The sequence below is a fragment of the Strigops habroptila genome, chromosome 1 (assembly GCF_004027225.2).
Source record: "Strigops habroptila isolate Jane chromosome 1, bStrHab1.2.pri, whole genome shotgun sequence".
Taxonomy (NCBI): Eukaryota; Metazoa; Chordata; class Aves; order Psittaciformes; family Psittacidae; genus Strigops; species Strigops habroptila.
In genome coordinates this window covers 42,570,970-43,065,096 of record NC_044277.2, presented here as the reverse complement: position 1 = coordinate 43,065,096, position 494,127 = coordinate 42,570,970, and the positions used below count along the sequence as shown (strand labels likewise).

Here is a 494,127-nt window from a genome sequence, read left to right as displayed (position 1 = left end):
TCTCCCCACGAGTGACTTGTGCCCATCAACCCTTGTCTTTTCCATGTGACTCCATGTCAAAAGGGAGTCTCCATCTTCTTTGTAGCCACCCTTTAAATACTGAATATGGTTTTAAGGTCTCCTTATGATATCCTTATATCCTTACCTCTTAAGGTCTCTCAGTGTTATTTAAGTGATGTGTTTTAGAAACAGGTGACCCCAAGGATTTAAGATTGTATTGGCATCCCTTTCCAGCAATCATATGCCTATTGCATCTTTTTATTAAAACACCTGCACCAGAGCCCTTCACACCACATCAGCCTGCAGTACATTCTGCACCTTTTGATTTCTAGGAAAGTGAGGCTCTGGTGCAGGCAAAAGACTGGAAAACATCAGGAATAATGTTTCAGCTTCAAATGCATTTAAGCACACGACATAACACCTTGTGTTACCTTCACTGTATGCTCTTAGAGGGAGGATTGAAATCATACATATCAGGGTCTGAGATCTCATTGACCAAAGGGACTCTATCCAGAAAGAAAATCAATTAAAATCCATTACTCTCACCCCGCAAGCTCTTCCAGGCACCTAATGCACTGTGATAGCCAGTATTACTTTACAAACTGTGCAGGTTTGATAGGAATTATATACAAGTTAAAATCGCTAAGTGCAAACTGTATACAATGGTTCTTGTTCTGTATTATTAATTACACATTAATCACTTGAGATGTGCTTACACCGACAGTCTGCTTCCAGCAGCAGCATATCTAAACTTCTGCTCTTGAAAACAACCCAGAACTGTAACACTCAGCTTCAGGTTACTGAGTTAGAGCTCGATTCCAGTTGGGATAACTGGAGTGTTTGGAACTTATATTTTTCAGGAGGCAAGTCTAATTTTAATTACTGTTCATATGCTAATTTTTATTTGGGATTTTTATTTGGGATGTCCTTCACCTCTCATTGTTACTTTCATGTTTTTAAGTTGTATTATGCTATTGAATTTATCTATAAGGGTATCTAAGAAGGCTCATGACTACTACTGTACTCAGCGCAACTAAGTTACTAAAGTTTACAATTATCACTTTCACTTCTTAACACCAACACTCATAAGCCTCAACTGTGAAAGCAGAAACCTGGCTGAACAACTATGAGGAGTGTGACAGACAGCAGTAGAAAAGGTACTTGCTTTTCTGAAAGGTAGAAGGTAGCAAAATATTTTTTCTCTTTGCAGGCCTCTAAATTAATGCTAAAAAGATGTACTGTCACAAAGATATAGAAATAGAAGATATATAGATACAGCAGATATAGAACACAAGTTTCATTTCCTATTCTTCTCTCCAAACTGTCTTAGTGATAAACACATTTTCTAAAAAACCCTCATAAATACTCCACTAAACTGAGAATGTAGAAGACTGCATATATGTAAAAATGAAATTTCATTAATTCATACCTCAGCATGTTCTGTGGCTGCTAACAAGCATGTCAAAGAAGGCAGCATTAGAAAAGCTATACTGAAGAGAGGGAAACAGATCAGCGGCTGGGTATGGAACATCACAGAGCAAGCTATGACACAAGTAACGTGACACTTGAGAATATTGTGGAAATTACACTAACATGTGCCAAACTTTGATTTAAGAAACTTCCTTGATTTAGGCATCACAATTCATATGAATGGTTGGCTCTCAAGACCATGCATGAAGGCTAGCCAAGCCCAGGCGTGAGCAAAACCCACAGCCATGTGGTTTACTGCTGCACCTGATGTTCTCACTGTTTCCGGGCGTACCTATATGCATGTTTAGAGGCTATTCTATAGTTGTATTTTTCAATCTGAGATGTTTTAAAGTTCTTTTCTGGACAATTGTTTGAGCTGCTGTCCAAGATGTCTGTCCTACATGCACGACTGGGAAGAGCAGTGAAAGCAGACTTAGTGCTGTAGCACATTCTCTGACGTCTTTTCTGGAAAACTAACGAGTTGCAGTCTGGGCAAAGAGGAGCTCTAACTGGCACAAGCATGTGAGCATTATAACCTGAACAAACTTCCATTTCATGAGCTTGAGCGTGGAAAGACAAAAGCCCCCAAATCGGAGTACAGTTAACTTTCAGTATAGAAAAAGCTTCAGTTTTTTAACAACTGTGGCTGGGACATTTGTGACAGTTAAACATTACTAAGTAAATGACCCAAACATGCCTTTCTGCAGCTCAGGGGGAAACAATTCAAGGTCAGATTTGAATCCAGTGAAATCAGTCGGGGAATTCTTAGGTCTTCAGTGCTGTTTAAATACATGTTGTACTGAGAGGAAAGCAGTGATTTATTATTTTGAAAGAGGAGGCATATTGTAACACTAGTACATGCAAGAAAAAGTTAAGATGAATAGAAGCTAAAAAGAATAAAACTTAAAAAGAAAAGCTCTTCCACAGATACAAATGGTATTTAAAAAAAAAAAAAAAGAAAAGAAACTAAACATCAAAACAAGTTGTATTCTTAATCCATCAAAATGTTAGGCAAAGAGATGAGGGCTCAGGATGGCTTAGAATAAATCCTTGACTTTCAGGTTTCACTGTCTGTGTTACAAGTTATATTAATACATTAATCATGATGGAACTGCTGCATAGGGAAGACTGCCTAGTATGACAACTTTGGGTTTTAATAATTTATGACAGTGTCTTGTTTATTCCCCAACTTAAAGCTGCCTGCTATGCAATAGACTTTATCTAGAGGGCAAGTAATAGTACATTCCTGTCTATTTCAAGAAGTAAGAAAAATCAGAAAGAAATCATGCAGAGAGCAAACCCAAACTGATCATCTACCAAAGCATTTGAAGAAGAGGCTAATGTACTAGGAGAAACAGGTAAAGAGGGAGCAGCGTGGGATACATCATCCACCCCTAGAATGTGCAACACGTATGACTCAGGCAGTGCTTCCCTCCCCATCACTGCATGGGCTAGCATAAATCTGCTAATATTCAGGGCTTCTATGCTGTAAAAGAAGAAAGCTTTTCTAAGGTGGCTAGAATCAGTTTAGAGGTTCATTTTAAGTCCCAGGCTCTCTGTAAGCTTATCTTGCTCTGTTAACCTGGTTTATAACTCAGGGTTATTTAACCTAGTAATAGTATTTAATGCTAGAAAATGATCACACTCACCCTCAAAAATTGCTGTATCAGTCCCAAAGCCAGCTGTCCATTTGCAGTTTCAGTTTGCCCTTGGGCAGCCTTGTCCATACTGCCTATGAAAAACAAGTCCTGGCTTGTGCTATCTCCTAAACAGTGCCAGGGGTACTGCTTGGGAATACGCTAGACTGAGAGCCTGCTGACAATTCTGCAGCAAGGACAATCACAGAAGAGTACTCAACCCCATACTCTGCCTCCCTCCAGTTTGCTAATCGGAAAGCCTGCTGAGCACTGGACTCACCTGTCCACACCACTTATGTGTTTACCTTCTTCCCAGCTCTGCTTTAGATTATGCCAGGTCCTTTCAGGCTGCTGTGGAGCAGCTAGCACTGTACTGCATGGATGCACATGAATCCATGCCAATCAGCATTTTTTCCCTCAGCGGTGTATATACTCTAGGCTTAAGTGATGCTTAAGATGAGCTTTTCAAACTGGAAATGTCTTCCTGTAGAGAGTCAGCACAGATCCCATCCACTTTTCAACATACTCTTCTTTCTTGGGCATGGCATTACTTAAGGTTTTTCAAGAACAGTCTTTGTAAAGTCTTCAACACAACGGTACATCATAGTAATGAGCTTCTGGAGTTTCTGAAGTTACTAAAATATATAAAGTGCAATGTTATCCGTACCTCAGTAGTTTCAAAATCTCACTGAATTAAACTAACAGAAAGAATTTTGCTGGTAGTAAACTGGTCTAATGACTGAAGTTTAAAAAGCACCGCTTTTTTCCAGCTCTGAATATGTGCCTGCATTTTTTTTTTTTCACCAGTTAGAGCCAAAACAGAGTACTTTAAGATATATTTTCAGTTTCAGCTTGAAAAATCTTTATTTGTGCTTAACCTCATTAAATCTCATTAACCTATAGAGCCATTTGGCAAATATGGTTCCCAAATGTGACTGTCTCTCAGAAAGTTATGTACTCGTATTCTTTTTATAGCACTGAACACAAAGAAATGGCAGAAGACATACAACTCTCAGTCATTGTAAGATACCACAGGCAGTGCTTGGTGGTGGGATGCTGAGACGACTGAGCTTAGGCCCAGTGCACAGCCACCCTGTGCCAGTCAGCAGCCGGGAAGCCCCGGAAGCTTGAGCCCTTCATGGCTTTATGGCCCAGGGCAAGGATGGGTAAGCAGATACTTCCTGGGGATGTTGATTCATTTAAAACCAATTTTTGCTTTTGATTCTTAAATGATCAGCTATTAATTTTTAATTTGCATGAATGTAAGATCTTAACTCCATTTGCTTCACTACAATCTGGCATCCCCTGAGGATTTTGTTGGGATTTTTTCTCATTTTTTCCATGAGTTTACAGCTTGCCTCTGCATAGCCATGCATCCTACTGTGAAATGCTACAATTTAATTTATAGTGGAACTGACACTGCGGTATGGGGATTAAAAAGTCTGAAGTGTTTCATGTTGTTTCCTAGGAAACCTTAGAAAGGCTGGAGTCATCAAACTGTAACACAGCCTGCAGAAGAACATGTTATTTTGGATCTAGACTGGGGATCTGTCTGGGATCTAGCCTAAGCGTTGGATCACCTCTTGCCTGGCAGACTCAAAAACATCCAGCTGACCCTGGAAGAGAGACTCTGAAATACTTAATGAGTTTTAACTCATCTATCTCATCCCAGTTGAGCGGCTGGGATGTTTGCGACTTTTAAAACTTTACTAAGGAAATTACTCAAACCAAAAACCTTTCTCTGCATTTGAATTTGACATTGTCGGTATCGGGCTTTATACGCTGGAAAGCTTTTAAAGCTGTAACTTAATGCTCTGTAAGAGGAAATGAATCCATAAACCCATATTAGAATGAAGAACAAGCACAGTCAATCAATATAGACGAGTTCTCCAAACTTCAGTAATTTGAGCCTCCTTATTTTTTGACTCATTTGTATAAAATACATTTTGTTTCTTTGAGAGAGAAACTCTTTCTACACATGCATAGAGAAACACCCATGCAATCCACAGCACCACTGACAAATAAATGCTCTTTTTTTGTTGGACTTCACTAAAGAAATTGAATTTTATTGTTAACAGGTATTTTGTATTTTTCATAGAATTTTCATGCAACAAAAATACAAAAAGTATAAAATTTCTTAATGTTCCCTGAGCAGCAGCAAATTTGATCTTGAGCACAAACACAATCAGTATATCAGATAAAACAGCAGACTCAAACTACTATTTAAGCCTATGAGAACACAGGAATAGAATCATAGAATGGTTTGGGTTGGAAGGGACCTTAAAGCTCATCTAGTTCCAATCCCCCTGTCATGGGCAGGGACACCTTCCACTAGACCAGGTTGCTCCAAGCCCTGTCTAGCCTGGCCTTGAACACTGCCAGGGATGGGGCAGCCACAGCTTTATGCTTTTATATGTAGATGAAAAAAACAGTTTTTCAAAAATTGTACAGACAATTAATTTGACTTCCAAAAGCATGATGCACAGAACTTTTTAGCTGACTTGAATAATAATGAACTGGTATTATGAAACTTAAGCTTTTGTCAAGAAGTTCTGCACCTATTATATTTTCTCCACACAAACATAACATTATAATATAATGAAAACATTATTTTAAAAAACAATCAAGCACAGCTTTATCTTAATTCCTAATATATAGGGTGATTTCCCAACCCACTTCCTCTATCTCCATGTCATTTTAGTACTTCTTTGTGAGGAACATGAAAACAAAAAAAGGAAACCTTTTGACTGGGTCACCTTCTTGAGATTCTGTAGAAGTAAGTTCCTCCCAGGTGTAAGCACCTTGGAAGGAGTTTATGTACAGAAAAATAATCCAGTCTCACCAAGCAGAGCAGACCAGACTTCCGTGCTCCACGTATTTCTCTGTGGTTTAGCTCCAACACAGACTATTTAACTGGATAGTACTATAGCATACTTTTCAAGTATCAAAGAAAACCACTTTGATGATACATAATAGAATTAATTTGTCAGTCTGGCAATTTCAGAAGAAATACTGCAAATTTTTGGAAGGATGAGAACACAGTACTTATAACTCTGTTTTGAACATAACAATCAAAGGCAGTATGGGATTTGGATTATGCTGTTTTTGGCTTTCCTCTCTTTGCAAAATCCATTTTAATTAGTGGCAGTTTTATAAAGGGAATGTGAGATGGGTATTGGCCACGGGGTGCCTTGGAACAAATACAAACTGTAAACTTACATATATGCAATTAGGGTTTAATAATAAAAATGCAGTCATATAGTGCCTTCTACCAAAATGTGCTTCATAAATTCTGAGATACAATTATCTCATTTTACAAAGGTTGTTTATTATTCTTAACTCTGTTTAACAGCAGCACTGACAGCCTCGATGAACTTCTCAAGAACGTACAAAAGCAAGAAAAAATTACATATCTATCCCTTTTCTGCCAGTGTTTCCACTTGCATCAGAAGAAAAACATTTTAAAAGGTCATCAGCCTTTTTTCCTCTTTAGTTGCAATGGAAGAGAAGGTCCATTCCAAACAGTTTCAATTCCAAGTCCCTACATCTTAGCACTGACATTACCCTTTTACCTGTAAATTTATCAGCTTACTTGTGGTTTTGGGAGTTAAAACTGTTAACGTCTTAACAGCAAACATCTTTCATAAAGTGTCTTGTGTTCAGACATTACTTGCTTAGACATCTAGCCAGTGTTTATATCCCAGTGCTTTATTTCCTTGTGGCATTAAACAGCACCATTCTTTTGAGATTTACTCCTGACTGAACTTGGCTATCACGAAGGATGCGGAGGCGAAACACAGGTTGGAGAACGTGTCCTTCTGCAACACACTGTTCAGCCACAGCTCTCCACATCAGCCCCTGAGAAATCAGGGGTGCTAACTCTGCCAGTGCCCAGGGCAAAGGAAGAGGTAACCTCGGCCCCGTCACCCCTCATTGCTTCCAGCCTCCCCCAGCGCCACAGGAGGCCACGGGGGGGGCAGAGCTCGGTGGGGGCAGACCAAAGGGATGCAGTGCCAGCAATGGTGCTTCCCAACAGGAAAACCCTGAAGACTCCGGGTGCCTGCTCTGCCACCACCAGGGCCTGTGGGCCTCAGCAGGGCCAGTAGGTAGGCATGCGCGGAGACCATTAACACCTCCTTTCAAACCTCTGCACTGCGAGGAATCATAGAATCAACCAGGTTGGAAAAGACCTTTAAGATCATGAAGTCCAACTGTTACCCCAGGACTGCCAACACCACCAATAACCCATGTCACTGAGGGCCTCATCTACACGGGTTTTGAGGACTTCCAGGGATGGTGACTCCACCACTGCCCCAGGCAGCCTGTTCCTGATCACCCTCTCTGTGAAGAAACTTTTCCTAATACCCAATCTAAATCTCCCCTGGTGCAGCTTGACGCCATTTCCTCTTGTCCTACCACTTGTTACGTGGGAGACTGACCCTCACCCCACTACAACCTCCTTTCAGGTAGCTGTAGTGAGCAATAAGGTCCCCCCGAGCCTTCTCTTCTCCAAGCTAACAACCCCAGGTCCCTCAGCCGTTCCCCATCACACTTGTGCTCCAGACCCTTCACCAGTTTCATTGCCTTTCTCTGGCCGTGCTCCAGCACCTCAATGTCTCTCTTGTACTGAGGGGCGCAGAACTGAACACGGTATTTGAGGTGCGGCTGAGCACAGGAGGATGATCACCACGCCACTTCTCACACAGGCCAGGATGCCGCTGGCCTTCTTGGCTGCCTGGGCACGCTGCCGGCTCACGTTCAGCGGCCGTCACTCAGCACCTATGCCGCTGCGGCGAGGGTGCGGCACCCCGACCGCGGCACAGCCTGTGCCTCAGCGCGAGGGAGGGAGGCAGGGAGGGAGGGAAGAACCGACGAGAGCAGGCAAGGGGCCGCTCCGCGGCAGCAGCGGGGCACCAAGGACGAAGGAAGCTGCTACCCCGCGCCCTCACGGCCGCCAGCCCGCCCCACCCAGCCCCGCCAACCAATGGATGTCCTCCGCCCCCCGCGCAGCGCATGCGCACATCGCACCCTTCCCCTTTCCGGGAGCCCCTGCTGTCTTCCCGGGGAGTGACGTCACCCGCGCTCCGCCTCGCCTGCCCAATCAGGAGCCGCGGCTCTCTCGGCGCCAAAGCTGCAAAAGGCGGGGGCCCGGGTGGGGGGATGCCCTTCGCCCCGCCCCCTGGGGCTCCCCCGCCACGTGACCGGGGACGTGGCTGCCGTGTCAGGGGGTGATGCCCAGTAGGAAGGTACCTGCGCGCGCGGCAGGGGAGGGGGCTCCGGCGGGACGCAGTGGCGCTGCCCTGTGCTCCCGCCAGCGAGAGGGGCGGTGGGCCGGGGGCGGCGGAGGAGCAGCCGCGCTGCCCCCTCAGACCCGAGCCCCGTATAAGAGACACCCAGCCGGCTCCCCGGGGAGGGGGGTCCCGACGCACTGCCCAGGCAGGGGGTGGCAGGGGTCTACCGAGCGCAGGCTGCCGGGGAGCGGCCCGGCGGCGTCCGCTGCTGGGCCCTGCGGAGCCTCACCCCGCGGCTACCGGAGCGGCAGAGCTCGCTGCGGGCCGTTCTGAAGCGAGACGGGGAGCGGAGCGGGAAAACGGGCCCTTTGCCGGCTGTGTAGTGGTGGCGGTTGCGCAACACTGAGGTTTTAAAATCGTAGAATCACAGAATGGTTCGGGTTGGAAAGGACCTTAAGGTCATCTAGTTCCAACCCCCCTGCCATGGGCAGGAACACCTCGCACTAAACTATGTCGCCCAAGGCTCTGTCCAGCCGGGCCTTGAACATTGCCAGGGATGGAACATTTACCACATCTCTGGGCAGCCTGTTCCACTGCCTTCATCCTTACACAGTGGAAGCAGAACTGTGCCGGGGGGAAAGTGTAATTCATAATTCAGCCTCTTTATTAGGTGTCAGGGAAAAGCGCAGGGAAAGTAAACCTGTAAGAGGAAAACTTGTCAAAATTGCTAAGCTTAATATTCCTTTGAGCAGCTTAGCTTCTCTGGGCACGAGTGGGAGCAGAGGGCAGAGAAGGGCCCTGTGCTGCTTTTTTCAGCCTTCTTGCTTTGGTAGTTTGGTGCGTTTGATGGAGCCTGCAGGATGGTAATTAGGATGCTGTCTCTGATTTGCAGTGCTTATGCTAATATTGAGGTGCTGCTGAAAGACTACAAGTGTTGTCGTTTGCTATATAAATGCAAACAGTTCGAATGACAGATCTGGATTCTAAAGCATTTCCTTTCCCATTTAGTATATGGATAAAATAGTGTGAATATTCTACACCAATTTTTAAATACAACCACATTTAAATTTAATTTTTATGGAAGAAAATGTCAACATCAAGCCTCAAATAACCTACTGCATTTAAGTTACTTTTCAATACAGACCCTGTACGTATTTTCTTACCAAAAATTTTGGTATTCTTAACTTGTGAAAACCTGTGCACTCCAGCTGCCAAGGTTTAACCAACTCTTGTTGCAATGTGATGACAGCTTTTTGTAATAGTAGTTTCTTTTGCAGACATAGATAATGTTCCTCATTACTTTATCAATGAAAACTATACTGGTCAAGTGAAAACACAGCAGTCCTTTCCACTTGCTGACTATTAATTAAACAATTTAAAAACCCAAACCATCCTGATACATGGAAAAAGGTATGATACTCTTATTGTATTCTAAACGTTTTGGATAATTTAATAGAATCATAGAATCATAGAATCGTAAGGGTTGGAAAGGACCTTAAGATCATCTAGTTCCAACCCCCCTGCCATGGGCAGGGACACCTTGCCCTAAACCACGTGGTCCAAGGCTCTGTCCAACCTGGCCTTGAACACCGCCGGGGATGGAGCATCCACAACCTCCCTGGGCAACCCATTCCAGTGCTTCACCACCCTCACTGTAAAGAACTTCTTCCTTATATCTAATCTAAACTTCCCCTGTTTAAGTTTGAACCCATTATCCCTTGTCCTACCACTACAGTCCCTAAGGAAGAGTCTCTCCCCAGCATCCTTGTAGACCCCCTTCAGATACTGGTAGGCTGCTATGAGGTCTCCACGCAGCCTTCTCTTCTCCAGGCTGAACAGCCCCAACTCTCTCAGCCTGTCTTCATACGGGAGGTGCTCCAGCCCTCTTATCATCCTTGTGGCCCTCCTCTGGACTCGCTCCAACAGCTCCATGTCCTTTTTATGTTGAGGACACCAGAACTGTACGCAGTACTCCAAGTGAGGTCTCACAAGAGCAGAGTAGAGGGGCAGGATCACCTCCTTTGACCTGCTGGTCACGCTTCTTTTGATGCAGCCCAGGATACAGTTGGCTTTCTGGGCTGCAAGCGCACACTGCCAGCTCATGTTAAGCTTTTCATCAACCAACACCCCCAAGTCCTTCTCTGCAGGGCTGCTCTGAATCTCTTCTCCACCCAACCTGTAGCTGTGCCTGGGATTGCCCCGACCCAGGTGTAGGACCTTACACTTGGCTTGGTTAAACTTCATAAGGTTGGCATCGGCCCACCTCACAAGCGTGTCAAGGTCCCTCTGGATGGCATCTCTTCCCTCCAGCGTGTCAGCTAAACCACACAGCTTGGTGTCGTCGGCAAACTTGCTGAGGGCGCACTCTATCCCGCTGTCCATGTCACCGACAAAGATGTTGAACAGGACCGGTCCCAACACCGATCCCTGAGGGACACCACTCGTTACAGGTTTCCAACTGGACATCGAGCCATTTACCACAACTCTTTGCGTGCGGCCATCGAGCCAGTTCTTTATCCACCGAGTGGTCCATCTATCAAATTGATGTCTCTCCAATTTAGAGACAAGGATGTCATGCGGGACAGTGTCGAACGCTTTGCACAAGTCCAGGTAGATGACGTCAACTGCTCTGCCGCTGTCCATCAGTTCCGTGGCTCCATCATAGAAGGCCACCAAATTGGTCAGGCAGGATTTCCCCTTAGTGAAGCCATGTTGGCTGTCACCAACCACCTCGTTGTTTTTCATGTGCCTTAGCATGTTTTCCAGGAGAAACTGTTCCAAGATTTTGCCAGGCACAGAGGTGAGGCTGACTGGTCTGTAGTTCCCTGGGTCTTCCACCTTCCCCTTCTTGAAAATGGGGCTTATATTACCCTTCTTCCAGTCATCGGGAACTTCACCTGACTGCCAGCATTTTTCGAATATGATGGACAGTGGCTTAGCAACTTCATTCACCAGCTCCTTCAGGACCCGTGGATGGATTTCATCAGGTCCCATGGACTTGTGCACGTTCAGGTTCTTAAGATGGTCTCGAACCTGATCCTCTCCTACAGTGGTCCTAAGGTCTTCATTCTCACAGTCCCTGCATTTGCTTTCCAAGACTTTCGTGGTGTGGTCAGAGCATTTGCTGGTGAAGACTGAGGCAAAGAAGTCATTAAGAACCTCAGCCTTCTCCAAATCCATGGTAGCCAGTTCTCCTGATAGCTTCTGGAGAGGGCCCACATCTTGTGAAAGCTTTTCTAAAATACTTCTGTTTTAACTGTTTTGAGAGTACAAGTTTCTCTCTAACTGCTTGGCACCAGTTATTAATATAAAGTACACTTCAGTAGTATTCTAATTCCATGATTTTTAATTTTTTTTTCCGTAACGTAAGCATATACTAATTTGTATTCTTGCTTAACTAAGCCTGTATAGGTCATGTTTTCCTGAGATCTTATTCCATGGATTTTGGAGCAGCCCAAGAAAGTGGGATTGTCTGTAGTGTAAACGGCTGTGTAGTAAGGAGTCTTTGAACATACGGTCTCAGTCATCATAGGGTACTTCTGGGTAACAAGTATTTGGCATAAGGAACAATATAGACTGGTTGAGTGGAGATGTTCTATGCAGGACCATCTATTTAAAACCCCATCCATTTAGTAGTCTGTTGCGTAATTGTTATGCAGATTAATTGATTTTTCAGTGTGTCTTGCTTTTCCTCACACCTACACCCATGTAGGCTGACTTTATCTCACTGGAAATAACTAAAGGAGTAATGGGGGAAGGATTGCTTGCCGTGCCTTTTATGTGGAGGACTTGATGCTAATTCCACTGACACCAGCAGGAGTCATTTAATTTTTTCTCACTCCTTTACAAGGAACTGCTCCAGAGACAAAACGCAACGCTTTTGTGACCAGAGGTTTCAAATATCATATTTTGTCTTCAGATGCTCTATGCGATTCAGGAGATTCTTTGCCTGACTCATTTTGTAATAAATCTTGATTTTTGTGAGGTATGCCAGGTCTACATGCTGTAGCTCTTATGAGGCTGATTTGGTAATATTTCTCTTTTTTTTTTAATGCCAGTATCTTGTCTCTAGACCCTTTATGCACAACATTACTAGATTACACAAGATTTTTTTTTTGTGTGCCCCATTGTTATGTCGGAGAAAAAAGATGATGATTAACCTTGTGACTCAAGATAAAGAGAACTCACTGTTGTTACTGCATTTCTTTGGGAACAGTGCGGCCTTCACATTATCTTTGTTATAAATATTTATTCCTGAGAAACGGGTTTCTTAAAACATTAGTTTCTCTGTTGCCTTGAAGCAGGCTGGAGAAGACGACGTTCCATTTCTGCATGCCAGCTGATGTATTCCTGTGGCAGAGGCCTTTGTGCCACAAGTATCTGGGAGCAGCAGCCCCAGTGGCTCCACAGAGGAAAGGTGACTGTGCCCTCCTCCCTGGCATGGACACTGTCCCACCGTGCCTGAGGGTGAAGAGCCCAGCAGAGGTCCCACAGGATTGCTGCCAGCTCGCTTGCACCATTCCCAAGCTCATGGCTACACTGGCCTCTCTGCTACTGTAGTGCATTTGTAATTTGAAGTGTGGTGACACAAGCTGTGTGTGGAAGGTGTGGTCACTGTCCCTTCTATTCATTGTGCTGTAGCCTTCACGCAGAGGGAACCCTCTGGTGGTGTTAGTGTCCTTGAGAATTTTTCCTGAGTTGTACATCCTGGAACTTAGTATCTACATATAGCTGTAACTCTTTTCCATTCCACACAATGTTCAGATTACAAATTTTTTTAAAATGAAAAATACATTCGTGTGCTTTATATCTGCACATAAACATTAATTTATGCATGTTGAAATTAGTATACAAACAGCCATACACAGGCATGCATGCACTGCTCCTATGACAAGCTCCCCCCATACCTCCAGTAACTGTGGACTGAAGCTGTAGGTCCAATTTCCTGGCTTCACATCAGGTATTTATATGGAGAGATTTAAACTGGCAAGGAGCTTGGGGTGAGGGGAGTTGTCTTTAGGGTTTGTTTTTTCCAATTTTCTTTTTAAGGTGGAGTAGGGTGTGGAGAATGGTGGAAAGGTATCTGCATTAAAGGCAGGGAGCTGTAAGTCACTGCTGTCAATATCGACAATTGTAAGCCCTTCTCTTTCTCTTGCCTCCAAACGGTCTGTGCCAGAAACTTGTGGTAGCTGAAGACCACCTCATGTATGGGGGTGTATTTCTTTACTTTTTTGTTCTGGGACTTCAGGAACTGGTTTTGGTTTTTTTCAGTGACTATAGTGGCTCTAAATTTCTGTGTGATGGTAGTGGAAACTCTCAGATTTTGCTCTATCTGGGCAGCAGGATGCATGGTGAGACAAAGAGGTAATTAACCAGAGCTGTCAGCAGTGGCAACGGTTCTTCAGGTTGTAATTAAGCTGAGGTGGCATCAAGCAGCTGCTGGAGTGGTCCCGCTGGTCCTTGTATCCTTTCTTCCGCCTCTGCGCCAGCTGTAGACAACTAGAGCTTCTTCCCAAAGAAGCTTTCTGCTTATTTGGTTCCTTGTCGTTGTGTCTGCAGAGTCTGGCAAGTGCTGAGTGCTTGGGAAGGAGGGAGAGAGGGGTGTCCAGTAGCTTCTGGTTTGCAGTGAGACCACCTGCACTGAGACATCACTGTAGTGCTGCTCTGAAAACCTGAGCAGCCCTGTCCTTATCCAGACTAATGAAGTGCGAATGAGGAAATAACACTTTTCTGTCATTAACAGTCATCAACTGTTAAAACTCTCTTTTTTGCCTGTCGCAGCCATGATTGTCTAGTGCTTCCAAAGGAGTATTCCAGCTGTTTAAAAGTCACTCCCAGTGCCACTTCACATTGCACTCTTACTCATCTAAATATAAGCGTAACCATCTACACCATCTAAGTGTAAAAATCAGCCGTTTGTTTGACTTGTATTAGTCTGGGGTTTTCTCATCTTGACTTCTATGAGCATACCCTTTCTATATGCACCCTAACCCTTCTTACTAGGGAAGAGGGAGTTATCATGCAGCTTTTATCCTGCTGATTCTCATATGGCATTTCCTTCCCGCATTTGACATTTGTGCTCCATGGGCCGTACCTCTGCTATGTTCTGCTGTTTGTGCCCTGAGTCTTAGGTCATGCTCTTTCTCTGCTCCATTGGTATGGCACAGCAGAGAGAAATGGAAGGATTCTGTTGGTGAGGGAGTGTCACGATTTTAAGAATAACATGGATGAGAAACATAATGGAGAATAATTCTCTAGCTCTGTGTTTATTAGGCTTTGTAACAATAGAAATAGATTATTAAGCCTGTTTCGTGTAACTCTTTATGCATGCATTTCTGTGGCTCTTTCACTTATTCATGACTTGTTTTGCTTTTAATTGACCATCAAAAGCAGTGTATTGTAAACCCACGTGCAAGTCAGTGCTATTGTTGGCACAGATTCTTCAAAACTGGAGTGTGCCATTTAAGAAATAAGCTTAGGCGAACTATATTTTATGCTGTAAATTTTTGTCTGCAAGATGTATCTTGGAAAATCTTCTAGAGGCTATGCAGACAGCCAGTGCTGGAAGCCCTGCTTATATGTATAAGGTTTACAAACAAACAAACCCTAAACTAGAGCCATGGCATGGTTCTGAGCCGTGGTGCACCGCTGGCTGTACTGTTAACTCTGACAGAAGTCATCCATTCTGGGGGACATGAAGGTAAAGCAAATGTCTCCAACTGGAGTGAGGCTTCGCTGTGATGTGTTGTTGCAAAGCCGAAAAATGGGCCTCGATGTGTTTCAGTTATTAATGTTTGCCCTGTTCATGCTTTCTTCTGTGCAGAGGCATAAGTACTTATCAAGAGGATAGCACCATGTAGAGGTTCATGTCTCTGGAGATCGAGGCTTGGACCACACCTTCACTGGGAGGAAGGCAGGGACTAGATTGTATTATAAGGTTAAACTTTCTTGTTTCAGCTGCTATAGCCTCCTTGCTTGACATCATGTCCTTAAAGTGCTTTCAATTCCTTATTTAATACCGCATCAGGTTCAAGGTTGTACTATGTCTCATTTGTAGGTCTGTGGGCGTAGTTATAGGTACAGTTTGACTTTGGTGATAATGACCTCTTGTAGTAGCTGCTTTGGGGTGTAAACATCCTCAGCAATTTTAGCACTGGATCTTAGCAAGGTCGGTTACCGTCAGAGGAAACTGTAAAGCCCATTTATGTGACTTCACACACAATAGGGCTGGCTGACTGGAGGGTGAAGTAAAATGCCTTTGGAGAGTACTTGTTTCATTCTGATGAGTACTCAAAAGATCTAGAGGAAACAAATACGCATTGTCAGTTACAAAATGGACAAAAGTTGCCAAAGACTTTTTTTTTTCTTTGCACACGTTTCTTGGTTTGAAGTGTGTGTTAGTCCTGATTGACCAGCCTGGCTGAAAATGTATGTGCTGGTTAACATAACTCTGGAGTAATTCTTAAATATAGGTAAGAAGTGTAGTTGGTTGAGAGAAAGTACATCAGAAGAAGAAAGACACATTCAGGCAGATAATATAGTCAACATTATGTAAGATAAGTTTCAGTAGTGTAGTGAGCTGTTTATCATGCTCAAGATCAATTTATGTGTGTAAACTGGTGTAGAACCTAAAAGATCACTTTGGAAGTGATAACAGGCAATTCTCTCATCCTCAGATGTTCTCAGCATTAAACTCTATTGCATGAGTTGCATTGCATGAGGCTATGATGTAGATAAGCATTGATGTCAATCAGCATCCTGTTCCGTGACTTACCTAATAATCCACATGACTCCTAGCATCCCATGTAAGGAGCAGGCAACACTTAATCTACTATTTTTTGGGTAATGGTTATGAAAACAAATGTTATTCTTAAAGCTGGAAGAGTCTGGATTTTGGTTTTGGGTTTTTTTTTCTTGGCTGTTTTTTAGTGGAGAGCTGTATAGGGATATCTAATTTGACCTCCTGCATAACAGAATTAAATCCGTTTAAATGCAAGTTTGAAGGAATTATTTAGTTAAAGTGTATTTTTGCAGAGCTGTTCCTGTTTAGGATAATATTTTCAGCTTCACTGGGCAGCTGACAGGTACTACAAATGTAACTTAGGCAACAGAAATTAGTGTACTTATCAAAAATTAAAGTTACCCATGACACTGGTAGTGGTGGTAGTAGTTAGTGTTGCATAAAAAATGGTTGCAACTGTTCAGGACTTTTTTCACCCAGCTCATTAAAAATTGGAATTTATGTTTGTAAGTATTCAGAAAATACTAAGGGGCAGTCGAGAGAAGTAAATTTAACTTGAAAAGAATTGCGTGTACACAGTGTTTTAATGGGTTTGTTTTTCCCTCGTAGCGGAAGCGATTTTGGAATGCGGAATGCACATCCTTCCCAGATGAGACACCCCTACAGCTGAAAAAATCGAATGTCAGGACATCAGTGGCTGCTACTTCAGCTTCCAATGCATGGCTTAGGTGTGGGGATGGTTTTCAGAGCACTTCAGTGCTGGAGGTAAAATGCTGGCTTAGTGGTGTAAGAAAGAGATGCAAACTGACAGTAAAGCAATTTCCATGCTTGACTGCATTACAAGATGTTGCCCTTTTTTGTTTTATTTCCCAATGAACAGCGTATTTTTACAAATGTCAAAGTAGACAAAAATGGAAAGCAAGGTTACATAAGGGCATTGTCTTAACTCGGTGTAGTTTTCTGAGCATAGGTTAACCTTTTATGTTCTAGATAGCACTTATCACTTGGAAAATTTCAATAATACACTGAAGGATACAAAGTTATTTGGTATTTGGGATGGAGTGCTGCATTTCCTAAAAAATACAGAACCAAAGGCTCTAGTTTGCATCTGAAGATTTTTTGCTAGATAGAATCAACAAGGTTAGAAAAGATCTTAAAGATCATCAAGTCCAACTATTACCCCAGGACTGCCAACTCCACCACTAAACATGTCACTAAGGGCCTCATCTACACTGTTTCGTTTTTGAACACTTCCACGGATGGTGATTCCACCACTTCCCTGGGAAGCCTATTCCAATCCCTGACCACCCTTTCAGGGAAGACATTTTCCCTTATATCCAATCTAAACCTCCCCTGATGCAGCTTGAGGCTGTTTCCTCTTGTCCCATCGCTTGTTACTTGGGAGAAGAGACCAGCCACCTCCTCACTACATCCTCCTTTCAGGCGGTTATAGAGAGCGATAAGCTCCCCCCAAGCCTTCTCTTTTCCAGACTAAACACCACCAGTTCCCTCAGTCAATCTAAAGAGTATGTTTGCAGTAATGTATAAATATCCTGCTTTTTGATGACCCTGCAGATGTTGATATTGGTGCAGATGCTCTTTCGCATCATATATCAAATTATGCTTAATTTTTTGTGTGTGTCGATCTCGTTGGTCATGAGCAGAGATGTTCGTTCAGCCAGCTCTGAGTAGGAAGTGGTTTGTGCTGAAAATCATCTTTAATCAAGATGCTTTTCCGTTTCTTTTTCTGGTACTGAGCAGTCAGTGTTGCATTGCTTGTGAGATTTAATAAAATCAGAGACAAGGCCAGTGAGTGCTTCTTTCTGTAACCTTTGATCAGGGCACATGCTTTATCTTCCTGCCCACTTTTGACATTTTAATGCTGAAAATACTGGCTCTTGTTCTTTGCAAGGTCAGATGTGATTCCTGTCATAGTCATGATAAGTTTATGTTTTCCAAAACAATGAAAATTCAGGTTTTATGATACTGTTCTCATGCATTATTACTTCATTCGTTGTATTGCAGTCTAGTAGAAGATAGAAAAACTAACTTGAAATTGTGCTGCTAAGTTGTGGTGGGTGAACAACAGTTTTGAGTATATTACTACATGTTAATATTGTCTTTAATGTCTTGGTGATTAAATCTTTGTCTCTTTTTAATATAGTCCCTGAGACCTACTGATAAGAAATCCAGGATTAAGAAGCATCTTGGACCACTGTTAACATCTGCTGAGTGTGCAGCAGGTATGTTATAACTGTTTCATGTTAGTGTTGTTTAGCCCTTTATCAAGTTAGAAGTTGGCTCAAAATACTGTTTGCTTTCTTCGTCTGTTATTGTAATCGGAAGCTAATTTAGGTAAGAGACACAGCCGTGATGCTATTGCGATTGGGCTTCTCTGTTCACCTAGAGTGCCAGAAATATATCCTGCAAAGCCGCAGGCACTTCAGCTATTGCTCTTGAGCAGGTGAAAGAAGCATCGTTAATGCTGTATATAGCATGTGTTCTAGCAGGGATAGGATAGTTAAATTCTTCACATTTTTAAGAGGAGGGAATGAAAAACAACCCTTAGCTGTCTAGACAGTGGGTGAAATTACTCTTTCTTCTGCTAGAGATAGACAAGTAGGCATGAGAGAAAAACAAGTATCTTGTAAGTATGAGCAACAAACAGAAAATCAGAATTTTGCCGACCTCCTGCTTTCAGTGTCTTGTATATGCACCCGACTCTGCTAATATTGTGATTTAAAAAAAAAAAAAACCAAAACCCAAACCAACCTGTAGGCATAATAAAGAGGAGGAGGACTTATCAATTCCCACCAGTTTTTCCCTTTTTGACTCCAGAGGAAAGGAAAGAAAGAGGGAGCAGTGTCTTTGTATTTCTCCTTGCTCCAGCAGCTCTGCTGCTTCTGTTGGAGTTAAGTAGGTGACCTACTGAGCGCCTTTTGGGGCTCAAAACTGTACTTCTCTAGATTTCTGAAAAGAACCTTTGTGTGTTGCAGGAGGAGATGTGGTTGTGTTTCTCTCTTCTGGGCCCTCCTGCCTAATTCCAAATCTCCAATAATTGTCTAATTTTCCGTTTACCTAAAAAGCTTTAGTAGTGGTAGAATGTGGAAAGTTCTGCCTTCCTGTGGTTGCTAATTCCGTATGCTCCGTGCTAAGCATCAATCCTTGTCTCCTTGTTTTTGTTATTTAAAATGATAAAGATATTTTGAATTCAAATGTCTCACTTCAAAATGCAACTATTCTTTGTTACTCCTGAGAAGATTAAATTCTTTTTTTCTCTCAGGACAAAGCCAGAGAGTAATCTCTGCTGATGGAGTACTTTCAGTCATTTGTTATTCCTTGTATAAAGTCAGAGAAATCCCAAACTCTGAATGCTAAGGACAGTCTTTATTTAAGCCACTTACCATTTTAAAAGGACACATGTGGGAGCATTAGGACTGTTTGTAGAAGACTGTGTCAGACACTGTATGTCTTCACTGTGGTGAAGGTCAGAGTGATAGCCTCATTGTATAAAATGAAGCGTGAGCATTCATTGTGGAGAACCAAATTAAAAATAATGCATGTATGTATAAGAAGTGTGTGTGAGTTAATGCTCCAGTATTGCTCTCTGATGCCTGGTGACAGGTATGATACTACTACTAAGTTCAAAACCAGTATAGTTTAAATTTAAAGAATTTGAAATTTAACAAAATGACATCTCTGTAACAATTTAACGCTTTGCAATTCTTTTTAATAGGATCTGTTGCTGCTGAAAGCTCCAAGGAAGCTGAGGGCATAACGTGGACCTCTAGTGGCAGTGATTTTTCAGATGATGGAAATAAAACATTGGTTCCAGGGTTGCACACCAAAAAAATTCACGCTTCCAAAATAGAGGATTTGCCTAGCAGTCATGATTTATTGTTCGAGGACAGAAGCAGTGAAGGTAGGTTCAGATGCAAGCAGATCTGTCACATGCTGAAATGAAAATACTCCGAGGTCATTCTGACAAAATAACATGATCTAATCCTATTTTGGTTAAATCAGTTGGAGGTTTTTTCCCATCAATTTTATTTGAGTATAGAATAAGCTCTTAGTATAAATTACGTACAAAAATTTTGAACCTTGGAGTAAAGGAGCATAGTGGGGCAGATTATACAACATCGAGTAAAGCATGTCAGTTCATTTCAATATGTTATTGTTTGTTTGTACTATTTCCTTCTCTGTGCTGTGGTACAGATACTGGGGTTGTGAACAGCTTTCTCTGCCCATGCAGTTCTCCTGGTGATACTGCTGTCTGCATCTACTGACCAGATGTGGCAGACTTTGCAGCTGCAGGTAGCATCATGTTCTGTGGCTTTTCCTTTTGGTACACAGTGTATTCCATGTTTCCCCTGTTAGCTGTATTGTGCAAACAACTGTGAGTTTTGTTCTTAGGACTTACATTATAATTCATGGAGCAGGGGATGACAGCAGGGACAGAAATTGCTTAAAAAGTGCAGCTGGAGACAGAAAAAAAAATCTTTACTTGTGTGCTGTTGTTTAAGCATTAATTAGGGTAATGTATAATTTGCATTAGAACTGCAAGGAAGTATTTTCGATGTGGAAAATATATCAGGTTAGCTTTGTAATGCTTAAGCTAGATCTGGAGTATTACAATTAGACTTCACATCCTGGAGGTCTGGCAAAGTGTTCGAACACCACTGTGAGTTGAGCAAACGGATTGACTGATTTACTTCTTGTTTGGTGTGTGACTTCAGTTAAACATGCTCCCTACGTTTAAAACAAAAATTCTAAATCTTCCTTCTCTCGTCCATATTTCTGTCATTGATGTAGCACTGTTGTTGACTTATCTGATGGTCATATTTTGTAATTCCTAGTAATTTTCTTTCCTTCTTTTTGAAATGCAGGGACTGCAATTTTCTAGACTGCAATCTAATGCTCACAAGGAATCTTTCTAACCTGCTATTAATATCATTCTGTTGCACTTGTCTCCTGCAAGTATATCCTGCAGGTTTTAATCTTTGTTCTCTTGTTTTCTTTTTTTAAAGACACAATACACAGATGTATTTTTACTGTTGTAAGATAGCAAAATTTGGTTTCTCTGTGTAGACAGAGAAACCCTGATGCATTATGTATCTGCTTGAAGGTACTGAGGAAATCAAATAATTTCCTGTTTTTCTTCTAAAATCCAAAATATATTGAAAGCAGTTACTGAAAACAGTGGGAAGTAAAAGAACTGTAATTTCCATGCTGTTCCAAGTAACTGTCATACACACTATGTACATGGGTACAGTATTGTACACATATCCATGTGTGTGCATATGTAGGTACAGTTTATAAGTGTGGTAACAATAGAAATACAATAGCTGAGAAAGCCTTTTTAGAAGTGACATGCCGCTTCATGTGAAGTTCACATGCAGAGACCGTGTTAGTACTTGAGCATGACAAGATAAAGCTTGATTGCCTTGTATTTTATTAAGGAGTTCATACCGCTGTCCCAAGTTGCACGCAGCTTGCCACACGGCTTCCACAGAGACCTCTCTGCTCTGCCTGGTCACCCGTGTCTGTGTCTAAAATTTTTGATGAAGCTTTCTTGTGGTTACAGAAATGCATTCAGGTGTGTAAAAAAGGAGGCAACACCAGAGCTGTGTGCTTGTTTGTCTGGGTGACTTCAGGGTTTGGAAGTTCCATGAAGAAACTAGCGACTTAGACTATAGTAGCACTGCCAAGTCCAGAAGGTACTGCCACAGTGCCATGGGTCTGTACAGACGCCTGGAGCATTCTCCAGGTGCCTCCTTTCTCTGCTGCCTCTCCCCTACACACAACTCTTTCAGTGTTAGAAATGTGACGTTTACAAAAGCAAAAAAACAAAACCAAAAAAGCTTTCATCCTTTTTCCTCCAAACATGCTCATTTATACAAAATACAATGACAATCTTTCCCTCAGTACCTTTTGGCACTTGGACCTGAAGGGTGAAGAGGCTGCTACAGCAGCTCAGGCTTCCACTGCCTTCAGGAGCAACTCAGAGGTATGAGGTTTTTTGAAAATACTGGGTCTTTTCTTGTGCCTCTTTCTATTGAATTATCCTAAAAACCCTCTGCCTGATGTGCTTAGAGGTTTGATTTGCAGACCTGTGTGTTTAGCCATGGTGTTTTAGGAAGTGACCATTTCAACTAGCTTTTTCATTTCTGTGAAGGGGTTACCACTAATAGTGGATGTTAACTTACACTAAATTTTCAGCTGTTCCAGGGCACTGTCTGAGGTGTTTGCTTAGAACAGTTAATTTCTGAACAAGCGCACTTGGAAAATCAAACACAACTGGGCAAAAAACCCCCCAAAACCCTAACTAAACCCTAGGAAAACTAATAACTAAAAATCTCCTACCTACCTAAGCAGTTAAATATACCGCCTCTTTGCAGGCAGTGCTTTGAAATCTTATTTGTATGTAATTTTTATATCTTTTTCACAGAGGATTGTCTGCTGCTACAATTCAGCTTTTATGAGAGACAGGATTACAAAATAGTTAAAGATCAGTTGAACATATGTAAATAAATTGCATTTGTTTTCTCAAGCTTGGGATAACTGTAGTGTTACTCTGACCTCATGCTTCTCAATAATAAATGGCGATTAAGAAAAACTCTTTTTACAAATATTTTATTTCAGATGAATTGGAGTTCATTGACTGGGAGAATGATAGTGATTCCACCAATAGCTGTGATAGATCAGAAAAAGACAACAGCTCACTGGAGATATCAGACTCGGACTCTTGCACAGATCTTAATTCTTTGCCTGTCAAAGAGGAGAATGATGGGAATGATGAGCTTTGTAAGGTAAGACACTGTTTCAAGAAAAAACAAAAGCTTCTACTATAATTATGGAGTATATTAATATTTGATTGCATTTAATTTGGAGGAAAGGGGGGATTTTGCTTACCTTATCTTCCCAGAAGGAATTCTCTACACAAGAATCTTACCACCTAAGATTTGGTAGTGTTTTTTGTGGTAGCATTATATATTATTATTACATATGTTACCTATATGGAGAAAATACATTTTTATTTATAAAGAAGTCATGCTGTGTCAACCATAGAAGAAATAGCAGAGGTTTTTGTCAGTGTTTAGTATCTAACAGTGAAATGACTTGTATTAAAAGACCCCAGACTTGGCAGTATGCTAGGCACAGTGACATTTAACCTCATTTAGCCTGCCGTCCTCCCCGGCATGCGAGGCAGAGGCTCACAGCCGGGCTGCCCAGTCGGCTGGGGCTGGCACTCGCGGGCAGGGTGGAGGGACTGGTTTGCCTGGCCTGGGGGAGGTCGAGGAGAGCCCGGGCCCTTCTCGGAGGAGCCCAGCGAGAGGGCTCGGGGCAGCGGGAACGGGCTGGACGACGCGGTGGCGGAGGGCCGGGAGGGAGCTGGGGGCATTGCCCGGGCAGCCGTGGCGCCGGTGAGGACACGCACTGCCTCCCGCCTGCGGGCCGGGCCGCCCCGAGCCCGCTCCGTCGGGCGGCGCTGCCGGTAGGGCCCCGGCAGAGGGCGCCGCAGGCCTGGGCAGAGCCGCCGGGTCCCGGCCCGGGCGCGTCCCCGCCTGCCGGTCCGGCCGCCGCCTCCCGCGGGCGCGGCCCTGCGGCGGGTGCTCTGCCCCGGCTCGCAGGCGGGAGGTGTGCCACCGCCTGCGGACGAGGAGGGAAACGGGCCGGGCTGCGGCCGGCGGCAGAGATGGGCACGGGGAGGGCTGCTACCGGGTGCATTGAAGACTCGCTAAACCGCGCTTAAATTTATGTCTCGATTCTCTAATAAAATCCCTGTGAGAGATGGATGGAGTATGAGTGAGTTCTTATCGCAGAGGAGGAGCAGCCTCCAGTTTCCCAGTTAATAAGCCCCATTGCAGGGTCCTGCTGCCCTCCTGGGGACGCTGCCTTGTTGCGGCCAGGGGGTAAAAAAAGCGGGTCTGGCCATAGAGCATATGACAGCATGCCAGCTGCTCTGGTGGGTGACACATGCGACCTAGCTTTTGGCTTGCTTACATGGGTGTCAGTAGCAGTTCAGCATCTGCAGCTCAGAGTTCAGCAAGGGTTAGTCAAGTCTTTTCCAGGTTCGTGCAGATGTGATTTTTAAATAGCCCAAGTCCTGAGCAGCAGCACCAGAAGAGACCACATGGTCAGCATAAACCTGGGAAAACAGAACTGGGATTTATGCAAGCAGTAGAAGTCGTTCTGCTTTTGTTATACCAGCATGACTTACCCTGATGTAGATGGAGAGTTGGATAAATATTATAAGACACGTTCATATTAGTAAATGGTGCTCATGAGAGGACTTTTTCAGATGCAACCATACTGTAATAAAAAGGTTTTAAGCCTAACCAGAAGTTGTGATACTGCAAAAGATGTGGGTACGCTGGGAATCTGAGGATGCCTCTGCAGATTTCCCTTTCTCCCATCCCAGTTGGAGTGCCATGCTGTGGGAATTTTCGTGGGTGGTCAGCCTCAGCAGTAAACTTTCTTCTGGGAATCTGGTGTAAGCAGGGGGGTAAATCCCCAGCAATCACTGTGCCTGTTGTAGTCTTTGTTTTGCTTTTCTTGGGATATGCTGTTTTCCTACAAAAAAATTGCAGCCAGGCTGTTGGAGAGCTTTCCAAGAGAGAATAGAAAAGCAGTGTTCACTCTAGGAGGTCATTTGCTGTATGAGTATTCTTTAAAAAGGCCTGGTAATTTTGTGGCCTAGTTCATGGTGGGGGAAGGAAAAAAAGCCAAATGTTGATATATCATCATTTTTGTGGTATTTACTGAATCTCTGGAACCTAATGGAGTGTGTGGATAATCAAAAGACCATGAAATTTATTTTACCCCACTTCAAAATATGCCAAATACGAAGAGGTTCTGGAGGTTTAGGATTGCTGCCAAAATATCTTTATGGTAGTATTTACCCATGGTAGGAGTGGACTAGGGTTCTAATGGGAAATGTCAAAAGATGAATAACTTTATGGCTTTTTTCCCCCTGCATATACCAATAGATCTAATTTGAAAGTTCCTTCTATTCAGTGATAATTAACTATGTAGAAGCACTTTGTGTATTGTTTTCATATGAAGATAAAACTCTTGCTTATCTGTAGAGTGCAAAGCTACAGTCCTGATTCAGTTTATGTTCCAAGTCCCTGTGCTGTGTCTTTCCTATCAGCTAGCCACCTTTGACATGTAAAGCTGCTTGACAGAGGATAATGAGGAAGGCAGGTTGAAGCTGGCCTGGTGGGGAGCAGCTGTTGGCTAATTTTTGGGTTTGGTTCAATTCAGAAGTTTTGAAGAACACGTGCAAGATATGACATGGTCGTGCTTCGCTTTCCTTTGTATATCTTTAAAGGATGGGAGAGTTATTTTTTAATTGTTAACTTTCCTTTGACCTATAACTGGTTAAATTTTTGCTTAAGATGGTGCAGGACAAAGATCTCTGAAGGCCTGATCCCAGATGGTTTTATTCTGTGAGTTCTTGTGCTTTCAGTTGCATGTGGTGGATGTCTAGTCAACCTTTTTCTCGGAGGTTGTGGTGCTACAATAACGATTTGACATTAACGTTAATTTTTTTTCAGCATACTTCTTTTCCAGAAGAGCACTATGTCATCACCTCAGAATTGAGCTAACATTTTTCTGCATTGGTAACGACTACTTTTTGCCACACCTGTGCAGAGATTTTGTCTCATGAGCTTGAAGTTCCATATTTTATAAGAATTATTAATCTTTGAATTATTTTCAACTTCTATATATTTTAACGCTAGGGATTAAATGAAATCTAGTGCTCTTGTAGGTGAATTCATGTCTTCTGCCATACTACCTCCTAAACTGGGAGCTTTCTCTGGCCCTGTACACTAAGTGGCATCATCTTATCATGCTCAGATCCCTTCTTATAAGACTTAAGGGACTAACTTAGTCCCTTATAGTAGGCCAGCGGTTTTACGGAGTATATAATTTTGGTATCTTACAGAGTATGGTCTTTTTTTCCTGTGTGTTAAATCTATTTATCAGTTTCTAGCAGGTAGCCAGATTTGCCTCCCTTATAGGCAAGGCAAATAACATTTATCCCTGAATGGTGTGAGTAGAATTTTTTACCCTTTATATTGCTGATGTGTAGGAATTAGCTAGTCTTCTCTGCTTACTATGCAGCATTAATAAAGCTTAACTGGTTATAGCAAACCCTCTTTATTGTAGAGCACATTACTAAGCTTGTCTGCTGATCTTAACTTCTAATTTGGCTAAAAATTCATCAAAAAACCCCATATGGTGAAGAGTTTGTTTCACTTGAATACATATAGAATGTCAATATCACCAAAGAATCTTGCTGCATGGTGATAGACAGCTGAAAAAGAGAATTGCCCTATCTTACAAGTCATAAAAGTGTTCTCAGCACTATTGTGGTGCAGTCTGTGTGTCCTGACAGCAGGCAGTCTGATGTAATGTTGAATGTTGTGCAAAAGGTTAGTTTTGGGATTTTCCTTGTGTGAAGAACACATTTGAGAAGTCCTTCCTGCACTTGGATGTACGTGGGTGTATGTCTTTTACTTGAGGCCTTCTCATTTGTCTAAATAAAGTTCTCTCAGTTGCTTAGTTCATGGATTTATTAGTGTCTTAACTTTGGTTTTTAAAAAACCAAATTCTTTCCTTCTGTGACATTACATTGAGGGGGATTCAACATAATGAAATTCTGAAGAGATCACTTAAAAGATGAGTAGGCCAACATTTTCCGGGCCTGCTTTTATGTCCTTGCTCTTTTGATCCATTATAATGGTAATGATGACTGTCATTGGCTCAGTAATTAGAGTTGAGTCTGGAACTATTGTTGTGTAACAGAATTTAAAAGAGGTTATCTCAAGGTAGGAAATCATTATTATGGCAAATAGAATTTGTGTCATCCTGTCAGACTGATGACTTAACACTGATAAAGGGTGATGATATGACCATGTTATTGCAAGCGCTTATTTTTTTCAGTCCATTACGAAAGGAAACTTATTGGAATATATGCAAGAACCCCCACAAGCTTACTGTTATTCTAAATGTGTACTTCATGGAATAATTCAGGTTGGAAGGGACTTAAAAATGTCTCCAGTTCAACTTGCAGAAAGGCTCAGGTGCAAGGTCAGACAAGGTTGCTTAGGGCTTTATCCAGTTGGATCTTGGAATACTCTTAAGGATGCAGACAGCATAACCAGTCTGGGCAACATCCTTCTGCCTTCCCTGCTTCTTTCCTCCCTGCCTCCCCAAAAACTGGAACCTTACTTTTCTGGGTAGAATTGGTCTCTTCTAGCAGGACTCTTTAGGTGGGCTTTTTAGGTGAGACCTATTAATCAAAATACAGCATGTCGGTAGCAGTACAGAAACAGATGCCTTTTGTGTTCATATCAGCAAGGTAGAATGATTTATACCTGAACTACTAGACAAAACTGAACTTGTGCACCAGCTACTTTCTGCTGCATCCCATCTGCAGGGATGTCCCTGCATCTTCTGATCCAGAAATGGAGCTCTGAAGCTTTTTCCTAAGTCACAGACAATAGTTTCCCTCTCAACTTTGTTTCCATGATTGGCTCAGATTATCAGAATAGGAAACAGCATGTTTCTGGGTGAGCTGTGGCTATCTGTATTATAGCTAGCTTCTCATAAGCCTCCAGTTAAACAATGACCCCGTTAATTTTAAATCAGGATTGAAGATCCTGATTCAGTTAATACCTAACTGGTTCAGATGTTCCTTTTGCTTTGATGGTTTGAAGTACCTTGGGAAAACTTTTCTTTATATTTCTGAGAGATGGGAGTTCAAATCTCAGTGTAGCTGAACTGGCTCATTATTTTCAGGAATGATGCAGTCAGTCATATGAGTGCGTTGACAGTCATTAAGTGTCTTTTTGATGTAGAAGTCTTTTTGGTGTAGAAGTCTTGAAAGTCCATGGTGCCTATTGGAAGGAAGTTTGATTGGCTGTTTTCATACTTAGAGGTGCTTGCATGTATGTATGTGTGGATGCGTGCTCTTGTAGGTCATCCAGAGTGTCCCTGAGGTAGCTGTAGTTCTTTGTGCCTACCTTTTGGAATTCCTGGATGTCTTACTGACTAAGTTAATACACAGAAACTCCTGTGTACCACATTCTGGGTGTACAAAATCTGATGGATTGCAGGAACTATTACAGTGACATAAACAGACTGTAGACCTTGCTGCCTTGTGCTGTTATTCCCAGACTGTATTTTCATGTTTGAAGCACTGGGCTGTTTGTGCATGCTAATCCAGCCCCTCAGCTTTGTTTAACTTAAGACTTCAGCTGAGCACTGTATTCATTCTTGCACAGCTCTGGAGAGCAACAACCTTAAGTGCAGCTGACAGCATCACTATCTCGTCATCCATGTATCAAATGCCCCCCTCTTTGCTGCCTTCCCCCATCTCTTCCCTTCTTTTGTCTGGTGTTTTAAACAAGTTTCAAGGGGCCTGTGTTAGTCTCCCTGTGTCTGCATGCTGCAGGAGGTGTCTGCGTTTCCTCAGGTCTGGCACCTCTCGGCAGTGTGGCAATCTTGACAGCATTGCAGAGGGTCTTCAGGTGTACTAGAGAGAAGCAAGGTGGTATATGTTTGCCTTGTCAGGACCCTGGTCTCCGCCTGAAGAGGTGAAGCAGTGAAAGAGCGTCTCGTCTGTCTCCTGCTGGTAGCCTGCCTGGTGCTACAGCAGAAGAGGCTACAGGAAAGAGCAGCGCATGCACTGCTGGGAGTGCAGTGCTGTCCTATGAAGGGAGAGAAGGGAGTAAAGGGCCAGAGGAGTAAAGAACATTGATAGGAAGTTGAAGGCTTTTGTCATACTTGCTTCCCCACCCCTGTTGAGGTGCTCTATTGCTTGCCATTATGGATAATTTGCTAATAGTTTCGTGCTTTGCAAAGAGCCAGGAGGACAGTGAAAAAGCTGCTGGGTTTTAATTTGTCTGACTTTGTCTTCCAAACTTCAGGAAGTGTTTCAGGACTCCTTTTCCAAAGAAATGGTGGAAGAGAAGTATTAGTGGAATACGATGATCTTAACCATTTCTTATTCTGATAAATGTGCTTTCTAAATAACGTGGTTCTGGAAGGAGACTTGAACAGAGTAGATTGTCTAATGGCTTGAATTCTCTAAAAGTCTTTGGTTCAATCTTTCTTGCAGTTTGTCACTTGGTTTTAATAATTTTATGATCTTCTAGCACCTGGTTCTGTCACCCATCATGCCAGTTCATGGTGTCAGGTGAAGGCCTGAATATATCAAGGAAAGTCAGATGCTATTTTACTACCAGGCATGTTTGTTGCATCCAGTGGTGAAGAAGACCTTGTCCTTTTAAGGTACCTAGTATAGCTGCAGGTTGCATCTTTTCATTAAGTGAACTTTACTGGTCTATGGGTTTGTGACAGTAATACAGGAAAGATAATACACACACAGCTATCTTGAAAAAAATGCACATGTGATGGTGCTTATTGAATGGCTATTAAGTGAAAATAAGATCTTTGAATGTCCAAGGTCATCCAATTCCTGATAGAACAAGTAAAGCATGAGTTGTACCAAAATCATCCAACTATTCCTGTGTTTAGGCTTCATCTTCTTATGAGTTTCTTGTCACTTTTCACTGAAACAGAACTGTTCCCTTTGTGGTAAGGGTTAGTGTATACTGGCTCTCTGTAGAATCTACTCAATTGCAAAGATGTGGAAATAAATTTAGAATATCTTAGAAAACACAGGAAGACCAGAGTTTAGAAGCTATTCTATACTAACCTTGGGGTTATTAAAACCCCCCAAGGTTTTTCCAGTATGTTTCTCCCTTTTTGCAATGGATTAGGCTCTTGTATATCTGTGCTTGGTTTTTATCTCTCATGGAAGAAGGCAGCTATGTGGGGGTTTTGTTTTGTCTGTGGGTTCTTCTAAGTCATGCTGCTGTAGATTTTGTTTGGAAAGAATGCAGTTTGGTGGTATACTGTGGGGAACAGGACATTTGTTCCTGGCTCCCATTGCAATGTGCAAGTGTGTTGAATAGATAAGAGGGGAGTAGAAGGGAGCAGAACAAATGGAATAAACTGAATATGTTTATAATAAAACTTAATAAATTTGCAGATGGGAACTTCTGGTGGGTGGGGGGGTTGGCTTTCTTGGGGACAACGAGATGGGACTGGGGTGGGGTAAAATCCTAATGTCTCATATCCAGTTTGACAGGGTCTGTGTCATCTTCTGTTGGTCTTGCTTTGTGATAAACAGCTTCTGTGCAAATGTCTGAATCATCTGTAGATGACAGTTCAGATTTACAATTCTTTTGTTATTGGGACACATTCCAGACTAATAACCCTGGTAACTGATTAACCCTTTCTGTGGAGATGGTCTGTAGCGATGGGCTGTAACTCCATAACTGTAACATGTTAAAGAGGATTTTTCCAGCTCTGCATGGTCATGTGTATGCCAGCTGCATACAGTTCTGCCCCCATGCCTTGGGTTTTTTTTTTTCCCTTCTTTAGTGTATTGTTACTTGCCTTCAGACCAGGGCAGCAGCCTTGACTACTTGATGGTTTTGTCTTTGTCTGTCCTTGATCTCTCTGGAAATATGCTGCAACATAAATTGTTACTTCATATGATATCTCCCACTATTCACAACTTCAGCCCAGCTTTGTTATTCCCACTTCCTGGTTACACAAAGAAGCTGTTGCACCTTGCTGTTGATTCACTCCTCAGTCTCAGCATGGTGGCATGCTTTTTGACTCAGTCCTTGTCATTCTCCTCCCACTCTGCCTCCTCTTCCCAGCACGGTCACTGTTTCACGCGCTTGTCCCCATTCACCCTCACCTGGTCGTTGCTCAGTCTCAGTTCACCAGTTCTCTCTTACCTAATATAACTACTTAGTTCCGTGCCACCAAATACTCTCATCTAGTTGCAGCTCTTTAGAAGTGGTGGCTGTGGCAGCGCCTCATATCAGGTGTTCTGCACAACACAACAACTCTTGTTTCTCTACATGTATTTTTCTCATTGTTTCACCAGTGGAAGAAAGCCTTGTACTCCCTTGGTAGGAATCCTGGTGGCACTACTGGGAAGTTTGATGCTTCTGAGAGGAAACGACTTGTTGATACTCTGCAGGCAGCTTGACACCTTCCTGTGCATGGGAAAGGGACCATTGAAGCTAAGTGGAAAAGCAGACTGAACTGCCTGCTTGCGAAGGCAAACATGATGGGCGGAGCAGCTTCATCCTGACATAAAGTAGTCATGGATAAGAAGGGTCGAGGTTTGTGTTGGGGCTTAAATACTCTGAAAAGCTGCTAAAAACACTGCAACTTAAACCATAAAGTTTGCACATCAACTGTACTTTTGGATAGTAGTTTTGGTCTTCCCATTCACATAAACAAAAAGTGCAGCGGAACTGGAAAAGTTTCAGACCAAGCTGGTTAAGAGTGATCAGATATATGGGATGTTTTCTACATGAGAAAAATTCTACAGAATAGAAACCTTCAGCTTCAAAAAGAAACTGCTGTGGAGAGGACATGAAAGAAACCCATGAATCACAAATAGATAGGAATAAGTAACCAAAATGAGTAGGTACTGAATAGAGCTAGGAGACATCAAGTGAAACTAGCAGGTTGATTCAGTGTTAAGGAGTTTTATTCATCCCACCATATGAGCTGCAGAGCTCCTTCCCACAGGATGATATGGATGCTGAAAGATTGCATGGGTTCTAAACTAGTTGGACAAACTCATGGAAGGCAGATCTGTTAAGGATTAAATACAAAGATCTTGCCTTCAGTTGAAGCCACAAACTAGAATCAGGGAGACTGTTCTGTGGCAGCATTGCCACATGCTTGTCCTGTTTTAAACTCTTCCCTAAACATCTGATATTAATCATTGTTGGAGACAAAACTAAGGGGTTAGAATGATTCCCCTGTAGATTCCCCTACAGCTATTCCCATGTTTGTGTTCTGTAGACTTTTCAGTGTGTATGAATTTTGTCCTCTTTCAGTTGTGACCCTTGATGCTTTCTCTTGAGAGCAATTGAGAAGTCACATATCAAAACACGATGTTGTAAATGGATCTCCACTTGGTGCAGTGGGTACCCTTTGTAGCTCTAGTTCTCTACCACCTGCTGCTCTGTGTGGCTTCTGTAGGGTGTTTTTTCACATGGTCTAGTTTGTGTTTACCTCATGTTTTTAATAAAGCTTTCTGAACAGACACAGGGATGGAGAGGAGCCTTTGAGACAGCATAGATTTTATAGAGGGTGATGGCTGGAGCCAGGCTTGCCTAGAGAAGCATTTAGCTTCCCTGGAGTGAGCTGGTGACAGGATTCACAGGCAAAGCTTCTTTAACTTGCTTGATTGGGTGAGGGAGAAATGCAAAGGTAAGCTTGGGTTTGTTTGTTTTCCTTTTTTTTTTTAAATTGAAATCTGTCATTTTTATGACTAATTAGAAAAGCACTATGGATGTCTTTTGTAAATGTATGCATTTGTTGAAGTGCATTTAAGCATCATGAAATAAAAATGTGGTGTTGCTGAGTTTTATTGTGAATTTGGCATGTTCCAGTAATAAAGCAATTTGTCTAGGATATGAAGCACTTCAGGATCTTTTGGGAGTACAGTATAACAAGCAGTATAAGAAGAATAAATAGTATAAATCCACAATAAACTTTCCTTCTGGGCTAAGCAGGGTAATTGCAGCTCCTTTTTGGAGCATGTGTGTAAATGCATGAGTGTATAATGGTGTGGGCTAAAGTTGGAAATAGGTGCGTATGCTAAAGTAATAAATAATGTGTTATAAACTGATGACACAGGATTGTTGAAGGTTTATCTAGCTGGGGTCCTGAATTGTATTGAGAGAAAACTGTTAGACTATAGTTAAACATTGCACAGTGGGAGAAGGAGGGTTTCTTTTGCAGTTCAGATTCAGATTATTAAGTCTGAGACATTGTGAATTTTATCTTTCAGTAGCTAGCTCAGTCCCTTTCTGAACCAATGTAAGTTCATGGTCTCCAGACATTTGGTGGGAGTGGATACCCCAGTCTAATAAGGCATTGTGTGTTTAAGGCAAGACTAGAAAAAAGACCTTTTAGTGTGGCAATTGTACATAAAGCATCATATTTCCTTTTGCTCTGTTCTTTGTAGACATGTACAGAGAAAAGCACTAACAATATCACAGACAGTAATGTAACAGTTTTACAGAGCTGCTTTTAAAACCAGGTTATATAGCTGTATACCAGGAAACTTCACCATTGATGAGATTTGGTTAAAATCTCTTACATGACTCAACAGGATCATCCTTATACTGTAAGATAGTTCTGGTGCGTTGGGAGGATGTAAGAGGTTTTTATATGATGTTTATTTACTGGTTTAGGAAGGGTCAGGGCAGCTCTTTGCATTAGGAAACTTTGTCATCAGCCTCAGCCTGTAGTCTTTGGAGGAGGAGATAAGGAGAGAAAGACACGTATTGTTCTTTTGCGTAGTTTGTTGGGAGAGGGTTGGATTAAAAAATATCAGGTTATGCAGACTTTTCACAGGGTACAAATTTAGGACAAGGAAATAAAATAGGACATAATTGCCACTCTTGTATGCTTAAAAAGCAATGAGCTGGACAACAGATAAGATTGACAGTTTAAACAACAACAAAATCCATGTTTTTACAAGAAACAAGTCTGAAAAAAAAAAAAAGCAGGAGGGTGATTATTCCCGTCTACTTTTTAACCTTTAGATGCACTTGAATCTTGTTTTCCACATTTTTTCCCTCCCATGCAAACATTAGAGGTAGATTTGTTTCTTACATTATTTTTGACTTGTGGCTTACATTGCTTCTTATTTAAAGATTCTGTGATTGCTTTTCTGTTCTGTAAGAGTATTTAGCTTTTAAAAACTTAACACTAACCACAGGACTTGGGGAGGGAAAAACTAGTCAAGTGGGTATGAGAACAGGGCAGAGAATTCTTTTCTTATATAGCTTCACAATTTTAGATAAATGGTTTCCATACATATTGATGGCTTCTTGAATCTAAATGAGTTTAGAGGTAAAACTAGGTTCAGGAAAATATTTATTTTGGTTTTTTCAATGTTTAGGGGAAAAAAATTACCAAAAAGGTGAATGCATCGCTTTTTGATAATGAAGATGCTGAGTTGATTCATCACTTTCATATATGAGTCTAGATGAAAAGTATTGCACATATCTTCTCATTTCCTATTGTGGATGCTGAGTATAAATATTTACGTTCGTTAACATCATAATAGTTCACTGTGGTGAGAGCTAAGTAGAAGAAATAATTGGAGAAATGATGGAAAGGCAAATTGGAACGTAATTTTGTATAGTATTGGAAGGCAACATAACTTCTGTGCCACACTTCCATGGTGCAAGTCACTTTTTAAGACAAGAATGACAGGGAGTTTTTGGGGGGGAAGGTAGTGGGAAGTTATACCATATGATTATAAAGTACTCCATATAATTTTTCATTGTGTGTGTAACTTTGCGACTATCTTGAGCATTCTCAGGTTGGCATTTCTGCATGTTTATTGTAGCAGTGGCTTGTGGATCATGACTTCAAAACTTTGATTGTGAAGAAGCAAAACTTTTAAAATTCTCTGCATGGGAATTGCATAGGTTTTTAATGCTACTCAGCTGTTACTTAATTGCCATCGATTAATTTGTAAGCATTTGGAAAGTGGTGGTTTAAGTTTTCTATCTGCCTTGCACGCTCCAGACACTCTGTGAACAGTCAGAAGTAATAATGTAGACAATAATCATTCAGCTTTGCACAGTCATGATCCTTGTCGTCATCACAGAGACAAAAAAGTAAGACTACTGGTGATATAATATATGGCGGTTTATTTTCACATTTTGAGCAGAGAGGCATGATTTAAGAGACCACTGAATGCTAATTTCTGTTGCTTTGTTAGCATGCATATTTTAAATAGAAGAACAGCGAATGGATTTAATTTTTGAGATTTGCAGCCAGTAGATCGTAAAAATGCTCCATCTGCTTTTTAGCAGCACTGTGCTCCACTTTTAAAAAGAAGAAAGAAGATAATAATGTAGCTTATGTGCTTCCCTGAACTGAAATGAACTGGAATTCACTGGAGTGAAATGTTCAAAGGAGATTCCCAAGTGGTGTTAGTATTGCAAGGTTTGACTGCAAGAAAAGTATCTTTCCGTGTATTTGTCCTTCATCGCTATGGCTTTTATAAAATGCACTTCATTGCTCTAGCTCTTTAGCTAGCACGAAGTCATTGAACAGAGGTCACCACTTCTTTTTGCATTTTTTGGTACAAGTCTCAGAATAACACTCCTTAATTTTTCTGAAGCTTCTTTAGGTGTTGCAGCAATAACAAACCACAACGACTGGATTGGAAAGCTATGTCTGGTGACCCACCTGTGGTCCCTTCCAATTACTTTTTTTGGTGACATTAAAAATATTAAGAAGTCATACAATATTACTAGACTGCTGCAGAGTTTGGTTTAAAAATTGGACGTTTTTTCTGGAGAAAAATCCATTAAGGTAGTAAGTCAAATGATTCTCCCTTGGGATGTTTTGGAGCTGCAAATCACTTCACTATGGAGGAGTATATCTGGGAAGAAGTATTCACTTGCTTTATACTTCTTTGCTTTATCCATCTCACATAGGCCACTGTCCCAGATAGGATGCTGAGTTCAACAGGTCTCTGGCCTGACTTGTTCTTGCTGTTCTTACTTTGTTTCCTTCATCTCCACAATTTTTAAGTCACTGCTTTATTGTGCATTTAAGTCCTTGTCTTTGAGTGTGGTTAGCATGTTCTCTTATGCGGCATTATGCCAATGGTTATGGGATTAAAGCAAAAGGAAGTTCTGGTTTGCCGTTTACATCTAAAGTGCAGAGTAAATCTGATAGGTTACTTCTATTTAGTGAAACTGAAACTTCAGACCTGGTGCCTCAATCTCTCTGGCCAGCATTAGTCTCTGTATGTTCAGTTTCTACAAAGAATAATGCTTTAATTTTTGCTAGATAAAACCAGACTAATTGCATGCATAGACATATAAATAAACAATGCTGGGAAAAGTTAGAACAGAATTCGTTTGGTTTATGAGCTTAACTATGTAGTGTTGTAAAGAAAGGAAACTGTGCTGTGGAAAATCAATACTTGCTAAAACTCTTGAAAACCACACAGAGGACAAACTAAGGCAAATTAGTGCATAATGAAATGGAAGCATAAAACTGAAGTGAAGAAGGTGATAGTTACAGATATAAAGGAATTGACAAAAAATGAGAATGAAATTAAGACTGAAGAAACAGACTTCAAATTTTGGTTACATAAGATGTGAGTACAAATCTGTTTTAACATTGCAAAATTCAGTAGAATCCAGAAACTTGATGGGTTGTATGACATCATTACTGTGGTTAAAATGTGGTCAGTACAAGTGTGTGTGTTTGTTCTTAGCAAAATACATCAACCTGCACTAGCTTTTGAAAATGAGAACATACACGCCTCCCTCAACCCTAAGCTGGAATTGGTAAAAATAAAAGCAAGTGTCTAGAAATGTGTTCCCATATGTAGCTGGCAATGAACAACATCTCCTTCACTGCAAACAGTAATAACTTATACTTAATAAATTGGAAGGTCTTGAGTTTTCTATGCATAGTCAGATAGGCACAATTTGTCTGCTTCTATCTGCGTTGACTGTAACCACAGATCACGTAAATCCTGTTGTGTTGCCCCATAGGTAGCTAGACTTTTTTTTCCTTTCACTTATTTTCTGTGCTTTTCATCTGGCAATAAGTCATTTCCAGACCAAAGCATTATGAGGACTGACAGATCAGGTGTTATAAAACAGCAATAGAATTAAAATGCTTTGACTTTGAATATTCCAGAAGCTAAAATGCAACATGAACCTAATTCTGGCATTATCCTGGTTTTACTCATCTATGGAAGTGATTGTATCACTCGTGCTATTACACTTCCTGCTCATCTGAAGTCATGTTTTTATGTTGTTTCTGCACTTACGACTCACTCCTGTTACGGATCTGTCCTAGATTCTTTTCTCTGACTCTCTAAATTATATTTTAACTATGCTTAAAAATGGGGGAGGAGAAAGTAGGCAAACATATTAGACTGTCAGGTTCTGCAACATTATTGACAGTAAGTGCTCTTTGCTTTATTAGCAAATGACCCAGCTCTCAAATTAATAAGTTGACATGTTAACGGGGCTATAAGGTATTGTTGCTGTTCTTCAGTATCTGAGGCTTGTTTACAGTTGTTTTTAAGGAGGGTGACCCATCTAGTATGATCTTCCTTCCTTGACAAACAGTGTTACATTCAAGAAAATAAAAGCATTCCTCTCACCTAGATGTTTTTTCCTACCTGGCAGGTATGTAACTGTAGTTGTGCACTGTTGTGGTTACTTTCATATGTATATAGTTGAAGATGGTTAGAGATGCATTCATGACTCAGGATTCAACTGTGCTTTGAAAATGGGGCTTTACCACTAAAATTATTGGTGGATAGGTGGGGTTTTCTTTTATATGTTAAATAAAAATATAATGTGCTGCAATTGAAAGTTGTATGGGTAGTATGTACTAAAGTCAGGGAATGTGTTACTCTGGTTTCGGTCCTGGTGCAGCTAATTGCATCCAATCACTTGAGATTTCCTAAGCCACAAATGAAAACATTCCAGGATTTAACAAACTTCATGTTCCAGAGGGATAAGGTGGTTTAGGAGAAGGGCAGTGGAGCTTGCTGGGTTTTGTGTTCAGCTACAAAATAAGAAGGCTCATTGCTTTATTTTTAATTGTAAGAAATCCCAACTCTTTTTTGCTTTGCTTTTTTATTTAACGTCCCATTCACAGACTTGAAGGGTGTAGGAACAAACAATCTCATTGAGTACATACTTTAACAATACAATAAAAAATTAATCTCACCCTGTTTGAGCTAATAGCCCTGTGCATTTGCTTAGAGGCTGTAAACCACGCTGTGTGTTAGGAAGACAAGTAGCGTTGCATGATTGCGGTAAGTGTGTCACATCCTGCCCTCAACTTTGCCCTCCTTGGAGGCTCTGGCAGTCTCCCTGTGGTTTGCCCACTAGCCAGCTGGGAGTGGCTCGAGAAAACTTCTCCAACCTGTGGATCTGGTTCTCGAGCAAACTTTCAGACTTAACAGTATCTTGGTGCTCCTTGCCAAGCCCAATTAGAAGAGAGGCAGGGTACTGGGACAGGCTTCCAAAGTTTGGTGGACAACTCATCTGTAATACTGTGACAGATTTAATTGTGTGTATTCAAAGCATGCTGCACAGGGATCACTGTGGATTTTTCCTCCTTGACAACCCAGTAAACTCCTTTGTAAACATGAGACAACCGAATAGCTTCTTTCTTCTGGGAAGATCTTGCCCCCCATATCTGCTCCAAGAGTAGTGTTTCTGACTGTGCTTGGAGGGGAAGGGGCAGGTAACTGCTTTGATGTTACATGCATATGGTGTGAATGCCAGTGCATCTTGGTTAAATATGAACTGCTCCTTCCATGGTGATTTTTAAAGTTAACCTATCAAGTCAAGACATGTTGTTGGAAACTTATGTCTCCTGATACAAATTCCCTGTCATCTGTGCCATCAGCAGTCTTTTGTATTTCTTATTTGAATGCCTTTTCTTCCTGTAGCTTAACTAACTTTGAATTCACTTTATCTTAGCTGCTTATTTAGGTGCCCTCTTTGATTTGGAGGCTGACCGTAGAAAGACGAGATTAGAAATTGTCTCCACTGTTGTTTCTCTTGCTCTATGGAAGTTTTCACTTATACATGATTATGTGAAATGATCCTTAATTGTTTATAGAGAGCTTTTAAATTATTCATCCTTCAAGTAGTCCCATTCTCTACTTTGTCCTCATCAACATTTGTGGGGTTTTTTCCCCCCATATGTGAATGAGTCCTTGTTGTATCCCACAGTGAGGAAAAAAAAACCCAGCGTAAGAATTGTATTTTTCTTATCTCCCTAGATTTTTTTACTTTAGGATGCATATACTCAGAAAATGGCATTCTGAACATCAAAAAAATATATCCACAAAGCATCAAGCGCATCTTTCTCATTACTTTTTTTTTTTGTCATCCTGGGGGTGTTAACGCAGACTTATTTTCCCCACTGTTACACTACTGGAGTTAATACTATTTTAATTTGAAAGACATAAGCAGGGTTCTAGCTGGAAGAAAAGGAATTTTGAAAGGATTTTACGTGATACAAAACAGGGGCTACTAAAAGGGCCTTTCCTGTGCAAGTTTTATTGTCTCTTTGGTTAGCAGATAGTTTATTTCTATAGTTGTAATAGTAACTTGCAGTGTGTAATAGTCAAGGTGAAAAATAATCAGTGCAGCTTTCACATATAACACAGGCTTCTGATGTTGGAAGGTTTGACCAGAGATGTGGATCATCTCCTAGATGCATGTGTTGTGTGTCTCATTAGAAAATCTGTAACTAGACAAAAATGTTGTCATTTTCAGCTGATGGATGAAGGGTGGTGGAACGCTGGATCAGCTATTAACTGATGCAGCTTTTCAGGTTTGCACTGAAATAGTGGAAGCAGCTTCAGTGGACTGTCCAGGTAGGGAACACTTCTGCCTTTCCATCTCCTATATATCCCTCTAACGACATGAACTGTGTGCTAGGCAGAGGCTGTGTGTGTGGAAGGTAATGAGGATAAAACTGGATCCATCTTGCTGTTGTGGCACTGCTGGAGGCTTGCGCTGTCAGGACACTGGTGGGGTTGCAGGTGGCAGGTATGGGCCCTGATAGGGGACTGGGGAAAGCCCTCTCAGCAGATATCTGTGAGCTGGTTTTTGATCCTGCACCTATGGGTGTAAAATGTCTTGATCAGTCACTGAAGAGGAGGATAGGACATCAGGGAAAGAAGAGGTGACAGACAAGAGGAGGAAAATAGACTTGAGGCTGGGCTTTGGAGAGGAAAAGGGGAAGTCCCAGTGGGAGGAAACACAGAAAAGAGAAATAATAGCCATATGGTATATGGGAGAAGTGCATCAAGTTCATGGTTCATTAAGTTTATTTTTCCTGTTCTTCTACTTGTTTGCTTTTCATTGTATGACAGAGGGTTATCATAATCCATTTGTGAATGACATAACTGTACAACTGATCATCCCCTATGGAAGCGTTGCATGAGATGCCTGCCTTGTCGCCTCTGTGCGAGGGCTGGGTGAGGAGGTGAGTCAGGGGCAGCCCAGGCGCAGCAGCCGCTGTCTGCCTTGGCTGCCTGGCTCAGCGCTGCATTGGAATTTTCCAGGTAGGGCACGAATAGGGGTGAGAGGGAGAGCGTGTGGGATGGGATTTGGACAAGGAAGGGCTCGTCCTGCGGAGAACTGCCCATGCGCTGAGCTTCTGGCACACGAGGGAGTGCCAAATGATACGAATAAACCGAGGAAAACGCAGCAGATGCATTGAAAAGTATTTAACGCTGCCTTTGTGCTTTATTACCTTTTCATTATCATTTTCCTTTATTAATTTGAAACACACACTGACTTCTTTTCCCTCTCTCTTCAGCGTGGATTTCAACACATTTTTGTGCGGGTGCCAGGAACACTGTGTTCTGTTAAGTCACGGGGTGACGTAGGGCGCTGGCCGCCCGCCAACCTGGGTCAAGTTCATTCAAATCAGTTTCAGCGGCGGCTCTCGCTGCCGGAGCCCCGTCAGTCCTGCCTTCCCATGGTAGGTGGCTCTGTTGCGTTAGTTTTCCCCACAGCCTGGGATTTGAGGGCTTGAAGTTGGACAGGCTTTCCAATTCTCTCTAGCGTTTGTGGAAGGATTAATTAAAAAGAAAAAAACCAAAGCCCGACCTCGCATGAATCTGTGAGCGGAGAAAAGGAGATGGCCATGGGTTTACTAAGCAGGACAAGGTCCACAAGTTGTAGCATGTGTTTAAGTGTGTTCCTTTTGCTGTCCTCTAACCTTTTAATTATATTGATTTTTCCGGTTTTTTTTTTTTTTTTTTTTTTTTTTTACTCCTGTCCCTGTGTAACCGCTTGTAACCACGGTGTATACTTTGTGTCGTTAAAGCAGGAGCTACTCTTGAGGTTCCCCTGAAAAAATCGCTCTCGTGACAAAAATAGATGAAATGGCACAGATGCGTGAAAGCAGCAAGGGCTGTGCTAGGTTAACCACTTCCCTTTCCTACAGGATTTTGTGTTTTGCTGTCTTAGTCCTGGAGCTTTGGACTACTCTTAAAAATGTATTAACTGACATTCCTCTTCAGGGTGAGCTTCCGTGTACATGATTGTCCCATGTCATGGTGTTGAAAAATCAGACCAGTTTTCTTGGTCTCTTTATTCCAGCTTCCCTTTCAGGGGACTGCGTTGTTGCTACTTTGCATAGCAGCATACTTTTCCTTCCTGTAACCCTACCAGAAATCACACTAGATCCCTTCCCCTCCCTTTCACTTCCAGTAACTGCTCTGTGAGCAATAATTTTGGAACTGCTGGCAAAATAAGAGTCTTTGACAAGCTCATAAAATCCTTTACAACAGGATAGCAGTTATAGCCAGAGACATCACTAAGTGGTCTCTAAGACAACTGTTGATATTTTAGTATTTGATGAGAAACCCATTCTTCCCGTTTGCTTCTGGGATACATATTTTTAATTAAGAATGAGATCTCTGGGAAAACTTAGTGTTTCCAGAGGGAGGTGATTAGCTTTAAAGAGAATGGAGAAATGAATTTACAGGTCACACTTTAGATCTGTTCTAACAGTCTCTTCTTTGGACAGATTAACTGTTTTATTTTCATCTTCATTCTTTTCAGCTGTGCACCAAGTTTCTTGGTCTTAGCTCACTCGATGTTGGCTTTAAGGGAGAGAAACATAGTAGTGTTAGGTTCCCATGATTCAACACCCACTCCTGAGTTACCTGTCGGTGCTTGCTGGCTTATCCTCTCTGTGCGGGAGAGTGGAGGATGATCAGATCTGTGTTCATCACTAGGTGTCACTCACTTGCAATTACTTAAAGTATGTTTCAGGGCAAAATTAAAAGAAACAAAAACCTCTTTTGCTTCCCCACCTCACCCAGATTGGGCGTGCATGGGGGAAGGAAATGGTGTGAAATCTGGAAAAGAATTTTTTCCCATCCTTCTTTCCCATGAAACTATTGTATGCGATGTTTTGTAATTTTATGGCTTTATAGCATATCTTGATCTGTATTTTTGTTATTCTTGTATAGTTGTGTTGATGCAAGATAAAATTTTCTTGTATATTTTCAGCGATGTTCTCTTCCGTCTATTATCAAGTGTGTAAAAGCTTGAAGAATAGCAGATAGCTTTGTAAAAGGTACAGAAGTCTAGCTCAGGGGAGGTGCAGTGATGGAACTACAGAATCAACTTGAGAGAATGCTTGGAAAAAACCACAGATGACAGGACTCAAAGTTTTTCTTGGGATTTGACCACTGAGCTATGTTGGGCAAAGGATGGTGATTAAAAACTGTGCACATATAAAGATGATTTATAATTCTGTTATTTAAGAAATTATGTGGAATGCGGTGCCTCAGCTGGGTTCTGGTCAGTCTTCTCCCATGTCAAGGGATTAATATGGGGAATGTATGTTCAGTTGTTAAACTACAGAATATTCCAAAATCCTAATGTCAATGCTAAAAAAAATAAAAGGAGAGAGAGGAGGAAGGTTAAGCAGTAAAACTGAATGGATTTGTTCAGAGCTATTGAATGCATACCAAGGGCTCTAAATATTTTATTCCACAAGGAGAGTGTACAAGTTCCATGCAGATAACTGAGAACTATTGGCAGTATGACCATTTTCTTCTCTTGTACCTCGTACCCTTTCCCTTTCTTTTTCTCTTGAAATGTGATGTGCCTTTTACCCAGCTGGTTCTGTCATTTGGTTTGGGAGCTGGGGCTGCTGTGAATCAGATGTTGGGTAGACCCTGTCTCCCTTCCTTCAGGTTCAAGTGAACTAGGTCTGTGTTCTGTCTGAGTTTGTCTCCTCAGGAAACTGAACCCTCTAAAGGGTGTCAAGGCAGCATTTTCTAGATGCTGCAGGTTCTCTAAATGGCTTTAGTAGTGTTAACTGTGAACTTTGAGTGTCAGTAGAAAAAATGGTGAAAAACTGAAGCTTGTCTATTGCACATTTTCTTTTTCACTCTCTTGTGTAACCAGAAGTATTTAGTGTAAAAGGTATAGCTACATACAGAATTTACCTTTCCCGTCTTTTCTTGTGTATCACTAGTAGTGGCTATTTGAGATCAACTACTTTTCTGTGGAAGGTGGCCTAAGGCAAGGAAACCCCTCCTGGACAAAAATCAGTATTCCTGTGGAGCTGGATTGATGATTTGGTTAAAGGTAACAATAATGGAGCAAATCTGTTGCAGGGTTGAAAATACAGTGAGAAGGAAAAGGTTTTTGTTTTGTTTGTGCTGACTAGGATTCTTAGCACTAGCCTTCTCCTTTCTACAACGCATATGTGGATATCCATTGAAGTTATGCGCTAAGCATATAAACAAGTAAATCTCTTAAGCTCTGTGTCAGACCCTGTGCTTGCAGTGTCTTTTAGGCCCTAAAACCAGCATGAATTTCTTATGACAGTTGAGAAGAAAACATACAGCCTCCACTGATACCTGCACAGATATGACAGAACTCTTAATCATAAGATTTAGTTTCCCTTTGCGAAGATTATAGGTTAAGACATTCATCTCCTTGTTCTATCTTGGATTACTAAGTGTTTGTGGCTGTGTGTCACTGTATTTATCTAGTCCACATGCTGTATTTGAATTTAACTGAGAGTGTGTTTGGATGAATAAAGTAGCATAATTTCCTTCCCTTCCCCTGAAGGAGAGGTGGGTTTCTTTTAAAGTATGGCAGCTATTATGACTAACTATATAATTATACCTTTAATCAGAGTAAAATATTTTAGATACACAGTAGCCCCATTTGGCCCCTCAGTGTTGAACTGAAAACCCTCTAAAGATGCATAGTATGTCCTGTAGTCATCATCGTCACCTTTAATCACTCAGCATATTAAAGCCACTGTACAGGAGTGAACACTGCTGCATGATTTACTTTTGGGGGTGGTGGTGAGGGCAGGGAAGAGAGATGTTTCTGTAAATTCCTTTTTCTGCCTCTAAATCCACAAGGACACTATTATGTATCTCCTCTTACTGTCTCTGATCATCATTTTGCCAATATTCAATAGATTTCCTCTGCTGCTGCGTTTGAAGGTGGATATGGTTCTGAAGATGTGGGGAGAAGTTTTAGTCCATGTGGGCCACTGAAGCTTTTGAGAGGCTGATGGGTCTGGAAAGCAACTTGTTCAATGCACAGTTCATAGGCCTTCAGAAAGCCTTTCTTCCTCTAAACTATGAGCTAGGTTAACTTGTCCTCACAGCTCCTCAAAGACCCAGCTCAGCTACTGTCTCTCCCATTTTATGCAACGAAATGCTGGTCTGTAATTTCTGGCATATTGGGATTCAGTATTCCCCAAAATAAGAAAAATGTATTGCTACAACTAACATCAGTTTTGTAATTTACACATTCCACCCCCAGTGTTAATCCTATGATTGTAATAAAGCCTAATAAGTGCTGTTTCTTGCAGACCTTAATTATGCTAGCAGCTACTTTTAAAAGAAATCTTTTGCTTTAGTTGAAATACAGTTACTTCCAATATTTACTTCTGCTCTGTTTCATGTTTAGCCTGATATGTTTATTTTATATTTTGTGCAAAGAGGATGAATAGAGGAGGAAGGGAAGGGGCAGGTGTCACGTAGCGAAGAAGGGACAACATCAGAATGGCAATTCTGTCAAACAGAGCCAGGTGAATGGATTTTGCAAGGTGGCGCATATGGTTCATTTTTGGTGTCATCGCCAAAACTAATGTAGGCTAGTTTGGGGCTAAAAGGCTAAATATTGTTGGGAGTAGAATTGAAAATGGCTGAGAATACTGTTTTAGAGTGTTAGAAAGAGCTTTGGGTTGTGCTGTAGGAACTGATTTCACACTGAAAGGCCCAGAGCTCAGAAATGAGCAGATCTGTGGTTCCAAGACAGATGTGCCTGACAGAGATTTCGGGCTTAATTATGCATGGTGTATTTTACTTGATCAGGAATGAAAAACCTTGAGCATCATGTTTGCTAAATGATCGTGACAAGTTTGTTGCCTGTTACTGCATGTTTTCTTACAACTTACTGGGTATACAAACATTGCATAGGGATGTTGGTACAGCACTAAGATAAGGGCAGCAAATTAAAACAAACATCATAAATGGGAAAGCCTTTGTAAAAATGTGCAGACAACTGCATTCAGCACAACTGTTGATGGCTTGGCCTTGAGCTCAGTTGGTGGAGCTGCTGCTGCCTGCCTGCCAAGGCAATGTGTATGATGTAACCACACCAAGCCCACATTATCGTGGTATTACAGCAAAAGCTCTGTCTGTGAACTGGCACCTTCCCAGTTACATTCAGGTACAGTAACAAAGTAATTGGAAAGGTTTTGCCAATACTGTACATCTAAGTTACAACTTAAAGTGGGTGTTTGGGGCACAAAAGGCAAAGTAAGACTTTTCTGCTGGCCAGGTACTAGAGCACAGTCTTAGTCAGTATCTTTTTTATCTAAGTCTTGTATTAAATGATACTACAAGCATGCACCTCTTCCCCAGCTGCAGAGGAACATTTTCTGATGTAAGAATAACTGTATAGGATAGACCAAAGATCTGTCTGTCCTGTGGCCCCTTCTGTGCTTGTGGCCAGGTGCCCACAATTTGCACACTGGATATAAGCACAGGTTAAGTGAAACAGATTAAGTGGCTAAATCATGCCAGTTGCTTTGCTGCTGGCTGAATGTGCATTAAAATAATCCCTGATCTTCAGCGAATACTAATTATTTGAATGCTAGGAAGGTCTGAGTAATAGGGAAAACTTCAACAAAATGTAGCAAGTGTTCTGGTTTTAAATACATTTGTTACATATTCCATAACTGAGAAGGTACATAATACAAATGTCTTTGTATTAACTAGTTTTAAGTGTCTGTAGCCTGTCCAACGGGTAATTAAATAGATCCCAATGTGACCTATTTAAATAGGACCTAAAATTTGGACCTAAATAAATAGGTCCAAATGTGACAACTGCAAAGAGAATCTGTTATGTCCTGTCAGAAATATGTGCAACTTGATGGGAGATTTTTTATTTGTTTTGTTGTTTTTTTAATTGGAGACATATTCTTAAGATATTTACATAGTCCTAACTTGTTTTGGGGGTTGCGTGCAGTTTCTTCACGCAACTGTCACAAACCCTTCCGGCTTTCTGAAGTTTTTGGAACAGTTAGTTAATTCTAACTCTCCATCTTCCTCTTTGACTGAAATTTGCAATTTCCTTTCGAGAAACAACTTCCTATTGAGTGCTAACTTATCTGGCCACTTTGATGTATTTGAAATTCTTTTTTGAGGTCCTGAATATATTGCAAAATCCAGTGTTGTCTTCACGGCTTGAAGTTCTGCACTGCCTGAACTGTGAAAGTATAGAAGTGGATAGGAGCTCATCTAACTAACAAATGAAAAACTGAATCAATTGTGCTTAGTTGTGCAGTGTCATTGTAAAATTCCAAGCTGCAATAATTGAAATCTGGTTAGGCAGCTAAAGGGGACTGAATTGTCACATATTTGCTGTAATCAACATGGACTTTGGGAGATTTGCCTTTTGGGAGTAGTGTGGATTTTCAAAAAATGTTGCAGCATATTTGGAGGCAGATACAGAAATGGGCTGATCTCTGCGGTGCAGCCGATCATCATGCCAGAACTACAGGAATCTAAGTCCTGGCCTGCAAAGTAGCCATTAAACTTAGATTTAGATGCCTGTATTCTGTATACAATGAACAGAAGAGCTTAAGTGGTAAATACCAGGATTCCTAGCTACTGTCTTTCTGACCAAGGAACACTTAAGCTCCCTGGTGTTCCTGCATTTTATCTAATGTCTGTTTGATGTGGAGCAGGGACTGGAGCTCTGAAAGAATCTCCCTTTGAATCTTGTGCATTATTTTTCCACAGTGGCCCAGCTTTCAAGGGCGGGATAGAAATTACCTCCTCATTGCTCAGTTTGGTGAGTTGAGTGCTTTCCTGAGAGAGAGGGATTTAAACTCTCTTAAGCTAAAGATTCTCTTGCCAGAATTTGGGTTTCTTGCTGCTTGGGCTGAAATGTCTGGAGTGTTACAGGAGATTTATGTGTTTACTGTTGTGGATACACTTTACAATGCAAGTACAGCATACAGCATGCTATGAGTGGAAATCTCTGCAGAGCATAAACCCACACCTACTGAATCAAGCCCCTAAGAAGGCTTAGGTACGAAAGTACCAACTTTGTACTCACAGGCTTAAAAGTGACATAAACTATGAGCCTGCAGAGTTGCATTGCAACTAGGTATGTCGAGACGTGCTTTAAGAAGCTCTTGAAATACTAGGTATTGAAAAAGCTGGTTTTGTCAGGAGGCCTTGAGGACAGGAGTAAAAGATTTTTGTGACTGACCTCTTGGACTTTGATATCTAAATGCCATGGAGTCTGAGTCTTAGCTTTTGTAGCTGAAGATAACCTTATATATTTACATGCATAGAATATTTTAAAGTCTCTTCTTTTGAGGTCTCTACGAAGTTATCAAAGTACTCAATCGTCTCCTGTTTTGAAGAAACTTAAAGACTTTCAAGAGTCTTTTAAATCTGAATGTCTGCCTATGCTAAATTCAAATGTAGATGCCTTGCAGTTCTGCTTCGCTTACCCCTGGACATTAAGCCTTAGTGGTGTTCAGAACTTTTACGTGGGAGTTGGTGTCTAGCACCTGTGCAAATTGAGTTTGAGAGCCAAGTTGTCAGAGGTGAGAGTCTTATGAAAATGTTGTCTAAAACAGTGTCCCCCCAAACCACAGGAACTGATGGTAGATCCAGTCTTAAATGTCAGGCTTTCTGACTCAGTCCTGTGCTTACACCGCTACAGCATATTTTACTGAGAAGGTTCATGTGCTCAGGCAGTACTTTATAACTATCATGTGCTTTCTGAAGTACCTCCTTGGGTTTCTATTACTGCTATGGTTTCCTATTCTGTATCTGAAACAGGGAATTCCCCAGATTTCTCCCAAGAGCTTGTTTTTTTTGTGTGTGTTAAATTCTGGGCTGCATTCTCTACCTAGAAATCTTCTGGCTCAATTTTTTACTTCATGAGTCACAGGCAAACTCTTTTGTTGGTGGTTGCCATCTACAGCTAATAGCGTTCCTCTGCTTTCACCAAAGTGGTTTTATATATTGTCCGTCAAACTACTTTAGACATCATCTGTGCTTACTTCTGCTAGGGTTGTATCCACAAAGAGGCCACACTTGTGCACCCTGCCTTCACAGTCTTGGCCATGATATGTGTCAATATTATAATATCTAGAAAACCCAGGCACATAAATCCAGTGGTGTTGCTTTCTGTAAAACCCAGTTTATATCCTTTCTGCGACCTCTCCTTGCACTGTGCTTTTGAAGAAGTTGTTGAATGAAATAGAGGGGCTTTTCTGATCTGCCTCTTTTTCCTGGAGTTCCATACTTGCTGTTCAGGGCATGAATGAGGCAATGGCTTGATGTTGTCAAAGTCCTAGATTATCAGTGTAGCATCACTTGAAACTGTAGAACCTCTTGGGATATTGGCCTTAAGTTTTGAGGTTTTGAGTATAAGAATGCATTGTTGCTTTTGTTCCCTATTTTTGTGGGTATGTTAATGTTCAAATGTTAAGTTAGCTGCCATGAAACTTCTGCATATATTTTTCTATATTTGAAACCAATTTTTAGAGTATGTATGTGTAGTGTGTTGTGGGGTAATATTGAGTTCAGTTTTGGGGCAAGGAGGAGTGGATGTGCATGCATCTGCTTTCTGTGTATTGTTCTTCCATTTCTGTTTAGTAGAAATTATGTTGAATTATTACAGCCTTACGCAGAGGAAGTTGGTGAAGTTAACTGAAATTGCTATTCTGCAAAAAGCAGGGTGAATTTAGGAACCCCTTTATAGTCAGAGTCCTCATAGTTCAGGCAGGACAAGCTAACAGGTTAACATTAGGTATATAAAAATACACAAAGATAAACCTAAAACTGCGAAGAAAAATATGTGACATTTCCTAAATGGAAAATTACAGGTTTGTTCAAATATAAACAAATACATGTGAATGCTTGTGCTTAGGATGTGTTTTTTTCACTGTGGTGTTTGAAAGTGCAGATAACTTGTTAAATTGAACTTTCAATTTCTTGAGAATTTTTTCCTTAAGAAGTGGTTGCCTCATCAGGTAGCCTGAATGTAATTGTGCTCTTTTTCTCTTTTGCATAGGGTAGGCTTTGCATTCCTTCTATAAGTGCATTCCAGGAATAGTAATACTTATATTTGGCTGTAGTGATGCAGTTTTCCAGGACTTTCGTTAATAGTACAATGGAAGAGGGGTGGGGGAAAAAAAAAAAATCACTTGCTTGATGGTACTCCTGCAAATTGACAGACATTTTCTAGATCAACTTTTGATTCAGAAATTCAGCCCTTCCTCCTTCCTAAGTGATTAGTACGAAACAGAATCCTTTTGCTTTTGGCAATTTGGGGGGAAAATGCATTTAAAACATCTGAGATTTCCAAGTATAAATTTGGCTGTAGTAGATGTCAATAAACACGTCAAAAGGATCTTTATCCTGAGGTCTTGGTATGTGTTATATTAATGCTCTGAATTGCAAGAGCTCCAGTGGAAATCTGAAGTCAGCGTTTTGGAAAGGAAGAGTTTAAGTGATGCACTAGTGAGTGTATTTTTTCATTATTTTGACAGGGGAGTTTAAAACTGAGCAAAACAATCTTTTTTACAAGAATATTCAAATTCTTGGCTGAATCCTATATTCCTCTTTATGCCTAGGCTAAATCGTCTTGCACCATTATATGACACAGCTGCATTTGTTGGTAATCTGAATTTTCTTAACTGAATCTTTTGCTTTATTTTAAAAACATAATTAGTACGTAGTTTGCTTTTAATAAATTGATAACTCCAGAAAAACCCCTGGTGCCTACCATTCTGCCATTCTGAACAGAAAATACTGCATGAGTTGGAGTTTAAATCATTAGAACAGCAGTATAGATAAACTGATTGGATTTTTGGCAAGTAGGAAGGAAGATCTTGCTCCACTGCAGTTCTGCCCTATATTGTACCCTGAAAAAATGACCCTTGAAGCATGTGAAACTGTTTAGATTTTTATAAGACTAATTGCTCAATTTTTTTAACAACTCTGCTGCAATGTCTTGCCCATTTGTCCGACCAAAATGAAATTACTGTTATTGCAAGCTGGGCAGTGCAGATCATCCAGGCAGTAGTTAGGTTACTATAGGCACAAGTATCTCTGGTGATTTGAAGTGAGGAATAGAAAATGTTGCAGTGTTTTAGGGAGTTATAAGAGACTCTGGGGACCATTCATTGCCACCGAAGTAATATGAATGTGTGCTACATTGCTGTCTAACCAGTAAGGAAAAATGTCGGATTAAAATAGTTGCCAGTAAGGGGAGCACAAAATACAGTGGATACCAACATTTGCACTTCTGCATTTAGGCAATAAAGCCGCTTGTATCAACACTTCCTAAAAATGGTGTAGCCAGATGCCCAGAACTGCTTGAACGCTTTCTTCAAACTGCTGTTACTGTCCTTCTCTCAAATTGGCTTTTCCCTCTCCCCCTACCCGAGCTTCTCAGTGCTGTGAGCACAGGCCCCACAGCAAGACCTCCAGCTGCTGCCTTTTGAGAGTCAACTGCTGTGTAATAAGGAATATTTTTCTTCCATTTACTTTTAGAACAAATTTTAGGCCCAGGTTTGTGGCCCCAGATATTTCAGGAAATTGCAACTTGCACAGTGTTTTTAGTTGTTTCATGCACAACATGTAAGTTTTTGATCAGAATGTCAATAGGTCACTTACAGGTTCAAGGAAAAAAAAGATTTGCATCACTTTTTAAAAATCCTGCTATCTGCAGAAGGCAAATATCACTGAGTATTTGGGGAGAGGAAAACAAGCAGAGAATGTTTAATAGGATCTTGAAAGACACATTTTATTTTTAAATGCTCCTCCTAGAAGTTGAATTAACCTGTGTTATTTTAGCATTATCTTGTCAGCTTTGAGCTTTTCTTATATTTTAATTAAAAAAAGAAAGGAGGGGGGGACACGACACAGATCAGCCTCTGAATCTCGCAGAGATTGTGTTTTCCATGTGTAAATACACATTGACATGTGCTAACCTAATAGAAAGGCAAATGACATTTCTTCGTGATTTTTCTCCCCCTCCTTCCTGAAGTAAAGCATGCAAGCTCTCTTTGTCTCTTTGCCTGTAATTGAGAAGCATTACCTTAATTCTTTTTAATCTTCCTACTTTATGCAAGCTTTATAATCCTTATAAGGAACTGCTTAGTACAAATTACTGATGTTTGTATTTCAGGGCTCTTTTCTTTGCAACTTCTCCATGCCAGTTGCTAGCCAGTTCTTTAAAGACTTGCGGTCCATTGAGTTTAATTGTGTAAGGACTGTATTTGATTACTGTCTTACTGGGACATTTCAAGTGTGTTTTTCCTGGTATGTTTGTGTGGTATGCTTATTTACTAATAAAAGTTTTAAATATCTGTGATTGTCTCCATGTGTCCTGTAAAGTATGTTATACCCACATTACGGCAATCATGTCACTATATGTCATGTAACACATATATTGCAGCACATACGTGGTTTTACTCTAATCTAGATCTCAAAAGAGTTTTAATTGGACTTCACTTTGAAATCTTTTCATGTATTGTGAACAATCAGCGCAACTAAACGTGTCAAACTTAAGACAGTGTTGCAGCAGTTAGCACCTCTGAATCTCTCTATAAAATGTGTATTTATAGCAGCATTACAATTTTCAATTACAGTGCCTTACCCAGTTGATGGTTACTTTATTTTCCTTCTGCTCCTCCAAAGTTTAGGCACATGATCTAAAAGAAAATCTGTAAACTTAGTATTGGGCTCCTTTTTCTTTGTTCTTTCTCCAAACAGAATTAATTTTAGCAGAGTACATTTAATGTGTTTTGGGGGGGTTTTTTAACTAGTTTTCTTGTTTGGTGTTCTTTGCCTTACTTGGAAAAGCAATTAAATGGGTCTTCTGTTTCTGCAGGCTGAATATAGGCACCCTCATCATTGTTAAAAATGAGTTTAGGTGAAGGCGGTGCTTTTGTATGCATACTCATGCTGTCATCACTAACACAGTATTTCAGATGTGGTAAGACGTTTCCTGCCATGAAATGTTTGCCGTTTCAAATAGTTTTAATGGTGCAAAAACATGAAAAAAAAAAAGGTCTAGAAAAGGTAAGCTGTGAAAGGACTTCTGGAGAGGAGGGAAAGGGTCAGAAGAAATTGGAAATGAAGAGGAGGGAAGAAATGAAGTGACTATTTTAGGCTTTGGGGGCAGTACTGCAGGCGCTGTGAAGCAATAAATGGGGCAAAGGGGAGAACAGTCAAGTAAGAAGAATGTGGAGTGAGTGGGAGTAGAAGAAAATGAATGTAATGCACTGTGCTGCCCAGCAGCCTGGTGTCTCCTGAAGCTGCCAGCGCTGTAGCTGTGAACACCGGCACTGCTGGAGCTGGAAGCAGAGTCTGAATTTTGAGATGTCTCTGTACCTCTGGAAAATGTGAATTAAAAAATAATATTACGCTAGGTGCTGAGCATTATTGCAGAAGTGATGCTTGTATTGCATTTGTGTGTTATACAACACTGTGCCACTTGTATTTCCTCTCTCTCTTTTTTTTTTTCTTTTTTTTCCGTTTTTTGATAGTGCTTTTCTAAGGGGTTTCACAGGAAACTGCAGGCAGATCAGCCAGAGATGAGAAGTCAGTGTGCATAATTTGTACTTCACTGTGTATCTGGGTGCAATCTCTCAGTTAGTTATTCTGGAATTGCTTCCTTTCATCTAAAAAATAACCTGCTTGCAGTTATCACCTACTTTTTGAAAGAGAACACATCACATGAAAGATGCTTTAAAGTCTTTGACCGTTCCCTGTGTGGTCTAAAGTGCCATTATTGTGAGAGGTATTTTCTCATGGGTTCTTCTTTATAAAGAATTTTTTTAAAAGCTTGCAGAACTGTTATTCATAACTGTATAGGCTAAAGATTCGGTAGAGAAGCAATTTTATAAGGAAAGATTTAATTTATTTAGACTGAATGATCTATTTGGAGTAAAAAAACTTGACAGACTTTTGGGACCTATAGAAGGATTTAGCGCTTAAAGCTTGTCTGTTTTCCCACAGTTACAGCTGTTTGTCTAGTTAAAAATATTACCTCTCTTTACAAGTATTTGTCCTCTCTGAAGGCTTGGAACAAAACAAAAGAGTTGCTTGAGGATGGAAATGTATTTCCTCCCTTAACAGTTCCTACTGAATCCTGCAGGTGTTTAGTCTAGGTGCTTTAGGATTTAGCTCATAAATAATAATTTGGCTTTAATCATGCCTTTCAGTTGACTCCTCTTGTTACATCCAAGCTTTAACCTGGATGATTACCATAGCATCACCTAAAATAGAGACAATAAAACTGAGGTTTCGTGGCCTGAATCCACTAACTTTAATAAATGAAACTGAGTGAATAACTATAAACAAAAAATCTGAAAGTAGGTTATCAAACCATGTGATAACATCAGTTCCTTGGAAACATTAAAGTAACTATTTCTGTGTTAAGAACTAAACCTAGTTTAAGTGGTATTATAAGCTGACTACAGTTTTCTCGTGTGCCCAGACTTCAGTGCACAACGTTGAGGCTTCTGTGCAAAATGATGTAATTATCTGCATGCTGTATCAGAGTCAGGCATTTATATTTGAAAATCTGGGTCTCTATCATCTGGAGGATCCTTATCAAGATGAGAGCTCAACTGCGTGGGATAATACGCAGTTGCATGAGAAGAGACCTGGTTCTGTCCCTGAATAGTTTGCAAGATGCAACATGTGAAATGGCGTCTCCCCCCTCCCCTCCTTATTTTTAAGGAGAGCAAAGGTTATGGTAGTTCACTTGAGTGTAGTGTTGGTTAACAGTATGTTTAAATTGGCCTAAATTATCTTTTTTCTTGGGAGAAACTGAAGATCATCTTGTATGATGGAAAAAAAAAAAAGATTAGACAAAGCAAAAAAAAAACCCCACTTATAAGCTGTTTGTATTGATATTTTTCAGCACTGTTTGCTCTACTAGAAGCTGACTGTTATTCCCATCACAGACTGATGGAAAGATCGTGGTAATGCAGAATATTAGGAAGTGATAGATTGACCTCATAATGATAAAGCTTCATTAAGCTACTAAAATGATGCTTTTAAGAGGTGCAGTTGCAGCACATCACAAATGTTACAGATTGCAGGAAAATTGCGGCAGGGTTTGCCGTACATTCCCTACAGTACAAATCAGTATCCCTTCACTGCCGTTGGGTAAACTGCTTCGTGCTCATTTTGTACTTTAATAGCTCACTGCCCCCCACTATTCTCTCCTGCCCTTGTGCCCACCAGACAGCTACTTTGTTCAGTCTTACCTTCAGCATCCCTGTTTAATTCTACATCTAAAAGTATGCTTAGAAGTAAACAGAGTGCTTTTTGCTTTACTGACTTCTTTTGTATGAAAACGCACTTGTGCTGGGAAGACAGCCTCACCTGTTTCGGTTGGCTGATCCATGCCTTAGAACAACCTGTTCTGGGAGAGGCAGGCTGGAACAGCTTGTGGATGTATCTCCAGAGGTATAGCCTGCTAAACCTGTTTGCCTTGTAGAAGCTGAGGTTTCTGCTCAGGATTATGAGTTATGGCTTCGATTTCATCTTCCTTACCACTTGTGTATTCTCTACCTGGCTTAAAAAAGAAAAAGAAAAAAAAAGTTGGTAAAATACCATCTTTTCATAAAGTCTATAAAAAGTCTGGTTTGTTGTAATTTAAATCACTCCCAGAGTTTTTCTTTCAAAGATTAGATGCTGATTTGTCTGTGTGTGTGTGCAAAATCTTATTCTAATGTTATTTGTTCCATTCTTGTTTTTTAAAACGATTAGTGTTGTGTGCAGGATGCTGCCTGCCCATGGCGTATGTGTACAGGATTATGTGTGAGAGCTCAAACCAAAGAAAAACATGCACCTCTCCCTTTACAAAAAAGAATGCATAGCCAAACATACTGTATGTAATTGTAATCGTCACCTCATTTTCCACTTCAAGGCAGTGTCATCTACACAAGATATGGGAGCTGATAAATGATGATACAAGTTATTTATTTTGTTAATTGTTATTTCATGTGTGATATAAAACAGCATTTTGTGGGCTTGCCTACTGTACTTCAACTTCCTTGCTCTTTGAAGTTTACAAGGGAGTATTCCTGTCCATGTTGTCCTCCACACCTTTTCTTGGTTTCAGAAATGATGCAGGAAGCCCAGTGTTAGAGGGTAACTGGCAGTCGGACTTGACAGCAGCTGTATCGTTCCATTAATTTCTGTAGAGTTATGTCTGTCAGAGCCTTTTGAGCTCCTTCAGTCCATGAAAACATCTTTGAAACCATCCCATTTACTTTTCACAGAATCATAGAATAGTTCGGGTTGGAAATGACCTTCAAATCACCTAGTTCCAGCCCCCCCGCCATGGACAGGGATGCTTCACACTAGACCATGTCACCCAAGGCTCTGTCCAACTTGGCCTGAACACTGCCAGGGATGGAGCATTTACCATTTCTTTGGGCAACCCATTCCAGTGCCTCACCACCCTTACAGTAAAGAACTTCTTCCTTATATCTAATCTAAACTTCCCCTGTTTAAGTTTGAAGCCATTACCCCTTGTCCTACCACTACAGTCCCTAAGGAAGAGTCCCTCCCCGGCATCCTTATAGACCCCCTTCAGATACTGGAAGGCTGCTATGAGGTCTCCACGCAGCCTCCTCTTCTCCAGGCTGAACAGCCCCAACTTTCTCAGCCTGTTCTTTTGATAAATGTTATTCGTATTTTTCCTTGGAATTGAATCATGCTCAGGGTATCCTTTTAAGACAGTAGCTAATGCAGGTGTAATTTTTGACAGAACTTGCAGAATAAATGGGGTTAAACATGGGTAAGACTTCCCCAGGAGTTCTCCAAAGGGAAGTCCAACAGTGTAAGCAGCGGTGCCTAAGGTGTAGTAGCTGGCCTCCTTCCTCCAGAAATAATCATGAAACAATTTCCTTTAAGATAGGAAGCACTAGGCTGCTGGATGCAATGAATCCTTTTTAATTAGTCATAGAAGAGAAGTCCTAACCACTTGTTTAAAGGTCTCAAAACACCATTAAGAGGAGATGAGGGTGCAGTCTGTGACCAAATTCTGCTTTGAATAATTACAGTGTTGCTGTTGCCTACACTTCTTCTCCATATTCAAGTAGATACAGCATTCTTCTTTGCTACTTGGCATAAATGATTTTGTGCGCTAATAACTACTGCATTCCAGCCTAGGGGCGGTAGCATCTAGGAGATAGCAAAAATTCATTACCACGTCCGTGTGAAGGGAGATGTTGCTGAAGTTTAGCGGTGGCCGAGCAGGGAGAAAGAAGCAGACACTTTGTCAGCTCAGTGGTAGATTGCCAGAGAAATGCTTGAGGTGGCTGTTTTCATGCCCTCAAAGAGCGTATGGCTCTGTTTCCTGTAATGGCAGCCACATAGTGCGTGTGGAGCAGGACATGTCGTTTCCTAGTGCGCTGAACCAACACCACTGATAAATATTTAGGACAGACCAGATGGTCTGAGCGCATGTGCTGTGGAGGAATGCTATACTTAGCTAAACAACTAGGCATTATCTGAGATCCATGCTAAATACATGCTGTCTCTGTAATAACGCTGGCTGGTTGTTCCAGATACAAAATTTCAGTTAATCTACTGTGTCAGTTTGGGCTTGCAAGTCCAAAAATACCTTGTTGGTGATTTATGTCTTTCATTGTTGTTCTTTTTTGTCATACGGTTATCTCTGCCCACGCAGCGCTACCTAATCTTGTACGATTTGCGTGCTGTTCCTGTGGTTGTTCCGTGAGAAGAAAGCTTGGTGTCACCCACAGAGCGGCACACGCCTAGCTCTGCACTTGAACATTAAGCTTCTTGTGTGAAGGTAATCTGAATTTTATCGCCCCAGAGTGAAAGTAGCTAGCTTACCAAGGACCAAATTATTTCTCAAGATACTAGGGAAAACATTTGGCATAGACTTCAGTGTTTCAGTTAGAGCTTCAGAAAACACAAAGCTTTGAAGAGAGCTGCAAGCTTCAAATGCTTTATATCTTTAATTATCTTTATAGAGCTGAATAATATCCTGTACTATCTGTATGCACAATGCTTGAATTAATTTTGTGTTGATTAATTAAGGGGAAACTTCTTTTCTTTTACCTTTACCCTACTCCTTTTAATCCTGTAAGCCAGCTTCTGCTGGAGTTAGCTTCAAGCATTCATAAGCATAGCCTGGGCCGTTGACATACTGCACTGGTGATTTATGCTTGTGAATATTCATTGTAGCAAATCCAGCGGCTTTTCTGCTTGTTCAGATTGTTTTCTGGAAAGTGCCATGCAAGATATAAAATCTCCTTGTAGGCTGTAACTAACTCTCTGGGGTAGAACTTTCCTGCATTTGAATCCCTTTGCATGCACGATAGCGCAAATGTAACATTGCTTATCAGAGAGGAAGACTGTTTAAAAGCAGAGGTGGTAGGATAGTCACCTAAATTCACTGTGTCTGCTTGTTAATACCAGCCAGCTTCTACCCATCTTGAGAGCTGTCATGAGAGGCTAGTTAGGAGAAATGCAAATTAATTCTGAAAAGAGAAAGGGACTCCGAAATGAGAAAAAGAGAGTCCATGAGAGAACAGTCAGGAGATAAAACTCTTTCACAGTTAGAGGCAAAGATATGTGAAAGAACAAGTAGGAAGGGAAATACCATAAGATTAATTTTCCTCTGTATGTACAGTGATCAAAGTCTGAAATTCACAAATACCGTTTCCATTTCTGACATTACTTGGCTCTGACCTTGGGAAAGCCAGGTTCCCTAAGAGTGCCATCTGAGAAACATTATTAGTTCTTCAGCTACTTGAGCTAAGCTATAGTAAGATAATAGGAGAGACAAAAATTAGTGCTTTTAGGGAAGAAAATGACAGGCTAAGTGACCTCCATCTGGAAAATGCTATTTCAATGTTTACATAGAACTTCATAGCCATTTTTTGACAGTTAGAGGATATTTGTTCATACTGCAGCATGCTGAAGCATCTTAGTTTCAGCTGATGAACTTGTTCAGAATATCTGTGAGCTTTTTTTGAGCATTGTGTCTGCAAAGTATCTTCATACCAACTGGGAAAGATTTACAACACTTTCTGAATGAATGATGACTGAATGAGTGAAGGTGTTTAACCAGCACAAAAGCAGGGTGTATATACTGACATATTTCCGAGAAAGAAAGGTTTCACTGAGTGATGTAACTTGGGAGGAAAGCCAAGGGGGATGCGAAACTCCCAACTGCTCATCTCCTTGCCTCTCATTAACAATCACTGTATGAGAAAGCCTTTTCTTAATTCTATTAAAAAATAATAAATCTGTACTTTTGATATATTAGTTTTGTGCTTGTACAGAAAGTATTGCACAGTTCTGCTTTCTGTGCTGAAGCTGGAAACTTCAAATGGGAATTTAACACTTCCCATTAGCAGTAAGTTAATTTATTGATAGAAAATACCAAGTGCTTATTGAAGTAATCAAATACAGATATTTCTTGCTTCCATCATTACTGAAGTAAAAGGGAAATATTTTTTTCAGACTTTTTAGGGGCACATGCTGTGCAGATTGCAAAGGTACTCCCAAAGAACTCCCAAGATGTTCAAGGCAAAGCAACAGGCAGCTGAAGCAAATCTCTTGAGTGTGAGGGAGTACTTGGTTGCAGAAGTAGCAGAAGGGTATCTTGTGTGCTGCCTGCGTGCAAAGTCTACATGCTTATGAATACTATCTTCATTTCACTGAAGTCAAGAGTTTTGTCTTTGAACAGTTTAGGCCAGGATTTTAACATTTCTGTGATCTTTTTATTTTTGTGTGTGTTGTGTTTTTTTTTTTTTTTTTAAATGAGTTTAAATAGACACAAATAATCATATATTCTTTAGCAATCTTAACTGTTTAGCCGGGGGGGGGGGTGGATCTTTGCTGTTTCTCAGTCTGGTTTCTGTTTTTACATTTGTACCATCCTCTACATTACCTAGTACTAGTGAATGCTGTCAAAACCACATTGTAAATTAATTCATCCTGAGAACTCCTTTTTGATGAATTTTGATTTAAAGGTGCTTGGTTTTAAAATATAGGCTCCTGGATGCTCAGCTACAATACTCACTGACTTCTTTGTTTTCCTGTAATCAAAGCTTATCAGAAAAAATAGCAGTATTTCTGTGCATTTATGTTAGTAATTTTTCCTTAAAGGAAAGAGCCATAAAAGGAGAGCATTTAGAACCTTTCAAATGAAACTTGTCACAGAGCAAATCGATTTATTCTGAAAATTAACAAAATGAGCTATGTTTGTGGTTTTAGTGAGAGAGAGATTGAGGTCAGCCCCTGCATTTTTTTTTTCAACTCGGCCTTTGGACGTGGAAAAGTGGTTAGTATGATACAAAAGAGTGTTGTGGCAAGGCCATCATTGGAAATGATAGGTAAATCTTAGTGAACAGTTTACTGGAATGATTGGGATATATAGGAGATAGTCATGGGGGTAATTAGATTGGGCTCAGGCACTGGAGGAGAGGACTGGGGCGGGGAAACTGAGCCTGTGTGTGGTGGGGAACATTATACCTTCAGCCACCATAACCAAAATCGACTATTTTCTGAAATAATAAGCAGTCAACTGCTTTGCATTTGACACTTCTCTGTGCTTAGCAGTGACGCTCTTCAGAGCCTCCTAGTGATATTACTGCAGATCTTATTTAAAAAAACCAAACAACCTCTTGAAAATTCAGCTTCATGATGTTTAAGATATTGATAATTGATAAACAAGTTCTTCACTATTTATCAATGATTAGTTTAAAGTGAACCTAAGAAATTAGATGATTGTTTTTGGCCAGCTGTCCACCACCATAATGTTGGTAGACATGCCAGCTCATTTACTGGGTGCTTGAAAAATCATGTGTGTATGCTTTGAAAATACTTTAAAGACTGTATTTCTGATGGTGGCTACAGTTAAATAATGTACAGAATTGGAAGGTTGAGGTTTAGTTCTTTGTTTTTCTTCTCCATTTTTATAGCTTCCTCTTTAAAAGTTTCCAACTGACCAATTAAAAAAAAAAAAAGACAGCACCCCCCCCAAAAAAAACCGCTCTCACAAACAAACAACCCAAAACCAAAACCCCCAAAGTATGGTTACCTTGGGGAAGTTAAGTCTGAACAAGTATACAGTAATAAATATTAGCAGAAGAATTAAATGATTTATTAGACAATCTTTGCTTAGGAAAGCTTCTTAACTCTTACAACAGCCAGTAGGATTAAAACATGTGTTTAGCTTGCAGCACATCCCAGGGATTTGCCATATGCATTTTACTTGCTCAAAGAACTCAAGTTTGTGTCTTTTTTTTAGGTGCAGTGGGTATCATAGCAATTCGAGCAAAATTAAAGCATTCCTAAAGCACAAGAGTGCATTGGAATGGTGTTTTAAGAATTAAGTGCTTGCTTACTGCTTTCATACTGTTTGCAACCTTTTATTCCTGGCTCTTTTCCAATGTGGAAGGAGTTTGTTTTCAGAGAAATATTGTTGCCAAGGGACGAATGTTGACTGTGTTGTGTTTAAAAAAGGCTGATATTAATTACATTCTTTTAGCTATTCTCCTTCTCTGGATAACTTTAAAAGGTCCTTCCAATTTCCACAATACTTAGGTGAGCTCTCAGAACATGAGCACAGTGTCTCATCATTTATGTGAAGAATGTATTAAAGAACTGGTGAGAGCTGAACTCGTTTTTGTGCAGAGCAGAGAAATGTTGGTTTCAGATGATTACACTAATTAATAACATACAACAGCATGAGTGAATGCAGTGGTTTCCTTCCTTTTCCTCTTTTATCTTTAAAGTCTTTATCTGAGCTAGTTGTCAGATAACCTGTGTGGGGAGCTGCTTACTGCATTAGACCAGAGGAATAGAATAATTCTTTTTTCAGGTCTAGGGCAGCAGTCTTTGGGTTTTTCTGTTTCCCCATTGGTAATGTGAACCTAATGTTTTGCACTCGGTTTTGGTTCTTTGAAGGATCAGGCTGAATTATTTAACTTTTCTACAGAACAGTTTTGTGCAAACCTCCTTGAGCTGAGCTAGTGCTGGTGGTCACAGCGATGGGACTAGTACTATGCTCACCCCACCAGAACTTGCACAGAATGTGGTTTATTCGTTTGGTTTGGTTTTTTCCCCAACTAGCTCCAGAAGTCTGAGCCCAGCTCATGTTTCTTAGTCTTCTGGCTATTTCAGAGTTTTAGATCATTTTGTTCTGTACTAGGCAAAATGCTGCTTTCCAAGTATTTTTGCTTTATACTCTGTACTTTAAGAAATACTATGTCAAGAGAGCACAATGTACATAAAAACTGTGCAGAGCTCACCTTAGAGTGCCAACCCAGCTGCCTTGCCCTTGCTGTGCAGGAGCCAGATAGGAGCAGTAAAACAAGCCAAGCCAGAACCAGTGAATTTTCCTTACCAGCCCTCCCCTCAGCATTCCATGTCTCTTTGCACACTTGGGGCCTTCTCATCCTCTGCTCTCATCCCTCCTTCAGTGGGATGAGTTCAGTGTGTCCTTTGAGTATATAAGAGGAAGAGCTCCAGCGAGGTTTTATGAGTCTGAACTCCAGCCCTGGCTGCTGACCAGTGATCAATCCTCCCTGGAGCTACCTGGATGCAGCCTGATAGCTTATGCGCAACTTCTGAAACCTTCCTGGGAATCTATAGGCCTACTGGACATAAGTGAAGGCCAGCTTTAGTAGTCAAAATCTTGTTTTAACCAAAGATTACATACTTTCTGCCAGCTATGAGCTCTCAAGAGAGGCATGTATTTCTTTCCTCCATTCTGGCTACGGAAGCCAGCCTTCCTACTTGAATCCTGATGTGAAAGCTCCCTTTCCCTCAGCTTTCCTGCCAGGTCACTCATTAGCCTCTTTCTGCTTTCCTGAAAACTTGCTTTAATCCTAACACTTGCCTGGAAATTTCTCATAGAGATAAGCATTGGCTTATTGTTTTGATAAATTCTGTTGTTTGAAAAAGTAGATCTTACTCATCCCAGTTGTCCTCCAAGAGATAGTCCTCATTATTCAGGAGTTCATGCTGACTTATGAAAGATTAATGTGCATGTACAATGAAGTTGTCCAAGCTATATTAATAAACTGGCATTCAATTTATGGATTGCTAAGGAACATAAATAACTGCCTACAAAAGCTTGTACTATCTCATTAGCATTCTGTTTAAATAGCTTTATATTTTTATTTGTTTAGACAGCTTTGACAGAAATTTCTGAGTATTCATCCGATAATGACAGCGTGGGAGAAGGAGGGACAGGTCTGGCGACCACTGCTCCAGGATCCACTAAGAGACTACAGTCAAGGGCAGGAGTGGACACGGGGAATGTTACAGCACGGCCGGCCAGCGAGTGGCTGAGGTCTGCACAGGCCCTTCTCAGCACCCCTGGGAAGCAGGCGGGCAAGGCCACCCGAGCCCCCGACGAGTCTGCGAAGAAGAGGAAGCTGCTGAGGTAAATGCACTTGTCTGCCTTAAGGGATTTTTATTTTTTCTTCATTGTAAGTAAAAGAATACTTACAGAACGGTAGGAATGCGTTTCAAGGGTAAACGTTTTAGAGATGCAAATTCCAAAAACTGAATGAATGACATTTATCTGTAAACAAGCAAACAGAGCAAGAAGGAACTCGGTTCAGATTTAAAATTGGTGGTGAAAGCTCTTGAACTCCGGTGTGCACATCCATACAGGTTTTGCACTTCTAATAATGCTTTACAGTGCCTTACACTTTTTTCTTTTTTTTTAATCCTCTCCAGATTTGTCAGGGCAGTATTGTCCAAAATACTGTAGAAAAGGAGTGGATGAGCAATACTGCTGACTAGTGCAGGACAAAGTGATATTTAAGCAAAGGTGGGATGTATTTATTAATGTGAAATTTAAATCTCTGTGACCAAATTAAATACGTTAAATACATGAAATAAATATGTTAAATAAATAAAGATATCTAACTGCTCAAAGAAAACAGCCTGAGCAGTGGAAGCCTGATGTTCACAATTCACTCTTTCTGTAGCTAATTACAGTGCAGAAGTGGTCGCTTCCTATATTGTGTTAATGAAAGTTGCTTTAACATAAATGGTATATGTGAAGGTATGCCTCAAATTATAGAGACTACAACTACACATATTTTCAACAATGTGGTTCCTTCTTACTTTTTTTCACAGCTGATTCTATGTACAGTAATCAATCACTTACTTAAAAATAAATACTCCCTTTGGTTAAATAGCCAGAAATATTTTTCTGTAAAAATGTTCTTGGCTATTTCAGAATGCTGACTGAGGGAACGATGTGAAGGTACTGATTACTGAGGATCTCTATACTTAAAAGTGTTTTGCTTGTGCAATCAAGCTTTAATTCTTTTTACTTTAAAAATATAAAGACACAACTGTACTACGTCAGGCCAAAGCTGTAACCTCCAAAAACACTTGTTAGTGGCCAGAAGCAGGTATGCGTGAAGGTAATAATGGGACAAGTGTATAGCAGTATTTTGCCCAGATGCACATCCAGCCTTCAGCAGTTTACCGCTCGGGAGCTGTTTGCTACCCTCAGTGGGTTCATCTTTTCATGAGTTTCCCAGTAGCTTTCTGAAGCCATAAAAACTTTTAGCTGCTGCAGTAACATTCCAGGGTTACGAGTTCTGTATCTTAAACATTATTTGAATCTTCAGCTATCAGCTTCCTTTGATGACCTCTACTATCAACGTTAGTGCGAAAAGATATTTTACAGCAAAGATACTACAAAACAAGTGTGTAAGAGAATAAATAGCTCTAAAAACAAACCAACCAACCCAAGCCAACCACAGTGATATAGAATGTAATCTGTCGGGAGTGGCCAGAGGAGCAGAGCTTGCAGGATTTTTCACTCTTCCATCCTGCGGTTCCACCTTGGGTTCCTTTGGGAACAAGGAAGCAGGCAGGAAATTCCTCAGTTATGAGTTTTGTTTATCTAGTTATTTTGTTTGTCCAGGTAATAGTCATCTTTTCACTCTTCCTGTTCAGGGCATTAATTCTGCATGTGTCTCTGCCATCCTTCCTTTTACTGTTGATGGAGAACATTTTCACTGATGTGCTACCAGTGGATATAAAAGTCTGCATCCTTGATAGGAAAGCCCAGGTTTTCAGTGCTGTGGATTGAAGACCAGTTTGGGGAAAGGTTTGTCATATACTACAAGAATTGAGATGTAACCAAACCAACAGAAATCTTCGGAAGTAAGCTGCTCATAGATGGTTAAAATAAATTCTGCTGATCCTACTGTTAGAAAGTCGAGTGTAAATTCAACAACTTTGAATGGAAAGAAAATGAGAAACCCATCTAGGTCCCCAAAAGAATATGCACGATATACAGTGTTGCTGATGATGAGCGAAATTTGAAGGTGCATGTTACAGTCCTCCTTTTTTAGCAGTTAAGTGGTGTTTTGGAAAGTGATTAGCATCTGCAGACAAGAAAGGCATGGCAAAGGCAATTTCTCCCCCACCATGCCTACTGACTGGACTATTCTGTGCCCATTTGTCAAACTCTTGTCTGTGTTCATGTATCCCCTGTAATGTTAGTTTTTGTTCTCCAAATTATTCTAAGTAAAGATTGTTCTTTCTACCACAGTCCACAGGGGAGAGCAGCTGGCTGTGCTGTTTGTCCTTCAGGGTTGTCGGTCGTCCCAGGCAGGTTCTGAAGTAACCTGAAGGGCAGTGCTGCAGGAGGTGCCAGTTTGTCATGCTAGTTGCGAAGTATCATCTCTTTGATTCACAGCCATATCACTGCTTCTGGACACCTTCACCTTAAACATTGGTTTTATATGCCATCGTTATATGCTACCCTTATTTAAAGAAAATTGATGATGGATGGAGTAGGAGTGGTATAATTTTCCCAGGTATACTGACAAATGTCATTTTACTGCACCCATGAGCTACTAAGAGTTGGTAAAGAAGTGCTACTAGTGGTATTTGATACTAAAGGTGAATTGCCTTGGTGATCAGGTCAAGAGGTGTTGGGTTTAGATGTTCCTTTTATTCCACCACAAAGATTCAGTTTCTCAGCTTGAGCCAACACTGCATGGGAAAATAATGGAAGTGATTTGCACACCTGAGGGGAGAGAGTATACACTGCAAATAGAAGTTTTCAGGAAGTTCTTTTTAGACGTGTAATTCATATAAATGCTACAGGGTGAAAAGTCTAAACTGCACTATTTCCAAGTCTTTCAAAGTCCCCTTGTGAAAGAAGGGGGAAATGAAGAGTAATGAGAGTCTCAAAGTTTGCTACAGAGGTTAAACAAGTAACTGAGTTCTTTCGTTATTTATGAAGAAGAAAGAAGAAAACTCAAAATGCATGCACGCATTCAGCCCTTCTTGTCTACAAGTAAACCTTCCTTAAAGGTGTTTTAGATTGTTTGTTTTTTCTAGTAAGATTCCATTTCCATCGGGGGGTGGGAGGGGAAGTCTGAGTTTCAGTGCAGGAAACAGATATCTTAAGTTATATAATGTTATCCCTAGTTCTAAATCTGTCACGTTGCAAGAGCTTTTAGTTGTGAAGAACAGCTGCTTTAGCTTTTTGTTTGTTTTTTGTAAGATTTGAGTGGCCATGTTTAGTTTGATAGTAAAATAAAATCTTGGGAAATTCTGTTTAATTATCTTGTATCTACTTGTATGCAAACCATTTACATATGTGGTCTGCTAAAATTAACCTCTGTTATCAAAAGAGGAGAAAATTACAGAACATCCTGGTACTACGTGCAGTAAAATGAAATCCAGTTGTCACATGAGGCCAACTGTGGTCCAGAAAATAAAGGAAATTGCCAAGGGAGGAAGGAGCTGGCACAAATGAAGCAGGCTTTTACTCTAACATTGGGTCTGTTCTTAACTTACACGCGTCCACAAGTAGCATGAGGTTGTAACAGCAACAGACTAGCCCTTTTGACCCTCCTGTTCTTATGCTGATTTTAACTATTGGATTAAGTTTTCCTTGCTAGTGAATTTCTTGTTGGATTAGGAGATTCTAACTGAAGAATATTATGGCTGCGCTAGTAATCACTGGCAATGTATATGGGCAAATTATTTTGCACTTACTGAAAGTTAAAACATCTTTTCGATTTTATGAAGTGTGGATGGTTTCACTGGGCCAGGTGTTTGGTGTTAACAGGGAAAAAAAGCCCACTTTCCTTGAAATAACAGATCTCTCCAATTTCATGTGGAATGTATGTTACTGATTGGAATGGTTTAGCGGGGTACGGTTGTTCCCCATCAGAAATAAGTAATTTTGGTGGCTTTGGTTTGTTTAACCATGGAGCTTGCTTTTCTATGCAAGATCTCTGCTCAGGCAAGCCAGAACATTCAGAACTGAAGGGAAGGCTCTTCCCTTATCTCGTGGGGCATCAAAATTGGTTCCTGCAGAGTCTTCCTCTTAACTTCATTACTCTGTTCTATAAGGAATCGTGCATGTGAACCTGGCACTTGGTTTATGGTGAATATATAATACCAGCCAAAAAAGGGATAACTTATTTCTGGGAAGACTCTCCTTATCGAATCATCTTGCTTCAGCTGAGGGCCTCTGCTGTAAGACAATATGAAATAACTTTTTTTGGTATGGAGTCTGAAGAGCCAGAGAACTGTAGTAAACTTTTCAGATGTGGTTTGGGGTATTTTTTGGTGGCTCATAAGAAGGGATGGTCAATGTTTTGAAAACTTTGAAAGGAGCAGGCCCCAAAAGCTTTCTTATTTCCAAAAGATGTTCCTAAATTATTTCAGATAGCTTCTGTGAGAGGTCTTGGCTAAATAGAGGCATGGGAAAATCAACCACCTAGAAGGTTTTACTTAAAGTCTTTCATTGGAGGCTATATGGGATGTAGAAAGTGCTCAGTCACCCTGTTCTCAGAAGTTACAACTGTAATCCTTCTTACATCTCTTCCTCTGCACTGTCCGAGGCAGCTACGACCTGGAAACCAAATCTCACTACACGAGAATGATAAAACTTTGGTGTCTATGACAAAGAACTATTCTTGATTTGCAGGAGTAATTGTGGTATAGCGTCCATGCACTACTTGCAACAGTTTAATTGTTAAAGGTGGTATTGAGGATGTCTCTAGAATATGCTAGTTGGAATTTACAGATGAAGACATTGTAAATTCTCTAGATGGTCACTTCTGGCTGATGCAGTTGCTGGCTTTCACTGTGGTACAGAGATTCACAAAAAATGGTATCTTTGTTCCACATACGTTTTGTAGAGGTGACCTCTTTTGTGGAACAATTGAAAAAAGATGGTGAGAGGCTACACGGACTCAAAAAGACTTTTGGCTTACTGAACTCTCTAGAGAAGCTCCAAATCCTTGAATCTTTAGGATTCTAGAAGAGGCTTTCAGTATGTCTGCCATTTTGATTTGGCTAGTGTAAACAAACCCTCTCTGGATGGGTACGATAGATCAGAGCATTTTAAGCTAGTTGATCATAGCTGATGGGTTTGCAGTGTTCACAAATCAAGTGCCAGCAGGCTTAGGGGTCCTTTTTTCTTCTTTAGCAAGCTTCCCATGGAGTCAAAATGGTAAGATGAGTGTTGCAGAAGCCAGTTACTTCACCGGTTTACTTGGAAATACAAGAAGAGTTCTGTCCTTGCTTTGAAAAGAGAGGGGGGGGAAATTGCCCACTCCTGAGATGGGGATATATATTTGTGTAACCTATAGTGTTTTGAAATACAATGAGTCCTGAAGTATAGTGTATATGAAGAGATGACTCGATAATAAGATGCGTAAGTGGTCACTGTTTTTAAATTCAGATGAAGTCTGGAAAGGAGTTAGCTTGGATGAATGTAGGGTTATTTTTGGTAAGTGTGTGCCCTGCTGAATGAAAACCTTAATAATAAATAAACACAGATCTCCAGCACTTCAAAAAGATTGAAAATGACTTTTCAAAACATGGCCTACGCACTAATGCTCTTTTTGTTGTAGTTTGTTTTTCTGTTAGCCTCTTCGGAGTTGGAAACTAGGGACCAGCAGCCTTACAGTCACAGATCAGGCTCAGTGTTACCTTTTGCTGATACTTGTCACATGGTGGCACAAAATTCTTCAGTCTTGCTTTTGAAATTTGTGGAAAGAGACAGCCACCAGAAACGGAGCTTTTATACTAGATGCTGAGCTTTCTTACAGCCATCAAAGCTGTCTTTCATGTGGATATTGTTGGACATGGACAGTAATGGCAATGTGTTGTTTTAAATACAGTATTTCGACAAGCTCAGATTTAGTACAGAAATAGGACATGGATTTCTGCTTGTTAAATCTGTCCGCCTTCAGGGATTTAAAGGAACAAAATAGTTGTACTGAAAGTTTTGTGATTAAAAATAAAAAGGTTGTGGGCAGTGGAGATTGTATCTGAGCAGTTTGGCTTCTCTAAACAGCCTTTGCATTAGCAATTTGCCAAATGCGTTCAATTTGCTCATATTAAAACATTCTGGGGGCAAGTTTGAAGTGCAGGTCAGTAAAGTATGCATCTCAAATTACAGTTTTTGTTACTTAAATACAGTTTGTCAGCTGCCTTGATTACAGAAATTGTACATTAGTAATCAAAATATATTTGCCTATATATAAATACACATATACAAACACACACTGGATGTTGGGTTTGTCATGGAAGACAATTAAATACGTCATAAGGGCTAGATCTGGGAACTGAATATCTTTTCCTAAACTCCTTGAAGCAGCTAGATGTGTAAATAAATATAGACTGCAGATTAACCAAGAGTTGGTACTGTAGAATCCAGTCTTCTCCTTTGATGGCAACTAAGCTCTCGTATCTGACAAAATTAACCCAGTTTCTGCAGCCCGAATAGTTGAAAAGCTAGGAGAGGTAGGGGATACTTCAGAGGGACAATGTATGCACAGTGAAAAGTGATTATTATTCATCTCTACCTAGTATTACCAAAATAAACAAGAAGTTACTTCCATGTGCTAGAATCTATGCCAAAAAAATGCCTTTTAGTCCCAGTAAACACAGCTAACTACCAAAGCCGAAAGCTCATTAGATATTGAACAATCCACAGATGTGCAATTTGGAATAAAGTAATAGTAATTTTAACCATTTGGGTTTCTTTCAAAACATGGAGTTGGTTTTTACGCTGAAGCTGGCACCTGCTTAAGCTTTGCATAAGCTCTGTGTAACTCTCTTATCTTTAATCTGCACAGCCAGGAGTGCCTCTGACTGTATAGTTTACAGTATCTCACAGCACATACAAAAGCATTTGCAACAGTGCAGGGACCTGTACTGTGTGAGAAGGAATTAGTAGTTTTCAAATGCCATTATCATCAATCTGTTAGAATATGTGACAGAAAGCACCTTTTCTTTGTTTTACGTGTTTGAGCTAAAAAGAGGGTTGATCCTCCTGGGTTTGGAGTGCTATTTACATTTCTTTGTTTCTACCTTTCAAAAGAAACATACCATAAACTACCAACTCTCTCTCTTGCCATCACATTCCTTTTGTACATGGCATGTCCTTGAACTATATTTTCCAATTTCACAATGTATCAAACAGACATTATTAAAAAAGTTCAGTGCTTGACTGTGTTGCTCTTGGTACCAAAGCTTCCATTGCACTTAACTGTATTAGTTGCCCGCGTGTCTTGAAGCCCATGTTAAAAGCAGGGTTAAGCAAGGTTCTTAAGCTTACCTGGATGTTCACTGGAGCCCAAGATTTCCTAAATATTTTTTGTTTTCTCTGTAATATAGCAGATTTTGTAGCTTAAGTGTGAGCTCTTTATTTGGGGTGTTTGGAGATTTTTTCCTCTTCTGAAAGAGTCTGAGTTTCTCTCTTCCCTGCCTGAACCACACTAGCCATGGAAGAGATGGCAGTAAGGTAAACTACAAAACTTATATGGATCATTCTGTGTCAAATGTGACTCTTGTATTTTAGAGTGTTTATTCAGTGATCTTTACTCCTGAGATGTTTAGCCATGCCATCTGATAATTCTTGCAATAGTTATGATTTTGCCAAGAATATAGCTGTTCATTAGAAATTCAGCTGAGACTCCTAACTACTTTTCATATAACCTGTTGGCTTGTGTGCAATGTCAGCTTTACCAAGCTCTTTGGCTTTTTTGGCCTTTTTTTTAAAAAACAAAACAAAACAAAAAAGCCCCAAAAATTTCTACGAATGTGCACAAATTTCTGTAAGGTGGCTGTATGTTATTTCTGACTCCTAAACCGGTTTAACCCAAGGACACATTCATTTCACCTTCGTAGAAATATTTATTGATATACTGGATAGTACTTGTCGTGTAAAAACTTACACTGTAAGGGAAGAATGAAGTAGGTTTTTGTGCAAATAACTTATTTGAAGACAAATTAAAGTATTCAAATATTCCTATAGTAGTCCAAAGCTCTTTGTAGTAGCCCAGAGACAGCTTCCAACACATTTGTCTTTTTGTTCTTATAGTGAGAAAGTATGTTTTTTGGCTTTGATTCTAGAGGTAGGAATTGCTGTAGTGTTACCTTAAATGTATTTGTGCTAGGTGCCACTCCTCTGCTCCTCACCTTGGGAATGCTAAATTAATTTCATCTTGGAGAGTGTTCAGACCACTGAAACTGCACACTTGACCCAGCTTGTGAAATGAATCATAGGGTCAAGTATGGGTAAAAGAATATTTTTGTGATCACTCCTTGCCAACAGACAAACAAATATGTGAGGAAAAAAAAACCCCAACCTGTTATAACTGGTGGTTACATTGGTTTGTTTTGAATTCACAATTGACTGTAGGATCTATTAGGATATGTGCATAAGTGCAAGGAAAAGTTGGGAACCTTTCATTACACTCCTTGTGTTGGACACGGGACTGAGAATATGAAGATTTTGGACACAAAGATAGTGAAAATGTTTTATTGTGTGTATTGATGCTAAGTGTGTATTGATGCTAAGTGTGTGTTTTATTGGGAATATATCTATTGGAAAATCAAAAGTAGGACAACTAATCTGCAAAATGTAGTTTTGCTGTCTGTTTCTGTCTCTAAGGGTCAAAGCATACATATTCCATCTGTCCTATAGCTTGTCACTTGGCAAAACTGAATACTGATTCCTGGCAAAACTGAGTATTCCTTTATTCTTTGTAGGGGCGGGCTAGCTGAGAGGTTATGTCGACTGCAGAACAGAGAAAGATCTGCCATTAGCTTTTGGAGACATCAGTGTATTTCAGATGCTAAAATCCCCTCAGGTAAGAAGTGTTATACATATACTACTGTGTGAAAGTATATACTTGCGTGGATGTATACATGGCCTACATAGGCGTACAACTGAAGTTTGTATGTTTTGTGGGTTTTGCCTGACGTGAGTTTAATGCTCTCTTGATTGTCTTCAGAGCTAATATTGCATTTCAGCTAAATATGATGGTTTATAATGTCTCAGTTATCAAAGTGTCTGAATGTAAGGGGCAAAGAACTTGTTTTGAATACCCTGCATGCAAACTCTTCACAACTCCTTGATTTCCAGCATCATCTATAGAAATGGTGTTGTCAATAGATTGTAGGACAATTCAAGGTTTGATTTATGGGTGTGCAGATGGTTTTTTGTTCTTGTTAACCACCTTTTTCTTTATAACCACTTTTTTCCTCTTTCCTTGTTATCTTTGAAGTCAGCCATATTCATGGATAAGTGCTGAAATTGTGAGTGACAGAAAATATGGACAAGTAGAACACGTCCATTAAATGAGTGTGAAGCATAACTACAATAGGCACCTCACTAAAAAAATTGTGGGAGTTATGCAAAGCAGTTACAAGTGACTGATAGGACCACCTTTCAGTAGTATTTCTTGAGAGAGAATTGATTCATGGAGTTAAAGTGTAAAGAAACGGTTAGGGTTTTTTATCAGTTTATGTGTGTGTACCTGTAGGCTACAAAATTTCAGGCATTTATTCTGCATTAAACCAACTACTTGTTTCTGAGCACATACTAACTACGATTTATTTTTCAGAAAGTCCTCTGGTATTAATTTGAAAACATGCGGATGAGGGAATCTATCACTTGCCTTGAGAGTGTCCTTAATTCCACTCCTAAATTTTTAAAAGTGGGCTTTCTTCCAAATCTGAGTTTGTCTGGCTTCAGTTCCCCTCTTTTGTTTCTTGTAAAGCCTTTCTCCATTACATTAAAGAGCTCTTCAGTATGTGGCATTTTCCCTCTCTGGCACTTGCATAGCAAAATCATGCCGCCTCACAACTTTCATAAACTAAACAGTCTGAGCTGTTTAATGCTCTCTAAAGTGTTTTTACCAGTCTTTGAGTGATCTGCATGGCTTTTTACTGCACTGTCTCAAACTTTTCAGCGTGGGTGTAAGAACCAGAGCGGTTACTCTGTATGTATTCTTCTGGTTTTAGTCTCATCAAAACCACCGGCCAGGTCCAGTTCGCTACTCTGCCTCCTGTATGCTCAAGGCCTGTAATAAGTGTTTGAGTCTGGTTGTGCTTTAGTCACAGCACGATACTGGGACTTCACATTGAATTGATTGTCTAATATGATTTCATAACTTCTGTAGCTGTTATTTTCTGAGATCCAGTTTCCACTCTACAGCTACTCGTTGTGTTTCTTGTACCTGAACACAAGGAAGTATTTGTGCTATATCCAGGTATACTTCGTTTGACTATGTCCAGCTAACTGTGCAGTTCAGATCATTGCGTATGTCAAGCCTGTCCTCCTTTAGTCACAAATCTGGTTCAATCTGTGGTATCCACACAGCTTCTTATATTGTTTTTTAACTTGGTTTTATGTCATTGATGAACCCATTTAACAGCATGAATGCTTACTTTTAAATCCTGCTGGAACTGCTTTTACTCACTTATGATTGTCCACTGGTAAAAAGCTCTAACTGTAATTCACAAAGTTCTCTGAAAATAAAATGTATATTTTTTTTTTTTGCATTCCACTTAAAAGGGTTTGTTACTGATAGTGGAGGTGGTTGTGTTTTCATAAGAAGGTTGTATGATTTTAAGTCACACCCAAACTGTTGGCTAAAGTTAGTCTCACAGTCTCTCACTGGAGCTTTAGAGGGCTTACATCCTGTGGCCACTTGCGTGCTTATGTGTTCAAAATGCCACCCATGTGGAATGGCATGTTATATTTCTGACCTTAATTCCTTACTTATTTTTCAAGTCACTTTTCCTAGATCTGATGTCAAGCTAGATGTTCTTCAGTTATTGTAGGTCACTTTGTTTGCCCTTCCTGAATAGTAGCACAATATCATCATCCTTTTAGTCTTCTGGAATTTTGCCAGTACTTTTCTAGTACTTACTTACTAGAAAATAACATCAGGGAACCAGTCTTAAAAGAGTCTTTAGCCAACTCTTTTTAGAACTGCTATGTTGAAAATTCTACAGGAATGCTGACTTAAAACCAGTCAAGCCTTCAGCGTGCTGCTTATCCTCCACCTGAGTTACTAATGAATACAAGGGTACTTTATCATTATTATGCGACATGAGAACATCCTCTTGCTTCTTCTGAAATATGGAACAAAAATTGATCCTGAATAGGTCAGTCTTCTTAATAAAATGAAAATTTTTAGTGTTGTCTATAGTTGTCTATAGGCCTGCAACATTGCTAATACGCTAATATTCTTTCTGTCCTAGCCTCACATGTGTCATTACAAAACCTTGTGTTTGGCTACTCACCGTTTTGTTAGGCTTAAAATCCTAGGCTGAAATATTCCATGCTAAACATCTGCCCCTGGCTGAATTCCTTCCTTTGATTATTCTTCTTTCAGAAAATGAGTCAGAATTCGTTAGCATTTTATGAGAAAAAAGGCTATGGGAAAATACCTTGCTCTATTCCAAAGTACAGTTAAAAATTTCTGATGAGTGTCTTCAAGATGATTTAGTTTTGGCAGAAGATGAACCATTTCTGGGATATGCCTTTTGTCATCAGGGTGAAAATCTACAAGAACTTGAGCAAGTCAGAAGTCTTTAAAACAAACTACTGTTTTGTTTAGCCTGTGAGCATTTGCTAAAATATCTGAAAGATGCCGAACATGCCATAACTTAGGAATACACTTCAACTTCACAACCTGAATTTCACTTCCAATTCCCAAACCTTATTCCAAAGCACGAGGATGATAAAATAATTATTAAAATAGCTGTGATATATTTGAGGGATATTTTTTCCTCCAGGGCAAAATTTATTTTTGATACTTTTGTTCTTAGAATGGCCATACTGTTTCATGTCACCGAAATAAAATCGGTGTTTGGTTTGGAAAATGACAGTCAGAATGGTTGAAATTTTAGTAATGTAACTAGATAACCTTCTCATTGCTTCTAGTCTGAAATGTGAAGTGTCAGCACAGCAAGTACATACCACTTTCAGCTTTTATCCTTTTTGATCCATACTAAGGTGTCTCACTAATCTGAGATTCTTCTTGGATTTTGTTTCCCCTCTGCTTTGCCCAGTAATATTTCTAACCCATATTGTTTCCAGGTCTGTTTCTGACTTGGGCAACGGAAGTAAAGGAAAGAACTTCTCAAATGACAAACTCAAATGAATTATCAAAGGAGCCTGAAGATTAATGTGGAGGATTGAAGTAACCTAGTTGCTGGGAGAGCCGTCACGCCATTTTGGATATCCCATAGACATGCAGACCTTAGTTCATTGCTAAGGCAAAGGGGAGCAATTTCAAATGAGATCAGTTTGAAGTCCTCCTTCCATTTGAGATTTAAGAAAAAATATTTGCAGAAACACGGGTTGTTCCCCCATTAGGCATTTCATGTTACAGAATTTTATGCCTTTGTTTTGCTGTTGTTTGCTTTTATGTTGTCTCAACGTCCACGTTATCCAAAACCCCCTTGCTTTGGCTTTATTTCTTAAAAATTCCTCTCTGATTGCTCCCCTGACCCCTTTCTGTAAGTAACCATTGTGGTTTGGCTGCCTCTTGGTCACTGGGATGAATCACTACCCCAGAAAAGAGCACCTCCTTTCAGCACGTACTTTCTGGCTTTTATACAGTGCATGGGGGTCTCACTTTTGGCTGGCTCACTCCGCAGGGTAGAAGAGATCTTTGTGCTTTCTCCATCTGGACAATATTGGATTAAAATTCCTTTTGGCAGCTTGCCACTGTGTTGGGGTAGGCCCTCAGTAAGGATGTGTGTTATTCCAAGGTGATTGGTAATTCCACTTCTGTAATAAAGCTAAAGTTATCAAACAGAGGCCTGAAAAGAGAGAAGGCCAAAGCTTGCCCATGCTACCACAGTGTTGGTTGCTGTGGTTTAGTTCTAATGGAGATGGATGTTGGGCTCTTTGCCACAAATCCTGAATTTTTCCTTTCCTTCACAAGACGTAAAAGGGAGGCTGAGAGGTGTGCAGTCATCGTATCAGCAAGTCTTCAGTCAGTCAAGCTGCTGATTTGAGACTATTATGTGCAAGGGCTTTTAGACCATTTGCAAGCTTTTTTTCTGTATGCAGTGCTGCAACTTCCCCGTGAAGTTTCCTGTTTGGGCAAAGAGGAGATCTGGATAGTTGAGAGAGAGAGAAGGGAGGGGGGAAACAATGAAAAACCAAACCTTTTCCTGTCAACATCTGCTGGTTGTATGGGGATCGCATGAAAAATAGTGCTTTTCTGAGTTACATTCAGGCAACTTTCCTGTCAATAGGAGAGGACAGTAACAATATTTGAAGAGAACGTGTGTAGATTCCTTTTGCAACTTCTGAAATTTTACTTTCAAAACATTTTCTATTGTTTTTCTTTTCCTTGCAGTTATCACCAAAGCAGTTCTTTACCTAAAATGCAGAAGCATATTATTTTGTAGCATTTGTAATCAGATACAAGGATATTTGGGATTTGTTGGCCTGAGATTGAGATTGGATTACAATTGAATTTGAGTATTAAACTGATAATAAACCCAAACCATTGATGTTTCCTTCTACAATGCTCCTTGCTCTCAGGGGGAAGTGACCTTCAGGAGGGAATAGTTCTTCAGTTTGCTGAGGCAAGTGGAACACACACACAAGGGGAGGAGGGTGGAGCCCTGGAGATGAGGACAGGGCTTCACACGCAACACCACATTTTCGGGAAGGCTGTGGGCTTACAGAAGAGGACATAAACAATCACTTCCCTCACTTCCAGTTTCAGTGACTAGTTGAGGTGATGGAAAGAAAGGATTTTAGCAGCTTGAATACCATGAGACTTGCACAAAGAATTATCTTTGTGGATGAATAAAACAAGGGTAGTCCTTCACAGGGGTTCATTTTACCATGCAAAATTCTTCTAAAAGCACAAAAATCTGAGCTGTGCCAGTTGTTGCTTATTTTCTTAGCTCTTGATAGTTTATTACTTAAAAGTTAATGCTATAAATTAGAGAGATGGCAAGTCAACAAATCTGTATTTCTCTTTTTTCTTTTTGCTAGCCAACTGTCTGAACTTGTTGCAGCGTAGGGAAAGAAAGAAAAAAAACAAATGTAAACTTGTCTTTTTAAAACAAGAATTCTTTGTATTGTTTTTGTTTTCTTATGAGAAACAATAATGGTATGCACACTTCAAGTAGCTTACATATGTTCTTATAAAGAATGTGTAATGTTTAAAACACAGCCAAATTCAGCAGCCTTTTAAAAGTGAATATACATATGGCAAAAAGCCATCATGCCTGCAAGACTTGGTGTGTTTTTGAGGAAAAAAATCTTTTTGAATGTCTTCAGAAGTTACCAGCCCAGGAAGAAAAATGACATGTACAGATCAGAATAGCGACCAGATGTGTTCGTACAGGCTGTGAAAAAGTTGGAATCTCCACCTGGAGATTGACTTTGGATTGCAAGGGTCTACTTGGTATCTGCTGAGCTCATCTGCATGGAGGTGCACTGGCTATCCCAGCTAACGCATTCAAATTGCACAGAGCATGGTAGAATCACCCTCTGCCCTGGCTTCCTCTTCACAATCTGAGATTCATGTACACAAGTTTGTTGTCCTGGAGGACCTTTCTTCACCCTGTAGGCCTCATAGGGACTGACTGATCTGCTGCTGGAGTTCTATCGTCTGACTCTAAAGAGAGTTTGTTCCATTTGAGAGCTTTCTGTTCAAGGCTACAGCATTTCTGGAAAACTTGAACAGTAACATTTCAGCAAAATTCACTTGAGTGAGGTGAAACTGCATGTGGCCTTACTGATGTCCACGTCTGATGCATTTCATACGTAAGCTCCATGGATCCTCTCCTTCCAGTGTGTTCAGCTTCCTGTCACTGTGTAGCAAGAGAAACATAAAATACGCAGTCCCCAAGAGATCATAATTTCTATATTTTTCTCCTCATTTGTCTTCCTTATTGGTAGTTTTGAAGTTATTAAAACAAACTTTAGAGTTGTATTTCAGGCACTGAAGCCAGAATGTCTGAACATTTGTTTTTTTTAAATTGTGCCCCTTAATGTTTTTCCTTTTCTTCCCTCCAGACTGCTTTTTGCTTGTTAAGAGTCAAAGCAGACTGGCTTTCTTCTTAGCTTCCCTCTAGAGCTGCCCTTGGCATGGCCAGTGCGTCATCTGTGACCATGTACATTCAGTGTTGATGTGGCTTAAATATATGCATCTGTTGTGAAGCCACTTTGTTTGGTCTGAAGATTAAGGGCCTTCACTCTGCCAGGGACTGTAGGCTCAAGATCTCAGGATGCATGACCTCCAAAGGAATGGGGAACTCCTTTGGTTTTCTTTTCTTTTAATTTTTAACTCTCCTGGAATTCAAAGTAATGCAGAACATCTGCAAAGTACTGCGTCAAAACATGTTTTGATGTCATGGTATATGACATGGTGTATGACTGAAGGCCAGCATCACCCTATGTACTGAAATAATAAACAGAAATGAAAGGAACTAACCAGGGAAACCAATGTGTTCAGTGTGAAATTTGTTTGTTCATCTCCCATGTGCTTGAAATATCTTGTGGCTTAATCGAGCTACTTCATGTCTGGGTTGCAAACTGGAGTGAGAGACTGACATCCCAGAGGTCACCTGGAAGTAAATAATCAACTATGACGTAAGAGCAGATCTGCTTAGGTGGTCAACCCAAAAGTTCCTCTAGCTTAGGATCCCGTTTCTCGAAGTGGCAAGAGCTACCAAAATGCCTAGGAAAAATTATAACAGGGTTAACATGTGATGATATTTCACTAAAATATTCTCCAAACTCTCCTGAAGATCTCTGACTCAGAGACTTTCTGAGCCAGAACTAGTGTTTGTGTTCTTAGAAGTTCTAATTTTTTTCCGCCTACAGTAAGATTGTTTTTCTGAACCCATGCATACAATATAGAACTGTTTTCATCTCACAATTGTAAAGCATCAGGTTTTCTTGGAAATTATACCCAAGGTCTTTGCCAGGTTTGTTCCATTACTACTGTTGTCAAACAGACCTTCCCCTGTGCTTTCAAGTTTCTGTTAAAAGTAGCAGTGAGAGGATGATGTCCCATTTGCCTAGGTTTGAATCATGATTTCTTCATCTACCTCTTGGAAGCCTGAAGATAGGGCTTCTGTGTATGCTGGTGGGGTGATGATGAATCTGCCTGTCTAGCCTACTCATGGCAGGGCTGCTGTGGACGGCTTTTGACAGAGCTTGTTTCTTGTCAATCATAAAGAGGCTTCACCAGAGATACTTCCCTGCTTAAATGTTCTTCCACCAGTCAGTATTTCCTGCTGCTTTCCCTCATTCTGGACCACTTGTGAGTTCTGGAGGAACTAATTTTCTTTCATCACAGTCCATCTAGCAATGATTTGTGTCTGATGCCTTTCAGTGGGTGGCACTTACCACAGCAGTGTTCTGCAAAGGGCTGATGTGACCTTTACGGGTGGAAACTAACCCAGCTCATTACAGGTATCTGATTTTTCTTGTACTCCATCTCATCTATGACCAACGTTTTGGATCACCAGTAGCCAGCATGTTGCTGTATGTCTTTGTGAAGGTTTTTCCTTCTTACAGAAAATTCTGTTAGAAGTGATGTAGTATAACAGGCCCTGGTGGCTGATTTCTCCTTTTAAATGGTGCACTTTAGAGGAGGCATGTTGTACATCCCAAATACCTCTTCAAAATTCACACTCAGCTATATTTATCAGTGCCTTTCTGTCTCTCTTTGTGGCACCCTGAGCCTTGTGTATCAGGGATTGAATTTGTACTTCACGCCCCTGGGATGAATAAGCTCCCTGTGTTCATGGGGCCAGATCTTTCAAATGGTCCTTGAGCCTGTGTCAGTGGATGTTTTCTCCGACTTCCCAGCTGACTCTGTGTGAAGGTGCTGGAAGTGGCAGCTATCCATGCTAGGCTGTGTTCAGGACCACAGAGCTGCAGCAGCCCTCTATCACCAGGAGCTCAGAGTGCCCAGGGCTTTGCTGAGAAATTCACCTGTGTCTGGCACTCACCAGGCAGCTATCTGGGTTTCCATCTTTATCTCCCTCAAGCACTGTTGCAGAGGCATGTGGCACCGAAGAAGAGTAGTCCTCAAATTGCTGCTTGAGTGGAAGATTTCTAAACACATCTAGGCAGCTGTATGCCTACTCTCTGTGAGTGTGCATGTGGACTTGTCTTTCAATGGGAGAAGAAAGGGTACCTTCAAGTAAGTAAACCGAAGGTTTTTTAAAATGAGCATTCCATAGGTACCTGCATTTCATACTCTTTCTCAGGGTCCCTGCACTATATTGCATTATGCCTAGAGACAGTGGTTGAAAGATAACACTAGGTATGCTGTGACTCATGTTTTCATTACTGTAGTGTGGTGTTTATCCATTATGGACACTGAAGATCAAAAAAGATGAAAGAGTCTGGCTAAGAGTTGTAGGACATGCACATTGATGGTATCAAATGTGCCTGTGGACCATGCACCTTGAATAGCCGGTATCTCTGTTTGGTGACTTCATCTTGTCTGTCCTTCCTGCATGCTGATGGAGCTTCAAAGGACAGTCCATCCTGGGCATGGTAGAAGAAAAGAAGTAACTGGATAGTGTTCGAAACTGGGCTAATCCAGCCTGGTTGGGCTGTTACTGGAAAGAACCATCTTCCCTCAGCCCCTTCCTGCCCCACCTCCCCTCTTTCCATCATTTCTTCCCTCTTCTCCCTAGTATCTGCTCATGTGTTTTGGTGGCCTTGCAAATAGCTGGATTAGCTCATGGATTTTGTTAAAAACAAACCCTGAAGAAAGAAATTAATGACTCATCTAGACAGCGGAATAGGAAATAAAAGAATATGCAGTGTAGGAATGGGCAGGATTGCGGCACAGTTATTGCTTGCACCTTTTTTAATACATGTTGTATTCTTCCTTGTTTAAGATTACTAGGTCTTGCCCTGAAACCTGCACCTCTGCAGGTTTTAATTTCTTGGGCTGTGATTCTGCTTTGCAAGTGAAATTAAATGAATGAGGACTTCAGCAAGTGAGAACTGTGAATGATCCAACAGCGAAAGAGAACACTGCAAAAGCTTACAGTAAGCTTTTCACATGGATGAACAAACAAGTAAACTTTTCTGGATACTAGAAATTGCAGTGATCCAGCCCAACTCCTCACCCACAAATTCTCCCTTCAATGTGCAGCCAAATATGTTTGATTTATTTTTGATTGACATAACAATACAAGAGCCAAATGAATTAAAAATGAAGCTACGTTCTGAACTTTGATGTTTCATCATGTGCCAGGAATCCAAAGTGCTTTGCCATGTTGTTTGAGAGAGGATTCTATCATCAGCAGTAATAATAATTTTGAAGTAATTAAATTAAACTATCTCTGTGCATCTAAATAAACAAATAGATTGTGGTTCTGTAGAACATGCACGTGTGCCAAGTGTGAGACTTGGCTGGTTGTTGAAATTGGGCTGCATTTAATGTAGAAGCGTTCAGCTTCATTTAGTATCAGGTCCCAGTGTTTGAAACAACATTAAGATTGGCTTGCAAGAAACTCTGGTACCTTGATAGGGTTTTTTCCTCCAATGTCTTTTAGAAGCTTTAATATAGGTATAGTTCTTAATTTACGTACTATTTTAAACTGTTTTATAGTCAGAAGTATTTAAAAGAAAAAATGTTACTAGGTTGTCATTCATTGTCTTCAATCTGCTTTATCAGCTGAGTAACACATACGCTGCTGCTGACCAGTAAGAATTGTCATAAAATTCTGCACACAAGAAAAGCATAGCTTGGAAGTGATGAACAGTCTCTCACAAGCTGTCTTAATACTTTTTCTTTTTTTGTATAAATGTTGGTGTGTTTCAAAATTGAAGTTTATTTTTTTGTGACTTGGTTTTTAAAGCGAGTGGAAATGCACATTGTGCAGTATGTCTAGAGGGGAGAGGTAACTGCTCAGTTACTTTGAAGGCTGAAAATTTTTGTGGTTGGGAGGATTTGTTTATGCATGCCAGATGACTTGGGGTTGACAGAGGACCACAACTGCAGCTAGTCAGGCAAAACACAATTCAAGTGTGAATATTCTTAAGTCCTTGCCTTTAGGCATAGAAAACTAGCGCACGCTCACACTTAGCAGAAGTTTGCGCATAAGCAGACCTTAATGCAGTGCAGTGAGTATTTGGAGTAGCACTGCAGTGTTACAGCTTTCCCTGAGATGGTGACAGGGGTGACGAGTAATAGCAGTGACAACCATCTTTCTTCATCACCCAGTCTCAAAAAACTTGGCAGAAAGGACCACTTCTACTCCTGCTTCTCAGATCTGGAAAAGGAGGTCCAGCTGTAATGGCTTGGACAGAAATGACTGATGTACATCACATGGGGGACTTTTGGTGGAACCCTTCATCCTGCTGGAAAATACTGGTTCATGGGAAACAGAACGCTTTAGAGAAGCATGTTGCATGTGATGAAAATTTGGTTCACATAAAAGTGGTTTCAAGAACATTTCAGGTTTATATTTCAAAATTATTTCAGTTTCAGTATAAAATGTAATAAAGACTGAGGAATACAAAACAGAGACAGAATATTTTCTTCTTTTTCTTTCTTTCTCCCTTTTTTTTTTTTTTTTTAAGAATTCAACTTTATTAAACCAACCTGAAAGGTTTTAGGGCCCAGTTTCTTTGGTTTGGGTTTCTTGAGGGTTGGGTTGTTATTTTTTTTTTCCAAGTTTCTCATAAACTAAAACTCAAATATTTTGACTTATTTTCCAAAGGAAAGGCATTCGCAATTGTGAAATGGGCCTTAAAATAAACAAACAAACAACTAGTGCAGCTCTGCCGTTAAGTTCCAGTATCACGTTCACAGTTCCTCCCGTTTCTTCTTTGCTGTGGGAAGACAATAATTTGTATCAGCTGTTTTTCTTGGGATGCTGTGTTTTTTCCCAACACAACTTGTGGATCGAAGTGGGTAGGACCGGGGCTTTGCTGTCCCTGTCCTCTGGCACCCTGTCTTTTCCCACTAACTGCTCATAGCATTTGACAGGTAGATAACAACAATTCTCCCCTCAGTGACCACAGTGCAAATCTGAGCAGGGCTAAGTAAGAAGGAGAATAAATCTTATGTAATCTTACAGTATAGACCCATGTCTGTCTGAGAAGCTCTTGCCCTATGCAGACTGCAAAGGAGCTAGCAGTAATTTCATTTAATCTCAAAGTTGTTTCTTGCTCAGCGTAGACAAAAATGCTTAGAATCAGACTCTGGGGATACTGGTATCTGTTCATGCTTTAAAACAAGAACGCCTTCTGCATCCTGATTGCCTACTAATAAAATGGGTAGTCAGTTTTGCAATAAGTTTTAGGCAGTGCATCTATCTTACTCCCTGTTTCTCCACATTCATCTCTAAATGTGAATTATCAGCTCTTAGATACTTTCTACCTAACAGGTACTATACTAACTTGGTCCCTGACACCTGTTGCTTTGAAAAAGGTCAAGGAGGACAAACACAGCTTCACTTTTAACACAGTCTGATTATTCAGTTTCCAAATGAATCTATTTTGTGTAGTATCTAATAAAAGAAGACTGAACAAAGTGAGTGAGGTGCAAGATTTAAAAGTTCAAACATGGTGGGAGAGGGCTTCTTGTGAAGAGTTTGTGATTTCATTGGTGTTTGGGAGAAGTTCAGGTAGGCTTTTGTCTTCACAATTAATAGTATCCATAAAGAAAAGAAAAACAACCACAAAACCTTAACGTAAGTCTTTTGGTGGGGCAATGTGTTCTACTCGTGTATTTTTCACAGTCAGCTCTTCAGAGAGCAGAGGGATGCACATCTTCAGAATGCCAGCATTTCTTTCTCCTCATTTTTATTCTCCTTTACTTTTTTATTTTTCTTTTTAATTTACTTTCCAGATAAATCTGGTGTCTTAATTGTGAAGATCTTAGAAATATTTGAGGAGTGTACAATACAAGTTGCCATCTGCCAGCAGCTGGAACAGTCTCCTGCTATGCTTTCATCTGAGGATGCTGTCATCAATGCAGAAGAACCAATACTCAAAGTCCTCTTTGCGAGAGAGACAGCAGCTCACCTGAAGAGCATGCCACAGGATGTCATCCACATCTACCCTCCATGGTGAGTAGGGAGAACTGGCCATGCTTGCTGTAGCACTGCAGGATCCTGGCTGCACTGTTCTAAGACAGACCTTGCGGGGTGAGGGGTAAGCAGGGCTCTCTTTGTTGTCATCTGTCTCTGGCAACTGGAGAGACATGACAGATACCTTACAGACAGCTCAGATAACAACTAAATGTGTATCATAATGCCTCTGGTGTTGCTTAGGGCTTCGGTTTTGTTTTCACTTAATATTTTCATGTTCAGAGCAGTAGAAAGGCCTGAGCAATGTCTTATCAATGATAAGGCCAATAAAGTGCATACTTTCTGGTAGCAAAGTAGTTCAGGAATGCTCAGCTGTTGCTGTGAGTGTGGGTATAATATTTCAGTGGAAAAGTCTGTATTAACTGTATAGCATTCAGCAAAAACAACATGCAGCTAAAAAATGGGGGGAAACAACAAGAAAATCGGGTTCACTCTACTCTTCAAGAATGAGTAGACACCGTTTTGGTAGTTCCATATTGCTGCTGCTGCTGTCATGGTCTTCAGTTCCCCAAAACCCTCCTTAGCACAACTCCCTCTGGAATTCTTCAAAATGTTTGGTCTATATTTGTGTGGTTTTTGTCTGCATTGGATTACTTTCCTGATTTTTAAGGGGTAGCATAAAGTGATGAGATTTCTCGTAAAGCAACTGGTTGTTGGTGGCTGTAGGTTGGAAGGTCCAACTCTTCATAAAACTTGAAGAGAACTTTGAAGTGGCAGTACTACTCCTATTTTCACTCTTCTCCACCCAAATTATAAAAGAGGAAATATTTTTCTTCTTATGTATTTCAGCATTCATTGTCTAAGTTTTAGCCTCCAGCTGCAGCAGAATCCTGCCTCTAGTGTTTGATCTTATGCTTTTGCAAAATACTTTTTCCTGTTTTGCAAAGGTCCATATCTGGTTTTTATCTTCATTGATAGCTGAAAATCTTTTGGGGGTTCCCCAATTTGTAATCTTTCACTACTAAAATGTTGTTTAACTCTTTTTTTGGAGGCAATTCAAAAGTTAAGGGAAGATACTTAATCTGAGGTTTATCATGGCTACAGATGCAACTATTGATAGTTTAGATGTAAATAGACTGGTAGCTAAGGGAAATGTAGTCGAATATTAATTAAGTCCTGGCTGGTATGTCATAAGTCACTGTATTTTACTTCCTCCTATCCCTAAGATATTAATGGTGGTTCTTATTTACCTTTTCCTTCAACAAGCTTCTTTCTATGCTTTAAATTTGCTTTTGTTTCCCCATTTTCTTCTTCTTTCTCTCTCTTACAACCTTGCATTTTAGTTCCTTTTTTATCTTCAGGTTTCCTCTGTTGTTTTTCAACCATGAGGCATTGCATTTATGCTGCTGTATCTTTTTGTGGAGACCTTAACCTACACAAGGATTTTTGTACCAGAAAAACTGTTTTAGTCAGGGTATGATTCAACTTTATTTTCTCCTCCTTTTTTTCTTTTCTTGAACGGTTACTTCCAGTATGCTTAGCATGTGTAAGTCTCACACTGCTTCAGCTCGTTCCATGTCTGCTCTGGGAAGATGTAATTCCGCACTGCTACGATCCTTTCCAGACTACAAGCATCTGTAACTGCAGCAGTGTACTCTTCTCATTTGTTTAAATGCTACAATGTTCTGAACATAAAACTAATTCCTATATATATGTAAACTGAGATTTTTTGAGAAAACTTCAGAGCTGTTTGTTGTCCCCGAAATACCACTTTTTATTTGCTTTTGGTTTTTATTTTAGCAGGATGCACTTTTCATGTAAGCAAACGGTTATTTTGTAAAACGGAATGGTTGGGCAGGGGATATGTCTGCGTTGACAGGGTTGCTCTCCTTACCCATGTGTCTCTCAAGGCACTTCATAAAGACATTAATTAGTAGTGGCAAAACTGCATTATATCTCATCTCTAGTCCTATTTTCAATCGGTTTGGAATTAATGATGTCAGTTGTCTCTTTGTTTACTCAAAGAGAAGTCAAAAGAAGTTGGGCTGGATACTGTTAAACTAAACCTACTGGAGGCAGGGAGGGGGGAGGATGAGGGATGTTTTTGTTTTAGATTATTATTTGGCACTTTTAGTTTACATTATTTGGAAATTGGACTTGTACACTTAATGGAAGTTTCCTCTATCACGTTTCCAAGGTCCTATTCTATTAAACTCTTAATTGAGAGCTCTGAATGCTGAAATGTAGTTTCTGTTGCTCTGCATTGAATTTGCACTTCTGTCATTAAAAACAAATACTGTTTGTGTTAAAATGCTTTCCTGACGGTTCAAAAGTGTTCTAGTGTAAAACCAAATCAACTAAATCCTACCCTGACATGATGAAATAAGCATATTTAGGTATCTTATTAATATCATCAGTTAGAAACAAAAGGGAACAAAAAAAAAGAAGTAGTTGCAAGGGGGGCAATCCTTGAAGGACCTGTGTGTAGCTGGGGGACACAGCACACTGTACATCGTCATCCTGTATTTTCAGATACTTGTACGGTAAGGCAGAATGGGATGAGGTGGGGTGATTTCTAAGTGGCCTGCTTTAAAGTAACATCCTGAAAGTAGAATTTCCCGGCATCTTTAAAATAACACCCTAGAATTATGTTCTGACTTTGCCTTTTGCTTTCTGATGAGGCAGCTGAGTGAGTAGGTAACATGCAGATATGCAGGCTGCTGGCTTGTGTATGTGATTATTCGTGAGCAAAATTTGAATGCCTCACTTTGGAGCCTTTGTAAAATTAGACTTTGCTTTTGTAAATATGTTTGTATGTGTTGTGAACTGAGTGCACAGCTCAGTCTGTGAAATGTCTCTGGCAGTAGACTTGCATAAATACTTGGGAAGCAGTGTTTAGAGATTTGTTGATATATTTGTTGGTATTTGTTTGCATGCAGAATCCCATGACACTTCAGCACTAGAATACAAGCAATTTAATTTAAAAAATGAAATAGTGACAGGAGGCTGGTTATACGAATCTTACCAACCCGAACAATTACTCGTGAGAGTGGTCCCACTGATTTCAGGAGAGCTTTATGTCAGAGTAAAAATTTGCAGGACTGAGCTCTAATTTATTTATAACTGGATATGGGATTCTTTGGGTCTAGTGTCTTAAGATACATATTTACAGTCTTGGATAAAAGGGATTTCATGTGAGAATTGTCACTTGCTATAGAGAAAGCAACCCCGATAGGCTGATTAACATTTTCAAAACAGCGTGTCTGGTGGAGGATGGAGCTCAGCTGCCTGGCCTCTGAGCCGTCTGATGGAAGCCTGTTCTGATCTTGAGGCTATAGAGAAGTATTATTGCAGTGTTTGTATCTAAATAATACCTATTAACTTGGACACATCACATGAAAGCAGTTGTATGTTTTGGGCTGGAGCTGGTTTGTGTCTGGCCAGTTGGGAACACAACAGGCAAAAGAACTCAGCCCTGCCTGCCCTGGCCTGTGAAGGCTTGCGTTTGGTTGTCTTTGCAGTACCTGAGCAATTTCTTATATTAAAATTTAAGTGAACACTCATAATTTTTGGAAACTGAATCTGAATCATTAAGTGTTTTTTAACAGCTGCAAAAGGAAAAGCTTATTACTGAGTGTAATTAAATTGATTACTAAGTCTTTATTCACTTTGCAGAAATACATAGCTGGCAAAAAGCAAAGACTGTTTGATACTGCAAAGATGTGAGAGGATGTGAGAGGATGGGAACAAAGGCTTCCTGGTTGTACTGGTAGTGATTTTATGGCTTCAACTTACCTGAGGGTTTTTTGCTTGTTTAACTGTAAAAATGATAGAAATCATTTACCATACCTAACAGAAAGTGATGAGTTGATATTTTTAGAGACTTCAGGATTCATTTTTCTGCTGACAGCAGGGCTTGAGGATAGGCAGTCTCCTTCAGATACTCCTGCCTCCTGCTTGTAGATATGCCTACTGTTGAGCATTCAAGATATATTAACCTGCAGAAAATGGTCCGGATTAGAATTCTTTTCCTTACAATTAAATTTAACAACTTTGCAATGTTTTTCATATATTTCTGAAGTTAAACTACTAGAAGTATGTTGATATCAGTACAGTTGTTGGCAATAGCAATATAAACCACAGATCATGTTCGATTTGGACAGGCTCAGAGATGGATCCATACCTATTGAATGTGATGGTCTGGTATGAAACCTCTAGTTCAGAAGGTTCACGCACTGCTGATTACTGGAGGGCTGGGGCGATAGGAAGGAGACAGAACCACTTTGCGTTGTGTTCTTACGTAGCCTATAAACATTGGCCATCAAGCACTGCAGAGGACAGGATCCTTGGCTGGAGAGCTGCTATTCCCTGTGCAACTCCTCTGTGCTTAACAACAACAAAATAAAAGAAGAGAGAGTTTATTTTAGGAACTCAGTATGGTAAGTATATAAAACACTTAATTCTGTGACATCAACGAGCAACTTCAAAGTTGTTCTTTAGTTTCTCTTAACCTATGAAACCACAGGGAACTGTAATTACTCAGCTTTTAAAGTGTTCCAGTGTCTGGCGAAAGTGTTTAATGTGGACTTCTCAATTCTACTCACATTACACTAGATTTGGTCTCTCCCCGGTGAAAGAGGTTTAGAAGAGCTTGAATTATTTACTGCCAAGAAGAGCTCATACAAAACACTGCTGTACATCAGCTGATGTACAATGACGAAACCTTGTATGTTAAGTCCTTTAAGTCCTTTAAGGTGGGACCAATGATGAAAGTTGCTGTAGAAACATGCAAGCAAGCTCTCAACAAGTTTGCATACGGGAAGCAATCTAGCTTTGTGGATGTACGTATTCTTCTACTTTGGAATTATCCTGGATATGCTGTAGGCTGTTTTGCTGGCTCAACAACAGGACTTATGATAAATGGATATTTACTGTGATTTTTGCGTTGTCTTGCTTAATACATAGTCTTACATTGTATGGTTTTACATAATCTTGGTGAGAAATAGGAGTACCAACACAAGGAGCTAACATGAAATAGGTGTTTTGAACTAATGTGACTGGTGTTAAAGAGGGTTTGCCTTCCATTTGATGAAGATAGAGACTTTGTCACTGTTGCTCTAAATGGTCAAGGGAAGCATTTACGAACAGTGTTACAGAATACCGGCCTATTACAAGAAAGATCATGTGAAAGTAGGATCTTGGGCTTCATATATTGATTAAATGCAGAAATGACCTACTGCTGCTCTGTAAGAAGGAAAGTATCTATAACCTTTAAATTTTTCTCATTCCATAAAGGTAAAATACACATTAAAGACAAGGCATGGAACCTCTTTTGCATAAATTCAGTTTCTCTGCTTAGTCCAGAGAGAGGCAGTTTCTCTGAGTGCTTGATTGATCAGTTGGACAAAACTTATCTGTGTTCACCATCTTCCTTTGATGAAATCTAAGCATTTATAAATATGTATATACACATACACATAGAAATATTCAAACAGACGGAAAAGAGGGGGGAAAAAAGATCACCAGTCAGATTCCTCCCATCGCAAAGATGTTAGCTCTGCCTTTACATTCTTTCTTTGAAGATGTGACAATAGCAGAGTGGGAGAACCCTGATAAGAGGGAAGAGGCTCACTCAGAAGATAAAATTCTACAAAACGTCAGAGCTGTAAAGCCAGTGTGGGCACTATTTCTAAAGTACATACGGGAACGGCCTTGGAGCCAAAGATCAGATCATATCGTCTGCTTGGAATTGCTTCTCAGAGATCATGCAGTTGTGAAAATTGAAGCTCCTTTCAGAAGACACTGCAACAGCTGTGGATTTCTTGCAAGTGTTTATGGGTTTTTTTGTTAGATTGTACCTTTCCTACTCAACTCAAAAGACATGAGTTGTCTTTTGAGAATAGGAATGGATATACTTTTTGTGAACTGAACGTTGTCTCTGACAACCTTTTAATATAATTTCTTAAATACTTCCATTGCTTTATCCATTTCGACAGAGCAGTCCGTAGGATTTTCCATTTTATTTATTAATAAATTTGGGGTTTTGTCCATCCTGTCATGTAAGGGAGAAAGTTGTGTCTGTAGAGCTGCTCAAGTATATTCTATTTTATATCTCTAGAACTAAAGAGATTAAGCCATTAGTATTATTTGTATTTGTTCACCTTGCATGTAGAAAATCAAAATAATCCCATTTCTTAGTAATCAAATCAATGAATAATTCTGTTCCATCATAGCTGGATGACATAATTGGAAAAATACAGAATTATAAAGCTTTGATTCTGAGAGGAGAACAAGTCGTTTATGCCACTTCTCTGATTTGTCACAACCACCTGAAGCAACAGATACCTGGTATTTCAGATGTGGGCTATGTCCAATAAACATAGGAACATGATCCCACTTTTACAGTGAGATAGACTTGTTTATTTTTATAACTATGGCATAAATAGATGTATTATCTGAATGTCAGACATAAATTTTAGTACTCTGAAAAACAAAGATGAAAGAACCACTCTCTATGAAAGGGGTTTTCCATGGGGAAAAGAATGGAAACACATTTGGGGAAGATGGAATCCTCAAGATAGTAGATCTGGAGTTCTGTAGGAGATTAAAACTGGATTTTAAAACGAGTCTGACTGTCTCTGGGCTAATAGCTAATGGTTTCTTGACATGCTGAAAAAGGGAAATTTCCACCCTATTGTGCCAATGAAGTGCTGGGTTTTGTTGATACGTTTGTTTGCTTTCAGCCAAATCAGAGGGGTCAGAAGCTAGTGGTGTGTTTGCGAAGCAGCAGCTTTGTTTTTACATCAAGGTTGAAATGCATTGTTGTCAGCACAGAAACCTCCAGGAGGGGTAGAATATGTCTCTCGGTCCAGATGGATGTCTGAATTGGGTACATGTAGTCAGTTGTTATGCTTCTGGCTCACACAAGCAGCAAGGGCTACCCAGAGCTTGCCTAGGAGGAACATTGTGTGTTGTTCTCAGGAGATAATTCTGGGCTCTGGAGGGAGCCTCCACCAGGATGACTTTCTTTGATACTGGCCATTTCACATGTAAGATCAAAGGAAGTGTAGAAAAGAGGCAGTGAATGTAAATAGCCTGGTTTATGCTGGGGGGTGGTTTTCTACATTTTTCTAAACGCTAGATACAGTCCAACACGGATCCTACTGGAATGGTTGAAGTTGGACACTTCAAGTTAATGGGAAAAATCTTAATCACTGTGATGCTACATGCTGAGGAATTAGCATGCATTTGAGTCCATGGATTTTAGGAACAGAAGAAGAAAATTATATTTTTAAACATCCATTCCTTACAGCGATGCTGTTTATGTTTGAATTCCTAAGTCGCTGGAAAAAATATTCAGTGAGAATGAAAACGTCCTATCCTAATAATCACAAAATATTCTCATCTTGAAAATCTAATAATGTGTACTTTTTTTTAAAATAAAAGATCTGTACTTGAAACTTTCCAGCTTTTATAAGTGAGGAAATTCCAAGCATTTTGTAGTGACAGATACTGTTAGTGGGTAGTTGTCCACTGACGTCAAAAACAGAGGATGGCGAACAGCTTTGTTCAAGTCAATGAAAAATGTACCGTCTTGGATAAACTCTGTGTTAGCAACGGGGCTATCAATGATATACGAGCAGCTTCACATGAGTTCCCATGTGCATTCAATCCAATGCTAAATTCCAGATCTTGTTTAATGAGCAGCTGACGGAGCCAAGACCTGGCACTGCACAAAATCCTGCAGTCTGCTTTATCCAGTCATGAAGGAAAAACAAGCTAAATAAGATCAGATGAACAAGTTCAGAATTACTGCAGGGTTATTAAAAAGTTGTGATTTGTATTCCTCTGCTAATGTTTATGACTAACACATTTGGGACGTGTAAAACAATACTTAATTTGTAAAAAGACTGTGTGCCAAAATTCCTGCAGTAGTTTAACCACTAAAGAGCAGGTTTTGACTGTGTTGAATGGGTTTGTTTAAATGTTTAAGATTATCAGTAATCAGCTAATCTTTTTTCTTTTTCTTTCAACTTATATTTTGAAAAATGGTGGTTTCTTCTTGCTGGATTGCTGGTCAGCACTTTCACTTTGGGAAATACAATGTATTTCCAGAGCTCAGCATGGAGAAACAATTTTTAAGTCAAGTGTCATTCTCTTTGGCAGGTGTGGTTTGCTACTGTAATGGTGCATGTGTGGTTACAGCAAGATTTTTTACATGCAGTCCTATATGCAGTTATGTTGGGCTTTGAATATGCTGGCTGTTTTGGACCACAGTGGGTTTTCATGCTAAGCATGCTGGTGTCCTTATGCAATTTTGGATGGGCAACGAGATGGATAAAGTGTGAGTTTATCAAATTGTCATGTCTGGCAATTCCCTTCAACATAAAGGTGTGCTTTCTCAGACTCCTCCTCTTGAATGCCATATTTAAGTGTAGGTAAGCAAAAGTTAATTACTATACTCTTAGCAGAAATAGTAATTAAAACCCCAAGTATTTCAAAAGGGGAATGTTGCTTTCAAATATTTGAAAAATTTGGAATGTTGTTACCAAAATGCAGTGTTTGAAACATCTCCGCTATCCTGGTGGGCAGGGACACAGGGGCAAGGCAGAGAACAAATTTTGCTGTTAACTTCTATAAGGCAGATTGCTTCCCTTTCTGTAAAGCTCATGGAAGAAATGCCCATGGTTTTACATATTTTTGGCAGCAAGAACATACTTTGGTATATAAAGCATTCAGCTGTGAAACATTCAGTGCAGCCTTTTGTGTGTTTGCTGAAGCTTCTCTTCCTACCAATCTTCTGAGTCAACATTAACCATGCAGACTGCAATGTATTACTTCTCCCTGAGTGGTAGGCTCCTTTGACAACTTTCTGAGATGTCTTGAAAAAGTATTCCTTTTGTTACTGTCCCAGGATGGCCGTCTGGCAGACCAGGTTTCTCACAGCTGAAGGATCAGAACAGTATCCATGATGTTAGAAGCATACAAGCTTTAATTTTACCTTTGAGGAATTCACTGTGTGTTTTGAAAGCCAAATCACTGATGTGGCTCCAAAAAAATTGTATTTGGCAGTATGTGGGAAGGATTTTGCGTGTGTGTGTGTTTTGTTTTGTTTTGTTTTCCCTCTCTTTAACCTCTTCGGACTCCTGAAATGGTACATGTTGTCTTTCCCCTTGATAAAAGAGTTAAAAACCATAATGAATATTTCTGTGGATGTTTCTGATTTTCAGGGTTCTTTGTCTTCCCCTTTCTTAAGTACTGGATTTTTATATTTTTAATAAGTGGTGCATGTTTGTTCTAGAGCACATCATGATGATGGGCTTTGCACACTCTTCCCCGGAATCATTGTTCATAGTCAGTCTCCATTGTCCTTGGCTGGCATAAAAGAGAGGACTGCACATCCACCTTGAAGCTGCTGCTGCTGTTCACAGCACATCTGTTAGTGCAAACCCAAGTCTGTCAGCAGCTTCATCTAATACCTCATAATTTGAAATACCCCCTTTTTCCATCTCTGAAGTATTGTTGGGACAGACACTTTAGATCATAACTACTCTGAAAAAAAACCTGGGAGAATATTTGCTAGAATGCTGCATGCTATAGCACACTGAAAGCACTGAACTTGAGAACAGTTTGGATTCAGTATAAAGCTGTAAATTGCATTGATTGTATTTGTGTTTTCATTTGTCTTCCCACCGTGGCACAGCATGTCTGCCTTTTGTGTTTCCGGAAACAAATTACTCCTCTGAGTTGAGGTTCATTTTGGAGAAACATGGGCAAGGCAACTATGTGAGACTTGTACTTTGCATGTGTGCCTTAGCAAGTACTGTTTGTCTAATGGTTCCCTGAGCTTGTCATAAATATTAATTTAACAGGGCTGGTACTATTTTATGCATTGTGAATGTACAGATTGAGGAAGAGATAATTTTTATTGATATGGGCTGATGCTGGAACTTACAGGGTTTGTAGGCTTAAAGGAGTCCAGTTTTACAGTAGATGTATATCATAGTTGTTCTTCAGATTATTTGAAAACTTCTTAAATAGACCAGGATAGTTCTTTATTATCTTCTGAAATATTTCTCACCTTCCATTTTCTCACAAAAATAAATAAGCTGTCCAGTATTTTCTTTGTCTTTTTGCAGCCTCCTTTGGCTGACACGCATGGCTTGCAGTTTGAGGAGTTCTGTATGAGGTGATTGTTTAATTTTGCTGGGAAGTATTTGACTCTAGGTGTTCGGTTTTCAATCATGCTGTATAGCAGGGAGCCATTTGGTAGCTATACTCAAAACCAAACCCATTTTAAAAACAAACATCAACATACCACATTATCAACTTCTAAAACAGTCCACGTAAGCCTTGAGAATTGCCTTGGGTTCCTGGTCACTTGAGATATGGCTGTAATTTCCTGATTTTTGAGGACTGCTGCTCAGGAAGGAATGGAATCCCATTAGGTTTACTAGTTACCCTGAAATTGTCCTTAGCACCAGCTCAGTTTAGAGGAGAAAACAAGGTGGGGGGAATTATTTACACAACCTAAATATAAATGACACCCTGGGGGCAGGGGGGGAGGAGGAGGAGAGTAAAGCAACTTTTGTATCTGTTTATTTTTTAGATTAGACTACATATAAAAGTATTCTCTTCCTGTGTCTTCCAGTTGTTAAGTGGACAGGATTCTTACCTGTGATCACGAATCTTGTTCTTGGGCAAACATTAGACATGGAAGTTTGCCTTCATGGAAGAGGTCTGATACTTGGAAATATGTATAATCTTACATGTAAAGCCCCTCTGTGTCTATTTAGATTAAACTCTCGACACCCATTTTCTAAATTAATATAGGTATTACTTAGTTGCAGTGCTGATTTTCTTTTTTTTTTTTTTTTTGAAGCTTTTATGGAAAAAGTTATTTTCTATCCTACGTTATAAGCTGTGTTGATGTACTTTGGCTATGTCTAGATAAAGCCATTGTCCATCCAGAATGTGGACTCAATTTATTAGTAAATATATTGAATTTATTATTAGTTGTAGTTCATTCATTTAACTGCTATCAAATTGCTACTGCTTTATTAACTATACATGTATAGTGGACAATTCAGAGGAAAATACTCCTTGTAAGCTAGCAAGACAAAACCACGACACAGCCTTCCTGTATAACCTCATCAGATATTAAAACTTACGTAAAATGCATATATTAACATGTGTAAATCCTACATTATGAAAACATAGAAGCCTGGGTAGCGCACATGGTTTGTTATTGCTCTTGACTGAAACTGGGCATGATCGTAATCAAATGCGTTAGGGCTGGAGTCTGGAATGAGAGGCCCTCAAGTCTGGGCATCGAGAGCACTGTACTCTCCTCCCTTTAACTCCTACTGTGTCTTTCCTTAGCTTCCTAAGCTACTTTACGAGCAGTCACACTGGCGATATAGTCAACACTATCTTCATTGTGCTATGTCGTGAAGAATGCTTTCCCTTTATTGTATTTCCCTTCTGTGTGCTGCACTCTCTGTCCCTTAGTTGTACCAGACCAGCTGTTGTTGGGACTGTGCTGTACACCAAATCGACTAAATAATATGCTTTAAAATATTTTAAGTTAGGTTTGTTGAGCAGCATGGTTTACAGTGGGGTCTTGTGGTAGCACCAAAGACCCAGCTGAACTGGCATGAGGGCTGAACTTCGCAGGGTTGGGAGCGTTTCAGCTAGCACTGTGAGCATTATATCAAAACAGGCAAGGAGGAGAACTCCCTGCCGACAGGAATCATTTTACACAGTGCAGTGGTGGGAACCCCTTTTCCAGCTAGCTTTCGCAGGGTAATTCCCAGGGGCGGTGGGAGGCTGGCTCAGCCCCCTGGAGGCAGGCCCCTGCCCTTCCTGTCGGCTGTGGGAGGCAACAATGTTGTCAGCAGAAGCCCAGGTAAAACTGGTCCTGGGCGACTGATGTCTGCCAGATAGCCTCAGCGCTTATTTGTCCAGAACGTCTTCTGGCGTCAGTTTCGTGTCTGTGAGCTAACAGTCTGCAAAAGGGGGATTTGTTTAGGTTTGTTAGCCATTACTTCTGCAGAGCTTTTAATAACTCGGTGCATTATCTGTTCTGAATGGAGGGGTGTGCATGAGACAGTCACCGCACTGTATACACAATATCCTCTTCCATAACACTGAAGAAGGCCGTGTGCCTTTTAGTTTAACACTCTTAAAGACTTCTCTGTACTAGTTGTCATCGACCTTGCATACTGACAAACCATTCCTCCTCAGAGAACGAAATTGATCTCCTTAACTGAAGTTTCATTTCTGCAAAACACTTGTAAATGTTTCTGAAACCCACTGTAATTTTCTGCCCCCCTTGTCCCCCAAGATGTTTACAAACTTTGCTTTGAAGTGAGCTTGCCAGGGGAAAAACTGAGAACTTCCCTGCATGCCATGAGTTTTGTTAAGAGCTACCTCCTGGCTATGACAGGCTTTTAACCTGTTGAAAGCCTAACAGACCTGTTCCTTGGTTTGGTGGGGATGTTCTTCTTTTCTTTTCAAATTTCAGAAAACTCCTTGAATCTTTTTAACTACTTCAAATGATCCTCTCTAAAACTTTTGTGTCTTGTGATTTTTAACATTTTCTTCTGTCTGATGCTAGTTCTCCACCCTCCGAGGAAAGTACGCAAGTTCTTGGCTTATATTATCCCCATTCCTTTCTCATCTATTGATTCTGCTGTGGTAAATCCATCACTGATTTTAAATTGTCATGGAACCTTTCAAAATATTTAATTACTGGATTCACCTCTCACTCTGTGTTCCTTACCAAGCCTCTGTGACAAGATGTAATGGATTTCATCCATTCAGGAGGTCGAGTGGGGCAAAAAATACAAATTCTTGATGTACTTTACAGTAAGCAGAGAGCAAATAGGATGATGTTGTAATCCCCCACCTTCCTACTTAACTTTATTTGCAACACAGACAATTTTTGTTGGACTTCTTATCTAGTTACTTGTAGTTTTTTGATGGAGGGAAGACAGAGTTTAGGTGCCTAATGGGGTACAATTTCTGGGAGTTTAAATAATCAATCTGTAAAGTTGTGTGCATGTCCTCTTCTTGATCAGTGTATTTCTCGGGGATCTTACTTACTCCATCAAATATACACTGAAAGTTTCTGGTACTGCTTTGGTCTCTGTTAAACAACAGTTGTTTGCTGTGTAGCATAATCTGTTGCTGTATGGATACTTTGCCTACCACAGCTCTTCACTCTATTGTACAAATGGTCCAGCAGTTGTCCACTGGAACCCTGGATGATGGCTCCTCAGTATTACAAAAAAGTAGATGGGCTTTCAGAAGGCAACTGGAGGTTTGAGCAGTTTATCTCACAGGACCTGCTACATTCTATCTCTCCAAATCAAACGACAAGCCAGTGAAAGCTTTCTTTTGAGAAATCTGTTTTGCTGAGCTGTGTGGGAGACTTTTCCTTTTCAAAATTGGAACTGGAAAACCAATAATCCCCAACCCAAAGAGGAAACAATTTAAGGTACGGTGGTTATTACCACCATAATTTTTGTAATTATTTATTTTCGCAGTAATTGCAGTGTCAGTCTTCTTATTGCTTTAAGAATAAAGTGAGTATGAAGAAATACTTCACCTTGGGACTTTTCTTTCTTTAAACCAGCTGAGTAATGCAGTCTCATATTGTTGTGATAATAATAATATGGCTGCCCAAGCAGTAAAGCTAAACAAATTGAGGCAAAAGCTTTGTGATCATAAAATTTTCACATTAAAGGAAGTAGATGCTATGTGCAAATATAAAATGTGGAAATAAACACATTTAGAATTTTTGTTTTCTCTTTCCAAACCAGAGGGAAAGAAGAGGCTTCCCTGTGATTTCAGAGTATTGTTAACAAGCCCTCATAGCTATTAGGAGCCTGGAACAGTAAACAGCTTAGTAACAACATAATTATATCAATAAACCTAACATCAAAATAACTCCCAAAATTTATGTACAGATGGTTCCATTTTACATTACAAAAGAAGTTTTCTGAAGTCCATTTGCCTAAAACAAAGGTTTTAAAGGAACAGTGTAATAATTTGTCCTCAGATCTGCTGTTTTTTGCATGTAAATATGAATACCAAGGCAATTAACTTGGTAATTTACCCAGTCAGATGGAGTTGAACTTCTCTTGGTAGGTATTGCTTTAAGCACAGTTGACATGCTGTCTCTTCCTGCACCCTGATGGGCTCTTGCTCAAGCCCGGTGTATCGGCCCTCAAAGTGTCTTAGTGCTAGGGACAGTTCACCCTCAGGAAGTTTGGTTTAGATAAGTATCTGAATTTCTTTGGGTACCGAAATCTGGAATGCAGCGGTGAAATCTGAGGAGCACAGGCTCTCAGATCTGAGTCAGCAACAGGGCTGGACCCACTCCTGTTGTTCAGCTCTTCCACTGCCAGGTCCAGCCAGCAACAGAAAACAGAGATGCATGAAAAGAAAAACCGGAGGGAAGAGGAGGGAGCGTGCTTCAAAAAAAGTATGGGCATGCTTCAGAACAGAGTTTGTGTAGGTTGTGTGTGAAGGTGAGGAGCTGTAAAGGAATTGCCACTTTCTCCCAGTAGAGCCTTCCAAAACCTCAGGGGGGGTTTGATTCTCAGGGGGCTTTGCTTTTAGCCTTGTGTAAACAGAGGTCTGTGCATCATTAGCAGCTGGTGTCTGAGCTGTTTTGCTTACCAGATGTACTAGTGAACATATGAGATTAAGTTCTTTGTTGCTTTGGGGTTTTTTCCCCTGCTTCCGATCCTTTGCAATTAAAAGTATTTCGGGTGTTACAGGGCACACTGTTATCAATAGAAATTTTAGTCTTGGAGAAAAAGAGCTACCCACTCAAATGGCAGTGTAAGCAAGAAAGGTATGGAAAAGTAAACATATTTTCTTACTGATCTCTGGGTATTACTCAATTTTCTGATCTCTTTTTCTCTAAACCCATTGTTTTCTAAACTTTCTTACTCATGCATGAGTCCCTTTTCTCTAAGTTCAAGAAAAGAAAAATGCTTTTCCCTTTAGAAGTCAAGTAATCTGCTGTGGTTCTGCCAATTGGTAGCAAATATATATCACTCTGTGTTACTCTTTTGGTGAAAAAGAATAGTTTCATTAAAGTCTCTGTAGTCTTCTGAGGCTGAATTTCCAATCTAGTGTCCACTTCATCTTTGGAGATCAATGGATGGAGATCTAATCACTTGCCAGATTTTGCCAGGTTTTGCCAGGAGAAAGTCGTCCATGACTGAATGGCAGTGTGTGCTTGGTACAAGGCTTATGAGTCACAGGTTCTTGAGGCAGCCTCCTGAAACACACCTGAAGCTTTATTCTGTGTACCATGCATAGAAGGAAGTGCTTACTGTGACTTCATTCATGCTTTTGGCATCCAAACATTATTCCTGGTGATGAAAAATAATAGAATGAATAAGCAGCTAAAACACAGGAGAGAAGCATGAATTTAAGCTTCGGGGAACACACCCCGGTTCTCATCACTTTTGTATGCTGCGCCTATTCTAATCCCCATCCAGACTTCAATACTAGGGATTAAATAGTCAAACATTTTTAAGTGTTCACCATTCAGAACTTCTAAAGTCAGCTTTTCAGAAGTGACCTGGTATGATTTGCATAGATTTACATGTTAATAAGATTAAGTTTATTTTAAAAGAAAAATAATTTCTGAAGAAAGAAGGGAGAATTTTAAAATCCCTAATATATAGTTGAAAAAACCCTGTGTATATCTATCTCTGAAGATAGTATAAAATAAAAGATAGAAAATGGAGAAAAAATGTCAAGAACAAAAAAGTGTGGAGTAGTGTAGTGATAGGACAAGGGGTAACAGGTTCAAACTTAAAGAGGGGAAGTTTAGATTGGATATAAGGAAGAAGTTCTTTACAGTGAGGGTGGTGGAACTGGAATGGGTTGCCCAAGGAAGTTGTGAATGCTCCATCCCTGGTGGTGTTCAAGGCCAGGTTGGACAGAGCCTTGGACGTGGTCTACTGGGAGGTGTCCCTGCCTGTGGCATGGGGTTTGGAACTAGATGATCTTGAGGTCCTTTCCAACCCTAACTATTCTGTGATTTTATTCTTCAGTGGCTGCAGGCCACCTTAGTTTGTGCATAATTTTAGAAAGTACTGAGAACATATTTCACTTTCTTTGCCTTTTAGTTGAGAAAATCAACCAGTTCTACTGAGCCACTACTCTTATTCTATTTAGGTAATAGAATACTTTTCTTGTATTTCCTCCGACTTCTGTTTTTCAGTGGTAGAAACTTCTCGCACTTTCCTTTTCTCCCATTTTGTTGCAAAACCTGAAAAAAAAATGTACTATTTTTAATAGTCAGATATACTGATGGCTGTCTGTTGACATCAGTGAACTCCAGTTAAATATATATAAGTATATATAAAAGCACAGATCAGCTGGTTAGTGGTTTTCTCCAGTAGCCACTGGCTGCAGTGTCTGCAAGAAGCTACAAGTGTTTTTCCAGCTCTGCATCAACTTCTACAAAATAAAATTATGGAGTCTTCTTTTTGTCACGTTTTCCAGCAATGCCAAGTTGTTTATATGATACATCATTTGAATATTAGTGACCTCTGGAGAAGAGGGCCAAAAGGGTGGGTTTGGGTTTTCTAGTTGGTCAGATGTGGGCAGCTGGTGTAACCAGCGTTTGCAGGCTGCTTACCAGGAAAGCAATGTATTTACTTGCCATGCGGTTCTTCAGAGAGCAGGTTTCCTTAAAAAAGTTGTGGATGGCATGAGGTTGGTCAGAGAGTAGACATTTGTTTGACCTTTTAGTAACAAGTCCTTGCATTATGAGAAAACCCCAGCATTTTTTATTTCTTAAATTGACAGGAATGGAGTGAGAGGCTGGGGAACTGGGTCCAACAGACGTCCTGCAGGTTTTGGAGCCATCTGGATCTTGATGTATAGGACTGCAGCTGAACAAATAGTGTAAACTTAACAGCACATAGCTGATTAATTATGATTAATACTGAAAATGAGGCACTGTCTCGCTTTGGTTTTTAAAGTGTGGTCAATCAACATTAAGAAGTTTATGTTTATTATGTTAATATTTCGGGTGAAAGCGATATATGTGAACACTTTACTACTGTCAGTCACACTCTCTAGCTATTCAGGATGAGTTTTGGCTTCCTTTGTATTCCCTGGGAAATAATGATTAAACTAACATTCACATGTTAGGGTTTTGTTGGTTTTGGAGTGATGAAATTATGTATTTCAAACTTTTTGTTATATGATTAGAGACACATGAAATGGGAAAGTGTTTTTGAAGAGCTCTGTCTTCACATCCTCTAGAAATCAAGGGGTTTCCGTATTATATTTGTTTTCATATTCCCTGTCCTACCTTCCTGCTCCCTTTGTGTGGTGGAAATGGGGAACTCTCCTTTAGCTTTATCACAGTTCTGGTAATAACTACTGTTTCTTTTTACTCTTCACTGTCTTTGGTACAGTTGTTTATTAAAATATGTGGGGTTTTTTTTCCAGGCAGGATATTTTACAGAATTTAAAAAATTTATGTCCTCAAAATATCAGACTAACTGGACTAAACATATTGAAAGGAGTAAACTCACTGACTGCAACTCAACCAAGAAACTCTAATAATTTAAACTAACAGTGTAGAATGAAATAATGCCATTTATTGTTAATGTGTTCTGATAAATGAAATTAGAGAGATGTTCAGAGTTGAAATTCCACCCTGTCTGTCTCATCTTGTTACGCATTAGAAGGTAGATATTGTATGAAAAGAGAAAAAAACGCTGAGAAGATCACTGTTCCAGAGCTGTTTGACGGAGGCTGCCTGCCTAGGTATCCTTATCACGTCATGATCTCTTGGGAATGTCTTAAAAGTGAAAAACCAAACCACCCCGCAACAGCGCGTCACTGTTTTCCTCGGCACCCTTTGGCAGCGTGCCTTCAAGTGAAGAAATGAGAAGTAAAATGAAAGAATCATAAAAGTCAGTGTCTAAGCTGATTTAAACCTACCAAGGACCTGAAGTTTATCCAAAGCAGAAACTCCTATTTAAGGGCAAGAAGAAGGGGTGCGTGGAGTGGCTTGAGCCCACATAAGGATGCCTGGCTGGGGCACCATCACCCCTTCCTAAGTTTATTTAAGCTCCGTATGTGTGGGGAAAGCAAGTAAACAGTGGGAGCGATATACAATCTCTTAGATAAACACCATTTCTGCAGGACCAAGGCCTCGATGGCTGCCGTTGCCGTCTCTAGCTTTAAATGGCGAGGAGCTTGCGGGGTGACTCAGGGCAGGCGGCAGCTGCCAGCGACACCGCGCCGCTGGGCCAGGGCCTGGACTCTGTGTGCCGGGGCGGTGGCGGTGGGCCGTGGCGGGGAGGAGGAGGAGGAGGAATGCTGCCTCCCTGACGTCAGGAGCTGCTCCTGGGAATGTTTTGCATTCCTCTTCCTGGCAGTGGTCAGGTGGCTTCCAGCAAGAAGGAAGGAACAGCCGCTTCCAAATAGAAAAAAAACCTAAAATGAGAAAAAAAAAAGGGGGGGGGGGGGGGGGCGCGCGGGGAGGAAAAGAACACTTTATAATAAAAGTATTGTGGGGGAGGCACTTTTATTAAAAGCCAGATTGGGAATTGGAACCAGATGTTCTGCATTCGAAAGCTGCACGAATGTTAAATGCATTTATTAATGACTGTGATGGCTGAGGTATTTGGCTATCTGCCTCGCTTTAATCTCAGTGCTCTGTATTTAAAAACAGTTGAGAAAAACATAATTTTTTTTTCTTTGTACCCGTCTTTAGGCAGCTTCCTTTATACAAATGTTAATTAAAAAGTGGAAAAAAAAAGAAGATGATTTTGCTGGGGGAATAGCCACATGTATGAGAGCAAGAAACAAGCAGGGAAGCAGTTAACATTTGTCTTGTTCTTCTGTTAGTTTTAACATATGTTTTGTGCTGAAAATTAATGACTTTATATTCAGTTTCCTTCTTGATTTGTGGTTGTTGGATAATGCATGTGATGTAAGCCAGAGAGGTCAGAACCTGCAATTACTCTTGTTCGCAAAGTACTTCCTATTCCGTTACTCTTTCTCCTTAATGCCCTGTCAAAGTGTATGTTTAAAGCAAAACAAAAGTAGATGCACCGTCTGAGGTGGGTAATGTAGCAACTGTGTTCACCACAGACAGTATTTATGAAATAACTGCTTTATATCTAGAGACAGACCAGAGTGCATGTTATATCTCAGTTTCAAAAGCAGTGTGCCCACCTTGGTGGTTGTACCCATTCGGGAGTCTCAAGCACCAAGAACGTCCGTGGAGACTTCTGGTTTGTGCCTCAGTGGGGATGAGATACCTGACAACACCATGACCCATACAGATTCAGGCAGATTTGGGGCATCTCCAAGACAGGCATGCGTCCGTCTCTGGTCGCGGGGCTCTGTTGTATGTGGGTTGTAAGATTTTCTGTCTAAAGCAAGGACTACTGCACGGAGCGAGGGAGCTGGCATCATGTCTCCCTTCAACTCCCAGGCATAGTGTTGCCTTAAACCCGTAGCTGCTTCATCGTCTTGAGAGGGGAAAGCAATCACTTTCTCTGTACCCCACTGGCAAACCCCCTCTTTACCTGATGGGGCAAGGCTTTGGGTTTTAAGAGTTCAGGCATCTTCAGGTAGGGCACAGATCCTGCCAGGGGCTGATGGAGCACAGCTGTTGCTTGATTTGGGCTGGGACAGCCTATATGATTTAAACTGCGCCATAGAGACTCAACGGTGTCCTAGTCCGATGTGTTGTTTGTTGGGGTTTTTTAATTAAATTAATCTTGTATGTTCCTATTGATCGGCACTGCGTGCAGTTGGGGTTAGCTGAGCTTGTTCCCCGCGCGGTGTGTTCTGCGGGAGCGCAGGAAGCTGGCGGGACAGGGAGCACTGGGTAGTTTGGGTGCTGTTTTCTTGAGCAGTGTGCCCAGCTCAGGTGAGGCCCGTGACCGCCCGCCTGTTTCCGGGTACCGGCTGAAGTGGACAGGCAGCTTCCTGCTACAGGGTGGATGCTTTGCTGAGGAATTTCCAGAAATGCTGAGAAGTGCTGACTCACAGCTTACGGCCTGTCTGGGCTGAGGGGAGGTTTTCACGTCCTTGGCTGAAGCCAGCAAAAAATGTTGCTGTAATGTACTGTTTTATTTTTAGCAGGGGGGAGGCTGTGTTGCTCAGGATGAGAAGCTTGCAAGTGGTTTCAAAATGACAGGCACTTCTAAGATTTTTTTTTTTTTTCTTTTCTATTTTTAGAACTTGGAAAACAGGTTGTTTTGCTAAAATACAGACACTTCTCTGTTTCCCCACTAAATGCGTTGTCCTAAAGGAGCCTTAAGGAGTTCATGCAGGAAGGCTTTTACCACCCCTGCAGGTCAAAATGTCCTTCAAGGGAGGAGATACTAAAGTATTTGAGATTGCAACTCAGTTGGCACCTACTTGCATGGTATTTCTCACTTCTGCTGAGGTGGGACTGCAGCTCCAATTGTTGGAGCTGAAATGTAGCCAGGTATTTGATAGCTGCTGTTACGAGATCATTGTAAAAGCTTGGTGCTTGGGTTTCGTCCTCCCTTGTTTTTAGCAGTCACTTCTCCAGTAATTGGCTGTGCATTTTCTTTCTTTCTGAACAGCAAATGCCCTATCCTGTTTTCTGCTAGTGTTAGCCGGAAACTAGAGTGAGGGAGGAGTAATTTTGAGCTGTTCCACCTCTCAGAATATAATTTTGGCGATTAGATTGTAGGGGCAAAGAGGTTTTTTGTTGTTTTGTTTTACATTCAATACATCTTTTTTTAATGTATCCTTGTATGTGTGGGGTTTTTTTCTGTTCAACAAGCACTGATCTCCCAAGTATGCACTGTCCCACAGAGTATCATAAGTGGAATACAGATTTGTAAAAACTCCTTTACACTTACTTCTAAGTTTTGAAACTTGGTATCAGCTATTCTTCATTCACAGCTCTGTACCTCTGCGTATAGAGCTGTTTGCAGCCCTTTTTTACATCTTACTAGTGGACTATGTAACAATAGTTATGATATAGAATATATATTATAACCATAGTTGTATCTATATATATCATATATATATCATATATCACTATATATCATAACAATAGTTATGATAATAGAATGATCTGCAAACTACTAACCATAGTGCCATTCTTTTTTGAACCTGTAGCGTAAACTAGCGCATTTTGCACACAACCCACCACCGTTACCACCAAAACAGAACAAAAAAATCAAACCCAAACCTCACACCTCTTACAGCAGCCCTGCAGCATCTGGCTTGAGAATAACTGGTGCACAGCTTCCCTGACAAAGCACGTTTCCCTCTTGTAGGTGGGTCATGTTTAACTGCTCTCCTCAGTTTTTGGCTTGGGACTGAGTGATGTTGCGTGTCCAGAAGAGTCCTCATTCGACAACAGCAAAGAGAAAAAGGCTAGTTCTGTGCAGGAAGTACAGGAACATATTTCCATGATGTGCAGTGAGCTCATTTATTAGTTCACCACTGTGAAAAAGTCCCAGTCTTAGTCATTTTAATGGGAATACATTCCCTGCTTGTGAGATGCTGCTGCTGATTTTTGCAGGCAAAAGTAATTGCGGGCTGCACATCTATCACAAAATTTCCCAATCAAATCCACTTTTACTAATGACTCTAACCTTGCCAGCTATTCGTCTCCAAGAGAAAGCTGTTCTACCCGTATCTGTCAGTTCCCTCCAAGATTTTACAGCAGCTGCATAATCTCTTTTAAGAGTTGCATAAGCATCTTTTCTTTGGTTGTGTCCTGGCACCTATAACTCTACCAGGAAAAGTAATATAGGCCTTACATTATTTCTAGCCACCTGTCAGTAAATTCAGGACAAGAGCCATGAACTAATGTCCCCTTTAGATAGATGTGTCATCCGACCTGGGTGGACATGCCTCAACTGGACTGCCTGACTCCAGATAACCCCTTCTGCGATCCGCTGCTGCTTGACCCTTTTCTAGTTTGATGGGGCACAGAACATACTTTTTTTGTGAAGATTCTGTCCCCAACTTCTAAAAAGAAATAAAATCATGCATGGATGTTGTCCAGCTTTCCAGGAAACATGTTGGTACGACATGTATCAGTGTAGTCAGAACATCTACTCATTTTACGGTCAGCTTTTTTGTAATTGAATCTGCCCTAGTAGAATCCAGCAGTCCTTTCTAGTAATATCATACTTCACAGTCTGGTTCCTGTGTTTAATACAGACATGCCCTGCAAAGAGCTTTTTGCTTGTGCTAGTATAAGCTTGTGCCTTCTCGAATATCTTGGTCTCCTCGTGCTACCTATTCTTGCATAGCTTTCTGATCTCTCCACTATTTGATATGCTTTGTTGCTAGCTGCACGACGGTCTTGGTAGCTGTGTGAAGTCTCAGCAGTTCATGTCTATGCTTCAGTTGTCATACTACTTTCTGTTATCATGTCATTGTCTTAAATCATTTTTACTTTTGATCTTGAGGAATTTCCTACACCCTTCTTGTACTTTCACGTAAGGTCATCATGACAACCTATTTCTTTGTGATTATAGTAGGTGCAAAAAAAGAGCAATAAATCCAGATTAATGGTAAACCTTTAATGGTAATTAATGGTAAACTGAGTAGTCAGCTGCTTTATCATTATCATCACTTGCATGATAGCATTATTATTGATTGTCTCTTGCTCTGCTTGTCCGTAGCAGTCTTGTTGGTGTTCAGAATAACTCAGTTCAAAAAGTGCACTGCATATTACTTTATGTTTTGCTGGGATGGGTGGATCATACATTGATTTCTGTGTAAAGATGAGATTATGGTGGTAAAAAAATAAGACATTTTAAAAATTAGTAGTCCGAATTTGAGCATCTTAAGTAGTGCAGTTAAGCTGATCCAATTGTTTTAGTAAAGATTAGAGGAATCTTTTGCGAGAAATTTTAAAGAATATGCACATTAGGCACATGTATGTGTGTGACTGGATATATGAACGATAGATTTCAAGAATGTAGGCTGGTACTTATAAGCAGTTTGAAGCCGTGCATAGGAATAAGTCACATTTTGCTTAAACCAATAAATAACGCAGAGAAACTAAGGATAGAAAAATGGAACAGGTGGTTAAGGAAAAAATAGCTTACCATTATTTCATGAGGGTCTCCCAGCCTCATCTCAACTCTAGTAAGCCTCTTCAGTCATCTTTTCAGTTCTCCTGTTTTGAAGTCTTCTCTTTCAGTTTTAATCTTTTTCCTTAATTTTCTTTTGATTACCTTCATGATTCCATGGTGTAATCAAGGTTAGAAGCTGGATCACCAACTATCATTTAAAACTTAAACTAAATCAAGATTTACCTCTTCTGAGTCGAACGTGATGTCAGTCTGCTTCAGGATTCTCATATATCTGTTGTGGCCCCAGTAATCAGTATGTAAAAAAAATGAATACATTTGCAGCTGTTGGGAAAACTTGTGCTGACATTGCTGGTTGTAGGCTGGTAAGCATTCATTATTAACACATTCGCACTGAGAGTCTTGTGGACTGTGGAGTTTCAATGCATACCAAAATCTGATCATCCATTTGCCTGGCACTGCTGGCTACTGTTAACATCACAGTTTGGTGATTTGCTTCTTGTGCCATTGATTCCAGAGTCCATTTCAAAACATCTGTGCTGTTCTAAAGCAGGGAAAATTTGTCTGTCTTTCTGTCTTCCACAGTAATACATCCTTCTGAAATAATGAGGCTGTCAAAGGATGCAGGTGGGATCGTGTGTATAGAAGACAAACTTGCCAAGGAACATGAATGTGGTTTTGACACAGACATGTCTGTACTAGCAAGTAATGTGGTATGGTAGGAGCAGCTCTGTGGAGTAAAAGTTGGTGTGGGAGATTTGGTCCTTCTATATGCATTGTGGAGTTTTACTCAAGACAGGCTGCAGGCTGGTGATGGAGGACTGAATGCCTTGTAACAGTTGGAGCGCATCTTCAGATTTAGTTTCATCCAGAAAGAATTCATTTTGTGAGCTCGGAAGGCGGCCCCATAGTCCAAACTGAAGCACAGGGAAGATTCAGAAGCACACCAGTGATCTGAACTGCAGGACTGGTGTGGACATACCCAGGGATGACCAGACATCAGACCAATCCATCTTTCTCGCTTTGGCTTGCTCTGAGAATTCCTATTGTCATACATATACACAGATGCTCAGTTGTAAACAGATAAAACCCAGACAACAAGCTGATTTTTTAACACTAAGAAGAAGAAGGGCAAAGGAGAAGAAAAAAAGTATGTTCAGCTTTAAATACCTGGGTGTTGTTCAGTCTTGTGATGGTGGCTGTGTAGCCATTGTTGCAGCTGAAAAATTTCTGGAGCTTGTCCTCTGCGTCCTTTCTCTGTTGGAGTCTCTAAAATTGTGCTAAGATACTAATACTTTTCTCTTGTAGCTGGTATGTATCAACTTGAAAAGAGGTAAGTTTTCATTCCCATGGTTACCCTGGAAATCTTTGACAACTTGTGCCGTACCACATACTTGATAGTACAGCAAACAGATACTTGGAATGATAAGTGGGGAAACCAGTCTTAAAACTGAACTTTTTATAGAGGAGCAAGTTCAGAGCTTACCACGACATGGACACCTATAAGAAACTTGTATGTGTTAGCTAAAGAATATAAGATAGTAGTCCTTTACACTGTTAATGTAAATAAAGAATTTCAGATTCTTCCAGGCTTAATTTTATCAAAGTGATAGAATAGAGGTATCACCTAGATAGAATAAAGTGCGCACACCACAGCAATTGCAGACTCATGATCTCCCCAGCATCCAGCTCAGTTGCTGAGGTTTCCTTCCAGCAGAAGTAAGCAGGCTCATGTGGACTTCTACCTTGTTCCTCTATGGGGTAGGTTAGAACTGGGAAGTATAGCAGGCCAGAGCAACGGGTCACTCAGACCCAGTCAGGTTTGGGCATCTTTTAGCACACTGTTACAACTTGCTCTTCTGAATAGAAGCTGCAAATGGTGAACTTGCAGTAGCAGGTTTTTACAAACATTTATTCTATAGAAGTGAAAAGCTGAGCAGTCAATATGTACGTCAATATATAATTGCCTGGAGACAGGATTGCAGTAAGCTTAGGTAATAAAAACTGGGCTGAGAAAACAGTTGGTGTACCATACGGAAGGGATAGTTGCTTTATGAATTTTTCCTTTTCCTGTTTTCCTCTTTCCATAGAGAATACGCATTGCGTTGAGGACAGAGAAACAGAAAGTCTTGGCAACTTCTACTGTGCCAGAGACTTTGTTCTGCTCAGTGAGGAGGGGTGCAGTTCCCAAGAAAGATGTCAAATACAGTAATTAATGTTCTTCCTTCATGTGATGGATACCATCTGTATTTAGAAACATCTGAGCTTGCACTTGAATACAAGTCACGTAGCATTTTTATTGGTATAGTGAAGAACTTGAGTATTTTTATTCATGATACTTGAGGCTTTGCTCCCAGACATAGTTTAGAAATGCGTGACATTCCTTTTACGTTTCGAAGTGAAAAGTGAGCCAGGGTGAGCAGGAAGGACATTCCGTAGCTCGGTGAATCTTTTAGCAGTTTTTCATTGTGTCATATTTGTTTTTATAGAAGCAACTTCAAACTAGGGCAATAGCAGCAAATTAGGTTTTGCCTCATATAAAAGCAAACATGATCAGCATCTGCTCATCTGCCGGGGATATTCATGGAGTCAATTATAATCAGGATATACAACTTTCCTCTTTTGACAGCCTTCGCTTACACTGATCAAAATACAGTGTCTTCAAAACAAACAATGTTTTTAGTTTTCCTTCCTTCTTAGCTTCCCCTATTTCCCTAGCAGTGAAACGCTAGTGACCTTATCTGAAATCATCTCTGTGTTTGTATCCATCTCTCTTATGGCGGGGATGTGGCTCCAGTAACTCTGCGATGTAGCAAGTTACTTGCTATCTTAGTCATGTAATATATCTTTTCATACTTTTATTCTCTTTGTTTCAGAATATAAACATCAGCAATTATTGTCTTGATTAATCCTCTCCCTGTCCTTCATCTCCTCTTTCCCTCTCCCTGTTTTTGAGGAAGAGTAATAAAAGTCAAGTTTATTGTTTTCCAGCTAAGGTCTACTAGTTTTTGTGAGGAAGAATATCCCTTTTGTCTTAAACATGCTTGTTTTGTTTTGCGTTGTCTTAACCTGCATGGAAGGAATTGCTGTCTGAATCGATACACCTGTTCTGTAACCTATCTGAACTGATAAGAAAGTGGCCTGGAACAAAGGTTTGGGGCAATAACCTAAAATTTCTTGACAACATAACATTGCAAATGGACAATTCCATGGTCTAGCAAATATATGCAAAAATCTTTAAGATACTGTAAATCTGATTTTGAGGTCAAAAAAGAAGATGCCAGTTAGCCTGGAAACCTAACTGTGCCAGCACAGGGTTAGAGTTTTCTACTGAAGCAAACCTAAATTTAAGAGAGTGCATGTAACCTCAACTCTGCCAAAGCCCTCCCGAGTTCACAGTTTGTCCAGGGACAGAGAAGGATCATATGCCATGATCAAATGCTACCACCTTGTCATGGTAGTCTGTGTCATACAGCTGGACATACGCCAGTCACATGGTCAAAATTTCATCCCCTTCTCTGCTGGCTCTTGACCTGACACACGCTTGAATGTCTTGTAGTATAAGGAAGGAGCATAATCCAAGAATACTAGATAAGGAAAAACGGACTTTGTATTCAGAATACTCTTTACATTCTGGATTTCATTTGGTTTGTGCCACAGGCTTCTCATAAAACCTCCAGCAAGTTATTTGTTGTGAGCCTTGATTTGGCATATAAAAAAATGAAAATAACAGTGCTTCTCAGTTTCACTACATTATTAGTAAATAAAGTTAGTGTTAGTGAAACACTGGCCTACTGAGCTTGAGAGAAGGCCAGAAAAGTGGAGAGAGAGAGGGAATTCCCTTTTTTTTGGGAGTTTGGATGAGCTATGCCAGAGGCTGCTCTTGGGAACAAGAGCAGTAACACATTAAGAGAGACTTAAAGATGCTGCCTGGCTACCTCTTTGTGAGCTCTGAATCTTGTGCTTCTCTTAAGAGGCATGTGCACACTCGCCTTTAGGATGTATTTGTTCATATGAAATGTGAGAATATATAAATATTATTAGATGTACTATAAATGTACCTGAATTTATTTACTGCCAATTAGCCAGAGAAATTCACTTTGAATTTGAGAGGAAAGAGGAGAACTTCTGCTCACACCAAGTAATTTGTCTGTGTTGTAAGCAGCTAAAGAGAGACTAATTAAGGAAAGAGTAGTTGGAACATCAAGAAATTTGAAATGTAGTATGTATGGCCTGTGTCAAATAGGATATATTTTAAAGCAGAAAATGAATACACTGTGAACTTCGAGACATTTTCATGTGTAAATACATGTTTTACTGTCTAATGCTGCATTCATTTTCTTTCTCTAATATTTTCTGAGTATGTACCATTAACCATGTTTTTACCAAAATCTTCAATGTAAAAGCCAAATATTTAAGACCATGTAATATTCAGAATATTAGTGCATAAAGTCATCATAAACCAAACCAAAACAAATAGCTCTTAAGCAATTTTTGAAGCTTCTCTATCAATCAAGAAAACTTCTCTTGTGGGAGAATAGTTTTAATAGCCAGGTGTGAAAAGTGAATGAGGGGATAGCCGACCCTTGATTTTGAGCTAGGTTTCCTGTTAAAGTGGTGGTGGAAAACGCTCTTCCCGGAGGAGGATGTATGCTGTTCAGCTGTGTTTGCCTGAAAAAGCTGAATCCAGTCATTGTGTCTGTATCTTGGCTTCTTTCCCATTGTGAAAGTACAGAGCAAACTCCTGCCTGCTACTCCCTGTGAGCTCGATATCCTTATTAAAGATCAGGGAAAAGAAAGGGGAAAACCCAAGGAGGTGAGTGAGTTCATTTGCATACTGTGCCAGAGCCAGCACATGGTTCAACATGTGACGCAACAGTGAACCTTTCTGGTGAACTTGTAAAGCCATTGAGAGGCATTTTGAACTGCAGAGATCCAGGATTGAAAGTTCTTATTCACAAGCAAGAGTGAAAGTGCTTTGTAACTTAATTACATAACATAAATTAGAACATCTTTTGCATTAAGTAAAAGAGAGAGCTGTGACAATATTTAATGCTTGTTGTTTTGTTCCTGTTCTTGTTATTACTATTAATGCTTGAAGTATTTGATACTTGTTACCATTCCTTTCTTAAAGGTCTTACAGTCTATTGATGTCTTAGCTGGGTCAAATTGGCAATGAGAAACACCTAAAATGAGCTGCATTTATGTTTGTTTTGTGCTATGTCATCTGCCTGGACACTTTTTTTTGCCTTTGAAACTGGATTCTTTTATGGTCTTGTTTAACTCCATTCTTGAGCAAGAGCCCTGGCTGCTGCCAGGAGGTGGAATATGTGCTCTTGCCATTTTGCCTGTGTTGTCTTCAGCACACATCACACCCTCCTGGGAGCAGTTTCCATTCACCAGCTCTGCACCAGTGTTTTCCTGGGTTGGTGGACTGAGCTAGCTCACAGACAAGTGGGAAACAAGTCTGGGCCCCTCACTCCCCTTTTTAGGGTTAACCAGGCCTTAGATACTCTTAGCTGAATCATCTAGCTTTATGCTTTTGTCTATACTAAGACGTTTTTTCTGGGTGCAGAAAAAGGGTTTCAAGAAAACATTTGTATCTTCTTTTCTAAATTTACTTACATCCTTTTGACTGAAAGTTGACTATAACCTTTTACAACTGGGTGACACACAGTAGGTGGAGGACTAACGTCTTAACATGGCTTAACATCGCCCAAGCCCAAAAAGAAGCCCTTGTTATAAAATATGTTGTTTAGTAGTATAGTAGACATATACTTAGGAAGACTTGTAGCACACCCTGTTTAAGAATAAATTGCATTAGAATAATAAGCATACCAATATAACTGTATAGTTAAATACAACATTGGTAACTGAACTGGTAAAGGCAAAGAAGTGCAAGTTCATGTTGACAGGTTGAAAGTCATGCATGAACACAGACCCTTATACAAATATATTGAGCCTCAATACAGTCTAGCACTTGTTCATGCACTCAGATCTGAGAAAGTCCATAGTGGGTTTGAGGGACTTCAGGAAAAGAACGTTAGTTTTGTTTGGGTTGATGAATGATGGAGCTGATAGGAGAAAAACAGCAGTATGACACATGGTGGGAAGAAGTTTCCATAAGCAAGTGTGGTGACATGAGGTAGTTCCTAACTTTTCTGTCCTTGTAATTTTTTATGTTCAAGGATACCTTCAGGGGACATACATCAATGAAGTGATTGTTTCTGGGTAAGAATTCTTGCTGATTTCCAGAACAAAAATTAAATTCCAGGACTTGCATGGCTGCACATAACTATTGTACTGTCTGATGTACTCTACTTTCTGTTTGTTTGCGTGGTTTTGGTGATTCCCCACATGCATGGTTAGTTTCCAGTATCAGTTCTTTTCTAAATTGGAGCATACATACGAGGCGGAAAGGGTGAAACTTCAAAGTAAATGAAGTCTGTTCTCTTCTTCACATGTGTTTAGTTCCTTTGAATGCTAATCGATTTTGTGCATGCTTCAAGAAACTGCGTCTCCTGAGACTTTTCAAAGAGCTGTGAGACTTCTCTCTGCTTGGACTCAACTGAAAATATGAGACGTGTTATGATGTCAGCTGTTTCTTAAAGGGCAGGGCACCAGCTTAATTTATGACTCAGCACTCTAGTTACTAGAGTCTAGGTAAAATGGAGGCTGTAAATAATTTTCACCACTGTTTCTTAATTTAGAAGCAATGTGTTCTTTTAGCACAAAAAAATTGCTTGTTTTCTGCCAAAGTGTTAAAATTTCAGTAAAGAAATTATAAAGTTCTCCACTTTGCAACAACTAAGTAAAGAAGAAAGGAATTTAGTTACCGCTTGTTTTTCCTTGTGGCCATATACTTTTAAATAAGTGATTTAGGAGGTTGTATTCCAACAGACAGATTTTGTTTCTGGTTGTTGGAAAGATGAATTTTTATCTTATGTTTGGGAATCTGTATCCAAGTTTAAGTAGAAGTAAAAGCTTATCACAAAGATCAAGACTTGGAGGGAAAGGTTTAATCGCAAAATACTAAAATACAGTTTTTAAAAAAGGGTCTGCGTAGGCTGATCACAGAATCTTGGAATTTTTGTGTGTTTTATGGTTACCATTAAAGCAAAAGATCATCACATTTCTGGGAATCTTGCATGATCGAGGATTATAACACTGAGACCATGTTTATATTAATTTTTCGTTGAAATTTTTAAAAGTGAATACTTATCTGTTACATGTTTGAAGTTCCTGTTGCCTCCTACCAACCAAGCACATGCCTAGCAATTTTTGCTCTTGGTGGATTTTTCACCATTACCGTGAAAGGAGCTCCCTTCCTTAATATCTTTTTGTTTTCAGCTAAGAAGTTCAAAGCTGGCGCCTGGATGACAGTGAAATGAAGAAACAGCTTTAAACTATTGTAGTTGACCCAATTCCAAGTAAATATAAACCTGATTTACAAAGTGTTGCATTTTAGCTTGGTCTGCTCTCTGAGGAGTTTTGTCTGAAAAAAATAAAATGTGAAGTAAATGCTGAGCTTGCTTTTACGTAAAAAAGCTCAGAAATGACAGCTGTCAAAGCTCACTTTGGCTATGTGTGGTTTTGGCATGGGCAAATAAGCCTTCTGGTGAGGGGAAAAAAAGACACTGAAAGCCTTACCAGTGTTAGCAATCCCTAATCCGGGGCTAGTATGTGCCAACTTCAGCAGCATCAAGGGTGCTTGCTCAGAGAGAGGTGGGGGTTTGCCCAGATCTGACGCTTCTGGCAGATGGTTTTGGGAAGCCAGGCTCTTCGTTTCCAGAACAGAAACCTCTCTTGCAACAAACACTTCCTACTCTTCTTTGAAAACCTGGACTCCCTAATAGAGGTGTGCTGTGTTGCTTGTGAGGTATGCAATGCTTCATTCGTTCTTCCACCTCAAAGGCTTGAGAAAAAGCTGTCCATGTGTCTTTTCTCCAAGGCTTAAAGCATCTTTACATCTAGTAAGTCCTTCTGCTAGGAAGCTGATGGAAAGGTTTGTGTAATGAGCTGTCAATAGCCCAAACTGAAACATTTGCAGTATGAAGCTACTTGAATGGTCTCAGTGTTCTGTCTTTTTTCCTCATATTAGTGAGGAAGGGATTTGGTTTTTGCCCCTGATCCAAATGTTTTGGAGTTTTTTTTAGCATTTAATGAACACTTGGCTCTAAAAGGGCACCAAACACTACTAGAGGTGTAAGATTGATTCTAATGATAGCTATGTGCTCTCAGAACTTTAAAAAAATTAAAAAGTAAGGCATTTTTAAATCCAAATATTTTGTAAGTACGTGTCTCACTGCCAGATAATGGAGCTTGAGGCATCATGTTATCATGCATTATCGTATTAAACCTGTGAGTGAAAGCTTAGAAGGATAAATGACCATACTTGTATGTGGGGTAACTAGTGGAAATATATATATATATCTCTACACATACAGTGATCACTATATATGGACTTCATGATGACAATGTAAGTTATATTATTGCAACTTTGAATATAAAGCATCAGATTTTGTCTTACACCCTTTACTCCTCTGTTCCCACTGGAGCTGAGTGATTGATTGCCTTTTGCCTGATCGTGTGTTTGAGGAGCAGTCTGAAGCCTGCTTTGTTTTCATTGAAGCTTCTCCTTTGAGCTGCCACATCCCTTTGTACTTTATTGCCAACTTGTTTGATTAGATTGAGGAAGGATTAAGGGATCCAATACCCTTAACAAAAGGCAACCCCTCGTTTATAAATGTATAAACATAATGTAATTACTTCTTAATTCCTTGTGTTAAATAATAAAGGGAATTCTTCAGCAGATAAACCCTGACAGGTTTTTTGAAAATCAAATGAAGGCAATTTGCTGACTCAGAGATGTGTATGCCAAAGATGAGTATCCCTCACAATACTTAGGTTTTGTTTGATATGAAGAACTTCAGCTACTTTGATGTCCTTGTGATCCAGATAATACACGTCAGTCCACACTAATTTCTAACCATTTCTGACTTCCCATAATGAAAGGAGGTTTCATCTCTGCTTGGACAATTTAGGATTTAGCATTAATTGGTAATTCAGCTCTCTTTACAGTAGCAGTAGTAAAAGATATAGTAAGAAGAGGATTCCGTTTTTATTAAAGAAAAAAATTAATATTAAAAAGCATTAGCACCCATTTTTCTTCTATCTCTACCATTAGCAGAGCTGTAGTAGAGGTAATTCTGGGTAAAGAACCATCATAAAAGCTTGGGGGCAGGGGAAAGGTAATTTCCTGTGTGTAGGCTCAGCTGGTATCCTTGCATTTGGGGTTTTTTTGTTTCACAAATTAAAGTAAAAAAAAAATCTTTAAAATGAAAGAGTAAATGGGATTCTGTCAGACATTGAGGTAACATACTGTGTGCGTGTGTGTGTAGTCTGTTCTGTAGGTGATTTAAAGGAACACCTCAATGAGGAGAAGAACCATTTCTGTGCCAGTCCTGTCAGTTTCAATTTTATACTATTTTACTATTTCAAACTTAGCATCTCTATTTCTAGATTTCTTGTGAGCAGTTTTGCCTGCCTCCCTTGTGGAAGAGAAGTCAAGAAGCATTTCTCTGGATAGCACCATCCCCTTACACTTTTGTAACTCATCAGCAGTGGAACATTTCACCCGCCTTATTCTTTTGTGGTTTGATGTATGTTATTTTTCTTCTTTCTTTCTCTGGGTTTGTGGTCTATACTTCATATTGTGATTGGGACTGCTTGTTTATATTATACCTCACAGGTCTGTCACTGGCTAATTCTGAGGTGGCTACTTGCAAGAAGCCGTCTGATTCCTCTGATTAGAGCAAATAGCAGTGCTTTGCTGACATGTGCCAGGCTGGTATCAAAACACTATATCAGAAATGATGCCAATTGTGTGGCAAAGGTTTCTGTTGGCCTGGCCCTCCCTTTTTTTTTTTTTTTTTTTAAGTCAAAGACTCTGAACATGCTCTGCTAAGGGGCCATTGAGCTCTTGCCATGATCACTCACATTTTACCATAGAATAAATATCTACAGCTTCTCTGTTGGCCACAGTGCACTTGGAAGGAGTTGCTGGAAGGTTCAGGCTACTGCTTTGGGTGTAATGATGAACTTCCTTATAACAAGCTCTGTTTTAAAGAAGAGAGAATGTAAATCCTTGCAGTAAGAAGACTGAAATTAACTGGATAAATTGTGAATTACTTACATTGACATGGAACAATGTCAATGTAGGCAGAACAGTTAAGGAAAAGTATTTAGATTGCAGTTTTAATGTTTGTGCTACCTTACTTCTGTGACTTTTTCTAGCTTGGGATTGGGACTGTTTGGTGCTTCAGTTTTGACAGGAACTAGGTCACATTAGAAGAACAATGATGGAAGCAGCTATCGCACACACAGGCAGTTCCTGGCTGTCCACCACAACCACAAAGGAAAAAGTCACAATTAGCATAAGCATTGAAGAGCACATTTCCTTTGGAAGTTGGCTTTTGAATGTATCAGTGCTGAGGCGGGGTGGTTAAGGCAGTAAAGAGTATGAGGTAGAGGATGATATGTTAGAAGATTTCACTGGGACCGTGGTGCTCTGACGCCTGAGGCCAAGACCCATGGTACACCTTTGCCTCGGCTGTTCCGGCATCCTCCGATTGTCCCTGCTTGTTCCTGCTCCTGCACTATAGCGCACCTTGTTTTCTGCCAGCTTAACAATTATGGGGCTCTGCCATGACGAGGATCTGACCAAGGGGACTGTTTTAACTATAAGATCTTATTTGTTTTTGGAGGCCGGAGTTTTCATTCACTTTGTTTTTCAGGTTGGATGAATTCTTCATCTGGTTTGCAGCATGACCTACAGACATGTCATACTAAATGAGAGGTGGGGGTTAGACCACAGGGTGAAAGTATTGTGAAGCCAGAGGTTCCTTTTCTGTGCCGCTTTAGACAAGTCAGCATCCTCTCTGTTTTCATTTCTCATTTCGTGAGGAGAAATGCTTTGATTACAGCAAGTATTATAAGACACATGTTTACTAAAACTGTTGTGTGAGCCTTTTAATTTTTGTGCAGTTCTATAAATCTTCAAGGAAAAGGTACTGTTAAAGAACTAGGTGTTACTTTCAGCTGACTTACCACCTGCATCTGTAGATGTTGATGCAGTAACAGTTTTAATTTTATAAAATGCCCTTTTCAGTAGAGGAGCCTCTCCTGCACTCCTAGACACAGAGCTACCCATGCTGGGTTTCCAGTCATCATGCCAGTAGCTCATTCTTGTTCTGAGAACTAAACCTACGTGCTTAGAAAAATGTTCATGGTTCAACAAATCTGTTTGTTTAGCAGAGGTTCAGAGAAGTCACTGATGATGTTCTTTCTGTTTTGAACCTACGCTAAGCATGATTGCCCTCTTCAAATCTGCAGGACTAGCTTGAAACAACCCCTTGTTCCCTGGTTTTCTGTGCTATATCAGCTACATATGTAGCTGATATATATGGTTTTGTTCACCGGTGAACAAAAAAAAAAAATGTTTAATAGCATGTGATACAAGTCTTTTGGAGTTAAATTGTCCGTTACCTTCTTAAAACATAGCTGCAAGGTGGTAGGCTGCAATACAAGATTATTGCACTTCAGAAATGCAGTTTCTGAGCTGCCATGCAGCATTTTTTATTACGGCAAGTTAAGTGAAAGTGTTGGGATTAATAAGTAAGTGTTTTCAGTCCTGAATGTGAAAGTATTTCACTTTAGCTTTACCTCAGTTTCTTTGTCTGATAGAAGCCGATACACCCACATATGTCTACAACCAACCAACAAAGCGATGAACTGACAAAGGCATTACTCTTGACAGCTGGGAAGGGAGGGATCAATATTGCCAAGACACACCGATACTAACAGCCTCATGGAGCCATATAGAAGTGTAATTAGTGAAATGTGAAACCTTATGCGTAACATTTGGTAACGAATATCTCCAATGTGCATTTCAGTAGACTTATGTTGACAGTTGGCATTTTAGATGTGTGGTTGGTTTCAATGAGGAAACGAGTTGGCCGAGTGTCTGGTTGATTAGGACTCTTGCTGTGTGAGTGTTGTGTGGCAGAGGTAATATTTTGATAAAGGTGGAGTTAAAATTCTCCTTAAGCTGTGTACTGGGCTCTTAAATGCTAAAATATGACTTACGGTAACTTTCCCTTTGACTTAGACTTAACCCCATCTTTTTGACTTATTTCCTCACTGAGTCGAGTGGGCCGAAGAGCAAACACTGCCAAGAGCATGGGCAGGCAATGGGAAAAGCACTGTGGTTTGATTGGTGCCTGCATATCTTTCTCAACACTTCTGCGAAAGCTGCAATTTCACAAGTAAGATTGTATGAACAAATACTGAAGCACAGAATCATAGAGTACGAGGTTGGAAGGGACCTCAAGGATCATCTGGTCCAACCTTTCTTGGCAAAGCATGACCTAGACTAGATGTCTCAGTACCCCGTCCAGCTGAATTTTACAAGTGTCCGGTGTTGGGGAATCTACCACTTCCCTGGAGAGATTATTCCAATGGCTGATTGTTCTCATTGTGAAAAACTTCCCTCTTGTGTCCAGTTGGAATCTCCCCATGACTAATTTGGGCCCATCACCCCTCATCTCTTCCATGTGACTCCTTGTAGAAAGAGTCTCCACCTAATTTGTAGCCACCCTTTAAATACTGAACAGGGTGATAAGGTCTCCATTGAGCCTTCTTTACTCAAGGCTGCACAGACCCAGTTCTCTCAGCCTTTCCTCATACAGCAGGCTTCACAGTCCTTTGATCATCTTTGTGGCCCTCCTCTGGACCTTTTCCAGCCTGTCCACACAAACCTAAGTAATTCCCACTCAGTTCCACAATCAGCCATCCTTGTGTGTGACTGTCACTGTGCCAGTCAGTGAGAATATGGAGCCAACCCCTAGGTGAAACAGGCAGCTGTTAATTTTCATCACGGCTTTAAGTTTCAGTCGTACAAATGTAGTAGGATCACAATTGAAGAGAAGTTGCAGAAACAGTCAAAATGCAAGTCCTGAACTTCTGATTTTTGTCAGATGAAGAAGAAATCTCTAGTTCACAGTATTCGGTAGCCGTCCCAAAAGCAGACAAAGAAAGACCCTGTTCTAGGTAACTAAATGACAGCAAAAATGTAATAAACCAAGCACTCTTCTGTTTGCCATCAGCCAGTATGGGGCGTATCTGTGTTGAAAATTTGGGTTTCTTTTTTGCATTGGAGCAGCTAAACTCTGGTGTAACCTTTGTGTTCGACTTCTGTGGTTGTGAAAAAGGCAATGCAGTGGTGGAGCCTGAGGCTGAATTAAGGCAAAGCACCCTTACCTGTACTCTGTATAGCCATAGTAATGTAAAAATCCCTAGGGATAGCATGCCTCTAAGACTTAGATTTTATAGCATTATATTAATTGTGTTCTTTAAAATAGCAATTTTGTGGCTGATTTACATTTTGTTTGTAAAGTAGAAGAAATAAATTATTTTAATTTTGCTTCTTAGGCACCAAGTAACTCAAACCTAAATCTTGCCAGCATAACTGATTAACCTCGTAATAGCATCTTTGAGATACTGATGTGCGCACTACCTTATCTTGTGCTTTATCTGACCTTTATCTGTTGATTTTAATTTCCTTTGTGGTTGCTAGTGACGTGTTTTTGTTGTAGACAGTGAGGGATTTTGGCTCCTGTTTATTTCTCTGGTTTATCCCCATTCACTCTGTTTGGGCCTCTCAAAGAAATAACTGCACCAAGCAGGAAAAAACCCAAGATAATAAAGCATAACTCAGAAGCACAATAGGAATTGTGTGTGCTGAAAGTGTTCTGAACATGCTGCGAGCTGCATGTACAGTTACCGCTCTGATGTGGATTGACAGTGAAAAAATGAATTGCTTATCCTGAACAAATGCAGAATAATCTTTTTTTACCCATTTCCAGCATAATTTACATCACTATGACTTATGCGAAGTATTTATATAGTGTAAAGTTTAGCCATTGCATATGCTTGCAGCATTGCATCATCTTGCAAGGCTTGTGTGCTTGTGATTCGCATCACTAATCAGAAAATAAATTTTAAAAAAGATGGGGTGGGAGGAAGATTATGACTTTTTGTTGTTGTACTGCATTAAACTGCCTCAGCAGGATCAAGCATATCCTACAGTAGCAGAAAGGCAGAAAGCAAGCAAGGCAACCGATTTCAGCTGCAGCAAGTCTGCCTGTGGTGTGGATCATCACTTGCCGCTGCCTGCTCTGCGGGTGGCAGACGCCTGCTTATGCCTGCTGTCTTGCTGCAGATCATTGCCCTATGCCAGCAGATAGTGGAGGTGAACATGTGAAAGTCCTTTGTGTACATTAGTGTGAAGCTGAGTGAGAGCTGAGTGGAAACTGATGACTTAAAATTCGTGCTAACCTGTCTGGCTTTGCACTGGAAGGATTAGAGCTCTGCAATAGGGATGGGAAGTCCTAGTGGTACCTGGTGCTGAACAGCTGTGAGGGGCATGTATTCTGTTCAGCTGTTGCAGCTGGGTCTAGAAGAGAATGAACTTGGTTACAGCACAGTATGTGCTTGTGGATGTATCACAGTTCTTGGCTGTGTGGCCATGACTATAATCTCACTATATCTGCTGTGCTGTTCACTTGTTCAGTCACTTGTACTTTTTCTGCGTAGGGCCCTGCTGAGCACCACTGTTATACCCATTTGTGCAAGCATTTGCCAGTTTAGCTCCCACAGTTTGGAGATATGTATGAGAATGTGGAATGTAATTCTGTGTGATACCATGCTAGTTTTTCAGTGGGTGTTTTCCTTGTTGTGTGACATCTGATTTGGCTTTCAGGGACATGAAAAAACCCCTGTGTGGTTTCTCTGTGAGTGATTAGTTCAATTTTCACGCAGTTCTACTACAGTGTCCTCATGGTTGGAAAGTAAAATAAAGCAGAAATAGGAATGGAGTTCTCTTCTCCTAGCTGTATCTATCCACAAAAGTAGGTGATGAGAAGGCCGCCTTCTTCCCAGCATCTAGAAGAGAGATGCAGAAGATCTCCTTCTTGGGCAAGAGGTATATTTAATTACAGGAGGCAGGGAGCAATTTGGAGTGAGGTTTCATTATGATTTTTCTCAACTCAGTGAAGCCTCCCATGATGCCATGATGGAGCTTGCAATGCTGAGAGCAGCTCATGCTGTGAGAACCTCTGCAGATCTCTGATGCTTTGGCAAGGGGATTGCCAGGTTACAAATTGCCCCTATGCTGTGCTGACCCTGCCTGAGCAGCATGGCAGGCAGCACACAACTCAAGGCACCTGTGGTATGGCTGTGCGAGTATCCTTCCTAATCCTTCTGTAGACAACAGGGAGAAGGAAATTGGCATTTCTGGAGTGTATCTTCTCTTCTCCTAAGGACATCAAATGAACTTCATTATGAAGTTGTTCAGTTCTGCTCATCATCTGTAAAGAGAGTCTAGGGGATGGGTTGATGAAGTTAGCTAGATGAATCCCACTCTAAAATGTCAAATAAATGTTTTAGGCTTGGAATGTCGCCAGGTATTTACTGATATCTTGGTGTCTAATGTAATACTTTACATTTCCCTGCAGAATGTGCAGCTCTACCCATTCATGGGACATAGTGTATTTTAAGCATTTAATCTTATGAGTATACTGTAGCGAGCAGCAAACATTTTTACCTAGTACATGTGCTGTATTTTATTTTAGATATACAAATAAATTACTATTTTTATAAGCAACCGCTTTTCTTTCTTGGCACCAATTACTTGGGTGAGCAAGGCTTCTAAGACTGCATTTGCAAAGACACTGCTGCTCTGTTTATATTACCTCCTTCTGTTTACAGATGTGCCCAGATTTAAGGCACTGTAGCTACAGAGAAAGAAAGGGCTAACTGTAATCCAAAAACCTGATAGGACAACTGTCATCTTGTACTGCTGACGTGCAGTATATGTACTGTAGATCACTTTATCATGTGCAAGTGAGGTTGGCAAATTCTCCTTAGCACCCAGCCTGAAGAGTTGGCAAACTGTAGAATAAACTTATTAACGTAAGCATTTTTTGTTTGGATGCAATGATTATAATTTGTTCTCTTGAAGAATTACATTCATGTTACATCCTGCTCTTAGCAGAGCTCATGGCAGTTGCAATTTGTCAAAATTTGCCTCCTTTATGAACTTCGGTTTTGCTGACAAATTAAATTCTAAATTAAACGGAGAAATTGAGTTTAGACTCTCTTGCTGCCAGGATCCTTCCTCAAAGATGGTTAGCCTAAGCAAAAAGTTCTCAGGAGAGACTCATATCCTCTTTTGTGTTTTAATGAGCCACCTGAAGGCAGAGAGTAAGCAAAATTACTTCTTTTTTTCCATTAGGATTATCACTTAGGGCAAGTGTTTTCAAACAAGCAGTAGAAGTCTCTGGCTATGTTTACAGTTTGGGAGGAAGGCATCCACAGTTACTGTTTTTTCCATAGGTAGCTTTTATAACTCAGTTTCTGCAAAAAGCATAGAGATATTTCCGTGGCATAAACCAAACACATATGTATATGCAAGTAGATAAAATTGCTTTTATCAAATAATGTGTGCCCCGTAGCAACCTTAATCTGGCATCAAGGAGCACAGAAAGTAAAACTAACTGAACTGATTTTCAAAGTAAATAGGTGAGGTTAAGGGACATAGCAAGGGAATTTATTTATTTATTTCATTATGGGAAATTATACTGATCTCAATGGTAATAATTATTTCAAAACACAATTTGAAGAATGTGCCAGTCTCTGGAATATTTTCTGTATTCAGCAAGAGGTACCGCGGCTATGCATACCTGTGGTGCTTGTTCTGCAGGTCTCCATCTGACCTGCATTTCCCATGCCCAGGTTCCCTGTGCATGTATCAGGACAGGAACCGGTCAGTGCTCATAGGTCTCAATGTTGAAACCCTTTTTGTCATCCGAGGGTGACTGTATGTTCTGTTCTTTCTGGAAGTGCCATCGCTTTCCCTGGCTCAGGGGGGAAGAGTATGAAGATTTCAGCACTCCAGGGGGATCCTGGGTGCGACCATGAGCTCTCAGCCACAGTCTGGCTTTGTGGCTGTGCCTCTTCAGCTCGCACTTAGTCATTACGCTGTTGGTCATAACTCTGCCTTTGAGATCTGGCACCATGGGACGATGTTCACTCCTTGTTGGAATACTGAGACACAGCGGAACAGCTGGCAAGAATCTTTCTAGGAAGAAAGAAAAAAGCCAAGAACAAGAATCATAGAATCATAGAATAGTTTGGGTTGGAAAGGACCTTAAGATCATCTAGTTCCAACCCCCATGCCATAGGCAGGGACACCTCGCACTAAACCATGCCCCCAAGACTCCATCCAGCCTGGCCTTGAACACTGCCAGGGATGGAACATTTACCACTTCTTTGGGCAACCCGTTCCAGTGCCTCAGCACCCTCACAGTAGAGAACTTCTTCCTTATATCTAACCTAAACTTCCCCTATTGAAGTTTGAACCCATTACCCCTTGTCCTACCAAAAAAGGCAGCATTCAATACTGAGTCTGTGTGTAGACGGATATTTTTTTATCTTCACACCTGCAGTGTTCTCTGTATGCCTGAATCTGTTATGGTGGAGGAAAGATACTATTACCCTCTCAGAAAGTGCAGCACACTTGATACAGTTCAAGCTTAGGTGCAATGGAAGCATGGTAGAGGCTCAGCCTCAGAGAAGTGATACAAGTGAGCACAGTGGCAAAGTGTTTGCTTAATTTTTTACCAGCCATTCATTCTGCTGCATGAATTACTGATTTTCAATATTCTTATGCTATGTTTTCTGGTCCAGCACTACCTTTTTTCCTGTCTATGCCTACTCAAAAAGTTGCAACTATTTTTGCCCTTCATGTGGACCTTGTAACCATTACAATGTTACTGAAATTCTACAGCAATCTCTGTGCAGCTGTATTATCTAAGTAGAAGTAAGCCGACCTTGCACATAAGCATGTATTTTGTAATGGACATGTGATTTTACCACATTTTAAAAATTGTTTGATAGCTGTGTCCTTAGGCCAATTTTTTGGTGACTTAAGAGCATTAAAAAAGGAAGCATGGAAAAGTCTGCACAAATGACTGCTAAACTGCCACGCTTGTGTTTAGTATGTGTCCTTAAGCCAGGGACTCTCTGACAGCATGGAAGGGAAACTCCATGGGTGAATTCAAGAGGCTTTCTGAGCTAAGGTGTGCTGTCCTGTTCGGTCATACCCAGACACTCAGTGCGCCCTGTAAAGGCCACCTACCTTCTGAAGTGAAAGGGGGAGGGTTTGGGTTGGGAGGGTTTACATTTAAAGAGCTGTTGTGGGTGGCATGCATTTTGGTGCTCTCTTTTGGGCAGACGTTCTTGGGTTTGTTTATTAGGGCCTTGAATTTTTTAAAAATTAATTAATTTTAACCTTTACAGTGTAGACTTAAATAAAAAAGGCAGTCCCAGAACAAGCTTAGCATAAAATAGAGTGAAATCTGCGTGCATCTCAAGCCTTTCATACATTCTGTGCTGAGTTAATAAAATGAGGGATTTGTATACTCCTGCATAGCCATGCAAACGTGTTCATTACTGTCATTACACCGTCGGTTGTGGTCATGCTCTGTGGCAGCTGAAGGTATTATACTGAACACTGTCATAACGGAATGAGCTTCAGACATACAAAAATGCACATAATGCTTAACTGCTTTTCATGTTCTGCTTTTCTGTTAGGCTATGCCTTTATTGGCATGGAGGCGAATCGTGGTGTGATGAACAGACCAGCCCTATCAGATGAGATAGTAGTTCTGCCTATCTGGGTACCCTATCTCCAGGAGTGCATGTTGGTGGGAGAATAGAAGGACTGGGCAAACACAGACAGATTCTTCCCTGGATTAACCTGCCAGCCTTCAGCAAACTTTAGTTCAAGGACTTCCAAGGGCAGAGGTTGCGTTTCTGCACTTGGCAACATTTCTTTTAAAAATGCACTTAGGAAAGTTTTTATGGGAAGGGCAGAAGTTAGATTCACTTTAAAATGAGCGCTCCTGTAGTTGAATCAGGCCTTGAAATGAGATTCTGTGATGCTGTTTGGCCCTGTATAAGCTGGTTGCCCAAACAATATCTGAACAATGAAGCCGTGTTGAAATAAGATTCTTTATAAGATTTTCAGCCCACATGTACATGTAGCCGCAACGTAGAGAAGAGATACGAATGTTTTGGCAGATACTTAAAGAGGGTGGTGGTGTAGGAATTTGGAGGATAGCAACGATAAAGAAGAAATGGGGAGACAAGTGATCTGGGAGTAAGGTTCTCTAAAGAAAAAAATAATATTCTCTCCCCACATTTTAGGAGAAAAAAAACCCTTGTGTTTTTACTGCGTACATCTCTCTCACAGGTGTAAGGCTGTGGAAGGCAAGTCTCTTGTGCATGCCATTCACCTTCTCAGGAGTTAGCCAGAGGGCCTGCTAACAGCATTAGCCGAAGGCCAAAGGATTTGACCCTCTCCTCTGAGACAGCAGCTCTGTTTTCTGGCGGGCATCCCAGGGGTGCTGGAAAGCAGCGCGGTCTGCACAATCTCTTTGCCTCTTGACCAGAGACAGTCAGGGTCACAGACGTGAATATTATCTTTGTGACGCTTCAAGCCAGCAAACAGATAATATTTTTTTTAAAGGAATGTTGTATGCAGTCAGTTGAATGTGAAAACACTGTATCAGATCTTTGAAGAGCTGTTCCCTTGGGGAGATGTTGTGCCAGCTCACCCGCCCCACCGGGGCAGGGGCAAGGAAGGGAAGGGAGCACACACGCATGTGCATGCACTTCAGTGTGTATGTGCACGCACATGCTAGAGTCACAGAATGGCCTCTTTTCCCTTGATGAGTCCCTTGTGTCTTCCCTCTGATGTTAACTAAGCCAGGGAACTCCTCTTTTTTCCTGTATCGTAGTCTGGGAATCGTGCCCTGGACATTTTTTCAGCTGAGCACATTTACATACAGGAAATCAACCCAAAGACTCCTCTTTGAACAGAATTTGTACTAGGCAGTTTTGCTCTGGCTTTAGGTATGCTTTATTTAAGCCACTGATGAAGAGGAAAATACGGAGCACAAGTAACTTTGCTTTAAAACAGGTGTATAAATATGTGTTAAAATGCAATATCCTAAATGTATTTACTTGCACAACTTCAAGCAAGAATGCAGTAGTTTTCTTGCATTTATATGTTTTTCCACATCCTGTTTAGTGATGTAGTTGGGTAAGAGAATAATTTGTATTTAGGTACATCTTGATATGCACATGAACACGAGTGTGAAGCTCTCTCCTCCTTTGCAGAGTGGCAGCACCAGGAGGAGCAGCATGGGGAGGGTCTACAGACCAGGGTGTGCTACTTGGGAAAGGAAACTAAGAGAAGACAGCCCTTGGCCTAGCTGAACATGCAGAGGACAATCTTTTCAATAAAATATAAATAAATAAGAAAAAGGAGAGGGTCTTGCCTCCAGAGTCGGAAAACATGAAGAATTTCAGCTTACATAGGGATGAGTATCAGCTGGCACAGACATATTTCTGTTGGAGGTAGAAAACAGTTTCTTAGCAATGGTACTTCAGTTGTAGTGGGACTAGTCAGGATGAAAGGCAGGTAGTTTTGCTGCAGCCTGATCCTTTTGTCAAAGATTTTTGTCTCTTGGTTTTGCCTGTGATAGCACATGACTTGGCCGAAAAGCAAGTTTGGGCAAAAAACACAAAGCAAAACACAAGTTGATCTTGTGTACATATTGTAAAGCTTGGCATATTGTACAGTGATACTGTATTGGCTGTTATTTTAGTGAAGGCACTTATAGAGTGAAAAGTATAGAGAAGAAAAACAAAATGCATGCTGATTCCTTTATCAGAAGTCAGCCAGCAGTCCTTCTTTAGTTCATATTCCTTAGGTTTTCAAATTTGGCTGCAAAATCCCTGCTTCTGAAACTTGGTATGCACCTTCCAGGCCTGAGAATAGAGATGCTATCCTTTGTTAAACAATATGGGACATATTTAAGCCCCTGCTTAACTTACAGTTGTTTGCTTGGGAAATGTATGTGTAGGGGAGTTGTTTCATCCTTTATTGTATAAACATTTATTTGTACTGGCTAATTTTGCTATTGTTCTTTTCATTCTCACTTCAAACTTCAGGGGTTTTTGCTTTGCCAGGGCCAAGATTTCCATGATGGCACACCTTTCTTCTGCCTCTCGCACCATTTTTCTCCAAAATCTGTGTGTTTTCACAGGTGCTTTCCCACAACTTCAAAGGCTTTGTTTCTGCTCTTTGGCAGAGAAAGGCTGGGTGTCCATACTCCAAAGCGCTCCTTTCCTTTAGAAGGGTGTTGCTTCTGCAGAGCTCTCTAGCTGAAGTGTGTTGTCCAAGAACCAGCCCTTCATGCGTGACTGTATGTCGCAACGTCATTGCTGCCAACACTCTTCCCAGTTTTTAAAGGCTATTAGTCTTGTGGAAGTTTTACTATGTTTATGTTTATGCTTCAAGCAGTGACTGAGGTTGCAATTCTGTTTTCTTAGGTCCTCTAGGAAAATACAGATCTTGTTCTGAAAAAGTTGTTCTTAGGTTTTGTCTGGTATTTTCCCCCTTCTTTCAACTTAGCTTCTAATCAGTTTCAAGGAGTTCTATTGGTATGAGCGTGCCACACAGAATTGTGGTAGGTAAATTTGGCTTGTTGGCTTGGTAGATGTTGAAGTAATTTATGTCAGTATAGCGCGATACAGTATGAAAATTCTCCCAGATATGATCTGGTGGCTAATTGTCATTGCAACTGTTCAGTGAAATAAAACAAAACAAGAGTTAAGCAATGACCTGGAGACCATCAGTATAAGATTTCAGTATTTGAATTAATACTGAATTTTTGCTTGTTCTGTACAATTATGTCTTTGAAGTAATGCAGGAATATTGAGATTCAAAAAAGGGGGGAAAAAAGACAACACTAAAGAAAATGTTGAATTTAAATGTGATTTGTCAGAAGAATTTTCCTTGTTTCACCTGTGGAAGAGCAATGCCATAGAATCCATCTATTGCAATTTAATGGAGAAGATATGTACATATTACATATAGACAACAGAAGCAAAATGAAGCTCTGAAAATAATTCCTGTGAGTAATAATTTTAAGCTACACACACTGTTGAGGGCTGTTTTCTGCCCTGAAAAGAAGAAAGGTATTTTGTTTATCATAGAAGAGCAGTCTGGCAAGCTGAGCCGCTGGGCTTCCCTTGCACGGGGAAGACTCTCAGGCCGTGTCTACACCAGGATGTTTCAGTAAAGAAAGTCCCCAGTCTGGCCTCTAAGGTTGCTGTCTTTCACTGGTGACTGTGGTGGGTGGGTTACTGCAGGCAGGACTTCGCCTGAAACAGATTTCTGTGGTACCTGGTTTAGCCACACAGCCTTTACCTTTGTTACACATTTATCAATGGTAGCAAGAAATAGAGTGAAAAAATTGATTTTTCCCAGCTCAGTGAAGCTGAAGTGGACCCTAGTGCTGGTAAACTTGGTTTACAACCTGCCTAATGGCCTCTGGAGCTCTGCATGGCAGCTCTCTGTGGCCTGTGTCCAGCTAGTTCCCTTTGCCTGGCACTGTTCCTGTAGACCTCCAGGCTGCTGCCCACCTTCTTGCTGCAGCAGTTTGACCAGCTCAGAGGGAGTCTTCTGCTTTGCTGTCATGCTCTGTGGCACTGAACTAGCTCTCGCTACCTTTTGTGACCACTTCTGTCTTCCCAGAGAACCCAGAACTACTGCTACTTTTAGCTACTCTCTCTGTACTAACGTGCTGATAGCACTGGGCTTGTCTGTATAAGACGTGACTTCACAGGCCAGACCAGAATTTGGTCTTGTTCCATGTTCTGGCCAAGAAACAAGAGGAAATGCAGAGATGCGTACCAGAACAGGAGTACAAGAACAAGTCTAATGGGAGTTTTTGGTTGTTTTGTACTTGTATTGTGGGGTTTTGGTTTTGTTTTGTTTTTTCAATATAAGATTTAATAATAAAATACTTAAATAAAATCAAGCATATGCATATATTGAGCTGTCTTTCTGAATACTAGAGTTTACTCAGGGATAGGTATTTGTTCTAGCTACTATGCATGTGAAAACACTTGTGAGCATGTATGCAAGCATGGACTCGTAAAGAGTCTTTGCCAATAGCAAATGCCAAACCTCTATGGGAGAAAAGGCTAGTGTTCTTAATAATCTGTACAGAACATTGAACAATGTGGTTTAAAATTGAATTTATTTGTTAAAGTTTCTTCGATAATCCCCCAAGCTTGAGCCAACCAGCCAAGTACCCTGGCTTCCCATACCCTGGCCAGAAATTCTGAGCTCAAGTTTTTCACTAATGGCTCTTGGCTGCTTGGGTGGATATGGCAGAGCTCTTCCAGCCTGAGAAGCAGCTTTTCCTGATACCTCAGGAGTGGTGATGATGTGTAACAGTGGCAGAGTGGCCACACTCCTTATCTTTCCACCACAGGAAGAGGAGTTGTTGGTGTAACCTGGTGCCTCAAATCTCCATTTTGTTGTGGTGCCTACGAAGGAATAAAGAACTGGACATCTTCTGTACAGTATAATACTATACAGGTTTACTTCTTCTTCAGTGGCACACCATACTCCCTATGGACACACTATGGACAAGGGAGTATATTCATCCTCCTATAAAGTGCTCTAGAACTAGTGCTGGAGGAAGGATTTGACCTCCCTTACTAGGAAATTGTAGATAAATGCAAAGTACATGTATAAAATGGTGGACTCTGGATTGTTAGTATCCGGGAATGTGTTTTTAGTGTTCTGATAGCTTCATTAAAATGCCAAATCAGTTTTTCTCTAATGATCAGAAAAATATATAGAATGGTAAGAGTTGCTAGAAATGGGGTCAGAAATGTCATGATGTCACTGTAGAAATTCATGATGTGTTTTTGGGTTGGAATTTCAGTCTCCTGAATTAAAAAATATGTAGCAGAAGTGGAAAATTAACAGAGAAGAGTGACAAGGAGAGAGGTATGGAAATGAGAAATGACTAAGATGACTAAGGCTCTTCACCTTGAAAAAGCAGTGGCTGGGAGACGATGTGATAAAGGTCTATATTAGGAAGTGCATGGAGAAGAATGATTGTTCACTGCCTCTTGAAAGCAAGAAGTGGGGGGCAGCAGTGTAACCACTAGGTGACAGATCAAAACAAATAGAAGGAAGTGGTTTCTCACATGTGTGTAGTTAGACTGTAGAGCGCTGTGGATGTTGTGGATGCTGTAAATGTACAAATGGTCAAAAAGTAGGCACATAAGTTCCTGGAAGGAAAGCCTACTACAAAGGTATTACTTCTGCCTTGGGAAGTCCCTAAGCTGAAAGTTTTTAGAAGTTATTCGAGAGTGTTCTAGAGAACTTTCACTAGGTGCTTGCTTTTATTTTCATAGTCTTACTCAAACATTTGCTGTTTCGTGCTGTAAGCTAGAGTATGGGGTAGATGGGCCTCTGATCTCACACCAGTACAGCAATTTTTGTTATCTCTAACATTCACCACAAGTTTTAATACAATGTCATATTGCAGTTTGCTTACTTCCCTTTTCTCCCCTTTCAGAATCCTTCTGACATATCCCTGGACTTTCTGATGGCTCCAGCCATCTTCCCTCAGCTACCTCAAACCCTACGTGCAGTTTAGCACTGGGAGCAGAGGGAAGTTGTCTGAATAATGAGCTCGTGGCTAGTCAGACACAAGTTGATATATGGGGTAAACACACAGATTGGAATTCTTTCATAACATCTTGATTATGAAAAGATAACCACGATATTTATATCTCCCTAGTTACTTGTAACACACTCATACTGTGTGTGGGGGAGTGTTTTTGTTTTGGTTTGGTTTTAAAGCAAACTTTCTCATTTAATGCTTTACTGCATGCAGGGTTTTTTATAATAGAAGTTTACATCATTTAAAAGTTGCTTTGCGCCTGACTTACGTGTTAGGTATTGAAAAAAATGTCAGCATCACAGTTGGAGTAGATTTTTAGCAAATTCTCTCAAAAGAGATGAGTGAGCTCAAGAGACTGTTTTTGTGCCAGTTTGTACATAAGCATGGCGTGTGAGTGGAATTTCGTGTTTGGTGGTTAAAGGTTAAGCTCTGTCATGATAAATTGTGGTCCAGAATGCTAGAAATCTCAGGTGATTTCTTCATAGCTGTAGCAAGTGGCTGGAGAGCTCTGAGAAACTTCCCTACTTTCCAGTCTTGGTAAAACCTGGTATGACAGTAATTTCCTGGGGGTAGAATGGATTTGCTTTGATATCCATCTGTGCTTTCCTACATCAGAAGACCTGTACATCCTCTTCAGTTAGCACACGGTGCACCTCCCCACAGAGCTAAGAGCACTGGGTGTGTGTTATAATAGTGCATAATGTTAACCACAAGCTTTTTATAGCAGAGCTCTTCTTAAGTGTGAAAATTTCCATACAACTTCTTTTCGTGCTAAAGGGTGTCACATTTCAAAAGGCAGTACTCTGGCAAAGCAGTGGTTAGTTTATATGATTACTTTGAAATTAGTAAAATGATAGAGAGATAAAAATGTTGGCTTTGTATACTGTAATTTCTTGCTGGAGTGATTTCTTAGGTTTGCAAGTTATTTTATTGAGAAGTACAATATTATTTTGCAGACAGAACTTATGCTGCAATAGAAAAGATTCCTTTTTTTCATTACCTGTGGTGTTTTACAAATTTCCTTGGAGTTTGCTTTTTACTTATGGTAGAGTGACAAATGGAAACAGATTGGATTATAGCAATATATAAATTTAATAGCTATGTATTCTTTACTTTGTTGTATTCATGGAATGAGTCCTCAGGCAAAATATTTTTCCAGTAGGGGAACAAAACAAATATCCAGCTATTCACAAATAAAATGTATCATCCTCTAAAAGTGGACATTTTAGACATAGCTTGAGTAGGTTTTTATTGTTACATCTTCTGAGGTGCTGAAGCTACATTTCTTTGGAAACCTGACACAGTTGAGAATTGTATATTTGACATCTATGACTCTGGACATCAGTTAACACTATTTTGTCATGGGGAAAAAGAGTGTTATCAACCTTGAGAACTTGTTCCACAATAATCCGTTGCTTTAAATAAGATAATTTCAAAGAAAGATTACCAGCTGATTTTTGTTTTCTGTTTTTGAGGTTGAGGCAGGGAAAGAAGTTTTGCGTTGTGAAAGTGTGAGCTCACAAACACATACAGATCATTCAAGCAATGGTAAATGATGCTGATGGAGACTCACACATGAGTGGTGAGATTACTCTCGTATATAAAAATTCTATGGTCTGTTCCACGTGACTTTTGAATTTGGGTTACATATTGGGAGGATAGTTACCATCCTTGTGTGGAAGGTGGGCAGAGATCTGCCTGGACTTGGGTAATTCGAGGTTTTTTAAATTATTCTCATTATTTCAGTGCGCAGGCATTTCTTGGACATGTTACAATTTTTCACAGGTACAATATTGCAAATGGCACTCAAACCCAAGTGAGAGGCAGCATGAGCAACTTCCTCCATATTGGGCAAAATGTGGAGCAATTCCTAGAAGTTAGGGATGGGCCCTGTATGGTGTTCCTGTGGAGGATGATTCCTCAAGCTTCTGGGCAGCTGTGCAAGGCTCTGGCGTGCTCTGATCCTGCACGTACTACTACTGTTCTACTTGGTGGGTGTTAAACCTTCTTTACGCAGAAATCATTGTTCTGAGGCTTGAAATTAGCCTGTTTCATAATTACAGTGCATGTTGTAGGTCACTGAAATGTTAAGAGTGTTCAGTCAATGCAGGGTGCTCTTTAAAAAAAAAATGCCGTAGGCATTTTACACTTGGTAAAAGGAAAAAAGCCCAATAAAATACCCACGGAGAGCGAACAAAAAAGTATGTTCTGTAGTTTAAAGTGATCCAGAGTCTTCTGGAGTTCATGAACCAGCACTGCCGTTTGATGTCAGCAGAACTGAGCGGAAGCGTGTGGTTTGTGAGCTAGCTGCTGCTGTAGAGTCACGGCTTCGCGCTGGCTGAGCCTGGGGATGGGCTGCGCAGGGCAGACCGCAGTGCAAACCTGACGACTGTTCCACTGCAGGATTAAGACGTTGCCTCAAGTTCAAGCTCCAGCTGCTTTACAGCGTACCGTGCTGTAAGTTTCTGCAGTGTTCTATGTTTTGAATGGTGATAGACCACAATTCACGCAGAAGTAGGCAAGGACATCTCCTGCTTCTACTCTGCCAGATAGCCATTTCATCATAGGAGGGAGGAAGAGAAAAAGCAAGCTACGTCCTGGACAGAGAAGCAAGCTGCTGCTGGAAAAGAAAAAAAATAACATTATTGCCTCATGTTCCTTTAGCATGTGACCAGTTACGGCAACTGCTGATTGTCTACATACCAGGAAAAAAAATGCCCTGTAGTATAAAAAGTTCACAGTCTCTACTTCAGGTCATTACAAATGACCTTTCCTCTAAAGGCAGTTATTAAGGAAGTTGACAACTAATCCAACATTTAAATATACTTTGCTGAGCAAGAAGAAAATCATAGAGTACAAGAGAGAGTTGTTCTTTTTTTTAAGTCTGCAATGAGCTTTCTTTTCTTTCCATTGTCACTGTGTGATTTGCTACATGAGATAATGTCTCTCATTCTTTGAAAATAAGCTTTTAAATATAATGAAGCAGATAGATAGAAAAGAAGAAATTTAAGAGAGGTCACAAAAGGCCTGAAATGACCATTTAACACTGTATCTGTTAAGAGGATGCTACAGAGTGTATGCTACAGAGTAGGGCTACTTCTGGCCACAGAAAATCTGCAGCTAGAACAGATACAGAAGATTGAGGTGAGCAGTTATGGTGCCTCAGGCACAGGGGCAACACATGCAGCTCAGGACCCCAAAGGTTGCTTGGGGAACTGATTTTTTTTGTTTATTTTCCCAACTGTTGCAGCTCGACAGGCTTTCTTTGTCCTAGTCTGTGCCTTTCAAGCAGACAAAAATGAACTAAAGCGTGTGTGTGTGTTTCTAACATGATTGCCTTTGTTGTAAAGAGAATAGTTTGGGCAATATACAGTGGCAATGGAGAGTTTTCTGCCACGATGATGAACAAAATTCCCATCCTGTAGAGCTTGCTCAAGCTGAGCAATACTAGGAAGAACTTCTGGAAAAGGACAGAGTTTTCATTTGATTAATTCATATTATATTAATAATTCTGTTCTTCATATTGAAGAAATTACGTATGTACATATAACTTCAGAATAATACATATGATATAATGTTGTATAATATTATACATCTTTATTATATATTACATAGATTTAATAGAAATTATTTTGAAGGTATTATCTATATTTATATGCATATATAAATATAAAATATTCCCATTTAGCTATCTACCTATACACAAAATAGTGAGCTAATTGAAAACTTTTTTCTTATTTCTTTCATTTCAGTTGGTTATTATTACTATTTGTTGCCGAGCCTTTTCCTTTCCTCTTGGGAGGAATCTGTCCATTGAGAAATAGAGAAGATATAAGTAGACTGCTGTGATTATGCCTCTGACCTAGCTGAAGAGTTACTGCTAAGTCTGTGGATGCTTATGCAGGCTTAAACCAAATGATTCGTTAAGGACAGTGATTGCAGTAAAGAAATGTGGGGCTTCTCCTGAAAGTGTGTATGTGTTCCTTTTTTGCTTTGTGGAAATGCTGAGTAGCCATTAATTTGTGCATTACTCACGTAAAGATGTGAACACTGAGCCGAGAAAGCTCTTGGTGGTTATAGAAGTACTTGAGGCATGGAATGCATATGCATAGCAAGACCGCGGTACTTGTAATTTGTGTATCAGTAAAACATACCTGCCTTAAGAAAAAAAGCTGATCACATATCTCTACAGGAAAATAAAAATAAACCCATAAACCTCAGAGTTCCTGCGAATGATTTGCTACTAACGTCAGTATTTTTTTAGAAAATGAGATGATTTAGATCAAGCAAACATTCTTCTGACATTAGTGATGTAACAGTCTCGTGTTCAGAGAGATTTCCTGTTTACTTTGGGTCTGAACACAGACGTCTCAAGAAAGTAGGTGCTAAAATTTTCATTCCACATCTGCATATAAAGACAGCCCGAACTGTTCCGACATCTGTAGCAAACTTAAATACATTTTTGTTCTTTAGAAAAAAGGGGGTACTGACAGCTGAAAAATCTCATGAGATCAGAGATTTATTGGTTTGCTGACCAAGCTAATTCCTCAGTTTTAATCCTGTAATGCAGAAAATTATCCGGCAATGTCAGTTTAGCAGCCTTGTGAGCTACTGTCATGCTCTTCTTAACTGGGACCTTTGTTAGCAAATTCACCTGGAGTCAAGGGACTCAATGTCCCTTAGGGATGAACCACTGCTCATTTAGATCTGAAGCGCTTACAGATGGCAGTAAGGCATTATGGTGAAGCTCAGTACTTAGTTTCAAGCTGTAACTTTTCATGAATTTTCTGTTTCAAATCATAACTTCTGTGGGTGTTCACAGATAGAAGCAATACATCTTTTTTATAATTTATGTGTATGATTCATAGTTTCAAGTTGAAAGCTTAGTTTTAAATGTATACTTTTTTCTAAAAGGCAGAGGTCGTCTTCCTGTTGCATTATTTTCCTAATCATAAAAAAATGGGCATTATATTTAAAAACTTGTTGCAACTCTTTCTATGCCTTTGAAAATATAAAAGCATTCATTTCCACTTACCTATCTCCTCTTAAGAGAATAAGGAGTCTGTTATAGAACAGCCCATGGTCAAGATCTTGTATGGACTGAGATCAGAAATAAGTATTTTTTAGTGGGTTTTTTGTTTCATTTTCGTTCGCCTTTTAACTTTGTATGGTTGCATTTTGACAAGCAGTGTCATAGATGTGAAAACTTGCTTCATCTTCATAATATGACCATTGAGCAGTCTAGAGACTGAAGTCCTGAGATTACTCCTGAACTCAGGTCAGCTCAACTTTGCTGCCAAGGCAGGAGGCCTTGTTTTCCTCCCAAGTGATAAAAATCTAACAGTAGAGAAACACAGCCTGCAATAAAGTCACTCAGTGAGTTTTGTTTCTGTTTTGATGGTCTCTAGAAAATGAGATTACTGATTGTTTTTGTTAGCTGACTTCATTAGATTTGTATCCTGTGAGTATAGAAAGCTTATTTCTAAATGTGTGATCGCTATACTAGCATATGAAAAAACCCCACCATTGAGATGTGCTTTGGCATTAAATTATTGTGTGTTTAGAGATTCTGCAACCATTACCTTAATCTACTAGTCAAGAAATTGCCGCATGTGAAGCTGTTTGGAAATTTACGTTGGCACTAGAAACCAAAACTAGGTCTTGGAGAGCACATTTATGACAGCAGCAAACACACAGGCAAAATAATATATGGCAGTAGTAGGAAAGGCATAAGATTTTACTCTTAGAAAAAGAGAGGAGAAAGAGCAGAGGGAACAGCTTGCTGCTGGCTGCAGCGAGAATGAATGTGGGTCAGTAGGAAACACTCACCAGAGAGAGATATCCTGGTCTGCAAGGGCCAGGCTGGGTCCAGCAGAGCCAGTGCTCTGAATTAACACAGAGCAGCATTAATAATCTTTCATTCATGGCTTTTACCTCAGTAACTGTATGCAAGGGTTCCTGGTGTTCTTGGTTCTGCAATGACAATGCGGAGACATCTAGTAGGGTTTGTGTGAAGCCAGATGTGGTTCACAGGGCTTGTGAGTTCAGATGGCTTCCAGGTGTAAGTTGTCCCTGTATGCAGTGGAGCTCCACTCACCCAGGGCTATGTCTGAGCTAATACGGCTGGTCATGCTGAATATATCTATGGGGGGGTTATTTGCAATTTGGGTAACACACCTTTGAGTGTTTTAGTAGTAACTATAGAAGAAGGGGGAGAGAAATACAACACAAAACACATTTTAAAATAGAGCTTATTGGTAGTTCAACTTCTAATGGATTTGATGCCACTGAAATTATATTTTTTCCAGGCAAAAACTGATTCTCAGAAATGCAGATGTTCCTGTTATCATGAATACATATTTTAGTCAGAAGGCGCTACCCAGTGAACATTCAGAAACAAGAGAGAAGACATATGGTCTTACAAAGATGCTTATTAGGAAGAATATTATATCTTTAGCAGAGACATTCAAACTAGATGACGCTGATGATGAGTTACGCCACCAAACTTTGGATAATCAGGTAAGGTCCATTTGGTTCACAGTTTAGTGCTTGGTAAGAAGTTGGTGAGCAGATGTTTGGAAATCATAACAAAACCAAAGATTCTAAATTACTGACCTGTTCAGTTTCCCCTTGCATTTAGCCAAGGCTGAATAATATGCAGTGTTTATTTTAATAATATTTTCTTAGCGGAGGCTTTTGGCCCATCCAAATGCTGAACTGCTGTGAGGTTATTTTGCTGAAGTCTCACTACTGTGCTAAATACTAATAGTAGCTTGAGTTTTCATTGATTTTTCTCTTATTCTTTATAGCTGAATAGCTAAGCTTTATTTGGAATAAAATCCATTTTCTGCTCACTCAAGATATTATTTTAAATAAACATTCCTTTTTCACATATTTCTTAACTTATTTCCTAATCAACCCTATTCTTTCTTTAAAGCACTGACTGATAACACCATCCCCCCTTTCCTGCACCTTTAATTTGTTTTCTTTCCTATTTTGACTTTATGTTAAAATGGCTATTAAAATGACTACTGACTGTGCATGTCTCTAGCTGTGGTTCTACAAGCTGAGGTATTCTTCTAAGAGATCTGGTTTTCTGATAGTTCGTGCTAGCACTTTCTCTTGTAAAGGCTTTATTTTGGCCACCCAAAATCATTCTTAATACTTAGTATTTGAGAAGTTTGGCCCTGCAGGTTTGATGAACAATGCTGAGTGTCAACATTTTGTATTTGCCTTATATATAATTCCCGTTATAGGCCTGGGAGTGGAAAAGTTACGTAAATCAACTGTCCTTTCTTGCTTCACTTCTACCTTGTAAAAAGCTTCTATGTGGTATTCGAAAACCAGAACAATTCACTTGTTCCCCTCATGGTTCTCAGCAGACAAAAGGTTTGAGAGGTGGGCCCGTGTGAACCTCATGGAGTTCAACAAGGCCAAGTGCAAGGTCCCACACCTGGGTCAGGGCAGTCCCCAGCACAAATACAGCCTGGGCAGGGAGTGGATTGAGAGTAGCCCTGAGGAGAAAGACTTGGGGGTGTTGGTTAATGAGGAGCTCAACAGGACCCAGCAGTGTGCATTTGCAGCCCAGAAAGCCAACCGTGTCCTGGGCTGCATCAAAAGGAGCGTGGTCAGCAGGTCAAGGGGGTGATTCTCCCCTCTGCTTCACTTTCATGAGACCCCACCTGGAGTACTGTGCCCAACTCTGGAGTCCTCAGTACAGGAAAGATATGGACCTGTTGGAGAGGGTCCAGTGGAGCACCACGAAGATGATGAGAGGGCTGGAGCACCTCTCCTATGAGAACAGGCTGAGTGAGTTGGGCTTGTTCTGCCTGGAGGAGAGAAGGCTCTGGGAGAACTTAGAGCAGCTTCCAGTAACTAAAGGATGGCCCTTAAGAAAGCTGGAGAGGGACTTTTTACAAGGGCCTGTAGTGACAGGACAAGGGGGAATGGCTTTAAGATGAAACAGAGGAGCTTTAGATTAGATTATATACTGTGAGGGCGGTGAGGCACTGGCACAGATTGCCCAGAGAATTTGTGGCTGCCCCATCCCCGGCAGTGTTCAAGGCCAGGCTGGGCGGGCTTTGAGCAACCTGGTCTGGTGGAAGGTGTCCCTGCCCATGGCAGGGTGTTGGAACTAGATGAGCTTTAAGGTCCTTTCTAACCCAAACCATTCCATGATTCTAAAACCAGTCCATTTAAAACTCAGAAGACAGGTTTTATTGCAGCCCCTTTGTAGACAAAGGGTGGTGTCGTACCACAGTTTTCTTTTAAATACTGCAAGTTCTTCTTCTCTACTGGTCGATAATACTTATGGCATAGTCCATAACACTCTGAAAACCTTTCTTGGCACCTATCTTTTTATAAAAACAGGTTTCATTATGAAATTTTGCTTATGCTGGAAAAGAGCCTATAGATATATAGACCATGTTAGTCTATACTTGCATACAATTTTTACTGAGAGATTTATCTTAAAATTAACGAAATTACTCATTTAGATTAAGGCGCAGAGTAGCATAATTTTATTCATATAATTTATTTTGAAAGTTTGGAAATCTTATTTATAAAATATGTTTTGGAATTAATGAAGTGCTTTGGAACCTACTTTCGGAAGTAGGATTGTACTTTTAAAGTTTTATACTTTTCATTAATCATCTAATTCTTTTACATTGGAACATTTTACATTGAAATGTGTAAGTCTAAGGACTAACTTACTGTTCTCTAAAACTAGACACCTGTTCATTTTCAACTTAAAGTCCAGAAGCATTCAAGGTGAATTTCACCAGTTTTAGAAGAGGAAGGAACAAAACATCAGTAAACTAAAAATGAAACTCAATTCAAAGGGAAGAATCATAAATACTGATATCAATTCTGTTTTCCTGCTGGTGTCTGTCACCCTCGTGTCTCATGGACCGAGTTAGCTCAGTGCAGAGCACGAGTTAAAAACAGGAGAGCACTGTGTGCTCAGCTCTCTTGAGTGTTCATAAAAAATCAACAGTAAATACTGGCCATTAGTCTGTAAGTTAGTTTGTAAGTTAGTTTAGGTGCAGCAAGTATTTTGAAACTGATTTTGCACTTCTTGCAGTGATTTTTCATGCTGAAGTTCTACTCTCTAGCACTGCATATTTTCAAGGTTCCCTGAAATGTTTCTATTAATGGGTTTTCCTTCACCAGGTCGCTTGTGCTCCGCAAATCCTTAACAACTGTGATTCGAAAAAGCATCCTTCAGCGCAGAGTGCTATTAATGATTCTCTGCTTGAAATGGTGGAGAGCCAGGCAGCAGTGGGATGGAGAGAAGCACAGGTACGAGTCGTTATCCAAAGGGTGTACTGTTTGCCTGCGAGAGAAGGTTATGGAAGCCACATTCAAGGAAACAAGCCTCTTTGTGCAACATCCATCATAAATTCAGATCCACCGAATGTTAGGTGAGTAGTAAGATGCATGGGAATTTTTCTGTTGAGGCTGTGATATATGAGAAACTAAAGAGGAGGGAGTTTGGAAATGTCGTTCTTAGTTGTCAGCTCGCAGGGAATAAGCATGCTCAGCAAAGCGTGGAGCTCTTAATGGAAGTGGTGTAGTTATTTAACTGGTATGGTGTGACACAGAAGTGGTCCTGCCCAAAGGAGGGAAGGATCTGTCTACAGTTCATATCGTCAGCAGATGACAGGAAGATTGAAAACAAATGAATGGGAAGTTAATTTAAAACCAGTGATGAACATCAACATCTTATACAGTTCCTTGCATTTAACAAAATAACTGTTACTTACCATTTACCTATTTCAGTCTCCAGTATGCTCTGCTAGTAAGTTATGCTCATAGAGTGGTCTTTTGAAACAAAAGAGAAATATAGAGAGAGATGGAGTTATAAAATGAGGATTTGACATAGATGCTGTTAGAGAAATACAGGCGTAGACATGCAAACCTCCATTGCGAAGCCACTGGAAAAAACTCCTGTTGAGTTCTGGAAATCTGGAGGTCACAGCAGTTCAGCTTCTCTGCAGTAAAAAGTGATCTGGTGTCAAAACTTCAACACCAATGAAGAAGTCTTACAGGCAAAACCCATGGAGCGTACAGCTTCAGACCAGTGGTTTTAGCCTTGCTGGTTTAGTGTTTGCATCCTAATACTGGTCTGTTTTCTGTGTAGGGAAGCAAGAATGGGACCTTGTTTTCTTAAGTACAAAAGCTATGCCAAACACAGTTTTCCCTTCTGATCACTGATTAACTGCTGTATCTTTTCCTTCTCCTGTTATGATCCCCAAGGTTTGAGACCAAAGAATGATTTCAAAGTCTTTGTCAGCAACTCTCAATCTGAGATCACTGTGTCTATTATTGAATTTCCTTCCTTTGGTTTTGCACTAATGTTTGGTTCATGATGACTTAAAATTTTGAAAGGTAAGATGCATTCAATTTTGTTTTCACTCAGGAAGCTGATTAAGGAAAGTTACAGTGGCAGAGATTGTATAAAGCTTCTAAGTTCAGCCTCTCAGGACATTAGGAGATCTCTCTTCCCGCGGAGTTTAGGACCTGAATGTAGATGTGCAATTAGTTTGAAAGGTCCCATTGAGAGCTCTCCAGATGTAATTTGCAATAGGCTTTCAAGGGATTCTTCAAGATCTGAAGAATTTGAGTTCCAGTAAGCCACCCTGCTCGTGGGTAGTACCATGCTCACAGGTCCTTCTTCCTGAGCTTTTGAAATACTGGAATTCTCCCAGTTCTCACTACCTTCTAAGCCACTGGATAGTTTACAACACTCATTGATAAATAAAATTCCTCCAGGAGGAATTTAGGAAGATTATTCTTTCCTAAAATGCAAGCTTGGTCATCCCCCACAGGAAAGTAATTATCAACAGCCTTGTCCCCGATATTTTTTTAAAAGCTCCTTTACATATAATAGTTCTATTAAGCTCAACTTGCATTGTTTTTTAAAAAGCAATTGGTACATCTTGTCATGTGAGCTCATTGCTTTATATTTAATTCGTTCTTGCTGTAATATATATTTTTTTTAAAAGTGAGAAGAAAAGTATTTTTTCAGCCCCACATCAATATGTGATTTTTGAGGACAGCATTCCTCTGTCTAGATTGTTCTTCCAGAGGGCTACATTTGATCAAAAGTCAGGGCAGTTGACAGTCTATTATTCAAGCTGATTTTTAGCAGCATCAGTTCTAGTAGAGTTCAAATGACAATACTGTCTCTGTATTTCCTTTCCAACTTTTTACCAAAAGTATACTTAACTTGCAGTCACACAATTTGAGGTAGTTAACCTGCCTGAGCCCACGCCCTTCACAGGAATGGGGTGAAAGAAAACAGAAATCTCAGATTGCACTCCTTATGTCAAACTTGAAATAGAAATAAAATAAAAAATGAGAGTCCGTTGCTTCTGAGTACATACTGTAGCTGGGTATTCTCACATGCAGTTGTTAAACTGGCCTCTTCCAAGTTCCTTGCATTTTATAGATATCCCAGCCCAGAAAAGAGCTTGGTTATTGTTGTTTGCAGCTATCAGACTGTCTTTTAGATCCTGAAGAGGAAAAACAACCCACTTTCTCTTTTGCAAAGAAGAGAACAAACCCTTCTAAGACCGAGGAATGGAAAACACCTCATACTGCTTTATCAGCCACTATTTCCATCGCTGATAGGCATCCACATGAGACTTTTCTCCTCTGTCAAAAATGTCTGTGTCTGTCACCTGATAGTGAGCAAAAGGGTCCAACGCCTTCTGGCAGTCCTTTGAACCAACTGATGGCTCATTCTTTTGTGATTTAAAAAAAACCCTTTTTTTTTCCCTTTGTAAACTTCTTTTTTGTGAAGTAAAACTGCCATGAAGGTTTGTATTTTATGAGGCAAGATGACTTAGATAATGCATTCTTTCATGAACAGAAGTTTCTAATTAGATATCGAGGTAGATGAATAGTCACTTGATTTGTATTTTGGATAGTCTGTTTTATTGTGTATCTTGTAGCACTCCATGATAACCTAGATGTTGTTGCCACAGGGAGGCATAAAAACAACGTTAGCTGAAAAAAGGCATGAAATTAAATGTGGAAGAGGGAAAGTGATGCATTTTGTGCAAGACATCCAGTTTCTAGAAAGAGACTGGCAAATTGTGGGAGGAACTGCTATTTTCATCGTAAGGAAATGGAGTCATTTAACTGATTAAAACTGACACAGGTAAAAGATAAAAATTACAGTAATGCCTATATGCATCTAGCTTTTATTGTTCATAAATACACATATGTAGAATACAACCTTTAACTGATAGACAAATGGATATGTGTGATGGGTTTAAGTCTGTTTAGCTGAAGTATTTAAAGCATTTTCTGAGGACGCTGAGATATCGCTACAGAGACTAAGAAGTTCTCTGGCTTCTGTTGTACAGAAATTGGTCCCACGTTCCCTGAATTATTGTTGAATTATGTGCCTTTCCCCCCATAATTAACTGCTCTTGCAAATGGACTTTTCATGCCGAAGAAGCTTCGGGGGGGGGTTGGGAGAGAGAAGAAAATATGACTCGCCGCGACTGTCTGCCTATTTCCAGCATTCCTAGCATACTTTTTACTGCCTTTTCTCCTTGATGAGAGAGAGACTTTTGCTAATGACACAACACATGTTTGTCTAAACCGGATTATTTTGACTCTTTTTGAAAAAGGCCTGGCTCACATGTACAGGGATCCCAGAGAGACTGCTGTCAACCTGAGGAGCTCACTGGTGCTGAGGTGTCTGACTCACTGCATCGGCCTTGTACTTTGTGTTCCTGGGATAAAGCAGTGTATAATTTGGATTTTGCTCTTGCCAGTATCTGTTTGTTTTGAGTGGGCCACGTGAGTTCAGTAAAAAATAGAGCTGGTCAGTTTTATGCCTTAAAGGACATGGCTGGTTGTTGGTGAAACTAAAATAGATGCATTTTTAGGACTATTAGGCAGTTAAACTGGTCAGAGATTTGGGTGAGGAGGCTGGAGAGGAAAGGGTGTTGTCTATTAAGAAGGAAAAGCTAACCATTGCTAATATAAAACAATGCTAGCTATAGCTGTGAATCCACATTTTAAAATCTTTGTGGGTGACTAGAGAAATTTTCCATTCACTTCTCTTGCCGTATGTTTTGACCTGCTTCCTACCTGGAAGTTAGCAGTCTAGCCTGTAGTAACTTTCTATTCCAAGAACAAAGGAAAGGCAATACATTTATTTTAAAACATAATGTTCTCAGGCTCTATGCAGTAGTTATCAATAGTTCTTTTGGTTTTGCTCTTTATTTTGTTTCCCAGTTGCCAGATCTCAGAGCGGTGGAAAGCCCTGCTGCCATGCAAGCAGGACCCTTGGGGAGCAAAATATTTAGAAAAGCCAAGGATTTGTTTGAGTGGCTGGAAGAAATAGAAGTTTGGGGAAAGTCACATTTCTCTTTCCGAGCAGGCCCCCAGAAACGTCAAAGTTGCTGGGATTCATTATGCTCTAGCAAGTTGTTGCAAGTTTCTGAGTAGTCAGCTCATATGTAATTCTGTATAAAACAGTTTTATTGGCAAATGGTAATTCCATAAAATTAATTAATTTCAAAGTTGGATTTCCTTTTTTCCTCTTTTTCTTCGTCTAATGATCTTTGCTGTTTATCTTAAAACAAGTCTAGTCAATGGGTTAACCTGTCTGGCAGCATGCACATCTAAAAGTTGAATGTCAGGTGCTGCAACTAACATTCCAAGTAGGTGGACTCATACATTGAAAAGTCACCCTTCTGGTATGGAAAACCTAGCTTGCGTTTTATAAAGCATATTGAAATAAACAACAACAACAAAAAAACCCTGGAGGTCGTCTTATTTGAAAAGAGCCCAGATTGGAAAGGACTGTCGTGAAAGATCCATGTTCACAGATGCTAACATCTGTCAGAATGTTTTTTGTGGCTGACTTAAATCTGTTTACAGCATTCCATTTGTTTTTTGTGTTTTTTGTTCAACAAAACATTTTAAATGGAATGGTCATAAATGCAGTTTTTTAAAATTACATTATGTTTCTGGGATGTGATTTTTCAAGTGGGAAATAAACAGGAAATAGGTAACTGAAGTGCAGTAGAGAATACTCCATAAGCTAGAAGTTTTCTCTGATTTCCCCTTTTCAGATCCTTCTCGGAAGAGAAGATACATGCTTTTAATATTCTTGCAAAGTAGTCTAATTGCTACTTGGCAGACCTGTAACAGTTCTCTTAACAGCTGTGGTTCAAGGTCTAGTAACCTGTTTCTGCTTTGAAGTCTCTCTCTTTTTTTCCTTTTTTTTTTTCATTCACAGTTAAGACTCCTTGACACTTGGATTATTCCCTTTTGCCTCCACCCTGCTCTATTTTTAATTCTCAAACTGGAGCCACCAAAACAGAGAATAAGGACAAAAGGCTGTTGGAAAAATTGCTTTGGTATCACGTTGTCTGGCTGAGACATTAAAGTGTATTATATATTTAACACTGTAGCTTCCCCATGCCGTTGCCCAAATAGCCCTGAAAGTCTGTTTTCCCTGCTGCTGATGGTGCAGACGGATAGATAGAACTTGGGCTTCTTCCAGTGCCACTGTAGTACAACAATTTGTTAATTTGACATTACCGTTTATTTTTCAGTGCTAAATATTTACATAGTCTTATTCTGTCCAAGGGCAAGGTGAAAGCACTGTTATCTGACATACTCCGTACAAAGTTAAAAAAGGACCCCTCAACATACAGCGCCGGGTTTTGGCCTTGCGCTGGGAATAGGCAATTAAACAATTTGCCATTGTTCTAAAATATTTCAGGGCAGTGGTAAAAGCTGCTGATATAGAAAAGAGTCTCCAGAAGACAGTAGCCAGCATAGACCACAAGTGTGACAGGGATTCACTCCTTTTGGAAAGCAAATGGGCAGGAACAGAAACCAACCATCAGACGGCCAACACTAACACTGTGTGTGCATTTAGCAAAAACGAGACCCTGGTTGCTGGCTCATATTTCCTCCATACTCAGGTACTTAGACTGATCAGTAAAGTGCCCATATGTTCACAGAAGACAGTCACACATACCCCCAAGCCTTTTGTTGGTCAAGAAGGAGGAATAATAGCTCTACTTACCCATAGCTCTACCCCATGATACAGAAATTGCAGAGATACATAAATAACAGAGACGTATAAATGGTTTGGAAACATCATGATGTAGTTGTGTATCCACCACTACTTACCTTGTAACAATACCTTTTCACACCTCCCACATCTGATGATGTGGCTTTAGAAATCTGGGGAAGGTTTATTGCACCTGAACACCTCGTTTCCCACTGCTGTCTGTTTTAAGGCTGTATCCACCCAACTGATTATTTTCAAGGGAATATATAAATGGGGGGAATGGAAGAGCAAAGTAGTCCCCTGTATGTTATCCTATAGTGGAGACCAGACTAGGGAGTAGAAAGCAAACAATCTCAAAAGGTACTTTTCCAGCCCTAGAGCCACAATCAAGGTATGTGCTGTTGTACATTGTCTGGTTTAAACCAGGAATAGTAATTTTCCAGCACCTGTTATTTGTCAAGAATTACTCTAAGATGGCCTGTGTAAAAGGTGTGGAATCTTTACCTTGGTTTTGACCTTTTTTTCCCTTGAGTTTTTGTATGAGAGCAGAAATCCTCCATGTGTGTTTTACTCCTCTGCCTTTCACTGACTACATGACTTCAGTCCTGACCTGGAGGAATTGTTAATAGTTGTGCTGGAGCTCTCCAAAATTTTTGTAAAAGCCAGATTGTGTCTCTGGGATTTGTTTTCCTGCTACCATGGGACAGAAGGCAAGGACTGTGAGCAGTGATAAATATTATAAATGCCTCAATGGACACATGCCGAGCTAACAGTTGGGAGGGAAATTTAACCATCCAGGTATTGCACATAATTTCTGGGCATCTTGGGCAGGTAAACAGTCTTTGTACGCATAGTCTCAAGTATCTGCATAGATCAGTGAATGTGCAAAGAAACATCAGCATAGATTTAATACAATAGCAAGTTTCCAAAAAGGAAGTTTCTTCAAAATAACTTTTCATCATCAGCTTTGTACAAGCCTCTGTTTAGATATAGCAAATCAATATTCCTTGGAAAGGTGTTATGAACCTACTCTTCTGGGAAGAAGCAGGTCTTTTGTCCCAAAGAGGGTAGAGGCAGGAATACACTGACTGTCCTGTGTGGTTTTAAAATTATGGGCACATTCTAGTAATTAAGCCAAGATAGACTTTGAATGGGACCATATTGCTGGGATATTGGCCTGTACACCTATATCTTAAGCTTTTATACACTTTATTTTATAGAATGCAAAAGATTAAGATACAGCAAACAATATGAATAAAATAAAGTTCCTTGGAGAAGAGAGTCTTGATTAGTTCTTCCAGTAAGCATTGTGGTTTAAAATTGGTATGTAACTGATGAGTGCACTTAAAGTTATCTTATGCTCACGTGCCAGTCCTGACTGGCTGCAGTGCCTCCTGGTTTTGCTCCATTTCTCACAGCCAGAGGCAGTCAGCAGCATCACACTGGTGAGGGATCTGCTACAGGCTGTGCTGAAATCCTCATACTCATTTTGGTTAATGCCTCAACACCCTCTCTGGCTAAAGGGCGCTTCACAGGGTTTGGAGAAGAACATACTCCTCAAATGAGAAAAGTGATGATCAAAGGCCTGGGATAAAATTATTGTGTATTACACTTTACAGTGTAAGGACTTAAGTGGAATGGTAGTTAAGAGAGACTTAGTTATTTTTGTAGTTTTGGTCCTATAGTAAGAAAAAAGGAAATTATTCACCTGCTAAACACTGCTTGATATGTTCAAAATGGTTTTGTAACTCACTGAATCTTGATACTTGATTTGAAGCCTGCATTTGGTTGCAGTGTGAGCTCCTCCCTGCTTTATAAGTTCTTAAGGCTAGGACTGAATACAAAATATATTTCAGAGAGGTTTCATGTTTAAATGGACCAAGAATGATGTCATGAAGTTGCAGAGTGTACTTTTTGGACATGTTTGTGCCGTGGGCTGTGTTTCATTTGAAATCAGATGATAACAGGAATTTATATACATGTAGCAGTGGTTTCCCAACTCCGGCACTCTTACTTTTGGTGGTATACCGGTCATTGAGATACATCTCGCAGAAGCAGCTCCAGATCCTGCCCTTCTGGAGGTGCTAATCTGAGCCATCAGGCAGTTACCACCACCCAACTCTAAGTACCTTTGTACAGCTGTTCTTCCAGCTCAGAGGCACTTACTGATCTGTGCAACTAGACGTGCAAAGGCTGCATCTGAAAGCTGACTTCATATGGCTGCCTGAGAGGGGGGTGAAGGTATTGGTTGCTCCCAGTAGCCTTTCTTGTGTCAGCAGCAGTGGAAAGAAGGATGCAAAGGTGGAAGCGAAAGCAGTGAGTAGCCTCTCCCAGGCTTTGTGCAGCGTCCTCTGCCCAGGATGTTGTTGTCCGCTGTCTTTCACATACACACAGATGTAGATAGCAGGTAGGAGCAAAGTTCCAGTGCAAGGTGCAGTGATGTTTCTACCGTGTTTCCGCTCCCTGTGCATTTGTGCTGCCATATGACACTTGGAATTTGTGCTGTCACTGCATGATCTTTTCTTGTCTTATGGTGTACAGCATCATCATCCTTACCTAGGAAGACAGCTTTAAGGAAATTATTATAAAAATATAAAATTATTCCATATTTCTCAGTAGTTTCCCAACTATTCTAGACCAAGGGCAGCCACATACTTAGGAGTGCCTGCCTGGCAGGTGGGGTACAGTCCCTTCCACAGCTGTGCAGTCGTGGTCCCATTTCAGCACATGCTGCAGAAACTCCACCAGAAAGGGGGTGTTCACTTCTGTATCTGAGCAAGTGAACAGGGGAAGTGCGAAGAGCACAACATTAGTGATGTGGGTTAAGAGATTACACTAGAGTCCTAGCTTCATAGAAGTGGCAAGCTTAGCCAAGATCATGGAAGTAGAGTCCCAGACATGGGAGAGCATTGGTTGTGGGAGAAGAAAGTAATGAGTGGAGCTGAGGTCCTCATATGAGGAATATGAGAGTCATCATAGGGTATTAAAATACCATTTTGTGTGAGTTACCTTTCTGTCTGCCCATTAATTTCCCTTGAGCCTATGTAGTTCCTGCTATGCATTTCCTCCCTGAGGCAGCAGCTTTCCCCACTATTGAACTCAAATTTAACTAGTTATGAGAGCTACAGATGCTCTTGTCTTTGTCCTATAACGATAAGATTGTGCATTTTCCCCTGCCTCTGAACAAATGCCAAAATTTGTAAATTCTGTTTGACATGAGAAAATATGTGAAAGGAAATTAACTTGGATTGGAACAAGTTATGTCATATCTTCAACACAGAGCTGTAACTGACCATGTATATAATGTAAATAGGAAGTAGAAGAGCTTGTCAGCAAAAACATTCAGTGTTTTTAAATTTTTATTTCTATTTAATTGTAAGTGCCTATTTCCTTTGCATGGGAGCTGAAAACTGCCAAAACTTTCTTGGGCTGTTTAATCATGATTAAAAATAGCTGTGATAGGAGCTCATCTATACCTTGGTGCTTCTGTTTATCTGAGTCATCATCTGTATTTGGACTGCTAGGGTTTGGGGAGCATTGTAGCAATAACATCCTGAGAAAACAGGTATTTGAAGTGGGCGACTCGACAGTCAGGAAGATCAGTGGCTCTCAGACTGTTTGCACTTCAGCAGCGTAAGTGAGAAGGGACTCTGCTAAGGTCAGGGATTTGTAAGAGTTGAGTTGGAACTCAGGTTTTACACACCAAGGAGAAGGGGAACAACTCAAAGCAAAAAGAGGTGCCATGTCTGATTTAGAGGTTGTAACTTCAGTAAATCAACAAACTGCAAATGGATAATTTATTTTTAAATGCTTGCAAAGGGTTGCACCTTGTTGGATAATATCTGTATGTTAGACTTAGGAAACTCCTGCATAGACAAACGTATTCTATTCTAACCTTCGTTTCATCCCCGTTAAATGTGTAGAAGCTGGATTTGGGGGTGACCCACCTGGTTGAGTTGCTGTTTGGGTAGTGCAAATCAGGGGCAATTTAGAAAGTCGTGCATTGAGCAAAATCATCAGAATGAAGAATCGTGATACTTAGAAATAAGATTTTTTTTATATATATATAAATGTATTTTTGAGTGTTTCTAAGCTTTTTGGGTGAAGAACCCAAAATTTCCTGTTTGGCCTCCTGTGTAAATGGATTTCCATTATAAAAAAAGAGAAAAAGCTAGCTATGATTCTTACTTATTGGTTGGACTTCAGAAGCTGAGATTTTAAAATACACATCCAGTACTTTGAGATGGAAAATAAATCTGAAAACAGGCAGTTTTGTTACATGCTTTATGTGCTTCTAAAGGAAGGCTCCCCTTTTTCGTTTAAGGTGGGCTGATGTTCATACAATGTTGGATTATGACAGTTCTTAGGAAACAGCAAACGCAGAACTGGAAGGAATTGTGATGAGCGTAGCAGAGTGGATAGCAAGCCAGTGTGCCTCGCCTCTCAGCAAAGACCTGAAGGGTTTGTCTCTGAGGTCACCTGCCGAAATACATAAAAGCAGTGACAAAGTAACTGCTTTCAGGACAAAACCAACTATTTTATAGTAGCAGATAAACAGTCCAATAGTCAAAGAGTAGTGAAGAATGTGTGTGCACGCAGCATGGTTGAATAAAAATTGCAGAGTATCGTAGCACTTCAGTATCCTGATGTTTTGGTCCCAGTTTGCAACCCTGGAGTTGCATGTATCCTTTTTTCCATTGAACAGCAATGGATGTTTTTTCCTTTTCTGAATATGCACTGAGTAAATCTGAGTCTCTTTCACTTTTCTGCAGTTTTGTTTTCTATTTGGGACAATGGAAGTATAAACCCTGTAGTAAGTTTTGAGGGTGCATAGAACTCTGAAGTATAAAGTGTCATTTCTCTGCTCTGTGTATGTTGCTGTGTGTATTATTTATTACAACTGAATTTGTAACAGCACTAGAGCAAAGCAAAGTAATGTTACAGCAAAACACAGTAGTAAGAATTGGGCTGTGTTCAGTCAGCTTCGGGGTGGACTGACATTTTTATGCCCATAGGTCAGCCCCTTGGTTAATAGATATTTCCTTCCTTTCTGCGAGCCGTCAGGAGAAGCACAGGGCTCCGGGTTGCGGGAGGATTCACTGGGCAAGCAGGGCAGGCACGTGGTTTGTCGCTCCCCCTGCGTCCCCCATGCTCAGTGTGTCTCTGCACACGCTGTTCAGTAAACAAACTGTGAAGAACTGGAGCGAGCTGGTTCAGAGCAGCCAGTTCATTCACACAGACCACTTGGAAAGTGATGCCTTTGCGCAGCCTTGACGTAGGGCTGAGGGAAGTGGAGAAGTTAGTATTTATGTTTTCATTAATGCTTTTTATAGCTGCGAGCCAGCTGTAGCTAGTTAGCATTAGCCTAGGACATCTATTAGCGTGCAGACCTCTTACGCAGGATAAAGGGCTTCTGATGGAAACAGAGTTGTTACTCATGGTACTCATGGCTGTGTGTTTACATGAAGGCTGTTTGTGCTGACATAGGGTATATATTAGAACAGCATGCACCTTTTTAATTAACTAATTCTCCAGAATTCAACAGGATTTTGTGTGAAATCTTTTAGTGGAGCAAATAAGGAGATTTGTGTCTTTAAGTGGCGTATGGCTTGTTTAAAAGCTATTCTTTCAAAATAATGCTTTGCAGCTAAGCAGGTACAAAAAGTGGTTTTTTGTTTAGCTTTTAGGATGAGTCGGGAATAAGCAGTATTCCTGCAAGTCTTGAACACACCAGTTTAGACTAATTTTTTTTTTTGCTAGGAGTGATGTAAGTGGCTGGCAGTAGCGCAGGATGAATTGGACCTAAGGGTTTGGCCCAGAGGAATTGATGGCTCAGCTATCCTTCTCTGGTTTCTCCCAGTTCTTGCTTTTTCTTTTTTTTTCCCTCTTCTTCTGGAAGATAGTTAGTCAGAAGGGTATTTAAAAATAAATAACAAAAGCAACTGCAAAACAGAGAATGAGGAAGGCACAAGGAGTGCTGTTTTTAGAGCTCCAGTGTAACAAGCACCATGGTCTCTGGAATTTGCGTCAATATGACACTTTCCTTTCCTGGTCAGTCAATGTTCCCCAGGCAATTATGGCAACTCTACTCATCCAAGCAACAATAGAGGCACCTAAAAAGAAGAAGTAGGAAATTTTGTCTATCCTCTGCTTTGTGTTTTTGTAGAAGGTGTGGAATGAGCTTATTGCTTTCTCACAGGTAATTTAGTCATTTTAATAGTTACAGCACTGGAATGGAAAGTTTCAGGACTGGCTTCCCTCTCAAGTTCTCCTGAGGTAGGTAGATTGCCCTGAAGACCATCACTGCTTTTCCTCTTCTTCCTGAGTCTTTTGCATCTACTTGCAGTGTGCTTTACAGAGACTAGAGAAGATTTCTGAGCCATTGTAAACCAGTCTTAGAATGGATTTCCATTCCTCTTATCTTTGTCCCACCGATTATCAGTGACGAATTCTTCAAGTAGAAGGGAATTCAAAAAGTTCATTATAAAAAGCTTTAGTTTGCCTTGTTAAGCCTAGCCTCCTCATGAAAATGTTGATTACATCAGCCATCATCATGTCAGAATTATGCCTTTACGGTTCACAAAGAGAAGCTTTATAATGCTATTCTTTTTCATCTGCACAGCAGTATCTGTATGTGAAACTGCTGAGTAGCCCCAGATGCCAATGTCAACTCACATGGTTGAACTATAGTTTTACCAAGACAAAGAGTCAGGTTATCTCCCAAAATTGAATCACTTCTAATCTTGTGTTCAGATACATTTCCTCCACCCATCCATTTAGGTACACCACCCTTAATGATCCACTTGAAAAGAATGTGACAAGCTCTTGAAAGCCCTGTGAGACACTGGAAGCACAGTTCATGAATTATGCGCGTTCAGTGCTTAAAGCTGTACCCTCCAAATACAGGTGGGAAACCTTGTATCAGCAGTATTTAGGCTTCCCTGCAGAGTGTGTTCTGTGATTTAGCTCCATATTACCTTTACAAATGTGGGTCAAGGCTCAGTTCATTCCAATTTCGAAGTCAGCTAGTCTTTTGAGGGCCAGAAGAATAATTTCTTAGGCAAAGTCAAGCTTTGATGTGCTCACATTCTTCCTTTTAATGCAAACCAGCAAAATTGTGCTGGAATGTTTTGTACCATTCGGTAGATCTGCTGGAAACTGTTGTTCGTTGTGATCTGATAGAAAACATTTTTGTTCATATTTACTATTCTCCTAAGTGCTTCATAAATGGTTTTTGTTATGGAAATGACCTATGCAGTGTCATCACATGCTGGCCTTTGGGTTTGTTTTGAATTGACTGTTCTGCCGTTCAGGGTCTTTTCTCATTTATTCCTCATGCCCTTGTGACTGAAACTAAAACCTCTGTGCAAGAACTTAGCTGAAGGAATGTGGAGAATTGGGAAAAGCATTTTCATCCAACAGAGTTTTCCCACAAAGATGGCTGGGACAACCAGCATTGTGCTGCTAGCTTTGGATATTGTGGACATAGATCGGTGTATCAGATACTGTATTACAGGACCATGTAGCCTAAAAAGCAATGTCTTTCTCCTCCAAACATTTGGCAAAGGTGTTTTTAGTGTTTTCTCACAGTCTGTGCTTCTGTAACATCTAATTTTAATACAGCCAAATTTAACATAGCCAGATTTTGACTGACCAATCCTTTCCCCGAGTCAGTTGTCTGTTCTCTTTATTTTATAGGTCTTGCTAGTTTTTCCAACACACAAAGAACATGTGTTCTTTGGTAAGGAGGCATTTTGTGACCCTGGCAGGGCACCTGGGTGCAGCATGGATTTTCCCATTCCTCAAATGCTGTGATAGACAAAAGGCAGTACATAATTAAACTCTGCAACTGAGTGAAATCTTTTTGACCAAATCTGGCAGGAGTTTTTCCCAGATAATTTTGATGTCTTTTTCTGATTGCTTGAGGATGGTCTTTTTCTTGTGTGTTCTGTCCACAGCATCTTAATGAGGCACATGATATGTGGGAGGCATGGATAGGAGAGAGATAAAGCTGCAATTTCTGTCATCAGGCAGTACTGGGATGACAACTACTAATTTTATCTAATCTATTCACCGTATAGCTTACTCTTTATGCTGTATAATTGCCAGAAAACTCCCTTCTTTTGGCCCCTTTCCAAAATAGCTTAATGCATCTTTTCTCTCTCTGTATATATATGTATTATGTTAGTATATTTCTGATCTCAGAAATAGTCATGTTGCCTGCTTAAAAAAAAGGAGACATTTGTCTTGGGGTACAGATGTACAAATGAAATGAGTGCTGAATAAGGGGAAGCTTTAGGGAGATATTGGAATTGGAGACCTTGTTGGTGTGGTTGGCAAAGCCATCCATACACATTGCAACATCAATAAAGATAAGAGACAACAATAAAAAATAACACTGATTTCTGTAGATTATTTACGTGACCTATTGTTCTGCACACACAAACACATTTGTTTTGACCATCTGTTAAAATCTACTAAAGCATGTGAGCAGTCTAAATAAACTGCTGCATCTTATGTGCCTAGTCTGATGTGGCATGAACCTGATTAAGGTTTCTAGAAAGTCTGTGATGATTGACATGTGTACCTTATGGCAGAAGAGTGAAAAAAAAAAAAGAAAAATCTATTATTATTCATGTGGTGCCATTTACCAATAACAGCTTTTCATTTCTCTTTCTATTTGGAAGTGCTGAACTGAATTAAGCTTCCAGACTAATCTAAATTGACTGTGTCTGCTAAAATGTAAGTTACAGTGTCTACAAACCAATTGGCACTTCATGTTGAGCAATGAAAACTATCAAATGGAAACAGTCTTTATATACCAGTGACTGAAAATATCTTAATTACTCCTTCTTTCCCCCAGTTATCAGAGACCTTTGAGTACCAGTTTCCTCTACCAGTCAAGTCCTATTTTCTCAATACCCAAATTCAAAATCTAAAAACTCAGATGTTTTGTTCTCAGTAGTACCACTTCTAGTATATTTGAGTGTGTTCTTGCATTTAGTCAAACTCATGGGTTTTCTTCATTCTATTGCGAAGAAAGTGTTGGCTGACCAGGCTTTTGTAAGTGGGGAAGGAGAAGGGAAGGTAAGATTGGAGGGGTGTTTCCATATTGGGCACTTTATGTCAAGGATAAGTGTGCAGAAAGGTGTTGAAATCTTGGGAGAAGCTGCAGGATGTAAGTGAGAGTGATGGTCTTGTTGGGCAGCTTCCCATGGGAGTTGGCAGGATGGTGATATGTGAAACATGTAGTAGGGTTAATTCTTTTAATGAGCAAGTGCTCAACAATGCTTCCAGTCACCAGCTCTTCTGGCTCATGGAGGAGTGGGAAAATAAAAAACAAATCCAAAGCAAGCTTTTTTTATTATGAAATTATGACAATTTTGGGTTTCAGCATAAGAGTTGCCCAAAAAATTCAGAGTCTTCAACCCATGCCCCCCACTCCCTTCCTCTGTTGCCCCAGCAATGCAAAAAAATGCAGATAGTTTCCCTTTTTGCTGAAGGCTTACCTATATACAGAATTCTCAGGGAGATGAATGCCAAATATCTGAGGCGCACATTTAAACTCTGTTGATTTCCCCCGGTAAAATTATTTTGTTATGCACATCTGAAGGAATTTAGTCTAGCTAAGGATTGGTGCCAGAAAGTCATTCAGCTGTAGCTTGTCCAGTATTTTTCGCACTAAATGCTTCTTGAGTCACCTTCCATCTTCTTGTGCTCTTGGTCTAGGGACTAGGCGTTCTCTGTTCATCTTCATAGCAGCAGCGCTCAAACTGGGTATCACAGATTTCCTGCCAACCCCTCCACTTCTGAGAGGCAGGAAAGAGGGAAGACCACCAGAGTGTGCTTGTGGAGGAGGCAGGAGATGCTGATGACGTAGGGGAGTGGAACGGAGGGGATGTTTGAGCAGCAGAGGCCAGGCTGGCCATGGGAGAACACAACCCCATGGGAGACTGCTGCGCTCGCAGGGCTGGGCGTACGCACAGGCAGAGAGCAGGAGCCCAGAAAACATGTGGCTCCTGCTGTTGCTGAATCCCATCCTGCCAAGTCTCCATGGAGGCCTCTAGTATGGGTTCAGTAGCTCCTGGCAGCCAAGGGCTCTCTGCATTGCTCATTTGTCCTTTGGCTAGAGCTTGCAAAGCACAGCTCCATCAACATCTTATCACATGCTCTGTTCTTCTCCCAGAGCTCTCCAGTAGCACATGCCCTTTCTCCTTTCCCCTACTTTGTGCACTGCTTAATTTGTGAACTGCCATTTCAGAACACCCCACAGTTTGCTTGGCTTCTTACCGTATGTAAGTGCGTTCCCAAAGAACGAAAAATCTCTTATTTTTGAGACCTGACAATTAAGAAGATTATAAAATAGCTAGAGGGAGAATGAATTCAAGTTACATCACTGGGCCATGCAATATCTCAGCAAAGACTAGTTCAGCTCAAAATGAAGTGTATTTGCAAGCATGTGTAGTGTTTGTTAGCTGGAAGCAACCCCTGCCTATAGGTAGTCTGATATTTTCCATTATGAAAAATTCTTGTGACCTTTTATTTGCAAAGCTGTTTCAACTCCATTGTTTGCTATAGACTTTTGATGTTCAAAGGGGAATGCCCTCAAGGTGGGAAAATGCCTTGTTTTCTTTGGCAGCAGCTACAGCTGGCTCTACCATGGAAACGTTTGGGGTTAGAAAGAGAGAAGGGGGAGAGAGATAAGAGGTAGGCTTTCCTCCTCCAGCCCAAGAGGTTCATGCCACCCGAGGCAGGAAATATTTCAAGACGAGAGACAGCTGAAATAAAGCTGTTCCCAAACCATCCTGACAATTAGGGCATAGACCACACTGGTCCAGCTACCTCTGTTGGGGCATCACATGATACTTCCCATATGTGTGAAGCAGCAGCTTGGGTGGCACATACCCAAGTGCCAGGGCTGGCAGCTTTCTTCTTACCCAGCACTAGGACTCTAATGTCCCCCAATCCAAATGTTAACAGACTGTTCAAGCTGCAGACCATGGTAATACCTGTAGATATTCTTTAACCATATGTTGAGAAGCTCAGGTGCAAAATACTCAAAAGAGATGTAATACCATATATTCTACAGTGCAGAATATATAAACTAAAGACTGAACGTGTCATCTGTTGATTTCAGAGTACTTAACCTTACCACCTTCAGATTCCAAACACAGGAAGGCTTAGTAAGTTTTATTTATATTTGCTTCATGGATTAAAAAACCCCACCAAACAACTCAGAATGTGTGGGTTTTATACGTACATTTATGTGTATGAAGGGTACATATAAACTATGTGTTTATTCTTTCTAGACCCATGTTTTCTTCCAGAGCAGCACAGCCTCTTGCAGTTCCAATTTTCGGATCAGGCTGCTCTTTCCATTTTCTGCTGTTTTGTCAGCCATGGATTTCTGTTCTCACAGCACAAACTTGAGATTTCTCCACTAGTTAGTTTGCAGTCAGTATGCTATTTATCAATGGACTTTAAAGTCTTACCTTTCTCTCCCCAGTTCAGTATTATACAATAGAAAGAGATGAATATTGCTAAATAGTTACTATTTGTTTGCAGAACTGATGTGGCATGTAAAGCAAAGAATTGCACATACAAATAGTATTGGCGCTCACAGCTCTTTCTGTTGCATACTCAAATAAGGGATTTACATGCTTGTAAGGTCATATTTTGCTTACATAAATGATCTTATCTTCTTGCACCCTGTGTAGTGTGGTATTCCAAACATTTCAGGGAACGTAAAGAATGTCAAGACAATATACAAATCATTTTTGGCATATGGCACACAATATATACTGCTTACAGAGCATGTGGAATAGGGCAGTACAATGATCAGAATTTTATTCAGGAATTTGTATTTCTTTTGATCTGCTTTAAAGCAGTTGGTTCATTCAGGATTAATAAAAGTTTTCTCTGGACAAATGAACTGAGCTGAGCTAAGGAGCTGCTTCTCTGAAAGGAGCTGAGAGATTAAAAAGAACCCCAAAAAGCAGCATTGGGGGAGTAAGGAGAGTTGAGGGATGTTGGGCAATGTGGGACCACTGTTTGAGGGGTTCTGCTAGAAATGGAATGCTGCAGCAGTCTGACAACCTTTAAAAGGTGAGAGCAGAATACTCTGTGCAGAGGGTAGGCTTAGGACCAGCATCTCCTATTCACCCTGTATCAAAAAGGTACAGAGGACTCTCTAGTTCTTGGATCTGATACAGGAAAATAAATCCCAGGATGTGTTAACCTGGGGAGAGTAGGAAAGGGAGGAGGGGAAGCAGATGTGGGAAAAGGAGATGATGAGATGAACATTCATTATTTTTATTGTGGTTTGAAAGGTGTGCGAGGAGTAATGGATGGGGATTGGGTTAAATGGTAATTGAGTACTAATTTATTAATCAGATAATCATTAATTCAGATAATGAGGGAAGGTAGGTGAAACTATGTTTAAACAAGCATGGTTTTGGTTAAGAGCAACTGTCTATTACTCAGAGGGGCTGGAGGGAGGGGGCTACTGGACATTGCAGTTTTATTTTGTTTGTCAAGGAATTCTTCAAACCCCAATTTAGCCATTTTTCATGGTGGATTGACCCAAGATTTGACCTTGCTTCCTTTTTGTCCCCTCATCTATTCTCTGAGAGGTTGTGTGCACCTTCATTGCTCATGTCTGTGGGTTGCTGGGATTTCCCCACTTTAAAAAAACACATCTCTCTGTGTTACTTTCTTAAATTGATACAAACCACTGGCCAAGAGTGAGTAATTCTTTATGAGTAACTGAAGAAACCATCTTTTGAATAAAAGAACATTTTTAAGCTTATATAGCTGTGCTATGAGAAAAGGGGAAAGAAAGGTGAAGTGACCCCAATGTGAGGATACTTTCCTCTTATAAAACAACCAACCAACAAACCCTTCATCACGTTGGGCTTTTTAAGTCTTGATTGTCAGAGTCGTTTTACTTTCTTCATCTTTCCAATTCTTGTCATTCTGCTAGCAATTCTTAATGATACTGAGAGAGTGGCAAAATGCAAGAATTGAGGTAATTGCATTAAGGGAATACTAAAAAAAATAAATCCTTATAATTCAGTTTTTCCCACCATAAAGACTTAAAGCTACCTTCTTGCTTTAAAGTAGCATCATGATAATAATATTAAGCATTTCTGATGATATTTAAAACTGCCTAGTGAATGTTTTAAACAAGTTAAGAAAAATTCAGCTTGTCATTAGTGTGTTGGTATAGTCTTAAGGTGACTATTTAGAAGAGAGGTTAGGTAAGAAACTGGGGAAAGATGTTGCTTTTTGGATACTTGAAGTAGTGAGTCACTTCATGCTTTAAAGAAATAAGGAATTTTTAACCAGCATACGTTTATTTAGGTCCAGATTATCATTTATGAGTTGCTTGACATTCCAAAAACCAGGGAACAAAGGGCTCCTTATACATAATTTTAAAAGGTGTGGCAATCAGGTAGGATTATCTGTTTCGCTGTGTCATAATATCTTGATGTTTTGTTAGGGCATTTTACCCTTTTATTGCTTCCTAGAAGAAATATAGTAAGCCACATACAAATCAGTTTTCCTTTTTTAAAAAAATACTTCATTTTGGCTAGATTTTAGATATACTAGGCAACAGTTACTTGAGTTCTGAAATATCCAATAAACTGAAGTGGAATGCAGCATTTTATCATTCATCAGTAAGAAGCTGCAATTATTGCACCAACTTTTTTAACAGATATGATTGATGTTTGAACACACATGACTAATAATACCAGCTAATAAAACCTCCCAGTTCCTCTGAGAAACAAGCAAGAGTTTGTCTAGTGGAACAGTCAAACAAGTATGGTGCTTGAGGCTTTTTGAGAAGGATCAGTCATGTAGCATAGTTCAGTTCCCAGGAAAAAGTAGTTTATTTTCCTCCTGTCAGTTCTGGTTTTGAATTACTTTGTGCTCTGCTCAAAGGCCAAGCTGTATGACATCTTCATGCGTAGCTTTGGTGGCACAGAGTGCTGTGAAACTAATTCTGCCATATATTTCTTTTCTATACTTTGGGAAGGTTAAATCTTTGGCATATGGTGCCATTGGACATCTGAGGAGCAAAATTTGCTTTATTGTTACTGACTTTTCCTTTTCAGGTATGACACCATTATGGGGGTACCACAAAGGAAAACCTCATAGATGTTTACCTAACATTTCAGGAAAACATATATCCTGGTTTTTGCTATACTGCTGTGCCCCAGAATTCTTTTTGAGCTACAGTGGGCAGTTTGTAGGCAATCACACCAAATGCTGGCAGTACTAATAAAATACTGGAAGTACTGGAATTATTAGTATTTATTAGTACTGGAAGTACTAATAAAACTAATAAAACCTAATAGTACCATGATCATGATAAAATTTGCAAAAGCTGACTTGTCTTTGCAGCCTGACTGGAAGAAGCTGCCAGGTTGCTCTTGGAGATTTGCCCATTTAGAACAAACTCTTTTGACTTCAGTCTTGACAGGTAGAGAGGGATCGGAAGAGGAGCACCCTTCCTAAGGAGCCAGAGAAGAGAATGTGCTCTACATTCAGGAACTGCTCCTGGGTTAACTGCATATTTGGAATAGGTCCGTTTATTTCATGGGGGTCTTACCCTGCAGTTGTTGAAATGTAAATGGTACAGGTTTAATCCTGGAATAATAATGTGAAAGCCATTAATTTAGTCATAATGCAATCCATCTGCATGCCCAGGAAAGTGGGACATGGCATTCAGTCTCTCTTAGCTCAGGAGCCATTTGGCATGCATAATTTCATAGCTATAAGGAAGAGGAGGATGTGATCTTCTATTTTTTTTGATAGTTAAAAATCACATATGTTTTAAAGTGCAGCAGGGGTGGTGTGGGTACGCTTGGATTTTCTGTAGAGAAAGTTTGTACCTTATTTTGGTTAGATGAAGAAGAAGGCTTTGACATCCCCGATCCACATACAGTCAGGCTAACATGTTCCTGCTTGTAGAGTTAGATTCTGCTTTCTGTACACATGGACCAAAACACACCTGGTATATGTTCTTAGGTGTTCCTGTAGATTTCTCAAACTTAACTTAGAAGACTCAGCTGTAATGCCGAGGGCTAAAGCCAGGAGAAAAACCTGTATTCTGCCTTTCGTTACAACTGTACGTATTGTCTTCTCTAGCCTCAGACCTATCTGCAGAATTACTTCTTTCACTGAGATGAATAAACTGTGTTTCGTATTTGTTTAAAATTCTGAAACGTCCTGCAAGCAGAATATGTTTCATATTTAGAGAGGAAAGCTTCAGATGGGCTTCATCTTTCAAGAGCCTTTTGGAGTAAGAACATTTAAACATTGTGTCATAAACTGAATTACAATAAACAGTTCTCAAAGGCTACTGGAGTTCAGTGAGAGATTTGGGAAGTGACCAGTAGTTATGTATTACATCAGATGTTGTAATAAGTATCATTACCCTTGCAAGTATTTTCACCTCCTCTGTAATGCTAAATCTAAGTGCAAGTGTACATAGGGCCCAAATAATTACTGTTATCTCCATATGATGGAGCAGTCTATTTGATATGCATATTCACATATGGATAATGCTGTCCCTGTCTGAAAATAAACATAGTATGAGTTCATGAAAGATGAATGGTGGAGGGAAGATTAGTCTCCCAATAATAAAAGCTAAAAGTGCCTGTCAGAAAGGAGCATGGATACCTCATTTGCCTTGCTGAATTTTAACTTAAGAAGAGCACCTTTAGCATTGTGTGCAAGGGTCGGTTTTGTTTTTATTTTGCCTGCCACCTTTGTGAAAGGAAATATTTAATAATTTTTTCCCATAAATGTTTACCCGTAGCTCTCCCAAATTAAGAATGTCTCACTCTACAGGAATGTGAACTAAAAACCAAATAAAGCTTGTAGGCTTCACAACACAGTCATTTGTGCCAATGCTCTGGCCTATGCTTAGTGATGACCCAGAGCCTGACAATTTATAGCCATTTAGTTCTTTAAAAACAGCAACCATGGTTTCTTTTCTTTTTTTTTCTCTCCCTTTAAATCAGCAAGAAAGATATTGCTGGTTTGGACACTACCTTCTGATTGTAAAATGTTCAAATAGGTAGCATTTTGCTTATTATGAAAAAATATAATAAAAATTTAACTGTCCATAATTCTTGTAAGTATGAAGTGATAAACTAACAGAAACGGTGTTTGCAACAGTCTCATTTGCCGGTTGACCTGCCTCAGTCTGAGAAAAGGAAATGCTAAAGTTAATATCTTAATTTAAACACAATTTTTCACTCTAGTATATTTCAATAGTTGCAGATATCACTAGAGGATTTTTTTAAACAAATATTTAATTTTTTTTTTAAATAAATAAAACAAAGTAAGTAAAGCAGACTGTTAAACAGCATCTACATTTGAAGTTGCAAGTAAGCTGAACAAATCCAGTAAACTATACAGAAGATATATCAGAAGAAATATGAGTCAGACATATAGTGGCTAGCACTTGGACACAAATTGAAATTTGAGTTTGAAAGCCTGGATTTCACTTTTGAAGACTGTGTTTTAAATATTCATTGTTAGTGAACTTCGAGGGGAAACTAGGTGATGTGTTTGTGTGTTTTTGTAGGGTATGTAAATTCACACTGGCACACTGGAAAGACTAAATGAACTTTCAAATATGGAAAAAATTAAACTTTTTGTAGGGTTTTTAACATGTTTTCCATTAGACTGGCTTTCATTGGTTTTCAAATGTTTCTGCTGTTCCTTTTAGGTAGTTTACATTTTTAAATTGGTCTGTCTCTTCTGCAGCTATAAAAGTAAAATGTGATACTGTTTCTGATGTTAACATCGTATGCTATCTATCTTCTATGTAAATATTTTGTGTTAAAATTATTCTTACAAGAGAGTCATCCTTGCAAGGTGGGGGGATTCAGACCAATGTTTCCATCAAAACCAAGCCAAAGAGCAAACACTTCAGGCAGGAGGGTAGTGATGGACCTTCAGCCAGGGGCAGAAGACCCATTTGTTTTTCTGCTTCATCTCGAGTGTGACCAAAGCTGTGATCCCGCTTCGAGGAAGTCTGTGATGAATTATTCTCTATCCCTCTGAAGTGGCTTAAAATTAGTCTGACTCCACATACATCTCCCCACGTCTCCTCAGCTGGGTAGACTGTCTTGTCACAACTACATGCCAGGGTGTCCATTCAGTTGATCTGGAACAGCTGTTTGTGATGCTAAGTCAGCAAACAGATGCAAAAGAAAAATAGAATCTAGAATCATAGAATCGTAGAATGGTTTGGGTTGGAAGGGACCTTTGAAGGTCATCTACTCCAACCCCCCTGCAATAAGCAGGGACATCTTCAACTAGATCAGGTTGCTCAAAGCCCCATCCAGCCTAGCCTTGAATGTTTCCAGGGATGGGGCATCTACCACCTCTCTGGGCAACCTGTGCCGGTGTTTCACTACCATCATCATAAAAAAAATTTCTTCTTTCTATCTAGTCTGAATCTCCCCGCTTGTAGTTTAAAACCATTACCCCTTGTCCTATCACCTTTTTATAAAGTATGTCCCCATCTTTCTCATAAGCCCCCTTTAAGTATTGAAAGGCTATGATAAGGTCTCCCTGGAGCCTTCTCTTCTCCAGTCTGAACAACCCCAGCTCTCTCAGCCTTTATTTATAGGAGAGGTGCTTCAGCCCTCTGATCATTTTTGTGACCCTCCTCTTGACCTGCTCCCACAGGTCCATGTCTTTCCTGTAGGGAGAACTCCAGAGCTGAATGTAGTACTCCAGGTAAATAACTTTATTTTTATGTTTAAGGTTTGTTTATTAAAGCCAGATCAGTTCACTGATCTGATTTCTCATGCTGCCTCAACCTGTTTTGCCAGCAGTTATTAGGGAGGAGGGGGGACAGTGTACTACAGCTTAGGAGCGGGGAATCGATTGCATAGGGCTGATACACCTAACTCTGGTATCTCCACTGAATACTTCCAGACATGAAAGTGGTTTTTAGTTTGTGGATGCTAAATGTTGATACTGCCTGACATAGTATTTTCAGTCTGCAGGCTTGATATGGAAATACATATATATATGTGGATGTGTACATATATCTGTATTTGCATATGGAAAAAATGTTTAGTTTAAAATGTTGCTGTTCTTGGAGAGTACGAAACATGCAGAGTTTTATGATTTGACAGAAAAAACCTTCAGTGGACATGATTTCAAGTCATAGTTACGAAGATAAGCTACAGAAAACAAAAATTATCTTGAAATCTAGAGCACTCTAATGTACGTCATGAGAAGCTGGACATTTTCCTAGCAGAATCTGGTCATTAAAAAGTTTAGTTTGTGGGGAAGTGTAGGTGGAGATGTTAATTCTTCTTTCATTACTCAACTAGAAATTTGAAAACAATGTAAAAAGTTTGCTGTGTCCTGAAATTGCCTATGTTAAATTTCAGTCCAAAACCACTTTTAATGTCACAAATCTTACACAAAGCAAGCTGAACGTGGAAAGTGATTTTGTCTGTTTCTAGGCAGACCAAATATTCTGACCCTCAGCATTGCGAATTCTGATTTCTACTTTCTTTGAGCAGTTTTACTTAGATTAATACAGCCTTATGTCATCAGAGGCAGTCGATGTCTTTATTTCTTTTCACATGGCGTTCTTCTGTGTCTTTCTTACCCACATACTGCAAACTGGCCTTCTCACAGATCATTGTATTTTGATTTGATTACACAGAGGTTTTGAAAAGGACTTGGAAAGACAATGGAAAGGTATTCCTTGCCTTCTGCGGCTGGCATGGTTGTATCTCGGGAAAACTTCTGACTAAAACCTGTTGAAGTACAAAGCTGTGTGGAAGTTTCTTACTGTACACTAAACTGCTGCTGCAGTGCTGAAAGATAATATTCTTGCTTTCTGCGAGAGTCACTTTGTAAGCAGCTATGATAAGATTCTAAGAAATTTTTGTGTGATGTGTTAATATGTGATACTTCATCTCTGCCCAGTGTAGGCGCTCGATAAATTATTCTGAAATCTCCATTTACGTGATGTAAATTGCATGAGAGTTTGAGGAGGTATTTCTGTAGTGGAACCACCTCTTTACCTGTATACCAGCATACAAAGTAAGGAAAACGTGAAGTTTGTTGTGATGAATTCTAGAGAAATTACTGATGCTCTGCTGGCAACGCACAGCTTTGTCGGCTACCCAGTAACCATTTGTGTATGATTTTTATAAACCAGAGTTTACCATTTCTAACTTTCCCAGCTAGGTTGTACACTTGTAAAACTATGTGATGAGATACATTAAATATATGCCAAATGATTGCTAACAGATTTTACTTGTGGTATTTGAAGTATCAAAGGTAACCTTTCGTGTCTTCGGAGATTTTATGGCCACTGAAGGAGAAGTAAACGGATAAAGAACATATCTCAAGATTGTGATGTAAATACAGTGTATTTTAATATTAATTATTCCTCCCAAATTGTGCTGCCTGGTCCTTTTTTGCACAGTGAACAGGACAAATGAAATTGTTTGTTATGCAATGTTAGTCAAGTTAACCTGCAGGTAAGAAAACTAGAAAGGATGTAAAATTCAGAGGTTCCTTTCCCCCATATTTCATTTCACCCACTGTGATACTGAAATCATGCAACCTATTCCACAACTGCAAAGACTAAAAGTTTGAACCACTTCATAACTCTTAACACAGTGGTCAGGGTTAGGCAATCTTCTCTGGCAGCTTCAGTAAGCTGAGTCAGTAGAACTAGAAGATCAGTGTGGTAATTGTCATAATTTAGCAGTTATAACAGTAGTTTCCATTTGTGTGCTTCTAAACCTGAATAAATATCACCTTATAAGCATTGTTGAGGTAGATGAATTGTCTTTGTTGTGTTTAGGTAGGCAAAATACAGGTGGTGAGGACAGTGCTTTTCCCAAGTGTATCTCCTTCCAGGCCAGCATCAGCACCCTCTGCCTAGGTGTTAAAGTAGTTGTTCAGAAGTGATAAGCTGCTCCTACAACCTCCTTTTGGAATAACTGTGACAGTGTTTGCTGCTTGCTTTCTGACCAAGGTTTATAAGCACTGATGCTAGAGAAGTTAACCGGAGTCCCAAGACAAATCTGTGTTGATGCTTAAAGATTTCTGTTACTCTGTTGCTGACTTGTGCATGTAAGCAAGAAATAGCTTCTGTTCACTTTCAAGTGCTTTTCCTACCCTGCTCACCAAATAACCTTTGTTAAGTGGTGTATTTTAGCTAGAAAACAATATTGTCCACTGGGGAAATATAACTGACTTCTCCAAAACATCTTGCTGCTTCATCAAATGGATGTTGCTCTTATAGCTATATTTACATAATAGATTTAACCCAGCTCCTACCACTCAATAACAACAACTTAATAATTAGACATTGTAATATAAAATATACAAAGAATATGCTGTTTATATAAAGGCTGTAATGCATTAACATCCCAGCATTAGGATTAAAACCAGCGTCCACGGTGTGGAATGAAAAAATGAGGAATACTGGGAATCCTTCGTTGATACCTAATATTGAAATCTGGGGCTGGTATGTATACAAAGGTCAGTACATACAGCAGTGAAAAACACATGTAGTGTGGAAGATTGTGGAGAAAAGGGAAATGGATGGGGGAAGACATAGAGTTATGAATTCAAATTAAACAACTGTAGAATGAAATTAAATGTGCTCTTGGTGTCTCATCCCAAATCAGATGATATTACATTTGTTTACAAGAGCAGGTAACAGAGTATAAAAATTTAATTCTTAAAAAACCACTGAATATGCAGTGTGTGATTTGCAGCATTGATCTAGCTGGCAACTGGAAAAGCATTAGCCATTCTAAAGAAAAGTTCTGTAACTGAAAATTTGCACTCAAGAGAAGTTTTCTTACACTTCCCCTGCTCTGGCATTGACTTATCCACAGCCATAATCACTTTGCAGTGTACCCGTTCCAGTGTGGCCTTATCCGTGGCCCACAGTGCCTTCAGAGATATACCTGCTCTGGCATGGCCTTACCCACAGCCACAGTCCCTTCAGAAGTAAGCCTGCTCCAACATGGCCTAACCCATGCCTGCGGTCTCTTTAGGGGCGCGCGTGCTCCGTCAGGGGCTTGTCCATGGTCGCATGCTTTGAGGTGCTCCAGCATGACCTCATGCAGGGTCACTGATGCTCCAAGTTGTACCTGCTGCAGCATGGACTTATCCATAGCCACAGATGCTTCAAGGTTTACCTGTTGCAGTGCAGACTTATCCTTTGGCCACAATCCCTTTGGAGGTATACCTGCTGCAGCACAGACATCACCATGGCCACAGACACTTTGAGATGTACCTGCTTCTGTGTGGACTCGTCAGAGGTCACAGACCCTTTGACTTGAGTTCACACTGGAGTTCCACCCTGTCCGGTACAGCAGCACAGAAACAGCAGCAATGCCCTGGCCATCTGCCAGACCAGACACATCACCACACTGCTCCAAATGTTCCCTGGCACAGCAGAGTAAGATAATAAGCAGTACAGCAGTGCAGCAAAGCAGTGAAAGCAGAAAGTGGCCACTAACAAGCACTAGAGTCTAAAATACAGTGAGGCAAGCAAGCCCCACGGCAAGCAGAGGAGCCTGTCAACAGCTAAACAGCAGTAGCAGCTATGAATTCAATCTAGCATATTCCAGTCAAACCTGTCATTATCTTGAACCTTTTGAGCCCCACTTTGGGAGCCAAAAAGGACTGTCGTGGTTTAACCCCAGCTGGCAACTAAGCCCCACACAGCTGCTCACTCACTCCCACCAAGTGGGATGGGAGAGTGAATCAGAAGGGTAAAAGTGAGAAAACTCATGGGTTGAAATAGACAGTTTAATAGGTAAAGCAAAATCTGCGCACACAAGCAAAGCAAGGAATCCATTCACCACTTCCCATGGTCAGGCAGGTATTCAGCCATCTCCAGGAAAGCAGGACTCCATCATGAGTAATAGCCACTCAGGAAGACAAAACACCATCACTCCAAACGTCCCCCTTTCCTTCTTCTTCCCCCAGCTCAGCTTTTTATTGCTGAGCATGACACCATATGGTATGCAATATCTCTGTGGTCAGTTGGGGTCTGGCTGTGTCCCCTCCCAGCTTCTTGTGCACCCCCAGCCTGCTCACAGATGAGGTGGTGTGAAGGGCAGAAAAGGCCTTGACTCTGTGTAAGCACTGCTCAGCAAAACAACGTTCTTGAATTATCAACACTGTTTCCAGCACAAATTCAGAACATATCCCATATCCCATACTACCTACCTCTTCTTACTAGAGAAGAAAATGAAATCTATCCTAGCCAAAACCTGCACATATGTTCAAATGTGTTTCCACAGCTATTGTGAGAGAAGGAGGGGGGTAGGAAGTCTGGGTACTGCATTTCCACCTCTCACTGTTCAGCATTGCTTCTACTTACAGGCATACTAGATAATTACTCTTCAGTGTGATGGATAATTGCATTTTGTCAAAACAAAGCCTCGAAAATTAATGAAGAGTTACTGCATGACAGTTTTGAAAAATATTTCTAGGAAAAATGGTTGTGAATTTTTCTAAGAAGTAGTTTTCTGTCAGATCATCTTGTAAAAAAAAGAAAAAAGAAAACTTCTTATGAAAAGCTTGTACAAGCAATTGAAAAATTGTGAAATTGCTGAAAAGCTATGATTTGAAACTCTGCCATTTTCCTACTCTGAAACCAGTGGCTTAGAAATGCCATTTCAGTTCTGATTTTTTAAGTTAGGGTTTTTTTTCAAATTGGTAAAACAAAATGCTTAGATTGATCTAAATGGGACTCACTTGCTGTGTTTTCATTGATTGTAATTTTGTCTTGTTGATATTTTCACACTTCTGGCAGTGGTGGAAGTGAGGAAGCATGTTTGAAAAATGGCTGGTCAGAAAGCACATTTATTAAAAATGTAGACATTTTGTATCCTTGAGAATATAATTTGGAGGCTTTGTCTGTTTTGCTTTAGTGTATTCCCATGTTTTAAATTTAGGCTTTTTTTACGCTTCACCTTAGGAGCATGTGAGTTACATAGTGTCACATGATCCAAGACCAAGGGTGTCTGACATTACCTGGCAGTGGAGATAGATAACATCACAGTGTGTCACAAGCATAAGAATGTGGCCCGTATTTGTACAAAATGTCATCATTTTTATATGCTGGTAGTTCTCTGCATCTGGTATCACATGTCCCGTAGGAAGGAGCTGCCTTGAAGCAATGTTCAAGCCTCCTCCTGATGGATCCTGAGTGCTTTGTTCTGGGGATGGGGATGAAGCCAGGCTGGAGGAGCAGCCTAGCAACCTGGCTTGAAACCCTTCAATGCAGAGATATCTTACACAGTGGAGAGCCTCAGAGGGAAAAATGCAACTGCTAAGATGCAGACAGTACTCTGAAAATACAAGTACTAGCCCTATTGCCTGTGGTTAAGAAGGATAAGCAGCAGCAAATGATGTTTAAGCGGCCACACCAAAGCTTTGATCTAGTTTTGTGACACTGATGCTCCAGTGAGGATCGGGTCTCGTACCGTATCGGATGCTCTACGGGCACGTAGCAGTCAACCCTGTCCTAATATTTCCTTAGTGCAGTATGGTGAAGTCTCAATTAGGGAAGGTCTGTGTCAGGAAAAAGAGGATGAGACAAGTGTGACAATACAGAATACTACCAACAGGAAACTGCATGTTTTAAAGACAAAAGGTATCTTGTTATCTTGTCTGTGATGTTATATCTCCTGCTGGCCTGCAGTGGGTGACAGCTCAGGAAAATCCAAACTTTACTGTGCCTCTCCCTTCAAGTCTGTGCTGAATCACATCAGAGGCTATAATACCAGCATGGTGGTAGGAGAACAATGTGCTATTGTTGATACTCTTTTGGATAAGACACAAAACCAGAATCTTAACCACAGAATATTAAATCACCGCTTTTGGCATTGGTTTACTAAGGGCCCTAATCCAGTTCTAATTTACATGATTATCTTTTGTCTCTCTAAACTCTTCCTGTATTTTTGATTAGATTTGGTCCTCCTTTTTTCTTGGAATATAAATAATGAGAACAAACTATGCTGTACTGATCTCTGAACAGATTCTTAAATTCAGGACTGTTTTCTTTTTATAGGGGAAAGGAAAATCAGAACCAAGTATATCACATGTAGTTACCCAGTATTTGATCAGGGTTATTATATGAAATCCAGTGTAATGACTGATTATGTCATTACAATAAAATAGTATTCGACATGCATGAGATATAAAATAAAGACTATAATCTGTATGGGGTAATTGCGATTAAGATGCTGTAGTAGAGATTTTTTTCTTTTAGGATACTTCCCACTAGCACATAATATTTGAAATCTACATATGCATCCAAAGATAAATAAAGTGATGGAAGAAGAGCTTCTCTATGCATGTTTTAAGGTTACCCAATTAAACGCAAAAAAAGAAGAAAAAAAACCCAAACACCAAAATATGGCAGATTTAAAATCCTTTTTTATGTACTATGTGCTGTGTTCCAAGTTCTGGTCCTGCTAAAAATTATTCATTGAAATTACAGGATTACTTCAGTGTTTGATCCTTGATTGGTGTTCAATTTAGGTAGTTTTAAAAAAGGAACATGGAATTTGTGTGAATGATTGAATGAAATCAAGGTGGAGGAATGTTACTGCCCAGGTATTTTCTCTGCCTGCTATATGGCATGAAATGAAGCTCATTGAAATCAGTAGAAAGATGTTAATTTGAGTGAGGTTTGGATAATGTCCCAAACCTACTGCTTATTTAAAAGTAATTTATAAAGCTTTGCTTGACCTGTAATGGAAAATGGGATTTCTCGTTTTGAAAAGTTCAAATGGAAGCTTAAAAGGGTAGCAAAACTTTATTTTTTATTTTCAAATTGGAAAACTACTGTCATCTGCACTTGCCTTTCAGCAGCACTTGTTGTGTCCATAATTTCTGATGTAAAAAATCTGAATGTGTTGGGGGAAAGCACTCCCATCAGTAATGCTTGTAGATTATCCATAGGATTATACTAGTGTTGCCACACACCGGCATTTTCCCCCCTAATCTCTTAACTACCAGACGTATGGAGAACAGCAAGGTGTAAGAAAGGAAGTGGAAAAGAGGTAATATCAGAGAACGTTTTCTCCTGATCTTTGTTTTCTTCACCTTCCACGTTTTCCACCTGCTGTTGCTTCATCTCCTAATGATCTCCCATCAATTCACCTCTCGTCTGCATTCCTCTCGGCTGACACATTCACTCCTGAAGTAGGGTGTGATGGTGGCTAGCCACCATGAGGTCAAAACTTGGGGAGCCAAAGGGAGTCCTCTTTTGTACATGGATTATAACTGCACCCTAAACATTTAGGTTTATTGCTTTCTTCTACACCCAGGAGTTCCTCCAACAAGCAGAGACGATTGTACTGCCACATTCTGCTCTGCTTCCCAAGAGAGAGGTTTTACCAAAATATGTTGCTTCTTCCTTGCAGTACTACAGCTCATAACTGCTCTGCTCAGAGCTGCAGCGCCTCGGCAGAAGTTGGGTCCTTCATAGATAGAGCTGTGGACTGTCCATCAATTTGGGGACAAATTTGGCAGGCCAAACTCATGATCATAAGAGAGCAACCATGATTTTTTTGTGCAATTTTTGTGTAATTGCAGCACTAGGGGGGAGGGAGTTAAATGCCAGGGTGCACTTGGAGCAAGATGAAGTGTTCAGCAGCAGTCCTGTCCTACCAATACTGGCTATTCCAGTCTTGGCTGGAGGCCATGGTGGGCTAAGTGGTGCACAGGGGGGCATAGTCCTGAGGCTGCTCCTCTGGGGTTCTGGCCCTCTGATAGCTGCCTCCCCAGCCTGGCTTCTGCAGTGTTTTGTCCCACTGTGTCACAGTAGAGCTCATCAGAGCAATGTAAATTCAGCAACTGCAGCAAAAGATTTTAAAACAAATGCAAAATAAATCAAAATCTCAAGGGAAAATGAAACAGGAAAACCAGAAAAGTTTTACATGTAAATTTTCTTTTTTTTTTTTAACATCTGAAAATCAGACATTCACTTGCAGACCTGAATTTACATTTTTGTACTCGATGACATCGATTGCATAGAAAACCCAGAATCTTGGAGCTTCCAAAATGAGTAAAAACAGGGAAATATTTTCCTTCTCTTCTTTCAGTTTTGCAAATCATGTATTTTTTTGTGATTATAAGTAGCTAGATCAACAAACTTTTACTGACTGGGGATATTAAGCACACTTTTGTTGTTGACTTTTGGAACTATTTCAACTCTCAAGTGCTAAAAATTATAATTCCCTTTGGAAAAACTTGTAGCTTTCAGTGGACTGGCTTGGAGTCCCCAGTAAGAAGCAGTTAATAGGTAGACTGTGGTGACTCCAGCAAAACAAGATAATCAATTCCATCTGCTTTTCTAATTAATCACCCTTAATACTGAAAGTTGGGGACATCAAGAATTTGCACAGTAAGCATTTATTTTGCGAAGGAGGGTAACACTTTGTTACCTCAGTTGCAGTCAATCACCCTGACTCCTCTCTTCCCACCTCCCAGAGAAAACCTGGGAATAGCCACCCCCCCTGCTCAGTAGCTAATCTGTACTCCCCAGGCACCTGCAAGGACACCACACATCCTGATTTTGTTTGTTTTAACCAGTTTTGCTTGCTCTTGTCAGAAAAGGAATAGTTAAAAGGGATGAATAGAACACTCTGTTTGGGACTTCAGTTTTCCAAAATAAAATATGTAAGTGAGGGAAAGGTTTCATTCAGTTTTGGCATCGCTTTGTTAAGTCAGTTTAAGCCAAGAAAGATTGTTATTCCACGCTGTTTGCCGATAGTAGAAAGTTTACATATTGAATTGGGTTTTTTTTCTTGAAGGAAATAAAAAATGAGCCCGAATTTCGAGGGGAGGATCTTTTATTTGCTTTGCAGAAGAGATTGTTCTGTTAACAACTCATCAAGAAAGGGGGGAAAAAAAAAAGAAAAAGATAAACAGGATTAACTGTTTACTTTAAGTGCTCCGAAGTCTGGTTGTTTTTCCGAAGAGGAACACAATGTACTGTTGTATCTGGTTTCCAGAGTGGTGTTTATCATAATTCCTCCTGCGGTGGTTGGTAGAGTGCTGGGAAGGCTCTCCGCCCACTCGCAGCTCGCTCCCCTTCCCTCTCCCATTGAGGCCTCCGGCCAGGACTGCGCGATGGAGCGAGCTGTCCTGTGTGATCTTTACTGCCTGACATGAGCTGACATTGACCCAGAATAAAATAACAGGGGCCGTTTCCTAGAACTCTCGGCGGACTGCTGAGAACTGCTACCATAACTCTTGTAAACACACAACGTGCACACACGAACACGCTCCCTCTCCCTCATTTAGAAACACACCTAGGGAAGAAAGGCAGCCACCAAAGCAGAGTAAAGAAAAACAGCGTGAGTGGAAAACAGAAACAGCAGCAGACCCTGCGAGAAAGAGTAGGAAATTGCCTTTCTGCTGGGGAAGGAGCCCCAGCAAGATTTCACTTCTGCTTTTCTGCTTTGTTCTTTGTTCTGCCCTTTATTTTGATGAATATTATATTTTTCTCTTAGTTCAGTGGGATGATGTGGCATTGAAACAGCGGAATGTCTTATTGAACACAGACACAGCGCTGTAAGAAATACCACAGTGTTATTATATTTCATTTACCTTTCACATGCACTGGGGAAGCACATGTGCAATGCTATGCTACCAAGAATGCGTTTTAGGATGTTCTGTGCCTGCTGAAGTGAGCAGTTATTTTTCTTTTTAATACTCAGTTCATGTTGTTTTAAGTAAAACCTTCTAGTAAACCATTCCCAGTCTGTGCGGTTCAGAAGTAAATCTGGAGAATCCACAAATAATAGAGTCTTGAAAGATAAGGGACCCCAGTACTGCTGCTACTGTGTTCTTGCTTCATTCCAGATGCTGTAAAGCCCTCACTGTGGGTTTTGCACAGGGAACTGAGAATTCTCTAAGCCCTGTAGCGTGGAAGAAATGGGTTGATACTGAAAGGAAGCCCTCTCTCTATATATGTATGTACACATACATATATATAGCCTCCTCCTCCAACTCAAATGAGATCTAGCACAAGGAATAGACTTTATGGACTTGCCCTCCTCGATACAATCATACTATTCAGTTATTGCTTTCAGATCACCCTGTGAAGACAGGACTTTTATTCTGATTTTTACAGATAAGGAACTGAGGTGTGGAGAAAAGATAGCATGGCAAAGGTGATCTGAAATGTTGCCAGAACTAGCAACCGAATGCTGTTTTTCTTGGAAAAGAGGGTGCTGAGCACCTTGCAAGAGAAGATCTTTTGGCAGCACTTTGCCGACTGTTGGAATTCTTGGATGCCAAAACAATAATTACAAGTCTTGAGATTAAAAAAATAAACAAAGAACCCCTCCTCAGATTCATAGATAAGTACTGTAAATGACTGGGTGGTAATTACACCTTATATTTGGAACATGATTTTTCTATTGGAGATCATCCATTAGAAAGACTTTTTTTCATGGGGTTTTTTTTATTTCAGTTTTCAGCTGAGACTGTAAGTTTCTTAAATGTACATTTTTACTCTGGATTTGTAAATAGTGACATAGAGGAAAATAGTATTTTCTCTGAATTGTATACTGAAATAACCAAGGGATCATAATGGGATTCCATGCTGAAGTAGTAGTACTCTGAGGAACCTGAGGACTGTGTGCATCATTACTTTTTTTACCAACTACAGTTAACAGCATAGTGAGTCCAAAACAGGCTGGGATGATCTGATGTGCTTGCTTTTTTGTTACCACCCAAAACTGTATTTATTTGTGTAACAAGCTACATGGAATGGATCTTAGCAGAAGGGCCATAGGTTACGTGCAGTTTAATGTGGAGGCACCTGGGGGATCTTGGAGGGAGGAAGGAAGCCTTACTGGTCTTCTTCTGCAGCTCAACCTTTATACAAACTTCTAGGCAGCACTTAGGAAGTTATTTTATTCTTAACTTTCTGTGTCTTGCAAACCAACCATCACTATAAATTTTTATTTACATGGCATAATTACCTTGGATTTAAACTATCAATATAGAACAACTTCAATATTCATTTATGAATCTGAGGTAAGTGAAGCGATTGGATGATACTGAAAATATTTCTCAAATGCAACTCTAACTTCTTGAAATTATCGCTTAGGCTCCATATTATGTTTGAGTGGATGTCAGGAATGTCTTTTTATGGATTTAAATGTTTTGTTTACTTTAGAGTAAAATTCTGTGTACAAATCAAACACACACATCAGCAGTTTAATTTGAAAGTGCACTTAGAGACAGTGTCAGATGGAGAGTTTAAGAAGTTCATTTGGTTCCGCATGAAAACTTCACAGAAGAAATGGTTTATGCTGAAAAAATTGTCACATGTGAAGCCGTGGTTGTCATGGCAAGTATGAAAAGTTGTCTGGGCTTTGTGCTACACCTATTCCTGAGAAGTTTGTGGTTCCCGCCAGGCAGGTGGTGGTCTCTGTTTTGAGTAGGAACATTTACAGTGCTGTGGGGCTCCATTCTTTACATGCATGTTCTGCGTTAAAAAAAGGTATCCCTGCTGATATGTTTGGCTCATACAGGTCTCCTCCTACGCACAAAAGCCATTTCCTACAGGAGTGCTGCTTTTTCAGGTCATAGGCAGAAAATAGTAGGTGGAAGGATTAACCTGAATGAAGAAATGGAAAAAGCAATCAGCAGGTGGGGATTCGTGAAAGACTGTGGCAGTTGCATCTGGTTTTCTAGTTTGTATTGAAGTGTCTTATTCGAGGAAGTGAATAAAAATAAGCAGCAGTTATTTTATAACCTCTCTCACTCTTTCTCATTTGTTTGGTTTGGTTTTTTTTTACGTATATATAAAAATGGTGGGTTTGGTATAGTTACTGTAGTGAGTTATTTGCAAAGTATGTTACATAATTTGTTACACACATGCAAGAAGTCCTGAAAAAAATTTTTCCTTTCCTGAGACTGGGGAGGCCTCTGCTACACATTTTCTGTTTGAGATGCTGAGATAAGACTTGCTCATTCCCCTGGTGATATTCCTGTCACATGTGCAGTTTCCACCAATACTTCTGCAAGGACAGCCTGTCTCTTGCTGGACGGGACTGGAGTGTCTGATGTTAACTGTGTGCACTGTTCCCACTCTGCCACATCCAGCACTCCAGAACTGCCTTCTCCTTTCTTTCCTTCTGGGTCTTTCTACAGTTACAGAATGGAAACATGCATGATCACAAACTCAGCTTTTCAGTAATTTTTAACCTCCAGTTTTTAAAGCAGATGATTGCTGTTTTGGTCATCTCAGTGCTTCAAACCAGAGGACCAGCCTGAGTCCTAGAAATGTCTGTACTTGGAGGGAGTTATGGCCAGGATTCTTCTTTGAACTTGGCATTTCCCTTATAAACTGGAAGCAGCAGTGCTTGTGTTTTCCTCTGTTCCTGTGTACCTCTGCAACCTATGCTTAGAAGGGGCTAGTCGTTATCATCATCAATTTTTACTTGTATTATTCAATCCATAGTTATACTCTCTAGAGCTTCACTCACTGTTTAGTGGTAGCAAATGGCATACATTTCAAGCAGGAGACTCTGAATCTTGCTACTCCCTAAAGAAGGCTACAGCAGGTACCTAGTTTTCAAAAGGGAACTTGAAGCAGTGCGTGATCTGGTGAATACAGTGCTTTTAATAGGAAAATACTGCTAGTGTTACAAGCAGGTGGGAGAGATGGATGGTTGGCCCTGTGTGTTTAGACCTGCGCCCTGAGCTTTGATTTTTCGGAGATAATATGAGTATGGTGTTTGCAAGGAGTGCATAAGGTAGGGATAAATTAAATCCCAGTAGGGTGGTGTCCTGCAGGTTACAATTTGAATCTTAGCCATGTTAGCAGGAGTTAATCAGCTCCACCTTGAGACTTGACCAGACAAGTTGCTGAATTAGAGTTGTGTAGGTAGTGTTGTGCCTCTGGTGATTAAGGGAGAGGGGGGTTTTGTTTACGTGTGTTTATGTACGTGTGCTTTGTGCCTCTGCTAGGACCGCACCTCAAAGAGATAAGACATCCTTCTGACAAACAAAGCAGCACCCGCTGTCTCTTGGATGGTTACGATAAAGAATGAGCCAATATCAGAGCTAATACAATTCAATTAGTTTTCAGGCATTTCCCCATTCCCCCCTTTCCCTCCTTCCCAAAGAAGGAGTAACTAATGAAATCCCTGCCAAGCACTGCGAAGGTGGTGGCGTTTGCTTGGCTGTCTGGCTCCTCATGCTGTACTGCACAGCTTACCTCCGCACGGAGAAGAGCTGCTGTGGGCTACATGGTTGTCCTTCTACCTACTCAAGGGTAAAACAATTATTTGTTAGTTAAGATCTGTTAATGACAAATTTCTGCTGCTTGTTTTCACAAGACTCAGTAAAGGTAATCCCTGTGTCATCAGCCAGTTCTGGCCTCTGTATGCTCTCATCTCTGCAGGCAGATCTTCTTTTTCTTATTCTTTTCAGCTAGCTGCTGGGAAGGCTGGAGGTGACCAAAACTGAAGAAGATTTTTGTCACCTTGACCTCTCCAGAATGTCAGCTGCCAGCTATGAGCCAGCAGTATGGAGAGATACGATTTTTCATGCATAAAAAAGTAATAGAAAAAGAAGGCTTTACCCTTTAGCCATGAGGAGTGACTAACTAGGAGAAGGGCATGGCAGAGTAATCCTGTAATCCTCTCCAGATTTCTATTGGGAGACATTTTGTCCTAAAGATCAGCACAGTCATAGAAATAATGCAGAGTAATCAGTCTCATCTTCCCCCAGCCCCCATCCTTGCTCCTGGCTATTAGCAAATTAACAAAATCTTCCCAAGCTTTTGCCTGAGACTTACTGTGTCATTATTTAAAGAAGGAAAAAAAAAGAAGGCTAATCTCTGCCTCACTTCTTATCATTCCCTAGCTTCGCCCCCTTTGTTATTACCAGTGAGTCATACTTCACCTTTCCCTTAGTCTGCTTCTCCCACATGCGCTCGTCTACTGGCTTTCCTGCCACCCCTCGCTCCTGCAGTGAATTCTCTGCTCCTTTGCATGAGAAATTTCAGTTTCCAAACCCATATTTTAAATTCAGGTCTTACGCAAGGTTACATCCTGTTGTCCCAAGAGTAAAGATGGCACTTACTTCCTCCCTACACTAGCACCACTGATAAAAATGGAGATGTTGCCCTTCTTTTTTTTTCCAGCAGTTCATTACTATGCATACTGACAAGGTATGTTTAAGCTGATGAACTGATTCAGTACAAATGCCACATTTTATGGGAAAAAAAAGTACTTGTGATAGAAGTGCACAAAACATAAATGCTGAATTCCTGGGGGCAGATGCTCATTGTGGATTTGCAGCTTGTCTCATAATTTAGATGTGGGTTTTCATCCTGGTAGTAATCTTCAAAGCAGGGAAAAATCATGGGACAAGCTGTTGCTTTAATCACAGTTAGACTTGCTGCTAAAACTTAATTTGCAAGAACATTTGCTGCAATATGAGAGCAACACTGTAACATGGGAAAATAATACAAATACACTTTTCTGGGAATAGAGTGAAATCAAGGAAAAATCCAGTGCTGGTAAGGAAGTTAAGGCCATGAATCAACAGTCTCTGCAAGCAGTTAAACTGCTACTGTTAGTGATGCTAACGGCATGAGCAAAATCCATAGGAACAGAACTGGTTTCAGAGAACATGAGAATAGTTTTCCCACACGTTGCGGAGTTTGTTGTGGGATTCAGCTGAGTAAGGTTTTGTCATCATTCATTCATGCTGTTTTAAAAGTGTGCTAAAGCAGGGAACATGTGTTTGAAGTTCTCTTCATAGCTTTAGTTTGGGACATTTGAAATTGGGCATCCAAAGGTTATTAGTGAAATTCTGTCTTCCAAGTGAGTGAATATATATATTTAATTTTAAATTCATGTTGCAGAGAAATCATGACCACCTTTTGGGTACTGTTAGAACAAGTGCAGTACAGTGGATGTCAGGCGTATGGTCATAACACAGCAGAAGTACTTGGAGTCTGATGCAATAGGTTCTACTGCTGTGCGTTTCTTCATGATGGCAATGCGCTACTAGTGTGAATGGGAACGTTAGTGATGTAAGCCCCGTGTTCTTCCTTTACTTCTGGTTATTGAGATTGGTCATAAGATGACTATTCTCCCATCGTATGACCTGACATGTTGTGCTGCATACACAGGACAGCTGGAGTGGGAGCTTCAGCCTCCTAATCCTGCCTGGAAAATACATCCTTGTATAGAAGTAGTACTCCATGCAAACAGAGTTTACTTCTACAGAGTTAATTTTCAAGGATCTGATCCTGATGATGATAATTATTTGGCTACCTTTTTTTTTTTTGGTCAGATCAGTTTCCTGTCCTACCCATTTATGCTGCCACCACAAAGAGATGGAACTATGCAGCCAGGGATGGGAGTTGAGACTCCCATGTCTGACAGCAGACAGCTCTTTGGTTGGCTTAAAAGGCTGGGAACATGCCCTTTTAGTGACTGATGTCTTCAGCACCAACCAAGCTAATTTTATTTGGGCAATTAACATGTCCCAGAGGACTTAATATGAGCCTGGTGCCAGCTAGTCTGAGACTTACTTGTGTTCAGTTATGTCTCAGTAAAGATATGAGAAATTCCAGTGGTCAGTTAAGAGACTGCTGAACTGATCAGATCTGAGACACTGACTCAGTTTACCCTTGCTTGCTCCAAGATACAGAAGCCTAATTTTTCACAATTCACAGTCACTGAATGTTTTGTTAACATAGGCAAAACTGTTTGCTTTGGTTTTCCTGGTCCCCTCGATCCAATTTTCAGAAATATCCAGGGTGTATTATCTCTGTTTTTGCAAACAAAGCAAAAGCATGAGGAGTTTCAGTCACATCAGTTAAAACTCAGGAGAGTTCTTAACTGATTGCGAGATCCTAACATGGAAAGTGGCAGGCAAGTCTGCTTCTGGGCTGTCATTTTTATAGCACATCAGTCTTTCATCTGTTGAGTTGGAGATGATCTTGTGGTACAAATCCAGAAGGCATCACACAGGTTGTTTTACGCAGAAGAGTTACAGAGCTGTTGAAGACACAGGTTTGTATTGTTAGGACAGTCACACACTTTCTAGGCTGGGAACACCACTCATTCCAGAGATGAGGGTATGTATTCTTCCAGCCTACACATCCCAACGGTGTTTGGGTTCCTCTTATTTGTCGTTGCTCAGGATAAAAGCAGTGTTTCATGGCTCTGAAGGACTTCTTAACCTTGGCAGGCTGCGGAGAAATCATGCCTAAGCTTTCTTTGCCTGGTAAAGACTCTGTGAGGGATCCTTGTAGCTAGAGATACAGAGAGCCTTCATTTGTGTTCAGTCCTACCATTGCCAGCTTCTCAAAACAGCACCAGAATCTGAAAATGAGGACTCTTAAGCTAGTGCTTGCACAGCAGCTAATGTCTGAAAGCCTTTGGGTTGTATCCTGTGTTGAATTCAACCCTCGTAAGGGTCTAAGCCAGAGTTAGACAGTTCATACTGAACAAGGAAGCCGATTAATGGTCTTGATGTGCCTGCATCCCTGCAAAGAAAATACATGTATTTCTTCCAGAGAAATGTAGGAGCTCATTTCATTTAAAATGACTACTGCTGAATGCTTTCAGGGTGCATATATGTTAAGTGATGTGCTCCAAAAGCAGTTGGAGTTGGCTTGCTGAGAACAATGGTGTTGCTCCGGAAAAGGTAGTTTTGGCATGTGCCTTTGAAGTGAACTGATTTCTGCTGCCTAGTGCACCTCTGAGTTTTATTTAGAAGTAAAGATGCGTGTGCTACCGTCAAAGGTAATTTTTGCCTCCCTTTGAAAAGTTTCTGTGCTTAACTAACTGTCTCTTTCTGGGGCAATTAAACCAATCTTGTAGACAGCAGCCTCCTTCTTCTGCGTGACTCATGCTATCGTGGCTGCTCATCTGAGGTGCAGAATCTTGTGAGATGCATTTTTGACTATCTAAATGTATGACATCCACGGATTTTGCCTTATCTGCTGTGACAGTAATATCTTCTCAAAATGCCAGCAAGTTGGTTAAGCAATACTTCCCAGCCCTACAGCTCCTACTTCCATAGATTACTTAAATCAAATTGTTTGTTTAGCAGGTTTTTTAATTACCTCCTTAAAATAGTTCCTCTGGGGTTCTTCATACCCAATATTGAATAAACTAATCTGCAGTTTCATGTTGTTTGTTTGGGGTTTTTTTTAAGAAGAAATGACATTTCATTCTTTTTTTGCATCCTCAGGACTCTCTTAAAAAAGTTATGGAAAATGTAATCCTTGCTTTGCCAGTTTCAGTGATGGTGATTATTACTTGTGAAATATTCTTCTTTGTTTACTTCTAAGCAGAATTTTTTTATTTATACACAAAAATAGACGTTTGCATCATTGCTCTGTCTGCATTGCAGAATTCACCTCAAGTAAGGCAAAAACTCAACCTTCTTTCTTTGCAACTACACAAAACACATAGTGCATAGCAGTTAATGTATCTAATCACCCAAGCTCTTTAGGCTTTTTTTCAGTCATGCTTCTATATTTCATGGGCCTGTTACCTCCTGAAAATATACATGAGAAAATCTTTAATGATGTTGGGTTTGTTTATTGATATGTTACTTGGTAGGAATTCTCCAGTCCAGATATCCAGATATCCAGTCCAGATATTGTAGGGGATAAGCCCTGTCCTGAAGCTCGTAATGTAATTCTATAATGAAGGAATGTTTTACAGGTTGTGCCTCCTTGTCCAGGATGCCTATGGTATGTTCAGTGAAGTGCGGTTGCAGTCCCTGAATTCTGCGGATGACATTGAGCAGTATTGCAGGAGATGGGAAGGAAAATTCTGCTGCTTAGCTGGAATGAAAATCTTGCAAAGAACTACAAGAGGAAGGTGAGAACAATTCATGGGAGAACATATTGCACGCTGTCATCTGCCTTTTTATTTATTTCTGTGATCACTATTCTTTGAAACAACTGAATCTGGCTTTGTTTGATTAAAGGTCCTCATTGCCATTTTTGGGAGATCAATAGCACTTGAGCCAACCCTACTCCAAAGTGAGCATAAATAAGCTAGCACACAAATACACACTTAGCAGAGAAAGGAATAGTGAAGAATGGCCATATGCAATATTTCATAAAATATGAGTGTTTTCTTCCTCTTCAGTAGATTCAAAGACTTAAAAACATTAGTTTGCCTCCCTTTCATTGCAGAACTGTTTGCTACAGTATGCTTTCCTACAGTGCTACCCAATATGGGTTGAAGTTTCAAGCACAGAGTTTCCCTTAGTGTTTGAGAGCTTAATTCAGTTAAATCTATATGAGTTTGGAAGCACAGTTTAAGCTTCTTAAAAAAAAAAAAATTCTTGCAAATCCTAAAGGCATTCTTATTTTGGAATAAGAACATCCACAGGTTTATGGAAAAGTCCCCCCAGATAAGTAACAAATTGACTTACGGTATCGCTCAGATTTTGCTTATTCTGTGATTCCTTTACATTCTTTGAATAAAATAAAATATCTCTAATCAAGAAAAAAAATTAAATAGATCAAGTGTCTTACAGAGTGTCTTTCTAAGGAAACTGACACTTTGTTCACATGGGGACCTATATAAATATAATTAGATTGACTCAATTCTCAACATAACTTTCTCGTAAAAGCATCCGATCTAGATAAGCCTTTGGTATTAGAATGGCTATAATATTTCTGCTGACACTTTTTTTTTCCTGGTGAAAAATGCTGTTTCATCAAAACCAGAATGTTTCATGGAAACATTATCTGTTTTGGAGACAATTTTGTTGGGAAGATTTTTTTCAGGTCCAGAAGGAGTGAATTTTCTCTCTCTCATTCTCATTTCATGAAAAGTTTCAGAAAGTCTCATTTTTGTTTCATATTGGAACAAAAACAAATTTCAAAGCTTTGAAATGTTTAGCAAAATGGAATTGTTGTTTTCCAGCCAGCTCTATTCAGTATGCTTTTCTTTTTATGTACTTGCAGTGTTAATTTTCAGATCCTTTGGATTTCAAGCCTACTTGCATTTTTATGGATCTTTAATAACAAACACGTCTTCTTATTTAATTATTTTGTTGGCTTTTTTTTCAAGTTACATTTTTTCCAAACAAATTAAATAATGGCTTTGGAATTCTGGATACAAATGAAGTTTTACAACTGGCTGCTGGTGTTTCCAGTACTCTGCCTAGCTAATAAGAGACAGACTTTTTCTAGTGTAAATTTTGTTTCAAAGCAGCAGTAACTTACTTCTGGCTATTCTGAGGGTGATTAGAAGGCACACTGCTGAAAATGCCGGTGGCTCAGCTGGAGCTGTGCTGGTGGTAACCCTGCTAGGAAACACTAAAAGAAAAAGGCTAGTGTAGCTTCAGGGACAGTGTAGTGGTTAAAACGTGATTTCATTGTACAAGATGGGTGGGTGGGGGAATTGTTCAGGCTTCATTTTTTTCTCAATTGTTTTAGCCCAAGTTCTGCTTTATAACTTTTTATTACTATTAAGTGTTGGGGCACATTTTGTGTCTTTCTAGGTGTGATAGAAACCCCAGTAAAGCCGTAGCTGAAATGAATATAAGGGAGTACTTATTCCAACAGAGCATAATTAGACTGTAGAACTCATTGCCACTGAATAAATGGGTTTCCAGGGCAAGTGGTACACCCAAGCACATGATGGGATATGCTTGTGAGTGCCCAACCTTGCTTGCAGCACATGAGTGAATAAGAACTATGTGGTCTGCCTTGCAAGAAAGACGGCAGCCTTTTTTTTTTCTCTTTTGAGAGTGCCAATTATTTTTTGGAAGGAGATGGCTTTGAAACTGTTTTCTGGAGTCTGACAGTGGCTTTTAAAATGGATAAAAGGGAATAAAATATAGGAAGTATGAGGGAAAAGTAATGACTTTTTTTTTTTTTTGCCTTTGAAGCATATGATCTGGAGAAAGCCAAGAATGGCTAGTAAGATCCCATATATGCATGTTGTCCCACAGTCACTTGGATTGTAACCTCTTTTTATAGAGACAAAGTGCTTCCTCAGTCCATCCATGAGACAGAGGAGATTTGCATTTAACAGATACTAGAGGTTCTCAAGCTTTTTGCATCAGTGGACCCCTGTTATTCAAAAAAATTTCCAGTCCATCATCCATCCTCATCATCAAGTACTTAATGTAAAGTACTATTTAACATCATTCCAGTAAATGCATTTATAAATCATTGTTGTGAGCTGAAATTACATTTCAAGGACTAAAAACCTATAAGAAAGGGTGTTTTACATCCAGGTGGAAACTTGGCTGTAAATCTGACTTGATCTTTGGAATAGACCTGTGCTGTAAGATGTGCTAAAGAAACTAAACCCTTTTCTTCTCCTGATAAGAAAACACTTGTGTTCCAAAAAAAACCGAAAGTGGGATAAGAACTTACATAACCACGTCCTGTCTTGACCAAGATCAACTCTGTGAAAATTAGAATTCTGGTAATCGTACATTGAGGGAAACACTGTTAATGTTGAATGTTGCTTTTCAATATCAATATCCTTTAAAAAGTACCAGGGTCTTGTACTAGGTCATTTGAAGGTCTTTCATTGATTTAAGTGGGTTTCAGAAGTCCCGTACTACACATAAAACATACTCCCCAAAACCATCTCTGCAAGAAATCCTTCCCTTTGTAGTCCAGCAGAGGAAGCGGTGTTTCCCTTTGCTGCCCAGTTTCTGCCAGTCCTGTAAGACAGATGGGCATGACTGAGTCACATCAAAGTTTTCATGGCTTGTTTAGTGTCTTTATTTCTAGCAGTTCTTGTAGTCTATTCCTGAGGCTGTTGAATAAGGTAGGAACCAGTATTGTAGCAGCCGAATTAACACCACATTCAGTATCTGTTTCTTGACACCTTTTCTCTTCACTCTCTCATTCATAATTGTCTTTTAGCCTTTCTACAGCTGGTCCCTGAACTGCACACTTAATGTCATCCAAAAAGAAAGATATGGTGGTTTAAAGAGAAATGACTGAAAAATGTTCAGTAGTCTGCCAGTGGTGATGTTGGCTCCTTAGAGGTATATGTTTTCTCTCTTGTTCTCCCACTGCCTCATATGTCAGTCTCATAAATCCAGCCCCTTGAGAAAGAGGAAGTGAGGTTTTGGTGGTGTAATGCTAGAGGCAGGACTTTTGGTGAAGAATCTGCATGCAGTACAACTAACATGCAATCCGCCTATTTTAATAGATCCCAGGCATGTTTCAGGTATGTCTGGTATAACCAGTAACTAAATGGATGCAATTAAATGCAGGGACTCAGCATTCGCTAAAATGCCTCGGGAGTAAATAACCTATAAATTGTCATAGTCTGCTGCTTCCTACTGGAAATCAATTTCGATGAGCTGGGATAAACTTTGTAGTTAGATATGTGTCTGTATTAAAAAAAACCCCAATGTCTATGTTTTTAGCCATGTTTGGAGTTCCACATAGAATAATAATTTGGATTTTGACAATTTGTGTCTTTTCACCTGATTTGCCAAGCACTGAGTTGTTTTACTGCCCAGTATAGCAGACCTATCTGCTGCTTCTCCTTATGCTTTCTCATATGGTAGAAATATGAAGAGTTTCTATTCAGCAGAACAGAAAGATGACACCAGTTTAAAAATAGAGGGGGAAGGAAGAAATGCTTTAAGTTAATACATAACTAATGCAGGGTGTCAGTATGAATTTTGTCCCTAAATTGAAAAAATGCTAACAAGCTTCAGACGAAGATGCAACTGTTGCATGGATAGTGCTAATATCCACACTTATGTTGGATAGGGTAGAACACTTTGAAGAGTAGAGCAACTCATAAGCTTTGGCACTTGACCCAACCTTTAATTCATAGCAGATTGTACTATCTGTTGCATTTTTCTCTACAGTGAGAAGACTCTGAATATTGAGTTCATCAACCAGTGTTATGTTTCTCTGAGAAATTTTTGCATTTTCAAATAAAGTTGGCTTCTGTTGTTTGTCATTTTAAACTTTCAAATCTTAGGCACTGAAACATGAAATCTCCTGTATTTGCCTGTAATGTTGGTCACTTATTGTGTCTGAGGTTTTCTTTCTTCCTTCCTTTTGTTTCTTTTAAGTCTCATATTCTCTGGCCTCTCTCTCTCTCCTTTTTCTCTCCTGAGTCCACTCAGAAGAGAGGACTACCTCTAACTGCTGTACAAGAAAGTGTTTCAACTGCTAGACGTTGACAGGGAATGTAACAGTAAGAACTCTCCGCAGAGCAAGGAAGTCATAACTTTCATCCTTTGGTTTTTCCTCCTCCAAAAAGACTGCCATCTGCAAGAGCCACCCACATCTCTGAGGTTTCAAAGTCCTGAAACACTTTGGTAATTGCTGTGGTTAAAATCGAGTTCCATTTAAAGCATATTTTCAGTAATCACATTGAAGTTTTGAATATTTGCATTAGTTTTTTATGATCTTTGATGACTGCTTATCAGAAATTAACATTTTTCGTGGGTTTTCTTCTCTTTAACAAGCGTGGACTGCTGCTTGTACCTTCAGTTCTTCTGTCATGCATCTCTTTAGTTACCGGCCTTGGAGAATAACATAGGGTTATCCATATTGAATCAAAAGTACTTTTATATTATAATTTCCGTGGTTTAATGTAGTATGTGTAACTTCTGTTTGCATTTTGACTGAGATGCTGGTTTAGTAGGCTCAGATTTTTACTTTATGATTTTGTTGCTTTTATTGTTGAGTCTGAGAACATGTGGTGTTGCATATCTTGTGCACTGCAAGATCTTAAAAAGTCAGTTAAAGGGAGAGGTAGCCTACAGTATCAGCTTTATATTTGGATGGCTTGTCTTTTGTTACTTGAAGCTTATGCAGTCTAGATGATTATTAGTAAATATCTTATTATTTTTGAGTTAGGAGAGATTGCACAGAGGGCTATGAATTGCTTTATTTTTGAGTTCTTAATAATTGAAACTGATACTGCCAGAAAAAAACTGTTTTGTTTTTGACTAAAAATAAGAAAGTAGGAGAGGAGGAAACAGAGAAGTCTTGGAGTCCCCAGAGTAAAGCCATGGAAGACCTTGGAGGAGAATCCTGTCATCTTTTTTCCTGTGCCCCTACTGTAAACCTAGTCTTTCTTCTTTTCCTAGTTATGGGCATTGTTTTCCTTCTGTTTTCTTTGATATTTGTGATATTTTCTCCCTGTAGTAATATTCCGCTGAACCTGTGGTATGGTTAATAAAACTGAAAAATCCCCGAACTATAAGCTGTAATGTTAAAAATTGAATCAGGAGTGTCACACACAAAGTTCATAGACCAGAACTGTAGATTTCTCTCATTCATGCTTCTGAGAGAAATAAAAAAAGCATCTTACTAAGTTACAAAATAAGTTGTCGGATCAGAGTCAGTGAAATACAGTTTCGAAAATCAAAATTAGAAGTTGTTTGATTTTTGTAGTATAGCTTGTAGTATGAAATGAATGACATTTCCACGGGATCAGAGTAGATGTGCTGATACTGTAGATACTGCACTTTACTGGATGCTTAAATATAATTACAGTGGCTTTTCTCTTTATTTGCATGTTTTTATCAAAAATCATAGAGCTAACATGTATGTGCATGTGTGCGCATATGGATATATGCTATTTGACTTTGCAGAAAGATTAGAAGCAGAATCATAGAATCAGAGAATGGTGTGGGTTGGAAAGGATCTGAAGTATTAAGATCCCTTAAAGATTAAAGGTTTCAGGAAGAAGGTCAGCAAAACCTCCACCTTAGACTTCCAGAGGGCCTGTATGTAAAGGACTGCCTGTTGTAAGTCCCTGCTTCTATGGAATTCTATACTGTAACACTTTATTGGAGTTACTGGTGGTCTTACTGTGTTGGTGATAAACAAGTAGACATCTACATACTTAGTATAGGACAAAAAGATTTTTACCAAACATAGATTTCAGTCTGGCATGGAAAGTAGAGGGTTGAGTCTGTCATTTAGAATCCGATAGGTGATTTCTGTCCTCCCAGTATGGATTCAGTCTTTTCTATTTTAAAAGAAAGGTTATAGAATATTACAATAGAGTCCTTGTCTCTGAAGTAAAAAATATATGTTATTCAAAATACTTTACATGTTGTGGGGATTTTTTTATCCTTGAGCATGTTTCTTTTCACTTCTTAGTCTACTTCTCCTTCTTTAGAAGTCCTTTGGTGATTAATTTTTTTTCTAAGTGACTAGTAATTACACTCACAAAGCAAAATTTTAAAGTTCTTATTTTGTCTTCTGTAGCCAGAGAAGCTCTTTGTGCACATGGGAGCTAACCACGTCCCTTTGCTGTGGCACAGAGCCATCTGTTCATTTCTTGTCTTGACTCTATATCTGAAGAAGGATACACATACTGGATAAAATACACCCATTGTTCAAGTCAGATTGAAGTGGGAGATATATATATATATTCAGCCAATAAAGAAAATTAATTTTATTATTTCTATGAGGATAGTGATTTTCTACAGAGGAAGACACAATGTCTTGCTGTTTCTCTATTGTCATTGCCCTCACCTCATTTCCCCTTCTGCTAAGTCAGAGACCCTAAGTGTAAAGAGACACTTAGCTTTCTTGGAGGCATATAAATGGGTGCAGCAAGAGGGAAGCTCCTCACCAGAGATACTGACTGATACAGTGATAGCTCCAGGAGGGAACATCCATCCCCTTTGGTAGACAAGGATCCCGGCAGGATGTGATTTGGAACTTGCAAATCCTTCAGGTGGCTGTCAGAAAAAAGGATGGGGCCAAGATGTTCAGGAGACACTCCGCACAATGCTGCTCCTCTGCCTGTTTGTAAACAAATACTGTCATTTACTAACGATTAAGTGCTCCTAGTTCAAGCAGTAGATGACCTTCTTCAAAAGGACACGAGTAATAGAAGAAAATGCACTGTATGTTTTAGATATTCTGATATGGGGTGGCAAGCTGGAAGAGAGCTAAAGCAGAAGGGACAACTTCATGTCTCTTGTGAAAACTTGAAAGTACAGATGAGGGATCAATGTAAGTTTGGTATGGAGCTGTAATTATATCTGCACTGCAACAATATAGCTTAGTTGCTCTAAGCTGATAGATGTGCAATCTCTGTACCCACACACACAGAGTCTATGGTACATTCATATCCGTGCTCTGCCCTTGCCCTCGTGCTGCATGTCGTGTGAGGAAAGCCACTTGTGTAACTGCCAGAGTTGTACAGAAGGCTGTGCTCTCTTTTTGTAACTCTCCTTTTTCATGTCCCAGTTAGCAAGACCAATTTGTTCCTCTGGGCATTAGCCCTCCTGCAAGGATATTGTTCTATATGATCCAAGACAAAAAATCTTGGCCCAATCAAGGATTCAAGAAGTGGTCAATTTGCTGTAAAGTCTCTTTAATATCTAAGAAGTGTTGCTTTCTATGTTGTAATGTTCTCACTGTTAAAACCAAAACACAAACCAAAAAAAACCCTAAAACACCAGCCTCTGAGCTCAGTGTTCTCCTTTACAGACTCAGCAATGATGCCATACAAGTCAGGAAGTTAATTTCTGTAAAAGAGCAGCTTGTTTGTGTTTCTGGTCTGTTTATTAGTGTGGAGAACACAGCTATAGGCAGCAGCATCATCTTTGTAATCTCCCAGCTTGTTACCTGAATTGTGAACCACAAGCTTTACTCTACAAAATCCACTCTGAGATTTATATCCATATAACTTTTTACAGTGCTGATCCAAAGGCATCATCACTACTAACACCGAATCATAGATGATACCTGGCACTTTATGAAAAACATGGGAAGAGGTTCACAGCCTATAGACACCCGAAGTCTAAGCACTTAAGGATCCAGAGAAGGACTAGGGAAATACAGAAATAAATAAGCTTAAGCAGAAGCGAGCTAAAAGCAGAACTTAAAAAGGAAAGTTTCCATGACCCCTTGAAGAGAAGCAGCCCTGTACCAGAGTACGCTGTTTCCTTCTAAACAGTTGAGTTTAGAAGCTAGTATTACTTTTAGCAAGTTTAGGGCTTAATTTTTTAGAGCTGTTTCAGAAACAGTGGCTTTCTTAATTGGAGGAACAGACAACTTGTTCTTAGAGGCAGCGTGAAGTTAAAATCCAGATCTCTGTGCTTTGACTACATGGAACTGAGAACTAGGACAAGATAAATGGGAGCTTTAACTCAAAAATGCATGTCTCTTCAAGTTGGTTATCTGTAGCTATTTCCCCTCCCTCAGCTGTTTTCTTAGCCTCTCCCTCAGATGTTGCTGCCTGTCCATCCAGCAAGGATGCCATATTCAGTGACAAGGCAGCCACTGAACTGCTGCAAATTACAGCTTTGCTTCTTAAAGAGTCTGCAGCATTTTACCTCAATATGCTGGACTGTTGATTTTATGTTTGTTGCTAAATTAAAAGTGGGAAACTTGCAAAATAAATAAATACAAATCATAACTAAATGAGCAGCTATGTAGGAAGGAGACTGTCCTCTGCACATATATGTAAGATAGCAAAATCTTGCCTGTTTCTCTGTGTCTGATAATTTCTGATTTTCCTGAAAGCAGTTGCAGTCAGCTGTTAAGAGGAAAACAAGAATCATAAATGTTAGAAGCAAAACTTTTTTTAATCTATCAGTTAAAATAGTTAAAAGCTATTTTTTAAAAGAAGTTGTAATGATATCTCCATCCTTCCCAAGGTGGCATTTGCCCAGTTTCCCTGGATTGTACCATGTAGCATGCTGTTCATGGCAAAGGAGTAAATACGACTTGCTTGTTACTGTATGTGATACATATCTTCCCTCCCTCTCCACCCTGCAGCAGAAACGATGGAGATTTAAGTAGAGCAAATCAAAACCAGCTTCCAAAAAACAAAATATGATTGAAAATTGGTTTTATAATTATGCAATGGTTTAAATTATATTTCTTAATGAATCTTGTTCATATAATATAACAGTGGAAAACATTTTAAACCTGATTTTATTGGTCTTTTTGAAGGACATTAGGACTTTTTAGTCTGATAGACAGTCTGTGGCCTCCGGTAGTGCCTGTAAAAGTTCCTGGACAAAGTCAAGACTCTGAAATGGTAAGTCTTGTTATTATGGAAATTATTTTTTTCACTTAAAAGTACTATTTTTGTTGGTATTGTATTCATATTTACTTTGGGAATCAGATTCTCTCCCTCTCTTCAGCTACAGAGTTTTGTTTTACTGGTTCTGGCAATCTCCTAGGCTAACCTGAAGCCCTCTGGGTCAGCAGAATCTTTCAAAAATTATGCAGTTAGCCCCTTATTAATCTTCTAGAGCTAGAATGGTAGGATACCTCTCTATTATTCCTCTCCTTGCGGGAGAAAAGATGTATTAGATAGCATGGAGCCAGCTGAGAAATCTGTACACAAGGATTTTAACTCATTCTTTTGAAGCACTTTTCAGCCTTAGACTTGAAAGCATTTTTCGAAGATTAACTTCCATGAAGACAGACTGACTGCTGGAATCAGGTCTCTTACTAGTTAGGATGAATTTGACTGATACTTGTCTCCTGTGAAGACAATTGAAGGATGAATTCAAAAATAATCTACTAAAAAGTAATTAATGTTTCTGTGATTTTAGGGCATGGGGGGCTATTTAAATGGATTTAAGGTATGTTACCATACATTTGCAAATCTGAAATAGTATCTTTAATTTTCCTTTAATTAGCTTTTGTATTTGTATTCTGTCATATCAAGTGTCATTTTGATAATATGAGGTCATTTGAGAAGCTTCTGGGTAGCCAAGTGCTTGCGCTCTCCTGCTGCTCTTGTATACACTGTTCTTTGGGGAAGTTGTTTGTGGTATTAAAAACTGGTATGAGAGCCTAGGGGAGTCAATCAGAACACAAGTTCTAGAAAAGAAGAAAAAGCTGGAAATAGACAAGTTTCAAAACCAGAGGACATTAAAGGTGGTTATTACTGGTTATTTCTAAAGTCTGAGAATCTTTTCCCTGAAATATAGTGTTCTCTTAATTGTGCAGGGGTTTATGTTGAAGAATAAAAGTTCAGACCTTGGTTATGTATAAAACCAAAACTGAAACTGAATGAAATGGTTGTTTTCTCCTTGACTCTCCCTTTCATCTAGACATTTTGGAAGTCTCAGAAGAATGCATTAAAATATTATGAACAACAGAATGGGGATATCCGCGGATGGAGCAAAGCTCTTAAATGTTGTTTAGCATTGTTATGGCTTTCATTTGTTCTTCATTTTCTCTATTTTATTAGCAACCAAAAATGGAGGAAATTTCCATAATCATGCAGTTTACACTTCTGTCATGGGTTTGAAACACTAATTCATCCCATGGAGGATCACAACTTGCATTCTACTGCTGCAGATTTTTGACTGAGTGGAGCTTTTTCCAGTTGAGATACATTTTTCTTGATACAAGCAGTATAGTTTTATGCACAATTTTATGGAAGTAATTTTATACATAGGTACCTAAATAATAATGTTGTTGGGAAGAGATCTGTGGAACTGATTTCTTTTGAGCCATATGTACATTCAAATACCTTCGTTAGTGCTGTCAGAAGCAAACAGAATTTGGGTATCAACTTCTTTTGCCTTTTTTTTTTTCTTATGCAGATTTTTTTTAATGGGTGGGCAGCTGTCTTAAATAGATGTTCATATTTATTTTATTAAATGAAATGCTTTGTTAATAACAAACATGGCTAGAAGAATATTGTACCATATCCACAATAAAAATTATTTTCTAGCATTGTCCTTTTTTTCCTGAGAAGCTTGTCTAGCCTGGGACCACTTTAAGTGGTGATTGATAAAGTTGTTAATTCATGGTACTTTTTAAGGGGCAAAGAAAAATCTGGCATAACAGAAAGAGAGCAGTTCTTGTAGCTGCCTTCCTGTTCTTCATTATATCCTTGTGCTGTCCTGGATTTAATTTGGCAGCTTTATAAGTTTGGCAGCTGTTTACTATCACAAAAACCCACCCACATGCAAAAGTCCCCAAATATCAGGAAAGTTATGGATATTAAAAAAAATAATAATCAGGGCACTCCTACCATGTAATAAAAAAATGCAAAACCAGCAACAAGCACCTTGAAATAGTCGCTGTGTTTGCCAAGTGTGCCAGAGCGTGAGTTGTTTTTGTGATGAGGATCAATGTCAGATTATGGAAAGAGTGATACACGCAAGCTGATTTCACTTATAACTTGTGAATGTCAGTTTATTAACTCAACCTCTACTTCAGAGAGTCGTTGTTATTAACCATATAATTTTGTTTCCCCATCCCTCTTAAAATGTAAATTATGTGATTTGTTCTGGCTATTAGTATAAAACCCAACTGGCCAAATTAAAGTGCCTTTTTTAAGGTCACATTTCTTTTCCTTACTTTTTCATAGATGACAACTAATCTTGCTCCTCCCAGCTTCTGTTATATTCTTACTGTTCAGTCTGGTGAAATGCATGTGGAAGTGGATGAGGAAGAACAGATTTCTAATTTGTACCAGCCACCAGCTGTTCATGGTCTAAAGGAAATTCTTCGGGTAATCTGCTTTACAAGTCAGATAACAAATACTTTGTACCACTGGATTTCTGGTATCATGTTTGTCTCATTGCCTGTTTTTGTGCAATTTTCAGATGGACAGTTGTAATGAGCGTTGTAGCTTTTGGGCGCAAGTCCTATATCTAAGGCTGCAGGTAATCTTTTCACTTGGCAATGAATTCAACATAAAATCGATATAACGCTTACATGAAGAAGCCAGCATTTATCTTGTTTATGGGAAAACCAAAACCCTTCCTGGATTATCTTCAAGAGTTGTCTGAACAGAATTAGCACCAGATTTAAAATGCTTGTGAATGGGCAAAATCTCCAGTTTCAGTACCATCCAGTCTAGAAAGTGAATTGTTTCTGAATAAATTGCTATATAAGCAGAGATAATATTGCACCCTTGTAAGGAAGTTAGTTGAGACTCAATTTATACCTAAATACTATCCTTCTATACACAGCAAAAAGCTCTCAGTCGGTCGAGTGTCGCAGGGTAGAATGTAACAGATGATGGTTATATAAAAACACAGTTTTGCTCTTTGCATGCAAGAGTATGGGCTATTTTTGTTGACTTCAATAGAAGTCCCTCAGGCAAATTTGGCTTTTATGGTCCAGTTAGTAGAAAGTAGGAACTCTTAGGTAAATACATCTGCCATCCATACCATGTGGGAAAGTTTATAATTATGTTTATTTATTTGTTTCTGAATGATGCTACAATTCTCTTTCAAAATGTTGCTAACTCCCTCAGTAGTTAAAGGAATTTTTTGTTGCTGATTTATTTATTTTTTCCTGGCGACTGGATCCTCAGTATAGCCAGCACTGGATTCTGGTGGAAAATCATTTGCAATTGTCCATCAGCTCCACAAGAAACAAAGTGTGAATCAAAGCATATGAACCAAAGACAAAGAAATTCCTGAACGGCCAGCAAAATAGCAGGAGATGCTTCCCACCAGTGTGAGACATAAATTTAATTTAGATCTTGCCCTTTTGCTTCAAAAGCCAATGAGTTCTGATTTGCTTTCTAGGCAGGGAGTACTTTTAACTCCCGAGATGGGGGGTATCACCTCTTGTGTTTTCTCCATGCTAAGTGAGAATTTAACAGAACATTTGCAAATGTGAAATTGGGGCTAGCTTGATGGGATCTTCAGGGTGCTAACAGGAAGATGGACACATACATGCATGAACTTCTATTTCCAAGAAACCTGTTCTATTAAAAAATAAACTAAAATTACAGACTAGGGGTATCCCAACCAAGCACTTTTGTATTCAGGAATGTCTACATCTGAGATGCTGTGGGTCATCAGTATTCTTGTTTAGAAGCACTTCATCACTAAATCAGAGAAAAGATGAAGCATACAGAAGCAGATGTGATTTTAATGGAAAAAAAAAGGCCTATGATTTTTTCTTGCTACTAAGAGGTTTATTAGCTGTTTTTTTTTAACGGCTATTCACTTACTGAACTGTAAGCATTAAATTTTTGTAAGTGAACAACGTGAGTGCTCATAATTTTTTTCAAAGTAATGTTGGAAAAGCAATAGCAGATATTCTTCTTCTGCTTAACTTCTGGATAACTGCCCTAGGAATGTAGGGGTATTTACCTGCAGTTAGTGTATTGCTTGCCAAATCCTCCCAGAAGAAGGACACAAACAGCAGCTTGCTTACTGCAGCTGCTTTTGCCAAGAGGACATATCCTTCGCATGAAATATCATCAAGTCATAATAAGTGAGGAAAGGACTATGATTTGGTTTATTTTGCCAGTCTATTATTGTTAGATAATCTGCTATGGAAGCTAATTCAAATGTACTTCAAAAATAGTATTTATTCCATGTAGCTACAGTATCCTGAGATAGTTCGTTTGTGTGAAGGAGGAATGGAAATATGGTTTTATTATTACTCAGAATCTGTACTGTGGTACAGAAGGAATATGAGGAAATATATTCCATCTGTGGTTAAGGAGCTGTCCTTATAACTCAATCCTGCTGCTATTTGTTGTGTCCTCTCTGTTCAGAACAAATTGTCACACATAGCAAGATGATGATTTTATACTAACTTGTGATTTTTGCTGTTATTATTTACTTTTTGGATGATTCTTCTGAAAGCCAACTTTTAATGTGTTAGTAATTCTCGTGGGACAGCTGTAAAAATTCTTTTCTTGAAGCTGTCCTAATGCTATCTACACAGAGGAGGTACTCAAATATATGTAGTTACTAGGCAATGAAACAACGTCAATGCTACAGGCAGCACATACTGTGTTAAGGCATAACCGTAATATCTGAGTTATGAATTTTCCTAGTCATTATTTACAATTATTGCATTTGCTCTATGAGCTGCTAGCATGAACAAAAAGCTAATTTTAGTGTGGTTAACGGTTTCAAGGTTTGAATTCAACTGAAGATGAGAAGTTGGGGTTCTCATTGCATTACCTTATGCTAGAGACATGCATCTTTGAGAAGAAAATACGATATGTGTCTCTCCAATCATTGTGGTATTTCATTTCCATTTAAATGTTTCAAGTATGATTTTTTAATTGTCAGTCTAATTAAAAATAGTAATAAAACCTTTTTAAATTAAGAAAGTAATTTAATTTTAGTTAAACATTTTTAATGCTAGAATCTTAAAATTTGCAAGTTACTCGGACTGGTAAATGTGAAATGCTTTGTTATTCAACCCATTTTTTCTGAAGCATGGGAAAATTCACATACACACAGATATTATAAAAGCTATGTTTAAAAATAAACCAAACAAACAAAAAAACAAGGGAGACAAAAGCATGAATGGTCAAATTGTAACCCATCTGATTTTGGTAGAGACCCGGGAATAAGCGCTGATGTGTGTCTAATGTCTGTTCATAGTCTGTCTTGTTCATCAATCCAGTGTGAAAAATTTAAAAAACACTACTGATTTTGTGATAATTATTTTCAGATTTGAAGGCTGAGACAAAGTGTTTTGGTTGTGACATCAGGAGTCCTGATATACCTGAATTTATGTCACACCATGGTATTTTTATACCTGTCTTAGGCAGAAAACTTAAATTGTCATTGCGGATTCCTCTCTCTGTTAATCATGAGTTATCTATTTCCCTATTTCTATGCATCACTCAAATATTTAGAGATGTTTCTTCAACAGCTTTGTAACTTGCAATAGCTATTAGCCAAGGACTGCTTCTATTGGAACCAGATAACAGTACATGGAAAATTCACTCGCACGGGAACAATATTAGTAGCAGCAATAGCCTTTTTTTTTTTTTAAGGCAAAAATTATGTGAGTCTTTTTTCATAAAACCAGACAATTAACTTTTTATATATATACACCATATATATGATGTAAATACCATATATGTGATATAAATATACAATATTTAGTGTATATATACTATATACATTTTTTTAATAAAATGTATTTTCAAATCCCTTGTACAATCCAAGTTGAGTTATGGTAAAGAGTGATAATTGATAGAAGTAAAGCCAAGATTCCAGAGAGTCAACCTTGGAAAGTTAATTTAAGGTAGAGATGTTTGTATCTGCAGTAAGGAATAATGTCAAATTCCAATAAAGCTTTGATTCATTATCCTGTACATGCCCTAAATGTAATCATTTCTGCTAATTTTATTAGTTATTTAAATATGAGGTTGTTGTTTTAGTCTTTCCTTCTACTAAAAATTAACAACTGCATTCCGATTTTGTATCTTTTTTTCTGTTTTGGAAACTGTAGACAAAGCAAAGTGTTCCTATAAATCAAAGAGAGATTTGTTTGTTTGTGACTGACTCCACATTGCAAAATTTGGTTCCTATGATTCCAAAAGTTGTTGCTGTGTCAGTCGCTGCCTCATGTGTTCTCAGTACAGAAATCACAGAAGCCCTCAGTGTTACCTCACAGCTTGTCTTCTTCAAGGATGCACTGTGGGGAAATGGTAAGTTTTCCATGTGGTCTTGAAGCAGTTGTAACAAACTGAAATAGCGTCTTAATTTCTGCCGCTGCAGTGTGTGACCTACAGAGACTTTCGTTCTCAGGTGAAGATGGGACATTGCAAGTTTGGGATAAGAAATTTGAACGGGGTTGTAATTAGAGCTTTCCCGTAAGGTTTCTTTTTTATATTTTTGAGTTGCTCTCCAAAGTAAATGAGAAATTCTGTGATCTTGCTGTATGTCCACCAGTAGTATTGTCAGTCTTCTCTGATCGCTGTTGAATCTAATGACCAGTGTCAAATAAATTTTCTAGCTGACAGAAGACTCAAAAATACTAAGCAACTGGGTTTCATTTGTTTTGTTATTCTTGCAGAAACTTGTTTTATTGACCTTAACTACCTCTAAAAGGAGCAGAAGAGGCTTGCATGTTCCTAAATACAGAAATGTTACAAACTCTCCCATATTATCTTAGCTGTGAGGCTTCGCCACCATACAGATCATGTAATGATGGTAGTTTACATTCATTTTTAGTCACTCTTTTTTGAGGTCCAGGTATGGTTCTGTATGATGCCTGCATGGGTAGTTCACATCTCATGCCTTCAGTCACTTCCAAAATGCAAGTGGACTGAAGTACCAAGCTGTGTGTCTTGAAGCAAAATTCTCTGCTTTGGTGAATAAAACATTGCGTGCACCTATTCTTTGTAATCTTTGAAACAAAGTAAGACCACCTGAAGAGGTGCCCAAGCTTGTTACCAGGGAAGAGATGGTAACGTTGTGTTTGCAGAGAGCATGGTGTGACGCAGTACAGGTGGAATCAGACTCTTTTCTGCCATGTTCAAATTTTAGAACATTTTTTCCCCTGGGAATTGCAAAGCGTACTGAGAACATGATGCATTTATCACTGAAAGCGAAATGTTTTGTCATTGAGAGAACCTGATGAAGTCTATCCATCTGTTTAGTAGCTGGCAGAGATCATTGTCATTATTGGCCATGACAATTATCATGGTCACCTTTTTCCTTGTTACTGTACTGAGTTGAAATGTCTTTCTTGGCAGGTAGGATTATTTGTGTTGAACGTACTGTTCTCTTATTACAAAAGCCTCTTTTGTACTCGGCTGCTGGTGCTGACCTCAGTGAGCTGACTGGCCCTGTCAGACTCGATGAGCTGGATTCTACAACACAGGCCAACTCCATTTGTGCTGTAAGAGGTTCGTATGGCCTTTCCTGAAATGAATGCAGTTAATTATTTGTGCTCACTTTAATCTTTTATGTCTTTGTATTGATTTCTTGCATGAACAGTGCAGAGGGATAAAAAAGCACAGTGTTGCTGAGGGTCATTAGGGTATTTAAGTTTTTATACTACTTTGTGGGCTGTTTGCCTTTTGCTGGCCAAGCTCTTCTCCCACTCATTCATACCCCAAAATAAATGTTTGATGCACCATCTGTTATATTATAGTCCTTCCTTTGCTGTCTTCTTTCAGGAGCCTTCTGTTCACACTAGCCTTGTTGATGTTGGCAACAATAAGGTATACCAGTATTTTTTAGGCAGATGGATAGGACGTGTTAGCCAGATCCTGGATGGTGTGGGTTAGTGACTGATTTCCCTGGAGCTTTGCTGCAGTGGGCAATTTAATATTTCACTATAGTCATCGAGCATAACTTGGCCAGTATTTGCTCACTGGCCACTTTGGATCATAACTGCTTCTAACATTTCGGTTCTACCACTAACCATGCAGAAACATTTCTTACAATGTATTTTCTAACATTTCCCAATCATGCAGAAATATTTCCTACTGTGTATTTTCTAATACTTTGTCCAGTCAGCTTCTTAAACCTCCCAGTTGTAGAGTGCCTATAGGGGAAAGTCCTTAAAAGCCCAGTAACTCTTGGCTTTTAAAGAGAATTTCCTTTTTTAATTTAACTCTTATGATTCCAGTAGCCTGTGTAGAAAGTTCTTGATACTATTTGACATTTACACCTTCAAGTATTCACTGGAGCATTTGAAATGAGCTTTAAAATAATAGCAAATAATGGTTACAAATTAATCCTTCCAGCTATAGCATGATGCACTGAAAAGCTAGTTTGAAACCACTCAAAGTTGTTACTAAATATACTTTCTCTTCTGGTAGAGCCACAAGTTAGCAATGCCTCTGTGATTAATAAATGAGCACCTTGCAGTGACTAATCTGGAGCTCTAACACTGCATAATGAAACCCAAGCAAAACTAGAGGCACTTCACTCAAAGCCTTGGTTGTTGTGTACATCTCACATTGATTTTGTGAGTTACTTGAAAGGTATTTCTGTCACTGGGTGTGAAATAGTTTTTTGCCTTTTTTTTTAACCTTTCCAATAGTTATGCTGTTATTAATCACTTCTCTGCTGTTAATTTTATAACTAAGTATAAGAAATGCCTATCTTCTTTTGTCTCATTGACAGTGTACATAGTAGGATAAATCAAGCATTTCTGTCCTTTCTTTTTCCACCTTTGGAAAGAAAATACACCTTTGTGATCTACTGTGTAAACAAGTACTTACTTTAAAGGCGTGGGAGGTGTCACGCTTTCCCTGTTCTGTATTACAGATGGAAGAATGACAAAAGGAGAAATTAATCCTACAACTTTGTCTTGTTTAATCTGAAATTTGTCCAGGATAGCTGTTACCAGTATGTTCCCACACCTTGGTACCAACATAGAATATAATGTGTCTTCTTTAAACCCATGCTAATGCTATATACAGATGATAATGCTCACTTTTATGTGTGAATAAAATTATTTAATAGCATTTAAGATATATATCCACTGTTTGGGATTTCAGTTAGTGCCTACACCTTTTTACTGAAGAAGTGAAACTAATAGCATTAACGCTACTTTGTTGGTGGGAGAATATGCATTTGATGGAGTAACCCATGAAGAAAAATTTACGATCTCTAAAATTCACTCACTGCCTCTGTCTCTTAACTCAGAGAGGTGTTAGTTGGTTTTCAATGAGAAGCAGTATCACCTCATTAATTTTCTTTGTTCCTCCCTTCACTTCCTGTAGTTTTGGACACCTATGCATTCTGTATATAGGCATCCTCTCACCTAACACTTGGAGAGGTTGCAAAGGCTCTACTGTACCCCTTTTTGAAGTACTGCTCCTTCCTGCTCCTTTGCAGTCATGGCAGCTCCTCCTAGCTGTCAGGGATTTGGCAGGCTAAATCTTCCCTGGAAAAACTTTCTTTTAGCCAGTGAAAACTGCAGGTAGTGATTCAAGTCCCCATTCTCAGACACAGCCATTGGACACAGTGTCAGAGCCTCCAGGAATGCCAGGACTGAGGGGTACACAGTCCATGCTGCCTGCCGGATTTAGGTAGATGGGTCATTTTTGGGAAGGAGTATAAATGGGATAAGTTAGGTTGTAAGGAACCCCCCAGCTGGGCCCTGAGCAACCTAGTACAACTCTGTAGTGGATCCAGATTTGAGCAGGGGTTTGGACTGGATGAACTTCAGAGGTTCCTTCCACATCAAAAAGGACAATGTTGCAGTCCAGGCAGATCCACTGAGTTTGTCAGGAATCCTTGTTTCAGGGAAGTCCAATCATATCAGCCCTGGGATAGAGTGTGTTGCTCTTCAACAGGTGATTGAAAACCTGTGGTTGCTTTCTATGGGAAGGTTTATTCTTCTTTTAAAGATGAGTCTGTGGTTCTCACCTGTGAGATCAGGCTTAATAGATTATTTTCTTCTCACTATGCATTGCAAAGTAATGTCTCACCTCTTTTTGCTGTATAGCAGCAGTCAGGATGACTTAAATGTTGGCATATATATGTGCAGTTCATACTGCACAGAACTGTTTTTCCTCTTAACTATGCTTAAGAGCAAATTCTAGTTACTCCATACCACGTTACGTGGGAATATTACTTGATTAATGATATTTGCCTAGTATATGACTCACCACCAGTGATTGAATTTTGACATTGGATATTTTCATATTTAAGCCCTTATTCAGGGGTGTGGGGTTTTTTTTTCAGTTTCCCTCTTAACAGAGTGAACAAAATGGGGTCAATCAGCTTACCTGGGTTTCTCTTTTTGATTGAACTTTTTCCCTTCCTGCCATTAATCATGACTGGAAAGAAAAAGAAAAGTTGAATGTTTCAACCGTTGTGTTGAAAAAGTGTTACTTTTATTCCTCAGCCCTTCTTTGCATTCCTCACCAGAGACCTATTTTTCCAGGTGTTGTCATATTATCAGTCTCTTCTTAATGATGTCAGCCACAACCCATAAAAATGGGCTAGAAGTAAAACTGGATTTTGGCTACATGCGTTTCCATTTAAAAGAAGAATCTTGGGAAAATACCAAAAGGTTTGTGAATGCCAAGCAAAATCTAGAGTCTTGACAAAGATGTGCAGCAGTTCAGCAGCTTCAACTTGAGAAATCCCTTTGCAGGACACACAAGATTATTGTGTGCAAGACAAACTAAATTATTAGACCTGTTGCTGCTTTGAGTTGTTCTGACTTCAGTGATCTCTGTTGGTTTTCTCAAGGGAACTCAACACTGCCATCAAAATAAACCTCTCCACTAGACATAATCTCGTCAGTATGATCCTGATTCATTTTCTTCAGATGTGCCTGTATTACTTGTGCAATGGCATCCTACAGTTGCACACAACTGAGGGAAAATTAGAAGGCGTAGAGAGAAACAGATCTGTCAGAAAAGGGGATTTTGTTTTGTTTTTAAAATTATGTTTTAATGAAGAAGGAAACATTCAGCAAACTAACTGGTAGCTTTTCCATGAACAAGAATCAGAATCACTCAGATTGGAAAAGACCTTTAAGATCATCAAGTCCAACCATTAACTGAGCACTGCCAAGTGCACCACTAAACCTTGTCTCTAAATGCCACATCTATACATCTTCCAAGTACCTCCTGGGATGGTAACTCAACCACTTCCCTGGGCAGCCTGTTCCAATGCTTAACAACCCTTTCTGTGAAGAAGTTGTCCCTAATATCCAATCTAAACCTCCCCTGGCGCAGCTTGAGGCCATTTCCTCTTGTCCTGTTGCTTGTTACTTGGGAGAAAAGACCAATACCCACCTCGCTACATCCTCCTTTCAGGTAGTTGCAGAGAGCAATAAAGTCCCCCCTGAGTATCCTTTTCTCCAGACTAAACAACCCCAGTTCCCTCAGCTGCTCCTCACCACACTTGTGCTCTAGACCCTTCACCAGCTTTACTGCCCTTTGAACGTGCTCCAGCACCTCAGTATCTCTCTTGTAGTGAGGGGCCCAGAACTGAACACAGTATTTGAGCTGCAGCCTCACCAGTGCCAAGTGCAAGGGGACAATCACTTTGCTGGCCCTGCCGGCCACACTATTTCTGATACAGGCTAGAATGATATTGGCCTTCTTGGCCACCTGGGCACAAGCTGGCTCATATTCATCTGGCTGTTGACCAACATCTCCAGGTCCTTTTCCACCGGGCAGCTTTCCAGCCGCTCTTCCCCAAGCCTGTAGCATTGCATGGGGTTGTTGTGACACAAGTGCAGGACCCAGCACTGAGCCTTGTTCAGCCTCTTACAGTTGGCCTTGGCCCAGTGATCCAGTCTGTCCAAATCTCTCTGTAAAGCCATTCTACTCTTAAACAGATCAACACTCCCACCAGTCTGGTGTCATCTGCAAATATACTGAGGGTGCACTCTATTCCCTCATTCAGGTTGTTGATATTAAACAGAACTGTCCCCACCACTGAGCCCTGGGGAATACCACTTGTGACCGGCCACCAGTTGGATTTAACTCCATTCACCATTCACCATTCCCTCTATTCAAAGAGAAGCATGCCCATGCTGTGGCATAAAGAATCCTACCTTGTAGTAGCAACTACTGATGGAAACTCCCAGTTATCACAAAAATTGAAGAATCAAAATTATTCCTGTAACAGTTTTGACAGTATGCTTATTCTGTCAGTGAAATCCACGTTGTTTCATTGTCATGCATAGAAATTGGGTCATAAATGTTGTATTAGAGAAGTACTTTTCATGATATTCAGATGTGCTGTCCTTTGGATTTCCAAAGAAAATGATAGTTTCATTGTTTATGTGTAGCTCCCTCCTTTCTGTCAGTCCGTGCCCCAAGAGAACCAGGAAAGCAAGGGATTAATACCCTGTCTTACAAACCAGACAGTGTAAATGCTCTCTTAGTCTCCAGGGGTTTATTTTATTCGACATGGTATGAAACTGTGAGATTCTTGCTCAATAGGAGTTGGAATTGTTAGTCTGTACTTCTGTTGTACCAGGTTTATTTTAATGTAACTTCATTCTTACAGGTGACCCACTTTGTACGCTTCAAAATACTTTGATATATTTTCTCCATAAATAATACTCACAATTTCAGCATATTGTTACCATAAAACATAATATACTCTTTATTGGCTTCTCATAAAACTCTGAATATATTTTTTCATGCCAAAACGAGCAAGGCCCTGTATATTAGTCAAAAGTATCTTTGGCATTCCCTGCTTAGGCACACACTTGAGTCTGTGAGCCAGATCTAATCTCTGTTAAATCAGTATAAATGAAGAGTAACTCCACTGTTAATGGAATTTAACCTGCATCGTTGTTTTTGAAAGGGATTGGGTTTCTCACTGGTTTGTGTTTCCTAAATATCAATATCAAGCTATCTGACCTGATGTTTTTTATAGCTATTTATTGCCAAAGGAACATCAGAGAACCAGAAAGGAAACAAACAAACAGAAACAGATCAGAAAAGCAATAAAGCCCAAACCAAAAGAGCCAAACCTGTTTGGAAAGTTAATTATCAATCATCTGCCTTCTGGTATTTTTAGAATGTAACACGTTCTGCAGTACTGTCATGCTTTGTTGGAGGGATGAAGGAGAAAGAGTGAGGCTGTTGGAAGAGCTGATGCTTGCTCTGACAAGTCTTCAGCTGAGTGTCAGAAAGGATCAAACCTGCTGTGAATCCAGGAGTGACTGTGTTTGCTAGCTTAGTGCTAGTATTTTGTAAGAATTTCATGTTCTGCAGGTACTGTTGTTGGAGTTAATGAGAGCACTGCTTTCTCCTGGCCTACCTGCAACAGATGTGGCAATGGAAAGTTGGAACTGTGTCCCCAGGACAGGTGAGAGTCAGCATGCTCCAGAGCACTCCAGGTGTTTTGCAGATGTAGCCATAAGAGCAATAGGTGATGCAATGGTTCCTGCAGGCACAGGCTGCACTTTGTTCCTTCCTAGAGCTAAGACGCAGTATTTTTATTGCTGATGAACTGATAAAGTCTGCAAGGTTAGATTAATTTCTTAAGAAAGATACAAGTAGATATGAAATGATTTGAATTTGCAGTTATCACATTTTTTTCAAACTAATCTTAAAGTATCAGTCATAAAGATTTCATAGCCCACTGCATTATAATATTAGTTTTAATAAACATCCACAGAAATCGCAGGTCTGATTTTAAGCTCATTTAAAAGTCGCTTTTTGTGTTTGTCTACCCTTGCTTGTTCCCCTGTATACCACCAATTCTCCTCGCTTTTATATTGAACTGTGAGCTTTGCTGTAATTTACGTAAGTGTGAAAGAGTTGCGTTTCAGACCTATGAAGTTTATAACCTTTCTAAAAAAGATGTTGAATGGGTCTGGGAGTACAACTGTCCCAGATGTGAAGACTGATCCTACAGGACCTGTTACCACCCAAAATGCTAAACCTGTGTCACACTGGCATGCTCTTGAAAAGCCTCCCCTTCAGCTGCTTAGCCAGCTTGCTCTTGCAGAGTCTGAGATACCTGATGCAGTAAAAACATGAGAGGATAAGAGAGTCAGTAAAAAGAAAAAAAGGGGGCTTCTTTCTACTGGAAAAGCCCACAAAAAGCCGAAGGAGAAGTTTGGTGGGTTTGATCCCACTGAAATAGATAACATTTTCCTAAATATGAGAAGCTTTACCTTTTATGCTTTGTTACATATAGCCTGTGGGGGGAAAAGGCTGAAAATTAAAGTTGTCCTATATAGTAGTGTAGTGTAACAAAAAAATTATCTGTACTGTGAAGGATGCTCTGCTTCATTTGGAGAACAGTGTAGCATCAATATTTGTTTAAGACGTTACTCCAACAAGCACTTAGAGCTGAGCTTTATTTTATGCATATGACTTAAGCATGTGCTGAAAATGTTGAGCGTTTGCTGAACAAGGGCCTAAATCAATAAGTCACTTGGGCCAAATCTATACTACAAATTTTCTCTTGCCATAACTTCTAGAAGGCTATGGGATTAATATTTGCTTAAGTGAGGTAACTATAAATAGCAACCTCCCACCATGTTGCCAAAACATATAAAAGGAAGATCCTTTTGCTAGAAGATGTTTAGGTCTCTCTCCAGGACAGTTACTTAGCTCTGCCAATAGAGAGCCCTGTTTGCTATTATCAACTGAATTTCTACCGGGACTTTCCTACTAGCAGTCTACCAGCAAAGTATTTTAGAGAATAAGCTAGCTGGTTTTTTGTGTGTTTTGATTTACAGCTGATAGCTTTTCCATTTCTCTGTGTTTTTCTGTCATTACTGGTGTGTTTCAGAGGATCACTGTATTGCAACCAGTGCTCTCAAGTTGTCATTTCACCGGTTTTGAAAATGCAGCTGGAAGTCTTCTTGAGTTGTTCATCCCGACCTCAAAGTACAATAAAAGTGAAGGTATGGCGTGAAATGAGCTTCAGTGTATTGAGTATGGTGAGACTGGATATGTAGACGTGTAGGTACTTTTAGCCACAGTTCTATAAACAGCTCTGTCAGAAGAAAAATTAAAAGATGTAAGAGTATCCCATAATTTAATCTGATACTAAACTTGTGTTCTCTTGGACTAAGAACCCAGTTCCCAGCTCTTACTCAAATAATACAGTCATTGAGTTCACCCTGAGATTTGCAAACTGGTTTATGGTCCAGCTGAAAGGCTTTTTTGGGTTGGGTCAGTCTCCACAGCCTAAAGGAATGTGTATTTTTAGACTTCCGTTCTGAACATCTTTTATGTCACCTCTCCTCTGCTTTCTTGGCCAGAGAAACAAAACCATTCTATATTAAAATGATAAATCTTTGTTCAATGTGACTGTTTTAACCTGCAAACAGAATGTCTTTGCATATGTAAGATTTTTTGTCATGGACAAAACCTCTTAATTTTCTCATTCCAGCTGTTACAAAGGACAATCTCTTCCCTGCTGATGTCCTCCACCAGTGAGGATGGGGTAGGTATAATGAGTGTTGATGAAAGAAAGTTAAACTACATAACTTACTGTAGAGGCAGAGTGCAGGAGACATGAATCAGGTGGGAAGATACTTGAATCATAGAAATGAAAGGGATTCCTGGAGGTCGTTGCCCAACCTGCCACTCACACTGGGCTGTTGCCAATGTGTAGGTTGGTCAGTTGAGTCTTTGGCTGGTAGGGTCTTGAAAACCTCCAGGGATGGAGATTCTGCCTTTCCAGGCAGCTTGTTTCAGAACTGCACTAGGAGTGGCAGGAGAGTTCTCTAGAAATAATGAATTATTTTTCTTGTGTCCAGCCTGGGATTGGGGCAGCCTGGGCCCTTTGGCAATGCCACCTCCCACCTGCTATTGCATGACTATTATCAGGCTGACAACCTCCTTTTTAGAAGAGGGGTGCTGCAGATGGGCTGGATAGACAACTTTAGCTCAGCTGCGGATCTGCAGAGCTATCTGCAAGCAGTAGTATGGCCAGACATTCAGAGCTGCGACACGCAGCTATATACCACAACTACTGTCTAATAGCACAACCATGAAAAACTACTAGGTGGTGGTAATAGTGAGGAAATTTGCAAAATGCATGCAAGAAAATACTTCATAACTGTATGAATGAAACACACGTAAGCCATGGGGGATCCATGGGCTAAAGTACAGTTTATGTAATAGTGAAGTAGTCATTCCTTTAATCCGAGGTACCAGAAGAACCCTGACATTTGGCACAGTGACCCAGATTTATCGTAGGCGAGGGAGGCACTGGGTAGGTGCGTGGCTGGCATTGGCTGCCGGATGGTCAGCAGCGAAGGAGTGGCACCTTCAGAGGGTTATTAAGCCCAATTAGGATGCCAAGATTCCCCCCTCTCCATTGCACGTGGAAGGGAGCAAAGGGCAGCTCGTCATGTTTAATCATCCCAGTTAAACATCTTCAGTTAGGTGATGCATTGGGGTCATTTTGCTTTCTGTCTTACACAGTCTTCTAGCATTCTGCTAATACATGCTCCATGCTTTTAATGGATTTAATAGATAATATTTAAAGCGGAACATTGCTCTGAAATCAGAAATTATTTTTCTTCTGCTGGAGGGTGTGTATTTCATTTAGGCAAAGGTATACAGGAAATTTCCAAAGTATGCTTGCTCTTTTATTAAGCAGTTAAGTCTTGCTAAGTTGTCCAGGATGTGTCTGGTTTGGTTACAGACTGACAAAACACAGTTATTTTTTGAGTTATTAAAATTCAACCAACCTCTTTTTCATGTTTCAATTTTTATAATGCTTGTATTTGGAAGTTGGCAACCTAGAAACATTTTTTTCCCTAGCTGAAATTCAGGGATAATTTTTTCCCTTTTTTTTTCATAAGCATTTCCATCTCTGAACCGCTGCATTTTAAAAAGCAGCACATCTCAACAAAGATGAATCACGAGAAATACCACTTGAGGTGGCATTTTTTTGCCAGTGCTGCGAAAGTTTCTAAGGATGTAGCTTTGTAATCACTTCTTTTGGCAGGGAGGTTGGTTTTAGCTGTCACCAGCCCTGGCCACTTGTTCCTTACCTTGTGGCAGCCCTTCTGTTACACCAGTGTATCTGTTTGTGCAGCTGTGTAGTGAATTGGACTGCAGAACCGGTCTGGGATAAAAATGATCTGGGCCAGAAAAAAAAGGTATGTTTATACCTTGAACCAGGCAACAGGCGTGGGTGTCCCATACCTGTACAAACGCACAGCCCAGATGAAAGCGGAGGCACGGGCAGAGGCTGGTTATAGGCAAGTCCCATTGAGGAAAGAAATCACAGAATCATAGAATGTTTTGGGTTGGAAGGGACCTTAAAGCTCGTCTAGTTCCAACCCCTCTGCCATGGACAGGGACACCTTCCACCAGGTTGTTCAAACCCCCATCCAACCTTGAACACTGCCAGGGATGGGGCAGCCACAGCTTCTCTGGGCAACCCGCACCAGTGTCTCACCACCCTCATAGTGAAGAGCTGCTTCCTAATACCTAATTTAAATCTCCTCTCTTTCATCTTAAAGCTATTCCTGCTTGTCCTGTCACTACAGCCCTTGTAAAAAGTCCCTCTCCAGATTTTTTGTAGGCCCCCTTTAGGCACTGGAAGCTGTTCTAAGGTTGCCCCAGAGCCTTCTCTTTTCCAGGCTGAACAAGCCCAACCCTCTCAGCCTGTCTTACAGGAGAGGCGCTCCAGCCTTCTGATCATCTTCATGGTTCTTCTCTGGTCTCGCTCCAATATCCCTTGTGTTGGAGGCCCCAGAGCTGGATGCAGTACTACAGGTGGGGTCTCATGAGAGTAGAGGGGGAGAATCACCTCCTTCAACCTGCTGGCCATGCTCCTTTTGATGCAGCCCAGCATGCGATTGGCTTGTATGGATGTAACCTGCAATCTAAGAAACCCTCTCAAGCCAAGCATCAACTATCATTGTTACCAGTGCTTCTGTAAACATGCTGTCTCCTCTTAGAGGAATCACCCCAGCCTCACATCCCTCACCTCCAGACAGAGTACAGCCTCTACAGATTCGCTTAGGCACGACTCGTGGGTAAACTGCCAGTCAGATCATTCAACAGCAGGGACAGTGTAGGTGCTGGTGATTGTACAGGACAAAGTATGTGTAGGGGTGAGTAAAATGAGTTGCAAAATATTTTTTCCTTTAGTGGATCTGTTAGCTAGGGGAATTGGTATCTAGTATGTACATACACATTGCTAGCACATGTGAAATCCTGCAAAAAGCTAGTCAGAAAGCTGGATAAAGGGAGCGCATGTAGGTTATGCTTCAACAAACTTGAGTTCAAACTCACAATAGCTTTTTTTAATTGTTATATTTAACCAGCTCATTTTTAAAAGCCTGGTAGGGAAGCAGTGCGTGAAGCAGGAGATCTAGTTACTGAAAATCTGATGTATTAATCCTTTCTGTCAGTTCTAATGCACCTTTCTTTCTGAGTCCTTAAAAAAATTATCTGTTGGAAGAGGACCTTAACACCCTGCATCTTCCCAGCCGAATGCTGCTTGGAACAGAATGTCCAGGACTGTTTGTTTTAATCAACATGCTTTTATCACTGCAGAGTTATGAGGTGCAGAGCGTGCTGGGAAAGGAGGTGGGGTTATTGAACTGCTACGTCCGCTCCGTAACCAGCCGCCCCAACTGCGTTGCACTGGAGGAAATTGTTCTTCTGGAAGCAGCAGCAAGACACTGAGTTGAACTCTAGTCAGCTATTATAGTATCTGTGGACTTTGTAATGTGGTTATCTGTTAACTAGTGCCACAGATAATGTATAAAGCAAGCGTGATTGATAAGTGTTCAGATAGTTTATTAAAACTGTGATTTACAAAGCACATTGTGCGAATCCTGGAAAAATATCTATAAAAAAGAAATCTGTTCAATTTTCTCAACTTCCTGAACTCTGCTTTTTCGGATCAGTTCAGCATTAAAGAATACAGTTCTTTGGTGTGTTTGCTGTTTATGTGTATAAACCAACTCATTCTGGAAGTTCTGAATGGTTGTGAATATTTTTTCTTTTTATAATACTGTATCTATTATGTGTGGAGGGAAAATATTTTACTGATATTTTTGAAATAAATACCTTGCTATAGGCAGTGAACATTGGTCTAAGCTGAGTTTTATCAGTGAATTCCAGATGTACTGCTGGCTGCACCAATTCTGAGTTGTAACATTTGTTATCACATTGCAATAAATGTTATAAAGATGGAGATTTGAACAAAGCTTATGTTTTGAAGTGTTGAGCATATATAAAGTTAATGTTTTACAGCTAATTGGTCTCCAAGCCTAGAAGTACTGTGTTATCTGTAGCTTCCCACAGAGCGGGTATTTCATTATAGTTTCTGTTATGGGCAACAAGCAAACTGCTTTGTAGGCCACATAAATATCCTCACCCAGACTGTACAGAGACAGGGATTACAGATCAGATAGATAATACCAAAATCTTCCTATGTGTGCGTTCTTGGAGATGTAAGAATTAATGCAAGAGTCCAGTCAGAGATTAGATTCTTTTCCCCCTTCCCTTTCCACAGTATTTAAAACCCCCTTACAGGTCAGAGGAGGAATGAATGGTTTTGCACAGGTCCTGTATGTGATTACCCTGCAGAAAAGGAACAGCAAACCTGTTGCTGTGCTGATCATTCCTGCAGCCGTGGCCCATGGTGGAAAGTTTTACATATGTCACAATTACACAGCTTTTGAATCCCCCTTTTTCCCCTCTCATCCGAGTGTTTTGGTCTTTTACCTCCCTCCCCCTAAGGAAAAAGGGGATGTCAGCCCATTCCTGCATAGAGGACACTGCCCTGTCTGAGATCAGGATTGCCCCTTGGAAACCAGTGAGATTCCTCTCTCGGAAGGTGCTGGCTCTGGAGGTGCTGGTCCCAGCAGGCCATTTTTGAGCCAGTGCCCTGCAGATGCTGTCGCCTTTGTGCGTGCACTGATAAAACTCAGACAAGTTGCCTAACCCTTTGTAACAGTTACTCGGGGTTGTAACCCGCTCTCGCTTTCACTAGCAGGGATCAGTGAAAGTGGCCAGCTCCCAACAGCTCACAGTGGGCTGAAGTGCACGGACCCCTCATCACCTCTCTTGAGTCCACACTTGGTTCAAACTTAGGAGCATTAGTGGGGGTGCAGCTTTGCACTGCCTGGAACACAGGATGGAGAACGTTTCCAGGGTTTTAACAGGAATGTCAACTAACAGTGTTCTTGTGTTCATGCAGGCTTTTTGTTACTATTAATACTCTGTTTCTGGAGGAGTCCCGGCGCCAGAGCAGACCCCTCCTGTGCCATGTGCCACCGCTGCTCGGTCCCGACAGCTCAGCGCCAACAACTGACTCAGCAGTTCGGCCCAGCCACGCAGCTCCCGGGGCAAACACGCTTTTGTAGCCACCACCTGCAAGAGCCTCAGCTGCTCCCACCAACCACTGCACCGCCCTGAGGCTGCTGTAGAGCCAAACGAGCCCCCCGCTTGCCCTCACCACCCCGCTTCGGCTGCGAGAACCCTTCCCGAGCGCTTCCCGCCTCCCCCCGCCCCTGCCTTCGCCACACAGAGCAAACGAGAGCAGGGTTGTTTTAAAATGCTTTTTGTTCTTTTATTCTTAGAAATGCTGTAAAAATTGATATAAAAGGTCGAGCATGCTCAGTCTTTTTGGGTTTTCATCCTACTGTCTAAAATACATGGGGGGTTGAATCATTTTAACAGATGTACCATAGCTGCATCGGTATGAGTAAAATGTAGAAAAGACGAAAACTACCATTACAAAAATAATTTAAGGGGAGAGAAGAAAATATATATATATATTTAGCTTTTTTCCTCTTTTTTTTTTTTTTTTTTTTTGCAAGTTTCGTGGTGCAAGACCCGGGCCCGGCCCCGCGTCGCTCCAACGCTCCGCAAGCGGCCGGCGGCTCTCACCGCGGCTTCGCGCCTCCTGCCCCGCGCCCGGCCCGGCTCGGGGCGCCGCGGCCCGGCCCGACATAGGCTCCGTTCGGCCCGGCGCGGCCGCTGAGGTATTTATTTATCATCCACGGTCTCCCGGAGTCCGTCTCTCCGTCCCTCTCCCCGCCCCGGTTACCGGCAGTCGGTGCCCGAGCCGGGCTGCAGGAACGAGGCGCTGGGCAGCTGCTTGAAGAAGTGCCGGAGGCTGGTCAAGTCCCGAGTGAGCTGCTCGATCTTCTTGTGCAGCTTCTCGTTCTCGGCCGAGAGCTCCAGCAGCTTCTGCTGCATCTCTTGGTTGCGCCGCTTCGCCTTGTCGCGGCTCTTGCGCACGGCGATGTTGTTGCGCTCCCGTCGCTGGCGGTACTCGGGGCTAAACCTGTCCACGCACTTCTTACCGCCCCGCTCCTTCCCGCCGGGGACCGGCGGCGGCGGGACGCCCTGCCCCGGGCCTGGCAGCGGCGCGGCGGGGCCCGGCGAGCGGGTGCTGCAGCTGGACGGGGAGCTGCTGCCCGGCGGCTCGGGCGAGGTGGGCGGCGTGGGCTGCCCGCTCAGGTTCATGATGGTCTGCGCGCAGGTGGCGATCTGCGACGGCAGCAGCGAGGAGGACAGGTCGCTGTCGCTCCAGTCCGGCTCCTGCTTCAGCGCGCCGCGGGAGGAGGAAGAGGAGGAGGAGGAGGAAGAGGAGGAGGACGAGGAGGCGGTGCGGGGCTCGGCGCCCAGCAGGGTGGTCATGGCAGCGCCGAGGTCCTTGGCGGGGTCGCGGCCGGCGCCGCCGCCCGGCGGCAAGTACTCGCCGTAGTCCCCGCCCCGCTCGGGCTTGTGGTTGCTGTTGAAGAGGTCGGCGAAGAGCTCGTCGTTGCACAGCTCCAGGTTGGGCACGGCCGACATGGAGTCAATGTAGGAGCTGAAGTCGATGGCGCTCTCGTCCTCATACATGGCCGGGGCGGCGGCGCTCAGCTCCGCCAGGTTGGTACCGCTGCCCCCTAGGCCGCCCCCCGCTTCCTCGCCGCTCATCCCGCAGCCGCCGCGGCCCCCCGGCTTGCAGGCGGGACCGGGCCCGCCGCCGCTGCCCACCTTGGCGTCGTAGAAGTTGGCGGGCTCCAGGCACCAGCTCTTATAGCATGCCGGGGAGTCCAGGCTGTAGAGAGCGGCGGCGCTCATCGGCCAGCGGGACGCGGCGCCGCACAGCCGCGGCAAAGGGGCTCGGGGCCGCGGGCACCAACCTCCGCTCCGCGGTGATCGCAGCTCCAGTCTCCGCCACGGGCAGGTGGGGAGCGGGGCTGCTGGTGCTGCTGCTGCCGGTACTGGTGGTACTGGTGCTCCTGCTGTAGTCCTGCCGCCGCCTCGCCTACCCGCGGGCGTCGATCCGGGCTCGGGTCACGCCGCGCTCGGCGGTAGGAAGCGGGGATGGGACAGGGCGTCTCTGGACCTGGGAGCGAAACGCCCGCTCGGTCCCTTCTTATACGGCGCCGGCCCCGCCTCCTGCCCCAATGACGGGGAACCTCGAGTGTTCCCGGCACCCCCGGGGACCGGGGGCGGGAGCGGGTGGGGTGCGCGGCCGCGGAGGCAGGGCTCCCGCCGCGGAGAGCTGCCGCCTCCCGGTGGAGGGTGGCCGGGGGCTGGGGTAGACCTTCCCTCCAGGGGGTCCGGGGTACACCTTTTCTCCGGGGGACGGGGCGGTGCGGGCAAGGGGTAGGCGCCCCGTTGGACTCCCCGCACCGCCCCGTCCCCCCATTCCCCTTCCAGCGCTCCGGTCGAGCGTTAATTTTCCCTTTTCCTGCCCTATTTCCACACGGGGCAGTGGAAAAGGCTCATTTTACCGCTCCCCCACTACACGCTGCACCCACGCCGCGCACATTTCCCCAGCGGCGCCTCGGGTGAAGCGCTCCGGGAAAGATGCTGCCGGCCCCACGCGTGTCTCTGAGCATCGCCCGAGCGCCCTCCCGAGGCTCCGCTCCTCCCGCTGGAGGAGAGCGCTGTTATCCACCACCACCACCCCCCCAGTGACAGGGTGGCTGCTTGGACTTCATCTTGCAGGATGCTCCCGTGGGAAAAGGGGCGTTAAGGCATCTTTAGCTACTTCAAGCTGTCTGCGTGAAGTTAAGTCTCTTTAAAAACTTATGGTTAGTAATTATACACCCCCCTCCTCTTCATCCGATTAACAACTACTATTAAATTGGCAAATATCAGAGAAATTGAACTATTTTAAGTTCAAGTATGTGAAATACCTAAGTTTTCTAATTACTTAACAGTTTTTAAACTGCTGGCTTCACCCCGAGGTGCTCCGCTGACAGAATTACAAACAAAACACACAAAAAAACCTTCAAAATTTCTATTTTAATATTTACTTTTTTCCCAGAAGACCTGGCTAGCTCTATGGCACTTCAGCAGGACTCTGAGCAACTTGGATGGAGCTTTGAGCAACCAGGTCTAGTGGAGGGTGTCCCTGCCTGTGGCAGGGGGGTTGGAACTGGATGATCTTGAAGGTCCATTCCAACCTAAACCATTCCATATTCCTATGACCAGCGCAGCCGCTGACTTCCCAGTCCAGTGCTCAGATGAAGCATGAAGCTGTGCCGTGCCACTCGGTGGTGGCTTTCTGGGGAGCGCGGGTACGTGCTGGGCCCGCGGAATCTCCCCAGGCAGGGCTCCATCCGCCGCTCCCGCAGCTGTTGCAGCAGCGCAGCTGTTTCTCTAAGGGGTATGTATTTTAACAGGAATAGCTGGGGCAGGGCTGGTCCGCGCTCTCCCTTTGGCTGTGAACTCCTTGTGGGAAGCCTGTGGGATCTGGGTAAGTGTTCTCTGCCTGGCAGGTGAGGTTTTGCATCTGACAGGTAAGGCTTCATGTGCATGGGCTTGGCTTTGCTTTTAACGCTAGTGCTGCAGTCAACCCCGCAGAGACATTATGTTGTTAAATAAATAGACTTGATTTGCTTTGCTCATCAGGGGTTTGATCCTGCAGCCTCATTCCACATCAGCATTAAGCACTGACAGTGATGCAAGAAGTGGAAACAATTTTCCTTTTCCACATCTTCAATAAATAACATTCCCCCAAGCCCAGCTTTGCATGTTGTTTTCTGCCCTTCAGCACTGGGGTATATTCACGTTGCATGACTCTGTGCCACCTGCTCCTGGCCTGGCTGTCTGCAGGGAACATGGTGCTCCTGGACCTTTTTTCTCTGCATGAAGTGTAGAGAGGTGGGAGGGAAAAGCATGGGAAGGTAGTTCAGAAAGGGAAGGCAGTCTGACACACAGACTCCCTCCCTGCTCTGCGACAGGGCCTGATACACCTCACCTGCTGTAGCCATGAAATGATGGTTTGTCTTGGGCAGCGTCTCACTTTGCTGTTTATGTGGGACTGTGTTGTGCTTTCAGCTCCCTGAAGTCCTTCTCCCCAAAGGGCAGCTGCTTACCAGTGTTGGCTTGCAACTGTGCCAGCCTGGGCAGCCTTGTTTAATGCCCATCATTACTCCAAAGAGGACACTTGATTCCCAGCCGGGTCACCTGGCCCCACTGGGCACCCTGCCACACGGCAACCAGATTCCCAAATTCCTTCGGTGAATGGCAACTGCTGGGCACAGATACTCTGCGTAAGCCTCAGTATCTGCCACCTCTGTCACACCTGAGCCCCATCACAGTGGGTGCAGCTTTGCTTCCAGTGTCTTCACACCTGGAGGGGTGTTCAGAGCTCGTGGTCAGACCTGTTGATCCCTGCCCCAAAACCAAGCGGTGGGAGCCGTCCCCTGGAAGGCTGAAGTTGGTTGTGTTTGTTGCTGGGCCTGAGATGTGTGGTTTCAGGAACACATTTTGTGGGGTTCCCCATGTGCCATGCAGGGTGTGAAGCCCTGGGGTGGTGTAACACCTGCAGCAAAACACCCAGAAGTGTGTGAGTAGGTGATACTTGTTACTTACCAAAGCACTGGGCTGAAGACAGGATGATATCCACGCTCTGCTGTTTCCAGGGTGGATTTGTCTGGCATCTCGGCACCTGAATCTGTTCCCATCTGCATAAGTAATTTCATGAGCAGAGAAGCAGAGACAAGCCCTTGATTCCCTCACCCTGCTGAGTACCGGATCCACCAGATTCTGGCTTATCTCTGGGATCCTGTAAGTTCGCACAGCATAAGGAACATTCTGAGCATCTGAATTTCAGAATGATTTCTTTAAAAACTGTTTGAGGTTCCTGCTCCAAACCAAGTGAAGAGGAGCATTTAGATCTGGAGAGAAAGGACAAGAACCCTTTCTCTAGAAAGAAACCTTTGCAGAGAAGAAACAAAACTTTACATTACTTGGACAGCTGGCAGTGAACGCCAGAGCAGCACCAGGACTCCGAGTCCTTCAGGTACAGGAGTTAAATCACACCCTATTTCTGATTAGTTTTACCTCATAAATAGGGGACAGGTCACTCAGGGAAGGCGAGTAATCAAGGTAATGCTTCAGCCTGGCTTTAGTCCCCACCATCCTCCTTCCTGCATGCTCACCTCTGGCCAGATGTGCAGGACTTTTTGGGACAGTGGGGCTGGGAGCCTGTCAAGGCTGGGCTGGTTCTGCAGGGCCTACAGAGCCCTTCACTGCTCTTGGGGTGCTACAGGGCTGAGGGGAGCTGCCTCCTGGGGGATTCATGGCCTGGGGCAAGGCAGCTGCTGGAGGGACACCTTACCCAGGGGAAGCACATTCCAGCACTGGGTTTCACAGGAAAAGGCTGGCTGAATGCTGACAATGGGAAAGAAGGTGGAGAGGTGGTTTGCCCGGTTTTCTCCTCCCTCCACAAAGAAGCAGGAGTGCGATGATGGTTTAATTCAACAGCCAGGACCGGCACTTGGGGGCTGACGAGGGAATGGGACATGCAGATGAGGAGGTGCAAGTTGTCTGGGGAGAGCCAAAACACCTGCCAACACGCTCCTAGGGAGGGACTGTACCTCCTTGAGGCTGGCGTTGGCTCTCATTAGCCAGCACAGTGACCGCTGGACAGACCCTCTGTAACTCTCATCCCACCCCTGTCGAGGCTCCTGCCTCTCCCTCGTAACAGTACAGTCGTAACAGTATTTTACTCGTCATGACACTTGGGTCAGCTCATTGCACTGATCCAGCCTGCGGCCACCCTGCTCTGAGTGAATGAAAAACTTGCCAGTAAATGAAAGGATTCTTCTTTTTAGCTCTTTTACTACCTGTGCTCTGCCTGCCTGCAAGTGTGCAAGCCCAGCCTGGGCTGGGTTCGTTCAGTGGCACCTGTAGCTGATGAACTGAATCTTCCATGTACCAGGGCTCCAAAAGGCCAAGAGCTGCCACAGTGAAATGCCTCAGACCCTGCACTGCTTGTCTTGTCATGCTCTGTGGTGGATGCGCTGAATCTTTTCCTTATGCAAGTTTTGCATGAATTTCCATTAGAGATGAACTTCATGAGCTCAAATTCACAGCTACATCCTCTGTCTAACTAAATGAAATCTTGCACAGCATCATTTATTGTGAGTCTAATGGACAGGTAGAGCAAGTGTTCCCCTCTCCTGTCCCATCAGAAAGGAAAACAAACCCCCTGTAAATAATGCGGAAACTGTAACCAAATCTGCTCCAGTCCCTCTAGGCCACTCCTTCCCAAAACTATTTGCAACAAGCCAACCCCTAAACCCCTTATTCTGGACACTCTTGGTTTAATGTAAGGTAGCTTTCTACAAGACCAGAGGCACAGTTCTGTGCTGTGGGTGGCTGCCAGGGTATGGCCTTGCTGCACAGATGCCATTTCTTACAAGCAGCAGAGCTTAAAAAAGTTTTTAAACCCCAGATCATTTCCAGCTGGGGCACACGGTGTTAATGAAGTGACTTGGCAGACCCTCATCCTCAGTATTTGGGAGGGGAAAAGATAAAGTGTTTTAAGGCAACTGTAATAAGTGCTTATTTTAAGTCCTCGATTTCGAAAACCATGAAGTTTGAAGAGGAGTGTCTCTAAATGTAGGCACTGACTTATCTGACTTGACGAAGTGGCTGGCCAAACCCTTCAGCATGAGGCCAGGAGAGCTGTAGTGAACTCCTTATTCCACAGCTGAAGACGAGCCTCAGTAATTGTTCTTGTGGAGAGCTCAGAGACTCCTTCCTGAGCCCAAACATGCTGTGCCACATCTCAGCCACAGACACCACAAGATAACATCTAAACCGGGGGGCAGTGGTGGAGACTAAGGGAAAACGCTGAGTACGACAAGCCCCATGCAGGAACCTCTTTATCAGCTGGGAAAGGAGACTGCAGGCAGCAGAGCCTCCCTCTGTGCTCAGCAGGGTTGTAATTTTTGGATAGGGGGAAACTGTAACACTGACAGGGGTGGTAAGCACCAGCTTAAACATTAATCTATTGTATACACTAAGAAGAACCTCCCAAGAACCCATGCTAACACTTTACATAGCTTTTTAGCTGCAACCAATGAATTTCAGATAAAGCACACACCGGGTTATTTAATCTGAGAAGAAAATGCTCTGCCGTACTTGTGAACAGTTACTCAGTTTTGTTTTGCACCAGGAGACCTGAAACAGTCTCTAGCCCTGATCATTGTATTCTTTTCTGGAAGCCAAACAAGCCCGCCCCATCAAGCACTGTGCCCAGCGACTTGAGGTTTGTGTTGCATCAGAACTTTCCTTGCTGCTTCATGGGCTGGCTTCAGCCCTTTCATTTCAACTGCTGTGCTTTATTGAGAGCAGCACTCTTCAGTCAGGATTGGGGACAGCAGCTGTGATTCACATATGCTGGAGGTTAGTTCCAGGCTCATTCAGCTGCACACGGAAAACTCCGTTAGGGCAATTCCACTTGCTTCGCATAGGATGCGTTTCTGCTCATGAAAACCCAGCAGCTTTGTTTTGCTCCTCAGCTGGCACTTGAGCTCAACAAATACACCCCTAGTAGCACTGATGTAGCTGAGGCTTCCAATTATAGCACTTACTTTGGTGTCAGAATGGAGTTTTTAACTATTTTAAGTGCCACAGGCATGTTCTAAGCTCTTTTGCACCATCAGGGTTACTTTCACCTGCCTCAAAGTCTTTCTTTCACCCCTGGACTGAGGGCCTTTCGCTATGGAGAAGAGGGCATAGGCCAGGGTTCACCTCGGTTCCTTTCCCAAAGGCCAAGGAGGGAGTCTTGCTGCACACAAACATCTATTGTTGCTGAAGTCCTTCAGAAGAGCCTCGTTAAACTATAAACCTAAACTTTGTCCTCCCCAGCACAGGTCAAAGTACCCAGTGAGTATCTGAGATATGTGCCAAAAGTGCAATTAACACCTCGTACGAGTGGCCACTAGATTTCCAGATGTCCCCTTTGCCTTTTCATGTGGCTTTTTACTGTGCTTTAAACTTGTATTTGTAGAGCGACAAGGTGAAAGCCAGGGTGCCTCACCTAACGAAGCCTTAGTCATACTGCTGCTGTCTTGTCGGATACCAAATATTGAAAAAATGAAATGCACCAAGACACCTTACACAAGTGTATATAGACTATATCACACACACTTATGAAAAAAATAACCACAGTCCATCAGCTATCATCTCTATAAATGGGTAAATGTGGGTGTGTTCTGTGATTAAAATGCTCTAAGTTAACTTTTGAAATGAGGTATCCATCTGAAAGTTTATTTTTAAATAGACATTTCCTCTACAAAAATACAGCTGAGCAATATGTCAAATTAATAAAATCTGACAAAAAGATTCTGAATGTCTTGATTTGTAACACTATTGACATAATACATGTGCTCAGTTGTTTAAGAGGAAGGTAACAAATAGTAATTGTTTCTGGAAGTATTTGAAACAGAAGAGCTCCCTCACTATCCATTAGGCCTCGGTGAGCAACCTTCCCCATCCTGAGTTTTCCATGGAGTTGTATCCAGGAGGCAGACTCCCAGCTCTCCAGCTGAGATTCATTCAAGCCTGGTGTCAGCAGCAGTCATGCACCTCAGTGAGACTGGGCCTGCCCCATCACCACAGAGGCAGTAGGGAAAGATTGTAGGCAGTGAAAGGGCAAGGACTCATTTTTATTACACCTTTTATGATAATTATTAAAAGCCCCAATGGAAACCCATCTCCTACAATGAACTCCGGGTAATAAACAACTGTAATATTTTAGAGAACTCTTTTCCCCCTTGCCATCTGTGCTGCACTGCACTCACCACCAAGGTTACCTGATGTCATGGCTTAATCCCTGCCCAGCATCAGAGAATCAGAAGGACAAAAGTGAGAAAACCTGGGGTTTGAGATAAAGACAAAAGCAAAGCAAAACAAGGAATTCATTCACCACTTCCCATCGGCAGGCAGTTGTTCAGCCATCTCCAGGAAAGCAGGGCTCCATCACACGTAACGGTGACTTGGGAAGACAAACACTATCATTCCAAATGTCTCCCTTTACTCTTTCTTCCCTCAGCTTTATAGGCTAAGCATCATTCAGTATGGAATATCCCTGTGGTCAGTTGGGGTCAGCTGTCCTGGCTGTGTCCCCTCACAAGTTCTTGTACACCCCCAGCCTGCTCACTGGTGTGGTGGTGCGAAGGGCAGAAAAGGCCTTGACTCTGCGTAAGCACTGCTCAGCAACAACAAAGTTCTTGAATTATCAACACTGTTTCCAGCACAAATTCAAAACACAGCCCAGAGCAGCTACTGTGAAAAAAACTAACACTATCCCAGCCAAAACCAGCACAACTGAAAAGTGGCTGCCCGAGAGAAAGAGCTGCATCTGGCACAACTGCCACACTTCGGTATAAAGAAACACCACAGTGCAGTAGCCATTCCTGTGCTACAGTTACGGCAAGAAGCTTACAGTGCTCTGCTGTGCCAGCAGTGGCTAAACAAGTAATTTGGAATTAACACAACACAAGGAGTGTAGACTTCTGAAGGACAGAGATAACAGTATAACCTCCAATTGTTAAAAAAATCTGCTGGAATGGTCTCATCATTACTATCTCATTATCCAGTAACGAAACAGCCATTCAGATACTTTAGGTGTTATCTAGAGCCAAACGCCATTTTCTGTTTAATTTTACTGTGTGCTTCACTGTTACTATTGATATGAAAATCTCCTAGTTTTAATTACAAATAACTTCTGTCTGCAGAGTGGTTTCAGTTGATTGTCACCAAGGTCTCTGTAAAAGACAAAAGCACAGACTACAAGGCTGCCTACAAGTTCACAAAGTATGAATATGTGCTTTCATCTGAGCGATTTCAGTGCCTTTCACATAAGTCTTTAAAGCTTTACAGCCCCTCCAGTTCTCTCTACATTGATTTCAACGCATAGACAATAAAGCTGCTTTGTTACAGAACCACAGGTAAGAAAAATGATTACAAAAAAAGTCACTGTTTGAATACAGCTTTAATACAAAAAATATTATTTCCTATATTAGCCAAGTTAACCGCTTTTATCATCTCATTGTTTAAGAGTTTGGGGTTTTTTTCCTTTTTGGCCTTAAAATTCTGATCTGCTTGCAGCTGTGCATTAGGGTATGGATCCCCTGGCAGCCCCTCACATCCAGGCTTCCCATCCTTCCCAGACTCTTCCAAGAATGTTGGGATCCGTTGCTTGATCAATCAGGCATCTCACTTGTGCCTCTTCTGAAAGGCCATCCTCTGGCTCTTTGGCTCTGATGTTATTATCAGCATTACCACGAGCCACAGCTGCAAGTTCATTATAAGAAGGCGACTTCTCGTGGCCCAGACGCAGTTCATCACTAAAATTGAGAACACAAAAAAAAGCTCTTACTAAAAGAAACAAGCAAAAAAATCCATGATGGATTTTTAAACACCAAACAGTACTTGAACGCAATTCATGCAGCTTTATTTTTCAAGATGTGGGGCCTGTTCGATAGCTGTAGAAGGCCTGGCCAGTCAAGACTGGTGATTTCAGATGTCCTTTATGGAGAATATTTACCATGAATATTTCAATCTCATCAAAGGTGTCTAAATGAAAGAAGGATACAGCAGTTCACATCTGAGCTGTTATCTCCCTACATGCCCTGCTGATTTGTGTGTGCAAGAAATATTTTGCTGCCTTTTCCAGTACAGCCTTGACCACAAAAGGGACTCCTCCCAAGTCCTGCACTTTTCAGTGTTTGTATGGTTTTAAAACAGGCTTTTCTTTGCTTTTTTTTCTCCTCTTGATTAATTCAAAATGTCTTTTTAAGAGAGGATGGAAGGGATTAATTGTACTTTAACTGAATTTTAAAGACATTCTGTCTTTAACCAGACTTGACTAGACTGACATAAATAACCTGAGAATGCCATCAGATTTGAATTTGGTGGTTTTGGGAAATAGCATACCTCTATGCCTCCCATACAGCTGTCCAGCAGAAGCATATTGATTTAAATACTACCCCTAGCCTAAAAGCTGTGGAGATGAACATAAAGAACAGCAGTCTGAGGAGTGAGAACTTAAGCAGGCTTACCGGGTGGGGATGTGTGTGCTGCCAGAAACAGTAAAACTGCTCAGGAGGCCCGAGCTGCGGCAAGAACACTAAAGGGGAGTTATCTGGTGTTTGGCTGGCAGAGAGCTTGTATGTGGACCAAATTGATTTTGACAGGGGGTCTGCCTCTTCTCTTTCCCTAGCTGCCATTCTATCTGAAGGGAGCAAAATGCTTACACAGGAGACTGCCAAAGCTCTTAGTGGAGCAGATTAAAGCAGGAGGAGAGCATCTTACCAAGTGACTGTTGCTGGATTGGCACCTCCAAGCTTTCGTTTGACATAGCTGACTTTTTGCAAAGGGTACCAGTTTACTTCAGATGTGTTTACTTCCTTAATCCATGTGCCTCCTTTTTTCAGCTGTCTTTGTTCAGAGTTCTAAACAGAAAACAAATATGCCCTATTTATCATAAATCATATACTTAAAAAGCCCTTTAAGCTGCCAGATCTTAGCAAGTCAAGCCAGTAACTCTCAAGTGCAGATGCAATGGAGGGCAAAGTAGTGATGATATCTGGCCAGCGAGTGACTCAAAATTTAATTTACAACTGGAGTTACCGAAGTGCAACTAGTTTCAGAGTTTTTCTCTGTAATTATTAGTTTGAACAATAGAGTGTTGTTATGTAAATATAAGAGTCTGAATACACAAAGCTGAAAATATGTATGCTGCTGCCATAAGTGACATAACGTGATCGAGACCCACATTTTTAGGATTATCATATAGATAAAGAACAATACAATGATAACACAAAAATATACTACTATTCTTTGTCCATCGACAATTTCAAATCCTTTGAGTTCAGTTTCTTTGAGAACTCAGTAAAACAAAGAAAGATAAGAGGAACACTGAGTGAGCATCAGGAAATATTTACCTTTCTGATCAGTTTTATCCTTATTACTGTTTAAGAATTTTCACATGAAGAAAAAGGAAAGAGGAAAAATCCCACCTTCCAGTCCAAAGAAGGCTCTTTTACAAATACATCCATTGTGCTGATGAGGAGATCTGGATCCTTACGATAAGCCCTTAGAGCATGCACCATCACACTGTAAATGAGACCCCACTCTTTCACTGGCATCATCAGATTAACAAACTGGCGGGTCAGACGAAAAGGCATCAACTCTGGCACGGGCAAAAACTAACCAAGGGGAAGGACAGTCAAAAGAAAACAAGAATTAAAAAGCCTTTGAGTAGAAAGATTAGAAATACATATTTTGTTCTTTTCAAGTTTTGAAACCCTCTCTGTCACTTAACTGAAAATAATGTGTGACATGGTAGAACAGGACCATCAAAGCTCTAGTCACGAATATTTAGTGATAATGGTTAAAAGCATGGCTGAACTATATACCACCATACCACATAGACTCTGTGAAACTCTACTGCTCCCTGCTTGTCTGAAAACAAGCATCTGGAAACAGAGATTTTCTTCTATTAACTAGAAATAACTTGTAAACATTATTTTGCATCAGAATAGTGGCCAATAAGGAGCATTAAATTTAGTACTGAGACCAGACGTGTCATTGCACATAAAAGCTGTAACAAATTAATTAGAAAAGTAAATACCTGTGTAGCTGAGCCAAATGCATATCCAAAGTCTATTCCCACCATGCCACCTGTCTCCTTGTTAATCATGAAGTTGGACAGATGTCTATCTCCAATACCAAGTATCCAGTGGCTGATGCACATCAGTGCATGAGAGCTGGCAAAATGGGACCGCAGGGACAGGAAGGCTTCAGGAGATGTACTCATTTTCACAAAGGCTCGCCTTAACAAAACAGAAGTCACTTGTTGCATACAGATAAACCACCAACATTTGTTTCACAACCTGCAGTCATTAACAGTGCACTTACCGCAGCAGGTCTTCTGGAACACTGCTTTCCCTGCTTCTGAAAGACTTAACTGTTTCTGTACGGTTAGCGTTCCTGCAAATTAAAGAAGGAATAACGTTAGCTATTGCAATAACAGCCCACTGGGTGTTAGAAGTTCAGATGTGTACACAGAATCATAGAACGGTTTGGGTGGAAGGGACACTCAAGATCATCTAGTTCCAACCTCCCTGGGACACCTTCCACTAGACCAGGCTGCTCAAAGCCCTGTCCAACCTGGCCTTGAACACTGCCAGGGATGAGGCAGCCCCAGCTTCTCTGGGCAGTATCATTGAACTGTCAAATATCAGTATGGACCAAGAAGACAAGATCCCAGACATCATTTTCTTTATGAAATACTGACTACTGGAGTATCTCAGTGCCGCTGGATTTAAGGAAAACTAGGCCAGAATATGAACATCTTTAAATAGTCTTTCTACCTCTGCATCTCTTGTAATCTTTTATGGCTTTGGATAAGTTAGACATAAAGAAGCAATAAAATAAATTCCACAAAACCCACCCTTTCACAACCTAATATCCAAGATGAACCTTAAAGGTCCTCTATTCTGTGAATGTAGAGAATTGCACTTTAAACCAGGAGCCAAAATGTGTATTAGGGTACAGCTCTGTGACGGAGACCAACATGAGGTGAGTGGGGGTGATTGGGAATTTACTTCCAAAGCACATTCCAGATCTGAATACAAGTATTAATGCAGATGCACTCATTTAAAGGAGTCAAAGTTTTCCTTTAAAAAGCAAGATGCTTGCTTAAGCAGGTTATGAGCTCATCAGAAATGCTCCACTGCAAACTTCACCCTTCCCCCTCTTCAGTGCTAGATCTAGGCAGGTGTGGAAATTCCTCTGAGAGGATGCTCAAGTTGGGACCTGAACCATCAAATATTCTTAAATTCTCAGTGAATCACAGTGATTTTCTCTGTCCAGTTTCAGCAGGTGCTCTGGCTCTGAGGCAGCTTACCTAACTGCATAATCGGGAAGGCGCAAGACACCTACAAAATATAGAAGCAGATGCTCTTCTTCAACTAGACACTTTCTTAAAGAAGCGAGCAAGCTTCTGGAAGCATTCCCATGCTCTGGTGGGATTTTGGCAGTACTAAACTCCTCCTGCAGAGCATCTCCAGTAAGACCAAGGAGTAAAATGAGCAAAAATCAGATCTAGCTAGCAAATTATAATGCAGATCATATTTTTCCTGGAAGTACTACAAGTATATGCGTGTGCACGCTCTAGTTTCTGCATTTTACATGCAGTTCTCAACACTTACCTGTACATAACCTGGTATCGAGAGATGCCTTGCGCTTTCCCACTCATCTTGGACAGCCACTCAGAATAGGTAGCATGAGGTCCCTTTTTGCTAAGGACAAGAAAGAAAAGCTGATGATTTCCCTATATTATCTTACCACTCTGTACTTGAACACCTGCAGGCTGTGTGCTGCCAAGACCTATGAGATTTTAATGCACAGGAAGAGTCAGGTAGCTGCAGCCTACATTAATCTTAGCCTTGCTCTGGAAATGAAGTTTATGCAGTCAGTGCATATGCTGATCCATCCATCTCATTCCCCCTAGCTTTGAATGCACTTCAGTCATATTTGACAGAAGATGAGAACCCTCAAAGGTGTTAACTTGTCAATAGGCACTGTGAAAATTAGATACTGTGTTGAGAAGAAAGACCCAAAATAATTTCTCCAGGGAGGGAAAGATATTTTTAACAGTCTTGCATCCATTTGAGAGGCATTATGCAGCCTACCACTGCTACCTACCACTGCCACACATACCTACCAGTAGTAGGTATGTAACAAATGCTGCTGTTTGTCCATGGGAATGCGGGAAGGCAGTCCATTATCTCCTCAGTGTGTACAAGAAGGGAGGAGTGGGGGCTTATTGAACACTTTGATCTTTTTCTCCCATCTTAACCAAATGTACTAGACATTGAACTTCCTTTCCAGTGAGAGAGCAACTTAGCAGAGCACCCGCCTTCTCTCTTCCAAAACATGTTCTGAGATATACAGATCCTTTCCATGTAAGAAGTATTTATCATTTATAGACTGCACAGACCATCACTTTGGGATAAAGAAAAGGATGTCAAAACTTCAGGAAGGTATTCCCCCCACCCCAACAGAAATATTGCCAGTGAGGATTTAATCAGAATTTTCCTTTCTGAGTGCTGTCATTCAACCATAGCTCAAGATAAAGTGTCTTAATTGACTTGACTGAAGAACATATGGGTAAGTATTTAAAGCCTATATACAGCAATAAAACAAAGCTATTTTGTGGGGGGATAAATAATCAACTGTTGTTGGAAAGACACTCATCTTCTACATTTAGTAGATTAGAAATTTTCTCCCTTCATGAGGTGGTTCCATGCGAGGAGTCCTCCACCTTCCCAGTCAATGAACTGAGACTAAGGTAATACCGCTGTGCTGCACAAAAGTGAAGCAGACAGCAGTAATGCAGGAGCTGTAGCAGTTCCTGAACTGCTCACAAACTCAGTAATTGTGGAAATAAAGACTCTCTGGAGCCTAACCTCCACGCTGGAGATTACTCCAACTGGCCCCATAAACAAGAGGACTTGTAAAAATAAATAGTGACAGCAACACTCCAACAAATCCAAACAGAGATTATGTACTAAGAACAACACTGGTAAATAAAACTACATGTCTAAATTCCAGCATAGAAAGAGACTGAAATGCTAGAATTAAATCCATTTTACAACTATTAGTCCTCCAATTACAATCAAGAGAAAGAAAGCTAATTTATTCAAACCCAGCATTTGTATAAAATGAGAGTGTTCTTTTACAGTTGTGTTTTGTGCATCTGCCGCCAATTTCCCCTGTCATTGACTCACTGCTGAACCCAGCATCTAAATAGCTCTGCCTCTGCTCTTCTCCCCCCCTCACTGACCTACGTCCATTTCCTGCCTGATCAAATCAAGAGATCAAAATCCTTTGCTTGTAAAATCAATGTGCTGATAAGGAAATGGTGATGATAGTGACGTCACACATGATTATAATTGTAAGCCTCTTGTTTAAACAACCTGGGTGGAGGATATTCCAGGTACAATGGTACTCATTAAACAAACAGTTGCTAATTACTAATTTGGGTCAGGAAGTACAAACTGCCTCCTCGCTTATAGGTGCTGTTATTTCATTCTTATTAAGAAATAAAATGCTGCCACAAGATTGTCAGTATCAAAAGCCCATTAGTAGCGGACTCTAATAGAGAAGACAGCTAAACCAAGCATCACCTGTTATAGTTGATGTTTTCCTCTTCAGACATGCTATTCTTAAGAAATTCTTTTAAAGTACAAGTATTTTCCAGCCACTTGATGAGCCCCAGTCTGGAAAAAAATAAGTCAGAGATGTGAACAAGTAGCTCAGAGTTGAACTTCAGAGCTCAGAGTTGAACTTCAGAGCTACACCACAAATAGGAAGTAACACATTCTAGTGCCTCCTAAAAGAAGGTTGAAAGCTACCAATTCAAATGTACTCTGAAAGTTTCCAGACAAAGCAATTTCATGTTGTTTAGAAGTAAAATAAATAAATCATAATAATAAAAAAGTCAAGACACAAAACACCAGAATATGGCAGACAGAAGTCTCACTTTCCAACATCCCAGAAGTAATAGATGTTAACACAAGGACTTCTGTCCCTTCAAAAATAAATGCCTACCTTGTTGTCATGGGGATGACCTGGTAAGTTTTTAACTGCATATTCCTTTGCCTACATGTAGCATCTTGGGAAAGGATAATGTTCATTACATCAAACAGCTGCTCAATACGTTGGTCTTGTCTCAGGTCTTCACCACCTTTGACAAGAAAAGGATACTCCTGCTCATCGCTACCTCGGATTGTTATACGTTTTGGCTTCCTCAAGGATTCCATTACACTTATCTTGGAAAAAGAAAGGAAAAAGCAAAATATTTGTGACAGAAGACTTGGCCTTGCAGAATAATCACTGAAATTAAGCATATCTCTCATTCCTACATGGCATAATCAAGTTGCTCAATTATTACTAGAAAAACAAATACCCACTTGCAGACTTTCCTTTATGTGCTGTAAGATGTATACACAAGCAGCAACCTTGCTATTGTCAAATTCTTCACATGGAATATGGACACAAATTTACACCGCAAAGGATTTTGACTCAAACTTAAAATCATACCCGTTCATCAAATCCAGAGATTTTTGCATGGTACTCTGGCAGTGGCTTCCCTTTTCCATCATACTGACCTGAAGTGGAAAAAAAGTAAAAGAAAAATGGTTACATAGACTTATTTTTTTTAAAGTGTGTTTAAGGACAGAACACACTTCCAAATATTTTGTCAAATTGGTAGGATACATAGCTATGACGAAAATATTTAAAAATGCATAAAAATTCATCATACACATCATATGATTTCATCTATGAATTACTAATATGTTAAACTGTTAACTGTTACACTGTTAGAATTGCAGCTTTTAATGGTTTCAAAGGACACATCCTTTCTGAACCAGATTTAAACATATATCAGATTTATAGATCAGATTTCCTGGAGTCAGGCCTTTAAAAAAATACTAAGTTCTTAGGTAAGAGATATAATTTTAGAAACAACTTTAAAAAATCAGGACTACAGCTTAAGAACAGATCTAAGAGATGATGAATGAACAGAGTTATTTCAGATGAAATATACCTCTGCGTAAGGCCAGAAAAAAGGGTGATAAGGCCTACATAAGGAGTAGAGTTCAAGAGTAGCAACTTCCTTGTAAAGGACAGTTCACCATTGACACTGAAGAGGAACTTACCAGGAACCTCTAGTTCGTTCCTCAAGAACTCAGCTTTGAATTCGCTCATCCATGGTGAAATTTCTTTCAGGTTTCCAGGCTCTTTATGGTTTTTGTTCATTTTTGAGCGGAGAGAAATTGTAATTGCATTAAAGTCACTAATTTTCATATCCAACAGTACTGAGCCACCTTTTCCAAAATGATGGTCAAAGTCCTTCGCAAAAGCCTGAGGTTCATTTATAGAAAGGAATTGCGTTAACACAGTGCTAGGACTCCCCAGGAACACCAAAATGATACCTTCCTATCTACGCATCTGAGCTCCTAAAATGTGTCAATTGTCCTTCCACTCCAGTTCTTTTTTTCTCCATTATTTCTAGTCTGTCAAAACCTTTTCACTGACTGTTTGGTAGACTCACCAGCTGCCACCAACAGGAATACCCACATTTTACCAACTCAGTGATACCAAAGATGTGTAGAATTAGATCAGAAACCTTTTTGTCATGTCAAAACCAGAAGTTTATCCCTTTTTACCTCCTTCAGCTGCATCTGGATTCTGGGTGAGCATATCAATAATGCGCCTCATTAAACTTAATATATATACCTCATCTGCTTACAAAAATTGCTAATCAGCTAGTGAAATAGTAACATAAAATACAAATATTTATTTTTTACCTATTAAATAGAAAATCCACCATAAATCTAAATATAGGATTATTATTAGAACATTTAATTGATGCTGCAGTCTTTAGATGTCATCACACTTTCAACCTGCTGCAACTAAACCCAAAAAGCACCTAAAATGTTTGATTTAAAAATGGTAAAAAAAAGTAAAAAATACACACGATAAGTTAATCTCCCGCACACCCCCCCCAAATATAAATACTCTGTGCTTTATGGAAGGTGTGTTTTTTCCTTAAGGTTATTTTTCTTTCTTTTTTGTTTGTTTGTTTTTGTTTCAACTAGCAGCAACCATACTACATAGCAAACAAATACAACCTAGCTAATATCATACATACTTTTTTTGCTAACCAAAAGATACATTGTATGTATAGGTAATGCATGTCATAGAGCTTCATGTATTAAGAGAATTTTTTGTGTCAGATTAGAAAGTATCAATTTAAATGTTTTATTTACCATCACATTTATTATTCATGTGCTTTGAGATAATTTTGTATAAACGTATAAAACCGTATTTCTAAAGTATTTCAAATATCCTGATTAATGAAAAGTGAAAAGACATTTCATATGGATCCATTTAAGAAACAAAGTAAATATTATCTGCAAGTAGTTAACTGAGCTGACTTCTTGTGTTCATAATTCAAGGTTCTAGAAGAAACCAGATGTCCCCTCTTGGACCTAACTGGTATTAACAGCTTGGAAAGACATGTAAACTCACTTGTTTTTTCAACACCTGATTATTTTTCTCCCATGCTATGAAGGACACAGCTATTTCACTGAAGTAAATGAAAATACAGAAAATATCTTTTTGAAGATGGCTGCTACAGTCAACATCTTTATCACTTTAAATCTCTTTCCAGATGATCATCTAATTGCTTTCCCTGTTTTGCTCTTTACTTTTAAATTCAAGGCTGCAAATATTTAATAACCTTAAACACTGTATTACAATTAATACAATCTATCAACAGTGTTTAATTTGTGCACTACTGCAATTTCATGTTAAAAATAAATGCAACTCCTATCATTTAAGTTACAATTGAAATTGTACATAAATAATACATATGAAGATTACAAGCCTGAAGCATTCCACGTATTAGAGCAATTTTATGTGTCAGTCAAGAGATATAACTTTTTTTTTCCCCAGCAAGGACACTACCCTGTTTCTTCATGAATACCACACTGTGAAGGCAAAGAATTCAGTCAGTGCACCATCTCCTGCAGCCACTAGTGTGTGAAAGGAATACTGCTCTTCCTCTTCCCTTCAACAGAGGGGAACAACCCCTTTCCCCTCTTCCAGCATCTTCCTTGATCTTCTCTCCCTGTTCAGTTAATTCAACAACAATTAAAAATCCAGCAGCATTACTTGCAGTATCCTCTACTACTGCACACGTTTAAGCTTTTTGAAGAGCCATGGATTTTTCAAGTGGGGCTGAGGCACACTCAAATCATCCCAACAACCAGCCCAGTTTGTCCTCATGCTTGCCAGGTCCCTTGCTGTGCTTGTACCCTGTATGGCTCAACCTACAGCTGCTCTCTTCCTTCTGCCCCCACCACAACAGCGGCAACATCCTGCCTATTCTTATTTCCACACTCCTAAGTGTAAAGTCACTACCATCAGAGACCCAGCTTATCTTGCAGGAACATATTCAAGGAGCCCTAAACTCCTAATTGCCCTTTCTGCTACTGTATCGCCTCACCTCCTCCTAACTCCACCTTACTCTCATCCTCCACCTTCCCTGCTCATGGAGAAGGAATCTCCCTAGTGACACTTGGAAAGTTTATCTAATGCTAATGTGACATAAGAATGGCCATATGGGAGAGACCTGGATCAACCCAGCCCTGGCCACAGGGCTATGCGCATACTGTACCAGCATACAGCCCTGCTTCTACAGGAGTATCACTCTCCTGGCCTCCAGCAATTTGCAGCTCAGAGATTTATGGACTCAGAAGTGTGTATTTCTATGAAAATGCTTTCAAAGCATTTCCCTGAGCCCCATGCTATTGTCTACCTGCTATTCAAATCCATGAAAGCATCCATAATACCCTGCAGCAGGAGTTCAGCACGTAAGTGTGTACTGAATGAGGAAACACTTCTCCCTGCTTATTTTGAATCTTCCGCTACCTTAGAATATTTACTTTATGCTTGGCACTCCTGATGTTAAGAGCTGTACCTGGCCCCATTGTGTTTTTTCCAAATGGAGGAATGCTAAAGTTGCTTCTTCTGCCCACGCTACCCAGTACCTCTAATTATTCTTGCCACTTTGAACCTTATCCAGTTTCATTGTATCTATATTGAGAACTGTGGACAAGGACTACAGTGTTCAAGAAGAAAGAAGGAGAGAACACTGCTATGTCAATGCACAAATCCATGTTTTGTTCTCTATTCTTAATGATGATTAACAGCCACTTTTCTTTCTTGACTGCTCTTGAGTATTCACAGCTGATGTTTACACAGAACTATCACAGATCAAGATTTTGTTCTTGAATTGCAATAGTCAGCCAGAACCCAAAGAATTTATGTATGAAACTAGAGTTGTTTGGGTTTTTTCCACATTTTTCCACACTGACTTTCACAATTTTAGATCTCAGTTTCGTAAAGTTCTTTCCATAATTCTTCATAGGTGTAACTCTTCTGAATAACTTACCCCAAATCACTTAGAATCAGCAGCAAATTTAAGTAGCATAATACAGCAAAACACCCTATGGTGCTCATACATCCTTGGCAGCAGGGAAAACAAAAACCCAAGGCCAGATTCCTGTGCATGTTTCTGGATGGCCAGAGAGGCCTAGGCCCTGAGAACCTGGCAGTGTGCAGGATGGGGGAGGCAGAAGCTGAGTAAGAGGGAACATTTAGTCCTGCAGAGCAGTCAGAGGTTGAGGCTGAACTATACTAAGTCCATAGTTTCTATGGGCATAGTATATGGACTTATGTGGACTTAGACTTTAGAAAAGAAACCCCAGCCCGCTATCTCCAACTTAATCTCTTGTCTTATCAAGTCCTGCAGCACTTGTAAAAGCTGTAATCTGGCCTCCTCTTTTGACTTTCAGGTACCTTCTAGAAAAGCACACAATGTCAACATGACTCAGTAATCACACATACCTGAATAAACCTTTTCCTCAGCAATCCAAGGCCAGGAGCATCTAAATTTCCCAAACTCTTGTACATTCCTTCGTACATTTCCTTAAGCTTATTTTTATTTCTCTGAGCTTTTACCAACTCGTTTTTGACATCCTCAACCCAATCCTGCAAACAGAAGGAAACAGATGAGTACTGAGAAAAAAAGTTTGCTGACCCTTGCTCTTTGGTAATCTGCTCAGATTGCATTTGTATTTCCTCATTTACAAATAGCTAATTAATGTGTCTTTTGATAATCAGAAGAGCAATCAAAAGGCTATGGAAATATTTCCCTTCACCCTGGAAGGAAAAAGCTGAAAAGGGCTAGCACAAAATAGCCAGCTGGCATAAGGGAAGGAGACCACACCAGTGATAGCTACTGACAGCACTCTGCCAGAGGTTAATAAAGGGGAAGGGAAAGAGGGGGGAAAAGCCAAATACATTTTACCTGAAAAATCATTATGGGATTAGAAAGCTGTTCCAGGGAGCAAACAAAATCTTGAACTACTCCTCCTCTGTCCAATTTATTCCTGATTCTTTAAAAGAAAAAAAGCACATCACAATGCAACAGAACTACCATTACCACCTAGCCTGCAGATGAGCAATGATCCAGACTGTCTGCCATATTCAAGAATCTGGTAAAATACTCTAGGGACAGATAGGCAGGACTCCCTGAGAATTGTCTCTTGGACTGCATGATTGTTAATATATTGACTGTCCTCACCACACAGCTCCCAGTTTCTTAATTAAGTGCTCCACTATGAAAACTGGAGCTTGGTGGTGGAGTGGAAAGTGTACTTGCAACATAAATAGGCATTAACTAGACTATACATCCTGTCATGACAGTTATTCAAGGGTGATGATAGTTTGCGAAGCACAAGACTTTATCTTCTTATTTTAAGCAAAGAAATTCAGCAAATGTATCACAGATTAAAAAAAAAAAAAAAAAAAAAGGCAGAAAGACACTAAAATTGTATTAGTGGTTCTACAGCACTGCATGATAAAAGTTGACTTTTCCTGGGGATTAACTCAGGTTTTATTGCATGGCAAAATGGGCAAGGGAGGGCTTGTAGAGGAAGGTGCATGCTACACACTGAATAAGCAGAGAAGAACACGAAAGAGCTGCCATTCAAGATAACGTGCATCCACTTCATTGGCCCGCTCTGAAGTCTGGTAGGAGCATCTACTCTATTTAAACATTTCTGCTTTCTCTTGGTATTAGAAAGACTGCAAATGTCTAAGCAAGCTTAATCTTCACCTCTGATGGGTACTGACTCACACTGCTGTGAAGTCTGCTACAGAAAGAGCCTAATCACGACCAGATTTCCCTTCTACCTCAGCAGAGCAGGGGAAAAAAGAAGAAACTTTGACCACCACAGAATTATAAGGAGAAAGGGGTTGCTTCTCTGTGGTCTTTTTGTTTTATCTTGGAAAAACTTCCCACAGCCTGTGGACTGTATGTACTCAGCACTTGAGCATGTATTCAGGCCACCAGCCTGAGTATGTCTAATACTGAGAGTTATGTATTGTTTTTCCCTGTGCCTTTAAATGAAAACACAGTATGCATGGGACTACCCTCTAATGTTCCTCATGCCCACCCTAGAGAAAAGTTTGTTTAGGAAAAATAAATCAATCTCTTCACTCCTGAATAAAAAACATACAAAAGAGCTCCTCTGATTGCAAATTCACCTTTCTACAAATTCCTTGTTCTTACAACCAGCTGCAGTATCTTTGAAACAGTAACTTTCACTGCTGATCATGAAAGGGTAGATGATTGCCTGGGGATAGGTATCTGCAATCTCTTCAACAGTATGTTGCACGGCTACTGCTTCATCCTTGTCAAGTAGTGCCATCATCTGGCTAATCCAACCAATGAACTGCCAACAGGGAACCGAAGAAAGCTGCAAAACACAGACACTGCTTTCAACTGTGGTCCTCCTGGAAAATATACAAAACGTAGCAAGCAAACAAAACTGCTCTGTGGCCCAGCCCGACAGACAGAAACACATGAAAAGGAAACAGAAAATGTCACCTAGGTTGCACAAAACATCCTCCAGTGAAGCAGAGATTTCATTATTAGTATTATTACTACTACTACTACTACTACCATCATCACCCACTGCTGCTGCTGCTGAATAGGTTTTCCATTATAAAGATTTGCAGCTTGTCTTTCAAGATGGGGTTTTACACTCAAACCTGTGGCTTTTCTGTCTGGGTGCATATAGCAGTTTTTGATCACCACATACAAATAATTCAAAAATCTGAAGGGATAGTTCAAACACCATTGGGTTGAAGTCTTGATTTGAGTAAAAAAAGCCAGGAAGGGGAACATTGGGACTCCTACCGCAGTTTTGTCCTTCCTTTAACTTTAAAAAGGTTTGGGTTTGCTGACAGATACTTATTTCAGTAAAGCACTCCCCCCAGTATATTTCATGCTCACTTCCCTCCAAAAACTGTATCACTTTTGAACAGACTATTACAATATATTTTCTTGTGATAGCCAGAGGCCAGACTCACAACTCCCCTCCTTTTGTCTCATCCCTTCCTACCTTTCTAATAGAGTTTAAGATCAGATTGCCAGTATTTATCTCACAGAAAGACAGAGGAGAGGACAAAAAACTGCCTGCTGAACTCCTTTTCAGGGTGAGATCTGTCAACTGGATCAGGTCTCAGGTTCAGCTTGAACCATCGGACTTCCACTGTGGCCACACCATGCGCACCTCAGCCATTTTTGCTATTTCCTCAGTTTCTGGGGATAACTAAGCCACGTTTCTGCCTTGAGTTCTTCCTCTGACAGTGCCTGGCACTCTGTGAACACCAGCACAAGGACACGGGCTTGAAAAGGCAGGCAGGCAGGCTAAGGCAGGTACAGGCATGAGTCACAGACATCTCAGCTTATCTGTCCCATGACAGCAGGGAAGGTAAGCATGGCTCACAGTATCCTGCAGTGGAATGGCAAGGCAGGGACGGGTAGTGGAAGGGAGGAAGTGGGAAATACAAAGGAGAAAGAAGCTGTAGTAACTTCTGAAGTGAAGCAGGACAGGGAGAGGTGGGAGATGTGGAAAATAAGTCTGGAAACGCTGCTGGCTTCCTGCATACAGGAAACAGCCTATGGAAATAAGATTAAGTTCCTCACCCTAAGACTAACCACCTTTATCAGCCCACTTAGATTGTTCTAAAGGAAAAAAACCAACAAACCCACAACACAGTTTTTCTCCAGCAGTACTCAAACTAACATTTGGAATTGGAATAATGATAAAAAGTTAAACTTGTAAGAAAAAAGTTCCCGTCAATATGAATTGGACACAGCAAGTTAGAGAAAAGACAAGGAACAATGATGGGATAAAATTTATCTGATTTACCTGAAGCAAAACTTACCAGTCTAACCTCTCTAACCATCCAACCTCCACCCCCCACCTTTTAAATTTGATTTATAGCAATATTTGCTGCCAGGAAAATGGAAGCAACTAACCTCTCGTGTCACTAGACCCAATGTCTCTGCAGGATATCTTTCAATTATTTGCAGCAGTCTAGGAAATCTCAGCCTGGCTTCTCTGGAGTTCAGTTTTAAAGCTTTTATCATTTTGTCCACCACAATAGCTGGGAATAGCTGCAGATCTGCGGTGTTAATTTCTGCCAAGAGACATTAAACAAAAATTATCAGAAACACCATCACTTGTTCCATGTCTTTGATCATCTGGAACATTCATCTTTACAATTCAGATTTTTTTTTCGGTGTATTTTGTATTTTTACTTTGTTCTCCTTCCCATCTGTTTAAACTGCACACATCTGCAACACATGTACTTAGGAACTGTAAGGATTATCTTTATCAGGAAGCTGCATCACTGCTGGTATCTTGCCGGCTTTAAATACAGCACTGCTGTGGTCTGGGAAGGAATAAGGGAAGCATCTGCTGGGTATGATATATTTCTTACAAGTGAGAGGGGACTACGAGTGATTCACTAGTACCAAAGCTATCAGTAATAGTGGCGGGGGGGAAAGGGAATATAAATACTGTTGAACTAGAGGACAAACTGTTCCATTTAAATTCAGGATGTGTGGCTCAGTGAGATCTCCTGGCTATCACAAAAGGTCACGTATCACAGATAAATCCACCTCACATGCTTAGGAGAAATCCTGACTCACCAAGCAAATTTTCTTCTTCTCTACGCAGATGCTGGTCACAGAATTCAACCAAGGTCATATAAGCATCAACAACTCCCGTCACATCTGCATGTTCCATGGAGTGGGACTGCACCTCCTCTTCAGACTTCCTTGCAGCACTGCTGAAACACTGAAAAGCCTTTCTGTTCAGGCCTGCCAACACCTGAAATTCAACCGTAAGACGGAAAGAAAAAACACGTTAGCAAGCAGCATTCAACAATTCTTTCAGAAACCAGAGCTTGGTTGCAAGTCTTGAGTGGGTAAAACTTTAACTGTATGAAATGTTTTGAGCAGCTGGTACAAGGGAAAAAAAATTGGGACATTATTTCTAGCAGTGACTTCCAGACTTTTCAGATTTTTCAACAGGAAAGTATAAAAAACACTTTTAACTTACATTAGACTTTGGACATGTTATGTGAAATTTTTACAACTGCAAAAGAGTTACTAGAGGTTTTTGCAAACAGTTAACAGAAAACATAATAAAAAATGCTATTTTTTCCTACTAAGACATTATATCTACAACATCCGCATTAACAGTTATACTTAGAATTTATGTTAAAAAAATAAGAAAGCATGCATCAAGCTATTTAAAATCTGATGTCTTTTTCCCTATTGCAAACATAGTCATATTGATCATACATTTCTAAGGCAGCCGATGCAATGAAGGACTTGACAAGATCTTTACAACCGAATGTTTATCAATCAAGTACTTATGTTCTCATATTGCCAACAAGATTACCAACCTCAGACATTGTAGCTATTGTAGTTATTAAACAATATACAAAATTGCTGCAGAACAAATTGGAACAACTGCAAAATGCTGTAAATAGAATTAAACAGTTTGAATTTCAGGTAGGTAGAGGGAAACTATGAGGCTCAGAGTACTGCTTAATACTAAGCTAAAATAAGGCTAAGGTCTTTAATCTTATAGAAATATCTCGTACCCCAATCTGACCCAGAAGAGCTTTTATGCTCATCTTTTAGATTTCGTTGAGAAGAATGCTCTTAATAATTAGCTAATAAATGAAGCTTCAGCTTTTGTTTAAGTTTCTTCATACCTGAGAACTTAAAATCTTTTTTGCAGGAACCTCTTTCTTCATCTGCTTTTCTTTAACAACCACAAAGACACAAATTAAGAACAATTTTTTGCTATTTCATACTCATATGGTTCGTATCTAAGGGTCTTCATTGTGGCTTTAGGAATTAATAGAAATAAGTCAGCAGTGGTATTTCAAATTCTTACTCAACTAATTTGAGAGACAAGAAGTCAGCGCCACAGCTGGTACAAATGACGACACACATGATTTCAGATGCAGCATGGACTGGCACTGTGTTCTTCAAATGTGCACCTTCCCAAAATAGGGAAAGATGACCTGCATATGCTCTGCCTTAAAAAGCTCTCTCTATCACTAAAATTGCTTAGGTAAAATTAGTGTATCATTATCAGTATTATAAACATCTTAGTAAGAGTCTGATGGCATGAAGAAGCTCAGAAATGCCCAACTGAAATAAAGGCATTTTTTGAGGATCATGTTCCCAAGCCTTGTCTTGCCACTGTGCATGCAGGTGCTATGACTAGGTCTTTTCCCTCCACACAAACTGCAGGAACAGAGAAACACAGGAACAGTCTCCCAATTAAAAAAGGTACAGTGGTGCAGAACTTCAGGAGAGCAAAATCAGACAAAATAGCAATTACAGCTTTTCCCTCCTCCCCTCTTTCCCTATTTGGTGTTCCTGGATAAATCACTGCTAATAATAGATGGGTTTCACATTCTCTGTATCTATCCATATCCATCACTACCTATTGAAGGAGTGATTACAATACTGAAATACCTAAAAAGCTCTTTTCCCTCTCATTTACCTTTTCAGGACTCGCAAGACTTTCTCCTGACAGTAGCGATATTTTTCCAGCCTTTTCTTTCTCAATTTGCTCAAGGCATCTTGGATCCTGACTAAGAGCATTTGCCATGATGTGGTATGTTGTACCCAGAAGAAGATTTTGGTTTCGGAAGGCCATTATGTTCTGGCAAAGATAGTCTGATTTGGTATCTTCTGTTGGAATTCAAAAACAAAGCTGGTAATTTGACAACAAAGCAGCTTTGTATAATAAACAATGTGAAGCAAAGAGAAGGTCATTACCAAGCAGGGAGATGGTTTTTAACACTGAGAGCATGCGTTCAGGACAACTCTGGTTCCGGCTGCAACTATGTGTAAAGCGGCAAAAGGCATAATTCCACCTCACCAGCCAGTCTTCCCTTGTTTTGGCTTCTTTGTGTAGGTCTTTCAGAAGCTTCTTGGCAACCGAGAGGCTGTTCTGTAATTCAGATTAAGACAGAATTTTCAGATAATATAGCTGAAGAGGAAATAAAACCTTTCTGCAATCAAATTAAGGATGAGAAGATTTAGGTAAGGCAAGCAAAGCTATAGTAAGGTGAAGAGAGGTCCACTGCTTGCTGAGTCTCATATTCAAAATCAAATCTGTGCTAATGGAGAAATTTGAGAAGAAAAAAAGAACAGAGGGACAAACCAAGGAAATTAAAATAATTCTATCTGTATGACTAAACAGGCATTAACAGTTCTGCAGTACCAACGCATGGGGAATGTAACTTGGTTTATAATACCATTAAGCAAATCACTTTGTGTTTTGATGAAAAGTTTCATAGAAGTAACATTAAAGGAAATCTTATTTTTCATTTACTCCTATAAAAGTGCATAGTCAACACAGCAATAACATCATATTTGGTTATTACAGTGCTTAAAATGAACTCTTGTCAATGATTGTGGATTTCTGCAGCATCTCAGATGAAGGAAACCTTGACTTCAATATTATTCATCTTGTCTAAAGCTTGAAACACAAAAGGCCCACCATCAAAGAAGGCTATGTTTCAGTCATTTTAACAGCATAATCCAAAATAAAATTTCTAAGTCACTCAGCTTGAGTTCTTTAGGTATGTGTTAAACTAACAGTGTTAATAAAAACCATAAAAAATACTCTCATAAAATTCTTCATCATTGCTAACTGAAGTAAATGGTATTGATTCAATCTGAATTTGATTTGTTTTCTTGTACAGAAAAGATTATTTGTAAATGACAAATGTAATGTTTGGTTGCAAGCATTGCTTCCATTAAGACTGAAGCATTTCAAATAATTTATTTATCTGGCCTTTAGAGTGCCATAAACCATCTGTGGATCAAAAGGGCCTTCAGGCACATTTCCAATAATGACAAATTATTGTCAAGTTTGTAATTAACATTTATCCATTTGTTTTCTTTTACTGTGGAACTGAATTTCTTGAGTTTTCAAAATGTCCTGGACAGCAGGTTCAAAGACAGACAAGGTCTGTCCTGGCAAAAAGGTGCCCAACACCACCTAAGAGGCTTTTCCAGCTGTAGTTTCTATGTATTTTCTCAAAAAATTGGAAGCTTCTAGACAGTACAATCACCTGTTTCCTGGCACTTTCTATCATCTTCATTTTCATGTTAAATTTGCAGCTCTTAATCATTGAGTAAATGTCTTCACCCTGTTGATCCACTTCCATTTGCTCACCAGCACCATATTCTTCATCCACCTCCATACTATCATTGGCCTGATCACAGAGAAGTTTCTCCTGTAGTTTGTCAAGAAAGAAACACCTGTGCAATGACAACAGGAGTACAAATCACTCTGGTCTGTATCAAGGGAATGAGCATTCAAAAAAATTGATCTGACAGTAAACAAAGCTAGGAAAAAAAGGGAAGCTACAGTGATCACCTTTAGCAAAGGCTAAACATAGTCCTCAGAGTCTGGAAAGTCATAACCAGGGCCAGGTTGATCCCAAGAGCATTCTAGGATCTTGAATTGACATGATTAAGTATTAGAAAATGTTCATAATAGAGTGGAATTTTTTCTTAGGTTGTTCTTTTAAAATCATAGCTACAACCTCTCAGTTCACCAAGCCATAACTTGACAGAAATGCAAACAAACAGGAGTCTCAATTATATAGTGTGCCAGGCTGTATTTTATGTCAACCTGCAATTCAAATGAGTATCACACCAACACATGTAAAACATTGACATTTGTATTGCAGAAAAGACCAGCGACTATACTCAACTTTTGAAAGGGAATTGCCATGAACCAATACTAAATCCTTTTCATTCTACAATTAGTCCTATTGAATTTAATAGCATTTTCATTATGTAGACTGTTATTCAATGCAGAGGATAGCACTGTAGTCTGGAGTGGGGTTTGGCACATCGTTTGGCATCAATTTAAGATGAGATAAAGATTTTCTAAAAGCATAGAAGTGTTTAAGACACTGACAACCCTTTAAGTCATAAATGTTTTGAGACTCTCTAAAGGAGAAAGGCATACTATGTATTCTGCCTAATATTTAACTGCTGTAAGTTCTTCTGTAGCCGTGCTTCCCTGATACTAAGAGATAATAAATTACAGAGCATGCTGGGTATTAGCAGAGCTGTTGAAGAAGTTGTCCCTCAGGAAAGGAGAAAGAATCTAGATTTGCACTTTAAGAATGGATTTGGATGAAGACAGATACCGTGGGGAGGACAGAAAACTTTCAAATTCAAAGAAGCATTCCAGCTTCTTAGAAGCTAATCTGGAGAACCTTTGCTCTTTCTAGCAACAGTCACACAGCAGACATCTCTAACTACAGCACTGGTCATTAGCTTTCCTATAAACATGTGAAGCACTGATAGTGACAGGGCTGGGCTTCTTTTGTACACTCCCTAGCTTTGGAACTGCCTACAAAATAGGTTAGTATTTTTATTCATAACACACTGCCCTTTTTAGGTGGTGTTTCACTGAGCTGACTGGAGCTCATGTATTCAATTACAAGTGGGTGTTTTCACAAGCTGCTGAAGTGGGCTAGCTTGCAGTGCATGTAGTCACTGATGCAAGAAAAAACCCTAAACTAACAGTTATGTTTCCCTATCAAAATATGATTTATTCGCTGGCCACTTCCCAACCTCCTTCTGCTTCTCACCACAAGTTAGTCACACAAAAAACAGATATACTGATAAAGCTACCACAATGGTTAAAAAAAGTCATACGTTAGATTAACAACAGCAGCATTAGAAAAAGCATCTTTCAGAACAAAACAGGCAGATGGAACTAAAGCTAACCCAAGAATGTAATTTTACCGATTTGTAATGATATCATCCCAGATGTTCATAGGATCCATTTTAGCATCTGGATATCTGCTTGTCCAAATTCTGAGAAGTCTCTTAAGGGAAGCCTGTGAAGCTAAGTTACCTAGAAATCAATCAAGAATACTTTAAATGCATCTAAATCCAAACAGTGTGAAGAAGGACTAAACCAAACATAGTCCAACATTCAAATCAGAAAACTGCGATAAAACAACCCACTTGCACTACATACGCTACTTGGTAATCATATTGGTTTTGTTTATTGCTGAAGCACAGGAGATCGAATACGGGCATCAGTGTCAACAGTCACTGGGAATCACCACTGGATAGGTACCTTTCCATACATGCTGGAATATAGTGGAAATGTTAACTGAATATGTAATTCAGTTTATGCTCATAAATTTGTATTTCATGCCTACTTCAGGAGCTATAAAATATATATACCACATCCATCTTTTATCTCTGCTAATCACTATTTGCTACCAAAAGTGACCCCAACAAAAAAATATCTTAGTTTAAAACTATTACACTTTTAAAAGAGATACTTAACTCTTACCACAGTAGCTTGGCTAATAAAACTTTGCAATAGGACACAAAAGTATCTTCAAGCCTGCAGAACTGCAGTAGTTTTTACTGTCAATAAGACAATAAGAAGTAATTCTAGAATTACGCTCCTTCAAACAGGAGTTCAGTAATCTAAGTGTGGCAATAGCTGTTCAAAGTTCAGGAAACCATGATTATTTAATACAGTGAAAGGGAAGCTGCTCAAGGGGGAAAAAAAGTAAACAAATCTTTACTTCTCCTGGTTATAAAATTGATGAAATCCCGTATTTCTGTCAAAGCTTGTACAGACTGCAGTTTGGTCATCCGACTTTGGTATAACAAAGAATCTATACTGGAATAGCTCTGAAAAGAAAGGGAGAGAATGGAAGATTTCATATACAGAATTTACACATGGTTCTATTCAGTGCTCTACATGCTATTTATGCAATGCTGCTTTATATTATGCTCTACAAGCCAACCTTTCACAAGTAATTTAGTAGTCTGTAATCTGAGAGCAACTCTGCTTTGGACAAGCATAGGGGTATATTCTAGCTCCAATTCCTATCCTAGGTTTTAGGATAGTCCTACAGTCTAATCAAAACATAGTAATGGATGGAACTTGTAATCTCTGAATGTAATGCTCTCTTTTCAAGTTTGTTCTGGGGCCAGGAGGCTTCTGAAAAGATGAATGAAATAAAACTGCTATTAATCTGCACAGACAATTACTCTGAAAAATTTCTAATAAATGAAATCATCAAAATAAAACAAATTAAAATGGGAGGACACACTCCACTGGCTGGCTCACCCTTCATCATTGCAAGCAGTGAACTGAAAGGAAGTTTATACAGAGTTCATATAGAAAAATCATATCAGAGATAGCAGAGACTGTTACCTGCATGAAGATCTGCATGCCATTGCTAATGTAATATTTGGCTCTGTCAAAATCATCTTGCAGGATGTAAAGGAGACTAAGCTCTTGGCTGTAATGCATTTCTATAATGGCTTTCTTCTGTTCTGTCTTCATTGCCTCATCAATAAAAGTTAGCAAAGTCTGGTCATTTTCTCCGCTGAGCAGTAACTTCAACTTACTGCGTATTATATAGGGCAGATATGTCTCCTACAAGGTAAAAATATAGTCTTTACTTATAGGAATGGAGTATTAGATGATCTATTTTGTTGTTGTTGTTGTTGTTATCAGGGACAGACCAGGTAAGTATTAAAGTTTTTGAATAGTTTTCTTAAATATGTTCCTTTTAGACAAATTCCAATTTGCTAACAAATCACAGCAGCCTTGTCCCATAGGCTCCAGAAGCTGTTAGCAAATTCTACCAGTTTCAAATCCAGTGGTTTGGTAACTCTTAAAACATGAAACAAATAAAAGCAACAAAAACAATAAAAACACTGCCAGAAGATGATGATAAAGCTGGTCCTATATGACCAACCACAGACTCAAGGTAAAAACTAAACATTGTAAAACCAACAGAAGTTATTGCTTCAATTATTTTTATGTATCAGACTCTGCTCATTTCCACAAGAAAGTAACCCAAATAACACAACTGATTTCCACTCATCTGTAACATCCCTACAGGGATGTTACTGTAGGACATCCCTGCAGAGATAAAAATAATGCAGTATCAACAAAGTGATTTCTAAAAACCTGAAAAAATGGATCATTCCACGTTTTGCTTAGGTCTGGGGGTTTTCCACTATCGATATTAATGGTAGCACAATGCTCCAGAAATTTCCAGTCTGTGAGGTGGTCATAGCATTCCAGAGATGCAAGTTCCCAGAAGTCCTTCTCTGCTTCTGTTGGCTCTCCATCTTGCCAGTCCTCTTTGGAGAGTGCCTAGGGAATGAATTTGAGGGGGAGGAAGGTTCTCAGCTGTAATCTGACACTAGTTTCAATTCTAAGTCCCATAAAAATATCTACCCATTTACCAGAATGTGACAGAAAAACATTAAATGCAGAAAATCCAAGCTTGTCAGTATTTACACAGAAATTCGTTTCATATAGCCATCTTTATTAAACCTGTGTTTTTAAAGAGCAAAGACTTTAAAAGAGGGTTAAAGAGATCCTTCTCCATTTTTTACCCACTGTATCTCAGATTTTCTTTGCCATGAAGCCTGGCAGTGTGGGGTGCCAGTGTGCCCATGGTGTTTTACTTGTCTGCCTAGGGGATTGCACATTTGAAGCTTTGTAACAAACAGTAAGTAGTATCATGCTTATTGCTCTGTTGTGACCGCTCATTTGTTCCCATGCCTTCGCAGACTGAACCACCAATCAAACAAAACACAAGGACATTCTAAACAACATGCTGCTTCTCAAAATGTTTAATTTTGACTTACTAGTTTTAAGTCACGAGAGATTTATGAAACAACAACATCTTGCTGTCTTTTTACCTCATCATAGTATTTAGCTGCTTCAGCATAATCACTCCTTGCTTCTGCCAACAACGCCTTCCGTGTAATTTCCTTAGTCCCAATCTTACCACTGAAAATGCCACGAAGAACATCATAATCTCCAAGAGATCGGTAAAGCCTAGTAAAATTGAAAAGGGAAATACTTTAATTGGTTGAACAGAAGTGTATCAATGCACACATAAGCCATTTAAAGAAATAATAATTCATTAAGCAGTAATATTACTGGCTTGTAATGTAAAATAAAATTTGTATTTCTTATATAAAAGACCATAAATATATATTTAAATAGAGAAACTTCATCTTGTAGGGAAATACCTGAACTGTGGAAACTCCTGCAGTTGAAAAGCTATGAACAAGATGGTTTTCAGCAGTCTAACAGCATCATCAGGGTGCATAGCTGTTAAGTCTAACTGCTCTAACTGAAAGATAGTGATTAGCTGACAAGAAATTAAAAGCATATCTAACTCCCAAAGAGGGAAAGACTAAAAAAGAAATCCCCTGAGCCATAAAGGCACAGGTCTTCACAAAGCAAACCTAAATGGGAGTAAATTGTCTCAAACAAGAATTTACTTAGCAAGTTCAATCCATCTGATCACATCTGGGGGAAGCTCTGTCCTCCCGCGCATCCGTTTGGATGGGGGTTCCTCCGCAGGGGACAGAGCCATCAGGGCGTGCTCCAGAAGAAGGATGCCCACCGGCTGCTGTACACTTGCAAGGCAGCTCGTGCTCACGTTAGCTGAATCCAGTTCTAATAGCTCTCTGTGCCGGTAACTCATTTCCTATAAAATAAAACAAAACAAACCAACAGGCGTCTACTTGGTCTGAAACTACACTGATTGTTAGTTACCTTTCACAGATCATCTACTTAGTATCCCTTTTCTCACAGTGCAAGCTTTGGAAATAAGCCGTTAAATCTCCAGAAGTCCCCAACTCTGGGAAAATTGGAAAAATTTCCTTCTGTGCTGTTGCTGTTCAGATAGAGAACACTAGAGAATAAGCCCTCTACTCCATCTGTCTCCAGGGCACAGAACAACTCTCTCAATAGAAACACACGAGTAGTGGGGGAGAGGTAGATGGACACATTCACAGCCTCAGTATTCCTTCTGTTTGTTGGCATTGTGGTGCCTACTACACACCAGCTGCATTTCACTTAACCTACTGAGTGTTGCATTTCTGCCATAAACCAAAAGGTAAGATTAACCACAATGTCTTCTCTGAGCTGGAGGCTTTCTTTCCACACACTTTCCCAGTTTTAGCATACTGCAGCTTCCTTTTAGACTCATGTAGTATTGTGCTCATCTAGTCCTGCCTGATTTAAAGGCATGGCAATATTTCTAGCAGATCTTTACCATATTTAACATTAGTCCAAATAGAGAATAACCTCATTTTCAGAGATAAACATTCTTGTTTACCTGAAAGTTCTTTTAAATAGTTCAATAATTATTCCAAATACAGGTAAATATATAAAGAAAGTAGCAGACAAGTTTATTAAAGCCATTTTTTTTCCCACTTAAGAAGCAAAAGGAAAGTTGCAATAATATCCTAACCAAACAGAAGGAAAAAAATCCACAACATAGAAAAGGGGTAATACAACTTTCACCACAAGAAACATCACTGAGTTTTAGGGCAAAAATTGAAGTTTGACTCTTGCAACACAGTATGTTCAAGAATACTAGGTGGGAAAAAAATATTTGGAAATTGCAACAGGAGACTGTGAGAACCACCAAGCTACACTTCTTTGATAACTGGCAACCACCACAAAACCTGCAGAATAGGCATCTGGCATAAGGAAACTCATGATACAATCTGTATGGTTGAGACTCTTACACCAATAAATTTGTACTCAATAAAAAAAGAGAAAAAGAACAGCTTCTTGTAGCCTCCTGAGCTACAGAGCAGGTGGTTCCCAATGACGGGTTAAGCACATGGTTCACCTGCTATGCAGGCAATTTCAACTAGCAGTTTCTCTTAAAGCTGCACATGTGCCCCAGACAGTCCTATGTACAGGCACACATTCCTTGACCACCAACTTTTAGGGGTTACGTCAGGGACACAATGCCAACTGCACAATCTAAAACCATAAGAACAGCTTTGCTAAGGTAAGTTCATAAGCCCTTTCTCAGGGATGCCTAGGGAAAAGTGTGAGAACTGTGCAAATGTAATGGTATGTCCACAGAATGAACACACTCCCAAACTCACAATTTACAGACATCGTCCCACATCAAAGGAGATATCTATTTAGTGCATTGTTGTGACTATTCATTCACTTACCTTCTGAAAGCAGAGGGATTGTTCCTTGCTCTGTATGCTCTTTATTTGCACCATGTGTTCAAAGATTAGGATGAATGGCATCCAAACTGGCCTGACAGCTATAGCATTTATAAGGCAATATATGTTTTTCAGAGGCCAGGTACCTCTATGGAGTCTATGTAAACTTTTGTCATGGAGTTAACTTTTTTCTCAGTATTTCAGCTGTTTTTTAATCTGTCCTGAAAGCCATTACCAGAGCCTCATATTCAATTTTAAGATTATACCTTAATACCTATACCTTATACCTATACAAAACCAGCTCTTTTTATCACAAGTTACTCTCCTGATAGGACTTGGACCTGCAGAAGACTAAAAACTCAAGGTACCAGAGATTTAAAGGCAGTTTCAGTGTTTCTGAAACAAGCCCATATTTATCATACTGTTGGTATATAGGAAACAGAAGCTGCATTTCCAATGGCCAAGCCATTTAGGACAGCCTTTGTGAGCCGAATGACAGCCTTGGCATTGTGTGCCAAACCTCACCCTCTCCCTTGATCAAGACGAACTCTAATCCCTCTTGGGGAAAAGACTTGCTCTCACTGTTATGCAGGATGCTCAAATACACTGAGGTTGAGGCTTGCCTTTGTGCTGCTGTTCTTTTGTTATTGAATGGGGATGGTAATGAGATGCTTTTATCGCTCTTGACTAATGACATGTCTGACTAATTGTAACTTACCTATTTTTTGAGTCTTTGTTTTACATTTATGCAGAAAAACAAAGAAGCCTAACACAACAGTGTTATTAATAGGCTCTAACAGACAGCATAATTCAACACAAATAACATTACCAAAACAGAGAACCAACAAATGCAATGTCAAGAGGGAATATTAACAGATAGCTATTGTGAGATGCTGGCTGAAAAAATACCAAGATAGCCCAGAAAAATCCCCACAGCATTTAACCTTTCATGCAGCTGCAGAGAAAAAAAAGTAAACAAGAAATTACATTTTCTCAGATGTGTAAATACAAGTACTAAGGAGCAAAGTCACTGTTTAAAAAACTAGTCCAAACTAGACACTCCTCCTGTATTACAAATGACATCTACTCTTACAGACTATTTAGATTTCCATAACAGAAAGAAGCCATTACCCGCCACCCAAACAAAGATTTTTTTGAGAGCTACAAATCAGATACAACATTAAGATCAACACAGTTGATGAGAAACATTAAACATAGTGACAATGAGTATGTAACAGGTGCTTGGACAAGCACCCTGAAAACTGGGGTAGAAGATGAAGTTCACAATCTGTTTCAGGTCAGTACGTTCCCATAGCAGGAAAGCTTGTGTTTCCTTTCCAGTGAAATGGCTGGGGTACACCTACTTGCACTTTGGTGGGAGTGAATCCTTCCCTCCCTACTGAAAACCCGCAGACAACTACTTCGGGGGCCTAAGTTTCAAAAATAAATAAGAGGCTAACAACAAACAGTCTGACAGCTACTGATATCCTCAAGACATCAAAGTATTCCCTCAGTAAGCACTTCCCAGAAACAGGGAGATAAGCACGACACCCACGTATCCCTTTCAATTGTTCTTGTGGCTTTCATTTAGAACCAAGTCTCTTCTTGTTACTGATGCAATTAAAACATTAAAAGGTGACTCAAACTCTACAAATCAGAAATTGTAGAAGCCTTGAAAAATCGGTTCAGAGGCATGAATTACCTTGTTCACCTTAACAAGAATCACTTGAAATATCCATTTGGTTAACGATTCTCTTTCCATCTCTGTCTAAATTCCAGTAACAGTATTTAGCCTTCACTACCACTGGGTTTATCACACATTCAGACAAAGACATTATACTCAGTTACTTTCATGCCATATAGCAGGATTTACCTGGATGCACGCAATGAATGGTGGAAAGTAAGACAGGCTCATACTCAGGAAATTATTGAAGTTGTTCAGCAGCTTCTGGACGATGGCTTTTTTCTCAGAAGGAGTTTTAGATTTTTCTACCTCATGAAAAATTCCACAAAACAAACTGCTGAAAAGCTGCTTGGCAAATGTTGGATCTTTCTGCAAATTACAACAAAAGCAACAAGGCCACTGAGTTTTGCTGTGAGAAATAAACTAATAAATAAAACTAAGAGATACGACGCACCCTGTACCTAATCCCTATGTGGACAGCCTTTGGGAGTGGAATAATTAGTCTGGCATGCATCTCACCTATGACGGGAATTACTGTACTACCCTTTCAAATCCCATCTTAATTCTTCCACATGAACAAGCTCCAAGACAATGTAGGTTTCAGGTCAGAGTGTTGGTGAAGAGGAGGGAATTTACAATTTTCACATATTCACAATTTCCACTATAGGAAACAGACACCCGATATCATCTTAGGGACACCACTGCCAGTGAAGAGGATTTCAGGAAAAAAAACAGAAAACATCAATGTGTGAGGGGACCAGGACCTAATACTGGGGCAGCTAACACAGAGGGATAAGCCTGTCTGTGCAGACAGACGGTTCCATCCAATTCCATCCATTTAAAGGCATTTTTTCAACGTCATTTTCCTCACAAGAACAGAAAACTTGACCAGTGACCTCCGAAAAGCAGACAGACCTGGGCAAGGCCCTGCAGAGGGGCAATGAGACTGTAGTATTCAATCTGGATGTCAGGAAGGTCTCCTACTCGGTAACTTCTGTACAGGGTAACTTGGGCATCATATTTCATCTTCAGTTCAGATTTCATCTCCTGAAATGCATTGCTCATGTTAATAAAAAATGATTGTATTACTTAGAAAGAGCTGTATCTAGACAAGACAAAATAGGCACAAGCATTTCTGAAGTGTTTTATAAATTTTGCCATGCTAATTAAACAAATACTTTTTCTATAAAGCCATAATATTTTTAAATCCAGAATTATCTTAGTCAATTAAGAACTCCAAAGTCTTGTTCACAGACTTACTTCAGCCATTAACATTTAGTATTAACACCTTGTAGTTCCTGCTTCTATATAGGTAGTACTTAAGTCACTTTTAAAGAGGATAGTTATGAGTGACAGCTAGTGAACTACTATGGTTTAAGAAGTTACCGCCTGCCAGATGAACCACAGCAGCCCACCATATGATGGTTCTCAGCCTGGCCCAGGTGCAAAGTAAAATGAGGTTCCTAAAGCTCTTGTGTTTTATTTCACACAGTGGGATGGGGAGGAGAGGGAAGAAGGACCTGGTAGAACTGACTCCCTGAACTCGAACCAAGCCGTAATAAAACTGTTGTAAATTGCAGCTGTTAAATGGCTGCCCTGCCTTTTGCTGAGGCTTACAGGAATACACTTAAATTGAACAAGAGCTACTACCAGATACAGACAAAATCTATCTCTTCCTCTGCTTTTCTTCCTTTTCAAAGCATTTATGTGCTATAAGGAAACCAGCAGTCAAGTTTTGATGCTGGGATTTTAACTACTGCCATTAGCAGTTAAGCCAGCAGACAATAGGTGGATATATATAGATTGGTAGAAGAGGGAAACAGAAGACAGCTTGAAGATTTTTTCCTCTTCTGTAAACCCTTTGTGATTTTGCTGTTTGAGCCCATTTTTCTTCTACATAACTTCAAAGGAATGATTTACAAAAAGCTTGCAAGAGAAAAATGCTGGGAGAAATTAGGACTTTACTAAAGCTATTTCCAAATACTTTCTTGCTCAGGACCAACTTTTTCCTGTTTTGTCCCACCAGGTACAATATTAACGCAAGCCACCGAGTTCCGCATGTATTTATGTGCAACGAATCTCTTGAAAAGTTTAAGGGGTCCTGAAAGAATTCAGTCTCCTATAGTCTTTTATTGTAGAGTATTACAGGGGGTTTTCTTAGTTGTATTTTGGACTGTCATACAGAATGCCTTTACAGGTTCTTTCTTGTAGGGTGGGAGGAAACGGCAGCTTTAGCCTGCAAGTAAATATAAATTGGCTAAAATAGGTGTTTATGTGGTTCTTCCAGACATAAATTCTGTTTACACAGTCGTCTGCAGCTGCAAAGAATTATAAGTGTCTCAAACTGGCAGCTCTCAATCCTGGGCTCCTCTGCTCTTCGTCTAACTGCTATCATTTTTGGACGATAACGTATGTTATTTTTAGTAACATTAACCTATGAAAAAACTGTTACAGAGCTTAAAAACTCATAAACTTATTGTTTGTACATAACACAACCAGCAAACTGACGTAGGCCTAAGTTTCTGGTCTTGATAAACACTCAGCAAAAGATTGTTACTGACATTCCTTCAGATTAAAACTATGCAACGGTTTTGGTTAGTCCATCAGCTGTATCACATTTTTGAGTTTACCTTCAGATACTAGATAATGTTCTCCAACTATTTCAGCAGCACACTGTAGTTTCAAGGCTCCTAGTTTCCAGTATGACAACTGCAAAAAGCTTCCCACAGGTGTTAGGGACTCCATCACATAAAAATCACTTCATACACATTAAGTGGTAGACTGGAAGTTTTATCATCCAGCTCTTTCTTCACTCATGCTAAGTAACATCATTTAGCTTTAAACCCATAAATAGCATGATTTCCGAATAAAACCTTCTAAAGCTCCTAAAGCAGCAACCAGTATCTTATACCTGCCCTTTCTTCACAATGTTATTTCTGCAGATGAAGTACAAGACTGCAAATGGCAATGGGATTTAAGGTTTTTAACTTATTTGGATTGACAAACCTTTTCTCTTTTCTGCTCAGCCACACCTTTTCTAGCATAAATCAAACTGAGTTTCTCTTGGTCCTTCAAGAAACGTCTTCGCAGCCTTAGAATTTCTGCTCGTTCTTCTATACCTAGGGAACACATGACCATGTCCATAGCTTTTCCTTTATCAAGCAAACTTCAGATTTAAGGCAGGAGCATCACACAATAACAAACATCATCTTTGTATTTACTAGCTTACCAGCTAGTCTCCTAAGTTTCATACCAATCAACTCAATACAAGATAGCAAATTAAAACAAATTAAGTTGTTCTTAGGACAGAGGTAATAAGCATTTATATAAAATCTTCTAGTATGTGGATGAGGTATAAGGGTCAAACTACTGTACTGGGAAAAGCCCTAAAATTCATGAACAATTCTGCCCCCTATGACACATTCATTTTAAGTGCTCAAAGACAAGCATGGCATTTCCACCATATTCCATAAAGTATACAGCTCCCTACAAAAAAGAGGTGCTAAATATATTCAAAGACTGAGTAATAATAATATAGTACTATATTTTTAAAGTTACTATTACAGAAGTGCCACTGGATCAATTCCTGCTCAAGACAGCCATGGAGAAAAGCCACTTTACAAACTGTTCACTTCAGTCCATTTCATCGGAAAGAAAAGTGAGCTAACAAAACCACAACACTATGGCTGGTATTTTCCTGGTAAAAGCCCAGAGACTGACTACAAGGTAGACTGACCCTTCTGTTTCTGTAGTTCAGCACAGTCCATTCAAAACTGCCCTGGAACACCTCTCAGGTCAGTCCTTAGCTCTCTGCCTCAACTCCTACTCTCATCCTTCCAGTCAAAATTTTAATGACAAGGTAGATAAGGGTGAAATGGTGAGGAATGGGGAGAAGGAGCCTAAGCCATTCCAGAACAGTACTGATGTTTTTTACTTATCAACTGGGTGGATGAAGGAGCATTCTTAGAAAATAGCAGGTAACTCTAATGACAGATTGCAATATGTTGTAAATTGTGTAAGCACAGCTGAAATAGTTTGGAAAAAATATGTTTAAAGAGATAAGCAGTTAAATTTAAAACAGAAGGAACAGAACCGCCTGACATTCACACTATGATTGTCTTAGGGAGAGGTAGGAATGCAAAGATCACTCTGGCTAGTTTCTTATTCAGTAAGTTATTTCATCTAGCAACATAGAGTTTTGCAATTCCTAGCACAATTCTAGCATTTTGCCACATGTTAGGTATTGCCACACGCTCCTGGAAACAAAATCTCTCAAGCTGAACCTCAATTAGAATGGACTGCCAGCCAAATTGACAAAGATGGTCTATAAAAATGTAGTATTTATAAAGAAATTGCATCATAAGGTTTACAAACCTTTAGTTTTGCTGTCCACCTCATCTCCAGGCAAACCCAACCTTTTTTTGCCGAAATCTGGCCCCACTGGTTTGAACGTTGCTTGTTTAAATTTTTCACTCCGTTTGTTAACCAGTAGCATGGATGAAGACAAGGATTCAGAGGATGAAGGAACTGTATACTCCACCAATGTGTCAATGCTACTTCCAGTTAGCCAATTGAAAGAACTTCTACCACCTGTAAAAACATTGCAAAAAGCTGTAACATATCCACATATAAATCAAGTGAAAACATCTATATTTTCCTCTCCCCAAAATATATTTATGGGCAGAACAGATTTGAAGCTGCTGGTTAAGAAACAAAATTCTTTTACATTGGGCAGAACATAAAATATACATGAGACTAATAAAAATGTGACTGGATGTTTTTTCGAAAAAAAGTCCTTGAAAACAAAATATTAGAGACATTCTCACTTTTACATTAAAAATTCATACGCAACAGGAATGAAATCATTCCTATGGCAAACAAGAAAATTTCAAAAGACACTGGTCTGGACTCACTGGCATGTTGTGTAGGTGTAAATTCGTATTGTCGCTGGGTAGCCCTCACGCGACCACCGACTGACCCAGAAGAAGAAAGGGATCTTTCTTGTGATAAATTCCTGTGCATACTATGAGAAGCTTGAGTATCCACAAACATAGGTGTGAGCACAGTACTTCGATAACGCCAGCTGGAATCAATTACAAAGTCCTATGAACACATAAAGATTTTAATAAGAGCAGTAAGAATGCAACCTTTTTGCCTTCCTTAAGACAGGATAGCAGAAATTAAAGTACAGAATTTAAAACCCCACCCCAGGGGCAGAACTTGACTATTAAAACCCCACCAAACACATAAAACTTCTCCACAGGCTCAGCAAAAAAGCTCACTAATTTGGACTGGTCAGTTGAGGACTGATTTACAGCTCTTGTAGCAGTACTCCCATTCACAATTTTTCTCCTTATGATGTTTCTCTCCACTAACCTCTTTTTAGGTATTTCAGTACTCTACAAATCAGCTATACATGGTGTATATATATATATATATATAAAAAACATTAATTCTTTCTTTTTTTAAAAGAAAGCAAAATTATTACCCCCCCAAAATCAGTAAACTTCTGATAATGTTCATAACCTATGACCGTCGCAGCTGTTAGTTATGGAGCACAAAATGCACTTGCAAAGATCTTCACCACGCCATTCCTGTCGAAGTGATAACTGTATTAGGAATAGAATTTGTCACATGACTGCACACAGGATAACAAACTACAACTCACCTGAAATTTGCATTCAGACAGTGGATGCTCAAATATTTTTCTGGAATAATCTGGGCTCTTGCTAGTCATTTCAAGCAGAAAATTTGTGATTAGACTCAAGTACTGCCTTTCAATCTTGGTGGAATATAAAGAATTTAGCAATGACAGCATACGATCAAGAATATTTGTGGGTAACCTTGTCTCATCACTCCAAAAATTCCTAACGATTAATCTGTAAAGGCAAGGAATAAAGTTATTCTTAGTTATCTGCAAACAGAAAGCACACCACCATCAAAAAAGTCAAGTTAAACAAACCCTCCACAATAAGGTTATAAAGCCTTCAACTAACCCTTTCATTTCTTGGATCTCCTATTGAATTACACCAAAATCCTCATTCATTTACCATGCTCTATGCCACTCAACTGATATTAAAGGTTTAGTTTGAAAAAAAATTTTCTATTGAGTTGTTTTCCTCTTGCAAACTGCTATGGGTGGATAATCAGAGATCTCCTATTCTATCTTTTGCTTCACCAAAAAAAATAAAGTAATCCAACATCCTCCAACATTTAATCTATTCTTGTGTGTTTGTATGCAGTGAGGGCCTTTTTGTTGTTCAAAAACTCTAGAACATTAATGCAGAATTAGGTCTGACATACTGAAACTCCTCCATGGCTTAGAAGATTGTTCAAAAGCTCTGTGCTTCACTTAAATTTAGCTGTAACAACATGGGATACAATTTTATAAATTAACTTATTGAAAGAAAAGGAAATAATGTTATCTCACTGTTTCTCTTAGACTAAAATACTTAAAAAACCTCTAAGGACCAACTCTTCCGTTATAAACAAAGAAAGCAATTTAGGGATTTGTTACTTCGGACAGTCATCACAACACTATTTACTCACTGCAGTTCAGCATTCTCATCAATTAGTCCTTGAAGCAGCATTTCTTTTGCCAGTTTGAGTATTTCTTGAGAATCACCATCTGCTTGGCTTTCTGGATCACTGACAGTAGGAGAAAAAATGTCTCTTAATGACTTCTTTCAAACAATCCATACTAAAATAAGAGGATGAGGATAGTAGGAGAAAAGCAGGAACATGCCCTTCTCACAAAAATCTCAATTTGTCATGACAACACTGCATCATTTGTTTTAATAACATGAGATCTTAGTTGCCAAAAATTTCGTTTGTCTCCACTACTTAGAAAAGAAAAAAATCAGAAAGCTAAGTAATACATGTTAGGTATTTATTACAAAGGCCAAAGAGAAGTAATTCTGAGTTCACAAGGTTAGAACTGAGAGGCAGAGAATTAACATCCCAAGTAACGCTGGAGTAAAAATCACCTGTACTTTTTCATCACAATAATTATCCATTCAAATAGTTATCTTGGGAAAAAATACATAATAGAACCCAACCAAGATGATTCAACAACAACCCGCTTGTCAAACTGAGAACATGCCTGTTCCCTACTCTAAGGGGTCAAACCAGAAAGAACATCTGTATAAGCCAGACTGAAGGGATCCAGATGGTGCCAAAGTGCCTTGATATAAGTGCCTTGTGGACGCTTCATCCCTGGCAGTGTTCCAAGGCCAGACTGGATGGGGCTTTGAGCAACCTGGTCTAGTGGAAGGTGTCCCTGACCATGGCAGGGCAGCTGGAACTAGAATATCTTTAAGGTCCCTTCCAACCTAAACCATTTTATGATTCTATAATATACCTTCTGCCTATAAACAAACTTCTTTAGTTCTTATTAGTTACAAATTCTGGCAACAAGAAAAAGAGTAGGAGCATCAGAGCTAAGACCTCTTATGCCATCATGCTGTGGTGATGTAACATCCTAGTCCTGGGCTCAAGTTCAGGTCTAAGTCTTTGTCCCTTAGTGAAAGGGACAGAATTGCTACCAAAGGCCAGAGCCAGTTCAGCAAACCACAGGCTCTATCCTTCTGAGAACTGGAAGAATTCTAGGCACAAGCTGTTGGAAGACAGTGTTTCAAGCACTTTCACTCTGCCTGAAAGACAACATCTGCAGTGAATACACACCTGTAATTATCATAAATCCACATCAGAATATCATACATGCGCTGTCGACATATTACAGAAGGGTGGGAAATGAACCCTGTCACTCCAGGAAGAAGTTCTTTAAGTTCTAGTGGTTTTAGTTTAGACAGCATCTTGTACACTATATCCAAACAAACCCTTTGCCTTTCATCATCCCTAGAAAGAGAGTGGGGGGGGGGGGGGGGGGGGGAAGTAATAATCACATCACTTTTCTCTTCACAGCTACACACAGAAACAGAAGATCTATTTAGATTTTAGCAATAATATTTAGCTTTGCATAAAGAGCTTTAGGTAAGTACTCTTGAGTTCAATCTAAGAGTAAGAATTTAACTAAACTAATATTTATTACAGAATATTCTCATCCCAGTGGTGTTTCACTATAACACTATTTAGGTTTTTTTGTTGTTCACAGTGAACTAACCATCCTAATACTTAACTCCCAGATCCCATCAGCTCAAATTAGGAGAGCGGTGACCAAAAAGTGAACATGAATTATAAATGCTTCTGAATTTAAAAATGTTGTGGCCAGCACAGGAAGTGTTACCAAGAAATTTAGACTATGCATCCACATTTGTAATCATGTGACCACTCACCTATGATTCATGATCTGGATAAAGTCTTTACCCTTTAACTGCAAGTGGAGATCTGGTACTTCTTCTGCCCTGTACATTATCACTTCCAGACAGTAGGTTTTCATCACACCATGAAGTTTGGGAATCAAAAAGAATACTGCATTCATAAACCTTAACATAACCAGAACCCACAAAAAAAAGCAAGTTATTTTCTATTATTCCTCTAGATCTACAATGAACATACCATGTGAATCACGACATACCTGTCAGCAAGAGGTGGAAAATTCTTAACAACTTTATTCAGGCACTGAATAAACTTATCCTGTTGGGTGTTCTGATGATGTTTTAATTGTTTTATGACACAATCATAAACTGGATCTTCAAGTACCTGAAAATGAGAAAGACAGTAAGACAAGGATAGCCATAAAACTCATAACCACCTTAATGACACATAGTTCTGCTGCTGTACTGTTTGATTCTACCGCATTTTGCTAGGTAAGATCCACTCACCTCACCTTGACATTTATTGGTGCTTCATGGCTGCTGTACAGCTATGCCTGGTTGAAACATGAGATTGCCTGCTTAAACAATACTTTGTGAGGTTCCTTTGATCAGTTTGAAACCAACGCCTTTATTTTGAAATACAAGTTGCTTAGTATGCTTATATAAAATACTGTAAAATATATAACATATATAAGTATATATAATAAAAACTAAGTGGCTTCTAATTCAGTATGGCAGTTTTCCAATTAATTCATGTAAAAAAAATAGACACTTTTAGTGAAAAGCTGAAAAATAATCAGCAACCTTCACTTAATGTCCAAGAAATAAAGCCTTTTATAGGATAAAATATTTGCACCATCTTTGCTCATTTATTCAAAATACTGCTCTTAATGGAACTTGGAAGACTTTAAAAGAGAAGACTGCAGGAATTCAATTTCTGAAATACGCTCTATAAAGTGTGAAAGAACCAGAATGCAGTTAAGTGGGGAAATAAGTAAGAATGGTAGGGAGAGAAGTAAGAATAACCTAAAAGATTAGGATAATAATCCACCTAGCCAATATCTTGGTATTTTTGTGCCCAATAGTAGCTGCAGAATGGTGTTTAGAGGGAGCACATGAGCCTGGCTGCATTTTGTCCTCGTTTTATCTCACATAAGCCAACATGCATCCGTCATTAAATTAGGGATCGTAGAGTGTACATTGTTGTCTATTGTTCTTAGAATCGTTAATGGTTTGGGGTTTTCTTTGGAGCATGAATGTGCCTAATTTCTCTTTGAACCTGCTGATACTACTTACCCCTAGAACCTCTTCTGGCAACAAATTCCAGTAGTTCACTAACTGCAGTGTAAAGACGTACTTCTAGCATCTGTCTCAAACTGACTTCTGTGATCATCAAGCATCACCCCCTAGTTCTACTACTGAAGGTTTTGGTGAGTAACAGTTTTGCATCCATCTTATTCGCTACCTAGAAAATAACTGGATTCAAAATTAAGTACAATACCTATATTATTTTTAATTTTACATCAAAACTTGCAAGTTATTAAACATCCTCAGATACAGATATTCAAAAGGTAGTCCTAAATCTCCCAACTTGCATTTTATTTTTAATTCAAAAAAACCCCAACTTCAAATGTACCATGCCAGTGATCAGAGTTGCTGATTGGCAAAACCTGAACGAAGCCATTCACTGTCAACTCCAAAACAGCTGTGCAAAAACTCTGCATTTAGTTTGCGCCTAAATTCTTTTCCTCATAAGTTAACAGTTTAAACCTTTAATTTGACCTGTTGGACAAACACTGGTGAATTTTAAATACATTCATTTTTGGAGATGAATTGAGTAGTCATATAAAAGATGTACATAGAATTAAGACAGGAATGGTCAAACACACAATACAGTTCACTTACATTTTCTCTCTCAGCAATGTATTGAAGAGCAAGACCCAACACTTCTGCTGCAGCTGCATAAACTTCTTTATACTTCAATAAGCCCATGTTGCTGGTCAAAGCCTGAAAATACCTAATACGAAAGGTAGACCTACTGTAAGTCACTACTCCAGCATCCAGTTTTAAACTGAACCAAAAATCTGCCTGAGCTGCCTAGGGGAACAGTGACTGCTTTTAGAAGAGTTGAATACAGCACAACATGGATTTTCCACCTGCAGTGTCTCAAATTTCTGCTTTGGCAATTCCTGACTCTCTCAATTCCCACGAAACTGCAACCCAGGCACCCACTGTACGAAAGTTTTCATCCTTCTAGATATTTTTCCAAAATAAATGTGGTCTGCAGTTTGCAACTAGAAAAGCATTACATCTGACAGAAAACAGCAAAGGGACAATGGGATTCCAATGAAAAAGCAATCCAGCTCCTAAACTTCACGCTGACAAGTTAGATTTGTTCTCTTTGACTTAAGCTTTTATCAAAATCATTCACCAAAAGGTGCATTTCTCACCTGACACGATCTATTTCACATTTTGGGTCAAAAGGAGGTAAATTGTTAGCAAGAACAATTCCCAGCAGCTGAATTCCCACTGAATTGTCCTTTGTATCAGGGTCTCCACTAGAAAACTTCTCAAATATTAAACTGTTGGATGAAAACATAAAGCTAATGATATACATGAAAAACCCCAAATATACACACCATAAATCACTCATTCTGTGCAGATAGATACATATATAGACAACCCCACCAAAACTGGCAGAAAGTATGTATATATGCATATACATTCCCACTAAACCAGCAGAAATCATATATTCAGACAGAAGTAAGTATTTAGCTTCAATGAAGAAGTTTTTGCAGGAAAAAAAAAAAGGATTGTAAACCCACACAAATTCTCTGCGACAACTTCAGGAGCAGATCACAAAAGTCTTAGGAAGAGTGCACCAATATTCAGTGATAATACCCAAAATCTCAAATAAAACATAACTCTTTGCAGAGATTACTTCTGCTTTTGTTGCTGCTGTTGTAATCCTCTACCTGTTTTCACTGTCTCTCTCCCTATTGTTTTGCAAATTAAGTTACAACCTTTGGCTAGTTCAGTTCTGAAGTTCCACTGTCAAATCTAGGGACAAAAAGTTTACTATTGCAGCTAATTTTATCTTTTAATCTCATTTGATAATGTTCACTTATATTCTTGAAATACTGATAAAAGAATGCTTACCTGTAAGGTATGGAGAGGCAGTTCTTCCAACACTCTATAACTGTCTTTATGATTTCCAGATTGTGTCTGAACACAGCTCTTTTTGGGTGAAAGGCATTCTTCATCAAGAATTCGAGCAATCTGTTAGCTAAAATCTCATCCTTAATACTTCCCTGCAATGAATAGGAGCAAAAATAAACATAGTAACTCCAACATGAAGACAGCTATTCTCTCATGAAAACAAGCAAGTAAATAAGCTATATTTGAAGTTAACAGTGAATTGATGTAGAAAATTATTATAAGTGCATCATAACAAACTCACTCATTCCTCACCAAATAGTCATGACAATAATAAAAATGAATTTCATATTTCCTTACTTTGGGAGTGGCTACACTTCTCCAGGAAAGGACAGTAACTACTATTTCCACTACCATATAATGAATCCCTTCGCCTCCGTTATTTCCAGAAACAACAAGCTGCAGCAATGGACCAAGCCACTGCTTTGCATAAGGTCGGAAAACCTATGGAAAACAGGAGAATCAGTGTAGAAACACAAATTATCCAACTTTTCAATAACCTGTTATTCAATAATCATTACAGGTAAGACTGCTAAATCAACATCTTATCACTTTGCTTAACTTCTGAAGCAGCAATCACAAAAATTTTAAAATAACTTTAAAATAAAAAGTATCCATAACTACATTCCTCACTTCTGCTTATAAACTTTTACCAAGTATTCACATAAAGTTAATTTCACTAGGGCCCACTTAATATGGCTCTCACTCAGAAAACTTGTCCCTAAAGGATTTGAAAGAGTATGCTATTCATCTATCCTTCCATTTCAGATAGCTTTACTATGAAAGTAGCATTAAATGGGTATAAAGCTGCTTGAATTAATTCTGAAATTCAGTCTTTTTGGATTTCGAATGTTCCAGACAGAAACATTGTACTTTAAAATCACTGTATGAAATAGGATGACAATCTTTTATGCAAGGAGAGTTAGGTAATGTTTCTTTTCAGGCAAAGACACATTATGCAATCTTAGTACGTTTCTGCAACAAGAATATCATTTAGCTCAAAGGGTTTCCATAAGACTCTTTTGTGACCATTAAAAAAGCCATTATATTTGCTCCTGCAAAGATGGCAAACATAATCAGCTTTTGCCTAGCATCAAAGAATCATTACTTCGAGTCTACAGAATACACATACTGTGGACACCCTCCACTTACGGAAGTAGAGTTTGGGAGGAGAAGTATTTATACTACATTCAAAATACTGGCACTGTCTGGAATTTTGGGCTATGAATGGACTCCCTTTTTTCATGCCAAACTAGTCAATTTGAATGACTCAAAAGTGTCAGCTGTTGAAATATTTTACCCCACAAGAGTTACAAAGTTGATATTATAATACGACCTGTTATGTTAACAGAAAAATATATGACAAAAAAATGACTCACATCCTCAGTGTTAACAACAAGTTTTGCTATGAAGAGGCGAATATTTAGTGGTACTGATGGGTTTCCTAATTTGACATGCAGAAATTTCATCCATAGAGGCAGATCTACTGGAACTGTACCCTGAAATTTAAAAGAAATGAGCAAAAGTCATTTCACTTTATGGATCAAACAGAATTACCAAGCCACAAAGCCCCCAGCTCAAGCCACGCAGGTCTCATTATAATACAGCTAAGAAAATAAACAAATGAAGGGATTCAATCATGACTCCCTTTTCATAGAATCATAGAATAGTTAGGGTTGGAAACGACCTTAAGATCATCTAGTTCCAACCCCCTGGTAAAGTTAGTGAAAAAATGCTGATTTTTTGGTTAATACTGGCCTCCTCCACTCTGGGTGTGATCTGGTTCCTCTGCATATGTTTAATCAGAGTGGTCATAGAAGCCATACATTCATGTTGGTTGAATTCATCCATTTCAAGTTCCATCTCATCATTTAAAACCATGTATTCTGTAGGCTCCTGAAAAAAAGTGTTGCGATGATTAGTAACAACACTGCATTTTCTTTTTAAATCATGATAATGCCATGAGTCATTCTGATCTTATCTGTGTTTACAGATTTGACTATATGCTCAGTGTGTGCAACAGGGAATACATTAAATGTGTTGTTCAAACAGGCACCTCCCACAGATATGTACCAGCTGTGCATATCATCTTATTTTCTGTGCCAACAGATGTCAAGTTCATGTTAACTCTGACTTTATTACCTGCCAGAACGAGGGAGGAGACAACCATCACAGTTTACTGTTTACAGGTACCTTTTTACAATTCTGGCTGGACTTCATTCACATTACTCAGCTTTAGAAACTCAAGGTAGGGCATCGCTTTTCTCCAGAGAGAAGGGAAGAAGAAAAATGACTGACACAACACAGCTCAAGTCCCCTCCTTCATCTTCTGGAGGGATGCATTCTTAGTCAAATAGAACAAATACAGAAGACTAGAAATTTCTCTTTCTTAACCCCAACAAATGTATGTAATTATTACTAGGCATAAAACTTTTCTTCCTCACAGCACGTAAGTCACTAAAAAATTACCTTTCTCCTGAAACGAGCACTGCTAGCTGTAATATCTTGGGAGCTATAAGAAAAAGCTTGGACTCCAGTAGAAAAGTCAAACTGACTCATTTCCTCACTCAAACTGCTATCCATCATGTACGATGCAGAAGCTAAATACTTAGGTTCATCTAAATAGGAAAAAGAACAGACCATTAATCAAGGTAATTACAAGAAACAAGCCTTTATTTGCTATTAAAACTTGAGGGTGGGTGGGAACTGGTTTTTAGATTAAGCACATTGAATGCTTTTATTTGTTCCTGCTACTATAGAAGCCAAGTAGCAACACATCAATGAACACTGTATGAAAGGGTAAGAAAGCATTTTTTTCATAGTCATAAATGACTTTCATACCCTGACCGCCATTCTCTGCATCCCTGGCCTCCTTTCTAATAGCAATGTACCGCTTCTTCCTTTCCAGAGGCACCTAAACAGCAAGAAATAAAATTTGAAAATTATTACTATTTTTTAAATTTACAGTCTATTTACAATTGTTTACAGAACTGCCAAAAATAATCAGAACTATTTAACATTAACAGAAATCCCATGTTGTACGTGGTTATAATTAACGCTACAGAGCAAGAGCAAAATTACTTATTCCTACAGGGATTCACTGCAAGAATAAGTGTGCTAAAACATGTATTAAAGTTAACTACACTGCAGGTGTCTTCTAAATTTCAAGTCTGGATTTCTCTCAGAAAAATGTATTTTAAAACATTAGAGAAGTACTTCATTTTTTATTCACTACAGAATCCTCTTTCTCTGTATGCAAGAATTGACCTGGCCTACAGTGACTACTCTGTTGAAGCCATACCAAAGCCCAGCAATTCCACTCACCTCAATTTCCACAGGAAATGTATACTGACGCTTCAGGTCTATCAAATTTTCAAAAATCAGCAGGTTCTGCAAACAAAAGCATGTTTGAAAATATCGAAATTATAATGCTGCACACAATAGCAACTGCTCTGAAAGTATTTTATTTCTTCTTTTAAAAACCACAAAACAGATCAATATACGATATAGAAAATACGGCATGTTTTCACTTCTAGATCAATACCCTAAAGAAAATTTTGCTATTAAACTACTCAAGAATACACAGCACAATGTAAAGAGGGTATCTCTTGTTCAAGTATATTTCAAACAGGGGATAACTTAAACAATAGGGTTTTTTCTCATATTTTACAAAACTGATTGAGAGTGGAGGGAAAACAGGGTAAATGTATTACTACTTCACCCATTTCTAAGCAGACGTTAAAACCTTCATCATCAATTCAAACTGCATGAAGAATGCAAGGAAGTCAGTTACGACTCCTTTCATTGCCTCAGTGGGTAGTTTGCTAATATAACTGCATGTAATTCAGGTTTATTTCTTTGATTTATTGTAATCAGGTAACATCACTTTGTGTCTCATGTTCTGGAAGCCTTCTACAGCAACAACAGTTTCTCACCTTTTCTGATTTTTCTGTAAAAAGAAATCCTTGGTAAAATTTACTTTCAGTGAAGACACAACTGATAACAGCAATAGCACAATTATATGCTGCACAGTGATATTGTCTCCTCTTCTCCAACAGCTGACTCTCTCCTGCCATGTTTTCTGTAAATGCATCATAGCATGACCTTAAAATACAAACATGCAAGAAAACACCATCAGAAGTCTTTTTTTTGAGCAGCACAAGAAAGGTCCCAATCAGAGATCAGTGAATCAACAGAATTTCAAGAAATCTTTGTTATTATAGTAGTATCAGATTAAACCAAGTTCTCCACAGGTATATTGTGCTAAAATTGAAATTCATTCAGAAATGACAAAGACAGCTTCTCCAAGTATTTACACAGCAGTCCTTATTGTCCGGAATATTATGATAGGCCATTTTCAGATAAGATGCAGATATGTTTCAACATACACATACATCTCTCTCATGGTCATTTCCCAAGAAATTATGAATGGATAGGCATGCTAACCTACGCTATAGATTAGCCAGAGAAAACTAGTTTAGATACAATTTCTATAGGTCTTTTGCCCATAGACATTTCTAGATCTTCTGCAAATCACAGCCAAGAAATTCTTTGAAGTCCTCACAGGACGTAGTATTATAAAATAAAATTAAACCAAAGCAAAAAAAAAAAGTGAACAGCAATTCAGACATTTTTTTCCAGACTAGTAAATGAACTAAGTAATATTAATTAGCATATATATTCAGCATTAATCTTGTGTCCTCCTCTGCAGTGGTGATTAAACCAAATTACACCTACTGGGTGTGCCACAGTATTATGAAATGTAAATGAAAATCCATCCCATCTTCTCATCAATCATATAAATACCCAGCTTACAACACAGAATCGTACTCTACATAAAAGTGGAAGTATACTGAAACTGAAATCATGAAAACACAAATTGAAGGCCAAGAATCATACTGAAAAGCAAAAATAAAAGCTCAAGCTCAATAAATAGAAAAAAAAAAAAAAAAGGCAAAAGTAGGAGGCAAAAGTTATCCTGACATAGGATTGTAGTCTATGCTAGAGATCATTCTGTCAATGCAAATTCAATATTGTGTATTCCATTTAACATCAAAAGCTACATCACAGATTACATTTACCCTTGCACAAATCAATCTTCTGCTTTATATGGCATACTTAAAAAGCCTATCTGCCCAAAACCTAATTAGAAATCAAAAGGAAATCAAATAAATAATAGTCTTACTTTATTAGCATCTTGGTAAGTTCATTTCCTTCTACATTCATGGAGCCACGGTAAGCTTGGTTAATTTTAGAGTCCTTGGAGTAAACATCCTCTTTTGAAAGACGCACATACATCACTTCTAGCAGCTTGTAATAGCCCATTTTCTTGGTGACTTGCGTGTCAAAAGCATGTTCATTGGACTGGAAACAAATAAGCAAAACCTCAGAAAGATTTCTCAGATCCTGCCTTTCCTAAGCAGCTCCACAGTTACTGTAGTTTCTACTAAACAGCCTTCAGTTTACTCCTACCTTCCAAAACAGAGGAAAGAGCCGATGATGATAAAAAAATGAGAGATTCTGTGTAAAACAGTTATTAAAACTATGTTGACCTGCTCTTTATTAGGTGAGCTGTCTTAACTACAATTGGCCTAAATCATTATAGTGATACTGGAGTGAAATAAGCAGAACAACTAACAGCTCAGGCTCGTTACACCTGTAAACAAAACATACATACCTGTTACCATACTGGGTATCAATTCACAAGTTTCTTTATGCACCTCACTTTGGTCCCAATATTTACAGCAAGAGAAACATGGTGGGACTACAGCAAGAGTAGAGACCTCCACTGACAACAAAACCATTGCATGTAACTATACTCTAAATTGGAGGATAGAGAAATAAATTTTCTCTAAATAGAGAAAGAAAGATCTGTGTTCCTAATCCTTTGCTGAAGGATCTCTGCAATGATGAGGTGTACTTATTTCTCTAGAAGCAAGGCACCTAACTTAAGAGCTTTCATTATGGAGGATGAATACCTCTCTCCTACAATGTAATAAAAGGTTATAATTCTATACAGCTTTTATATTTCAAAGTTAGAAAAGGATTTTGGTTTTGACATAACTTCAGATCCCTTTATCTATACATATCTATCATTTCAACTTTGATTTTTATACACAGTAGATATGCAAACATACATTAACTTCAAAGGAAAAGCGTGTTGAGGAATAAAGAAAAGTTTCTCAATAATAATCAAACTATGTAAGTGGCACAAACTTCTGCTCCAAGATACAGAAAACTAGAAAGCAAACGCTTTCAATTAGCATTTCACTCACAGCTAAGCAAAATGTACATACCAACACCAACATTTTATTAGACCTTCCTTAATCTTAAAAAAAAAAAAAAAAAAAAAAAAAAAGGGGGAATTGATACCTTTGTAAATCTGGAATTAAGTATATCCATAGCCTGTGCTATAATTTTGCCAAGGAATTCTCTCAGTGCATCCAAGCCGCAGTGCCACAAGAGAGTGAGGAGAGAGCGATCCATAAATGCTTGACGAGTAGTATTTGAAAGTAGTTCGTCACTCTGAAACATTTTGTGAATAGTGTCCAACAATAACACTTGTTTGTCAGTGGTGCTCCTAAACAAGATGGAAATCTCAAGTTGAAAACTCTTTTATCAGACCCCATTTATGTCTCAGATCCCTGTGATATTTAAAATTTTTATTGCCTGCATTCATACCCTCTTGGGTTATCATCCTACAAGACATGAGAGATCAGGTTGAATCACCACTTATTGTGGAGCTCTCCAAAGAAAATGCCAGCTTCCTACTCTGCAACAGATGGTAAACTTGTTTGTATATCTTTTGTTAGTTCAATCCAAAAGCAATCATTAACTTTCTGAGTTCCTTTCACTGATCAACCTAAAAAAACCCATAAGTTTATCTGGTGCACGTGAAGGATGGAGGCAAACAAAAAGCAAAAATCCAAGGAGACTTCACTGTTATGGCCTATCAAGCCTACCACTACTAGATAAATTGTTGTTCTGAATAATTTTATAGAAGCTAAAATTTCAAACATGAGATTTGGGCATAAGGTAAGTGAACTGGTTCAGGAAACTACATGCTCCAAAATAGTCACTACTTAATAGCCCATTATGAACTGGAAACGTGTGGTTTGGAAGAGACTGAAGACCTCTTCTGGGGACAGAGCACATCTGTGCCTACAATCTACCACCCTGGAAACATTCAATTAAATAAATGTGCTGTTGTATTTTCAAAGGGGTAGAACAAAGTAATTCACTGTCAATTTAAGTGCTATCAACTTATGGAGGGATAGCAAATACAGGTATCACAAACAATTACTATCTTCAACTGAAATCTGCCAGAAAAGCTAATTTACAGAAAGCTTTACAAAATTTGCCCAGGCTTTGGAACTGTCATCTGGAAACTGGTGCTACTTGTTCATGCTTCAGAAATATTTTGGAAATGTGAAGACAAAAGCAAAATCTTCATTGAAACCATTATGTAAAACTTTTTGGAGTAAATCATCACTATTGCAAGGACAACATAATAGGGGAAGCACATTTGCTTCAGCAAAAAGTCAATGAGAACAAGAGCAAAATCCAATAGACTGACCTTCTGGAAATTCTTTTGAAGCTGGCTTGAAATAAGTCCTCCATGAAATGTTTGTGGTCCCTACAGAGGACTTCTGTCATCAACTGCAACAACATTGGGCTCTGAGACAACTCTAATGCATCTAAAAACTGAAAAAGAAGTAATGAATAACAAAAGGAACCACACTGGATCAAATAAATTCAATCAAATTATATCATCATTTTTCAATACTGACCAGAAGCAGATACACAGACGGATATGTTTGTTTAATGTGCATCTGTACATTAAACTTCTGAATAAAGACACAACTCAGAAACTAAAAAGCTAATTTTCTTCTGTGAACTGAGAGTTCCACTCTATAATTCCAGATCCTGTGAAACACTGTTTCTAGACACAGTTCACTTAGACTTTTAATTATATACTTGTTAGAAATACTGACCTTCTTAGTGCAGTCTACGTAGTTGTTGTACTTTAAGGTTCCTTTGGGAAACTCATCAGATCTCATGGGAAAATTGAAAGCCACAAGTTGATCAAGAGCATTCTTAAGCTCATTAAGTTTTTCTCCAGTCAAATTAGTGAAGAAAGGGAGAATTATCACTGCTTGGCCCTGAAGAAAAAAACCCAAAAGAAACTAACAAAACCAAGCAGTTTCAAATGAAAACAAAATATATTATTCTCTTACTATGAAGCAATCTAAGTAGGACCACAATATAGCAGCAGTGGCTGTGGTTTCTGATTCAATGGTTCAGTGTACTGATAAAGAGACGTTATGTAGCTGCTCAACTTTTAGGTGTCAGTTCAGAAAACAGCTTTGGACGCTACTGAGTTATTGTTAAAAGCTAATTAATATCTCATGGCTGACATGGCTATGAATAAGACCCCACTGTTCTTTTAAGCAAGCATCTGCTCTCACACAAGTTGCTGATTTAATGCGCAATGTGGCAGCTAAAGCAAGATCCTCAACTTTATTACTTTGAATGCATGGTACAGTACAAAACCCTGTCTAGCTAAAGGCAGGTTGGCAGAGCAGCAAACATGCAAAGCTGCTTCCTGAGTACAAAATTTTTAATCTTCTAGTCCCAGCCCTATGCTCCACCATCCTTTGTAACTCCCACTTTCACTATGCAGTACTTTATCTCCCTCTCCTGACCAAGCCACATACAGCAGTTAATCCATTAGTACTGATCTCATACTTGCAGACATGGACATTGAAATCATGCAAATTGTAATTTGATGTGTAAGAAATGCTGCTCCTTGCTAAAAGCTTATTAAGCTGTCATTTCTCAAATGAACACTATAGAGTTCTAAACAATTTGCAACTGATAGTACTTTTGTTTTTCCTAAAAATTACATGTCTTTCATCTGGGTAAGAATACAAAAGAGCACCTATAAACAAGGCATGACAACTGTGATCTTGCCTTCTGTCTGAAGAATGAAAAGGGTTTATGATTTCTAGGATGTTGAACAGAACATAACAAAAAAAAAAGAAGTGGCATCCATGTTACTGTGCAAACTAAGGTAAAACTGAAGCCAAATAACAGACAATTTCATGAACAACTAACATTCTAGTCCGGGGAGGGCGGGGAAGCCACTCAAGTGAGCAATTTACCTTAAGATTTAAGCCTAAATTCTGATCAATAAGTAGACTGGTATAGGTATTAAAAACAGCTGTAAATGCTTCATGACTGGTATTGAAAGAAACTGAAGAGTCTATCTGGAATGACACATGAAACAAGAAAATTAGGATTTTCTTTTTCACTAGTCAAAGAGATCATTGTATTAATGAACAATAAAACCCCCCATGAGCTATAGGATTATTTCCAAAAATACAATGACTTAACGAAAAGCGCATACAGAATTATTTTGGTTTTATAACCAAGAAGAATTTTAAAAGCTCCTAAACACTACAAACAAAATCATAATGTTGGATATTTTCCAGTTCAAGAAAACATTAAGCTTCCTCTCAAAGCCAGATTTCCTGCTTGTCACTTCACTGCCAGCTAATACAGCAATATAGCTCACATGCTGTGTTCTAACAGATGCCTTTAAAACAATTCAAGTTTAAAAGAAGTAATTAAAAAAAAAAGAAAAAAAAAATCCTCAGTAAATGATCTTTGTGTATTTTTGCATACAGCTACTTTTGCAAGTAAAAACCCCCATAGGATAAGTAGATACATTATGTTTTAGAATAAAGAAAGAAAAAAAGACCAAACCACCAATGTAACAGAAAGTAAAGGTTTTTGAAGATCTTTCTGCAGTCTGTTGATATGGGTAGAACTCCTCCATTGTGACTTTCCGGATGCCAACATGACAAAGAACATTATCAGAGGCTGCCCAGTTTCAAAGTTTACTCCCTGCACTTGAAGCAATTCTCCAAAAGGAAAAGAGGCAGCTAAAACATGTCAGCAATCATAAATAAAGAAAAGGTGGGGTGGTGCAAAATCTAGAAATTTCTGCCTGTCTAAATATTTTTCTGTACTTTGCAAATAAAAAAAAAATCAGAGTCTGATATTCTCCAACTTTTTTTATCCCCAACATAAACACATTAGAATGAAATAGCGTTTCTTTAAAACAAGACACAATTCCTACAGCATCAGAAAAGTTACCTGGAGTTTATAAAGCAATGCATACCTGCAGAACTTTTGCCAACAGGGTCAAGACTGCCATTTTGCTCTCGGGAGTTGAACCTCTGGCCCACCAACTGTCCAGTTTCTCCCAGTTTCTTAGTACAGCTGTGACCAGTTTCACTCCTTGCTGCTTGCGTACAGTACGCTCCCTAAAACTCTGATCTAACATGCCATTCAAAATGCTACCAACCTGGAAGGAAAAGCAACAGCTAGATTCTTGTATCCCAAATGAAAGGATGATAGGATTTCTCCATTAGTATGGGCAATAATAAAAGAACCCATCACATAGCAATGATAGATTTAAATCTCAAAGTGATACAGAAGTCTCTCTGCAGGAAATTGAAAGCACACGCTTTTCAAGAGAGACTTCTATCTGATTTACTCCTGTCTCATTCAAGGTACAGTGCAGCAATTCCTTCCCATACCTTTTGTGTGAATATGGAGAAATAAATGACAATCCAGAATAACTCTAAATATCAATACTTGAAAATTTTAGTGTGAGGCTGAGAAATGGAAGAAATAGGACATACGCTACCTTACTTGCATTCATTTTGAAAAGAAAAATAAACCATAGTATACCAGATATGAGCTAACTATGTCTCGATCTCTTTTCTTCAAAAATTAAGTCATCAACTTCCAAACCTGAATTCTTCGTGCTCTTCTTGAATAGTTAGCAACCCTCTAATAAACTGGATTAAGGTTATCAATCTTGTGATTTCATTCAGATTTGGATGGGTATAGTAAAATAAGCCTTATTTTTACTTCTCACATGTCACAAATGCATAAAACTAGAGAGAGATATCTTATCAAATGTAATTCATAATATTTTTTTTAAGTCAGACAAAGAAGAGCAGACAACAGAAAAGTGTCTGTTTGACCCAATTTGGCTATTTACCTTAATTAAATTAATGAAGTGAAGACTTTAACTCTACTGCCCCGTGTAGCCAGTATAAATTAGTAGCTTATCATTTATCAGACACACTTTTAAAAGTAAATCTATTGTGGCATGCTCTGCACAGAAAACTACAAAGCGTTTCTTTCAATCACAAGAACTAGCCTTCTAAAAAACATATATATAACTCTCTATGATGAAATTAAGCAATTCCTTGTGTTATTAAAAAATATGCTCCCAGTCTTTTATAATGTTCCTTGGAAGTAACACTTTTAAGCATCTTGGATTAACAAAGATGTAATTATTTTTAAAAGGATTCTCCACTTTCTTGAGCATCTTTTTAAGCAAAAGGGAAAGTGGAATTTTGATCTTTCTTTTTGACACTTCTGTTTGTCAGAAGCACTGAAGGAAGTCTTCTCCATTATCACACGTCTCCTTCGTGGATCTGAAGATGAGCTGTGTATCTTACACTACTGAGTAAGTAGTATGGATCAACAGGGAAGGTCTGTTGAGCAAAACAAGTGGTGCTGAGAATGAGTACATGACAACTACCCTGTATTTATTTCAGGTCACAGGGGGTTGTGTATGTGTATGTCTCTCTTTTTAATACTTTGATCTAGCTCTGCTCTTGTCCTATGGACTAAATGCCCATTAGTGGTTGGAGTTCATTTTCCAGTTTAGTTTTATTCGAAACAAATCCAGTCCACATGCTCTGGGACCACTCTGCAATGAAAAATCAAAGCACAGTAAAGGGGGACTATCAGACTTGCTTTGAAAGGACATTCTTGATATCAAGTCCTACGCAAAGAAACCCTGAAATTCAAAGATTTCAGGATAGGTAATATGTAAGCCTTTCCACTCAGTTTGACATGAGACAACAGACAGCCTATGTGAGGTTGCCAGAGATCATGAAGATAATGCCAGTAGGCCATGACAAAAAAAAACCCCCAAAACTAAAAACCTATCAATGCAGTGCTGTCCAAAGTGCAACCAAATATATTTTTTCCTCACAACACGGTCAGTTACATCTACCTATAACAACAAAAAAAGTATTACTTCTAACATTCTAACATTCCCCTTTTAAAGAAGTTCAATACCATTTGGGGGTTGCTGACAGATGATTTCATAAGCTGGACTATGATCACATCCAGGTTTTTCAGCAGCTGTTGATTAATGGTTTCTGAGAACAGGCTGTAGAAATACTGTCCATGACAGAAATTGAGCAGGTTCTTCTGGGATGTTCCTGATAGTGGCACAGATAGTACTACTGTGTTCAAGAGCAGACTTACTAGCTCCTCACACTGGGAAAATTAAGGTAGAGAGACAGTTATCTCAAGCACATTAAATTCCACTCATTCCTTAGAAAAGCACGTGAGTTTTTTAAAGCTCCCATCCCAAACCGTTTTATGTTACCAGAAAGCACAAAAATAAAGTATAAACAGAATAGTGAAATGCTTGTTATCTACAATTGTCACTCAGTTAAGCCAGAGAACTGTTACAGCTCCTCTGTAATATAATAAATAAACATCAGTCTCTGCTACACAAAATATGGGTAGAAGACTATTGATGGTAAGTATTAAATGATGATCGAGTATTAAAACTGGACAATTGTACCCTACCTGGTCATCAATATCAAAGGCTAGCTGCAGGAGTCTATCAGCTAGTTTCTTACTGCTGATGTCTAACAATGGAAGAGATACTCTTTCACCCCCAGGTGCAATGCCTTTATAAACAACTGAAAGAAGCTTAGAGCCAACTGACAAAGGAGGCCCTCCATCCTATGGAAATAAACAAACAAACAAGTGATAATTAATATACACTGAAAAAAACAACAAAAAAGCCTTCCAATCCATCTGTATAGCTAAGGAAAACACTTGAACTCCAGGTCATCTTCTTATAAAGTGATGCAAATATACCATGACGAGACACCTTTCTAACTGAGGAACAAGATTTTTAACGAGACAACCTTGTTGTGTACGAAGTTCAGAACAAGCGAACAGTAATTTGAAAATCTTCAAAAGATTCTGATCCTCCCCCAGACTTTTTTTTTTTCAGGTAACACCATTACTACAGAAGTAAAATGAACAGTTTAGTCAAAACGGGTGGGCCACAAAAGGTAAACCATGCAGCTCCTTCAATATCGCCATCCTACAATCACAGCTCTAGCTTTTGTTTAGACATAAAGGACGGATGACAAACACCCCCCCAGAAATTAAATATTTTTTTAATTGTTAAATCTTTTGTTAATTGCTCGCTAATAGACAAATTCTCTGTCTGTGGCTGTTGCATAACCTGAAATAAGAGATTTACTACACATAGAAACTTAGCAGAAAGAATTTGAGAACTATAGCCTAGATCCCCATGCCCCAACTGCTCTCTATCCCATTTTCCTGCAACTCAGACCCACTATATTGCTTCTGATCAGGCAGAAGGTATCAATTCTCTAATCTCTCTCATCAGTTTGAATGTTCTCTGTTTAAAATTTGTTGAAAAATGTCTCCTTTATAGGATAGTAAATCCTGATTTTTTGATCTTTCAGTCTTGTGAAGCTCACTAAAAGGAAGTTTTAGGTAGATTCTGGTTGCCTCCAGATCTTGGAAATTGGAGAAAGACAGACATAACTACAAAGATCGTTCAAACCTCAAGTGTTGTGCTACTCAGATTTGTAGAATAAACATAAAACATTTATTTCTGATCCCGTTCAACTCCAGCTCTTCACGGTTGGTCTCATTTTACCTAACTTCATCTGATCTGTTCTCTGTTTTCACACTGGCACCCTACACAAGAAAAGCTCTTTACTGTATAAAAATATTCACCGTTATTTTCTGGATGAACAGTTACCTGATTGTGAAGTACAGAATGAAGCAGGCCAGATTTCTGGAGTTGCTTGCAGGCAGAAAGGACAGCACTAAACCTAACTTGATCAAAACGTGCCTCTGAATTAAACAGATCAACAGAACAAAGGTCCTCAAGGCTAATGAGAAAAGAGAAGCAGTAACATTACATTCGTGGGGAGCTCCATGTGCAACCACACACATTATATATTTTCCATTTTTCATTGTGGGTGGCATTTGTTCTGGATTCATGCTTACCAGAAAACTCCTACTTACCTTTGTGGTGTGATTCTCTTTTTTATGCACAGTTTCAAAGATTCCTTATAGGGAGATTTCATCAAAGCTCTCATGAGTCTGACTGAGATATCTGGGAGATTTTTCATGACTTGTACATCAGCTGTGTTAAAGCCTACATGTGATGGATCACACACTGTCATCACCAGAAGCTCTATAAAACTCGCATTAAGCAGTTCCTTCTCAAGTAACTAGAAAGAATAAAACATTAAAATAAAGGAATTTAAAAATTAATTTAATTTCCCTTTTATATTCTTCATTACTTATCACTAGTCCTTCTACCTAAAAGGAAACCAAACATGGAACAGTAACTATTCTCACTAAGTGACATTCTCTTACTCTATGAAACGTCTGACTTTCAAACAATTGTGCTAATCCACAGAAATTAAGTATCTATAAAAACATACATAGGATATATGGTATCTCATCAAACTAAACCTAAGATCTTTTAAATCCACATAGGCTTCTTTCAGTCTTGATTATACACCTGTAATCACTTTGAAATCCAGATGTACACCTCTGCACACTATTAGAGATTTACTGAAAACAAAACAGTCGCACTCTCAGAACTAAACTTGGCAGCATAAATTTCATAAGAGACTTATAAGTACTATATGTATATAGTTAAGCAGAGTTTACATTACATCAAAACTAGGCAAATTGAGAGACCTGAGTATCTATACTGAATCGCCACAATCTGCCTTTCTGACCTTTCTGACCTTCAGGCAGCTACCACCTCCACATATTTAAGGCCATCAGGAGTCATACATGAAATATTCACTGCAAGTACTCCATACAGAACAGCAATCTCACAGTCAACCTACAGGAATCTCATAGTCAATATACAACTGGAATATACAGTAAACATTAATTCCCCTAATCAAAACTACATCACCCACTAAAATTCAACTGTGCAATACAATTTTTTTCACTTACATGCTAAGGCCATAACAGTTTGCGACTCAGCAATTTCAATTAAAGCACCACGAAAGATGACGCTCTCCAGTGAACTAACCTCACAATGAAGACACAAATCTTTAACTTTAACATACAAAATTTGTGTCCTTTATCCACTACAGATTTCAGTGCTTACCTTCCAGAAATCCTGCTGGCACGTTTCCAGGATCATGGTGACAAACTCCATGATTCGGACTATAATGGTACACTTGCTGTAATTATACATGTCTCTCTCTTGTGGACTGAACATGCTGCCTTTTGAACTGCAGCCAAAGCACTGCTCTGCTGCATTGATATCATGCAAAGCAATAGTTTCCAGGAAGAACTGCACAGCTTCCAAGAATGAGGATCTTGCATTTATACCTAAGAAGAATCAGACCAAGTTGAAATGATACAGCAGCTCTCAAATAGCTGGATGCTAGCTGCATCCAACAATGACCTTACAGTATGGTTTTAAACCAAGAGACAACACTGACAGAAAGATGACTTGGAACTTGTACAAGACTTCACATTAAAATAACTATGCAAGTGTATTATCAGTGACAAAAAAAAGCATTTTGTTTAGACTGGCATGAATAGTTAAAAGAAAAACTCTTTGAGAGACCCTATGGCTATACAAGGTATTACTATGTACCCAATCAAAATTCAAATACAAGGGGTTTGGACCTGATGTAGGTGAAGTATCAGGAACTGAAGTAAGGGAAAATGTACAGGGCTTGAAGTGAAAAGGTGCCTTTGTTCTCCAGACATTAAGAAAGAGCAGGCAAACAGCTTTGGAAGGATGGGGGGGGGGGGGGGGGGCAGAAACAAACAAACAAATACATACATACATACATAATCTGTTGCTCTCCTCAGCAAAGGGAAATTAGCTGTAGACAATAACTATTGAAGATGGGAGAGTAAAAGAAGTTGCTGGTGAATGATGACTGAGAGACAGAAATGTAAAGGTATATTTCCCAGACTAAAAGGAAACATTTTAAGATGCACTATTAACAAAGCACTTCTTCATCAAAAAGCATCCCAGTACAACAACTGTCACTGAAACCTTTGGGAGAGTTTGTCAAATTCATCAATTCCACATTTAAGGAAAAAGCTTAAAGTCCTAGTTAGGAACTCATTTTGGATGGGATTTGTGCAACAGACAAGAAAGAACCTTATTCAACAGTTAATCACTCACCCAGTATTTCATGAGGTTTGACCATTCGCAGCTCAAAGAATGTATTGTAGCAATCCAGTGCTGCTAAAAACATATCCATCCACCGCATGACAGTCTGTAAACTGAAGGGCTCCTGCATACCACGCAGAGTCGGCTGAGAAAGGATCCCAGATGGACTTTTGGCATCACTGCCACCTCCTTCAAATTTGTTAATGAGGAAAGAAACATCTTGGTTTTTTAGAACATCAGCCAGCCAAGAAGATGGAGACTTGTTTCCTGATAGAAATAAAACCAGAAATATAAATTCTCTAGGAAAAAACACATTTCAAAGTAGGAAGGAATTAGAGGCAAATGGATGGACATGCCCAAACTTTAAACTGGATCTTCTAGCAGAGAAGATATTGGTTCTGGTGTAGCCTTGGTCGTACTACTTAAATTACCCACAAAGAAGTGGTCAGTTTTTGAGACACTCCCACTAGTTCCCACTCAGCAAATACTGCCTTCGTAGCTGCATATAACAGCAGCTCTGGGCGTCGAAGTTCTCCTTTTTGGCTAGAAGGAAGTTCACAATAAAACCCTCATCTATGCCCACAAATATCCCACAAACCCTGAGGTTCTCACAGTATTTGATTTCTAATATGAGCAACTATTCAGTTTCTGCTTAACAGCACTGAGGGAACACACATTTATTTAAAAAATACTTTTTCTTGTAATTAATACTTTTCACAGAAAACATAGATGGAAGGTGTGCACAGTGCTTAGAAAGCAAAGATAATGGTGCATTGTGATTTAAAATACCTGGTACTAAAGGAACAAATTCATAGAAGAGCTCCATGGCCTTATGTCGGCACTCTGTCTGAGGTCGTCCACACTGCATTAAGAGCCACATGACAACGTCCAAAAGACACACTGACTTAGCAGCTGGAAATCCTCTGCACAAAAATATTAGGGATTAACAGTCCTCTTGGTATCTACCAAGAAACCAAGTGTCTTCCAGTTAAAAAAGAAAAAAAAACAACACAATGTTCTGTGAGCATTATCAATGTCCTTTTATCTATCTAAGCACAACCTATCTGCTCTACAAGACAGAGCTCCTCTACAAGCATGTCTTGCACTGCTTTCCCTTCTCCTCAGTCTACTTTGGATCCCCAGATCATAGCCTTAGTAGCAACAATTTGAAAATCAGAATCGGGTCTCTTCCCTTCTCTTGTTAACACACAAAGAAACAAAAATAAAGACAAAAGCTTAAATAAGCTTACATGGTTTCCTCCCCCCTCCACCCCCAATTATTCACTCTGCTAACTCACCAAATGCCGCACCAGTGAGCTAATTCTGACTTAGGGATCTCAGGAGGTCATTAGTCCAATCTCCTGCTCAAAGTAGGGTCAACTATGTGAACAGACCAGGTGACTCAGCTTCATCCCGCCTGATACTGAATCCATTCTTGCTTCTTTCACCTTCTTCACTAGCCCTCTTTAATTGCTGATCATCACTCTATTGCCGCTTGTCCTACTTCTGCTAACACTTCAGAGCAATAAGAAAAAGACTCCAAAGGAGCTTCCTCCAAGTGCTTTGCAGCACCAGTGCTAATGTTATTATAAACACTGCTGTGAGGGAAATCTGCTTTTCTTTTGCACCTGTCGTTGCCAAACTAAAGCAAGCTCACAATGCTGGAATAAAAAGTGACCATCGTGATCTTCTAGAATCACGTCCAGTATTTCCTATCAGTGGTTCAACAGACATATCAGGCGATCTGCACCAGCAACAGCCACAGGATGAATTCCACATTCAGAATCCCAAGTGTTCAATGGAACTACATACATCATTAATTAAAATGCAATATTAAAAAAACCCCAAACAAAACCCAAAAAATAGTAAATTACCGACCGTGGTACTCGCCGTTTCCCTTCCTTGTTCAGAGAAGGCGCTTTATGCTTGATTATGCGCTTCAGGTGATTAATTGCATCACAACATTGTTGAGTGGTACCTGTTAGAAAGAGAGAATTGACATCTATTAAATAAATGCTAGTAACTTAGTTAAACAAATTGAGGTATTAGCACTATAGAAATGGTGCAAGAGACTTACACACAGGATAATGCCTATCATCAGCTCCAGCACCCTGTGCTTCTACAATCAATTTTTCAAGGCCACAGAATAAAATTATAAAATAGCAGTCAGGCCAATATGGCCTTAGCCATACATGAGGCATCTGCTGTAAAACTGTGTATTCTGCTTTCTGTGAGCATACTTAGAGAAACTGTAAAATTTTCCCATTTTACTATTTCTTCTGGGCCACTTTATCATATCGTGAACTGTTTTCTCTCAAAGAAATAAAGCTTTGTAATATTTTTGTGCGTGTGTTTTAATTACTATTAATTGATGAAAGTCAGAACATGGGGAAAAAAAAAAGGAGATAGAAAAGCAAGTTTACTGAAGAATCATTAGTCCTGTGGAAGAGGTCATGGATTCTTCACACAGCTACATACTGTTGTAGAGAACAATGACAAGTCAGCCAGGAAAGGTTATTACAAAACGGTGGAAATCTTCCACAGAATATAAAGAAATGTAAATTTCTGGAGCATTTCATTTGTTATAAAAAGTATACTTCAAGATTCTCATCAAGCTACATTTATACACTGCGTAACTGCTAATCCAGGACTCAAAACAAAAGCACCACTAGCATTTTTAGTGTTACTATAAAACTGTGTGTCATCGAAATGTGAAAAGGTTCTTTCTCCTGGACTCAAAATCTTCCACGTTTTTATGTTGCAAGAAGTTGATTCAAAGAGTTCCTAACTAGATATCAAATCACCTCTAATGAAAAACGATCCTTCGTTGCAAAAGCAAGCACATTTACTTTTCCTACAGTTACAGCAATTTTTCTTTTCTAATCCAAGATTCAAGACAATGGCTTTTTCATGTTTTTTATTCCATAGTTAATTAATTATAGCTCACCTAATGATTTCTCATCTGTATGGGTTAAGGCCAGACTTTCCAGAAATACAACCAATGCTTCAAATACAAACTGCTCCACCAGAGAATTTTCTTCCCTTTAAAAATCAGGAATAGATTTGGTAAGAAACATGAGTAGAAGAAGCACAAAGTGTGAAATTCTAAATAAATAAATAAATAAAATATTGTAGAGATAAACTGCATAAGATGTTTGCACAAAGAAAATACATTTAAACCACTGTAAAAAGCAGCAATGAAATTTGCTGACCACATTTAAAAGGAATAAATGACTTCCCATAAACTTCATAGAAATTTTAAATTTATATTCTCCCCACTTCCTGAAAGCCCGAACTACAACATGAGTAACTAAATCTTACAGATACCACATATGTTAATAGAACGAGTGTCAGTGGATGACTATTTGAGTTTTACATTTAATTCTTTTTACCTCCATGAATCTTTAGTCCAAGTTAGTGTATCAAGCTCTTTGCTCACCTAAATTCTCTGTAGATGCTGTTGAAAGCAAGTGCTGCACCCAGTCTCTTGAAAGCACTGGGATGAAGAGCAAGACTATACAACCGTTTAAAAAGAGACTTGGTGTTTGCTGGGCTTTTCTCCTGCTGCCTTGGTGTTGTCTGCTTAATAGACCATTTCAAAAATTCTCGTATGCACTGACCACAGAAATCTCTCAAAGTGCTGTCAACTGGATCCACTATGCCACTCTGCAATTGCACAAGATTATTTCATTACAAGAATGAAAAAAACCCCCATAACCTGCCATTGTCTCAGTGGCTTATATAGACAGTATTATTTGTAACTTTAAAAACTCAAAGTGTCCTAGATATAATGAAGCTTCAAAATTCCTATTATCCAAAGGAAGGGCAGCATTTCTAGCCCTCACAGCACCGGATTAGGCCTCAAGCACCTGGATTTCTATTCCTGTCTCAGCTACCAGTTTAGGAGTTTTGTCTAAGTCACTTCATTTTCTGATAAGCCAATTTCCTCTGCTTTAGAAGTAACGTAACAACACTGACTTTCATTTACGAAAAGTACTGCAAAACCTCCTGACCTACCTTTGCCTCCAACCACTTCAGGTCAGTGCAAAAGCCAGTTTTAAATTTGCTTTCACCAGGTGCAAAAGCTTTAAAGAAACTTAGAGAAAAATTAAGTATACATCAAACCAACTTTCATTTGGGGATGTGTAAATGTATTTCTGTAGTTCCTTCTATACAGTGATGATAAAAAGTGTTTCATTAATCCTACAAAGAGTCTAAAGATGCCACACCTACATTTTAAGAATGCCAAAGAAATAGAGAAATCTATCATCAAAATCTCAGTAAAGAAATATTAAATGGTCATAAAAAGTAAGTTGTTAAACTTCTTTCCTTCTTTCAGACAAATAAGGAGGCATTATACCTGTTCATGGGTTCCTGGTTCTTTCAGTAGTAAAACAACGCTAGTCAAAAATGAAGTCACATGGCACAGAGAAAAAAAAGAGAAAGACTTACAACCTACCAAGATAGCTTCCAGGAATGCCACTGTATCTTGACTCTCAAATTTTTTATTGTTGGTAAACCAGTGGATGAGTTGCATGACTAAAGGCTCATACAACTGTCTTGTTACCTGAAAAGAACAAACATGAACTGTATTTCTAGCACTAATATATTTCCATGCTATTTTGCTATTCAAAATATGTAAGAATAAAAAGCAGTGCTTCTTTAAAAATACATTATTCTAACTTTCTGGATTTCAACAATTTTACCTGCAAGTCAACCTGACTGAATACTGTCATACTATAACATGCAGGGAAGAACCATTATAAGTTAATTCCCACAATAAGAGGTATTTTAAACAAACTAAAATGCTTATAAATGAATCTGTTTACCTGGTCTACGTCACAAGCAAGACGCAGCAGTACTGGAAATAATCGCTTATGTAACTGATACATGGGTGGGGGACCCTGACGTCCTTCTGGCATCTGAGAGGCTTTTCCCAACATGTACGTGACTATGCCATGTAGCAGTTCACATGCAGCAACCTGAAATTTAAAAATCCCTTTGCTTACGCATTCATTACTTTCACAGAGAAAACAAAATTGTGGGCAGGAGATAATGAGTCACAAGAATACTTGAGAAATCACTCCAATCTATGCTAATTCACCATTCCAGGAACAGATCATACCCATGGAAATAGTTTACGCACATTCAGGAAGATAACAGGATAACAGGAAAAGATAAACAGGATAAAAAGACAAACAAGATAAAAGATAACAGGAAAAGCTTGTACAGGTACGTAGTAAATAAAAGATGGACTAGGGACAACGTGAGCCCTCTCCGGAAGCTATCGGGAGAACTGGCTACCTTGGATTTGGAGAAGGCTGAGGTTCTTAACGACTTCTTTGCCTCAGTCTTCACTAGCAAATGCTCTGACCACACCACCCAAGTCTTGGAAGGCAGATGCAGGGACTGTGAGAATGAAGACTTTAGGCCCACTGTAGGAGAAGATCAGGTTCGAGACCAGCTTAAGAACCTGAATGTGCACAAGTCCATGAGACCTGAAAATCCATCCGTGGGTCCTGAAGGAGTGGGTGAATGAAGTTGCTAAACCACTGTCCATCATATTCGAAAAATCCTGGCAGTCAGGTGAAGTTCCCGATGACTGGAAGAAGAGTAATATAACCCCCATTTTCAAGAAGGGGAAGGTGGAAGACCCGGGGAACTACAGACCAGTCAGTAGTAAAACTGTCCCGCACGACATCCTTGTCTCTAAATTGGAGATGGACCACTCAGTCGATAAAGAACTGGCTTGATGGCCGCACACAAAGAGTTTGGTAAACGGCTCGATGTCCACGTGGAAAACAGTAACGAGTGGTGGCCCTCAGGGATCGGTGTTGGGACCGGTCTTGTTCAACATCTTTGTTGGCGATATGGACAGTGGGATTGAGTGTACCCTCAGCAAGTTTGCCGACGACACCAAGCTGTGTGGTTCAGCTGACACGCTGGAGGGAAGGGATGCCATCCAGAGGGACCTTGACACGCTTGTGAGGTGGGCCGATGCCAACCTTATGAAGTTTTAACCAAGCCAAGTGCAAGGTCCTACACCTGGGTTGGGGCAATCCCAGGCACTGCTACAGGTTGGGTGGAGAAGAGATTCAGAGCAGCCCTGCAGAGAAGGACTTGGGGGTGTTGGTTGACGAGAAGCTTAACATGAGCCGGCAGTGTGCGCTTGCAGCCCAGAAAGCCAACCGTATCCTGGGCTGCATCAAAAGAAGTGTGACCAGCAGGTCGAAGGAGGTGATCCTGCCCCTCTACTCTGCTCTTGTGAGACCTCACTTGGACTACTGTGTACAGTTCTGGCGTCCTCAACATAAAAACAACATGGAGCTGTTGGAGAGAGTCCAGAGGAGGGCCACGAGGATGATAAGAGGGCTGGAGCACCTCCCGTATGAAGACAGGCTGAGAGAGTTGGGGCTGTTCAGCCTGGAGAAGAGAAGGCTGTGTGGAGACCTCATAGCAGCCTTCCAGTATCTGAAGGGGGCCTATAAGGACGCTGGGGAGGGACTCTTCCTTAGGGACTGTAGTGGTAGGACAACAAGTAATGGGTTCAAACTTAAAGAGGGGAAGTTTAAATTAGGTATAAGGAAGAAGCTCTTTACAGTGAGGGTGGTGAGGCACTGGAATGGGTTGCCCAAGGAAGTTGTGGATGCTCCATCCCTGGTGGTGCTCAAGGCCAGGCTGGACAGAGCCTTGGGTGACATGGTTTATTGTGAGGTGCCCCTGCCCATGGCAGCGGGGTTGGAACTAGATGATCTTAAGGTCCTTTCCAACCCTAACTATTCTGTGATTCTAACTGGCCTTTCTCCTAATGTTTTAGTCTCTATCATAGGTAGCCACTTTTCAGCTGGAGGAAATTCACCACTGGGTAAGCCACCCATCATTGTGCTTTCAAGGATAGCTCTGTTCTGGACTCTTTGGATATCAACATCCCAATCCATCAAAGCAGCAAAATATTTGCCTAAGTGCTCTGCTGGATTGGGTCCACAATTGCATAGGCTAGGCATGAGGAGATGGCCAAACAACACTTAAGATTAATTACTTTAAAATGTTCATTTTTATGTTAGGTCTAACTCTCAAAGCATGCTGCTGTCTCATAGCAACTTATGCCCTTTAGTTTTTAAATACTCAGAATAATGTCACCGTGAAAGAGCACCAAAGAAGCAATTGCTACTACCTTTGAACTAATTAAAACAAGTTTTTCTTAACAAGGAAGACATTATTTTGTGCAGTGTTTATCAGCTAGCATGAAAAATATGCATTAAAAATATCAATACTTTTGTTTGTCTGTCACTTGCAGAAAGAGCCAGTTCAGTCACACGAGGCAAGAATAAATCCAAGTAGATGACAGGCTTCATATCTGCAAATGGTACAGCAAAGCTCAGACGCTTCTCAGTGTCCCAGGACACACACTTCTTCATCATCTCTTCTGCAGAGGTAGCTAATGCATTTGAAAAAGATCAAAACAAAAAATGAGCTTTACATAACACACAGAGCGAGTATTTCTGTAGCTCAGTCAAAAAAAATATGCAATCTTCCAGCTTCAGTTAGATTGCCATACGACATTAATGCTTGATAAACTACTGGATGTTACGTGTACCAGAAGTATGTTAGAAGACTGGCTTTATTTGCAGATCCAAACAGGTGTTTAGCCAGCACATGGGAAAAATAATTGCAGCCAACACTTCAGCAGACAGTCAAGGCAGCCTCCAGTTTCAATACAGGTAAGTTTGGAGACAATTATAAATCCAGAAGACATTGAATCACACTTGATTTAAAATACTTCTTTAAGACATCCAATATACTGCTTTTGTCTTCAAGAATTTTTTATATCAGAAAATCAGTTCTAACATACAGACTCCTGCAGTTGCACAGAAAAAGACTACATTTATGGCTATGTCCTCCAAAGAAAACTGCCATACTAATTCTCCTTTCTCCCTATATTCCCATGTTTGTTAATTTGGTTAACAAAGTCCAATCATACTTTGTATTTGATTTCCAGGGAAAACTGCTACTTTCCCATAGTATTTCTAAATAAGCAACAGAGAAGTATTTGGCAGAAACAAAATTGATTGTAAAGGCAGAAAAAACAAATATAGGCATGAAAAGAAAGGAACAAACTTCTATACAACTACCTTAGTTTTCAGACTGACTAAATTTTGTGCTGTATTTATCTCTTAAATCTCTTGGTCAGGTACTTCCACTATACTTTCCCATTTTTTTAAATTACATTTATATATTTAATAACTAAATTATAATGCTTATTCAAAGACTGAACAAAGAAGAGCATGCAAGTATTTTTATTTACACTGACACACTCACCTGTAATTAAGTTGTGGTTGATCTGCCCTCCCAAAGATCCAAGAAGGCATGCTACTCTAATCCTTACTGCTTCCAAGGAGGGACTATCATCCTAAATAATTCAACACGCTTATATTAATGAAGAGTTACTTCTATATAGAAGTAACTTGGTTTACAAACTAAATGAAAGTTTTATGGTTCTTGTTAATATATGGATGAAAAAGGTAAAATGAAGAACATGTGGTGAGAAGAACTGCATCAAACAAGAACAGTTTTTGTTCAATAAGCAAAAGAAGGCAAGACTTGGAGGCAGTTTTATCACATTTTGCGGGCTTTCAATTGCCATTTCTCAAGTAAAGGCTAAAATTTTATTGTCACAGATAACATACACCTACAGAATGATGTAATAGCCAAAAAAAATTGAAAGAAATCTGAAGTAAAAATTACTGTCTTCATTTGCTTTAATCTCAGAACTTTAAGTTTAGATCCTGTATCTGTACGTAAGCAGCCAAAGGATTTTCATAAGCAGCATGTACGTGATGTAGAATTTACTCATTTTAAAGACCATTAGGTTGGAAAGAGTTACATATATATAGGAGTAACTTATATGCCTAAAAAAGGTTTATTTCAAGTTAGTCTGTGCACTGGAAAATATAAATAAAACTACAATTATTTTTGAGCTACTTGAGAAGCCACTGGTCAAAATGGTATGTATGCTTGACGTCTAAGACTATAAACCTATCCACAAGATAATAAAAACCCCCAAACCCTGAAAAAGTAAAGTTACACATTCATAAATGGTATTTGCACACTGCATCACACCTTGGACCTGATTTTAGGCGTAGGAGTTAAATTTTTGTTTCCATAATGTATCAGTCTAGCTGTGATGCTGACTTACAGAATTTCTTCAGTTCATTTTCCCTGCTTCATTCCCATTCTCACCCTCAAATATGACATTTTTCCAGCTGTGCTGATGTAACAGATTTTAAAGCCATGCTGTAGAATGGGATTCATTGAACTGATCTAAGGCAGAAATAACCCTCAGAAAAAAAAGTATGCATGCAATGAAGGAAGAGAAACAGTGGGAAGTGATTAACTCACATGTAACTCTAAAAAGAAACAGTGTTCTTACCAATGAAAAAGTCTTTGCTTTTCTTAAACGTTGTATTAGAACTTTATTAAATCCCTTCTGGGCTGCTCGAGAAAGTTTCCTCACTTCCCAGTTGTTCTGGGGTTCAACTGATGAACAAAATCCCAGCATATTAGTTTATTGTACCAGCACCTCATGCACCTATTCGTAGCTTCTTTAAACCCGCCCCTCCGCCCCCAGTTTTGCCTGGTTTTGTTTTTAAGATGTGACAATTATTCTTTCATTTTAAATATTTATTGAGGAAAATAAGTCTCTATTAGTGAAAACTAAGCTAATTTAAGGATATAAAGATGTTCTTTATATCCTTAAACAGAGAAGCGGCATACAAAATGGCTATAATTAATGGTTGTTCAGCAGTAGCAAATAAATCCTAGTTTAAGACAAAGATAAATTTTGGGGTGCAAAAGAAGTTACATTGTTCTAACCACAGGAAGCCCACAATACAGACAAAACGTATGCCACATCCGTACCCTTAGGTGTAACTATGAAAAAAATTATCTTCCTCTCCCTCAAGACTAAAAAGTTCTTGCCTGTTTGTACCTGTAGATGTAGAGTTTTTCAAATAACCATCAAGAAGAGGCAGAACATCCTTGTAGTAAGGCTGCATGATATGTCTGGGGATGTGAGCTGACCAGTCTTCCAAAGCATCCAGTCCCAGATCAGCCATTGGGATACAGCTAAGGCCCAGTTTAAATGTGTTCTATGTGTCAAAAGTAAAACAATCCGTGCTTCATTCTCATTACTATTACTTTTAAATTTTTATTACTTTCATTTTTATTACTATTTTTTAAAGGTAAAAAGCCCCATAGATTTGAAAGCACTTAGCATACATCTTCCTTCTTAGTAACTTTTGTCTACTTAACATTTCACTCAAGATCAGCACAGGAGATACATATTATATTGCAACACAGGCACTAACAGAGTCAGCTGAGTGCACATGCAAATTCTGACAATCTAATTGTTTATTCAAAACATCATTTATATTCTATCTCGTGCAAAACATACAAAGCTTAATACTTATTTTAATTGCTCAATGGGATACTAAGTTTGCTCCAGAATTTTTGTACATGTTCTAGAAAAAAGTTTGTTAGCTGTACATCACTTTGACCCACCTGCAGTGCGGGAATATATGCTTTGATATCAAGCATGATGATGTCATGTGGTAAAGAGAGCAGAAAATTCAGACAGGATGCCAACAACTCATCCTTATACTGTTTCATTTTTGCTGCAACCTAAAATTCAGAAAAATAAATCAAGAAATATCATAAACCTTTTAAGATCTTGATTTAGCTATATTAATATCCATGTAAAATAAACAACTCAAAAATAATACTGGAATCTCATTCACCTGCAGACAGTTACCAGAAGGTATTTAATGTACAATTATACAATTATTTCTTAATTGTACATGAATAGGTGATCAATACACCTCTTTGCCATTAAGGAAAAAACAGACAGAAAAAGATCTTAAATGCTGCATAATTCAAAGAGCTGAAATACTTCTATCATAGATGTAAGACTTCCCAGAAGATAAAATTTTAATTGAATTATGTATGTTTATATTCAGACTAAGAAAGTTGGCTAGCAAAGTAACTTACCTCTTTTCCAAACTTTACAAACAGTGCAAAGCAAGACCTCTTTTCTGGGTCTTCAGGACATTTTTTGAGACTCCTTGGACTGACACCCTACCAAACAGAAATCACAAGTCAAGAGCATTAAAAAAACGTAGTACACAGTAAAAACACGAAGCACAAGTTCAAGTCAGAATACATACATTACTGTCCAATATGAAACTAGCTTCAATGAAAACTTGAAATATGTATTTGTTTTCTCAGAACTTAGAAACTAACATTAATACAGTGCACTGAGGATCTGCTTTTTGGAATACACTTAATATTACCCAAATAAGACATGTATGACTGAAAATATGACAAGGATGGTGTCTCTTCAGAAACTGGGCTTGTAGTCTAAATTTTTATTTTCTATGTGCTTGTAACTAGAGGCATAGGATGCTCTAAACAGTTGAAACAACTGGGTAACAATTTCAATTAACTATTTTCCATAGCGCATAAGAGAGTATATATAAAGAAATGTACCATCATCAATACAACGTTACCCCTCCATCAGGAAAAAGAGATCTCACCTCAAAGTATTTTATTTTCCTGGCAATTTTCATTGTAACAGAAAGCAGCTTGTAGAATCCACTAATAAGAGGTAGTCTTGTTGAATGTGTAATAAGCTCATAACCAAAGGAATATACCCAAGGGTTAAAGTATTCAACATGCTTCTCTGGAAGTATCTCTCTAAAACAGAAAACATACAGGGGGTGGGGTGTGAAGAAACTGAACAAAACATTTCTTTTTTTTTTCCTCACACTTTCAAGTCAGTACAAGGAAAAGAAGTATTGCTATAACAGAACAGCTCCAGAGACAGTGAGGGAATAACTACATGCTGTCTTCTAAGGCAAGCACAGGAAGAATCTTTTTTTTTTTTTTTTTGCTATACAGTGCAAAGCCATTTCTGCCTCATCGTATCTCGTTACTGAATTTCTACAAACACATAAACTCGCATATCACACTCCATTACTGAGACTGCAGTATTGCGAGGGGAAATCGACTGGACCTCCAGAGGCAAACAATGCCGTACCTTTCACTTAATGCCCAAATGCTACTCTATGAAGACTGTACTTCTGGTTTCTGAAGTATTTAGGATGTATGGTCAGTATGATATCAAAAGTTACAACATATATTGAAAGATGACTGCACCCAAATAAAGAAAGTGAATGACTTGTCTCCTGTACTCTTTAAAAAACCCTGAGCTGATAAGCTACTATGTTTTTACCCAGATATCTGAAACACTGTCTCCCTGCTAATCATCTTGTGCATTCTGAACGATGAAATAACATCCCAAATCAGAAACAGGCTTCTTAAATAAATCTCACTTCAAATTTCTTCCAACTATTTTATAACTTCCAAATCACATAAAAACATATTAATACCTGCAGAATTCCACTAGATTTATAAAGGCAATAAAGTCTGTTGGCTTTGTTGGCTGAAGGTTTGAAGCAGGGTCAGAAGTAGGCCCAACCAAAGCACTGCCAGTTTCATTTTCATCCTGAAAATAAATATACGGAAGTGAGAACGCTGGATCTGTGACAACACAGAAAGCACTTACACTTTTTTCCCAGATAAACAGTCTGTCTCTTCTTTTTCTAGCTGCTACTAGCTATCTGGCACAGACCAAGGACATTGACACATCAATAATTCAAATAAATCGTAAAGGATCCTTGCTTCTAAGGAGAAAGCAAGTACAAAGATGAAAACCACTAGATGCCAGAGTAGGGAGTCTAAAATAACAGATTCTGTGAACTTGTACCAATTCTGATGTTTCTATCTCCTAACACTGCAATGCAACATTCAGGAATATGATTTAAAACATTTTGTCTAGTACAAATGTTACTTCAAGGACACTACAAGGAGCTATCTAAGCATAATGAAAACAAAACGGGGAATGTGATTTTGGTTCCCCTACAACAGCAGGAATTAATGGACAAGTCCTCAGGTCTCACCTGCTCATTAACATCCAGTTTCTGAACAGTCAGGTCCAACTTCTCAATAATCTTCAAAATAGATTTTATAAATTCATCATATAGCAAGCGATTCAGGGACTGCAGTGATGAATTTGCAGTAAGAAAGCTTTCGTCTTCAAAGCTACAATCCTTTGTAGTAGGAAAAAAGTTCATGTTTCAAAACATCAATGACAATTATTTCTTGTAGTTACAAACCAAGATTTGATTGATCTAGAGAATCCAGCTTTCCCAGCTAAGGAAGCCTAAATTCATCCCTGCTTTACTCATTCATCAGCCACAAAATCCAACTAAAACCAGGAAACAGTTCTTCTACAGCATAACATTTGGAAAAAGTCTAGGGTTAGAAAAGCAGCAATAAGTCTCGGGACTACGTTTCCTTTTGTATTTCCATGTTAACTATGCTTTTACCTTCATTGTGTCACAGTTCAGTAGACTTCTAAAGAGATACAGATAGTCCTTATACATTGGCACTTTCCATCTCCCTGCCCCAACTTCTCCGGCTTCACGGGATTCTTCTGATCCAGTTTCTTTTCCAAAAGAACCCTGAAAAGACACACTACTTTAAAGAAACCCCGCTGTGGTGGTTGACCATGGCTGGATGCCAGGTGCCCATGAAGCCGTTCTATCACTCCCCTCCTCAGCAGGATATGAGGGTTGAAAATAAGATGGAAAGAACTTGTGGGTTGACATAAAGGCAGTTTAATAAAGCAAGGTCCATGCGCTGAAGCAAGGGAGAATAAAAGACTTTTCTCTACTTCTCATCAGCAATGCCCAGCCACTGCTGGGAAGTAGGGTTTCAATAGGAGTAGTGGTTGCTCCACAAGACAAATACAGTAATAACGGATGCCACTTCCCTCCTCCTCCTCTTTTCCTCCATCTTTTTATTGCTAGGCAGATCTCATTTGGTATGGAATATTCCTTTGGTTAGTCTGGGTCAGCTGTCCTGGCTATGACCTCTTCCAAGATACAAGTGTGTGTGTGTGGGATGTTGGAGAGGCAGCCTTGATGCCGTGCAAGCACTGCTCAGCAGTAGCCAAAACACTGGTGTGTTACGAATACCTTTGCAGCTACAAATACAAGCACAGCACTATAAGGGCTGCTATGGGGAAAACTAACTCCATCTCAGCCAAATCCCAATACAACTGTGTAAGTGTCTAGAACAGAATGTAAAATTACTTCTGCCAATAGAAACATGAAAAATGTTTAGCTTTCTCATTTAGCCAATCTGACAAGAGCACAAACTAACTAGCTCCTTTCAAAAATCTCTAAAGCTCTTCTATTTCTAGTGGTCAGTTATTTGAGAAGCTCTATAGCTATCCTGCTGCCCAGAATTAAGAAGCTTTAAAATCCTCCCTTAACGTTCAGTACAACTTTTAACGTGTCCAAAATTTGCTAACCTGGAAGAAAGTTGGATGACCTTAATTGCAACCGACTTCGTTACAGATAATCCAATCAAACAAAAACTGCAGAGAACAAAAGTCTATTTCCTGTCATTTTTTCATTCAGTACAAGAGGCACATGCTCATTATGCTGACCATATGTAGGGACCAGAGACTAATAACAACTGAGCCACAATTCAAATTGGACAGCACTATTTTTGCTTCTTTGGGCCTTCCTCTTTTTACTGAGCTAGATCATCAAAAACTGGAATGTGTTCTCTAGGAATCTAGATAAAATAAATATGTTTAAACAGCTGTTTTACCTTTGAAAACGTGATTGGCTTGGAGAAGATTCTGATTAATCCCTGATGCACTGAAACAAACAAACAAAAATACATTTCCTGGACAGACGTAAAAAGGCAGAGCATTCATATCACTCATTATGTTAGCAATGAATTAAATCAGTGTTCTGTTTTCTATATTTTGTCAGTATGAGGGAGAGGCAAAAGAACACAGTGTTTTCTTTAAGGACAAATATAGCCAAAACCAGAGCCATAATTCTAGGATGTTTCACAGGGAACCAGTTTTGAACTGGCTTCTTACTACTTTTTCTCAATAGTGCTTTGATTTTTTCTTGACTCTGAATGCAGTGATGACCAAGGCATTGCCCATAATGCCCATATTGAAAAAGGCAACAACTCCCTGAAACTCTCACAGGCATGGACTTAGGATCTCCATTCTGGCCTGGTGGTTGAGTGCACCACATCCCAAACCAAGAACATGGAAAACAATGAAAATACCACAACAACAGAGAAAAGCCACAGTAAATAACAGAAACAAAATCAAAATAACTTCTGAAAATCATTATCTTTCTATGCAACTAGAGTTGCCCTTGATGATAGCTAGCCGCTCCATCATCCAGAACAGTTGTTCAACATATTACTTAAGTGATTTAACAATGGATATTGGAAAAAACCATGAGAACCCTAAACCTCCATCATTAGAGGATGGGAAAAGATTCATTTTTGACCCCAAATGGCTATTCCATATATTTCTCTTACAACCAGTTAAACATTTTATGGGGAAAAAAAGATCCAAACAAAAAAGACCCCACAACCCCTCCAAAAACCACAACAAAGTTAATGTGACAGACTCACCCACAGTGCTAACAAAACTCCAGAGAACTGGACCTTTTCCTGAGAGGGCGAGAAATATCTTTATTATAGATCTGCAACAGAATACCTGCATTTTTTCACTGTACTGTGGAAAGCTATTGATCTGCAGCACAACTAGATGTTCAAGAACTGGAGTGTATACTTCAGGAATCTAGAAGAAATAAAAACAAAACACCTATCATGCAAAGCCAATGACTGTAACTCAGTATCAATGTGAAGAATTATGCTAAATTATTTCATATTTATCCATTTCAAATGTACTATAATTCTTTGTTACAAGAGTTTACATCATGACCTGTCTGAGAACAATAAAACACTTAGCAAGTGAATTCATCTTGGATGTAAAAAAACCCCAACAACCACCAACCAAAACAACCCAACAAAACAAAACCAACAAAATAGCCCAACAAACCAAACAGAATAACAAAGTTTCCTGGAACACATTATGGAAAGTAGCTCCTGGATAGATTAGTGCTTCAGTGGAACCAGTTTTAAGCTTCTTTAGGAAAGTACCAATTTAATTAAACAATAATAACATGGCAGTATAATCTGTTAATCCTTAACAATCTGAATACAGAACATAAGTGAAAGTCTCTTCTCTGCCCGAACCTTACTTCCCAGGTCCAGCTGGGATCCAGAAAGCCCTCATTAGAACACAGACAGCATAGCATGAGAAGAAAATCAAAGTATGAGCCTCATGGAACACACTAAGTATCAGTATCAAAAGAAAAAGCAGCAACAGATTGGAACAAACACATAAAAAGAAGGGTAAGGCTAGGTCCAAATAAACAGCTTTGCCTAAAATAAATAGTAAACTGTTCATATTTGGCTATCATAGTTTTCATTACAATGCACCATAGCATTTTATTTAGTATACTCTGTGCATTTTCTTTATTCAAATAAAATCCAATAAAACATTTTCCTAATAATTCTTTCCATCCCCTAGGAGTTAAATGTTTCAGATAAATATTTCAGATAAAGAAACACCTTCTATCACTGGTAAGTTCACAGGTACTACCTCCTTATACATCTGTAGCTGCATTAAAAACCCAGAAAGACTGGTACTTTAAATACTCCACTTACTGTATCTATATGGAATATCACACTTGCAATGGACTGGAGGAAACTTGGTAGCTGATAGAGATGGTCATCTATTGTTTCTGCTTCTGTGAGGTACATTTGCTTACAACGCTGAAGGAGCTCAACATACATGTCGTCAACGTCCTTAGAATGTATAGCTTTACAGGGCTTACAAGAGAGAAAATAAAATACTGATTCAGTAACTTTGTACAGCCAAGCAAACGTATGCTGTAGCACCAAACACTAGCCAAGTCCTCACTGAACCATAATAAGAATAATCTAATTTTTTTCCAGGAACTCAATACATCTGAATAAATTAGGTATTCTACTTTCTACATGTATAAGAAACATGGTATCTGCAATGAACTAAAATAATAGTTCACTGATCCAGTGTAATTTACTGTGAGAGTACTCGAGCTTTCAGTATCATGATTCAAATCCAGACTGAAATGCATGGAGCTTGGCTGTAAGTATCTTAAGAATGGCATTATGGATAATAATATTCACTTATATTTTGACCTAGCTGAATTAAAGCACTAAGTGGCTTACCTCAACGTAGATTAACCAATTATCATTCACAGGCTACTACTATTTAATATTTAACCCAGCAGCACAAGTTCTGAACTTCCATTGTGCTGGGATCTGTACAGATGATACAGACTACTCTTAAACTAATGAACTGGTAGAAAGCATCACAAACAGTGCTAGAAGGTATGTAATAATGCTTCCAGATTTCTATAGAACGATTTGTAAATCACAGTATTTAGCATGAACTAGGACAAAAAACAGCCTTTGTGAGAAGAAACCAGGAACCAGGTCACAGGCAGGAACTGTAGTAGGGAACTGACCATGGAAAAAGAATGGACTGATTTAGGTAATTACAGAATATGAGAGTTAGGCTAAAGGTTGAATCTAGTCTATCTAAAAACATGCTGACAAAATTAAGACTACCCATCTATCATTTGTAGAACTGCAAGTATTACTTTAAAAATATTTCTGTGATCAGAAAGTAAAAGAAATGTTCTGTCTTGAAACTGAATGAATCACTGAACTTGTGTTCAGTCTAAGGCCACTACTTGCAGTAGCAGCAAGACTCCACTGCTTCACAACCTAGCATCTGATGCTTGGCCAAGATTTGGTCTAAACACGCTAGCAACTATTAGTGCGTCTTAACATACTAAATATTTATAAATACTGGAGCATTAGGATCCCTTTTTCTTGTTAAAATTTGCAGTATTATTGTCTGTGTTTATATTTTGCAATTTTAATTAACTTCTTGTGTTTTGTAACAAGATATTTTTAAAAAGGTTCTTTCAATTCAGTGATTTGATATATTTCATTTTCTTCTGGAAACAATACCTTTAACTCAATTCCTTTTTAGCTCATATCATAGACGATGATGAGGTTTCAACAAAACGCGCTGAGAATTCTACAAAGCAAATGCACTCTGCTCTAAAGGCAGCAAAATGGAAAGGATTCAGCTAGTAACCAGCTAGACCTATCACATTTCCTAACCTTCTCTAAATAATCTTAATATACAGTAATAGTGCTCCCACTAAAGTCAGTGTGCGTTTCAATAATTTTCAACCACAATGTATTTTACAGTGTCACTAATTAAGTTCAACACTTAATACAGAAACAGAAGCATTCCCTACGTAACAAGCTGCATAGAAGTGTAAAATGAATGGTATATGAATCCCAGCTTTAAATCCACTCAGTATGCTCCTTTATCAGAACCAGTTTCCTGCACATACTCCTGCAAAAAGTCCATATCCGCGAATGGCAATGGACAACTCTTTGTTGCTCGAATCCATTCTTCTGATGATTGCATAGAACTGCTCCATGAAGAACTGCAACTTGCTCTTGTGTAGCTCTGCATCCTTAGCTACCATTAAAGAAATCTGTAAAGCAGAAGCAAAAAATTCAGCATTTCCAGAAACATGAAAAAAGCCACCAAAAAATTACAGTACGTCTTAAAAGATACCTAGCTCATCACAAGAGGCACTTCAAACAATTACTTATTAATGAGATTCATTGAACTTCTAAGCACCAAGTATTCCCACTATTTTAAGAAATTTAACTTCACTTTAGTCTCAGAAATCCCAGTGAAGTTACAGTACCTGCTTGAGGAATGAATCTAGTGCAGAATGACTGGCTTTCTTCAGGTCCTGATTTGCATGGCCACACCATTTACACATTGCTTCAAAGAGGGAGACATAGTTGTCCAGGAGCAAGGCATCAAACTGAGCAGCATGCCAGGTGAACAACTGTAAACCAGCTGCAATTTAAAAACAATTCTCATTAAAACCCAGACTTATATTCCACTTTCCAAAACCAGACTAGACTATAAAAGTCCACATTAGGACTTTAGGTAGGTATAGCTACCATGACTGGAGGGTACAAAATGTATTCTTCTAGCCATTACAGTATCAGTGTCCAAACATTAAAAACTTAAGTAGGAAAATGACCCTCCAAAATCCCTTTTTTTTTTTTTTTTTTTTTTAAATGTACACCATTATGGAAAGCATAGCTGTGTTCTGAAGTAATTTACAGTAACAGTGAAAAGAAAGGGAGGGATTCTACTGGTTAAAAATAATAATACTTGGTCACACAATTCACAAGGATTTGGTTTCTGTGGTCAGGACACACGCTCAGGTCCCCTCCTCCACCAAACTGTGACACAGACAAATAAAGAATTCAGAACACAGGTAATTTCACAACCCCAAATATAAGTATAAATGAAATTTCAAGATCCTTAATTAATTTGTTAGGGCAGAGCAGAGTATCTTTAAAAAGGGTTTTAGCCTTCACAGTTGCCATGGCCCTCGTACCCAAACCTTGCATTTCTGCATACGCCACCCACACTTCACAGGCCAATTTCTCATTTTCTTCATGAACTTTAGTTGTTTCCAATTTCCTTCTCCTTACAGTGAAATTCCTATTTTTTTTCCTCATTTAGCCTCATCTTTCTCTTTTCTCCCAATTTGCTATGTTATATTTGTCTTATTTCTACTCCTACCATGATTCACCTCTCATACCAGGGTTTTGTACTAGTCCAGAGGCGAAAATGGCAACAAGTGTAATGCTGTTGTTCACTGGCTCATTAGACCTTGACTAGTTTAACCACATACATGTTTAACTCTTGAGATTCCAACTTAAAGTACACCAGCTTTGCTCCCTGATCAGTTTAGAAGACTGAAGAGTAGAGCCATCTGAAGATAGCCAGGAGAGAATGAACAACTCCATACAGAAGACACCATTGTATGTATGGTATCCACCTCAACACTAATTGAAATAATTTGCAGTCTTACCCAGATGTACTGCGTATCGCTTCTGATCAACCTGTAATATCAGAAAAGGTTTGTCATGTGATTTATTCTTCATCAGGGCTGATCCATTTATGTGAAATAATTTGCACGTGGCAGATTTACCTGTGGGTTGATTGCCTTCATCGCAAAATCAAAAATCTCCTTTGCAGTCTGAGGATCTGTGAAACAATCCAATAATGAGTATTTCACTACTGAGACACAAGAGGTAGAGTGAAAACAAAGATATTTTTATCCAAAGCTTGGCATGCAGAAGCAATATTGGAAAGCCTTACATATATCATTCTAAGAGGCAGAGATGCTTTTTTCTGAAATACTCTAAATTTGAAACGAATTGTACAGGTATATTCATTGATTTTTCTGAATACCCATGTTTTAACAGACATTGCTCTCCAAGGAAAACACTTCTCTCTATAGACTGCATTCCAGGTCAGCTGCCCAGTCTCTGATTAGAAAACAGCACTTCAACATTTATGTACGTACAGAAACACACTGATGAAGCCACTCCACAGTAAGACAGATTACAAGGACCGTGTAGCTCGATAGGCCTTGCTTTTGCATTAACAATCTGCCAGTAGGGAAATTTTCATTCTGAGTTTGCAGAATGAAATGGCATTGCTTGCTGGCAGTATTATGATTAAAATATACCAAATTGTATAACTGTCTTTCACATAGAGAAAGAACATACCTTCATCCACAGATTTGGTAAAATTGTACATGAGTGAAACCAGTCCCCTCAGACATCCTGCTACAACAGGTAGCTTGGGTCCCCTTGTAGTTGATGTCATCTAAAAAAATGGGGAATTGAAAAAATATTATCCTGAAGCTAAGATAAATTTACACCAAGGCTTCCCAGTTCCTAGAAGTGTAGATAAAATACCATATTATGACTTAATACAGTGATGTCAGCACCTGCCTCTATGAACACAAGTCCACAGAAACATCTCCTACTCAGTTTCATATCATTTGGGAAAGAGATTAATGACAGAAGCATAAGAAATCCTTTGAAGAGCATGAAACATGTTCCACCAAGATCAACCATAGAAATTTTAGATAGCACACACTAATGTCTTAAAAGTGAAGAATACAATAAAGTTCAGCAGAACTGTGATATTTACCTGAAGTGCAAAGATTCTGTAGCTAGTAGAAACCAAATCAGAACTACCAGTGCATGGCGATATGACTTTTCTTGGGCACTACCACAATGACCATCATGTGTCATCTTTTCTCACAGTAAATTGGTTAATTTGCTGTCACTGATGGCCTTGAATTTTACTTTGAAAGCTTCTCAGAATCAGAGAACAAACTTCAACAGAAGCATTTATGACTGTCCAGTTAGATCCTACAAATCATACTAGTTACAACAGTACTCCAATATACAGTGCTACACACATGAAAGGGAAAAAAAACCCCAAAGCAATGTAAGAGTCTAAAAAGAAATTCCAATCATACCTGTGTTTTAAGCTCTCCCAAATAAGCTCGGAACAGTTTTTCAGAGTTGTTAATCATTTCACTAGGCTGGACCTCTCCCAAAACTCCTAAAAGCTCATAAATCTTCTCCAGTACTAAAAAGTAATTTAATATTATTAAATACTAATTACTGAAGTCATTACTTTGACATTTCCATTGCATTTCCTATGTAACTTGCAACTATGAAAAAATCATCCCTGTTGGTTTAATTTTAATTGGTGATTAGCATGGCAGAAAGGCAGCTCTTTATGATGTACATAAATATATACATATAGATCTACATCCTACGATGTAAGATGCATCCTCCCCTCACATTAAAACACATGTACTTATTTCAAACAAGGCTTAGAAATCTAATTAAAAGTCATACCCACTGGGGACGCATTTACCACTAAACCTGCTACTGGCCTTGAGGTTACGCTGAGTCTTTTAAGTACCATCACGGTTAAGGCCAATAGCTAGCGGAAATTTCTAGGCTTGAGTTCAGACTAAAGGGTTCTATGCAGGCGCAGCAAGTTTTGCAGGAGTTAGACCTGTCAGTTGCAACTAGCCAAGATGATCAAACTAGAGCTCATATTAGTATGCTTAACATCACAACATGATTAGGCAAGGCAGGAACTGATGAGCTCACATTAGGGGCAACTGATGCAGGAGCTATCACAGTAAAACTGCAGCTCTGAGGACAAAACTGGCCAGGGATGGAATACGGTTACAAAGAGCTTTAGAATCACAGAATCATTTAGGTTGGAAAAGACTTTTAAGATCATCAAGTCCAACAGTAAACCTAACACTGCCAAGTCCATTGCTAAACCATGTCCCTAAGTGCCACACCTATGGGTCTTTTAAATACTTCCAGGGATGGTGACTCCACCACTTCCCTGGGCAGCATGTTCCAATGCTTGACAACCCTTTCCGTGAAGAAACTTTTCCTAATATCCAATCTAAACCTCCCCTGGCGCAGCTTAAGGCCGTTTCCTCGTCCTATCGCTTGTTAGGAGAAGAGACCGACCCCACCTCAGTACATCCTCCTTTCAGGTAGCTGTAGAGAGTGATAATGTCCCTCCTGAGCCTCCTTTTCTCCAGACTAAACAACCCCAGTTCCCTCAGCTGCTCCTCATCAGACTTGTGCTCCAGGCTCTTCACCAGCTTTGCTGCCCTTCTCTGGACACACTCCAGCACTTCAGTGTCTCTCTTGTAGTGAGAGGCCCAAAACTGAACACAGTATTCAAGGCATGGCAGGTACTCTCTTATGTCAGGAATCCTAAACCAGACCTAGGCTTAAATTCAGTATGAACTGCCACGACTAAACGCAATTATAAGATTTCTCACACGTGTTAGCTCATTCATATATATAGGGCTGCTAAGCAGCAGCTTATTGCATGGTCATTATCAGAAGACCTGAACAAATTTTACTAGCTCCAGAACACCAACAGCTACTGTTTTTAAGTACACTTGCCATGGGAATAGCAATTATATGTTTTCCTGGGGTATAATGGAACAAACCCTATAATGCAAATAAAACGCAGGTCAGTGGTAGAGAAACAAAAAACCTACCAGTATCAGAAATTTTACTTTTTGTGGCAAGTTCCCCATAAAATTTATTAAAAATCTCTCCAACTTTCATTTCTTCCATCAGACAGGAATGCTGTAAACTTCGAAGTAACTAAGATAGATTAAAAAAAAAATAATTAGGAAAATCATTAATATCGCTACTACAATCCTACGTGGTCTGAATAAAACCACAGTTCGTATGTGTAACTTCAACCTAAGTATGCTACTTAATGAAAGAGATTTAAGGTGACTGGTCCAGGAAAGAGTATTGGCATGAAATCTACTTTAACAACAAACTACCTTCCTACATATGTATAAAGTTTATAGGTTTTAATTTATATTATACATATATCATCTACATGAAAATTAATAGACAATAAATTTTTATATTTATATATATAAAAACCCCATGAGATCACAGGCTTAGCAAGTCTGCAGTAGCCTTTATCATATTGCATTTCTCTCCCTGCTGCTACAAAGCAAATCCAATTCACAGAAGAACCGACACAGAATAACTCAGAAGGGAGTTTTGGTTTTCCCAAACAAAACTAAGTAGGTGCAAAAGCATTCGCAAAACAATGGTCTAATGCATTCTAAGGAAGAACATTCTGAAATTATTGTCTCACACTGTAATAAATCTTCTGAAAAAAGCCCTTCTCCTCCTCCACACCATACACATACTTATATTTTTAAGTAAGAAGGAAACTGAACTGCAAAATTTCTCCTTAACCATAATAAACTGGGAAAGAGAAGATCTGAAAGTGCCCCTAAAATAATTGTGTCTTGCTCCAGTGGATGAAAGAATGACATGCTCATATGTAAGCAACCAACTGGAGGAATATTGAAGACAATCTGTTGTAAAGACATATCTCTTATTAACATCTAAATATTACACTATCACTATTCTCTTCCTACTGCAGACTACAGACTTTCTGCATGACGTGGCATAACTATAGTAATACAACAGGTTTTCTACTTTTTTCTAGAAGCAAGAGATATTTGTAAAATGCCTTTACCTTAATCAGAAGTTCCAGAGCTGGGATTTTACATTTTGCTGCTCTCTCTTTTGTATAAACACTAATACAAGTTTGCTAGATAGAAAATAGAGATTATAATACAAGTAGAGAACAGAATTCAAAGATAACAATGTATTAATCTACTTCTTTAAAGTATCTGTTCCTAACAAGCTTAAGGTTTTTAAAAAGACTAAAACAATAAAAATGTCCAGTCCCTAAAGTGGCTTCACTGACAACACTGCAGCACTGTCTGACATAATAGCAAATCCCAGCTCAAGCAAAGAAAGTACAGTTTCTGAAATAAAAGAACATATAGCAAATTTTCCACTTTTGTACTATCATTCCTTACAATACATAGCTACTGATTTGAGAACAGAAAGTGCACCAGTGCAGCCAAGCATACCTATGCAGAGCAGTATTATTCAGCAAGCTAGAGTCAAAGAATATTGGTTTCCACCAATTTCTGTATATATTGCAAAAGTAACAACTTCACAGGCGAATTTTTTTTAAAACAGTATTTAAAGTTAACCATCACCTATAGAAACATTAAGATATTACACTTAGTGTATTTAGCTTGTATAAATTAAGTTATAACTATTATTTTCAATATCAAGAACTTATTTTCAAAATCAATACCCACTATGTTCTACAAAGAGAAGTTACTTAAGTCCACAGTTGAAGAAACAATTTCACATTTCTTTATTGTATGAATTATACTTCATGTTCATCGTTATTCCAGCTCTAACAAGCGCACTGCACATGGATAAGGCAGACAGGGAAGGGAGAGGGATAGTTATGAATCTCTTACAGTACGAGATCCACCAGAATTGTTTCAACCATTTGGCAAAGACCTTTAGGAAATTATTTTCCTTTACCCACCTTTATATGACAGGCATAAGGATGAACTTTGTCACCAACTTTTTCCATAAAGACACAAATAAACTTCAGTGCTTCTTCCCTGCAATCTCGAAACTGAAAGTTTAAACAAAAAAATACCTAGTTTTATCATGTATAATATAACATGCGGTCATCCAGCACTATCCCAACATTTCTTAAAAAAATAATGGCTTTAAACTGAAAGAGAGTAGATTTTTATTAGACATTAGGAAGAAGTTCTTTACTGTGAGGGTGGTGAGACACGGGCACAGGGTGCCCAGAGAAGCTGTGGCTGCCCCATCCCTGGCAGTGTTCAAGGCTAGGTTGGACGCGGCTTGGAGCAACCTGGTCTAGTGGAAGGTGTCCCTGGCCACGGCAGGAGGTTGGAACTAGATGAGCTTTAAGGTCCTTTCTAACCCAAACCATTCTATGATTCTTTTACGGATTAAAGTTTACCAACTTACCTCCTCGGTGCCGAGAGATCTGTGGATAAAGACGAGTAAGCCATGCTCTTGGGAAAACACCAGGGACAGGTGCAGGGCTGCAAGGAAGCAAACAAACCATCGGGCGGTTGGTTGGTTTCCTTTCTAGAGCAGGCAGAGCCGGAGGGCTGGACACTGCTCAGCCCATGGCTTTGTGCAGAAGGATATCCTAGCGCCTTGGACTGGACTGATGCTTGTGACCAGAAAAAACACAACTGAACGTGGGTGTTTCTGACCCCCACATGGACCCAGGTCCAGGCTCTGTGCCTCTGACCTCACACCAGGGCTCGGGGAAAGCCACACTGGGGGTAGGTCGGCAGAGAGGGGCATGCACTAAAGTGTTTTGAACCAAGGTAAATGGTTACCTGGGGCAACAGACTGTTCCTCCCCCGAAATGAACCATTTCACATCAGGCCAGCAGCCCTCAAATGTCATGTTGAGTGAAGCACTGAGGGAGGGCAGGGCCATCCCGCAGGACCACGGGTCTGATGCGTTGCGTACCCCTACCACCACCCCATTAGCGATCCCTCCCCAAGCTGAGCAGTTGTTTCGAAGCCGCCAGCGAGCGAACGGCCGCGCCAAGCCTCGCTCGGAGCCCCCGAGGCGCCCCTGCCCCCTCGCCCACCCCCGGGCCCGAGGGCGCACCCTGCGCGCCGCTCGCCAGGCTGGTGAGGCAGGTCTCGCCGAGGGTGCGAAGCAAGCTGTATCCGTGCAGGGCGGCGCTGGGCGCATCGCCGGGCTGCAGGCAGCGGTGCAGCTGCAGCAGACACTCCTGCACGCCCGCCATCCTGCCCCTGCCAGACCGCAGGCAGCCCGACGGGGCAGGCGGAAGCGGGCGCCAAGGGTCCGCCCCCGGCCGGATCCAACACAGCCAGCCGGGGGGGGGAACACACGCTGTAGCATCGGGATTGGCGAACTCGGAGCTGGAAGAGCGGGCAGACCTCAGCCACACCATTCCGAGCGGAGGAAGGCAGCACGATCGTCTAACGGGCAGTGGCAGGGGGCATCTTTACGTGTCCCGCCGCAGGATCGGCTCAGTACACGCAACTGCACTAGTAGTCGTCCCCCCCTCTGCGGAGAATGGGCTGCTCCGACGTCCCCACGCCTCCCTGCCCGACCGGGGGCCTAGTTTTGCCGCGAAACTCGGTCCAGTGCCGGCGGTCCCATTTTGGGATGGAAGGGGGAGTGTGTGATGTGCCATTGCTGAGGACAGCCTGCGCCTCGTAGCACAGAGTACCCTGCAAGTATACTTCCGTCCTTACTGTAGCAGGTCGAGCAGGGCACGACCCTCACCTCGGGGGCCGGGAGGTTCATCTCCTTCCTCCTTTCCTTCTCCGTTCCGCATCCCCCCTTTCCTGCCTCCGTTGGGCGCTCCCTTTGCGATCGCGCCTAGCCATTGGCCAGAAAGCCCGCGAACGCGCGCGTAGGCGAGTGGTTTGGCGCGGAATTTGGCAGGGTCGCTGGGCTTGCTGCGGTGCGGTCGGGGTTGGGTCGGTTTCTCCCTGCCCGGTGTGCGTGAAGGGGTGAGCAGGGGAACCCGCCGGTTGGGGCTCGGCCGGTGAGCAGAGCGCCCGCAGCCGCCTTCCTCTTGTCGGCCCTCCGCAGGTAGGACCGCCGCAGGAGCCGGAGCAGCGCCATGTCGTCGCCCGCCTCCACACCCAGCCGCCGCCGCGGCAGCAAGCGCGGCCGGGGCAGCAACCCCTCGACTCGTAAGTGCTTCAATGGGAAGGGGTCGGCCCGGGGCGGGGGTAAGGCGGCCGGGGGAGCGGGTGAGTGCTGCCTGCAGGGCGTTCCCTCCCCGCCGCCGTGCCGGTTCCTCGGTCCGCTTTCTGCGGCAGGGCGACCATCTGAACGCCGGATCCGGTTCTGCTTTGTGTCTTGCAGCACAGGACGCTCGGTCGCCTCCTTCGCAAAAGCGTAGGACGGACGACTCCACCTCCACCGGAGAGCTGCAGCCCATGCCCACCTCCCCGCCCGCCGACTTGCAGAGCCCCGCCGGCCCAGATGCGCTCTTCTCCAGCCCTCCGCAGTTCCAGCACTCCGGTACGGCTGCTGCTGCCTAGCGAGCCGGTGTGGAGAATGGATCCGGCTGAAAGATAGTCTGGAGCGAGGGGAATAGTTTTGTCTCAAGTTTTTAATTTGAATTTACCATAGTGAATAGCACAGGAGCACAGCATCAGGGGCACAGATCTGCTGTTGTAGCTTCCCGCTGTTGTGGAGTATGTGTCGGGGGTTATGCCTTATGCTTTTATGTGTTTCTAGAAAGAATAAAATAAATCAATCAAATTATGAATGCAGAAAGAATTGGATTGGTTGCCTTAAAAAGTCTTACTTGTTTTTATAAACAGGATTGTTTTTCATTGCAGTAGCTTGTAACTACTTAACACTTGTTTTGTGGCCCCAAAATACTGAAGAATGCATTTCATCTAAAATGTAACAGCTTGATGTTTTATGCTTGAACACCAATGTAGTTTTAAAACGCTGTACAACTTTAAAGTTTTCTAGCAAAGCTTTCCTAGAGCTTGGGATCTTTCAGAAGAGATATTAATGCAAAGAAAAGTTGCAGGCAGACTTGCAACATCTTTACTGTTTTTGCTTTAACAAGACACTAAAATTGATTGATGCTACTTGTTTTATGGCAGTAGAGTTAAAAGAATGACGAGACAAATGCAGAGGCTGAATTTTAGTCTGCTCTAAATGCAAAATGTCTTGATAATCATATCAAACTTTTTTTTTCTTTAATAGCTATTCCTCTTGACTTCGATATCAGTTCACCTCTGACATATGGCACACCCAGCTCCAGGGTGGAGGGTACCCCACGAAGCGGTGTCCGAGGAACTCCGGTTAGGCAGAGGCCGGATCTCGGGTCTGTCCGTAAAGCCAGACAAGTCGATTTACACTCAGATGGGGTAGGTAGATGTTTTGGATTTTGTATATGACAACTTCTTCTTAAACAACTACATTTGCGTATGCTTACTTTGTTTCCACGCAGCCGGCTGAAGATATAACAACTGAGCAATCTCTTGGACAAAAGCTTGTCATTTGGGGAACAGATGTTAATGTAGCTTCATGCAAAGAAAAATTCCAGGTAGGTTAACAACTTGAGTTTTTTTTTCCTCTTTTTAAATGAAAAGCTAGTTTGATTTAAGCAAATATTAGTTGAATCTGATGCAAAGTTGGTATTCGTGCTACTAAATTCTGCTCATCTTCCCTGTCTGTCTCCCTGTTACCTCTGATGTTCAGAGATTTCTTCAGCGCTTCATCGATCCAGTAGGTAAAGAGGATGAAGACATTGGCTTGGATCTTAATGAGCCCCGCTATATGCAACGACTTGAAGAGGTACTTGTAACACAGTGAAATCTAACTTCTCATGTTTTAGTCTTGTGTGCCATTGATCTAAAGATTTATTTTCAACTATCTTGCAGATTAATATGATTGGGGAGCCATTCCTGAATGTAAATTGTGACCATCTAAGATCATTTGATGAAAACCTATATAGGCAACTCATCTGCTACCCTCAGGTGAAGTAGTACACTTGTTTTCTGGCTTTCAAGTGGCCCTTTTGTGTTTCTGGCTCGTGATCTGTTTGTTTAGATGCAGTGTGTACTTTGCATGTTCAGTGTTATCTCTGTAGCTTCTTTATTTGACTTAATGTAAAACGTCTTGTTTCCTAGTGGTTGCAGTGGGCACCTCATGCATGCAAAGTTAGCTGGTAAACTACAATGCTACAATGTCCAGAGTCTTGACATTTTTTTTCCTCTTTGCAATACTCAATTAAATAAATCCAATCTAAATAGCAAGTTTTCTGTTACATAGGAATATGCTCGGGTGGCGTAACTTTTAGTCATTCCTGGCTGATCAGCAGCACATAAAGTGCTTTATGCGAAATATTCCATTCTACGATTTATGTAATTTTTTTTAACTTGTTAAGCTTAACTGTTTCTAACCATTTTCTACAGGAAGTTATCCCAACATTTGACATGGCTGCCAATGAGATCTTTTTTGATCGTTACCCTGATTCAATATTAGAACACCAGATTCAAGTAAGGCCATATAATGCACTGAAGACTAGGAATATGAGAAGTCTAAACCCTGAAGGTAAACTTTTGATTACTGTGTTAGAAAATAATCTTAAGGGTTTGTATAGACTTACTGAGTGTTAACATAAAATTACATGAAGACTGTATAAGACTGTACTTGTAGTCCATCCAGACCAGTGTCTTTTGTTTATATAAGTCTCTTTCAAAAACACATGCTTTAGAGCCCAAACGCAGAATAATCGATCCATAAAGGAAATTTTTCCTGGCATCACAGAATGATAGAATGGTTTGGATTGGAAGGGACCTTAAAGATCATCCAGTTCCAACCCCCCTGCCACAGGCAGGGACACTTTCTACTAGAACAGGTTGCTTAAAGTCCCATCCACCCTGTCCTTGAACACTTCCAGGTACGGAGCATCCACAACTTCTCTGGGCAACCTGTTCCAGTGTTTCACCATCCTCATAGTGAAGATTTTCTTCCTAATATCTAATCTAAATCTACCCTCTTCCAATATAAAGCCATTCGCCCTTGTCCTGTCACTCAATGCCCTTGTAAAAAGTCCCTCTCTAGATTTCTTATAGGCCCCTTTAGGTACTAGAAGGCTGCTATAAGGTCTCCCCAGAGCCTTCTACTCATGCTCTTAGTTCTGCAAGTGTGAAGGATTCTTTCATTTGTATAAATACTCCTGTAAATTAGAATATTTGTACTACCCATTTATGATTCTTTTTGCTTTAGCTTAGACAAAATACTAGTACCTAACTGGATGTCAACATCCCACCTAAAAGTTAACGCAACATGTAATTTTGAAGGTTATTTTAAATTTTAAGAGTATGAAACCATGACAAGTCTCTCTGTTTTGTAGATATTGATCAGCTTATCACCATCAGTGGTATGGTTATCAGAAGCTCCCAGTTAATTCCTGAGATGCAAGAAGCGTTCTTTAAATGCCAGGTTTGCGCTTTCACCACCAGAGTAGAAATCGATCGTGGCAGGATTGCTGAACCATCAGTATGCAAGAACTGTAACACAGTGCACAGTATGGCGCTGATCCACAATCGATCCATGTTCTCTGACAAACAGATGGTATGTTGTGCTTAGGTAGTGACTAAAAAGAAAGTTTCTGGGTTTTGCTCCCCCATCCCTCTATATCATCAATAGCATTAACGTGTATCTTGAAACTGAATGCTTTGAAACGGAAAGAGTGTTTTGGAACATGAAAATGGGTGAAACAACTTAGTGGAAGTATCAGTATACTTTTGAGAAGAAATGCATTAAAAGGATGAAATGAAGTATGTACACATCTGGATGTTTCCATATGGAAGCCCCTTCATATACAGTACGTCCATTTCTATTTGGGCTAGATAAGCCTTGTCTGTGTCAGCATTTTAGCCACACCAGAAGCAACTAGCAGAATTCACATTTTCATCATGTCTTTTCATTAGTAATCAGTTTTGCTCTCTGGACGGGGTATTTTGTTCTTCAGCAATGTTCGTGGTTCAGAATTATTCTGGAAGGCTGTGCTAAACAAGATTCTGTTGTACGTGTTGTGGAAAAGCTTTTCTTTTTTGAAACTAAACCAGTGTTTTTTGCTAGGTCAAACTGCAGGAGTCTCCTGAAGATATGCCAGCAGGGCAGACCCCACATACAGTTGCACTATTCGCTCACAATGACCTGGTTGATAAAGTTCAGCCAGGTGATAGAGTTAATGTCACAGGTAAAATCTGGTTTGAGTATTTCTGTCCTCTTTCACTGATCTTACCTTGTCTGTAAAGGGACCTGATGGGACGCATCTGCAAGTGCTGAGGGAGCTAGCCACTGTCTTTGTAAGGCCACTCAGTTATCTCTGAAGTCATGGTAACTGGCTAAGGTATTGGAAGAAAGCCAATGTCACTCCTATGGCAAGGAGGAGACCTGGGGAGCTACAGACCAGTCAACCTCATCTTGACCCTGGGAAGGTGATAGAGCCTAGAAACCGTTTCTAGCTGTATGAAGGATGAGGAGGTGATTGGGAGTAGTCAGCATGTATTTACAGTAGCTAATAATCTATAATAAGGTGACTGGAGCAGTGGACGTTCTTTATTTCAACTTTAGCAAGGCTGTCATCACCATCTCCTGTAACATCCTCATAGACAAACTGATGAGGTACGGGTTTCAGGAGTGGACAGTGAGATGGATTTCAAACTGGCAGAAGTACTGGGCTCAAAGCATTATGATCAGTGGCACAAAGTCCAGCTGGAGTTTGGTCACCACAGGTATACCCCAGGGGTCAGTACTGGGGTTGAACTCTGTTGGGTAACTTCGGTAATGATGTGGATGTAATGATGGGACAGAGTGTACCCTCACTGAACTTGCAGACAAAAGCAGAACTGGAAGGAAGCAAAGCTTGATAGACCAGATGACTGGTGCCAACAGCTTCTTGGGCTGCCTTAGGAGAAGCGTTGCCAGCAGGTTGAGGGAGGTGATCCTTCCCCTGTGTTCAGTACTAGTGGGGCCACATCTGCAGTACTGGATCCAGTTCTGGGCTCCTTTAGTACAAGGGAGACGTGAACATACTGGAGTGAATTGTCTGACCTTGATGCTTCAGTCATCCTGAGAATGTAGGTGAGGAAGTGGCATGAAATGGTGTCTGCTGTCAGGAGAGTGGTAACAGATTAAGTCTAGTGATAATGCAACCATGTGTTACAAACCACTTTGCTTTTAAACAACTGCTGTACTACTAGCTATTAGAGATGCATTAGAAATCTATTCTTAAACTTGGCACTTATAATGGGGGGAATGCTGTCTTTACGTATCAGAGCAGGACTTTCAAAAGCATCAAGCCTTAATTTTTTTCAAAAATGCTTAAGCATTTTTCTTGTTGAGAATGCTTGTGACAGGAATGTTAAACATACATGTACCTGCAAGAATAGTGCCTAGATGACTTAAATTGTGTTCCATTGATTTCTACATGACTTATGTGTACTGGGAAATAAGTTATAAAATAAATACAGTAAATACTGTAAAGTATTTAGGCAATTTTGAAAAGCTTTACTTCTCAAGGGAACATGTAAAATTCTCAGATTTTGGAATTGCCATGATCTTCACATCTAATGCTGTGATTAAAATTTGTGTTTAGGTATCTACAGGGCAGTCCCCATTCGAGTTAATCCAAGGGTCAGCAGCGTAAAATCCGTCTATAAGACGCACATTGATGTCATACACTATCGCAAGACAGATTCAAAACGCCTGCATGGTGTTGATGAGGAAACGGAGCAAAAAATATTTACAGAGGAACGTGTGGGAATGCTAAAAGAGCTTTCTAAAAAAATAGACATATATGACAGACTTTCTTCAGCGTTGGCTCCAAGTATCTACGAGCACGAAGATATCAAAAAGGTGAAAATTCAGTATTTCTCTTGTAAGATTTGTACTTATATGCAAGTACATTTGTAATTATTATTTGTTATAAAAATAACTTGAGCCTTCAAAATGCAAAAAACTATCTTGAGCAGTCTTAAAATGGCCTGGTCTTGTCAGGATGGAGTTTGTTATAAGCGTATCATAAATCTTGTCACAGTATTAAGGAGTGTTAATTAGAGGGAAAATAATGAAAAGGTAGGAAAGCAGCAGAACTGGGAGAACTTAGTTGCAGGATGCATCTTGGGTATTTCTTCAATGTTCAGGTTGCTGGCGATCAGAGAGCAAGTACTATAACATAGTAAATGACTGCTGAAAAGAGGCATCCACAAGAGAACAATAGCTTTAAAATGACATTTGGTTGACACCAACTTCCAGAATGTCATAACAATTACTTAGATGTATCCAAGAAGGGACTGTTCCAATAAAATGTTCGACTGAGGTACTACAACTTTATCATTGCAAAAACTACAGTCAGTAGTCAGTCTCAAAGTAATGTCAGACACCAAACAATCCTCTTCAAGTATATTCCTTTGTTTTTTCTTTATAGATTTATACATTATCCTAGTTCACAGGTTTCTAAAATGGCTAGAAATTTAATTCTTCCTGAAACGATTTCTTCCTGAAATGGAAATACTGGGAAATGATGCATTTTTAATCTAGCGAATCTGAAAAGGGGAAAAAAAATCCTCCCTGATAACTCTGGCTAAATGATGAAATTACAAGCATATGTTAACAGTAATAATTCCAGTACTTTCAAAATACTCAAAGTTACTTACTTTTATTTCTTTACTAACACTGCAAGAATATACTTTCTTTTGGAAATATAAAGGAGGAAGTTTTGGTAAATTCCAAAGAAATAAAACACCTTAAGCTTCCTCTTTATGGGCAAGTAAGGAACTTTTATTTAAGTAACATTGTGAATGCAGCAAAACAGTTCTTCTGGAAAGAAAATTATACTTGAATGAACCCTTTTAAAGACTTCTATAAAGGGTTTCACTTCTATAAAAGACAGTTTCAAGTGTTTTCTTTCATGTTTGAGTTGTGTTAATTTTTGCAGTGTTCCAGTTGATCAGGTGTTTCAGTTCACAGTTGGATTTGCTCTGTTAGCTATATGAGAGGTGATGTTATGATTTTAAAATGAATATTTTTATAGGGCATTCTGCTTCAGCTTTTTGGGGGATCAAGAAAGGATTTCACTCACACAGGAAGAGGCAATTTTCGTGCAGAGATCAACATTCTTCTCTGTGGAGATCCTGGTACTAGCAAATCACAACTGCTTCAGTATGTGTATAATCTGGTTCCTCGAGGTCAGTATACATCTGGCAGAGGCTCAAGCGCCGTTGGTCTTACTGCATATGTGACGAAAGATCCAGAAACACGGCAACTGGTTCTTCAGACAGGGGCTCTAGTGCTCAGTGACAATGGCATTTGCTGCATTGACGAGTTTGATAAAATGAATGAAAGCACAAGATCAGTACTGCATGAAGTAATGGAACAACAGACTCTCTCCATTGCAAAGGTAGGTATTTAATTCCACACTCTTTCCACAAAGCATGTAGTATATGGTATGTACTATGCAGCTGAAGCTGAGAAGTTACCAGAAGAACAAAGGATTATACTTTTCTGTTATTGTGAGTGGATCAGTCTTAGATTATGTAAAAACTCCTTTACACAAAAGAATACAGGTTTCATAGCAAACTGTAGCATTTCTAGATGTTTTTGTTCTTGCTTTACTCCAAAAGGCTTTTGCAATGCAGTTTTTTTTACTACAAAACCCATTTAATAACATTGGTGATCTTATGAAATTGTGGGGGGGAATGTTCTGGTGGCACACAGTTGTAGCTGGTTTCAGAAATGTTTTTCATTTTGACAGGCTGGAATTATTTGCCAACTGAATGCTCGTACATCTATTCTAGCAGCAGCTAACCCTATAGAATCACAGTGGAATCCGAAAAAGACTACTATTGAAAACATTCAGCTTCCTCATACACTGTTGTCAAGGTACTGAGTTCCTGATTGCATGTCTCATTTTTATGACGTTATACTTCCTCTTCTGAAAATTATTAAATATAGTAGAACAGAACAATTGTGTTCTTTGTAGTGTAGTGGAAAACTTTTATAGCACTTATTTTAAATGCTTTTCTTACAGTTTCTGTGTAAGCACAGAACTGCCTTTTGGTAAGAAATGTGTTGAAGAAAAGGCATAATGAGATCTGTAGGAACTCTATTTATTTCTGTGGTGGTGTTTTTCTGTTGTTTCCTAATAATCTCCTAGAAAAGAGTGGTTCTGAAACTTATGGTGTTATTAACTTCAACGAAAACTCAGGATGTTTTCCTTAGCTCCAAGGAACTTTTGAAGTGAAACACAGTGGGGAATTTGCAGCAGAGGTGGTAGAATTTGAAGATCTGTGCCTGCTTCATGCTGTTAAATTCAGTTGGGGAGGTGGCAGGCGATAGCTGTTAGAGCTACATTTAGTGTGTGGTGATAGAAGATTAAATGATGTGCTGCAGTTGCATCTTGTGAAGAGTTCCCATACTAACTGAAATTTGAAGTACAGTGATATACTGAATATTCTGCACTTATGGCTTACACTTCAATTAAGAACTGCTTAATTTAGCCACCGAGTGACAAATAGTACCTTGGTGCAGGTGTACTGAATGAAACTAGGCTGAGGTAGCATCTGGATTCTACCATTTATTGGATTTAAGCTTATGAAATATGTGATTGACTGGCTAAAAATCTATTATTTGTGTCTGCCTATAGTTCAGTATAGTTGAGCATGTTGTTTGTAAAATTGTAAACAGTTTTCTTCAGGATTTTGGAAGAACCACTTCAGGAAGTGGGTTTTTTTAATTTATGTGTTTATTTACTTTTGGTTTTTAGGTCAATGAAATAACTATATAGGTATGTGCCCTGTTTGCTGTTACCCTTCAGGGCAGTTGCTTTAGCAGCAAATTTGTTCTCTGTATTTGGTATGTGTGTAGGAGTTTCTGTGTGGGTTTTCTGTGTGTGTGGTTGGTTTTTGTTGATTTTTTTTTAAAACAAAAGCTGTCAGCCTTGAACATGGGATCTGAATTTTGCAGAACATCTTGCTTTCAAAGTTTCAAGTCCATAGGATGAAAGCAAATCTGCTGTGCTGTTATGCACTTTCAGAGTTCTAGAAAAAATATTCTTTCAGTTTAATAGAGCAAATCCTACTTAAGAGTAGGAATTAATAGTCAAGTAACACTTACCTGTAGTTGTTAAGTCAAGACCCCTCAAATAAACAATTTTCAATGGCAAGGAAGTAGACACACTAATACTGGATTCCTGTCCTGTTCAGATTTGACTTGATCTTTTTAATGTTGGATCCACGTGATGAAGCTTATGACAGACGTCTTGCTCGCCATTTGATTTCACTGTACTACCAAACTGAAGAAAAGATGGAGGAGGAATACATGGATATGGCAGTATTGAGGGATTACATTGCATATGCTCGTAGCTATGTAAATCCCAGGTTAAGTGAAGAAGCAGGCCAAACCCTTATTGAGGTAAAGGAATTGCTCTCAAGAATGTTCAGTGTCTTTCCCGAGTTGTCAAAAATGGCAAAATCCCCTAGTATGTATGCTTTCTGTCTACATACAACTTTTCTGTAAGATCCTTCAAAAAATCTCTCAAAATTGCCAGCATTTAAAAGGAAAGAGGGATCGGTATAAAAGTCATTCTGCACTATAATCTTTAGCTTTCCGATGTGTTGGTTTGGTTCCATCACATAAAAGTTCTACTGAACAAAATACATATGTCATTACAGGCATAAGTACTACTATGCAAGACAAGTCCTAAATTTTTAAAGTGATTCAAAACCATGATCATCATCATGGCTTAATTGCTTTGTAACAGAAAGTAGTATATGTGATGCAGTTATCCTTCATTGCAGAATCATGAAGGTATTTGAGCAGAAATACAGTATCTAGAATGGCTAGCTGGAATTGCTTATATTCTGAAACCAGAGATGGGGGATGAAGGGAAGTCTGAAACTAATGAATATAACAGGATTTCCTGAAATATTTAATGACTCCTCTTCAGGCATACGTGGACATGAGGAAGATTGGGAGTGGCAGGGGAATGGTTTCTGCATATCCTCGACAACTTGAGTCTCTGATCCGACTGGCAGAAGCACATGCTAAAGTACGCTTTTCTGAGAAAGTTGAAACAGTTGATGTAGAAGAAGCAAAACGGCTCCATCGGGAAGCACTGAAACAATCTGCTACTGATCCAAGGACCGGAATTGTGGACATATCCATTCTCACTACAGGTTTGTGATGTCATAGTGTTAAAGCTGGGGTGCTCTTGGGCATCTGTAACTTAAATGTAACTTAACCTGTCCTCCTTAGTTGTTTTCTGAAAGGTATTTTCTTTCCTTTTCTAAGGAATGAGCGCAACAGCTCGCAAGCGGAGAGAGGAGTTGGCTCAAGCCTTAAGGAAGCTTATCCAGTCAAAGGGTAAAACACCAACTTTGAAGTATCAACAGCTTTTTGATGATCTCCGAGCACAGTCTGAAACAGTAAGTTTCTTGCTTCATTTTTGCAGTAATTTTTAAAAGCATGCTGTTTTTCCAGATCGACATTCTTGTCCTAAAACCACACTATGGAGGCAGAGAGATGTTAACTTTTTCAGCTGATGTGACCAGAAAGCCAGTTCTATTACAGATAAATGAGCCGAATCTTTGCTGTATCTTAGTTTATTCTGGCTTCTGAAATTGCAAACTCAGCTTCAGGGTTCCAGGCCAGATTTCAAATTGCAAAAAGAAGAAACTAAAACCTAAAAAAAAAAGATAAGAAAATTGGTAGTAAGTAAGGCATTTTTATTGTCTTTGAAGTATTTCCTCCCCTGCCTGGATCCCATCTTTACTTGATTTACTTTTCTTTAAGGCTGTCACGAAGGAGATGTTTGAAGAAGCGCTTCGTGCCTTGGCTGATGATGACTTCTTGACTGTGACTGGGAAGACTGTTAGACTGCTTTAAGTTAGCCTTTCCCTGCGAGCTGACTGTCACAGCTTTTGCTTAAGATAGTGTCAGTCTGTAAGATCTTTCTTTGAGTTTTGGGACTATCGTTTGCAATGACAAGCATAGCCTTTCCTTGCCAGCCAGCTGTCATGGCTTTACTTTGCCTTGCAAGATTTTTAAGATTTGGGGCTATCACTTGCTATGACAAGTGTAACAATGATTACGGGGCACTTCTGTCAGCACAAGCTACCTAGCATAAGGAGGACCTAAAAAACCCTCAGATGAATAATGCTATTTACATTTTAGCTAAAAGTAATTACTAAACGTGTCAAGTGCTATGTGTTTTTATGAGGTTTTGTAGAACATGCAAACAATGTTGTATTTCAAATTGAATTGTAAAAATTCATCTTAAATGACTTTTTAGTAAATGCAATTTCACTATTAGTATTGCTGTAATCTGAAATAAAGTTATTGTACTTGAATGCTAAAGAGCCTTTTAAAGTGAAAAGGAGCATATCCTGTGCTGAGCACTTTTACAGCTAAAATTCTGTGATATCTAGAAAGTTCTTTGTGGGAGCATGAAAGGAGCTTTGCTGCCTTTTTTTTTGTTGTTGTTGTTCATGTTTGAGTTGAATGTACTTTGGTAGTATCCTCAATGTAAAAAAGGCAGATAGATCCTACTTGAAACCAGATTTTCTTACTGTAATTTTAAGCATAACAGGATAAATTGAGATACCCATCATGTGTGCAATGTCATAATCTGTCCTGAAATAAGGAGGTCTAGTAGTGCATGACTGGAGAATCTTCCCACATTCTAGTTGGGGTAGATGTTCTTGGCCATTGCATGTCAATAGCTGCTATTGTTCTCACAGCTGAGCTAGGAGAACAGTTCCCTAATTCACTTTGGTATGGTGTCACAAATGAGTGGTTTAGGGTCACTCAAAGAATCACCAGAGATAGATACCAGCAAAAGTAGTTTTAATGTGAATTTATAAAAGTGCAACTTAGCCAAGTTTGATGGCAAGGTTCACTCTATTGCTTATTGCATGGATTAAACATACAAAGGAAGATGAAGTTAGAATCGATTTAGAATGATGTACACAGACTAAAGATGCCAAAGGGTAAGGGAGACCCTCCTGTTGAGTCACAAGGTTCAGAGTGGACCACCCTTGATTTCTATACTCCTGATGGAGGTTAGGTGCAGCTAGGTCCAATCCTAGCCTCAGACTTAGGCAATGGTTTATGTCTAAAGAGTTATATGTGTAATCAATTAGGATTACCTAAACAATCACTGTCCAAGATACCAGCAAAAAGTGATCTTATTATGATGTTGTAAAAGTACCAATTTACCACAGGTATGATTTTTACATGGTTTTTGACCTAGCAGCAACCTGCAGTTTAAGGTAGATCACAAGATCTAGCAGCAGTGACTTAGTTACAGATCCAAGGTGACAACATTCATGCTATACTTGCCATAGGGTATCTAAATCAATTTACACATGCACACAAAGACATATACATGTAAATGTATACCTGTTAAAAATTCCCCTGGAGTTCAGCAAAATACTCATTTCAAGCATCTGAGCATTTCTTAATGGGTGAAGGTTGAGCCTTGAAGAGTGGGGAATCTTCAGCCCAGGCCCTCTCGTCAGCTTTCAGTGACTCCTCCGAACTTCACAAACTTCAGAGTTCACCAGCTCTGAGATGCGTCCCACTCAGAGATCCAGACAGCTCACTTAGTCCTTTTAAGCTGAAGTAAGTACTCAGATGTCCTTTGCCAATGCTTCCACCAAAAGGGAAGAAAATTTCCCTCGTGAAAGGGGGCACCTTAAAACCTATTTTTTCTTACTGGCTCATGGTATGAGCAAGATACTGTTTACTTGTAGTTGAATTTTCAGTGATTTGCTTTTTAGTATGAGGAAGGAACTCCATCTATCCGTGGAGTTAAAAATACAGCATATGTCAGAAGGATCAGGTTAAGACACAGCCATGTCTCCCCAGTCTTGTTGATTTACTAAATGAGTCACTATTACCTCATCTTCTTGGCTTTCATGGACTGGAAGGATGTAGTTCATTTTGTGCTTCTCTGTGTAGTCTAGGTTCCCTGACTCAAGGCTTAAAAGTAGGATACAGGTAAGCTAAGATCCTGGGAGCTTGATGCCTCTCAAAAAGCCTGCAAAATAAAATTCTAAACTCCCTTAAATAGCAGAACCATAGATTCTCTATGGTACTTGTTTTACAGGATCTTGTTTTCTTCACTGCCATGTTTTTAGTTACGTACTTTGCTTAAAAAACAACTATCTCATGATCTTCTCTTTCCTCCTGCACTGTAACATACCTTTATTTCACAGTTGCTTTCTGCCTTTTATGTGAGATTGATAAAGTTCTAAGCTTTTTGTTTCTTGAAAGTATCATTACTTGCATACTTTTTCCATTTATACTGCTTGGTACCTGAAGTACCACCTCATTTCACAAACCTTTGTCTCCCTTGCTTTTCCACTTTTTCTTGCTTGGTACCTCCTCTTGTCAGACGAAACAGCACCAAGGAAGTTTCTTAAATACATGTTAGAGTTCAAGAAAGTTGATTTAGTGTTTTGGTTTTTTTAAAAAAAAAAAGAAAAAAAAAGTGATGCATCTGGCTACACCACCGAAATTCCTCAAATTATAATTGCCTGTCAGTATGGAAACTATTACTGTAAAACAAAAATTGGGCTGTTCATCTACTTGCAAATTCTAAACGCATATTCAATCATGCAGCCACAAATCCAGTGTCCTAGGAAATGGAAGAGCAGTTTTGTGTATAAAATGGGTTTCAGATCCCTTTCGATTTAAGATGATTCTTACTTACCCTCTTCTAGTTCTTTGTTGTTTTTCTTTTTTTTTTTTTTTTTTTTTTTTTTTTTAAGTAAAATAGAAATGCTTATTACTGTGTTTAGTGGTTACAGGACTATTTGCAGGATAACCCCACTAGGTGGCTCTTCAAGCCTGTATGTAGTAGTTGATAGTGATTTTTTTTTTAAGTAAGCAAAGACGGCAAGTGCCACTACATCATTAGGTAGATCGAATGGAGATGCTTATAAAAACAGTATTTTTGTAAAAACAAATAAACAGTGTAAAAGATCTTCATCATCCATATGCTAATTTGAACTGTACACAAAGGAAAAGATGAAAGTAATAAACTGAGAATATTTTCCTTATCCTATGCAATACTCTCAAATCATAATTTACTCTGTATCATAATTTAGTGCTGTATTTACCCTATACTGTTAGCATCTATAAGTAGCTCATTTTAAAAACTTTAAATATCATTTAAAGACTGGAATATGCAACCAGGGGAAAGCACTCCTGCAAGAAACTTCATATTCTTAACATCAGAAACAACATAAAAGAAAGGCATTAAAGTCTTCTGTACATTCTACAAAAGGCATAAAAAGAAGTTAAAGGCCTACTGGCAAAACTATTTGTAGTAAAAGAAGTCACTTTGATAGACCATAGTCGAAATTATCTGCTATCTTGTCTAACACTATAAAGAGAAGCTGCTGGTGAAGTGAAATAGAATGGTACTCTTGTGTTTTCCTAGCACAGAATGCAATCACTGGCTACTCAGGCTGGGTGGGGAACCAGTACAAGATAGACCAAAAAATGTCACTTGCTACCACTGTTACTGGTTTCAGAGCTGGTACTTCATTTCTCTGCAAGCACAGATTTGATTGGGAAGTGACTTCATTTAGTCATCTCCAGTTTTGTTAGCTGCTTCAGCAGAAACAGATGTAAACTCCTAAGAAACATCTGTCAAGATTATCCCATGCCCATTGTAACTGACATAATGTACTCCTTGAGACTGTTCCAGTTGGCCTCATCAAACCTCAGTCTTATTTTTGGCAGTCACTCCGGAATTGCAATTTTATCTTCCTAGAAGGCCCTAGGACTTCAGGATTATCTCAGGAAAAGAAGAAAGTGCACTTTAGACTGCATGTCAAATAACTTGTCAGGGAAGTGATTCAATCTCACTTTTGCACTGTATCTGATTTCGTAATTAGAGCTGCTGTGTAACTTGCTGTCTGGATGCAGCAATATGGGCTGAAGAAAGTAAGCATTTTGCATTTTTTCTGACTCCTACAAGACCACATGTACTCTTGTAATATATGGGATTCATCACCTGTGAGGTAAACTGACAGTCAATATGGAGGCTGTCATCCAATTATCAGTTTGCATGGCCACCTTACAATAATGTTTACAGACAGCCTAGCACCAGCTTGAATAATTCAACGCTCAAAATCAAAAAGCTAGTTAATTGTAGGTTGTAAGGTTTCAAGAATACAGCTTGTCTATGCAATAAACACAACTAGACTCCTCTTGTGACTGGCATCTTTGGACTCCAAATTAATAAGGAAACAAAAGCACTATATTTGCTACTATGAAAAACAGTAGTTCATAAAATCTGAGCAGAAGACCTACTAATTATAAATATATAATTACTATATAATTATTTTTTAGATCCCTAAAGCATTCACTTGGTTTGTTCAGTGACTCCTGATGGTGTGCCACCTCTCAACTGGGTAAGGGTACGAGTAGGCTTGGCTAGCTTTTGCCTGAATTTGAGCCCCTTTTCTAATGAAGCATAGAGTTCCCAATCACATTTTGTGAGTGGATATCTCACTAATCTGATCTGGGAACCACTGTAATACCTGCTTCACCTGCTTTAAAGGCCTTGCTACATCTTCAGGTTAAATGGTTTATTTTATAAACATGATTAAAACCCACACGCATTTTTGATGTTATTTTGTGGTCCAACTTCTCTCTTATCCATTATCATACAAATCGTTTTTTCTAGTACAAAGCAGGCTTTTACTAGTGATTTTACTGACCAATTCGGACCAGTTTTGCAATGCATCTAGTTAAAGCTCCTTTGTTAGTCTTGACCAAGTATCAAATGTTCCAGAGAGAATACAAGAAAAGTCACAAGAAGGTTTTCTCTAATAATTAAAACTTTTCCTAGCTCTGAAGCAAGAGTGACATTGTCTTTCTGAGCCTTGTTTATTGAAAAATAGTAGGTACAATAATATCTAGACTCTTAAAAATACAAATAACTAGGTGTAGGAAAGCTACTAAACTGTTATATGGAAGATATATCAGTCTCTCTGATGATCTCTAAAGAAATGCTAAGAAGTAGAGGAGCTTTTTACCCTTCCTCCATTTTAAGAGGTTAACTTCATTAAAAATCTGATGCAAGTTTTCCTTTGACTTGTGAGCTGTTACTTAATTCTTAAAGATAGTAATTAAAACATTCATCAGCAACAACTTTGAACACATCAAGACACCAAGAAAACAGAAAAACTGACTGAAAAACTGTCTGTTCTTAGAATTTGATTTTTCTTTTGTCAGTCTTTCATACTGCCCAATGCAGAGTGTTTTTTCCTCTCCCTGTCTCAGAAGCAGTAACCACAACAGGTCCCTCACTTTGGCATTTCTCACCCAATAAAGAAATGCTTGGCACAAGCTTACTGAATTGGGAGCCAGGGAAGATCTCCTTTCTGGTTCTAGATCTCAGTCAGACGCACTTTCCAGTTGCAAATCTTTTCCAGCAGTACCACATCCAGATATGAACCAGGAGAATGCAAATACCTTTCCAGAACATAACTGCACATGACTGCATCCACAATAAAGACAAAGAGAATTACATATCCAGGCACAAAATATCCATTAAGTGAGCTGAGCTTCCAACCTCTGATGACATAGTGAGGCTGGGCTGTCTACCTGCATTAGCATTTATAATTTTATCTCAGTTTTAGTCATTGTTTTCAGAATGATGCCATTTAGTATGACCATTCTAGGCATCTTCTGTTTACTAATCATACTGTCATTAACAAGACTAGTACACACTTTTTAAGGTATGCCCAGAAGTCCAAGGGGAAGGTTAGGTTTTCAGCTTCCAAAGTATAAACAGACATGCCAAGAAGTGAAATAACAAGTCTTTTGCTAGTTCCATGCAAATTTTTTTCCTCAGCCATGAACAGATAGAAGATGTGAAGAAATAAGTAAGCCTTTTTGCACACTGTAAGGTGCTTTAGCAACACTCATCACTAAGATCTAAAAAGCTGTACTTGCCACGCAGCTGCTTCCAGAACTGTCAGGAAGAAGTGCACCAAAAAGAAATACACAACATCTGCAGGAAGTATCAGAAGAAACTAGTAAGGTGTTAGGGAAAGTCTGCAAATCAGATGGTCGAGGTTCTCTCTGAAGCTGTAATACAAGTGTGACAGGCGTTCTGCAAAATAGAAGTAGGAGAGCAGGCTAAGGAGCTCAATTATAACCTGCATGCAAGCCATAGCAGAAAGACACAGTTGATGTAGTGTGCCTTCTAGGATACAGACTTGGAGGAAAGAGGCCACAACTTTTATTACAAATTACACTTGAATTGACTAACCCAGCTCATGCTACAGCTTCACAAAGACCATAAATGAAAAGAAGATCCTGTATTTCTGGATAGGGACCACAATGGGCAGCTGGGGAAGAACAAGCATTCCTGAATGGTTATTTCCCACTTTCTGATCAGAAAGACATGCTGATTCAGGTCTCTAATCATCATTCATCTGTTGTTTTTCACAAAGCCTGAAAATATGTCATATTGCAGAATTCTTTCTGCGAAAGTCGACTTAAATGGGCCCGAAGAGACAACAGTTACGACAGAGATTTGACATATGCAGTTACATAAGGCTGGTTTTGGTAGTAAAGCACACATAGGAAGGAAGGGAAGAATACCAGTTTTACCCCGATTTAAACAAAACCAACATTTTACTTAAATAGTTATTTATTTTGTTTTGTTAGCTACTTCTAGGCAGAACAATTCATGTTTAACAAAACACTGGAGAATGCGGGCATCGATCCCGCTACCTCTCGCATGCTAAGCGAGCGCTCTACCATTTGAGCTAATTCCCCTCCCATTGCTTTTAATGGGGATCACAAAACTCTGCAGTTTCACACATACATAGCTCCACACATACAGTTTTCTCTCTTGCTCTGGTCTATTCAGAAACGACATGACATTCATCTTTGATTCCAGAACAGGTGTCAAATAACAAATTTGTAATATTTCATTTAACATTTCCAAATGAAACAGTAAGAAACAAGACAATCCAGAAAAGACGTTTTACAGGTGAATAAAATAAATAGAACAAAACTTTATTACTTGCAATTCATGAGAGGAAATATGTTCCAGCATTTGGTTTTTCCCCATAAACATTAGTTTTATTTTTTTAATATGAGCTATTTTAATTTATTATAGTCAAATATATGGCAGCATTTAAGAAATAAATCATGTACATGTAAGAAGTAAGCTTATTTTACTCCAAAATTCCAGTAAAATACACAAAACCATCTTTTATAGTAAACTGGTTTTAATCCCACCACTAAGAAAACACAACAGTGGAGAATGCGGGCATCGATCCCGCTACCTCTCGCATGCTAAGCGAGCGCTCTACCATTTGAGCTAATTCCCCCTCAAGTAGGCCTTTCTATCCTGTAACTACAGATTGGGACAACCACAAATAAAAACTACCTTCATTTTACTGCCTACTCCTTTATCACGGGTAGTAGACCCTGGACAGCCATTCAGAACACTTGATTCTGTGTGTTTACACATTTAACCTTGAGTTTGTCTATTACGTGTTGAAGAGGACAAACTCCCCGAGTAACACGATAAGGCACTTCATGATAACTTGCATGACAAACTCACCACCTGAAGCCTTTCAGTGCCACCCAACTCACACTAGATTTACCCTTCTTTGATGAGGACTGCTTCTTCTATGTTGAGGGAAGTCACATCGCAGGCAATGCAGTGGAGCAGCTTGAAGAGAATACAGAACTCACCTTTGCCCTGACATACCCTAACAAAGCAAAAATCAAACCTGATTAAATTATCTTTATAAGTTCATACTGATGTTGCCAAAGAGATGCATCAAAGTGATGTGTGTAAATGAAAGTATGTGGACACAAACCCTTCACAGCTGAAAAACCCAAGAGAAATGAAAATCTGGAACTCAGAATTATTTCCAGCCATGTAGATAAGGAAATTTTCCCAACCAGGTGGGGAAATTAAAAGATTTTACTCATCATCTTACATGAAAACTCACAACAAATTCAAGGTCACAAAACAAGGAGCTGTCAATTTTATGAAATACACATTTTAATCACTGAAAATAGTATTGTGTCTTTCCTCACTTTTCCTGACTTTGGTATCAAATCAACAGTTTTTCTGTGAGCTGAATTATCCAAGCTTTAGGCCTTTTCACTGGCAGCAGAGTGAGACTTGGAGGTGAAAACCAGGGAGAGGTTATCTGCCATTTTCATACTGACTCTGACTGCCCAGGGTAGATAAAGGAAACTGTACATAGAGCTGAACCTTGTGAAATACGATAGGGAAAGGATCCCAGCTGCAGACATGCAGTGGGCCTACAATGTCTGCCTGTGAGCAGGACTGAAACCACTTTTGTGTATTTGTTTTCCCCCTCAAGGTAACTTCAATGAGGTAGATAAAGTCAGCTACGATATAGTGCAAGAAATGGTAAGAACAGATTTTTTTTTTATTGTTGTGCAGAGACTGAGTTAAGGCAGGAGAATATTTAAATTCTAAGACAATGCTCACAGTGATACTGTGCTTTTAGTTCCACATCTTGGCCTCAATCTGGATTGTGATGGATCTGAAGTACTACCTTAGTTGTAAGTAGCTGATGCTTAATTTTGCAATTTATTTTCTTTTGGCTGGATGCTGTCATCCAGCAAGTTAAATCCATTAGAGAAAACTGCCAATACATGTATTACTGGATTACTGCACATATTCTCCTTTTTACTGGCAGAACTTACTCTTCTGCATTGAAACAGAAAGTAAGAAATCTTTTATTATATAATTTTCAGTGTAACCATTCCCACTGTAAACTATATTTTCATTCTTTGAATGCAGAAAACATTCCTTGATTTAATAACCTGGGAATAGAGCTTTGCCTATGTGCTTCTTACTGCAAAGTCAGTCAGTACTATACTTGAATTTTTGTATTTGTGAAATGTTTTTAGTAACCCCATATAATTAAGATGCAATACTATTTAAAGTGAATCAAAGTTAATACAAAAAGGTAGAAATACCTAGAATATAACTTAGGAAGATATAAATTAATATTTTCTCTTCACAAAGTGTGATAAACATGAACTTTAAGACCACTGTATTTATCATCTGCATACAGCTAATTAGAAAATAAAGTTGGAAAAGAAAATAAAAACAATTGAAAAAACAAGAAGGAAAATCTCATTGCCCTTCAGTGACTTCTAAAGTATAGTTTCTAGATCTGCAAGTCTTTCAAGAGCTGCACAGTAACAATAGTTCTCTCTCTTTCCTGAATAAACACTAGAGGAGGCTTTGTTTAGGAAAGTAAGTATCATTTTATCAAAGTAACACAGCAGAAGATGGATCAGTATGCTTCTCGTATGTTGAGTATTCTGACTTTTAAGATATCAGGCTCTTCCCATAAATAGAATGATGACTCAGTGTTATTAATTAAGCAGACTGGCTCAACAACATAATTACAACTGCGGCAGCCAAGCTATGATTCAGCACAAGTAAGGCCACCCAGAGTTCCTCCAACCAAGGGGAATTAGCTCAAATGGTAGAGCGCTCGCTTAGCATGCGAGAGGTAGCGGGATCGATGCCCGCATTCTCCAGTGTTTTGAGACAACAAATATACCTACGGTAGCATAAAGATTTTCTTCCATAAATTGGTCAAATTTGTGAAAGAAAATATATAGCTAGTAACATACACAATTTCACACAGCAAATAAAACAGAAATAAGACTCGGCTAGCAGACTACACTTGTGAACTGGTAATTTCTTCACAAAAGTATTTAATACTGATGTTCATATTCTGTAGTACAGTAAATAAAATTCACTTGTCCCTTACAAGTGCTTTTAATGTGAGCATTTTTTTAATTATATGAAAAGTTAGTCTTTAATTGTTTAAAATGTAAAAGTATATAGTTATCTACATAACAATCAGCTCACCATAGAATCATTGCCTCTCCAGCTACCTTGCTGCTGCTACCTGTTGTAGCTAGGATGGGCTTGATACACTTGATCCTAACCTGAGTTTCAAGTGACATTCAATACCTTCATTCAATTTCACTCAATTTCTTCCTCAACCTATTATAAGAAATTAATTTGCACTTAAAAAAAAAAATGCTCATCTTTGACCAACATTTACAATTTAAATCATTCATAGTGTGCATATGCTTCTTAAAATTGAGTATTTTTAATCCTTACAAAACTGCTACAGATGCACCTAAATTTAAAGTAGCCCCACAATATAAGGTAGTAGAAACAAGCAACCAAAACTGTATCACCAACAAAACCCAGAAGAAACAGTGGTAGCTCCCAGTTTTTGTTTCACTCTTTAAAACGCATTAGCAGGTATTTAGTACTTTTCTGTGCACGTAGCTACACTCATTTTAGGAAAAACAGAAGTTTAGTTTGTGGTTTGTTGCCTTCCCCTCCCCCTCCCCCAAAACAGCAGAAACTGAAACAATTTAGTATTGTTCACAGTAGTGATAAAAGCTAACAACGATTGCAAGAGGCAAATGCATTTTCAGCGTCTCAAAACACTGGAGAATGCGGGCATCGATCCCGCTACCTCTCGCATGCTAAGCGAGCGCTCTACCATTTGAGCTAATTCCCCACATGGCCCGCAAGCCCTCCTTTCTGTCACTTCCTACTTCCACGTTTCTCACTAAATGACTAATTTCCCACAAGCTATATTGAAACTTTATCTGCTGTCTCAAACACAAAACTTTCTCCCCAAAATCACAGTAGCTGGTCAGTCAGCGCCCACTGCTCCAGTTCTAATCCCCTACCGAAGTTACTGGTAAGCAGTAACACAACACAACTTCCCACTGAAATGCAGAAACAATTAGGTCTTCCTTAAAGCACACTGCTTTTGACAGCCTCAGTGGGAATTTTGCCTAATATGAAATCTGGATTCCTTGATGTAACAGGATGCATTTTATTCAGCTGAGCTACATCTGGATAACAGAAGGTCTGTGCTTCCAAGCAACTGCAGATTTATGTTCACACCAAACAATTATGACTGTCAAGAGAAGTCTGGATATATTTAAAGATTGTATTTTTTTCTAAAATAGATTTTTCCTTTTTGTAATCCCTAGGTAGAAAGAATCAGTTCAATGACTTTACCCATTTCCACATTTTACAATATAATAGATGTGACTGAATAGGTAGAGTTCTTCTAGTTGTTTCTCTTGTGGCAATGGTATCTGGGACCAAGTTATAAAAAGGTCAAAAAAAGGCAGCACCCAGGCAAATCAAATACTGGGAAACAAAGTAATAGTTCACATTATTTATTTAAGTCTCTCAGGTATTTCTAAGGTATGGCTGTATAACCAGACATGCACACATATAAAATCAAGAATGCATAATTAAAATGTTAGAAAAAAGAAATCATGGCTATAATGAAACAGCAGTGAAAATTCTGTTCAGTGGTTTGGTTTCAGCTCTTCAAGATCAGAAAATACAAAGAAAGTAGGGTCTCCAGTGTTTCCTATTAATGCACTAGAATCTTCACCCTTTGAAAGTAGCATTTAGAGGGACATGCACACACACAAAAAGCAGCAACTGTTGATGTTTTCACTCTATCATCTATCACTCTATCATAAAATAGAAATAAAGCAAGCAAAAGAGATCTACTTTGCTAGAACTGAAACATGCAGATTTGTTGACATAAGGTTACTGAAGGTGACTGACATCCTGACAACCACATTAACACATACTGCATGTGTTTCAGCTTACTTCGCCTATCTCTATATATTGTCATTGAACTTTGAGGATGGAAGCCATATCCAGCATATTTAGATTTACATAAATAGCTGCTGATTCGGACTGCTGGAAACAATTGTAATTTGTGTACACTATCAAACTAATTGTTGATTAGTCAGAAAATAACATTGAAATGTATAGAAAGAAGAAATATCAGGCTGTAATGGAAAGACATGCAATTAACTTTGCTAAAACCCTAAGATAAGGACCTTTTGGGAATCATGTTTCTTTTTCCTGGAAAAAGAGGAAGGGGGATTTGCGTGAACCCTTCAGAAGTCTTGTAATAATATGGGATGTTCTTTTGCTTTGACTCTAAGAAAAAAAAGGCAAGAGAATTGTGAACTTTTACTTAATATTGTAAATATAGAACATCTCTGCCTTTCTGGGAGAAAAAAAAAAGGAAATTAAATTTCATAATTAACTCTAGAAACAACTCTCTTACAGTTTGTTTTTTAATTTGCCTAAGATCCTTTAAGACCCATGAATCATGTCAACATACAAAGATCTTTCAATTTGCTCCTAAGGACTCAGTGATTTCAGAAAGTACAATAACCAAAGTCCAGTCTTTGCAGGACATCTAGGTTAATACCCGAATTATACATATTTGAAGGTTTTTTGAAACTGGGATTATATATGTGTCCATGAAATAAAGCAAAGTATCAAATTTTAGAGAATTTTGCTAAGCCAAATATTTAAAGAATACATCCTAAGTCATCCTCTGCATATACAGTTCTTATCATGCCATATATAACTCAACAATAATGCCTGTGTTCAACAGTCAAGTTCTCTGCAGTCAACAACTCAGTACTTAGCTGTCATCAGAAGTTACATATTCAGAGATAGCGGAGGTTTATTAGACAGTATCAAATCCCTCAAAGTCAACCTCTATGTAATAATTATTTAAAAATACTTGACCACCCTAACTTTAACACAGAAAAAACTATTCATATGGCATTTCCTCCAGACTCCCTCACCTGTTCAACCTTGCGAATCAAGCTCCCTGCCATTATGCTCTTCCAACTTAGATCTTTCGAATGTGTTTTTACTGAACTTTTGGCTTTCTTGTCCAAACAACCTACATTATCCTTTAGTAATACAAGTCCTTTTCTTCTTTTTCCTTTGCCCATCATGGTACCTGTAATTTCTGAACACCAAGTGCATGAAATTCCTAAAGGCTGACAACAGATTTTAGGAACCTCACAGCACAATGTGGCTTGGAATACGCAGTACTTCAAAAGACAGCATAAAAAAAACTCTAAACAGCTTAACTAAGCAAAACCCAAGCAGACCTGCAGTTGCAAGTTCACTTTAAAGATACAACAGCAGCAGTTTAAGACAAATCTAGCACTTCTTTTATCCAAAGGTACTCTGGGAGTATTATTGTTGTAGGAATAGTAAACCAATTATCATAACAAAGAATAGAAAACAGAAATTCCTAGAAAAGGCAGGAGAACCAAAGAGGTGAAGGAGAAGCAAAACACTAAGTATAATAGACCAGAGAAAGAAGAGAATTCCCAAGCTAGCACTCCCACCTGTTATATATCACTAACACTAACCTCACTTTCTGAAATTGTCAAATGCTGCTGCAGCATCCAAGATGCCAATTCCCTCACTAAATGATGATGGCCACTGGTCTAATCCCAAATCCCAGTACCAGAAGCCCTGTACACACTCTCCCATTAAACTCCAGTATCTTGTTACCTGTTCCTTTACTCCCATTGAAACAGCTGGCTTTGGGAAAAAATGTTTCTCCCTCTCCTATTAAAACCTAATCAATGTGGACAGAAGTATCTGAAATTAATTTGTAGAAGATAATTAAGTTCTCACAGCTGGAATTATTCTGCAGATACCACAAATATTTAAGCAACTGCCTGACTGTAAAATCCCACCAGTCACTACAGCAAAGTAAGCAAGTTTGCTGCTACTTCTACTCTGGGATGTTTTCACATGACCAGTTGGATTTTTGCACCCAGAGTTATGAAATATCCAGAAGTTCCTTTGCTTAGTCATACAGTAACTACAAACACAGCACTTAGTTATAATAAAAACATTCCAGAGCAGCAGAGTGACTCAATCCTTTCCTGTGATTCAGAGTTATACCAGTTATAGCACTATCATTTTGGTACACCACAGAAACAAACTAGCTACTAGCTAAATGAGTTGGCTTGATTACTAAAAATTCCACTTTTTACCTTGTTTTAGCCATAATGCCTTCTGCTCTCCATATGACTGAAAAAACAGGTGACCTAAATTCACTCACAAAAAGCATGATTTTCCTCCAAACAGGAATATGTAACTCTAAGCTTTGCAATAACTGTTTCAAAGTAACTAAAAACAATCAAAAAAAAACCAAACCCAAAACAAGACACACAAAGCCCAAACAAAGAAAACCAAACCTCGACAACTGTAACCCCTACAGATTTTCATTTGTGTTTGGGTGTTTTTTTTTGGTATTCCTTCCACATAAAGTCTTGAAACCACCTATGCTGTAAAACAAAGAAACAAACAGAACCCTTCTGATAGTATTTGTATTAGGTTTGTATGAACATAGCCCAGGCAGGAACAGGGTTTCATCACGGCAGGTTTTGAATGGTAAAACACACCTACATGCTTAATTAAGGGAAGCCCCAAGAAGGCTTACAGCTGCACACAAACTGGCAAGTTCTGCTGCCTATAAAACTTCAATTTGTTACTAAGCATTAGTACTCTTAAGGCTTTAACAAAGCAAGTAGAGAAAAATTACTTAAACAAAACCCAGAACTAACTATATGAATTAAGCAGTGCAAAATAACCTAAGGACAGCTACAGTATGTTCAATTCATTCTTTGAAATAGCTTAACTATCAAGTTGATAGATTTAGCATTAAAATGAAATAAACAAATATGCCTCCAGTTCTGCAACCAAATCTCTATTTAAAACGTTGAAGGAAATGTGTTCTGAACCTCAGAAATAACTTTACTGAAAAGCGGTATCAAAATACTGAATTGGGCAATACAATCACCACCATCCTTTGGAGTAAAAAGGACAACTAAACATACCCCCAGAAAAACAACAGCCCCCCGCCTCTCCCCCCCCCCAGTGTAAATCACATAAAGTGCCATACAGCAGACATGTCATGAGCTAGAAGAAGCCTCTTCCCAGAATCCCAGCTCTATTTCTGCTTTTCATGGCCACTATGAAACTTATTTGTTGACAAACATTTTGTTTGCTTACAAATTTTGCCTCCATTTTACCATTGTTCATCATTTTGTACCCAAACCACAAGAAAAAAACATGCTAAAAAAAAAACCCCAACCAACAAGAAACCCCCTCCAAAAAACAAAACCCAAAACCAAACAAAAAACCCAACTAAAAAAAACCCCACAAAACCAACCAAACAAAAAAGCAAAAAACCAAAAAAACCCAAAAACCAAACACCAAACCCCCAAACTACAAAGATTTGCTACTTTTAGTAATATTTGCCACTGTTATTACCTTGCTTGAGGAAAATCGGGGCAGTCCATCTGGGAGGTGATGTATCACTAGAAAATTCTGTAATATTAATCAAAGGATCAGCATTGGAAACAGCTTTGGCAATCATCCTAAGTAACTTCAGTTAGCATTAGCAGCCACCACAGAAACTTGCAAGGGTCCAAATAATTCATATTAAATACACTTCTTTTGTAAGAAGTACAAACCCGTAACATTCATGTGTATTTACCAGATTGGCATTTAAGTTAACGTTGTGCTATCTGTGTGCTAATAAGGAAACAGTGAGCTCAGCTCAAAGTGAGATAAGTCTCATTTTATGCTACTCTTTTCAGATTTATACACCACCATACTAAACAGTCAATTTAGAACTAGAACAAGGAAAACAGACCTGTCAGTAGGAGCACTTCACTCACTGATTAAGCTACCTGCTTACAGTGTACTCAGAACACAGGTATGGCTCAAAAACATCACAGCCAAGCTCAATCAAAAACATTCAAAGTTTAAGTTAGCACCCACTCCAACAGTTCTTCAACCCATGTTATCCTGTGATTTGACTCTCCTGCTTTTTCTTTGGCTAAATGACATACTCTGAGTGAACTCTGGCTGAACAGTTTCTCAGAAGACAACTGCTATTACATTTTTACTAATACGGTGTTGGATTGGTGTTCTAGCAAGTGGTGAGACCCTGGAGCAGAAGCTGTGGCTGCCTCATCCCTGGCAGTGTTCAAGGCCAGGCTGGACGGGGCTTGGAGCAACCTGGTCTAGTGGAAGGTGTCTCTGCCCATGGCAGGGAGGTTGGAACTAGATGAGCTTGAATGTCCCTTCCGACCCAAAACGTTCTATGCTTCTATGACAGCAACAAAGGAGAGGCGAAGCCCGAGTCATGGCAGCCCCGTACAGTCGTAGAAAGCCCCCCAAAAGAACGCACAATTCCCCCTCACTCCTGAGCGGCAGCACCACCCACTGCACCCCCTTCAAGCAAGCATCCTCCCGACGGCAAAACTAGATTTCATGAGACGCACCAAGACAGCCACCACGACCAGAAAAGCCCTTAATAACCGACTGACAAACAAACCTCCTCCGCCAGCCTTGTCTGTCGACGTCCTCAGCCCGCACCCGCTCAGGCTGACAACACCCGCCACGCAGCTCCCCTGCCCCTTCCCGCCTTCCGCCTCAGGGCCGCCCGCCCGCTGCGAGAACCTTCTGCGTGCTCCCCCACACCCCACCGGCCGCTCTGCTCACGGGCAACTGCCCCGGATCGGCCCCTCCTCCTTTCCTCCTGTAAATGTAGATGGCGCGGTGAGCCAGCCGTGCTGGGGGCTTGTGGTGCTATAGCTGGGTCTCCTCCTAATCCTTGAGCTGTGGTAGGGATGGCAGGTAAGCCTTCAAAAGAACAACCTTCCCCATGTATTGAGCTGCCTGGTGGCCGGCTCTGGTGGTCCCTCTTGAGCTGCCCCGTGCTAAAATTACCTTCCCTCTCATCACAGCGGGGAGAAAGTAATGTTGGACAGAGCAGATTTTGTCCTAGATGTCCCGGATGTGATGGCTGTAAATTGCACAAATAATAGCTGAGTGTGTGCCTTTAAATAAACTTTTTTTTTTTTTTCCCCAGAATGCAAATCCATCATTGGGTTCTGTAATTAGGTTTATGCTCATGCATTTGAGGATGGAGGTTGGAAAAAAGTAATTAAAAAGTATATTCATCTGTGTTTAAGGTTTCTCAAGTTTCTAGCACTTAAGTGCATAGCTTTTAAATGACTATGTAATGTATCTTTCTCTGTTACTTTCCTTCTTATATAAAGGTTATAAAACTTAAGGCTTGTGTGGAGCTGTAAAAGCTTCCCCTGTCTTACAAAAAAATCTTGGCTTCTGAACCTTTAGATCAGGTTAACTGCTGGCAAGAAAAGGCAGTTTTATTAGAAGATGGGAAAACTCACCTTTCATTTATCCTGCTAGCAGGCTTGGTGAAATCATAATGTAGGTTAGTCTGCTTCAGCTTTCACCTTTCCTTCTTGGTTCCTTGGAGTCTCCAAAGTTTTGGCAATAACCTATTTCCTATGCATTTGTAACCTTGCTATCTTTGTGTATTATAGATATTTTTCCTGAAAAAAAAAGTAAAAGAAGGAGAAACAGGTATTCAAAAATCCAATTCGGTTAAGAGCTGAGCTAATTTTCTGATGGCAGAAGCCTTTCTGTAGCTCATGAGTGCCCCTTTTGCTAAATGTTGTCAGAAAAATTACAGGTACTTCAGCAGTTCTGAAATGAATAAGAGGATATTGAAAAAAAGTTAATGGTATCAGACAACCTGAAGTAAGATCAGTGGAGACTTTGAATTGTTTACCAGTACTTTATAGCAGCATTTGAATTGATAGTTGCCATCTCTGAACAACTTTCTGTGAGGAAATGTTAACCTTTTCTGAAATTAAAAACAAAAATAAGCTGTGAGTTGTAGGTTTGGGGTTTTTTTGTGGTGGTTTTTTTCTTTTTTAATTTTTGGTTTTTTTATTACCCCCTTTATTTTAGACTAACAATACTCAACCAGGAAGTTACTGAAGATTTAAATTAGATTGTAGGAAGAAGTACTTCACTGCAAGGCTGGTGAGACACTGGCACAGGTTGCTCAGAAAAGCTGTGGCTGCCCCATCCCTGGCAGTGTTCAAGGCCAGGCTGGACGGGGCTTGGAGCAACCTGGTCTAGTGGCAGGTGTCCCTGCCCGTGGCAGGAGGTTGGAACTGGATGAGCTTTAAGGTCTCTTCTAACCCAAACCATTGGCCTTTACCATGGAATAATTCGTGTTGGTTAGCTACTTCACTGTAAATTCCTACAGATGATCAAGTAAGCAGGTGCATCATGCACAGATGAGAGTCTGAAGGTGGTTAATGATGTATAAATAAGGTGACATGAAATAAAGTGCCTTACTTCAGCGGGATTTTGTATCCTAGTTTCTTCTAAAAAGGAAATGCTTGTGATAAGAAATCTACCCAGAGTAATACAGCTGTAGCATTTGTAGCTTTCCTTATTCAAAGACTTCACTCTTGGGTTGAATTCTGTAAGTCTGATTTGACAGATCTGTGCAGCGGACAATGCCTTTCAAGGGTCTCCTTGAGCTTTGTTACCAGTAGTTGATCAATTGTTTTAATTAACTTTCAGAAAGAACAGCGAGCTTTTGAGACACAGAAAGCTATAATGATATCCACCTAGTGTTTTCAACACAGAGAACAGGCTGTAGCATCTGTGCATGTTGTAGCAGCTGCCATAGAAAATTGAATTATTTATATGGCAAAGATATCACAAGTGTTATAAATACATCCATCTCATGCTGGTTTTATTCTTTAAAAAACATTAAAAAACTATACATGTTCATTCACTCCCCCCAAAATATTTATTGGTTTTTAGCTCTGGGAAGACTAGCTTTGGTGTTTAAAAAAAAAAAAAAAAGGCATCTAACGTGGCTTAGACTTACAGATAAATGTGGCCATAAATCCACAGCATCTTTTTTTCTGATTTTTACTCCTGCTTGCACAATTCATGCTCTTGGAGCTGACGACTATGGGTTTTTTTTACCGAATATCACTCTTTCTTCTCCTTCCTATTTTCTTGTGGTTTGGCACCATCAGAAAATCTGTAGCAACTCAGTGCTGAAGCTTGTCAAGCACTGGGTAAATACTGCCACACAGAGTAGAGACAGTGGGTTACTTTTGGTTATTCCTACTTTGTGATGTCACTTGCCAAAGAATCCAGTTCCGGGAACAACTCGGTGTGTATGTACTGTAGCTCCAAGCCATCCGTCATGTCAGGGCTAATGCACATAAACCAGCAGATCTTGTGTCACCAGAAGTCAGTAAGACGACATGAAAAACAAGCCAGGCTGGTTAGAAACCAGTCAGGTGGCGATCTTGCCTCCTCACCTGCTCTGGTTTGATTTCCCCTTAGTCTGATTTGAATGTGATGAGTAACATCTCCTGTTCTTCTGTGGAGTGAGAAACATGGCGTACCTTAGCAAAGAGTCAGTGTAGTGCTGACACAGCACAAGAACAATCTACTCTGTAAATGAAGATGTTAAAGCAACAGTTGAAATGTCACTATGTGATAGATTACGGGCTATATGGTTTGGCTGCATGTACAAGACCATGTAGAATTAATGGAGAAGAGCACAAGTGCACAGTGTCATGTCAGATCAGGCAGAGTTTGTAAAACTGCTCCCTCTACAGAGAACCAGAGTCCTGATTCTCTTGCTGGGTATGTCACTTCATAAACGGTAGCAAGCTTATATTTTGGAGAGATACCCGAGAGGCTTCTGTTGTGAGTATGTAGGGGGAAGATATAAAGTGGAACTCAGCCTGGGTTTGGTTGAGCTCAAGAAATCTGCATTGATCAACTATGTGCATGTGCAAGTTGTTGCATGCTGCTTCACATCATGGTTGAGCTCAAGTTTGAGGCTCGTTGAGGACAGCTTTCCGATCCCTCTCCTGAACCCTGATTCCACCCCTCCTGTCATCTCTTCAGGTTGTCTGCTGGCTTCAGGGAAGGAGGGGCAGCGAAGGGGCGGGTGGCAGGGGGGTCGGTAATCCCGGGGCCAGGGTTTGTGGAAGGGCAGAGGGCTGTTCGAAGGAACCGGGAAAGCAAATGCAGGCGCAGAGCGGCAGCAGCTGAGGCCCTGGGTAGGTTCCCCGAGGGAGCACGGCTACGGGCGGCGAGGCCCGGCTCCCGCAGAAAGGGGGCAGCGCGGCTGGCCGGGGCGAGAGCGCTGCGCATGCGCCAGCTCACTGCGCGGGGCGGTGGGAGGCAGGCGGGGTGGTGCCACGGGCCGGGGCGGTGGTTGGTCTGGTGCAGTTCTCCCAACGTTCCGACGAGTACCGGCAGGAGGGCTTGTGCAATCAGCAGCTTTTTCCAAGTATACCAGTTGCGCCAGTACTAGTAATAGCTAGCTGTCTAGAGCTGCGTTTTGGCTTAAATCATTTGACTATAAAACCGTTTCAACCAAGCATGTATTTTTCACTCATTAAGCATTTCCTGAATCAGGTTTTTCATGTGTATGCCTTGAAAATTGGAAAGAACACGGGCGTCCTTGTTGAATTAAAGTTGTGGATTTTGGGTTGGTTTGTTTCGGGTTTTTGTTTGTTTTGGTTTGTTTTCAATAACATTTAATTTCTTGTAAATAATTCAATCTTTTGGAGAGCTCCTTGTATGAGAACAGCTAAATAACAAACACTTGTGTTATAAAAGAGATGAATAAGATTATTCTGCTAGTGTATATGCTGAAAGATACATCACATGCTTCCAGCTGTGAGTTGCAGACAGTTGCTAGTGAGTGGAAAGAGTGACTCGGCAAGAAACAATGGATTTATCATCGAATATAGTGACGGTGTAATATTCAGTAGGTCTAAAGTGAGTAACTGTAAGTTTCAGAGTTTTTTTTTCGAGTGGGGAATTAGCTCAAATGGTAGAGCGCTCGCTTAGCATGCGAGAGGTAGCGGGATCGATGCCCGCATTCTCCAGTGTACCTTTTCAACATTTATTTCGTTATAAACTAAGCAGCAGCATTTGAAAATATTTCCTATTTACGCATTACTTTTTCTTATGTAGCGGTGTAAAGAAATGGGAAAGAATTTTAATATAAAACCCCCTAACACATTGGTTTAAATATTTAATTTTTCCTTTTCAAAGTCATGTTCTTTTGCATACAGAGAGGAAAAAATATAATCTTTGCATGAAATAACAAAACTTACATTTTAATACAATAATAAACGACATGAACAAATCTATAGAGAAAAATGTTTTTTTACTGTGCCCTTAAATCTTTGATTTATGCTTTCATTCAGTAGTTTACAGTTGATATTACAGTTTAGTGTATAACAAACAGAATTCTGTCTTTCTGCTGTGAGCAATACTCATTTTTGTTCCAATTTGGGATTTGTAGGCTATTTATTAGAAACGGGGGGCTGGAATTTTGTATAATTTTGTTACTCTTGGTAGCAAGATTGTGTCCTTTGCTCACGAATTTTCACATCTATGAAGTGTCATGGAAATGTTCTCTGTAAATCTATGCTTGCACGTTTTAAGTCTTCACAAGATTTTTTTTTTTTTTTCTGATTGGATTTTCTCACTTGCTCATTCAGGTATTTAACTGCTTATACTTCCAGGTTGAGACAGCATGAGGAAACAAGCAAAACGTACTTCCTGTATATACATATGTGAAGTTGCGCCGCCAGGATCTTGGGAGTACACACTTAACCGAATAGAAACCAGGAAATAAAAATTGCGAGTTGGGTTTCGAATTAAGGGAGGAGGAGATACTGTGCTGCATGGATGTGCAGGTAGTGGCTGTGGAGAAAGTCAGGGACCTTGGAGATCCTCCCATGGCATGACAGGAAAGGAGCTAACTTCTGGATGGATGGGATTGAAATTGAATTTGCTTGTTTCTCGTGTATTATCTTGTATTCCCCATGTACTGGAGAGAAGGCGTGGTGGCTCTAAGGCTGCTAAATGCTTGTTAAAATGAAGCCTGGGAGAAAAGTGTAACAGTCTTCAGGAGCCCTCTCTGGGCTCAGACAACTTGTGACAACACAAAGCTCCACAGACCCCTGCGTCTTCTGGTACCGTTGGTGACCGTCTCCCTCGCATCCGCGTGAATGGTGACGGGTCCCACGCGCATGCCGAGCCCGCTGCCTGCAAGGGGGAAATCCGCCTTTTCCGATCTGCCTCTAGACACGATGCCAGCCTGCCGTTGTGGTTCCCGGGTAGGAGGCGTGAGGCGACTCCGGCGCTCCAGGCTGGGTGGGACGCGGCGGCCCCCGGTAAGGTGCCCGACACCTCCGGCCCTGGCCCCGCCCCGACGCTGCCCCGCCCCGTGTCTTCCCGCGCTGCAGAGCCGCGGTTTCCCTGTGGGAAGTGACGCGCTGCGTCAAGGGGAAGTGACGCGCATCGCGTGCAGGCCCTGGCCGGTGGGGGGGGGTCTGGACAAGATGGCTGGATCCACAGGTCTGTGAGGGGGGGCTCGGTGGGCCTGCGGCCGGCGCGGGGACACGGGCGTCGGGCTGGGGCTGGGGCTGGGGAGGCGCCCCCCGCACGGGTCTCCTCTGGGGGGAGGATGAGCTGCCCCTGACGGGAGTGACCGGAGCGGGGAGGAGTTACCTTCTGACAGGGGAAAAGGGAAGAACAGGGGCGCTGGGCCAGGTTATGCCCCGGGCACGATCCCTCCCGTCTGTAATGCAGCGACCCCCTCCCCGCCCTCCGCCATCCCCGTGAGAGCTTGGCCCAAGGCGGGAATGCTGGGTTAAAGGGCCTCGGTGTCTGCAGTGAACATAGAGGGGAGCTGGGGGAGAGGAGAGTTTATCTGCTGAGAGGCAGGGATGTGGAGATGTGTGTGTGTAGAGAAAGGAGGAGATGTCACTAGCCTGGTGAAAATGGTGGAGAAAAAATAATTGTATTAAAGATTTGTACCATCTACTGAGTGTAGAAGTCGTGGTATAGCAGTATCTAAAGTAGAAGATTGTCCCTTTAGTCTCTTGATGTAGGGGAAAAAGGGCCAGGCCTGCCTTGTGTTTTGGGGCAAAGGTACTTCAGCTTTGGTGGTGATTGCCGCATGGTGGGGAGGAGGAGTGAAGCGTCTTGCTTTCCTTAGACAGCCCTTGGAACCAAAGGGTCTCTCTCTTATAGGCAAATGAAGGGCAAAGGCCTGCAAGTCATCCTGGGAATCCCGTATCAGTAACCAGTAGAGCATGTGTTGAGCATTTGCATGGCAGATACTGTGGAAGTTGGTGGCAAAGAAAGGGACAACAATATTGCTTCAAATACTAAATACAGGAATTTCAGAAGCACAATTATACTGTCTCAGTTTTGTTTCATAAGAGGCTTGATATATAAAAAGACCTTTCCCCAGTACAAAAACCTGAAGTCTTCAGGGCCTCATGCCCTCTCTTATCCCTGAGACTTTGTAAGTGGGATTGAGAGAGCTCAGGACAGAGGAATGAATTGACCTCAGTGGTCAGTCTAGGATGAACATTGGCCACTAGTTTATTTCTGCTCCTAATCCACTGGATCATTGAGGGATTGAGACTATCACAAAACAGGAGAAATGTCTGTGTATTCAAACTTATCTTGGTACCTTAGTGTTGATTCTGTGAGGAGAGCTTGGGCAGATTTTTGGGGGTAGGAGAGTCCTCTCCACTTGGTAACGTGACTTTGGGGATGTGGGATTTGCAGAGTGGAATTGATAAGGTTACAACAAATTGGGGCATAGAGCAGCTCTTGCAACTCTGTGAAAGAGAAATCCAAAAATACACATTATTGCTGATGATAAACTGAGCTAGAATTGGTGAACTCAAGTATTTACTCAGCTGTGTATTATTGCATTTTATTTTGTTAAAATTTATTGTCTTACTTCCTAGTGTCTAAGTTTAGAAGGATTTTATTAGTAGTTTTATTATGAAGCAATTTGCAAAGTCTTCAGCTTATATCTGGGCTCCACCTTGGGTTTTCCTGTAGTGCAGGAAGTACAGTTGGTTTAGGTCATGTGTACTGAGTATTGTCGTTTGGCATCACAATCCATTCAGTCTGGCTAGTATAGAATATCAGTTACTAAAAATTTGTGTAGTAAAAAAAAAGCTGTTTTCTTTTTACAGAACATTCAGCTCTGTAAGAAGAAGTATATTTTGACTAAACTTACTTAGTTTTACTCATATAAATGCTCTTAACAGTCTTACATGTCATATTTTAAAATCTCATATATACACTTACCTAGTGTGGTGGCTTTTGTCTCAGAAATATAGCCATGCCTAAAGTTCAAAAAAAGTGGGACACATAGAAAATGATACATGTATCTGCTCCAAACAGTGTAAAGTGCTAGTACTGCATGTGTGCATTGTTCAAGAAATGAAATTGTTCTAGTAAAATGGAGTGAGCAGTTAGAATCATCAACAGCATTGCTGGGAAAATTACTCAGAGCTTCTAAAGCAAAAGACTTAATTCCTGTGGAGAAAATACTGTTGGCTTTTTACTGGCATATATGCATAGATTGGGGGTGGGGGTAGCATGTTTGTTCTTTTCACATAGTACACAGAAATTTGTTTTCTAAGACTTCACCCAGAAGAATTGCTCTTGCCAGGAAGCTGTGTTATGCTCATTTGTGGGGAATGGAAGGGATGGAAGGATGGAATTTGCCATAGACATAAGATTTAACTCTACCTAACTCTGCAAATTTAATCTACTCTTGCTATGAAGTTCAACTTAATCCTTATTTGTTTCAGAAAAAGTGAATGAAATGAATGTTTTGCTTGCATAAGGAATTAATTCAGGAAGTAAATTCTAGCCCCAAGGAAGTCTAAGCAAAACTTTTACTAAGATCAACTGTCTTAGTTTTATCCCAGAAATTGCTTTCCTAGGCTCACTAGTTCTTTGAACAATCTGTAAGAAAATACCTGCCTTTTACAACAGCTAATTTAGTTTGAAAATAGCTGTTCTTTAATGTGTGCTAAAGAAACTGTCAACGTTACATTGCTGTAGGGTGTCTTACGTGCTTTCTGAAATCACCTATATTGACTAATTTTACATGTAGATATTGCATGTCCTAGAAATGGACATTTCTAAGATGCAAATGGATTAACCTTCTGATATTGCGACTCCTTGAAGCTGAACCTAGGTTGTTTGTGTGGATATTGCTGAGGATCTGGGGAAAAAGAAGTCAATTTTTTAAAGTAGAGAAGGGCTGTTGTTAATATAATCAGCCAATGTCTTATTGGTTAGATGGACATTCATTCTGTTAATCTCTTTGAAAATACAGAGCAGAAGATGTGATTGAACATAGTTTTGGGTTAAAAGAAATAATTTACCAGAGCATACCATTTAAAATATCTTGTGTTACAAGAAAAAGAAATAGAGTAAAAGGAGTTAATTCAGGAGTTAATTTCTGCATTTCCATAATTTGGGTTTTACTTAAAATTACCTTATGTGTATAGGATATAGATATATCTGCCTAAAAGCAGGGATCATGTCACTCAGTGATTAGAACATGTGTGAAAAGATGAGAATTAACGTAGCAGTGTCTAATACTATGCTCTAACTACAGGCTGCTAAAGCTTTTGTCTCCCCCCTCTTCAACCAAGGGCTTCAGTAGCTTGGGGGAGGGTGAATAGGGCTAAGTTTATGAAAATTCCTCTTGTTTTGACTCTCCGCACTCAGGGAAAAACATCGACTGATCTACAGTCAGCAATTATATGTGAGATTCCTGATTTACTTCTAGTATATAGTCACAAGCAACCTTTTATGAAAGTGTGCTTTGTGTCTTCGAAGGAGGACAGCTGGATCCCAAACAAGCATTTCCTGTAAAATCCATACTTCTCATTTCCAGATATTCTAATTTTAAGGATGGATTGGCTTCTTTATGTGACTTATGTTGCCCATGCAAAAATATCTTTCCCTTTGAACTTATATATGATTGATTCTTTGTTGGAGAAATGGCACAATGCTCAATGTTAGTGCCTTGTTTTCTTGACTTTGTTTTTTACTTCTATTTGCAAACATTTAGTGGTGGTGAAAGCAGTTCTAAGTGTGTGTGACTGCAGCTGTAAGGAAGCTGGTATTAAAAATGAAGGTCTGGAAGTGGTCTTGAGTGCATTCAGCCTAACTCCTTGAGCTGTGAAGCAAGGACTGACCGTATCTTACCCAGTGATTGAGGGTTTGATTTTGTTTTCAAAGCTTTCCTCCCCACCTAAAATAATCAAAAAAGATTCTCTAATGTGAGATGGGGTTTTGTAATACTTTCCCTTAAAGCCCTGGAACTCTTCTCCATTTCAAATCAAGCCAGTGTCCGTCCTGTGCTTAGTGGGATAGGGATTGATAGATCACCATACCCTGTGTGGAGACTTAGATATTAAGAGCCATTTAGAGGAGTAATAAAGGAGTTTATTCATAAGTGGGTTGTAGAAGTACTGTTTTAAAGACTTTTTTCCATATAGGATATGGCATAATTTAAGCTTTCTATCTAGAAATCTGGAGTGTTAAACTGCACAGGTAGGCTTCTCTTTTCCTCTGACCTGTAGGATGTCTGTTTCCTCCCTCTTTTTTTCCTTGTAGAGGAAACAGTTATCTGTTTCTTAAATAGTATGTTTTACCTTCAAGGATTTGTTACTCCCCCTGCTTTTCTCTATTATGCCTCCATCATCTTGTTCAATTATCCAGAACCTGTCCAAAAAGTCAGTTTAAAAGCTGTTTAGAATGTTACAGTCCTTTAAGTTTGTTCTGTGTATTTAATGTAAGCTCTCTAAGCACAGACTTCTTGAAGCTGCAAGTAATCAGCCAAAACAAAAGAAGTAAAATACTGCATTCTGTGATGCTGTGAGCACTCTGTATGGGGCATTTTTCCATCCTGTCCTATGCACAAGGAATTGCAACTGTGATTGTTCTGCTTGCTTAAAAACATCTTGGCAAGCCACAAATAATCTAGAGGTGCTTCAGCTGGGTTGAGAACAATCTAGCTTACAGATAACTTAAACTATATATAGACCATCAATTCTTTCCAACTTTGTGGCATATATAGGCAAGATACTCCTATTTCTTCTCAGAGTTTTGCCCACACTGTTTACCTCTCTTTTTTGCTGGTATTTTACAGCTCTCTCTAAATACAAGCCCCAACTTAAGTCTTTCTGCTACAATAGCTATGTAAGAGTATGCTTGCACCTCAGAAGTTAAACACCTTCTGATGTGCAAAAGCGGCCTACTTTGCAATATTCTGTTTGTTTAAGAGTTTGTTTGAAATGCAAGGATGTTGCCAGGCATAGTATTACAGCCCATCATCTAAACTGTTCTGTACAATCCTGGAAAATTTTAGCCTGAAGATAATACAACACACAGTTTCAGGAAGATGCGTCTTTCAGCAGTTGGAGGAATATGGACCATAGTATAAATCTAAGCACAGATGAGAAAGCTTCTCATGTGTGAGATTTAGATTTCCAAGTCTTATGAGTAGTTGGTGGAGCTGAATTACATACATACTTGTTAGTGTTTGTGTTTTGCCTTATGGAAGATTTTTCCAAAGGCAGTGTTAAGTATGTGCTCTGAAGCTGTCCAGCCTCATTTTGTTGACAGACTCTTCTTCCTCTGTCTCGCTACTCTTACACATTTTTTTCCTAGGCTATAGCTTTTACTTCATCCTGACCAAAACTTTATGTAAAGTAGTAGATGGTCTTCAACTACTCATGTCATTTAGGTTTTGTTGCCTTGCAGTCTTTCCTAGCCTGTGGGAGCCTCACCATAGATTATGGAAAGACAAGAAGGTGCTATAGGGAAAGCATTCAAAATAGTCCTGATTTAAGCTGTACTCGGAAGGGTTTTGCTATATGCCATCCTGCCCAAAGGAGTGTTTTTCTTTGTATTTGTCATTCGGAAGACACTAATGAGATATAATTCAAACAATATTTTGAATGAAATCAGTGCAAAAACTTATGACTGTGAAGCTGTCAAACTGCTTCTGAATAACATGAGCTTCTGTTTTACAGCCTTATGAAAAATGTGTGGTGCTTCAAGTATGTGACTCTAAATCATTTCTAGTTAGCATTTTGGAACAAATGGAACCTTCAACACTTAGAACTTCAGAGCTCTAATCCTTTCTTTGGAAAGATGAGAAGCTTCAACTAGGGTTAAAAAAACAATTGTCAGAAAAATGACATCTAGCATCTAGATAAACTCAGTATCTCCCTTGTGAAAAATGTTGCATTCAGTATACATATTCATACTGCACAAAGAAAAAAAGTCACATCTTTTCATTTCATTTGTGACTATTCATAGCTGGTTAAGTGCATTTGCAATTTGCTTGAGTAAATCAAAAACATTTTCCCAATACACGTAAAAGTAGTGTTCTTTACTTAGAATCTTTACAGATTCAGTAAAATGTCCCATTTTATTCCTATAACTTGGGACTTTTGTTTCAAGGAAGAAATTGTAAGCTTTCTTTCTTCTTACTGAAATGGAATATATAATAATGTAAATATTAAATAATTTGGACTTTTGAGTATCATGGCATGTAGAATATAGCAGGCTGAAATATGACTGTCACAAAAATAATGTAGGAAAATAATGGCAGTTCTTGTTATTAAATATGTGGCAATTGGTACCTTTGTTTGTTATATCTGTTTGCTTATATGTATAGCTGAAAGAACAACAATGGATCACGTTACTTGTTTTACATAGATAAAGGATCTTGATTCTTTGGACCGTGGGTGCATGCTGAGTCATGTTGGAAGGGACCTTCATGCAAGTCTTATAACAACTATTTGCTAATCAATGACTTGTAACCCATTTTAGACAGCTTTACAGCTTTGCTAAACTAAATCCTTGATGCTGCTCTTATCTGGGTCACACGTTGTGTTCTTACTATTAAAGTGGTACCTGTGAAAGCCATTTCATGACAGGAGATACTAGCCTCTGCTGGGTTCCCATATTCTCCCACTCCTCTGTCCCTTTATCTAAAAGAAGTTTCTTCGTATCATCATACTCTAAAAGACAGTTTAAGAAATGTGTATTTGAAATCCTTTTTCCTCTCTGTCAGTCTCAGGTTTATAATGAAACTTTCAAAAATTGATCCTATATTCTGTCATTATACCTTTCCTTTAGCCTTTTTTGCCTTTACGTAGCTTTATGGTTTTAATAGTGGAGTTAATTTAACTGAACTGAACAAGTGTGGGTGTTTGTGGTGGGGTTTTTTTTTTTGGTGGGGTTTTTTGGTTTTTTTTTTTTGGGGGGGGGTGTTTGGTTTTTTGTTTGGTGGGGGTTTTTTTTGTTTTTGGGGGGTTTTTTGGGTTTTTTTTAGGTTCTGAGAGAAATTGGAAAGATTTCTTTGTCTGATGAAATCTTGATTCCTTAGACTCGTAAATCACAGTTAATATTGCTGGTGGTTTTTGAAGTGACAGATATCTTTTCTAAACCCTCTGTACTGGCTTCCTGCCTTACATTATTTGGTACAAAATTGAGGTAGTAATAAAATTCTCAATTTGCTAAACATCCCACTGTGTAATTTTTCATAATCTCTCATTTCATTGACTAAAACCTATGGGGAGATAGTTGAACCATTTAATACCTCATCTGTGTTTCATTCAGTGGTTGCCTATAAAGAGTTAACTTTTAAACCCTAGTCAGGCTATGCATTTCCACCCTTCACCAAAACAGCTTGGATGTCAATTGATGAGCTATTTAGTGACTTAACTGTTTAATTCCTGGGTGCTTTTTCTTATGGTTAGGCACAACTGGACATGCAGTGTCTGCATAACTAAACTCTGAGTTAACAATGGTCTTTCTTATAACAAAAAACCCTTGCACTTAGATGTTATATAGATTGATAAATTGATGCCATTAATATTGGTGCAAATTCGTAAAACTAGTTTTAAGCAATTTACTCTGATTTTCTTTCTTTTGGGACTGCAATAATTTGGTGGGTTTTGTGCTATAGTTTTCTATTGATGTAATAACTTCTTTTTTTTATGAGGTATTTTAGCTAAAATTTGTTGTGTGGGAGCTTCTCAAAGTTACTTTTGGTTTTTTTTTTTAACTAAGTGCTTGCTTATTCCTTCACTGTCTTGTAATCTAACAACATTTGTATCTGTAGTGGAGCAAGCTTCTTACTTAAGGTAGTTTATCTGAGCGCCATTAGTAATTCCATGCCAGCAACTGTACCCAAGATGATCATATTTCCATAAAAATGCAAAGATAGAGCGAAACAAACTATAACTGGTTTTGCATCCTTGTTAACAAAGTTGAGTCCAGTTAGAGTTTTCTCTCGAATCTGGACTACATTCTCTGTGTGCGTGTATCCAGTCTTAACTGCTTTGTGTGCTTCTGCTCACTGATGTACATATGATGGCTCTTATGCTTCTTTACTGTTGTACCTTGTACAGCTTTAGGATGTTTAGGGTATTTTTGCTACGTAAAAAATCGGGAGAGTGAAGAGGATATTTGGAAGTTGGACTGCAGGAATTGGGAAATGGTTTACAGTGGGGCATGAACCTAGTAAGGAGAGATGGTGCAGAATGGGAAAAACTTGCTGGGACTGGTGAGAAATGTCTTTTCCAAGGATGGTGGTCAGAGGGTAGAGCAGCTCTGTTGAGTCAGATAGTTAGTGGCAGCAGCATATCCCTCTGCCTGCTTCTCTTCTGAGAAAGGTAAGGGGAAAGGGGTAACAGTGGGGAGCAGGGAAGGAGGGGAGAGAGGAGTGGCCGTGAGCATGGTTAGAAGTGAATAAATGGATATATTTTCCTGGAGGATGTTGACCATCACAGGAAGAGTCCTGTCCACAAGGCTGCCTTCAGTAAATTATGTGATGAATTATGGAACAGAATTGGTAGAACTCAAAATTACTAGTAGAAGTTCTGGTTACCTGAGAGGCAAGATAAGAGAAAAGAATGGAGGACTTAGGTTAGGATGCCTTGATAATGAAGGCATTTGTTCTGGTAGTAATTTCTAACACTTAAAAATGTAATTAATAACACCTAAAATTGCACAAACTTCCCTATGAAGTTACACATTTGGAATGGTTGATCATCTGCTGGAGCAGTCAAGTTTGGGGTCTCTTCATTCTTAGTGTGAAGCAAACAGAAACTGAAACATATTGAATAAACTGATACTGCTTTTGCAGTTTTGATATGCTGAGGTCTGTTACTCCAACATCATGTGGTTTAAGCCATTTTAATGTGTGTTTGTAAGTCAGATACGTGTTCATGGCATCCCAACTACTAATGCCTAGATCTATAGAAATTAATTTACTCCCTTCCCACCTCCCCAAATTAAATAAACTTTAATATTGTTCATAAATTTGAAGTTTTATTATGTCTAAATACATTTTTTTTTTTGGTATTCTTTTTGATTAAATGTAAGCTTGGGCCTTGTAAGGCAAACTGGTATTACCACCTCTCCTTCCTTGTGAGGCTGTCCATCACTGTATTCCATGTTCTGCATTTTGTGAGTGCAGCTGGTTAAGATGGATGTGAAAGGTAAATGAGAGAGTTGGGTACTACCAAATACTTCTGAGGTGGGCTAAGCCTTGAAAGTGGGAGCTGACAGGTAGCAAACCATTCTTGCACTTATGGCCTTTCCTTTCCAAGTGAGAAGTCTGCCTGCCTCTCAATGTGCAAGTATAAAGTAAAGTTCTGTTTTCCTTTGAAGACCTGTTGTACTGTATTTGGCAGCTGAACTCAAAGTATGAGATGGAGCAGCTTAAATTGTATTAAATGCATATTTTAACACAGTGCAGCTAGAACTACTATTAAAAAAACAGGTTGATGTGCAAGTGTCATTCTGCTTAGAATTTATGATTTTCATTTATTATTGCTAGTAGATAACTATCAGTGTCTTAATGTTTTGAATATGCATGATGAAATTGAAAGTAAGGGGGGGAAACATCGGCTTCTGTAAATCAGTGTTGTCTTCAATGAAATTACTGGGTTTTTTTAAATACTAGTATTTGTGCCCTAAAGATATTTATATTCCTACGCCCATCCAGACCTTTTCTCTTCAGCCAAAATGTGCGTGCTGGGTTGCAGTAAATGTCTGTGGCTTCTGCTGTATTACCATAGTTTCTCATTAGCTGCCTTCTTAATATAAGCTATATATAGAATGTTTATGGTTGTTACTAGACTCAAATATAAAGGAAATTCCTATGGAAGTTGTTCTCATGCAGCCTAACTTTAGTTCTGAACTATGTCCATTAAGAAACCAACAAATGTAATATTTCACGTAAGTGAAATAAATAGAAATTATTACCAGTGTAATTCTGAAAAGGAATATTAGTTTAGTTAGCTTCAACCAAAAGTTAGGTTTTAACATGGAGGTGTTTAACTTTCACACTGCTGTGACTGTTTCTTGGCTCTTGCTGGGAAATGTTCCTTGGCAAGTGATATATCTTCAAAAAACCAAAATCCAAAACCTGATGAAATGCATACTTTAACTTCAGTGTAGTTCCTAGAATTGCACCTTCTCCTTGAAGTCTTCCAACCTGTGTGCTTTCAATTTAATTTTTTTTTAATACTGTAAAAGGCAAATGAAGTTAACCAGTTACAAAGTTCCTACATAGTCAGATATATCACTATATATGTATGTATATTTAGTTTTAGTCCTGCCAAGAAATTCAGTTCTTGCCAGCTCTGTTGAGTAAAGGTGATTTTGTTAATTCTTGCAAGATGGCAGCTTTCTCATGTTTAGGATCGTATCAAAACTGGCTCTAAACTATGATAAACATTGAATAAACGCCTATTTTTTCTCTATCTTTCAGTTGATGTACATCTCTTCAGCTGTAAAAACTTACCTGCTGCTTACCTCTTTCCTTATTAATTCATAAAGTTAGTAATCTTAATGGTTTGTTTCTTTCTTAGGAGTTGAATAATTTTATGTGGAAATGGATTTTTACCTGATTATGGCAGACTTGTTTTTCCTCTTGAACTTCTGTTCCTAGAGATTTTCTGCAGGTTGGCTTAGTTAGATTAGTCTTCATGAGTCTGCAGATCTGAACTGCTGTTGCTTGCAGCTTTGCCAGTTGTGGACAGTAATGACAAGGCACTGTTTAGTTGGTCTGACACAATGCATACTTCAGACACTAGGAGAGTGGAGAAGAATGCATTCAAGATCACTGTTGGTTTTGAGGAGTTCCCCATGGTTAATTTTGGAAGCAGAGTGCTCTGAGGTCTGTGTCCGTTGCCTTTTTATGTCACCACTGATAGAAATGCATCTCTTTGGTTTTATGAGACAAAATCAATGATGACGGGAATGTTCCTGTGGAAAATATTATACTTGCATTATATGGATGTTTCTTCCCTGCATGCTAGAATAGCTTAGTACCTATTCACCATCCTGATCAATGTGTACAGGTCACATATTGCTGCTAAATAGCTTTATTTCACTGTTTAAGATAACAGTACTTTCCCAGTTTAAACTCAAAACTGTTAAAGGAGAATATTCTATTGCCTGAATTTCATTGCTTTGGCACATACTGGCTGAAGCAAAGTAGAGAAAAATAGTGAAGAGTAAATGTAGCTTTATTAATACTGCAGAATATTCTTTGGTATACAGAATTATGAATTTGAATTTTCCTGAGGTATATCAAAATGCTGTCGGAAAACAGTTCAAAGAAGTGGGATGGACGTGTAATTCTAAGAAAGCAGAAGTTTCAATTAACTGAAATATGTATCAAACCCATTTAATGAGGGTACAGTTTTCTCAGTGCAGGCTCACTGATAGAGCTCTGCAGGAACAACTGGCTGCTTTTGTAGTTACTGGAAATATTAGGTTGTTTTTCACTGAAAATGTCTATTTGCTTTAATCAAGAATCATGTTGTTCTCTTCATTGTTGGAAACAGTGCTTTTACTATGCCTGTAGTAACATTCTTGATTTAAAGCAAAGAAAAAGTTCACTATTGAATTGCTGCATCCCAGTACTACTGGTAGCAGTGGAGTTCTTTTGTAGACAAAACTCCCATGTCCAGCTTCATTAATAGGCAAGATACTAGAAATACTTTTGGGTTTTTTTGAGCCAGGTTACTGTGATCAATCTCAGATAATTACGTTTAGTTACAGTAAACCTGGCAATACATCTTGATACTAGGTTCTTAGTAGTAAGCCAGCCACTGTTTTTGTGTGTATTCACAGAGTATTTTACTAGGCAAAAGAGTATGTGATGTGAACAGAGTAACTGGGAAACAAAAATATAGATCATAGTTTTTTTAAACATTAGGATTTGTTTGGTGGTTTGTTTTTTTTTTTTTTTTTTTCCCCCTCCAGGAAAGAGTGTCTTCCAAAAATTTAATCCCACAGGAATTATTTTTTTTTCCAGCCAGAATAGAATCTGTTAGCATTTCACATACCCTAGCCCACTTTCCTCTGTTTTGTGTATTGCCCATTTCAGGGCCTGTTTAAGGCTTTGGTTGGTTTATGGTTTTTTGTGGGTGTGTGGTGGTGTTATTAGTCCAGTATTCCAGTTTCTCGCTTTATTTTGTCCAGAGCAAGATAATTTCTGAATTGTTCAGGTGGAAAGGAACTTGATATTTTCAATGTGTTTCTCTTCAGATTTATTTCTTCCTCTCCCTGCCCCAGAAGAAATCGTATTATGGCTTAGAATTTTCAAGGCTGACATCCGTTCCCCCTTCCTTGTCATTAAAAATGCTTCTGCTAGCCTGAAGCTGTTAAATTTTATTTGAGAGCCTTTGTTTTTGTTACGAAGTGGTGTGGTTTTGGCTGGGATAGAGTTAACTTTCTTGGTGCTGACTGGGGATAAACCACCACCCCGGGCTATTACTATTTCTTCAGTTTCTGTTAGCTGGAAGTCAGCGAACAAAAGGTAAATCATACATTCCCAATAGTTTATACTGCAGACTTTTCCTGACATAGCTATCTCAATCAGGAAGAATAGCATCCCTGACAGTATCTTAGCTGAGTTAATATAATTTACTGATATAATTTGTTCTTGGGTCCACAGTAAGATTTGGTTTTATGGCTGTGTTGGGGTTTGTGCTGGCAGTATGGGGCTCCTTGTGTAGGTGTAACTTTCAGGAATGACTCAAGCCAAGAGCTAAGAAAGATTTTAAGAGAAACTGAATGTTGGTATGGACATTATAATAGACAATTGTCTAAAACTATTTTTTATAATATAACAGAAAGCCTCACACTTCAGGCTCTGAGCCAATCTATGAAAAATTAGGGTTATGGCTGCCTTTTATAATTGGCAGGGAGAAGAGTATAGGTTATCCCACTCTTCTTTCTTGTTAGACTGCAAATAATTGTTTGATGTATGGGGAGCTTGGACTCTCAACTGTATTTGAAGGATTGTGTCCATGTGAATTGTTTAAAAATGTGATTTAGTATAGTCAGTGTGCTCTGTTAAATTTGACTTAGGCACAGTTGTGTTTTGATGCTGATGAAATCTCTGTGCTAGTGGGTGACCACAACTGTGGAACTGTGTCTCGAGGTACTAGCTAGAGCAGGTCCGTCCAGTCAAATTCTCCTTTATTGCTTCCGTGAAAGTTGTAGGTCCGACTAAAGGGTACTGAAGATTCCTTTTTCTTTTTCTAATGTTTTTTCAGGTTATGCAGATTCTGGATAAAAGCATAACTGTAACTTCTAACATGTCCTATGGGACAGTGTACTACTTGTTTCTATTAATTCTGTGGTTTAGAACGTGATGTCTGAAGTAGCTCTATGTGTATGAAAGTAAACCCTCCTGCTTAATTTAAGTCTTTATTGATTCCGCTTTTATTTTTTTCTCATTGTTCCAAGGTATTAAATTCACTGTTAATTTCACGTATTTCTAATAGGTACCAGCTTCTGTAGTCCAGTTTCATGATTAAAGTTCTAAATTAAAAACTACTACTATATGTAAGCATGAGTGAGTGCTATTTGTTTAAGTAAAATATGTTTACTTCAGCTTTTTGTGAAAAATTAGTAAATGCTGTTCGACAGTTCCTGTGTATGGTTTTGGGGGATCAGGTGGTATTTGTCAGTAAAATCCATAGTGAAGTAAGCTTTGCAGATAAATCAAAAAGAGGTTGGGGGCGAGGTTGCTTTTGTTTTGTGGTTTTGTTGTTTGTCTTTTTTTTTAATCTCGATGAACCCAGCTATATTTTCACATGGAGAGCCTTAGTCCATCGTTGTGAATAGCTGTGGTGGATGCAGTGCTGGACCTAGTGGTTAATCGCAGCCTACTGACTGGAGCTTGCCACTCCTACGGCTCTGCCAGTGGTAAAATTGAATGACTGCTTTAATCCCATTCACTTGAAAGAGAGAGGTTTTAGCTGGGGGGTGCCTGCTACAGGCAGTAAAAGCAACCTGTCTGCACTTGTCTGAAGATGGTTAGTGGTCCCATCAGCAAGTGGAATTGGGGACAACAATATTTGTCAGGCCCACGGTCGTGAAAGGCTGGAGGCGTTTCTCTCTTCAATTGCCACTACGTGTTCCAGAAGGTACACCTGAGATTTGGTAGTCAGCTAAAGAATGGTGGTGGTTTCTGTTATCTCCTGTTCCTTATGAGCTGCACACTAGAAGAGAAGGATGTTGTTTCATTGTCCAAATTCTGCAAATGAAATATTAATTCTTACTCAGATTCTGTCGAGGAATATTTCAGAGTTTTTAGCAAATGTTTGATGAATTTTGTTGTCTGGATTAAAGACAAAACTGCAAGTTGTGTATGCACCATTAACACACAGTTTAGACTGTGCCTCCTGGAATATGTGAAATAGTGAGAAGAACAAGATTTTTTTACCTTGTACTAGAAGCAAACCTAATTTGCAGAAGAGTGAGACCATCATTACCTGATCTTCTACATAGAAGTGCTTGCTGTTGTTTTACTGGAAAGAAGGTGCAATGCTGTAATGTATTCCGTTCTTCAAGCTAGTTAGAAAGGTATTATGTAAAGGTTATGGCATGACCAAAGCAAACGTGGAGTGCAGTAGTGTGCCCAAGTGGACACTCAGGACGGCATTAGCATTCCAGTTCATTTTGTTGATAGCTTCTAAGACTGTAATTGTAAAGGTAAGGGCTTTTTTTGTTTTGGTTCAGTTTTGTCCTGGTTTTGGCTGGGATAGAGTTAATTTTCTTCCTAGTAGCTGGTGAAGTGCTTGTGTTTTGGCTTTAGTCTGAGATCAATGCTGATAACACACACATGTTTTAGTTGTTGCTGAGCACTGATTACTCTGATCAAGGGCTTTTCAGCCTCTCATGCCCTGCTAGTGAGGAGGGGCATGAGAAACTGGGAGGGAGCAGAGACAGGACACCTGACCCAAACTAGCCAAAGGGGTATTCCATACCACAGCACGTCATGCCCAGTATATAAACGGGGGGGAGTTACCTGGAAGGGACTGATCACTGCTCGGGTCGGGCTGGGTATCAGTTGACAGGTGGTGAGCAGTCATGGCTTTAAGCCACTGGAAAAGTCTTAACATGATGTTTGGATGGTAAAGTACATGGGATTTGGGGGTGGGAGTTGCTTGTGGGTTTGTTTTGTTTAAGGCTCTGGGTACCAATCAGAAGCTATTCAGTCATATAATGCAAACCAAGACATTTAATGGAAGTTTATTCTGCTGGTTTAAATTTTTGTTTGTCTGTTTGTTTTAAAGATTAGCATTACCCTTTTGCTGGTATACGTAGATATGTAAATGTACAGATATAATGTTAATAACAAGTCAGGATGGAACCAGAGGAATGGGCAAATGAGTTTCAGTGAAACTTTTCAGAAGGATCTATGCTAAAGTATTGAGAAGTGATCTGCTCACTTGTGTACTGTGCTAGTACTTTCAGTCAGTCGTATGTGAACTCTTACCTGTGCAAATAAGCTTCCCAAGTAGTTTAACTCCACAAAAACATTGTATTTTTACATTGAAGTTGTCTGAATTTTTGCTGCCATGGTTGCACTTTCATGCTAGTACTTGTCAGATCTCTCTGTGAGCTGGGCTGGTTTGTTAAGCTGTCAGGAGACTAACCAAAATGTATAATTTTGTGCTCAGTTAGCAAGCTGAAGTAGCTCATTATGGGCTCAGATGAGTTGCAATACCAAAGCAAGAAGGAAGGTGAGGCCATACATGACTGATTTAATTTCCTTGCGGTGTCCTGATGCTATACTCTTAATGCTTTTCTCTGGGAATATGGAGAACTCAGAGACATTGCTTCTGCAATTTTTAGGAGCCTCTCCCTAGTCTGTGTTATTTAAAAAAAAAAGCCCAACATCGTTTTGAGCACAGTTTAAGAGAAATCATAGTTATGTAAGATAAGCTATTTGAATAGTTTCTGAAGGGTATGTTTATCTATGCTGGTCCTTATGCATACCTATTCACTAAATAATCATACTGTATAATATTGGACTTAATTTTTTTGCATAGAGACAGCTTGGAATGCAGACTAGGGTAATGTAATACCCAAGTGACTATGAATGAAATCCCAGTAACTAAGTAACTGTTAAGAAAAACATTTTTCTTTGACACCCTAACCCCATATCATTTTCAAACTTGCGTAGTATGTATTCCTTGCTAACAACTTTGTAGGTACCAGTCTTAGAGTTTTAGTTTTCTAGACGACCTGTATGAGAAAGAATCTCTAGTAAAAATCATGGAAAACCCTATAGCTCTAAGCAGGTATAACAGGTTGGAAGTAGTATTGTGTTGTAATATTGTTACTACATCATTGTGCGTGTTTTATTTGAAAATGAACGCATACCATGATGGCATGTACAAGTGTTAATTAACTTTGTTCCCCTCATCAGTGCTGAAATACCATTTTAGCTTCTGTGATACAAAGCTGTTTAATACCTGTCAATGTCTGTCTGTTTTCATGTATAATAATAAAAATCCAGTAATTAGAGTTCGGTAAGCGAATATTGCTTGGCTCTCATTAGAGGCAGTACATCTTCACATTCTGTTGTCAATATGTCATTATCTCTTTTTACAACTTAATCAGTGTTTCTGTGCTTTTTTTTTTCCTCTGTTAAGTGGGAATAATAATCCCTAGCTTAAGAAGACTTGATTTTTAATTTGTTTTCATATATTAAAGGGTTTTTTTAAATCAAGTGAAAAGGATTGAAATGAAAACTTTCAATCTTTCTCGTACAGTTTACATTTATTAAGATAATTTGTGTTAAATGTTGCATTCTTCATTTTTGGAATTTGCTATATCAATTTTATGTAGATTTTAGTTGAGTAGAATTTGACAGACAGTGTCTTGATTTTGAAATATACTGGCTTTAAACAGCACTGAGCTTGGGAAAGAGAATCTAAATTAAGCCATCTCAAGCTAAGATCTTTCTTGTTTTTTATAGTTTGTATTGCTATCACTTGGTAGTAACTAGCTTCTGGTGAAGTGGTTAGTTGCTTCAAAACAATTTGAGTGCTAAATAAATTCATGCAGGAAGTAGTTGTTTGGCTTTGAGAGTATATTTAGCATTTGCTAGTGAATAACATATAAAAGCATTGAAATTGCTTACCTTTTCCTTCATGTGAGCAGTATTAATTACATTCTTCCCTTTTCTATAGTTAAAGTACCTCGTAATTTTCGCTTGTTGGAAGAACTTGAAGAAGGGCAGAAAGGAGTAGGTGATGGTACAGTGAGCTGGGGCCTTGAAGATGATGAAGATATGACACTCACCAGATGGACAGGAATGATTATTGGGCCACCGAGGGTAAGTGTCGTGAATCAAAATGTTTGTAAGTTTGTAGGCAATACAAAATGCAAAAAAAAAAAAAAGTCACTGTTATACAGTGTAAAGAAATTGGTTAAAATTCAATGTATGACGTTGTAGAAACACTGTATATTCATGTTAGAATTCATCACTTCCTGGCGCGTTAGTGTTTTCAGTCTAGCCTCCCATAGTACATGTATCTGCAGCTGTCTCTATGAGCCAGTTGTGATTTGAGACTTCTGACTGAGTTAAGAATATATTGTCTGTGTTTCTACTATTATTTAGCGTAAGTGTACAATGATTGTACAGTAAGCAGCGTAACTGTCTTTCCACGGTTTATCATATGTGCCTAGTGATTTCAGTTCTGTAGTAAACTGGCAATATATTTTCAACTTTCACAAGTTTTATCAAATAGTCTTTCAGTCTAGCAGTTTTTGCATTTCAGTTGAATCATGCCTAAAGACCAAGCAGTTTTTAATTACCTCTAATGAGATAAAATATATACACAAAGTTCATATCCTTCTGATCTTTTAAGTTCTGTAGGATGTTACCTAGACTGATAAAACCTGCAAGAGAAGTGATCATCTCTTGTGTCTGAGTATCAGCCTCATCAGAGATGAATATACGCTTGACTTTTGTGCACACTTTCTCATGAGTTACAATATGTGATACAAAAGATCACTGTTTAAATGAGAACTTGAATGAATATACTTCAAGTAGCTCTAAGTTAGCCTATGTCTTTCACTGCTAATGTGAGGTTACTATCCTGTGTGTCATTCAGTGCTGCAGGGCTTATTCGAAGAACTATCCAAGACAAGAACTGAGATCAGATCTTAGCCTCAGATAATGTCTTTCAGAATAAGAGAGTTCGAGGTTCAGTATAATTCGAGCTCCTTTTGGAAGTCAGAGTTAGTCACAGCTGGCAGCAGGCTGTTTGGAACATCTGCATAATTGTGCTGAGCTCCTAAAATTTGGGTGCATTTGAGAGAGAACCAATTTCAAATGTAAGCATAATGCTTTGGATACTAGCTTCTGTGGAATCAGTGTTTAAATACTTTTTTGAAGAAAGTTTGAGGTTTTATGGGTTTTGAAAACGATTTTCAAATGTGACCTAAGTAGTGTCTCTGACTCTCCAAAGAGCCTTCAGAACTGCCTGTGACTGGTTTCTGGTTCAGCCTAAGGTAGATGCCTAACACATCTTTGAAGGGAGTGATCATCATGTAGCAGCCCATACATTTTTAAAAAAACCCAACCAACCTGGGATGCTTCTAATTCTAGCCTATTTATATTGCTGTCATTTTATTTGCTTTATGTGAAAGAGTGCATGCAAGTAATATTTTGGGCCATTTCAGAGACTTGCAGTCTTGCTAATAAAATGCGCTGCAGTATGTGGTCATTGTAAAGTGAAGGACACCCTCTCCCAGGCCAGTAACGGCACCTTGAGAAGAATTGCATATCCATTTTCAGGGTTTGTAGAAGATGGGTGGGTTTGGAATTGGCTGAGTTAGGTAGGCAGTGTGCAGCTAGGCAGAACACAGAGAAAGTTGCTAATACTGTCCACAGCATGAAGTTCTTTGCATACATGGCTTCTCTAGAGCTGTGCAAAAGTTCACTATCAGTTTTTTTGTCTTGCTTCATTGAAAGGTGAACCAGTGTGGAGGGAAGAGGGGAAGATTTGTTTTGGATTAAAGGAAAAATCTTTCTTACCCACCCCCTCCCTCACCCCCCAGAAACAGGTTTTTAGGCTTTTTGGGGGAACTGGCCTGGGAGGGTTGGCTGGCAGTAAAACAGTGCCGTGGTTTGAGCCCAGCCGGTAACTCGGAACCACGCAGCCGCTCGCTCACTCCCTGCCTTGTTCCTCGCCCCGCTCCCGGAGGGAGGGGGACGAGAATCAGAAGAATGTAACTTCCACGGGTTGAGATAAGAGCAGTCCAGCAACTAAGGTATAATACAAAACCACTACTGCTACCACCAATAATAGTAATGACAAGGGGAATAACAAGGGGAGAGGATACAATTGCTCACCACCTGCCGACCGATACCCAGCCCGACCTGAGCAGCGATCTGGGCCTTCCGAGTAACTCCCCCTGGTTTATATACTTGACATGACGTGCCATGGTATGGAATACCCCTTTGGCCAGTTTGGGTCAGGCGTCTTGTCTCTGCTTCCTCCCTGCTTCCTCTCCTCCTTGGCAGAGCATGAGACTGAGAAAGTCCTTGGTCGGAGTAAACATTACTTAGCAACAGCTAAAAACATCGGTGTTATCAGCGTTGTTCCAAGGCTGAAAGTCAAAAACACAGCACTGCACAAGCTGCTAAGAAGGAGAAAAAATGACTGCTGTAGCTGAACCCAGGACAAATGGGGCTTGAAAAACTGAGCAAAATTGAGAAGACACCCGGATAGGAAATAACGGAGTGAGGAGGAGTGCTGTTCCTTAGGGTTTTTCAGAGTCGTGAGCAGTGTATATACATTTTGGCCTATTTCCACTGTAACTGACGGCATCCCTCTGTGTGCAAGTAAATGGTTTTATCTGAGTGAATAGTGAGAATTTTTGTTACTGTGTTTTCTTGCTGTGGTAGCAGCTATGTTACCTGTAGCAGGACAAGATTACTTTTACTGGGCCTTCAGCTTTTAATGGGAAAGAATAATAGAAAACCTTTTTTCTAACAAAGAATGTCCTATGTTGCCTTGTTTCTTTCTGACCCACTTGCTGTTCAGTCTGTGTGGCTTCTTGAAATTATAGGATACAGTTAGAGTGCTTCAGTAGTCTGATTTCCACTCTGCCTTTTAAATTGACCACAGAGTAGACTGTCATTTGATAACTGTGTGATTGATACTTCTGCTTGGAGAGAATGGCAGCTGGCTGATGCAAAACAGCTTAGAGATGGTGCTGCTGGAAAGTTCAGAGGCACATTACTGCTGTTGGTTCACATTAGCTGTACCTGTTGTGCCAGTGGAAAGACAGGTGTAGAAACTGGGTTTATCTTCTTTTTGGAGCAGAGAGGCAGTGACTAGCAAAGCCACTGATAGTTTTTATTGTGCATGGCCCACTTGAAAAGATTAAAAGAAGATGGACTTTCTCAAAATATATTTGTACTTAGAATGATCTGTTCTGTGGTCACTCTGGGGTGACATCTTCTGCAAGCTAGCTATCATTTCACTGTCCAGAGTTCATAAATCTTCTCATAAACCAAGCAATCCTCAGCTATGGAAGTCTTAGATACCTTGTGGAGTGTTAATTACTTCCAGAACATGTTTTTTGAAAATACTGTTTTCATCTTGTTCGTAGTTGTGTCTTAACTTTTTGGTTATTAGCATCTTTGTCTTTCTCCATTTCCAATTCTTTGCAGTGTTACGTATTTTTTTTACAGGGAAAGGCAGTCATTTTCCTAAAGATTATTGAATTTCTTTCAGCTCCCTGCTGAAAGTTGTTTTGGGAATGCTGCTGAAAGTTGTTCAGCTCCCCAAAGTTGTTTTGGGAATGCAGGTGGCTAGGAAGGGTAAGAGGTAATGTGAATTGAAAAAAGAATTGTATTCTACTCGAACTTTTGTATGGTATAGTCAATAAGTAGTGTAGCTTATACATACTCATCAAATAATCAATATAACCAAACCAGTGGAATATCGATCAGTAGTCCAAGACCATCAATTGGTATGTAATATTAACAGATTTATAATTATTTAATATTTCTTAATCTTTATTCCTCTTTGTGTTAATTTGTTTGTAGTTTTTTTAATATTTATTAATATTCAGCTTTCAGTGAAATGCATTAGTCTGTCTTTTTGCTTTCTAGACAAACTATGAAAACAGAATATACAGTCTGAAAGTAGAGTGTGGACCTAAATATCCAGAAGCACCTCCTACAGTTAGATTTGTAACTAAAATTAATATGAATGGAATAAATAATTCCAATGGAATGGTAAGTTGAAATGGTAAGATCAACCACGTTGCTAATCTGTGTTATAAATTTCTGTGAAAAACCCAGGTGAGGAATATGCTTGTTGGACAAAGCTTTCGTATTTAAATTTTACAGTGTAAGTACTGGTATAGAAAAAAAAAAAATGGGTTGCCTACTACCTCACACCTTTAGGTATTTACAGTATGTTAGTGGTTCTTAGTGGCTTATCAATGAGACAAACATTATTTATAGTATTAAACCAGTTTCTTTTAAATGAAGCTGAAGATTTTAGTTTTGAACAGAAAAAAAGTTTTTTAAGTTGTATGTAGGTATTTCCCTTGTAATACACTTATAAAAGGGGATTAGATTCATACTGTAATAGGAGTATTACAAACTTTATCTGATGTTTCTGTTAATTAAAAATGGAGGTTATTTCTGAAGAGTTTTACTTAGGATGTAGTAATTTACCTGTAACGAACCAATGTATTTAAGCTCTTTTTTTTTTTTTTTTTATACTGAATTTATTCAAATCCAAGGTGATTCAGGGCTTCAGCATTAAAATCTTTTGATACAGATGGTAATCACTTTTAAATATCAATTTGCAGTAAGTTACTTTCATTGATTCCACACTTACGGTGTGATGAGCTCATATACATGAGCAGCGGCAGCAGCTCAAGTAAGTTTGTTATGCAATTATTCACTAGGTACTTCAATCATAGACTCATAGAATGGTTTGGGTTGGAAGGGACCTTAAAGCTCATCTAGTTCCAACCCCTTGCCATGGGCAGGGACACCTTCCACTAGACCATGTTGCTCCAAGCCCCGTCCAGCCTGGCCTTGAACACTGCCAGGGATGGGGCAGCCACAGCTTCTCTGGGCAACCTGTGCCAGTGCCTCACTACCCTCACAGTAAAAAAGTTCTTCCTAATGTCTAATCTAATTCTCCCCTCTTTCAGCTTAAAGCTTTTCCCCCTTGTCCTATCCCTACAAGCTCTTGTAAAAAGTCCCTCTCCAGGTTTATTATCAGCCCCCCTTTAGGTACTGGAAGGTGCTCTAAGGTCTGCCCAGACCCTTCTCTTCTCCAGGCTGAACAGCCCCAATTCTCTCAGCCTGTTCTCATAGGAGGTGTGCAAATCCTGTGAGTAAGTTGGAGGTACCAAATGGCTCAGGGAAGAGGCATGAGCTGTCTTGCATTTACAGTGGTATATGTATATATCAGCAGGAAATACAGTAATATATTACACTTGTCTGAATGTATGTTTGTCTTTAGTGAATGCAAAGCAATTGGATTAAGGTAATATTTAGAGGCGAGTCAGATGATTCTGAATCAGTAAAGAAGTATGCTCTTGTTGCTTCACCTATGCATGTCTGCGAGCGTAGGTGTTGGCTTCCGGAAGCAAAATCTCAGACCTGCAGAGCCTTGCAGGCTCATCTTTACCAAGCCACTTGGCTTTATCTTCTGTTTGGAGAAGTGTACACTCTCTGAGTTTGCTGAGGAACAGGGTGAATACTGTGGCAGGAAATCCACGTGGTGTTTTTAAAAGCAGCGTGAAAATCCGGTCATTACTACAGGAAAATTTGATTTTAATAAGCTTATAATCTTATACAAAACCTTCATTCAGTTTTTCCCCAACAGTTCTATAAACTAGTATCTTCTGAAGGATTTGCTATGCAGATGCGTAACTTATTTTTTAAATGGATTTAAATAGGACTAGATAGTATATTTAATGAAAACAGTCTTCATAACTAATGCATTTAAAATGCATTTATTATGTAATTTTTAATGCGCCCATTATCCCGGTGTCATGCGTTTTAGCTTATTTAGTGCTGTTGTGCTCACTAGAATCTATCAGATAAACCGGGGACATGTTCAGCATCCTGGAACAGTTCGTGTTGCTGCTTCCTGGTTTAATTCCTTCTTATTTCTTCCAAGTTGCTCTCCCACTCTTTGATCGCCTTTCATTTAATAGATCACAGGTGGTTTGCTGCATTCTTTGAATAAATGACAATGTTTCATCCTCAGACAAGCTTTACTACCCATGCTTCTGCATGAACCCTGTTTTTTGACATATAGGCGGCTTCTTGTCACGTTGATTATAGATGTCATGAGAAGGTTGGTGGCTTGCAGAAGAGAGTCCTGAGATAAACAGCAGACAAAATCATACGTCATAGCAATATTATCATACTACTCAAAACATCTGTAACATTGTTAAGGTACACTTTACAGGAGATGTGTGCCAGTTAACACCTGAGGAAAAGTAGGGCCTCCAGCGTGAGTTTAGAGGGTGATAATTTCTCTTGAGTTGGAGTGTAAACAGTGGAGGGGGGGATGGATATGTACTAGAGTTACAAGGGGTCCTAAGGAAGCTAGTCTTATACTGCCTTGTTGGCAGTGGTTCTCAACCTGCTTGACTTACAAGACCCTATATGCTTTGCATGGAAACTGCACATGTGCAATGAATCTATCGATACTCATGCTTGCAAGTTTATTGACTCTCTGGTTATTCTGAAACCTCTGTTTTGCTTGTAAGTAACATTTCCATCAGCAGCACATGTCAGGGATTCCAGAGATCACTGTTCAGTACATTTAGTGCAGGAAAGGAGAGGGCTACTTCAGCAGTTTTTTATCTCAAAAGACTACTTAGGTGCTCTTTTAAATTGTCTTCCTTTTCTTATCTGCAAGTTAGTTTTTGTGGTTTTATGCTTTCCAGTTTCCCTGTGGAGTTACTGTGTATACAGAATTAGAGTACTCTCAGTCCAACCACTTACACAGGGCTGGACAAAATGCCTTTATGTGCTAATGGCATTGGTGTTGTGAAACTGTATTTTATCACTCTCAGTGCTGCTGGGTCTTTCCTTTTGGAGACTTGTGTACCCTGTATTGATAAAACACAGGTTGCATTCTGACATGCTTTTTGTTTTCCCATGGACTTTTGAGCATATCTGATTTTTGCATCTCTAAGAGAGCTCTTCTGTAGTCTATCTTACAGGATTTGCAATCACTTCTGTTCATTTAGATACCATTTACAGCTGGAAATACTTGTTTCCTTTAACTCACTTGAGACTCTGTCAGCTATAAACCTATATATTCTTCAGTTATTGCCTTGAGTATGTTTATTGTAGACTAAGCAGTTTGCTATTTCTCGAAGTTAATGTATTAGGAATGTTATAGACACTTAATGTTTTTCATCATTGTGTAAAATAATTCCAATTGTTTAGAAAAAATTAAGAATTATACATATTGCTTCTCTTGCTATTGTTTAAGGATTTACAGTGGTGTACCCCCAGAATAAAATAGTCTTCAGGTTGCAGTTTTCAGCTTAATTAGCTTTTACGTGGCCTTGAAATTTCTCCCATTGTTCCAGAATGCATACTTGAATCTTACCCCACTGTTTTGTGATTTGAGCATAATTTGCATCATTCTTCCAAATATTCTATCATTGTTCTTCAGAAAGTGAATTTATTGTGCACTAACTTGGAAATAAATTCTGCACACAGGAAACAGAACCTGAGCCAAAATCTTTACTGCTGGAAGATGTCATGAAAAAAGTCGGCGACTTGCAGAAAAGAGACTTGAAATAAACAGCAACAAAAATGTCATGTTGCAGCAGTCTGTAGTCAGAAAACATTCATAACACTTAAAGCAGAGTTTACAGTCTGTGAGTTTGTTGTTAAAAATTCCCAGCTAAGAAAGAAAAGCTGGAGGAGCTTACTTTTAAGCAATCAGGTCTCATATCCCAGTACAGCTGGTGTATGTAGAATTGCATTGTTTGAACAGCACTGGTGACTGGCTGCGATGTGCTGTAAATGAGGCAGATCTCCAGACTCAAGAGGGCCTGCAAAGGCAAAGTTGAGGAGAAGCAAGGAGAAGGAAGAATTCCAGAGCAACTGCCTTTCCAGAGGTTTTTTTACTAACCCAGTCTTTGAACAGATTACTGTATTAGTTTTCTTTCTCAAACCTACTGAGAAAAACTATTAAAACTACTTTTTCCTTCTTACCCATGTTGGTTTACCAGTGGTCTTTTAAACCAGTTTATTATCATATGGGCTTCCACCCCCAAGTGCACATCTTTCCTGGTTGGGAGTCTTCTGTTGCAGCCATTACCTGGTCCTTGATAGTCATTTACTGTGGCTTCTTTCCACCCTATTTTTTCAGGGGGTATGCTAAGTGAACATAAGAACTGAGCCCTTGTATCTTTTGTTATTGTGATACTTAACCACCATGAAGTTTTTCTTCTTTCTGTGGGATCCCATGAGGGAAAATGGTAGTCTCTACATGTCTCATGGCATTTTCTATCTGGAAGACAATTTTGAGTACTGTGATATTTACTTTTGTAACTTACAAAAAGGATTAATGTTTTCCCTAGTTTGCTAGGTCCAGTTTGTTGAATAGAAACACTGGAGTGTTCTTTAACCTTATCTAGAAGGATTGGAGAGGAAGAGTTCTTTAAGAGCTTGGTACCTCAGAACAAAGATTCAGGCTAAATGATGCATTACTTAAGCTGCTACTTGATAACATGGGTGATCTTTTATCAGAATTTACCTTTTACTCACTGGTGATTTTATCTAATAGTCTGCTTTTTAAGAAAAGAGAACTTGTTTTCCAGTTGCAAAGATTATTCTACTCTGACATTGCCTCTTATCTACCACATTAAACCAAATACCCCTTTAAAATAGTAGTAGTAGTCCAGGAATTAGAGTGATGGTCTGACCAGTGTTACTTTCAAAACCTTTCTGTATTAGCTCATACACTCATACGTATTTTAAACTGGCATGATCTTTCTGTGTAATGGAGCTTTCCTTCTGATGCTTTTTTTTTCTAATTTATTAATGTTTGCAGTAGTTATTAAATAATCTGACTGCTTTTATACTGTGGTTTGATGCTATGCAGTCTTTGGCAGCTCTACTGACTTTAAGGGGTTCTCAACTCTGAGCAGAACATTATTTGTGTGAAGAGAAATGCTTATAGTGCTGAGCTGTGAATTGGATGAAGGATCCTGCTTAGGGACTTCTTTCCTTGTTCTTGTTTCTGGTTTTGGGTTTTAAGCTTGGGGGATTCTATCAGTTCAGGTCAGAAAGTAGCTCCACATAGATTTCATGGTTCACCTAAACTGATGAGCAGTAGGGCTGTTAAAGGAACAAGTGCCTAGTGAGAGAGAGCAGAAGTCTTTTGGGTTAGTATTGCTGCCCAAGCCAGCATGTTGTTAAACCTTGGCCTGTTTCCTCCTACGAAAAGGTTTAGTCTCATTTGTTGTTCTGAAAACAGACAGCCTCACTTCAAACAATCTAGAAATAAACCATCTGTGCTAACGTTCTTATTTCTGATTCCAGTGTTGTTTTTCCTTTGTTTGCCCTAAATAAGGTGGGATAAGAAACTTCTTGATGTTTTGTGCTGACTAAATCATAAAGCAGTGGTTTTCAGCACTTTTATAGCCATGTGGGCTGCTTGTGCTACTCTGCCAATGGAGTTTAGTAGCGTGCAATAGCCCTGTTCCTGCCCACTGGCCTGCTTTGCAGTTGTACAGCTGTAGCCCCCTCTGTCTTCTTAAGTTCCTCCTTGCAGGGGCTGGGTGGCCAGCAGTTACCTGCTGCCAAAACAATTCCCAAGCTGACTTTCAATTGCTGACTTTCCTATGGAAAACTCCCTGTTATAATATAATTGTGTAAATTGTCCCACAGGTTTTATAAACGCATAGGAGAAGTCCCATGTCCTTTCCTTTCAGTTCATATTCAAATTGGTAAGTGATGTACAGTAATCTTCACAGCTCCGTAAGATGACTTACTGTAAGAAGGATGCAAAGAACTAAAAAATGTCCAAACATTATGAATCAGTTGTTCCAGTATTTCAAGCCATTTCTTAGTGTATGTAGTGACTCTTAATGTATCAGAAGCATCATGTAATATTGATGTGAAATAAATCACTAATGATACTTGTAGCAAGGGAAAAACAAGGGAAGTTTTCCTTTAGAAAGGTATTCTATGGACTCTTGTGTGACAGGTTCTTTTAAAGAACTGAGGAAAACCCAAGTGTATATATTGGCATAATGAAGGTGATTATTTTTTTCTTTTTTGGGGGATAATTTGAAACAGATTAATATATTTTACAAGATAACGGCTCCAGTTTTGCAGTGAACAGTTGGCTGATCTCCTCCTCTCCCCCCACCCCTTTCCTTCTCACTAATATTAGTATCAGCGCAGATGGAAGGGTCCACCTGCATGGATTTTATTGCAGAATCTGTATCTGTGCGTAAGTATATGATTGTTTTCCTTAAAATATATTATGAACACAGGGACTTTATGCCACAGAGAAACTGTCAGGGAATGCTTAGACCCTTTCTTAGAACAACTAGGTGAATAGCAGTTATTTATGTAGAGATGTTTCATTTCATCATAACTTACAACTCTCTCTTCTTTTTCCAGGTGGATGCACGGAGCATACCAGTGTTAGCAAAATGGCAAAATTCTTATAGCATTAAAGTTGTACTTCAAGAGCTAAGACGTCTAATGATGTCCAAAGAAAATATGAAGCTTCCACAACCTCCAGAGGGACAAACTTACAACAATTAATTTTAGCTGATTCTCAAACTTCTGTCTTAAAACAACAACCTTCTACTCATGTTAATGTCTTGATTAAATCTCACAATGCAAACACCCACACATTAAAAGAATTTCAGCTGGTATACATGACCTGGACATTTGTAAGAATATATATAATATATGTATGCCCAATATGTTTTCAGGCACTATGGGAGAAAAAGGCAGCACAATTATTTTTTTCTCTTACTGAGGCACTGCATTTAAGCATAAGCCTGAAATAGCCTAAAATTGGAATTCAGGTTTTACAAGATGAAAGCATGACAGAAAGTGTCAGGATGCTGTGGAATAATATATGTTTCTGAAAATAATCTCTTGAGAAGGCAAAATATAAATGGCATGCTTTATCCATCTTGCTTAGTAAAAGAGCTGCAGTTAAATTTGTTTTAAAGTAGCAGGTACAGTGAATACCGTTGCTCATCTTGTTTAATTTTGCAAGGGTGTGGGTGCCGACTACTAGTAGTGTCACAAAGTATGTTCAGGATTGTTTTGATACCTGTATTTATAAAATGGGGGGGATTAATTTCTGTTAAGCAGCTCCTGTGTGTTACATGTATCGGACATGGCAAATATTTGTTTACAGTCTTTGTTCTAATAAACCATGCATTTAAGTTTTAGTGAAACAAAGGAAATGTATGGATATGTGATTGAGATTAAAGTTAGTCTTAAAATGTAAATAAAATGTGGAAAGTGTCTGAGGCTGTGCCATTTCTATAATAGTGATGTAATATATGTACAGTAACTTGCAGAAGTAGTGAAAAGCCAAACATAATATTGCTGCTGGTTTTACATGCACCTTTTATTCTTACCACTTTTGTATGCTTAGTTTACTTGAGAGGTCAAGGTATTCTATTTGTTGCAGGGGAATAACTTCTGTCATCTATAGTATCACTTCTTTAGACAAGTTCGCACTCTGTCTGTGTGTATATATATATATATACACACTTCAAAAAAACCCCAACAACCCCAAAATAAAACCAGGAAACCCTTGCTTACCCATCTCCCCTCCAGATTCTTTTGAGAAATGAGCATAACTTTCATTTTGCGTACTTGACCTCTGAGCAGTTTTCAGACCCCATTGCTGAAGTCTGTCTTACTTCCCAGCCCTTTGTCTTGCTTTTGCAGTTACTGCCTTGATTCTTGCTTTCTTGCATCTTTTCCTCTTTTATGTTTCTTGTTCCCTTTTTTTTCCCCTTGTCTGTTCCACTTTTGCCTTTTCTGAAATATGTAAAAAAGAAACTTCAGGAAGCTTTAATAAAAATTAGACCTGTGGTACAGATCATCATATGTCCATCTGCATTCTATGTATCATATGCCATGACGCTACTGTCTTTGTGGCTAGAATGCTTTCTGTCTCTCCTGCAGTAGTTGGTCTGTTTTTCTCAATGTATTCTGTCTGGTGCAAACACTGATTTTACTTCTCTTACTGATTTCTCATAAGAAAGTAGTTAATGCTATCCTTTTGGAAATTATACCTTTTCCCCTCTCTCTTTCCCCCATGGAAAATGCAAGCATTTGTTCGTTTTGGTGAGAACATGTAACATGGGGAGCGAGTCAAATATTTGCATTCAAAATTTTATTTAGTGGGTCTTTTGGAAAAGTGAATATAATCAAAAGCCATCAACAGCCAGGTAACTTTCATTGATATGCCTTTGCCTATGTCTGATGTAAAGAACGAACCTTTGAAAGCAATAAACTAGGTGTTCTTTTTTTTTAATGGAAAGGTTTAATTAGTATTTGTCAGTTTATGGTTTTTAGACAAATTTGACGCTTCCAGAATTGGTGGATTTGTAGCTGCCAGCTACCTCGTGTCTGTATTTATATAACATATCATTTGTGACGGTTTGGCTGAAGTGCATTGCAGCATTTTCTTACTTGATTTAATTTGAATGATGCCATTAAATCTTTTTTCTTACACTAACACTGCTAATCTATATTTAATCAATTAAAATAATGGAACTGTACAGTTCTGAGATGTGAATTTTTGGGAACATTTCAGCATAAACTGTTGAGAGAATGAGAAATAACTCATAGACTATTACATGGTTGGTAACGTAATTTAAGAGACTGACTTACAGAGCATGAAAAAGGGCTGGTTGTTCACTTGGTTGTATGTGGTGGAAGTTGATCCCACAATAGTTATTCCTCCTTGTTCATTCTTTCACCATTTGTATCTTGTGAAAATCTGCATATCCAGCTATAAGCAGATACCTTTTGCAGAAGGGGGGAAAAAAGGTGGTGGAGGGACCTGACCTGATGTTTGGCACCGGGGTATGTAATAAAAAGGATGACTGTAAAAAATATTCCTGCAGTGATTTTAAATATGTTGCTCTCACATTTTGCTCACACTGGAACAAGCCTAAGTAGAATTAATTACGAAATTTAAAATGTCTTTGACTACTGCATGAAGTTGAGAGCCTCCTCTGAACTGTCTTGTTACCTGAAGAAGATTTTGAAGCACTGCTGCTTACTCTCCTGCAGAAAGGTTATGTTGTTTTACAGGTGTCCATGTCTGATCAGTATTTACTTAGTAATTTGTTTTCTCATGTTCTTGTGGTTTCTCTTAGGTAACCTACTTTAATGCCAGAATTTTAATTTTCCTCTTTGAAGTGTTTATGTTATGTTCTTTTTGCAAGATTTGGACTTGCTATTGTTAGCAAATGGGGGTTTTTTCTTCTCAAAACTGTATTTGTACATCTTGCAAAGTAGAGCACCATTTTAAGCTGGTTGTGTGAGGGGCAAAGTGCAAAAGTTCTAAATTTAATGGCTTTTTTTTAAATTGCATTTGAAAATTTGTATCATGTTGGTGGTCATCAACTGGGATTTTAACTAACTGTGCTCTGAAGCATTGCCAAAGTTCTTGTGTTTTGGTGGTTTGAATGAGAGATAAGTTTACTGTGGTTCAATGAAAAAAACCCCCAAAGATGGTATGATTCATGCTTAGTAAACCTTAAGATAGAACGAGCAAGCCTGTGGAAATACCCATGTTACCAATAATGTGCCTTACTCACTGATAATAAAGTCCATAAAATGTTGCAAGGTGTGCACCTACCAACTGCCTTGATGGCGCTCATCTCCTGAAAGCAAATTGAGAATACTTGACACACAGCAAGACAGTCAGGAATCAATCCCTCAACTATTACAAAATAAATGCATAATGCACATTCCTCCTAAATGTTTGTTATTGTATAGGGGATACTGAATGAAAATTTTAGTGACAGTTGAGCAACACTAATAATAATAGTAATAAACTGTGTAATTTAGATAAGTATTTGTGTTTTACGTGCTTGTGTATGTGGCGAGTTTGTAGAAATACGTTTCCTATTCAGTAGCTTTCAGGACAATAATTCTGGGCCCAGAAACGCTACGTTTCTCTTACACTCCCTTTTGATGCAGAAGGCTTCCCTATTACACCTGGTAATAGTCATATGAGAAAGGCAGGATGTCTGACTTCTACTGTTTTTTGTTCTCACCTCTAGTTTTTGAAAACAGCCACATTGCCCCTGGTGTGGCAGGTCTTAGCTGCTAGATGAGGAGGAATAAGCTGGTATTAAGCAAGTCTCAATATGTATTACTGTAGCAAAAAAAGGTGACTTAAAACTACTGGTGGTCTTTTATGAAATTCCAGATAGAAGTGAAGCAGTGGGACAGAATACATTTCTTGTCATTTTTTTCTAAGTGGTGTGTTCAGAACTCTTTTGTGATGCCTAGGAAGATTTCTGAGGTGGGAAGGTATTGGAAGAGCATGTTGAATGCTTGTTTTCTTTAATAATAATAAAGTAATAATAAAATTTTAAAATCTTCATGCATCTGTGTGAACTCTGCGTAATGAAACAACTGTGGGAGAGGGGTTTCTTCTTTTACCTGTTCTGATGATTATGTTATTCCCTAAAATAGTGTGTTACACATTTTTCTGTGCAGACCCAACTGATCATGGGCTAAAATAATATGAAGGATATATTTATTGCCTGTAATGCTGGAAGTATAAAAATAACTTACTTATGCTGCTTAAAAAAAAAAAAAAAACAAAAAACAAAAAACAAAAACAAACCAAAAAAACCCAAAAGAACACATTTCACTAGCTAATATCAAATTCCATAGGAATGAATACTCCATGCAATGGTTAAAATATCAGCTTTTTACATTACCTTAGTTTTAATGTGGTTTGTAGCTTTTTAAATGGATGTGTATCTTGAGCTGAATTCATAAAGCTGTAAATGAATGTACAGTGAATTCCATTCTATAAAATACATGTCTCTACTAGCTCTCAAGTAGCATTCTCATATTCAAAGCATTCCATGAAGTTTTTCAGTCCTTACCATTTTAAAATAGCAATAAATATAAATGGCCTTTTATTATTTATACTAGTGCCAAACTACATAAATGGTAACTTAATGGATGATGTTGAGATAATGCACAAATAACCAGTGCTTGGGATCTCTTGATATAATGCATGTTTTCTATACTCATTTATGACTTTCCACCATTTCTTAATGGAGGCATCCCAGCCTTCTGCTTTTAATATATGCAATATGGATAAAATGTAGACATGAGTTTATAATGTGTAAACTATGCAGTTTGGGTTTAAAAAACCCCAACAAACTGTATATTAACTCAGAAAAAGTGAAGGAATGGCTATGCAGACATAAACAAGGAAGGTTTTCATCAGCTGCTTTGTGCTCATTCCTGTTCCGCTCCCTGGTAATTATTGTAGATGTATAGATATGCTGATTTTAACACATCAGCTTTTTTCATTTTTAGTTGTTATTATATTGCTGTTACAATTTTAAGCATGCAGGAATGAGAAGGGGGGGGGAAGGGTTTGTTTTCCCTCTGCAATTTCTACTGATGAAAAATTATCAAGAAGAAACCTGGTAGAGGTAAACATCTGTTACTGACTTGACTTGAGAATAGATCCTGAAAAATTGGCCATTTTTTTTCCAATTGTCACAGGAATAAAAGCTGTTACAATTAAGATGAGAGCAGCTCAAACAGTAGAGTTGTGAAGTTATCATAAAGATGTGGGGGAAAGTGTTTCTAGCAGATCTTTGCAGTGTCATAGAAGTTGGGTTCATATGAGAGAGAGGGTTGAGCCTTGCAGAATGACTTTTGGAGATGAACTAGTGCTTGGAGCTCCTTAAATTTCACCTGACAGGACTTAACCTAGTTATATAAATCTCTCATTTTTTGGAGAAAATATTCCTGCATTCATTAAACATTACCATGAAGTACAGCAGGTTGAGATGACTCCATTTCTTTTAGGTTTTGCTATGCAAAACTTGCCACCATGAGGAGCTTTGTAAACCAAAAGCATGGAAGTATGGGATGCTGGCAGGTGGCTCTTTAGTTCCCAGGTTAATCTAAGTGATGGTGATTTGAAGTTTAAATATGTGTACATTGTTAATAAAGTCAACGCTATTAATGAAGAAAAACCTATGCTAAATGCTTTTTGATGCTATCCAGCGAATTGCCAGCAACCCTGACCCCTGCCTTTTCTGGCCGACAGTTTCTTTCACTATTTGTTGTTTGCTGGACTGCAGTTTCAAGAAAGAGCATGATTTCTCATCTCTGGGTGCTGAACTTTGAACAGTGGGACCATCTGCTTCTGAGACATCTCTAAAATAACTCCTTACCACAACATCACAGTTTCAGGATCTGTGGAGATAGTCACAGTCATCTTGGTTTGTGTTTTCTGAAAAGCCATTTCCTGTCGTATGTACGTATTTTTTTCTGTATGATGATTCACAGATTACATTTATGATCTCATATGGTACTACTAACCTCTAATGATATATGAGATTTGTTACAGCCTTATCAGAAAATGTTTCAAACATTTATGTCCTTGCAGTCACCATCAAATGTACAAGGCACTGCATTTATAGCAAAATTTTGCTGCTCAGTTAGTACTATACTTCCACTCCTTACATGCTGTAACTTTGAAATACTGAAATAATGTGAAATGAAAATATATATGAAGTTAGCAATTTTTATATTGCTATTCAATCGTTATGATAATTATTTTCTTCCTTGAGCTGTTACTCGGTTTGCATATGAAACACTCATTATTTAAAATCATTTGAGTGTCACCTCAATTAGTATAATGCTTGTGATCTTCAGAATGGGATGCTGTCTTTGGAAGCTCTACATTCTGCTGCCCTGCTCAGTTAAAAAATATCCTGAATTGCTCATGTTCCTTAGAGTAGTAACTGTTATTTCTGGCATTTCAAATACTCTTCGCTTTTACCTTCAGATTTGTTTGGAATTGTCGTGTTATTCCGGGTAACAACTTTATCTCTCAATCTCTAATGCTTTACTCTATTTTCGTGATTGTATGATTCTATACTGTCTGTGTGATAATTAGCATTAAAACAGAAGCCAACAAAAATGGGACGCTATTTTTGTTGCACAAATCTCATATGCTGTATTAACAAGTCTGTAGTTGAAGACAAGGGGGCAGTGGAGAGGGAAGGAATTAATGTAATTTAAGTATATGCAGCTGCTGATAGTATTAAAAAAATAGGTTGTTCTCTGTCTATGTAAAATGGGGTGCCAAATAAGTATTTGCTTGGGTTTCAAATGCCTGCTATTACGCAGCTGAAACTACACTATATAACCACCTAGATATACAGGCGACAGTTAATTTGTGCCCAGGTAGGAGTGGTTTAGCAGGACCATAGCAAGAATTAGAGTTGTGTTGTAGGTGCTTCTATGTGTAATAGCTAGAATCTGGTTTATGTCTGTACTATTCAAATAGAAGTGGCAAAATGTTTTGGTATTAAATTCATGCTGTATCACTAATGCTGTTTGGTGAGTGGTTCTTATTTGCTGTGGCTTGTAATTTAGCAATACTTGTTCTGTATTTTCACAGTATTAGTAGGGATTATTCCACCCAGGCCTTCTAAAGGTTAAAGGACACATGCATGTGCATGCATGCACATACTTTCACACTTAAACATTTAGGCAAACAAAATTGTGTTGCTCACTCTCCCTGGTTATTTGGGAGAGGAATTAGATGGTGTAGCTCAAAACTTTGTGTTGGAATGGCCAACTAGTGACAATCCTGGTAGGTGCATTTCTTCTGTTTATCACACTTCATCTGTAATCTAGATCACCAAGTAGTGGTCCAGTCCTTTGCTGATCTTTTTAATTTCCAGTTACTAACTGGAGGCAGCCTAGCTCAGCTTGCTTATGCTTACCAGGGAGGAGAGCACTGTCGTGGTGTCTCCTGACCCTTCTTACTCTGCCCTCGCCCTTGTGCAAGGAGTCCCGTAATTTGAATGGAAGCTGCTTGGAAATGGATCAAGGAGCTCTGTGGCTCCCAAACAGGGTCTTGGCAGCTTGAAAGCACGCTTTCCCCCACATTGGTATTTTGTAACTCTCCCCCAACTGAGTAAAATGCAATTTATCTGTTGAATCCTAAAGCATTTACTCAAAGCAGTGTGTAGCTTCTAGCTTTCTCTGCTGATGAACACTGAATATAGACTCCTCTTTTCTCTTCTTGCCTCCAAAGCAGCAGTTCTCAATTAGGCTGTGATCCCTCCAAGGTAAGAACAGTTATAAGTAAGTAAGAAAGCCTTGCAGAAGCAGGTGTCAAAGTCAGAAAGAAGTGGAAAACCTGGGAACAGGGTATTCTTTGCTCATTGCCTCTGGTTGCCTTTATCCCTGGCCAAATTGAGTTATGGAAGCTCTTGGATAAACAGAGATATCCTTGTATGAGGTTTGGAGATGAAAACTTGCTGCAAAAAGCAGGACAATCCTTACACAGGCTTTACAGTACTGATAATTCATCCTCCAAAATGCTTCCTGGATTAAAAACAAAAACTCGTGTCCAGCACTGGGAGGTGTGTGCGTGGGAACATATTTAACAATGACAGCCAAAATGCATAGGTTTGGGTCAAATTCTGATATGGTAATTAAGCAGTATATATTTCTAGCAGAGGAATTTCTGGTACGGAATGCTTTTACAACCCTAATCTGCATGTGCCACCTTCATCTAAGTATGCTAAAAATAACTTTTTCTGTTAAAGAAGGAAAGTGTCTTTAGGTTTCATTGTGAAATAATGAACGCTCTTTGTATGTACGTATTTTGTAAGGCCTTGTCTGTCCTCTGTAAACTTGTCCAACTCCTGCATCTCTGGGAAGCAGCTGTGCCCTCCTGCAATCTTAAATATCTTTCTGCTTTTTGTCTTCAAGCTGTTGGAACCTGGCCATTTATGCACTGCTGCTTAGAGGTTCATCAGGTTCTTAGAGGTACTTCAGATAAGCAAGCACACTGATGGGTTTAAGTTAACTATAGTGGAATCTGTAGAATAAAAATAATTTGGGGCCAGAGATTGAAAACCCACTCTTACTCGTTTTGTTATTTTAAATTTGAATGCACAAGTGGGTGCCTGTGAGAATTTGCAGTACAGCTGAGCTGCTGCCGCAGAGATTGTTCTGGATTCATGTCTGATGGAAGAAGAGTTGCCAGCTTTGCTCTTAGGTCAACTAAGGACAGCAAAGGCAAAGCTCAGGTATGCTCTTATGGATGGTAACGGTATTCCTGTTTGAGGAAAAACAGACGTCCTGTTTGCACAACAAAGCATCATGACATGGAATGAGGTATATCTGTGTTGTCTATGAGCAGTGTTACTTAGCCTCACCCCTTTCCCCTAGAAAGGTAGCTTCAGTTTCTTCCTTTTTTTTTTTTTTTTTAACATTTTTGTATTGTTCAATGGATTTTGTTTTTCTCTTTGTGCTGCAACCTCCATACTACCCAGATCTATTCACCTATACCACTTTGATCTAACACAAGTAGAAAATGGCATCATACAAATTCCCATGTTCCAGAAATATAGAAATGGGCCAAATGGAGCCCTTGCAGTAACCAGACTGAGCACCCTTGCACAAAGCAGCAGCAGGTTCCCAGCCATGAGCTCTACTCAGGTGCCTGCTTTTCTTGTCTGGCCTCTGCTCTTCTTTGCTCATTTGAACTTGGAATAGGACTAGTTAAACCCAACTTTTGTACAAGCACAAATGAGTAGTCTAATCTCGAAACATTTTCACGCTTCAACCCAAAGTTAAGGTCTGAGCTACTGTGTTTGATAAAGCACTTACTGCTTTTTAGACGAGTCAAAATCAGAGTCAGAACCTGGTCAGTCCTCAATTCACCTTTGACTGGAGTGATTTAATTGAGCACATGTGTTTGCAGTGAGCTAACTTCTCTATGGATATATTGGTGGCAAAGATAAATTTATTTCCCTACATCTGTAAGGAAAGTAACATTAAATTTTCTAATGCATTTACTGTTGCTTGTAGCCATCCGCACAGTTTCTAGCAACAATTATTTTCTAAAGTTTTTTATTTCTATTTCTTTTCTTCAATTCTTTTTCTTTTTTCTTTTTTTTTTTTTTTTTTTTTTTTTTTTATTCAGAGAGTTTCCAGGTCTGGAATTTGCATAGAACTTTTGAAATCTCTAGAATGAAGTGCCAGATTGAGCTGCTAAAAAGACGTAGTCATGGTATAAGAAATTGGACTTAGGCTGTTGCTATATCCTGATCTGAAGATGGCCCCCCGCCCCAGGCAGCATTGCCTTGACAATATGTTTAATTACTGTGTAAGTAGCAGTCCACAAGGAAGCTTTCAGCAGTGCAAAACCATAGGTCCAAAAGGCTTGGTTTCAGATAACTTGCATGTGGCTTGTGTAAAGATCTTGTTTTCTCTCTTGCCATTTAGTACTTGCTGACAACCAGGAACTACTTACGTTTCCTCATTATTTGAGATGAGACCTTTCCAAATTGGTCCACATGCTGGTAAGTGAAGAGCAGCGAAATCTTTCTCTGATTTGTCTTTGATAACAAAAACCATGCCTTGGAGGTGGCAAACACAGCATGTAACCAATTTCTCTTTACAGTAAATATTTGACATGCATCAAGTCTTTTTCTGCTTTGATTGAACTGCCAACTTGCAAACTACCTTGGGTAAAGTATCCAAGCTGTAGTGAGGTTAGTAGTCTAGCAAATGTTTTTTATCTAAGGATATTTGACATGTAAATTCTGTTAGAGAATAAGCTTTTTTAGGGTGCCTATATAATGTTGAGAATTCAAGGCTTAACTGAATGTCACTGCAACCTAGATTTTGCTTTATTTAATTAAATTGCATGATTAGATTAGTGGATCAAGGTCTTCAGACAGCCCAAAGCACAGCAAGTGATGATTTCTTTAAAACAGATAAAGCCCCTATGGCTTAAACATCCCTGTCCTCTGAACAGTCAGCAGGGAGCTGGTGCGGTAATCTTGCTACAGTGGTCAGTCTGTTCTTGGAGTGACTTCTTAACCAGACAGTTCCAGCTAAGACAAGTTTTTGTTGCTTCGACTGTCCTGGGTCCATGCAGCCGCCACAAACCAAGGCCAAACACAAACCAGCCAATCTCTGTGCCACAGCTGCTCCATCTTCGAGTGGTTTTTTTATTCTTCTCTCTCATAGCCTCAAGGAGACTGATCTTGGGCTCAGGTTGTTCTTGTTGGCACCCCAAAGATTCTTGGGAGCCACTGTAATGTCATCACTTTTTTCCCATAGGACACACATGGGAAATGCTGAAGAGGAGATGTTAATGGCAGAAGACCATGGGCCTGATTTGGTTAATTCTCAGGATCTTAGGAGGCAATGCAGCATCAACAGAAGCAGTTCAGCAGTTCACTGTGAGGAGCAGGAGAGAGAACATCTGATAGCCCATGAGAGTCTGGATTATTTGCCTTCACACAGTAAAGTTTATAAGAAGTGGCTACAAGAGAAAACATACAGGTAAACTTACCTTAAATGCTGTTAAATTGCTTTTAAGCTGTAGGTAATTTGGACAATCCAGTGAGATGCCTGCTATCAGAAGGGAGTAAGAAAATGTTATTGTTTCTGTACTTAGGAAAATACTTTAGTAGAATATAGAAGGGGGGCGAGTGGCAAGCAACTTTGATTATAAGCATTTTTTGGAAGTGCTTATGCCTTTGCTCTTGACAAATTATTGAATATGCAAAAAGAAATTTATTAACTACTCAACGTATGCAACTTAAAAGGAAGAGACTTTGGGGGAATGTTCTCTTACTGAGACTTCTCTTGAAATTCACTGCCTCTTAGTATAATCTGCAGGAAATGTTGTGTTTAAATCTCAGTAGGGGGGCTCTAGTCCTAGATGATACTAGAAATAAGTCAGTAATTATTGTTGGTGCACAATTATTATAAGTTTAAGAAAGACAGAAACTAGAAGTGAAGGCTTACACATTTGTATGATAGGTGCTCAGTGCATTAGTTGCAGTAGAAGAAAACAAGAATTACTTAGAAATGCGTTCTGAGTGCTCTACTGAATGCTTAATAACTGAGTCACACAATTGAATTTTGAGATGGTATCAAACAATCCAGCATCTGAAAGTAGATTGCTCTGCTACTTATATATTAAAAAAAAAAATCCAAAAACAAAACCCAAAAATTCAGCCATGTTCCTTATCCAGATGGAAATGGCTTTACACCTGAAGGTAGAGTTTTGTTGAGTGCACGCTTTTAAAGAGATGTTGGCAAAACCAGCCTCTTGCTCATGCAGTCACAGTTAATTATCCAAGTTTTCTAAAAATGGAGCTTGCATGTTTGTGAGAGGAAGCATGGCAAATAGTGCTGTGCTATCGGCTGAGAGGTAACTGTGTTTTCCTATTCCTAGAAAAGAGTGGGACCGATGGCTGCTGATGGGCCTAATCGGAACAGCAGTTGGGATGCTGGGGTTTTTGGTTCATCAGATAATTGACTCTCTCATCAAATTGAAATGGGACCTGGTGGAAAAATACCTGCAGGTGAGCAAGAGAAAGTCAGAGATACCTCTTCCGTGTTTGTTTATTAGAAAATCCACATTGTGAAGTTTGAATTGACTAGAGGTGCTACCTGTCTAAGTGGGGGTGGAAATCAGATATCCTGCAGTGCTTTGTGTAGGCATGCTTAGGTGTCCTTTGCTACAACTTAGTTTATAGTATAGTGTAATGTCTGATGGTGTTCATGTCATGAGATTGATGAAGGCAGTCTTTAAAATATTGTGGTATTCCTCTTTTTCCTTGTACATAAAGGGCATGTGCTGCTTTAGGTATTGTTGATGTCCAAGGGAAGCAATTAAATTTCTTTTAAGGTACTTAGGGGATGTGGACCTGATATTAGATATGTTAGTTCTTTCTATTTCTGGGGCAGCTATCTTTTGCTAATGCTGTAGTAGTTTATTGTGGAATTATTAATTTGTCCTTGATGGGTATCATGATCTCTGATAATTGGGATGATGGTGGTAAAAATCACTGAATGGCTAAAACCAGTGTGAATGTTAAGGCATCTCTGACCCTGACTGCTTGCTTTTCTCACCTGTAGAGAGAAGCAGGTGGTAAAAGTTACATCTGGTTTGTGATATCTATGGTAGATAGTATGAATACTGAAGAGGAGCTTGTGAGAAAGGGGTTTTGAGCTTTTGTTCCAGCTGAATCCTGACCAGGGAAGGTTGGACATCCTGACAGGCTGATAGGAGGTGATAGAGCCAATAATCCTGGAAACCACTTCTAGCTGTATGAATGATGAAAAGGTGATTGGGAGTAGTCAGCATGTACTTACAGCGGCTAATAATCTTCTACAATGAGATGACTGGAGCAGTGATGTCCTTTATTTCAACTTTAGCAAGGCTTTCATCACTGTCTCCCATAACATCCTCATAGACAAACTGATGAGTTACAGGTTTCAGGAGTGGACAGTGAGATGGATTTCAAACTGGCAGAAGTACTGGGCTCAAAGCATTATGATCAGTGGCACAAAGTCCAGCTGGAGGTTGGTCACCACAGGTATACCCCAGGGGTCGATACTGGGGCCAAACTGTTGGGTAACTTCAGTAATGATGTGGATGTAATGATGGGACAGAGTGTACCCTCACTGAACTTGCAGACAAAAGCAAAGCTTGATAGACCAGATGACTGGTGCCAACAGCTGCCTGGGCTGCCTTAGGAGAAGCGTTGCCAGCAGGTTGAGAGAGGTGATCCTTCCCCTGTGTTCAGCACTAGTGAGGCCACATTTGGAATATGGGGTCCAGTTCTGGGCTCCTTTAGTACAAGGGGTACATGGATGTGTCCTCCACTATGCTGTGAAATCAAGATAATGGATTAAATGCTGCCAACTGCTGAAGGACAGATTTCAATTGCTTCACAGAAATGTAAGGGAATATTTATTCTGTGGAACAGATGGAAGCTGAATATATCAGAGGGAATATCCAAGAAGTGAACAAGTTTAGGTTTTCCATGAGGAAAGCATATATAATGCTCTTGGAATATTATTTCTTTGAGGTTTCTTATATACGAACTATGCGTATGTTTATAAAATAGATAAACAGTGGTTGAATATACATGCATACTTGTATATATGATTTGTATGTATAAACATGCATGTGGGTATATATACACACTGAAGTATAAACAAAGAATATCTAGAAAGAAACCACAGTTTGACTCCAGGGCATCACAACAGCCATTACACACTCTTTTGGTCCTGTTAAATTATAAAATTTGTCCCGTTGTGTTAAACTAATACAGAGGAACAGGAGGTAAGCTCTCACAGGCTCTGACATCAGTACAAACATGTAATTGCCCTGGAAGACCTTCCCATTTCCCTGGAAATACCTCATTCAGCTGCAGATGAGCAAAACTCATTTTCACACTCTTTGCTTTGCTGTTTGGCTGCACTGCATAATGCACTTACAAAAGCCTTGGTGGGACATGCTGCCAGGAAGGCTGCGGTGGCTGGCTGTGATGCCGTGACCTCAGAAATGCAAGGGATGTGTTTGACCTGCACACACAATGAATCACAGCTGAGCACTGCAGAGGGTGGCAAAGGGTGTGGGAGCTGAGAAGTTCTGGAGACAGCATGGCTGCAGTCAGCCTAAGCACAAACAAACCCGAAAAGAAGAGAGGCTGAAACGTGTTTTTTAAATGTGAGAAGGCCTGGTAAGAGAGATGTCCTTTTGGTTAAAATTAAGCAGGAAAGAACTTGCTCACATATATTCTGTCTACCAATAATAGCTCAAATTCATAAAGGTCATTACTGGTGTAAGACTTTTTGAAGCCTTCCCTCAGGCAAAATGTCTTCTGAAGTTTTAGTGTTTTCTTGTGTTTCGTTTTTCGTTTAGTGTTTTCTTGTGCATATTCTTAAGGTCCTTTAACTCTGCTCCTGAACTGAAATGGGCCTCGATGAGTAAGAATGTATCCTTTATAGTGTTTTTAGAGATGGGCAACAAATCGTGGAAAAAAAGCATTACTTGACTCTGAAAGTCATCATTCACCTTACTGTTACTCACTCCTGCCCTCCTAAAGAGCCTGCACTGCTTGTTTTGGTTTTTCTCTATGGCATACCTTCTGCATGCAGAAATCTGTGTTACAAAAGATCATTGAAAAGCAGGACCTGGTCTATGGGTGCTGGTATAGTAATCTATTTGTCAATCGGACAGGATGGCAACATCCACATGACCTGGCTGTGTGTGCTTGCGTCTGGGCTGGCCATGGTGGTTCTCTCTTCAGGCTCAGTGCTGGTAAGCATTACATCTCCTATGCAACAAACCTATAAAGCTGTGATAAACCAGATCTCTTCCTCTGGTTAATTCAGTATTTTATTAACACCACACTCCCCTCCCTATTATACAAACCAATTGGAGAGGTCTTTCTTGGCCTCCAGCCTAAAGCTGGATTCCACTGCTCATAACTTGTATAAAAGTGTCTGGGGTGAAATCAATGGTGGTGGCGATGTAATTTACACTTAGCATGTGGTGTTTCTAAAATAAATACAAGTGGCAGCTGGTGTAACTTGTGAAAACTTGGTGTTTGGAAGGGGCCTAAGCCAAAGACTATCAGTCCGTATAAAAGTTACTGTTCGTTTTAGATTGATCATTTAGCTGTGCTATGTGGGTATCACTTGTGGCCCATATCAGTACTTTTACGAGGCAGCAATGCTAAACCATTGAGCCTTTCTGTCATTTACTGTCCTGCTGTGCTCAATTTAATTATAGACAGGCAATTAACAACATAGGTGGGAGAAAAAGTGTTTTACTGAACTTATGCCGAAATCCAGCAATAGTAGGAAGAGGGAACTTGCTGTTATACAGGGAGTAACCAACCAGTTTTAAACCATTTTAAGTCAGAACTGACAGGACAGATCACGCAGGTTCACATGTACACCCTGCGCCATAGACAGCTTGTGCAAAGGCAAGAGGCTGGTAGGCTTCAGGTATTGTGGGGGTGGCAGTGCAGTTGGCGTTGGGGCAGGGGCCCTCCTCAGTCATTTTCTTCTCTCATTACCCCCAGTAACTCATGCAGCAACATTCAAGCAACAGCTTGAATTCTTGCGCGTAGCCAGAAGTTGTATGTGTATCCATGTAATCTGTTAATTCTGAGAACGTTTCTTAGTGAACAGAGCAAGGTGAGGGCTGGACTTGAAAACTGTGTCCATAAGATGTATCTAACACATAAACACCTAATGATTATTGACTCTGTTTCTCTTCTTTTTTTTTCCTTTGCAGTTCTTTTGCCCCACAGGTTCACCATCTGGCTTGCCGGAAATCATTGGGTATTTGAATGGCACTTCTATTCAACATCTTTTTAACATTAAGACCTTTCTCGGGACATTTGTCTCATGCGTGCTGGCTGTAGCCTCTGGGCTCTTCTGTGGACCAGAAGGTCCCATGATCCATTTGGGGTAAGAAATAGCAGACAAAAGTTAAAGCTATCAGGCTGAGGCTAGGGGTTTGGAATGGCTGTCTTGGTGGCAGTGCTGGCTTAAAAAACCCCTGCATTGGGAGCTCTTTTTGCCTGTGCTATCTCCTCCTTTGCATTAGCACAAATATTCGTGAAGAAAAACATTTTTATGTTGTGTGTTTTGAGTACTGGCTTGGCTCCCTAGCACAATTCATAGTGAAGCTCAGCAAGCAGTTAGCTGGACAACTGCAGTTAGTTTTGTTTCTGAAATGCAACTTATCCTGCAGCTATGGCCTCCTGGCTGCTTTGCATCTGATATATCTGCTTTTACCTGTGCAAAGTCTGTATAGAAATAAAGCCAGTCTCAAGTGGCTGTGCACAAAAGGGGCAACAATTTTACAGCCACCTGCAGAAGTGTTGTATGCGGTGGTGCAAGGCACACAGTGATGGACAGCCAGGCCCTTGGGTCCATGTTTCCAGGTTACAAACATGATGCCAGCTACAGGCGACCATAGAAACCAGGCACTGCTTTGCAAGCTCTGCAGATGATGGATTGCTCAGGTTAGAGCTGTTGCTTGTTCACACAGTAGTGTAATGCTATGTTTCTGGTAAGGAAAAGTAGACTTTATGGAAGGATAATGTTCTTATATCCCCTTGCTATATACAAAGAAAGAGAATCCCCATCATCCTACTGTGGTCTTAGGGCCTTGTGAGAAGGAGGGGAGGGTTGCCTCATCCCACTTTATAGGTCAGAGCTGTTCTTAAAATTTACTGTTGTAATACAGCCAGATTTTGTAACTGCAAGCCAGATTTTGGGATTTTCTGTTTTGTTAAGTGACATAATTTCCTTTTTCCACCATTTAGAGGAGAATCATACTTTATTACTGTTATTACACCGTATCTTGAGTAGAGACGGTAAAATTGGTCTCTGCTAATATGATAGTGATCATTTGTTGGCTGGTTTGCTGCTTTATTTCTGATCCTTCTTGGGTTTGGAAAGTATGCATCCTTGAGTTTTTTCTCTTCCTTTCACCGCCCTGACCAAAACGATCCTCTTCCCCACCACCCTTTCAGATTTTCTGTTGCTCTGTGGGTTTATATCTATCTATTTATTTATTTATTTACACAGAGGTGCAGTACCCTAGGGGACAATTCAGATGTCAAAAACTAGGAGTGCATGGTTCGAGGCAGCCACAAACCTTCTAGACAATGATTGCCAAGGTTTACCTCTCCCTTTAGGTTTCTTTTGTTTTCTTTGCTTTCAGACATTTGTCTCCAGGAGCTCAGAGACTGCAGCTGTGATATTTTCTTTTCTCTCTTTGTGCTGTGTTGGTAACAGCGATATGTGAGCCAAAGAATTGAATCATATTTCCATGAAGAAAGTCAGCATGGTATTAACGTGATGCCTTTTCAAAACATAGGAATTAAGAGCTAGTTTAATTTAATTTAGCTGGAACTCTCCACCGTTTTTATTAAACATAAACACACGGAAGTTGCTAAAAGCCTCTGAGAGATTCGTTAAGGCTCCTAATTTAAGTCTTGTAGAAAAGTCTTCCAAGATTATACAATGAATAGATTTTTCATTTCACTAAGGGTTTGGATAATTTTTTTCCCCCATTTAAATGTAGTTTGAAGTGCTGCCTGGGAACACACTGTAATAATTTAAATCATTACACATCCTCTGTTAGAAGTGGGGCTGTTCTGGCTGCCATGGTCATTAACCTGGGAACACATGCTTGAAATGATGGGCTATAGTCTGATGTGTCAGCACACTTGGGCAGATGTTAACAAGCAGTTCTTCAAAAGGCGTTTCATGGCCTATCATCACAACATGTCCTTGCAAAAGAGACATTTAAGTCTCCGAGTCAAGAATGTGAAAGCCTTTAGTAGCCTCCTTCTTTATGTCAACAGGACTTTGCATATTTAAAAGCTGTGTTCAACATTTTCCATGTTTAAATCTGTTGAAGTCTATCTAGCTTTGCTGCTGCATGCCAGCTAAGGCTCTGTCCTCCCCTGCCTTTAACCGTGGCTGACTTATTAATAATTTACTGAAGAGTGCTCTCACTTATACAACATCACTTTTAGTGCTCTCCTGGGTTGTGGCCTGAGCCAGCTGCAGTCAGACACCCTTGGCGTGCACCTCCCGATCTTCACCAGGTTTCGGAATTCAGCTGATAAGTAAGTGATGGGCAGAGCTGTGAGGCTCTGGAGGTGGGTCCTGGGAGTGTCCAGTAAGTTGCTGGTGAGACCATTGCATCTGGAAGGGAAACAGAGATGCTGCTCCAGCAATCTTTCAGCCTTCCTGCTCTTTGTCACTTTGGAATGGGGATAAAGCCACCCACTCTAATTAAAAGAAAGTAATTTAATTAAACAGCTTTAAAGTTCTTTAATTAAAAGAAAGTTCACAGGTTGTTTTATTGAATGCCTGTGGAATAATACATTAATACTGAAGACCTTTTCCCATTGCCTTCTGGGTTGTATGAGGAGGGAGAAAAATGAAGTATTTTTACACATGAGCTATGTTCTCCAATTAATGATGCTGGCCCAGGAAGAAAGAGATGATGGGGATTGCACAATGTGCACAGGAGGGCCTTATTTTTGTAGTTTTGAAAAAACAACTTGTTTGTGACACTTTGTAAATCTGGCACTTCTCTGCTCATGCATGTCTGTGAGATAACTCTGGTAGGCTCTCTTTCGTGAACAGTTTTACTGAAATTAATGACATTTGTTTCCAGAAAAAAGAAATTAAAAACTAGTTTATGTCTTCTGGATGGTATCTGTTGTCATGTTGACATACAAACCCCTTTTGTTTTTCTAAAACAAGAAAAAAAATAATGACTCCCATGTGTTAATTTCTTGAATAAATACAAAGAATTCAAATGAACAGCCACTGTGAGCTATTTGTAGCTTAAAAGAAAATAAAAAAGCACTGGAGGGAAGATAAGGGATGTCCTTTGCCTTTAGCCTTCTAAGATCAGTCATTTAAATAAATCTGAGACATGCTGGTTAAACAAAATGTTAGTCATGGAAGAAATCAGCAATTGTGGTAAGTGAAGCAGCAAGAACTCTTGTTTTTCTCTGCAGGATCCAGCTATAGTATAATTAGAAAGAAGCTTTAGCTTGCAGTCAGGAACCATCCTGGGAGAGACAGGTTGCGTGGAAGTACCCTTTACAGAGGGTTGTTGAGGGAGCAGCAGAGATAAATTTCAGTCTAAGCAAGACCTCACTTCTCTACAAAGACCAGGATGAAAGACTCCCGCTCCCCAATATGTTTTGGAGTTAGGTAGGCTCAGGAGATGTACCCTTTCCAAGTACAGTCACAGGCAGAGCAGTAACTCAGCAAGTGCTGGGATGTTGAAGGATCTTAAGGCATCCCTCCATCACTGTAATGGAGGCATAGGAGGAGTCCAGTTTCGTTGTTGATACTACTGGTGGGACATGTAGCATGTACAACTGACTGGAGCAAGAAGTTGGAGATGTCCAAGCAGAGCTTGCCCGGCTTTACTGCGGTGTGCAGCACCTTTTGAGTTCCGTGGCTGCAGAAAACTTTGTCACTGTGAAGATACAATGTGTAAGTAAAAATTCATCCATAAGAGTATCTAGCTCAGCATTTGTGTGTTGGGAAGTATCAGACATAATAAAGCTGCCTTGTATAGTGGGCTTTGTTAAGGCCTTTGACACATAAACTCTAATCTTTTCTGTCCATTATCCTCACTGCCACCCATCTTTGAACTTGGCAATCCTTAATATTAAAAATACTCATGTTTTGTATACTTCTTGACTTCAGCTAGTACTGAATGCTCAGCATTTCTGTAAATTATCCCTGAGGCCTCAGGTAGCATATCCAGAGGATCTAAGTTTTACAAGCTGGTGAGCACTAGTGATTAGTGTACTGTATGTATCAGCATCACTCTAGTGTACCCTTTAGTGTCTGGACTTGTATCTAATTTGCCAAGGCAGAATTCCAGCATAACTTTATTTCCTCTTTGTATATCCTCCCCTCTGTTTTGCACACTGTGGCCTTCCTTAAAAAGGAACAAATGTAACATCTGATGCAAGATGTTGTTCTCGTGTAATGAAATGTGTGCTTTAGAAAGGGAGTTATGTTGTGTGTGGGAAAAGGACTAATAAGAAATGTATAAAGGAGGACTGTCCGTTCATGCCTTTCTTTACAATACTATATTTATTTTTTCCTTTTTCCCTTTTTCTATATTAACACTGTCTCACAGTGCAAATCTCTGCCATTTGAGCAACTAGTGCAGCTTACAGCAAGAGAATTTTGTTGCCCTTTGGGGTGTATGTGAGCTCTTATAGGGATGGAGACAAGGCACTTATGTTCCCTGTGTATTTTTCAGACATTTGCAGATGCATTTGCAACTTGAGGCAGCAAGTTGAGCCTACAGGCTCCGGGGTTATACTCTCATTCTCTAGTGGATCCCAAAATTCATTACCTTTTTTCCCTGCAGTATTTCACCCCTGTGACTGCACTGCTTCCAGGGTGTGAAGTGGCACATCTGCCTGGCGTTAGGCTGGTTGGTGCTAGATCGGCAGCTCACTGGCATGGAGCAGTGGTCCCCACGTGACGTTACAGGATTGAGGATTTTGTCAAGGCCAGAGGTCAGGATGGACATGTCTGAACTCAAATCCTAGAGATGCAAGGCACTATAATAACCCCAAATAAACCAGCAGGTCTTTAAATTCAGTCCCTTAAAGCCAGCTGTGATAGGAAACGATGCTTATGGAGGTTTTTTGTTTCTGTTTTCCCCCCCGTTACCTGGATTTTAACTCTTCTACCTGTTGCAGGCGCAGTTTCATTACAGCTGGTGCAGGAGCAGGCATAGCTTCAGTATTTCGTGCCCCCATCGGTGGGCTCTTGTTCACGTTTGAAGAAGTGTCTTCGTTCTGGGACATCAGGCTGGCCTGGCAAACCTTCTTCTGCTGCTTGATGGCTACCTTCACCACGGATTTACTGTCCTCTTCTCTCTATGGGTTCGTTTACAGAGGTCACTTTGGATTTTTTGAAGCAGAGAAAAGAATTATATTTTGGGTACGTACTGTGTGGATGTGGGAGGAAGTGGATGCAGGGTTTTAGGCTTGTTTCTCTCTGCATTATAGCTGGGAGAGTAGCAGGGAAGGGGGACTGAGAAGGGGAAAGGATGGTATTTGTATAGTTACCAGATCAGTGGATATGGAAGTTTTTGCACTTTACATGTGGTAATCACTTGGATACAACATGGAGTTGTTCTGTCCTAAATAACAAATAGACGTTAACATCTACTGTTTGCTTATTAGCTAATCACATAAGTTTTAAAGATAACTTTCTGTATTGGTGCTGGGTAGGAGAAGGATGCTTCAAAGTACAGGAAAAAGCAGAGGAGCTTGTAAATAGGGTGTCCTCTTCTGTAGCTGGCTTGAGCTCTGTGTTGCTGCAGGCATTGCTGTACTGTGCCCCTGTTCCTTGGTGCTTACAGGTTAAACATTCAAAAATGTATAATCACTGTTTGTTCCTGGTTGCACAATGGAGGTGACCTTCAGCCCCAGCTACCTTTTTACTTTATTCCTTCCACCAAAACACAACCTTGACCTTTGGATTTTATCATGTGTCCACCTAAAAGTACTTGCTCTTATTATCATGTCTTTCTCTCATTTTTATTGCAAGATGATTCAGTAGTGATTTGCAGGTATCATGATCTTCACTTCTTGCCTAAATATCCTTCTTGGTGTTTGACTTGAAGGTGAATTAAAGAGCTAGAAATAAAACCCTGATCTTCTGAATCCCAGTCTACTTTTTGCTACTAAGTAAATTTTTCCTAAGGTAATTCCCTGATCACTGTCACTGATCTCTACATTTCTTCTGGCTTGTATCTCTCTAGCAATGCAGAAACCAGAGATATGGTATTTTTCACATGTAGGCATACTTTGGTTGAGAAAATAGGCAACTTTTTTTTGTGTGTGTGCATGCGGGCTGATGTAACGATTTTGCATATGCTATGCAAAAGTATTTGGGGTATATTTGCTTTACCACAAGTTCAGCTGGGGCAAGTGGAGAAGACATTGCTTTTCAACCCAAATCCTTTTTGTGGACCAACTCATAGTGCAGTCCCCGAAACAGTTGCAGTGACGCAACCAGGAAAATAAAAGTTTGTGGCAGAAAGGTGAGACTGCATGGGCAGGGAAGAGGTCAGGCCTTCTGAAGCCAGATTTGTTGCTGAAGCCAAAGTATTGTGTAATGCACAGCTGCATGCACGGGGGAGAGCAGATTCATGTCAATTGTTATATTACAATAAGCATTGCTCTTTTAACACTCCTTTCAGGATGTTTTCTGAAAATAGCAGTGGATTCTGTTTCCTTCTATCTTCTCTTAGTGTCATTAGTGGGAAAAACTAGCTAAAATTATTATCAACATGACTTCTGGCAGGGTTCAATAGTTTTTGGCTCTCAATGTGATACAGATAACTAGAAACATTTCCATTTCACTGAACATTTTTCTCAGGGGAAATTTTGCTTTGATGTTTTGTGGCGTTAACCAATACAGTTTACAGTGGATAAACTCTGAGTTGAAAGCTTGTGGGTTATGTTTCTTAAGAAAACTATTTGTTTTCTTTAGTTTCATTCTACCTGGCATAATGTTACAAGGGGAATTTATGATACTCCAGAGCTTGAAATTTTCAGGAAGGTTCACTTTATTTTTACGTAGACCATTGGATTAATTATAAAGGTGAAACTTGCTCTGTAGGTAATTTTTCTTGATGACTGGCCAAACCCTGTGGTTGATACTACCACAAAGCCAAACAGTACAGTGTGCCACCTTTCATTTCCAGCATGTGGAGCCCTCACTCGGCTTTACCTCCGTTGCCACACGCATGCAGTGCAATGTGCATGTATTAATTTAAAACAAACATCTCGGTATATCTTTCCCTTAGGAAAAGTGGAGTTAGGGAGAGAAAACAATAAACCCATGTATATCCATTTTTAGTTTTAGTGGTTTGGAATTAAGTAGAATATAATGCAAGATATCTGGATCCTGCCATGAATAAAAGAGAATTTTACTACTTCAAATTAAGCTACTTCTCTCTGAATTTCAACTTCTTAAACAATGGATCTCTTTAAGTCCTTTGGAAAAGGATGGATTTTGTTCCAGCTATTGGTAAAAATAGCATTATTAAAGTTTTGCTTAGTACATAGAGTACCTACATAGGTGATGGTTGTAGTCCTGATTGTTAGGCATGAGAGACACCTTAAGTCTCTCCCTACTTCCTGCGAGTGTACCTTGCAGGTGTTGGGCTTTTTGTGCCTGGGAATGGCTGCTAGGATTCTTCCTCTTCCAGACCTGGTTTCTGCAGCACCCTATGGACCAACTCTTCAAGCCTGGCTGGATTTTGACCCTGGCATTCCTCATCTCAGGAAATTCCATGAGTGTTTGGTGCAGCCACCTGGTGGATTTGTTAAAGTCTAGGCTAGTTGTAGCAAGAACAAGAATGAGATTAAGGGTCAAGAAGAAGATGAGGAGGAAGAAAAAAGAGTTTGAACGTAAGAGGGCCTGTGCACTTGCTCAAACAGTATAAGGAAGGCTGGCAGTTTCTCCTATCCACTACGCCCAAGATTATGCTAGGTTTTTTTGAAGACAACCTTGTACATGTGCCCATATTGCTTCTTGCCGAATAACTTTTCGAGCAGTTTGTCATCTCTTACTCTGTCCAGATCCTAATATTGTCAAAAAGCTGTGTAACTCTAAGCCTGAGCTAAGGAAATAATATCTTCACAGCTTTTAATAGATTGGCACCAATCTGTTGACCCCTTCATTTGTCTGGGAGATCAGTTAAAACATGATATTGCTCTCATCCTTGCTGCCTGTTGAGGAATCAAGCAGAAAATTCAATTACTATTCCAGCTGCCAGATTATAGTCTATATTTGTGATTTGTTGCTGCAAGTTGTTCCAGATCAGCATCAATTTTCACAGTTTTACTTAAATAAATTTACTTGTAAATGGTCTAAATGCACATGGATGCAGGTTGACATTTAATAAATGAAGAGTGAGCAAAGCTCTGGTTCAGCAGCTTTTTTCAGTGTTCATTAAGGCCATTATGTCAAGTTAGTTGGATGTAACCTGAAGAGCTGAGTGCTAGTGGTAACACAGTGCATCATAAATGTTTCTGTATGTGTGCCAACACTAGTGTCTACCTGCTGGTTCCACTCCTGTGAGGTGTGCAAGAAGAGCTGATCTCATGAGGTCAGCTTTAAATTAATTAGCTGAGCTCTCTAAATCACAAGGAAAGATTTATTTCATGTATAGAAATTACTTTGCAGTATCAGGTTTTGTAAAAGAGGGTGTGATATTTCATGTCACTGGCAGGATGCTCAGAACATTTTTTCTCCTTTCTTTGACTCAGGTTAAGAACTTGCTGGACTTGAACGTCTTGGCTTTCATTCCAGCCATCCTCCTTGGAATGCTTGGAGGTCTTCTGGGAGCTCTCTTTGTTTCCCTAAATATAAAGATCAATAAATTACGTATGCAGTTCTTTAATTCAATTCCAAAATTATCCCTTAGAAAAGCAAGCAAGCTGTTGGAAACTGTGCTCATCCTTGTAAGTAAATAATATGTTTCTCTTGACTATATAATATTTACAGTGGCTAATGAAAGCAGGTCATAAATGGACTGCATAGAAAAGTGAATCTGACCTGCTGGTACTTGATAATGTGCAACAGATCATGTGCAACAGAACGTATGGATTTCCAAAATACATATAGGTATTCAATGTTGGTGGGTATATAAGAATGGAAAGAGATGTTTTGGTTTGGTTTTTTGTTTTGTGTTTTAATGCTTGAAGTATTTTACCTGTAGAGTTGCTCTCCCACTGCTGCTCTACTCTGATGATACTACACCAGCTTAGGGACATGTAGCAGTTATGTTGGTATGCATTTGCATTTATTTGCAATCTATGGAGGGCTGTCACAAGTAGGTTTCATCTATTTTTCTCCATTTTAACTCATCTTTGCTAGTGATTGATCCTCTTAGACTCATGTAGCAGAACCAGGCAGACATCCTCTTCCACACCTCTGTACCTGGGCACTGTTTCAGCAGTTACATTGGAAAGAACAATTAGGAAACCATTACCATAACCATATGTATTTTTGCTGAAGAGCACACAGGAGATCTCTGTTTTAAGAACAGATGCATGAAGAATAAGCATTGTATAGGGTTTAAAAATTAAGGATAGTTACAGAAAACTTTCTGGAGCTAACGATGTATCTAGAGTCAGTTATCCCTGTTATTGATGGAGGTCAGCCTGGAGCCTCAGATGTCCTGATATGATAAGGCATAATGACTTTGGAGTTTCCATTTGGCATTGTATGGTTTTGGGAAGGGTCATGCTATCGGAATTAAAGGGAATAGACAAAAGGTTCCTGTATTTTGCACATTTTCACACTTTTCGGTATTATGCTTTGGTTATAACTTAAAAAATATGGTGTTAAATGTGGAAAAAGAAACCTTCAAAGCTTTTCTACTGCGTTTTTAGTAAATTGTGCAAATTTTGGTTTCTCTGCAAGTTTTTCTAGTGAATACCTGCTTATCATAATTTTCCTTTTTCCCGCCATTATCGAGGAAGTGTTTCTGGGGAGTCTTCAGACCTTTTAAGTGTTGAGATGACCTTTCTTTAGCGAAGTTGGTGCACATCAAAGCCCCTTTCTTCTGCCCTCTCTTAGGTAGACTTGCCAGTATGTTTTATGTATGCCATATATGTTTTTTATATATACACTATTGTTTACTTTCTCTTCCCTTCCTCCTGGAGAGAGGGTTGCTCGGTTGTAGACCAGTGGGTTGTCCATATAGATGCTCACTGCCCATCAGCTCAGACATGCCTTCAGCAGCCTCTACTCTGAGCCAACAAAAATACATAAGCTTCAGGGAAAAGCAATCATGGCTTGCATCAGCGACCTGGATGATATTAAGTGGAAAACAATTAGTACTTTAAATATGACAAGGGAAACTTTTGGAGCTAAAAGTGTGAATAGCCATAGCCATAGGTCGAGGCACATGGTCAAGTCTCTGCAAGCTCTCCACAGACTGGACCAGAGATGCGTATGTTTCCTGTAGGTTGCGCTATTTTCCTCTCCATAGGATCAGCAAGAGTGCATTTCATTTGGTCCTCGAAAGCTATGTATGCTGCGGCAGTCCAGCTCCTTCTCCTCTCCTGAACCCAGGGGACTAGTCCCGCTCGTTGCTCAGAGCAGCAACCTGCTCGTTGGGTTCTCTGTTGGCACATGAGAGGTGAAATCTGACCTCCGGGTGGAGAAGGATGAGGAGGAGAAGGAGGAGGGATCTACGTGAAAGGACTGTGCTGGAGCTGGTCCATGCCATCGAGGACAATGGATTTGGGCTCCTCTTAGCGGCAGGATGTCGGCTATTCAGCTTGCAGCCGTGTCTGTTCAGCAGCTCACTGAGGGGGGAGACACCACGAGGAAGCTCACTTGAAGCTTTTTGCTTCCACGTTTGAAGGAGTGGGTAAGGTTAGGTAGAGAAAGCGGGTTTTCTCAGATCTAGGGAGTGTCTTGCTGCTGCCCAGCCTCCTTTTGTTGTGCTAAAAATTTGCTCCCAGGTCTTGTGATGGATTCGGGACTTTGTGCTGATGAGCACTGCAACAAGACATCCTAACAAAAATCCAGTTTTCAAACCAGTTGGATGGGGAGTAGAGCCCCATGGGTGTCCTGTGTAAAATCCACACTTTCCAAAGGACCTCTGTTTCTGAAAGGTCAGGTTTGTAACAATTATTGTTCTAACAATTTGGAGCCTGAGCTCTGTGTTTGACAGCCACTTCCCCTGCTATTGGGAAAGGCTTGTCTTTCTTGTAGTACATTACAAAAACTACTTAAACACATAAACCCCACACAATTCCTTATTACTTTTCAGAAAGAAAAACCCTACAAAACAAGCCACAACATCAGTCAGCAAGACCCAGTATGTTAGGAGATGCATAGGATTAAATTTAAGATCAGCTAGGAAAGATTTAGTGTCAGACATAAAGAAAATGCCTCCTTAGAGTTATTTTACATTGTTTAGGAGTGGTGCCTTACTGAATCCAAAAGTTCATGCGGCGGTTAGCACCTTGCCAGATCATACCTGAAACTAGGAGAACAGCATGTGTTCTATAGGGCCGTGGTGCTTACAAGAACTTTTATGTTGATGTATTTTTGTCTTAATCCTGTAATTTAAAAAAAAAACCTCAACCTGTGTTTTTACATTAACTTTGTAGCATGAACTCTTATTCAGGCTGTTTTTCCTTTTTATTAGTTCTAGAAGATCTTGCTCAGGTCATAGTCCTTATTTTATTATAACTTGGCAAAAAGACGGCAGGAAAGAAACTGTTTGATCTGACAGAAACCCATACAATTCTCTGGGTTTTTTATTTTATTTGTTATATGAACTCACATAATCAGGCAACTGAAAGAAACTGTGTCACAGTGACTTTAACCAAAAATAATCTTGTATAAACCAGTTTGCATTTAAACTTGGAAGGAACCCATCACTGTATCTTCCACACCCACAACATAACCCGAAGTACCATTCCTTTGACTGGAACTGAATATCTAATCTTCAGCCCATAGATTAGGTGAAACCGTCTTCCTAAGAGCCCTCCTGCCCTTTGGCCTGCATTTGCTTCTCTTCAATTCATCACCTTTCTCTGTGAGGAAATCACATTGTAGATAATGTTTTGCCAAGAATCTGGCAGAGCTATCTTTCTTTTTCTATGTTTTTAATCACGCTGACTAATGCTTCTGTTCCAAAAGCTCAATGTTTCAGTGGGGAGGGTGGACAATTTAAGGATATATACTTATGTATTGAGCTGTCAAAACTTTAAAAGGTTGCTTGAGAGGGTTTTTTTTTCCCCTGAAGATAGGCTACTGCTTTAAATATGTAGCCACTGGCTCCAGGCTAGCTGTCCTTCTAGCTCTCCTTGGACTTCGGGGCTCTGGCAAAAACTTGACCTGGGTTTGAACTGTCCCAGAGTGAAGTTTTCAGAAACAAAACCTGACCTAAGCTCTGTGAAGACTGAACTACTCCCAGTTTCATCTATCTCTTGCTCTGCCCATAAGCTTATAATCTTTGACATACAGGGAAACAAAGGCTTAAGATACGATTGTCTGACAAATCGTCACAACTGCACACAGCTGAATCTCAGCTTGAGGGTTTCTATAAATGTGCTATCTGAGCTGTTTTATAACAATCCACAGAGTGCATGAAACCTTGTGCTTGGAAAATGTATTATGATTATAGTTGTATGTTCCAGTCGTTTTTCACCAGATGTCTCCTGAAATCCTTTCTAAACCATTTTTTTTTTTAGGGTATCTTCATTTATTTAGAAATACAAATTGATCTTAATTAAGATAAATAACATTAATTTTGAATGAAGTATAACTATGTTATATTTAACTATGTTATGTTGAAAAAGATGCATAACTAAGATACAGTCATCTCATGTGAAAAGTTACTTTGCTTTTGGTGAATGCAAAGCAGCCAGTGAAAACACCTTCTGCTTTGCTCTATTTCCAACCATTTTGGTTTTATCAATATCATGTGGTCTTCAAAATGGGCTCATAGAAAACTAGTAGAAGGACCTGGTAAAGTCTCTTCATCCATTTGCATTGCAATGTTTATGTCCCTACTGTATAGTATGTAATCTGCTTTAGCCATTATAGCTGTCTAGTATTGTTAGGATGCCTAGGAACTTCTTTCTGTTGATTAACTGAATATTAGTCCTTTCATAACATCCTCCTTAAGTTGAAGGCCAGTTATCTAATTGCAACAGTCAAGTTCCTGAAGTTAAATGGGATGAATCTGAGCCTTACTCATTGCTTATGAAGAAATGCTGATTTCCTGGGAAATGTGGGCAAGACAGAAGGACAATTTCCTTGTGGTAACTGCTGGATTTTAGACACTTTTTTTTCTGTTTTTGTCTGTTTCTACATCTCACTGTAGTCTTTACCTATTTTAATGCCTGCAGGTATGTACGACGACTGTTACAGTATACTTACCGTATTTCTTTCCTTGCACTCCAGTCACAAGCGTGAGAAACAATTCCGAAATGTAAGTGGGGAGAGTCATCAAAAGCATGTCTATGTAAATACAATTATTAACCATTTCTCTCAGTTAGTTGCTACAAGGATTTGGGATGGAAAAATTCAAAGGTGCATCAGAGCTGAATGTTTAAAATGAATTCATGTAGAGACAAGAATCACACAATCTTTTAATCAATGAAAATTAATCACACTTAAACTTTTCCAGTGAGAGGCATTTGCCATCATGTCAAGTTAAAGAAAATAAAAGGGAAAAGTAAGAAACTAAAGGGAGTTAAAAAATGAAGAGAGCCTGAAACATGGCTATATGTATCACTCAAGCACTTTTTCAATGTAAAATCCTAATTTTGTTTTAAAAGATGTATAGGCCTTGTGGATATGTATATAAACCTATAGGAGACAGGCTGTGCTTTAACTGGAAATCTGGAACTGGAAACTGATGAAAAACCTTTGTTATTCTCAGCTTCAGACAGCTACTGTTGACTAAAGGACATGCTTTGATCAGTCCTCTATATAAGAACAACAATTAGGTAATACACTATGTCACTACAGCACGAACTGTAATCCAGGGACTTACAATGACAAATATTGTGTTAATAAGCAGGCGGGGAATACGTGGCTGAATGGCTAGGGGTTTTATGGTTGACACAGTTGAAAAGTTCCTTGAATTTGATATGGGTTTTGCAGTCCAAGTATCTTTCTGAAGAAATACCCATGAGGAATCAAAAAAGAATTGCTCAGATTCAGGTAAATGATAGTTTGATTTCACAGTCATGGCAAATGGTTGCTACCAGCTTGTAGGTTTACTAATTCATAAATTTGTATAATGTATGAATTCCTCCTTCCAAGTGGGCAGTGTCATATACATTGCATAATATGAGCTGTAAATATTGAGTAACTTGCCATTGGTGACTGGGCTCTGAACAGCTTATTTAAGCACATAGAAAGCAGACATACTTTCCCATTCTCGTCACCAGTTCTGGACTATTTGACATGCAATACCTGCTTCAGTGTTGTTTGCTGTAATATGTATTTACAATATTCTTTATAAAAGCAAACTTTGTCACTTAGTATCAGGACTTGGTAACTATGGCCATTTGGACTGCCGCAGGAAAAGTCTTTTTCCTCACCCTGACATCCTTTTTCATTTTAAGGACTAAATGATTGCAAAATATTATTTTTCAAAACAAAACTATTTTTGCTTTAAAAGAAAAACATCTGAAACCATGATAATTTCATGGCTTTTTTTGTCTGTGTCTGAATCAAAAATAGTCAGTCTGATCCAGCCTAGAGACTAAATGGCCTTAGTGCCAATTTTTCATTTGGTGTAGCTACAAGTTATAAAAAGTACATCCTGTTGAAAACAGATCTAAAGAGATCTGAAGAGAATTAAGCACCAAATTGTCCTGGACTCTGCAAGGCCATGCATATGTTGAAGGTGGTCATGATGTCTCTAGTAAGCCTGTAATAAGTTACAAGAATAAATGTGGAAAAGAAGCTTGTTCACTGTTCTCCTGTTCTTAGAAATTTAAAAGGGAATTATGATTGCAGTTGTGAGATTTTAGTTAAGATCGTTTAGATTTGGCTCATCTCAGTGTAATCTGAAATTCTTACTCAGTGCTCCAGAGGCAGGTATATATCATTAACCTTTGGAGATTCAACAGGTTAGTAATAGGCACATCATTACTTTAAAATATCCAGTAAGAATTGTATTGCAAAAAAATGTGTAATTTTGGCTTTTTCACTGATCCAGCTCAGTGAAATGTCTGGTTTTTTCCTTTCAAACCATGACAGTAGAAAGGCTGCAGCTCCAGATGGGGTTGTATGTGGCTATACCAGCATGACAGTGCTTCCTTCTAGCACAGCTTATCCTCTTAAATGTATACTGGAATAGTGTTTTCAGTAGTGTTTTGTAGCATTTCCAGCAGTCCTTGATATTCCTAGGAAAAAGACGAATAAGAGGTCATGGGAAGGCAGGAGAAGGAGGTAAAGAAGCGATGGGCTTCTTCCATTACCAGGTCTCATTACAGCGCATGTATTCCTGCAGCATGCAGCGTGGCAGTGCAGTCCTCCCATTGGCACCAGGGAGAAATCTGTCTCTAATAAATAAACTGATTTCAAACAGAAAGAGTTAGTGGCACAAAACCCTGTGTGCAAACAAGTTCTACATCACCATTCTCTGTGCTTTGTTCTTCTTGCTCAACCATGTCTTTTAATTGTAAAAAACCCCTTTCCTCTGTTGTTTCTGTCTCTGTTATTTTGGCATTGCTACAAGCTTCAAATTGCCTCTCAGATGTGCTGTTTTTTGTGTGCACTCCTTTACTGGTAGTAAAGACATCTGTATAGAACTTGAGGCTTTGCTGTAAGTGGGTTACACAATCATATGACTTCTAAAGCAGGATGGAGCAAATAAGTTTTTATTTTTTATTGACCATTATTAATTTGGAATACATTCTTGTTTGAGTGGTTGGATTAATGTAAAAAGCAAATACAAGATTAGGAAGTATCTTATGTTCCTTTGGTTGCCAATCTGGGGTCTGGAAAAAATTTTCTTGCACTAGAAGTTGGCCGCATTTTAAGTTTTTCTTGTAGTTCTGAGTGGGGATCAGGTGGGTCAAATACCACAGATCTCCTGCTCTTTGTTCCAGAAACAGAGTTCATATTCTTACTGTTTAGGTTGTGGTGACATCCAAAGTATTCTGGACGCTTTCCAAACTGGAAGGAGGAAGTCAACTCTCCTGTTTGGAGAGTGCAATTGCTCCGCATGACAGAGATTGAGAAAGTGTCCAGGAATAGTGGTGCTGTACAGAAAGGCTGGTCATGGTCAGCATGCAAACCGGTACGCTAAGCTGCAAGATGTTGAAATAGCTGGTGACAGTATTTGCCGAAAGAGAGCTATAACAATGTGTTGGACAAACATTTTTTAGGTCTTGTTTGGGGATAGCCTGTGTTGCTGTGGAACAGGAAATCTTTAAGTCTTTTCAGCTCAGGTTGCTCCCCCTTGGGATGGGGCAGCCACAGCTTCTCTGGCTAGCCTGTTCCAGTGTCTCACAGTAAAGTGAAGACAGTACCCTCACAGTACATATTTCTTCCTTTAACTCTACCCTCTTTCAGTTTGAAGCCATTCCCCCTTGTCCTGTCACTACCTTCCCTTGCGAGAAGTCCCTTTCTAGATCTCTTGTAGGCCCCTTGCAGGCACTGGGAGGCTGCTCTATGGTCTCCCTAGCGTTTTCCCCAGGCTGAACAAGCCAAACCTGAACCACCCCAGCTCTCTCAGCCTGTCTTCACAGCAGAGGTGCTCCAGCCTTTTGGTCATCTGCGTGGCCTCCTCTGGGCTCACTCCAACATATCCACATCCCTCTTGTGTTGGGGGTCCCAGAGCTGGATGCAGTACTGCAAGTGGGGTCTCATGAGAGCAGAGGAGAGAATCAACTCCCTTGACCTGCTGGCCATGCTCCTTTTGATGCAGCCCAGGACACAGCTGGCTTTCTGGGCTGTGAGCGCATATTGCTGGGTCCTGTTAAGCTTTTTGTCAACAACACCCCCAAGTCCTTCTCCTCAGGGCTGCTCTCTATCCATTTTCTGCTCAGCCTGTATTTGTGCTGGGTGGGGATTGCCCCAACCCATGAGCAGGACCTTGCACTTGGCCTCGTTGAACTTCATGAGGTTCACATGGGCCCACCTTTCAAACCTTTTGTTTGCTATGAACCAAGAGGGGAACAAGTGAATTGTTCTGGTTTTTGAATACCACTGTAGAAGCTTTTTACAAGGTAGAGCTGAAGCGAGAGAATTGATTTTTCTCTTTTCCGTTCCGTAACTTTTCCGTTCCCAGGCCTATAATGGCAAACACAAAATGTTGATACTCGGTGTCGTTCATCAAACCTGTAGGGCCAAACTTGTCAAACATTAAGTGTTAAGAATTATTTTGAGTGGCCAAAATAAAGCCTTTACAAGAGACTTGCTTTCAGAAAGTGCTGGCACAGACTATCAGAAAACCAGATCCCTTCATGAGGTTTGCACTGACCCACCTTTCGAACCTGTCAAGGTCCCTCTGGATGGCATCCCTTCCCTCCAGTGTGTCAACCACATCACACAGCTTGGTGGTGTTGGTAAACTTGCTGAGAGTGCACTCAATCCCACTGCCCATGTCACCAACAAAGATGTTAAACAGATGTTAAAAATCATTAATAAATGCATTAATAAACCAGATTTATTAGTTTGGTAGAATAATTAATAAACTGATCCAGTAAACTAGATTTATTAGTTAATAAAACCACTTAATTGGGAGATAAAAGCGAAAGTAGGTTTTTTATGTAAAATTTATATCTAAGAAACACATTCTGTACAGGCATTATGGTAAGTTATATTCATGCATTTAGTATTTTTTGTTTTGTTTTTAATATTTAAGCATAAATCAGTTCAAGAGGGAAATTTCAGAATATAGCTGTTCATCAAGCACATGGATCCATCCAGATGGAATCAGTTATTCTAATCAAACCTTCAATCAAGGTAAGGGGAGCGAAGTGATTGATACCCGGGAACAAATTGAATTTATGCAACTTGAGGTGATCTCCAAGTATATTTACTCATAATGTAGGTTTTATTCAAAGTAATGTTGTGCTCCATGTTGGGGGATATATCAGAACTAAATTCCTTACTTGAGCCAAATATGCTGGGAAGTTGCTGAGTTGTTGTCTCTGAAAGGAATGGGGAAAGAGCCCTACCGAAGTAGTATGGTTGTTTTTCTTTGGCTTAAATGGCTGCCATTTCTCCTTGTTTAGATCAACATCACACAGACCAGACTGAAAAGAACAAATGTTCCTTCTTGTCCTGAAAGTGCCCAGGTGCTGAAGCTGTCATGTAAACTCCACTTAGCTGCTCTATGTACTTTGCTGATATTTTTGTCAGGTTCAGACCAATGACAACTACCACAAACTGTATTTTTGTAAAGGATCCTTTTAATGTTTTGTATCTCTCCACATCTTTTCCTCTGTGTTACAGCTGCTGCACTTCTAGTTGAAAATGGGAAGCAAGGGATCACGTATCTTTTTAAACGTGGGACTCATGAAGAATTTGGATACACATCCCTCTGCACTGCTTTGGCATTTTATTTCATCCTCAGCTGTTGGACGGCAGGTTCTGCTGTTGCCAGTGGTGTGGTTATTCCTATGCTGTAAGCTTCACCCATCTTGGTTTGAGCTTTCTGTATGAAAGGCCTGTGTTGAGTAGCAACAATATGAATTGTAAATCTGAAAGCTTGGCTGTAATTGCTTGGAGGAGGTTATATAGGTGGAACAGGATGGTTTGCTTGGAAAGAGATGTTAAAATCGTGGAAGAGAATGAAGAAAAGTTATCTGAGAATAGCTGTGGAAGGATGATAGCCAAAACTGTGTACTTTCCAAGCACAGATCATTTGAACCCTTTGAGGACCCAGAGAGAGTCTCGGCTGCTGGCTCCATCTGTAACTGTAGAAATGCAGGTTCAGATCAAGACTTTTTGTCTGTTTCTTATGCACATAAAAGCCTGAATCTTAATCTTGGACATCAACACCCTAGACTTTGGAGAAAACTGCAGTTAGGTCTTTCGTTGTACCTTCTCTAGAAAGCTGTGGTAGACTAGGGCAAAGTTCTTACAGTGATGTTGAGAGATTTAATGTTCAGCAAGCAAGGAGTCATGGCTGGAGAGTGAGTATCCAGTGTAATGCAGTTCAAATACCAAAAAAATTCTAAAAATAAATAGTTGTATCTATGACCTTCTGCCTTTGCCCTATCCCTGAGTACTCACCTCCTTCCCTCCCCAAACTGTTGTCTAAATCAATTTTTAATATTTAGTGTTTGCTGAAACATGGCATACTTGGATGATAGGCAAGTTTGTCAGCCAGAACCTGTGTTTCTAACCAGATAACCTCATTTTTATAACCATTCTAGAACTACTAGAGTTGCATCCATCAATAAAATTAATCAATTGCATGGATAAATGGGAAAAAAGTTATGTAATGGTGCAAGATGGTGCTGCCCAAATCAGATAATATATATCATATATATGGCTGTTGTATAAATAATCATGAATCACCATTTCTGGAAGGTGAATGTCTGTACAAATCCAGTTCACTGGCTGACACTTAAATATATACATTTAATTCTTTTCATATGGAATGAAATGCTATGTATCATGCCAGCAATTACATGCCTAAATTTTGAGTTTGCTCTTCAGTGTAGCATATGGTTGGTTTGAAGACTCCTGGGTTCTCTTCACAGCTTCATTCCTGGTTAGCTTTGGGCAGGTCATTAACACCTATTACTCCATTTGCTCATTTGTTATATGGTTGTAATATTTTACTTGCCATGTTTATGGGGCAGAGGTAGACTTAATTTTAAGAAATTATATAAGGCTGGAGCTCTCGAAGGCTTTTTATCTGAAATATCCTAGTGTGTGTATCTATGACCTACACTTTTGACTGTATTCCTGTAAAATTCATTCTCATTTGGCCTTGAAGGACATTAAGACATGCTGATAGCCCTTTTTCTTCAAGGTATGGTAAATCTGGAAGTTTAATGCTAGTGACTGGCAATAAGTAAATGCTCATACTAATGGAGGATGCTAGAACTTTTCTTGGGAAAGGAGTCACTACAAAAGTTGACAAAATTAATCTGGGATCAGCAAAATATTAGAAGCATTTTTCAAAAACTCCATCACTGGCAATAGGATTGCTTTTTTTCTTCTTGCATACAGGTACACAGGAGCTTTATATGGCAGGATAATCGGTTTGATCCTTGTTTCCATTTTTGGTGTTCAAACGAATGGATATGGAGCATGGATTGATCCAGGTCTCTTTGCTGCCATTGGAGCTGCCTCCTTTTTCAGCGGTGTGTCAAGACTAACCATCTCCCTCACTGTGATAATGGTAAGTGTGTTATGTTTTCAGGTATTTTTGTGGCCAAGGTTGAGTTGAGCTTTTGCTGCTGCAGCTGAATGAACCACAAGTGTCCCATGCACATTGAACCACAAAGAAATAAATTATTGGTCTGGCTATTTCTAGCTTGTCCAAAGAGGTTTTTTTTTTTTTTTTCCTGGGATCTTTTATTTGGGAAGTGTAAGTTTGGAAATAATGCTTTTACTGAGAAATCTGAGTATTTGTTTTCCTATTTGGTTTTTTTTTTTTTAATATTTTAGGGGTTACAGGAATGCTAATGGCATCAGTGGTTTACAAACAAGAAACCAGAATATACTATCTTTCATTTCTTCTGGATTACAAAAAATGTGAATTGACTTCTGTGGTGGCCGAGGGCCCTGGTGCAATGCACCTTTTTATGTTGGGGCTGAATATGGCCTTCTGGATGGAGTAAGTGAAGAATTTGCAGTAGTATAGGCAAGCGACACAATGGGAAGCCTCCCAGGTTTCTCTGGTAAATTTATGCCTTACAGATTTCAAAATTTTCAGATTTACAGATTTACTTGGAACACATTTAATATTTCTGTTTCCTGCCCCCCTCCCCCTCTCCCCTTTGACAACAGAACATTTTGAGTCCGTGCTACAATGCTTTCCAGGCAAACCTCTGAAAGCTAAAGGATTTGCAAATAATACTTTCATAATCAGAAAGGATGTTCTTTGCTCTCCCCAGTTGCAACACCTGGGAACAGTGAGTTGTAAGGCGCAGCTGAAATTCAGCTTAGTCAACAGAGGAATGATGTTGAGGTCACAAGGGGGAAGCTTTCACCCTTCCATGGCAAGACATTCAAGTCCTGTGAGCGTTACTGAGTGTGGACATTTCACCCATGACTAAACCCAGTCTTGGCTGCCCACCTGGTTTTGCCCAAAAGAATCTCATTAAAATCTTTGCAGATGTCAGAATTCACCCAGAGTGACCAAGCCAGGATTTTCCCTCCTAGTATGCTATTGCGCAGTGTTTGATAAGTAGATGTTTAGAGGCACTTGCTCTGAATTGAGTTTTAGTAATACACTGTGTAAATTGTGTAAGAAGCATTTTTTTGATGTTTTAGCTTGAAAGGTGTCGTACGTACATGAAAACTTCTCTATTGTGAAATAATAATTAGATTGATTATGGAAACACTCCTCTTTCAGTTTCCTCTTGGTACTTTAGCACTTACTCATATATTAAGTAAAAATGCAGTCTGATATTTTTGCTTTTATTATTGGTTATGCATCTTTTGGAAGTTACTGTATGATCTGTTGGCCAGCTACTAAGTCTGTAATACTTGAAGGGGGGAAAGTTGGTACCTGAACACTAGGTGTAAGTTTTTTGAGAGCTCCAATTACCACTAAAATGTAACATTCTTTTCCAAAGTAAGCCTGAATTTTCTTTCAGTGGCTCAATACATTTTAAGTATAATTTGTAAACCATTACTTTATGGTCTTGCTGCAGATATATAAGTCCTTAGTGGCAAAAGCAAATGATTGACATCTTCTTTAGCTTTGTGCTCATGAGTCTGTCCTTCATCGCAGGGAAGTGAGAGGTGATTATCTGCCGGAACACTTGCTGGTCTTGGATGACAGAACTATGTTTCATTCGGCTCCAGTAGAGAGAAAAAGCCTACGTTTTATCTGCTTCAGTTTCTCCCTGCCTTCCCCATTACCTGCACTTGTCCTTTTCTTCCAAGCGCCTCTGTGAGCATGCATGTACGGCATACACAAAACAATAGCTGGAAACTGTTAAGAGAACTGTAGGAAACTCAGTTGAAAAGGCACTAGAAAAATGATGAGGATTGCATTGCAATGTGTTCTGAATTCCCCTAGGTGTCATGTTATTACTCTTCTGCGCCTCTTTCTGCAGATGCAGTTTGTGTTTCAATTCATGTTCATCCAAAATAAATAGCTGCATTGCTTGAGGAAATATTAATTTTTGAGGAGAAAAAAGGCCTTGGACATGACAAAGCAAACACGTAATTAAAAGGTTGTGCCCTCAAACCATAAAATGCACATAGTTTTCCTATATTGTCTGATGAGTTCAGAAAGAATTGAGAATGTTTGCTTTGGCTTTTCACACAGCCTTCCATTTGGAAACAGTTATGAATGTGGGACTTGTAGTGAACAGGTTTGTAAGATGCTTTTCTTTTTTCTCATGGCAGACCCCACAGGCATCTGCCCACCTTTTCTGTTTTGGCTTCCTCTTTCTGCCTCCCATGCTGACACTTGACCCTTATCCTTAGCTCTTCATGGCAAACGGTAGATGTGGTGATATTTTCCTTGGCAAGTACAAGGACCAGCCTTATGACTTGCCTTCCCGTGTCATGTGTCCTGAGCTTGCTGGCCTCGGGGTGCTCTAGATGTGGGAAGAGGAATAACATCTCCTACAGTGTGTTTTGTCTCTGGGTTATTATGTATTTTTATTGTTCCTTTTGTATTTTTACCTCTCAATAACACTGCCTTGCAAGAGTTAAAGAGGAAAGGTGGCACTGGGCTAGCCTAGGATTAGTGTTCTTGTCCAGTATTGGTGATGCCTCTGTGTGCAAGCTGAAGGAAGCTTCATATACACTGATTTGGATCCTTTGACACTGGAGTTGTCTGTCTTTCTATTACACATGACAGAAAATAGCCCTGAGTCTCTCTCCTTTCTTGCTTGTTCTGTTCAAACAGAATTAAAGCAGTTTATTGGCCTAATTTATTTCTCCGAGAAATCTCTTCTGATGGATATGGAGAATGCAATTAATTCTGAAAAGGTTAAGACTCAAACCCCTCCTCTGAGTGTGAAAAACTAAAATACCAGGCTTTTGACAAATGCAGACTGAAGGAGAAAATAGAATATTCCTCAGGATTTGGAAGGGGAAATGCAATGTTGTTATATAAACCAAAGGGAAATCTCTGTAGAGGATTAAATCGCCTAAAGTCTGTCCTTCAGTCTCTTGTTAATGGTGGTTGTGGCTGCTGTGAATGAGTGGCTTGTGCTAATGGGCATGATGTTGGTACTGAAAGAAAATGACCATATGATGGTGGTTCAGAGCATTATGAAAAGTTGCTTGTTGATGTCTGTCCAAGTCTGCAATGCAGCAGAAATAACAAGCTGTATGTAAAATCATCTGGTTCATAAGGCAGTATTGAAGGCTCAGAGATCAGGATTGTGCATTCCGCTCTCTGATGCCTACCTCAACACAGGCACACTGGCAGGGCACTATATGTAGTAAACTACACTGCTCTACATGACCACTGACCTACAGTTACGAAATTTGGTGGTTTTGTTATACACATTCCATTAAGAAATGAAAATGAGCATTTATTTTTTGCATAGTTTGGACATCTCAATTGCAATGTATACTTCTGACATGCTTCACAGGAGAGTTGTATGTCATCTTGAATAAGTGCAATAAAATAACTGTATCGGCAGGTAGTAACAATTAAACCCTAACCTCTCCCCCCTCTGTGTTTCTTCAGTACTTCTAATTTAGGCAAAATGTGCTTACCTCAAATTATAGGCAGGATGTATTGTCGCAAATTCTGTGGCTGCCCTTCTCACTTCCTCATTCACAAGAAATTTAAGTAGAGCATCGGCTGTGGCCACATACTGGCACTGGGTATGGCAGACACATCTTGTTTTACAGACGTGATGTGAGAATACAGCACAGACAACAACCCAATCTGACTAGTTAGAGGGAAGTTATAAAATGAGTAGAATGGTGATACAAGAAGTTAGAAAAATAAGCACAAGACTTCTAAAATACATGTAAACTCTGCTTGGTATCCAGTGCAAGTTTTCCACAAGAGAGCTGTGTTGCTCAGTGGTTGTAGGATGCAAGATGCTGCATATTCAAACCATTTCCAGTAATGATGATGCAAGCAGGAAGGATGATTTTGAAAATGCTAAACCAAATATAAATTCTGAATCTTTCCTTGTTGAGTGAAGGTGTCAGATAATATCGCATAGCTGGTACTTGAAGACCAAACAGTGGAAAGAATCCTGGTTGCTCATGGCATTGCTTGTCTGTATTGCAGCTAAAGAGACCATCAGGGAGCCAGGAATTCTCATAGATTTAAAGCAAATTTCTCCTGAGTGAGGCCTGAACTAATGGATGGCAGTTCTGTTCTAGACGCAAAGTTGGATAAACCACATTAACTGGACAACAATTTGTTATTCATCAGGCATGGATTAAACGTAAATATTAATGGGTGAAACTTCTAGGATTTCTTTTTGTTTAATGGGTGCAAGTAAGTCTGTACAGCTGTGCCTTTCAACATGCTGGGTGTAGCTGGATTGTGTTATTTTCCACTTCAGCCTCCTCTGCTGTAGTGTTGGAAAGCCATGGACTGGATGCCAGGAGCCATATTTGGGTCTTGGTTGGTACCTGATTATACCTTATAGCATTTCTGTGAATTTCCCTGCTCACCTCTGCGAATTATTAGTACTGTACTCTTTGAGTGATTTTGGGGGGAATATAATTAACTTCCATGCTGCTTTTTCTTTCTTTTTTTTTTTTTCTTTCCAAGATCTTAAAAGTTTAGAAGCAGAGAGTGTTTTAGTAGAAATGCTTGGTTGCCATCGAACTGCTTTTCCTGTGATGTTTGCATATCTGTCAGAACATGAATAACCTTTGCTCAGTTTTCAGTTCCAGCCTGCCTGCTGCCCCCCATTACCTGTCACTGTTTCACTTGGCTGCTTGCAGGGCAAGGTGTGCCTGAGAAGGGAGGAAGGATGGCACTGGCGGTGCATGTGCTCCTCATCATGTGAAACAGCAATGTCCTTTTGCCTTGGGCAACCTTCACCTCCGTTGAGTGGACCTTTTGCTTTTCCCTCTTCCCTTCTGCTCCTTGAGCAGGAACATATGGACAAAAACAGCTCATGGCATGAAACGGTTGTGGTGTTTGGCCGTTCTCTAGGGGTTGTCTCCCTCTGTTTCATGAGTGCCCAGGACTGTTGTATAGGCAAGAAGGACAGCCTGCAAAAGGAGGGTGTTATTCAAGGAGGTGCTCCTGCAGAGCTGGCAGGACTTAGAAGTGCAAAGGGTCTTCGGTGCAGACCGTGCCTTATGTCGGACTTGTTCGTGTACTTGCAGTCTTCTTGGATCTTGCTCTAATAAGAGAAGGCAACAATAAAAAATACCCTTTAAACAGCTGACTTCTTTGAAACATAACTGAAGTGCAGGTGCCTTTTTGTAATGCATAGTTTACACTTAGATTGCTTTACTTTTTTTGACAAGTTACTAAATGGACAAAATGAGCACTGGCACAAAACTGGGCTTGTGTACCAGTGCCCTTCTGTTCTTCCTGAATGGAAGAGCAGCTGACCTCAAAGCAACAGGGCTCAGGAGCTGTGGCACTGTTCTGCTGTGTGTTTCAGAACATGACGGCTGTTGGATTTTGGTCCATGACAGCTCTTCAGGGCAGGTCTTACAGCATAAGGAAGCAGCATACTTTGCAAGACTCAAATGAAATGATTTAATCAGTCCTTCTGGTCTTAAAAGAAATCAGTCTTGTTTTTTGGCACATAAAATGTAGTGCAACATCTGATTATTTGAAAAGAAGGGAGTTCCCTTCCAAACTTGTAATGCCATCCAAAGTGTGATCCTTTCCTGGATAAGGATCATAGTTTGCTGACGTGTGAGGAGAAAACTTCTCTGAGTGCTGAGTATGCTTTTGGTGTACCACCAAGCAGGAGAACGGGCTGATTTGAAATGCACAAATTTCTGTTTACATGAAAAATCTTATGGTCAAATAAGATTGATATGATCTTATGGTCAATGCAGCAAAATGTTCTTCAGTGCCTAGCTTTGTGGTGGGAGTGACAAAAAAATGGAAATCTGCAATAGCTTGTTTTTTTTCAGCACCACCCTGGATGGATGGTTTCAAAGTCCCCTTCTATTCTATTTTTGACTGAAAATGAGGCCTTCAGAATTGGTTTTACAAAACCCTTGGACATTTCATCAAAAAGCTGAACATCTGAAAAACTGAAATGAAGAAAAAGGATTTAAAATATCTTGCTATAAGCTTTGCTATTTCATGTTAGCATTTTTCTGTAGGGAACGATATTTCCCTTGAAACACCAAAGAGGCTTTCTTTGTATGTTCGAGGAAGGAGAGGGCAATACACGGTGCATCGTGGGAGATGTAGTTTAATCTGAGAGGCCAAACCAAATCCAAGTTTAAAATTCTCAAGAGATGTCAAAATGGCATTCCAAATGAAAGCTTTTTGGGTTTTAACCTAGAAAAAATACTGCTCTACAGGGATGATAAACAATTTGTCAAGTCACTGGGACATTCCATAAAAAATGTATGCTTGCAGGGAAAACCCAAAGAAATTCCTTTTTCCTTCTGGATGGTAGCCTTGTGAACCCAGCCCAAGAAAGTTAGAGCAAGTCCCCTCTGATTCATTCATTCATCATCTGTAAAGAAGAACTGCAACTATGGGACAGTTGGTTAGTCTGTAGGTAATTCACAAATTAGAAGAGAATCCAGCTTTATCTCTAATATAGCTGTTTCAGCTTTGGCATCAGGTTTTTATCAGTAAAACAAACAGACATGACTGAATTGTACATGGATTCAATTGGCATTGAACTTTTAGAAAGTTCAGTTGTGCATCTGAAATATTGAAATTGAGACTGCGTCTCTGTTTTAAATGCACACATTGGAAATGAAGTTGTAATGTGAGAAGATAACATTTTTATATAGTCATTTTTCTGGCTCTAGCTTTCAGTAGCTTTAAAGGTATTTTATAAATAAAGCCATCTAGTGTATTACAGCATACAATTGTACATTTGGGACATGTAATACAAACCTTAATGAAAGTTCATGAGAATTTAGTGTGCAGAAGTTATTTTTAATTCACAGTATCTTATCTGGTTTTAATTTTTTTTAAATTACAAAATGCAATTGGGCTGTCTTATGTACTAATTCTTTGCCAAATTTAATTTGTTTCCAAATTAAAGACATTTTTCAGTTACATTGTCATGAAAAACATCAGAAACCATTAAGTTGTGTTGTATTTTTAACTTTAAATCCTTCAGAATGTTGCCAACAGCATTTTTTTTTCCTCCCAAATTTTGAGAAAATGATTTATCTCTGGGACAAAAGCTACCACAATAAGCCTGTATCTCTTTCGTTTCCAGCCTGAGGGGTTTATTATCATCCTGAATTAAAAACCCCATGTAACCGGGTGCTCTAATGAATGGGGGCTCAGCGCCAGGAATCCCTGTTTGATTATTGGACCCAGCTGAAACAGGAGCAAGTGGTTACACAACCCAGCAGCTGCTGGGCTGAACATGGGCTGTTGGTGGGAAGGAAGCTCCTTCTGTAGGTCCTGAGAGAGGCAAATCCCTAAGGAGGAGCACAACCTTCTGTCTGTTCAAGACGGGCAGAACAACATGTTTTGTTATTGCAGTTTCAATGTTTTCCCCGGTTCTCTTGAAAAGGAGCAAGACTGTGTCCAGGATGCACATGGTGGTGGTGGGAGCATTGGTGAAAGGTGTTGTGCTGTTGAGAGCAAGACTGAATGGGGACAGGCACGGAAGGAAAGCCATGAAAGTATGTGGAAAATATTAGCATTGCAGAAAAGAGGATCGTAAATGGTAGCTGGTGGGTCCTGTCCTAATGCTGGCTCTTGTCTCATTTTGAAATATGAAAGAGTTATGATGGAAAAAACTCTTGAGTGCCTGATGGCTGTGTCTCAGCAAGCTTGCAGAGCCAGACCTGAGCTGCTTTCCTGCATCTCTACAGAAAACACCCCAAACACAATACCCCAAACTGGCAGTGGACGTGCGCAGGTTTTTGTCCGCTGTGAGTTATGCAGCAGCAGGTGACTTCTGCACAGCTTCTGGTACACCTTGTGAAACAGCAGTGTCTGGCTTTAGGAAAGACAAAGTTGCACAGCTATGGAGATAGCTGGAGTGGGGTTGTCTGGTGCTTCAGATCATATAGCATGAAGACTGACCTCGAGTTACTGTGGTTATACTGCTTCCATCTCACACTGTTCCTCAGCCTGACCCTTGTTGAAAGAAAAGAAATTTATTTGAAAGGCTCGAGTTGTACTTTTCCCTTTCTCCTCCTTGTTTAGCAGAGTGTGTGCAGTAATTGGGAGGCAACAGAAAGACAAGGGAAAGAACTGACTGTAAAACTTAATACATCTTCACAGTGCACTTTGGCAGCACAGACCTTGGGAGATCTCTCATCGTGCCTTCCTCTGACTTGTTCAAGATGGAAGGGCGTGAAAGGGACATTGGGCTCATAAAGCAAACATAGCCTGGTACTCTGGAGAGAAAATTGTAAGGAAGGAACGCAAAGCTGCCTGCTGGGAGAGCCATTCCTATGAAAGAAAATAATACAGCTCATGACAGGTCATATCAGCATCTGTCATGCTACGCTGCTGTAGATGAGAGAAGATTTTGACCCTAGCTTTAGAATGAGTACACATGTATGTGTTCTGGATGAGGGAGCACTTTTTTGCACTGCTGGTTAATAAGGCACGTACTGCGGAGTCCTTACCAGAAGGGCAGGAAGGTGTATGTGCCCACTCAACAGTCACGTTTAAATTCTTTTCTCCTTAAATACTTAAAAACAGTTCAGTACAGTTACTCCATTGGGGTTGCTCAATACTGAACCTAGCTTTGGTCAGGATTCTCTGCATGGCCACAGTCTTTATTTTAACTCCACGGGAGTGAATGCCACATGATTTTCCACGTGGTTTTGGTGGGGAAAGGAAAATCTTTTGCAGAAGCTGGGATGAATATGTAGTATTCAAGATTTTTCACATCACGTTTCCTTGAAAGAGGGCAGAGGAAATGCTTAATTATTTGGAAACTCATTTGGCAGGTTCTTTCCAGTGCTAGGCTGTTCAGTACATCAGCCCGTCACACTTAAGTACTTTAGGGCTCACTACACCTGAGATGGTTAACAGAAGTTGTTTTGACAGGGCTTAATTTTCTGTTACTAAGCTGCCTCATTTTTTTCTAATGGAGAGTTTAAACCCTAGTCAAAACAGTTTCTCAAAATCTCCAAACCTACAGTTACTCCTAACAGGGTGAGCCTTCACTCTGCTTACATGGCCTGTCAGGAGGAGTCCGGTGTGTTTAATAGTCTATTTAACATTATTTCAGAATCTCATTGCAAGGGTTGTCACCTTTTTACAAAGAAGTGGAGACACAGAGTAGTGGTGTACTGATCCTAGTCTCACTCAAATCAATCTAATTGGAATAACAATGCATAATCAGTAATTGTGACAATGCGTAATCAGTAAACTGTTGAATAGATGAAGTCCTATTTTCTGTTGAATTTGTTCTAACTGGGGGAAGAGCACCCTGTGTTTTTTGGCAATAGCGTGTCTGGAAAATGAAATAAGTGAAATCCTACTCTCGTGAAGAAGGGGATGGTGAGTGGTTTCAGAACCTCAGATTTTGTAATGCACTTCTTTAAGAAACTGGAAGCTCAGTGAAAGAACAAGCAAACTTATACTCTTTTTGAGAACAACAAGCTTTTGTAAGTTTTCTGTTCTGAAATTTAAGGTCTAACCTCCTACTGAAGTTAAAGGTAAAATAAGGTTTGCATCCTGTGGCGTAGAGCATTTATGAAATCGCCTCCATAAACCCGCTGTCCAGTCTGAAGCTGTCTGTAGTCACAGGGCTTTTCTCCAGCCTTTTCTAGACCTCAGGAGCTGGGGCCATAAGAATCATGGCATTCTGTAAATGTTTAGCACTGATTTTAGCATTGCTTAAATATGACAGAGAGTCATTGCAGTTGTCTATGTTATTTAAAAAAACGCTCGTGAATAATAATTCAGAGAATTCTTCAATAGTGTGTCTTTAAAAAGTACAAGGTTGCTTAACTGGGTTATTATACAGTACAGTGTTTGTTTTGCAAAGATTTAATACGTGAGCCTGCTGAATGTTTAGGCATATTCAGCAGTGCACTTAGAGAATGCTGCTATTTTTATTAATAGAAGGATCACTTGACAAAACATGCACCAGTGTTACTGTGCTGAGACATGGATTTAGACGGCTTTAAAACCTCCTTTTGGGGTTTGGTGTCTGCTATGCATGTCTCTTAGACAGATTACCAGAAAATCACTGATAGATATCTTTCCAGGGGATCTTGGCAAAAGTCACTGCTATCACCTATACTGTTTCCGATATCACTTGCATCCATTGCCTCAACTTGTCAAAACAGGTGTATTTATAGGCCTGGAGGGACTGAAACAAGAAATCAAGCATTTACATAGCATCTTCCATCCAAGTTCCCAAGGACTGAGGCTCAAAGTATTTTGGTATGTTTCCAGGGATTACTTAGCTGTGCTGGGTATTTCTATGTTCTCTGTAGCAATCTCCTGCTGCTGTACTACCTCTTGGAATTAGAAAAAGTTGTTCTCTATATTAACAAGGAAATTGTCAACAAAATGCTGGTTGGCTTCAGAGAAACTGGTACAAATACTTAAATCCACATCAGAGAAAACTGGGACGAGATTTCACTGAACATTATGAATTAAGGTAAATGAAGAATCAGTGCGCGAGTGTGATTAATTAGAACTTCTTTGCTTAAAGAGAATAAGTACACACCCTGTGCTAAGATATTTTTTCATGCTCTGTCTTGGCAGTAATTAAACTTTAGGGTGCTAGAGGCTGCCTACTCCTTGTAATGGCCTGGAATAGTTAATGGGGTTTAGCTCTGGAAAAGGAAGAATCCCACTAATTGTGCAATCCTCCTGGCACTGGGGTTTGGCAGGACGTCCTCACAGTGAACCTACGCTGGGTGTGCCTCCCTTTGTAGAGTGTGATGCACAGCTTCGTGTGCCTGAGGCTGCAAGAAATAATCATTTTCAGCAGTGTAAGGGAACTTGAATGCATATTTTTTCAGGGCTAGCATTACAATTGTGTCTTTTCAGGAGATTTATGTTTACTGTATTGCAGCATCCCACTTCTCCAAAAATTTCCAGCAGTGATGGTGATGAGTGATAAGAAGATACAGTAAAGGGAGTTTAGTTAATGGATGTAGTCCTAGGACAATAAAGGATTTCTTTAAAGGTGAAGTGCACAGGAAAGGAATATGTTTTACTTGGTTTTAAAGAGAGAGATTAACGAAAGTTCAGAGAGGGAGTGTTCTGCTGGATCGATATGTGAAGAAGGTGCCTCTTTTGGCATAATCCCAGATGAAAATAGTGGACCATGATAAAGGCATTTCACTTCATAGTTTGTCAGGACATTATTAAGTGGGAAGTGACTCAAGTGTTCAATACACAGGTTGGTAAGGGCCAGCAGATCATAATCCAGAGATAAAGATAACTGAAATGCAGATCCACATTGTTTTTGAAATGGCTGTGACAATATGAATCAATCCTGGAGACGTTATTTCCACAAACTCCTATTCTCAAGAAAGCTGCATGAACAGCTCTCTTACTGCTGTGAATAGGGAATTGTTCTCTCCTTCTCTTCTTTACGTCAAGCAATCAGCTAGCAACCTTGCTGGCATTTGCTGAAAGAAAAAAATGATCAAAAGCTTTCTGCTGGCTACAAGTCCCCCCCCCTTTGGAAATGTTCTGTTGACTGTGAACAATTTTTTTTTTTTTTTAAATTGGTGTCTTTAATCAATAGTAAGAAAAATTTCAAATGAGAGATGTTCTGGTTGTGAGAGAAACGAAAGATGCTTTCCTGGGGAACTGTGTACTCTTCCACAAGATCAGGTGGCATGGAGACCAGGAAACTGTGCCCAGAGCTGGTGTTTTGTGCCAGCTGCAACCTCAACTCCAAAAACTATTGGATTTGGCTGGTAATACCAAGACTTCATGTCCCTTCCCATCCACTCCCTTTTTAAACGCTCAGACATATTGTCTTGTACCTTTCTGCATCAGCTGCTTGTTTTTTCCCAAATATTTTCCCAAAGTTTGCTTCTACCAAGGATGATGGTCTTTATATCAGGGGAAGGAAGGAGATTTTGTCTTTTGTTTGTTCAGATTGCCAGGCAGCTCTTCTATTAGAACAAATTTTGAAAATGAAATAGACTACAAAATAAATATTTTTATTTTATTTTTCTTTTTGATAGGCCCTCTCTTCTGCATTTGTCATTGTAGGCTGCAAGTAGCAAGAGTGCTCTCTTGCTAAATGGGTTTTCAGTGGAATATAGAAAATCAATTTGCGCTATGTAGCTGGCTGATGATGTTTTCTTTTACATTATTGGAAATATCAAGGGTTCAGGGAACATTCACTGTATCAGCAGCCTTGTGTCTAATGAGGCCACTTGGACTCTGTTCTCTGAGCTGGAGTAAAACCTTTGAAACATGTTAACCACAGTTTGACTGAAAAGTGGGGGAGGGTTTTTAACAGTGAGTTTTAAGTAAACTGCATGTTTTTGAATTTCCTGGGCAGCTGCCTTTCTCCCTTTGATGTACTGTGCCTGGTGATGCTGTTAATGAAATGCATAATTATGTGTTATATAATAAAACAGAGCTAACATGAAGGTGCCTAATAGGTTATAATGATGTGGAGGCCTGAGAAACTCAGGACCATGGGGGTTGTTGAAAAGTGCCTCCGGTGACAAAGAAGATATTTAAAGAGGTTTGAATAACTGTGCTAATAAATTAATTGTGGTCTGTGTGTGTGTGTAAACGACATTTTTCAAGGTTTTGTATATAGAGAGAATATTGAAAAAAAAATAGGTGCAATTTACTAGGCTGCTGATGTATGAAGTGTCAGCGCCGAGTGCTTCCAGCGCCTATTAGCGCTGCTGGCTTTGCATAGACGAGTGCCCTAGGCAAAGACTTTTTGGCACAGCCTGCTGTGCCCGTAGGATCAAAAGGGAGAAAAAAAATAATCTGGCAATATGCACAGAAAGTAAATTGCATCCTAAAGAGCAGCCCCTAAAATGTAGGCTTGGAATGAATATCAATAAATGAAACATCACGTTTAATGGCTGAAGAGTTGTAGGCGTTTGGTGGCTGCCGCCAACTGCCTCTCTTCCTTTCTTTGCTTTTGTCACCTTTATTTTATCTCTCCCTCTGTAATACTGTGTATAATTTGTTCCTTTCTTAGATTCTTTAGGAACTGGTTTGAACAGATGGGTGTTTTTTAAGGAGAGGCTGCATAACCTTCCAGCCCTGGACCACATGGGTCTCCTAATGGCGCTGGGCTGTGGCTGAGTTTGCTTGGCTGCTGTTCTGGGCTTACAAGGGCCTGTTTGCTGAGAGAATTAGTATGCGGGGAGCTCCAGCGTGAATTTACAGCCTGCTAGTTACTTGGCAATAATTCCCTGGGTGGATGCTTCTAGTACCTACTAAGAATGCTTTTGTGCGGGTTAGCTTCAAGAGTGCTTTCGTTAGGCGGGCTGCTTTTTGAAGGTGAAGTATGTTTTTTTTTTGCTATCCAAGCAGCAAGGGTACCCAAGCAGGCAGTTAGTGCAGAGTAGCTAATATGCAGTAAATTCACACCCAAGCTCACTGAGCACTAACTTCCTTGTGCAGCTGAGTCCCCAGGCTCTGTGCTTTGTCTCTCTCAGTAGGGAGCAGATGGCCCTTCTCTAAACAGGGAATACTACCATAGCCTGATGAAGATCACATATATGTGTGTGTAGGTTTGTGTGAGTCCATATGTTTGTATAAAATGACTTGAATATATCACAGTTCTTGGATTAACTTGTGCTTCCTAGATTTTTATCAAAATACCCTAATGAGAACTTTGCTGCTGCTTTGCCATCATGTTTCTCATTAATGGACTTGGGTTTTAGCAACAGGTTTTGATTAATTCTTCCTTTTTCTTTGGCACCAAGAGTGGCATAATTTTTCTTAGGTGAGTGACTGCATCTTTTGTGTTTGAATCTCTCTTTGCTGAGATTTCCTTCCTCAGCATTTTTCATTTGATCTCTGGAGTTTGTTCTTGTATTTGATATGCTTTTATAGCTAATAAATGTTCTCCCAACACTTGAGAACCCCCAGTAAGAAGGAAATAAGGTTTTCTCTTATTTTCCAAACACTTGGATTTGAATTCAGGACAATTTTTAAATAAAACTTTTGCTTTAGCCTGGGCTTCAGAAATAGCTTGACCTATAATTAGTGTACAGGTTCACCCTGTCTTGGAATCACAGAATCACAGAATGGTTTGAGTTGTAAGGGACCTTAAAGCTCATCTAGTTCCAACCCCCTGCCACAGGCACGGACACCTTCCACTAGACCAGGTTACCCAAAGCCTGTCCAATGTGGCCGTGGACACTGCCAGGGATGGGGAAATATCTTGGAAATGTTAACCTTAAGGCCACATAGTGGGTTAAATTTAAGGGACATTTTCTTGATATAAAAATATGTATATGTTTTTTAATATATAACACATATAATTTATAAAATTATAAATTATTTTATCTGTTTTTCATGCTTATGCTTCAAACATATCATTGATTTCTAAGTCATCTGCAGATTTTCTTTATGTTTTTTGCTCTAGTATTGCGTGTTTCCAAGAAAATTTTCATATCACAAAAATTGCTTCTCCAGTTTCCATCTGCAGTGAGAGTTCAGGACAACTCTATCAACTCTATTTCAGCCAAAGTTTAAATTCACTTACATACAAAAGATATTGCTCAAAATGCTTTTAACATGTCTTTCTTTAATGACCTCAGCCATACTGGCCTGCCAAAGATAAACAGCATTTCTGCTCCACAGGAGTTAACTCTTAGAGGCAGTGAAGTCCAACGTGAACCCAGAGACACTTGCTCCAAGCGTTCAGTGTGCTGTTGTAAAAAGGAGCAATCCCACCCCCCCCAAGATCTCAGCACTCAGGAGGGCTGCAGGGCTGGGGAAAATCAGCACAAGCCTCAGAGTTTCTCAGTAGGAGATGTAAAATGCTGCTGAATGTTTGCGACAATAAAGGATGAGGGCCTGGGCCAGGCCAGCTTGACTGTTCCCACTAGAGGGTGGGAGGGTTAGGAGGAAGGGATAAAATGGGGTGAAAAACAAGGATGGGAGCCTGGAAAGCCAGGCTCTGGTTCTTGCTGTTCTGGAGATATTCTGTACCGGTTAAACCAATCACAAATTTTTTTCAGAGTTTGAGGCTCAAGAGTTTTTAAATTTAGCATGCTTTTATAGCTTTTTAGAGTGTTTTAATATTAATTTTTAATGCTGATTTTATTCCAGAAGAGTTCCCCATAGCCAGATACTTTAAAAAAAACCTTAAAAGGAATCCACAATAAAGGAGTCTCCATCTGTGTGAATGAGTTGCAGCAGATACGATGAAGCAATTCTTAAAATCCCACAGTTGCTCTTTTCCTTTCAACTGACATGTTCCTGGTGTTTTAAAATAAAACAGTTGAATACTAGGTTTAAAGAGACATTCAAAGAATGCTGTGGTGTTATTAGAAATCCCTGGCTATGTCCAAGCAGAAAGGACAGTTGCATGACCCTGTCATAGATGGCCGACCATGCCATATGAGTCCCTTGCTGGGATATATTGTAAATCATCCTGGATGTTATCTTTCCAAATCCAGAACACAGACAGAAGGAGGGTGAAACTATGAGCCAGATAAATTTACTACAGCTTATCGGACAGAAATGTGTTTATTGGCATTCTTTGAATGTAGATTCTTGGAGTACTTAACAATCTCTAGCTAATGAGGTCTATTAAATGGCAATGTGCTGCAATTCACTTTGAATTGGAAAGAAGTTTCTGGGCAAAAGCCTCTTAGTGTTATGAAGGAAGTTTGCTTGTTTAATCCCAGGATAATATCCGTTTTTAATAGGATGCAATGGTAGGGAAAATAGTGGGGATTGAAAAGTGATAGCAGCTTTTACTTAAAAGTCTTATTAAGGTAGCATGAAGAGAGTATTTCCATGCATTCATTTTCACCATGAAAAATATTTGACGTTACTGCGAGCTGAGCATAAACAGTATTAAGTGCATTCACATTACTCCTTTCTGTACAAGGATTCACTCTGAATCCTTTATTCAAAGGCAGTTGTACTGATGTGCTTTGTTAAGTAAGTTGCTGCCACCACAGCCATTAGACGTTTGTAGTAGTAAGTCAAGCGAACTCAGTCTACTTTTGCGCAGCATTGAGCAAATTGTACTGTTATGGTGGCTGTGTACAACCACTGAGGCAAAACCAAACGGCTAAAGGGGGATAAAGTATTTAAACATGCTACATTCTTTGCCACTCATCTGACCATACCCTCACTACATAGGGATAACGTGCAAGTGGACTTCAGAAAGATGGTTTAGGTGAAATACCATAATTTGTGCACGTTTCTCTACAACCAGCGTTGCAGGGCCAGATTCATAGATTTGCGATCATGGGGACAGGAATGCTTGCACCGTGGCTTGTACTACTGCTGAATGTTGTTCAGCATGGTAGCTGTGGGATGTTCCTGCTGCTTGATCTTCTGAGCTGGACTTCTGCTGAAAGCTTCTTGTTCCCTTTTCTGGCATCCTTCAAGACAATGTTTGTACAAGGAGCTTGTTCTGTCCGGAAGCAGCAGTATGGGAAAGCAATTTTGTATCTCCTGAGCTCAGCAAGAAAGAAAAAATATTTGGATCTGTTTGCATTTTTTAATATTTGTCACAATGCCAAGCTATTTTAAGCAATCTGGCTACTCCATCTCTACTTACCCTCCTCTGATACTTCAAAATTATCACAGGCCACCTGAAATATGGGAATCAGATGTGAGTTTTAATGTAAGTGCAGTGCTCCAAGCTGATAGGAACGGGAGGGGGAGCTGTCACTGCATCAGCCAAGCCCCTGTAGTGGAAGTGTTGATTGATTACTTACCCCCGGGAAAGGAGGGGGAGCGCCCTTCCACTTTTAGCAGAGTGAATTGCTTCCCATTCCCTCGTGAAAGAAGTAGGTCGTCCTGTGCAACCATTGCTATCATCTCCAGGCATATGAAAAATGGAAAGTCCTTTGTTCTGTTTTCTCCTTAGGTAGAGATCACAAATGATGTCCAGTCCTTGCTACTGATAATGCTGGCTGTCATGGTGGCCAAGATGGTTGGTGATTTGTTCAACGCATCCCTGTATAGCTCTCTCCTAAAGTTGAAATGCATTCCCTACTTGGATGTGGAACCTTTTGTTCATCACAGGAGAAAATGGTGAGGTCTCTTATATTGCTGATCTGTAAGTTTCCTGTGTCATGTTCTGCACAGAGACTGTGTGGTTTCTCTGAGACCTGGAGCTTGGAGTGACAGAGGAAGGAGACCCTGATCCTGAACAATGACCCCACAGTATCATGTGCTGTACAAACAGAACAAAAGAGACTCCCTTTCTCTTGAAGATTATGGTAACATCTGAATTACCAATGTTACCAGAGTCTTGAGAGCAGTAAGAGCTCTGTAATGCCCAGTTGGGTGCTGTTTATTAGTAGCACAGTTGGTCCAATGGAGAATCTAGTAGAGGTTTTCACAGTTATGACTCTGCTCTATCGCATCTGCTCATAAGAAACACAGTAACAACAACAGAGTGTGTAGAGTGCCTGATAGTGGAGTTTGCCTTACTCGACTTCTAGATGACTAGTCTGGGTTTCCTGTGTGTTTAGTACTATAAGACGTACATTTTCAGACAGCGATTCCTACCATCCGATTATACGAATTTAAGGCACATAGGGTGTCTTCTGGAAGTACCTTCACTGACTATAGACTAAACGAATAGCTTGGGAAAAAAATAGTTTTTATTTTTTTAACTTATATTAATCCGACCTGTCCTGTGTATCTTCCAGTGTGTATCCAAAACCTCAGTCTGTTCATGGGCATTCATAACCAGTAATAAGAACCATTTTCTCTCCTACATGTATGTGTTGGGTCTACATTTATCTGTAGGTAGTGAAAACTCTGGACTATTGTCTTCTATAAAATAATTAGCAGAAATGCTGATTCTTAATGATATTCTCTAGGAATGAATTAGTTAATGTGGTGAAGAAAGAGAAGGAAAAATTAATTCATTTATTTACCATAGAAAGACTTCTTGTTTTCCTTAAGGCATGTTTGGGTAGTAGATACCCACAGCCAAACCTGCTTGCAGGACACTTTAGCTGTCATTTCTCCCAGTATTGAGGTCTACTGGACAATCTCTTAGTTTCAAGTGACCCTTTAGAAGAACAAAATATTGGTGACTCATTCTGTCCACACCTTATAACTTTCTCCAAATGTAACCATATCTGAAAGTTTCTAGCAGGCACATTGAACACTGGATATAATCTAACTGTACTTGACATGAGAGGAAAAAGAGCCAGCAATGTGGTAGGAGGAAATAAAAACAATCTGTGACATTATGGATGACTTCTATATGTACCATGGCAGATAAAACAGGGGGGAAGAAGCCATAAAGTTTCCCCTTAGATTAGAAGGTATTCCAATTAGATGACAAGTCCATGGAAAGAATTATAGCTGCCTTCCTGGTTCAAAATGAGGTCCTATTCACTTGAAGGACAATTATATATATATTGATATATATATAAAATTTCATTTCCCTCCCACTCCTTTCTTTTTCCTCTCTAGTAACATTAAGGAAAGTTCCTGGATAACTTGGTCATCGAATATACTGATACTCTAAAGCAAAATACATAGTGTGACAACTTGGTAAAGATTTTTATAGCTAGACAATTTACAGGCTGCCAAGTTTTGGTCTAAATCCTCTTAGACCTAGTCTGAATAGGCTGATACACATCTGAACTGGCCAATGTAGCTGCTAAGATGCTCTCCATCATACCTGAAAAGTCTTGGCAGTCAGATGAAGTCCTCAGTTACTGGAAAAAGGGAAACTTCACACCAGTTTATAAAAAGCATGAAAAGAAGGACCCCAGGAACTACCAACCAGTGAGCCTCACCTTTGTGCCGGGAAGGTCATGGAACAGATCATGCTGGAAGCTATGTTGAGGCATTTGGAAGGCTTCAGCCTAACATGCAGTCTTTGTAAGAATTCCAAAACAAAGATCCTATTACTTTACCTAATATGAAAATACACAGTTTGAGACAAGACAGTTAAAAAAAACCCTAACAAGTAGTCTCTGTACGTGTTTCCTTATCTCTGTTTCCTCATCACTTCTGAGCATCCTTGAAACTTGAGTCAAAATTCTACAGAAGGGTGCCTGGCCATGACTTTTCTTTCCACGTGTTTTCCCTGCGGACCAAGATTTCTCATTTGTTTTCTTTCTGACTAGTCCTGCAGCTACCAAGATGCTGTGGGAGCCTGCATATCTGCTTCTCTAGTCTTTTTTTATCTTGGAGTGACCACCCAGAGTATGCAAGGGTCTGCTGTTTTTAAGTTCCACTTATTTACTACACTTTTGGAGTATTTTTATCTTCAAATGCTTACACCCAGATGTCATTTTGCACAAGCTAACCTCTTTCTCTGGTTGTGTCAGCTTGGCTGAGGGTTTGCAACCACATTGCTGCTCTGGGAAACTGTAACTGACACAGTTATGAGTGTGGCAGGTTCTACATCTTCTTCGCTCAATATTAATTACTCTGTAAGATCACAAAATATATAAACTGTGCATTGCTGGATTCCCCAAATCATAACAGGGACAGGGGTCAGCTGTGGAGGACCTGGTAGCTAGCATGTGTTTATAAACAGGTGATAAATTGTATTTGTGTATGCAGAGTGAAAGATTTGGATAACTAACAGCTTGCTTAAATGCCAGAGAAATGCCACGTAAATTGGGATCCTTCTTCAACTGAAACTGAAAAGCCTTTGGAAAACAGTGCCTGGTTGGTAGCAGGGAGGAAAAAGGAGAAACCCGAGAGAATGCCTGTTTTAGGTCCTCAGCACTCACGCTGTTAGAGCGAAAGTGCAGATCTTTTCTTCCCTAGTTCTTCATCAGTGTTAAGGATGAGAAGACCTTCTGTATTTGATCATTTGTTGATTCCTTTTACAGGGATGGATAACATCCCCAGGCAGAAGATGTGTTAGATGCTGAACTGAGAAGAGAAAATAGCATTTACATGAACAGGCTGGGGGATGGCACTAAGGTCCAGATCCACAAAAGAACTTTACTCCTAGCTGCTGTGGAAATCAGTGGGTACATTAAGAAGCTAATTTATGTACATGTTTGCTATGAAGACACCTCTGTAAATACTGCTACATATGAAACTGGTGGAAGTGAGACTTAGATCCTCAGTGGTATTTCACTATCTAATTTTTATTTAGGCACTGGCATCTCTGGATGCTTTTGTTCCTATGGAGCAGAGCGGCTTAAGATTTGTTTTCTTAATATTCATTATTTTTTTGGAACCTCATTGATCACTCTGGCTGCTGTATTCCTTGCCTGGGTGATTAGGCTCCAAACACAGCTGTATCTAGTACGGGGCTGCTACGGTGCACCGTGATTTCTAACTAACTACATAGCACACCACTGTAAACACCCCCCTTATAAAATCTGTTTCACTGGAACACTCAAAGCTGCTGGCTGCCAGGGAATGTTCTTTAATGAGGGTAAGGAGTACTTGAACACATCTATGACTTGGCAACCCTTCCTGCTTTTTATAAGCTACTATACACTTCAGAGAGAAAATATCTTAGAGGCTACTTTTTAATGGGACAAGTTTACTTAAGAGCTGAGTGGAGCTGGTGCCAGTAGTTCTGTTTTGTTCTAGCTTAATATTAGCCTTGTCAAAGTTCTTACAGCGTCTCCTGGGTGTTTCTGTATTGCATACCATATAAAGCTGTTTTGGGAGCCAAGAATTTTGGCTGGAATATATATTATAGTGGTCTCATTATATTTTTTTTTTTTGCTTTAAGTGTATCAGAGGTGGCCCTATGTTAACGATCCATGCAGCAGGGCTGAGTTTTTACCTTTTTTTCTGTTTCTTCCTTCTAGTTTTGCCTTAGCCCACACTGCAGACACTGGATCCAGAATCTGAGCCAACCCAAGTTTGAGCATTATTTGGGATCCAAGGTCCTGGTTTGGCCTGTTATAAAATTTGGGGTAATTAGCAAACTTTTTAGATGAGGCTTTGGATTTTGAAAATCACCGGACATTGAGGAGAAAGCTGCTTTTAGTTGGGCCTAGACTAGCAACTACTACACTAAAAGATTCCCTACCCATCTTGCTGACACAAGTGTTCATTCAAAGACAACTCACCAAGATGCATGTGGTGCCTCCCATCCTGCCTCATTGAGAAGCCAGCGTGTTTCATGGCTGCTTGGCGCCTTCATCCTGAGAGGCATCATTAGGGGGTGGACTTGGCAATGTTTTTGCATTAGAGGGCATCCAGCCCATCTTTTGTAGAGTGTTTGCGGTGAAAGCTGGATCCTGTTCTGGCTGCACAAAGGAAAAAGGGAGCTGCTGTAACAAGGCCACACTTCGTCTGGGGAGAACCCTGGCTGCTACAGAAAAGATGCAAGGAAAGCATTGAGATGTGGGTGAGATGTATTAAAATTACATTTGGGCTTTAAGTTGCCTGTATATCAGGCTTAAGCAAATGTGGCAAAGAACCATTTTTAGTCCCTTTTTTGCCTATTCTGTGCTGGGTTTTGAGTTTAGCGTGATCCCAGTACCTAAGAAGCAACTATACGAGCCATAAATGGTAGTATTGACCCCCCGACAAAAATACTATGTCAGAGGCAGAGGTCGCTTTATGTGCACGGAAGAACAGCAGCACAGCCTTGTGTTGGTTTCAACATGGGGTTGGTGGTGCAGATGTGGGGTGGGTGAAAGGACTTATTGCTTCCTCCCGCCCCTGCACCAACTCCTGCAGATCGCTGTGGGAAAGTCCAGCCTGTCTCCCTTTGTCATCCTTTTAATCTGGCAAAAGGCTGATACTAGCTTGCTTCACTGTGCTTGAGCCTTCAGGCTGTGCCTGTCTCTGAATTATCCACAACTGCTCTTACAAAAAAAGAGGTGAAGATTTAGTACACGTGCATCTGTGTGAAAAAGGTTGTCTTAATCTGAACATGAATGAAACGTGAACTTCCAGCTGGGCAGAGTTACTGCTGTATATTAACACCAATACTTATGTTATTGATGCATTGTTTTGCTCTGTGACAGGTGGTGATAAACAAGGCTACTTAGCTTTGTAGTTTTCAAGACATTGACTCTCTCTATAGGATTTTTGGGGAAAACAAGACTCAGTGACATGGAGTGACCTACAAAAATGACCTAATGGGCCTTTTCAGCCTTAATCTTCAGTGATCAGAGACCACTTTTTTCAGAATTTTTTACCATTAAATTTCACCCCAAATTTCAAATTTAGCATGAATTGATTTCAGTGTCTGGAGTTGAATAATTTTTCTCTTAGGGAAAAAATCAAATGCAAACAGTACAGTTGTATTAATATGAATATTCAGAGGAGACAAGAAGAGGAAGGCTATATGGAGGGAAGCAGGAGACTGAGGAGGAGTGACTATTCAGGTTTCTGTCCCATTTCCTTATATTGCTTTGGCCAAAATGATTTATTTTTCCATCTTCTCAGTTACAGAGGGAAAATAGTGCGTATATACCTCATGTGGCATCTGTTGGCTTTGCCAAGTATTGTCAAGTTCTTAAACAAAGGGCCTTATGTAAAGGCAAAACTTCTCGTGAACTCTAGAGGATGATTTTTGACCTGCTCTAATTTTGACTATTTAATGAAGCTACTACCTAAAGGTACTACATGAATCAAAATGACTCTATTTATTTAGATTGGTATAAAACCATATAAAAATGCCCAAGATTCTGGTTGCATTACTGTTTATTTTTAGAGCGGAGTCTGAACAAATAAAACAAAGTACTCTTCCCATGCTACAATAAATATCAGCAGATATAACTCTTCCTCAACCTAAAATAAACCTTTGCCACCCTTAACTGTCCCCTTTCCTAAAATGTCCAGGATAAGAGCTGGCGCTGTGCCCTCAAGTTTAGGAGCTCCAGGCTTACACAGAGCAGTGGATGAGGAGCAAGTGTGGAGCTGGCTTAGAGGAGGGCTTGCGGAGATCTGGCCACTAGCACACTCCTTTGGTAGAAAGGGTTGGAGACTGAGTAATTGCTCACTGCTGACCTACTGCACTTGGAAGTGTACTGGTAGTTACTGCAGCCCTCATAACCAAGTATATACAATAGAAGCATGAATACTGAAAAATATAATGACAAGGATAGTGAAGACGAGCCAACAATCTGTCTGATGGAAATCCTTGGAGGACCTTGTAAATACTTTAATGTTTACACAAGGCTTGTATATTTTCACAATTGCCTTTCCATGAGCCCAAAATGTTTTACACTGGAATGTTTTCAGGCTCTAAGAAATTATATTTATTTTCTGATATGTCTGAAAACTGCAGGCTTAGTTTCTCTATTCTTCTCTATTCTCTATGCCCTCCTTTTCTAATGAACAATTAAATCTGAATTCTCCCTTGCCCTCTGAATATGCAAAGTGTAAATGGCAAGATTATATACTGATTGTGGTCACAGTGTGCTAAGAAGAAAACATTTTGAATTTACAAGTGAATGTTGTACTGTATATTATCAGATAGATGCTGCTACATGATCTGCTTTTATTATAATTCAGAAGTGGTGAGAAAAATTACTTTCCTGTACTGAGATTTTTAAGAGAAACAAACATAAGTTTGAAAGACTGGTTTGGTGAGTTGGTCAAAACCTTAGGGACAAAGTCTGAAGGCACGAACAGGCAGATCAAATATAGTAAATTTTGAAGCAGCTATCCTGTTCCTGTGGTTTATGTCACAAGCAAGGTCCCTGTTAGAAAGCGTCATGGAGTCGGCAAACCTACTGCAAGTATTGGGCATGCCATGACAACAGATGGAAACTTAATATAAGGTTATGGTTCTTGCTGTAAGGTCCATCATGAATCACTGCAAGGTCCATAGCAAGTGTAACACAGATCCCTTCGGCTCATGGAGAAGTCTTTCTGCAGATGTTTTAGTTACTGCTGCAGCCTGCCTGATGTTGAGGGAGGGATAACAAATCCGCACTGACTTTTGGTGTGTTTTCCATTTCTGGGCAGTCCTGTGAAACTGAAAGAAGTGACTTCTGCACACTTTCCGCAGAAGGAAAGGTGCTGAAGCAGCATCTGGAACTAATCACCTGTGTTTCACAGCTCACTGGTGGGCAGTGAGCGAGCCGCACTGGCTCCTACAGGCCCTTAGGTAAAACATGCACACAGCGACTTTTAGCTGCGGGAAAGCTTGAAACAGCTTCTGCTGGCCTGGCAAGAAGGAGACTGACTCCTTTTTGGCTCACCTTGGAGGACAAGCTGCCTGTACGGGTACCACCACAGCCTTCAGATGTGGTAGCACGCAGGTGGAGTGTGCACATACACACACAGAGAAATCAAATCTAGCCATCGGATGGGGTATCCCACTGATTGGAAAGTCTGCTCTGGTGTCTGGCCACCACTTGGCAGATACTGACAGTTTCCACTTAAAGCCAGCCAACATCACCGGAAAGCCAGCTGTGCCGGCAGAGTGGCTGATCTCATGAAGATGACATGAACAACTGCTTGAATTTATTCAAGGAATGGTGGGTCTGACTTGAAACAGGCTGAAATCCCCTGTCGTTGCTGGATATGGGTCTTTGGATGTGGGAATACAGACATCCATTTATGTAAGAGTTATACCTCAGTGTTTCCTAGTTTCGCATAGGGATATCATCTTTATTCTGGTGCTGAGGACTGCTTCTAAGGTCATATTAAGCCGAAATGGATTTTCTTTGCTGTTCACATGTGTCACTTTTTCTGTTCCTGTGAGTGTTGCTACATCCTCATAAATATTAGTAGCTTCTCACAGCGGTTGCCATGATGGAAAGAGTTATTTATTTACAAAGAGGAAACAGATGGCACAAAATACTTTAATGAATTTCAGCATGTTTGAGAGATGAAATACACTTTTTAGAAATAATACCAGTTTTGCAAAGCCTTTAAATGCTATTTCATACAATCACAAGGGAGTTCTTCAGTACACTGGGTGTACACAGAACCACAGCAGAACTAAGGCAAAAGAAGAAGGCACAGAATGGAGTAGTTTTAAGAAAAAAGTTTTATGAAAAGTTTTATGAAAAGCCATACAGCCATGAATATAGTTTTATTAGCTGCTGCCATTCAATACATGGAGTTGTGACAGTAGGTGAGTGGGAGATGAAAGCGACAGCAGAGGGAAAAAGCCTGAGGAAGCTGAGTCCTGCTGTTTGGCATAAGGAAGGAGAACGAAAAGGCAAGTCAGAGACACAAAATCTCTTCCCAGAATTTTGGGTGTATATATTGACCAAGTTTCATTATAAGTACGCTGTCAGGTTCAGAGAGATCACCACTTATTTTCTGGAAAAGCAGATAAGTAATACCAGCATTTGTGATCTTATATTTAACTGGGTTGTAAGTAATGGGAATGTTGAATTTTGATGGGTTAAATGCCTTTCCCAAGGAAGTTGACTGTACAGCTAGAAGGAGGAGTGCTTTTGCTTGAAATCCTGGTTATAAGTGTCAAAACTTCTATTTACTGCACTGGGAACAGGCTACAATCTGTATCTCCAGATACCCAACATTGTGTTATAATAAATAACCTGACTACACTATTCCACTCAAAAATGCCTGATCCTTGGAGGGACTGAACAATTTAAAATCTTTTTCATATTCTTCTCCCATCCATACTACTTTAGTTTACTCATTTTGTAGTCTGTTAGACCTAAATCTCTGTACCTCATTTTGACTAAAAGGTCATCTGACAATCTGTGTCTGATTATTAACACATACATTGCTGTCACTGTCCATTCCCAAGCATTTTAAAGCCTGCATTTTTAGTGTACTAGTTGGTGCTTTCTTGGAGCAGGCAGAGTGGAAAAGCTAAGGTGGCTGGTACAGTACATGAGGGTGGAGGCCCTGAATGAAGCCTTTATGAAAACTGTCTCATAGGAGCTTTCCTCTCTTCTTTCCAGTTTGGCTTAGTTTCTTTGGCATATGTTTGCAAGAAACTCATTATATCATTGCATTCAAACTGCAACAGCCAACTTAGTATTTTGTGAATTTCCCTTGGAAATTGCTCATCAGTGATCTATCCAGAGAACAAGCATTTCCGTGTTTGTTTGGTTATAAGCAAGATCATGAAGTATTTATTTTAGCCCTCAATTTACTTGCTTCTCTCACTTTATTCCTATGGAAGTTTGTTTGAACTGTTTCTTTGAATTTAAATAGCTTGTACTGGTGTCATTTTGAGAAATGACTTTCTTTGCCTCTGCTTGGTTATAAAGCCAGGGCAGATGGATTTAACACAAGCTTAACTCTTTAAAAAAAAAGATTTCTACAGGCTCAGATAATAGTTTGGAAAAGGCAAGGACAGCTGATAAATTTAGTAAGTCTTGAATTCTTGCAGCACATACAGTGTGAATGAGTGCAGCAGCAAATCTTGTAGGAAGAGTAGTACTTATTCTCATAAATGACACTTGTAACCTCATCTGTTGCATTCAGCTTGTCTTTCAAACGTTTTTCTTTGAACACAGTGGTTTCTTTTGCAAAACCTTTTTTTATATAGAATATGGCACAGCAGCCTCACATAGCAGCATGTATATTCTGTCTTACTACCCTGATCAGTATTGATGCTGTTGGGGACGAACTGATCTCTAAAGCAATGACTCAGATTAAGAGATAGGTTGTGACAAGAGAAGGTGGTACGGATGATATCTTGGGTTATAGGGAAGGAGGAGAAATCTCAAGAAAACTTCATCCTACCTTCTCCTTGTGTTTTTATTTCTTAGCACTGTCTGACATTTCTCCTTGCTTTCAGAAGTTTTCTTTTTGCTAATCATGGTGCAAGGACAGTTACTTGAAACTTCTGTGTAGGTGTAAGGAGAGATGTCACAGCTGCAGTCTGATTGGCAGTACACCTTGTGTATATGGTGGTGGTGACAGCCCTTTGACTGAACAGGGTGACTGAACTGTCACCCTGGGTGCTGCAGCATCCCCTGTGTCTTGGAGACCTGAGGTGAGGGTTCAGATCCCTCACGGCTGAGGTGAGAATCCATTCTGGATCTCTCCTGTTGACACCAAATGTAGCCTTCTACATCACGTCTGTTGGATGCCACTCTTCAATGGCCATGGTGCAGTGCCTTGTGTTGGACCCACAGTGCTGTTGGTATGTTTTTAAGGGCTGAGAGCAGGTGCATGGCAGACAGCTGCTTGTTTGGACTGAGAGATTTCCACACACACGGATAATCATATAGGGAAATGTACAGTTCTGAACAGAAACACCAAGTAAGTTTCGATGCCTTCAGGTTTGGGTGGAAGTAATGAGCAGGCAGCTCTGAATATTTAGATGCCTGTACCCCCCTTAATACTGACATGGCTAAAGTAGGCTGCTACTTACAATTTGTAAATTCATTTTTGGACTTGTACTGTGAAAACTAAGTCAGGAACAATGACTTTTAATTGTTTACCTATGGTCTTGCATACTGTGAGCTGAGGCCATAGTGTTTAAGCTGCTGTTTGAGTAATTCCAGTATGTGGATCCACTCACATGATCCTTTTCCTGCCTATCCCAAGGTCTCCTGCACAACCTAATTAATTTTTTAAAGTTAAATGCCCTGGTATAAACAGCTATATCTATGCAAAGTGGGTAGGAGCTGCTATTTTTGTAACAGTATTTTATACTGACAGTGCTGGTGGGAAAAACTTCATAAGGGATAAAGGAACAGAAAAGCAACTCTTGGCAGGCCCCCCCCCCCCCCAAACATTCAACATTCTCCCCCCCTCTCAATCCATCTCTTTTCCAAAACACAAAGGCTTTCTTATCGGTTTCCTTTCTTTCCTTCTTGTTCTGCAATTTTTCAAGCATTAGAGACAGTTTCCCAGCAGATTATGAGACCTTGTGGAAATCCATTTGTCTTTAACATACAGTAGTTGCTAAACATATATAACTTTCAAATCCTCTCTGGGAAATAAGTGACAGAGACGTTCAGCTAACCCAAACAACACATTTCACAGTAAGTGCTGTACTATCAAAAGGCCTTTAGACTGAGTAGCTAAATGTCCCCTCAGTTGAGGATATTGAGGGAGCCAGGACCCGGGAATGCTGGGAAGCTTGTCATCTTGCAGTCAATATAAATATTTGTAGATATACTGAACGCAGACTGAACTCTGCCAAACTTTTGGCTTCTGATTTAACTAAAACAATTCCTCACTCGGTTTAGTGCTCAGCTAAAATAGGGACAGCAAGGAGTTGTAGGCCTTGCCTGCTGTGCGAAATTTCACTGAAAACTGATTTCAAATAGATCTAATTTAACAAAAGCACATCATTAGCATGCATGCACTTACATCAAGGCACACTGTGGTTTTATTGGTTTAATTTAACTTTTAAACAGTTTAAATGTGTTTATTTCAGGGGTTAGCACTGAGTGAAGCAAATCAATTTTAAAATTAATTTAAGTGGTGTCTTTTTCCAGTGTAAGGAGGTTTTATAGAGCTTTTTGTTTCCCTTTATTGATCTCAGTGGTATTCTGTGAACACACTTAAAGAACCATTTTTTCACAGAATTCACTTGCAAAACTACTGATTTCAGTCATCTGCACATGATTAATATTTCTGTAGCACATCATACATACTATCCTGTGATATAGCGAGATCAATATTGGCATGTAATTTTTGGATAAGCCTTTTCATAGTTCACTTCTACCAAAAGTCTTGTTGAAAAGAAAATTGGTGGGCCTGTGGCAAGTATATAGAGATCTTTTTTTACAACTTTAAAAAAAAAAAAAACAGTTTGTATTTAAATGTAAGCAATTTCCTGCAATGTTGTGAGTTTATTGTTATTGTGAGGGCTTCTCAGTTGTGGGGTGTTTTTTAGAGGATAATTGTTTTTTCTACATACTTGGTGGAACTTGCCCACAGAGTAGACATTATAAAAATTAATAACAACATCTTTAAAGTACTGGATTATATATTGTCACTTGTCAGCAGTGGTAATTTGGTCATCGTATTCACTGACCGCAGTTCCAGGCTGTAACTTAACTAATTACAATGATCCACAATCTGTAAGATGGGTTACTCATGTGGTTTCAGGGCTCATCTCTGAAGTCCTGGGTCAGTCTCCCTACCGACTGTTTTTGATAATGTTTCCATGAATAAAGCTGTTCCATTTGAAGTAGGTTAACTTCAAAGTTAAAAGTGGGTTTATTTAAAGACAATAGAGTGAAAGAAAATATAAAGAAACTGTATTTATAATGTAGTAGCAGCTACAGGTCTCCATAGTAGTGTGTACTAGAATGAAAATTATGAAATCAATTTGTTTGGTTTTTCTGGCCAAACGAAGTGTATGTAAGAGGAAAAAGAAAAGAACGCCCTAGTCTCAGAAAATGCATGAATAGAAGAAGCTGGAACTGAATAGGTCCAGTACTTGCAGATGTTTCTAACACAGGTAAGTAATTTCAATGACCTCTGACCTGATGATGCTCCGCTGAGCTAACCAGCCTGCCCTCTCAATTGTTTGGAGTCCTGACTAAAAAAGCATTAAGCAAACCCCAAACCAATCTCCTGAGAACTATTTATACAAGATGCGATGGCCAGCCAGGGCAATAAAACAATGGTTTACAAGAAGACCAAATAAAACATAGGGCTGTCCTGAGCAGGCCAGCCTGTGGCGAGTCAATGAGTAAACATTCTCAGTGCAGAAAGAGGATGGGAGCAACAGCTAAAAAAGACGAGGGCAAATCTGTGAATAAATCCAAGCAAGCAGCACTGCCTGTGTTCTCGTGCACCTTAGTCCTTAGAGTGTGTTTGAGTTAGGACTATACTTCTCTCCCACTGCCCTTTAAGTCCTTTTAATTATTTGAAACTTGCATAAAATATAAAGTAAATCCTGTTATTTGAAGAAAGGTTCTCTTGTACTGTGTGTTGTCTAAGGAAACCTCCACGTTATGATTAGATCTGTTATAGTTAGATGCTTAACAATTTATTTCAGTGGGAAAACTTCCACTGGATTTAATAGCAACGGGGCCCGAACTACATTTCCATGAATCATTTCAAGACAGTTTACCATTCAGAGATATTGGCTTCCTACCAAATGGATGTCTTATTTAGGTCATAAGGCAGATTGTCTTCGTTCCATGTTATATCTAGTCTCTATATTCTCTCTATAGGACCCTGAAACTTGGCTATTATAACTTTGGTGAAATAGCTTTAATACTTTAACGCATTACATTACTAGAGTGAATTACATTTTGGGAGAAAATGTTCTCACATGTCCTATTAAAGAAAAATTCATGCTAGATCTATTTTACTAGTGTAGCTGCAGCTTGGTGCCTCTCTTTGAGATAAATTTAATCATGTAAGAAAGATCTACTTGATAGAATCCAAATGTAAGTACCTCTTGTTATTCCATACAAAAAGGCATTTTCAACATGGTAAATGGAACATCCTTGCTTGAAATTGCATTGTGAAACTCAGGGCTTTGTTGCATAAGACCCACGCAAGTGTTGCAGCAGGAGTGGCACCAAACAGCTACGCAAAGTGTCCTTGGGAGGCATTTGGGCAGGCTGCTAGTTACGCAGGAGAAGGGACCCACCAACGGTGGGGACCCTGCCTGCAGGGGTGATGCCTGGGCATGGTGTACAATTGCCCATGGACATAGGCCCATGGACATAGGCCCATGGACAGCACTATTTGGAGGGCTGTAAGAATGACCTGGGCAGCTGGCACCATTGTTCAAGGGCTAGTGTGCATATAGGTGCCTGGGGTGGTTTCCTTTGCCATCTTTAGATCTTGGCTGCTGCTCTGAAAGCCGATCCTGGGAAAGGTGTGTTAAGCACCTATTTAACAACAGCCTGAATGCCCAGCTGCACAGAAGGAGGGGTGCCAGGAGACCACAGAAGATTGTAGACTGCCATGATGGGGAAGGCTGGAGACCTGTGACTCCTGGCAGTAAGAAAATATTTCCTTCTCCACTTTCAGGTCTGCAAATGGAGAATAGGTTTAGTGCTCTGGAAGCAGATGGAGTAAATTCATGCTAAATTTAGTGACAGCAGCCAGTGACAGTGCCATTAGGTAAGGCACTCAATGCCTTGTTTGCTTCACTGTCTACTAACAAGGACTTCTTAGTCTCTGAATTTAGTGTAAGGATTCAAGAACTACCAGCAGTATCTAAGGACCAAGTGAGGGATTACTTGTGAAAACTTGGGCCATAAAAGTCTAAGAGACCAGATAGGCTACATCTAAGGATGCTGAGAGAGATGGCCAATGTCTTTGCAAGGCTGCTGTCTTTCCTCTTTGAAAGGTTGTGGAGACTGGGGGAGATCCCCAATGATGGCAGGATGGCACGTATTGTGCCTGTGTTCAAAAAAGACCAGAAGTTCAGCCTAGAAAACTACAGGTCAGTCAGCCCCACTTCAATCCCTGGGAAAATCATGAAGTGAGTCATCTTGGAACAGATTTCTGGGCACATGAAGGAGAAGGTGGTTATCAGGAACAGTCGGTATGGATTGACCATAAGTAAACAATGCGTGGCTGACCTGATTGCCTTCTATGAAGAAATTGGTGGGTTTGTGGATGAGGGGGGAGCAGTGGATGTCATTTACCTTGACTTTATCAAGGCTTTTGACGCTATCTTGCATCATGTTCTTGTATCCAAGATAAGATGTTACAGTTTAGAGGCTGAACAACTGGATGGTAAAGTAACTTAGCGTTTTTCTGAGAAATAAAGGCTTTCTTTAGCCAATTCTATTTAAAGATGCCTTGGCCTTGTAACAGTCTTTCATAAAACAACTCTTTCACCTGCTTGTCTCCACCATCACCAAAGCAAGGTTATTCTTTACAGCAACAGACAGAAGATTCATTGAGAGAAATGTCACTGACAGCAAGCAGTGAATCAGCACCAGTACTTAGTGTGTTCTTACATCTAAAGAAGCTGACTGATGAGAATGCAAGGTGTATAGTTGATGCAGACAATACAGACACTTTATAATCCCAGACAAAGCCAAGATCACAGAAGTGTATAACGAGCTATCCCTTGCTTTTATGGAAATGACTGATTTGACAAAACCTAAGGATGTTTCATGGACTTCTGCAATAATGGGAAACACTCGCTTTCTGCACAACAGAGCAAAACTGTAAAGTTGTGAAGATGGAAAACCTACGTACTGTTAAGAAACATGCTCTAGAAACTGTTGGAATGTAACAGTATTCACATTGCTCTTATTTAAAATCATTTGGATTTGCACATATTTCATGTAATTCAGGAAGTAGCTATTATCATTAATCATGTTTTTACGTTGCGTCCATTGTGCTAGGTACAGTACTTTTAATAGAAATACGGTGTATAGTATTTCTAGACAAACTTAAGGCAGGCAAATACAGATTTTTACCTGGCCTATGGAGCTAGAAAAGAGGCAGGGGATGAATAGGAATCTACTCATTTAGGAAAAATAAAATTCCTTTGGTAAAGTGTTTTATGCAACAAACAGCAACAGTGGCATAGTTCTGACAGCAACTCATCCTGAGCAGCATCTGTGGTTCCCACTGTGTCCCATCTCTTGTACTGCATCAACTGGTAGCACTCAGTGAGATTAAGAATGAAAACATCCATCTCTTTGGGATTTTTAGGTTTGGGTTTTTTTTCAGTAGTTAATGCTAAGCCATTTTGTTGTGCAAGGTAAACTACTGCTCATTTTAACTCAGAAGCAAACTGTGATTCAGAGAGGTTAATTTTTCCATAAGCTGATGTTCTGGTCCCTTCAAATGTGGATCTGTAATAAGATGGTATTCCAAATTTTCATTGCCTGCAGTCTGTTTCATATCACTGGGGATGGGTATGACGTGATTTGACGCATATAAGACTGTTCTTTTCCACAATTCGTTTAAATCCGTCCCAGTTTAGAAGAAGAAACTTGTTTCACAGCTGTGTAGATGCCATGTGTGAAGTGCATTGTCTTCTTAGTTCAGTTACTCTTAGGCTGGTGGTCACATCACAAGCCATCAGAGTAACTGGCTTGAAAAAACAATCTTGTATCTCTCAGGAGGGAGGACAATAATTAACAGCATATGGAAAGAGTTGCTTTTACCACAGGGATGAAAGGTACATTGGTAAAACAGGATGTGGGCAAATTTATGCTCCAGTTGTCTCTGTCTGTGGTTTGTGTCAGCCTGTGTCTGAACAGGAGATTCTGGTTTATGGTGTGTCCAGATGACAGACAGAATAGTTAACGTATTTTTTTTGAAAATAGAAAGTATAAAAAAAGCTTGAAACTAGAGCATTTCATTCAGTTACAAGAATCCGACTTACTGTAATTGCATTGGAAATTACCTCTGAATTTTGAGAAAGTATTTCTTATTTCACCTTACTGTCAGAAATAGTGAGTACATGTTTTTCAATTTATATGCTCATATTTATAGAATCATGGAATCATAGACTGGTTTGGGTTGGAAAGGACCTTAAGATCATCTAGTTCCAACTCCCCTGCCATGGGCAGAGGTGCCTCACCCTAGACCATGTAGCCCAAGGCTCTGTCCAACCTGGCCTTGAACACTGCCAGGGATGGAGCATTTGCCATGTCTTTGGGCAACCTGTTCCAGTACCTCACCACCCTCACAGTAAAGAACCTCTTCCTTATATCTAACTTGAATTTCCTCTGTTTTAGTTTGAACCCGTTACCCCTTGTCCTGCATACACTACAGTTCCTGATGAAGAGTTCCTCTTTCTTTCCTGAAACTTTCTCTAGAACCTGAAAGGTGTTAGAAAATACTAGAAAAAATATCCATGTATGATTTGTAAGCTATCTTTGAGGGGTCTTTCTAGTTGCTACTGCTGCAAAAAAACCCCTATTGCAATGATAAGCATAAGCCTATTTTTTTCCAGAGTGCTTAACTTGAAACTATTTGATATCAGCCAAAATTCCAGAGGATTTCAGCTCAGATTAGCAGTCTTTTTTTTAATGTGAAAAGTCATGCAGATAAATGAGTCTTATGACATCCTGTCTAGGATGACCATGTTATGCATATGGTTGAATTTATCATGTATCTGACACAAAGAAAGGCAATGCTTGATAAGCACTTTTATTGGGTAATTACATTTTTTTTTACATTTGCAAATAAAGCAGATAGATTGATTTCCATCTTGAAGTAATTTACTAACACATTATAAACTCGTCAAATGCTAACGTGGTGCAGTACGCCTCATTTCCTGTTTACTAAATAATCCTTTGGCTGTCTGCTTTGTGTCTTTCAGGTTGAACCTGGAATTGTTCTCTGCCAGGGATGTCATGGAGCCTGGCGTCAGAGTCCTTCACCTGAAGGAAAACATTGCCTCCTTGGCTCGGCTTCTTGCAAGTACAAGCCATGGCGGATTCCCAGTGGTTTGCAGGCCTAAGCCAGAACATCCAGAGGTGCTCCAGGGAACTATTAAAAGGTAAAAATGCTATCAAATTGATGTTGTATGATGTTTCTGGCCATATATAAGATTTTTATTTTAAGCATCTGTTTGTGAAGATTACCTGGGGTGGATGCGAAATTTGTTCCTACTTTCTTTAGCATGAACAGCAGGTGTCCTTTAAAGAAAGGACCTGGGTCCTTTCTAGTACAAGGTTATTGCATCAGGGATTTATTGAAACAGCACCAAAGAAATGATCTTACGGGAACTGTAGAAAAAGGGAAAATTGCTCTTCAAAGCCTTAAAGGTTCACTGAAACAGGAATTTAAAAGGATTTGAATCTAGTTACTCAGGAAACGTCCCATGCCAATTCAGAGCTGTCCCATTCTTTCTTCCCAGTTTTTTTCATTTTATTAGTGTATGCTTTTACAGGAAATGAGTTAACATAAATCATATCACAGACAAGATAAGCAACAAAGTCACTGGCAGTAACATGCTAGGGTAAACAAGAATTAGACTAAAGGAATCCTTGCCATACGGGGGATTCTCCCAAGGCATATAAAATCTCCTGATAAATGAAGTATTTATGGTACTGCATTTCATACGACTACAAGAGTCAATTCACCCTTTCAGGAAGGGATCTTAAGACTGTCCTTCGAATGGTGGGTCATGAGTGGGAGAGGCGGTGACTTAATTTCCACCTTGAATATCCTAGAGGAAAGGAGAAGATGCACACTCAACTCCTACTGCATAGCAGTTCACACAGCAAAGCCATATGAATTATGCTTCCAGTAACTGTAATACAAACACATGGCCAATGTTGTACTGTAGTATCATAATCTTTCATCATTTGCATGGTGTCTTTTGTCCTGAATGACTGTGATATTCTATATCTTTTCTTGTAGAGAATTTTTTTCTTTATCCCCTTCTGGTTTGACCGCGTAGTGGTTGGGAGCTGTCTGTGAGCAAACAAGGATAAAAGTATTTTCTTCTGTTGATCTGGATGGGGGAAAATGCTATCCGAGCATCATCAGTGGAAATTTGGTTAGGACTTGTCTGCTTGCCTGATTTATAACAAATTTTCAAGGGTGAACCACAGGCAGCTGGATCACATGAACTTACCTCATAGCAGTGTGGTCAGCTGCCCTTCTGGAGCACGAAGATGGGAAGGGAATGAATATTTAATAAAAACTATGAACTTGCTTCACTGGCAAGTGAAACAGTTTGAACCTTTTAGGAAGAGAAATATCTGCTTGCAGTGACAATTGTACATCGGAAATTGTTTGGGTCACAGTGGCCTGCATGAGTAATGACATCAGTAAGTGCAGTATCATATACTTGTAGATGATATGTATACTTGTTCCCTCGTGGTGATGCTATCATAAATATTATTAATAAGAATTGTGCTAACGCACTAAAGCATAAAATTCTGAGTGTTAGTCTGCAGTGTGCACCAGTTTGGAGATTTTACTTGGCATAAACTAGTGTGATTTTTTTAGGTCTCCGCTGTCCATGGCAGTAAAACTAGAAAGCACACTAACTGATAAAGCCAAAGTTCCTTTTAAATTCAATTTATAAACTCATCATTTCCTTACTAATTCACCAAATCTCCTTGCAGTGAGTGTCCCAGGCTGCTGAGGAGTATGCTGAGTTTATGGAAATACCATTGTTTCTTGAAATGCAGAGCAAAGTGGCCTGGGAGCAAGCAAAAAGTGGGGATGGAAGGCTGATCATTAGCACATTCCAAAGACAGGCACCTCTAGAGAAAAGCTGATGCTACCTGGCAATTCTGGTAGGCTTGTGGTTTGCTTAATCCCCAGAGCTCTTTTATGATACATTCTGTTAGAGCCTTTTAAAAGGGGTGAATGAAAAAGTTTGTTTTGTTGTTGCTTTCAGCATAAATGAGCTGTGGTTAGGCTGCTTTGAGTAAAACCAAGATAATGTTTTCAGTGGTTGACAAAGAAGTGGCAAATGGCTTTTTTGGCTACTCGGTTGCTCGCTCCAGTGAAATCCATACAGCGACGTTGTCTGGGAGCAAGCATTGCATTCTGGGGTGCTCTGACGACACTCTTCTTGCCCCAGTGTGTGCCCAGTGGCCTGAGTATTTGCGTGATGAGTTCTGGGTGCCTTGTCCCCAGGGGGGACCATGGGTGACTTTGTTGTTCTGCTGTTCTCACCAACACCAGGAAGGGAATGCTCTGCAGCCATCCTCTGAAACAAGCCTCCAAAAATGTGATGTGTCATGGAATTAATGTACTCATAGCCATAAGCAGTTAGGATTTGGGTTTTCCATCTTACTCATAAAATTACATCTCTTGCAGCACGTAACTTCAGACCAAGATGGGAAATACTGCAAATTCCTTAAAGGAGAAGGGTGCTGTTCAACCTCTTACCCTATGAGATCCAATGCAATCCCATGTAGAGGTGACATGAGCACATGCAGAAAAATAATAAGTTACTTTTTCTTCTTGTACATCAGTAATGTTAAAGCAGAGAAAATATGGCTTGTCTGGCATATTTTAAAGAAGGTGGCTTGGGGAAGATGCAAAAAATAATTGCCATGATGTTTTTCTTGAGAGTTGCCTTGGACATTATTTATTATTGGTTCTCAAATGTGTTGGGTTTTGGTTCTGGTTTTCTGGTTGTTATTTTTTTGTACAAAAATCTTGTTGTTAGATTAAAAAGAAGGGGGAACAACCTAATGAAGGGAAAGAAACAATGTACTAAGTTTGCATGAAGGCAGCAGCAGCTCATAATTTTTTCATACTGTTTCTCATTTATGTTTTTCTGCACCATTTCTTCTCATGAAATAAGCATGGATGAAACACTGTAAATTTGGACCAAATGTAAAAGCTATTCAGTACCTGCCCACACTTGGAAACTGTAGTGATGAGAGTTGCTGTACAAGGACAGAGTGTTGTTATGTTTTGTGGTACACGCAAATGATTCTGCCCCATTGAAAAGGTCAATGTCAGTTCTTACAAAAGCAAGGATTGTGGCCAAGCAACGTTGGCTGGAACTTGCACGGGCCTAGAAATACACCTCAGTTTTGGCCTGTAGCAAACACCTAGATATTCCAATTTTATTACAAAAACCCCCAAACAATCCCTTCCCCCCTCTCCTCCCTCCTGCCTTCCAGATCTGCTTAGTGGGGACAGGTTTTTCTCCTACTCTTTGTGATCTGTATGGTTACTCATTAGGGATCAAGATGAGATCACCAAACATTTTTTACATGAGTAACTTAAATCTGAAGCTGTTATCTTCCCCAGTTAAGTAAGCAGTAGAGACTAAATGCAAAAGCAACTACTAAAGAAAAACTCCTTGGCTTTAAAATTGTTAAAGAGGAAGCAAACTGTAGCTGAGAAGCAAGTTTCCAAAACAAAGATCTCCTTAGAGTAATACATTTGACACTTTGCCATAGGCAGAGCTCTGTGCTTGCCTGGGAAACCCTTGCAGAATTCAGTTTGAGGAAAGCGTGGCTGGTGAACTTGATGCATGGCATTGATGGGGATGATTGACTTATTGTGTACAATGCAGAGGGTTGAGGGACTTGCTTCCTCCCTTCATTTTCCTCACAGTAATGATGGTACTTGCACATCAAAATAAAACAAGCTATTCTTTTGCACTGCAGCTGAAATGCCTCCCCCGTTTCCCCCCAGTGACCGCAGGAAGGACGCTGGGCTGCTATGAATGTGTTAGCCCAGAGTCTGCTGAGAGCTATAAATGTCATGCCCTAAATGTCATGCCCTCTTGACTAGGTGGAATTCATTCTTCAGAAAGACCTGAGGATAGCACTACTGCCTGCCTTCCAAGGAAGTTTCTGCCAGAGACACTGCAGGAGGCTGTAAATGCATATTGAGGAGTTGTTGGGAGGTCCCTTGGCTCTCTCTTGCCTTGGCTGCTCTAGCCTGTGGCTCCAGATCTTCCTCCATTGGGAAAAGATGGAGTTATGCTTCTGTCTAATTTCTGTGAGACCAAAACTGAAAAAAGAGCTATTTTTCACTTCAGCGTATATTACAGTGGACTGGTGTAGGGCCATTGTGGGGCAATGAATTGGTTCTTTGACATGATGAAGAGATTAGACACATCATCACTTGTGTTTTGCTGCTCCATCTTCTTTGCCAGAGGTTACTTTATAATGTAAACCACAGTAAAAACAGAGACATGGAGAATTTGAGGAGAAAAGCTGTAGGTAATGAATTTCTTTTTCCTGGCATATAACATGGAGGGTGATGATATCTCATGGTCATCAGCAATGTCTTTTCTGCCACACTGTACATCCTCCCACAAGTGATCACTTCCCTCCACATGTTGTGACACTTGTATACCCTCTGATTTCTTCCATCAAAATGGATGACAGCATGCTCTCTATGTAGGTGCTTTTTTCCAAGATACTCTTTATCCCTTATTATATGCAGGTTTCCTGCATATTTGTGACTGGTGAATACCATGTTCCTCCCAGGAACTGTTCTGATGTTGGTGGCTTTTCTTGCCTTTACTTCACTTTTGCCAAGGAAAATGAAGGAGCAGGGTTTCTGTACTGCTGCAGTTAAATCCTCCAGTATTCACTAAAGAAAAGCAGGTGGATGCTGAAGTCTTGTTAGGCCAGGATCTGTCCCCTCCTTTTCATTTGAGGAGAAGTGGTGCAGAGAGCTGGAGTGCTGCCCGGCAATCTTAATTTCTTCCTTGAACACAGCTATGAGACAATTTTCCTGGAGAAACTACTGGGCTGACGAATACCACTGAATAGCTTGTTTGGGAATTTTACCATAACAAATAAGCCATCTTGTTCATGCCTGAACCTCTCAGATCTGTACCACACATAGCTCTCCTGTAGTAAGGCTGAAGCCTGGGTTCCCTGTTTTTGCCTTTGCACTCCTACCTACACAGCTGTTAGACATTACTCTGCATTTTGTTTGTCTATCTTTTAGCTGAAGGGTTTTTTTTTACCTTGATTTAATTTGATTGGGAGAAAGTAATTATGCAGAAACCACAATATCTTTGACTTATGTAAGCAGACTGTGCAAAATAGATCTGTCTAAGCAGAAATGGGCAAAACTTGGTTTTCTGCTACTTCTGTACAGGATGTGACACTTCTGGCATTGTGCCTGCATTTTTGTGTGTATTTTTTCACCTAGGAAACCCCATCTCTTCCCACCCATCAAGTTTACTGAAACTTCAGCATTTGTTGGTTGATGGAAATTGTTATTTTGGGGCCAAAAAGAAATTTCAATAAAAATATTGTAGGTAAAGTTGTCAAAAATCCTTTTCGTTTACCATGTTTGTTTGAACTGTTTTATTACACATTTTGATATGCTACACGGGAGTGTATTGACTCTGTAATTGCTTTATGCAAACTAAGTTTGTTTGCTACAAGTGAAGCGTTCAGTGCCAAATTCCTGTTTTGGGAACAAAGCTGGGAATCTAAGATCCTTTCAAAAAATAGAGCTTTGTGCTCTAAATCAGAAAAGAAATCTATTCGAAAGCTGTGGTCTTCATGTAGTTGAAAAGTTATTGAGGCTTGAACTTTCAGAAACACTTAGTGACTGAAAGCATGGCTTCCCATCTGCATACGTTTCAAAGGTCTAATATTCTGGAAAACAGATTTTATCCATCTTAAAGCCTAATTACTTCTGAAGATCTTGTTCTGAAAGGTCAGTTAGAACCTGCTCCTCTGTGTAATCACGCAAACAGCTCTAAGTTGTGTGAGCTTTCCTTAAAATCATCCAGCTGGCCAGAGCCATGCTGCATGGGCCCACAGAGCATCGCTGCCCTGACGCTCCTGGTGAACCCAGCGGGGCTCCATCGCTCACACAGAGCTGGATGTGGAAACTTACTTCAGCGAGGCTGGGAGCACTGGCGAGAATGAGCAGGGTTACATCTTTCCACTTCAGAAACTCAGGGGACATATTAAACATCCGCTTCATCAGCAGCAAACTCTCACTCAGAGGATGTCACGTCTAATGGAGCTGAACTGCCAGAGAACTGCACCTGAGAGGTTTTCTGCCTCAGGTTAGTCCCCCATTCAGAGTCAGAAGAACTGCCAGTGGAGGGAGCCAAACTACATGCCTATTTGCAGTATTTATTTTGCTGCTCTTCTTGCTGTGCTGCACTTTTAGTTTCCTCTGTGGTAGGAAGCCAGGTACAGAACACTGCGTACCCATAAACCTCCTACTTGATGATCCCGCTTGATCTCCCTGTAAACTGGTATGGGAAGGAAGATACTCTGCTTTCCACAATCAGAAGACATGGTAGAACAGCTGTTCCCAGTAACAATAATGACACTATTGCTGAGACAAACATTTTCACGATGATGCATGGGAACACTAAATCCAAACCACATTGTTTAGCTAATGCATGCTTTCACTCTGCTAAAGGGGAATGTCACATAACTGAAAGTAAATTGAAGAGATCAGAGTTTAGAAAATATGACAAAGTTGAAAACTTAAAGCTGTATTACACAGTAACATCCTTTAGCAGAGAAATCATTGATCCAAAGTGGTGTGTGTATGTATATTTTATGGCAGTTTTGTTAGGTATGACTTGCCTCTGGCCAGTCCAGTGAACAGAAACGGTTGTGAGTCAGGAATCCTTTCTGCTAAGCATTTCAGTAAAGCTGAGCATACCATATTGATATGTGCTGTGGGAAAGGAGATGTAGCATTGCAACATATCATAGATATGTCAGGCCGTAGGTATGGTTTCTGGAATTTTTCTTTAATCTGCCCTCCCAGTTGGGACTAATGAAACACTATTCTCAAGACGTGTGCGTGAACACATGCGCACAGAATCCACACACACTTGTTTAATAAGGCAATACCTTTGTTTTTCTTAGTAAGAGGAGAAGTACTTGCCTTCAATAAGCAATGCAGTGCAACAGCTTAGGGACAAATGGAACGTTAAAGGTGAATTGAGACCTGGAACATTTAATTCATAAATTAATTACCAAGTTTAGCGATATCTACCTTAACATTGCAACAGCCTTGCTGCTGGCACTCTTGAAATAACTGATAAGAGATTTGAAAGCTTCTTGGAGAGCCTGTTCCTTATGGCACTGTTGTGGAGAGGTTGCTAAGTTTAGATCACAGGAATGCAAAGTTACCCAATCAAACACAGAAGTCTGCAAAGTTCATGCAATAAATGGAGATAAAAATGAGGTTTTGTTTCTTACTAGAGGATCATGGGCAGCTTTCCCCTTTTCTCGTCCCTGTGGCTTTGCTCTAAGCTCTGGGCAATGGTGATTCTACCAGATCTGATCAAAGCTAGAAACACCTTTGGCAGTGGTTTGAAGGCTGCATCTAAACTCAGCCAGCAAAGAAGAAAAATGGGGAGGTGGAGCACGTTAGGGACTTGAAGACTATTTTTAGGTGTGCAGACTAGGGAGCTGATGGCAATATCAAAGTGCTTTTGTGATTACTTGGTTTTCATGTTAGAGGGTAGAGTCTGTCAGCACATTGTTTGTTTTTACTGTCCGGACTCCTGCTTTTGAAAAGCTGATCCAGTTAATTTCAATGATACACTATACAGTAATCTTGCCTATTAAAATAAATGGAATCCAGCACTTTCAACAAAAGCCCTTGATGTTATGATCCTCCCATGTATTGTCAGGGTCCTGGGGCACTGCAGCTCATGAATAACACAGATGGAGGAAGGTTTATAGAGTCCGTGGCAGTGGTTTTATTTCGTATCCAGAGTGCAAAAACTTCCTTCCAAAGAACAACATTGTATGATACTTTTAAAATTAGTGGGTCTGTTTGGCCACACAAATAATCATGCAGGTGCTGTAGGACTTTGTGACAGAGCCCTTTGGAGGGAAAACTGGAGTGTTGCAGAGGCTGTGTGCTAACTCAAAAAGCCAAATTAAAAACGTATGCAGCCTCGCACGTGGGTGGCTTTCAGGCAAGTGCAGAGTGTTGTTAAATGTTGAAATCAAATATAGGCATGGGAAAAACTGGTGTGTGAATGGAAAGACTGATCACATACTTGTCCTGTCATTTAAATGTGTGGTAGGTTCCTCTGAAATTGAAAATCTGCCTGGTAACAAGCCAGCTTGTAGGGAAATACAAATCTGATCCTAAGATTTCATCCTTTTCTAAAATCTAGCCTTTGTGTAGGTTTGAAATGCTAAGTTTGCATTTACAATTTATTAACAGATGCCTTTGCATTTTCATGTTGAGGCTGTGGGCTTACTGTCTGCTCATTCACCCCAATAATTGTGTCCATAAAACCAGACAGCTGGCAACTTAAGTAATGAATATTAACCTCAAAACCTACCAGCCCTGAGGTAGAAGAAATCCCTGTTTTGTAGATCTGAAAAACAGAGGTCTAGAGATTAAATATTTATTCAACATCTTTCGAAAGGCTGTGGCATGGACAGGATTTGATGTTTTCCCTGGAAAACCTCAGTCCCGTACTTGATAATGACCTTTTTATCATCTTGTAAGTAAAATGCCACAAATTCATGCAAATTTTGTTCTTCTTCGTTTGAAGAATGAAATATTAAGCAAGCAGTAATGCCTAACCTGAAACAACCCTGTTACCCTGAGCTGTTGCTGTGTAAGACTAAGACTTGGTGGACTTTTGGTATGTGATGACCTAGTCCTTATCTACTGTCTAGCTCACCAAATGCAGAATACTCTTTTTTTTTTTACAGTTAAAAAAAAGGCACAGCACTATTTGAAGTCAGGAAAAATGACTGAGTTGGATTTTGGCCAAAACGTCAGATATAGTCAGCTCAAGACTAAAAACAATGCAGGTACTTCTGGTGGATTAATGCAGGAGAAATAAGCCTAAAGCTTTCTGAAGCATGCTAAAGCTGATGCTTCAGGTTCTCTAATCCTGCTTCTTTTCCCTGCCCCACTGTGTAGCAGTTTTATCCATTCAGTTTGGAAGAGTCATGCCCTGAATGCTTTTGCCAGTGACATCACCTTTTAATCTTCCTTCTGTTCATTTGCAGCTACTTTGGAGGTGCAGTTCCTTTTATGTCACTGCCCCAATATTTAGAATTTGTAGTTTCCTCAGATAATTGGCCATCTTGACCAGAAGAGTGACACAATCAGCTGTCAGATACTTTTCATTCCTGACTCCCATGCCAAATCTGACATGTGGATATTGGGATAATAATGTGTTATCTTAATTAGGTGTATCTTCATGATGCATACTTTATAACAGATAGAGCATATGAAACTACTGCAGTGCCTTGCCAGGGTATCTTTGAAATGATATTCCCTACTTAAGGGTTTTCTTCCTTCTTAAATAAATAAAGAGTAAACGAACAATTGCAGAGTCCAAGTCTGAATCCTTGCACTTCCTGTTAAAATTCACAAAATAGTGCAAGAAACATGTTTGGTCTGCTTTCTAAGGCTTGATGATGTGATAGGAAGGATGTTATATGTAACATCAAAGACTGATGTTGTTATACCTCTGAAGCATGACTTCTGGAAGTCCAAGTGAAATAATGTATGTTCATTTTTCTCTTGAATATGGCAGTTTTCAATAGGCTTGGATTCTTATCAGAAATGTTCCAATGATTTCCTTCATTGTGTTTGTGTGTGCTTTTTTTTTTGACCAGCCAAATTTCTCTCACACTTCTCTAAGCAATGTTAAGTGACTCCCTGCTGGGTTTAGTTAAGAGTGGTGCCGACCAAATTGCAAGCTGCCAAAACCGGCCAACAAAGCATTGGTGATGAGCAAATGTTTCTGCTCTTTCAGCTCCTGGTGAATGTTGCTGGTTTTTTAATTCCAGCCCATGATGTTCAAGTGGAAAATGGTTAAGTCTGGACTATGGACAGGCTGTACAGTGTTTTGGACCTGAATACAGAGTCTGGCAAAGGATCAGGGTGGATCGTAACTTTCACACTTGATGTCTATATATTCATGTTAGGATTAAAGTCTTGAGAGTATTCTTGGCCCAGTGATCATCCTTGAAATCGACTTCTTGGAATCGTACATATGATGATCTAGGAGCCGAATTTAGATCTGTGTATTTATATCTCACTTAAAACAATTGCAGACCTGTTTGTGAAGGACCATAAAATGTCAACCTTTAGAGATCCCAGCAGAACAAAGTGTGTAATGCACCAAGGATAATTCACAGAGCATGACTGGATTTATTTCTTCTCCATGTCCTCTGCTGCAGTGAATATATTATGAGTATATTGTGTTTTATTCCCTTTCTTCCTCCAAATGTAGCCTGAGGAGAATAGATCTTGCACGTTGTAGCATGCCTATACTGTTAGTGTGTTCTCATCATTGTCCTCCAACCCAAGTCCATTAATTGTCTATGCAACATGTCCTTATGCTGGCATGCACATGGCAAGAGCCTTAGTGAGCCAGTGACTTTCCCAGGAGGGAAGATGTGAGTCCAGGGCAAAGTATTTCCTCAGTGGAGTTCTCTCAGCAGTTAGCTCTGATGCTGTGTTGTACTTTCCTTAGTAATCTGAAAGAGAATTTATGAGAACCAAAGCCAGTCAGATATTAAATTGAGACAATAGTTATGAATGATACTGAATTCCTTGTTTGTCCTATGAATGGGATGTGCTTTAAAAGTGGGAGCAGGTGACAGTCTCCTGTATTCCTGGCTGTGCCACTGATTTTCTTCAGAACTGATGTTTTCCCTGAAGTTACATTCATACTCGGGTCTTCACCTGTAAAAGGATGATACCTGTATCCCAGCCAGAGGCATACTTACTCATAAATCCTCTTGAGAACTTTAGGTGAGAGACCAAAGCCATTTTAGCATTAATAAAATGCAGATTTCAAGACTGGATCTACAGAGTAAAACAGCTGACTGTTTCAGGAGAAAGGAGACTGTTCTACAATGCTAACCAACAGGAGCTGGAAGTGATAGGATAGTTTTCTTCAATTGTGTGTTCCAGATCTGAACTCAAATGTGGAGGTAGATGCGCCCAGAGCATCTTGGTTTCAGGCTGGAGAAAAGTTGGACTATATAAAAGACCCAAAACATGTGAAACTGCAGTTTAATGTAATACTTTTGAAACTAGTTTAATATTACCTCTTCGTGGGTGAGGGCTCAATGGTATTTCATAATTAGCTTACTGGGTTTATTTGCACTCTTTACAGTTTTGATTCAGTTTCATCAAATGCAGGACAAAGAAGTATAGAATAGTGAAAGGGAGGCTGTTTGGAAAGAAAACAATAGAATGGCAAATAGCCTGCTGGTTAGGCCAGCAAATGGGAATATAGGGGACCTGGGTGTACAGGTCTGTGTTTATTCAGCATGGAACCCCTCCACAGGAGAAATTAAGACATGCCATACATAGCCACTAATCTGCTTGTTATGAAGGAGAGTGTAGATAAAGGGCTTGAACCTGGTTCTTCCATATCCTGTCCCTAGGCACTAACCACCAGCTTTTGGATCTGGCAGGAACATTGTCTTAGCGTAAGTCCTCTGCTGTGGAGTGTTAATCCCACCTTGAAGCAGACTAATCTTTCCCAGGAGACATTATGTTAAAACTAGTAAATTCCTATAACAAGTTTTGGTTTTAACAAATCAATATTTTCAGATACAAAAATATTTATTTGAAAAATACCTAGCTTATACTTGGTGTTCCAGTCACAAAAGCCACTTTGTACCTCAGTTGTATTTCTCTGATGCCCTAATGAAGATTGTGTGTCTGCTCTTCTCGGCCCCTCAAGTACATCATTTAGCAGTGTGTTGCTCATCTTTGTACTACCGTAGTAGCTCCTAGTTGTAATCACAGACCAGGGCTAACACGATGCTAAGTATGTTGCAAAACAAAAAGCTTTGTGGTGGTCTCCAAGGTGTTTGTTATCTAAATGTAAGATAAAAGGCTGGAAGCTGTGTGGTTCGGTTGATACGCTGGAGGGAAGGGATGCCATCCAGAGGGACCTTGACACACTTGTGAGGTGGGCCGATGACAACCTTATGAAGTTTAACCAAGCCAAGTGTAAGGTCCTACACCTGGGTCGGGGCAATCCCAGGCACTGCTACAGGCTGGGCGGAGAAGAGATTCAGAGCAGCCCTGCAGAAAAGGACTTGGGGGTGTTGGTTGACGAGAAGCTTAACATGAGCCAGCAGTGTGTGCTTGCAGCCCAGAAAGCCAACCGTATCCTGGGCTGCATCAAAAGAAGCGTGACCAGCAGGTCAAAGGAGGTGATCCTGCCCCTCTACTCTGCTCTCGTGAGACATCACTTGGAGTACTGCCTACAGTTCTGGTGTCCTCAACATAAAAAGGACATGGAGCTGTTGGAGCGAGTCCAGAGGAGGGCCACGAGAATGACAAGAGGGCTGGAGCACCTCCCATATGAAGACAGGCTGAGAAAGTTGGGGCTGTTCAGCCTGGAGAAGAGAAGGCTGCGTGGTGACCTCATAGCAGCCTTCCAGTATCTGAAGGAGGTCTACAAGGATGCTGGGGAGGGACTCTTCCTTAGGGACTGTAGTGGTAGGACAAGGGGTAATGGGTTCAAACTTAAACAAGGGAAGTTTAGACTAGATATAAGGAAGAAGTTCTTTACAGTGAGGGTGGTGAAGCACTGGAATGGGTTGCCCAGGGAGGTTGTGGATGCTCCATCCCTGGCGGTGTTCAAGGCCAGGTTGGACAGAGCCTTGAGCCACGTGGTTTAGGGCAAGGTGTCCCTGCCCATGGCAGGGGGGTTGGAACTAGATGATCTTAAGGTCCTTTCCAACCCTTACGATTCTATGATTCTATGATTCTATGATTCTAAGTGGGTAGTGTGGATAAAGTGTGTGTATATTTAGCAAGGAAACACTAAGTTATAAATGATAATTTTAAGTTATTGCTTGTTGAGGCTTTGTGGGCACTGTAGAAGGGGAAAACTCTAAGGAAAGGTTTGAAATGATATAATAATTGATAAAAATATCAATTTTCACATGACTAAGCAAGAATATGAAATGTCTTAATGAACTCTAAAGTGCAGTACTTTAAGAGAAGGTTTCACTGATGATTTAAAATATGACATGAATTTTTTGCAGATCTTGTGTTTTAATATAGATGTTACTTAAGAAGGATGTGGGAAGGAACAACAGGCTATATTATATTCAGATAATTGTATTTGCTTATTATTAGTATCTTTTTGGGTGCAAACCAGATAGTGCATAAGCTGGTCCTTCCAAGCAGGTTGAGTGAGATCAAGAACAACATGTAGGATAGATGATATCTTTTAATCTAATTAGCCAGACTTAAACTATACACCACCACTGTGATGCTGCTATTGCTAATGGAAATTTAGGAAACTTAGATATGTGATCAGCCCACTAACACTCTAGAATCATAGAACATCTCAAGTTGGAAGAGACCCATAAGGATCACAGAGTCCATTTCCATATTCCTCGCAGAACTATCTAAAACTAAACCATATGACTAAGAGCGTCATCCAGATGCTCCTTGAACTCTGATAGGTTTGATGCCGTGACCGTTTTACTGTGGGGAGCCTGTTCCAGTGACTGACCATCCTTTCAGTGAAGAAGTTTTTCCTAGTGTCCAACCCGAGCTTCCCCTGGTGCAGCTTCATTCCTATCGCTGGTCACCAGAGAAAGATCAACACCTCCCCCTCTGCTCCCCACCTTGGGGAAGTTGTAGGCTGTGATGAGGTCACTCCTTGGCCTTCTCCAAGCTGAACAGGCCAAGTGACCTCAGGTACTCTCTGTAAGTCTTGCCCTCGAGTCCTTCATCACCTTGGCCACCCTCCTCTGGACACACTCTAATAGTTTGATGTCCTTCTTATACTGAAGTGCCCAAACCTGCACACAGTATTTGAGGTACCATTATATATCTGATGCTAAAGCATTGTGTGCTTGCTTATAATGACTGTAGTCCTCTTCTCTAACCTTAGGTTTGAGCTGTGCATGCTGCTGGAGAATGAGCACATCTTTGAACCAGAGACAAATGATGAGTCTTTCTCCTCCTCTCATCTTCTCTCCTATGAGAAGGTAACCTTTCTTCTTCCAGTTCTTCCCTTGTTTAATCAGCATGTATATTGGGTGATCCAGGATAAATTCTCCATGAATGAAGAAATATATGTGATTGAGATAAAAAAGTGGTCAGGTACAATTTAAATTAAAGGATGACCAGAAATCTTTCAGGGACGGTTGTCATAAACTGTAATGCCACTCAGACTCTGGAAATTGTGCAAGACTGCTGGCAAAGAGTTCCCTTGTTCAGATAGGCTGTTCCAATCTTCTCTCTCTCAACTTCTCTATGGATAGCAGAATTATTACAATATTTAATTCTCTATGGCATCGCACCTCTCTGAATGATGAGTGTTTATAAAAGCTTTCAAACTTGAAAAGCATGTAGCATTCTTTTCTTTGATAGATGACTAAAAGATTTTTAGGAATAGTAAACATTAAGCGTGGTAGAAGAAAATCGTGTGTTACCAAGGCAAGACTGGTAATGTGTAGCTTTGAGCAATTTATACAGGCACAACTGGAAAGTCATCATATATTACTGAACCTTGGTCTCCACATGGAAATCTGGCTGGCAAAACAATGTTGATGGCAACTACGTATGGGATGAGGTGCCAGGATAGAAATAGGTACTGCTATGGAAGAGGGCTGAAGCTCAAGCTGATGGCTGATAGCAGTTTTGTTACTGCAGTTTTGCAGTTTTGCATTTTTCTGCACTATGTTATCATATAATTACCACTTAGTGTGTGAATCTTCACAGCGTGAAAAACCTCACCCCTAAGCCAATATAATTTACATTGTCTTAACAGAGATACAGTTACGCTAAGGGGAAAAAAGTCTTTTTGTAAGTAAAGAGTGTTTTATTTTAGATTGCTAATTTAACCTTTATTGGTAAAAGAATGTATAAAGTTTGTACAAGCTGTGCCAGTGTAGCTCTGCTAGAAAACTTTTTCTTAGGAGCCAAACTGGGAAGCTTTTGAACCCTGGGTTCTAACGTGCAGCACAGAAGGAAAGAGAAATGGATTGTTGCCTATTCCAGATAACAGTGGAGAAGCTGCCCAATCCGTCGCGCCTAACCACGCTGCTGAATCGCTACACTACAGATCCCCGGTATCAGCAACTCTTCATCAATCTGGTAAGACTGAAGCCAACTCTAAAAACAAACATTTCCTCCATGAACAATGTGTTTGTTATATTTTCTCATTTGTTTATGATGGCTGTGTCAGCCGCACTGATTTACATAAACACTGCCAATCCTGCGACGTTACATTCTCAACAAAAGTAGCTGAGTACAAACAGCATTCCCAAGTTTTAATTCATATTGTATAAACATAACAGATGTTGATAAAATGAGCCAAAAAGAAAATACAACAAAGGAGACCATTTCAAGGAGGCTTTTTGATTAAAATACATTCCAGATTGACAAAATGATACAATGTTAATGGAATAGATCATTTAAATGTCATTATTTGGCTCTTATAGTCCTATAAAGCAAATATAAAGCAACGCTTTTGAGATTTTAGGCTCCATTACAGTACAGTGCCTATACATCAACTTATAAATAAAGCTATATTTCTTGCCTCTTTCCTTTTTTTTTTTTTTCCCTTTAATCCCTGCTATGACATCGCCACATTTATTTCCTAAATACTGTACTAAAATACTGGGTCCAAAAGCAATAATGTGTTTGGTATACTGAATAAGGCCTAAAATAAATATGTTATAAACAAAATAAATGTAGTTTCTGCCTTGGAGAATTTTCAGTCTACAGCACGGAAACCAAGGTAGGGGGACACTAGGAAATCCAGGCCAGTGAGCTTAATTCAGATGGATTTTATTTAAAAAGATATAAAATCTGCTCCTGTTTACTCATGTGTAAATAAGATGGGCTGATTTTGAGATCCATCTAGCCTGAATTCTTTGCTTTATATAGCTAGAATATAGCTAGAAGGAGAGAAAAGTTATAAAACCCGCAATGCTCCTAATATCCATTATCTGGTTTGGTTTAAAAGTTTCCTTTTAATAGATGGGGAGACAGGACACATGGCTTTCCAAAGTTCAAGAAGTCATACATGGGAGTAGAAGCCAGCTCAACTAAGACCCAGTTCATTTCTTGTGCCACTGGGTCATACAGCTTTTTTGTTATGGGAAACCTATTGCACTCAATTAGGTTTCACATTGATACCTAACTTTTTAGTACCTGATGTGACCCCTGAAGCACAAAGTTTAGCATCCCTTCCAACAACTTATTATCACTCATGAAAGCTCTGTTTCTGATATACACAGAAATAGCCATTGTGAAGTTCTTGGGTGTAGTGATTTCCTGTGGCAGTGAGCTCCACAGCAGAATTATATGTGGTATATGTGGAAACCTTTTTACCTTTATTTTTTTTTTCCTCTTTTATATCTTTGAATGTTTCATCAGTCATGTAAATGAAAGAGGGAAAAGAGATGTGTCCCTCTATACTGTGCACTTATTTATATTATTTTATCATGTCTTTGTTTCATTCTTCCTCTGTCTGGGGAAGGATACACATGGAAAGCATAATACACCTTCTTTGACAGAACTGGCCAAGACATAAGAAGGATACCGGAGAATTATGTGAAAAGCGAAAGCTAAGTGAACACCTATATAAGCTATAAAGACCAGCTTGGTTAACAATAAAATGGTCTTTAGCTCTGTTCCTATCAAGAAACAGTTATAGCCCTCATAGTTTTCAGTGACCAGCACTTAGTACTTGCAGGCACTCTTCTTCTCAAAGCCATATGCTTACTTTCTTTGTCCTCTTCCTCTCAGTCTATGTTACTATGTGAATTGACTTTTATAAGCATTTATTGCAAAATATTACAGGATGTCATAAATGGTTGTATAATGAGATAGCAGCTATAAAGTATCTTAAGACTTAATAAATACTGGGGTCACTGACTATTTCCAAGTAAAAACTCAGACCATATCAATGGAACTCAACTTTGCTTTTCTAGCCTGTGAGATTTGGGTACATTCCAGTCGTAATAGTTTATTTAGAGTGAACCTGATGGTTCAGAAAGTGTTTTTTACTATGGTATTTCCTGATGGTTTAGGTATAATTGGGGATGGAGAACAAGGAGAGAAGAACTAATGTTCTTATTGGCTCCTGTCCTTCAAGCATGCAACCTCTCTCTCTGGCCTCCTTCCTCTGCGTTTCTTTCCCACCCCTGTTGCAGGGATGCACCCATGCTTTTGTGTTCTCCCTATGTCTTCTCTCTTTGCCTTACAGGAGCCGTACATAAACAAATCTGCAATGTCAGTCCAAGCTCATTTCTCGCTGCAACGCACCTACATCATCTTTCGCACCCTGGGGCTGCGCCACCTCACTGTTGTTGACCCGCAGAACCAAGTGGTTGGGGTGATCACCAGGAAGGACCTGATGCCTTTCCCACTGCAGGAGAGGCTCAGGCTCCAGCTGGCACCACAGAGCCCTGATGCGGGTGAGCAGCCCCTGGATTCAAGGCCATGGATGTGTTCTTAGGCTTTACCACTTCTTTTTGAGCCCACGTTCTTCTTCAGGAAAAAATAATCAGAGCTTTTCCACTTGATCCCTTCTGGAGAAGAGATGCTTAAAAGCTGTTGTATCTAGACATTCGGGATTTTAGCCCAGAGCTTTGTCTCTTCAGCTGTTTGGTGATTGAAAAATTCATTAATTGAAATGCTTTTGACACAAAATAAGAATTAATATGTTTATCAAAGATGTACATAAAATCAGAGGTGAAGGATGGATGTTAAGAATGCTTTTGTCACACTGTGTCTATGCCTCCCAATGAAAAAATCTCATAATCATTAGCAGCAGTTACACTGGCAAAGCCTTTCAGTGAGGACTAAATCTTCAACCTCTGAGTATCTGCATGTTAAAAAGGAAAATGTTTACATATCAGCTTTTTTATGTTGAAATATGTTTACCTGAGAGGAAGTACTACTTTGAGAGAGGTGGGCAGCTGAAAGGAACAAGGGATTTGCCTTTCTAATTGGCCTATCTGTATTAGAAATTGAAAGGGAGAATTGTGTATAAGAGAAAGATACTGACTGTGGGGCTCCTGCCAAGTTCCCATCATGTTTCTCATTGACAGAGACTTGACATGCTTTTCTGTTGCCCACATTTCTTTCAATTTCTGCAGCTCCTAGAATAGGCTCTCTTTCTCTCTTTCCACCTGATACAATAACATTTTAAGTTAAGTAAGTTCATATGCGGTGAGGTATGGGGAAATTCTAATAATGGAGAAGCAACATGATAAACTGTGGGAGTAGTTCTTGTGTATACAGCAGCATATTTACAAACTGAGCACAAATTAAATCATCATTATTTTGGAGTCAGACAATGTTTGAAACCTTGGAAAGTGTTATTTGTTTGATAATAAATTAATGTGAAAAATTTTTTGGATAAAGAACCTTTTAAATTCCCTTCTATGACCTTGTAATTGATGTTTAATTTTGTTCTGTTAAATGCCACAGGGATTCCCACAGATTTGGATATTAAAATCAAACATGTATGAAGGAATCCACCACTATTCATGTTGTAATAATGAATACCAAGGAAAACGAGTAATAATTTACTGGTTATAAAAACTTGCCAAAATTCCTGAAAGTGAATTTCTAGTATTTGAAATCATGCAGCTTTCAGTCCCCTATGAATCAAAGATTTGTTGGATTTTCTCCTCTCCCTGCTGAATCTTGTCTTTATTATCAGTAATGTTGCTTTTGTAGCACCACAGAGAATGCATAGCACTTTAAAACTTATGTGTCCAGTCAATGCAAAAAGGTGGCAGGCCAGAAACTTAATGAAGGTACATGAGAAAGGCTCTTTAATGGTCAGTTAAAATATGTCATATGCAGGGTGAGAAATGCTTTGCAAATCATGCATCCAAGAGACACGGAGGTGGATGTTTATTTAGATCCTGTTACAGTTAGTAATCTTTTGTTCATTAGTACACTAGTAAGATTGTCAGTATTGATCTATGCCTCACCTACGTGAAAAATGTGAAGTTTTTCTTGAAGGAATTAGGGTTTGTGTGCTAGAACAAGAGATCTAATCTAGAAATCCCATGTGATTTCCCCTTAAGGCAGTAAGAATCTCTTCTCTTGATAACCAAATCTGAATAACCTTGCCATGAATTTGCATTTTTGGTCTAAAGCCCATTGCTGATTTCCTTTTCCTTGATTTATTGAGTACACAAAGTATCACCCTTCTAAGACCTGAGTAACGTAATTTCTTTTTGCTTACAGTATCTGTGGCTAAATGACTCAGTACAAACTCCAGTTGGGGTGTACTCTGCAGAGTGTGAGGGCTGGAGACAGCCAGGAAATCTGTAACTTGTTACACAGCTTTGAACAGGTCACTTAAATGCTTGGCATTATCATTTATTCTGCCTTTAAATTTGGAACAGAGGTATGGATCCACCATAGTTACTGTGAAGAGTACATATGTGAAAGACATTATGGGAATATAAACTATTTATCATAATGTTTTGTGCAGGCCAGTTATAAAAAGCAGTGTGGGATTGGTTCCCCCTACCCCCTGTCAGTAACAAGTGTAATTTCTAAGGAAAAGTTCACATGATTTACACGGAACTTCTCATAACTGTGTTGTGAACCGGGTGGGGAAAGGCAAGCTGCATTTTTCCATGCATTGTTATGGAGTTCCATTGCTAGATGAGGGGGTTTTTTTTGCTTTTGCTTTTTTTGTTTTCTGTTTGTTTTGTAATATCTGTGTGTTTGGGAAGACACACGAAAGGGAATTCCTCCCAGGACTTCCTGAAACAAGTGGCTCCCTTATATTCTGGACTCCAGTGACAAATCTATCTCGTCACAAACCATAATGGCATAATACATATAGGAAAGTGAAAACAGATGAAATTTGTAGGAAGCTTTTCATTAATCTGTGATTCTCATGATCCTTATATGGAACAGGTCTCTAAGGAATGGCAGTAAAAAGGAGTCATATCATTTGACTCTTTGGCACAACATACTTTTGTTTTACTTCTTGTCTGCTTACAGGGAATGGTAAATGTTCTCCTATTTCTTCATATGATTTGAACTAAAGACTGGGTAGTTAAAGCAAAGATGCTATTTTTATTAGAAATACAGTTTGTTTATGAATTTTCACAACTTTGGAATGCAAATCTCTGTGACAAAGGGCTTCACAACAAAATTCAAGTCACTGGCATTATTTTTGGTTTATGCTCTGCATCTACGCCTCTTTCATCCTCCTTTATGACGGTGTTTTCCAAACACTTCTTTCTCACTTAAACTGAAATATGGCATAAAACACAGGCAGATTGAACTTTAGATCTAGGTTTGAAGTACAGCCACATAAAATTCCCCGTCAATTAAAAAAAAAATGCTTTCACATTAGAAACATTCAGCCATCTGTGCATTACATACTGTTGTGAATGTGCATAAACTATTGTGAGAAGGCTTTTGTGGTATGCAGCTTTAATGTATAGTTTTACAGGTACCCTGTAAGGTCTATGTGTTTATACTAATGTATGTAACATTGGTGGTGTTTTTCCTGTCATGTGACACTTGCATACTTTGGAATTAATTGCCTAGTGTTTTTAAACTGCCTGGTTTATCACCCTGTAGAACCTTTTCACATTTTCTTCTTTTCCACCTGATTCTTCTTTACATTTTTTAAATGGGATGTTGTCCTATAATTGCATTTGTTTCCTGACCATGAACAGAAAAGCCTAAAGGAGGGAAGACAGATGAAGAAATTCTTAGTATCTACTTTATATAAAAATTATGACTTTAAGGACGCAGGACGCAACACTGCTAAAGGTACTAGTAATAGGATATGGTCTACCTTTCCTCAATGCTGAGATAGCCTTGAGCCAAAAAGCTAAAGGGGAATGGAAATGTAACTAGCTGTACTCTGCAAGAAAATCTGCCTGCAAAATCACTGATGAGGAAGTGCTGCAAAATGTTACTGTTGTCTCTGCTGCCCCTTTTCACATAGCTTCAGCTCACGGAGCTGTCAGTGTACCTCTGGTGATCATGAAATCACTTAATGAAATGAAGTGTAACCAGCTCTCTACTAAACTAGTGGTTAATTAAGTGTGACCATCAAGTGATGGGAACCATGGTATACAAGGGAATGCTTGTTCATTCCTGAAGGGCCTATTAAAGTAAGAGGAAATATGTGCTCAGCACAGTTGTCTGAATGTCTAACACGGTATGGCGTGGGAATGCCAGCATCAGAGCTCAAACACGAGGAGTAACTGCTGCTTACTTGAGGTACTGAACAAACCAGAATAACTTACACTATGTGATTGTAATCAATGCCTAGCACACTTCTGAGTGGCCAAAACAATGAAATGGTTGACTTGCAGTATCTCATTAAACTGGTGAATCTTGCTTGTCTGAGATCATAGATTGTGTGCAAAGACTCAGCATTCTGCAACTGAGGCCACTCCTTACTCTATGCCAGCAGAGAAACTGAAAGGAATTACCAGTTTCCGCACATTTTATTTTGAAGCAGTTACAGAAACGAATTTATATTTTTGTGCAGGTTATATTTGCAAAGAGCTCTGTAGATGCGAAGTTCCACAGCTTCTGCTGTGATGTTACTGTATCACTCATCTTGTATATGGTGGAGCTGAGATGTGAATATGAAGTAGCCTACTGAGGATTCTAAAGTCAACCTGTGGCAAATCTAAAACCAGAACTTCAGACTCCTGACTTCTTCTGAAGAGTAATCTCTTACTTGTAAAGCAGATACAAAAGCTAGCACCAAAGGAAGGCATGGCAACTTGTGTGACTCATGTCTGCTCACATTTTGACAGCTTTGATATACAAGAAAGAAGTGTTTCTAGTGTGATACGGCCATCTCCTGCATACAGAGCAAAGCTGCCCATGCAACAAGGCAGGAGGCACTGTAGTCCTGTGTAAGCGCTCTCAATGAGAACAAAGCTTGGAAGCCTCCCTGAGATACACTGAGTACAGCTGGTTAGCACAGCAAAGGAAGGGACTACTGCTGAATCACTGCATTGCAAATGCAGAAGGCATGAGTTTCTGTGAAAGCATGAGATGGGTAACAATAAATGCCCACAACTGGATATGTCTGGTATGCATGTATGCGTGTGCATATACAGGTAAGGAACCTAATAGTTTTGCACCTACCATTGGTAATTTAGAAGACAGGCTAAGCACTGGATGAGGATGTACATTGCTTTTTAGGGGGTAAAAAATAGGGGGCAGGAACAAATTATGTATATCTTAAGTTTCATTACCCTACAATCATACAGACTATTACCTGTAGAAACCTTTTTAATCCTCAGGGAGTAAGCAATTGGATAGGAATTAGTGTTGATGCAAGTTGTGGGTTGAGAGCAGGGCACAGAGGTAAAACAGACACAAGGTATTTAAGATAGCTTGCTGAATCAAATGCCCAAGATAGCAGTGTCTTGCGCGACATACAGATAAGGAGTAACTGAAATGCCAACAACAGTATAAAACATAAACTTTATTCACAAAAATGCCATGACATTTCTTTAATCAGCCTGGGTGGGTTGGATCTCTGACAGAGGTCTTTCTTGCACCTTAAGGTGAAGAACATCTAAAAACATCAGCTCTTCGAACCTAGAAAGCTAAGTCTCACAGAATCACAGGAGAATTTAGGTTGGAAGGGGCCTCTAGAGGTCATCTAGTCGAACACCGTGCTGAGAGGAGGTCTAACTAGATCAGGTAGCTCAGGGCCATGCCCAGTAAAGACCTTAATGTCTCCAAAGATGGAGAGCCCCCATCCTCTATTCCAGTATTTGACCACCTGCATGGTAAAATATTTTTCTTATATTTAATTAGAATTTCCCATGCTCCAGCTTGTGTCTATTGCCAATCATTATGCACCTACAAGAAGAGTCTGGCTCTGTCTTCTCTGTACTCTGAAGTCATGCAGTTTTAGTAGTCAGGTCTCCTCTGGGCCTCCTCTTCTCCAAGCTGAATGGACTCATCTCTCTAACCTTTTTCTTACGGGCCAGTGCTCCAGCCCCTTGACTAGTCTGGTGGCCCGCTGCTGGACTTGCTCTAGTATATCAGTATTTTTCCTGTACTGTGGAGCCTTCCCGCTACCACCAAAACCAACTTGTGCTGGTGCCATGCTAATCTTAAAATCATAGAATCCTCGAATCATCTTCTCTGTATCATTCAAACTTCAGTACATATGCTGCCAAAGAGAACATGATTTCATTAGAAGATAAGCTAGAACAATGATTTTTTTTAAAAAAACAAGTAACTTGGAGACAACAGAAATGAAAGGTTTTTAACCCATTTCTGCCTTCTCCCCCATTACCCAATGCGTGCTTGTGTTCTGGTCTTTTTCTCAGCCTACAGTTTTCAGTGGCTTCCTGCACTGTAACGAAGTCTTCTCAATCCCCTCTCAGCAACCTGGGAGAAGTATTTACATCAGCTTGGGCCCTTGGTTGTGTATATCTCCTCTGCCTCTCTCAGAGCTCTCCTCCCCCTCTTTGTGCAAGGCTCCTCCTTGTATGTTTCTCCACTCTGACTTGTTCTGCACTCCAGAAACTTCTTCCCCGAAAAGTTGCTCAACTGCTCTTGGAAAAGCACATTTCCTCCTCCTTCCAGAAGATGCCCCATGAGTGAGTGCAGCCTCATTGTTCTCTGCTGTCTCTTGAAAGGAACATAATGCCTATTAGCACAGAGTAACTCCAAATGAAGAAATTAAAATTATACACTCAACATGTTAATAGAAACATGCTCAACATTGTTTTGAAAAAATTATTCATTAGGGTCTGGCCATGATTTTGGAAATTACTCAGGGTGGTTTTATAACAGTCAAAAACATAAGGTGCTGTGTGTGAGGCTCTGGGGTTTGAACATATTTTTCCACAACTCTTTATATTTGTCATTGAGAACATACAGCTCTTTTGACAGTAGGACTTGGGTGGGCTGATGGTTGTTGGATGCTGTTATAGGAGGTTGGCAGGACACAGAATGATAAACTTACTTGTCAACAGCCTCTCTGGCTTTCTCAGGACAGGCTGAGCTTTGTACCTCTGCATCTTGTTTCTCATATAGTCCTCTGTAATCTCTCTGGTATGGGTTAATTGATTTTGTATTTGTTTGCCGTTGTTTTTATGCCCAACATGGACCCCTTCTCAGTCACACTCATTTTGTATCTATTATTACCTGCTTCGTTATGTTGCTTCCCTCAGCCAGAAAGAATTCTCCTTAAATTGTTTGCATGTTGGTGGCAGTGGAGACCAAAGAAAATAAAGAAGATATCCACAGTAAATGTTGAAAATGGGGTCCTTCCAAGCGTGCAGGATGGAAAATAAGGCTGCAAGCAGCAGTGGGGAGATCTCCAGTGGGGTGACCTCAGCCATGAGAGACAGAAGATTCTAGAAACCACCTCAAGAAGAAGCAGACCTATGGCTGCATCTACATACAGTAAGGCCCTTTCCCTGAAATGCAAGCTACCAGCATAGATGGAGGCCAGGTGAAAGGGCTCTGTAGGCTGCTTTCAGCCTCTGTGCCTGCATTTCCTTCCTGCAAGACCAAACTGTTGTGCAGGGTTGGTGTCCACTAAGGTTTCCTGTGGTATGGACTTGGACTATTGTTAAGATAGATGCATGGACACTAGGGAGCTAAAACTATGCTTGGGTACTGCAGGCCAGATGCCTTAATGCCCCATCAGTTCATAGTTCATTTGTGGCCACTTCCTCTTTGATATTGTGAGCATTTGCTGTTTCTCATGCAGCATCCTTTTATTTCCTATTAGTTTTGTATTAGTTGCAATGAAGTTGTATTAACAGCATTTTCCCACACTGTGTTGTTTTCTCTACATATTTCTTGTTCCCTTTCTCCTTTTTCCCCTTCCCTTCACCTTCCCCTTTCCTTTTCCCTTTCCCTTTCCCTTTGCCTTTCCTAGCATTATCTCATCTTTGCTACTGATTGCCTCTTCCTCATTGATTTGCAGGAGAATTCTTTTGTTTGCAGAAATTCAGGAAATTTTGCTTGCTTTACTTTGGAGACTGGATGTTGGTATAGAAAATGAATCACTTTTGATCTCTCCTTGTTTTCCCTTGTCAGAAAGTAGTTTTCCAGACTTGTGCCAGGCTTTGAGGGCTCCTGCTTTCACTTTTAAAACAGGGGGCTCTGGCTTTGCATTGCTTGGTGCTGCAGGTATGGTCAGAATGGCTGCATTCCCTGCCCATTTGTTTGCTAATTACTGCACAGGTCCAGCCCAAGTGGGGTCAGAATACATCTCCTTAAGGATACCCAAGGCAAGCTCACAGCCCCACTGGGGCGAGCTATCTCTTAGGTGAATTTCACCTATTCCACTGGAGTTTTGTACACTTGAGTGAACTTGAGCAGAGCTACGTGAAAGGTCTCTGCAGAAATAAACATAGCAGTTTGGGGGCTATGTGCAGTTTTCCCCAGTGATTTATACATTTTAGGATTAGGGCTAACATTTTGCAAAATGCTCTTTGAAGTGGTTAATTAGGTTTGCCTGAACAGACTAAAACAGACACAGCTAATTGGTTAAGATTATAGTTAAAAGACTGTGACCTCTCACTGTGAAATGTCTCAGTATATGCAGTTTAGGTCTGTTCTTCCGTTTTCTTGGAGGAGGCAGATAAAGCATGCACCGTATCATTGAGACAGTGAGGAATACTTTTTTATCATTTGGGAGTAGCATCCCTATCTCAAATCTGCTGTTGATAATGGGAGGTTTTCTGACTAAATACTTCTGCATTCATTCTACTTGCATTTTTGACAGGAGGAGCACTATCAGGTGAGTTTTCAACTTTTTGTGAATAAAACCTAACAGGAAGCCTTTTCACAGCACCAAGCATCCACAGGTACAAAAAAACTTAACCAACTCTCACAATCCACACAGTTACTGGCAAAACTGATTCATTTTATGAATAATTTTACTTGGATCTTAGTGAGAAAAATGTTCAGATGAACAGTATGAGCAACAAATTTCCAGACAAAAACATGGAGGAGGGCGAGTATGTATAGACACAGTCTGTGGGGGCCTGTGACTTCATCGCACTTCACATGATAAGAGGGTTCACTTCAGGAGCTGGTAATGGGACGGAGACTTGAAAGGCCAGGGTACAGGAAGCGGGGATGGTGAGTCAGGAAATGGCAGCCTTCCCTCCGAGTCATCCTTGAAACACTGCCCTGGTGTGCTCATAGTGGGAACTGGATTAGTAGAGATGCTGTGCCTTCAGAAGAGGTTTCAAACTTGGGTCGTGACCATTTGATGTCGTTAAGTGTTACGTGCCGTTTCTTCTCGAGAGCATGGATTTCAGATCCTGCATCTGGTCTGGTCTCCAGTGTGGCTGCCTGTGTTTTGCAACTGCCCCTCTCTTGCAGCCTGTGGGGATGTACTTAGCTTTACATCCCCGTGCTGTGAGCTCCGTGATGAGGCCACTGCCTAGCTGTTGACCCAGAATTTTCTTGCACGGTTGCTAAATAGCTGCAATTTCCTGTTATATGCACATCACTTTCTATAACATTTGAAAAGAAAAAGTATCTGTTGGGGGGTTAATAGCATTATTCCGTGTCTGCAGGGGTGCCTATGAGGAGGGTTCGTGGGGTCGGGTCGGCAGCCCAAGCCTCACGCCGCCGTTCAGACCATAACGTGGAGACGGCACCTTACAGAGCGCCGCATCCGTGCCTGTGTCGCTTCTCATTAAAAGGACGAAGTCACACTACGAGGTGAATTACGACCCGAAAGGAGACGGACCGCACCCGTGGCCGGGCGGGAGACCACCGAGCGACTCCCGCCTGCCGGGGCAGAACGGCGCCACCTGCTCCGTCCCGGCAGCCCGCCCGCCGCCTCCCGGCGCCTCGGCCCCGGCCCCCGCCGCGGCCCGGAGCTGCCGCCGGGCCTCCCGCCGCGGCGCCGGGCGGGCCCCCTCCTGCCTGCGGGAGCGGCGGCGCCGGCAGCGGCCGCTAGATGCCGCCCTGCCCAACGCCTTGGCGGCGGCGGCGGCGGCTCAGCGGAGCCGTGGAGGCCTCCCCGCCGCTTGTGCCGACGCTGGCTCCCGCCTTCCCGCCCCGCGGGAACGGCCTCGCGGTGTTCTTCGGGGAAGGCAGCTCGTCACGTTTCACTTCTTCTCCGGAGTGGGCCCGGGGGTGGGAACCGGAGTCAGACACTGCTCCAGGAGGCCCCCGCTGGGCCACCAGCCTCACGGGTTGGTGGAGCTGGAGGCTGTGGCGGACACTAAGGAGCTCGAGCTGTGGTGACATAAGGCTGCAAGGCCATGGGTAGGGTTGGGAGTGTCCCCCTGGTGAGGCTGGTCAAGGCCACTGAATTAGAGGACTTGGGACCTGGCACTGGCCAGGACTCATCCAGGTTCTTGCGTGAGCACAGAGCTACCAGCACTAGGGTCATCTCATGGTGATGGAGGGGTAGGTGCTGATAACTGAAACCAAGTGCTCTGTTCATTGGCGGGGGTCCTAAATGATCTTTAAGACAAACTGACAACAAGCAGCCCTCGAATGGATTAGGCCAAGTAGTTTGGATGTTGAATTTCAGTAGCAGTTGTTGACTGCGTTGCCCTTTTGAACCTTGCATGTTTCAGTTTTCCCTCATAGAGTATTCTCCTTAAAAGAATGCATCCATTGAATGCATGCATGGGTTTTGGGAACAAAATCATCTGAAGAACACAGCCCCATGCTGTAACAGCCGGCTGGCTGTGTGCATTCATCCGTGGAAAAGTCAGGAACAGTTAGTCCACACTTCAAGATGGGCTCTCAAGGAGGCCAAGGCCACTGAGATTTTGGGATTGTTCATGTTTCAAAGCCAGATTACAATATAAAATTGTTTAGGGGCTAAAGCAGTTGTCATGTGTAGTTGTTTTCTTGGTTTGATTTTTTTTTTTTTTTAAAGAGGCTTGTATTACTTAAAAATTGCTTACAATTGCTAATTTAGTGTCTGAAACGCTGTGTTGTCTGGACTCCTGTATTTGCTAACAGAGCAGATAGCAGAAGTGTAAGCTCTTCCTGCACGGCTTCTTGGCTGCGACCTGGACTGACCCCATGAACGGCAAGTGGGGGTGAGCAGTATCGACTCAGATGCTGTCTTCCGTTATCGCTCGTGTGTTAGCCTAGCAAAACTGCTTGGCTTCTCTGCTGAGCTTGCCATGTAGTTCCATCTATAATGTAAACATCTGTCTACCAACTGCACTGAAACCACTGTTTCATTTTTTGTAGGCTACCGAACAGCTGTCAGATGGCAATAACTTTGGTTATCGCATGTCTTTTCCAATGTCCTAGATGCAGGAGGTTCTGGATGCTTTTACCCTTGCTTGACTTCCCTGGTTTTGGACTGGATCCTTCTCAGCTATATGTTTCCAGTCTCTTACTAGGCTTTTAAATAACCTCCAGGAGTGTGCTGGATGTTATCCTCCTACAGAGCTCAAGTAGATTAGACAGGAGCATGGAGTTCATTGGATTGCTATGGATCCATTCAGTTCTTCTGTGCATCTCCTATCCATTAGTGTCCCATTTCTAAGAGACTTTGTGATATTAGCTCTGACAGGGTGTGTTACGCTGTACAAGGTTATGTCTTAAAATCATACAACTATGAAAAGCGGATTCCCAGGACAGCGTTACGAGCTACTGTAATGGCAGATGAGCCGAGATCTCTCTGAATTTTTTCCTGTCAGCATGGGCATGCATGTTGCTTTCGAGGTGACAGCAGGCTATGAGCGAGCGTACCTGTGCAGCAAAATATACCATGGACTTGGAAATGTTTGGTTTGGAAAATGAATGCTTTTCACATACGTTAGTATGCATTTGGCAAACAAAACCTGTGTTGAGCACTCACCAGACTTTCTGAAGTCAAATGGGAATTTCAAACCACTTGCTCCTGCAGAGCAGGCTGTCCATATATATGAAGGAGCCTTGTAACATTCATTCTGAAGTTAGAGAAAAAGCCTCATTGAAGAAATGCTCATACACGTGCTTAGGCTTCAACACTTTTGAAATCTGGGATTTGTTTGGCTGAATACCCCAGAAGTCATCTTTAAGTTCTCTGTGACCCATCCAGGCTGTCTCCTGAACTTCTCAGGCTGAAGAGGGGAAGAGATGAGCAGGTTCCCTTAGAGCTTCCTGTTTTGCCTTGAACAGAAGGTGTTTAGAAAGACCTTTTTAATGATGTTCTGCTGATCCAGGTTAGGTTCATTGAGTGGGCAAAAACAGGAGAGAAAATGCTGGTTGTGGGATGCTGTTCTTGCCAAACCTTTTCAGAGTCCAAGGAAGGCTTATTTTGGCAGAATTTACACGTTGCTTTTCAGGTTGCTTTTCATTTAGGAAGGCTGATGGGAAAGATGCTCATCCCCAGCCACTAAACTATAAATATTTGACTTTTATACAACCAAAATGTCTCTGAGTAGACACGGAATAAGTGACGAAAAATGAGCTTTTACCAAACCTGTGGAATTCATTTGAACTTTGCCAGGTGTTTGGCTTTAAGACTGTGAGGTCCCATATTTAACAGCTCATATACTTTGCCAATAATATGTGAAGTGTTTCATTATCTTATACGCTATAGTTGGCACACATCACTTTGCAGACAAAGAGCAATGGTTTATGATATTTGTGGATTCCATGTGCTGTTGTAGCTGTGAAATGATGTGTAGTGTATGATAAGACAAATATATAAGAATGAAAGACCTCATACAGCAAATATAAGATACTTTTAAGTCTATGATAAGTAAAACCGTATATTGTTAAGTAACATCAGTATTTTGATTTTTGTCTCCTCTTATAAATGCCGGGAGTAAAAACCAAATAAGAGTCTTGCCTTCAGCTCACCCAAGGTGTTCAAGGAGTACTTGGGACAGATGAAGAACTAATTTATTTTGAACTTGCAATATAACCAGAGCTTTTTTGGGTATTCATCCTAAAGGCCAAATTTTTCACAAATTAAAGCTTAGTTTAAGTGGACAAGCTTACTGGGTCAACTGCATACTCACACCAGTTCCCAATATCCAGTGAAGTGTTTAAATCAGTATTGAAATAATTACTGCAATACTCTGGTTGGACGAAAAGGGTCTTTGTGTGTATTTTCATGGACTTTTTTCCCCTTGTGGTGTTTTCTCTGTTTTCTGAGTTTTAATCTTTCCACAAAAAAACTTAAAAGCTTGAAACTTTAACCTGCTTCCAAGTAAGTCTCTGATTGAACAAGTCTTTAATGTGTTGTTTTGCAGCATAGCAATGTGTGTTAAGCATGCACTTCTTTATGTACAAATGTTTTGCAGAGGTAGGGTCTAAGGATGAAAAGCGACCAGCAACTCCCCAGGCGTGGGAGTCCAGTGTGTTGCAAGAGTGGCGATGTTTGCTGTGGCAGTGCTCACAGCAGCCTGTGTGGTCTGCCCTCCTGGCCCTAGCAGCCCGTCTGGAGAACTGGCAGGAGCGAGCTGCCCGGGAGACCTCAGACCCTGGGTGAGATCTCTTAAGAGCCCACCAAGGAGTCATGGGGCTGTTACCCAGCTGCAGTGAGCAGGGCAGCTCAGCAAGATCTGCTGTGCCTCACCAAGTCTAATCCATTAAAAAACAAGCCTCAGGTGTCAAGAAGAGCAGGGAGGAGAAAGACTGTGAAAGCAAAACAGCGCTTCTCACTTCCCTGTCTTCTGCAAGGGCTTCGGCAGACTGGTGTGTTTGTGGTGGTACTGCTGATGCTTAGGACCTCTATCAGATGTATTTTCTTTAGAGAGCCAGTAAACCTTTGCATGTGAACAAGCAAGCATGTTATTTGTCTGATGCTGAATTTCAATATTTGTAGTATTTTTCCCCTCAAGGTGGTCTAGGAGTATAGAAGATGATTTTAATGAAATGTTACTATTATTTCTAGTGCATTTTCTGTGCTGTAAACACTGACAGAATGAAAAGCTCAAAGGTGGTCTCATCCTTCGTTGGACTGGAGTCTAGTATTAGTCATCTGACCAAGAAATGATTAGACCAGTCAGTGCGGAAGACAAGGTGATGGGAGGACATGGTAAGAATTACATTATGTATGTGCATATGCATATGTGTATATATCTGTATTTAATTAGTAAGTTGTAATACCTGCTTAGATGCAGGTGATCACTAGAATAGCATATTTGAAGTTGTTTGAGGTTTCTTATTATCAGAGAAACAGGCAGTTCTAAGAGTTGCATGTTTTTCTATGTGTTTAAAAGAAACAAAACTCAAGAAACTTCCAAAGACCCCAAATATTTTGAGGAAAATTATGAAAATAAAGCTTTCCACTGAATCTGTCTTCTTATGTGGCACTTTTGTGGTTTGTCTCCCTTCTACTGACTGCACAGATATTGTTCATTCATATTCCTGACATGACAGTTGTGAAACCATTTCTCTGGCACTGATGAATGTAGTGGTAAAACCAGAGGATTCCTGTGTCAACTTTCTGCGTTTGCTGCTTAACCTTCCTTTTGAAGAAACTACCTTATTTGGAGCAAGTAGCATACACAAGTCCAGATTTGGCAATGTTTTTAGGCTGATAGCAATTCAATATGGCATTTTCTCCCAGCTTCCACGGTGGAGTTCACTATTTTCTATTTTATGTTGGTTGTCTGGACTCTCCATACACCGGATTGACAGAAGCTTTCCACAGGCATAAAAAATGATCAGCAGTTTGACTATGGAAATCTGTTTAGAACAGGCATACATTTAGAGAGGACTTAAGAGTGTCCTGACGAGTAGTTTGTCACCTATTTTTGCTTGTTGGGCAGAAAATGATTCAGTATTGTCTAGCTTTTAGTGGTAATATAGCATGATTAGGATGTTTGTGTAAGATAAGGATAGAAGAAAAATTCTGAGAAGGCTTGCCAGTACATTTGTGAGTGGCCTAACCCCATACTGGATCAATTACTGATGTTCTCTGAACAAAGTGGATAAACCAAACATATCTGTTGGGGCCATATGAATGTCCTCTAAATAGCCTTTGAAAACATAAGCATGATGTAAGTTTTGATTATTATTAATGATTTGGTGCTTAATTTTGTACTACTGCTTAAATGAAAGAAGTGTCAGGTTATGAGTTTCTATCAGTAATCACCTAAATGAAATGTCATTAAAATACTTGTGAATAATTAGTAAGATGAAATCACTGATGTTTTATCAAATCTTATCATAGACCTTAAGATAAATCTTGTGAAAATATGCAGTTTGCATGAATTGAAATAGAAAAGCAGAATCCCATCTGCCTAAAACATAAACCCGTACAATGCAGAGAAGGAAGTTACAGTTTAGGATACCAGGAATTTGAAATATAATTTCAATATTCTTTCATCTTTGTTCCAAGACATCAGTGCATGTAGCAGTAATAAGGCACGTCTGTATTTCAGTGCATATCATTTTAGGTCTAGGAGTGCCGAATGTGAAAATAAATTTTTCTTATGTTGCATTTTAATCAGGATAAAATGACAGTTTTAGAGTCACATAGTGCGCATAACAAGCAGTGCTGCTTCAGCACAACTTGCATGTACTGTTAGGAAGAAGCACATACTTAGAAAGCAAATGACAGCCCTGAAGTTATGGTGATACTGTAAGGAACTGGTATACAGTGGTTATCTTTTATATCGTTCTTACAACCTTGGCACACATGGTTTATGCTCAAGAGTTTAATTTCCTTAGTTTTATATTTTTACAGTCCTTAAAACCTGCCATATATCCAAGAATGAATATGGCAATTAAAGAATTTCATAAAACTTAGTATCTTGAGGGGGAAAATTATTAGAAAGCTGAACATTTGTATCAATATTTTATTTACAATACCGCCTGTTCTTTCAATGTACGCTCACAGCTCTGCATTGTTGTTAGTGGAAGTTGCATATGCTGAAGTCAAGCAGAATCAAGCTTTCATGAGCAAATAATTAACAGGTAACTGCAGTATCTCTGTGCTCTGTAAATTAAATGTTGGTCTTAAAGAGGGTTTTCAAAAGCCCTGGTTATGCTTTTTTGCTTAGCTAAATTTCATGTTCTTATATGTTACATTTTCATCCAGTCTATAGTTTTTGAAGACAACAATGTACTTTATGGTGACTGATGGTTTTTGTTTAAACTGATTCTACACATTGCTATGAAATATTCTTATTATTCAATGTAACTTGGAAATATGATCCATTTCTTTAGGTGTACCCAATAATGCTCTGGACTCTTACTATTGTAATGGTGTTAATTCTTCCCAGTCTCTGTTATGCTGGTCTGGCTTGTGCAAAGAGTTTAAAAAGGGCAGGAACCTAAGACCACCGGCATTGCAGGGAAATAACATCTGAAAAACTCCCAATATTACAGTCCGCCCTCCTGCTGATGAAGAGCAATAGCAGACTTGATTTGGGTTTATTTGTGGATGGCTATTTTCTAAAAAATAACAAAGAAATAAATCAGTGCAGATCTTATATGACAGTTTATCTGCTTTGATTTATTGGTTGCTGTAGCATGACTGATAGAAAAGAAAGTATACTTTCTATTTTGCTACTGGGAACATGTTTAAGCTTCTTTCATTTATTGTGGTACATTTCTGTCATTTGGCTTATACTTCCAAACACATTCTACCACCTTTCTTTTCCTTTTTTTTTCCCTTTCCCCAAATCTACATATTTTGTAGTCAGCAATTCCTACTTAGTTTAAATTCATCTTCATCTTTTGCACCTTGGGTCAGTCTTGTGTTCCTATTTAGTTCTTACTTCAGAGAAAAGCCTTAGTGGCGTCAGCAGATGGTCTCTTGGAATCTGGTTATGCTGTATTGAGTGCATGACGTCTGTAAGAGAAATGCAGGTGAAATCACTGTGCTTGTTTGTCCAGTTACAGTCTGAAATTGTAAGCCAAAACCTTAATCACTAGTCAGGCGCTCCAGAACTGCTTTTGTTCTTAACTTATTACTGAAGTCTCATCGAGCTACTTGCATGATGGTCAGAGCAGCAAAGGGAGACTGCAAAGTCAGTACGCTCCTTTCAAAGCCCAAAGAAGGAGGTATGGGAGTTATGTTTGTGAGTCTCTTGACAGACAGGTTCAAAAAAGTCTGCTATTGAATGGCTTGTGTGTGATGGCTTCAGCAGCTGAAAGATGCCGCCTTTATTCAGATGATGGACTGTGGAATGGAGGTGTCCTGTTCACCTCTGCAAATGCTGTAGGACTGGGGGAAATGAGATCCTGTGGGTTTTCTTATATCCAGAATCTGCTCTGTTAAGTTGCCTGGTTCCTACTGGTTTCCTTGAATGCAGAAGCATGTCTGCTTTGCAGGTGTTCTGCTAAAATTATGTTTCATTTTAAAGAATGGGTCTTATCGTTTTGTTTTTTTTTTTAAATGCTTCATTCACTTATGGAATCACGTAAGCAATTATTAATAGCCAAACAGTTAACAGTAAAACAGATATGGCCATGTCTTTGATTTGGATTTAAGTCTTCGAATAATCTTTTGCTAAGCCATGCAGAACAATTCTATTGTGTGATTGTTTGAATCATTGCTAATAAAGTTGACACACCCATGATGTTGTTCTTGGCTTTGATACGTGAAGGACTTACTGAAGTGGCTGGAGGGTTTGGTTGTGTTCCACATCTCACAGCATCATGGGACACTGGGACAGTGGTTGCCTCAGGGAAGCAAGAGAAAATCAACTCTGGCATCATTGCTGTTCATCTTCATTCTCACTTTGATTACGCTCTGGTTCTTTTAACTTCTCACTTTTTTTCCTCAACGCAACAGCAGGAGAGGACCGTAACTCAGTCTGTGCGGAAAAAAAAAAGACTAGAGAAGGTTCGATCTTCATTTTTTTTTTTTGAGTATGTATTGGAGCAAAACCAGGTGATACTTAAGGGTTCTTTACCTTGTCAAAGAGGGTTTACAAAATCTAAACACAGGACATTTAAAGCTAATTGGATTTAACCTGGGAACAAATGGAAAAAAAGTTAAGCAAGGGTAATTACTGGAAAATTGCTAAGGTCCACTAATATGGATAGTCCACTATTATATAGTGGACTATCCATAAGGAAGTCTTAAAAAACAGGTATCTTTCTAAGAGATAGGCACTGTAAATCAACCAGAAGTTACAGCCTTTGTGATCAGGAGGCTGGTCCAAATGGAGATGGTGGTTTCTGCTGAATTTCTGGGTTTTATCACAGAAAAGCAGTAAGAAAGAAGGGACTTGTTGCTCCTTTTAAAGTCACCAATACCTCTTGGCTTTCCTGTCAAGTAGGCCTTATTAAAAATGGGTTGTATCTTCACAAGAATAATAAATGTTAAATTCTATGGGGTTTTTACCATACTTCATTCTTAAGAGAAAAGGTAGGCTCTCTTCAGGAAAAAAAAGCCATGTAAAAATTGTTAAAATAAGCTGGTATGCAGTGTTGAGAGATTTTGCCTAGGCTGTAGGGTAGGAGAGGAAAGCTGTCTTCCTCTCTTTTCTTTAAACTGTCCGGGTCCTGACCTCAGATTTGGGGCATGCTGTGCTGTGCAGAAACCAATGACTTCATCTTTTCTCCTCTCACACTGTCAGTTCAGGAAGCAGGAAGAATGTATCTCCTGAATGATGTCAGTGACGATAGCATGGGATTTTGCTTGTGAAATTGTGTTCCCTTCCAGATGGGAAGGACCTGGCATCATCCTAGCTGGTGCCGCTCTGACGGCTGCAGGACTAGACCTAGCTTCTCCTACTTTTGTGGAATGTACGCAGAGCTGGCACACCATCCCTCATCAGCCATGAAGAAGTGCCCTAAATTTATTCAGCCCTCTGGAAGCATCCTGTTCATGCTGGGCATGCTTAGAAATTATGTAAGTATGCCAATAGGTAGAAGGAATGAAAGCAGCTAGGAATAACAGAATAGCTTTGCTGGTGGAGAAGTGGCATGATACATTAAAAATCAGGTTCAAACAAGCTAAATAAATTAACTGTGTCACAGTATGCTTGTGGATTCCAATTAGAAGGAATATTATAATGTGATTATAATATTAATCACTTGGTGGTTAACAGTGAATTAACAATGAATGTGATATGCTAAGAGTAAAAAATCACAGTAATAATGAAAAATTTTGTTTCTGTATAGACAGTATAGCTTTTTTTTTTTTTTTTTTTTTGACACCATGAATGAAATTTTAGCGTAAATGGCCAAAGAACAAACAAGAGGAGCAACAGGTTGTGATTTAGGTCTGAGTTACTGTGCTGGGCATGGCCCCAAAACTATGAGAGTCACTACAGCAGCAGTTGCTATATACTGAAGCTCAACATTCATGTGGGAGTGAAAGAGCCATAGAGCTGTTAGATAAGACTGAGGAAGCCCCTCTGAAAGAAAATTAAACCCACCAAAATGCTAAATTGCTTGAAGTGCCATGTAGTATAAGGGGTGGTTTTAGTGTCTTTTTGATAGGTAGCGTGCATTTTCTCTCTGAAAATTCATTTCTGAACAGACTAGGAGAGAATAAAAGAAATAAAAAGACATGACTGAGTATGTGGAAGTCATTCCAAATAAGGAACATACAGAAGTGAATACACTTTCACAAGATGCATGTCAAACCATAGTAAGGTACGCCAAAAAGATTTCAAAGAAAAATGCAAAGACATGAAAGTAAATAAATAAACTCTTCTATTTCAAACACATTAGAAGATGAACTCTACTGGTATATGGAGGAAATGTGATAGCATTGTGCTGATATTCAGTATGGAGGAGTGTAGAGCTACTACAACTTTTTTTTTTTTTTTTTTTTGCAGGAGGTGGAGCAGGGAAATATATTAAAATTGAGGCAGCATAGTTGAAGGCAGAGTATTACACAATCTTTATGGAATTCTGAGGACAGATGCTGCTTACCTAGGCATGTAAATGACACAAATACGAAATTGCCAAATTGTTAACCAAAGTTAACAATTACTTAGCTGTTACTAAGTAGAGGGATGGAAAGCGGCTGTGTTACCAGTCTAGATTTTGACTTTGTGGCAGGCAGACTGTTAGAAGCTAAGTAATGAAGAAGAGGTGAGGAGGCAGAGGGATATGGATCATGAAAAACTGCCATTGTGGTTTTGTAGCCCTGCTTCATTATTCTACCGATTTTTCTGAAGAAGTCAACGTAGGGTGGTTGGGTGCTATGTGCTGCCTCTCCAAGAAACATGACCCACCACCTCTTATAAAATTATGGTGTTGTTCAGTGAGTGGAAAAGTTTCCTTCTGAGAAGGATATGAGAAGTAAAAAGTTAAGTTTGCAGAATAAAGGGATTTTTCCATTAGAGCCTTACTAGGTTAGTCTGTGTACATGGGCCTATCGGTGTATTTATGAGAAGATGAAGGGCAAGGTTGGCTTATTCAAGCAGGAAAGTCCTTTGCAGGGCAGTAGAAAGAGGTTGTAACACAAGAGTTGTAACTGCAAGATAAAGTGGCAGATGGAATTCTATGTCAATAAATCCAAAATAATCTATTTAGGGAGGAAAACCAGCTGCCTCTTCATGTTGTTCAATGCTAGACTCCACATTAGCTGTTACTGTTCAGGGAAGAGACCTTGAAATAATTGCAGGCAGGTCTATGCAAACTTTGGCTCACAACTAGTCAAAAAGATAAATAAATTCTAGGAATGAATAGGAAAGGGACAGACAACTAAACAGAAACCACCCCTGACTTTGCTTAAATACAGGATAGATTTCTTCTTGTTTGTAACAGTTTGTGAGTAAATAGATGTTCATTTACTTAAGTATTGACTGATTTCACAGGAAGCCAATCCAATGTAAAAAAAGCAGGCTCAAAGGGTGATAAAAGCATCAAAATGTCTAAATGAAACTTTTCCCCTCAAGTTTTTTGAAATGACTTTGCAAATTGCTTCTCCAAGCCCTTGCAGCTAAGGGATTCACAGATTCCGTAAGCTGGCTATACTTAAAAAGTGTCATGATTGATGTGTCATACCATAACTTCCAAGAAACATCAGGCTATTAGGAAAACAGCCTTGTGAGCAGCCCACAATACTTATGGAGCCACTTCAGTATCTCTTAGCATGTAAAGTTGTGATCACTGAATGGGCGAACATCCTTAGGTTTTTTGACATGCGATGGTATCGGGTGGTGGTTAATAATGTTTTATATTAGAGGTTACAGACTAACCCAAAAAATCAATTTCTAGCAAAATTCATGTGCAAATCATTAATTTAAAGACAGAATATTTCAATGTTAATTTTCATTAGAGATCGAAGAGAAAGAAGATGCAAGGTAATGTTTTCTTGTGAGGGGAATAGTGGTATATAGTCATGCAAATGTCATGTGTATTAGCCAGAATTTTATTAAGAGTTTCCTGAGCATTCTTTTCTCAATCCATGCTTTCTGGGATCTGAAAAGGGAGGGTCATGTCTCCCCCTCCTTCCTGTGCAATAAACAGTTAACAACACGGGCATTTTCAATGTCCTGGGGCAGTCCTCTGAGTTAACAATTAACATAGGAGAGACACCCTGTCAGTTATTGTTTCAGCTTCTCTTTCTGGACACTCACAAAAGTATTCTGGTTTGTGTTTGGCAATTTCACACTCAGAAGGATTTCTGTTAGCCAAAAGGACTAGGTTATTATTATTATTTCCTTAATGTCAGCATGGATTCTATAGGGTTCTAGCAGAAATGATAACAATTGGCTTTCCCTGGGCTTGAGATCTGACTGTTACACAAATTTAATCCTGAACAGTAGCCATCAGTTAAATTAAATAAGTATATATAATATATCTATATATGCATATAGATATAATGAAATCTATATCACTTGCTTGTTACCCGTGGGCTACCAGAGGTTTTGGAAACACATAGCCATGTCTCTTGCCTTAGCAGAAATTGAAGTAACTCTATTGACTTAGCGTTATTTTTTTTGGATGGGCATATTGACTGCTGTGACATCAAACTCAGGCTGAAAGTTTCCAAACTGAGACAAGCTTTGCCAAAACAGAAAGAATTCTGTTATTGTTGAATGTCTAGATGCCTAACATGCAACTCTCAAACAGCAGGGATGTGTTTTGGGAAATACCGATCAACTGGGACTCAGTAGCAGGCAACAAAAAGACTTCGCTGGCTCCAAATGGCAAATTCCCTTCTCTGAAAGGGCAAAATAGAAGGAGGTAAGGGATGATTACAGAGAGGGCCTGCTGTTATTCCTCCTTCCTTATACACTTCTGAAAGTGCAGTTTCCTATTTGAAATGATTTCTCAGCTAGGTAAGACTTACATTTCTTGCAACTGATCAAAGAGGGAAGAAAGGGTCAGTAAGAATAAGAGTGATTCTAGAACATACCATACAGCTTTGATTATATTTTGCAATTTACTGTAAATACCCTTATGATACTTTCATATTTTTGGAGGAATTCTTCAAACTTTTGCTCAACTAACTTCCATGGAAATTTATATGAATAATGGACCTTGGAATTCTTGATGTGGAAATAATTATCCTCCTTCTAGATGCTACGTTGTCAGCCTGTCTAGTATCACCACAGATTTCTGTGTGTGCTCAGCTAGGCCAAGCCTTGAGAAATGAGGCTGCTCTGCTTCTATTCTATCCTAAGGACTGTATACTAGAAAGTGCAAACTTCATTCCTAGACCTGGGAATGACTGACCAAATCACTCATCTTTTTTCTTCTTTTTTTTTCCACCTCTTTTTTTCTGATTAACATCTTAGATGTGTTCATTCATTTTGGTGTCTGCTGATGTCACTTCTTAGGATAAATACATATGAAGAAAAATACCTCCCTGCTTGCATCAAAATGATAGCATTTCCAGAAAGTGCTCAGTTGATTCTTTTGTTCATTTCTTTTGGTTTAAGCAATTACCAAGGTTTTTTAAAGGATAACTCATACTTGGGAGTCTGGGGATGTACAATGTGATGCAATGACATTGTCCAGTCTGAGGTATGAACAAAGTAGGCTTTGCTCCTGGCAAATTGGTGGGAATTTACCCACGCTTCTCCTTAGTGGTAGGGCCTTAGCTTTCTCCTTAGCAAGGCCATCAAATAGAAGAGGACAGGTGCTGAGCACCACAGTTCTGGTAACGGCAATGGTTGCAGGGCATCTGTGCTCCCAGTCTTGCCTTCAGGGGCATAAAAACTCACATGTAGCTAGTCAAGAAACAGACATGTATCAAAGTAAAGCCAGTAAAGCCAGTAATGTGTAATTAAACAATAAAAACAGGACAAACAGTGCATTTCTAGGGAATTACAACATGCCTTGGGTGGAGTTCTAAGGCATAAGGCCAAAGGTTGGATGGCTTTCATCACCCAAGACACAGAAAACCCGTAATGCCGACAGTGCTAGAGAAAGGAAGAGGGGGATGGTGTGGGTAGTCTTTCTGCAAGCATTTTAGAAACTAAGTTTTGATTTTACCCTGTTTTGTACACAAGTGTCTGTCTCCTGCTTGCCTTTTACTGTGTATGGCCTCAACTGGTTAACGTGCTAAAACTGCAAATGACACTCGCATGTCCAACCAGCTAATCACTTCATCGGCACCCAAGTAGAATGTGTGGAGCAAGAAGTTTTACCCTGGATTAAAGCAGTTTTTTCTAGCTTCTGTGGCTGGGATAGGATTTCCATGAGTAGAGTGCACAAGCAATGAGAGCAGCTGCTACCTCTGATATGGAGGACAAGGAATTGGGAGAATGAGAGGATCCCTGGGATGCCGTAAGCCTGACTGCTGAGGGGTCTGTGCTGAGGCTAAGACTGTGGAGCCGTGAGGTGACGTATCTGGGGTAACAGACATCCTGTGACTATGGACTTGGCCAGAGAAGGCTAGAGAATGAGCTGGAAGCCAGAGTTACATTGATCAGTGAGGTGAGATGAATGATGAGTGAGACCATTTCAGTGCTTTTCAGTGTGGATGATTAAAATATAATTGTGGTACCACCAGGTGTCCTGATGGCTACTATTGCATTCCCATAGAGGGGACTGTGAGATTTCAAGGAGCTGTGGATGGCGTGGCCAGCTTCTTCCTCTTCGTGCTGATCTTCTCCAAATGAACTTTCTAAGGGTCTGAAGCTTTATTCCAGAGGTAGAGATGAGGTGATGCCTGCAGGTGCAGCATTTCTCTTACCTCTCTGTGTTCTTCCCCTCTGTTTTCTTCTGGCATTTGGCTGGAGAGACAGAAGACTTCTGCAGAGACAGAAGACTTCTACTGAGAACTGCAGCTGGCAGCAGGATGTTGTCTCTCAGTGAGGGGCAGAAGCCAAACCCAGCACCCTCGCTGCAGTGGCAGCTCCCAGGAGAGTGTAAGAGCAACAGGCTCTTGGAGGTCTTGTGAGGTGGTAGCCTTTGTGTTGGGCTGGTAATAAAGTGTTCAAAGACAGAACATGCTGATTCACAGAAATTGAGACTTTGTGGGAAAGTGTTGGCATTCACAAATATCTTGAGTTGAAAACTATTATGGAAATAAAGTTTTGGAACTGTCAGAATAGCTTTCTCATTAAAAATTACTTTTTCTTTTGAAAATTAAGCTTAATAACATATTTAAGAAGTTTCATTGAAAAGATATGTTTTGAAATTGTCAAAGCAAAAGGTTGGCCTTAAACTCAATTTCCTTTTTTCTTTTTTTTTCCTTTGCTCTAGGTCTTTAGCTTTGAAAATGTTAATAATTTAAACCTTTCCTCCCACTTTGAAGTGTGGAAAACAATATTGATATCTAGAAAACTGTTTACAGGGAAACCGTTTCTCTTAGCTTAACATAATGCACTGTGCCACTTTAACATGGAGTAGCCCCATTGAAAAACAAGTTTCTAATAAGTTCACTTAAAAAAATAAATAAAACAATTCTATTGCTACATAAGCCACCTTTTACTGCTGCAATTAGTCTCCCACAAGTGCAAGCAGGTTTTCTTTTTAGGCTTAAAATGATTACTGGTGATTGTAATGCACTCAAAAAAAAAAAAAAACCAAATACAGATGGTTAAGTTTGAACAATGTTTTTCTCACACAGTATTTAAAGTTCAAGAAAGTCATAAACCCAAGAAGTCCCAGTTCAGTACTGTGCAGCATGTCCTGCTGATGTGTTTATTTCTGTTGCCTGGATTTTAATCACTGGGATGTGCTCACTTCAAATGTGATGCTAAACATTGCCTGTTATTATAATGCATTTCCCAGGAAAGTGCATTCTGACTAGCATGCAAAGAACAGGAGAAAAACATAGGGGGATTATTATTATTTTTTTAAAAACATGGCCTTAAGAAAAACAATGGTTCATTCTTTCAAGCCCTGGATCCTGAGTCCTGTTTATGCTGTTACCAGTCTGGCAAAGGGAAAGGGCCTTCCAAGTGAGTGTGAATTACAGTTGTACCCATGGCCTCGCAGTGCCAGCGGGCCATACTCTAAGCGTGAATTCAGCTCCTCACAACTCACTGTCATACTTTTTGCCCGCACCGTGCCAGGAAGCTTCATCGTGTGGCTCACAGCCTTACCAATATGCTTAGTCAAGCTTGCAGAGCTGGACTCCCAGTCCCCATCTGCTCTGCAAGGACATTAAAGACGCCGCTATGCTTTTGACTAAGAGTAGTGGTTTGTTGCAGAGTTCTTGACTATAATTATGTTCCACAGCAACCGTTGTGCAGCAAGACATGAGTCAGTTGATGACTTCCAGTCCAGCAGTGGCTGCGTTTTAGTGGTGATGCAGATCTCTGGAGCAGCAAGTGAATTATATAGTGAAGCCTCGTTACTGACATCAATAGGTTAGCTGGGCCCGCTGGCTCAGCTTGTGTGACAGAAGTGCTTCTTACCACGGCGATGTCCTGGCGCTGTGGTGACATAAGATGTACAGAGTAGATATGATTGCTTTTTCTTTTTATTTGTAACATTGTTGGCACCTTTATAGTACTATATAGACACTCAGTCTATTGCATGAAAATGATGGTGGTTGGTGAAGGTGTGTGGAAGGTAAAGCAGAATAGCTGTATGGGAAAGGTGGTAGCCTTCCACTTTGCCCATATTATTGAAACTAAAACAAAAGATTTTTTTTTTTTGCTAGGACTGGCTAGAACCTCAGCATCAGCTCTGACTCAGTCAAGCATAAGAACTGTTCATCCTGTGACCTTCCCCACTTTTGGTGCCTTTCAGGTATTTTTTACTTGGGAAACTTTATGACAGTAGTCTCTTGCAATGTAAAACATGATTGTTCTACACTGTGGTTGGGACTTTATCATTCTCGTAGATCACCAAAAGCAGCAGGTTGGCAGATTTGCTGCTGGGCTAGTTGTGTGCCTTCATGTCATTAGTCCATGTTACATGTGGAAGCCCAGCACTCACTGCTTAGTGTGGAGGGCAGAGAAAGAAAAGAAGAGCTGTTGGCGGACATCATCAGCTAGTTGTTCTTGTCTGTGATTTCATGATGTTCAAGGCACAGTGGAGCTTTTTTCTCATTAGTAGGAGTCACTATGCAGAAAACAGATCTCGTGAAGTGCTGGTGTACTGTGTAACCCTGTTCCATCTTCATTTCAACATCACCCACTCCCGTCTTGCCTGAAAAGTTACACGCTCCACAGGATGCCTTGGGAAGATGGATTGTTTTCATTTGCAGAGAGGTTTGCAGCAGAGCACTTTTAAAATGACATTGTAAGAAATTGCTCCAGTGCAAGACCTGCTCTGACTTTTATTTATATAAAAAGAGATCAGGGTTAGGATTTCTACTTGGAAGAAACCCATGATTTTACTAGGACAGGGGGGCTCATTCTTCTCTCTTGGCATGCCATGCTCTCTGCAATCTATTTGAGAGGCAATAAAGGCAGTAATAAAGTGGCAATCAAAAACAATGCTTCAGTAGTCCTGAGCTGCAGTCTGTGGGATTTCATTTGGAACTTATTTACCTAACCCTCTCCCACACAGCTATCTGTCTTAGGCACCTCCACGAGTCTCCTCTTTGGAGTACTACAGGCTGTCAGACTTAAATTTAGTTCTTTCTCACAGCAGCCTGGAAGGGTTTATTGTTGGGAAAGGGAAATGCAGAGAGGTAAGGGTATATATGCATACAAGTATGCAGTACCTAGATGGTAGTAATGACTTTGAAGCCAGGAGCAATAAATCTGCATTGGTGCCACATTGTGCCATGTTAACTGAGCCTCCTAAGAAACCCGTATTTGCCAGGGATGTGCTGGGGCTGGGGCGCTGTCCTGCCACTGTGTCTGAATGAGAACTTCTCCATGTCTCTGCACCATGCTGTCCCGCGTGCAGAAGAATGGTGCCCAGGGGGATCAGAGCTGTCAGTGTTTGGGTGCTCTGAATTATAAAGTATATATGCCTGAATGACGTACCTCACAGGAACTGAATTTACCTCTTGAGGTTCCTTCCAACCTGAATGAAGGTGTGATCCTGTAAGCCTATATTTCTCAAGTCCAGAGCCATTGCTGCAGCCACTGGGCTATCCTTCGCTTCACCACAGCTGTGGTTATTTGGCTGCACTGACGGTAGGACAGTAGCTGACACTGACAGCAGTGTTTCTCTCCTGGTGGTACAGCTGAGCAAATAGTTCAGAACAAAGTTGATGTAGTATCTTTTATTGGCAGAGATATAATAAAATCAAGATATATATAAACTGGTCATAACTTTCTCACATTCATTATTCTAGGTATTTCAGAAAGCTGCTTTCCACAGATCTTTTCTCTGTATGGTATGTAGGTTATGAACCATTCTGTGAGCATCACCAGGCTTCTTGACTGCTGCTTTGCAATTAGGTACCAGAACTTTCAAGTTCTTGTTTCTGACCTAGCTGGGGCAGGTTTACAGCATTGCTAGCTTTCATAATCCCAAGTGGATAGGTTGGATGCTTCCTCTTCTTCCTTAGGATGGCAAGATCGATACATACTTTCTGCAGGTTTTTGGGTCAGCAAATGGATGTCACAAAAAAAAAGCTGAAGAGAGGACTGAGTGATCTTAAAATTCAAAGCTATACACACAGAAGAGGCTTGTTTCCCAGTTTCCTGTTTTACATGACTACTCAAGAAGTCCTTTTCCTTTCTTCTCTCTGTATTTTTGCACATACTTTCTGTTGGTCGGAACATGTTTAAAGAGTAGAGCTGAGCAGCTAGTGATAGAAATACTATATGGTTTTTATATGCATAGGTAGTCTTCTGTCTCTGGAGACTAGCAGATTTAAGGCCCTAGGCTAATTGTTATATACACAGCTGATGGAAAATTTGGGCACAGTTGACCATGATTTGGAACTTATGCAGAGAGAGTTTCCGTCAGTTTTCACTCTTCCAGAATAAGGCTGGGATTCTGTGTTCCTTGCTCAAGCTAAGTCCTGCTATGCAGCTGAGTCAAGGTAATGGGCTGTTGCCTGAATGAAGACTGCAGCATTTAGAAACATAGGGCCAAGCAGATTTTCTACTCTTTATTAACTTTCTTCCTTGCTGTGGGATTTGAGCAAATCCCAGTGTTTAATACATTTCTCTTTATAAAATAGTTTGGAATGGAGGAAAACGTTATCTTCCCAAATCTGCCTATAGGGAACTGACATGGAGAAAGGTGAAAAACTTGACACCATTCAGGTTTCCAGTGGTACAGATGGGACTTTATTCAGGTGACTCACTGTCATAGCTAGTAGCTAGGCATTTTTAAACATGCCCCTCAAGAAGTCTTTCTGAAAATCAGTGACATGGCAGAGCAGGGACTCGAACCCACCCTGGTGTCCCGGATGCTTAGCCAGTGCTGCAAATGCTGGTTTATCCTTCCTGTCCTAACACTGTACTTAGCCCTGTCAGTGCTGCCTTTGATTTAGACGGGCCGCTCTGAATAGAAAGATTGTACTCAGGGTGAGTAATGGTGGTGAAATTAGTCTGTCTTTTTAGTAGCTGATTTTTAAGCCTGAAAAATCTGGCATCTTCACAAATTGTGAATCAGTGCATCCAACTACAGATGTTATCCTCTGCAAATTGAGGATCCCGTACAAAGCCATACTGCTGTTGAACTACAGAAATGCTATCTGAATGTGATTCCTATTTCTATGGCATCCGGAAGATACTTGCTTTCTCTTTGTAGGAGCAAAAGATCAGAGAAGGTAAAAAGCAAAGTGGAGTAACACAAAGGAAGGGAGAAAAATGTGTTCAAAGGACCTCTGTCTCTCCCCGGCTTCCTGCTCCCTCCCCCTGTCCCCCGCCTCCTCTTCCTTCTGTCTCTAAGGGTTAAATATGCAGAGGGAAAAAATTGCTAGACTTTATGTCTGTGCTTGGTGGGAACTATTAAATTACGGCTGGATGTTTTTAATTATGCCACACATAAATGCCTGAACACAACAGCGTTTTAATCCAAATGTGAGCCTCATTTATGTGTGTTCTGTGTTTGCTCTGAAATGCACTGGCTGGCACTTGTTTGTGGTGGCCCCTTTGTGGCATTGTAACAGTGTGGGGGTTTTTCACCCCCCCCCCCTTTTTTTTTCCCAAGTGTGAGGATGGGAGCTAGTGCTGGCGAGGGGGAAAGGAAATGGGTAATAAAACAGAGAGCTAAGCGGCTCACTGGAGCCAGCGATGCTGGGATCTGGTTAATTGCTCCGAAATGAAAAAGATTCGGGGGTTTTCAATGAAATCCCATAGGTGCATTTGCCAAGCCTCAAATATTAGATTGAATTACAGTTTCTAATTCCTCCCCCCCTTTACCCACAGCCATGTGTCTTATTTCTTCCTAAGGCTTGTCCACTTTTCAGAGCAGTGAATGTAAAGAGGGAAGCTGAATAAGGACTGCCTGCCTGCTTGTTTTACACCTTCCCCACCTACGTCTTTTCCTAATCCTACCTTTTATTAAAAAACAAGAAATCTGTCTCTTTCTCCTCCAGCATATCCCAGTCTGTTTGTGGATTTGGGGTTGAAACATTGCCTATATATTCTGCCTCGCAAGGGGCTGCGGGGAGGGTGAAGACTGTCTCTGTCCCTTGTTCTCCACACCCACACACTAGCTAAGCATAATATAATCCTTCTCTGCATAGCCACCAAGACTTGTTTTCTTTAAAGGGGCTTTGACCTGTCCCTGTCATTTTCAGGAATAATTTTACATTGGCAGACAGTTGTGCCAGCATTTTTACTATCCCGCAATGGGATTTCAGCACCTGATTTGTGGGTGTAAAGGGACTACACTGGGAACTTACGTCAATGGCGTGGCTCAGAGGAGTAGCTGTCTCCGAGATCAAATCCTTAAATGGCAGGATTGACACCCACAAAACCTGGACCTGAGGCTCTCCTGTGTATAAACCAGATCCACGAATCAAGATGCAAGCCCCAGTTATTGTGTTTTGTTAACCAGGGAACAATGTATATTTTCTCAGTATGGACGTTTTGAGATTACAAAAAGTGCACCTTGGTTATTAGGCTGGTATCTCATCCAAGTGTTGTTTCTCTTCTTGCAGGGAACTGGAAATCTTTCCTATTTCTTCCACCCCAGAGCTGGGGAGGCCCTCTGAGTCACCTACGTCTGTCCCAGCCTTGGAACAGACCTTTCAGCTGGAAGTTTCTCTGGCATGTTCTTCTGAGCTGATGGCTCTGATGCTCTCAGCGTCCCCCCACAGGCAGACAATTCTTATGCACTGCTTTAGGGACCTCTGGTTTTTGCCTTTTGCTTTTGCTTCAGCCTTTTTGTTTTGTTTTGCTCTGTTCTGGGTAAAGGTATTCCTGCATGCCGGCCTAAATTGGCTAGCTCAGTCCCTCTGTCCTCCTGGAAGTTGTATCCAACATTCCTGTGTTATTTCTCACCTTCCTCATACCATTTACTGGGGAAGCTCCCCTGGAAATGAGTGTGTGAAATGTTCCTTCAAAATTTACATGCACATTAGCAATTAAATGTAAGTTCCTACTTTCAGTCTGCTGTGATTATTTTAAATAATTAAAAATTAAAAGCCCCATTTACCACTCAAAGGCAAGAAGGAATTGAGCCACTGTTTAGCTGGCAGTGTCTGCCCAGCTTCTCATACAGCCTCTGCCGCTAGGCACTAGTCTGGGCTGCCTGGCTTCAGAGAGCAGAGCAACTAAGGGCATGCTCTAGTAAAGCATGCTTTGATACTTCTGCTGTTTCCTTGTACGTGATCTCATGATGCATTGCTGTGGGGAGATCTAACTGTTCTGCCAACTTGTTTTCAAGAACTGTTTTCAAAGAGAATGGTTTTAAATTGCTCACTTGGGGGGTCATTTATTATCTATTTTTTTTAGTGCTGGGTCCTCAGGCATTTGAGGGCGAAATCTCTATTGTTCGCCCACCTCCAAGATGATCAGAAATCACAGATTTTTATTTAGCCACCCCCTGTCTTTTGACCTGAATACTTCAATTTTTATTTCCCACCCAGACCCTTCCTAATGTTAGCCACAGTCTTCCCATCTCGCTCTCACCCTGTAGGGTAAGGAAATGTGGTTTCATCCATGAATGACATTAATGCCATTGTGTGAATCATTAGTGGATCCAGCATCACAAGCCCTAGGGGATCAAATATTTGCAAACCACTAGAGAGAGATTCTAATATCAAATATGTGGCAGGAATCATCTTTGCTCGAAGAAAACAAAACAACACTATTTAATACCCAGAGAAGGTCATGGTGGTTAGAGAGAGCAGAAGAGCTTGTGTAATGGCCTTGAGGGGCCCAGTGGCAGCCATCCTGCTTCTCCCATCCTGTCCACAGCCCCTCTCGCTTCTGCTCCTCCCTGAGTGGCTCCCTTTCCAACTGACTAACCAGTTCCTTCCCACTTGTGGCATATAATGGCAGTTTTGAAGACTTGATGAGACTGTTGCTGCCTTGTTCTTGCTCAAAACAAACAAACAAAAAGTCAAGATGAAGCATGACTAACCCAGAGAAAAATTAATAAAGACAGAAACTGAGCTTTTGTGGTAGGGTAGGAGAGGAAAAGCCGAACACCTGCTGCTCTGTTGCAGTGCCATCCTGATTGCCCTGGAGGCTGCTGTTAATTCTGCCTTTGCATGCCTTTGTGTGAGTGCTTCTGCTTTGCCTTAGCTCCTGGTAGGAGAGAGCACCGAGTTGTCTTGCAGCCCAAGGAAGAGTGTAAGATGTACCCTTGTGACTGCTGGCTGGCACCTCTGATGATTCCAGCACTTCAGTAGGTGTTCAAAACCGATTATTTTCTTGGTCTAATGGTAGGTGCTCACACTCAAAAATTTTGCCAAGTTTCTGGGATGTAAACACACAAGGCATATTTGACTGTTGGCTCCTGGAATATGTGTTACCTGTGTAAGAACAGGAATACTGTGCAAAAGCAGAGAAAGCAGATGGGAGTGCTCTGTTATGCACAACAGGACACACGCTTCCCTTAATGACCTCATCCTGCTAACCTTGAAAGGAAGACTCAATGGTACTGCAAGCCCTTGTTCTGTCGAGACAATTATTCCCAAATATCGGACATCAGTCCTTGACATTCACTGCAAAAATTAGCTGGTTAATAAATATGGACAGTCTACCCACTAATTCAGTGGCAAAGCTAGATCCTGCTCTGGTGCAAGTGGCAAACCTTGAGATGTGTAAAACATAATAATGTTGTGGTTTAAGCTGTGTTGAAATATTTGCATAAAATGGAATTATTTTCAAGAACCTACATTTCATTTCTCTTGTGTTGTGCTCTATGAATTGAAATATTGGAATATGGGAGTCTCTGGTCTCAGAGCAGAATTGAAGGGAGGGTTAGTTAATTTTATCAAGTATACAGAGCAAGCCTGAAATAATTTGAAGTAAGCTAGGTTGGTTTTAACTGTATTCAGGTCTGAGACTCTTTACAAAGTAAACCTGATTGTATTGGAGTTGTTGCACTCCATCTCCAGAGCTAACAGAGCAATGGGAAGTGGAAAGTTAAAGTTGGTATTCTAAGAAATATCAGGTAACACTCTGAATTTTCAAACTCTTCAATGCTGACATCTGTAAACAGAGATTTGGTAAGTTTACTTTTTGAAGCTCATTACCGTAGTGAACTTGTTAGTTCTCTGGTAACTATGAAGGTTTTGCCAGCAATGATGTCAGACTCAGAATTAAAAGTACGTGTGGAACAGATAAGATAAAAGGTGCCTTTTTTCTTCTTTGAACATTGAGAGTTTTCTGGTTGTAGTTTCTTGAACTTGTTGAAGTTAATACATAATAACAAAAACTATTTTGGGATGGGGAAAAATAATCCTGCAGACATGATAGCAACCAAAAAAAAAAACCAGAATAAAGAGAAAGCACCTCCTCATCAGATCCCAAGTATATGGAAGATTGTTTTTCTGTGTGCACGATTAAATGTCTTAATTTATTAAGCAAAGACTTACAGAAAAAAAGAGAAATGATAAAAATAATGTTTAATCCATGCATATGGCTACTACAGAGTCTTTCTGAATAATGGATCTTCTTCTGCACATCAATGTTATTACAAAACTGGAAGAGCATCAAAGGAATCTTTTGCTTGGTGTATGAGCCTTGGGAAGTTAAATACCGAGATGAGGCTAGGTGACGTGAAACTTAGATAAAAATGGGCTGAAAATAGCTGTGAAAGGTAATATATAGGTACAAGCCCTCGTTTGCGAAATTTCTATTCAGGTTCAGCAATAGTCCATTGTTTATCAAGAACTTGGAAACACTATAATTTTTTTAAAATTTAATTAGGTATTGTTCCTAACTGCACACCTCTTCTAAATATTGTATCTTTTGTTATTTCTACAGTAATTTATATGGACTATAGTATAAATTCTGAAAATATAAACAGTAGCCAAGACATTTTGAAGCGATAACTTCTATTAACAAGGTATAACATAAACAGACTTCAAGGTCTATCAGCATTTCTTATCAAGCAGAAGCTTGTATGATAATGGAATAGTTTCATGGTTTCTAAAAAGCTGTTTAAATCAGTGGACTTAAAGCAACTCCTATCAAAGTCAGAGGGAATTTTACCAGTGGAAACAGAATTAAGCCCAAAGGAGATAATTTTTTCAGCACCTTTGCAACTTTTCATCTGCCACCATTGGAGCCAATGGAAAGGGTTTCATTGACTTTGGTGCATAAAGGGATGTTAGCTGTGTAACCCAAGATATATTGTGTGTGTCAAAGAATAAACAAAATTTAGAATGAGACCAGCTCTGCTGTAGTGGTGATGATATAATACTCAAGAGCAAACAACTAATAACCTCTTCTTAAAACAAGAATCCATCATGAATGCCCTAAAACCAAAGGGAAAATTTGCCTCTGGCCTCTGGGATTCCCTGCTGGGCAATGAAAAGAGGAGCTATATCATGCAGAAAATGATGAGGAAAGAGGAAAAGCCCTCAGGGGTAAAAAGCCTCTTTCCCCCCTCCTCCTCTCCTGGCATAGCTGTCTTTACTGCTTGTGTGCATAATCCCACTGAGAAAAACCAGTTTAGGACAGAACAAACTGAGAAAGTGCTAGTCCAGGCGGCCTCTTCTTTCCTTTCATGGATTAATGGCAACTGAAAATGAAAGGATTATTTAAGGCCACTTGGGCAATATTAAATACTGCCTATTGTGTGAGTCTAGGATCATATGTAGCCTGGAAACCAAAGGCAGAAAACCATATTAGATTAGTGTAGGTGGACACCTACGTTATGAAACAGGGAGTTCATGGGTTTGCTTGTCAGTAGTTTGAGGATTGCCTGTTTTGAAGATGGAAATGAAGTAAATGGTATTTTGCAGTCAGCCTTTTATGAAATCTCATAGGAACAGCCATGTTACCCAATCCTCTAGAAAATAGTGTCTTAGTGACTGTTCTCAGTGACCTTTTTTTTCTTGGACTGCTGCTGGAGATACAAGAAGTCAAAGTTAAATCAAGTTCACTTTTCATTGTGTGTACTGATATGGGGCTGAACTGGGAATTATAAATTCTTCGAAAGTTGTAGCCTGTGTTTGTTAACCCATTTCAGAACAACGGGAAAGCTTTCTTCCCCAAATCCATTCTGCTGTGTTTCCCTGAATGTTTATTAGAGGCTGTGGGTCGAACACAGACCTTTTTCATGTCTTTGGTGGGAAGTGCGTTTCAAAGCCTGGCAGGACCTGAGGGAAATAAGGACTTAGGCAAGTGTAACCTGGGGTGTATCCCTCTCTGTGTTGGGACAGGAGCTGCCTTTTAAGTATCTCACTTTGGCTTTTGCCTGCCTCTGTATCAGCAGAAGGAAGAAACTGCTCTGTTTCTCCAGTTCTGGACCAGTGCAGATGTGCCAGTGTCACTGTGAGAAAACTGAATTGGAGAAATGATGTTTATCTTCACTTGCTGAAATGAGATACGTGCTTATTCTGTTACCACATAGATGTGAGTTGCATAGGTGGAAGCTTGCTGTTAGACCTCTCAATGTTCTTTAGATTTATTATCTGACAATTTGGTCATGCCCAAGAAGGTTTACATCAATGGGCAGTCATGGCTGTAAGAAAGGGCAGGGATATGAAAATGCGTATCTCCAAGGTAAAGCAGAGTAGACATCCCTGAACCACCCTCAGGTGAGTTAGCTTGGGATCTGAAAAGGGGTGGCGAAAGGACACAGGGCTAGTTTGCTTTGGTGCCATACAGTACTATCATGACTGCTGCTTGTAGGATTTGAGCTAGAGATTGTGCATGATGCTGTGTCAGAATAGGGCTGGCAAAAATTTGCTTGGAACTAGACCCAGAAATCTCTTTGCATTAGATGGTGTGTTGTATGAACTGACATTTGTTTAGATGAGTTGAGTGAAAGGATTTAATATAAGTCTGAGAACTTCCAGTTTTAACATACGTGTTTTTTGGGAGGCCACTGGTCTTATAGTACCCTGTAGAAGAAGAATTTTCACTGACACTGTCTGGCAAATGACTGAAGGAGATTAAACACAGAAATAAGCAGCAGAAACCCACTGCATTTTGTTTGCACTTGAGTGTGTTGGTAGGTGGCCTCCATCCCAAATTGTGCTAACTAGTTCTTCAGTCTGTGCAGCCCTGTACTTCAGGAACCTGGTTGCCAGTGATCTTATGGAAGAGCTTTCATTAGGGACGGACTTTACACAATGTTGGCATCATATGGGACTGGTGACTCTCTTTTTGCACAGATTAGGTATTATTTACTTGTGTAGAAGATAAGGGCCAAGTCACAGGTCATTCCCAAACGTAGTGGCCATATTACACTGCGTGTTCTCCAGTTACAACTCTGGCTTCTTGAGAATTTAGAAATGAACTTGCAAAAGGAGACAGAAATGATTTAAACAAACAATTGTTTAGTAGCAATAGCATACCTCTGCACAGAATACTTCATGTCTTCCCAACCACTTCTTTGTCTCTGGTAAACTCTTACTGCTTCTATCTTTCTTGTTTGTTACAGTTTTGAATGTCTCGCTGTGTTAATATTTGCTATTCAGGATATTCTGAGTGTTACTAAGAACAGAAAAAAATGGGAGGAGTGAGAATTTCTATGATTTTCATGTACAGGCATTCCTGATGTTTGGAAGTTAGTTAATAAAAAAGCTTCTGAACCCCAGGCTAAGGCTTTTCAAGTGGGCCCAGGCTCACTTTCCCCTTTTATCTGACCTTTATTCTTTCAGGCTAGGAGACATTCTTTCCTATGTGTTAAGGAGTGATTGGTTTCCTTCCCAGTCTGGATCTACAGCAGTCTCCTGAGTTATTTTGTCTAAGGTCCTTGTAAAGAGAGGTGGGAATTTTTGTTCCTCCTCTCTTACACAGAAGAGAGGGTCTTGTTCTTGTTGTCTTTGCTTTGAGCAGTGGGCAGGAGAAATTCCTTCCTGACAGACGAAAGGACAAACAATACAGAAATACAAGTATGTTGAGGGGCTGAGGGTGTCATTCTTATATCACACCAGTGTAAATCAGCATTGGTGTCAGAGTAATATATGTTGCATCACTTAATGGAAAATCTCCTTGCCCCCATGCCCATCTTTTCTCACAGGAGTTCGGCTCAGATGTTGTCCCAGATTTCTGTTGGACTGCTCTTCTCATGCCAGCGTGTTCTTTGGAAGGAAAGCCAGGCCAAAATGGAGCAGTGGCATGCTTTTGCAGGTTCCACGAGCAGCAGGAGGCACAGAACAGAGACAAGTGCTTTGCAAAGCCCTGGCCCAAGGTTTGGCCACAGGGAACACCAGACCTAAGGCTGTGGGGTCTTTACAAACGGGTGGATTGGAAAAGGGATAGCCATTTAACTGGCTATGCTAAACATTACACAGCTAGTGCTAACTATAATATACTCTGAAAACTCTAATAACAATTTTTGGCTGGATTTATGAGTTGTAGGACAGAAGCCAAGTTAGCTCTTACTCAATTTTGATGTGTTTGGAGCGATCTCATCTTTATATGTCTGGAACTTTGTTTTTCTGACTTGGTTTCTTTGTATCTTCAATAGTTTTTATCAGACTCTAACAATGACATTCTTTCTCCAACTTGGCTTAGGGTCAGAAAAGGGGCTCTTAATCATACATGTTCTGTTTAATGGACTTTTCTTTTAATTTTCTTATTCAATTAACAAAGATTCTCCAGTCTTTAAAAATTGCAATTGCCCTTTCCCTGCCTACTCAGGAAGTGCTCAGTTTCCATTTTTCAGAGTAATTATAACTTTTCCATTAACTTGGTAGCTGTGATAGCACTTGCCGTCTCTGATACACCCATGCACCCACCCATTCACATACAATGGTATCTGTAAGGGGGACTGTCATGTGTCCATAGAGGTAACCCTGATAGCCACACGTACACCAGGGGCCACCTAACCTCTGGTGTAAGATGCAGCTAACTTTGCCCATTCCCTGTGTAGAAAATCTCTCTCTGTCTTAAGTTGACTTTTACACATGGAAGGTTCCAGTGAAGTTGGTTTAACCCTTATCAAGAAAGGGGCAGAGGGTAATAATAGGTAATTTTGGCCTATGACAGTATTATTTCCTCTCTCTTTGTTTCTTTCTCTGTCTCTGTTTTTCTGTCTATGTCTCTCTCCTCTGTTCTTTTCCTGAGAGATCTTACATTTTCCTGTCCTGTAAAAGTCTACACAAATCTAACTGACTTATGAGCAAATTATCTTTATACCTGCTCCTTGGATCACATCAGATGTCTGTTGCTGAAGTTCCTGAATGTTCTTTGTACAAATCACGTAGCTGGCCACGGTTCAGTTAAAGTTTACAAAGTTAGCTAAAGATGATCTCCTGTATTAAAGGCTCTGGTCTAAAATACTGGTAGAACTATGATACATTGGGGGATCTACCACTGACTTTGTATCTGATAGATGTCAAGCTGACCCTATGGAATACAGGGAAGATTACATATAATTTCTATAAACTTAAACCTCATTAAAACATTTTTCTCTAGGAGATGTGTGAATATTACTGCCACACTGAATGATGATTTTGTTTGTAATGTTAGTTATTAGTAACTTCTTCACTAAAAGCAATGACTCTGCCTTATGATTTTTATTAGGCATTTTGCTATCTGTTGGCTGAGATGAATTTAATGAGATTTTTTAAAAGATACATGAGATTTTTATATTTTTGGTTATGAATTAAAGGCATAAATAAGGTTTAGGTACTCTGGAGATGTGTATCCTCACTGAAATACTTTTTTATATCATATTATATATTATAAGTAATTCTAAGTAATTGGATTCAGTATGAGTGCTCATTTCTGGGTTTTGTCTTCTGGAGCATATTTTATTCTAAGCAACAATAAATGCTTTCTATTGTAACACCTTATAACTGCAAGTGGGGTTTTTTTGGCTAATATATGCACCTACAGCTCTATCTGTAGCAAATACATGTATATTCAACAAAAGGCAAACCAAACCAAAGTATGTGATGCAAATATGTATGTACATAGCCTATGTATATGATATACATGTGATTTATTACAGCATCTAGCTGTATGTATTGTACCTGGACAAGGAGGCGAAAGATCCTGGTAATTACAGGGCCTGATTCACCATTGCACTGATTGCTTTTCAGTGCTTTGGTCATGCAAAGTAATTGTAAACCTGGCTTTACTGGGCAGTTAAAGTGGGTTTACAGCTGTCTTGTGTCAGGAAGCTGTGAAGCAGCTGATGAATCCAGCACAGGACTCCTACTATTCGGCGCGGTGAAAACCTCTCCCCAGGCAGCCTTTCCACTGAGCTGCCTCACCGAGAGCGGAGCAGGGTGATAGCTGCAGTACAATACAATGAGCTCCTCTGAGACTTTCAGCGAACGCCAGCATGTCCGAATTTGATTGTAAGAGCAGTCCTGCTTCCTTACAAGTCTAATCCTAACCGGTGGGAACAAATACCACCCTGCTGTCTGCTTCCACTCTGCAGTGTGGGCTGTGGTGAGGTTCTGTGCTTCATTGCTGGGGTGGCTGCTTTGCCATGATACCTACCGAAGTGCCTGCATCATATTTGCAGTACAGAATGGGGCTGCAGACTCTCTGAAAGGGAGAGAGAACAAAGCAGGTAGAAATACCCCTGCCCATATTGCTTTTCAGCATTTCTGAAGAGGGAATTGCCTTCCCATGGAGGGCAATTGGTGCTTTTGTGCCTGATAACTCTTCCTTTGTCCTGCTCAGCTTTTCCTCCATCAATGCTGCCAAATAAAGGCCGAACTGTACTACAGCTCACCCTGGGGTGTCTAACCTCTCAACTGCAGTGAAAAAAAAAAGGTTTTCTTAAGAAATAAATAAAATAAAATTGGAAAAAAATTACATAAGATATAATAAATAAATGCAAAATAAAAATACACACAGACGAGGCTCCGCACACAATAGCTGGAAAGCAGGAGTGCAGCGGTGTTTTCCTCTGTCAGTGGGTCAGTGTGTTCTGTAAGCACTTCCATCCTGTCGAGTCCCTGGTTGGTCTCCACCTGCTAGCCGGCTCACTTGAGAGGCAGCGCTGACCTGGCCGCTCCCTCATTTTGCTGGCGCCAGCGGCTTGATGGGCCTTGCACTTTGATTATTTGTGTTAACAGTTAATTTAGCACCATGGACACGTGTGCCAAAGCTGCCTCCACTTCCTGCAGCCTTCCAACAAATGGGACTTTTATGAGATGCCTTTCACAGCTCCCCCGCCTCCTCCAACTCAACTCCTTTGCCTGTCTTCCCCCCCACCCCTCCCCTGCTTTCCCTCCCCACCCCGCGCCGTCTCAATCTCAGCTGTAATCTTTTCTACATCTTGCAGGAAAAGAGCTATTTCTGGCAGCTCTGTCTCTAACACTCGCCCCACTCAAGCTGATTTAATGGAGATTTATAGACGCGAGGCTATGCAGCTCTGAGGCGCTTTCCTGAAAAGTTTTTCTGTGCCTGTGTTACGTATGGAATTTATTTATTTAATGTTTGGTGTTGCAGCCACACTGTCAACTGTTAGCATGACATATTCCACATACCTTAGTATTACATTGTGCGCAAGGATTCCAGTGAAATCCTGTTACACAGCACATTTCTGGTCCAATTCATCCCAGCTGCTAACTTCACCAAGCTCAAATCTGACACTCCGGTCCAATTTCATTAAACCCCAGCCGGCATGATTCTTTGTGATAATACTGACTCTCGTCTAAGCCAATATGTATTTTGGCTCACAGCTACAAATGAATCCTATCATAAGTACCTTCTTCCTAGTATGCAGCACACTGCAATGGTCCAAAGAAAAGCAGCTTCTGTAAGAATCTGCAGAGAAGGGAGGCTGCTATAATTTTTCATGATTTTCCAAGTAAGATCTCTGCTATCTTAAGAAATTATGTTCTCTAAAAATAAATGAGAACTGTAGTTGTATTTAACACCAAAACTGCTGTTTCTGCTGTTATTCCAGCTTTGATTGATGCAGAGAAACCCAAGCTGGTATGTAGGGGGCTATATATTTACAGCCCAACATGCACAACGTGTTTATTCTGTTTTACCCCTTCCCGACTGCCCAAGTACTAGCATTAGCATTAAATATTCAGAAGAGAGCCAGATAAACAAAAGGAAATTTATTGTTAAAACTTCCATTTCATCTCCATTATTAGAGGGTGCTTTGCCTAAATGCTGAAGAGAGTATGTGCTAGGTGGGAGTCCTCCAGCAGGCACACATCCCTGCCAGTCCCACTTAACCCTCACTTAAGACCTGGCTTTTGTGTGGACTCTAAGCCTGAGAGTTTGTTTTACTCCATCTCTTTCCCTGTCCCTGAGTGGTGACACACATGGATGGTCCCCTGCCTGCTCACAGGGGCAGGAACCCCAATGTCCTTGTCCTGCCAAGCGCTTCAGGTGGCTGCATCTCTGCTGGCTTCAGGTGTAGGAGTCTCCTGATCTGAGCTGCTTACAGGAGGTGAGGCATAAAGCTGTTTCTCAGCATCTCCCCTGAGTGAAAACTCTTTTCCTTTGTAAATGAAACCGAATGAGCTAAGTGTAACCTGTGAGGAGGTCGAGCACAAATCCTGTACTCTCCCCGTCTTCAAAACAAACACTGTGCAAGCCATGATCCTGCCTGCTCTGCTGCCTCCTGCTTGTATAACAAATGGTATTTTGAAATATTGCCATGGTGTATTTTTAAATATCAAATTTTGCTGTGTTTTGAAATTGCAGCTTCCCTTTGGTCGAGAAGGTTTTATCCCTGTGTTTAATGTTCTGTTAGTATGGTCTCTGCTAAGCTCCAGGACAGCACATTTTGGAAGTCGCTGATGAATATCCTTTGCTTAGGTGAGGCAGGTTCTTTCCTGTTGGATTTTTTGTGACACCGGCGAAGAAGTTAACAAGTTGGAAGAATACAGGTTACCATTTCCATGCCAGATCAGAATAGTTGTGCCCTGAGACCAGTATTTTGCTGTGAGAGTAGCTAATCCTGGATGATAGTTATTTTACAAATTAAACACACTTTGAGAGTGATTATCCTATGTAAGGGTAGCAGTGCTGGAAATTAAATGGGTTTTCCATTCTGTGCTATTGTACAGCACATTGCTTTAGACTTTTGGGGGAAATTATATTTGTTCTGGTCAGCTATGGGGCTTTACAAAAGACCTAGGAAGTGTTGAAATTGCCAGTTCGTGTTGGACCAAGTGTTGCAGTAACATGGTGTTTCAACACCGTGTACGTCATGAACCTGTAATTTCAACACTTTCTAAGAGTCACCAGAGTGTCTCAGGCTGAACTATAACATAACTAAGTGTTCTCTTCTGAACACTCAACTGTCTATCTTCCCCCTCCCCCCCTTTATTTTTTTTCCTGGAAAA

General features: G+C 40.0%; 6 protein-coding genes, 2 long non-coding RNA genes and 5 other non-coding genes across 25 annotated transcripts; 7 read left to right on the top strand and 6 right to left on the bottom strand.

Moving 5' to 3' along the window:
* The first annotated feature begins 8,238 nt into the window (after positions 1-8,238).
* SPIDR (scaffold protein involved in DNA repair) lies at positions 8,239-210,818 on the top strand. Of its 4 annotated transcripts, none has more exons than XR_003989104.1 (20): positions 8,239-8,353; positions 16,689-16,844; positions 18,244-18,322; positions 19,816-20,001; positions 22,722-22,888; positions 62,463-62,719; positions 71,338-71,438; positions 83,448-83,667; positions 137,722-137,932; positions 140,585-140,835; positions 182,228-182,386; positions 191,446-191,533; positions 193,832-193,975; positions 194,070-194,129; positions 197,689-197,887; positions 198,942-199,090; positions 204,893-204,986; positions 206,424-206,538; positions 207,030-207,083; positions 210,161-210,818. XR_003989104.1 is itself a non-coding variant. In XM_030469877.1 (20 exons), the coding sequence occupies exons 1-20, from the start codon at positions 8,339-8,341 to the stop codon at positions 210,290-210,292; spliced, it is 2,841 nt and encodes a 946-aa protein (XP_030325737.1). In that variant the 5' UTR covers positions 8,241-8,338; the 3' UTR covers positions 210,293-210,818. The 4 variants fall into 4 exon arrangements, 3 of the variants coding, with proteins under 3 accessions (XP_030325737.1, XP_030325745.1, XP_030325753.1); XM_030469877.1 differs by having other exon boundaries at positions 8,241-8,353; positions 198,938-199,090; XM_030469885.1 differs by lacking the exon at positions 194,070-194,129 and having other exon boundaries at positions 8,242-8,353; positions 198,938-199,090.
* Positions 210,819-212,161: 1,343 nt separating this feature from the next.
* On the bottom strand, positions 212,162-214,014 carry CEBPD (CCAAT enhancer binding protein delta). The gene has a single exon (XM_030469910.1). The coding sequence runs from the start codon at positions 213,689-213,691 to the stop codon at positions 212,663-212,665; it is 1,029 nt and encodes a 342-aa protein (XP_030325770.1). The 5' UTR covers positions 213,692-214,014; the 3' UTR covers positions 212,162-212,662.
* Positions 214,015-214,284: 270 nt separating this feature from the next.
* On the top strand, positions 214,285-215,586 carry LOC115600651. Its single transcript, XR_003989095.1, has 3 exons — positions 214,285-215,142; positions 215,248-215,321; positions 215,477-215,586. It is a non-coding gene; the product is annotated as an uncharacterized LOC115600651 (long non-coding RNA).
* A 6,253-nt stretch (positions 215,587-221,839) lies between these two features.
* Positions 221,840-303,651, bottom strand: PRKDC (protein kinase, DNA-activated, catalytic subunit). Of its 7 annotated transcripts, XM_030469787.1 has the most exons (86): positions 303,451-303,651; positions 302,788-302,864; positions 302,327-302,419; positions 301,448-301,522; positions 300,435-300,543; positions 298,863-298,975; positions 298,099-298,198; positions 297,516-297,571; positions 297,396-297,426; positions 296,205-296,362; positions 295,839-295,985; positions 294,088-294,252; positions 292,987-293,155; positions 292,153-292,202; positions 290,859-290,993; positions 290,430-290,579; positions 289,860-289,975; positions 289,005-289,164; positions 288,460-288,546; positions 287,974-288,093; positions 287,402-287,561; positions 286,844-286,950; positions 285,733-285,823; positions 284,688-284,851; positions 282,243-282,395; positions 281,873-281,980; positions 280,853-281,079; positions 280,361-280,455; positions 279,292-279,391; positions 278,203-278,336; positions 277,426-277,680; positions 276,385-276,611; positions 275,274-275,482; positions 275,005-275,137; positions 273,783-273,941; positions 273,261-273,464; positions 271,276-271,461; positions 270,254-270,358; positions 269,084-269,251; positions 268,666-268,793; positions 267,462-267,669; positions 266,275-266,453; positions 265,025-265,193; positions 264,414-264,479; positions 263,931-264,003; positions 263,559-263,707; positions 262,848-262,985; positions 262,469-262,588; positions 261,390-261,533; positions 261,033-261,184; positions 260,324-260,455; positions 259,779-259,890; positions 258,134-258,258; positions 257,892-258,041; positions 257,281-257,454; positions 256,147-256,245; positions 255,266-255,476; positions 254,511-254,700; positions 253,972-254,187; positions 252,604-252,716; positions 250,513-250,644; positions 249,787-249,966; positions 246,216-246,424; positions 245,625-245,763; positions 244,882-245,070; positions 244,117-244,341; positions 243,479-243,587; positions 242,676-242,787; positions 240,980-241,169; positions 239,676-239,850; positions 239,398-239,588; positions 237,519-237,699; positions 236,844-237,004; positions 235,061-235,272; positions 233,820-233,907; positions 233,357-233,500; positions 229,600-229,804; positions 228,980-229,047; positions 228,488-228,708; positions 228,064-228,156; positions 226,084-226,173; positions 224,789-224,860; positions 224,502-224,703; positions 223,888-224,076; positions 223,181-223,320; positions 221,840-222,213 (listed from the first exon to the last, which is right to left on the bottom strand). In XM_030469787.1, exons 1-86 carry the CDS (start codon positions 303,590-303,592, stop codon positions 222,009-222,011), a joined length of 12,408 nt encoding a protein of 4,135 aa, XP_030325647.1. In that variant the 5' UTR covers positions 303,593-303,651; the 3' UTR covers positions 221,840-222,008. The 7 variants fall into 7 exon arrangements, 5 of the variants coding, with proteins under 5 accessions (XP_030325647.1, XP_030325664.1, XP_030325655.1 ...); XR_003989090.1 differs by lacking the exon at positions 229,600-229,804; XM_030469804.1 differs by lacking the exon at positions 257,281-257,454.
* Positions 303,652-303,896: 245 nt separating this feature from the next.
* Positions 303,897-315,971, top strand: MCM4 (minichromosome maintenance complex component 4). 3 transcript variants are annotated; one of them, XM_030469848.1, is made up of 17 exons: positions 303,897-304,049; positions 304,411-304,514; positions 304,690-304,848; positions 305,551-305,714; positions 305,798-305,893; positions 306,049-306,144; positions 306,231-306,326; positions 306,765-306,903; positions 307,709-307,929; positions 308,440-308,560; positions 309,962-310,221; positions 311,399-311,764; positions 312,119-312,246; positions 313,569-313,776; positions 314,312-314,540; positions 314,656-314,789; positions 315,157-315,971. In XM_030469848.1, the coding sequence occupies exons 2-17, from the start codon at positions 304,442-304,444 to the stop codon at positions 315,247-315,249; spliced, it is 2,583 nt and encodes an 860-aa protein (XP_030325708.1). In that variant the 5' UTR covers positions 303,897-304,049; positions 304,411-304,441; the 3' UTR covers positions 315,250-315,971. The 3 variants fall into 3 exon arrangements, with proteins under 3 accessions (XP_030325708.1, XP_030325718.1, XP_030325699.1); XM_030469839.1 differs by lacking the exon at positions 303,897-304,049 and adding an exon at positions 304,228-304,328; XM_030469858.1 differs by lacking the exon at positions 303,897-304,049 and having other exon boundaries at positions 304,202-304,514; positions 304,695-304,848.
* A 6,126-nt stretch (positions 315,972-322,097) lies between these two features.
* On the bottom strand, positions 322,098-322,170 carry TRNAA-AGC. The gene has a single exon. It is a non-coding gene; the product is annotated as a tRNA-Ala (tRNA).
* A 487-nt stretch (positions 322,171-322,657) lies between these two features.
* Positions 322,658-322,730, bottom strand: TRNAA-AGC. Its single transcript has one exon. It is a non-coding gene; the product is annotated as a tRNA-Ala (tRNA).
* A 2,139-nt stretch (positions 322,731-324,869) lies between these two features.
* Positions 324,870-324,942, top strand: TRNAA-AGC. The gene has a single exon. It is a non-coding gene; the product is annotated as a tRNA-Ala (tRNA).
* Positions 324,943-325,876: 934 nt separating this feature from the next.
* TRNAA-AGC lies at positions 325,877-325,949 on the bottom strand. The gene has a single exon. It is a non-coding gene; the product is annotated as a tRNA-Ala (tRNA).
* A 10,047-nt stretch (positions 325,950-335,996) lies between these two features.
* On the top strand, positions 335,997-336,069 carry TRNAA-AGC. The gene has a single exon. It is a non-coding gene; the product is annotated as a tRNA-Ala (tRNA).
* A 1,377-nt stretch (positions 336,070-337,446) lies between these two features.
* Positions 337,447-367,119, top strand: UBE2V2 (ubiquitin conjugating enzyme E2 V2). Of its 2 annotated transcripts, none has more exons than XM_030490491.1 (4): positions 337,447-337,552; positions 354,559-354,704; positions 358,500-358,625; positions 365,025-367,119. In XM_030490491.1, exons 1-4 carry the CDS (start codon positions 337,537-337,539, stop codon positions 365,169-365,171), a joined length of 435 nt encoding a protein of 144 aa, XP_030346351.1. In that variant the 5' UTR covers positions 337,447-337,536; the 3' UTR covers positions 365,172-367,119. The 2 variants fall into 2 exon arrangements, with proteins under 2 accessions (XP_030346351.1, XP_030346360.1); XM_030490500.1 differs by lacking the exon at positions 337,447-337,552 and adding an exon at positions 352,049-352,069.
* Positions 367,120-375,732: 8,613 nt separating this feature from the next.
* Positions 375,733-453,401, top strand: LOC115609724 (chloride channel protein D-like). The gene is made up of 17 exons (XM_030490327.1): positions 375,733-375,980; positions 376,882-377,011; positions 379,681-379,761; positions 380,746-380,921; positions 383,006-383,098; positions 385,724-385,967; positions 389,312-389,506; positions 393,923-394,005; positions 398,404-398,504; positions 398,997-399,168; positions 400,728-400,899; positions 417,815-417,981; positions 435,017-435,196; positions 448,993-449,089; positions 450,105-450,200; positions 452,320-452,530; positions 452,610-453,401. Exons 1-17 carry the CDS (start codon positions 375,733-375,735, stop codon positions 452,636-452,638), a joined length of 2,475 nt encoding a protein of 824 aa, XP_030346187.1. The 3' UTR covers positions 452,639-453,401.
* Positions 453,402-468,936: 15,535 nt separating this feature from the next.
* LOC115610237 lies at positions 468,937-469,799 on the bottom strand. Its single transcript, XR_003992159.1, has 2 exons — positions 469,602-469,799; positions 468,937-469,327 (listed from the first exon to the last, which is right to left on the bottom strand). It is a non-coding gene; the product is annotated as an uncharacterized LOC115610237 (long non-coding RNA).
* Positions 469,800-494,127: the final 24,328 nt, after the last annotated feature.

What these genes read in the sequence shown, in the direction of transcription:
- SPIDR (XM_030469877.1), top strand. An exon ending in AGAGCACTTCAGTGCTGGAG is followed by an intron (nt 16,845 to 18,243) that starts GTAAAATGCTGG and finishes TTTTTAATATAG; the next exon opens with TCCCTGAGACCTACTGATAA. An exon ending in GGAATGATGAGCTTTGTAAG is followed by an intron (nt 22,889 to 62,462) that starts GTAAGACACTGT and finishes TTATTTGTTTAG; the next exon opens with ACAGCTTTGACAGAAATTTC.
- CEBPD (XM_030469910.1), bottom strand. Translation starts at nt 213,691, where the DNA reads ATGAGCGCCGCCGCTCTCTACAGCCTGGACTCCCCGGCATGCTATAAG.
- PRKDC (XM_030469787.1), bottom strand. Translation starts at nt 303,592, where the DNA reads ATGGCGGGCGTGCAGGAGTGTCTGCTGCAGCTGCACCGCTGCCTGCAG. An exon ending in TGGATTTATGATAATTACAG is followed by an intron (nt 256,246 to 257,280) that starts GTGTGTATTCAC and finishes TCCTACTGTCAG; the next exon opens with TGATCCAGAAAGCCAAGCAG. An exon ending in TAGAAAGTGCCAGGAAACAG is followed by an intron (nt 239,851 to 240,979) that starts GTGATTGTACTG and finishes TCTGAATTACAG; the next exon opens with AACAGCCTCTCGGTTGCCAA.
- MCM4 (XM_030469848.1), top strand. Translation starts at nt 304,442, where the DNA reads ATGTCGTCGCCCGCCTCCACACCCAGCCGCCGCCGCGGCAGCAAGCGC. An exon ending in AGACTCTCTCCATTGCAAAG is followed by an intron (nt 311,765 to 312,118) that starts GTAGGTATTTAA and finishes TCATTTTGACAG; the next exon opens with GCTGGAATTATTTGCCAACT. An exon ending in CATATCCATTCTCACTACAG is followed by an intron (nt 314,541 to 314,655) that starts GTTTGTGATGTC and finishes TCCTTTTCTAAG; the next exon opens with GAATGAGCGCAACAGCTCGC.
- UBE2V2 (XM_030490491.1), top strand. An exon ending in TGATTATTGGGCCACCGAGG is followed by an intron (nt 354,705 to 358,499) that starts GTAAGTGTCGTG and finishes TTTGCTTTCTAG; the next exon opens with ACAAACTATGAAAACAGAAT. An exon ending in TAAATAATTCCAATGGAATG is followed by an intron (nt 358,626 to 365,024) that starts GTAAGTTGAAAT and finishes TTCTTTTTCCAG; the next exon opens with GTGGATGCACGGAGCATACC.
- LOC115609724 (XM_030490327.1), top strand. Translation starts at nt 375,733, where the DNA reads ATGTCATCACTTTTTTCCCATAGGACACACATGGGAAATGCTGAAGAG. An exon ending in CTACAAGAGAAAACATACAG is followed by an intron (nt 375,981 to 376,881) that starts GTAAACTTACCT and finishes TCCTATTCCTAG; the next exon opens with AAAAGAGTGGGACCGATGGC. An exon ending in CTCCAGGGAACTATTAAAAG is followed by an intron (nt 435,197 to 448,992) that starts GTAAAAATGCTA and finishes CTCTAACCTTAG; the next exon opens with GTTTGAGCTGTGCATGCTGC.